Raw genomic sequence first — 573,975 nt, 5'->3', positions numbered from 1 at the left:
TGCTAATTGGAACGAAGTTCCTTATCGCGCGTTGCAAAAGTGGGCTAGACGGAAAAAATTCATACGAAAAGTTGTAACGACACTTTTTGTTATAGTAAGCTATTGTAAGCCGTGCGGCGTGCGCATGTTTCTCTGTTTGTCTCTCTCTCTCTCTCTCTATAAAATAAAAAAAAATAATATAAATAAAAATTTTAATGCTTTGTAAATAATTTCATAAAAGGTTTCAGAGTATTTTTATATTTAAGAAAATTAAACATCATATAATTTCAGATATTTATTTTTATTAATAAATTATTAAAACATTTTTTTACATTTTTAAAGCTAAAAATGAAAATTAATCTAGCTGACATTTGATAATTTTAAGAAATTTTTTTAACAAGTAAATTATGGTAATAAATAATTAGAAAAAAAAATTGACGTGTAGAAATTTACAAAAATTAATAATCCAATTTTTTATAAATAATTTTTTGGAACAAATTTATTTGTTAAAAAAAATTAAAAAATAGTCAAGTGACTGCTTACTTTAATGTCATAGATAAAAACAAAAAACTTTTAAATTTAATTAACTCACTCACTTTATATTCATAACTGCAATTACAATTTTACATTTTATCTATATATATAAAAAAAAAATTGCTGTGCGTTAGTCTCGCTAAAACTCAAAAATTTTTGAAAAACCCGAAAGTTTATTTATCGAAGTAGATTAGAGTTTAAAGATTGATAATCGCTGATCGAAAGGTGTAACAAAATATGTTGTAGGTGATACGAAACTCACCGGGTCAGCTAGTACATTATAGAAATAATATGTCAGAAATAAGTGACTAAAGTTGCATTCGCGTCAAGCATCTCGGATAGCTCATCTGGTAGAGAGCTTTTCTCATAACCAATCTACCCGGGTTCGACTCCCCGGTCGAACTATAAAATATTGTTTTTTAACTTCCCGCTAAGAAAATTGAAAATTTTCAAAAATCGGGAAGTTATTGGTTTTACCCCGTTTTTCGAAAATCGAGTTTTCATCAGATCTCGACGTTTTGAGGTCCTAGGAAGCTTTCCTGACTATTCCCGCGAGGGTGTCACGATGTCTGTATGTATGTATGTATGTGTGTGTGTGTGTGTGTGTGTGTGTGTGTGTGTGTGTGTGTGTGTGTGTAAGTATGTAAACCTCTTATAACTTTTGAACGGTTGAACCGATTTCATCGCGGTTGGTGCCATTCGAAAGGGCTCCGCCAAACTTAGATTTCCTATTAATTTGAACCGATTTGGACCGATAGATTTTGAGAAATTTGGAGAAATTTAAAAAAAAGTAGGAAAAAAAATTTTTTCTGAAGTGGTTTTTTTGGGATAACTTTTAAACAGCTCAACCGATCGATTCCAAAAACTAATCAGCTCTCAACCTTGAAAAACCACGTCGATGGCCGCCAATCCGGTCAAAATTGGTTGATTCGTTCGAGATATCGTGAACGAAAGAAAACCGAAAAAAGTGTTTTTTCAGAGTTACTCCGAAATTTCTAGTTTGACCAATTGAAACTTAAAAATTCTTTATGGGGCTTAAAAAACTGCGTAGAATGCCGCCAACCGCGTAAAAATCGGTTCATTCATTCAAAAGTTATTGCGGTATGAACATTCAAAAAATAGTGTTCTATGAAACTTCTATCAGACTTTTGAGCTCAAAGAGCTCAAAAGCATAGAAAAGGTATCTTTTTGAGCTCGGAGAGCTTAAAACAACACACAGATTGTACTTTTGAGCTCGAAGAGCTCAAAAAAGCGGCCAGGTATTAACGGAATTAGCGGGAAGTTGCAGGGATGGCCTTTAGGGTCAACCGTTTTCCTAATTTTTTTTGTTATGTACGTCCCCCACGGAAAAAGTATATATTCTGAAATATATCCGAGAATATATTCTAAATATATTCCGGATATAGCCCGTTTTGCCCAAGGAATATATTTCAAAAGTATATAATATATTCAGTATATATACGATGGATCAGACCATAGATCTGACGACAGACCAGAGAAAAATTTGGAGTAAAACGGAATACAAGTGAGTGCTTGCCCATATATTCCGGAATATATTCTGGAATATGTTTCAGAATATATTCCAGAATATATACTTTTTCCGTGCGGGGTAGTAAACAATTTTTACTGTGCTTCGTTTTTTTACCGATAAATTACCTACCGATGTAAAAAAGAGACAAATTCTGATAATCTGCCATATCAATAAGTGTTTTGTCCAACTTCACTAAAAGTTCATATTAAGACTTGTACTACAAGATATTGAGAAAAGTTAAAGTGAATTTCCGACACTAGATTGTGCATAAGTTGGATTGCATTTTAACGTTAACTTTTACGATTGGATAGCTATCAGGGTTATTTTCGTTTCTTCTTTCTAAATAAAATAAAATTTTATTACAATTCCTTCACTAATTAATCGAAAGGAACTTCGTTCCATCCGGGTGTCCCTTGACTCCTCTCAAGTTTTTTTTTACTAAAAAATTTTTATTGCAATAATTACATTCGGGTATTTTTTTATAAAAAACAATTTAAATTATACACAAAATATTAAATTGATAGATTTAATACCCCAATAAAAAAATGACAGTGTTTTATAGTCAATTAATGATATCGGAAAAGTCTCAAGAGTAGTACCAGCATATAGCTTCCTTAAGCAGCTGAATCAGCGATTTCCGTCCTCACCCGGCTTTTATTCTGTGTAACATCCACACAATGCAACCAACTTTATTGATAGTTATAACTACCCAGGGATATCGCTACGTCTTAAAAGTAAAGGCGAATTAAGTGGCTGTAAGTAATACTGATAATTTATATACGTATAGAATCTGTCGGCGAGTAAAAACAAATAAGTCTACATCTATCAAGCATATTCCCAAGATTTATGGCTTTTATTTTATTGTGTAATATATATACAACAAACCAACTTACTTTGTAGCTTTATAAATGCCTTTTTCCTCTACTCAAATCTTCCCTCGTTTTATTTATAGATTTTCTTTATCATCATTTACTTTGGTCAATTTCTAAGCCGCTATTTTTTTTTTTTTTTTTTTTTTTAAATAATTTAAATATAACAATTTTTTTAAATTGTTTTATCAATATTATTAAGAGAATAAGCAAAATTTTGTGGCCAGTGTATTTATATTATCAAATGGGATTTTATGGTTAAATTTGGTATCGTTGGAAAAGTCTTGACTCGTTCTCTAGATACATAATTAAGAAATGACCTTGTATCTTGTGAACTATTGACATTTTTAAAGATATAAGCTCATCCTGATGTTACACTCATCAAGACCTTTCATGTAAGTACCCACATCATTTTTTCATATATTTATATATATTATATATATGTATATATGAAAAATCTATCAAAATGTATGTGGGTACTCAATAAAGGTGTCGATGAGTATAACATCGGGATGAGCTTATATCTTCAAAAACGTCAATAGTTAAAAAAGTACAGTACAAGTTAACAAAAGTCATTATTAATAAAGCAAAATTTTATTTATTTATAGTTCACAAGTCACGGCAGTCACATAGTGACTGCAAGGTTGCTAGTTTTTAATAAAATTTAAAGCCAAAAATTTTTTAATAATAAATAAAAATTATTTTATCAAACCATTATAATAAATTTCTTAAAATTTTCATTTTTAGAACTTACACACTACAAAATTTATTTTTTACCAAAATTAAAAAAAATTTTTTTCTACTCCAAGAATTTAAAATAAAGCAATATTTCATAACTAAAAATTTTTAATTAACTTTACTTTACATTTAAACTTTACTCGAGAATTTCGATGTTTTTAACAAATAATAATAATTATTATTATCATCTATTTTGAATAAATATGTACAAATATATATGTAAATTCAGTACCATCCATTACAGTCTATTACAAAAGCCAAAAGTTACATGTATAGAGCACCAACGAAGGGTCTGTTTGAATTGATAGCAGCCACAAAATATATATATACCAATACAATATAAAACAGTATAAAATATTATCCTCATACATATTAACTGCATTGAAATCAAAAATATATACGTGACAGTATGTGAATGTGAATGAGCCGAATATGAAAGACGGGAGACCAAAATTAAATATTTTTCGTCTCTTTCAGTTATTCATGCCCTTAGAATTTGGTCTCAGCCCGCTTTATATAACATCCCTCGACTCCGAATTCTGTATAGCGTACATATATATTCTCCCGTTTTTCCGGCCCTTCTCTCACTTGCATTCGCCCTCTTTTTCTGCTCATCTGTTGGGTCGTGCCGGTCCCTGCATCTTTCCATATTCCATACTCTATACTCCCATATAACAATATATGTCTGTACATGTATAAATATAAAATACATGTGTGTATTATAACGAGTGTGTACGCTTACTCTGTTGAGATTACGTCCGCGTTACTATACTAGTCGTGCCGGAGGGCGAGTGCTCGCACGTGACAGCACAATACCGCTTAAAGTTCGACCCTTCGATGCTGTTCTCTCTCTTTCTATATATATATTACATATATCCGAATTATCATTTTACCTCCAGCTTATCCTTCGGAGCTCGTATGTGTCAACTGCGCTTTACTTATATTCTCTGCCAATACTACTCTATATTCTAATATTAATATTAGTTTGTGATTCGCGTAGGTAACTTTCACTTTAAATTGTTTTGTCACTCATTGCACAATTTATTTACCAACTTTTGACAAAAGTACTGTTAATAATATCATTGCAAATAAATTTATTTATTTTTACTAAAAATTTTAATTGGAATTTGAGTTTTTTTTATGAGAAACATTAGAAAAATTTCAAATTATATTAAAAACTGCAAAAATTAATTCTTAAAATTTTATTTTATTTAAAACTGTATTTTTATTTTCATTATTTGCTAAATAATTTATTAATGATTAAAAAGAAAATTTTTCTAATAATTTAGATTTTTTTTTATTATAAAAATGATAAAAATTATTGAACTTAATTAATTGTTGATTAATTATTATTCAATTAAAAGAATTATATTTTATTTATCTATTAGGAATTTATTTTTAAAAAATTAAGAAAAAAATCTTAAAAAAAATTATCCAGCTAGTAAAAATAAAAGTTCCAATTTTAAATTTTCAAAAAATTAATTATTTAAACCTAAGTTATTTTTATGTATATAAAAAATTTTATTTCAATCGAAGACATAGCTCCAACAAAACAAAGATCAAATTTCCATTTTTTTTGGATCAATAAAACCAATAACTCTTGATAATTAATAAAAATTAATCCCCAAGTTGAAAAAAAATTAACAATTTCCTCATAATAACCGAGTAATTAATCTTCAGCGACGGATATAGTACAAGCCATCGATTAAGTAAATACCAAAAAAGTTAAGCACCGTCTGATTAACAACGATACTCTCTTCTTAGGCATGCGCATTTTCTTTTAAACATACCTTTTAATTTAATGCCCGACAATATCACCCGCCAACTCCTGTCACGTGTTCTAAAGATATTCTTTTCTCTCTCTCAAAAAAAATTGTCGGATTTAATCTCGATTTGTGCCAAAGTTGCGCTCGGGCGGGCATGTGTATAAAATTACAATGGCACAAGCCCAATTTTATAACAAGTGGTAAAGCTTACCACCATTAAAACGTGTAACATCCCACCTCAGCCGCTGAAAGAGGACACAATCGTAAAGATACGAGTCGGGAGTAGAGTCTTGCATGCATTCATTTAAACATTTATCTCTTCCTATATATATATTTATATATTTTATGCTCGCATGTACGGAGATAAAGATACAAATAAAGATAAGGGAGGGAAATCTTCCTAAGTAAGAGCGAGAGGCTCTTAGCGAGTGGCAATCGGACAGGCAGACCGCGTGACTAAATTCTCTCGTTCTGCAGCTGGTTCTGAATTATCGATTCCATATAAATTACTCTCAGTACATATGTACTTACACACGTCCTCAAAACACACACAGAGTACTAAATTTCCCCCGGAACCCCTTCGGGAACGGATCATGCGCACTCTTATCAATCCACTTACTTCTGTCTGACTAAATATCTTCCATTATCCCTGAATCGCGGGCGCCACTGTCAGGACTGTCGCTCTACTGCGCAAGCTTTAGGTCAGCGCGCCAAGGAGCTTTTTTACGAATTTACAACAATTAGCTTGCAATTTAAATTCCGCTATTTGATAAATTTTTTTCTTAAAAAAAAAGGATTTTTTTTTAAGCGCTCAAAAAATGAATTGAAAATTTTGAGGAAAAAATTGTAAAAAAGCTTGAGGGAGATTCGCGGGTTGGGAAGCGAGAAGGGGGACTTGGCGGGTGCGGTGTCGCGTGGGAGAGAAGAGGACCAGGATGTTGGGTGGCGGATGGCCGGAGGACCAGCTGCGGGGCAGAGGGACGAAACGTTGACGGCGCTGAGGTGTAGGCGTCGGATAGCCCGGGCGGGGAGCGGCAACAAACGAAGATGGCGGAGGTTGCGACGCCCGCCTTTCACCCACGGTAAACCAAGAAACGGCCGGCTCTGTGTGTGTGACATCCTTCACGTTCCTGTCACACTTATTCAAACGTTATTATGTGTTTATTTATCGGTAATTACATTAGTAACCTTCTTAATTAATTATTTAGCTATCCTTTTAATTATTCCAATAATTATTTCAATAAAATTAAATCAAAATTCTTTTTTAAAAATATATTTATATTTTTATCAGTGACTTAAATAATTTTTTCACAATGAGCACATCCACTTTATTATTCTAAAAAAACTTTTATCGCAAAAAAAAGTGTCGGTAATTATAAAAAAAAATAAAAAGTATAAACCGAGTGGCAAGTGTCAGTGAAAAAAATTCCCCGATGATGATTAAACGTGTGTTCACTTAATAAAAAAGCCCGAAAGGTTCAGCGGGAGAGAAAGTATGTAGCCGATGATTATATAGATGATCCTTGGAGGGTTTTCGAGCGTACTATCTCTCGAGATTTCTCTCGCGAGAGAGAGACCGAGGAGCCGAGGTTGGAGCTGGCATCTCCCCGTCCTCGGTATAACAAAGTCTGCGTGTGTGTGTGTGTGTGTGTGTGTGTTCATAATCTATAAATCCGTCTCTGTTTAGCACAGCAAAAGGTTGTGTCAGCTCCCTCTCGCTGGCTGGCTTGATCTTGGCGGTGGTTGCGCCCAAGTTAGTGTGCCACCAGTGCGTTGGTGGCAGTCTCGAGCCCCGTGACTCGAGGAAGGACGTGTGCGCATCGCGCGACTCGTGCGTGCGTCCCGGGGCAATGCTACCCGTTTTAGTTTTTCTCTTTACGTTTTATTAACTTATCTTCTGAACTAACCTTTACTCAACTGATCTAAGCTGGACTGGACTCTTGATAAATTCTCAATAATAATAACAATATTTATTAATAATAATAATAAAAAATAAAAAAAATTAAAATATTTAATAGTAAATTTTAAAAAACAGTGATGAATTACAGATCTCCCATTTATCGACCGACAAAATAAATTTATCTGGTGTTTCTGTCACTATAACTGTCACTCTGTTATTAATTAATTAATAGACGATTAATTAATGAACATTGGTTTAATATAAGTGGTGGAGGATCAAATTAGTGTCTGTATTGTTGGGTTACAACTAAAACTGGAGTAAGTTGTAAGTACCAGCGGATTATTCTGGGATTTTTCGGACAGTGAAACAGGGAAAGATTGCTCCGCCCCCTGACAGCCGTGCATACGGCTGGTTGCTCCGGGGGAGGTAGGCGAGGTTTAGTTCCATTCTCGCTGTCGAAAGGACACACTGTACGGCGGCCGTGGCTGTGGTCTGTGACACACGCGTTGATAAGGGAGAACACGAGAGGGAGTAGGGCTCGTGGTGTGTATGTGAACGGAAAATAAACTCTCCTTTTAAATTATCATGGTCACTTTGGACCTAGCTCCGTTTAACCAAACATAACTTACGGTACAATAATTGCAATACATGCTGAGTAAGTCTCGGGGTAGTTTTTTTTTAAGCAAAATGTTTAAATAGTGAATTAATTTATTTATTTATTGATAAATAGGGCCAGGTTTTAATGAGTGTCAGTGAGTGTGGGTGTGTGAGTCTGCAGAGTGTGTGAGAGGATGGTAGACCCGCGTCAGCAGCGACGCCGGTGACGAGGACCGAGTTCAGAGTCCGTCAGTGGTGTCGGGTAGCTGATAAATAAATAAATAATTAATTAATTAGTGGTAATTTGTAAAGTATAAGTCTTGATATTAAATAAATATAATAAATCTGAGGGAAATAAAATCTCTTACATGTTCTCCGGAGGTTGTTTTACGAGTAAAAGGCGCGGCGAAGTGTAATTAGTGTGGTGAGTGAAGTGACGACTGTAATAGTGGCCGCGAAATGTAAATTCGGAGTATTAAAACCCCGGAGAAATATTAAATAAAAATTTGGGCGATTTTTTGAAGAAAATAGTTTGAATTTTCTCTTACGGGCCTGGGTTAAGCGAACGCGCGGGCGCAGTCCCAGTGTCGCTATCACCAGAATAAATTGTTAGGGCACCAGTGAGTGAAAAAGATCGAACAAGTGGGACTAGTGAGTTGTCAGTGAGTTGTTTGTTGGTTTGTTTAGTTTTAGTTACAGAGAAGGTCAGGAGTGTGTTAGTTTTTGGGAATAGTGATATTAAATACTTGGTACCAGTGGGGTGTGTCCATGATTGACATCCTCTGGACGGATTGGCTGTTGCGGCCGGTACGCGACAAAGTTTTTGTAAATGTCACTGGCAGAAAGATTGAATAGAATAAAATAAAATTTTATTCTGATTTTTGGGGTGTAAAAAAAAGGGCAGCCGGGTTTTGAGAAAAAAAGCTGAAGGGTGGAGGAGGACGTGTGTAGGGGCAGCGTGGCGGGTTGGCAGGTTGTCCAGCATGCAGCATGAACCGCTTGTATCACTCAATCAGCGCAGCGAGGCAGCTGAAACCAAAGACAAAACAGTGGTACTTGCCGGAGCCGGTAACTCTGAAGAGTCTGGACGAGTTTGTTGCCTGGAGTTGGACTTGGACAGAACTTTGGGCTCGGAACTTTGGCGAGGAACCGGAGCTCTGGGTTTGGGCGACTCTTGGTCGAAAAACCGGACCTCGTCGAGGTCAAAGAGCTCGACAACGAACCGGCTCGGGGTTTTTGGCTCCGGAAGGCGGAAACTCCCGCTTTGTCACTAGGCTGTTGGCATCTGACGTTCCGGGTGCTCGGTCAGCACGCGGCGGCGTCGGGCCCAGGCCTAACTGGGTGCTTCAGCGATGCGGCCCGGATCAACCTTACGGAACCCGCGCCGTCGTCCCTGTCGGCTCCAGAAGCCGCGAGTTCGCGAGCTAGAACTTGCCACCTTGTCGAAGGCTCCGGGGAAAGAACCGGGAGCAGAAGCGAGAGGAAAGAAATACAAAAGGATTATTTTTTACAAGATAATAATTGCACAAGAAGGAACGATAGAAGAAGAGCCTGTGGGAGGTCGACGCTCGCCTCCTGGAACGAGCGCCGACAACGTCGTCGTGGGGACGCCAGTGTCCCCTGTCACGTGCTCATGCGACTCGAGCATCCGCCCCGTACCACGGGACCACCACCACCCACGACCATCAAGACGAAGAGCTTACATAACCTCGCCATCAACAGCATCAACAACACCATTGACATCAAAAACAGCAACCTCCCCTCGAAACGTCCGAGTCCGGTCTCGACGTCCGTCAGAAGGATCATTCGCTCTTCGTCCTCGTCGCTTCACAGTAAGCGCCACGCTGGACACGCTGGACACGCTGGACACCCGGAATCCGAGGCTAATGCCCTTGTTGAGGACTCTGTTGATGAGGATCCCGGTGATGATGATAACGAGCCCGCCGAGAAAGGGGAGAACCCTGACAATTCTCCTAGTTATTGCAGTTCTCAGAATTCCGGTTACGAGGAGCGGGGGTGGATCAGCACTGCCTTTAATCCCGGTTCACCATCCTCATTGTCATGCAAGACCGAGGTCCACACGTGTCGTGTCTGCTCTACGAGCGGGTCTCTGTGTCACCAGGTCAAAATCACGTCCGCACTATGCCAACAGACTACTGATACTTGTAATATTTATGATAATGATAATTCTACTTGTATTAATAACATTAACATTAATTGTAACACTAATTATAGAGGTAACGTTAATCATGATACTATTACGGCTAAAACTTATCCCAACATGCTTAAAAACACTGCCTTCAATAATCATCAACAAAAAGATAAACATAAAGAACGAGAACCGGATGGGCAGAGTGAGGAGAACGCTGGCGAGGCATCCGAGGCTAAAAAGAACACTGCTTCTTGGAGCAAGGCCCAGAAAAAAGGAAAGGAAAAGGGATGGAAAAGTGAAAAGTTTTTTAACACTGCCTCGAGAAGCAGCGTCAAGGGCTGGACGCTGTTCCTGCTGGTTTTGTATTTGTTCGCGGGGTCGGTCACCGCGTCCGGGCAGCCACTGGCGAACCTGACCGACAAGGGCCAGAAGAAGGAGCAGAGACACTCAGGTAGCACCTTGATGCAGCAACATCCTTACAACGAATACACATGGGATGTTAATGCGATAAACCCTTGGCTTTCGGCCTGCGACCTGGCGGGTCCAGCGCCGGCCGATCTTCAGGGCACCTGCGGACCACCTGAAGTGCCAAAGTACTGCCCGATGCCCTGCAAAGGCCAGGGCGACGCTAAGAAAATTTTCCTTGAGGCCGTGCAGCGGCTCCACGTCCCGGAGCGCTCGAGAACTGGGAATGCCAAAACTTATGGGAAATGGAAGCCACTATTGTTGTCATCTTCATCTTCAGAGTCATCTTCGTCGTCATCATCATCGTCAGCTAGTGGTAATTCAGCGGCTCCGGATCAGTGCCTTTTTTACCTCGAGGAGTCGCACAAGGAAGATATCTGTCGGGAGGATTTCGCGAGATCGGACTCTTTGAGTTTTTTAACCCCCAGGGAGAACCGGTATTGGTTTGTGAGTGGCTTACGGTTACGTCATTGTTGTGAGCACGCGGCTGTCAATGCTTTGGCACCTGGTAAAGGGGGCCCTCTTGAGGACGTGCTTAATGGTGGACGCAAATGCGTTAATGCACTGGACAAACTTCTCAGTGTCGACGCGCTTGCTGCGAGGCTTCACTGCGAATTCGGCGAGGTCCTTGCTCGGTACGACTGCGCTCAGCAGTACTCGGTCATTCACAACTGCACACACTGCAAGGTGAGATATTTTTTTATTATTTTATGGGGAATTTTGTGAGTTTTTAAGGGAGAAAATAGGGAAATTTTTTTGTTGAAAATTTTTCAGCTAGATTTTAAATTAAATTTTTGAAATTAAATTAGTTTTTTGTTTTCAGCATAGAAAAAGTACTTACACTTGAAAAAAAAAATTTATTTTAAGAGAAAAATTCTTGAAGAAAATCTTTTTGAAAAAATTTGGTAAATATTTACAAGTAGGGGTCAACCATTGTAATTTTCATTTTTTTTACGAAATTTCTATTTCATTTTATTGATATATTTTTTTTTGAAAAATAAATAAAAAAATGAACAATTTAAAAAAAAAATTTGATTATCATTTAGAAATTTGTAAATTTTTTAGAAAATTGTGAGACTCAACTTTTTTTTTTTAAATTGTTCGTTTTTTTATGTACTTTTCAAAAAAAAAAAGATAAAATAGAAATTTTATCCGAAAACATAAAAGCCAATATTTTTTCCAACTTTTGAAGGCAAAAGAGCTATCAAAATTTTTTATTAAAAACTAAGCAAGAAAATATTTTAATAAAATAAAATTTACTTAAATTGAAAAAAATTTTTTGCTTCAGGAATTTTTCAGTTTAATTTTTAAATATTTTCAAATTGAAAAAATTACTTCCAAAATCAAGCAGGAAAATTCTTTTGTCAAGTTAAATTAATTAAAACAAAGACAAATTCCTCAATTGAAAAATTTTTATTATTGAACCAAGCTAATTTATTATTATTGTAAGCATTATATGTAAATCAAAACAGTATTTATTTCTACAACTTTATTATTAGTAATTGCGGTTTAATTTTGATAGTCTAAATTTTCCAGTCGACCCTTGTAACTTATAATTTAACTCACTTTTTAACGATTTTTTAAGACCTATTCTGAAGAACCTTTGCCCTACTTTGCGCCTAGCCATTCCTTGAGAAACATACAAACTCGTACTTGTACTTGAGGGTTTTTTTGAGTTAATACTTTAATATATACTAAAATATTCTCATGCTTTATGTCATTTGTCAGGGAAAAACTTTTTGTTTTTTTGATAATTTTTTGCCTTTATGCACCTGTAACACATTACTTTAAAAAATATATATTTTTATAAAGAAGTAAATTTTATACTTTACACAAAAAAGCTGTAAAAAATATAAAACAGTACATAAAGTATGAAAGTTTTTTACGTTAAGAAAGGAACGAAGAGTAATAACTAACCGACACAATTCACCACTACCCACCGCCGCTATAAACTTACCATTTATAATGTGCACCTTATATAATGGATATATTTATATTTATATACAATACATTTGATAGACAGACTCGTAAAACTCAGTGGACTTTCACGTAAGCAATAAACTAGATTGATAATTTTAGTTGCGAGTCGTGTTGTCAATTTTAATCCGCTTTGGCTCGACGGAACGAAAAACTGCACCATCATCTCCTCAACATAATGATTCCTTATTCTTATTTTTATTCTTGAGTCATATTTTTATGACTAATTAAATTCAAAGTTAAAAAGATGTCAGTATTGTAAATTACTGTGAATGAAAAATTGAGTTTTTTTTATTATTTTTTACAGTAAATATTATTTCAAATAATTATTTTATCAATTATCTCCATCAAAATAACTTATAATAAAAAATGCATTCAATTGTTTTTATAAATTTTACGAATTAATCTATAATTCAAATACATTAAAAATATAAAAAAGCTTTTTAAAAAATACATTAATTAAGAGAATAATCATAATTTTGTGGACAGTGTATTTATATGATAAAATGGGTTTTTATGGTTAAATTTGGTATCGTTGAAAAAGTTTTGACTTGAAGTTGTGCCTTTTCATGGTTTCATATCATTCTCACCAATAGTTTATTTATAATGATAAGTATTTAGGCTGCATTCGAAAACGCTCTACCTCTAGAGTATACCTTTTATATATTTATATATATTACATATATGTATATATGAAAAATATATCAAAATGTATGTGGGTACTCAAATGAAAGCTCTTGATGAGTGTAACATCGGGATGGGTTTATATCTTTAAAAACGACAATATTTAAGAAATGACCTTGTATCTCGTGAACTATTGACATTTTTAAAGATATGAGCTCATCCCGATGTTACACTCATCAAGACCTTTCATTTAAGTACCCACATCAATTGCACGACTCATGATGCGAAGCATTAGAGAGTGCTTTACGATCGAAAAATTTTTTTCGCCTCATTTTAGCAACTATTTTTAGTATTATAGCCTTGTTAGTTCACGGAATCAAGATATTTTGCATACTATTGTCGAGATAATTTAATGGAAATTAATTCCATACTTTCTAAAAGTTGATTTACTGCAATAGAAACGGAAAAAAACATCAAAACAGGTCAAAAAATTTTCCTGTCCGTCATGTATGAAACCCCGGAAACACTGTAACTTGTGAAAAAATCAATTATTTGAGTTAAATTTTTTTTTTTTTTAATTCTAATTGACGATTGTAGGTCACTGAATGCGAATGGTTAATTAATTCAGTGTCGTTTAATTACAATTAATAAAAAACGAAAACTACAAGACTATATCTATATATATCCATGTAAAATTAACATGGATGGTGATATATCTATATCTATAGATATTATGTACATTTTATTCCACCAGGGGCGCTTGTGCAGTACCTTCTACTACAGCTGTTTTTTCGGCAATTAATTTTGAACGACTTAAGTTTTTTTTTTTTTTTTTTTATATTTCATAATTAAATGAGCATTATGAGTCGTGCATAATTTTATATATTTATATATATTATATATATGTATACATGAAAAATATATCAAAATACATGTGGGTACTCAAATGAAAGCTTTTGATGAGTGTAACATCGGAATGAGCTTATATCTTTAAAAACGTCAATAGTTAAGAAATTACAGTATTACTTGACAAAAGTCATTCTTTAATAAAGCAAAATTTCATTTATTTATAGTTTACAAGTAACGGCAGTCACATAGTGACTTCAAGGTTGCTACTAAATATATTATACAGTTTGAAATAAATTTTTGTTATATTTCCATCGATATATTTCTCAAAAATTTTTAAAGTATTTATATTATAGTTAAAATATAAAAGTTATCAATAAAAAAAATTTTTTTATACAATTTTATGAATTGATTTATTTTTATAAAATTCTTAAAATAAATTTCTTAATCAAGCTAAAAATTTAAACTAATAATAATTAATTTACTGCAAATTTTTTAACCCAATGTCATTAAAATCGGTTACGTAATATTCTTGCTTTCCAACCTTTAACTCTTACCCTGTAGCGCAGACATCGCGGTTCAAAAATTAACGAGGGGCTGTGACGTAACACGTGTTTCATTGATCTGGCGAAATAATTTAGCTGTTTTTTTTATATTTATATTTTAACCGGCGTTCCTATAAATAATTCAAGCACCAACGCTGAAAAAAGTCTTGACTTTTTTTCTCTAAATTGTAATTATAATTTAACGGCATAATATTGTAATAATTATGCACGGCCATTTGCACTTTGGATAACGTTTAATGAGTTTGCATGGACGAGGTTAAACTTTCGATAAAGTCTAATGGTGATGTATATTTATAGTCCAGATATTCCATATATGCTCATAATATATAACACTAAAGAGAAGGGAAGAAAATGCTCAGCTCAGTCGTTAGAGGTTATATACCTTTTAATACTTAACTTTAAAAGTCTCGATTTTCGTCCTTTAAAAATTCCTCAGACGATAATGGTAAGTAGCTGGTGGTAAATGTTATAGATGGTAGTTGGTAGCAGCTAGCTGCTAGTTGTACTAAAGTAGTAAGACATCGTGCCTAAAACTCGTTGATCGTTGTACTTTGTTGGTTGCTCCGTTAATCGTTCGTCATTTGTCGTTTCCCGTTGATCGTTCGACGTTCACTTCCCCGAGGGTTTACTAGAGCTTAAGAAGAAAGTCAACTAAAGAAGTTCGAGTAAGAACTGAGGAATGATCCGAGAGTTCAACAGAAAGTTCTATTACTCTCTGTTCGATGATGTCATCACAACGAAATTGTGTGCTTTTTCTTTTTTTCTGTTGGCCATTTTTAAGAAGATTTTTTTTTTTTAAGAATTAAATTTGTAGACAACTCGATATGTAACTGTAAAAAAGCAGGTTCGAGTCCTGGCTTAGTTCTTTCAATTTTTTTTTTTTACAAAAGGATTTTTGTTCTGAATAATTAAAAACAAACTTGCAACCTTGCAGTCACTATGTGACTGCCATGATTTGTGAACTATAAATAAATAAAATTTTGCTTTATTAAATAATGACTTTTGTTAAATTGCACTGTACTTTCTTAACTATTGACGTTTTTAAAGATCTAAGCTCATCCCGATGTTACATTCATCAAGAGCTTTCATTTGAATACCCACATGCATTTTTGATATATTTATCATATATTCATATATATATATATATATATATATATATATATATATATATATATATATATATATATATATATATATATATATATATATAATATATATTTTAAAGATATAAAGCTTATCCTGATGTTATTCTCATCAAGAGATTTCATTTGAGTACTCACATGTATTTTGATATATTTTTCATATATTCATATATATAAACATATAAATATATGAAAAAATGATGTGGGTACTCAAATGAAAGCTCTTGATGAGTGTAATGTAGGGGTAAGCTTATATTTTTAAAAATGTCAATACTTATCATCATAAATTGACTATCGGTGAGAATGATATGAAACCTTGAAAAGGCACAAATTCAAATCAAGACCTTTGCAATGACACTAAATTTCACTAAAAAACCGATTTTATCATATGTCTATCCTGGAGATGAATTTTTCTAATTCTTTTAATAATAGAGTTAATTTTTTGAATTTTTCACACGAGATTAAAAAAAATATTGTATTCAAAATATTTTTCTAGTTTTGAAATTCAAAAAATTAAATAAGAAAACTAAATCAAGAAATTAATTTCAAAAAAATTCTTATTCAAATCAAGAATGTAAAATTTTATTTTTATTTCAATTTTTGCTCAATTCGAAATTAAATTTAAAAAATCAAAAAATTATTTAAATCTTATTTACTCTTTTTGGAAATAAAGAAAATTTAGTAACAGTAAGAAGGTGTGTATAACTAGTGAGCCATTTCAGGAGCAATCAGATTAAACGAACGTATCGCCCATCAGATTAGACCGTGCCGTACTTAATTGAGATCATCTTGCCGCGAATAATTTGATCCATCCGTCGTAGTCGTCTTGAACTAGGCTAGATACCATGAATCTCGAGATATTGCCTCATCTTAGACGCCATCGAACACCCTCAAGGGATGGAATGTGCTTCTGTTATATTCCGTCTCCCTTTTCCCGTCCCCCTGGTCCCTGCAGCCAAACTATACACGTTAATAGTAACTATAACTACACCACTGATCTACCGAGATCGAGTGAGAAGTTCCGCTCAGTAGCTCGGTCAATGTCCGAAGGATAATTGATGCCGATTACTGACGTACCTTCTCCAGTCGCTATTAAGCATACCGATAATTATTATATCAATTATTTCCACCATCATTCATCTACCACTGCTCCGACGGGGATTAATTGTTTTATTATTAACTTGTATCAAAATTTTACAACTGTGTTATTTAAAAACACAGAAAATAATTTTTACATTTTAAAACGTCTGAAAATATTTTTTTTTTAATAAATTAATTATTAAAAATTTCCAATTAGTGGATTCGTAAAATTTTATCCATTAGATGGAATAATAAATAATTTTTCATTTAAAAAAATAATTGAAGCTTCATTGATGAAGTTTTTGATCAAAATTTACTAGTAACCTTGCAGTCACTATGTGACTGCCGTGACTTGTGAACTATAAATAAATAAAATTTTGCTTTATCAAATAACGAATTTTATTAAATTGCAATGTACTTTTTTAACTATTGGCGATTTTAAAGATATAAACTCATTTCGATGTTACATTCATCAAGAGCTTTCATTTGAGTACCCACATGCATTTTCATATATTTTGCATATATACATATATATAATATAAATTTTAAAGGTATAAGCTGATCCCGATGTTACACTCATCAAGAGCTTTCATTTGAGTACCCACATGCATTTTTATATATTTTTCATATATACATAATATAATATATATAAATATATGAAAAATTGATGTGGGTACTCAAATGAAAGCTCTTGATGAGTGTAACATCGGGATGAGCTTATATCTTTAAAAATTTCAATAGTTCACGAGATATAAGATCATTTCTTAATCATTGATATTTTTAAAGATGTAAGCTCATCCCGATGTTACACTCATCAAGAGCTTTTATTTGAGTACCCACATGTATTTTTCATATATTTATATATATAATATATATAAATTATAATTATAATATAAATTATGCGTTTAACAAGTTTTATAATATTGATAACAGCCTTGATGTTTACGAGATAAATAATGTTGATTGTTTCTCGAAACTATGTTTACTAAATAGAGACTGAGTCATATGGACTTATGACTATTACTATTACATATAAGCACTATTTTCAAACATTATGTAACTGTTATTTTTTTTTTTCTAATGGAACCTGCTTATTGGCTTTGCTGTAGGGTTCAGTGTATTGTTTAAAAATAAAATAAATAAAAAATATCTTTAAAAATGTCAATAGTTCACAAGATACAAGATCATTTATTAATTATGTATCTAGAGATAGAGCATTTTCGAATGCAGCCTAAATACTTATCTTCATAAATTGACTATTGATAAGAATGATATGAAACCTTGAAAAGGCACAATTCCAGTTTAATACTTTTTCAACGATACCAAATTTAACCATAAAAACCCATTTTATCACATAAGTACACGGGCCACAAAATTTTGCTTATTCTTTTAATAATATAGATTATTTAAAAATTTTTACGGAAAAATTTTTCAAAATTTGCATCAAATATTTTTCAACTATAATTTCAAATTTTAAATTAACCAAAAATTTGAAAAATTTTTCTCATTTTTCTTTCAATGAAATAAATCAAAATTAAAAAAAAAAAATAACTAAAATTCAATTAATTATTTATTTATCGATAATAATAATAATAATAATAATAATAATAATAATAATAATAATAATAATAATAATAATAAAAAAAGCAAATAAAAAACTATTAAATCCAATAAGAAAAGTTAGCCGTAGCGTTGAAGAAAGAAAACACAATATAATTCCAAACTGACCCTGTGTATTAAATTGATTTTTCCATAAAAAGCAGACACCTCTGTGCTCTATTACCATTAAAGCGAGGGCGTCCTTGTCTGGCTCTTGGAGGCAGCGTGAACTGAAAAAGCGACCGGAGAGAGAGTCGTCTCTCGTTTCAGCAAAAGTTCAACTCGTAAAAAAAGAAACACAAGAAATAAGCGAGAAAAAAATTACAAGTAAAGAAGAAAAAAGTTGCGGAGGAGGCGTGGGCGAGTAAAAAGAAGGTGTCGGGATGAACATACTAGCCTGGATCTGATATATATTGTTTAAGCGGAATCCTTTCCCGCGGGTGTCGCGAAACAGTTACGCGCTAAAGCCATGTAGCCAACTCGGCCCGAGAAAGTCATCCCCCAGGGAAAACGGATCACAAGTTACACAATAGCTGCAACAACGATGCATACCAATACATAAATATATACATATAAGTGTATATATATATTCAGGCACGCGCTCGAGCCGCTCGCAGAGCTAGGAGCTCCAACACGACTTGTGGGTGGGTTGACGTAGTAATTGAGAGACGCGTTCATTCGTTGTAACCCCTAGGCTGTTTACACGGTTCGTGCAAAATTTATGCTGTATTAAAGGTATACCTGATCGTGTTACCATCTACCGTCTTCTTACACACTTGGACGTTGACGTTAATACTCGTTGTCGGAAAAATTTATAGGATATAAAATAGAGCGCGCTCAATCAAAAAAAAATTACTTGATTTGAGATAAATATTTTATTTAAAATGTTACTTGTGATTGAAGTTCTGCAAATTTTTGGATTTGTAACCAGAAAAAAAATTTAATTAAATAAAGCGAATAATTTTGAAGAACTTCATCTTTTGATTTGAGTAGAAAAATTCGGTAATTATTTACAAGTGGGGTCAACCCGATTTTTGGCCATAACTAGATGAAAAACTAATATTTTCAAATTTTTTTTTGATTCTGCTTGTTTTTAAGACGCATTTATAACTAAAAATGTCGTGAAAGAAAAAAATAAAGATTTCGATAGTTTTTTTACCTTCAAAAGTCGGAAAAAATTTTGGCTCTCATGTTTTTGGATAAAATTTTTATTTTATATATTTTTGATGTTTTTGATATATTTTTTTTTAAACTTTTTTTTGGATTTATGAATTTTTTTGAAAATTTGTTAAAATTTTGATAATCAACTTTTTTTTTTTAATTGATTATTTTTTTATGTATTTAAAAAAAAAAAAGTATCAATAAAATCAAATGGAAATTTCGTTCAGAATAATGAAAATTAAAATGGTTCAGCCCACTTGTAAATATTTACCAAAAATTCTTTAATTAAGACATTTTTCCTGGTTTAAATAAATTTTACTTAATTCAAAAATTTTTCTCTTGATTTTAGTTAAATTCAAGTGTATCATAAAAAATAAAAAAATTGGGCTTCGACGCTCACTAATATGTGAAAAATTTTCTAAATATTTATAATTTTAATTTTTCCTCTAACAAATTATAATTTTTTAAAATTTCTAAAAGATTTTTTTCATTAAAATTGTTTTTTATTGAAACTTTTTCAAAGATTTGTTTGCTATTTTGAAAAAAAAAACTACTTGGTTCAAAAAATCCAAAGTACTATTAGTTAAAAAATCTTAAATAAAGTGACAAAAATTATCAACTAAAGATAAAATGAATTTCTTAAACCAAAAAGTCAAAATCCAAGACAAAAAATTCTTCAATTATAATTTTTTTAAATTAAAATACTTTTTCTGTCAGGGTGATTAAATCTTAAGTAAAACTGAGAACAACTTTTTATGTTAATCAATGTAAGATGTGAGGGATTTAGTAGATAATCCAGTGGATTAATAATAGTTTAAACTAGAATAGAACTCTGACAAATGTATCCGCTGAATCGGCAACGTCGGCGTCTCGGTGGTTTCACTTTGCGGTTTGTGGAGTTTGGTTAACCTTCCTCGGATCAGAGATCTGAATGTCGAAAATTATCAGCATTGTGAGGGATAATATACAGATAGATGTCTATTTAGCGAGTAAAACTCTATAAATTAATCGTAAAATTCGCATTGAATATCACAATCAGGGGAATGATTGAACTTTTGCTGGTGGTGAGGGGAAGGGAAGGCCAGCCCTTGTAAAAAATGTATAAATACCCACATAAGTCTCAGTCTAAGTCTAAGGAGATATTTATATAAAATATTAAATCTCCAAGGGATCGATCGCGGCTCGGATTCGGTTTACAGCGAACGATTCGGGAAACTCTCAAAGGGACAACTGGTAGCTTGTGAAAATAATCGAACCGTGACGTGTCCCTGGACGATCCATCCTCTGGAAGGTTGTTTTGACGTTCTTGAATGGACGACTAAGTTTTACTTTTTTAGCCTCTTCCCATCCCGTTTTTACGTACACTTGAGTCTTTTCCTTTTCCCAGCAGCCTTTTTCTGGGCCGTCCTGACGTTATTGGATCCTACAAGACTGAAGAGTTTCAATATTTCACGAGCAACACACGTACATAAATCCACTGGATTGTTCTAAAGACAAATGTCTTTAGACAAAGAAATTTTGGCAAAAAAATGAAATCCTTGTTGAGTTTAAGATAAATATATAAAGAAACAACTTTATTTTTTACACGCTCTCTATTGACTAACAACTACCAAAGATTTACTTTTATTTTCTTTCTCTTTTTCAAACTATCCACTTGAATTTTTAAGACTGTAAAAAGATTAAAGTCGAAAAACTGTAAGTACAAAAAATTTTTTTTCAATTTTTTTTTTGGTAATATTTTTAACTTTAAATTTTTATACGCATTTAAAAGGCCGAAAATTTAATTATTTAATATACAGATTGATAGATACACAGTAGGAACTTTTAACTTTATTAAAAAGTTCTTTTTTTTTTTACGAATTATGATTTTTCTAGCTCTTATAGATCTCCGGGAGGTCCTCTAAAAAAAATTTACTTGCGGCGAGCACGATATCTTAGCTTTGAATCATTAAAATTCAAAAATCAAAAAAAATTCCACTATTATAAAACATTATCCAGTGATTAATCTAAGAAATTATAAAAATATCTATTTTTAACAAATTGGCGGGTTGAAAAAAAAAATTAACGATTTTCGATGAAAAATTGTTAAAAAAATTTAAAATATTTATCGGAATTATTTATCCTTCAATCAATTACTGAAAAATATAATTAAAAAGAAAATAGTTTTTAAATTAGAGAATGATCTAATCAGCTGTTGTTCGATAAATCTTGCTTTTTGAAAATCTAGTTTTGAGAAAAAGGCGTTTAAAATTGTCCAGCTCAGCCTAATTGAAGTTTTAACGCTCTGATTAGGCTTACAAGTATGCGAATAACTTTTAAAATTAAAATACTCGTCCAACTGACATTAAATTTTCTGTATACATACTTAAATATATCTAGATTACAAAAATAATTTTTTTTTAAATTGTAAGTGCGTATATTGAATTTCAAATAAAAATATCTAATTTTTCAGTAAAAAAAACTGTCATAAAAATTGAGTTCTCTCCGCAGTTACTTTATTAATAATTGATAAAAATGATAAAAAACATATTAGTAAAAGCTAGGATTTTCTTTCCTCCCTTTAATCTAAAATTCTTCAGAGCGAGATAAAGATTTATATAGCTGACAATTATGACATAGGAATTTTTCCACGTAGGAGTAACCATTAAATTAACCTGAACTCTGCTCGGTGAAATTACTGTACCAAGTTTGTGAAAGTTTGAGATTTATTAGAGGTAATTAACCGCGTTAATATTTACCAGATTATTTCTATGCAGCTCTAAAATATATTAATAATAATTATGTAATGCGCTGACGTTCCGCGAATTTTCGTGATGAAATGAGATGAATAATTACGTTCAATATATTTTTTTATTAAATGCAAACATTTGCAAATCATAAAGAACGCATATTATATCGATCATAAATTATTAAGCGAGGCTCGAGTAATAAAAAAAATAAATAAAACTGTACATTTTAATATGTATATTTTTCCGAACAATTAATATAATAATATTCGTCAAGTTTCAATAATTTTTTCGGCACAGTAAATATAATGCATGCAAAAAAAAATTAATAAAAGAGTCTGAAGCACAACAACTTAAAAATACGTTCAGTTTATAGTTAAAAAACTATTAAACTTCAGAATAACAAGTTTATAAAAATAAAATAAAATTTTTCATCAGTTTTAGTTTGAGCTTGGAAAAAATAAAAAAGCAAATCTTGAAGAAATATTTAATATATTGAAATATAAGTTAAGCTAAACTCGGTTATTACTTTGCGAGTATAGTTTTAGCTTAAAAATTATAACAGATTTTTAGCGAGTGTCATGCTAACTATTTATTAAATTTAGTGTATTAATTTCATTTAATTATTTAGTTCTTGATTATATTTCCTGTTTAATACTTTTAACAAACTCTGCTGGGCTAATGATTTTATTTACGTGAATTTAATAACTATTTGGGAATTTCATAAAATTATTTATTAGAATCCATGAATAATTAACAGAGGTAAACGAGTAAAATGTTTCTACGGAATTATTAAACGGACTAATTAAAAAGTCCTATTCATTCGCTTGGTAGTATTATGTGATATAGTGTCTGATGAAAAACTGAGTTTGCTACTTTGTTTACACTCAGGTACTTTGCAAATAATTAACAGTTATTTGTTTGTTTCGTAAATACCATTGACAATTTTTTTTTCGTTTTAAATTAAAAAGTAGTATTTTTTTTTTAACTTAAAAATATGTATAATGTATAACTAGTAACCTTGCAGTTACTATGTGACTGCCGTGACTTGTGAACTATAAATAAATAAAATTTTGCTTTATTTAATGATTACTTTTGTTAAATTGCATTTTACTTTCTAAACTATTGACATTTTTAAAGATATAAGCTCATCGCGATGTTACACTCATCAAAAGCTTTCATTTGAGTACCCACATGCATTTTGATATATTTTTCGTATATATATATACATATATATAAGATATATAAAGATATATATAAAGATAAAATATAAAGATATATAAATATATAAATATATGAAAAATTGATGTGAGTACTCAAATGAAAGGTATCGACGAGTGTAATGTTGGGGTGAGCTTATATCTTTAAAAATGCCAATATTTCACAAGATATAAGGTTATTTCTTAATTATATATCTATAGATAGAGCATTTTCGAATGCAGCCTAAATATTTAGCCACAAAATTTCGCTTAATCTCTTAATAATATAGATTACACTGATAGAAGGATTTATTAACTATTAATAATTTAATTTATTTGAAGACAATTATTTAATTTATTAAATTTTAATAAATATTTTTTAACATTCAATAAATATTTATTTGGGAGGAAAGTACATTTATTAATAATTTATAAGTATTTATTAATAGTTAACAAATATTTATTAACAATTAATGAATATTTTATTGAGTGAATTTGTTTCTCTTGCAATGTCATATAATATGAAGATTGCTTAGAAATAAAAATCATTTTTATAAATTATTTGCATTAATTATATTACATTATAATATTGTTTATTGTAAAATACCAAATTCTATCACAGCTCATAATTGTCTTTTATATTTTTAAATATTAAAAACGTTAATTTATTTAGTGAATTTAATTATTATCATATATTCCAGCTATAGTGTTATAAAAAGTGTTAAAAGAAAATTGCTATTTTTGCTTTTTATTTTAAATAAATATTTGTTAACAGTTAACAAATATTCATTAACCATTAATAAATATTTATTAACAGTTAATAAATTGTACTTAATAAATTACTTATTAACTGTTAATGAATATTTGTTAACTGTCAACAAATATTTATTAACATTTAATAAATCGTCTTTAATAAATAATTTATTAACTGTTAATAAATATTTTTTAAATCCGATGATGTTAAAAAATCATTTTATTAACAATTAATAAAGCTCATTAAATATAAACAAATCCTTCTATCAGTGTATCAGGGAAAAAATGAATTTTTTTTTATCTTTACCCTTTTGGCTTAAAAAAAATTTAATTTCTTATTTTTCCAGTAAATTTCCACAATTCTAACCTTCTACGGTAATTTTAAGCGAAAAAAAATTTTTTTATTCGCTCTTTTGGTTCTACAGAGCTAAAAAGGCGTGTAATTGAAGATAAGCCTTTTTTGGCATTAGTGAATTCTACGTCAGCTTAGAAAGTTTAATAATAAAAAAGATGTCAAGTATAAATTCAAGCATTACTAATTTTATACATCAAAGAAATTTAACTTCAAATGATGATTAAATATTTATTTTAATTCTAAAGTCAACCTCGAAAAAGAAATTAATCATTTTTTTAGCTATCCATAAAATATTATAGACGTTGTCAAAAAAATCTTCCGCTCTTCTTATTCCCCCATCATATAAATAATTTGAACTTCATACCAAATTTTTTTCCACATACCAAAAAAAAAAGGAACCCACGAAATCAATTAATCACTGGTATATATTTATATTAAGCGAGTAATTCTTGTGACTAAGTGGCAGATTGCATTTTGAGGACATAAAACAGTTTACACCCCTTGAAACGTCCTGGCCCTGCTGGAGCCGTAAAGCAGGAGTTTCGGGCTGTCGGGTGCAGACTCGAATTTCACCCTTCGGCTCTTGAGGCACACATCAATACACTCACGGGATAAATATGTATGTAGCCATGAATATATGTATACCTGCGTGGATAAGCAACTCAAACATGTACGCGAACATCGTAACTACGCATTGAAGCCGGTGACATGTGGATAAGTGTGGGTCGTGTGTGCAACTCTCACTCTACCGAAACTATATACTGTGTACTACTATGTACTATACTCTATATTATATATGTGTACTAGCATTTGCTCAGCTATGCCATTTCTCACCAGCAGTCACACATGCTAACTGACACTGCGTCCTTCCCACTGGCCTTGTTTCCTCTCTTTCATCATCCTAGATGACATTGATCTAATATGTTAGTTAATATAAACACCTTGAGTTTGCTAAATCTAAATTTTCATGTCTTAATCATTCCTTTTTATATTTTTTAATGTCTAAGATCAAATTTATCCAATTTTTGATACAGAAATTTTTGGTTTTATCAAAAATTAATTAATGCAAAAAAAAAAAAACATTTTTTTTTTCAATTTTCGACGTGGAATTTGTTTATTTTTATCATAATTAATCTGTTAAAAAAAATTTTAATTACTTTTTTTTTAATGAAAAAATTTTAATAATAAAAATAAATTAAATTAAAAAATTATCAAGTTATAATTTCAGTAAATTTAAAATAAAAAAAAATATTTATATTTTGAAATATTTTATGAAGTTAAAAATATGCTTAATTTAATTAAATATTGAAAAATTGCCTATCTGGATCAACATTTAAAACAAAATTAATGATTAATTATCAATATTATTAAGAGAATAAGAAAATTTTGTGGCCAGTGTATTTATATGATAAAATGGGTTTTTATCGTTAAATTTGGTATGGTTGAAAAAGTCTTGACCTGGAGTTGCGCCTTTTTATGGTTTCATATCATTCTCACCAATAGTCAATTTTTAATGATAAGTATTTAGGCTGCATTCGAAAATACTCTATCTCTAGATACATAATCAAGAAATGACCTTGTATCTTATGAACTATTGAAATTTTTAAAGATGTAAGCTCATCCCGGCAGCACCCACATCAATTTTTCATCTAAATTATATATATATATATATTTATTAGGGTGTGCCAAAAAAATCAGATATTTTTTTTTTCACTTTCCGCTCGAAATATCGTAGAAGATGTCGAAACAAAAGGCCTGTCCAAAGGAAAGTTCTTAATTTTAATTTTAAGAGGTCCTCCATCGATTCTGAAGTTTTTCCCATTTAAATAACACGGGAAAAATTTTTTTTTTTTCATTTTTACTGCCGCAACGCCTGAAGATTTCATTTTTTCATAAAATAAACTATTAAACCTCATTTGGGATTAAATTTTGAACAAAAAATTTCATTGGGTCATATTGCTACCATCGAAGCCTGACTTTTTATAAAGCTTTACAGTATCAATTTTCCCCAAATTTCGTGTTTTTCGTAATTTTTAGCTAAACTATCCAAGATAGAACAAAAAGTCAAATAACAATTTTGTAGTCCATTTGACGCACTAAAAGAAACATCTGGATAAATTTTTTGTATCATCAATATTTTCAAAGTTACAGACCAACAAAATCCTATTTTTCTAATTTTTAGCTGTGTTCAAGTGAACCATCGATAAAAATACAAAAAAATTTGGTTCTTATTTTTTAGTACATCAAATTTGCTACAAAACTGTATAAGAAAGATTCGTTGTCTCCGCAATAGCTCAGAGTAACAAGCCTGATAAGTCATATTTTTATAATTTTTCAACTATATTTTCTAAATTATTGACGATAAATGACAAATTTCAATTAAAAATTTAAAGTATATTTAATTCTCTAAAAAGTTAGCCTAGATTAACTTTTTACATTATAGCTTGCTTAATAAGTCAACAAATATTATTGTTATTTATTTCGTTTTTGGTCTATTGAGGTTATTTAACCAATCCTCAAGACAACCCTGATTAAGTAAACATATTGAAAATGATTTGACACATTCCATTCCCACAAGATATATTATTAAAAATAAGAAAATTGAATGATTAACAAGTATTCGATATAATCAAACATCAAATTCTTTCTAGTACTTTGCAATCCTTTTCTGTTTCAAACGATCTTCTATTTTTCGAACTGAAAAACATGCTAAATTCTATATTGAGTTAGAAAAGCGTTTTAATGTTCCAGTAATAAAATTTTTGAAGACTTTTAATCATAATCTACAGCAGAAAGTTTTAGGGATGGTCTGCAGGATCAACTGAATTTTCGGATAAATGGTTCAGGATTAAATACACAGTATAAAAAACAAATTCGAGGAGCAACTAGTTTCAACAGAATGCATAAGAATAAGAAAAGGTATTTTTGAAAAATTGAGCCCTTATTGAAGTAATTTACAACAAGTAAATAATTGTTATTTATAAAACTATATTTAAATTCACACTAATAAATCGGATAATGCCGGCATAAATTACAAGTTTTCTTTATAAAAACCAGATCTATTATATTTCCATTTGCTTGCTAGCAAAATCACAGAGATTTTTCGATAATAACAAGCTTATATCTTTGGCAATAAACTTTTTCGAGTTTGCAGCATTACTGTTTCGCACTTTCATTGCAGCTACGGTTTGCCTTTTAATTTGTAAGAATACACTGTCATAAAATAACGCTAAACCGACTAACTCTTCGGATAAGTACCATAAATGTCTTAATAATGTCGAGCTTGCTGCGTCAGCAATTTTTTTATGAACAGAACGGTATTGATATAAATTTTTAACCATATTCAAATCTTGATTAGGTGACTTTATCGCAGAAGGTGCTTGAAACCATGAAATGATATAAAATTCGACAAGGAATAAGCAGACATATCTTAGTCCATTTACCTCAGTGGAATTCATTTGAAACTGTTTTCGGAACATAAACAGTTTCAAAGCGTACAGAGCTTTTAACATCCATCTGGCATGGTGGTTGGGTCCTGGAGCTTTAAAGCTTATTCCATTTTTTGGAGAACCGCCTAAAAATATCAACACCAATTCTATAAACTCTTTATAATCGTCTCGGTCATGCTTTTCCTGAAATATAAAATTTGTAATTGAATTTTGAGGATCTGAATCAAGATTTGTGACTAATCAATAAATTAACCGCAATTATCATTTAGAATTTGAAGAAAACACTATGATCCGGTTTTAAATAAGTACTATGCGAATAACGCTACTAAGTCAGAAAATTAGGAGATTAAAATAATTTCCAATTTTTTATATTGAGTTCTGAAAGGATGTAACTTTATTAAAAGCTGCTATTTCGAGATGAAATAAAGCATTTTAACTCTTAAATTCTCTACTAATAAAAATGAGACACAGAATTTTTTCACAATATTTCCTTTCAGCCCGATCAGAACTAATATTAATCAAAATAATTTTTAAAATTTTTTGATTTTCAAATCTATTTCTGAAAGAGGTTCATTTGACCAAAAAATGTAGACGAGAATTTTGACAATGAAAAGAAAAATTTGATAAGATAATAATAGTGCTCGATAAACAATTACGATTGTTATAGAATATTTTGTAGTTGGTATATGATCGTCGGTGTTTTTGTCTTTGAGTTCATTATTGCGAAACCATAAAGTACTCTCCAAAATAACCAAAACGATGACCTTCTTAAAACTAATGTACAAATGTCAATAATTAGAAAAAATGATTATAATTTAAATACCTGTAGTCGATCAATAATGAAACTTATTATTTCATTTTTTTTTTTTTGTGAATTCTTTCATTTATAATTGAATCCTGAATACCAGTTTCAAATTTTGTTTTGTCTATGATTTTCCAATTATTTTGGAACCGTGCAAAAACTGCTACATTAGGAGAACTTACTCCTGGCCAAACAACTTTGACAACGCTTCTTAAAATCAACTCATACACATGATGTCGACATGCCAAATATAATAATGGCTTTTTTAACATTTTTTCTAATTGGCCGCATGTTCCTTTATCAACTTTTTAAATAAAAATGATTAAAAATATTAATATTACCAATCATCAGCCGGAAGTATAAACTATAATATCAAAAAATATATTCTTGAACCAGTATTAAAAGTAAGTTGCATGCAATGAACATAAATGACAAAATCTGAAAAATTTTCTGCACACAAGGTTTAGTTTCTTTAAAGTTGTAACTTGATGCCAGTAGAAAACGAGGCATTGGAAATATCATGATTCTGGTTTGAAAAATTTTAAATAGGCAAATTAAATGATATATTTAAGAACAACCGTCCCGAAGCAACAATATTACAACTTTAAAAAAGCTTTTTTTATATGCGTCATTTTACCAAATAAAATCGATTTAACTCATATTGGAGCTTTCACAAAATCAGACATGATTTTATTAATATTGGTACTTATTTGCATAAGAATAATGAAGAAATAACAATATTTAAAAAATGAATGAAATTTTAAAAATCATCACTCAATTGTAAGGGCTCCAATTTTTAAAGGATTTCTTTCATTCTCTCTCTAATAAAAAAAAATACCTTCAAAAAATTTTAAAATAATAGGTAAATTGTCTTGTCGAAATGACATCGTTTGGTGGAATAATCCACATATTTTTTTGGGAACAGGTAAATGTTGTTTACTAATTCATTTACCTGTATTTGTCGCACATGTGTCAAAGCATATAGCTTTAATCCGATCTGAAATATTCCATTCATTTATGATTTCCTTGATGACGATTGCTTGGTTTAAACCAGTCCCACGGTCAAGTTTTGGTACTCCCAATAACTGCTGAGTATTGACACCCGATAAGATTATTGGAAGTCTTTCGACTTTATCCCCAGTGGATGACAACGCATTGAGCAACTCGTAGATCAGTTTTCAAATCTTCAGCAATCTTTTTTCTTATCTCGATCCGATTTCGATGGATCGTACGGTGGTTTACAGAAACATAATTTAAATTGATTCCTAAAGCTGATGCAAATGCGCAAAAAAGATGCATGGCTTGTCTACTACTTACATTCGCTCTATCCATTGCCGAAACTACTTCTGGTGTCATAAGTTTTAATTTTTTTAGTTTTGGTTCAACAGGTAGCTCATCGAAAAAATCAGAAGTAGTAGAATGATTTGATTGAATTGATATAGTAGAAGTGGTAGAATGTTGTGAAAGAGGTAACAAAGAGATTATAAATAGAAATTATAGAAAAATAATCATTAAAAAAAAAAGAAGAAAAAAAATTGAATGTTATTAGCTCATAAAAAAGATCTTTTGAATTGCGAGAACTTCATAAACATTAAGCTCAAACTCATTTGAAAATGTTAACAACTTTCTGGTCTACTGTAAATGATGATAGAATATTAATTTTATCTTAAATAGCCGAAAACTCACATATTTGATTTCTAGTAAAATTGCTCGTATATTTTCAGTAATGTACAGTATTACATAAAGCATATTAGTAAAGTGTGAGCGAATTGTCTATCAAGTAAGTGAAGAATATAAAAATTATGACGTCAGTATAGACTATTCACAGTACATTTACTCAGTAAAAAATTTTTTGTCATTGCGTAAAGTATAAAAATTTTTGTGTAGAATATTACACTCTAGTGTGTAGAATTTCACATTCTCATGTGTTGATTTAACACACTAGAATGTTGAATTAACATTAGTTTGTGTAAAAACAGTCAGTAAAACAAATATTTGTGTTAAATTAGACGAAAATTTTTTTACTGTGTAAAAATCATTCACAGAATAATAAATTAAAAATTAATTGTAAAGTTATTGCTGTGAGAAGAATCGAAATAAAATTTGAATTGTCTTCCACACAAAAAGTCGATGTATTTTGTACATCTTCAATATTAGCTGAAATCTTTATCAACTGACTACGTTTGCAAATTTCCCGACTAGCAATCAAAACTTTCCTTTGTGGTGAGCTTAATGTTGTCAAAACATTCTGCGGTGCAATATCGAACAGTTTGTCGAGAGAATTGATAAAAGTTTTTTCGGCCAATTGTTGTGCGGGAGATTTTTTGCGAGCTTTATGTACTTGAGTTTTTTGCCAGTTTTTATGTAATTTTTCAATTTTTCCAATTGAACGATGTGAATTGTTTCCTGGTAATGTGAACTTATTCCACACTTTGATAACCTCACACAGAACAAATCTAGCACTTTCGCGAATGAATAGTTTATCTGTTCGATGTTTATAGAAAAATAAACATAAAACATCACGATTCGTGGGTAATTTCAAATCACTTAAAGTTTTTGACTCGAACCCAACCAAGTTAATGTAATTTTTACTTGTTTTACAAGACATTGTTCATCAATAAACTGGTATAATTGTTGATACGATAATGATTCATTAAAAAACCAACCTCAATTAAGGACCAATTATAATGAAAGACAATAGAGTCCTCTAATTGTTGATTTCAAGCGGATAATTGATCAATTACGCAAAAAGTCAATAAATACTCAGAGGGCGTTAGTTGAGAATTCTGTAGAAAATTTTAATTTGACTTTAAACCTCAGCCAGTAATGATAACTCTTTTTAACAGAAAGTGAAACGTTCCATACAAAAGTTAATATTAATATGAACACGTAAATATGGAATATAAAAAATTTTTTTATAATTTAATATGTCGTAAAGATTAGTAAAAATGTAATAAGTTTTACGATGTAAAATTGTGAAAGGTTAGATACGGAAGGTTTTATCCTGGATTACTATGTGACTAAAGTAATTTGTTGAACAATTATGTTTTTTTTTGCAGCAATGGTAATAAATAAATAAATAAATAGATACGAAAAAAAAATAATAACTTAAAATACAATAGAAACGCACAATAAAAATAAAAATACTATCATGAAAATGTTGAAGTATTTAAAAAAAAACATAATTTTTCGGTAATACTCTCTTATGCGAAAAAAGAAATAAAAAACATCAGAAAGGATTAGATTTTTTATTATATTAAATACTTGTTAATCATTCAATTTTCTTATTTTTAATAATATATCTTGTGGGAGTGGAATGTGTCAAATCATTTTCAATATGTTTACTTAATCAGGGTTGTCTTGAGGATTGGTTAAATAACCTCAATAGACTAAAAACGAAATAAATAACAATAATATTTGTTGACTTATTAAGCAAGCTATAATGCAAAAAATTAATCTAGGCTAACTTTTTAGAGAATTAAATATACTTTAAATTTTTAATTGAAATTTGTCATTTATCGTCAATAATTTAGAAAATATAGTTGAAAAATTATGAAAATATGACTTATCAGGCTTGTTACTCTGAGCTATTGCGGAGACAACGAATCTTTCTTATACAATTTTGTAGCAAATTTGATGTACTAAAAAATAAGAACCAAATTTTTTGTATTTTTATCGATGGTTCACTTGAACAAAGCTAAAAATTAGAAAAATAGGATTTTGTTGGTCTGTAACTTTGAAAATATTGATGATACAAAAAATTTATTATGATGTTTTTTGTAGTGCGTCAAATGGACTATAAAATTGTTCTTTGACTTTTTGTTCTATCTTGGATAGTTTAGCTAACAATTATGAAGAACACGAAATTTGGGGAAAATTAATACTGTAAAGCTTTATGAAAAGTTAGGCTTCGATGGTAGCAATATGACCCAATGAAATATTTTGTTAAAAATTTAATCCCAAATGAGGTCTAATAGTTTATTTTATGAAAAAATGAAATCTTCAGGCGTTGCGGCAGTAAAAATGAAAAAAAAAATTTTTTCCCGTGTTATTTAAATGGGAAAAACTTCAGAATCAATGGAGGACCTCTTAAAATTAAAATTAAGAACTCTCTGGACAAGCCTTTTGTTTCGACATCTTCTACGATATTTTGAGCGGAAAGTGAAAAAAAAAAATATCCGATTTTTTTGGCGCACCCTAATGTATATATATATATATATATATATATATATATATATATATATATATATATATATATATATATATATATAGTGTAAACTCTATATAACGTCACTGAAGGGACCGTGAATATTATGACGTTATAGAGAGTTAACGTTAAATAGAGAGAAGAAAAATTAGAGCTAGGAAAAAAAAATTTACTTTAGACTATATTTTTATTTTAGTTATGTGCATATAAAGCAATTTTATTTATTTAACTATTTATTAACAACGCTATTGTGTATAGTCTGTTATTTTTGTCTGACGTCTTTTGCTGCACCAATATTTTTGTTGTATTTTTTTAATTATTTTATTCATATCTTGCGATATTGAGAGATCTTGGTCATAAAGGAAATATTTTTCTAATAATTTAGCTGCTTCCAGAGCTTCTTTAATGCTCGGCGGAGGCTCAAGCTCATCTGTCTCATCTTCTTCATCTCCTTGTTCTTGATCCTCAGTTTTTCTCACTGAGTCCAAAATTTCCTTGTCTGTGAGTGAAGCTGCTGTAAGCAGGCAGTCGTCTACTTCGATGTAGGTTTGAGGGTTTTCCTCAAAATTTCCTGCCACGTTAAACTTTTGAACCCACTCAGTTAATGGAAGGTCGTCATCTAACTCAGGTTCTGTTTCCACCTCATCACTCGTAGAATGAGTACAAAGTCCAGCATGTCGAAAAGAGTGTTGTATAGTTGTCGGTGTCACTTCTTCCCAGGCTTTAGATAAAAAATTTATTGCATGCAGCTTATTAACAGAAGTTTTACCCTCAGATTCGACTAGCTCCATCAATAATTTTTTTCTATAGTGACCCTTGAGGCTTTTAATTACACTCTGGTCTGGCTGCAAGACACTAGTCGTATTTAGAGGGAGAAATACTAACTTTATGTTTTCAAGGTTTGATATAAGCGGGTGGGCAGGGCAGTTGTCAATAAAAAGTAAAATTTTCCGTCCCTTTAATTCTGCATCCCACTTTCGTGCTTCTTCTTCAAAAAGTTGACTGGTCATCCAAGCTGATTTATTAGCTTTATACGTCTGGCAATTTTTTAATGTTCTTGAAACAGCGCGGATTTTTCGATTTGCCTATTACCATCAACTTTTTTTTTCTGTGCCATCCATATTAGCCGCCACAAGCACTGTAATACGTTCCTTGGAGAGCTTTCCTCCCACACACTTTTCCCCTTTATATTTCAGAGTTTTATCTGGAGTCAACTTATAGAATATTCCTGCTTCATCAGCATTGAAAATGTCACTTGGGGTGTATTTTTCTGTCAATTTTGATCACAATCTATTAATCCAATCATAAGTAACATTTGTATCAACACTTCGTGCTTCTCCACTTATTTTACCATAGTTGATATGATGACGTTGCTTGAACTTTCCGAGCCATCCTTCTGATGCTTTGAAAGAAGTTAAACCAAGTTCTTTAGCAAAATTCTCTGCCTTAGCTTTCACGATCGGCCCCGAGATAGGCATATTATTCTGGCGGTGTCGGTGAAACCATGATAGTATAGCTTGATCCAAATCTTCGTACTTAGGTTTTTTTAATTTTTTGGAAGATTTCCCCTTGTCCTCTGCTTGGAGAATTTTTTCTTTATTTTTCCATATTGTGGAGACGGTAGAGTGACAAAATCCAAAGCGTCTGCCAACATCACTTATCTTCTCTCCAGTTTCTATTGCACGTATCATTAAAATTTTTTCGTCAATGCACAGTGATTTTCTTTTATTAGCCATGTTTACAGTTTGAAAGCTTGTGAACAACTAAGAATATGATAATGATAAGGTATAGATAATCCATGACTCCTACTTATGAGTCATGGTCAACAACAGTCTACACGTGCATAAGCTATTCCAATTTGTAAACAAAAGAAAGAATTTGTTAGAAAGTTCGGTATCCATGATGCCACTTAATTGTTGTCGTTATTGAGAGTGAGTGTAATGCTATATAGAGTGTATCGTATGAAAGACAAGCTAAACCAACCAAAAACAAGTGATTTCGACGCTTTAAGGAGTTTGTTGTTATATAGAGTAACGTTATATAGAGTTGACACTGTATGTTATATATATGTATATATGAAAAATATATCAAAATGCATGTAAGTACTCAAATGAAAGCTCTTGATGAGTGTAACATCGAAATGAGCTTATATCTTTAAAAACGTCAATAGTTAAAAAAGTACATTGCAATTTAATAAAATTCATTATTTATTAAAGCAAAATTTTATTTATTTATAGTTCAAAAGTCACGGCAGTCACATAGTGACTGCAACGTTGTGAGTAATTAATATGTTGAAAAATTTTTAAATTAATTTTTTTTTCATGAAAAAATTTTAATAATAAAACTATATTAAATTGAAAAATTATGTAGTTATAATTTCAGTAAATTTAAAATAAAAAAAAAATATTTTATGAAGTTAAAAATATGCTTAATTTAATTAAATATTGAAAAAAATTAATGATTAATTAGTTAATATTATTTTTATAAAATTTTTATACATTTTCTTTATTAAAATTAAATTTTTTTCATAAAAGAATTTAAGCCCATACGTCGAGACATATATGATAAAAATATTAATATAAATATCATTCAAATTAATCCGTTGGATAATTAATTACAGAATTTTTCGTGAAGTCCTTTCCCCTTTTATTTTCTTTTCTATTGAAATAGCGCTGACAAAAAGACCCACCAAAGTTGAATTATTCTCTCAATGACAACTTGGCCTGTGAGTCTTTAAATTAATAACACTAAATGTCAACTCCACTTTTGATCATTAAATTAAATTGGCAAACTTTTTTCATTATACCTCAAAGCATTGACTCGATAAATCATCAGTCATCTTGATCTTCATCTTTGTTATTACAATCGCAAAATAGAAACAAATTTACTTGAGCGGAGGGGAAGAAAATAACAAAGACGAAAATCTTGAATTTAATAATGACAAATTATCGGCGAGTGACATTTTCACCTGAATATATCACGTGTCATTTAAAAGAGAGCTATCATCATCTCATTCTATTTCATAGCTCTTAAAGCCCTTCTGAAAAAGCGAAGGAACCTTTTTTCTTTTTCTTCTTTGCTCTACACTTTACTTATACACTTGTCCTTCTCCAGAGTTCTCTCTTCTTAAACTTTTTCTCTACCTGAAGAGCCGTTCGCGGATCGATCGTCTTTCAATACCCCCATCTATACTAACCCCGCAAACCGTCAGGCCGAGTGCTAAAAGGGAAACGCCTTAATTTTAGTATCATTTACACTTTTTAATTTTTTTAACTACCCGCTTTGTAAATATTTCATTTTTTTGTTATTTTATTGTTCTAAGAAAGCTTACAAATTTTTATTGTCGAAGTGAAAGTATTCAATTACGCCAGCGACCATTGTCAATAAATGTGTCCAAGTATTTCATGTTTAAAATTAAAAAACAGAAGGATTATCAATTTTTAATACATTAATTTATTTATTAAATATAAAATATTATTTTTTTATAAATTTTTTTTTAAGAAATTTTAAATTTATTAATAATTAAAAAATTATTTATTGAAAATTGATAAATATCTTTTTTTATTAATAGCTAATATATATCAAACAAAATATATGGCTTGATATGTCTTTATATGACTTAATACGTCTATATACAGTCTGATATGCTAATATATACCTATATATAATTTTTTTATTAAATTTAGTTTTTAATATCTCCGTTAGGTGGCGTATGGTAGTTTAATCTTCTCACTATAGGAAAGTTCATTTTAAAAATATTTAAATCTAAAATAAAACTTGTTTCTTTGACTCTATTAAGAAGCTTATAAGTTGAATAAAATATTTAACTAATTATTGATTCATTAAACATATTAATTGACGTATATATTAGTGGAAAAAATCAAATTATATTATAATTAAATTAATTGGAAAAATAAAACATAGTATAGAGTAATAAAAAGTATAAATTATTTTTAATCTGTAATTATTTATAGCGTAAGCTATATTTACAATTATTAGGACCTCATTTCTATATTTCGGTATTCGAATGTCCGAATTCTCGGTTTTGTACTGGCGACCGAGTATAATTATATCAAATAATTTATTATTAAACTGTTTAAATTTAGTGGAGGCTAGTGTTACAATTGACCGCATGGAACAAGAACAACGGCGGGCAATCGAGGCGCTGGAGCACTCGCAAGTGCAATAAATTGTTAAAATTATGTAACAGTTTTAAATAACTCGGGTGTGTTTTGACGGGTTAAATAATTACGGGTGGAATAATCGGTCGTAAAATATAATAGTTCTTTTAAAGAAATAATAGCGTGAGGATTGTAAGTCTGGGAAAAAAATCTTTGGAGGATTAGGCTGCGTGCGCATTAGGTTCCGCCGCATAAGAGCTCGCTGGTTCAATCGACCCCGATCGCGTCGTTACAATCCGCTGGTTATTTTTTTGCTGATTGATAACCCTGACAAAATCTCGTCCAATTAATATTTGTGAGCTTTTATACTCTTGTCAAGGGTCTTGACATATTTCTGAGGCTTACAAGGCATTGAATTTTGAATTTTTGCAGATGAGAAAATTTAGGATTCAAATTTAAAGTAATAAATTTGTCGAGCTTAAATTTTTGAAGTTTAAATTTTACTATTATTATTTTTATTTTGGATAAAAATAAAAAGTCATACATTTAAGCTCCCATTGCATAGAATTACAATCCGGCAAAGATAAAAAACTAGTTTTGTTTTTTTATTTTTATTTTTAGTATTTATTTACTTAGTCAGTTAAATATTTGTAGAACTATCGGAAAAAGGAGCTCCCCTAGATAAATGTAATATATAAATGTATATAGAGTGGTGTTATCCAGTAGACCCGATTATTCGGCAGCTCTTAATGCTTCTCCAGGCGGGTTAACGTAAAACTTTTGGTTGCTAACGTCGAGCCCCACCCAGCCGCGCAAAAGAGAAAGAGAATGAGACGCATCCCTGATTTATGAGCCGGCGCCCTAGGGACAAAGATTGGTACTCACTTCCTGGGCCAAAAATGAATGTAGAAGAAGGTGAAACAAAAACTAAAAAATAAAATACGACTGAGAATGAGAATAAGAACAAGAAGAAAAATAAAAAGAAAAAGATATTGAACAACAAGGATCACAGGCGAGAGCTTACTTACTTCCATGATCTTCCTCGGGGACATTTTCTGCTTATCAGTCACGTCCAGAGTTTTCACTTTTACACTCCTATACTTTTATAACCTTGTGTAATAACTCCCGACAAAATGTTTAAATATCGCCGTACTTAATTCCTTTTTTTCCTGGTTATTTATTATCGTAATAACAAACATTATGACACCGCCGTCTGACTATTAATGGCCTTATCTACTCATACACCTTTTTAAATTGTTACGCCTTTATAATTCATGGGGTCGTTTGTCTCAATAATAATAACAGCTTCATGTCGATAAAAATTACTCCAGTTACTTTTTTTCTTTTATAATTAATTGAAATATCAAATTAATGTTTTTTTTTTATTTGACTCTTTTAAACTTTATGTTAATTGTTTTTTTAATAGTTTAAATAGTCTCTAAAATTATCACGGCTGACTTAAAATTGATTTTTCTACTCCTACTTTTTTAATTTATTTATCATAAATTAAAAAAAAATTTTTTTTTAAATTAAGTCAATATTAAATTGATTATTACAACAAATAATCTATATTATTAAAAAAATAAGAAAAATTTTGTGTCCAGGATAGTTATAAGATAAAATCGGTTTTTTTAGTGGAATTCAGTGTAATTACAAATCTCTTGATTTGAATTTGTGCCTTTTCAAGGTTTCATATCATTCTCATCGATAGTCAATTTACGATGATAAGTTTTTAGGCTGCATTCGAAAATTCTCTATCTCTAGATATATAATTAAAAAATTACCTTGCATCTTGTGAACTATTGACAGTTTTAAAGATATAAGCTCACTCCGACATTACACTATTCGAGACCTTTCATTTGAGTACCCACATCAATTTTTCATATATTTTATATATGAATACAGGGTGTCCCAAAAGTCACGGACGCCATTGTAGCATCTGATGAAAAAAATAATTCTGAGACGAAAAGTCCTTAGCCATTTTTCAATTAACCGCATGGATAATTAATTATTAATTAAAAATAATGTCTCTTTATTTGTTAGAGAGAGAGCGCCAGTGTCCAGTAAAATATGTGCCAAACAAAGACACAACTAACTGTATGACTAACTAGTTTCTATAGGCAACGTAGTCACACATATTTACTTACACATTCACACGTGCAAGCATCTTCGTTGGAACGCACTTGACTTGACACTAGAGCTCTCTCTCTAACGCATAAAAGGACGTTATTTTAATTAATAATTAATTATCTATGCGTCTGATTAAAAAATGGCTAAGGACTTTTCGTCTCAGAATAATTTTGTTTATCAGATGCTACAATGGCGTTCGTTACTTCTGGGACACTCTGTATATGAAAAATATATCAAAATGCATGTGGGTACTCAATAAAGGTGTAGATGAGTAGTATAACATCGGGATGAGCTTATATCTTTAAAAACGTCAATAGTTAAAAAAGTACAGTACAATTTAACAAAAGTCATTATTTAATAAAGCAAAATTTTATTTATTTATAGTTCACAAGTCACGGCAGTCACATAGTGACTGCAACGTTGCTAGTTATTTTATTAAATCGAAACAAAAAATTATTGACTTTTTTTATTAATGTCTGACATAAAATTGATTTTTCTACTTAATTGCTTCTTCAATTAAATGTAATATTAATTTTTTTGGATTTTTATTAAAATTTATCAAACAAATAATTAATTTAACATACAAAAAAAATTCTTTTGAGTTTTTTATCAAATTATTAATTTTTAAAAATATTTTAAGTACTAAATTTATCCACGTCTGACATAAAATAGATTTATCTACTCAGTTACTTCTCTAATTTTTTGAACAAACAATTAAGCCACTGTTAAATCGATTAGTATGTTGAATGAAAAAAAAAATTTCTCCACAAACCGCGCGCTGCTAATCAGATATCATCTAGGTAATCTTGAATAGACTATGATTAGACCTTTGGAATCCAACATAAATTCTAAATACACACACACATTTAGTTATAGTTATAATAGTATGAAATCCACGTATGTAGAATCTAACGGGGGGAAATGGATTTCGCGTGAATAAACGAACCATTCGTCTGGATGTTGATGCAATTAATATGCCATTAGTGAGCGATTCGTCAATATGGTACCGCACGAATTGCACCGTCAATTATAATTTGTATCGCAAGAATAATCAGATTTGTCTTTGGCAAAGCCTCTATTCACCCATTTAAATCTCCGAATAAAACACAACCTATTCCTAATTAAATCGCTAAAACTATTCCGTTCTGATCTCTCTTATTTTCTCGGACGAAACAAAATAGTAAAACGGTTCCGCTCACAGGACGCCCTTTATTAGGCGCTCGGTTATTTTTATTTCGGTTTCTGCTCTTACAATTACAATCATCGACGTGATTGCGATAATAGAATCGCTTTGAGAGAATTGTCACACGTGTTTTCCCGGATTCTCTCCTGGGGAATAGAAGGCTACGGTCTCACCGGTGCCGGAAAGGCTACGTGCTGCGGAAAGCTAATCAACGAGTACTTGTTTGGATCGTTAGTTAACTTTAGTCCGTCTAACCAAATCGGCTTCTATTTTAAATGCTTTTTGGCTGTTTGTTCGTGTTTATTTGTTCTGTTACTCAAAATCTCATGAGAATTTTTTTACAAATTTTTTTAATACGAAACTCAGTTTTTATATTTAAAGCTTATAATTTCAAAATATTTTTAGTTTTTGATTTTAATTAAGAAAATAAATTTTTGTATACAAAATTTGGAATTAAAAAAAAATAGTTGATCCTGAAAATCATCCCTGAAGCTTTCTAATATTTTCTTACTCAAAAATTGACCAATTAAAAAATTTTGAGCTCCAAAATTTTTTAATTTTTTCAAAATAGCACACTCATAGAAGGATTTGTTTGTATTAAAAAATATTTGTTAATAGTTAACAAATCATTTATTAGAGACCACTTTTTAGTATTAAACAAATATTTCTTAGTATTTAAAATGATTTGTTTGTATTTAATAAATCTGATGTTCATTTATTAAATATTAAAAAATCTTTTTAAATGCTAAGAAATATTTGTTAAGGACTAAAAAGTGGTCTCTAATATATAATTTTTTAAGTATTTACAAATATTTTTAACTATAAACAAATCCTTCTATCAGTGCACAATTTAGAATATTTTTAAATTGCAAAATCTTTTGAACGCGTCAACCGATTTTGATTTTTTTGACGGCATTTTACTCAGTTTGTTTAGCGCAATAAGTTTATAGAAAGTTTTAAATCGATTAGTACAATATTTTAAAAGTTATTTCAAGAAAACTTAAAAATAAATTTTTGTGAGAATTTAAAAATATTTTATAAAAAAAAATTTGTATTTTACAAAGCATGTAATTTTCTCTAAAATGGTTCGCTTAAAATAGTTTCAAAGTTAGTTAAATATTTAAACACATATACACATATGTATATTATATATTCGTTATAAATTAATAATTACAAGTATATAAAATTTATCTTCATTAGAAAGTTCATTAAATATCCATTAAAATAAGTGCCTATAAACCGCATATTTCATTCCATATTCAAATATATATGTTATATATTAATATATGTAAAAATTATGTATAAATAAAACGTCAATTATATTTTATTGCTCAATATACATGCTTGGTATTCAAAAACTAAATTTCCGAATAAAATTTAATTTTTCATAAAAAAAAAAAATAAAATCGATCACTTTTTTATTGACACATAAATTCATTTAACCATTATTAAGCTTCGACACATCTTCGGGTTCTTAATTAACCTACATTTACTAAAATTTTCCATAAAAAATAATTTTTACGTCAATAAAAAATAGGCTGAGGTTATTATAAATAAATCATATTCTAATTTGGAGCATCAAAATTTAGTACACTTGTTATATTACTTCAATCAAGTACAATCATATTCATAAAAAGTATCTTTTATTATTCAGAAAAAAAATGAGAGTACTATTTACGAACAAAGTAGATAAGACAAACAAAAAACAGGGAAATTCTTTTGTCAGAAAATCGCGGATTCATATCCCGACAATGCCTCTAACTATTTGGATTTGTGTTATAGATTGAGAGTGGTTTGCGCGATCCGCGGCAGCGTGCCAGCGCAATGTTTTTAACGCGAATCATAAAAGCCCGAATTGATTGCCTGAGGGTGGTGGGCACTATTGCATTTAAAATTCCACCGCCCTGCTGTAGTCGTTCCGTTTCATCTTTTGTAACACACTATGGCTGTGAGCGACCATTAACAGCCCATTTTTATTTATTATCATTTATAGATACCAATAAAAGTCAATAAACTTAAATTGATAAAAACAAGCGCTAGTGCTGACACAAAACTTGTCTTTAAACGGAAGGAAGAGAAAAAATCCGATAACAATTATTAACACGAAAGATTTATTGGAACTTTGTATAAGTATCTCAAATATGACAAAATTCCAATAATGTGACTTATTATTTACCGATAAATAAAAACAAGGAGTCATAAATAATCCAAATTAAATTTAAAGTAAACATTCTTCAAATTTTTTATCAAAAAACGCTCTGACCGAGGAAAGAGGAGAAATTAAAGTTAGAGAGACGATAAATCGCCACAGGGCAAGTTCAAGATGTTAAACTTCGGTTTTACTTGTCTCAAAGCAAAGGTTTGAGTTGTAATGTGTGGTAGTGTAGTTAAACTCAACACACTCCTAAAAACACAAATGTCGAAGATTTAGTGGTCAAGATATGCAGAGAAAGAGTGCCAACTCCCGACACTCGAAAGTTCAAATTCATCTTACTATACCCGTTGCAGACAATCAGACGAAGTTAGTTAGAAAGAGAGAGGGCTGAAGAGTGGGGATCAGCGGATTAGGAGTGTGGGAGAAAGAGAAGCGGATTAGAGGGGATGGATAGAGGCAATGGTGGGGGTCGGCTAGGGGTCCGCGGGTGCTCGGGAGGCAGAAACGTTCGAGCGGTAGTTCAGTGTACAACTAGTACAACGTGGATCAATATTATATCCGAGAGAGGTAGACGCACAGACTCACTCGATGAGGAAATTTTTTTGCCACGCCGTTTTCTCTCCTTGGGAAGCGAATACACGTGATACTTTTAGCTTCATAGCCTCATATATATATATGGGAGAGAGAGAGAGAGAGAGAACAACACTTTGCTGGTCCCATATTTTTTTCCACATATATAAATGGTCTCTCGGTGCTCGCTGCAGAAGCTGCAATTGCTTCCTTGTTACCTTTTGTCATGAGTTTTCATCATCGCAGACACTATCGGATTTTTTCTCAGCAGAATCACGGGAATCCACGTGCTTATTCTCGGCAATGCTACCCATCAAACGGAAGCCCATTACTCTTTTTCTTCATCAGGATTTTTTATCATTTTTTTTTACGCCAGCGGCAAAAAATGGTCAGATGTTTATCGAGATTTATTGCTCAATACTTTTAACTAGTACACGATTTTTAATTTAATGAATTTATTTTTTTTTATGGAGGATAATTGAATTTGAATTAAAATATATTATTTTGAATATTTGGTGCGTTAATTTGTAATTGAATGGAGTTTTTAAGTTTGGTAGTTATTTATAAAGGTGGATCTTGTTCTCAAGTTAATGTAATCAAAATTTAGCATGTTAAATGTATAAACGTTAAAAAGTTATAAGAACGAAAATTTTAAACCATAACTTGTGCTCTTAACTTTCCAAAAGTTGTTTTACCCTGATTATAATAAAACTCTCATTAGTTTTCGGAATATCCGCGATCGTCATACAAATTCTTAACCGAAATCTTATAAAAAGTTTATTAAATTCATATATATACGGGATTATATATCCGTGATAAAATTAAACGAAACTTGGTAAATTTTAGATGATGGAAATAGTTCAAAACAACAACAAAAGTTTCGGTACTCATTGACCTGTTGGATATTTAATAATTTTAATTTTAAAATTGTTTTAACTAATAAATAATATGCAAAAATTGAAAAATTAAAGTTTAATTTGTATGAACATTGTAAAAAGTACATTTTAAAACTATAAATTACATGTAAGAGTGTAAAAATTAATAAATACTAGCAATTTTTCAGTCACTATGTGACTGCTGTAACTTGTGAACTATGAATATATAAAATCTTGCTCTATTAAATACTTACTTTTGTTAAATTGCACTGTACTTTCTTAAATATTGACGTTTATGAAGATGTAAACTCATCTCGATGTTACACTCATTAAGAGCTGTCATTTGAGTACTCACACGGAAAAAAAAAAATATTGTTTTAAAATGACTATACAAAATACAAAACTGTTCTAACGAAATTCAATTTGACAAAAAAAAAACCTATTTCCTTAAATAAATAAATTGAGAACTTAATTGTCCTCATATATTTTTAATAATATAGATTAGTAACAAAATAATTCTGTTTGGCATTTTAGAAGGTTATGAAATATGTCAGCGCACTCCACTACTGCGCAACGTAGAGCGCTCCCAACTATACCGTTTGGCTCTGAGAACAATCCCGTAGAGCTCTGAGAGCTCAACAACATTGAGTTATCAGAACTAAATAACATTTTGTTACTGTAACTCTACAACGAACAGTTAACTGTGTATAGTTGTGGTAACTCTACAGTTACGTTACCAGAACGGAATTTTTTTTTCCGTGTAGCTTTTGTCAATGGCTGCATTCAAGTTTACTAAGTTCTTGGCAGATCTTAGCATATCTTGTAGCAACAGCTTAAAATAACTATATTATTTTTTTAAAAAATCTATAATAAAACAATGCAAGGTATATTTATTTAAGTGTGTCTAAAATTAATTTTTCATCCTAGGCGGACGTATGGGGGTTTTTACGCACAGACGACACTCAATTTGTAAATAATACGCGTACCCCATATGAAGTTGCCGATGCTCAACAATTTCCGTTCATTGGCCAAGACACGGCTACTAATGCTCAGCCAAGTATCGGCGTTTTGTATCGGCCTAGCCTCGGTAAACCATCGGCTTTAATGTTTGGCCAAGCATTGGCGATTTGTACTGGCCTAGTCTAGGTAAGCCATCGGCTACCGCACGATATTTATTATAATATAATGGTTTGTGATTTGATTATCAGCCATTGCTTGGCCGATGCTCTGGCTAATTTTTTATTACACTTGAAAACAATTAATACGTGTTAGTCATTACTATTTTGTATTATTGTTTTAATTTAACGTTTGACCAAATTATAAACTAATATGTACTAAAAATTAGTTAATAAATTTTTTAAAAATATCTTACAAGATTTTTTTAGGAGAAAACACCAATTTAAATTATTAACAGTGTTTTTTTTTATAAATATTATATTGATCATTTTTTAGTTTTTAATAAACATTTTTATTATTCAACAAGCTCTATTAAGATTAAATCAACATTTGTTTTCACTAAAACAGATTTAATAAGTAATGAATATTTTTTTGGAGGACTTTTTCGATAAATTTTTACATTACCCAATCAGTTGAACCTATTTCTTTTAGTATTAAAAAATAATATATATTTTAGCAAGAAACTAATGATTTTTAATAAATGATTCATTTACTTACAAATAGATTTATGAATATAAATAAAAATATACAAATATAAATATATATATATATATATATATATATATATATATATATATATATATATATATATATATATATATATATATATATATATATGTACTAATAAATCATTTATTTTTAATGAATTTTGAACTTCTTGGTTAAAAAATGAAGTTTGAAAAAACTAGGAAGTTATTTTTTATTATTAAAATTCAGAAATTGTTCAATTATGAAATAAATAGAAAAATTCGTAACAACAATCAAATTAACTCAATTATACTGAGAAAAATTGATTGTTGAACATTGAAATGATTAAGCTAAGAACACTACACTCAGATCAGTTAGCAGCGCCCATGACACCGCTCGAGATTTCCACGCAGGCGGACCAGGTTCACATCCCTTCACATCCGAATTTTTCCAGAATTAATTTCTATCAACCAGTAGTCCATCACCTCAGAATAATAATAATTCAAAAATAAACAACGAAAAAAAAATTTTTTTAATTATTTTACCTAAAATTTAATTTTTTTGCCTATGCTTGGCCGATGCTCGGCCAATGCTTGGTTACTATGTTCGGCCGATGCTCAGTCGCCTATATCGGCTGGGTGCTACCATCCGATGCTCGCCCAGTCTTGGCCCAACGATATTTCACGATACTCGGCCGATACTTAAAGATCGGTTACCAGTCTTGGCCCAGTCTTGGGCCGATCTTCATTTTTTGTATGGGACGCGCCAGTATCTACTGGGCTGTATAGAACTTTATACAGTCGAGGACAATGTCACGCAAGCGTCACCAATCTCTATACAGCCGAGTAGCTTACGTTTCAACTGTCATTTTAAATTAAAAAGCGCACCTTTGACTAACTTCAAGACTTTCATGTATTTTTATTTAGAGGATTAGAGGGTTATGGCGTCGTATGCTATTTATTCATAAATTGAGTATCCCCTGCACGTAAAAACCCGCATACGTCCACCATAGGACGAAAAATTTTTTAAGCACCATGGGCAAGCCACGCGTAAATACGGTCTCGGCGATAATTATTTGCAGCAGGGATATAAAGCCTCGGCCCTATCGGGCCTCATCCTTATACTATCCCTGCTGAAAATATTTATCACCTCGACCGTATTGGCGCGTGGCTCGCCCAAGGTACATAAATAACTATTTTGGTAGATAAAGTCAGCCCTGCTCAGAACTTAGTAAACCTGAACGCAGCCAATATATGTAGTTTCGTCAAAACAGGCAACTGTTTTGTTAACGTGAGGATCTGTATAGTAGAATTAATTAAATGTAACGATAAAATAATGATATGGATCGTTACTTTGATGATCCGCTGTACAGCTGAATTGGCTATACTGCGTATATCTCTAAAAAAAATGACTATACGGCGTATAGTCAGAATATTGATACGTATTCTTATTCTAACGATCTTTTTTTCTCCGTGCACATGCATTTTGATATATTTTTCATATATACATATATATTTTAAAGATATAAGCTCATCCCGATGTTACACTCATTAAGAGCGTTCATTTGAGTACTCACATGCATTTTGATATATTTTTCATATATATATATATATATATAAATATATGAAAAATTGATGTGAGTACTCAAATTAAAGATCTCGATGAGTGTAATGCCGGGGTGAGCTTATATCTTTAAAAATGTCAATAGTTCACACAAGATACAAGATCATTTCTTAATTATGTATCTAGAGATAGGGCATTTTCGAATGCAGCCTAAATACTTGTCATAATAAATTGACTATCAGTGAGAATGATATGAAACCTTGGAAAGGCACTAATTCAAGTCAAGACCTTTAGGATTACTTTTCTTCATTGCTTTAATTTTTATTTTCTAAGAAAACTAGGGTAGAAGTACCGTTTTTGGCCACCTTAGTACCGTTTTTGGCCAGTTAACATTTGAATTAATTTATAAAAAATTATAATGTTATAATTATAATCATATTTTTGTTGAGTTTTAAAAAATTTATATTAAAACAAATTGAGTTTGTAATGGTTTATTAATATAAAAATTCATTTCTATCGTTTATTTGAACAATAAATGGCCACAAACGGTACTTCTAATACTCTAAATATATTATTTTTTTCGATTGTAAAAAATAAAATCCCTAAAATTTTAATCACTATTTTTTTTCATAAGAAAATTGAAATTTTAGGACCGAATTTAGCATGAAAGAAAATTCAAAATTTTCCACAAAAAATTTCACTATAAATTCTTTAAAAATCTTTAATTTTTAATTTTTTGACTTCTTGTCAACGTAATAATTTTTTACTAAAAAAAATCCCGTCAACTGACATCCTCTTCTAACTTCGATTAACCGAAGTAAGTGTAGGAGGACCGAGAGCGTTAAGTCAACAGTTTATTGGCTAATGATTTTTCTATGACGTCCGAGAGCAATTATGTTTACTGTGGGGTCATTTGAAGACTTCCGTCTGACTCGGCATTCACTGCCGACGACAATAGAGACGTCAGTGAGATGATAGAGAGGGTGTAAAAGGAAAGGGGTGGCTGGCTGGCGGGTTTAAAGTGACGATAGAGCTGCTGCAAGAGCAGCGGTAACAGTTGAGCTCGAATGCTTGTCAGTATTATACAGAGATGAAGCTCGTTTGTGCTTCAAACTAACAGTTTCCTCAAAGTTAACAATGTTTCTCTGTCTAGCCCCTCATATCCAATTCACCCTCACCCTCGGCCTCTTATGCTTGCATTTCCACCCGACGGTATACTTCTATGTGTGTATCCGCTTGATTCCATAACATTTCCATCGTTTCTACTACTATTACTCGATTACTCGCTTCGTATTTCCCATGTTTATACCCTCAGGGCTATTGTACTTTTCACCTTAACTCACAACTGTTAGTTTATCATAAAACTTTTATGTATAATACTCGGTGTCATGTATTAATTAATTTTAAATCACTTTCAATAATAATTACTCGTTAACATTTACCCTAAAGTTTATTGAGATTTGGTTTTTTGTTCAAGTACTTGCAATTAAATAAGACTTTATTGATATTTTTTATTTTTAATTTCAAGTGTTGAAAATACTTCAATTATTCAGTAATAAATTTAAAATTAAAACTATCAATTATTTCACGTTAAAAAATTTTTTAGCTAGTTTATTAATGACATAAATTTCATAAATTTTTTATTGAATCTTAAAAATTTTCTTTTAAATTATTTATTAAGTACTAATTGAACAAATTAATACATTTTTTATATTTAACTGAACAATTTTTTAATTTAATTTAAAAGTAAATATTTGTGAATTTTTTTTTTAATTAACAAAAATTTTTTTGAGCTATTTATTGAGTTTCAATTAAACAATGAATCAATTTTTTAAAATAAAAAAATTTTTTTGAATCAATTTATTAATTATTGACCTAAATTTTATCATTTGTTTGATTAAAATTTTTTTTCTGGTATTTATTCAATAAAAATACCAATACTGGAATAATTTATCAATTAATAATTACAAAAAAAATTTTAATAAATTAATTACTTAAATTAAATTTAATAATTTTTTATTTTTAAGTCAGATTTAATATTCATGATCTTTGATTGAATTTTCAAAATATTATTAAATTATTTATCGAGTAAAAATTCAAATAATAAAAAAAAAATTGTATTTCTCAATAAAATTTTTAATCCTAAAAATGACATTTACAAAACTGAAGTAGACTTGTGATATTTAACGAATGAAATAAAACTACTTAAAACGATAGTCAATCATACCTTAATGAACCGTGACACATTAAAATAACTAAAAGCGTAAATTTTTCCGTCGCATTTATTATAAATGAACTTTACTAGCGATAATTTAAAAAACTATAAATGTCAAGTCTGTAAAAATAAATCAATGGCTCTCTAAATAATCCTAATAATGATAATAATCACAAATTGACATAAGCAGGGATTAACATAAATTTGTGTGAAGCAATAGAATATAGAATAATTGAAGAGGGTTATCGGAAAACAGAGATCTTTGAAGTTAATAGCGGTTTTATCTTTGCTAAAACATCCTGGGTAATCACTAAACTCCCAATTACATGATGTGGCTTCAAATGATTACACGACGTCAATTCCCGTTTGTAAGCAATCACGTTTGTGAGAAGGTTCGCTATCGCTCAACACCCCTCACTGACTCACATAACACACCGACTCTTACACACACTCCCACCCACTTGTTCGGTCGCCATCGCGCTCTCCGTCACCGGTATCCTCATCGCCGATCATTGGTGATATTCTAACGCAATGGATGTCACACAACCCGATGTCAAGGATAATACCATCGTAACATTCGCAATCACTCGTTACCTATATGTCCAAGCTATCGCTCGTTTAATCATTCCATCTATTGCAACAATTCACAAGCGAGCTGTACATACATTTTTCGACGCTACACCAATTCCACTTTATCCACCGTTTGTTTTTTCTCTGTTTAATCGACTGATAGTTTTTTTATTTCCGTTTCACTTAATTAAAAACAAAAACCTATCCAAGATCTGAAAAAATAGTCAGCTGATTTATATTTGTCTCTACTTGTTAGTTTTTTAACTTCCCGCTAAGAAAATCGAAGATTTTCAAAAATCGGGAAGTTATTGTTTTCGACCCGTTTTGCAAAAATCGAGTTTTCATCAGATCTCGACGTTTGAAGGTCACAGGAAGCTTCCCTGACTATCCCCGCAAGGTTGTCACGGTGTGTGTGTGTGTGTGAAAGTATGTGAACCGCTTATAACTTTTGAACGGCTTGACCGATTTCATCGCGGTTGGTGCCATTCGAAAGGGCTTGACCAAACTTAGGTTTTGAAAACTATTTGGACCGATTCAGATCAATAAATTTTTAGAAATCTTCAAAAAACTGAAAAAAAAATTTTTTTTTTAAATGTGGTTTTTTTGGAATAACTTTTAAACGGCTTAATGGTTCAATTCCAAAAACTAATCAGCTCTTAACCTCAAAAAACCACGTCGATCGCCACCAGTCCGGTCAAAATCGGTTGATTCGTTCGAGAGATATCGTGAATGAAAGAAAACCGAAAAAAGTGTTTTTTCGGAATGACTCCGAAATTCTTAGCGCGATCAATTCAAAATTTAAGATTCTTTGTGAGGCTTGAAAAACTGCGTCGAATGCTGCCAACCGCGTGAAAATCGGTTTATTCATTCAAAAGTTATTGCGGTTTAAAAATTCAAAAAATAGTGTCTTATCAAATCTCTATCAGACTTTTGAGCTCGAAGAGCTCAAAAGCATAGGAAAGCAATCTCTTTGAGCTCGGAGAGCTCAAAATAACCCATAAATTGTATTTTTGAGCTCGAAGAGCTCAAAAACGTCATTGGTGCAATTTTAAGCGCCTAAGTATGGAATTAGCGGGAAGTTGCAGGGATGGCCTTCAGGGTCAACCGTTTTCCTAATTTTTTTATTTTATTTCATTGATTTTTAAGGAATTTCATCAAAACTTTACATTTTCTCGCATTAGCTCTTACAATTGCGTAATATTTGTACACGGAAAATTTTTTTTGTTAAATTGTTTTGAAACTTTAAAATTATTTTTTTGAGAGTTTAATTCGATTATTTTTTAACTAGCAACCTTACAGTCACTATGTGACTGCCGTAACTTATGAACTATAAATAAATAAAATTTTGCTTTATTAAATAATTACTTTTGTTAAATTGCACTGAACTTTTTTAACTATTGACGTTGTTAAAGATATAAGCTCATCCCGATGTTACATTCATCAAGACCTTTCATTTAAGTTCCCTCATGCATTTTGATGTATTTTTCATATATACACTGATAAAAAAATTGACTTGACTCAACAGCCAAACTCTTGAACCAAGAATTCAATTTTGAAGAAAATGATTTTCTTGAGTCAAGAAAATAAACTCTTGAGCTAAGAAATTATTCTTGGTCTTCGAAAATTTTCTTGAGCCAAGAATTTATTCTCTTGACTCAAGAAAATTATTTTCTTCAAAATGGAATTCTTGGTTCAAGAGTTTGGCTCTTGAGTCAAGTCAATTTTTTTGTCAGTGTACATATACTAGCTGTTACTCGCTCGTTCTGCTGGGCGCTTTATAGAATTGCATTTTTAGGTCTAGACTTGAAATTTAGTTAGAGTATGTTTTGACTTGCACAGATTCCAAATTCTATCGAATTGACACTCACCTTTTATCCATGTAATTATTCTAGCTAATATTCAATGTAACTTTCAATGTGCAATCATTATAACATTCCCGTATCTTTCTCACAAAAATCAATAATAATTGATATGAAAAAAAAATTGTAATGAGCATTGAAAGTTTCAGTTAAAGAAATTGCAGGTCTCATAAGTAAAGAAATCTGCCTAGTTTGTAAACATAATTGGTTTACAAACCAATAGAACTAAAAAATTTATTTTAAAAAAATGATAATCAAATAGCATAAATTTAGTTGCAATAAACATTCATTATTTATAAATCAAAAAAATATAGGTTCCGGATAAGTAATCACCAACATATCATATACTAAAACCTTCTCCGAAACACGCTGCATCTTATGGTATAAGTATTATTCCGATCGGTTCAGTAGTTTTTGCAGTATAACCGGATAAAAAAACCGGCTCTCCATTAATTAGTATAGATAGAATAGATAGATATAGATAGATATAATATTTATAAATATATGAAAAATTGATGTGAGTACTTAAATGAAAGGTCTTGATGAGTGTAACATTGAGATGAGCTTATATCTTTAAAAATGTCAATAGTTCACAAGATATAAGGTCATTTCTTAATTATGTATCTAGAGATAGAGCATTTTCGAAAGCAGCCTAAATACTTATCATTATAAATTGAATATTGGTAAGAATGATATGAAACCATGAAAAGGCACAATTCCAGGTCAAGACTTCCAACGATATCAAATTTAATCATAAAACCCCATTTTATCATATAAATACACTGGCCACAAAATTTTGCTTATTCTTTTAATAATATAGATGAGATACAGCAATTTAAAAATTCTTCAATTTTTATGAGTGTAAAATTTGATCAATGTTTTTTTTAATAACCTTTTTATAAAATCTTGTGAAAGCGTGGTTCAATTTTGATTTTCTTCATGAAATTTGACGCAGATTTTTACACCCAAAAAGTTTATATACGGTCTAGAATTGAATAGGCAAATAGTTTGAAAGTTATCTCCAAAAAAATACTTCAAAAATAATTTTTTTGGATTTTATTTTTGAATATTTTTGAAACAGCTCCTTTGGCTACAAAATTAACTATTTAATTTTGGTAATTATTAATTTACTAAACAGGAAATCAAAATATACATCAAAAAATTTTTTTTCTTAATTTCCAAGTGTATTTTCTTTTATTGTTACTATTTTTGTAAAAGAAATTGCGTTTGTAAACTTAAATCACTAGTAACAGAAAAATACCAAGTAATTGATGACTAATCACAAAAAAAAACCTTGAAATGTTCTCTAAAGAACTTACACCAATAATTAATCTCAATTATTTCTTAAAGTTTGTGAAGCAGCGATTAGTTTAAAAAATTTATATATTTTCAGTCAGAAGGTAAAACAGGTGAATAATAGCTTTCAATAAAAATCCCGGTGAAAATAAATAACAAAAGTAGAATAAACTTTTGGAGTTTCCTGGTGAAATCAAGTCGTTACGTGGCTTCGGAACTGGCCCTTTGTTCGGGTCAATACAATTTCCAGGGCGAGCCTTGTGCTAGCACAAAATACAGGAAAGAAAATGTAAGAGCGAAAGATGAAAAAATCCAAACATCCGAGTACAGCTGCTGTAATAAACTTTTTCTTATTATTTTCATTACCGCTCTCCTTATTGTTGTTTGTTGAATTTTTTAGCACTGACTAAAAGCTCTTTTAAAAATTACCCAATCGTGCCGGCACTAGGACGTGACTCTAACGATAAAATCAAAATGATAATAGAATTTTTGAGGTTGTTCGGACTATTGATGTGGACAGACTGAGACGTCGCGAAAAAACCAAAATAACTAATCCAACTCGACAGATGGCCGATAGAGGAAAATAACTAATTCGTCGTTAGGCAGCATGCGTTACCGTGTCACGTAGACGATATCAATCTTTGATATGACCAACACCGTCTTGGTCAATTTTGCTTCTACGTTCTTTTTATTTCACTTCTCTTTTATTTAGTTGCTTTCTTCACATACTGCGTCGGGACACTTGTTTCTGTTACACTTTCTATGGCCGGATTACGTTTTCAATTTGTACTGAAACACAATAACCAGTTCTTAACATTTTTTAGTTTGTGTTCCCTTAAATAAAGTCTTGTCGAGTAGAACTAAATCAACTTATATAGTATTTACTTTACTTTTAAATAAAAGTTTTTTATTTTTGAATTTGTTGCTTTAATTTTTTATTTTGTTAAAAAAATTTCAAAATAACTTATAGGTAATTTTTAAAATTTTTTTCTTGCTCATTATTAAAATATTAAATTTTTATTACCTACTAAGAAATATGTGGTGAGAAATTTTTTTTTTAATAAAATTTATTTTGAAAAACATAAACTAAATAAAAACTATTCTTAAATCTATTTAATTTTCTTTCTTTTTTAATAACAACTAACAACCTTGCAGTCACTATGTGACTGCCGTGACTTGTGAACTATAAATAAATAAAATTTGGCTTTATTAAATAATGATTTTTGTTAAATTGCACTGTACTTTCTTAACTATTGACGTTTTTAAAGATATAAGCTCATCGCGATGTTACACTCATCAAGAGCTTTCATTCGAGTAGGGTAGGGCGGGGCTAGTTGATCACTTTTTGGTTTGACCTTCTATAACTTTAAGACGATGTATCGGATTTAATCAAGTCATATACTGTTAGGTTCGTAATTTAGTCTTCTTCAAAAGGTCTAGCGACATAAAAACGATCCGAGTCCAAATTTTCAAGTTATTCTCGGAAATACGCGAGCGCTCCAAATTGCTCAACGTGCCCCACTAGTGAGGCTAGTTGAGCATGGGTATGAGGCTAGTTGTGCAATGGCTAAAATAGACGGAATGACTGTATAGAATGATATGAAAACAAAATAAAATTGTAATCAACAAGCAAATATTTAATTTATTATAATTCTACATACGTATAATTATGATTATAATAATAATTATAAACATAACAATATTAATTATAATTATGTTATATATTTATTAATATAATATCAATATGAGTTATTTTAATTTTTACACATTATATTAAACCATCACATGTACAAATCAATTGATAATTATTAATTTAGTGAAGAAAAATTTCATTTTTCAATATTGAAAATCTAATAGGGCTAGTTTAACACGCAGTTAGCGCCGTGCTCAACTAGCCCCAATTGAGGCAACAAAATAAAAGTTAGGTTATAAAAGAATGATAAGAATTAAAAATAAACAATCATATATAATCGAAAGCAAACATTAAGTCATCTTTGAATACTTTCGTGATCACGAAATAGCATTTTTAAGCCAGTGTAGGAGAAAAATTCTAAAGACCTGTTTTTTTTTTTTTTTTTGACGCAAAAAAAAAGAAAACGTTTTGTCAGTTAGTCTAAACATCGGACGGCAGTTGACTTTCGCGCGATGTGTTCTCCTCTCGTAACCCTTTCTTTTCACCATTTACACTTTTGTTGTAAGTTGCTTAGTTTTCAAGATATTTCGATTGCACAACTTACCCCTACGATCAACTAGCCCCGCCCTGCCCTACCCACAAGCATTTTTTATATATTTTTCATATATACATATATATAATACTAGCTGTTATTCGCCCACTCCACTGGGCGATTTATAGAATTGCATTTTCAAATCTAGACTTGAAATTTAATTAGAGTATTGTTTTGACTTGCACAGATTCCCAATTCTATCGATTGGCATCCACCTTTCATCTATGTAATTATTCTAGATAATATTCATTGTAACTTTCAATGTGTAATTATTATAACATTCCCGTGCCTTTCTTACAAAAATGAATAATATTGATATGAAAAAAAAAATTTGTAATGAGCATTGAAAGTTTCAGTTAAAGAAATCGCAGGTCTTATAAGTGAAAAAATCTGCCTAGTATATAACCAATAGAATTAAAAAATTTATTTTAAACAAATGACAATCCAATAGAATGAATTTAGTTACAATAAAAATAAATTATTTCTAAGTCAAAAAAATATAGGTTCCGGATAAGTAATTACCAACATATCATATACTAAAACCTTCTCTGTAACATGCTGCATCTTATGGTATAAGCATTATTCCGATCGGTTCAGTAGTTTTCGCAGTATAACCAGACAAAGAAATCGGCTCTCCATTTATTAGTATAGATATATAAATATATGAAAAATTCATGTGGGTACTTAAATTAAAGGTCTCGATAAGTGTAATGTCGGGGTGAACTTATATCTTCAAAAATGTCAATAGTTCTCAAGATAGAAGGTCATTTCCTAATTATTTGTCTAGAGATAGATAATTTTCGAATGCAGCCTTAATACATCATGATAAATTGACTATCGGTGAGAATGATATGAAATCTTGACAAGACACAAATTCAAATCAAGACCTTTGCAATGACACTAAATTTCATTAAAAAAAAACCGATTTTATCATATGACTATTCTGGACACAAAATTTTTCTTATTCTCTTAATTATATAGATTATAAAAAAAATTATTTTATAATTTTTTATGAACAAAATTGAAATAAAAATCAGAGTAATATATCATAAAAAAATAAACTTGTTCCCGAAGTTTAACAAACATAAATATTAGTCTATTTACTCAGTAAATTTATACGATAAATAATAAAAACATAACAATAACTAATAACCCAATTTATCAAATATTTAATTTATCATTATCAAGATTGTCTTAGGACATATTTCGTCACTATCAGATGACACTCCCGTTCCAAGATGGACACGCCTGATATTGAACAAAATGACTCACTTACACTTATAGTCAAACAAAACTGTTGCCCGAGAAGTGAACTCGAGGAGAATGGAAACAGAGTAGAGTAGAGTAGAGGGAGGCTCTTAAATCAAATGGTCTAACCTTATAAAATATACGAGCGTGTCAAGCCTGAGTGAGTGTGTGAGTGTTGACATATCGCACACATGGGGAGGAATCGCCCCGAACTGTCGACACTTTAAAGCCCAGAAACAATATCCGGGGTTACCACGTCCAGTGCAGTGATTTCCGGACATTGAGGTGATATAAGATTGTGTGTAAGACGGCTCGGGGAATATATATGTGTCTGTCTATGTGACATGTGACCAAAGGAGCGAAGAAGACGTGTTACATTTTTATATTATTTTTCCAGTCTCGTTCTTCTGGTCCTTCCGTCTAGTCTCCCTCGAGACTTTGACACTAACGCATTTCCAGTGGTCCACAGGAGAACTAAGGGCTGAGGGTTGGACACGGCTCAAGGGGTCGTTACTCGGAGTACCAGCAAGCCCTCTCGTCTGTCATTTCCGCCAACAGATAGCAAACCACAAGACTGATTGACTTTTTTCCACCCGTCTTCGTCTCTTTCTTCTCTTGGCTGCTTTACTTGTCCTCTGAAGGTACTCGGGCTCAACTTCTCCAATAGAATCCATCTATAGTCACTTGAGAATCGATTCTTCTCAACATTCACCTCACACTAGACTTGAATTAGATTCATCGAAAAATATTTTATTTTAAAATAAAAAGTTATACATTCTATTCTGATAATTCTTATTTTTTCTTTAAAAAAAAAATTTATAATAACAATAATAACTAACAACCTTGCAGTCACTATGTGACTGTCGTGACTTGTAAACTATAAATAAATAAATAACCCTCAGTGTCCCCTTTCAAACAAACAAAAGACCATTCCTGTATCTATAATAGCATTCAAGATATTGCAAAAACAAAATTGAAAAACTGAAAAAATTGCAAAATTTTGAATTTGCATATCTTTTGAAAAAAATTTTTTTATTGTTTTTCCTTGGGCAGAACTTCGTTTTATGATAAACGAAAACTTCTGATAAAAATTTGTCCAAATCGAAGGAGATCGAATCCAACTATTTGTCGATCTGACATGGAATGACCCAATTGCCAACTATTTCTTTAAATTTCGAAATTTAGTCATTTTAAATGGCTGTAACTAGTCTTTTTGTAGAGATAATCATACTTTCTCTTAGAGTTTTGTCAAGCTCAAAGACTTTACTTTAGGAATATAAAATCGTTTTTTGTAAAAAATTGCGTAAATTATGTGTAAATTCAATTTAAAACAAATAAGAATTTTTCCCATGTTAATTTAATGGGAAACTAAAATAAAAAAAGCGACCCCTTAGAGTTCAGCTGTAGGGCTCGTGTTTGGTGAGAATTTTTTTTATATCAAATAGAAACATTTGAGAGGGTAAGAGTTAAGAAAAAAAATTAAAATGTTTTTTTGAATCACCCTAATATATATAATATATATAAATATATGAAAAATTGATGTGGGTACTCAAATGAAAGGTCTCGATGAGTGTAACATCAGGATGAGCTTATGTTTTTAAAAATGTCATTAGTTCATAAGATACAAGGTCATTTCTTAATTATGTATTTAGAGATAGAGCATTTTCGAATGCATTCAAAATACTTATCATAAAAAATTGAGAATCGGTGAGAATGATATGAAACAAATATAAATAATGCTGTGAAGCGGGAAAGAATAGGAGTTACGGTAATTATTACGTGAAGCGTTCCACATTCACGTAACAGGATATTGGTAGGAAAGGATTGAGAAAGGAATGTGGAGAGGATCATCTTAATGTGAGTTAATAGAATATGCGAGAAACCTTGAAAAGGCACAAATTCAAGTAAAGACCGTTGCAATTACACTAAATTTCACTTAAGAAATCGATTTTATCATATGACTATCCTGGAAACAAAATTATTCTTAATAATATAGATAATAATAATAATTTTTAGTATAGGGGAGGGGGGGGGGCAAAATAGGGTAGGGGTGGCAAAATGGGATACCAACAAAATTTCGTAAGAAAATTTTTTTTTCCAAAAAGCTTTTACAGCTTCCTAAAATATATTTCAACTTCATTTCCTACAATTTAAAAGAAAAAAAAAATTTTTAATTAAAAAAACCAAAAAAATTTTTTTTTTCTAACTTTTCTTACAGTAATTTTTATCGTCATTGTGCATCGTAATAAATTTTTTTTCACATCTACGATTACTTTTTCTAAATTTTTAAGTTCTCGCTTTACAAATGAATGATTAAAAAAAAAAAAAAAAATCGGGGAGTCATTGGTTCCATGCCAGTTTTCGAAAATCAAGTTCTAATATGATCTTCACATTTTTAAGGTCCTAGGAACTAGTTCTTAATATTCCTACGAGGATATCTGTCGGCATGTGTGTATGTGAGTGTAAACCTCTAATGTGTCGAAGAAAAATCTTACACAGAAAGAAAAATTTTTTGACTGGAGAACAAAATTCTTGGCTCAAGAAAATTTTCAGGTGCCTGAAGGAAGACTGAAGTTGTGTTGCCCGAAATAAAAATTTTTCTTGAAATTCTATTCTTTGTGGAAGTAATTTTTTCTTAATTCAAATTATCATAAGTACTTGATGGAATAAATTTTTACATTTTATCAAGATTTTTAGATACTTTAGGGAAGCAGTGCCACCTACTTCAGCTGAAAAAAAAATTTTCTCACCTTGAGAAAATTTTTCTCTTGAATATTTGTTACCCATTTTATATTATTTTAGCGTGCAATTATACATATTGAATGAAAAAAAATGATTCAACATTATTTGATCTTCCCATTTGATATGTTAATCAATAAAATATTAATGAAAATTTACTTCTATCTTTATATTTAATTTTTTGGGGCAAGAGGCTGAATTTTCTCAAAATAAGATTTTCTTGACTTAAATAAATTTTCTTGGATCAAGGTACATATTTCTTAAAACAAGAGAGTTAATTTTGTTGGAATAAGTGAAATTTCTTGTGTCAAAAAGAAAATTTTTTTTTCGCTCAAGGAAATAATTAGGAAGAAAAATATTTTCTTGTCTCAAGTAAACCTTTTTTTCTGTGTAAACTAACCATTCTAAAAGAATGTCTTTTTCAAATAACTTCGAAATTTATTCTCGGATAATTTTTGATGTCATAATTTAACTATCAATGCTTAGAAAACTGTGTCAGAGGCCGCCAATTTCTTCAAAATCATTTGGTGGGCTTGTGAGATATTTAATTTAAAAAGTAAGATCTTCAGGCCTACAAGATCATTCAACTTGAAAAAATTTTCCTGAATCCTTAAACCAAGAAAGAGAGTGCAAAAAAATTACGAATGTTTTTTTTCGTGCTATTGCTTGAAATTGCGTGAGAACTATGTCTAAAAAATTTTTCACTGGGAGATCCAAAAATTAGAATCTTCACAAGGGAACTCTTTTTTTTATCTTGATATTATTTTTACTCAAGCGAAACCCGTTAAAAATTACTACAAAATTTAAAAATTTTTTTTGCTACCTCAATTTTTGTTAGGAATATATTGCGTCAACTATAACAATGTTTCTTTTTTTTTTTTGGTGATTTGTTCATCTATCTGGGTTCTTTCGTAGACTTATCGATAAGAAAATGTTATTTTTTTAACGACATTTCATTTTCAGATAATGAAATTTTTCCTTAAAATCATAACGGTTTCTTAAGTACCCCATTTTGCCCCCCCCCCTCCCCTAACAACTAGTGAGTCGTTAAGTAATAGGTTGTAACTATTAGAATAACAAATGATTAATAATTCTCATTCGTGTAGCATCCACAGAGAAATTAGTCTGATGTCGTGTTATCTGTATTACTCACAAGCCCTATCTACACATCTATATGTATGATAACAGTATCTACACCAAAGAATCCATCCATCTATATACTCCAGTACTAGTAGGTTAACCTCGACAACAAATACATGCTCACTTTCATCAATAATAACAATAATAAAATTATAGAGCTAGACGAAGACGGAGAGCATACGGAATATAACCAAATTAGTCGACAGGGTTTTCATTCTAGCCCGCATTTCAGCTGTCAAGCAGCAGTTACTCTACACAACTATTGCCTTATACCTTGTCCGCCTTGTATTGCTTTGAATAGCACGCGCTACTCATATTATATCAAGTGCATTGTGTACCGTAAAGCATAAACAGGATATTTCTCGGTGCCCTGCTCGCCCACATGCATAAACATACACCCACATCTCCACGATTTTATTTTTTTTATTTTTATTGTCCTATCGGAGTCTGTTTTCGAGGAATAAAAAAAAAAAAACAATTTATCGCTAAATTTTTAATAATTGCTTTAATCGCCTTTTTATTATCTTCTTTTTACGAGAGTAATTAAAGCCGTATAATCGTTTGTTTTTAATTGCTGTATGAAAAAGTAATGTCCCTATTTTTTTTTAGACAGAAAAATTTATTTACTACAATTTATTAAACCTTTTTTCTCCCACAAATTTATTGTCATTACCGCGGTTTTTTTTATTATTAATTTCTATTTTTTTTACTACCAAAGAATTTGATTCCGCCATTAAATTCAAACTTAAGGAACTAGCAACCTTACAGTCACTATGTGACTGCCGTGACTTGTGAACTATAAATAAATAAAATTTTGCTTTATTAAATAATGACTTTTGTGAAATTGCTCTGTACTTTCTTAAATATTTACGTTTTTACAGATATAAGCTCATCCCGATGTTACACTCATCAAGAGCTTTCATTTGAGTACCCACATACATTTTGATATATTTTTCATATATACAGATATATAATATATATATAAAAAGTTTGGAAAATCGAAATGAGCATGCCTTAACGTAGTTCCAGCGTGGTATAGTATAGTCAGAGCATTTACTATAGACAAAAATTTAAAAGCCTCTGCACACAGTCGTCCACATATACAATTACATATTGTTAGTTCTAGTGATCTGGCAACGCTGCTCTTTAAAACCGTGAAAGATTTAAATTTCCCGCTTTTTATGCTACACTATTACAGGGAGCATTGCGCACGGCGTTGCCGGATCACTATAAATTGTTCAATGAGCAGGTTAGAAATGGATCGAAAATTATTTTTTTTAATTATTATATCTCGATAACGAAACGGTGATAGATGCTACTTTTATTTTTTTAACTTATTCTAAATAGTATATTTCTTACCTAGGGCAGGAAAATAAGAAATGTCTCAGATTACATGTAATTGTTGACCGAGGCGATGCCGAGGTCGACAAACATGTGATCTGAGGCTTTCTTATTTCCTGCCCGTGGTGAGAATACTATTTTCCTCCTCGACGGAGGCGGAAAGCGGCATTTTCATTTAGCGCAGCGGGCGGAAAATTGACGCTTTCCGCCCAGAGGGAAGAAAAAATTTTAACAGATGATAAAACAGTTAGTAATTATACCATCATGTATATCTATAGTTTCTGCTTGTTTATAGTTATTTCAATCCTGTTTTATGAAAAATAATATATATGGCTGCCGAAATCGTAGAAAAAGTCACCGAACTGACAGTCGAAAAAAATTAACTGTATCGATACGGAATTATTTTGACACGCAATTTTCACAAGGGTTTTGACAAACTTCCTAAGGAATAAAACAAAAAAAAAAATTAAATCGTGAAAGTGATTTTTGACAAAGTTTTGGTGTTATCAAGCCCAGTGCTCCCGTGAATACCACGATCTTATTCATTTAATTCATCAGAAAAACGAGTTTTTTCTGAGAAATCTTATTTAATCGATAAGAAAATTTTTTTAACGTGTTCTGTAGTTATTATTATTATTTATTTCAATATGCTTTTCATCCATAATTTTTTTCGTTTAAATTATGAAAATCACATTTTAATCGAAATCACGATTTTTAGGCGAGAGTAGAGCATACATGCGCGCTTCGCGTTTAAGGCATGCAATATATGAAAAATTGATGTGGGTACTTAAATGAAAGGTCTTGATGAGTATAACATCGGGATGAGCTTATATCTTTAAAAATGTCAATAGTTCTCAAGATACAAGGTCATTTCTTAATTATGTATCTAGAGATAGAGCATTTTCAAATGCAGCCTAAATACTTATCATAATAAATTGACTATCGGTGAGAATGATATGAAATCTTGAAAAAATTTATTTTTATTCTTTTAATAATATAGATTATATAATCGATTTTTAAATTATTTTTTCTGAAGTAATTTTTTTACAATTATCCTTAAAATAATTTTAATCGAAGTTTATTGACTCTTTTTTTCTGAGACAGAAATTTTTTGTAACTTTGTCGGCAGAGCGCCAAAAAATCCTTTTATAAATTTCCATTGGCGTTAATTTAAAGTAATTATAATAAAGGACGACGAAAATGAATTTATTACTCTCTAAATAAATTATGAAATGACAAACAAAAGTTCAAAATTAATTAAAAGCAAAGTAAAGCGTTGAATTTGAAGAAATAAATTAACCAAAGTATCCATTGAATCTAAAAGTTTGTTATTATAGTTATGATTCTTTCCTAGCGAATGATTAATCTAAAATCCGGTCTGGTCTTTCTTCATTTTTCTTTCTTCTTTCTTCTGACGCCGAGCGTCAAGCCGGAGTAGACTTATTTACCATTACAGAAGCTCTCAAGAGGGAGCTGCGGGATTCTTTGCCAACTTCGGAATAATTTCTGGTCTGCAAGTCGGGACTGACAGTTGTTGTGTATCATTTATTCATAACGCGAGTTCTCACTTGTAATTGATACACAAACTGAAAATTCCCTCGGCGATTGATCTTGCATTAAGTTGTTTGTAATAATTCCAGCACTTGCTTTTCAGGGCAATAATCCACAGATTCGGTAGAATCTGGCGCCAAGTTCCGTTCAAAAATCCCGTTGTAAACGGAGCGCCAGACTACCGACTTTGTTTACTGTAAGCAGAACGGTTTTTTGAGGCTGCGAAATTTTATTTAATTTTAGAACGTACTTGGTGTGCGTCATTGTGTATTTCAATTTTTTTAAAGTGCTAGTAAATAGATTTTACGAATTTCATTAAAAGTAAAATATTTTGCAACCACGCACACTAAATACGTTCTAAAATTTTTTTTTTAATTTTTAAATTTACAATAAAATTTTTTTTAATTTCCGAAAATCATAAACAATCATATCGGTTACTTGGATTTTTTAATTTTTTTATTTTGTATCTTTTTGTAAAGAAATAAAAAATTTTTTTTTCCTAATAGTCTTATGAACGTGGACTTGGCGCGATTTTTTTACAGTGAAACTGTTTTTGTTCGGATTGCTAATTTAATAGACTACTTCACTTCACTTCACTTCACTGTTACGTATTACTCTTTGCTTGACTTATATTTGAAGAAGTGATAAAAAAATATATATACATATAGTTGTATAGATTTTTCGTAAACTTTAACACCGTTTCATTTTTATTTAGTAACATTTCCAGAGCTAAATTTCGAATTTTTAAAAGTATAACTTTAAACTCTCAATTTAAAAGTCTGACGGTACGTTAAACTTTTATATTGCTACGTATAAGCTTCGTATATACGCCGATGGATTATATGTCATGTGTGGAGACTACTCACTGGTGCATAAAAATTTTATCTTTTAATTTTTAATTCTAGAGAAAAAAAAATTTGAGTTATTTCTCTAAATTGATATTTTTTCTGAAATATAAGAGACACGGTTAAATTGATAAGGACCTTTTTTGTAGAAAATTTAAAAAGGTCTCTTATAAGTTTTTCTAATCTCTAATATTCGACCCGGAATTCGACTTGTAAATTTAAAAACAGTAATTTTCGTATTGTTCATACACAGAAAGAAAAATTTCTTGACTGGAAAACAAAATTCTTGGCTCAAGAAAATTTTCGGGTACCTGAAGGAAGATCGAAGTTGTGTTGGCCGAAGTAAAAATTTTTCTTGAAATTCTATTCTTGGTGGAAGTAATTTTTTCTTAATTCAAATTATCATAAATACTTGATACAATAAATTTTTATATTTGATCAAGATTTTTAGATACTTTAGCTATAATTGATACCCATTTTATATTATTTTAGCGTGCAATTATACATATTGAATGAAAAAAAAATGATTGAATATTATTTGATCTTCCCATTTGATATGTTAATCAATAAAAATATTAATGAAAATTTACTTCTATCTTTATATTTAATTTTTTGGAGCAAGAGAGAAATTTTCTCAAGACAAGAAAATTTACTTCTATCAAAAACTAAATTTTTTAGAGCAAGAGGCTAAATTTTCTCAAAACAAGAAGATTTTCTTGACTTAAATAATTTTTCTTGGATCAAGATAAGTATTTCTTAAAGCAAGAGAATTAATTTTGTTGGAATAAGTAAAATTTCTTGTATCAAAAAAAAATTTTTTTTTCGCTCAAGAAAATAATTAGGAAGAAAAATATTTTCTTGGCTCAAGTGAACCTTTTTTTTTCTGTGTATTGAAATATTCATTACTGGAATTTTTTGAGTGCATGGCGTCGATTATGAGAGAAATAGTATATTAATTAAAAGTCGGAGCAATTCTTAAGATACTTCGGATTTAAATGGAGATTTTATCGTCGCAATAAAACCGGCAGACTGAAGCTAAATATTTCTTTAAATACTGGAATATTCAATGGGAGCGGAGTAAAAATAGTCAAGTTGTGATTTCAAAAATTGATTCACAGTCATGAAAATATACTTATTTTTTTTTATAATTATATGAATAAAGAAGAGGTTTATCTCCCTCGTGGGCCGTATTGATTTTTGGTGAAATAGTAATTGCTGATTTGCTCCTTGGACGTAGGAAAAACAGGGAGGACAATAGAAGTGGTAGGGGGTGGGAAGCAGGTGATTTTATTGTCGAGTGTAGATTTAATTTAACAGTTTACAATAGAGAGGGTTATAGGCTAGTGAATATTCGATGTCGTATGGAAATAGAGAGACATGCCAGTCTGAGAATACCGCAGTAGAGGTTATTGGATCGTAGTAATTCATTTCAATTTTATCGGCGATCAAAGCACCACTCCCATCGACGTTTCTCTGCGCCATTTATGCAAGTATCTATGTATGATCAAAGGCTCTCCAGTTACCATCGATCACCAATGAAAGTGTATTTGCTCATTTTTTACCTCTTATTTATTTCCTTTTTTCTTTTTGTAATGCTGGAATACCGCTGGGTACATATTTCCTCAAGGTATTTATCTCGTTTTTTCCAAGTACGCTTCTATTTTAATATTAGTGATCAATCCATTCAATTTTTAGTTAGTTTAATTGTAGAGATAAATATTTTTAGTGAATTTTAATATATCATTATCAATATAATTAGTTCGAGTATTTGTTTCAGTGTGACATACAATTTTTTTTTTTATTAAATTAAAACAGTTTTTTGTTTTTTTTTTTTTTTTTTTTTTTTTAATAGTCGAGCTGGAGTTAGCATACGTATTAATGCAAATATCTATAACAAAACTTTTAAAATATCCATTCGTTATTTCATTTGTTATTTTAGCGCATTTAGAAAGTCATTTAAATTACCAAGTTAATTGAGCATCATGGAATTCTCACGTACTTTTAGAACTTGGAAAAAAAACTCTCGTTCAATTATAATTTTAACATTTATATAACTTTTTATTATTAATATTAACTTGAAATTTTTCTGGATAATAATAATAATAATAATAATAATAATAATAATAATAATAATAATAATAATAATAATAACAATAATAACTAGCAACTTTGCAGTCACTATGTGACTGCCGTAACTTGTGAACTATAAATAAACAAAAATTTTGCTTCATTAAATAATGACTTTTGTTAAATTGCACTGTATTTTCTTAAATATTGACGTTTTTGGAAATATAAGCTCATCCCGATGTTACACGGAAAAAAAAATATGAAAAATATTTCCATAATTTTATAGGAACAGTTCCCATGATTATAGGAAATTTTCCCAGAATTATGGGAACATTTCCCATAACAATGGGAATGGTTCCCATAATGGTATAGGAATGGTTTCTATAATTATAGGAATAATTCCTATACAATTATACGAACCATTCCCATAATATTATGGGAAATATTCCCATAATGATATAATAATGGTTCCTATATCATTATGGGAACTATTCCCATAATGGTATAGGAAGGATTCCTAGAATATTATAAGAACCATTCCTATACCATTATGGGAATCATTCTAAAAATAAAATAAAGATAAAATCTTCGTGCGGAGTGAGTTCGAAATGATTCCTATAATATATACACGGAAAAAAAAAATTGGAGCAGCCACATGATTTTCATGTAGTAGGCAGCAATAGTTAAAACAACAATAATAATTAAATAATAATAATAATCATAATAATAATAATAATAATAATTTATACAATATTTTATCTAAAGACTCGTTTTATTAGCCAACATTTATATATAAAGTAAAATAATAATAATCTATATTATTAAGAGAATAAGGAAAATTTTGTGGCCAGTGTATTTATGTGATAAAATGGATTTTTGCTTAGAGTTATGCCTTTTCAAGGTTTCATATCATTCTCACCAATAGTCAATTTATTATAATAAGAATTTAGGCTGCATTCGAAAATGCTCTGTGTCTAGATACATAATGAAGATATGACCTTGTATCTGGTATGACTATTGACATTTTTGAAGATATAAGCTCTACCCGATGTTACACTCATCAAGAGCTTCCATTTGAATACCCACATGCATTTTGATATATTTTTATATATAATTGACATTATATCTTTAAAAATGTCAATAATTCACAAGATACAAGGTCATTTCTTAATTATTGATATTTTTAAAAATATAAGCTCGTGTTGATGTTACACTCATCAAAAAGTTTCATTTGAGTACTCACATGCATTTTGCTATATTTTTCATATTTACATATATATAATATATATAGATATGTAAAATATATGAAAAATTGATGTGGGTACTCAAATGAAAGGTCTCGATGAGTGTAACATCGAGATGAGCTTATATCTTTAAAAATATCAATAGTTCACAAGATACAAGGTCATTTCTCAATTATATGTTTAGAGATAGATCATTTTCGAATGCAACCTAAATATCTATTATAAATTGACTATGATCATAAAGTGACTATCCAGGAGACAAAATTGTTCTTATTCTCTTAATAATATAAATTATTATTATGATTATTATTTAATCATTATTGTTGTTTTAACTATTATTGCCTGCCACATGAAAATCATGTTGCTGTCACATCAAAGTCATGTATCTTCCACAGGAAGGTATCATGCGGCAGCTCCAATTTTTTTTTTCCGTGTAGGATTTAAACCATGCTGTTGTGGGAACCATTCCTATACTATTATATGAATGGTTCTCATAAATTATGAAAACCATTCCTATAATAGTATAGGAATGATTCCTATAGCATTATGGGAATCATTCTCATAATATTATAGGAATAGTTCCCATAATATTATGGGATTAGTTCCCATAATGATATAGGAATAGTTTCTATAACAGTATAGGAATTATTCTAATATCATTATGGGAACCATTCCTATAATGGTATAGGAATAGTTCCCATAATTTTCTTTCCGTGTACAGTCATCAAGAGCTTTTATTTGAGTACCCACATGCATTTTGATATATTTTTCATATATATAAATATATAAATTATATGAAAAATTGATGTGGGTACTCAAATGAAAGGTCTCGATGAGTGTAACATCGGGATGAGCTTATATCTTTAAAAATGTCAATAGTTTACAAGATACAAAGTCATTTCTTAATTAAATATCTAGAGATAGAATATTTTCGAATGCAGCCTAAATAGTTATCATAATAAATTGACTATCGATGAGAATGATAAGAAACTTTAAAAAGACACAAATTCAAGTCAAGACCTTTGCAATGAAACTGAATTTCACTAAAAAAACCGATTTCATCATATGACTATCCTGAAGACAAAATTTTTCTTGTTCTCTTAATAATATAGATAATAATAATAATAATACTTTATTTTTAAAAAATTATTATTATTATGTTTTTTGCATTGAACTATTTGAATATTAATAATAAAGTAAAAAGAATTTTGTGTAGAGCAATACAAATATTTATTGATAAAACCACGATAAGTTTAAAAAGATGATAGATTCGATATTTATTACAGTATCGCATTAAAATAATTGGAAATATATATAAAGTAAAAAATATTTTTAAAAAAACAGGTCGACCTGTCGGGAGTTGGAAGTAGTCCAGCAGTTGGTATTCGAGCAGGCGCCAAATTTCTTTTCTATCTCAATCATTAAAGACATAAAACAAGTTAAAAAACACGTACCGAGGAATTATTATCCGCGGTTGATGCAAAAAAGTAAACACTAAATTTCTTATCGAGGTTAGATGACTGTCACCGGACATTTTTTTTATATTTTATCTCTGGCTGACTCTTCCCATCTAATTTTTTACAAATTATTTTATCAATTACAAAATGACGAGACAACATTAATAAACTTTTAATTAAAAAAATAAATGGGCAAGATGGGTAATATTTATTTATTAAATAAAAATAATAAAATTGATATTAAAATAAATGGATAAGGATTAATGTCTAAATATTGTGGGAAAGACAGAAAACAGCAGCTGTAGACATTAAATATAATTACCGTTAAGTTTATAAATTATTAGAGGTGATTACCGAGTTGCGCGTGGCAACTGCTGAATAAATCCGTTTCACTGATCAGCAGCGAATTGTAATTCGATTAGCCAAGCTCGATTAATTTTAGGGGATAAACGATTACATTATTTTGCTTGTCCCTTTACTCTGTTTCTATACGGGTTGTCCACCAGTCATACGATATCGACATGTCAATTGAAATTTATCAATACAGACATTCAATCAGCCAAAGGTAAATTCTCTTTCACTTGATAATAACAATCATTTTTTTTTTTTTTTTTCAATAAAAATGTCTAAAAATAATATTATTATTATATTATAAAAATGTTACAATAAAATAATTTATACAATTGAAAATTTAATTAACAGGAATATCGAAAAATAAATTATCACCAGAAATAATTCAATGTAATTAAATTTTACAAATATATACTTATATAAATAAACACGAGTATCACGTGTACAAATCACGTTGAAACTTCAGTTTGTTTTTATTTTAATAATTATTGTTGATTATTATTTTATTGATTTTCGCAACAGCCCACCTCGAATCTCCAATAATAAATTATTTCTATTGAGTTTACAAAGTTAATTACCTTTCATCATAACTACCGATATTTTTACCCGAGTTTGTAATATCGTTAGTCATTATAAATTGGGTTAAGAACTTGCCGGTGTTTCATTGAAAATCGGTAACTATAGATCATTCAAAAATAAATTTCATGAATGCTTACCAAACTAAATTTAACCACACATTAAACTTCATTATGAATATTCAATATTTTTGCCAATATATTAATAAAATTAATAAATTTTGCTTTATAATTTTTTATTCAAAAGACAAATAATATACCTCCACAAATTATTTTCTTCAAATCAATAATTAAAACAACAATAATAATTAAATAATAATAATAATAATAATAATAATAATAATAATAACAATCTATATGATTAAGAGAATAAGGAAAATTTTGTGGCCAGTGTATTTATGTGATAAAATGGGTTTTTGCTTAGAGTTGTGCCTTTTCAAGGTTTCATATCATTCTCACCAATAGTCAATTTATTATAATAAGAATTTAGGCTGCATTCGAAAATGCTCTGTGTCTAGATACATAATGAAGAAATGACCTTGTATCTGGTAAACTATTGACATTTTTGAAGATATAAGCTCATCCCGATGTTACACTCATCAAGAGCTTTCATTTTAGTACCCACATGCATTTTTGATATATTTTTCATATATACATATATATAATATATATAAATATATAAAATATATGAAAAATTGATGTGGGTACTCAAATGAAAGGTCTCGATGAGTGTAACATTAATATGAGCTTATATCTTGAAAAATGTCAATAGTTCACAAGATACTAGGTCATTTCTCAATTATATGTTTAGAGATAGAGCATTTTCGAATGCAACCTAAATATCTATCATCATAAATTGACTATCGACGAGAATGATATGAAACCTTGAAAAGGCACAAATTCAAGTCATGTCCTTTGCAATGACACTTAATTACACTAAAAAAATCGATTTCATCATGTGACTATCCAAGAGACAAAATTGTTCTTATTCTCTCAATAATATAAATTATTATTATTATTATTATTATTATTATTATTATTATTTAATTATTGTTGTTGTTTTAACTATTATTGCCTGCCACATGAATCTTCCACAGGAATGTATCATGTGGCAGCCCCAATTTTTTTTTCCGCATAAGATTTAAACCTATATATTGTGGGAACCGTTCCCATAATAGTATAGGAGTGATTCCTATAGCATTATGGGAACCATTCCCATAATATTATGGGATTAGTTCCCATAACAATATAGGAATTGTTTCTATAATAGTATAGGAATCATTCCTATAGCATTATGGGAACCATTACCATAATGGTATAGGAATAGTTCCCATAATTTTCTTTCCGTGTAATATTTAACCAGAAATTTTGATTTTAAATTTTGAAAATTAATCATTTTGATTGAGGTTGTTATTTTTTAACTTTGACCTCAAATTCTGGCTAAAGTTTTGAAGATATGAAAAAATTAAGGACCTTTTTTGTAAGGAATTAAATTTTCAATAAAAAAGGTCTCTTATAACTTTTTTGTATCTCTTATATTCAAACCACAATTTTGATTATAAGTTTTTGGAAAACAAAAATATTTTTTTTTCTTTTTTACCAAAAAATTATATTATTTTAAACTAAAAAGTTTTTCCGTCATCAATTGATAACTCTGAAATTAATCGTCAGAATTTCCAACTTATTCGAGTCGAAAGAATTATATAAACTTTGCTACTCTTAAACTTGTTCCTAAAAATTCCTTGTGTAAAATAAGTCTTCATTAATCTCTAAAAATGACAGCTTTCAAGCAGTTACTTAAACGGAACTCGGGCAAAAATAAACCAAGGTGCCTTCACCCTCAGCCGTGTTTTAAAAAGAAACATATTTTCTCAAGTTTACATTGCTCCGGGGAGTGTTGAGTCGATATTTACATTTATGTTTATATTTACGCCCGGTAACTTACTCCACATTATCATTTATAAAAATATATACCTGTATATGTATCGATAAGCGCTTGATAATGCTGGCGCATAAAGTGCCTAAAAGGTCCTGTCATGCTACATGACACCCTTTCGAGTCCTTACTTAGTAGTTGCGTTTTCTGGTCTCTTGAGTCGTGACCGCGCTATTTCTGATCTGCTGTCAATTCGCTTCATCTATTACTATCTTGAATTTTTAAAATTGTCAATTTTTATTAGCTTGATCTAAGAGAAAAATTCTTAAGATAAGTTCAAGAATTTTTCCGCTTGATTTTTTAATTATAAAATACTAATATAATTTTTTACTTAAAGTTTATGTTTATTTTTTTCAAATTTTAAATTAAGATAGAAGCGCCAATTATTGACTGTAAAAGACATGGCAAGGATTACAATTTTTTTTTTTTTCATATTTAGAATAAAGATTGTTTAATTTTTTTTTTAATTGTATTAATAAGTCTTTTGCCGGTAAATAAATGTTTCTTAATAGCACTTTTTCAAATAAAATAATTTATTTCGACTGATAAAGTAAATCGCCCGAATACACCAATCATTTAAAGGCTGACTAAATCAACTGATCTAATTAGTGGCAAGCTGTTGTGCCAATTATTCACATCCATTACTTTAAAATTAATAACCATTTAATTGATTGTAAATATCTAATATTATTTATTTTTCATACTTTATTTATTTATAAAAAAGATATTTTCTCAAATAAAATCTGCCAGGTCCACGTTTTGTGAAAAAATACTTGACTCAAACGTTGACTATTTATTGTTTTTGTTAATTAAATTATTAAATTATTTCAATTAATAATAATGTTAGGTAACGGTTAAATTATTGTAATGAATTTTCGTATTAAAATTTTTAATTTTAATGAAAAAAAAATTTAGATTCTATTATGACTTACGGGGTACTGTCCGTGCAACCTTAAAGCTCACGAGCTTTTTCAATAACCTCCAGTAAACTTTGTTTTTTTATTAATCAATGTTTTATATTTTTCACAACTATTCATTTTATTTTAATTCTCTAAATTATAAAGATTGTTTTTAATATCGTAAGTTATTAAATAAATATTTGAATAATATAAAGTGTCAATAGGCGCTTTTACCTTCAAGTAGTTATTATAAAAGTTTCAAATTTATTTATTATAAGTTTCATAAAAAATAACATAAATTTTTGATAATTAAAAATAATTTTTCCTTTTAAAATTTAATTTTCTATTTTATTTTTTAAAACTAATTTAAATTTCACACTTGAAGTAACAGTACTATCGCAGGGAAATATTTAATATTCCCCAGTGTTTCTATTTGTACTTATATATATTTATATTTATATTTACCATCCATACATAATACCTCGAAAATAATTAAACTGCAAAATTAATGTATATTCCTGTTAATTAAAAAAGTAATAAGAAATTAAAATGCCAAAGTACACGAATGAATCTTTTCATTCTCATGAAAATAATTTCCATTAAAGCTTATTCCCTTTTCAAACGACTTAACTTTCTATTCAACAATCATGCCAATTTACTTCCCGAGAAAAATTTAATAAAAGAATTATAAAATAAAGTAAAAAAAACAGACATTTTTTTATAGACAGTTATAAGTTTAACAATAAAAAGTCATTTTATAAAAATGAAAAATAATCTATTCGTTAACTATATTTTACGTTTCTCTCTTATTGCCAGAGATTCTCTGACCCCGTATCATAAAAGTTCTCATGCCTATATATATATATATATATATATATATATATATATATATATATATATATATACATTGAATCGAGACTGGTAAAATACGCTTAGCGATAGAAACGATCTCGTAAAGTTTGATTGGAGTCGATGGCATACAATATATTGAAGCTTTAAGCGCTAGACGTTGAAATAGAAAAAGCATCGAGAGAGCATTAAAAATATAAAAATAAAAAAAATTATCATTGATTGGGAAATTATTGAGCTGATGGGATTTTGTGCGTTGACTCTGACTATTCGCGTATTAATTAAAATATTTAAAAAAGAGCAACAAAATATTTACAAAAAATTTAAACAGTAAAATTTACTCAGATTCTGATTAATTTTTATTTTTTTAAATAATTTGTTGGAACTTGAGGTGGCGTAACTTCAAATATTACCAAATATAAGGTTAAAAATTTTTAATGGGGATGGCCACTGTGAAATTTCAAAAAAAAAAAAAAATTTTTTTTTATTTTATTAAATCCAAGTTTATAGATTCAAAAATATGTACCTAGAGTTTGCTATCAAAATTCCGAATATTTTCCGAGTTAGTCATTTTTGTGACAGTGCGTCAAATGACTTTACACGCGCGACACTCCGACGAAAACGCGTTTTTCTTGAAACTACTTTTTTTGAACTGATGAGAATTGTAATTTGCATAAATATGAACCGATTTGCAACTTTTTTTTTCCCGTATTCGTCTATTCAGTAGCTATAGTTGCACGTAGGGGATTTTGGAAATTTTGATTTTTAAGATTTTTTAGGGCTATGTGAATCCAAAAAAATGAGGAAAAAAAACGAAAAAATTTTTAATATGTCGCCATTTTTTTTTCAATCCAAATTTTCAAAATCCCCTACGTGCAACGATAACCGCATACATGCAGATTACAACGCTCTTTCGTTTTTTTGTTTTAGATAATCCGTTTTTTAGTTAGAGATCGCATCATGGAGGGGGAAATTTTTTTGGTGCTCCACAAAAATGCTAATAACTTTGTAACAACATGATATTTTTTGATAAAAATTTAGGAGAATAATCTTTAATGTATACTTTATAAAACAAAAAAAACCTGATCCCCAAATTCCTTTATTATCCCAGTCAAAAAAATTCCCGAAAATCACTTATTTTTTCGATCGTCACAGTGGCCATCCCCCTTAATGCCAAAATTTATAATTTAATATTGGAAGAAATTATTTGTAACTCTTACTTTAGTAAATAATGATGCTAACGCAAAAATTTAAAGTCATTTCTTAATTATTGACATTTATCAAGATATAAGCTCATCTTGATGTTACGCTCATCAAGAGCTTTCATTTGAATACCCACACGATTTTTTTTATATTTTATATATTTCACAAATATGAGAAATATCATATATATAAAATATATGAAAAAAATCGTGTGCGTACTCAAAGGAAAGGTCTTGATGAGCTTAACATCAGGATAAGCTTGTATCTTAAAAAATGTCAATAATTAAGAAATGACGTTGTAATTTTTCCACTGATGATATTTTTAACTTTGTAAGCTCATTTTGATGTTACACTTATCGAGACTCTTCAGAAAAATTCTCAAACTAATAAATTTTCGTCTAAGTAAATTCTACTTGATTTAAAAAATTTTTTTCAGTATATAATTGTAGAATAATTCAATTGTAACATTTGTATATAAACTATCATAAATCAACTATTAAAATCACAAAGTTGCTATTTTAAATAAAATTCATCATCAATTGATAAACATTTATTATAAATTCATTATTATTTATAACAGTTAAGTATTCGGTATATTTATAAAATATTTATATGAATGTATGTGGTATTCCCACGGTAGTCGCCATGTTGTGAAGCAAGTAGTACACAACAGAGTGGATTCCCAGCCAGCAACCACCGTGAAATTTAGCGAGCGAGTTATACTACTAGAGGGTTATATACACTCAAATAATGTCGCGACAATGGTGCGCCCTTTATCGACCGATGGAGGAAAGCCAGGCTCTACTGCTCGAGTTTCTCCTCTCTATCTCTTCTCTCTTGTCCTTTTTCATCTTGCTGACTCTTTGATGTCCTATCCCGTTAGTTAGATACTCTCTGCTCTACACAAAGTCATGATGGTACGCCACACACATGTGTATTGTAATGGAGAGTGATAGTGATAGTGATAGTGATAGTGAGAGAGAAAGATATCTAATGGTAAATGCTGCACCTAGGTCAGGTGTACCGCCGCAATGCCGGACACATTGGCTGGTCATTGAGCTGAAGGACGTAATGACGATGAGATAAGATACCAGATTAAATGTTGCCATCCCAGTCGGCAATTATTTATCTGCTTCTGCTGTCAGGGGCCATTCAATTCCATCATTTTGTGAAACATTGCTCGGTTGAGGATAAGTTTCTGACGTTTTATGGATCTAGGAGTGTTTTTACGGGATTTCAATCTCTTTAGTAATTATTTAAGAGCTTTTGATGTTAAGACACTCACATTAATCGTATTTCATGCTCAATTTTACTTAAAAAGAAAACTTATTGACTGTAAATAATTTAATTTATTAAGCACAAATTATTATTTTTGAACTTTTAATAAATATTCTTTAGAGAGAAACACTAAATTTATTAATAGTTGAAAAATTATTTATTAACAATTAATAAATATCCAGCTTACAATATTACATTAATAATTTCCAGTATAAAATAAATTATTCTGTAATCCACTATCGACACTTTCCATTATTTATTTTATTTGTTTAATTTTTTTAATAAAAAATCTACTAACTTAACTGATCTATTGAATTTTTTTATCTATTCATATGATAGAGTTTCGACGCTTACTTTTTATTCATGGGCTCAAATAAATGTTTATTAACAGTTCAAAAATATTTATCAAAAAATATTTATTAACAGTTAATATATTGTGTTTAATAAACAATTTGTTAGCTGTTAAAAAATATTTTTCAACTAATAACAAATATCAATTAACTGTTAATAAATCTTATTTAATAAATGATTAATTAACTAATAAAAAATATTAATTAAACCATTGATGTTAAAAAATAATTTATAAACAGTTAACAAATCTTATTAAATATTAATAGATTTTTTTATCAGCGTTATTTTCTTTGATAACTTTCACAAACGAGCGAAAATATGAGCGTAAAAAATGATAATAAACAAACCAATCGTAAACACAAAGTATAAATTCAATTGACCGCAAAATTATGTAAATTCATTGGTGCGTTAATAATAAAAAAATTAAAAAATATCGTAACATTCGCAGTAGGAAATAACAGGCGTAATTAATTAACAAACGAGTAAATTACTTTGTCCGTAATTGAATTGCTCGAAAGGGGAAAAAAACAAACAACACATCGAATTAAAGTTCTGAAAACTGTAACAAAACAATCGGCAACAATAGAGCTTTCTCCGTCTTGCCTAAGTTACACAACCAAATTTTTTTATCAGTGTCAGACTGTTAAATATAAAAAAAGCGAGCACATCATGCGAGAAAAGCCGCTCTGTAGCCACCGGACGGATTTTTCAGAACTAAATTCTCTAATTTAGTGTTCTGAAATATTATAAGTGGAAAAATCGACACAATGTCGGACATTCGGCTAGTAGACGCTATCACCAGAGTTCTTGACTGAAGGAAGATGATAAAGTTGACCTAGAGGTAGGGCTCGGGCTCGGTAGCAGCTAATGCTTGGCATATTGGCCGCTGACGAATCGATAAGCTGCTAAACGACGTTCTCGTACTTTCAATGGAGCCCGGCAGTGAGACCTCGATAGTTTGCTCCTATAAATTGCTATTTCGAACTCCTCCTGTAAACACGTCTCATGCATTGGGAGCCGTGGTGTACGTTTACTTTCTCACATTTATAAATATAGTTCCGCGAATACGAAAACGTCGGTAGAAATTTAATAAGGGTAGAGAGCTGGAGTGAGTTTATGCGATATAATCTTACGCTCGAGTGGCGATCAGACTTGTATAGTAGGAAGGTAGGTTGGTTGGTTGGTGGTTTGGTGTCCCCTTGAGGCAACTATTGCACACCATATCACACCGCAAGTATTATATTATATTATATTATATTATATTATATATACAGAGCTAGACTGACTTGTACTACTACTTTCAGTGGAGGAATGTATCCACCTATATTATACGTGGCACCCATACGCAAGCTCAATCACTAAAGACGATGACGACACCATGTTTTCCGCCTGGTGTCATACTCTCTCGTGCACACTCACTCAGTTACGGTTCATTTCGTCTCAATGAGTTTTTGCTGGCAGTAATATGATGACTTCTGTGTCAAGATGTTAGACACCAATAAATAATAATAACGATAATGATAATAATAACAATAGAGGAGCTACGGAGAATCGAAAATTGTATGATAACTCTCTGATGCGGAAATTGGAATTGAGTAATCCAACAATTTATTACTCAACTCTGAGAAGTATCAAGTAGTTTCGAGATGCTTTCAAATTTCGATTTCTAACTTTGGCGAGTGCAAACGGAATATCTGATTGAAGGTATTAGTAATTATGATTTGAATATGTTTTTATGATTATCCTTTGATGTTAATTAAAGTAATTTCAAATCTTTTACTGAGGTTATAAACTTTGATAGATCATAAATTTGAATGTAATCAAAATTAAATTTCGTTTTTGGTCTTATTTTAAAGAAGATGTCTTTAGCTTCAAATTTCATTTTTGTTTTGATAGTCTACGATTGATATCTTCGAAGATATTGAATTTTTAAACCAAAAATTTTTATCAGACAAAATTAAAAAATTTCAATTATTGATTCTCAGATTTTAAAAATTCATAACTTTAAAACTAATTAAAATTAAGCTTCATTTTTGGTCTTATTTTGAATAAGAACTCTTTATCTTCAAATTCAGTTATTTTTCATTGGTCTTTAACCAATATCTTCGGAGATATTGAATTTTGAAACCGAAAATTTTTTATCGACAAAATGTTACATTTTCAATTATCCACTTTTGGAGTTCAAAAGCTCATAACTCTGAAACTAATAAAAATTAAGCTTCATTTTTGGTCTTATTTTAAAGAAGAGCTCTTAAGCTTTAAATTTCATTTGTATTTCATTGGTCTAAAACAAATATCTTCGGAGATATAAAATTTAAAAATCAACAACTTTCATCCTGCAGAATATAAAACTTCCGTTTATAAATTATTTTCCAACTTCAAAAATTCGTAACCTTGCACCGAATCAAAATAAAAAATTCTTTTTGATCCCATTTCAAAGATGATTTCTCCAGCTTTAAATTTTACAACCACTATATCCAAAGATACAAAATTCCAAAACCTACCATTCACATTAATTATAAAATATTAATTACATAAAACAACTTCCAAGTTGCTGTTAAAACCGCTAAAAAATTAAAACCTCCTTCCAAGAGCCGTTAAATTAAGTAGAGCTAAAAGTCAGAGCGTATGAGCGAATAAACACAAGATGACGCGGTTGGTATTAACTTGTGTTGCCAGCAATTTAGGATCAGACGCATGGAAACGTCTGTCTAGCCTACCAGCAGACACTTGTTTCAGTCTCTTGTGTTCATCTTGTCTCTTCATCCAGTAACTTGTCTTCTATACATCCACCGGATCCTGGAGCCTAGCTCGCTGAAATATGTTTATTTATATTAAGCTCAGCGTGTACCAGTCGTAGCACTCACTCTTTCCTATACACTAGGAACAACATCTGCATAGCTCAACAAAACTCTCAAGATCCCAGCTCCGACTATTAACTCAAGTGGAATTTTCTCTGGGCTTTTCCATTACCTTAGTTTATATTTCTCGCGCTTTTATACTTTTTCCATTCACTGCTGCCTCGAGTTTCGGCTGGCTTACACACTCTTAACCGGCACTAATAGTCACGGCCTTGCTACTATTTCTTTTTTATTAGTCCCAGTCTTAGTCTTGGCCAAGCAAACCCATCCAGCCTAAGGCGGTTCTATTTTTTCCAGCTCCCTTTTATTTATCCTCCTCCACTCATGACTTGCTAATTTTTTTATTCTCCCTCGTTCTGGACAGCAACTAAACCGTTTGTTGAGCTTTTCCGTGGACCAGTTTCGATTCACTGGTGGAAACCTATGCGGAATGCTTCTGAGGACAAAGTCAACTTTCTTCTGCTCGGCTTCCCTAGTTCTGCGGGTTTTAAAATCCTGGGTACCCACTGAATCGTCGCTCGGGTCAGTTCCGAAGATTCCTTGGTTGAGCAACAATTGGTTCGATTTTAGCCAAATGTTTTCGATTTCAAACATTTTTCATGAAACAGAAAATTAATTTTTTAGTTTAATTATTTTCGAGGTATTATGTGTTGATGGTAAATATAAATATAAATATATATAAGTACAAATATAAATACGGGAATATTAAATATTTCCCTGCAATCGCACTGTTACTTCAAGTGTGAAATTAAAATTAGTTTTAAAAAGTAAAATAGAAAATTATATTAAAAAGTGAAAAATTATTTTGATTTATCGACAATTTATGTTATTTTTCATGAAACTTATAATAAAGAAATTTGAAACTTTAACAATAACTACTTGAAGGTAAAAGCGCCCATTGACACTTTATGTTATTTAAAGATTTATTTCATTACTTACGATATTAAAAACAATCTTTATGCTTTAAATTCCCTAACTATTTTGGTCAGACAAGGACTCTTTTAAAAACGCTAATTTTAAATTATTTGTTTCATCTACTCAGATTTTATTTTCTTTTTTATAAATAAATAAAGTATGAAAAATAAAAAGTTTGGAAAATCCAAATGAGCATGCCTTAAGCGTTCATGTCATACATAAATTATTTAGATCATAACAAAAATTATTCATTTTTAATTTGAATTTTCCCGCGAGTAGTATTATCCCCTCTGTAGGTCGAACTAAAGAAAAATTTTAACGGATGATAAAACAGTTAGTAATTATACCATCATGTATATATAGTTTCTGCTTCCCTGATAGCCACCTTACCTATAACTTACTGTCAATCTACGTCCGTAATTTGAAGCAAACTTGACGGAAAGAGTTGGCAAAGCGAGCGATTACCTATTAGTTACCTATAACTTACTCTGCAAATAGACGTCAAAACTTGCTGTACAAGTATTTCCGTCAAATTGTAGTAAAGTTGAAAAGAAATTTAACTACAAGTTTGATTGTTAACTTGTATTCAAGTTGCGGCCGTAGATTTCCGTCAATTTGCTTACAACTGTTGTTGAGTGAAGAATTACCGCCAACTTGATGTATAAATTAACCGTAACTGCTGGAAGTCAACACTTACTGAGAAAGCGCTGGCTATCAGGGTTGTTTATAGTTATTTCAATTCTGTTTATGAAAAATAATATATATGGCTGCGGAAATCGCAGAAAAAGTCACCGAACTGACAATCGAAAAAAATTAACTGTATCGAAACGGAATTATTTTGACGCAATTTTCACAAGGGTTTTGATAAACTTCCTCACACGGAAAAAAAAAATTTCGTTCTGGTAACGTAACTGTAGAGTTACCACAACTATACACAGTTTACTGTTCGTTGTAGAGTTACAGTAACAAAATGTTATTTAGTTCTGATAACTCAATGTTGTTGAGCTCTCAGAGCTCTACGGGATTGTTCTCAGAGCCAAACGGTATAGTTGGGAGCGCTCTACGTTGCGCAGTAATCCAGTGCGCTGACATATTTCATAACCTTCTAAAATGACAAACAGAATTATTTTGTTACTAATCCATATTATTAAAAATATATGAGGACAATTAAGTTCCCAATTCATTTATTTAAGGAAATAGGTTTTTTTTTTTTATCAAATTGAATTTCGTTAGAACAGTTTTGTATTTATGGTTTTTCAAAGTTCATTTGCAGTGACTGTTAATTTAATTTATTAGTTGAATATATTGTGATAAGTGATAAGTTATCGGAATACATTAAAAAGACCCCATTTAAAACAAAATAAAATTTGTTTTCGTTTATCTTTTCTTGTGCATATACGGTACCCTGGCGGATCTGAAATACCGTAGAATTACGGTATTATACGGTAAAAATACGGTCGATATACTGTATGGCCACCGTAGAATACAGTAGCATTCTACTCGCACGGTAGTAACCGTAAAACACCGTAACGTACAGTAAAGAACGGTAAAAATACTGTATAGAACGGTAAAATTACGGTATAATTACGGTAGCGTACGGTGAAATCACGGTAGAAAATATACTTCTGAACTTTCCGCACTACCGTATTCCAATGGTAACCTACCGTCAAATATACGTTATTTTAGCGATAAGTTACCGTACAATTACGGTACATTACCGTTCAATTATGGTACTTTAGTGTACAAAAACAGTACTTTTTTACCGGATAATTATAGTATTTTACTAACAATTACGGTATTTTACCGTACAATCACGGTATCTTACCGTACAATAACGGTAAATTACTGTACAATCGCGGTACTTTGCCGTAAAATCTCCGTAATTTACGGTGTCATACTGTATTACGGTTAATCGCTGTACGTACCGTACTCTACCGTACCCTACCGTAAATTTGCCGTACATTACCGTAGTCTACCGCACTTTGGATCCATCAGGGTAGTGATTTTATGTCCAATATTTATTGATATAATTAAGATAATGAGATAATTTTGTGACGACCATATTTTTATTTTACAAATAATTTTTATTTGTAATATAAATTCTATTATTATCTTATTTCTATTATAATACTATTCTTATTTGTCATATACAATTATTGTTGGCAATATAAATTCATTCTGCCGCATGTATTTATTAAATTTTCAATGCTAAATCGTAAAAAAAAATTATTAAGCAGACTTCCAAAAATTTGTTATAGTCTTAGAACGATCCTGTAGAGTTGTGAGAGGTAAATAACGTTTAGCTCTCAGAGCTCAAGGATGTAGAGTTGCAGGAGCCAAACGGTATTGTTACTATAAGAATACGTTAACCTACTGGAACTTTTTACAACTAACTAACTACTATAGAGTTCTTATAGCAAAATTTTTTTCTCCGTGCAGGAATAAAACAAAAAAAAAATTAAATCGTGAAAGTGATTTTTGACAAAGTTGTGGTGTTATCAAGCCCATAGCTCCCGTGAATACCACGCTCTTATTCATTTAATTCATCAGAAAAACGAGTTTTTTCTGAGAAATCTTATTTAATCGATAAGAAAATTTTTTTAACTTGTTCTATAGTTACTATTATTTATTTCAATATACTTTTTATCCATAATTTTTTTCGTTTAAATTATGAAAATCACGTTTTAATCGAAATCACGATTTTTAGGCGAGAGTAGAGCATACCTGCGCGCTTCGCGCTTAAGGCATGCAATAATATTACATATTTACTATCAATTAAATAGTTATTAATTTTAAAGTAATGGATGTGAATAATTGGAACAACAGCTTGTCTTTAGTTAGATCACTTGATTTAGTCAGCCTATAAATGAATGGTGTATTCGGGCGATTTACTTTATCAGTCGAAATAAATTATTTTATTTGAGAAAGTGCTATTAAAAGGCATTCATTCTACAGGCAAAAGACTTATTAATACAATTTTTAAAAAAATTAAACGTTAGTTCGTTCGTGCATCATGTCGTGAGGCGAGGGTTCGAGCCCCGACGGTTGTTCGAATAGTTCCAACACCAACCGTCGGAGATCGCTCCGGTAGCCGACTGTACTGGCATGGGTTTTCTCTGTGGTTTCCCCATCGCCACTATTCCAACAACCGATAGAAAGGGGTGAGGAATAGGGTAAATACAGTACAGAAAGCACAAGTCGGTCCACAGCCGCATTGAGAATAGAGTTATGTGCGAAATGATATGTTGATTATAAAAAGCGGAGAACATGTTGATTATAAAAAGAGCGGAGAACATGTTGATAATAAAAGAGTTGAAAGATTGTGTTGATAATATAGAGCGGAGCATATGTTGATAATAAAGAGTTGAAAAAAGACTATATGCGGAAAAGCTGAGACAATTAGCCTTGTAAAAACCAGAAAACGGTATACAAGTAAAAATAATAATAATATGAAAAAAAATTGTAATGCTAGCCATATCTCTTAGTGTCAATAATTGGCGCTTCTATCTTAATTGAAAATTAAAACAAAATAAAACATAGTTTTAACAATTTTAAATTCATTTTTCATCCTATGGAAAACACGCATGCGCGTGATTTTACTTAAGACTAAATGATGACATAATATACTTTACTAATGATATTACCGTGACATAATGGTTGACTTTATGTAAAAAAGTAACTTGTAGGAGTTTCAAGTTTAAAAAGCATAAAATGGTCGGTCTGAGATTCATCTGGCAATAAATTAATATCATTATTTGAAAAAGCATGTTTAAATATGATTTAGTGGTTGTCGAAAGCTTGATGCAGAGAAAACAAATTTTTAAAATGTAGCATTTAAACTCGAGTAGTTTGAATAAACATAATGTTTGTATTGTAACTTTAATCTTGGGAAAACCACTCGAAAAAGTAAGAACAATAATAACAACAAAATAAAATAGTATATAGAAAAGTAAACTGAAATATTTATACAAAAAGCGGTATAATGATGTTAGTGAGAGAAAAGCATCTTTAACCTGTATTTTTTCACTTCAACAACTTTTGTGTCTAATGAAAGCGACATCTATTCCAGCACAAAGATGTCACGAAGCTTTAAATATTCCTTCCTCAATTTTCCGCCGAGCAAATATCTGCCTCACTCATCCGCCCACACACAAATGCATACAAAGATGTTTATTGGACGCCAGCATAGGCAAGAATTTTCCACCGCACATCATGCATTCACGTTCCGATTCCCACGAGCCCTCCATTTTATTCGTCTCGATCTTCGTCTTCATCTAGGTCTACTTGCATTCCCTTTTTATTTTATTCGTCTTCCGTTGAGAATTTCACAACAGATTTTCCTGAGAAAAATAAAAAATACTCTAGTGAAAATGTTGTCGCGAAACCTACTAACGACACTACCCCAGGAAGGAACTGCTACCAGGATAAGAAATCACAGTCGAGCGCTCTGATTTATTATTATTATTATTATTATTATTATTATTATTATTATTATTATTATTATTATTATTATCATTATTGTGAATATTGTTGTTATTACTACTATTGAAATTCTACTCTACCTATTTCGCTTGGCCGATTATTAAAAATCTGTTTCACGTTTATAGATATTGAAAAAAGTAAATCACGGTAAAAATATTAAAGGCTGTGATAAAATATAAATATAATAATTCCCAAGCGCCAGTAGTTGCTGGAATATTAGCAGTCGATACTTGAAGTATCAGTTGAATTCTATGGTCTATTGTGGGAACTTGGTGCAATTGTAATACTCATTGAGAATACTGATATGAGTTTGGAAAGAAAGAATTTTTTTCTTTGAAAATTTTTTTTGAAGATGATTTTCAACTTTGATTAGTCGGAACTTTTAAACTAACGAGAGTTAAAAGTTGAATTTAGACTCATTTTGAAAATCAGGTCTTTAGCTTCAATTTTTGTTTTTATTTCATGGGTCTACCATCGATATTTTCGAAGTTATTATATTTTAAAATCGAAAAAAATTTTTTGGGCAAAATGTTAAATTTTTACCAAGAATATTTAAAAATTTTTTAAATTCATAACCTTGAAACTAATTAAAATTGAGGATTGTTTTTGGTCTCATTTGAAAAATTAGATCTTCAGCTTCAATTTTTGTCTGTATTTTATGGGTCTATAGCCAATATCTTCGGAGATATTAAATTTTAAACTTAACAACTTTTATCAGATAAAATAAAAAATCTGCAATTAAAAATTCTTAGTTTTCAAAAATTAATAACTTTAAAGCTAATTAAAATTAAATGTTGGTTTTGGTCTCATTTTAAAGAAGAGATCTTAAGCTGCAAATTTTATTTATGTTTTATTGATCTCCAACCAATTTCTTATGAGATATTAAATATTGAAGTCGATTACATTTTTTGTACAAAATATCATACTTTCAATTCGTAATTTTTAAACTTCAAAAATTCATAACTTTGCACCCAATTAAAATTAAGTTCAATTTTAGGTCTTATTTCAAAAAAGAGATCTTAAACTTCAAATTTCATTTGTATTTCATTGGTCTCTAATCGGTATCTTCGAAGATATCGAATTTCGAACCCCAGAATTTATTTTTCTGAAGAACATAATTCCCTAGAAACTTATCTTTGGTAGTTTTCCAGTAGTATGACCAGAAGCAAGCACAAGATTTACCGGATTGTGAGCTCCATATTGTTGCAAAAAGTATATCTATTCCGTATAATGGCGGCGGGAGACTTGCTATTGATAATCGCCTTTGCGGCGGTATTGTGCGGCGAGTGCTGGAAAACTCTTCAAGAAACAGTTTCGAGTTTGATAGCTATATGTTCTATCCATAGACATGTGTGTAGAGAATATACACATATCCACACACCAACACCCACTGAGCCTGAATACAGGAATATGCAGAGGGTTGATAGGTGGGTGGGCGGTGTGTTGGTAGCTGCTGGTTAGTGTAGAGGAAATGCCACACAGAAATTCAGTGGATAGCTTGAAATACACGCCGGGTAACCAGGTCACCGTACCAACTCAAACTCTTTGGCTATTGCTTTTGCTTTTGCTACCTTTTTCCCTCTCTTTCTCTTTAGAAATCTGTCTAATACACATGGTTACTTAATGTAGGAACTAATCTCTCCGGTTTGATCTATGGATCGTGAATAAGCTTCGGATATAGTCTAGATACTCAAAAATTATCGTATCAATCCATGATTAAATTTTTTGACTTTGTTAATTTTTGTATCGGCCTCATTTAACAATCAAAAATAAATTTTTAATTGTATTTTTAGCTTTATATATATATTTTTTTTATATAATGTGGTTATTAACGTCAATTGACAAGTTTTATTAAAACAAAAATTATAGTATAATTACTGTCACATTTTTGAACAGTAAATTTTTTTTAATTTTCTGTAGAAGAAAAAAATGTGCAGAATAAATTAATAAAAAATTTTATTTTTACAGTAAAAACATAAAAATAAATATTAACGTTAGATTCTTTACAAAAAGTAATAAACAGTGGAACAATTTTGAAAAAATTACGTCAATACATTTTTCAATTATTGTGTTATGAAATAAGATAGTTAAAAAATCTAATTTTAAATTTCATTCTCCGGTAGTGAGAAGATTAAGCGATCATGCGCCATCTATCGAGAATTTTCAAAACTAATTTTTATTGAAAAATTATGAATCGACGTTTGAATTAAAAAATTGTCTTACAGATATCTTAAAGAATGGTTCTTTGATATTTTTAAATAAAAATAGTCGAAATAAATTTTATTTTGTTAATTTAAATAGAAAAATGATTTAATTCATTGTTTAAATAGAGAATTTAAGCTTCAGGACGTTGATATTGTTCACCACTCAATCTCAATCATGAATATTAATTATTATTATTATTATTATTATTATTATTATTATTATAATTGTTATTATTATTGTATTAATGCTATTTCTATTCATTATAACTTTGGGGTAGTGTGTTGTGTCAGTATAAATTTAAACTTTGATAACTTCTGCGTGAGGATTTGCCCTGGCAATTAAGTTTAAGTTAACACTTTATTGGAAATTTATTCAAGCTTTGTAACAAACAACTCTCTTGGTCTTTTACTCCCTTGGTTATTTAATATTTATTAGTATTATGATTTATGGTCTTTAAAAAAAATGTTAGGTTATTTTAATTGCTGAAACAATACGAACAAGATTGTGCGAAAAAACTTTCGAAAAATTTTAAAGTTGCGCGAACGAAAGAAGTTTTGAAAACTTGGAAAGAAATCAATGAAATTGCATAATATTCAAATTTCCAGTTTAAAATTCAAATTTTTCAGAGAGTCTATGGTAATGTAGTATACGAATTCAAAAATTGAGTGAATTATTCATTAACTTATTTAAATTTAAGCGACAATTGCATTTTCCAATTATGGAAAAAAATAAGACGGTCGTTAAAAATAAAAATGAGCTGTTAACAAATATTCATTGGCTGTTAATAAATTTTATTTAATAAATGATGGATTAACTAATAAAAAATATCAATTAAACCATCTGATGTTGAAAAATAATTTATAAACAGTTAACAAATCTTATTAAATATTAACAGATTTTTCTATCAGCGTTATTTTCTTTGATAACTTTCACAAGCGAGCGAACATACGAGCGTAAAAAAATGACAATAAACAAACCCACCGTAAACACGAAGTATAAATTCAATTGATTACAAAATTATGTAAATTCATTGGTACGTTAATAATAAAAAAATTAAAAAATATCGTAACATTTACAGTAGGAAATAACAGACGTAATTAATTAACAAACGAGTAAACTACTTTGTCCATAATTGAATTGCTCGAAAGGGAAAAAAACTAACAACACATCGAACTAAAGTTAAATTCTCAAATTTAGTGTTCTGAAATATTAAAAGTGGAAAAATCGACACATGTCGGACATGTAGCTAATTTATTTTTCAATTTATTTTATCAAGTGATATATAAAAATATCTAACGACTTCAATCTATGATTTATGTATTAATCCTTATTCTATCTATTTGTAAATGATTATCCAAGAAAATTACAGTTATTTTCGCAAAGTTGAATCTTTAAAGCGGTTCAATAGTCTAGCCTCAAGAAATAGGTCAAGTCCTGCTTATAGACTCTGCCAAATATTTATTTTGTTAAATTCCAATTATCCTGACATTAAATCCGCTGAATACATGTATACATCTAAAATAAATAATACCATCGGATACACTTTACGAGAACAATATTTCTACCAAATGTCAGCCTGCCGAATCGTTTTTATCGAGTAAATCCACTGAATTATATAAAAGAAACTGCTTAGTGACTCAAAAGTCATCCTAAAAATGGACCACCGTCTCGAATGCAAAACCCGAGCTCAAGAAGCATAAATTCACGATATTTTTTCGCATAAGCTTTCACCCTTATTAAAAAAACGGTCCTTTTTCCTTCATTTTATTCTCAAAGCTAGTTTGATGATCCAGTAAGAGCAAAAAGGCAATCGTAAATTCAACATTACACCTCCCTAGCTCCAACAAAAGTATTAAAGTTTACTCGAAACAATAGTTGGCCTAAACAGCATCAGGAAATACGTGTCTTACAAAAGCGCCAGCTACTCGACTGAAGGGCTCTGGAGCCGCCACAGAATAGAATATTTTCTAAGCAGCCTCCAAGTGTGCCAATTAGACCTGCACAATAACGTACAAAAACTCTCGGCAAACAGCCTACCCGTTTCAATCTTGAACGCCAGCCGGAAAAAAACCCAAAGCCAAGAAAAGAGCCAAAAAAAGGATAGAAGCTTTTCCCTCTTTTTTTTGGCTTATGAAAAAACCTGGAAAAAAGGTTCGCTGGTGGCTGATAGCTGACCAATATCTTAAATATTTATCCTTGACTTAATACTCGAACCATTATTTATTTCTGTAAAAAGAGAACAAGCTAGGATTAATATTCGAGAAAGGAGCCACCGCTGGATGTTCCCATTGAATAGAGCAGCATCTGTCCCAGAGCATCCAGATACCAGCATCAACTCCGCTCACAAACCGGGGTTTCTGGCTGGTATGAAGCGCCTCGACGAGAGAAAGAAAGGAGAATTGGGTCAGCCGGTTTGGAGGATACTCCATCTATATATCTGCCACCCTCTTGAGCCTCCCCTTCTTCTCTTTCTTCTCTACTTCCCCTTATAGCCACTGTATCACTTTCATCAACATCTACATCCACAGAAGGGACCTTAAAATCCAGCATCTATTCACCTATCCGAAAATTAGAGCAGCAAATCAGAATTTGGCGCTTTGTCCCTTATAGTAGCCTCGGTGGAAGAAATAGAAGAAAACAAATCCAAAAAAGTACAAAGAAGAAAAGAATAGTATATTACACACCTAGGGAGGTAAAATAAGAAATGTCTCAGATCACATGTAATTGTTGGCCGAGACGAAGCCGAGGTCAACAAACATGTGATCTGAGGCTTTCTTATTTACTTCCTGTGAAGTGTATACTATTTTTTTGCTCGACGAAGGCAGAAAGGGGCAACTTCGTTTAGCGCAGCGGGCCAAAAGTTGACGCTTTCTGCTCGTCGAGCAAAAAAATATTTTGAGGAATACAATTGTAATACTCATTGAGAATACTAATATGAGTTTGAAGAGAAGGAATTTTTTTTTTTTTGAAAATTTTTGAAATGTGAAAGTTTTTTTGAAGATTTTCAACTTTGATTAGTCGTAACTTTTAAACTATCGAGAATTAAAAGTTGAATTTGGACTCATTTTGAAGATCAGGTCTTTAGCTTTAATTTTTGTTTTTATTTTGATAGTCTACGATTGATATTTTTGAAGTTATTGAATTTTAAAATAAAAAAAAATTTTTTTAAGCAAAATGTTAAATTTTCACCACGATAATTTTCAAATTTTAAAAATTCATAACTTTGAAACTAATTAAAATTAAGGATTGTTTTTGGTCTCATTTGAAAGGTTAAGGTTGTTCGGACACTAATGCACTTGTGAATATCAAAAGCTAATTTTTTGATGTTATGAATTGCTATCTCATACGTCTAAATTAATTTTTTGGATTAGATCTGACGAAAGGTTATCCTTTAATGAATTATTAAAAAATTGAAATTTAACATCTAGCCTATAGAGACTATTGGCGGATTGCACATATATCGATTTATTTGACTACCTCATAGGAAGATTAAAAAACAAAAAACTTGTATTTCAGCCAATCAACTTTCGTAGAATACGTTAAAAATAAAATGAAAATTTTCTGACGAAAGCTTTTAAAATTTCAGGCCGACTTATTTAAAAATAAAAAAACCACGTGATTCAGCGCAGTCTGGCAACATTGCACAGAACAGAACGCGCGAATTTTGAATTTTAATAATTCCTGTGTATATTTATGGGTTATGTTTTTCAACTCAACACTACACAGCTAGATAAATATAAACAGCTGTTATGCGCGGTGTTGCCAGGTCTGAGTTTTGTGAAAAAATACTTGAGTCAAACGTTGACTATTTATTGTTTTTGTTAATTATTTTAATTAATAATAATGTAAGGTAACGGTTAAATTATAGTAATGAATTTTCGTATTAAAATTTTTAATTTTAATGAAAAAAAAAATTTAGATTCTATTATGACTTACGGGGTACTGTCCGTGCAACCTTAAATCTTCAGCTTCAATTTTAGTTTTTCTTTCATGGGTCTACAGCCAATATTTTCTGAGATATTCAATTTTAAACTTATCAGATAAAATTAAAAATTTGTAATCAAAGATTCTTAGTTTTCAAAAATCAATAACTTTAAAGCTAATAAAAATTAAATTTTAGTTTTGGTCTCATTTCAAAGAAGTGATCTTCTACTTTCGAAAAATTAGAGCAGCAAGTCTGAATTCGGTGCTTTGTCCTTTACAGCAGCCTCGGCGGAAGAAATAGAAGAAAACAAATCCAAGAAAGTACAAAGAAAAAAAAATATTTTGAGAAATGTTATATCACGAATGCTGACTCGTTAATATCTAAATAAACTAATACAAGATGGCCGCACTGAGTGGAAGTGAGTAAAAGTATCTCTCCAGTCTTTACCATTTTGTTATTCACCTAGTGAGTCATTAAGTGTTTGGAGTGTTTATAATTGAGTATAAAAATATTTAAAACATTGTGTGATATAAAACTGTGTAATAAATATCTTTTTTTGTACCAATTTTTCTTTTTTTTTGGCGGTTCTCAGACATAACCAATATTGAGGCGTCAATAATTTTATTATTATTCTCGGTAATACAGTTGATAAATTTCGGTAATACAACTTGATAAATTTCTTTAGTGTTTTGCTGTCCTCTAACGGCGGGAATATATATTACGATGGATATATGTAACGCATCATTTACAGACTGTCAGGTGGATGTAACGTGCAGGGCTTGTAGTGTCCCAATACTTCACAAATCGGTCAGCTGCCCAAAATGCCTGAGTTGTTTTCACAAGGCGTGTGTCAATATTGATGCACTAGCCAAGAATGGCGGATTCATCAGATGTTGTGGCCCGGGACGGGGAAAATCTACGAATACAGGTGGAACATTTCAGTTCACACTTGAGGACATTCAACAAACTTTTAGAGATGAGATCACACCACTAGCTAGGCGGCTGGATAATGTAGAAATCCGACTCGACAACTTGGATACATTTTTAAAAGATTTCTCCACAAGAGGGATCAGTGAGCACCGTGAAATTGTTGAGCTAAAAGATAAAGTTGACAGTATTGTATCATCGTCTTCTGGGGCCCTGTCAGTATCAGGGGCGTCTCACAATGTGTTCCAAGAGTTTGATGATAGACTTCGCAGAAAATCCAATCTTATGGCTTATGGATTCCCTGAGGATGATTCTTCGGAAACTGAAAATGGTAATCTTCATGCAAAACTCACAGATTGTTTTTGTAGATTATTAAACAAAACAGCAGCTGCCTTGAAAATTAAATTTAAATGCATTCGTGTGGGTAAATTGCTATTGAATAGCACTATCCCGCGTCCAGTTAAGATAATATTTAATAATTCTGAGTCAGTTGATATTATTCTGCAGGCTTTCATCAAATCGAAGAACCAGAAGAAGTTACCTGTATTGCTCAAGCAGTTGGTAATTGCTCGAGACCAAACACCAGCGCAGAGGCAGGAGTACTTGACCCTGAAGGAAGAGATGAAGCGGCGTACTACTACCGGGGAGAAGAACCTGAAGATAGTGACCAGGGGAACGCGTCAGATTATTGTTCAGCATGCTCGAACTTCGGTTCTGAGCCAGATGAACAAAGATCAGTAACTCTTTATGAGAGTATCCTACTAATGAACTACTCGGTGTACTATCAAAATGTACGTGGCCTCAATACGAAATCGAATAAGGTTTTCATTGAATCTTCTATGTTAACATATGATTTATTAGCACTTACTGAAACCTGGCTCACACCAAAAATTTATTCTAATGAGCTATTGGATCCTACACTGTACTCAGTAAATAGATCTGATAGGCGTATGACTCAAAAAATCAAGAGGTGGAGGTGTGCTGATTGCAGCTCGTCAAACTTTGAATACTACTATCTTTGATACTTCGTCATTAGCTATCTTTGAAGACATCGACATCGTTGGAGTTCGATTAGTAGAGAACTGTGATCAACTTGTATTGATCGTTGTTTATATTCCACCTGCAGTAGTGATTAGTGTACTTAGTGATTTCTTGGAATTACTATCTGAACTCTTAAGTGATATTAGCTGTAAAATTATCATAGCTGGTGATTTCAACATTAATAAGTTTATCAGACATCAGGCTCGCACATTATATGATGCGAGATCTGCACTAGTAAATGACTTTAATGATTTACTTAAATTAGAGCAATACAATTATGTTACTAATTATCAAGGCAATTGCTTAGACTTAGTATTATCAAACACAATTTGTAATGTGGAAAGATCAGACTGGACCTTGGTTGGACTTGATGCATATCATCCAGCTTTTTATATAGATTTTAGCTTATCCAGAAATCTGGAAAAAAATCATGACGGAAATATTATTAGTCATAAATATAACTTTAGGAAGTACGATAAGTCTTGTCTAATAAATGCGCTCTGCCAAGCTGATTGGTCTGATCTTTCTAACAGTTATGATCCCAACTATCTCTGTTCTGCAATGTACAATAAGCTTGATCAAATATTTAATGAGGTAATACCTAAAACACATATACCTCAATCTGCGACATTTCCTAAGTGGTTTACAGCGGATATAATTTTTGATCTAAAAAACAAGGAATATCATCGTCAACGGGCCAAGCGTGATAAATCTGCTTATCACGAGCAACGCTTTAAAGAGCTTAGAAAGTCGCTCAAAATGCGTATCAAACAAGCTCGAGCTAATTATATTGCAAAAGCTGAGACCAATATAATCTCGGATCCTAACTGCTTCTGGAATTACACTAAGTCGTTATCAAGTAATACAAAACCATCGCGAGAAATTAAAGTTAACAATAAACTCGAGTCTGACCCTCAAGTGATAGCTGATGGCTTTGCTGAGTTCTTCAGTAGCGTATTTGTTTCGTCTGACATTACTTTTTCTAATAATAGTATACCAGATCTTATTGGTAATCTCGAAATTCCAGGCAGTTTGGATATAATCAGGTATTGTAAAAAATTGCCAAACAAATGGTCTGCTGGTACAGATGGTATTCCTTGTTGTATTGTGCGCGAATGCGCTGAAGCATTCAGTATTCCACTAACAATTATTATACAATCTTCAATTATTCATGGAACTTTTCCTGATATCTGGAAACAGTCCAAAGTATGCCCCATACCTAAGACTGGAAACTTGACAGATGTTACTCTGTCCAGACCCATAGCAATACTTTGCTCGTTCTCCAAAGTACTGGAGATGTATATCTATGAAACAGTCTTCAGTGAGTTTCAGCCCATTGTCTCTCCACTTCAGCATGGCTTTATGCCCAAACGCTCAACAGTAACTAATTTAGTATATTTCACTCAGCTTGCTAATGAAACTCTTACGGCTGGGGAACAACTTGACGTATTTTGTGCAGATTTTGCTAAAGCATTTGATAAGGTTGACATCAGAATATTGCTTAATAGACTGCGTGAACTAGGATTAACTACTCACTTCATGTGCTTATTAACTTCATACCTAGTCAGCAGGGAAAATATTGTATATTATATGGGATATAGGTCTAAACCCTATATTTCTACTTCGGGAGTTCCTCAAGGATCCAACCTTGGTCCTCTCTTATTTCTTGTCTTTATCAATAATCTAGCACAGCATACTTCCTGTTTCTTTTGATTTATTTGCTGATGACTCTAAGCTGTATATGAGAATACATAATTTAAATGATTGCATATTTTTACAACGTAACATTGAATGTATGGTGCAATGGTGTAAGGACAATGGGCTGCAACTCAATGCTGACAAATGTTGCGTATTAACACTCACTCGGAGGAAAAATATTATCAACTTTGACTACAACATATCTGGAAAAATTTTAGATAAGAGTACTACAGTCAAAATACTTGGGGTAACATTTGACAGTAAACTTACTTTTGCAACGCACATTAATAATATTATGTCTGAAGCCTGGAAAACGCTAGGGTTCATTACTCGAGTTTCAAAAAACTTTAATAATCTTAATGCCATTAAATTGTTATATAATACATTTGTTAGACCAAAACTTGAGTATGCTTCGCTAGTATGGTCTCCTACTCAATCAGGACAGTCCACTAAGATTGAAAGAGTTCAAAGAAGGTTTTTAAAATTTTTAATTTGGAAAAAAACTGGACTTTATCCGGCTCGGGGAATTGCAGATCTCACGCTATGCAAAGAATGCGAATATCTTACTCTCGATGAAAGACGCATCTGTGCGGAATTCTCCTTTGCAACTAAATTATTTAACAACTTGGTGGATTGTCCTCAATTGCTAACACTGTTTAAATTTAAGATACCAGTCTTAGGTATGAGAAATCAAACTCCAATGTACATACCTATTGCTAAATCTAACTTATCACAGGCAGCGCCAATATATCGCATCTCTAATACAGTGAATCGCTTTTATCAATGGGAACCTGCACTTGATATGTTGAATTGTCCTAATGGCTATGTAACTGCGTTACTTGGCAATCTAGCAACTAAGTGGCGTTAAAGATGTGCAATTATGAATTAATAGTTAATAAGTAATTTTTAATAGGTAATAATTAATAAGTAATAAGCAATAATTACTCAGCAATTTTTATGAGTGGAAATGAATGAAATCACTATGCTAGCTATAAGTCATCTTGTTATACATCAAAAATTTATTTTTCTTATGTACTAACAATTGTATTATTAACCCTGTTAATGGCCTAGGCTGTTGGGTTTGTTTATTGAAATAAAATAAAATAAAAATAAAAATATCGGGAGCTAACAATACCTTGAAACTGTGCCAAGCTTATTCCGAGCAATCGCATAGGACGAGAAGGTGGCTCTTGACGGGCCATAAAGCCCTAATGAGCGTGTGGAGAAGCGGATAGGATCCAGTCCGAGCCGAAGGGAATTAAAAGTCTCTTTGGACTAGGACAACACCTCGAGGCCAGCATAAGGAATCGCTCCTGTTTGGACGGCAATTCTACTGATAGAGAGATAGCGTGTAAGGTATCAATCGATTAGCTGGCCAAGAACCGTTGATTGACCGTCTGCAAGCCCTCAACGCCTGAGGCTCCTGAGAATTCGTCTTTTGATTAGTGATGAGACCAGGACGTCCCTGCTCTGGCACCCAAACTTGCTTCGGCGGTATCGCTCTCGGTCTACGTAAACGGAAATCACAGCTAATCATCGATTCGGTGGGTTATCGCTAGTGTATTATGCGGACTGAGTAATGCAGTTCACTCGACGACAGCTTAATTGATTGTTCTGTCTTTGAGGCCTTTATCAATCAAAGAGCACGAGTTCTAATCAAAGTTAATCAATGTTGGCTTTTGGAATTTAAAGTTTATTGATTGATGTGGGGAATTTTATAAACAGAAAAAAAAATTTACATGAATCAAGTAAATAATTTTGAAGAACTTCATCTTCTTGATTTGAGTAGAAAAATTCTTAAACTAAGAAACTTTCCTTAGTTTAAGTAAAGTTTACTTGATTCAAAAATTGTTTGTCTTGATTGAAGATTATTTTCTTGATTCAAGAATTTTTCTCTTGATTCAAGTTAATTTTTTTTTCAGTGTAAAATTATTTCTTTGAAAATAAATAAAAATTTCTTTTAAAATAAATCTTTGGTAAGCTTTATAATTCGTTGAAATAAATTATTTAAATGAAGAATCTTCTTCTTATAATGTTAGAAAATTAATTTGATTCAAGTGAAAAATTCTTGATTGAAAAAATAATTCTTAAATCAAGTTAATTTTTATTTATTAATTTTTCTACTTGATTTAATATAATAAAATTCTTTAAAATTACGTTCTTAATTAAAGAATTCCTCTGATAAATCAATAATTTCATCAGTAGGGAAATAAAATTATTGTCAGTTAAAAATAATTTTCTTTTTTAATAGCAAATTTTATTGCATTTCACAAAGATAATATACTTTTGATTGAATTTGTAAAATCTATCAATCTAAAAAATTAAAGCAAGGAATTCTTGAATCAAAATATATAATAAAATTTTCTTCAAGATAATTTTATGTTTTTTTAAATGTAGAAATTTTTTTTCTTCCAATAGGCATCAATTAAGCCAATCAATCAAAGAAACTTCGACCTGAAAAATAAGCCGTGCAAACAATAGTAATAATACCTCATCCCTTTTCAGGAAGGATAAACTGAAAAATGCCTCGAACAATGCGATACACAACTGGACCGTGTTGAGTGGGATATTTTCAGGAATATCACCTTGGTGTGTGTTAGTTATACTCGGAATTTTGCGAGCCACGCCCACTCCCACACAGTAAAAAATTTTTCGTCATTATGTAGAGTGTTAAAATTTTTGTGTTAAATATTAACTCTAGTGTGTAGAATTTAACATTTTCATGTGTTGATTTAATGATTTAACACACTAGAATGTTAAATTCTACATGCTAGAGTGTAATATTCAACACACAAATTTTAACACTCTACAGAATGACGAAAAATTTTTTACTGTGCACCCTCCGAGTTTTATTTTCATTCCACTGTTACCGCACTCGTTTAACATTAACTATTTAAAAATTTTCACAGCAGGAAAGTGTTATTTTTCCATCAGCAGGGATTTGGAATCTCGCGCCGTCCAATTACACGCCCTAAGGGTGCGTTTGCCGGCTCCCTTTAATCTTAGGCCCGCAACCGCGACACGCGATTTAAACAGCCTTTGTGTCACTTTGGCGCGGGGTTTTTCCGCCCTTTCAACTGGTTGTACTCCCTTCTTTGTCTTCTTCTCTCTCCTGAGCCGCTTTTTCCACTCTCACACACTCGAGCCAAATGATCGCTGTGTTGTCTGTGTTTCTAGGCCTCGGGGCAGCGTTCACGAACAAAAATTCTCGTGTTAACACGTGCTTGCTCCAAGTTTCACCCTACAAGTGAGCCTTCTGAATTTCCTCTTATGACTAAAACTCGCGAGTTTTTATAAAACGTACCGGTTTAGCATTTTTACTCTTTTGATTTTTTTTAGGAAAGAAATAAACCAAAATATTTGCTGATAGAAGGCTTTGTTATCATTTTAAATATTTTTTTAATGTTAAATTTTATTTTTTTTATTATTTTTAATATTAAAAAAATTTATTCCATTGTAATAAATATTTTTAATTATTAAAAAAATATTTTTTTTCCCTTTAAAAGTCAATTAAAAAATTTTTAAGATTAATTTTTTTCAATTAACTAATATTTAATGATTCTAATGAAAAACTAGCAACTTTGCAGTCACTAGTGACTGCTGTGACTTGTGAATTATGAATAAATAAAATTTTGCTTTATTAAATAATGATTTTTGTTAAATTGCACTGTATTTTCTAAATTATTTATTGATTAAGCCAAAAATTTATTGTCGACCGTCATTTTTGACGATTTTCAAAAATTCAAAATTTGACAAATTTTTTTTTTAATTTTTTCCCAAAATATTTTTTTTTTCAATAGCTCCAAATGTCCCCTTTCAAACAAACGAAAGTTCATTCCCGTATCTACATTAGCGTTCAAAACATTACAAAAACAAAATTGAAAAATTGGAAAATCGCGAAAGTTTGAATTTGTATCTTTTGAAAAAAATTTTTTCATTTTTTTTCCTTTGGCAGAACTTCGTTATATGATGAAAGAAAACTTCTGACCAAAATTTGTCGAAATCAAAAGGGGTCAATTCCAACTATTGGTCGATTTGACATGGAATGACCCAAATATATTTATTTACACTATTGTATTTATTGCAATTAAATTTTTTAAGATCCATAAAACTTTTAAACTTGTAAAATAAACTTAAAAAAATTTTTTTGGCTCTCGAGGAGCTTATCTATCATTACTTTTTAATTTAATCTGGATTTATATGAAAACTGGCAGCAACAAAAATTTTTTCCCGAGTTTCGACGGGAATCATTGATGATTAATAATTAATAATTATCTTACTAAAAATTACGGATTACAGATGGCTGCACTGAAGAGTTGGGGGTTGAGGGTGGATTTTAAAAGTATGTAGGTCAGGCATTGACCCATCTCATTGGTGACCCGAGCATGCCCGACCTCGGTAGGAGATCAGGCTGTTGGGCAGGGCGTCGAGGACTAGGTGCGGTAGCACCCGAGGGCTGCTTTACCAACTCGGTGCTCGAATAAATTGACCCACCAGTAGTTTTTCTTCAAGCTACCGAGATATTATTTTATTTTATTATATTATATTATATTATAGTATTGGGCGAAGACTCCCCGAGGATAAGGAAATTAATTATTCCGTTCCCCTTCCATTGAGTCCGTTATTGAATACCGGCCGTCAATCGCCGGCTTCGCTGAGCTTTAAGTTAAATTTGTTTGTTTTTTAGTAAACAATTTTTTAATTTTACATCTTTATTTTAAAGTCTAGTTTTTAATTTGTTTATCTTTTATTATAAAGGCAAATATTTTGTAATTAATATACACTAATAAAAAAATTGACTTGATTCGCGAGAAATATTCTTGAACTAAGAAAATAATTCTGAAAAATTTATTTTCAATCAAGAATTTTTTAATTTTTATGAGAAAAAAATAATTAAAACTTTTCAAAATTATATTTTTTTTTTTTTTCGAAAAATTTCGGTAATTATTTACAAGTGGGCTCAACTCCATTTTAGGCCATAACTAGGTGAAAAGTTAATATTTTCAATTTTTTTTTATTCTGCTTGTTTTTACGGTGCATTTATGATAAAAAATGTCGTGAAAGAAAAAAAATAAAGATTTCGATAGCTTTTTTGCCTTCAAAAGTTTAAAAAAATTTTGGCTCTCATGTTTTTGGATAAAATTTCTATTTCATCTTTTTTTGATATATTTTTTTTTGAAAACTACATAAAACAACGAACAATTAAAAAAAAAAGTTGAATATCACAATTTTCTAAAAACTTTATAAATTTTTTAAAGTTGTGATAATCAACATTTTTTTTTAAATTGTTCATTTTTTTATGTATTTTTCAAAAAAAAATATATCAATAAAATCAAATAGAAATTTCGTTCAAAAAAATGAAAATTAAACTGGTTGACTTCACTGGTGAATATTTACCAAAATTTTTAATTGAATTAAATTAATTTTTTTTTGACAAAAAAAAATTTTGAGCGTAGAAATTTATTATTATCATTAATAATAAGAGTCGGCTCTATATAAATATGATTAAAATGTATTCATCCACGTATCTAATTATTTTTTCCATTGATATATTTTCAGGAGGCGTATCGAAAATGGGTGTGCAGCTCCCTGGTGCCTTACTTCGCTCATGAAGGGCCAGCAGGATCCTCGAGCTCGGATCACAAAATAGAAACGAGGGTTAGGCCCTGCAGGTCCTTCTGCCAATCCGTGGAACAACGCTGCCCCTATCTACTTCCGGGAGACCGTGCACCTGCCTATCCTACTCAGTACGCCGGCGAGCCTACCTTTCTCTGCAGAGGTAATTCTATCACTTGATCATCATTACAATAGTAATCGTCAATTGACCAATTGACCAATTGAGAAGGGTAGATTTAACGTGGTACCCTCTCAAGCAGACGATTGGTCAATTTTTACCTGATAAAGGACGAAGTGCAATAATTAGGTGGTAGGCTAATGTTTTGATATTAATGTTGATTGTCGATGTTCCTTCTAGATCCTAACATCCCGGAGACGGGCGAACAGGCTCTAAGAGCCCTGCACGGTAACGAGGAGGAGGAATGCTGCTTTCGCGTTTGTTCGGAGGAGCACCCTGGACTGGGTGTCTGCGCGAATTGTACTGACCGCAAGCCTCGTGGACGTCGGTTTCTTGGCGACCCTCCCACAGCTCCTCACTGTGAAACTTCTCCTTCTATTCAATCTACAGGTATCCCGGGATTTATTGCATCTGTAATCTAATATCTATCGCTATTGAATAAATAACTCTTTCCGACCCAAGACCCAGCCCGAGACCCAATTTAATGCCGATACCTAAATTACATTACACTTTACACTGCTATCCTACAACTTTCAACCTCCAACGGCTATCTAAATGCTACCCTGAGCCCAGATTACCTCACTGGGAACACATTTATCTTTCGAGGTATCACCTTTTTATTATCCGATTATCTCACTTGGCAAATTTTTCAATTTGATCTTTTCAATCTGCACATATAAACATTTTTATTATTATTATTTTCAATTTTTGTTAATAATAATAACACTAGCAACCTTGCAATCACTATGTGACTACCATTACTTGTGAACCATAAATAAAATTTTGCTTTATTGAATAATGACTTTTGTTAAATTGCGCTGAACTTTCTTAAATATCGACGATTTTAAAGATATAAATTCATCCCGATGTTACGCTCATCAAGAGCTTTCATTTGACTATCTACATACATTTTGATATATTTTTCATATATACATATATCTATACTAATAAATGGAGAGCTGGTTTTTTTGTCCGGTTATACTGCGAAAACTACTGAACCGATCGGAATAATATTTATACCATAAGATTCAGCATGTTTCGAAGAAGGTTTTAGTATATGACATGGTGGTGATTACTTATCCGGAACCTATATTTTTTTTACTTAGAATTAATGAATTTCCATTGTAACTGAATTTATTCTATTCGATTGTCATTTGTTTAAAATAAATTTTTTAATTCTATTGGTTATGTTTATATACTAGGCAGATTTCTTCACTTATGAGACCTGCAATTTCTTATACTGAAACTTTCAATGCCCATTAAAAATTTTTTTTTCATATCAATTATTATTAATTTTTGTAAGAAATACACGGGAATGATATAATGGTTGCACATTGAAAGTTACAATGAATATTAGCTAGAATAATTACATGGATAAAAGGTGCATGCCAATTCGATAGAATTGGAAATCTGTGCAAGTCAAAACAATACTCTAATTAAATTTCAAGTCTAGATCTAAAAATGCAATTCTATAAAGCACCCAGCAGAGCGGGTGGGTAACAGATAGTATAATATATATAAAATATATGAAAAATTGATGTGGGTACTCAAATGAAAGGTCTCGATGAGTGTAACATCGGGATGAGCTTATACCTTTAAAAATGTCAATAGTTCACAAGATACAAGGTCATTTCTTAATTATGTATCTAGAGATTGAATATTTTCAAATGCAGCCTAAATACTTATCATAATAAATTGACTATCGATGAGAAAGATTTGAAACCTTGAAAAGACACAAATTCAAGTCAAGACCTTTGTAATGACACTAAAAAAAAAAAGGATTTTATCATATGACTATTCTGGAAATAAAATTTTTCTTATTCTCTTAATAATATAGATTTAAAAAATATAAAGTGTTATTATTATGATTATTATTATTATTTTATATAAATTTTTAAATAAGTTTGTCATCTTTCATAAAATAGCCAATTTTTTTAACTTATCCACACGGAAAAAATGAAACCCGACTGGTTCGTTTTCGGCACCAGACTCAGTTGTGTGCAAGAAAAAATGGAAGAAAAATTAGTTTACACACGACTCAGTCTGGTGTAAACTAATTTTTCTTCCATTTTTTCTTGCACACGACTGAGTCTGGTGCCGAAAACGAACCAGTCGGGTTTCATTTTTTCCGTGCATGAATTGAAGTCTTGCCAAAATAATAAAAGCAAAGAAATCAAACTTTACTTCACTTAGTTTAAAATTGAATTACATAAATGCAAATTGTAGATGGTCTTGCTAATAAAACATACAACATTACCTCATAGATATTGTAAAAATGTACTTATATATCTATTCTAAAATCAAGCAAGACTACCTTAACTTCCGAGCTTTAAATTATAAATGATCTTCTTTATTTTAGCGCGCTTTCAACTAGTGTTAATATTAGAGCATAAAAAACGCAATTTGCATCACAATAAAAATGAAATAAACTTATAATAAAATTTTTATCTCCAAAAAAATGACTTATGAATTCAGAAACAGAATTCACTTGCATGAAATGCAGATTTTTTAGATTACTTTTATACAAAATCTCTGCTAGATATTTTATCTTTTTTTTTATTGAAGTCGTAACTTACAAATTTTTTCAAGTATTTTTCAACAAGTTGTAAAATTTTATACGACTATGTACTTTACAATAATATTTTATCAAAGATATCTATCTACGCAGCTAATAAAATTTTTTTAATAAAAAAATATCATATTTAAATGACTTACATACTAATACAATAATAATTATAAAATTTAGCAGACGTTTAGAAATTTTTTTAATTAATTTCATTAAAACTAAAAAATATTTAAAAATAATTTTTCAAATTTTCTACACGGAAAAAATGGACCAGACTGAGTCGTGTGTAAACTAATTTTTCTTCCATTTTTTCTTGCACACGACTGAGTCTGGTGCCGAAAACGAATCAGTCGGGTTTCATTTTTTCCGTGTACCCATAGAATTTTTCTTTAATTTTTTTGTAACAATTTTTTACAAAAAAAAAAAGAATTATAAAAATTTTCTTCCTCAAAAAAAATATCAACTTTGCAAATTTGTCTGTGAAGGTCAAGCAAACAGTCCCGAGACGTCCTCGATGGCGCCACCGTCGACCATGAGTGCCTCCTCTTGCAGCGGCGGAAGCATCAGCATAGTCCAGCCATCTTCATCAGGCGGGCCTTCTTCATCGGGTGCCTCAGTGTCCCTGGTCTACCTGCTGTGCATCTGGGCCGTGGTTGTTTCTCTGACAACTGGGCAAACGTTGTTCCCCTGGAGTCCAGCGGCGACAACGGCGGCCACCGCGAAACTGGTGCTGCTGCACAGAAATTACGTGCCTCGACGTCCCACCGTAATTAGTCGTATGAAACATCAGCAGAAACTATCGCCATCAGTCTATCCATTAACGCTCCACTTAAGTAATCATAAAAACAATATTATTAACATTATTGCCAACAATAATGCTATTGGTGATAGAAACAGCAACATAAATTTGAACATAAACATAAACACTATGATTATAATTAATATTAATATTATAATTAAAATTAATAGACATAAATGTCTTACATTAGCGTCATTACAGATGCCAGCACAATGTAAATTAAAATTATTATTATTTTTATTTATATATTACCGAAACTGGTACTCATCCTTCTTACACGTGTCCTGGTGGTGGTCGTCGAGAAGAAGTTGGTTGAACACGTGGTTAAATGTCATTAAAATTAGTAATTACAGTTATTACAGTAGTTACAGTAGTTACACTAGTTATTATTATTATATTAATAATAACAGTAATAATAATAATTATAATAATAATGATAATATTATCGATAGTAATAAAAGTAATAATAATAATAATTATGATAGTTTTAATAATAATAAAAATAATTGCGGTATTATTACTATTATTGTTATTATTATTATTATTATTACTATTATTAATATTAAAATTTGTAACAAGGCCAACGAGCGTTATTACCCGCGGGTCAGGTGGCGCTCAAGTCGTCATCGTCATCGTTATCGTTGTTGTTGTGACGGAAGTCGTGGAAATACCGCTAGGAATATTTGTAGTTTTAATAGTTGTATTTATAGTAGTTGTAGTGATATTAATATTAATATTAATGATAATTATAATGATAATATTTATTTAAATAAATCGAAATTAATAATAATAAATAACATAAATATTAATAAATCGAGAAGAAGATATAGGCGGTTCTGTTACTACAGCCCCTGGAAATGGAAGTTAGGGGTTTTGTAGAAAATTTTTGGATATTATGATATTAATATTTAATATTTAATAATTAATAATACTAATAATAACGAAAAAAAATTTGTAAGCTGGAAATCATGTTGATACCTCTTGGCTTCCGGTAACCGATGACAGGGTCAGGCCAAAAGTCTGCGTTATCACGTCGACGAGTAGCTAAGTCGGCCAATAAATGAATTATTTTTACTCCGATTCGCACATACACGCATTTAAGAGGTAAATTTTGAGGATCGAGAGTTTTTTTTATTTTTTGTTTGTTTGGCAGAATTGTTGGGCGATTTTGAGCGGAGTTTGAGTCTAGAGCAAGAGAAGGGTAGAAAAATTTACAAACAATCGAGGATTACCGGGTTTATTTATGCGCGAACAAGTGGATGTATTTGGTTGTGTATTTATGATAAATGGCAAATAGACGGGTGTTTTCGTTGCCAGATTCGGATTTTTTGGTTAAATACGGATAACGAAGATACGATTGACGATTAACGCGTCGACGGTTCTAGTGATAGTTTATTGATAAATGGATAAATTTGAATGGTTATTGTTGAGAGGCAAATATTTATATTGTTCGGAAGTGAGAAAAATAAATGGAAATAGCAGATGAAGGGAAAATTTTGGGTTTGGTTAATTTTAAACTTTTAACGCTAGATGGCGATGTAGAAATTTAAAGAATGCCTCTTTGAGAAAATAAGGGGATAGTTTATAATACTTACGGGGAGGTGTGACAAAAAAAATATAATGTGTTTTTTATTTATATTTGTCCGTAAAAGAAAATTTAGAGTTTTTGTCAATTTTTTAAAGTAATTTTTATAGTTTTTTTTATGCAAAAATTTTTTGAAGAATTGAAATTTATTAATTTATGATTAATTATTAAAAATATCTATTTTTTTTTAAGACTAATTCATTTAATAATTTTTTTATAAACAAATTACCTGTCTTGTAATTTTTTCAGAAAAGTTTTGACTCCTTAAAGAAAAAATTATTGCCAAACTTTCTTAAAAATAATACAATCTGCTATTCAATAAAAAAATCAGTTAGACAAAATAAAAAAGGGTGAAAATAAAAAATTACGAATACGTAAAAATTTGGATTAAAAATAGTGATGAGGGTAGTAGATAGCCGACTGGGAATTGTTGGCGCAAAGAGTTGGAAATGTTAGAAAAAATAAATTACTAGTGAAGAGAATTCTCGTCTCCTGTAGCCTATTGAGGGAGTTGGCAAATGGGATTAAATAGAGAGAAATAAATGAGCACACTGGTTATAGTTATCGAGGTATAATATGTGTTCGTTTAGATATAATACATAATTATAAACAATGATAATAATAATAATAGTAATAGTGATTATTATTATTAATATTATTATCATTAAAAATTTGATAAAATTGAAGCGATTGGTGAGAGATTTAGAGTTTTTGTTTGAAGGAATCCTTCCTGGAATACATGACTGTCAACTTTAGTCTTTATTAACTCATAAGTATGAATTAACTAAGACTTTTATGGCTATTAATGATGGTTAATTTTAATTATTAATCATTGCGGAAGAATGTCGAGCTTAAGTTATTTTACGGAGGTTAAATTCGTAATTAATAGCTCTTAAATCGTGAAAATGAAGATAGTTTAGTGAGAGATGAATAAGTAATCGGTTGTTAACGCTGGAATTTTTTACGCTGTTTTATCTTATCTGTTGGTTTTAATTTACCAATTTTGGTTAATAATTAACTAAGATTTTTATAAAATAAGTCTTTTTTGCACTTAAATCGTCAGTAAGTGCGCTTAAGACGAAATAGTGGGGCTTTTGATTCAAAATGGAAGTGGCGGAAAAATTTTAAATTAGAAAATGGGTTTTTATTCTAAAAATTTGTTATTGAAGTTACCGGTAAACATTTGAAAATTGAAGAAAAATTAAAACCCATTCAACTTAATTAATTAAATAAAAGTTTCAAGCTATAACACTAAAGTTTCTCTTTAATTTACGAATTTTGGTTAATAACTAACCAAGATTTTTATAAAATAAGTCTTTTTTGCGCTTAAATTGTCAGTAAGTGCGCTTAAGACAAAATGGCGAGGCTTTTGATTCGAAATGGAGGTGGCGGAAAAATTTTAAATAAAAAAATGGGTTTTTTTTTTTTATTTAAAAATTTTCAATTGAAGCTACAGATAAACATTTGAAAATTAAATAAAAATTAAAACCCATTTAACTTAATTAATGAAATAAAAGTTTCAAACTATAACACTAAAGTTTTTCTCACAGAAAATCTTAGCTTTACTTATCATTTAATGGTTCAAGTACTTTAAGTACTTAAATTTTACACCTTAGCTGATAATTATTTAAGAATTTGCCTAAGAATATATAATTATTTTCTAACAGCAATTAATTATTTCCGATTGAAAAGCAGCATGTATTCCAGGTTGAATCTAAAAACCGAACATTCCGATAAATTCAGTAGAAGGATTACAATAAAAAGCCTATAAAATTTATTCACAACGCTTCCAAGCATCCAAGTATGAATTTACTTTAGCTGCAATAAAATTTAAATATATAAAAGACATACGTACGGTCTAGGAATGACTTTTATACTTTTAAGGATACGAACGATTTGCACTAAAGATTTTAATGGGCTAAAACCGGATATTGTCATAAATTTTTTTAGCTAATAAAATAAAAATAAAATAACAAAATATATATGTTATATAGTTAAAGGTGATATTATATGGCAGTAGGAGATAAATAATGTTGTGTGAAAATATATATATTTTTTTCTCCTCCTCTTTTTTATTTTTTTTTTAATTTAATGAAAGTGGAGGTAAAAATCAAACATAGATGGCGCTTCATTAAAAATCGAGCACAAAAAATATAATTAAATTATTTTTATTATTATTATTATTATTATTGTGAAAAATGAATATACTCCGGTCTTGCTTGATAAAGTTACAGTTGAAACTATTAAAAGCCTCAATAATATAAATAAATAAATGAAAAAAAAAAAAATAAAGTATTTAAAATAATTTAATACGTAATTATTTACCCTCGATATTAACTTCCGTCCCTTGACGACCTTTGAAGTCATTTTAACGCCCCTTTGAATCCTATACATTTTGTATGTACATAAGTGTAATATTACATATTATTATAATATATAATATATAATATAATAATATAGTGTACTAGGATGACCGCGCACGAAACAAAGGTCACGATACGCACAAATAAAGTACGACACACATCAGCATTATTTAATTAAACGATTCGTTTAATTAACTATTAACGTTTGCGATGGTTGTGTAACTTATGCAAGACGGAGAAAGCTCCATTGTTGCCGATTGTTTTGTTACAGTTTTCAGAACTTTAGTTCGATGTGTTGTTTGTTTTTTTCCTCTTTCGAGCAATTCAATTACGGACAAAGTAATTTACTCGTTTGTTAATTAATTACGCCTGTTATTTCCTACTACGAATGTTACGATATTTTTTAATTTTTTTATCATTAACGTACCAATGAATTTACATAATTTTGCGGTCAATTGAATTTATACTTTGTGTTTACGATGGGTTTGTTTATTGTCATTTTTTTATGCTCGTATGTTCGCTCGTTTGTGAAAGTTATCAAAGAAAATAACGCTGATAGAAAAATCCGTTAATATTTAATAAGATTTGTTCTGTTTATAAATTATTTTTTAACATCAGATGGTTTAATTAATATTTTTTATTAGTTAATCCATCATTTATTAAATAAGATTTATCAACAGTTAATTGATATTTGTTAATAGTTGAAAAATATTTTTTAACAGCAAACAAATTGTTTATTAAACACAATATATTAACTGTTAATAAATATTTATTTGTAGTTAATAAATATTTTTTGATAAATATTTTTGAACTGTTAATAAACATTTATTTGGACCCATGAATAAAAAGTAAGTGTCGAAACTCTATCATATGAATAGATAAAAAAAAATCAATAGATCAGTTAAGTTAGTAGTTTTTTTATTAAAAAAATCTAACAAATATAATAAATAATGAAAAAGGATAATAATGGATTACAGAATAATTTATTTTATGGTGAAAATTATTAATGTAATATTGTTAGCTAGATATTTATTAATTGTTAATAAATAATTTTTCATCTATCAATAAATTTAATGTTTCTTTCTAAAGAATATTTATTAAAAGTTTAAAAATAATAGTTTGTACTTAATAAATTAATTTATTAACAATTAATAAATTTTTCTATCAGTAAAAGCTAAATAAAAAAATTAAATCATCTCAAATTATAACAATAACAGAATTTAAAAGTTGTTAAATGTTTAGCATATATCTTCTTTAGTGTAAATTATAATTAATAATTAAAAAGATCTTGACATCTTTGTTCTCGACTTGTCGCACTGTCTTATTCCGCGTAAATTAGATTTGTAAACTTGTCCGGTTTTCAGCGGCGCTGACTAGGCACCCGACGACGAGAGAACTAGACGCCGACGTAGTTGTGAAAATCCCGGACGATTTAATCTCTGACATTCACGAATGACAGAAGAATGAGAACAAGTTAAAGAAAAAAGATAAGATTAACTTCTGAGATAAACATTGAGCGAAAAATAAAGAGGGAGAGAGAGAGAGAGGGACTAATTTTAAGCAATCTCCATTTGAGAGACCCGATCAACAAAATAATTGAAACCTTTTTTAAATTAATCAATAGTTATTTTGCTCTCTTATTTTCATTAATAATTTAAACTCTTACAAAAATATCTTTTCAACTTTGAAATTACTTTTTTTTTCTCGGGATTTTATTTAGTTTTTATCAAAGGCCCGAGTAATTAAGATCTTCAGCACCCTCCACTTACTTCTATTTTATTTCAAAGACCAACTTCATATATAACACAAATAACTCTAATAATTTATTTCTTTTGAATCGAAACTTTTATATTAAACAGTGAAAAAATTTTTTTATGCTTTAATTATTTTATTACTCACGATAAAACACGCCTGGTAATAAAAATTAAAAGCAATAAACAAAAAAAAGAGATAATAATTTTGGAAAATTTTTTTTTGGCATTTCCGAACTTAAAAATTTATTTTATTAAGTTAAATAAATAATGATAAAATAAAACATAAATATTAAAGTGCCTGGCTCACAATATCAACGTTCGACAATTTATCACAACTAGTTTTGCTTTTAAATCGATTTTTTGCTGAATACAATTGGCCAATCGTTGTATTTATATTTATATAACACACGAGTTATATTTTTATCGACACCGAAAATACGCCCGATAAATACACATTTATTTTATAATTCAATAAATAATTCTCAGGTAAAATAATTTATGAAGCTTATTTTTATTGAATTTGTCGATAAGCGTCTAACAATTGTTGATTGAAAAAGTGATTAATTTATTTGATAAGAATTTAAAATAAAAAGTCTTCCGACCTCATTTTTCGTTGCAATATATTTTCATTATTGTGAAGTTTAATCAGCGGCAGTGTATTTTTATATATTTTATAGAAATAATCTGTCAGAGAAATGGAAAAATATGTCAGATGACGGGAATACTTTGCGTGAAAAATAGTGATTATTTGAATACTTTTTTTTTTCTTTTTAGCTCGCAGGTAAATTTTTAATTGTTTTGATAAATATTCGGTGTGTCATACACCAGGGGCGACAATAAACGTCGCCCTGACGAATAATTTGATCGTGAGGACATAATGATGTCGATATAAATTGAGCGCAATGTACCGAACATAAATATGTGCCAAAATGGAAGGCGTTTCAATCTCTCTCTTCCACATCAGTCTCTCGGTGAATTTTTATATATATACATTATTTGTTATTATTTTCCTATAAAAATTATCGGAGAAGTTCAAGTGAATTTTAAAAATCAAATAACATAAATTTAATATCATTTACAAAACAATTCTTTTTAGTGGTAAATTTAATTTGTTTCAATACGATTTTATCGTACCTTCAATCTTCGATAAATTCCCATTTCGATTTATACTTCAACTGATAAAATAATATCATTTTATTGGTATTAAAAACAAACAATTGTTTTCTTGAAAATTCAATTTTTTACAAAAATAAATATTTGTTTATTTTTTAAATCAACCTGTACTGCGACCTAGATCATAAAATCCCGAGTTCAATGAATACCTACAACCCCCACTAACTAATCATCTTTCTTAACAAAAATCGCGTTAATATTTTATTAACCAATCAATCAAAAATTAACCGACGACTAACCAAGTCGTGCGACGGCTCATTTTACCCGTAATAACATCTAGACCAAGAATTTATTAATCCTAGCTCCCTAAGCCGGCATCCAAGGTCGTTATTTACCAAAAAACTACTGAATTTCCATTTCAATTCATACTTTCATAAAGAAAATATTTAATTTTTTACAAAAAAAAATTTGATTATTTTAAAAATCCACCTGTACTGCGACCTAGATCACAAAACCCCTATTTCAATGAATACCTACAACGCCCACTAACTAATCATCCTTCTAACCAAAAAGCGCGTTAATATTTTATAAATCAATTAATCAAAAATTAACCAACTACCGATCAAGTCGTGCGCCGGCTCATTTTGCTCGAAATAGTAACTAGACCAAGTATTTACCGCTCCTATCTCTCTAAAGCATTATCCAAGAACCTTATTCACGAAAAAACTAACTAAATTCCCCTAACTCCTGAATAACAATCCGAATCTGAAGTATTTGAAGCCTCTATTGTTCGAAAAGATATTCGAGATGTCATTTCAATGACAGGGAGCGTAACTTGTTATCCACCCACATCTATATCTGCATCCATCTATTCTTTCATCCATCCCATCCATCCAGCATTAACTTCACTCATCCCTTCTTTCCTGACACATCCGTTCGGCTCATTTTACACCGGTGACAAGGTCCGACTCGACATAATCACGGGCATAAATTCAAACTTTCCCAGCCACACGCTACCCATAAAATGGTGATACTATCCGCGAAATACTTTCGGATCAGAAAATCGGAGCAGATAAGACTAAATCCGAAAGTCTCTGTCAAAGGAAGGCTAAATAAATAATAAAAGAACAGAAGAAAACAAACACAGATAAATAAAAGAGAGAAGGGTAGAGTAAAAAGTGAAAAAGGTAAATTCAGTTGTTGTAGTAGTGATAAAAGTACTTGTATGTTGTACGTGTAGGGAGTGGATGCGTACTCATACTCATACTGATGGTATGGAGCTTGAGAAAGAGAGAAAGGGTAGTTGGTATTGATCTCCCGAGTTCTGTTTCTCTCTTCCTCCCCTTCACACAATCTTTCTCTCTTCACTCGGGCGCTCTTTACTCACTGAAACAGCCCAGCTTTACTGTTATATTACTGTTACGTATAGTCTTGTTGCTCGATTTTCCCATGTCTTCCCTCATCTCTCATCTCTCTCTGCATCCACGTTCTTTAGATGTCTGTATAACTTTACACACACATAAATATTTATACATGTGCAGTATCTTTGTCAGTTTTCCACTCTAGTTGTATTCATATCCATATTATCTATCCTATACCGTATACTCTCGCATCAATCGTTTTCCGGTAAAATAATTCTCATCCTTACTCTTACACTGTATTAACAAATATTCTATTATTACAATTATTATTATTATTGTATCTACTTCATTCATTTTATCAGTAATGTCCGATTCTTCTTGGCTTCCCGTCGCCATTTTGCCCATTTGTATCCCGCTATCTCTCTTCACTACGAGTACAGATTTTTAATAAATCATTCACTTGCTTATGGCGCTCCATTCATTTGGCTCTTCTTTAACTGATTTGACGGATATTTTAAGCTTCATTCAATCAAGGTTTATTCTTTTCTGAAGATGCCAATAGACAAAGTCAAAGAACAAGTTCTTCTTTTTTTTTTCCTTTCAAAGGAAAAAATTTTCAGCGTTTTTGAATCCTAAGAAATCTGAAAAAGCTAAAAGCTTAAAGGGGCAAAAGCTTGGATGAAGTTTAAAGTAAAGAGATGAAAGATTTACTGCTCTTTGTTGCATTTGTTCGGAAGAAAAGATTTTATGGTTCTTTAAATAAAACAGAAGTTTCGGCCTTTTTTTTTTTATTTTATTATTATTAAAATTTTAAAAATAATAATATTATTATTAATAAAAATTTATTTTTGTTATTGTTTATTTTTATTTTCGCTCAATTGATTTTCTTTTTTTTCTAAAACTTATTTTTTAAAGTAATTAAACATTGTCAATTTTTTGATCTTTTCTTTGAAATTTTTCCATTTTCCAGAGACGTATTTTCCACTTTTTACTTCTATTTCTTCTTTTTATTCTACTTGCCTTGATCAGTCACACATTTAGTGCCTCATAAAAAGAAGACTACGTTATTTTTTTTAATATAAATTTTATTGAATCGATGAGTGACCCGGACAGTACAGTATGTATAGAAGGATTATTCAGAGGATCTAAAATGTGCTGGTATTCGCATTCGCTGACCGGATGTTACTCAGTGTAGAGTGAAACCGAATAAAAACACTGGGGCGATTAGTGGAGAGAAAATATAAAACAACAACCGACGAGCAGAGTTTACACCCCTAACATTTTATTGCAGCTTCAAGTGAACAATTACCAGTAACATAAAATTATTTTTATTATCCAATTAATTACTCGTTTAAAGGAGTAATTATTTATTTATAAAATTATAAAAAAAATTTTTTGATGAAAAAATTGAAAAATTTATTTTTAATAAAAATTAAAAAAATAAAAATTAAAGATAATTAATTATTGACTTTAATGAGAAGAAATAAATCAGCTTTTGAGTGACACAAATATAAAATCGATATTGAGTATGAGGAGCATTAGATAGGTGCATCATCCCCAAAGGTGGAAGGTGGAAGGTAGAAGGTAGCCTTGGAAGTCGGGACTGGGACGGGTCGAGATGAGGCCGCGCGAATGGGCTCGACGTAAAATTCAATTTCACGCGCTGTGGCTCTCATCATTCTCTTCCTTCTTCACCTTTCTCTTTTCCTCTACTATCTACTATCTACTGCTCTCATATACATATATAATAGTATCACCACACATTCCACGTACCTACGAAGCTCCTCACGTCCTGCACTCGCCATTTTCTCTCATTTTTTATTTTTTTTTAATTTTTTAATTTCCTCGTTCTTTTACACTTCAGCCTACTGCTCTACTACTTCACGTTTTAACTGAAATAGTCGTCTCTGTTATGTCATTTTTATTTATTAATTTAATCATTGATTATTATTATTATTATTATTATTATTATTATTATTATTATTATTATTATTATTATTATTATTATTATTATTATTATGACTAGTAACCTTGCAGTCACTATGTGACTGCCGTGACTTGTGAACTGTAAATAAATAAAATTTTGCTTTATTAAATGATGAATTTTATTAAATTGTACTGCACTTTCTTAAATATTGACGTTTTTAAAGATATAAACTCATCCCGATGTTACACTCTTCAAGAGCTTTCATTTGAGTACCCACATGCCTTTTGATATATTTTATATATATAATATAAAATATATGAAAAATTGATGTGGATACTCAAATGAAATGTCTTGATGAGTGTAATGTCGGGGTGAGCTTATATCTTTAAAAATGTCAATAGTTCACAGAATATAAGGTCATTTCCTAATTATGTATCTAGAGATAGAGTATTTTCGAATGCAGCCTAAATACTTATCATGATAAATTGACTATCGGTGAGAATGATATGAAACCTTGAAAATGCACAAATTCAAGTCAAGACTTTTGTAATGACACTAAATTTTACTAAAAAAACCGATTTTATCATATAACTATCCTGGACACAAAATTTTTTTATTCTCTTAATAATATAGATTATTATTATTATTATTATTTTTTTTTTAGTATAAATATTGCCTTATAAGTATAAGAAAAAAAATCACAAGCGAGCGAATAATAATAAAAGAATAAAAATTTTAAAGTCGCGTCAAAATAAATCCTGAATAACAAACAAAAAAAAATGTGTTAAAAAAAACAGGTTAAAAAGCCTTAGAAAGTAAATAAAACCAGAAACATAACTAGTCGTTAAGCTGTTGTTGTTAGTTTGAATCACATGAACGTTTTTAAACAAATACCGAGAGCGTTAAATAAATAAATAAATAACAGCTAGATAAATAAAAGTTCGTCGGTTTTTTAAATTTAATTCTCATCTTTATTATTATAATTATAATTATAATTATAATAGAATAAATATAAGTTTTAAGTACACGATAATTGATAATAAATGTTGACCTAATATTTAGAATGTTACCCGTATTAATTATTAATTATTGATAAAATGTAAAATACGCCGTTGTAGGATAGACCAATAAATTTTTTAAAAATACTTGACGCTAAAAAAAAAACATCAAATTTGTTTTTTGTGTGTGTAAGATAATTAATTTTCTTATTAGGTTTTGTTTTCTCGATTTTCATTGAAGCGCCATTTAAATGATAAGAATAATGATAATAATAATAAGAGTTATTTGTGTATTTAACAATAGAACCGTCCCCGTTTCGTCCAATTGAATTTTAAATTAAATTTTACATTTTATTTAGTTGATTAATAAATAGAGAAATTTTATTGTAGTGAAATAATATTTACTGCAGAAAGAGGAAAAAGAAGCGGAATTAAATGAAATCTCGTTGATATCAATAATTAACTTGAGGATTTTAATCTCGGTTCATTTTATTAAATATTTATTTATAGGGCTCGAGCGAAAAATGTTTAAGGAATTTAATCGAGAGATAAAATGTCAATTAAATTGTACTCGTGTTAATTATTTATATATTTTCGAGTTTCACCGGATTATTTATATACCCTCGTTATTTTTTTTCAAAGCATTTTATTTGAATGTTGTTCCATTAATTATTAATTTTCAAGCGATGCTTTGTTTCTGAGCTGTTGAGGTTTTTTCAAAGGTTTTCTACTGATTCTTATTTGCTTTTTTTTTTTAGTTTTGAATATTTATTATTTATTTATAAATATTAATATATAAAAGTATGATAAGTAAGGCGTGAAAATATCTATTGAAAAAATAATTTTTTTAGGATAAAATTTTTCTTTCTTGGTATTGAAAAATTCGAGTCATTTTTATATTATTTCTTTTTTCACCCTAAAATCAAATTAGCTTCAATTTATCTTTTTTTATTATTAAAAAATTTCTCAAGTAAAATTTTCCAAAAATTTCTTGAATTTTATCTAAAAATTTAGTTGAAAATTTTTTTTTATCATTTAAAAAATTTCTTCCAACACATTAAAAATTTTTCAAATAAAATTTTCTCCAAATTTCATCTCGAAAATGCAGTTTAATTTTTTTCCATCACATAAAAAATTATTAAAATAAAATTTTTCAAAAATTTACACAATTTTATCAGTTGAATTTTCCTATAATTTTATCTATCACATTGAAAACCCCTAAAATTCAAAGTAATCCCATTTGAATCCTCACCCTTGAGGTTGAAAGCCGAAAGTGATAGAAAAGTATCAGTTTAAGGTTGAAACCGACCTCTATAAAACCTCAATTTAAACCTATTTTTACCTTTGTCCTCAATAAATCCTCTAAAGTCGGCAATAATTTAATTTTTCCCCTCTACCATTATTCCCACCATAAATAAATAATTATCTAGGAATAAAAATCAAAATAATTGATCGGAAAGCAGATTGACCGTCAAATTATATCTCTCGATAGTTTGAGACAGATTTTATACAGACATATAGGTATAAAAGCTTTTACATTCCCGTAACGCTTTAACGTCACCCCAGTTGTATCGCTTCGTTCATCTCAACTTTATCCCCTTCGTCTTCTCGGGCTTACACTTACAACTTTTCTTTTACCCTTAGTGACATCCAATTGCCATGTCGAATGAACGTCGTTTTATTTCGGTATAAAATTCTAACGAAAATTCAATCTTGATAACTTTTTCACTACAACTCTCACTCTTACTCTCTGTCTTAAATTCACCTCTGTTTGTTTCACTACATTTTTATAATACCGTACAATTGAACTAAATAATAATAACAAATAAATAATAATAATATTAATAATAAGTTATAAAATAATTAATGAATAAATTCTAAGTCCCGATTGATGTATATTAATATTAAATACATAATTTAATGGTAATTTAGCGTTATGAATTTTTAATAATCATAATAGCGGCCGAGTCGTATGCACAAAATAATTATAAATTTATTATTATAAAACTAATGTAGACATAGTTTTATTAATTTTTATTTTTAATTTTTATTTATTGAAATTTTCACACAGAAAAAATTTTTCTTGTGCGTTCTGGATATTGAGTTGAATATTTTTTTCTGTGCGTCATTTTCGCGAAAAAAAATATACAGTGTATTTTAAAATTTGTAAATATTTTACGGTTAAGAATTCATTCATATAAATTCATTATTACATGCGTTTAAAAATTTGACTTGACGATACTCGGTTAAAATTATACACTGATAGAAGGATTTATTTGTATTAAAAAAATATTTGTTAATAATTAACAAATCATTTATTAGAGACCATTTTTTAGTATCAAACCAATATTTCTTAGTATTTAAAATGATTTGTTTGTATTTAATAAATCTGATATTCATTTATTAAATATTAATAAATCTTTTTAAATACTAAGAAATATTTGTTAAGGACTAAAAAGTGGTCTATAATAAATGATTTGTTAAATATTAACAAATATTTTTAACTATAAACAAATCCTTTTATCAGTGTAGCTTGCAGATAAAATTTTTGAATTTTCATGACAAAATTGAACAAATATTGAACGAGTGTTGTCAAATCAAATTTTGAACATAATATTGTCTCGTTTCGCCTCGGATCTCGTTAAAAATATTATTTCAATATATTAAAGTAAAAATCAAAAGATGAAAAAAGTAATTAAAATTTCCAATAAAAATAAACTCTGTCGGGATTGTATCAACGGCTAATGATGACAAGTTTGAAAAGGAAAGGCAATTAATCTGCTTATTTAGTTTCCTTCTCTTGCTCGGCTCTTACTCGCGCTCGTGCTTTATTTTTATTCAAAACAATGACAACAATGATAATAATAGTAATAATGAAAATAAAGTAATAATAATGATAATGATAATGATAATAAAGACTCCTTCTCCCTTTCTTGCTGAGATTTACGCACAGAATTGTGTGATACCGGAAAGAAAAGGAGGATGATAATACGACGGGGTAGAAGAAATGTCTTTGTATATGTATTTATGTATCTACTTAGGATATTAAAACTTGTGAGTATGGATGCATTAGCTCTGTATGGGCTGTGCATATACACAAGGAGTGTCATTTTGAAGTGAATTTTTTTTTACTTTTCTATGTACGCTGTTGAGATTTGCTAAATTATTATAATGAATTTTTTCTTAAAAAAAAAAATCAGTGAAGAAAATTTGAATTTTTTTGGAATTTATTTAAAATTATTAAAAAATTTAAAGAGCTGAAATTTTTATTTTTATTTATTTTTTTTTTTTGTGAAGTTAAAATAAATAATTTTTTTTTTTTTTTTTAAGAATTTTGACAAATATTTCAATAAAATTTATCTTTTAAATTATTAATAAAATTTAACTTTTTATTAAAAGTTATGCTGAATAATTTTAAAAAAAGGTCAAAAGTTTTTTTTTGAGAATTTTGATTTTTTTTTTATAAAAGAATTCCAAAAAAGGTCAAAAGTTTTTTTTTAGAAAATTTTGACTTAAATATTTTTAATTATTTTTTTTATATGAGTTGAAATATTTTTTTGATTAGAAAAATCATAAATTTACCGAAAAATATTTGTGTGTGCGAAATAAAATAGCCGATTGATATTTAATGCAAATAACTGAAATAAATAATTGCAAACAAAATAAGGTCTAAACCTTGAAGTTATTAGTGGAACACCGTAGAGCGACTAATAATTAAAAATAAAAACTAAAATGTTGTAATACTTAAGACAAGATTTTGGACATGTAAAAATAATAAAATAAATAATGACGTTTGTCATTAACATAAACAAGTAAATAAATAAATAGTGTTGTGAAGTAACGACTATGAAAACTATAAAGGTGGACGCTTGTGAATAAATTTATTTGCGTGTGTGTGATAATAATTACTAATAAATAAAAGTACTTATTACGGCGGCAGCCAATTTTTGACAAAATAGTTTAAAGTGGTACATTAATAACTAAATGGAATAATATTGATAATGATAATTGAAGATATAAAGTCTATTTAACGATTTACATGAACGGGTTGTCGCTGTCGTATTTGTTTATTATAAGTATTTTTTTTATTTTTAAGACCCAACGACTAGCGACGCGGTGACGGCGGTTTAATAATTACGATATATTATCATCGATTTTATTACATACGCTGTTATCGGTTTTTCTTATTAGAAACAAAGTAATATTTTATTGTTGAATAACTAAACCGTTTTTGAGGTATTGGAAAAGGTATATGACAAGTTTTTAATAATAATATTGATATTAATAATACTAATAATAATAATAGTAATAATAATAATAGTAATAATAACAAAAAATAAAAATTTTTTACTAAAAATTTATTTTATTTAATTTTTTAATATTAAAAAAAATTTTTTTTAATAAAAATCACTGTTAAAAATTTTGAAAATCAAAATTGTATAACTTTATTACTAAGGATAATTTTTTTTTTCATTTTCAAAGTCAAAAAATTCAAATTTTTTATTCAAGAATTGGTAAAAAAATTTTTTTGGTGCCAAAAATATCAAACAATGAAACAATGTGATCTTGAAATTTTTCAAATTTATACAAAAAAAAATTTGTTTTAATTTTTGAACTTAAAATTTTTTTTTTTTATAAAATTGATAATTTCGAAAGTCAAAAAATTACTGATAAAATTTTTGAATAAAAATTTTTTTGTTGCCAAAAATCACCGAAAAATAAATTTGACTTTATTAAAGATGAAATTGCAATAATTTTTAACATAAAAATTGTTAATTATAAAATTTTAAACAGTGATAAGCCAAAAAAAAATTCTAAATTTTTTATTATTGTTATTATTAATATTAATTATTACCACGTACTAAAAGTCTAAAAACTCGAGTTTTTGAAAGTAAAAAATGAGAGAAGAATTCTCTAAACTCTCGTGAGTACTCACTTGAACACAAATGTATGTATAAACATATACATATACATGTATGTAAATATGTATGTGTGTATGTAGATACATAGACCTTGAAATGAAATTCGTGCGGAAAATGTAGAGTTGCGTTGAAGAAATGTGGAAACTAGTTAAATGTAATAAAAATAATAAAGTTAATAAATATTAATACCAAAGGTATGAAACAACAAAAGAGTAATTTATAAATCTTAATGAATCAATTCGGATGTATGTAATGTCGTTATAATAATAATAATAATTATAAAATAAAATAAATAATTATTATTCGAGCCTATAAAACGTTATTGCGAATTATTATTATTAATAAAGTGGAAGTAAGAATAATAATAACAATAAAATAATAAATAACTAAATAAATATATGTATATATAATTATATAAATATATATTGAGTATTATAAATATATATGCATATAAATATTTATATGAATAAAATAAAAATAATTTAGCGACGATTTGTTCAACATTAACGACGTGGTTAATTTACAATAAATGGATTAATTGATAAATTTATTAAATTGAGTTGGAAATTGTGTAAAAATAATAAATAAATAAATAACCATGTACGTGATTAAATATTAAATATATAATATGTAATCATTTGTGAGAATCGACCGAATAATTGACACTAATTATTATAATTATTATTAATAATTTAATGATAAATTAATAATTAATAAATAACAATAATGAATAATGGATAATTAATTATAAATTAATATAAATAATAATAATATTAATATGATGAAACGTTAGTTCTGTTTTTGAGTGTTTAAGAAGAAATAATAAATAACAAACAACAACAAGATATTCATTTGTAATTGTTTAAATCTAATGAGAAATGTAATGTAAAACCTAGAAGAGTCCAAAACTCACTGTATAGGCACTAAAAATATATCATTTGTTGACATGAAATTTTATTCTTTTTATTCCTCCTTTTTATTCCAGGAAGAAAGGTAAAAAAATTTATTTTTAAAATTTTTATTAATTAATTTAAAACTAGCAACCTTGCAGGCACTATGTGACTGCCGTGACTTGTGAACTATAAATAAATAAAATTTTGCTTTATTAAAAAATGACTTATATTAAATTGCACTGTACTTTCTTAAATATTGACGTTATTAAAGATATAAAATCATCCCGATGACTTATTTTAAGGATGCAAGATTATGTCCAAAAAATAAAAAAAAGTTGAAATTAATTTATTATTTAATATTTCCACGTCGTGCATTTGATTTCTAAATACTCAAAATTACAATATTATGTATCTGCATAAGTTTACCTTTTATAGAAGTTGCAAAAAACAAAAAAAATTTTTTTTTTTAAATTCAAAAATTCATATTAAAAAAAAAAAAACCCCTATCCAAAAATTTCAGGATCTTTTAAGATCATTACAAGGTATCATACAAAAAAAATGAGCCAAAATTTTAATGGCGGTCTTCACTTTTGACGATTTTCAAAAATTCAAAATTTGACAAATTTGGCATTTTTCAAAATTTTTTTCCAAAATATTTTTTTTTTCAATAGCCCCAAGTGTCCCCTTTTAAACAAACGAAAGACCATTCCTGTATCTATAATAGCATTCAAGATATTGCAAAAACAAAATTGAAAAACTGGAAAAATCGCGAAATTTTCAATTTGCATATCTTTCGAAAAAAATTTTTTGATTTTTTTTCCTTTGGCAGAACTTCGTTTTATGATAAAAGAAAACTTCTGACCAAAATTCATCCAAATCGAAAGGGTTCGATTCCAACTATTGGTCGATTTGACATGGAATGACCCACATGCATTTTGATATATTGTTTATATATAATATATATAAATATATAATATATATAAATATTTACTATATATAAATATATAATATATATAAATATATAATATATATAAATATATAATATATATAAATATATGAAAAATTGATGTGGGTACTCAAATGAAAAGTCTTCATGAGTGTAACATCGAGATGAGCTTATATCTTTAAAAATGTCAATAGTTCACGAGATACAAAGTCATTTCTTAATTATGTATTTGGAGACAGAGCATTTTCGAATGCAGCCTAAATACTTATCATCATAAATTGATTATTGGTGAGAATGATATGAAACCATGAAAAGGCACAACTCCAGGTCAATACTTTTCCAACGATACCAAATTTAACCATAAAAACCCATTTTATCATATAAATATACTGGCCACAAAATTCTGCTTATTCTCTTAATAATATAGATAATTTTTTTATTAATTAAAATTACTTAATTTATTTTAGAGTCACAATTTTTTAATTTTGCAAAAACGGTTTAATATTAAACACCAAAAACATAATACTTAATGATTTGTATTTTCATTAATATTTTTTTCAATAACAAAAATTTCTTATACATTTTTTTATGTAAAAAATTACACTATTTTTTCTTAAAATAATTAAATAGTACATTATTAAAAGTTTTACATTTTACAAAAATATATGCATGTATTTTAACCACTAACTTAGTATTCTATAAATAACATAAAAAAAATAAATTTATTTTTTGAACTATTGATTTAAAAATTGCGGGTTTTTATAAACCTCAAGTGCTTAAAAAAATTTAATAAAATAATCCAATAAACCACGGAGTTTATTTTTCAATAAAAAAAGTTCTAAATAAAACGGGGGAATATTTCCGTCCCGCATTTTATTTTTAAAACGTAAATTATTGTTTTTTATCAATCATTTAATCATGATTGACTTACAAGCAGGTACTACACACGATAAACATTGACGTGGAAGCTAAATTTATATGTTTCTAAATAAAAGCCGTAACATGATTGAAGTTCTTTGTTTGAAGTTTGGAAAAAAATTTAATCAAATCCGATTTCATTCTAAATTTCCAATTTATTTGAAAAAAAAAATTATTTTTTTTTAATAATTAACATAAATCAATGTGGCTTTCAAAAAGTATTCGCTTGTATTTTAATAATATTTTTAAAGCTTAAATTATTGAGAGAAAAAATATTAAATAGCACGATTTTAATTGCCGGTCAAGAACTACTTGAACAATTTTATTTATAAAAATAAAAAAAAATGATATTTAAATTATAATGATCAGTGTTTATAAATATATATGAGAAATTATTTATTTAGCGTATGATAAAATTTATAAAAGCTATTCGTTGGGGAGAATGGTGGGGTCGAAAGAATTGGTAATCATTTTTTTATCGTCGGTGGCAGCAGATGTATGAGGGGATAAAGCTTGTTTTTTTATCGCCTCTTGTTCCTCGGCTGGCTTTGATGTATGCCCAATGATCCTCATCAGACCTTTGTAATTAATTAACTCAATCAATTTATTTACAAAGTACTTGTCCTCTTAGTTTTAGTTACTATATCCTGTATCTACGTACACTAATCCGATCTATATTGCAGATATTTCAAAGTATTGCTACTACCTATGCATTTTTTTATCTTTGGTCATTTATCATGATCATTACTTTAATTTGCGCTTTTTTAATTTACAATGAAAAATTTTTACACGTTTATGTTCAGATAAATTTTTATAAAATATTAGCCAAAAAAATATATCCTTAATTATTTTTAATTGTTCAAAATTTTGAAACAAATTTTAAAAAAATTTTATTTTTTGAAATTTAAAGAGTAGAAAAAAAACTTTTTTACAATATTTTAAATTTTCAAAAATATTATTAAGATCACCCTTAAAAAATTTGATATTAAAATTAATTAATTTTGAAATTGCATTTTACCTAATTTATATTATTATTACATCCATTTTTTAGAGAAAATTTAGTAAATATTTACAAGTGGGGTCAACCATTATAATTTTCATTTTTTTTAACGAAATTTCTATTTGATTTTAATGATATATTTTTTTTTTTTAAATACATAAAAAAATGAGCAATAAAAAAAAGAAAAGTTGTTTATCACAATTTTAACAAATTTTTAAAAAAATTTATAAATTTTGTAGAAAATTGTGATATTCAACTTTTTAACTTCCCGCTAAGAAAATTGAAAATTTTCAAAAATCGGGAAGTTATTGGTTTTACCCCGTTTTTCGAAAATCGAGTTTTCAACAGATGTTAACGTTTTGAGGTCCTAGGAAGCCTCCCCGAATGTTTCCGCGGTGATGTTCGTATGTATGTATGTGTGTGTGTGTGTGTGTGTGTGTGTGTGTGTGTGTGTGTGTGTGTGTGTGTGTGTGTGTGTGTGTGTGTGTGTGTGTGTGTGTGTGTGTGTGTGTGTGTGTGTGTGTGTGTGTGTGTGTGTGTGTGGCCGTATGTAAACCTCTCATAACTTTTGAATGGCTCGACCGATTTCATCGCGGTTGGTGCCATTCGAAAGGGCTTGAACAAACTTAGATTTTGAATATAATTTGGACAAAAAATTTTTTGAAATGTGGTTTTTTTGGAAATACTTTTAAATGGTTTTACTGATCAATTCCAAAAACTAATCAGCTCTTAACATAAAAAAACCACGTCGATCGCCACTAGCCCGGTCAAAATCGGTTGATTCGTTCGTGAGTTATCGTTGTCGAAAAAAAACCGAAAAAAATGTTTTTTCGGAATTACATCGAAATTCCTACTTCGATCGATTAAAACTTAAAGATTCTTTATGAAGCCTGAAAACTGCGTAGAATGTCACCATTGTGCAATTTTGAGCGCTTAAATATGAAATTAGCGGGAAGTTGCAGGGATGGCCTTTAGGGTCAACCGTTTTTCTAATTTTTTTTTTTTTTAATTTTTTGATTTTTTATGTACTTTTAAAAAAAAATATATCAAAAAAAGATAAAATAGAAATTTTATCCAAAAACATGAGAGCCAAAATTGTATCCAACTTTTGAAGGCAAAAAAGCTATCGAAATCTTTATTTTTTTCTTTCATGACATTTTTTATCATAAATGCGCCGTAAAAACAAGTAGAATTAAATAAAAATTGAAAATGTTAATTTTTCACCTAGTTATGGCCCAAAATGGGGTTGACCTCACTTGTAAATAATTACCGAAAATTTTTTAAAAGTTTTCAAAAAACATAAAAGAAATAACAAATTTTGATTTTCAATAAAATATCAAATTTTTATTAATTTTACTTTCAAATAAATATTTTAATTTTAAATAAAAATAATAATAATAATAACAATAAAAAACAAATAATTTGTCACCTAGAGTTTCCCCGTTGGCGATGATTCCTGTTCATGCAGCAACCACGTAGTCCAAGTGAAGTGAATTTAAAAAATATAAAAATAAAAATGTCTTGTTAGTCACGCTCGTCTACTTGAGTGTATTTTATCAAGCCCATCGATACAAAAATAATAAAAAAAAAAAATGTTTAAAAAAGAATTTCTCTCACAAAAACTTTTTTTTCTATCCATACATACAATAATATATTATTACTATTATATATACTTTTTTTCAATTCCTACAAAAGTAAGATTGAGACAAAGTAACACTAGCTTACTTACCTAAATGCTACATGAACATTTTTATCTCCTTCCCTATCATTCCATCTTTCTCTCTTTCTCTCTGTCAGACGGGGTGAATCGATTCGGGTAAAGTGGAGCATTGGGGGCAGAGCCGAGCTTGAGAGCTACAGCCTGAGGGCCGAGGGTGTATAAGTAGTAAAACCCAGTAGTAGTGAGCCACTGGGGCACTGGATGTTGGGCGCCAGATACTCCAGCGACAGAGACACCCTCGCAGAGACAGAGAGAGAGGAAGATTCGAGTTTCGTGATACAAAGGTAGCGAGTGTGAGTGTGAGCAGGCGGAGAAATATCTTCTCCGTCCTCCGGGGGAGGAGAGCTCGGTGCTTTAACTTAACTTAATAAAAAATAGTTAGCGCCAACTTACACTCACCGTTGTCGCGGTACTTGCTGAGTTGCTGATAGACCTGTTTCATCCGCTCGATGTTTATCCTTGAGCTTTTGCTGTGATTAACCATCGGCAGCGAATAATCACGCCCGATTATACATTTAGCGGACTTCTGGACGCATAGAGGCGCCACCCACGGCTCGTGAATGTAACGTGTAGGGTAGTTCTTCAGGACTGGCAAATATCGTCTATTTTTTTGTTTTTTTTTTTTTTTAAGTTTGATTCATCAATTTTTTTTTGGGGGTTTGAAAACAGACATAAAAATTATTTGTTTATTATTACACTGAGAAAAAAAATTTTAAACACTCAAAATTGACCAGAATTTAAAGAAAATTTAATATTTAATTTTTTTTTATTATAATAAAAATAAATTTTGGTAATTATTTACAAGTGGGGTCCACCATTTTAATTTTCATTTTATTAAACGGAATTTCTATTTGATTTTATTGATATATTTCTTTTTGAAAAATACATAAAAAAATGAACAATTAAAATAAAAAAGTTGATTATCACAATTTTAACTAATTTTAATTCTAAGATTTTGGAACAAAAATGGTTGGTAAATATTTACAAGTGGGGTCAAGCATTTTAAATTTCATTTTTTTGAACGAAATTTCTATTTGATTCTATTGATATACTTTTTTTTTGAAAAATACATTAAAAAAATGAACAAATTAAAAAAAAAAATTAATTATCAAAATTTTAACAAATTTTACAAATTTAAAAAAAAATTTATAAATTTTTTAGAAAATTGTGATATTCACCTTTTTTTTTTAAATTAGTTGTTTTTTTATGTACTTTTTAAAAACAAATATATAAAAAAAAGATAAAATAGAAATTTTATCCAAAAACATCAGAGCCAAAATTTTTTCCGACTTTTGAAAGCAAAAAAGCTATCGAAATCTTTATTTTTTTCTTTCACGACATTTTTTATCATAAATGCGCCGTAAAAACAAGCAGAGAAAAAAAATTTGAAAATGTTAATTTTTCACCTAGTTATGGTCCAAAATCGGGTAGACCCCACTTGTAAATAATTACCAAAAAAATTTAAACACTCAAAATTGACCAGAATTTAAAAGAAATTCAATATTTAATTTTTTTTTCATTATAATAAAAATAAATTTCGATATTTTTTTGTCAGAAAATTAATTTAATTTTTTTCTATAGATAATTTATATTTTTTCTTAGTGTAATTATTATTTTTTGGTTGATAAAATAAAGAAGAAAGAATGAAAAAATAAATAATAGAATAATGTAAGTATTAAAGGATATAAAAGCTACCTGATGTAATCGCCATTTGGATCGGCTTTGCGGCCGAACCGGACTGGACAGTAACAATGGAAAAATTGTTGGAAAAATGAGCTGCAAGAGAGCCACATCCACATACCGGCATTGACTGACCAATCTGCGTCGAGTAATAGTTGGTCGAATATCTAAATAATTATTAATTAATAAAATTCTATATTTGGGTAGCGATAGATATTGTTATTAAATTTTTTAGGGTAAAAATGTTGAAGAAATATAATTATTATGTTATATGACAATTAGTAAGAATCTCACGAAGAATAGAGAACAATACATCTAAGAGTATTTTAATTTGATACCTTCATTCCTTCTTCCCAAGAGATCCAGAGATCGCCCCTTGTCAAAAAACAAGCGACTGCATGACGGGCGAGATGATGAATCCAACCCTCCTCACGCAATTGAGTCATTATTGCGTCGATCCACGGAAATCCTGTTTGCCCCTGAGTATTTTTAAATTATTGTCATTAATATGATATTATTATTATTACTATTGATTTTTAATCTTAATAATAATAATAATTATAATAATAATAATCACATTAGCCCATTTGGCAAGAGCTTCATTGTTTTTATCCCAAGGAATTTGCAGACAAATAGGATTCCCCTGCATCCGATCAAAATTTGGATTTTTAGTTGCTGCGCAATAGAAAAACTCTCGCCAGAGCAATTGTCCATGAAGAGAAAGTGGCGGGGAAGCTTTTTTTATCTAAACAGTAAAAAATTAACAATAGAATTGGTTCAAAAAATAATTTTAAACCGGCGGGTCAATAAAAGTTCAAACCTTGCGATACAAATCTCTAAGTTGATAATAAAAGAGCCTGGTACTGAGACAACCGAATCGTAAATAAGGCGACAGACTGGTCTGATTGGGCAACAGAGACTGGGGTGTCATTTTGGGTCTTCCGAAGCTCGCGACCCAGGCTTTGCGACCCAAATGTCGCTCCAGTCGTGCCAGTGCCTCGCTTTCGCCTCCGACCCACACTGAAGATTGGAGACCCTCTGTATCAAACCCTGAGGGAATAATAACCAGCCGTATTCAATCTCTTTACTCACTGATCGCTTCAAGGGTTAGATCGATATTTTTTCTCTAACTGTTCATTTTTAGTTATTCATTTGATGTTTATATAAAATAACTACCAAAAATTTAATAAAGTAATGTTAGGACGAAAATTTGATCCTGCGAACCGGAGGTATCTTACCGAGCTCTTCGAGGGTTGGAACACCATACAGGTCGTCGTGGTCCTCTCTGAGGGGTGTGAATGCGTCGCCGATACACTCAGCGGTTATTGTAGGTACCGGAGGTACCGGCGGGTCCATTTCTGCGACGATATTTTGGAATTGGTGATATGTTAATGGTGGCTTTCCTCCATTTCTGTCTAAAATTCTTTAAAAAAAAACAACAATAATAATTTTTATAAAAATTGAATTTTATAATTACTTTTTCTTTATATAAAAAAAAATTTAATTTTTCTAAAAAAAAATGATAACCTGAAAAAATTTTTTTTCTAATTTTATAATTAAGTAGAAAAAAAAAATAATTTAATTTTTTACTCGAGGATCACTAGATCCCGTCACTCAACTCAGACTGAAAAAATGAAAATAAAAAAAACATTAAAAAAATAAAATAAAAAAATGTAGTTACACGGTACATTTAAATAAATGGGAAGTGTATGTAAAAAAAGAGTAAAAATATATGTGACCGACAATAGCGCACCTGGCGCATCAAAGAGATTAAGAGATTCCCGAGGGAAATGGAAATGAAGAGGCTCGAATTATAACGAAGTATCAAACCGTGCGTGAGAATTAAACGCAAAACCTACGAGCCTGGCATTTAAACTTGTACTACTCTATCTTGGAAACGTGTGATAGATGTTTGTGGATAACAAAATATGAGAGAGAAACGTCGAAAGGGCACGGGCTCCACCAAAACCAGCCGGGTGATAAAACTAAAAACAAAAACCAAAAAACTACATAAAAATCCAAGCTCGTAAACTTTTTACCGAGATATTTATGCACTCTATTCTAGGACGAGATAGATAACGAATTATATTCATCCGTACGACTGTTCATTGTCGAATCATATTTTTTTTTTCCTTTTGCTGATTTGACGGAAAATTATTACGCTCGCGCGGCATATTTCTTTTAATGCCAATGAACACGTTAATTGATTTTACGTTATGTTTAGTGAATTTTATTAGAATTTTGTTTTATTAAGTTGACAACTTTGTATAAAAAGCCGATTGATTTTTATGACTTTGGGTGGTTTCAAAAAGTCAATCGGACCCCAATTGACGGATTTTAAGGGTTGATTCGAGAATTTTATGACGATAGAGACTGACATTGTCGCTTGAAGGGTGCACTGATAGAAAAAGTTACTTCATTTTTAATAAATTAATTTATTTAAAAATAATCTATTCATTTGTTAAATAAATTTTATTACTATTTAACTTTTGATAAATATTTTTCATCCATTATTTATCAGTTTTTATGGATTATTTTTATTTGAGACATTTTTTTATGAAGAAAACTGTAAATATTAATTAATAAATAATTCATTAATAGTCAACTTATATTTATTAACTTATTTAGAAAATAATAAAAAATTTATTAAATCATTCGTTCAAAAATATTTAATAAACACTAGCAACCTTGCAGTCACTATGTGATTGCCGTGACTTGTAAATTATAAATAAAGAACATTTTGTTTTATTAAATAATGACTTTTTGTTAAATTGCACTGTATTTTCTTAACTATTGACGTTTTTAAAGATATAAGCTCATCCCGATGTTACACTCATCAAGAGCTTTCATTTGAGTACCCACATGCATTTTGATATATTTTTCATATATTTATATATATAATATATATAAATATATGAAAAATTGATGTGGATATTCAAATGAAAGGTCTCGATGAGTGTAATATCGGAATGAGCTTATCTTCAAAAATATCATTAGTTGACAAGAAAGCAAAGTCAGTTCTTAATTATTGACATTTTTTAAGATAAAAGCTCATCTTAATGTTACACTCATCAAGAGCTTTCATTTGAGTACCCACATGCATTTTGATATATTTTTCATATAAACATATGTATAATATATATAAAATATATGAAAAATTGATGTGGGTACTCAAATGAAAGGTCTCGATGAGTGTAATGTTGAGGTGAACTTATATATTTAAAAATGTCAATAGTTCACACACAGTAAAAAATTTTGCGTCATTGCGTCAAAAAATTTTGTGTTCAAAATTTTTATGTTAAATATTTAACACTTTTTTGTGTTATTTTAACATTTTTCTGTGTTAATTTAACACAATTAATGTTAAATTTACACATAAAAGTGTTAAATATTTAACACAAAAATTTTTAACACAAAATTTTTTGACGCAATGACGCAAAATTTTTTACTGTGCAAGATATAAGGTCATTTCTTAATTATGTATCTAGAGATAGAGCATTTTCGAATCTGGACTATCCTGGAGACAATTTTTTTCTTATTCTCTTAATAATATAGATTAGTAAATAATTTATCAACTACAAATAACAATTCATTAAATCATCTGTAAAAAAATAATTCATCAACAATTACTAAATCTAACTAAATATTACTAATCCTTCTATCAGTACGGACTTCAGACATCTGACATATTAATCTAATCCGTCTTAACATGTACCACCGTTAACTTATTGCATAACTAATCCCCAAAATTTCACATCAATAATTACCAAAAAATGTAAAATAAAAACTCACTCATCTAATTTATAAAGAGTGTGAGAGACCATCTGAAGAACTGAAATTCCGAGTTCCCTACAAAGCGTGGTAATATTATGATCCCTCGCGCGGCCAAAGGGCTCGGGATCTTCTTCAAAAGTGAGATTAGTGGTCCCCCATTCACGGAAGATCTTCGGCAAGACGTCTGCCGGCTGTCCGCGAATCACAAACAGCCTCGAGTTCAGTTTCCTGAGCGAGGCGTCGAGATCTTCCAGGCACTGGAGGAGAAATCTGTGCAGATATAATCTGTAGTATCTTTGATAAGTGAAAGAATTGTTAATAAAAAATGGAAAGGAGAGAACCTCCACTTGTTGATACCGATGCTTTTACTTCCAGCTGACCAGGGATCAATCACAAAAACGCATCGGAAGGTATTGGCTCCGTTGAGACCTTCTCTCAGAGAGGGATTGTCATGTAGACGGAGTCCTTTTCTGAACCAATGAACCGTGTGTTTACCTCTGTCACCAGTCGTTGCACTTCCGGTGGTTGTTGTCGCCGTTCCAGTACCACTTGCTGTCGTGTTCGGGGTGATCGAGGCATCTTTTATGCCCTCACAGCTCGGTACCCCCCTACCGCGGTTGTTGTGCCGGCTACCGGTCATATCTTTCCTGGTTTATTTTTTATTCATCCTTTTATTTTTCTTACATCTTTTTTTTTACTGGAAATAAAGTTATTTTTGTTTTTATAATTTTTTTAAGAAATAATTCAATTTATTTTTAGTTAAAAAAATTTTACACACCCTTTTTTTTCACTAAAATTTATTTTTACTTACAAAATTTCTTCATATCTTATTTTTTGACTTAAATTTATTGTTAATAATAAAGTTTGTTCTTTTTTTTCACTAAAATTAAATTTATTATTATTTAGAAAATTTTCTTATGTCAATTTATTAATAAAAGACTCTTTTGGCACTTAGTGTTAATTTTAGCTTGTGTCAAAAAATTTTTAGAGTTAAGACAAAAATTTTAAGTATAAAAATAATTAAAATCTTTATTTTTTAATGTTATTTTATTTCAAAAAATTTTTCAACTTAATTTATGAACAAAAAAATTGTTGAGCGCTTAGTTTTATTTTAAAATGTTTTAAAAAATTTTTAAAATTAAAAAAATTTGTGTTTTTTATTATTATTAAAAATTTTTTTCCTTAATTTAAGTAAATTTTATGAGATTCAATAATTTTTTTCTTGAATTAAAACAATAAAATTCTTCAAAATAATTTTTGATTAAAAAATTTTTCTTAAAAATCAAATTAGGGGAGGGGGGGGGGGGCAAAATGGGGTACTTAAGAAACCGTTATGATTTTAAGGACTTAAATATGCTGATTTTTCTCGTTTTCAGTCGTAATTGAAGGAAAATAATCAAATTTTAAGTTGCCGTAGAAAAAAAATTTTTTTTTTTTGCGGTCAAAATGTGGTACCCCCTGAAAAAGTGAAAAAAAAATTTCATTATCCGAAAATGAAATGTCGTTAAAAAAATAACATTTTCCTATCGATAAGTCTACGAAAGAACCCAAAGAGATGAACAAATCACCCAAAAAAGAAACATTGTTATAGTTGACGCAATATACTTCTAACAAAAATTGAGGTAGCAAAAAAAAATTTTTTAATTTTGTAGTAATTTTTGACGGGTTTCGCTTGAGTAAAAATAATATCAAGATAAAAAAAAAGAGTTCCCTTGAGAAGATTCTAATTTTTGGATCTCCTGGTGAAAAATTTTTTAGACATAGTTCTCACGCAATTCCAAGCAATAGCACGAAAAAAAACATTCGTAATTTTTTTGCACTCTCTTTCTTGGTTTAGGGATTCAGGAAAATTTTTTCAAGTTGAATGATCTTGTAGGCCTGAACATCTTACTTTTTAAATTAAATATCTCACAAGCCCACCAAATGATTTTGAAGAAATTGGCGGCCTCTGACACAGTTTTCTGAGCATTGATAGTTAAATTATGACATCAAAAATTATCCGAGAATAAATTTCGAAGTTATTTGAAAAAGACATTCTTTTAGAATGGTTAGTTTACACATAAAAAAAGGTTCACTTGAGCCAAGAAAATATTTTTCTTCCTAATTATTTCCTTGAGCGAAAAAAAAATTTTCTTTTTGACACAAGAAATTTCACTTATTCCAACAAAATTAACTCTTTGGTTTTAAGAAATATGTATCTTGATCCAAGAAAATTTATTTAAGTCAAGAAAATCTTTTTGTTTTGAGAAAATTCAGCCTCTTGCTCCAAAAAATTAAATATAAAGATAGAAGTAAATTTTCATTAATATTTTTATTGATTAACATATCAAATGGGAAGATCAAATAATGTTGAATCATTTTTTTCATTCAATATGTATAATTGCACGCTAAAATAATATAAAATGGGTATCAAATATTCAAGAGAAAAATTTTCTCAAGGTGAGAAAATTTTTTTCTCAGCTGAAGTAGGTGGCACTGCTTCCCTAATTTGCTGCCCCCCCCCCCCTAATTTTTATTTTAGCACAGTAATTACTTATGATTATTTTACAAAATTTTGCTCTAAATACACTGATAAAAGAATTTGTTTATAGTTAAAAATATTTGTTAAAATTTAATAAATCATTTATTAAAGACCACTTTTTAGTATTAAACAAATATTTCTTGGTATTTAAAATGATTTGTTTGTATTTAATAAATCTGATATTCATTTATTAAATATTAATAAATCTTTTTAAATACTAAGAAACATTTGTTAAGGACTAAAAAGTGGTCTCTAATAAATGATTTTTTAAATATTAACAAATATTTTTAACTATAAACAAATCCTTTTATCAGTGTAATAGAAGAAAATACGAAGTATTGTTCGCTCAAAAGTAAACTAAATTTAGTTCCCAGGCATTTATGGTAAACTGACAGCTCATTACTTCGGATTACCCGAAGTATGTTATAACATTGCAACTATTAAGTAATAATGATCCATATACTCTGTTTACATAAACAGTTGCCAGATCGTAAAGTAACAGCGGCTGTTGCTATTGGAGCTACAGGGCGAATAGAATAAAGAACCGCATAAGAAACAACGGGCTGCTTTGAGAGCGCAGTATCCTAAGAGAAAGTCTTTTTTAAAGTTATTTTAAATTTATTTATTCAACTCTGCCGGCGGAGTCACGTGTACGGTAACGTGCTAATATTATTATACACATTTACTTAATCGTTCCCTTTCTCTCTGTTTTATTTTCATGTACATTGGACTTAAATATATCAATAAACAATAGACAAAAAAAGATGTCTTGCGCAACTATTGAATGAATTTTTCGAAAGGGTGAATTGAAAAATTAATTAAAAATTGATTTGTTTTACTCCGGGAAAAAAAAAAGAGTAGAGGGGAGAAACAATAGATCGAGAAATTCTTTATTGTCTGAGTCTACTATTTAATAATTACGATCGAGTCTTCAAGTCGGCACAGTAATTATCGGGGTTTTTCAGACAGACAAGAGATAAGAGACAAGAGACAAGAGCTGACGAGAGACCGGGTTACAATCGCGTTAAAAATTAGTCAATAGGTTTCACCGCTGAATCGATCACTTCTACTTCTCACATCGCCGTCAGTAGCACAAGGTTATAGACACTGAGAACTAACGCTATTGTCTGTCGTCGTGCAAAAATAATAATCATTTATTTGATTTTCTTTTTTTATTATTTTCTCTGGTCTTATTCTTCTTTTTTTAGGTATTATTTATATCACTGTTATTTGTCACCGTAGGAAAATATTTTAATTTTATAAAAAGTCACTTTGTATATCGGTGAATGAATTGATTTTAATGAAAACAATTTATGGCTGGATGATTCTGTCAGAATTCTGATAACAGAAAGCTATTATTAGTTGAATTATAATTAGATCTTATATATTACTATAAAACTTTTATTTATTATTATTACTACAGTGATAAAAAAATTGACTTGACTCAAGAGCCAAACTCTTGAACCAAGAATACCATTTTGAAGAAAATGATATTCTTAAGTCAAGAGAATAAATTCTTGAGCTAAGAAATTATTCTTGGTCTAAGAAAATTTTCTTGAGTCAAGAATTTATTCTCTTGACTCAAGAAAATATTTTTCTTCAAAATGGAATTCTTGGTTCAAGAGTTTGGCTCTTGAGTCAAGTCAATTTTTTTATCAGTGTAGCAACCTTGCAATCACTATGTGACCGCCGTGACTTGTGAACTATAAATAAATACAATTTTGCTTTATTAAATAATGACTTTTGTTAAATTGCACTGTACTTTCTTAACTATCGACGTTTTTAAAGATATAAGCTCATCCCGATGTTACGCTCATCAAGAGCCTTCATTTGAGTACTCACATGCATTTTGATATATTTTTCATATATACATATATATAAATGTATAAAATATATGAAAAATTGATGTGGGTACTCAAATGAAAGGTCTCGATGAGTGTAATGTTGGGGTGAGCTTATATCTTTATAAATGTCAATAGTTTACAAAATACAAGGTCATTTCTTAATTATGTATCTAGAGATAAAGTATTTTCGAATGCAGTCTAAATACTTGTCATTATAAATTGACTATCGGTGAGATGAAACCTTAAAAAGGCACAAATTCAAGTCAAGATCTTTGCAATGAAACTAAATTACACTAAAAAAAACCGATTTTATCACTTGAATATCCTAGAGACAAAATTTTTCTTATTCTCTTAATAATATCGATTATTATTATTGGAAATTAAAATTAATAATAATAATAAATAATTCCGATTTAAAACTAAAATCACATTGTACTTAATAAAATTCAACAAAAACTTGATTTTTAATCAAAAGCAAAAATTTTGTATTTCATAAATTTAAATTGAAATCTTTTAAAAAATTCAAAAAATTATTTCTAAAAAATTGAAATAATAATAAAATAAAATTTAATTTAAAAATTAATTAATTTCAACATCAAATCCTCTAAAATAAAATCTTATTAATATTTTTGATAATTAAAAAATAGTAAAGACTAAAAATTACACAATTAAAAATAAAATTAACAATGTAAATTAAATTAAAAATAGTACAAACCTTAAAAATTAACAATTAATTCCTAAATAGTAGCATAGTGTCACAAAAAATAATCACTTTTCATCCATACCTGCCAATTAAGGCAAAAACACTAAAAATTTATAACAACAAAAAACGAAAACATACAAAAATACGGACACTATTTTGAATTGTCTGAAAAGCTTGAGCTACAGTTGTAAGATTAAACGTTGTTCCTGGCGAGGGGCTTGAAGAGTGTGTTTCAAATCCACGCCGAGTGCAACGTGACCACATACCCGGAGACTAATACGATTGGTCGCGTTAATCACGTGATCATTAAGTCACGTTGCACTCGTCGTGGCTCATTGCCTTGCTTTGTATCATATTTAATATTATTATTTAAATAATTGTCTTATTTTTCAACCCCACTACTAAGACTGCTATTTCTTCTTGTACTTATATTATGTCTAGGGATAAATTATTGCTATTAATTTTTATGAATCAAAACTCTTTTCGTTAAGATACAGTGATAAAGCAATAATGCAATTAATATGTCGATACTAAATGGTAAGTGTACTTGTCTGGAGAATACGATCTTTATCTCCTTTCGCTTAAGTTAACACACTAAACTCAATACTATATTACACATTTCCGTTAGTATTCATGTCTTAGTGGGTAATACTTACTGTTAAGTTGAGTTACGCTTATGTATTGAACATGTAATAGATTACGTTCTGTTACAACGTAATAGTTTCACTTGACCTGTTGATTGTTTTTCTTAAAAACATTTTTATTTTCAAGAATACGTAATTTATTTTTCAAATTTAAGTCAATTCACAGCTTCGAGTCGGATTTCTGTACCAAATATCACAGGTACAAAAAAGTGACAAAAATCTTTTCTTTAGAGAATTTAATTTCCTACCAAAAAGGTCTCTTATGATTTTTTTGAATCTCGAATATTTAACCAAAAAATTTTAAGTTTTTGGAAATATATCTAGTTATCCTTTTGATCTTGGACAATATCTAAAACCTTTGATCTCAAATTTTGAGTAAAGAAGTAGAGATACAAAAAAATTGACAAAACCTTTCTTGCACAGAAAAAAAAGATTCATTTGAGCCAAGAAACTATTTTCTTCTTAATTATTTTCTTGAGTGAAAAAAAAATTTTTTTTGACATAAGGAATTTCACTTATTCCAACAAATATAATTCTCTTGATTTAAGATATACGTATCTTGATCCAAGAAAATTTATTTAAATCAAGAAAATCTTCTCGTTTTGAGAAAATTCAGCCTCTTGCTCCAAAAAATTTAGTTCCTGATAGAAGTAAATTTTCTTGTCTTGAGAAAATTTCTCTCTTGGTCCAAAAAATTAAATATCTCGATAGGAATAAATTTTCATTAATATTTTTATTGATTAACATGTCAAATGGGAAGATAAAATAATATTGAATCATTTTTTTTATTCAATATGTATAATTATCCGCTAAAATAATATAAAATGGGTATCAAATATTCAAGAGAAAAATTTTCTCAAGGTAAGAAAATTTTTTTCTCCGCTAAAGTAGGTGGCGTTGCTTCCCTAAAGTGTCTTAAAATCTTGATTAAACATAAAAATTTATTGTATCAAGTATTTATGATAATTTGAATTAAGAAAAAATTACTTCCATCAAGAAGAGAATTTCAAAAAAAATTTTTACTTCGGCCAACACAACTTCGGTCTTTCTTCAGGCACCCGAAAATTTTCTTGAGCCAAGAATTTTGTTCTCCAGTCAAGAAATTTTTCTTTTTGTGAACTTTTCGGAGGGAAGTGTAATATTTGTAAAAGCTTCAAAATTTGATCATTATCAGTTAATAAATGAAGTAATTGATTAATTAGCAAGCATTAACGATAAAATAATATGATGACATTGGTTGATACAAAGGATATGTAATTATTGTTAATGGGTACTTATTAATTATGACTAGTGAATGGGATTGAAACAAGAGTTGGAGAATGTAGAATGTGGAATGGAGAGTTGAGAGTGTAGAGTTAATGTAATAGAGTAAAGTAGAGTGTGTTGTAAATAGATGAGTAAGCTCGTGCATTTATTGGGTAAACAATAGTGATGATATGATATAATCGCGACGTCACAGTGTTACGACACTCGGCCCTGGTTGTCGGGATATTGGATAATCACCTGAATTTAAGTGCTCAAACTCTGTGTAATGCATCGAATCCACGTACGCGACAATACAGCACCACACACGCTTTCAATTAGTTCTATTTACCAATATTTGTCATTTATTCATTTTGTTTTATTAAATTAAATTAATAACGTTTGAGCTTTAGCTTGGAAATATATACTACTTTTTTTTCGCTGTCAATTTTCATTTTTTAATTTATTAATTAATTAATTTAGAGAAAATAAATGGGCAGCTCACGGAATAATTAAATTGTCACTTCCATTAAAAAAAATGTATTCTTTAGTAAAAAAGCTAAAACCAAAACAAAGCGAATAAATAAATATGTCATGGTTTAGCAATAATAATAATAACTAAATATAAAATCTGTATTTTCTCAAGCAAGATTAATTGTAACAAAAAGATATAAAGAGCGAGAGAAGAGAAATAGAAATAGAAATATAAAAAGAAAAATGTTATGAGAGATCTATTTTACTAACTACTTGACCTATAAAGAAAACAGTTCATTAAAAAGAAACAACCAATGGAAATAAATATCAAAGTGTAGTGCTGTACGAGTAATACAAGTATTATATTATACTTTTTATTATTTTATAGTGAGAAACGGAAATATTATCGGGCTATAATTTAAGCGTAAACTTGATGACTATTTAGGTTTTATTTATTAATAAATTATAAATATTTTAGGGTAGTTATTTTTTTAATCTATATTATTAAGAGAATAAGAAGAATTTTCAGGATAATCTTTGATAAAATCGGTTTTTTTAGTGAAATTTAGTGTCATTGCAAAAGTCTTGATTTGAATTTGTGCCTTTTCAAGGTTTCGTATATTATCACCGATAGTCAATTTATTATGATAAGTATTTAGGCTGCATTTGAAAATTCTCCATCTCTAGATACATAATTAAGAAATGACCTCGTAACTTGTGAACTATTGACATTTTTAAAGATATAAGCTCACCCCGACATTACACTCATCGAGACCTTTCATTTGAGTACCCACATCAATTTTTCATATATTTATATATATTATATATATGTATAAATGAAAAATATATCAAAATGCATGTGGGTACTCAAATGAAAGCTCTTGATGAGTGTAACATCGGGATGAGCTTATATCTTTAAAAACGTCAATATTTAAGAAAGTACAGTGCAATTTAATAAAGCAAAATTTTATTTATTTATAGTCCACAAGTCACGGCAGTTACATAGTGACTGTATGGTTGCTAGTTAGAATTTATTGAAATTAAAAAAGCCTGTAAATTAAAATATAAAATATAAAAAACTTTGATTCAGATTTCAAAATAAAATAAACGAAATTATTTGTTTATCTTTTTCACAGTATTTTATTGTTTTTACCATTTATAGTTTTCGAGTACAACACTCGACATAGTAATCGAGTTTAATTCGCTCATATGTTTTTTTTTATTTTATAACTTTAAACTTTTGTTTTTCTGTTTTTTATTAACTTTACAATAAGAGATTTATATTTATTTTTTAGTTTTGTTGTAATTTTTTTTATTTATTGTTATATCTTCTTGCACACTGACGTATAAAATATTTTCATACTAAAAATCACACGTGAGCAAACAACATATACCATCGACTCATTCTTTCTTTCATTTATAATATTTTCCATTCAATTATTAGTACATAATTATTATTGTTTATTTATATTTATATATGTTCATTTTTTTATTTTTATTATTCAGCAGTTAGAATTCTTCTCGTAAAACTATCACGTAACCACGCACTAATACATAATAAATATGCATAGCATTTAATCTAGTTATTTTTTACTGCACTGGCTATTCAATAAATTTTTGCTGTAATTTAGCTGCGTATATTTTTTTAGAGTCAAATTTCATAAAAGTTTCTACGGACTATTTTATTTTTATTGTTTATCAATTTATTTAGAGATCCAAAATTTTATGATAGCTATTTCAATTTTTTATCGAACGGAATTTGATTTATTTACAGATTTTTATCCAGCAAAATTTTTTAATAATAAAATTATTTTTAAAAAAAATTTTAACCACAGAAAAATAATTCTTACATTAAAAAAATTTTTTTTTTCATATATATATCATATATATATGTCCGTGTAATTTTTTGTCAATTAAGCCCGCTTTACCGAGTTTGCGCAAATCATGCGCATACGCGACTACATTTTTTGTTGTTATATTTATTTAATAAAATTAATAATTAAAATGTCAACTTTTTTTAGTTGATTACAATTTAATCATTTTTTTGATAAATATACTTGTTATTAAACAATTGCAACGGCTATTGAAAATATATTAATGGCAGCAGGATTTACAGTTACTAAAATAGTCGATCTTGGAGATTATTATATATTCAACAGAAAGAATAGTAATTATAGTAATAAATGAAGCTCAATAACCGTATAATAATATAATATAATAATTATAATTATTGTTGTAACGTTACATTATGAAATAATTAATCCTAATACTGTGTACAATAAACGAGATAAAAAAATTCACACACTAAATTTACAAGTTTTAATTTTATATAATGTTTTTAATCTTTCAAAAACATTAACATAATTTTTTTTTTATTTTACGTTATGTAGGTCATATTTAAATAAAATTAATGTAACGGTATCTGAAATTATTTTATAATTTAAATATATTTTTCCAATAAATAGTTGAAAAAAATGATTTACCTTTTTACATGATTAAATTAAAATTTATAACATATTTCAATATCAATATGTATAATTATGGAGCTGACATTAAAAATATAACTTTGAGAGATTTTATCAAACAAAGAAATTTTTTTACATAGATTCAGTATAAAAATAATAATTTTAAATGTCATATTTTAATAGATAATTTATAAAAAAAAATTTTATTTACTTCAGCTCCTGAATTTATAAATAATATTGTATTTAATACAAAAATTGAATAAAAAAAAATACTTAGAATTTTTGAAAGACAATTCTGGTTTTAATTTTTGAAAATATCGAGAATAAATATCTAATTCACTGGTCTAGAGATCACTTTTACGATTAAGTCGTTTAATTACTAATTAAAAAAAATTTTTTTTTTATTTCAAATAAATTTTTTGCTAATATAATAATTTCCACAAATATTTTTAATTATAAAATTTGATAAATAAATTTAGAGTATTGTTTTAACTTAGAAATTATTTATGGATTCTCAAAGTTGATCTTTTTAATCCGAGACTTAATTAAATTTAAGATTTGCATATTTTAAGCATATCTATATACATAATATACTAAAGATGAATTATTCCTGGGTTTAACTTAATCTTAAATTGATTAACTTGTCTTTAAAAAAAAAAGACCTTCAAATAAGGTTCTATAAATTTTTATTTTTAATTTAAATAAAAATTTTCCTCACTCCTAAACTTAATTTTTTTGAAATTAAATTATCACTTTCGAAACTTAAAAATTGACATGATTTTTTCTAAATCATCCCCCAATTTTTTCCGAACTTAAAAAAAATTTACACTAAATAAAAAAAATAACCAGAAGTAGTCTTAAATATGTAACTTAAAATCCAATGATTAAGTAAAATAACAATGTAAAAAAATATAAAAATAAAAAACAATAAATAGTGTCCAGATACCATTACATTAAATTTAATGCGGCCCTCCACACTAACCAGGTACGCAAAGTTATCTCATACATTGTTATTTTAAAATCACTTATTACACTCACACCCTCCACATAACAATAGTAATAATTAATAATAATAATAATAATCAATTAATATTTTTAAAATCAAGCTGGAAGGTTTTGTTCATTGTTTTATAAGCACATCATTCTTTTTTCTCTCCATAACCCATAAAAAAGTTACCACGAAACCCATTTAAAAAATTACTCATTATCGCGATTAAAGAGCATTGTCACCTACTTATTCATATTAAAATATAGCATTAAATAATTTTTAGTAAATTAAAAAAAATAATTTTATCAAAAAATTACTAATTTTAAATTATTTTTTCAAATTTACATCCATAATCAAATTTAAAGTTATAATTTTTAACCTCAGCTGTCCCATTTAAAAACGTCTGAAATTTTTCAAATTTATCTTGAAAAAAAAAAATTTACACTTTTTATTGAAAAATTTTTAAACAAATAATTAAAAAAAAAAAAAAAGTATTAAATTTACCAAAAAAATTTTTTAAAATGAGACAGCTGATCAAATGAATTAAAAAGCAGACGACATATAAAACCTCAATTAAACAATAATTACAAACAACGATCTAATCACGTTTACGCCGAGATTTAATTGCTGGTGTTATTGGTTTAGCATTAGTAGCGTTAGCTATTAATTTTCCATTAACATTAACATTACCGCGTTTTTTCTTCCTGATCTCGAGGGCTCTCGCGCTCAGAGGAATTGAATCATCGGAGGATTTCGGCGTCCGCTTGGAGCCCCTCGTCCTCCTGGAGATGCCCAGTTCCATTTCATTAAATTCAGCCTGTAATCTTCGGGCTAATTCGTAGTCTTGTTTTTCTTGCTGCGATAACCTCTCGATGTTTTCTTCTTCTACTATCACACGTTCATCATCATTATCATCACTATGTACGCCATTAACTTTATTATTATTATCATTATCATTATCATTATCATTATCAATATCAATATCAATATCAATATCATCACCATTGTAACTTAATAATTTATTTTTACATTTTCTAGCAGAACTTCTCGTTGTACGCTTACGCGTTAATTTTTCGGAATCCAGCGATTTATCCTCCTGGTCAGGCTCAGAACCTCTAAATTTCAGGACCTTCAGACGCTCTCCCCGCTTTCGCGTGATTTTTTTCGGTGTCTTAATTTTTTTATCCATGTCTTCCGTCTCTGGTTTGCCAGGCACTACCTTACGCGATGATTTCCGTGTCCTGCTCTTGGTCTTACCGCTATTGCAATCCTCAGCGTCATCATCTTCAATTTTGTAGGTAGTTTTCGGCTCCTGGTTAACTTTCCTGCGCTTTATTCTCTCCGCGATATTCTCCATCGCCTGCGATTCGTTATCATCAGTAATAGGAACTTCATTAGCTTTCTGCTGAGAATCCTCTAGAGGAGCTGGTTTATCTTCAGGCAATAAGTCTGGTTTGTTTTTATTGCGTTTCAAAGCACCATTTTTGGAGGATTTTGATTTTGTATTTGCTGACTTTGTGGAAGTTGAAGTTAAAGTTGGTGGTGATGTTATGGCTGCTGTTGTACCATTAATGAGATGATTATTTTTATTTACCTCGGTAGTTTCTGTTGGAAGATTCTGTTTTGGAGAATTCGATTCGGTGGACGCTTGGGACAGTGATTGTGTTTTTGATTGGTTTTGATTTAATTCCGCGGAATTCCGGGGAGATTTCCACGTTGGTGTTGTGTTTATTATACGAGCTTCTTGTCTTATTCGACCTAAAATTAATAATTTCATTAGTTATTTATTTTATTTTATTTTTATTTACTTACTATCTTATGTGAAATTTATTAGTTTAAAAAACAAAAATAACTAGCTTTATTTTTTAATTTTTTGTTGTGAATTTAATTCTAAGATTTTAGAACAAAAATGGTTGATAAATATTTACAAATGGGGTCAAGCATTTTAATTTTCATTTTTTTGAACGAAATTTTTATTTGATTCTATTGATATATTTTTTTTTGAAAAATACAAAAAAAAATGAACAATTTAAAAAAAAACAAATTGATTATCTAAACTTTAACAAATTTTTTTGTTCGACGGGCAGAAAGCGTCAACTTTTGGCCCGCTGCGCTAAACGAAGTTGCCCCTTTCTGTCTTCGTCGAGCAAAAAAATAGTATACACTCCACGGGAAGTAAATAAGAAAGCCTCAGATCACATGTAATTGTTGACCTCGGCTTCGCCTCGGCCAACAATTACATGTGATCTGAGACATTTCTTACTTTACTTCCCTAGGTGTGTAATATACTATTACAAATTTAAAAAAAAATTTATAAATTTTTTAGAAAATTGTGATATTCAACTTTTTTTTTTAATGGTTCGTTTTTTTATGTACTTTTCAAAAAAAATATATCAAAAATATCAAAAAAAGATAAAATAAAAATTTTATCCAAAAACATGAGCCAAAATTTTTTCCAACTTTCGAAGGCAAAAAAGCTATCGAAATCTTTATTTTTTTCTTTCACGACATTTTTTATCATAAATGCGCCGTAAAAACAAGCAGAATCAAAAAAGAAATTGAAAATTCTAATTTTTCATCTAGTTATGGCCCAAAATTACGTTGACCTCACTTGTAAATAATTACCAAATGGTTTTATAATTTATCATAATACTATTTCAATTTTCTTAAAAAATTTACGAAACTTTGCAGATTTATAAAATATAAAAAAAATCAATTTTTTTATTTAATGGCCAAAAATAAGTAGAGCGATATCTAAACAATTAATTAAATTAAAAATTTTTTTGATAAATCTATACCTAAGTATATATTCAATAAATTTATCATAAAATAATTTTTTTTAGTATAAAATGTCTAGTTATTAAATCTTTTTTAAAAGAAAAAAAAATTTTTCTTTAATTTATTTAATTAAAATTAAAAAAAAAAATCACCTTTAAATGCGCTCCAAGTACAACCGATCCGTCTAAAATGCCCAACAGAAGGTGCCCTGAATATCGGATTGCCAATTCTCTTAAGAACAGGAACAACTCTGACAATTTTAGGATCTATTTGCCTCCCATCTGGCATCAGCTTCAAAGGCGTTCTAGGTAAGATTTTAATCGGCTTAAAATGATGAATCTCTGGGTTAATGCTGTCGTGACTACCAGCACTTTGAGCGCTAACTCTTTGCTGCTTATCATCGACATTCCCAGTGGTCATCACGCAAATCTCCATAGCTAAATTCTTCTTATTATTGCTGAGTAAATCTGCCGGTACGCGGAGCTCTTCTTCATTCTGATCGCCATAGATTTTAGAATTGGAGTTTAAATTTAAATTCAAGGTTGAATTGGAGCACCCGGGCTCGGTAGTGATGTAGGCGTTCATTTTAGGCATTGTCTGCTGCTTCAGAGTAAGAATATTCGGAATCAACAGCGTCGACGAGAGCGAAGACGAGGGCGTTAGCTGGCAGCAGTCTTTAGTCCTGACTATTGAAGAAGGCTTGCTGGGACAGCTAGAGTAACTCTGTCTGGTGTCAATCGGCTGCAGCTTCGTCGCCATTAAATTTATGTTGCTGGACATCCGGATGTCATTGTCGATGTTTCTCGAGAGTAAATTCCCAGGGCCAGTTTTTATGTTTATGCTGTTCAAATTGAAGAGGTGGCTGTTCAATTGCAGAGGGTCCGATGCTGAGAGCAGCAATTGCTTGTTATTGTTATTGTTATTGTTGTTGAACTGCAGCAGCTCGTTTTGCAGACAATCACCGGACTGGGGCACTAGATACTTGTTCGGCTGGTGGGTCGTGTTTTTTAAGCACTCATTGTAGTACTTCATTGTTTTTTCTTTGTCAAGTAACTGCGTTTTGGCAAGCGTGCGTGCTAACAAACGATCCTGCGCGTATTGCGTGAGCTTTTGCTTATCATCCTGCTCTGGCTCATGTAATTTACGCAAATATTGTTCATTTACCAGTCTCTCGGATTCTCGTTGGCGCAACATCTCTTGTTCAGCTAATTTCAGCTGCAGCTCGTATCCACAGTGGATTTCTCCACCGCTGCTCAGAATATTTTGAGTGTAATCTGGAAATTATTTGTTATTTTAGTATTTTTGTTAATTATTAAATCATTTTTTTTGGTAATTATTTACAAGTGGGGTCAAACCCATTTTGGACCATAACTAGGTGAAAAATTAACATTTTCAAATTTTTTTTATTCTGCTTGTTTTTACGGCGCATTTATGGTAAAAATGTCTTGAAAGAAAAAAATAAAGATTTCGATAGCTTTTTTGCTTTCAAAAGTCGGAAAAAATTTTGGCTCTCATGTTTTTGGATAAAATTTCTATTTTATCTTTTTTTGATGTTTTTGATATATTTTTTTTGAAAAGGACATAAAAAATCGAACAATTTAAAAAAAAAAGTTGAATATTACAATTTTCTAAAAAATGTATAAATTTTTTTGAAAAATTGTAAAATTTGTTAAAATTGTGATAATCAATTGTTTTTTTTTAATTGTTTATTTTTTTATGTATTTTTCAAAAAAAAAAATACATCAATAAAATCAAATAGAAATTTCGTTCAAAAAAACGAAAATGAAAATGGTTGACTCCACTTGTAAATATTTACCATTTTTTTTAATAAGTAAAATATGAAAAAACTTTTATCTTAAATTATTAATTTTTACAAATAATTATTATATTTTATCTAAATTTAATTAATTTTTTTGGAGCGCTGAAATTTTTTTATTTTTTTCTAAATAAATCATTAAAAGAAAAACTTTTTTTATCAAAAAAAATTTTAATTAAAATTTGACAGATGCTCCAAAATAGAAATGTCAAAATTTTATTTAGTAATTGTCAAAAAATAATTATGTAAACAAACAATTAAAAAAAAAAAAAAAAAAAAACTTCTCATCGTTTATAACACTAAAAATAAACCAATAAACACTCGAATTTTTTTAATCTAAAACAAACAAAAATAAAAAAAAAGTGAAAATTATTATTTATAGGTTAAGAAGATAAAATAAAAGTTTTTTAGCAACTAGTAGAGAGAAAAAATGACTCACCAGGCTGATTGTTGATGTGGGGAACATCATTGATGATAACATTGGTTTTGTCCTGGATCTCCTTGGGGTAATTGGACCTGATAAACTCCCAGAGGTTGTTGTTGACAAGAGTTTCACTCTTGGTCGCGGTTCTGAGCCATGAGCCCACTCTGACTCTGCACATAGGACAACTGAGACTGTTGTGCTTCAAGGCACCTTTGAGACACCTCAGACATAGGTTATGGTCGCAGGGCAGCGTCACGGGTTCTATTAATATGCCTCGACACACTGGACACAGTAAATCACTGAAGTTAATATTATTATCTGCTGATGCTGCGTGTGTCACTGTTAGATCGTACAATTTTGACGTTCTTTTTAAATACGTCGCCATCTTCAATTCCTCGAGCTCCAGTTTTATTATATATATTGTACATCCAGATACATACACGTATGCTCGTATGTATCCAACTTTAGATACTCATCTAAATATTATTTATTATTTTAGTAGTAATATGTATGCTTTAGAGTGATGCTTGTGATTACTATTATTATTGTTATTGTTTCTACTACTATTATTTTTATTATTGTTATTATTAGTAGCCTTACTCATACTATGTCAATCCATTGTCGACGACTGTTTTTCTCAACTTTTACGTTCTCCATACTCCATTCTCTGTTTAGTTTTCGGACTGTTGTTATATTACTTCGCATTCACTGTAGAAATCTCTTCTATGAATGAGGAACAGAACTGGACACATATCACTTGTTGGTATTGTATTTCCAGCTGTCACCGCAAGAGCGGATTGCTGTGTTATCCGGAGGGAAAATTAGTACCTGCTGCCTGAGGTAGATGGCGCGGTGTCATTAATTTTGATAAAAATATTAATTTATGAAAATTAAATTAGACGACATCAGAAAATTTTTATAATTTTTTATGATAGTAAAGTTAGCCGACGTTTTTAATTTTTTGATTTTTTTTTAATAATTAAATTAGAACAAAAAAATATTTTTAAAAAATTGCACTTATAGTTTTTCAAGTTTTTTACAAGTGAAAATTTTTTTTTTATTTTTTTATAATCATTTTTTTAATTAATAAAAATTCTAAAAATTTTTAAATGTCAGCTAATTTAATTTTCATTAATTTTTTTATTGAAAAAATTGTTTAAAAAAAATATCTGAAAAAATTTGACAAGTAGAAAATTTTAAAAATTCTAAGCGCAATTTTTTAAAATTATGTTTTTACTTATATATTTTATTAAAAGAAAAATATTAAAAAAAAATTGCATGTAAGTATAATTTATTTAATTTTCTACATGTAGAATTAAAAAAAAAATTTTTTTTAAATAATTTTTTTCAATAAAAATTCTTAAATTGTCTAATTTTAGTTAATTTTATCTTTATTAATTTTGAAAAGATTGTAATAGTAATAATAGTGAAGAAAATATAAATTTTATTGTGTAATGAATTTTTTTCATTTAATAAATAAATTTGTAGTATTTTAAAATGTATGATTTAAATAAGAACCGTGAAAATTAAGTAAAAGTACTAATTTTAGTAGATAATAGTTTTAAAAAAATTTTAAGGGCTTTGATAAAAAATCGAACTAAAAATATTAAGTAGAAAAAAATTAAAAAAAAATAAAAATAGTGATTAAGAAGAAAATTTACTTTATTGTAAAAAAGCATGAAATTTACCAAACTAAATTAAGCAGAAAGCTTGAAATTTTTAGTTTTTTTTTACCAAATCTGTAAAAAAAAATTTTTTTCCAAATCACATTCATGTATGAATTTGAAATTTTTATATGAAATTTTGATAGTTTGGTTTACTACAATTTATTTATAAAAAAAGATTAAATTTATTCAAGAGAAAAATTCTCAAATAAAAAAAATTATTTTAAAAAGCTTCATTGTTTTTTTTTTAAGTAAAAAAATTCTTAAACTGAGAAATAGATGACTTAAGTCAATTTTAATTCACTCAAGAATTTTTTGTTGATAAAATCCAAAGTACAAAACTTCCAGAATACAAAAAATTCTACATAAAGACTGAAAAGATAACGAGGAGGAGATCAAAGAAAAGGAGATCAAACAGAGGACTTGCATCAAAATAATTATTACCTAACCCAGTTTTGTCGTAAACTATTATTCGTTTCTCCACTCTCGCTTGGTAGTAAATCTACTGAACCTTGATATGAATGGAGAAAACTTTTCTATACACAGCGAACGTTATAAAAACCATTAAATTCACAGAGCGCTCCCTTGAATTCACACCGCTGGTCTTGAAATTTCAAATTCAAAGTGTAATATATGTTATTGAATAAAGTTTAAGCTGAGTAAAGAGATGACTGAATAGAAGTGATAACTAGTACTCCCCGGAATATAGAGATGTTGCACTTTATTATATTCTGTGAGCGGACTTTTAATGCTGTCGATGGCAATGTATAAATTTACTTCAATACAAACTTTTATTTTCGATATTAATCAAAAAATTGTAAATTTTTTTTTTAGATTAATGACTTTTAGGATTTAATTTAGTAAAGTTAAATTAATAAAATTATAGTTATATATATGCGACAATGAATATTTCATATATTTCACATAAAAATGAGATAAAAATTACATAAAAATAATTTTATCATAAAATGTGCATGAACATCCCTGAAGATTTCAATGTTGGAAGCTGACAAAAACCACCTCAGTGACTATGATTATTATTACCTTACTTTTCTCCGGGAAAATTCAATATAATATCAGAATCACTATATTATATTTCATATGGATATATATTACTTGATATCAATATTATATTTTCTAGCTTCCAATAGAAATTGCGTAAGTGATCCGTCATTCATCTAGTCGTAAAGAACAGCGTCGATGTTTTTTTAAGATGTCTTTTATTTTTGGTTACATATCAATTGTACTAAATGTGGAATACAGAGTGATGAATTTTAAGAGGATGCAAATACAGAAATTTTATTAACGCTCATTCGTCAATGGTAAAGTGTCCAATTAAATGGACACGACATTCTACTAGAGAGCAGTCTGGACACTTTATGCGCTGTTTTATATTCAAATACTCTTATTTAATTGTTATTCTACCGGAGCTCAAGCTAAATATTTATTTGTGAATATGTATCATTTTTTTTCAGAGAGACATTAATTTCATTGCACCGTTTTCGGGCTTAGAATAATTTGAATTTTTAGCGGATTTTACTGGAAAGAAGATAAATTTTTTTTTTTATAAATCTATACACTGAAAAAAAAATTATAAAAACGGTAGACCCAGAAGGCCATCCGTGCAACTTCCCGCTCATTTCACACCTAGGTGCTTAAAATTGCAGTAATGATGTTTTTGAGCTCTCCGAGCTCAAAAATTCTATTTATGTGTTATTTTTAGCTCTCTGAGCTTAAAGAGATAACTTTTCATGTTTTTGAGTTCTTTGAGCTCAAAGGTCTGATAGAAGTTTGATAAAACACCATTTTTCAAATTTTTAAATCGCAATAACTTTTGAATAAATGAACTGATTTTTACGCGGTTGGCGGCGATTGACGTGGTTTTTTTTATGTTAAGAGCTGATTAGTTTTTGGAATTGATCAGTAGAGCCGTTTAAAAGTAATTCCACGAAATATCGGAGTTATGTTGAAAAAACTCTAGTTTCCAAATATTTCGTCGAAGATATCTCTCGAACCAATCAACCGATTTTTACGTTCTAGGCGGCGATAGACGCAGTTTTTTAAGCTCTAAAAACTATTCTATTACATCAAAAACGATCCGATAAGAAATGTCGAAGTTATGTGAAAAAAACACTTTTTTCGGTTTTCTTTCGTTCACGATATCTCTCGAACGAATCAACCGATTTTGACCGGATTAACGGTGATCGACGTGGTTTTTCAAGGTTAAGGGCAGATTAGTTTTAGGAGTTGATCGATCGAGCCGTTTAAAAGTTATTCCAAAAAAACCACTTTCAAAAATGATTTTTTTTTAGATTTTTCAAAATTTCTCAAAATCTATCGGTCCGAATCGGTTCAAATTCTCAGGAAATCTAAGTTTGAGGAAACTCTTTAGAACACCGTTTGGTTGGTTCCGATCGGTTAAGTCGTTCAAAAGTTATAGGTGATTCACATACTCACTCACACACACACACACACACACACACACACACACACACACACACACACACACACACACACAGAAGGAGCCCAGGCCAGAGCCTAAGCGGAAAAAACCGCGCAAACGGATCTGGCCGGACGCACTGATCATCCGCCCAGCAGAGACGGCAAAGTATGCTGAGATTCTGAAGCGAATAAAGCAGGACGTCCCTGACGAACAGGTCCGTACTACAGTGGATAAGATCCAAAGAACTAGAACCGGGAGCTTGCTGATTACGCTTTCGAGGAAGAGCACTGACCGAGGCCAAGCCTTACAGAAGACCATCGCGGGCATCCTCCAAGAAGACGCGAAGGTAATCTGCAAAGGACCACAGGAAGACGTCGAAATCCGAGATCTTGACGATACCACAACCAAGGAGGATATTCAGGCCGCCTTGCGAACGGTAATCGGAGAAACCTGCGAGATACCACTAGGGACAATTAAGATTATTAAGGCCTACAGAGGTACTCAGACAGCTGTTGTGACACTAGCAGCAGCTGCAGCGCGGAAGATATTGGCAGAAAGCGGTAAAGTCCGGATCGGCTGGGCCAACTGCCGAATCAGAGCTATGAGGAGACCAATCCAATGTTTCAAGTGCTGGCACTTTGGACACCATGGATCCCAGTGCAAGAGCAATGTGGATCGGTCTAAGCTATGTATAAGGTGCGGACAAGAGGGACACAAGATTGCTGAATGCAAAAACCCAGCGAAATGTGTATTATGCGCGGACCAAAGTGCGAAGAACGCGGCCCATCATGCCGGCGCATCCAGGTGCCCAGTATTTAAAGAGGCACTCCAGAAGATAACAAACAAACAGACATGAAGATATTGCAGCTAAACCTAAATTATTGCGAAGCTGCACATGATCTGCTTATGCAAACAGCAAGAGAACTAGAGTTAGACTTAGTAATGATAGCAGAGCCATACAGACACCTGAATACCCAGCCTTGGGAATCTGACAGCACCGCCAAGGCTGTCATCTGGTCCTGTAGTAAGCATCCCTTCCAGAGGATAGTAAACAATGATAATGCCGGCTTTGTAGCAGCAACAGTTAACGGCATCCGTTTCTACAGCTGTTATGCACCACCTAGCCTATCCATTGTTGAATTCACTGAATTCTTGGATAAACTGACCGAGGACGCCAAGCAGCATTATCCAGTCGCGATTGCCGGTGACTTCAACTCCTGGGCAGTAGACTGGGGCAGCAAGCAGACCAATGCGCGAGGAAAAGCACTACTAGAAGCTTTTACTACACTAGATGTAGTCCAGCTCAACAGTGGTGATACGCCAACCTATACTAAAGGAGAAGCAAGCTCTATTGTAGATCTCACTTTCGTCAGCAGCAGCCTCATCAGTGGGAAATACGACTGGAAGGTGATGGATATCTACACAGCCAGCGACCACAAGGCAATTCTCTGGGAAATATCACATGACCGGAATACAAGAAGACCAATCAAGTCACTCAATACCATTGGATGGAAAGTGAAGTCTTTTGAAACAAGCACATTGGTAATAGCCCTGAATAGTGAACTGATTACTGGATCCGCAGAAGAAATGACCAAGGACCTGATGAGAAGAGTTGTCCAGGCCTGTGACGCAAGTATGGTCCGGAAACGCAGCATAAGCCAACGCCCGGCAGTACACTGGTAGAACGACCACATTAGCGTTCTTCGGAAAGAGTGTCTAAAGAAAAGAAGAATATCCCAGCGTGGCCATCGACGACCTAATTCTGCGGAGCTGGTCACAGAGTACAAAAAAGCCCGTCGATCATTGAACAAAGCCATCAAGGATAGTAAGAGGCAATGCTGGAAAGAGCTCATCAACGAGGTGGACAAAGACCTGTGGGGTAGACCGTACAAGGTGGTCATGACTCACCTAAAAGTCAAACAAATGCCGGCACCCACATGCCCACAACTTCTGCAGAGAATCGTTACCGCGCTGTTTCCGCAGCAATGCGAGCTTCATTACCAGTTAGCTCAAGGCGAACTGGAGGACATTCCACCTGTCCCGGAAGAAGAACTGACGGAGGCTTGCAAACGCGTAGGGAATAATAAAGCACCAGGATTAGATGGAATCCCTAATATTGCCTTAAAAACAGCTATAAAGGCAGCACCTGCATTATTCCTGGATGTTTACACCACCTGCCTCAAAGAAGGGATTTTTCCTCGAAAGTGGAAACAGCAACGGTTAGTGCTGCTTCCTAAAGGGAAAAAGCCACCGGATGAACCGTCATCTTACCGCCCACTTTGCATGCTAGATACAGCGGGTAAGATATTTGAACGCATAATTCACCAGAGAATTGAAGCAGAAGTCGACCCACTCCTGGCAGACAATCAGTATGGATTTCGGAAAGGACGATCAACTCTGGATGCAATCAAATTGGTTGTTGATACAGCCAAGGATGCAATCGCCGGAACGAGATGGAAGGGTGGAAAGAAGAAATACTGCTTGGTGGCTGCTTTGGACATCAAGAATGCCTTCAACTCCGCTAACTGGGACTGCGTTATGCGGGCTCTAGAAGAAAAAAACGTACCAGGATATCTTCGCAGAGTGGTAGCGAGCTACTTCACGAATAGGGTTCTGAAATATGACACGAAGAACGGTACGGAAGTGTACGAAATCTCCGGAGGAGTGCCACAGGGATCAGTTTTAGGTCCTCTGCTATGGAACATCATGTATGGCCTCCTGAGAATAGCATTGCCCACGGGAGTCAAACTTGTAGCATATGCGGATGACGTAGCTGTCGTGATCGTCGCAAAGCACCTCGAAGAGATAGAAATGGCATTTGATATTACATTCAGACGAGTCAATTTGTGGATGGACATGATGAACTTGCACTAGCCAAGCATAAAACCGAGGCAGTGCTCATCACTCGTAGAAAAACGGTAGAAACCATCAAGTTGAGAGTCGGAGAACAAGAAATAACATCATAATCATTTATCCGTTATCTGGGAGTGATGCTGGATGCCCGACTCAACTTCAAGCAGCAGGTGGAACACGTCAGTGCCAAAGCGTCAGTAGTGAGGGCTAGTCTCGCACGGCTGATGCCTAACATCGGAGGCCCAATGTAGAGCAGGAGGCTACTATTGTCATCAGTAGTCACATCAGTGCTCACTTACGGAATATCCATTTGGGCTGATGCACTGGAAACCCAGAAATCATGGAGAAAAGCTGGACCAGTATATCGACTGAGTGTCATACGAGTAGCTAGTGCCTTCCGCACTATATCAGAAGAAGCAGTGTGCGTCATTGCCGGAACCCTACCTCTTAGAGTTCTAGCAGAGGAAAGACGAGCCCTTTACCAACGAAAAAGGTCAACTGCACTGAGCCCTGAAGAACTTAGAATTGAAGAACGGCAGAACAGCATAGGCCGATGGCAACTACAATGGGATGCTGCAGAGAAGGGTGGGTGGACGCACCGCCTCATACCTCGGATCGACATTTGGCTTAACCGGAATCACGGCGAGGTCAATTACTATCTTACGCAGATGTTGTCGGGACACGGGTGTTTTCGAGAGTATCTACACCGCTTTAAGCACGATGACTCTTCGGAGTGCTCGTCCTGCCCAGGAGTTGCTGAAGATGCGGAGCACGTCTTCTTTGTAGGTCCTCGTTTCGATCCATAGCGTAAAGAGTTGGAGAGGATCCTGAACCAGAGAATGCAACCAGATTCACTAGTGGAAGCAATGTTGTCATCAGAAGTTGCTTGGAACGCTACCAACACGTTTGCAACAGAAGTCCTCAAAGACTTGCGTTCCACCGAAAGAAGAAGAGCAAATATCAGAAGATAGAAGGAAGGTAGTTAACACCTTAGCCACTAGAAGGAAGAGCAGTAGCTAGTTCCTCCCCTCACGAAGTAATGCCTGACGGCGGTTCCCATGAGGGATTAGAGGAAAGAAGAAATGGGGTTTAGGGTTTAGTGAGTAGGGGCGTTAGCGTCGAGTTTTAGTATGACGCTGCGTCGAGTCTTCACATATCCAGGCGAAACAGCTATGCCTGGAATCCGCAAAAAGGATTCCCCCCTCTAAAAAAAAAAAAAAAAAAAAAACACACACACACAGTGACAACCTCGCGGGGATAGTCAGGGAAGCTTCCTGTAACCTTCAAACGTCGAGATCTGATGAAAACTCGATTTTTGCAAAACGGGGTGAAAACAATAACTTCCCGATTTTTGAAAATCTTCGATTTTCTTAGCGGGAAGTTAAAAATTAACTTGAATCAAGAGAAAAATTTTTGAACCAAGAAAATCATTTTGAAGAGTTTCATTGTTTTGAATCAAAACGAAAAATTACTTAAACCAAAAAAAATTTCTTAGTTTAAGAATTTTTTTACTCAAATTAAGAAGATGAAACTGTTCAAAATTATTTATTTGATTCAAGTAAATTTTTTTTTTTGTGTATTGATAAATATATAGGATTTTTTTTAAGTGCCAAAATGAAAAAATTACTAAAGCAATATTTTTTACATTAGTCTTTGAGGGCAAGATTAAGGGTAAAATAATTGAGATGTAAAGTTAAAAAATGTTTTCCTAAAAGACAAACACATTTTAACTCAAGCTCTGCGATGCAGGCGTTTGACAGCTTTTTCATTTAAAAAATTAAAATGTTACAATCGAATAAAAAATTTGACACAGAAAAAATAAAAAAATAAGTAATAAGGTACAATTACTATAAAATAAAAAGTTAAAAAATAAGTCACATGAATTTATAATACTCTGTTAATATTTTTTTCTCGTTTGTGAGAAAGACTCGACTTTAATAAATTAATTAACCAAATAAAAATAATGAAATGAATCACACGTGATATTAAAATAACATAGATTTTAATCTCACGTATAACTCTCGAGAGTATAAGGTATGTATGTGTTACGTTATGAAATCCAATTTCATATATATTATAATGATCGAGTATGGTCATGAATAAAATAACAACGTTTGTTTTTATTATATTTATTGTTAACGCGGGGTTAAATAATTCACACTGATATCAATATGTTGATAAGGTTTATTTAAATTAATGTCCAACCAATTTTGTTATTTTTGTACAAGACCGAAAATTTAACATTTATTTTTAGGTCGATTAAAAGAGACAAATTTATAATGAGGATGTGCATTTAAAATCGCGAATATTACAACCGCGCAATCTTTTGGTACTTAAAAAATGATGCGCAAGCTAAGCCGAGCGAGATGAAAGGAGACCGCCAGCATAATGGAGAAAGACAAGTTTATCTAGCCCGCGAGTCACACTCAGTATGATTTGTGCGCCGCGGCTGTGAGGTTCACGGATAATAATTATTCTTCAATGTTGTAACTTTTTTTTCAATTATTCATATCACTGGTGGTTTACTTTTTTACTCAAAAATTAAAAAATTTAACCATTAATTAAATTATAAATTGTAAGAAAATTTTTTTTTATTTTTTTTTTTCAAGTGCTCAAAATTTTAACAAAAAGTTTTTAAGGGATTTTCAAAAAAATGAAAAGTAAGTTCAAATTTAATTTAATTTAAATATTTTAAACGATGTTCTCACAGTAAGTAAGAAGTAAAAATTTATTTTTGGATTAATTTTGACGGAAAGGTTTGACAGACGGATGTAAACCAGAAAGCGCGCTTTCAAGTTCAGGGATTACTCATTTTATGTGTTTAGTAAACTCGTGTCAGGGTCATCCATTTGGCAGCGATTGCCTTAAACACCTTAAGTATCAAAAAATTTATATTTATTGTATTAATTTTTATTTATTTGATCATGAACTTTATTAGTGTGGTTTTAAAATAAAATTTTAGATAAATCCGGAAGAAAAAGTTTTGGGTAAAGCACAGATTGCTTGTTACAGTGTATGCAACACATGCTCCTACCAAAAAAGTAACTTGTTCAGTTTGGAAATTTGAGAGTTACAGGGGGTGAAATATTAGTTTTTATGTCATTTTTAACGTCCAATCTTTTATTTTAAAGTTTTATTATGTGGAAATTGTAGTGAGTAAATAATTTTTAAAAATTTATTTTTTTTTTATTGCGAAAAAGTCGAGAGATTAATGGATAAATATTCATTCTTCATTAATAGTTGCGAATTGTCGAAAATTTGAGATGTAAAAATATTTACTATAAATTTTTTAATTTATAATCTATAAATTTTAATGTAAAATTTATTAAAATTTCAATGAAGTACAAAAAAGTATGTTGATGAGAAATCAATAATTTTGACATTTATTAAAAGTGTTAAAGATTGAAAATAAGTTTAAGGCATCAATTATTGACCCGCTAAATAATTCCGAAAAGTTTCAAGTTTTCCAACTATACTATTTCCCAACATAAAAGATTGGAGGGAACGATTTGTGTCATATAATACTTCATAAGTATAATAATATAATGCCGTCTTATACATTTGTTAAATTAAAAAAGTGTAGGTATATTCATGGTGTCTGCTAAAGCAGAACATAAACTACCACACTAATAATAGAGACTAGACTAATAATTTATGTTTTATCTTTTGTGCAAGTGTCAAGATTATTTGAATTTGTTTAATCAGGTTTGTTAAATCACTATCAATTTTATTCTTGTCAAATTGGTAATTAAGACATTTATTATTATTTTACAGACAACATTTTTTTGAATGTTTAACATATTAACTGAAAAAAAAAGTTGTGTTGTCAATTTAAACTGAAATTATGGGAACTATTTAAGTGTCTTGACAGTTACGGTTAAATAGGGAAGAGAAGCGACTACTGAGGGGTGGATATTGTTCAGAAATTAAAATATTAAACGTTCTAATTCAAATTAGCATTAAAAATGTAAGTTTTTATTTTTTTGTAAATATTTTAATTTATAAGAAAAAATTTGATTTGATTTATTTTAAAATACAATAATAATAATATTAATAATAATAATACTAATAATAATAATAATAATAATAATAATAATAATAAAAGTTATAAAAGTTATAATGGAAAATAGGTAGAGCTTAAATTAGTGGTAGGTAGATGAGAAGACTATCATTTTGTGCAGTATTATTGACCGTGTCTATATATATATATATATATATATATATATATATATATATATATATATATATATATATATATATATATATATATATATATATATCGTGTAAACGTATAGACGAAGCGATAACGAGAAAGTTATAGGGAAATGGTCCATCTGTTGTTTCATTAAATTTGTCAGATGACAAAGTTATCTCAAGCGCCAAACGAACCCTCAAACAATCCTGAGTAGGTTATCGTCTTGACGAAGTGCCGTAAGCTATAATTGCTATTTCAATTTTATCGGCTGTCTTAAATTTAAATATAATAACCACTAATATCTCAATTGTTTGATTAAACAATTAATATCAAAATGGTGAAATTTGAATAAACAACAAATTTCGAGGGTAAATTATTTATCAAAAAAACTAAAATGGAATAATTATTCAAATCGAGAGCAAGATATTTCATTTGTTTTTTATTTCCACGAAATACTTTTTACGGAATAAAAAAACTGGTCTGCCCTTAAATCTGGCGATACCAGAAAGTATAAGGGGGAAATAATAGAATAAAAAAGGTTAATAATAATAATATTTTACGAATAAAAAAATTTAGATTTTTACTGGCTCCAATTAGAGACTGACAAATTGATAAGTCTAAGATTCGCGGTAACCCCCCGAGAAATATGGGACTTTTCCGTCCGATGACTGTTTTAGTCATACAAAACCTATGAATGTATCTATCCATACAATTCGCCCAATGATCGGTTATTTAAACACGCTGAAAGGAGATACGGGTTTGTGGATCTGAATTCTTTAATTCACACTTTTCGCATACAATAATATTTATGTAGATTTTTTATCGATGTATTATATATATTATATCCATATAGTTACACGTAACACCCAACGCTATTTTTTGTTGACTCGAGTCGGAGACACGGAGTGTGTTATTATTTGTTATAGCCGATCATCAATAAATAATAGGAATATTTCGCTTATATTCGAGAATTTATAGAGCGTGTTTATCTTCGGTATTGGAAACAAATTTATTTCGCTTACCGCGTATGATTATCGCAATCTGAGATATAAATATTCCATTCTTTGTATTCCTATTTCAATACCGTTAAAAATTTTTTTATTTGTAGTTTTTTTTATCGACAGATGTAGGAGCTTTTTTATTGTTGTTTATTGACCCGATCATTGATATTAATAAATTAAAAATCATATTATTATTATTTTTTTGAGAATTAATTTCTTAAAAATATATTTAGCATAATAATTAAAAAAAAAAAAAGTCGAATATTTTTTTTATAAAGCCTTGTTCTTCACATTAAAATCTCAATCTCATTATATTTTAATTTTTCTTACAAAGAGAATCTTGTTATGCTGACAGATAACAATTTTATTTTCATTTTCAGAAAAATATTTAAAAGCCACAGAAATTTTTTTCCACATATTTAAAGCGAGACTCTTTAACGCGTAACTGGGGGTTTTTAATAAAGTGCTCAGGACATTAGAAAAACGTTGCGATACAAGCTTAAATTTTTTTGCTAATCGCTGTATAATTTATGAATTAATCAATTAAATTATTATTGTAAATATTATAAATTAAATTTATGCTTGAATAAAAAAGCGGTAAAATATACATTTTTTTAGCAAACTTTTCCCGTTGAATTAAAATCGTGAAAAAAGAATATTAAATCATCCTATTAATTTTAGATGCAAAGTTTGTACTCGCAAACTTTTTGTTTGATCTAGAAAAAAATAATATTCTGTATTCTGATTATAATTTTTTTATGGTGAAAAAAATCAGGCCTAGATTAGTTTAAAATTAACTTTATAAAAAATCTAAATATTAAATCAAGGCTGCAAAATATTAAATTGGAAAAAAAGTTTTTGAGTTCAGACATAAAAAATCAAAAAATAAAATCTTTTTTTTTTGTAATTTATTCTATTTCACAGCAATTTTACATAAGTATATATTTACATAACAATCATAGAAAAGTATACTTCGAAAAAGTTAATTTTCTTTAAATAGTTTTAAAAATTTCTACCTAGTAATTGACATTTTTTTATTGTTTTTTTTACATAAAAAATAAATTATTGCTACAAAAAATTCTAAATATTATTTTTATGAATTAAAATATTTTGGACCGTGAAATTGAACAGTTAAAAAAAAAAAATATGAATGTAAATTTTGTAATTTTTCATTCATTAATATTTTATTAGAAAAGAAAATCATAAAATAACACAACAAGTGTCAACAATATCTTCAAAGATTGTCTTTCGTCACACACACCCAGCTAAAAGTTCTTTTATCAGCAATAAAGTCCCAGTTTTGGTGTTGTTAGTGTTGTCTATCTGGGAAATCAACAACACATGCTTCAAGTCGGTTCTTTTATTCGAGCTTTTTGTTCCCTTGACCGAAAAAAGGTCCACTTGTTCACTCAATTAATACAGGACGTACATTTATATATATTTATACAGTGATGTACACCAACACTACACTAATCTGGAATGTGTCCCAAAGTAATTTACACTCGACTCGCGCATTTGCTCAACTCCCGTACCGGCTTATTGGAACAAGTATTCTCCTCATTTATGTGTATTATTCGCGTCACAATAAACAACCTTTTCCGAAAACTTTTTTAATAAAAAATTAATTTTTCAAATAAATAAAAATAGACGCGTTAATACTCTGCATACTGTAGGAAATTTGACACGATGCAAATTCATCATGCCGCCGAATACTTCGGAACACAGCAATTAAAAGACAAAAATTCTGCTCAAATTGATTGCAGAATAAAAGCACCGGAAAAAAATTTAAAGTTGATAGAAAAAGAATGCTTTTGTTTGAATTTTCACTTTTTGTAACCCCGACATTCGTCATAGTGACGAACGAACGTGTTTACTTGTGTGACGTGGTCATAAATTTAACGGGAAGATCTTTTGAACAGGTGTGAATCGATTTAGCTTTATAGAAAATACATATAACAAAAGTCATATACATTTTAAAGGTTGAGACCTTTAAAATTAACGGAATGAAAAAGTTTTTTATTTTCTTTGATTGTCTTAAATCTTTCACAGTAAAAAATTTTTGTCATTGCGACAAAAAATTTCCTGTGTTTGGGTACAAAATTACGCAAAATTTTTCACTAAACAATTTTTTTTTAGTTATCTAAAATAATTTTTGATAAATATTGAAACATTGAGTCAGTATTTAAATACTTGGTAATTGTTTATTTTGGTAACCTATTTATTTTTCTTTAGAAAAAATATCAAGTTAAGTCTTTTTAGATGCTAAGTATTTTTTGATAACTCATTGATTTATTAAAAATTTGAAACTGAAAATTTGTTGAATTTTTAAAATTTATTCGAGATAATTTGGTCATATATTTTTTTATCATTTTATCCAAGAATATAAACATAAATAGATACTGTTCTTGAGCACTGACCAAAAAATCTACTGGTAAAATTTACACCGAAAAATTAATCGCTTCAAAGATCTAAATTAATATTACATAGGAAATTTTACATCAATAAAAATAGTTTTCTTTAAATCTTTATTCAATTCCGCTTATATTCAAATCGCCTGAAATATATTTTACATGAAAATTTGTTTCGATCTTTCAATATGCAAATTATGAGTTTCAAGGATTTTTCGTCTGATAAAGAAGTAATTTCATGTTACAAAATATGTAAATTTATATCTTATTTCATTCGTGACTGAACTTTCAATCACGATTGATAAAAATCAACCTCCTCACTAAAAAATAAATTATTTTTAATTGAAACGAGCGTAATATTACAAAAAAGTCACCTGTAATATTCAAATTATAGATCATTTACTCCTTCTCCTCCTTTTTATCGGAATAAATAAATGAAATATTCCTTTTGAGCAATTTACGCGGAGTCCTGAGGGATGCATTTGAAGGAAAGAACTGTGAAGATCTTCTTGACGTATCAAATACAGAAAAACGGAATAGAATACAACTGAAGCGTTTAAAATTTATGAGCCGACTTTTTACAACGCTGGAGGATTTAAAACGCTAGTATGAAGGAAATGTGTTATATAAAATAAAAAACTTAATACGTGAAGGGAAGATTGGGCGATATTGAGTACCCGAGGCGATATTCGCTATTTTTGTATTCATAAGATATTTATTTTATTTCATTTCAATCATGATTACACTGTGAAAAAAACCGGGGTAAGTCCAAAGCGGTGTAGGTGTTAAAATTTGCGGTGTTTAAAATAACACCGCTGCCGGTGTAAATATTTTTTTCCGGTGTTAAAGCGGTGTTAAAATATTTTTTGATGTTGAAGATATTTTACTCTGTGAATACTTTTATTCACTAAATTACTACTATTGAGAAATATATTCATTAATTCATAAAACTATTAATTATTGAAATGGTAGGTGTAAAATTGTATAATTTTTAAACAAAGTCTATATTACATAGGTAACAATTTAAATAACTACAAACCGGAATTAAAATTTGTTCTGTATGATACTCATAGACTTTTTATATTTTTTTATGTCATACATTTTTTTCTTAACTTTTATAGGCACAATTTTGTTTATTTCAGTAAAAATCATAAAAATTACACCGGCTCACAAAAAAAAAGTGGTCTGTACTTTTGACCGGACCTACCTATCTTTATGTATTTTGACGTGCTGAATCCGAATCTGAAGTCAGTTTCCCCGCACACCCTCAAAATTATGAGTAAAATGCAAAAAACCAAAAAAAAAGGCAAAAAATTGCGAAAAACTGCAGTCACCGTTCTCTTCATTCTACTTATACTTCATTTATTATAGATTTTAAAATTTTGTGAATATTTCAATTCTAAGATCATATTTCATCCATTAAAATGCACCTGAGTCATTAACAATCGTGATTAATAGATTTTTTCTCATATTTAAAACTGCAATTTTCTCTTTTTTTTTTTTTTTTGACATTTTTTTTTAATTTTAAAACGTGAATAGGACAAGAAAACTTCAGATTCAAATTCAGTGGAACAAAGTACATAAAAATCATACTCAATCTGAATCCAAAAAATTTTTTTCATCTCTATAATTTCGATTTTTCATGATTTCTTACCTTTTTTCGGTTTTTTGCAATTTTTTCAAATTTTAACGAATCAAGGGGCTACTTAATGTTTAGATTTAGATTCAGTGAATTGACGTACATGAAAATCATACTTGATCAGGGTTCACAAAAATTTATTCATCGCTGTGACTGCAGTTTTTCGCAATTTTTTGCTTTTTTGAGTTTTTTTTTTGCATTTTACTCATAATTTTGAGGGTGTACGGGCAAAACTGACTTCAGATTCGGATTTAGCGCGTCAAAATACATAGAGATAGGTCTGGTTAAAAGTATAGACCACTTTTTTTTTGTGGGCCAGTGTAATGAATACTACTTTAATATATTTTCTATTTATTTTTTTAATTTAAAAACTAAATTTTATTATGTTTTATAGATTTTATAATCTTAATATTTTAAATAGAATGGTTACTCCTCTTTTACACTGGTATTACTCCGTTTTACACCGATTTAACACCGGTATTTTAACACCGGAAAAGTTACGCCAGTGTTATTTTATTTTAACACCGTGCGGTGTTAATATAAGTCCATTTTTAACACCGCTCTTTTTACAGTGTATGTTTGGCTTTAATTACGGAGCTTTACGTGTCAAATATTATAAATTTAAACACTCAGGAAATTATTTTTGGTTTTATAAACTCTATTACAATTTTTATTTTTCTTACACTTTACTTTACTCAGAGGATCATTGAAAATAATAATAAACTTTGAATTTTTGATTAAATTAAATTCTTGGAGATAAATAAGGGAGGGGTAGTACGTCAACGATTATAATACAAAATATCAAACTTTTTTACGGTGTTTAGAATGTTTCTGTATAAAAAAAAAACTCTTAAGACTTTTTTCGTGAAGATTAACACATTAAAAACGTGACGGTGAATTAATGCTGCTTTTTATTATATATAATTAAAAGAAAAAGGAAAATTTTGTCTCTGGCGTATTTATTTGATAAAATATCTTTTTATTTTTTTTGTTTTTGTTAAATTTAGTATAATTGGAATGGTTTTGACCTGAATTTGTCCCTTTTGAAGGTTTCATATAATTTTTAGTGATAGTTAATTTATTATGATAAGTTTTCAGAAAAGTTCAAATTAGATTTAAATTTTTGCGCTAAATAAAATTTATTTTTTTAATTTTTTTCTTGAGTGTGAAAATTAAAAAAAATTGATCTGTACCATTCTTTTTTATATTAACAGTCAATGCAGGTTGTCAGTAATAATCATATAACAATAATATTATGAAAAAAATGTCTTGACATTTACAAAATAAAAAAAAAATTAACTAAGAGACAATTAAAAATTCAGTGAAGGTCCTCGTTTTATTTGTATGAAGAAAATCAATCTTCCTGTCTACTTGATGCTATTTGTCGGAAATTATACCCTTAAAGAAAAGTATTACTTAATTCTCAGCACGAGAGCGGGCAATTAAATAAACAACAATGTCCTGAATAGCTTTAAGCTTCAAGTCCTTTCACTGAAGTTTGTTTTTCCAGAAACACACTGAGCTGAAGTTTAAGGTAAATAAAGCATCGTTGGGCGACATTAGAGAAAAGAAAGCTGATAGTATTTTAAAAACACTGTCATCGTCTTCTATAAACTAATAACGAGTCTTTCAACAGGCTAGATACAAAGACACTATTACTATATTCAATTATTAGCTGAATTGACATTAATTTTATGCGATGTATGTTTAGTTTTTAAAATTAAAAGTCTCGGCTTCAAATTTTGCCACAAAGAGAATTAAAAATTATCCTCTAGTTTTTTTTTTTTTAATTATAATAATAAAAACCAGCTAGTTTTTTTTTTTTTAATTTAATCTGATGGAAATAAGCAATATTTATCTTCTGAGCTAACAATAATTCCATGTAAAAAATAATTATTCTTAATACTTGTTACTATCCTCAATAATAACTACTATAATTAAAATGAAAAATATTGCGATACTTTATTAAAGAAACTTCTAATAAATGATTACTAGTAATAATTAAAAAATTATAAAATTAATTATCACTGGAAAATTTAACTATCTTAAATGATTAACCCAAAAAAATTCATATTGTAGATTATACAATTTAATTTTCTTCGTTGACTTTTTAATTAGAGTTTTTTTTTTAGATTACATTAAAGTACAGTGAAATTGACGAGGTCATAGTAAAAAAAACCCGACGCTTGACTTCACTCTTAGTTTTAAATAAAATTGACTTTATATATTAATTATAAAGCTGAAAAAACAAGTCTTTACTCGGTAATTTTATTAATCGAGTTTTCCACCACTGAAAAAATAAAACCGATCTGGGTAAAGTAAGCGCAAACAATCTATAGCTAAAAAAGCACGTAAAAGTGATGGATTTAATTGAAAATAAATCCCATTGAAAATTTATATAACAGCCAAGTAAAAAAAAAAATTAGTAACATCACCAATAAAATAAATAAGTTAGTAAAAAAATTTTTTTGAAAATACATTAAAGTTTTAATTAATTCATAAAAGCGTTATTATTTAACCCATAAACTTTATGAGTAAATAAAATAATAAATTGAAAAACTTTTTTATAGCTCGTCAAAAAAGAAAATATCATAAAGCCATGTTGAATTATTGATAAAAAATACTTTATTAACTCCGCATAATTATTTTTATGTTTTAGAAGACGAAAAATTCTGGCTAACCGCAAAGAGGAAACTATAATAAGAAGAAATGATAAAGATAAATTTGATGGGACTTTAACGACAGATTGATCCGAATGTCTTTCTATCTTACTTGGACAGGAAACAAGAAAACGTTCGAGATCGAGTGATCCATCATCGGAAATAGGAGAAAAGTTATATTATTCTAAAAAGAAATAAAAACGTAAACAGCATTTGAGATAGCAAAATCGTAAAACCACGCGAATGATGATACCTATCACATAAAATTCGAGTGGTACGCCTTTTTAGTTTATATGTCCGGAATAAAATACATCCGGAAAGTTTTCCGCCGAGGATGTAGATTTATCACAGATTAGTACTCAGTAGAAAGCTTTAGAAAGGCTCCTGGAAGATCAACCCGTCAAGTACACTTGCTGGACGTAAACTCTCGGCTAAAAGCTTGCTGATTACTGATACAGTGTTATATCACTCGTATTTCCTATCACGTATTGTGGATTTAGTGGAAGAAATTTTGCTGCTTACAGTTTTGATACACATACAGGTTGAGATTAATCGGAGACTAAAAACTCGGAAATTAAAACCGAGTGATGTAGTAATCGAGCGGTCTTAGTTTCGCCGTTTGCGGGATCGCTTTTTTTAGTGCAAGTTGATGCTTGCAGTTTATCGAGATTGGAAAATTAAAGATAAAAAGGGATTTGAGATTTGTAATTGAATTTCTATAGTACCGTGGTTTTATTTTTATACTGAAAAAAAAAAAAAAAAGTATTTATAGGAAAATTTTCTTGGTAATTATTTAGATTGTATTTTTTTGTCTGAAGAATTTTGAATTGATCAAAGTTATTTTAAGTTAATTAAAGTAAAGCTATTAAATTTTTTATGAGTATAAAATAGACAAACATTTTATAATAAAGACAGATATTATTTTTTTAAAAATCAATAAATTAAATGGTTTGTATTAATGAATTTTTGAGCCAAGAAATTTGATGTAAGTACAAAGTTATTTTGAAGAAAATTAGTTGTCTTGATTCAAGAATTTTTTGTTTTTAAAATTTTTGTAGTGAAAAGAAATTAAAAATTTGAGGATCAAAATTGATAATAAAAATTTGAATTGAATTAAAAATAAAATTCAAAGACAAAAAAATATTTTTATCAAATTATTTTGAAGTTTAATTTAAAGGTAGTTTAAATTATAATCAATAGTAATTATTATGAAAATTAAGCGACTTAATTTTTTGCAAAAAACATGACATTTAATTAATTTCTTTAGCATATTTAATCAGCAACAAATTCGCCAGAACCAGAACATAAACAAAGCACAAAGTCGGTATGTTTTTAAAGGGCTGTTGTAGTCCAGAAAAAATCTCGATTAGAGCTCAGTACATAGCGAGCTTATAAATGCGGAATGCTGAATAAATTCCGGTGTAAAAGGGTCGAGATCTAAAGGAAAGCTCAAAATACAAAGTATAAAGTACACAAATGTTTTATTCTGTAGAATAGAAAGTGACTAGTGAGTGTAATGGTAAAAAGTATAGACTGTAACAATGGCTAGCAAAGTGGTGGAAGGGTGTTTTGGTCAGACGTCAAAGTGATTAAAGCGTATAACCTGGATCGTTATAAATATTATAACAACAATAATAATATCACCAGTTCATAAAGTGGGAATTGATGTTTGTGTACGTGAATCGAGTGTATGTGAATAAGTCATGCTTGAAGGTAATATCGCGGGATGGACGAGCGAGCTGACGGTGATGCTCCACGGAATATCTTGCAATATTAGCAGCGGCGGTTTGTACACCTGTAACGAGCAATGTGGTGCCGGAATTAATATTAGCGACGCTGGAGGTCCCGGAGTCGGGCCCGGGGGGTTCATGCCTATTGATTATGACCACTTGTGCATGGCTGAACATGTCAACGGCACGAGCACTCATCACTATCACCAGCATCAGCTCCACCGTGCTGGCGAGCTTGGCGTCGATGCTTATTTCGCTGGCGTACCTTATACCTCATTATTTTGTTGGCCCTGCAATTATTCCGGGTGCAATATCAACTTATCCCTCGTTATCAACGGCCTGGAAAACATCGAGAGCACTTACTTGTCCAGAATTTCAAAATTCATCGACTGTAACTCGACTTTCCTCAGCGATGTGAGTTTTTTTATTTCATTTTTAGAAATTATACGCGCTTAGGATTTTTTATTATTTTTTTTAAAAGACTTTTTAATTAATCTATATGAAAATTGATATACACATCACAAAAAAATTTTTTTTTGCTCCAGTCATCCTAAGAACATTAGGAATGTAAAAATTCACTGAAAATATGAGAAATAAAATTTCTTGATACGCTTTTTTGGTCTTAAAAAAAAAAATAATGATTGACTAAATTTTTGAATTTATATAAATACTTGATTGATCATATCTTTAAAACTTTTGCTCTGATTAGAAATTTTTCAGACCAATTTTGTAACAAATTTTCCGCTCTACAAAAAATGTTACTTTAATTTTTCAAAATTCTAATATCTTCTGAGATATTCACAAAAAACTGAAATTTGAATGTATAATGACCGATTTTCTATGTACATACTTAAATATATGCACATTACAAAATAAATGTATTTTTTTTTTTATTCTAATTGCGTGTAATTATTTTTTTCATCCTAGGCGGACGTATGGGGGTTTTTACGCGCAGACGACACTCAATTTGTAAATAATACGCGTACGAGCCAGTATCTACTGGGCTGTATAGAACTTTATATAGGTAATTATTTTTTTCGTCCTAATCGAGGACAATGTCACGAAAGCGTCACCAATCTCTATACAGCCGAGTAGCTTATTTTTGTTTAGAGGATTAGAGGGTTATGGCGTCGTACGCTATTTAGGGAAAGGGGGGGGGGGCAAAATGGGCCCCCTAAAATTTTCAATATCCAAAAATATTTGGGGGCAAAATGGGCTCTCAACATTTTCAACTCTCGAAGTGTTTGGGAGGTATAATGGGCTGATTAGACTTTAAAAACCAAAGAATATTTTTCAGTTAAACGTGTTCTAGAATTTTTGAATTATAGAAAAAATTATATAGGTACACGGAGAAAAATTAATAATAGTATTTACTATACGAAAATATTAACTCCTACTATCTGAAATGGTAATAAAATTAATTAGTCACAAAATAATAGGTGTTATCATTGACAATTGTACTAGTTACTATTAATAATGGTAACGATTACTATCGAAAATGATAATTGTAATTATTAAAAATTATAACTGCTATAATCGAAGATGGTAACTGTAACCATCTCAGATTGTAAAAATTCTGAAAGAAAAAATAATATAAATTTATTTTATTCAATTCTTTATTTGCATCCATATTTTAGTTATGAACATTTTTTCGTTTAAAATATTAAAACAAATAATAACACAATCGTTTAAATCCATATATGATAAAAATTTCCAAATATTAGAGCTGTTATTGATTATTTTGAATGATTGACTATGATTATCAAAATAGCAATCATCCAACATTTGGGTTACTAAAAAAGTCTTATTATTATCAATTATTAATATTTTTTCACAAGATAAAACAATGAAACATTATTTGATGGTTCCATTATGATTGAATTAATTGTTATCCTATAATCTATATTATTAAGAGAATATCATTAAGAGAAAAAAACTCTATCTCTAGATTCATAATCAATAAATGATCTTATATCTTGTGAATTATTGACATTTTTACAGATATAAACTCACTCCAACATTATACTCATCGAGACCTTTCATTTGAGTACCCACATCAATTTTTCTATATATATATAAATGCATGTGGATACTCAAATAAAAGCTCTTGATAAGTGTAACATCGGAATGAGCTTATATCTTTAAAAATGTCAATAGTTAAGAAATGACATTGTATCTTGTAAACCATTGACATTTTTAAAGATACAACTGACATTACACTCATCGAGACCTTTCATTTGAGTACCCACATGAATTTTTTATATATTTATATATATTATATATATATGTATATATGAAAAATATATCAAAAATGCAAGTGGGTACTCAAATGAAAGCTCGTTATGATTGTAATATCGGGATGAGCTTATATCTTTATAAATGTCAATAGTTAAGAAAGTAAAGTACACTTTAACGAAAATCATTATACAATTAAGCAAAATTTTATTTATTATAGTTCGCAATTCTTGGCAGTCACATAGGGACTGCAAATTGCTAGTTTTGATAATTTGTGCATTGAATTTCTTCAACAGAATGTATAACTTAAACAGGTCAATGAGTTTATTTCATCTGCTAGCTTTAAGAATATCATTTAATTCAATGCAGAAGAAAAATTACATGTAGTCAAGCTGATTCGGTGCATTTCAAAATACGATACCATCAACTGGAGCAAAGAGTATGCTCTCTTTAATTACAATTGTTAAAGGGAAATATTTAATTTAAATAATTAGATAATTATGATTAATAATTAGTTTAAAGCTTCATTGTATTCAACATTTTTTTTTGAAAATCTTAGATTTTTTGAAAATTATGTTTTTTAAAAATTTTTTGTAAGATTAAAATTTTTTTTTTGAAATTTGAATTTTATTGAAAATTTTGATTTCTTTGGGAATTTCAAATTTTTTTTGAAAAATTTGGCGTTGAAACTTGTGTTAGACAAACAAAAATTTAAATATACATTCAATCCAAATTTAATCCCGATTTTTGTGTATTACACTGCGCTACAACTGCTTTTAGTTCATTCAGAAATGCATCCACGCTAACGCAAATTTTTAATTTTTTTAATATTTTTTACTAGCTTAGATAGTAGCTATTATTATTACTGATGGTAACTGTAACCATTAGGTTATATTAGGAATTAGGATTTTGATAATAGTAGTAACTAGTTAAAATATAATAGCTATTGTTACTGATTACCATAACAATAGTAGTAGTTACCATCAGGATGGTAACTACTACAATTCAGATGGTTTACATAATTATTTAAATAATATTTACTACTATCGAATTCAGTTAATAGATTTTATCATAACTAGATAGTAAACTCTATTATAAAATTTTCTCCGTGTAAAGTACGAACTAGGTTGCAAGTTAAATAACAGCATTATTTACTATATTTTTTGTTAAAAAACTATTTATTTTACAAAAGCTTCCCTGACTATTTTTGCGATGCTCTGTGTGTGTGTGTGTGTTTTTTTTTTTTTTTTTTTCTCCCTTAGGGGGGGGGGAATCCTTTTTACGGATTCTAGGCATAGTTGTTTGGCCTAAATATGTGGCGACTTGACGCAGCGTCATACTAAAACTCGACACTAACGCCCCTACCCACTAAACCCTAAACCCCTTTTCCTTCTTTCCTCTAATCCCCCATGGAAACCGCCGTCAGGCATTACTTCGTGAAGGGAGGATCTAGCTACTGCTCTTCCTTCTGGTGGCTAAGGTGTTAACTACCTTCCTTCTATCTTCTGCTATTTGCTCTTCTTCTTTCGGTGGAACGCAAGTCTTTAAGGACTTCTGTTGCAAACGTGTTGGTAGCGTTCCAGGCAGCTTCTGATGACAACATTGCTTCCACTAGTGAATCTGGTTGCATTCTCTGGTTCAGGATCCTCTCCAGTTCTTCACGCTGTGGATCGAAACGAGGATATACAAAGAAGACGTGCTCCGCGTCGTCAGCAGCTCCTGGGCAGGACGGGCACTCCGAAGAGTCATCGTGCTTAAAGCGGTGTAGATACTCTCGAAAACACCCATGTCCCGACAACATCTGCGTAAGATAGTAATTGACCTCACCGTGATTCCGGTTAAGCCAAATGTCGATCCGAGGTATGAGACGGTGCGTCCACCTACCCTTCTCTGCAGCATCCCATTGTAGTTGCCATCGGCCTATGCTCTTCTGCCGTTCTTCAATTCTAAGTTCTTCCGGGCTCAGTGCAGTTGACCTTTTTCGTTGGTAAAGGGCCCGTCTTTCCTCTGCTAGAACTTTAAGAGGTAGGGTTCCAGCAATGACGCACACTGCTTCTTCTGATATAGTGCGGAAGGCACTAGCTACTCGTAGGGCACTCAGTCGGTATATTGGTCCAGCTTTTCTCCATGATTCTTGGGTTTCCAGTGCATCAGCCCAAATGGATATTCCGTAAGTGAGCACTGATGTGACTACTGATGACAATAGTAGCCTCCTGCTCTGCATTGGGCCTCCGATGTTAGGCATCAGCCGTGCGAGACTAGCCTTCACTACTGACGCTTTGGCACTGACATGTTCCACCTGCAGTTTGAAGTTGAGTCGTGCATCCAGCATCACTCCCAGATAACGGATAAATGGTTGTGATGTGATTTCTTGTTCTCCGACTCTCAACTTGATGGTTTCTACCGTTTTTCTGCTGGTGATGAGCACTGCCTCGGTTTTATGCTTGGCTAGTTGCAAGTTCATCATGTCCATCCACAAATTGACTCGTCTGAATGTAATATCAAATGCCATTTCTATCTCTTCGAGGTGCTTTGCGACAATCACGACAGCTACGTCATCCGCATATGCTACAAGTTTGACTCCCGTAGGCAATGCTATTCTCAGGAGGCCATCATACATGATGTTCCATAGCAGAGGACCTAAGACTGATCCCTGTGGCACTCCTCCGGAGATTTCATACACTTCCGTACTATTCGTCGTGTCATATTTCAGGAGCCTGTTCGTGAAGTAGCTCGCTACTATTCTGCGAAGGTATCCTGGTATGTTTTTTTCTTCTAGAGCCCGCATAACGCAGTCCCAGTTAGCGGAGTTGAAGGCATTCTTGATGTCCAAAGCAGCCACCAAGCAGTATTTCTTCTTTCCACCCTTCCATCTCGTTCCGGCGATTGTATCCTTGGCTATATCAACAACCAATTTGATAGCATCCAGAGTTGACCGTCCTTTTCGGAAACCAAACTGGTTCTCTGCTAGGAGTGGATCGACTAAAGCCTCTATTCTCTGATGAATTATGCGCTCGAATATCTTGCCGGCCGTGTCTAACATGCAGAGTGGTCGGTAGGATGACGGTTCTTCCGGCGGCTTTTTCCCCTTCGGAAGAAACACTAGCCGTTGCTGTTTCCACTTCTGGGGAAAAGTCCCTTCCTTCAGGCATGTATCGTAAACGTCCAGGAATAATGTCGGTGCTGCCCTAAGGATTGATTTCAGGGCAATATTAGGAATTCCGTCCAATCCCGGCGCCTTATTATTCCCTACTCGATTTCCTGCCTCTATCAACTCGTCCAACGTGATAGTTGGGATGTCTTCAGGATTGAGCTGCTCCAACTTGTAGGTGAATACCAGCTGTTGGGGAAACAACGTAGTAACAATCTTCTCTAGGAGTTGTGGACACGTAGGTGATGGCATTGGTTGGCATTTCAAGTGGGTCATAACCACCTTATACGGTCTGCCCCATGGATCTTTCTCGACTTCTGCGACCAGTTCCTTCCAGCAACGTCTTTTGCTTTCTTTGATGGCTCTATTCAGTTCTCGACGGGCCTTTTTATACTCTGCCAACAGCTCTGCGGAGTTAGATCGTCTGTAGCCATGCTGAGACTTTCTTCTTTTTTTAAGACACTTTGAGCGTAGAATGCTAATGTGATAGTTCCACCAGTGCACTGAAGGTCTTGAATTTATGCGACGTTTCCGAGACATACTAGCGTCGCAAGCCTGGGTGACTCTTCTCATTAGGTCCTTGGTCTTCTCTTCAGCAGTTTCTACGATGATGGGATTGCAGTCTAAGGCTACTACTAAAGCAGTGGGATCGAGAGACTTAACTTTCCACCCAACCGCGCTAGCGCTCCTGTTGTCTCTTGTTAGTTTCTGGCCAGTTGATATTTCCCATAGTATCGTACTATGGTCGCTGGCTGTATAGATGTTCAATACTTTCCAAGAAAAACCTCTTCGAGCTAAGCAACTGCTGACAAATGTAAGGTCGACAGTTGAGTTTGCCTCTCCCTTAGTATACGTTGGCGTGTCACTGGTATTAAGAAGGATCACGTCCAGAGTGGCCATTGCCTCGAGAAGTGCGTTTCCACGTGTATTAGTGAACTTGCTGCCCCAGTCTGTTGCCCAGGAATTGAAGTCACCAGCTATTGCCACGGGAAAGTGTTTTCTTGCGTCCTCAGTTAGCCGATCAAGGAAGTCTTCAAAATGCTCATTAGAGAGACTAGGTGGTGCATAGCAACTGTAGAAGCGGATGCCATCTACCCATGATGCTACGAAGCCAGCTTCTTTATTGTTGACTGTTCTCTGAAAAGGACATTTACCGCAGGACCAGATGACGGCTTTGTTAGTGCTGTCGGATTCCCAGGGTTGGTTACTCAGATGTCTATAAGGCTCACTTATAAGTGCTACATCTGCCTCTAATTCGCGCACAGTTTGCATGAGCAGGTCATGCGCAGCCTCACAATGATTGAGGTTGAGCTGCACTATCTTCATGTTCTTGGCTTCGTTATCTTCTGGAGCGCTTCTTGGAAGCTTCCCTGACTATTTCCGCGATGGTGTCCGGTGCATAAATTTTAAACGGCTCGACCGATTCAAATGGGATTGACAGCAATCAAAAGAGTTTCTTTGCCCATAGATATTTTAGAATATTTAAGGTAATTCGGACCAATAGATTTTGAGTAATCTCGAAAATAAAATTTTCAGAAAATGTTTTTTTTTTAATAAATTTTAATCTGCTGAATCAATCGTTTTCAAAAACTAATCAGCTCTTAGGCCTAAAAAACTGCGTCGATTGCCGTCAACGTCGATTCGTTTGTGAGGTATCGTGAACAAAACATAAGGGAAAAAGTGTTTTTTTTTTCATACATAACTTCGACATTTATTCCTGGATCGTTTTTGATTCAACGAGATGATTTTTAGAGATTAAAAAATCACTTCAATCGCCGCCAATAACGTCAAAATCGGTTGAATGGTTCGAGAAATATTTAATTTTGAAAAATAAAAAAAAGTAATTTTTTAACATATCTTTGAAATTTCAGGTCCGATTGTTTGGTTAGTGATAAATAATCTTTTTTTTCTAGAAAGACTGCATAGAATGCCTTTAATTTTTTGAAATCGGTTAATTCATTTGTGAGATATCGTCAAAAAAATTCTAAAAAATTGTTTTTTTTTGTGATACATTTTTATTGGCTTCACCAATCGATTCGAAAAACTGATTGGTTTTTAAGCTTAGAAACCCGTGTTGATCGCCGTTAACGCGACTGAAATTGGTTGATTAGTTTGAGAGATACCGTTGTCGAAATAATTCAAAAAACGCGTTTTTTTTTTTTAAATTACACCGACATTTTTTACCTGATTTATTATTGCTTTTGGCGTGAAATGTGGAGCGCTTAGGTATGGAGCTAGCGGGAAGTTGCAGGGATGGCTTTTATGGCTTTTAGGGTCTATTGTTATCCTAATTTTTTATACTGAATACATAATAAAAAAATTAAAAATATAAAACAAGTAAGAAACATATTGAGTTTTTTGGGGGGCCCGTTTTACCCCACTTTTCTCAATTTTTTAATTTCGATATACACAAAAAAATTAATACCATAAACTCAGTAAAAGGCTAAAAAAAGTAAAACGAGCTGAAAAACTCATATTATAAAAATTTTCTGAAGGTGGCCCATTTTGCCCCACATTTTCAATTTTTCATTTTTAATGAACAGAGCAAATTGAGGTCAAATACTTGGCAAGGGACTAAAAAAAAGTAAAACCAGAGAAAAACACTAAGGATATCAACATTTTTTTCTTAAGGGGCCCATTCCCCCCCCCCCTTCCCCTATTTATAAATTGAGTATCCCCTGCACGTAAAAACCCGCATACGTCCGCCATAGGACGAAAATTTTTTTAAGCACCATGGGCAAGCCACACACAAATACGCTCTCGGTGATAATTATTTGCAGCAGGGATATAAAGCCTCGGGCCTCAGCCTTATACTATCTCTGCTGAAAATATTTATCACCTCGACCGTATTGGCTCGCCCAAGGTACATAAATAACTAATAAGTATCAAATAATTTATTCAGTCGAATTTTTAGAGAAAAGATTCGTCCTTGAAAAATGATTATATAAAATTAGTATAATAAATGAATTTTCTGTGAAAGATTTTCGAATGCACGTCGGTGGGGGATTCTTCGACAACGGAAAATCTGACAGTGTCATGCTCCAGACGAACACGTCAGATCGAACTCCCGAGGAGCGGAAAAAGGTTCATGTGGACGTTTCTCTTTGTGGCGGTCTTCATAGTGGCTGGTGGTTTGGGAAACATTCTGGTATGCCTTGCGGTATGTCTTGATCGCCAGCTACACAATGTCACTAATTACTTCCTACTGTCACTCGCCGTTGCGGATCTTCTGGTCAGTCTCTTTGTCATGCCATTGGGCGCCATTCCGGGATTTCTTGGTAAGTTCTATCTTCACTTTGATCAAAGTTTCATCAATTGTGCACTGATAGAAAAATTTTTCAATATTTTATAAGTTTCATTAACACGTTATGAATTATTTATTTAAAACATTTATTAAAAGTTAATAAACTATTGATTAAATTTTATCTATTAATTTTTAATAAATTTTTATTGAGAATCTGGAGTAAAAAGTGAGTTTAAAAATTTTATGTAATTATAATCAAATATTATTCTTAAATTTTACATATTTTATTTAATCAACTTAATTAAAAGTGAAAAAATAATTACTTACACTTAATCAATCAATTTTTTATAAATCAATAAACTTATTGACAATTAAAAAATTCTACCAGTGTAATTCAATCACTCAATTGTTAAAAATTTTTAAAATGCTCAATGATTGAAATTACCTGAGCTGAGCAATTAATAATCAAGTGTTTCCAATAAACAAATTAACTAAAAGTTAAATGAACATGAGCTTGTTACAACCTGATAATTACATAATTAAATTACGCATTTACAAATTAAAAGGTTTCAGTGTGTACAAATAACTCAATTTCCCGCAGTAAATATTTTATTGTAACTACTGTTACGTAATGATCTACTCATTTTGATGCAGTAATTAACGCTATCAATTACCGCGCCTCGTACTTTAATATTTTATTTAGCTGATAACTCTCTCTCAAAAAAAAGGTATTGATTAGTTCAAAAGGATGATACAAAAGTTAATTAGTAATTATTTTCCCTGAAGATATTCGAGCTCCAAATCGAGTTAACCCTTGCTCATGAAAAATCAGCGTAAATATTGATTTCAATCAAGAAAACTAATAACCATAAATTTCAGAGCTTTTGTTTAGTAATCAGGGTTTTTTCTTTGGGTTAGAACAAAAAATTGACTCAGCCTCGGGTGCATTATATTACGAATATAACCGAAGAAAATAAAAAGCCGTGCATGAATTTCCGGATTTATAAACACCAAATAAAAGACAAGAGATTTCTTAAAGACTGACTCAAGCTCCAAATAAAAAAATTCATTGTTGTAAAATCTGTTATGTTTGTCACTGTGACACAGAATAAGAAGCAACAAAGAAGATGGAACCGGTCTTTGTCTACGCGAGAATGACTTTTTCGCTTTTCACGACGACAAAACTCTGAGAGATTCCAGAAATAATTAAAACGCCTTTTTTCATTACTTTTGACAATATCTTTTTGATGTTTACAAGCTTTCTTTTATCGCTTTTGTTATTAGTGCTAGTCTATATTAATAATAAGTAGTCTCCATTATCATCTTTGAATAAATAAGAATTTTCATAGAGTGTAGGACGCTCATTGGAATTTTTTCATTAAGAACTGAGGAATTGCTATTATGAATGCTTCAACTTTACAGATCTTTTGACCTTTTTGAAGTTCATTTTTTTTGTCAGCGGTTCTAGATTTTAATTTGTAATTAAAATCAATCTTTGATAGATTCTATTTTTTTTTTTTTTATAGAATGTTTTTGATCATCGAGAACTTTGCATCTAATGAAATTTAAATTTTTGATATTGACGTAATCACATTGAAAGAAAATTAGTTGATTAAGGAGAGATTTTCTTATAACAAACATAAATATCTTTTTTTAAAAATAATTGACAGAGTTTTTTAGTTAAATTTTCTCGTTTTTTAATCAGGAAATTTTTGTTCAGTTAATTAACAAGTGGAATAAATTTCTTAAATTTTTTAAAAATTAATAAAAAGTTCGATTTAAAAAAAAAGAACATTTTTTTTTTTTAAATAAAAATTGTTTAAGGTAAAAGCCCCAATAGATGATCATGTACCAGTATATGATCACTCCATGTATTTGCATACCTATATTTGTGAATATAGATATACAAATACATGGAGTGATCATATACTGGTACGTGATCATCTATTGGGGCTTTTACCTTACTTGTCGAGATAAAAAATGTAACGATCTGAAATAAAACCAGGTCAAAAAATTTAAGCTAGTGTGTTTTAAAATGGGACAGCCGTACAGGGAAAAAAATAAATAGTAAATGCAATATGATGCAGTCTTGGTAAATAAACATGATGAAATCATGTTGCATCCACATGATTTGTCATGTTTCGGCTACATGACAATCATGTTGCAGTGACATGAGAAAATCATGTTGCATCCACATGATTTGTCATGTTCCAGCTACATGACAATCATGTTGCGGTAGCATGAGAAAAATCATGTGGCAGCAACATGATTTTCATGTAGCTTTAATAGCATAAAATTAAGCTGCAACAACTAAATATTTATGCTTCAGAAAAATTATTTATTATCAAGCAAATAGATTTTTTCGGATTTATAATATTGTAGATGAAAATTAGAGTAAATTATCAAATTAAATCATTTGTAATGATATTTTGTTTAAGGGGTTAGGGGTAGTCAGGATTTTCAAAAAATCGATTTTTTTTGCATTTCCTTTAAGTGTAATATCTTAAGAATATTGTCTGAAAGTTTGAAGGGAATCCGACAAATACTTTTCGAGTTATTCGACAAATAACAAAGGACGCTCAGGCACTCCAGAACGCTCGAGAGCAGGTAGTGTAAAACTTTAAATGCGTTTTTCTCAAAACTATGTTTTTTAAACTGGTGACCACTGTAACTCGAAAACTACTCAGTAGATTTCAATGAAACTAATACAGTTTTTGGAAAACATAAAAATCTCGTGTATGATCAAAGGATTTTTTTTTTCAAAAATTTTGATTTTTTATAAACAATTAACTGTTGGTTTTTTCCTTAAAATCTAAAGAAAAATTTCTTGAGGCCGCCATTTTGTTAATGTTAAACAAAAAAGCATCGATCAGGCACTAGATTATCTATTAATGAAACTATTTTTTCTTATCCGATTGATTTTATATGAATCTTCAAGGATTTATGATGGTCACCGCAAGGACCTTTTTTTGAATTGGGTCAACACGAACAGTCATAACTTTTAAAATAATTAATTTTTTTTTTTTTTTTCAAATTTTCGTGAAGTCAAGTCAAAACATTGAGTAATGATGCCATACTATTACTTTTTGAAAAAATAAAATTATTTGCTAGCAAAAAAAAGTTATCAAAAATTCCCATTTTTTCATGTCTGACTACCCCTAACCCCTTAAATAAATTGTTATTTTTTTGACAATTTTTAACTTCCCGCTGAGAAAATTGAAAATTTTCAAAAATCGGGAAGTTATTGGTTTTACCCCGTTTTGCGAAAATCGAGTTATCATCAGATCTCGACGTTTTATGGTCACAGGAAGCTTCCCTGACTATTTCCGCGATGGTGTCCGTGCGGCTGTGTGTGTGTGTGTGTGTGTGTGTGTGTGTGTGTGTGTGTGTGTGTGTGTGTGTGTGTGTAAACCTCTTATAACTTTTGAACGGCTCGGCCGATCGGATCGAAATAGGTGGCGATCCAAAGAGTATCATTGCCATTAAATTTCGTGAAAATTTGAATCGATTCGGTTCGTTAGATTTTGAGAAATCTCAAAAATAAAATTTTCAAAAAGTCGTTTTTTTTTAAATAACTTCTAAACGGCTCCACCGATCAATTCCAAAAACTATTCAGCTCTTAAGCTTAAAAATTCACGTCGATTTCCACCAGTCCCATCAAAATCGGTTGATTTGTTCGAGAGTTATCGAAAACGAAAAATTTCGAAAAAAATGTTTGTTTCACATAACTTCAAGATTTCTTTTTGGATAATTTTTGACGAAATAAAATAATTATTAGAGCCCAAAAAATCACGTCGATCGCCACCAAGAACGTGAAAATTGGTTGATTGGTTCGTGAGTTATCCCCGACCAGAAATTTAAGTTCAGCGGTGGTTCGTTTCGAATTAGGCATGCCGAATTCCAAGTTCGCGCCGAACCAGGAAGCCAAAGTTGGCCCACGTCCCGGAAGTAACGCAGTTGCGAGTTTGGGCCTAACTTGGCTTCCGACTTAGGCGGTGGTTTGGAAACCACTCTTGCTGGTGACTATCCAAGCCTCATTCGGTCCGAATTTGGCTACCTAACTAGGCAGCAATTCAGAAACTAAATTCGCACGGAAGAATCCAAATTGAATTCTTTTTTTGTTTTTAGCTATTGTTATTGTAAAGCAAAAATTAAAAATTATGAATGCTGATTTTTTTTAATTTACTTTTTAAATTTTAAATATAAATATCGAGTTTACGACAAAATTTTTTAAATATTAAGTAAATAAAAAAATTTTTTTTTGTTTATTAAGTATTATTTTTTTTATATTTTCGGTCATTTTTTTCGCTTTTTAGGGTTTTTCTTACTATGAAGAAATTTTTTTTTGATTGGTCGATTTTATGGGTCAAGGGGGAAGGAGATGATGGAGTTAGATACATTAGTCACACATAACACTTAAATTTACCTCACACTCACCTTAAGAATAATTATAATTAATAATTATTAATTATTAAAAATTCTACATGTCGAACGCGAGACTCAAACACTGTACCCGACGCACGAGAGCCCTAGACCATACCGCGACGCTACGCCGATGATGAGCGACCTCTTGCCTCAAGATACTTATAAGCCCGACACTTCGGAAAACATTCGATTACCGTTGCAACGGTCGATTTAGGAATTCCGATATTATACCTAAGTGAGGACTTGCCACAGACTTACCTAGTCAAGTTTCATTTTGATAGACCAAGCTTCAGAATACCTTTAGTTACTGTTCGGTAAGCTTTTGGTTACCGTTATCTCGTATCAATTTGGCAATTCATGGCGTACCGAACTTAGGCATTGCCACAGGTTTGCCTAAATGGGCCCGAGCTTGGTGAATCGAACTTTGGTAAGCCTCTTTGGTTGCCGTTATTTTATAACAGTTTGGCAATCCATAACATACCGAACTTAGGCATTTCCACAGTTTTGCCTAAAGAAGCTCGATCGTGGTATGCCAAGTTTCGGTAAACCTTTGGTTACCGTTATTTCATAAAAGTTTGGCAACCCATGAAATGCCGAACTTAGGCATTGCCATAGATTTTCCGAAGTGAGCCCGAACTTGGTGAACCAAACTTCGGTAAGCCTTTGGTTACTGTTATTTCATAACAGTTTGGCAATCCATGTTATACCGAACTTAGGTATTGCCACAGGTTTGCCTAAGTAAGCCCGAGCTTGGTGAACCAAACTTCGGTGAGCCTTTGGTTACCATTATTTCGTACTAATTAGGCAATCCATGACATGCCGAACTTAGGTATTGCCACAGGTTTGCCTAATTGAGCCCGAGCTTGGTGAACCAAACTTCGGTAAACCTTTGGTTACCGTTAATTCGTACTAATTAGGCAATCCATGATATGCCGAACTTAGGCAATGCCAAACTATTACGAGATTACATCGAATGTGGAATTCTTTTGGCATACCAATGTTCGGCTTGCCTATTTTAAAACAAATAAGATCCGAATTGGGCTAGCCTAAGTTCGGAAAGCCAACTTCGCCCCGAACTGATTTTTCAGCATGCCTCACTAAAATTCTAGTCGGGTCGTTGTCGAAAAAGTTCGGAAAAACTGAATTTTTCAAATTTCTCTTAGATTTTCGGTTCGATCAGTTTGTGTTCAAAAGTTCATCATAGATTATGAAAAAGTGCGTGGAATACTGCCAACTGCGTGAAAATCGATTTATTCATTTAGAAATTATTGCAGTTTGAAAATTCAAAGAATACACGGAGAAAAAAATTTTGTTATAGGAACTCTAGAGTAGTTAGTTAGTTGTAAAAAGTTCCAGTAGGTTAACGTGTTCTTATAGTAACAATACCGTTTAGCTCCTGCAACTCTACATCGTTGAGCTCTGAGAGCTAAACGTTATTTACCTCTCACAACTCTACAGGATCGTTCTGAGACTATGACAAATTTTTGGAAGTCTGCTTAATAATTTTTTTTTACGATTTAGCATTGATAATTTAATAAATACATGCGGCAGAATAAATTTATATTGCCAACAATAATTGTATATGGCAAATAAGAATAGTATTATAATAGAAATAAAATAATAATAGAACTTATATTACAAATAAAAATTATTTGTAAAATAAAAATATGGTCGTCACTAAATTATCTTATTTTCTTAATTATATCAATAAATATTGGACATAAAATCATTACCGTATATGCACGAGAAAAGATAAATAAACGAAAGCAAATTTTATTTTGTGTTAAATGGGGTCTTTTTAATGTATTCCGATAACTTATCACTTATCACAATATATTCAACTAATAAATTAAATTAACAGTCACTGCAAATGAACCTTGAAAAACCATAAATACAAAACTGTTCTAACGAAATTCAATTTGACAAAAAAAAACCTATTTCCTTAAATAAATAAATTAGGAACTTAATTGTCCTCATACATTTTTAATAATATAGATTAGTAACAAAATAATTATGTTTGGCATTTTAGAAGGTTATGAAATATGTCAGCGCACTCCACTACTGCGCAACGTAGAGCGCTCCCAACTATACCGTTTGGCTCTGAGAACAATCCCGTAGAGCTCTGAGAGCTCAACAACATTAAGTTATCAGAACTAAATAACATTTTGTTACTGTAACTCTACAACGAACAGTAAACTGTGTATAGTTGTGGTAACTCTACAGTTACGTTACCAGAACGAAATTTTTTTTCCCGTGTACTGTTTTATTAAACTTCTATCAGCCTTTTGAGCTCGAAGAGCTCAAAAGCATACAAAAGCTATTTCTTTGAGCTCGGAGAGCCCAAAATAACACAGAAACTATATTTTTGAGCTCGAAGAGCTCAGAAACGTCATAAGTGCAATTTCAAGCATTTAGGTATCGAATTGGTGGGAAGCTGCAGGGATGGCCCTTAGGGTCAACCGTTTTCCAGATTTTTTTTTTAGTCATAAACATTAGTACGTAGTAAAAATTTTTTTTAATAGAAAAGAATAAAATTTTTTCAAAAAAAGCTCCGCGAGAAAATTTATTCAAATGTGAACCAATCACTCAGCATTTCAACTGCGCATGCGCAAGAAGACAGCGATCTACTGTAACTTCGCGAAGTCAAACTGCATTTGATATACGAAAATAATAACAATAATAATAAGTTAATTACTTTTATCACAAACCAAAGCTATTGGTGATAAGAATTGTATATAATATGAATAAATAAAGATATCGTTCACAAATTGTATAATTCAATAATTTACTCTTATTTTCATCTGCAATATTATAAATCCTAAAATACCTAGTTACTTTATAATAAATAATGTTTTTGAAGCATAAATATTTAGTTGTTGCAGCTTAATTTTATGCTATTAAGGCTATATGAAAATCATGTTGTTGCCACATGATTTTCTCATGCTACCGCAACATGATTGTCATGTAGCCGAAACATGACAAATCATGTGGATGCAACATGATTTCATCATGTTTATTTACCAAGAATGCATCATGTTGCATTTACTATTTATTTTTTTCCGTGTATTATTGGGCATTAGACTACCGAGTCTACAAATCAAAGGAATAAAATTATTCAAAGATAAAATAGTATTGTCGGGGTCAAGGAAAAACGAATAGAGACAAACGACTCCCTTCAAAAAGCATTAATCAATAATAGATAAAACGTAAAATTGTCCGTTTCAGCGGAGTATTTCACTCCGGTGGTTACAAACTCTCTTATAGGTGATAGCAAAATTCTTTTATTTTCTATTTATCACTACCATACATTCTTCGGATAGTAGTATTTACCAGTTTTGAAGACACACAAGCCGATAGGATCGATCCTGAGCCGTAAATCTACGTCGGAATAAGAAACGTATGTTTTTAAATTTTCCATCATTTCTCCACGTTTTCACTCTGGCTCCGGCTTTGGTCTTTCGTGTTCGGGTTAACCAACACGCTTATATATCCTCTGATACCCAGCCAGCCAGTCGCATCACGACGTGCCGTACTCGGGATAAAAATGAGAAATGGAATTCTAGGTTGTGAGAAATCAGATAACTAGACTATACGGGGTTTCAGTTACCAGATCTAATTTACGTCTGCGAACATTTTACTTGCTCAAAGTCACCTCTTATTTATTACAAAAGATACAAAAAACTCAAACAAGTCCCCAAAATGAAAATACTCATCAACGTTGACACAATTATCTAAATTTTATGATTATAACAACCCCTGACTCCTGATAAATCTTTTAAAAGTGCATACAATTGTTACAATTGCTTAAATCGTGAAATGAACGTTTAAAAATGTCGCATTGTTCGCTAAAAATTCAAATCCCTGGAGCGTTGAGATTGAATTTCGCATTAGAGTGGCTGCTCCAAGTACTTGTCCATGTACTTGCAATGTAACTGCCAACATTTCCTCACCGGTCTCGTTTGAGAGCTCGTAAAACGGTCTCGACAAAGTGGATTAATTACCATCCAAGTTTTATATTGTCACACTGAAAATATTTCTTTACAACCAAGGTCGTCGGGACTACATGTAATTAACTATAATGTAATATAATCCTAACATTTCACAGAGTTATACTTCTATTCGGGTTTTATTTAATGTCGTTATTTTTTTCTGCGGCTTATGAGAACTTTTATTTACAGAAAAATATTTTTTAATTGATTGGGTAATTGTTTGGATTTAAAACTCGATCATAAAGAATCTAAAATTTTTTTTTCATTTTGCCTTTTATTTTTTTTTATGAAAATTGATGAATTTCTTCGATAGATTTTGTAAGCTGCACCTCAGAGCCGATCCCTAATATGAATTTCCACGTATACACTTTATGTCTACGGAACAAAAGAAAGAAAATAATCAATTGTAAAAAATGAAATTTATTTACCTGTATGTTGGAAGAAAAAATTACTTCGACCCCGGCGTTGAGGGGTGGTGTTTTTAGGGCAATTATTGCTGAAAATAAATCTAAAAATGATAAATCGAGTTTGTTTTTATGAGTAATGAAGAAAAATTCAATTTATAATTTACAGCGGGCACAAGGGAAGGTAAAATGAATATTCGTTCGAAAGCGTAGATAATATTTTAATTTTATCGGAGATGTGATAAGTGATTGAATTTTTTTGTATTGATCGAATGTTTATCAAACTATCGCGCGTCCGTGCGAGTAATTAATATCAATTCCATTAAAAGTGTATACAAAAACACGATACCTATATTACCAGTAATTGAATTATTATTCACAATGCAAAGTAAGCGGGCTAATAAATTCATCGTATCAGTTGATAATATTATATATAAATATTGATATTTATTCAAATGAGTCGCAAGTATTTAAGAAGGGTTTACATTTTTTCTCTCTCTCGACCTCTATTGGACAAACGAAAGTATCTCTGTCATACTTGTACAACAAATGGAATCTTAAAACGCATTTTATGCATAAATAAATGAAAATTTTCAGGGGCGCTTCGCTCTTCGATAGATAATTTAATTATCTATCGAAGAGCGAAGCGTTTTTTTTCGAAATTTTATCACATACATGAGAAAAACACGTTTGAAAATCAACTATAAACCGCTCTTAAAGTTAATTTTGTCGAATCTCGTTTCACGGAAAGAAAATTGTACGAAAAATTACAATGAAAACATCGTAATTTTTAGTATAGGACATTGTAGTGCCGGACCAGAACTCAAACATCGTAAATTTATACGATGCAACATCGTAAATTTCTATCACTCAAATTAAAAACAAGTTTAGGTCACCGAAAAAATAATTCTGTATCCTATATTATAAAATAGATGAAAGTCTTGAAGTTAGTCAAAGGTCGAAACTCGCAAAAAACGGGCCACGATTCATTATTGGTTAAAATTTAGGCGCGCGCGTAGCGCGCTATTCAAATTTCTAGTCACCGAGGAATCGAACCCGGTGTCCTCTCCGCCAGAAGTCCAAGGTTTATCCCCTTACACTATCGGAAGGAATATGTAAATTTCTGTTCAGTCACATAATAAGACCCTCCATACAGTAGTTGGTCATCTTTTGGTGGTGGCGTCGCAAACTACTGGACTCTGTCTCTCTTTTATTAAAACATATAGTATGCGTCCTTATTCACTTGCTCTTGCGGAAAAAAAATTTACTAAATAACATCGTAATTTTCAATAATTCAAATTATATTCTGTAGACGGCAGCATCATAAAAATCAAGTTACTGAAAGTCTAGTCCTGGATTATGATGTTACTATTGTAATTTTTCATAGGATTTTTTTTTCCGTGTATGAGGAAAAGGAGTGAGTTTTTATTAAAAAAAAAAAGGAGCGCGGATCCGGGTATTTTTTAACAATTCGACAGTCAAGTTGATGAAACCTATTCTAGTTTCTATTCTATTTCCTGATTTTGGGAAAAAAGATACCCCGTATCATCAAATGTCGAATGGCGACGGCATACAGAGTGCCGGTTACGATCTGCATCGCGTATAATGGATTAGGATGAGGATGAGGATGAGGAGCATTGAGAAATTTAAGCGCGTATCTGACGTTGATGACGTTTCCACGAGTGACACTCGACGGTTGGTCCCCGCTCGTAAATATATGGATGATGTTAGTATCGATTATCAATGCATGTCAACTCGAGTTGAAAGATGTGTCAACAGCAACCAATTGGTCCATGCAGACCCAAGTGAACGGTTCTGACAGTACGAAATTTATAAACATTTATGTTTGCTTTATGATACTCTGATTATTTACTAATAAGTTGGGTTTGAATACTGATAAGAGTGATATCAATTACTAGTTATGTTTATGGTTTGGTTATTAGGCCTTTTAAATTACTTTCTAATTTAGGATTTATTTTAACGAAATTTTTTTATTTTATTAATATTTATTTCTAAAAAAATTATTTTATATATTTTTAAAAAGTTTATTTGCAACAAAAAATTGAATACGACTCCGTGGAATCTTTCTTTGTTAAAAAAAAAATTCTACTAATCTAAATAGTTATAATACATCAAAAAAATTCTTTGAAAAAAATCAAAGTAAATATAATTTATATTATAAAATATGTAAAAAAAAAATTATATCCCATCTTTTCTATGTATAATGATATACTTGACATTCCATATCTTATTTAATAAAGATACCCATATCCAGACTATAAATTTAATATAAGAGAGAAACCACACACTTAATAATAATACACCCTCACCTTTTCCAGCGCAACTCTATTCTACTAAAATAAGCTAATTTATACTCTCACAGATCCCGTCTTCGTAATTGACCTCCGACAATATAGCATGAAATCATAATTAGATCTAAAACTAGTGAAAAATTTAACAAAGCACCAGAAAATCTACATTTCACAAATTTAAACTGACAGATAAAGCCCATTTACTTCACTTGCAACGAAAACTTTGCTCTACATAAAGTTTTATTCACTTTTTCTCATTCCCGTTCTATAAAATACAACAACAATAAAAATAAATTCTGATTCCGACTGTCGAAAATCACAAACAACAATTATCGCGAAGGGTTCAATATATTTATTATACTATATATAGAGATAATAAAATTGGTCAGGGCTTTTCAATAACAATTTGTTACGAAATTTTATCGATAAGCGTCAAGTGAACAGTATTTTTTCATTCATTTAGATTTTTTGTCCACCGCTTATTCGTCAGTGACTTAAAAAAAGTCTATGAAAATTTGAACAAGTTTCTGGGGAGTTAACAAAGTTGAGTACCTGAGAGGAAATATTAAATTTATCTATAGAGCGCGGAACATATGACAAAAAATCATCAACAGATTGGTCTTGAAGGGTCCGTTGAAAAGATTTTTTCTTTAAATTCATCTTAAAGCGCTCTTTTTAATTTTTTAAACATTTATTTTCACTCGAGTAACCTTTTCAATATATGATTTAATTTTATAGAAAGCTCAATTCTTCGGTAAACAAAACTATTGACCTAAAAAAAGTAGGGAACTATAAGCTGTAAATTAATAATAAAAAATTTAAATGGCAAAATGTTGAATTGATTTAAAGATAATTGGAGACTATTTTATATTAAAAAATTCTTGGCACGAATTTATGGCTCGCTTTGGATTGTATTTTTTATCATTCTAGTGTTTATTATATTATGTAAAGTTCAAGTACCTATGGAGAGTTTATTTATTTATCTTTTAAATTACTTGTCCCGGTAATGAGCTCGTTAGGCTCTTTAGAACAATTTGTAGTCAGATTTATTTTTATAATTTACATAAATGAAAATATTATTTTGTAATGAAAAAATCGCAAAATTTTTGAGCTAAGAATAATTTTTTTTTTATTTTGCAAAGAAATGAATATTTTATCGTAAAATTATTAAGAAAAGAAAGCTCTTGTAGTATCATTTAATTTAAAAATCCTACCATTTGCAATAAAATATTCCATTTCTTTAGAATAAATATAATAAAAAATTGTATTGAAATATTCATTGATACAGAAGATGGATAATTAATTTAAAAGTATTAAATATAGATTTAAGCAGTCAAAGAAACGTGAATAGGTCAATAAATTATTAAAAATAAAAGAAGGAAATATATGAAAAAAGTTGACATAAAGTAGGAAAAAAAATAAAAATATTAAATACTAAGAAGTCAAAGGCTCGCTCCCATTTGTATTGTAATAAGAGTAAATGGTATTATCTTTAAAATGTCATACATTGAAAACTCGATGGGTAGTTAAATGAATTTTTCGATAAAAGCATCCTCTATAACGATGTCAGAAGTCCAATCGAGATGCTGATTTCGCTTTGTTCTTTCCTACACATACATACAATACACACTCTTATATAAAGCCATCAAGAATTCATTTTACAAAATACCTAAACCTCTCAGTCGTCTTCGTCTATTACCCTCTTTCATTCTTGATCTTAACGGAAAAAAAAAATCGATAGAGGCTACCGATTTTTTCGGTAGAGGTTCCCGAAAAAACCGGCAGTTGCTACCGAAAAAAAATCGGTAGCTGCTACCGAAAAAAATCGGTAGCAGATACCGATTATTTTCGGTAGAGTCTACCGATTTTTTCGGTGCAGGCTACCGATTACCATACGGAGAGAATTTTATGTTAACGGTAACCATCCTTATTTTGTAGCTTCTACTATGCAGAATGGTTATTAATTTTTGCAAAGTTAAGATGATAAATGCAACTATCCGGCGATTGTAATTAGTACAATCAGTATATATTAATTCCCATACACAGAAAAATAAATTAACTTGATTCAAGAGAAAAATTCTTGAACCAAAAATATAATTTTGAAGAGGGTAATTGTCTTGAATTAAGATGAAAAATTCTTGAATGAAGTAAAATTTACTTAAATCAAGAAAAATTTTCTTAAATCAAAAATTTTTCTACTCAAACCAAGAATATTGAGCTCTTCAAAAATATATACGTTTCAAGAATTGAAACAAGTTTTAGTGAAATTTAGTGTCATTGCAAAGGTCTTGACTTGAATTTGCGCCTTTTTAAGGTTTCATATCATTCTCATCGATAGTCAATTTATCATGATAAGTATTTAGGCTGTATTCGAAAATGCTTCATTTCTAGACACATAATTAAGAAATGACCTTTTAACTTGTTAACTATTGACATTTTTAAAGATATAAATTCACCCAGACATGACACTTATCGAGACCTTTCATTTGAGTACCCACATCAACTTTTCATATATTTTTTATATCTATATATATATATATATATATATATATACATATATATATTCACATACAAAATAATTTTAAAAATAATTTTTTAGGACTTGGATAATATTTCTCGGTTAGTTTCTAAACAGAATCTATACCGATTTTTTCGATTGCGGCTACCAAAAGGTATTTAATTTAATAAAAATTTATAATAAGAAAATACCTAATAAATACTCCTCATTTTTAATATTTTGTATTTAAGTAAGTGTTATTTGTATCTCAAATGTTCCTTTTTTTTATTCATTAAGGAGTGAGAATTTAACTTCTCGTTAAGATAAGAAATTTTCAAAAATTGGTAATCGGTAGCCTGCACCGAAAAAATCGGTATCTGCTACCGATTTTTTTTCTATAGAGGCTACCGATTTTTTCGGTAGAGGCTCCCGAACAAATCGGTAGCTGCTACCGAAAAATAATCGGTATCTGCTATCGATTTTTTTCGGTAGCAGCTACCGATTATTTTTTTCCGTGTTTTTTTCAAATATATTTATACATATTTACTTTTTAAATCATCCTATTTACGTTAGTAAAAATTTAATTGGCTCTTTAAATTCCTTCACTGGGAAATATTTATTTCTCTTCGTCTTTATTTTCAAAATAATTCTTGATTAAGAAAAAAAAATTTTAATTAAATTTTTTTTCTGTAATTTTAAATATTTTCAATGCTTATAAAGTTTTTCTTTTATGAAAAATTAAAATTATCAATTGTATTGAATTTTTTTTTTTCTCAACCAGGGAAATAATTTCTCTTTAAAATGTATGTATTACGTATTTACGTAGTTGGTTCTTCAGTTGACTGATAAATGGATCAAAAATAAACCGTCTAATGTTCAATTTATTCATGCGATTGAAAATGACAACCTAGAAATTTATACACTCGGATAAGCGCGATCCATTCCTTCGATATATATGAAATTACTTATACAATAGATCGGTATTTTATTTTATCTTCAAATTTCGAATATAATATGGCACTAATCGCTTCAATACGGGAAGCTTCACGGGATGAAGTTTGTCAGCAATATTAACCGGGTATTAAACTTTTATTCATGTACTTCTCGACTACTTATTATTCCATTATTTTTCAAACGCTGAGAGCGATTTGCGATCAGAAATTTTTTGTATTGAAAACGATGAAAATTAAATTAACAGATGACGGAAATGAATTCGTGAATTACATATTTACATTTCTTTTCATTTCCTGGATAATTACAATGTTTTTAATTTTAATTGAAATACCGTGACCTTAATTAGTTGTCGACGTATGCGATGCGTTCTATTCGATTGGTATTCGCTGAATATTTAATAAATAAATCGTTAATAAGTAAAAATTTTAATAATAAAAAATTTAACCACAAATTGATTTAATTTAAATTAAAAATTGAGAATATTTTTTAGCATTATTTTTTTTCTCTTATTAAACACGCCTACAAAAAAAAATATATTTTTCTTATATTTATAGTGGTTTTATATTCCGATTTTCCCGAGTGAGAATTTAGTATTGACATATGTGAAAAAAGTACACAGTCAAAAATTTTTCGTCAAATTTAACACAAAAATTTGTGTTGATGACTTTTTTTACACAATCTGTGTTGAATCAATACTCTGTTGTGTTGAATCAACATACTAAAATGTTAAATTTTATACACGGAAATGTTAAATTCTACACAAACATTTTTACACTTTAAACAATGACGAAAAATTTTTTACTGTGTACTGAAACATCAAGATAAATGTGCGATAAAAATATCGAAATCACTGAAAAATTTATATTGAAAAATGTGACAATGCACGGATGGATAAACGAATAAAAAAAGTTATCTGCGATAGAAATAGTAAAGTGATAAGATAAAAGAAACATGAAGAAATACAATATATTGAATAGAATAAAGTGCTACTTTTTTATGTAATAATAAAAAATGAATGATACTTTCATTCCATCAGAAATTTCATTGGTATAGAGTTCATATGTGTACGATAATCAGCAGCCCTGATAATTCGGTTAACTCTCGTGTAATCAAAAAACCAAAAATAGAATCAATAAGTGACCTTATTTGTTACCTTTGCCGCGTGGATGCTTTTACGCTACCAATATTATGTAATAACAATAACAAATATATGTGTAGGGAATGGAACAATAAAGCCTTTAATACCCTTTGAGAACTCAACAATTTTCTTTATTCTTTTCTTTAAATCCCAAGCATTTACCCGCGATTTAAGTTACTTACTTTTACTTTGTTCATTTCAATTCTTTACTTGCAATTGACAATACCGCCGAGAATGTCAACTTTAAGCTCTCAAAAGCCACAGTAATATAATATAATACACTTATCTATTTGAATATTTTTTACTGGAGTAAAAAATTATAACTAACTTTTATTAGAAAAGTTTTTTGTGTGAGCGAAATTTCGGACAATTAAAAGAAATATTAATCAAAAAATTGGCTTGGGCAAAATTAAAAAGTATTAAAAAAAAAAAACTAAATTTTTTGAGTCGAAATTTGGAAAAAGTCAAAGCCTTGATGCGTGACTATCTATCAAGATTTTACGGATGTAAACAAAAAGTTAAACGAATATTGCATTTAACGTTTACAAAAAAAAAAGTAGATTGAATTTTTGGATGTAACCTAGATTACACTTGCGGGTTATACTCGCGAGCTGGGTTGGGGCGAAAGTCACGAACAAATAAAACGAAAGAGGATAAATAGCAGCGAACAAACCAGAAAATAGTCCGAGAGTGGCTTTTGTTCGTTCTCAGTTTTCAGTTTTCCGAGCGCTTGGACTTGAATTTGAGGATGTACGAAACTCGGAAATAAAAATCTCCTTTTTTGTTTGTACTTAGTTTCGGTAAATTTCCGCAGAATTACGTTTCTGAATACAAAATAGTCTAAGAAATAAAAATTTATTAATTTTTTCGCTAAGTGACTCGGTGAAAAAGACATAGTAGACTCTAATATCTGGTTTGAATAGAGCTGTAATTTATCGCAGTACTAAATCACCAAAAATAATCACGATCGTTACCTCTATTTTCCAGAAATATGCTAACGTAAATGTCCATTTGTGTATTATTCGCCGGGCCATTTGCTATCTGAATCAGAATCTGCTTTTCAGTAACAATGATAGTACTTTAATAATTGGTTTCAAGTCGTAAAACTATTCAATCGAGACTGCTAATGGATGCGCATTCCGACTCGTACTCGTTCAATTGTCTTATTTCACTTAACGATATCATACTACTTCAAATTATACGATATTATTCTGCATACGATATGGCTTAAAATGTTCCGAAAAGTATCAAAAAATTGAATACGTCCATATTAGGTTTGATATGTCCATTTATGATTTATAATATCGTACTCTTACAATAGTCTATTGTCTATACAAATATGTTTATGAATTATCTAGATTAATTTGTCTTTAAGATCAGAATTCGCTGTTTTAGAAAAAAATTTTTTTACTCTCATAAGAAGCTTATCTGTTATTGGTTTTCTGTTTAGTTAACTATTACTCCGATCTTTGTCTTATACACTATAGGAAAAAAAAATTGAAAAATTATAGTTTAAAAATTAAATTTTTACATACTTTGTAAGAAGTACATTTGAAAACTGTAAAATCATTACTTCAAACTGTAATTTACAATTTTTTTTTCGCAACGACATGATAATTGACATACAACCCGATCGGAAAATTCTTTCACGGGATATTATACGAAATTACATCACATATTTTTAATGAATTATTCAACGAAGTATTTTCCACGTGCGTAAGCATCCACGCGCGTAATTATAAGCTCCATCGACAGGTATCTACTCGAACGAAAAAATACATACAAACACTAGCAGCTGGAGGGAAAACTAGAGCGGCGTTTTTCGCACCGTGCTCGTATCAAATCAATCTCTTGTACAAAACACGTCCAATAAATCACAACTAAACGTTTATCTCCTATTATCTGGATATTTCACCAGAAATATTCACTGCTAAGTAATTAGCGTGAATATCCGATGAATTTCAACAGAGATATTTCTCTCGTTTTTTTTTTTCAACGGCAATTTTTTTGGAAAACTTTTAACTAATTATTCAAATATTCTTTTTTCCTTTTAATTAATCTCGCGCGATTTTTCAGTGATCAATCAAGCGAATGATTGGATGAATGTTGAAAGAAGTCTCATTAGCAATATAAAGAAACAATAATTTATGATCGATTATTGATACCTGATATTTGGTAAATGACAACTGACGATTGATAAGTGCAAGTGAAATCAATTTGCAATTGAGACTAATTGCTCCTTGAAATTCAATACGTTCTTCATCGAGTGATTATTGTATAGATATTAAAGTACAAATTTAAAACATTTGATTTCGCTCGTTTGAGAGATTTTTATTTACTTTCAATTGTCAATTATTCATTAATGATTAAAATAATTCTTCAGCTTTATTTTTCTGAAATATAATTCAGCATTTTAATCCAACAAATATGAGTCGAAATATAAACAAAAGTCTCGCAATTTATACTGAACGTTATTGGCAAACTTTCAGTTGGATTTAACTGAAACTTTTTTGAAGCGACATATGAAAAGTTTTACCGATAAGCATTTACTTTAAAAATAGATTTATCTAGTTTACAATAAGCTTTTGTTCATCTGTGTATAATTTTTACAAAGCGATAAATATGGAATAAAAAATTCGTATAAAAAATAACGTCATCAAGATAAATGATTTTTTAACTTAAATTTTTAAAACCGTTTGAATATATTTGCTAACAAATTCAAAGGCGTAAAACCGTGGGAGCAAACTTGTGGGTGTAACTCGGTTACTAAAACCGTCGATGTGAAAATTATTGGATCTATAAATTTACAGTAAATAATTCGTGCATTTTTGTGTTTACTTTTTTATTAATTTTGAATTTTTATGATTAATTGTAAATTTACTGCGTTGAATTTTTAATTAAAAAAAAATATATATATATATATATATATATATATATATATATTAGGTGTGCCAAAAAGACGATATTTTTTTTTTTTCACTCTTAGCCCAAAATATGATAGGATATGTCTAAACAAAAATTCTGTCAAAAGGCCATCTCTTAATTTCAATTTTAAGAGCTCCTTCATCGAACTTTAAGTTTTCCCATATAAATAACATGGAAAGTACGGTCTTAAACAGTATTTTACCCTGCAAGCTGTGAAGAAAATTTTTTTTGATAAAATGAATGATTGGACCTTTTTAAGCATTAAATTTCTGAGAAAAATTTCATTGAGTCATAAATCAATCGTCATTATTTAAGTTTTACGGATCTTTGAAATTTGAATTTTTTGAAAATTTTACGTTTTTTGCATTTAACAGCCAAACTATTGGAGATAGAAAAAAAAATTAAATAGCAATTTTGTAGTTCGTTTGATGCTCTATAACAAAGTTCTTAACAATTTTTTTGTATAATCAATAACAAAAAAGCTACAGACCTACAAAGTTTTGTTTTTATTATTTTTCACTTTTTTCAATTGAACTATCGATGATATAGAACAAAAAATTTAGTATAAATTTTTTAGTATATCAAATTTGCAACAAAATTGTATAGGTGAGATTTTTCGTATTATTGATGGTTAAAAGTTACAGGCTAAACAAATTCTATTTTTGTGATTTTTCATCTATATCATGTAGTATATCAATAATATATATAAAAAATTAATAAGAAATATAAAGTACATTCAATTTTTTACAAATTTATGCTTGGTAAACTTTATATACTGTCTGCAGTTCCTAGATCAAAAATTGTTTACTAAAATCCAGTAAGAATCAGAAGAACTACAATAAGAATTTGTGAAATAGAACCCTCCTTCAAGTTGTTTACTATGACTAGATTATTATAATTATGGTTTATGATGAAATATACACGATTAGATTAAATAATGATGATAATAAATTTATAATTACTTTGCAAATAAAACAGATAAAAAAGTTTTTTATAGTTTTGATTATATATTTAGACTCTAAAGAAATATGTTTCCTTTTCAATATCAATTAATCGCAATTTAACCCAGAAAAATTATTACACAAAAATAAATTCTCAATATTTTATGTTTATGTTTCTATAAATATTAATATTTGCATTGAACTATGTGTTTTCTATAAAAATGAAGTTGTTATTGCTGCCAATATTCAAATTTAAATTCAAATTATCCTAAGGAATTCGCATTTATCACCCTCTAAGCATTTATTGTTTTACCGCTTAATTGATAAATTTTCCCCGGGAGAACGCCAATTAGTGAATTCTATTGTCTTTCGTTTTAATTAGTCTTCAATTGAGGTTGGTTTTTTAAGAGTTATTTATGTAATAACAACAATTATACTTTTGGAAAAAAACAATGTCTAGTAAAACTAATCAAAGAAAATACATCAACTTAGTTGGCTTCGAATCGAAAAATTTAAATAATTTAAAATTACCGATGAATCGTGACTTTTTATGTTTGTTTTTCTACAAACATAGAACAGAAAAACGAATTATCCGCGAAAGTGCTAAACTTGTTCTTTTTGAGGTTGGTAAGGTGTGGAATAAGTTTTCATTGCCTGCAAACAACTCACATAATATAATCGTAAAAATTGAAAAATTGTACAAAGATTGGCAAATAACTCAAGTGAATAAAGCTCGAAAAAGATCTCCAGCTCAACTATTAGTTGAAAAAAATTTCAGAGATTCTCTTGATCGGTTATTTGATATTGCACCGCAGAATGCTTTACAGATTCTGAATTCTCCTCAAAAAAGAATTCTGATTGATAGTCGGCACATCTGTAAAACTAGCCAGTTGTTAAAAAACGCTACCGATGTTCAAGAAGTGCTAAGTACAGCAACTATTTGCCTAGATAATAACTTGAATGTTGTTCAAGTGGAAAGTACAGAAACAAACTCAGACATTAACGAGATTGATCTAGCAGGTATATTAGATAGGTGTTTTTTTGTTCTATTTTTCATAATCTACACTGAGAGAAAAAATTTATTTTAATTAGCAATGTTGCAATAAAAAGTTAATTTGATAAAACTTTTCATCAATTTCATTTCTTAGCTGAAGAAGTCATTATTAAGTGATTATAAATTTATTATCATCATTATTTAATCTAATCGTGTAAATTTTATCATGAACCAAAATTATAATAATCTAGTCATAGTAATCAACTTGAAGGAGGGTTCTATTTCACAAATTCTTATTGTAGTTTTTCTGATTCTTACTGGAATTTAGTAAACAATTTTTGATCTAGGAATCTCAATCTTGCTGATTAAAAAAATTAACCATTTGTCTCGATAATCACTCAATTTGTATTCACTGAATATTTCTTTAACGCAAAACATTACTGAAGTAACAATAATATTGTAACGATATTGAACTGCAGACAGTATATAAAGTTTACCAAGCATAAATTTGTAAAAAATTGAATGTACTTTATATTTCTTATTAATTTTTATATATATTATTGACATACTACATGATATAGATGAAAATCACAAAAATAGAATTTGTTTAGCCTGTAACTTTTAACCATCAATAATACGAAAAATCTCACCTATACAATTTTGTTGCAAATTTGATATACTAAAAATTTATACTAAATTTTTGTTCTATATCATCGATAGTTCAATTGAAAAAAGTGAAAAATAATAAAAACAAAACTTTGTAGGTCTGTAGCTTTTTTGTTATTGATTATACAAAAAAATTGTTAAGAACTGTGTTATAGAGCATCAAACGAACTACAAAATTGCTATTTAATTTTTTTCTATCTCCAATAGTTTGGCTGTTAAATGCAAAACGTAAAATTTTCAAAAATTCAAATTTCAAAGATCCGTAAAAACTTAAATAATGACGATTGATTTATGACTCAATGAAATTTTTTCTAAGAAATTTAATGCTTAAAAAGGTCCAATCATTCATTTTATCAAAAAAATTTTCTTCACAGCTTGCAGGGTAAAAATACTGTTTAAGACCGTACTTTCCATGTTATTTATATGGGAAAACTTAAAGTTCGATGAAGGAGCTCTTAAAATTGAAATTAAGAGATGGCCTTTTGACAGAATTTTTGTTTAGACATATCCTATCATATTTTGGGCTAAGAGTGAAAAAAAAAATATCGTCTTTTGGCACACCCTAATATATATATATATATATATATATATATATATATATATATATATATATATATATATATATATATATATATATATATATATATATATATAAATACAGATAGTTATTATTCTAAGCCGAATATTCCCGATACAAATTCTTGAAGAGTGACTAATTTTTGATTATTACTTCTTCACCATAATATTTTATCGGTATGAGGTCTCATACCATCAGAGAAAATTTAGGTGAAATTCACAATTAAAATTCGTTTATCGACAATTATTTTTAGAGAAAGATGTAATTTTTTACTCAGTGTAACTTTTTCAACAACTGAAAAAATAATTCAGACAGCCCAGACCAGGACTCGAACCTGGATCTTTTGGTTACGCGCCAAATGGTCTACCATTTAAGCTATCCGAGACACTGTCCGTAACTAACTTCCAGTTACCTATTAAGTTCCACTGAGTAAGTCTCTTTTGGCCAAGGGGAAGGCTTTTAATTAGCTTCGAATCATATATATATATATATACTAGCGGTTTCCCGCCCGCTTCGCTGGGCGAATTGAAAAGGAAATAAATTAAATTTTAAGTTTTATTGTTATTTATTTTTTTTCATATTTTCTATATCTCAAATTTCTTTTCTATATCTCATGTGTTTAGAAAATGCAATGCTTTTAATCTGTTACATTTTCGCAATCCCGTAATGAGAACAATTCATCGATTATGTGATCAGCAAAAATAAAATGTATGTAAAATTCTTAGTCCGTTGACTGAATAGCTATATGTAATGTTAAATTTTGGAAACGTTACAATGACTTTTTTGCCGCTGCCAAAGAGACGATTGTTGTAAGAAAATATCACTATTAAGTAAGAAAAATATTTAAATCCGTTGACCTTGGAGGCCATCCCGGTATTTGTCTGTTTCTCTTGAGATTCAAATTTTATATTTGTAGGAACTGTATTTGAAGAATATGAATTTTTTGACAATTATCATTCCCGCACTCCTATGTGGGGGAGGAACTTCGTAAGATCCTATTCGAGATGATTTTTACATTATAAATAAAAGATTCCAACAAAACTTCGAGTCTATAAAAACTATCGATTGGAAATGAGAAATTTTCATTGTTAACGCCCCCACAATCCCTTTTGGGGTTAGAATTCGAGAAAATCCATTTTCAGCTGAACTTGACATTGTACACGAAGATTCTTACCAAATTTAGAATCTGCAGCAGTTACAGTTTGGAAATTAAAATTTTAGATTTTAATACCCACCCCCGCAATCCCTATCGGAAGTAGAATTTTTTGGAATCCGTTTTGAGATGATCTCCTCATGACAAATGAAAGATTCCGACCTAATTTACAGCTTTTAGAAGCTAAATTTTGGAAATTAAGATTTTTTTTATTAACACCCACCCTCGCAATCCTTATTGGGGGTGATTCGTCGTTAAATCCGCTCTTAGATTATTTCTACACCACATGTAGAAGATTTTTACCAAATTTGGAGTCTATAAGAGCTATTTTTTACAAACGGGAAATTTTCATTATCAACGTCCCCGCAATCCCTTAACTGAACTGGACATCATACACGAAGATTCTCACCGAATTTGGAGTCTGTAGAAGTTACAGTTTGGAAATGAAAATTTTAGATTTTAACACCCACCTCCGCAATTCCTATTGGAAGTAGACTTTATTGAAATCCATTTTGAGGTGATCTCTACATAAGAGATAAAAAATTTCTACCAAATTTAGAGTTTTTAGAAGCTATATTTTGGAAATTAAGATTTGTCATGGTTAACACTCACCCCCACGATCATTATTGGAGTTGATTCGTTGTAAAATCCATTATTAGATCATTTTTATATCACATATAGAAGACCTTCACTAAATTTGGAGTTTATAGGAGCTATAGCTTGGAAATTAAAAATTTTAATTGTTAACACCCACCCCCGCAAACTCCTGTGAGGTATCTTAAAATTCGTTCGTATATTATTTCTACATCTCTTAGCGAAAATTCCTACCCAATTGGAGTCTGTAGGAGCTATAGATTGAAAATTAAAAATTTTCATTGTTAATACCCACCTCCGCAACCCCCTGTGGGTTGAGATATCCTAAAATTCGTTTATAAATTATTTTTACATCACTTACAGAAAATTCCTACAAAATTTGGAGTCTGTAGGAGCTATAGTTCGGAAACTTTTAATTTTTATTGTTAACGCCCACCCCCGCAATCTATATTGGGAGTAGATTGTCATAAAATCCGCTCGTAGATCATTTCTACATCACATATAGGAGATTCCTACTAAATTTGGAGTCGATAGGAGCTATAGTTTAAAAATGGGAATTTTCCATTGTCAACGCCCCCGCAACCCCCCTTGTAGGTGGAATTTCGTAAAATCCGTTCTTAGCTGACCTCTACTCGGCGAAAGGAATATTCCTACAAAATTTCAAATCTCTACGCCTTATGGTTCCAGAGATATCGTGATGAGTCAATATATAGGTGGAAATCTCTTATATATATATATATATATATGATTCTATTCCCAATGCAGTAGCAAACTTTTGGTGAATAATTTTTAAGAGCATCGAGTCTTCGTCAAAAGTTTCTTGAATGAATTACGAAAAATTTGAATTTCAAAACTTTCCTTTGAAATTAGAGAATTAATTCTGTTTCTTGTTAAGATAAGAGCAGACAACTTTACTTCTGAGTATGGAATTTCATGACCTCTCATGCAGTTGAACCAAAATTTCGAGGTATGTATGTGTACATAAAGATACTAGTGGAAAATTCAGGGAAATTTATGTACACAGATCTGTTGATTATTATACTACTGTCTTAGACACTTCCTATAAGTATTCGATAATCTATAAACTGTAAATTGGTATATTGACCGACATAAACTCCGCAAATAAACACTTCCCAACTAGGTACATTGCTTGTCTCATCGGTAAGATATTACAACCGTAAAATAATCGATGAAAGTTCATAAATAAGGAGTTAACTGTATGTTTTATTTATTGCAAATTTTAATTTTAATATTTTAAAACTCTCTTTTAATATTTTCAATTTTTATTGCCAAAACATTCAAATTTTTAAAACAGAAGTTAAATAAATAAAATAAAAATTTAAAAGCGGTAGATTTTTTTAATTAATTTAAAATCATTCAATCAATTTTTCCGATTTTTTATAACTAAATTTAAGACCACTGAATTTTTTCATCAACTTTATTTAATGTATATCGAATAATGGCTTATAGTTAACCAACATCCTGATCGTACATGTGAATTTAAAATTTTAATAAACATATAAACCGTAACGAGGAGCATTAAGGGATAAAAACAACCGTTTAAAAATTCAATATACTGAAAACTGAACGAATCCGTAAAAGATATACAACAAACGGAAATGGAAATCTAAAAAAATAAAGTTGTGTTTCTGGAATTGAAAATCTACGTACTTTATTTTTCAATTCTCTCTTCACTGTAAAAAAGAATAGGAAAATATTTTACACTCTACTAAGTAAATATTATAAAAAATTCATTTAAAATCTCATTTAAGCTAAATCAATCGTATACCCGAGACAAATAGAGAATATAAAGAAGATAATATAGTTAAAACAAGATAAAAATAGTGAAAATTAATTGTAATTAAATAAAATAATCAACTGTTAAAATATTTAAGCGAAGGTACGAGGATGTTCATGCACAATTAACTGCTTCGTAAGTGCAGTATTTTACAAGTAATTCCGCTTAATGTATAATAGATTATGCGAATTTATGGATTCGATATAAATTTTAAACTTATTAGATACCACGGGCATAAATTTTTGGTAATTCTGTTATATGATTTTAATATTCTTTGTGAATTTTTAATTTTGTACATATTCTAATGAACTAACTTATCATAATTAAATAATATATTATAGGCCAAAAAAAGTACCAAAGTATTTTTGATAAAATATTTCGAAAAAAAAAATTATTTCGTTAAATACTTTTTTTTTGTTAAAAAATTAATTAAATAATAATAAATAATTATTTTGTTAAATAATTACTTAGATAAAAAATAAATTAATCAAAGCTTAAAATCGCCTCAAAAATGAAGAAGTTGATACTATTAATAATACTAATAGATATTTCAAAATTTTTCGAGTGTAAACTATTATGCAGACTGTTGCGCCCGAGAGAAACTATTATCTACGGTAGTGATGCATTTAAATTGGTGATTAGGGAGGAAAGGTCTGAGGTAATAATGATTTAATCTACACGCTTGATTAAACGCAATTGTATTTTAGTAAATTGTCTTCGAGCTGTTGACGTATACAACTTAACTGAACTGAGAGCGCCGTCTGCAGAGAATTGATTCATGCAAACGTAATTGTTCGTTAATCACAACAGAGTATAATTATTATCACTTTTTCTTGACGGGTAAATTTTTGAAACTACTGTATTTGAATGCATAATTGTAATTATGGGTGATTATAATTATCATGTGTGTTACTAATGAACCGAGGGTTTATTATGCGAAATTTAATAACTTAAGAGTTTATGCCCTGGAACGTGCCCTCCTTATCCGGGGTCGTAATTAGAATGTCAGTTAAATCTACTTCGTTTATGTTTGAGTACGTCCTTCGGTAATCAAAAGTGTAAGCGTGGTTCATCCACTGTTAATTTATTAGAGACCTTGACGATATTCATGCTTGTACATTTATGATTTGCATTTATTGTTACCATATAATTTGTCATTTTTAATTATCAAAAAGATTAAAATTATAATTTGAATCTTTTCTTTAAAATTTTTTCAAAACAACTTTCAAATTCTCCGACTAATCGACTTAAAACCTTGTATACACTTTTTGTACTTGAAAAACTGTGTCGAATACTGTCAAAAAAATCAAAATTGAATGACACATTCAAAAGATATTATAGTTTGAAGTTTTTCAAAAATAAAGGGCAATTTTGAAAGTTCAAAATTTATACAATAAAAGTACACTTTGTTTTATTTCCTATGAAATTTATGAATCGAAGGACAATAATTCAAAAGTTAACAATTCAAAAGTGATTCCAAAGTTTAATAAAACCAAAATCAATAAAAATATACTTCCAATAATAAAATTTTGACGACAATAGTGCGATATTTATTCTTTCAATTTAAACAGGATTTTCTGATCGTTCAGCTCTTTGCATAAAAAGTCCAAAAACAAAATACCTTGAGAATAAAGTGCTCGGAAAGAAATGTTAAGAAATTTTCACTCTCTGCATCAACTTATTTTTGTTATAATTTCATTGTCTACTTTTCGATCCTCCACTTTTGTCACCCGTCACCGGTTCCTAGTTTACGACTTCTTTGCAGAGAAGTTACTTACGAATTTCTGTACTTTATACGATGCTCACTTAATGCAATCACAAAGCGTTAAGAATTGTCTGACAGAAAAATTATTCTTTCACTTGGTTACTTCAAATGCTATGGGAGCCTAAATCAATTGCTTTTATCTTAAGAATTTTTAAATAATAATAATGATGATATAAATTAACGAAAAGCTTTTATTTTCATTAACTGAAAAATTTTTAATTAGTTAATCCTTTTTATTTTTCAGGATATTGGCCTTTTGGGGAAATTTGGTGCAATGTTTACGTTACATGCGATGTACTTGCGTGTTCTTCGAGCATATTGCACATGTGTTTCATTTCGCTAGGTCGATATCTCGGCGTAAGGAGACCGGTAGAAACACGACGTGACTCAACAATGCGGTCCAATGCATTTAAAATAGCAGCTGTTTGGTGTTTAGCCTTGCTTGTGTCCAGTTCAATTACAGTATTAGGTAAATTTATTCATTTTTTTATTTGATATTTCTGATTTATTTTGAAAAAAAAAAAATACATACTCTTCAGGGAATTTTTATTTCAAAATTAAAAAACATCATTGAAAAAAAGATAAAAATCCATTAGTTAATTAAAAGCATTAGAGAAATATTTAATCCCCTTTGAGCTCGAAATAATTAACAAAAAAGCTAAATTAAAAATATCGCTAAATCACGACACTTGTGTGATAAAGTGACCACAAGCATTACCGGTCTCTGTTAACGAAAGCAAGGTCGCCAAAATTAAGCCCGAGCTCTTCTGTCCTCCAGCCAATCGCTGGCCGTAGATGTAATCCCGGCAACGTTGCAGCCTGAAATGCATTGCGACATATCTCCCGTGAGGTTACTAAAGTCATTATGTTAGTTCGCGTCAGTCGGTCATCATGAGTTAATCTGCGAAATGATAACTTTCTTATCACTTTTGCAACCCGTTCTAGCCGTGGTCCGTGCAAAAAAAAGTGCTCCCGCGGGCTAGTCCTTAGGTCGTAGGTGGTTGATAGTTTCGGTCAAAATTATATTACCGAGATTTCATTTTAGTAATGTAACACGGTAACAATGTAAGTAAACTACTAAGCTCGGAGAAGCATCTGGTTGAACAGTAATCGCATTAAATTTATAAGCTTGTATCAGAAGTAACTCTAACAAGGATAACCAAATTAATTCGGCCATGCTAGACTTTTATTATAGACTATTAATCTCTTTAATTGATGTTTCTGAACCAAAGTTTATGCACTAATATATCTGCATGTGGAGAAAATTCAGTAATTCTGGTCAATTTCAACTCTGTGGTAATTTAATAAAGGACCATCAATATTTTCCATAACATTTTTGTTGATTACTTAAAAGAATATTTGTTTTATATTTTTTTTATTTTCGATTTTTACTTGTATACCGTTCTTGGTTTTTACAAGGCTGGGTAGATGGTAGCTGTCGCATTCCGCGAGTGCGCCACCGTCCTGTGTTTTTATACTGTCCTTGTTTATTCAACGCTTTTTTGGACCTTAGCACGTCCTCTTCACTCCTGTATTTTCACTACATAATCAACCTTATTTTTCGCACATTTATATACTCAACTCTTTATTATTATCACTGCAGCTGTGGACCGACTTGTGCTTTCTGTACTGTATTTACCCTATTCCTCACCCCTTTCTATCGGTTGTTGGAATAGTGGCGATGGGAAAACCACAGAGAAAACCCATGCCAGCACAGTTCGTCTACCGGAGCGACCCCCGACGGTTGGTGTTGGAACTATTCGAACATCCGTCAGGGCTCGAACCCTCGCCTCACGGCATGGTGTGCGAGTGAACTAACGGGATAATGACTTAACATGCTCGGCCATCATGCCGCTGAATATTTGTTTTATATTATTTTATAAACATTTTTAATTGATATAAAATTTTTTTCTAATTAAAAAATTTGATTTCTTGAAAAAAATTTAAAGTAGTATGATCTTTAAAAATGTTTACATTGGATAGCAATATGTTTTCGGCCCAAAAAAAATTATTATTCTTGGCTTACTCACGCGGAAATATATTTTCAAAACAAGTACAACGTACGTGTTCGCCAAAAAAAATATATACAATAGATTTTACACACATGTTGACAGTAATACTGATATATTTCAATTTACGTCTACGCTAGCGGAAAAACTTGCCAAATCTTAAATAAAAGAGAATTAATGAATATAATCAAAGTCCTGAATGATTTATTAAGTCTCCGTAAGTGAATTTATAAATTTTAGCAGTGTAGGCAATTACAGTTTTAATGTAAAGTAAGAACTTTATTTCTTTTTTTTTTAGGATTGACAAATCCAATGAATATAATGCCAAGACCGGATATATGTATGATAAATAATCGAGCTTTCTTCGTATTTGGATCGTTGGTAGCGTTTTACATACCAATGATTGTAATGGTAATCACTTACGTCCTAACTGTTCAGTTACTGCGTAAGAAAGCGCGGTTCATTCATAAGCAAACCATGGGTGACGAATTTAGGAGGCTTGGAGGGAGGTATTCCTCGACAAAGTTGCATCATACCCACTCTAGGCCTACTTCTAGTGCACTGTCTTCTAGACAACTGTGGAGGTTTTCTGGTGGAAGTACTACTGGTAATAGGTAAGCTTTAAATTTTTTTTTTTAATTAAATCAATGTTCAAAAATTAAAAAAATCGTTAAAAAAATTTTTTTTTAATCTTTAAATAATAAATTTTATTATTTCAATAAATTTTACAATTACATGCTTTTCTATACGAAAAATGTTTAATAGCCTCGAAAGCGCGAAAAGAACCGATTTCTCACCAATAGTCACACATTGAGATTTATTTATTTAAAACAAAAACAAAGAATCGGAAATCCGTCAGCACGTTAGTATTTATATGACTCTGCTAAAATATCCCATAAATCATCGGAACTGAGAATCAGAAGGAACTAAGTCTTCAGACTGTAACGTTCTCGATCGATAAGCATCCCGTACCCGTATCGGGTGAGTTAACAAATTCGTCCATCATTCATTTATTAATAGATCTATTTCCCTTTATGACATTTCCATTACCGCGTTAGTCGGCTATTAATGATCGACGGAATACTTTTTTAAATATTTTTAAAATTGATTATTCAGTCATTTTTATGGCTCCATTGTTTTTCACGTTTTTTTAAAATTGAACTCGATAGCAAATTGTCAAAATTTGAAAAATTATTGTGTGGACTAATTTCATCACAAAAATTATATTTAATTTGCCAATTCTACATTCAAAAAAAAAATTTAACGATTCAAGACAAAATAATCTTGAATTGAGAAAAATTTTTCATGAAAAATTGAGAACTATTTTTAAAATGTAACCTATTTTCGCACAAAAAAACATTTATCGTATACTTGATACGATTTTTCAGAGTTATTTAAATAAGAAAAAGTTTTGTTCACTATTTCAGAGTAGACATGTCATATGGATTAACTTTGTAAGTAGTTTGTTAGTTGTAAAAGTGGATCTCTGAGTAAGGATGTCATACTCCTACAAAGTTGCGGTACAATTTACTTTTACTTAGATTTTATTTAATATTTTTAAAACGGAAATGAAATACGAGGAGCGGGGAGTGGATTCTCAATCCTAATAATCTGATGTCAAGTTTAATAAATCTATAAAAGTAGAGTATGATTAACTGATTATAAGAAAAGTTTCTCCATATATGAATATATACTGTACATATGAACAAGTCAGTACAGTTGGACTAAATATCGGATGCATTATGTTAATAGCCGGGGTACAAGCACGTCACCATCAAGCTGCGAACTTAATGGAGTTACTCAAGAGACGGATGTGGACTCGACTCTGCAACTGCAAGTACGCAGGTGTATCAGCAAGACCGATCAGGCGACACAAACTCCGGAAAATATTACGCGTGAGACGAGAAACTTCCGACTTAGATCTCTCAAACTTCACCTCAACGTCGCGCCAACAAATCTAAATCTCAGGTAAATTGTTATGCACTTCTCTTCCACCTTCTACTTTTATCTCTAGTTTGTTCGCTGAAGTTATTTGGTTCGTATTGATAGATTGGAAAGGGTAAAAGTGAATAAACAAAGTGAAATTGTTCTGGTTCTTTTTTTTTTTTAATCAAAGAAATATTTTCAGATATTTATTAAAGAAAATTGTAGTCATTCTTGGACATTTTATTAATTTAGATTTTAAATGATAATTTTTGGTTGAAATTTTCGAATCAAACTTTTTCTTCAAAAGTTTAAAAAAATATTTATAAACAATTAATAAATATTTATTACGAGTTAATAAATTTTACTTAATAAACGATTTGTTCCACAGAAAAAAAAATTAATTTAAATCAAGAAAAAATTCTAGAACCTAGAAAATCATATTGAAGAGTTTCATTGTAAAATTCAAGTAAAATTAACTTAAACCAAAAAAATTTCTTAGTTTAAAAATTTTTCTACTTGAAAAAAATATGATGAAATTCTCCAAAATTATTTTCTTGATTCAAGTAAATTTTTGTATCTGTGTAACTATTATTAAATATGTTTTACTTCTTAGTAAATATTTATCAATTGTTGATAAATTCCAATAAATGATTGACTAACTGTTATTAATTATTTATTAAATCATCGAATGTTAAAAAATCATTTATTAACAATTAATAAGAGTCATTAAATATTAACAAGTCATTATATCAGTGAAACAATTGAAACAAATATGACAATTGATCCTGAATGATTAATTAACTAAATGATTATTAATTAAACAACGAAAACTAACGAAGATTACGCATGTAAATGAACAGATAGACTCGCAACAAATGTTAGAGTATGATTAATGAGAGAATAGGTCGTCAGTAATTGAATTACTTGTGAACACATTGGTCACGAAAGTACGGACTTGCTAGAATTCCAAAATCGATCCGGGAACACTCAAGTGAGGCAACTCAACTCAACTCTAATACTAATACGGAGTCCGGAGATGCTCATCCTAGCTCGCATTGCTACTCAGTACAGCTCAGCAGTGGACTCTCAAGAACATTCTTGTGTCATGTTAATTCGGGTTATCCTTTATATATCAACAGAAGTTGCCCGTCTTGAATTCATACTCTCATCCACTCCTATCTAAACTCGACTCGAATCCTTTTCGGAACTCTACGAATAGGATTACACTGCTACGGAATTCAAAACTTTTAAACTTTGCCGGCTATGTTGATTACAATTTAATGCTTTAATGATAAATATAAGCCTTTATTTCTGTTACAAATTTTATTACAATTAATTTAATTACTAAGAAATTTATTGTGATGGAAAAAATAATGAAACAAAGAAGAGCGATCGCTAAACGAAATATTTAAACTTTTTGTTAATTTTAAAGGAGTAATCCGATAGTTAGAAAGTTTTAAAACTAATTACATTATGGAGCTTTAAATGAAACTTACGAATGTCTAATTATTTTAATTGCAATAGATTTGCAGAGCGAGTAATTATTTTTGAATTATAATTCGGATTTAATTGATAGAAATTTAAAAAACAATTAAAGAAGAAAATTAATTTAGAAATTTCAAAAAATTAAACTTTAAAATTTTAATAAAATTATTTTAAGACTTAATAATTATGATTATTTTGTCATTTATAAAAACACTAATAAAAAATTTAATTTTGAGCCGTACAAAAGGATTTTCCCCTTAATAAGTTCAAAAACAATCATTGAAAAAAATTATAAAAATTCTCTAGTTAATTAATAGCATTAAAAAAATATTAAAAAGCTAAACTAAAAATTTGGAAATTAATCAAAGCTTAAATAAAATTTTTCAAATAATTCCATAATTAATAATAACATAATTTATAAGAAATGTTAACAGGTTTCTACAGGGAAGATCGAAGCGATCACCGGCGGCAAACGCGGTCGCGACGGAACAAAAAGCCAGCAAAGTCTTGGGCTTAGTATTTTTCACATTTGTCTTCTGCTGGGCACCATTCTTCATCCTCAACATTTTCTTCGCAGCGTGTCCGAATTGCAATGTGCCAAACCACGTGGTCGACACCTGCCTGTGGCTCGGCTACGTTTCCTCTACAATCAACCCCATCATTTACACCGTGTTCAATCAGACGTTTCGCGCCGCATTCATCCGCTTACTCAAGTGTAAATGTTATAGGTATTAATTTTATTTAATAATTATTTCTTGATAAAAAAATTTTGCTTGGATTATTTTTCTCTAGATTAAATTAAAATAAATTTTTTCCGGTTACAGATATGCCCGACTGCCACGTTACCGTTCAGTTAACGAAGGACGGGCGGCTCTCCCGGGTATGTGTACTCCCTCTAGTGCATTGCCTCTAGCAATAGGCCTCCAAGGCACACCTCTACTCACACCCTCAGTGATTCCAACAGTGACACCAGCTTCTGGAAGCTCATGTGTTACCGAAATTACTCAGACAACATTTAGTGTTTTACCGCACGACACTTTTATTGATGACCACTGTGATCAAAAGTGTTGAATGTTAATATTATTATTAATTATAACATAAGAAGATAAAAACATTGAGACATTAAAACCCTTTTAAGTGTGTCGTTAATGAAGCCATTGAACTACCAAATTAAAAATAAAAATGTTCCTTGGTAATTAAGAGCTGGTGTGTATCATTAATCACCCTTGAGGGGTTACACGATCTTAAAAGGCCGAAAAAAACGATTTTTTAATCATTTTTTCTGAAGAGAATTTTTAATTGATTAATATGAGAATTGATATACATAATGTAATTACTTTTTATTTTATTAATAAGTTCTTTTTTTTACAATCAACGATTTTTCTAGCTACTGTAGACAATCTTCAGGAAGTCCTCTAAAAAAAGTTTAATCGAAATTAAAAAATTTAAATAAATTTCACTAATGTGAGATATTATTCAGTGATTAATTCAAGGGATTATCAAAATGTCTAATTTTAAGAAATTGGCATATCAATAAAAAAAAATAAACGATTTTAATGAAAATTTGAGCCTTAAATTGTTTATAAAAATTTAAAATACTTATCGGAATTATTAATCCTTGGATCAATTACTGAAAAATCTAGTTAAAAAAATAGTTTCAAAATTAGAGACTGATCTTATCAGCAGTTGTTCGATAAATCTTGTTCACCGACTTTGAAAATCGAGTTTTGAGAAAAAGGCGTTCAAACTTGTTCGGGCTTAATCTAATTGAAGTTTTAACGCTCCGATTAGGCTTTACAAATATTTGGATAACTTTAAAACTACTTATCAAATTGGCATTAAATTTTCTGTGTACATACTTAAGTATATGTACATTACAAAAAATTGATTTTTTAAAAATTCCAAGCACGTATAACCCCTCAATCACTACTTCAGCTTACTTGTTTGTTGACTTTGTTAATGGGATTATTTATCCCCTAAATATATGATATATAATATTAAATATGTATAAGAGTATTTATATTATTTATTTGTCCAAAAATATGTTACTGGCTGGACAGTATTATAAATTTTTTATAAAAAATAAATTTATCGGAGATTATATTAACTATAAAATTGTTCGCGTTTGCCAAGTTCAACGACTTTTATTTTATTTGAGTTTATTACCGCGGGAACAAGAGACTAGTTTTTTCGTTATTTTTTCTATTCCAAATCTAGATGTTAATGAAAGTGCATCACGGCCATTAAAAATAATGAGAGCCATTGGGATTGGGGAGTTTTTTTTTATGCAAATTACTGAAGTAAATATATATTTGTGATGAGTAATGGTCGATGGCGGGCTTAATTGTTTGCTGTTCAATGCTCGGTTAATATTTGTTTAAACTTTTAAATTGTTTATGTTGTATAGTTTATTTTTGTTTGTAAAGTTTTTTATTTAAATAAAGAGTTATAATTATTATAAATTTATGGTGTGTTGATTATTATTATTACACGCAAAAAAAAAAATTGGGGCTGCCACATGATACATTTCTGTGGGAGGGACGTAAAAAATCCCATGTGTCGAGACCTTGAAGGCTGACGCGTGAGGTCCTGCTGGAGAAGAGGAAAGAAGAAAAAAAAGCGGAGGAATAGCTACAGGAGGAAATAGCTACAGAAGTAGCTTGGAGGGGGCCTAGTACTACGAAGTAATGCTAACGCGGTCCCGCAATATCAGGTACAAGAGAGGGGAGGGTTTTAGTGAGTAAAAATCTCACACTACCGGCAACCAAATCATCAACATCTAGCCGGTGTCTTATGAAGATTTCCCTCCTCTCGCCCAAAAAAAAAAAAAAAAAAAAAAAAAGCTCATCCCATTACACTCATTGAGACCTTTCATTTGAGTACCCACATCAACTTTTCATATATTTATATATATTATATATACATGTATATATGAAAAATATATCAAAATGGATGTGGGTACTCAAATGAAAGCTCTTGATGAGTGTAACATCGGGGAGAGCTTATATATTTAAAAATGTCAATAATTAAGTACTGACATTGTTATTTTGTCAACTAATGATATTTTTAAAGATATAAGCTCTTCCCGATGTTACACTCATTAAGAGCTTTCATTTGAGTACCCACATGCATTTTGATATATTTTTCATATATACATATATATAATACATATAAATATATGAAAAAATTGATGTGGGTGCTCAAATGAAAGGTCTCGATGAGTATAACATCGGGATGAGCTTATATCGTTAAAAATGTCAATAGTTCACGAGATATGAGGTCATTTCTCAATTATTGATATTTTTAAAGATGTAAGCTCTTCCCGATGTTACACTCATTAAGAGCTTTCATTTGAGTACCCACATGCATTTTGATATATTTTTTATGTATACATATATATTAGGGTGTGCCAAAAAAATCAACTATTTTTTTTTTTCAAAAAGTTCTTGAAATTTCGTTAGAAGATACCAAAATAAAAATTCAGTCAAAATTTGAACCCTTAATATCAATATTTAAAGGTCACGAACTGAATTTTTCGATTTTTCATTTAATTAACATGGAAAAACATTTCTAGAAAGTTTGGATTTTTATTTCTCTTGATTGAACCATTTTTATCGAACGAACAATCATTATTCTTACAGGAAATTGAACGCTGAATAAAAAAGGTCTCCTATCATTTTTTGATAAATTCAATCCTCCGAAAGTTATTCAAGGTTGAAGTTAAGCTTACTGCAAATTTGTGGATTATTTCACTTTTACGGTGAATTTATTACACCGGCACACAAAAAAAAAAATTTGTTTGTAATTTTGACCAAACCCAGCTACCAACATGTTTATCAACCCGCTGAATCCAAATTTGGAGTCCGTTTGGCCCGGTCACCGTCTAGATTTGAGTAAAATTAAAAAAAAAAACAAAAAAAGGCAGTCACAGCGATGAAAAAATTTTTGTGTATAAATCATGAAAAATCGAAATTATCGATGTAAAAAATTTTTTGAATTCAGATTGAGTATGAATTTGAATCTTAAGTTTTTTTGCTAGCCAGTAACGTGTCAAAATTTCAAAAAATCGGGAAAATTGCAGTTATAAATATGAGAAATAATCTATTAAACACGATTGTTAATGACTTGGGCGTATTTTCATGGATTGAATATGATCTTAGAATTAAAAAATTGACAAAGTCTTAAAATTTCTAGAAAATAGAATGTAAGGAGAAGGTACAAAACTATATTTTCGAATTTTAGACAGTCGTTCATTTGTATCAAACTCTTTTATCTTCAAATTACTTACGTAGTGAGTTCCTTTTACGTTTTCTGTATTCTTCTGGTACTTCTTTTATCTTCAAAAATCGAAAAATTCAGTTCGTGACCTTCAAATATTGATATTAAGGGTTCAAATTTTGACTAAATTTTTATTTTGGTATCTTCTAACGAAATTTCAAGAACTTTTTGAAAAAAAAAAATTAGTTGATTTTTTTGGCACACCCTAATATATATAATATATATAAATATATGAAAAGTTGATGTGGGTATTCAAATGAAAGGTCTCGATGAGTGTAATGTCAGGATGAGCTTATATCTTTAAAAATGGCAATAGTTCACCAGATGCAAGGTCATTTCTTAATTATGTATCTAGAGATAGAGCATTTTCGCATGCAGCCTTAATTCTTATCATAATAAATTGACTATTAGTGAGAATGATATGAAACCTTGAAAAGGCACAACTCCAGATCAAGACCTTTCTAATGATACCAAATTTAACAATAAAAACCCATTTTATCATAAAAATTTACTGGCCACAAAATTTTTCTTATTCTCTTAATAATATCGATTATTATTATTGTTATCATCATGATAATTATTATTGTTGTTTTAACTATTATTATAGTATTGCCTGCCACATGAAAATCATGTTGCTGTCACATGAAAATCATGTGGCAACCACATGAAAAAATCATGTGGCTACCACAGGAAAATCATGTAGCAGCCACATGAAAATCATGTGGTAGCCATATGAAAAAATCATTTGGCTGCCACAGGAAAATCATGTGGCAGTCACATGAATATCATGTGGCAGCCCCAATTTTTTTTTTGCGTGTAGCCTGGAGTGAAATTCACGCTATTGCAAACATCCTAGTAACCAGTCACAGTCATCATGTTTTTATTTTTATTTTATTTTATTGATTTCTTTCACAATGAGCTGTCAAAAATTGTTAATTGTTAGCTTTGTTGATTGGATAAGCTTGTACGCGATATTGAATAAAAATGGATGAGGCCAATTAGTCTTTTTTCATTTAAAAAGTAATTCATCGTAAAAAAATTAAATAAAAAACAGTTATACAAACTAAAGAAATGTTTATAATAAAAAAAAATTTATTTTTTCTAATAATATAAGTATAAGAAAGGTAAATTGGTAATTACTTACAAGTAGGGTCAACCCTATTTTGGACCATAACTAGGTGAAAAATTAACATTTTCAATTATTTTTTATTCTGCTTGTTTTTACGGCGCATTTATGATAAAAAATGTCACGAAAGAAAAAAATAAAGATTTCGATAGCTTTTTTGCCTACAAAAGTTGGAAAAAATTTTGGCTTTCATGTTTTTGGATAAAATTTCTATTTTATATATTTTTGATGTTTTTGATATATTTTTTTTGAAAAGTACATAAAAAAGCGAAAAATTAAAAAAAAAAAGTTGAATATCATAATTTTCTAAAAAATGTATAAATTTTTTTGAAAATTGGTTAAAATTGTAATAATCAACTTTTTTTTTTAATTGTTCATTTTTTTATGTACTTTTCAAAAAAAAAATATATTACTAAAATCAAATAGAAATTTCGTTAAAAAAAAATGAAAATTAAAATGGTTGACCTCACTTGTAAATATTTACTGGTAAATTTAAAGGTAACGGTTCAAGTTTTTAAAGGAACTTAGTTGTTTACTCTTTACGAATGTATTTATCAAACTTTTTCGCGCGGTAAAATTTATAATCGCCCAATTTAACGTCTTAACTGCTAATTGCTATTTAAAAAAAAATAATAATGGAACCAACAACCAAAATCGCGATTGTGTCGATTCAGTAAACTCTATCGAGCGGAATAAGTAACTGCTTTATACCGGGGTATTTTTCTAAGCTTCAGATTAAGTCGAATGAACACCCGACCAATTTAACTTAAGGACCAAGGAATTTATTATCAAAATAATCACTTTCATACATTTTCAACAATTTTTTGTCCGTAATTATCGAGATATATATACACGACGAGCTATAATTTATACAAAGTAAAAAATCGTTGCATAAAACATCATAGATTGTATTTTTCTCCGAAAATTGGGCGTATAATATCCGAGCGTATGAATGGCCGTCAATACTGACGCTCGACATTCAATTGAATGTTTGTTGCGGTCACGACAATGCGTCAGTTGACAAAAAATATATTTTTTGTCCAGTTAAAAAGGTCTATTCGATTGACTTTTTATCTGGTCTTGTTGACGGTAAAAAAAGTGGGCGAAAATCTCGGAGAAAAATCAATAGATTTAATTTGTACATATTCTTTATTTAAAGAAAACAAAACGTTCAATTATTTGCAATTAATCATACAATAATTATATTAATAATTATAATAATAAGCTTATGATACTAATCTTGATCAATATATAATAGGAATTTATATTAGTTATTTAATCAATTAATAATAATTATATATAATATATATAATTAATCTCAACCCTCAACTAACACAATTCAATAAAAATATTGTTGTGTAGGATTATTTATGTCGAGGAATTAAATCACCTCATTAATCACGTCTGCGCCACGTAAATTTAGCACGAACAGATTCCAGAGGAGGAGCTGGTACAGTAGCGGCTGCTGGAATAACAACAGGTGCGGGTACTGCTTGAGGGTGTAAATACATACACCCCGGTTTTGTACAGAACGGATGGTACTTGCACTGCTGTGATGGATGCGAAAATACGCACCCTAATTTAGTGCAAGACAAACCAAACTTACATTTCGGATGTTTGTATGCACATTTATCACCAAATTTGCATGCGGGGAATGCGCTGTAACAGAATAAGAAGTTTTGGAATTTAGGAAAGTAATTTATATTATTAAAAGAATAAAAATAATTTCATCTCCAGGATAGTCACATGATAAAATCGTTTTTTTTTTTAGTGAAATTTAATGTCATTGAAAAAGTCTTTACTTGAATTTGTACCTTTTCAAGGTTTCATATCATTTTCACCGATAGTCAATTTATGATGATAAGTATTTAGGCTGCATTCGAAAATGCTCTATCTCTAGATACATAATTAAGAAATGACCTTGTATCTTGTGAACCATTGACATTTTTAAGGATATAAGCTCACCCTGACATTACACTCATCGAGACCTTTCATTTGAGTATCCACATCAATTTTTCATTTATTAATATATATTATATATATATGTATATATGAAAAATATATCAAAATGCATGTGGGTACTCAAATGAAAGCTCTTGACGAGTGTAACATTGGGATGAGCTTATATCTGTAAAAACGTCAATAGTTAAGAATGTACAGGGCATTTTAACAAATATCTTGTGAACTATTGACATTTTTAAAGATATAAGCTCACCCCGACATTACACTCATCGATACTTTTCATTTGAGTACCCTCATCAATTTTTTATATATTTATAAATATTATATATTTATGTATATATGAAAAATAGATCAAAAATCCATGTGAGCACTTAAATGAAAGGTCTTGATGAGTGTGACATCGAGATGATCTTATATCTTTAAAAACGTCAATAGTTAAAAAAATACAGTGCAATTTAACAAAAGTCATTATTTAATGAAGCAAAACTTTGAGTATTTACAGTTCACACGTCAAGACAATCACAATGATCGCAAGGTTGCTAGATATTGACTTAAATGACTAAGATTAATTACCTGCAAGGAACTGGAGGATGCATGAACGCGCATTTATTTCCTAGCGTACAGTTTGGCCAGTACCGACATTTATCTCTGGACTTATCAGGTAAGATCGTGGCTACTGACGATTTTTTATCCACTGCGGTGACCGTTGATAACACGGTTTTGGTCTTCTCTGGTGACGGCGATCGCGTGTAAACGATGGGACTCAATTTTCTACGTTTAGGCGGCGTCACTTCGTTTATTAGATTATTGATGTTATCAGTGCACTGATTTTCATTGTTTTCAGCAGTCTCTATCTTCTCCTGGTCATCAACAGCCTCTATGGTTTCGGCCTCCTCTGTGATGTTTAGATTATCAAGCTCTGAATTTTCTAAATTACTGTCAGGGTTGTCGATAGTATCCTCTATTTCTTCAGCTTCTAATAAAATTCCCGAGTTGGTTATAAACGACTCACTCTGACTATTGTTTAAAATTAATTCGTCGTCTTCATTTACCTGGAAAATTATTTTTAATTTAATAAAAATATTAATTATTCTATCATTTTAAAATAAAATAGAATAAAAAAAAAATATTTACCTCCATTTCCAAGCCGTCGTCCTCAGAATAACTGTCTTCTTTATTAACATTATTATTATAACCATTTAAAGTGACTAGAAATTTTTGATTATCATTACCTCGCTTGAATAATGACATTACAACGCCCATTTGTTCATCAGTAACAGCTCTAGGTACATCTAAAATTAATTAATTAATTTAAACTTAGAAAATTTATAATTTTGAATAAAAATTAAAATAAACTTACAAGGTTCAGGCTCCGTTCGATTACTGTCAGAAGTAGTCAATTCAACTTGAATTTTCTCCATGACCAACCGTTTCGTTGCATTTAAATGTACGGAAAAATTTTGTCCGCTGGTTCTCATGTTTATTGGTTGTAATCGTTTTAAAACAGGTTTTTTATCCTAATAAATATTTATTGTCAATATTTTCTTCTCTTATTATAATATATAATAAATTATAAAATTCATTAATCAAGGATAAGTAACAAAATTTTTAAATTTACAATTAAATTTCTTTACGTCTTTATTTATATTAATACAATATAAATTTCAAATATTAACAAATTTTATAATTTTATAACCTGTCTACACTTTTTCAAACGACTATAATTACAATAAATAAAAATCATGCAAAAACCTAATTAATAAATAAAAAAAAAACAAAAAAACTAATAGTCGTTTAAAAAAATCGCTCATCATCCAAACAAGAATACCCAAGACAAACACATCAAAGCATACACCTGCGTCTACTCACCAGCAAAGCAGGCTCTGGATTTTTTTGTTTAACAACCGACTGATTGGCTTCCGCGACAGCCCTGAGGAGGAGCGACTGGGTGGCTCTTTTCTGAGCCGGCTGAAGAGGTTTAAGCGGCCGGGGTGTTACGATAACTTTACTAGCAATAATTTTCTCTTTATCTTTGTCCTTATCCTCCTCTTCCTCCTCCTCTCCATCTTTATCGCCCTCCTTGTGCTCGGGCTTATCCACATTGTTAACAGCGATGATCCTCGACCTCACAGGACCAACAACTTCCTCTTCCTCATCATCATCATCCTCTTGCTTGTCATCCTCCCGAACTTTGACACCCAGCCTCCCCAAAGCGATGAATTTGCTCTTGACTGGTCCCAGTCTGCTCCTGACATTTCTCGGCTCATCAGGCTTGTCCTTGAATTTCCCCCCGGGTTTCATCTGTCCAAGCCGATCTTTAATTGTCCTCTCAGCTCTGTCAGTCCTTCTCTCCCTCTCCCTGTCTTTCTCTCTATCTCTGTCTTCCTTCGACCTCTTGTCCACCACCACTCGGTTCTTTTCTTCCCTGGACCTGGATCTTTTGTCGTCTCTGCCGCGAGAATCCCGCCTCGGCTCGTACAGTCTCCTGTCAGCTCTTTTATCAGCTTGCCTGCGATCAGCCTCATTCCGTCCAGCTTCTACTCTCTCCCTCTCGTTCCGTTGAACTTCAAATTTATTCCTCGCAAGACCCAGCCGCGTTTTCACTGAAACAACTGAAGTAATTCGCGGTTTATTGACGCAAGACTTCAACTTTTTACCTTCACTTTCATCAGCCTCTGCATCCTTGGAGTCAGCGCTTTTTAAACGCTTGTCTTGTCGATGGGAATCATCTTCAATGCTCCTTTTGACCTTATCTTCAACCACCGGGACCTGGTTTATTTTTTCCGGCTCCAAAACCTGTTCATTTTCCTCCACTACCTTCGTCTTGGAACTTTCGGAATTCACTCTAGGCCTGGGACTCAAGCTAGGACTTTTTGGAGCCGGACTCACAACTGGGGGTGTAGTTGCTTTAGGTTCATTAACCGGCTCATTTTTTACCTTAAGTTCATCCCCTATTTTCTTCTTACGCTTCTCTTCCTCCTGTTTGACGATAACTGTTGGCACAAACTCTCGCTGGGCTTTCTTTTGCTTCGCTACAGTTACTTTTTGGAGCTTCTTCAGCACCTGGTCATGCAACCAGTCAACAAACGGCGTCGTACTGTCCTCCAGGAACAAATTAAGGTCTTCGTGCATCTGCTGACGGGTTTTTTTGTTCACTACCATCACCAGAATATAATCCGGTAGCTCTTCATCATAGCGGACTCCAAGTTCTAAGAGCTTTGCTCTTATCGCGCTCTGTAAACAGGTTATGATTCTTAGAAAATAGTCTATAATTTTTATAAAAATTTCTTAAGGCGTTTTTTAAATTGAGTTTGTAAATAAATAATTGGTAGGTGAAAAATGTAAATACTTACTCGTAATTGATTTGTTACTTCAATACCTCTTACATCCATGGTTATTTTTAAATATTTTTAAACTATTGATAATTTTTATTTATCACTGAACTATTTAAATATTTATAAACATAGTTACTTAATTGTTAATCCCGTATTTTTTGGATTTTTATTTAAATTATAATGAAGACTGGGTACTGGAGTTGCAAAAAGGTTATAAATGCATATAAATACATGTAATGAACTATATATAAATACATAACTTGTATGGAACAATTATAGACAATTATGTGTAAGTACAGGGAGGTATATTATCAGTGAATGGTAAGAAACTACTATTGATAAGATTTTTAAAATTTTTGGTTTCATTTTAAAAAATTGCAATTCAATTTAAATGATAAACGAAAATGATTTTGAAATTGAGAGACATGAGATTTTTTTTTTAATAAATAAATTAGAGCAAGAAAAATTTATTTTAAAAATTTCATCTTTAAAAGCTCTAAAAAAAGTATAAATGTCATTTTTCAAAAAAAAATTTTTAGACCTAGTTTTTTTTAAAGAAATTTAAAAAAATTGTCAAGTTTCATAAATGATAAATAAACAGAGAAATTTATTTATAAATTTTTTTACAAACCTCAGCAGAGAAATAATATGCAGAAGGGTCATTAAACACTTCAGCAAATCTATGGAGGGTAGAGGTACCTCTACCCTCCATAAGCAAATCCAAGTGTTTGTCATAATAATCAAAATGGTGGGACAGTAAAAAAAAATTAATGCATGACAATTAAATGTTGAAAAAAAAAAATTAATTAAAAAAATTAAATATGAAGAATATTTTAAAAATATCATGAATTTTTTTTTTTTTAATGAGCAAATTGTTGATAAAAAATTAGAAATGTCTTCCATTTTGATTATAATGACATCAGCCAACATTTCATCACTTAACTGCTATTTCTCCACCGGTCGATGCCAGTTGACGGGAAATGGGAATGATGCTCCTGGAGATGCTGGTCCTTCTTCTATCTTCTTATGAAAATAACGGATAAGGTATTGATGATGAGTAATACTTTAAAGTAATACTTTAGTTTTATAACAATAGATTGGAATTAAGTGATTGGAATCAAGCAGAATTTTTCGGTATATAATAATAAATAATAAAATGTAATATAAATTAGTAATACTGACAATAAGTAGTTTATAAATATTGATAATTACTTGAATTAAGTAATTTTAATTAGCAAGTAATTGCGAATTTATTAATTTTATCAATAAATGCAACATTTAGCGCGGGATTACAGAGCACATTTATTCCGGGACGCAGTTTCGAGCTCAATGATGGGAACATGGTTGCCTCTTCCAATCAAATTAAATTTAGACGCTAACGGAAATTTAGAGCGCTCTGATTGGCCGGAGCGCCGCCATTTAAATTTTTATTTTTGCGGCAAACTTTAAATTTTTTAAAAATAAATTTATTTAATTAAAATTTTTATTTATAACTAAAAATAGATAAATTAATAAAATAAATTCTGAATAGTTGATTTTTATATTAATTAACATTTTTTTTATTAAATAAATGAGAAAATTTAATTTTTTTTAAGGGAATTATTTTAAAAATAATTTTGTTTTTAAATTAATTGACGGAACTAAAACTAAAAAATCATTTACAAATTATTGAGCTGATACCCAAGCGGCACAAATTTTTTTTTGTTAATGTTTTGTTGAATTTAAGTTGACGATTATTAATTTTTTAACTTCTTGTTGAGTGAAATCTACCAAAAAGTCAACATTTTTTTTTGTGACGCTTGGGTAATTAAATTTTTTATAAGGTATAAATAATTTAAAAAGTCGATTAATTTATTCTACTAACAAAATATTTTTCTAATAAATAATTAAAATTCCCTGATAAATTGTTTTTATTTATAAGTCACTTTTCTCTATTACAAACCATTATTTTCTCGTAAATTGATAAGCATGATGCACATGGTATTTAATTTCAAAGCGTTTGCGAATCGGTATTTAAACAACAATAAAATTAAAACTAAGTAAAATAAATAATTCATTATTCTTAGCGCGTGATGGTTTAATTGTTTAATCTAGTGTAACAAATGACACCTATTCAAATTAATTACATGAAGAATTCATATTAACTGGCATGATAATAAAAACAAATAAATTGAACAATAATAATTACATCTATACATCAAATTAAAAAAAAAAAAAAAAAGAAACTTTTAATAATAATAATATCATTATTAATTAATGACTAATTGATTAATGTTCTTTCTTAGATATCGCTGTGACAACTAATGACCAATTTATGTAATTATTTACATATTTCACTTGATTACAAAGTACATAGAATATAATAATAAAATATGTAACTAGTTGATTAAATTATGAAAAATTTACTGTATTAATTCATTTTTAAAAAATTTCATTGATGTCTTGTCTGGTTTATAAATCGGTTACCATAAAATTAAAAAAATAACAAGGCACCAATTTCACGTACCATTCATCCATAACTAACCGTTCATTCATCTCAGCACTCTTTCCTTATTATTACTGCATATTTAAAATTAAAAAAAAAAAAAAAAAAAATCATAAAAATAACAAAACAACATTGTCTACATTTTTCCACGCGAAAATCTGTCGTCGAGTTTTTGAGCTTTCATAAGAATACTTTTCTTCCGCGCATCATCAAAACGATTGACCTGCATGTCCATATCACGGTCAAATGGTCTTCGTACTGTTGTTTGATTCTTTTTCGCTTCTTTTTCGTCTTTCTGTAATTTAATAAACAAATAATTACTCAAATCAATCACCTCATAATAAAAATAAAAAAATATAGTATAAATAAATACAAAAAATTCATACCCGTCTTTTCTTGTTTATTTTTTTCTGATGCATTTCAAGAAGCGACTTTTCATGTCTTTTGCTTGATTTCTCTCTTGGACTGTCATCTATCGTTTCTGCAGGTCTTTTGCCCATCTAAAACAATTTAATAATTATTAATTATTAGGAGAATAAGAAAAATTTGGTGTCCAGGATAGTCATATGATAAAATTGGTTTCTTTAGTGAACTTTAGTGTCATTGCAAAGGTCTTGATTTGAATTTGTGCCTTTTCAAGGTGTGATATCATTCTCATCGATAGTAAATTTATGATGATAAGTATTTAGGCTGCATTCGAAAATACTCTATCTCTAAATACATAATTAAGAAATGACCTTGTATCTTGTGAACTATTGAGATTTTTAAAGATATAAGTTCATCCCAATGTTATGCTCATCAAGACCTATCATTTGAGTACCCACATCAATTTTTCATATATTCATGTACATGGGTGATTCTCTGTAAGGATGTTTTTCGCTGTCTCATGCATTTTTTTATTGGAAAAATTGTTATTTTGTTACTAAAAAAAATTTTTTACGAAAGTAAAAAAACATTTCTGTTTGGAGCATTGAAAACTAAAATGAAATAAATTTTGGTTTTTTTGCTATAAATTCGTAAACCACCGAAATAACAGTCCCCTGGGCTGTCCCATTCCCAAAATTAAAACTTTAAGATTAAATTTTAAGTTATTCGTCCATAATGTTTATAAACTTAATTAGTTAACTAACAATCTTCTTCAATAAAAAGTACCGAAAATTAATTTGTTTCATTAAATTCATTAAACGAAAGTTTGTCCCAGGCATTTTAAGAACAGTCCCCTGCCAGAAGTTCAAAGCAAAAAAAAAAAATTCAGCGTGTTATTTTACCTTTTGTAAGGTTTATAAGAATCTAACTAGCCTTAAGTTAATAACCATAGGGCTTTTAGCGCTTTATCGCCATTTTATTTAGTGTCAAAGCACCGTTTGCGCTGGAAATGTGTCTGGGCCACTTCAAAACTCAGTCCCCTGGCAACTATTTTTATTTATAATTTATTTATAAAATTGGATCAATAAGTCTTAATATTATTCTAATTAATGTAAACATTCATTGAGAACTTAAAAAGTTGAATGCATTGAAATAGTTTGCTTGATTTTTCTCAATTTGATAGAAAAAAAAACAGTCCCCTGGCAAACAGTCCCTTGTCATGTTATATGGCAAAAAATACACAAATATCGAAAAAACAAAAATTAATTTGGCTATTTATTTATTATCATTAAGCTGATAGTTTTTTAGTTCTTGTTAATTTTTTTTCTAATAAAATCAAAAATAATTTGGTCGGACAATTTTGTACAAATTTAAGACGTCCTTACAGAGAATCACCCATAAATGAAAAATATATCAAAAATGCATGTGGGTACTCAAATGAAAGCTCTTGATGAGTGTAATATCGGGATGAGCTTATATCTTTAAAAACGTTAATAGTTAAGAAAGTACAGTGCAATTTAACAAAAGTCATAATTTAATGAAGCAAAATTTTTGATTATTTATAGTTCATAAGTCACGGCAGTCACATAGTGACTGCAAGGTTGTTAATTATTAGTAATCAAACAATTCAATCATCATCATTAATCAAATAAAAAAATTATATAAAATACCTTCAGCTCTTTTTGTTTACGTTCACGATCCGCAGGTGTATCAGTCCAACTAGTTCTATCTGAAAAATCAGGACCTTCTTTTGTACGAAATTTCCTGGGACCTAGTCCTAAATTAGCAGCTCTCACTGCCGGCAATTCAGTCATCCATTCTTCTCTTTTTTTTTCTTCCCGGTAATCCTAATAAAACAAAAATTAAACAATCAATTCTTTAAAAAAAAAAACAATATTTAGTCCAAAAATATCAACAAAAACTTACAATCTCAGCAAGTTCTTCTTTAATCAACCTCGCCCTGTACTCCAACTGCCTCTGAATCCTGTCGCTACCAATAGCCGGATGATCAGCAGGCAAGGGTCCAAGTATTTCTTCCTCTTCATCAAGCTCGTCGGGTTCTCCTTCAACATCCACCTCCATCAGATAGTCATCCTCGTCTTCCAGATGCTCCATGAGATGCCTGGGCAGCGAAGGTCCAATCCGCTTCTTCTCCTCCCCGACCCTCTGCAGCGTCGGTGGCAAACTGGGTCCAAAAGCTTCATCCTCATCTTGAGAAATTTTTTTAAAGCCATCCGGTAAACAAGGCCCAATAATTTTAACCTCAGAATTTTTAGTCTCCGACGCCAACTTGACAGGATTTCCAACACTTTTAGGCGGCAAGGTAGGTCCGTAGCAATTGGCGCTTGGTGCTTCAACCTCACCACTGTTCTCCCCGTGATTCTCCTCATCAATATCGTCAATATTTAAATTGCTGTAGTTTTTGTTATCATCGTCATCGCTTAAGTTATCTATTAAATCTGTACATATTTTTAAATTATCATTATCATTAACACTATCTAATGATGGCGCGGACGTAGATGCATGCAGGAGGATATCTGTGTTGAATTTTTCCAAGTCATCATCGTCTTCTTCTTCCTCTTCTTCATTATCATTGCCGATACTATCAATGACTATTTCATCACCAACTATTTCTATCGGGGAAGCTTTGAGTTTCGACCTAGACCTGGAACTCGACTTGGAACCTCGACTCTTTCCCCTAGACCTGGACCTGGACCTTGTTCTCAGCCTGGACTTTCTATCCCGCGAATCTCTGCTCCAATTTTTTCCCCTCAGCGACGAGTCTGACTGCGAATTGCCCTCGGTGTCAGACACGATATCAAAATCACTTAAATTTAAATCTTTACAGTCTTGGTTGGATAAATTAGAGATTCTATCATTGTCACCGTGAGTTGAATTTTTATCACCATTGCCAGTGCTTGCTTCAGCGACTCGCTCGTTATCTCTGGACTTTTTGTGCCGATCGCGCTCCCTGGAGTACCTACGACTGCGATCGCGCTTGTCGCTGCGACGGTCATAGGAATCTCTGGACCTACGACGGTCCCGCTTGAAGTCTCTCGACCTGGAGTCGCGTCTGTCGTAGTCTTTGTGGAGACTCTTGCTATTGTGATCGCGGTGCCGATCTTCTCTATCTTTTCGGCTGCGATCTTCCTTGGAATTTTTGCTGCTTCTGACCGGTTCCTTGGAGCTGCTGCCGCTTCTTCCGTGACGATCCCGACTGTGCCGATCCCGACTGTGCCGATCTCGATCCTTCCTACGGTCCTTGTCATGGCTCCTTGACCTGTCGTGGCGAGTCCGTTCCCGGGATTTTTCCCTCGATGGACGACGATGCAGTTGAAACGGCGACGGCTTCCGACGACGTGCTGCCGATTGGGTAACATGCGCGTCCTTTCGGGTCGCCTCGAAACGAAAACGCCTCCCTTCATCGCTGTCTTGACTCTCTGAATCCGAATCCATTGTCGTCATACTCTAAAACTATAACAGAAATTATTTATATAATTATTTTCAGTACGGCTAGTTTATATTGTTTTTTTTTTTTTTTTTTTTTTTTTTTTTTAACTACTATTAATTAAATTTATTGATTAAAACTATTTTTATTTTGTAAATTAATTTTTTTTATTTATTTCTTTGGCACTAGATTTATCACTTGTTGTTTTATTTAATAAATCATTTTTAACTATTTCTTGCTCTGGCTTCTTTCCTTTGCTCAACAATATTTCTTGATCATTAATTTTTTTCTCTTGATCTCGTAATTTTATTTCTTGTTCCTTTAATTTCAACTCTTGGTCAATTATTTTTTTCTCTTGACTTATTGACTTTTCATCAGAACTCGCAATTTTTTCTGTCTCCTCATTTTTAGCCAACTGTTTGTGTTGAAAATCAGCTAAAATTTTTTTAAAATTCTGTTCAAGCTCCTGACTACCTTGCCGCAAGTCTTTAAACTCTGATTTAAATTCAAAAGACTTGATCATTTTTATAACTTTAGCGCCACTGTACTTGACCGACTTGATCAATCCCGCAGTAGCGATACCCTTGATACTCTGGGAAACACTGGACCGCCAGACAATGTCACTCAAGACTCTTTGAACAATATCACTGCAGTCGAGATCGTGAGCGATAGCCCGAAGACAATCTTCCATGTCTTGCGTGCGACCTCCCTTGGACCAAAACTTGGCCAGCTTTTTCTGCGGGGTCCTTGGCAGCTGATTGAGGTGATGGATCCTCGCTATGGGACTGTCATCCTGGTGACAAACTACAGGAGTATATTGAAGCTTTGGTATGTCGACAAAGTGGTCGAATAAATTTAAAACTGGCTCGTATAGTTCTCTGAAATTCGCAAGCTGAGGAACCACAATCTTTGAAATTTTAGATTTGTCTTCTCCAAAAGTCATACGAAAGTCTCCGTGATAAGACAGACCTGCGATCGTTTGATAAAAATCCACTTCTGTGAAATTTTCTGGCAGCAAGAGAAGCGCAGCATGGACAGCATTCTTGAGATTCTGCGCCAGTGCGGTCTGCAGCGATGAATTTTCACTCGCTGCCTGCAGAATGTGGATCGGCTTGTGCAGTCTACCAGCTAAATACAAGTTATTCCAATCGAGGAGGTCTTCAACCAGCGCAGACTCTGATATCACGCCGTATTTTATCAATCTATCATCTGCTGACTTTATCAGAGTGTTATAGTATATTCTGGCTCCGCAGTTCTCTTGAAACCTGCTTATCGCTTTGTGTCCTAGCAGTCGTAACGGTTGAGCATAATGGCTAGGATTGCGGACTAGATTCTCAGCATGCCACGACTCCGAGTTCCTCACCACGAATACCAAGTCCAGCATATTCTTCTTCGGATCCGTAGTTTGTTTTATTACTCCAGATCCGTATGCGAAGCAAAATCGCATGTTGTGAGGAAATGTCTGGAGAATTTTTTTAAATGACTCTGATATTACTTTTTCCATCATCTTCTATTTAAAAATTCAATTATTAATTATCAATTATTTCAATTTAGACTTTATAAATTTTAATAATTTTTTATACCTTATTTTTTCTTGAATTTTGAAATAAGTATTTAAATTTATTCTTCTACCAAACTAATTATTTTCGACTGTCCATTCTTCCACAAAGTTGATTCATATTTCCTTGTTATTTTAATCAAGAAATTTTTCCCACAGAGTTATTTTTTTTTTTACAAAAATTAAATCCATTGATTTTCTTCTTGTTCACTTTCTTCAGTTGATTTATTATTAAATAAATAATTCATTTATTTATTTAAATAAATTAAAATCTTCTGGAGTTCACTTTTGCTTAAGTATAAAAATTTATTCTCTTAAAATAAAAAATTTTAATCAAGAAATTTTTCCTATAATTTTTAACACAGAGTTATTTTTTTTAACAAAAATTAAATCCATTGAATTTCTTGTTCACTTTTTTCAGTTGATTTATTATTAAATAATTTATTTATGCATTTAAATTAAAATCTTCTGATGTTTACTTTTGCTTAAATATAAAAATATATTCTCTCAAAATAAAAAATTTTTTTTATAAACCTTTGAATAATAATCTTGATTTTTAAAATTAATCCAGATCCTCTTGTAATTTAATCAAAATTAAAAATTCCAGTAAATATATCTTCAATCCAGTATTTTCCAACACTGCTCACACAGAGATAAATATACACATACAGAACATGGCTTTATAAAAAGTGATTTATCAATATTCCGGCATACATAGTGTACGTAGCACTGAAGCCAGACATAAATATTTTATTAAATCAAATTAATAAACCATTGTGAATATGCACATCCACATAAATATATACATACTCTTCACAGCTTTTGGTGCGATGAAAAATTTATTGACTTTACATATACTCTTATCTGATGAATTGAAAGCGTAGGTTAGAATCCCAGTCAAGTAATTGGAGCTGAAAAAAATTCACCAACCCATTGCTCTTTACACGATTACGTCAAGTGAACCTATCACTATTTCTTACTCTTATCACCTTAATTACGGATAAATATACACATTAGAAAACAAATTAGTATATATGTATATACATGAGCTTAATCACATACATAGCGGCAGTAGCGCTAGATCAAGCTATTGTGCAAAGAACTTACTTGAGTAAATGAATCGGCGATACCTTGCGATGGGCGAGTCTCAAATCACCATCTTTATCAATAATTTCTCTATGTTCATTTATTTATCACTTTTATTATTTATCTCCCTCTCGGCGGCTTTTTTTCTATCTATACTCTCGACGGTTTTATTATTTAAAAACAAAACAAAACAAATATATTATTTATAAATTATTGTTACGCTTTTCAACGTGTATAAAAAGATAGTACAAGTGCGCCATGCGATAAATATTTTGTTAAATTTTTCGGACGCGTTGGCTTGGCGCTACGGTCTTTAGCTTCAAGTTTTCGCGCTTGAATTTAAATTTTCTGCTAAGTCGGTTCAGATGGCGCGCGCGCACTACTCTGTCGGAATTGCGACGGCCATCTTGATGATTTTGAAATAACGGCTACTTACGCAGCAGCAAAAGACCAGAAACTTCTGCGCGCTCTGAGTCGTACCTGCGGTTCTTTATGTATATTTTTAGTATTTTTATATCTTGTAGCTTAATTAAGTCATTTTATTTTATTTTTTATAAAGCAGTAGAGTAATTTAATTAAAAAATCAATAAATATTTCATATTTTTAATTATTAGAGGTAATTTAGGCTACGATGGCAAAAATAACGTCAAAAAAATAGCAAGTCTCTGACAATGACATTATTTTTGTTATATTTTATTATTGGACTCATATTTTGAGATTTAATTATTTATTTAACAGAATTTTAAAATTATTTTAATGAAAATTAAGTTAGCCGACACTTAACAATTTTTTATTTTTTTTATTAATTAAAAGTTAGAACTAGAAAAATATTTTTAAACAATTGCACGTATAATTTTTAAAATTTTCTACATATGAAAATTTTTTTTTTAATTTTTTAAAAATTATTTTTCAATAAAATAAATTATGGAAATTTTCAAATGTCAGATAATTTAATTTTCATATCATTTTAAATAAAATTTAATAAAAAATACAATTTTCTTTATTTTTATTAGAATTTATGTTGTTCAAATTATTTATTATGTTTTTAGATAAAAAGTGTCAGTGATTAGCAAATGGTGAAAGAAAAATTGAAGATATCTGATGTCAACTACAAGAAAATGACTCCGGATCAGAATCAGCAGCCAAGAAGTCCTCATCTGGCATCGACCGGTAGAGAAATAGCAGTTAAGTGATGCTAGCTGGCTATCAACACTTAGATGAAGTGTTATGATACTGAAAATAGCAGACATCAAACACTTTATTTATTAAATCCATTAAATTACGTTTGATTCTTTGAATTTTTTCATATATTTTCTTTCATAACTTTTTTTTTTCATTCATTCTTGCTTAAATATACACTTAATGAGATTCTGCTGCTTTTAATATAATGTTGATTTACCCTTCTGCATATTATTTCTCTGCCGAGGTTTGTTATTATTTTTTTTTACTTTATTTATTTCATAACTATTTTTAAAAATATATATTTAAACAAATAAATATCTCTGAAAATTAGGAAATTCGTAGGGACAAGAATAGAAGGTAAAAGAGTAAATAAAAAAGAAATAAATATTAAATTATTGTGATATATTTTTATATTTAAATAGTTTTGTTCCATCCAAAGTCATAATAAATTTATTTTATGTTATTAAACAGTATAGATAAATTTGTTATTAATATTATAATTTATAAATCGACAATAATTATAGACTTTTTAAAATTATAAGATACCACTGGTAGTACAAAGTAAATCAGTTGGAATGGAAAATTAAATACAATAGAAAAATTTATCGTAATGTACAGCGTAAAAAACATTTTACCTTCTATTAACATATATTTATTACTTTAATGTTTAAATGCTAATAAATAATCGCATTATCGCATCCTCTGTTGTCAATTACAAGTCATTTAAATACATTAATATTATTATTGTTATATTTATTTAAATTATTATCATCATTATAATTTAATACGATTGTTTATTACATTATCCAATAATTTTTATGTTTTCTTCTCTGAAGAACCCTGTTACCTTGTAATTTATGTTTTGTTTTGATCGACAATTCATTTTTATTTTTATTTTAATTATCGCAGCAAAACAGGTTAATTTATTTTTGTCTTCACATTTTTATTTAATTTAATGTTAATATTTTTATTTTATTAAATACATTTTTGGGTGATAATTTTTCTCTGTCATAATTTTATAATTATTTTTTTAAAAATGATTTTATAATTTCGTGATACAAAAGTAAAAATTTATAATAGCTAATAACGAAAAATTAAATAAAAATGTAAGTAATAAAATTATACCTGTAATGCTATTTAAATTATTAGGAATGTGCGAACACCGTAAAAAATTAAGACTTCCAATAATTTACACCCGATAATTTTTAAAAATCAAAATTCAATTTTAAGAATAAGAAAATATTTCCAACTGAATTATTTTATCTCCACTAAAAAAAAAATAAATAATTCGCACACGCCCATAATTCACAAGCAAGTACAAAAAAATGATAAAAAAAATGATAAAAATAATGCAAAAAACAAATTGCACCTTAAAATTAAATCCATTAATAATATTCCTTGGGATAAAACTTTCGTCAATAAATTTGTTATATTAATCAATTAAATATATATATAATATTTCTATATAAATCTATTTTTATAGAATAATATAATACAAATTAAAAATTACAAATAATATTATTTACCACTGACAATAATCATTCAACCAATCAATCATCAATTATCTGAATAATTCACTAGATTTTTCAAATCGTCTATTCTTACGTCTTACATACCATTTAATATTATATTTATCAATATTAATAATTAATAATAATAATTATTCATTTATTTTCCGCCTTGGACAAGTCCGAGACTCTAAGTGCGGGTTTATTTGATTTTATCACAGGATCCCGTTATTATTTTTGTATTCAATTTCATTTCTCTTCACTCTTTGATTTTTTTATTTAATTATTACTTTTTATAAATTTATTTTTATACTTTTATTATTTTTACACAGCTTATTAACACTCGATCCGAAACTTAAACCTAAATCCGCAAGCAACTAGTCTAAATAAAAAATTTTTTTGTTTTTTTATTTTCAATAGTTTTTTTTTTTTTTTTTTTTTTCAGTTGCTTAGCTATTTTTATTTACACTTTACAAAAGAGAGTAGAGAAGTGTTAATTAACAATTATTATTTATACCCATCAACTTTGTTGACCGAGTAATTAAAAAATAAAATAAAATAATAATATTAATATTAATAATTAATACACAAAATTAATAGTTAATCGAATAAATTAAATTTTCAGTCCTGTTATAACACTCTCGTATACAATAAGAGTCTTAATATTTAATTAAAACTTTTAATTATTATTTTTACGTCCTGAAGTTCAAACTCGAAGTCACTTATTTATTTATTATTTATTATTTCACTAATAAATAATTAAATAAAAGAAAAATATATAAAATAGAATAAAATAAAAACACCGACGGCCATTTGAGAAATCTGGCACAGACTTGAGATAAAAATAAAAATAAAAAATGGCACATTGGTCACTTTTAAAAAATCTTGATAAATAAGTTTATCCGCTCGATTAACATTATTAATTAACTAATTAATTAGTTAGTTAGGGATTAGTTAATAGTTTAATATTTATGATTTATTATTTACAATTTCCACTTGATCGTAAGAAATGAAAGATCACAGCCACTCGGTAAGACAGCCACCGAACCACATCACGGCAATAGGGAAGAGATAGGACGTTAGGGCGCGAGTTAGAGACATTCGCGGGCGACTCGCGGATCCACTACCGCTGCCCACGCTCGTCGTCGAATTTTGACTACCCTCGTTCTTGTCCAGACTGCCCCCACTGGACTCGGGGCTCTTGTCGACGCCGTTGTCCACGGGACTCTTCGGCGCGATATCCACCTGCGGTGGTATCACCGGAGGCACTGGTGAAGCTACTTTCGGGACTTCTGGCTCTGAAGGTTTAGGGTCTTCGCCGGATCCTTCGCCCCAGCCATCTTCGTCGTCGGTTATTACGTCATCGTCGCGACCGTTTCCGGAACCGCTGCCTGATCCTTCAGGAATGTCTTCTGTAAATTTTTTATAATTAGTAAATATTGATTTTCTAAATAATTTTCGCATAATTAATTTGATAAAATTCTCGTGATAATAAAAATTTTGTTTTCAAGAATAAAATAAGTAAAAAAAATATATCTGATTATAATAATAACAACATCAGATTTACAAATTAAACATTCAAAGCTTCAAATCGAATTTTTCCATTATCCGATAATTTTCTATAAGTATAAAAAGTTAAAAAATAAAAAGTACAAACCAGGGTCTATCCAATCAACATCTTGGCCATTAAATGCGGATCTGAGCCGACTGGTGATTGTTGTGAGAGCAAATATTTGGTCTCTAACAATCGCGGCTCTGGGACCAGCCCCGCGAACCTCTGGGTTTAGAGTCTGCGTCTCGCCGTCAGACGATACCGGGTATAAATATCTAAAAACAATATTATCGTTAATCCTCTCATAAACAAACAGAAGTCCAGAAAGAGAGTCGTTAACCTCAGATTAAACAAAATACAGATTATATCTTATATATAGATCTGCTACTTCATTTCAAAACACAGTTACGAATATTTCTTAGATGTTTTATTTTTAAATTTTCTTTCCAAAAAAAAAGCTTCTATTACACTCTAAATTTATGAAAAATATATTATAAATAAAGAATAATTAAAAATTTTTAATCGCTGTAAATTTTAAAATGTAAAAAATGCAATACAAAAAAAAAGGTCAAGAAATTTTGCACTTACTGTGTTTTAAAATGGACCAGTTTAAACTGTGCAAGACTAATAAAAAAAATAAAATAATTACTTGTCAACATGTGTGCCGTTCCAACATTCCTTGGTGTTGCTCGCGGGAACCACCAACCCATCATTGCAAAGTTGGTACGGCAAGTAAATCCAAAACTGCCTGGAATCTCTGACCCTCTGGCGAATTTCCTTGACGAGTTTGTCGAGCATCGCCGCGGTCGTCGAGCGGCCGTCTTCTCCAGATTCCTGGTCAAAGTTTCCCGAGTCAAAATCGACGTCACGGGCAGCTGCCAATGCGGACGGACTTCTTCGACGTCTCCTCCGTCTTCCAAGTACAGGACGCCCGCACCCGCTGAACACCCGCTGGGACACGTCGTGGCTGTTCTCCTGGAAGTTCATTATAGCCTCTGATATCTTGAGATTTATCGGTCGCACCAGCATCTCGATATTGAACGGCCCCAGCAATCTCTCGCCTACTTTTCCAACCGCCTCTGCAATTCAAGTCATCATAATTAATGAATTTATTTAGTTGAGTAAATAATAATAATTATTGTCATCATCTTTATCTTTATTTTTATCGGGATTGAGATTGAGATTATAATTAAGATTTATTTATTTTAAAATGACGGTGATGTTTTATTTGCTCTAGAGAAAATTACGGTTTAATTAAGTAGAATTGTAGATGGAGACGCAATGAAATGCGATGCAATTTATAAATTTCGCAATCTCATTTCCTAACATGGGACAGAAATGTCTAACTCGTATTTTATTTTTTATAGAGCTCATTAATCAATAGAGGTTAACGGTTTCTTGGAAACTCGGGATTTATTTATGTTATTGTTATTTTTATTATTATTATTATTTTCATTATTGTTGATGTCATTTAACTGAAAGGTGCAATCGGATTAAGTGCGGGTAATAGTACGCGGCTAACTAACGTAGAAAGGAATAATTAAAGAGTTAATAATTCATGAGCTGGAATTTTATAATATTTTTTGATGTCATTAGATGTACAAGTTTGCTAATGATTTCTAGGAAGTATGTGCTTTCTAGTGACCGAAGATATGTTGGTATTCTTGATTGTATATTAGGTGAATTTATTTTAATATAAATTGATTTATTTAGATAGAAAAAAAAATTTAATTCAAGATAATTATTTTAAAAAATAATTATTTTTATAATTTCAGTTTAATTGTACAGCTTTCATAGGTCTAAAAAATTTTTTTTTCTTATATTTTATAATTAAACGGAATGCTTATTAATTGGACAGGTTCTGGTACGTCTGACAACAAAAATGAACATATATATAAATTATAAATAATGAAAGAACATACCGACAAAATGATTCCATTCAGCATCGAGTGCAGCGTGTTGTGTAAGGCAACCCTTCATGACATTAGCGCACATGTCACCGCAGGCAAGTACATTACCGGGTATGCCGCTGCAAGACGGGCATGCTGTCATCCTGGTCAATGCTGCTGCGCACTCGGGCGAAACCTTGAGCTGTTTTTCAACATAACAGAACAAAACCTTCTATTATTATCATTATTTACAACAAGATGCCGCGACTTAAATGTTTAACTACAAGTCGAAGCAAAGCGTCTAGCGTCTAATACAAGAGGATATGTCTGATGTGGTGACTACGGGTAGTCCTTTCCCAAGTAAAGGACTCACCCAACCGTGATAATAACCGATTGCTCTGGTAATTTACGTGATTCAGCATTCAGACGTCGGCTTATTTCTCTAAGATATTATATTGTATATTATATATTGTAAGGATATTAAATACATACCGTCTGCATGTTTTTGAGCACATCCGCGGCGACTGTCAGAGCCTGGCTGAAGGCCCTTGTAGCTATAAATGACCTCTTTATTTGGACGCCCAATTTCTGCGGGACGTCACCGAATGGACGCATGTCTTTCATGTGATTGCCCACGCATTTTAGGTACTTTGCGTCGAAGTTGTACTGACTGTTGAGCACCGTGAACATTTTTTGGTACAGGGTATTGAAAAAATTGTCCATTGCTTCGTCTAGGTTCACCTGGAAAATTTTTATCACCTTAATAATTGAAGAGAATAATAAAAATTTTGTGATTAAATTTTATAATTAAATTTTTATCATCTGAAAGATCTTAAAATTTGAGCCTTTTTATTATTTTATATATATTTAGTGACAGTCAATTTTTTATATTAACTTTTTAGAGGAGTTTTAAATAGTATTTTAGACCTTATAAATTTTTTCGTGACATTTTTTATTAAATGATTCCGTAATTGATCCTAAAATAGTAAGATTATTTAAAAAATTTATTTGAAAAGTACCCAAACTATTTATACTATGATAAAAAATTTCGAAAAATCATTCAACATAGTGACTACAGGTTGCTAGTGATTATTATTATTTATTTATTTTTTTTTTTTAAATGATGAGTCAAGTTGAGAAATAATTAAATAAACTTAAGTCTGACTTAACTCCGCCTACTCGCAACAAAACGAAAAATACAGTGATTAATTTAACGAGTTAAATTTAAAGTGGGAGTAAAGTCGTTTAACTGCAGTTTAATGGAGACCAAAATAATCGCGAAGGACTCATCAGTAATCGCGGAGTGATTTTATAGTGGTTTTATGTTAGAAGCATTGATTGAGCATCCACTTGCACGCGATAATACTGCCGCGATGAGTAATGTAAAGAGAGAATAATAATGTAAGGAAAAGCTTTAGCTTTGCGGAGATATCCCGCCGGTAGTTCCTATCGAGCTGATTTTTTGCTGAATTGCGACGTTGAAGATTTGATTTATCGATCTTTTATTTTTTTATTTTATTTTATTTATTATATTATGACTTTTTTCGACATTTTTTCAACAGTATACACTTTATCCTATTGTCTACGGTAGACTTGTACTTCCGGAGAGAGACCTACCTCGAATATTTGATTAAAAAATTTTTTTAAGGTCCGTCATGCTTCACAACTTTTTTATGGGATCCTCCTCTTCCGTAAAAAAAGGTTGTGTGAAGAATTTTTTTTTTTCTTATATTTCTTTTTCAAATGATTAATTTTAATTTTGATGGGAATTTAATTTATTGGAATTAAAAATAACTTAATTAAAATAAAAATTATTTTGAAGTTACAAAAAAAAGGTTTTTAAATTTAAAAAACTATTTATAATTGTTTTTTAAATTTATTTGATAAAAAAAATCTTGAAAATTTTCAAACATCTGCTGATTTCAGGATCACAAAAAAATATTAAAAAAAAAATAAACTTACCGTTCCCTTGACGTAATAATTTTCCAATTCATTAAACAAATCAGTGAAAACATAAGCGTTTTGCTCGTACAAAATTCCATAAGTTTTTTTGAACATTTCATGAAAGCCCTTCTTGGAGGACGCCAATAACTCTTTAAAGAAACCTGTAACAGGAATAGAATTTTTAATTAAAACTGTGCGTCAATCAGAAGGTGTCAGGAAAGGTGGAGGTGAATTTCCGAGGATTGAAATTTTTTAATAAGAAAAGTCTGAGTGCAAGCTTTGCTCCCTGGGGAAGGGAAAAAGAGCGGGATAGAAAGTTAAAGAGAAACATATTAGAAAGCTATTCCTGACTCATTGTAAAACCAGGAGCTAGGAGCTTAAAACTGAGCTCTACTTGGACCGGGAACAATTTACTTTTTCATCTCGGTTTTACTATTACTAACTTAAACTCCTTTTTCCTGCCCGCCCCCTCGCTTTCCCCTCCAGTCACTTGAGAGTCCAACGAAAGAATGAGATTAAAATTCCTTTTAAACGACAGCCACCCGTTTAAAAGAGTGAGTGAGAGGAGAGAGAGGAGAGTAATCGTGTAACGAATCCTATGGCATAGTATCCTCTCTGCTCGCTGAAACTCTATTCTGGTCGGTCGCAAAAGCCATTCCCAACCCAGCTCCCAGTGGCATCCAGCAAAAGCTCAAGCAAAAGAGGAAGCACTTTGCTGCGGCGACGCTTTTAATTCACCAACTTCTACTCTCTCGTATTTTGTGCCTCTCCTCTCGCCCGGTAAAATCTCAACTAATTTTAGCTCCCCGACATCCCCCTTGCTTCTTCAATTTCTTACATTACATTACATTACCTGAGGCGAGCCGTACACCCGGATATGGATGAGAATTTCCCGGCTTCATTCAATAATTTCGTGTCTCATAGAACGTACTCGTAGAACGGATGCCAATTAGCACGCAGTCTTACTTCAGATGGATTTTTATTTTTATATACATTTTATTACAATTCAAGATGTCTTTACATCCGTACCTACAAGACGACACGGCTTTTGGCTTTCTGTCTTTTTTATTCGAGTTAAACCACTAATTAAAGATTGTTAAATACCTACTTAAGTTTTTTTTTTTATTAATATTTATATTTTTTTAATTACTGCATTGGTAGGAGAGTTTATTAACTGTTCATAAATTAATTTATTTAATTTATCAGTATCATTATTTATTATTTATTTTATTTGTTAGATATTTTTTTCTCCAAAATTCAAATGTTAATAAATAATTAATTAATTAGTAATAATTAGTTATTAAATCATCTGTTAAGAAATCATTTATCAACAATTAATAAAACTCATAAAATATTAACAAATCTTGCTAACAATGTTTAGTAAAATAATAATTCTAAAAATTTTATCAAATGTTATCTTCAACCCATCTAATCTAAAGAATCATAATAAAATAAGTTATTATTTAACCCCAGCGGAGGTTTCAATTAATTTTAACCTCGGAAGAGCTACTCTCGGGGTCCATGACTCTCTTTACCAGTCTGTCTTTCTTAACGCCGACTCTCAGCAGAGTTTTCCTTTGATGCGGCTAGTGAGTACCTAGCCACTGCGGAGCATATAGTGCCCTTACGTACTCATACTAGACTCCATACACATGTACACACATATATACATGAAGTAAGAGTGCAGCAGTGCTTGATACTCGGCAATAGGCACTCTGGAACGGCAAGGCCTCTCTCATAATGTCTGACGAAACCTATGTCGTGTGTCGGGGACATGTGAGCTTTTCCTCTTATTTCTCTTTTTACTCTTCACTTTTAAGTACTGCCTGGGACCCCTGTGCTCACTACTTATTGCTCAGTACTCTACTTTGTACTCTATACTATGAAATACTGGTATACTACCATCTTACACCCCTTTTCTCCTACTTTCTTTGAGAATGAGCCGAGTTACCAGTTAAAGATTCACAGACTTGCGCCCACTGAAGATTTTTTTTCACAACTTTCTTTTAATTATTTTTAACTTTTTTTTTCTAATGCTTTTGCATATTTAACTTTGATGTCTAATAAATTATTTTTTAATTTTAAGCCCTCATTTTTTATAAAATAACTTTTAATGGATTAAAATAGTCTCAAAAATGGATACTTTTAAAATAAAAAGTTTACCGTGAGTTAAATTAATTGGCAATTTGGCTTATTACGAAAATTAGGGAGCAATTAACAATTTCCTAAAGAATATAATATAATAATTAATAGCTAAGTTTTGAAACAAGGGTTGTTCGAAGCTGTTAGCGAGATGTACAGGTGATTGCACTCTTGAATTATCTGAAATTAAAGTGCCCCACTTGACTCTAAGTTCGAGTCGTCGAGAAAAGTTCTGAGCAATAAAAACTAAATTTATCGAGTAAAGTAGAAAAGCACCTGACGAAGAAAAATGATCCACCGTTAAAAAATCTTCCCCGTATCAATAATAATAATAAAAATAAAAAAGTAAATTTAAAAAAAGCTCGATCGAATAAATTTACGACTTAAAATTTATTTTAATTGAAACCCAAAAATAATTGGGGGCGAAAAAAAAAGGAAAAGTTGAGTAAAGTGAAGATTATTTGGCTTTGATCCGACACTCGGGAGCCACTGGAATCTCCGGTGCTCTGGTATCCACCCTCGCTCTTCGTTCACATCTCTTACATCCCCTAATATAAAAGGTGGGAGGACCTGGACCGGACAGGTTCGATCCCCCGATGTCACTTTGCCGCTAACGAGAAAAATTCTTTTGACTGGATGGAATCCCGAGTTTTAAAAGTCTCATCCCCTGTGAGCGCCCTCCAGAGTTTTTTTCTCCTACTACAGTATAGTGTACGCACTAGTATACCTTTAGCTGCAGTTTTCAGTTTGTTCTTTACTTTGATTACGTGGATTAAAGAACCCGGGTGTAGTGATAGAGGATGAGAGAGGGTGAGAGCATGGAAAGTATTAAGCACCAAGGTTGATGTACTCACCATGAAATCTTGCGCCTCTAGTGGCGAGAAGTTGTTGCAGCCGCTGGAGGGTTGCTTTCGTAGCTTTTTCATGTCTGTCCCGAGCTTTTGCTTGCAGCCTCTGCTCCATATCTGCTGTACAGCAAACCTCTCCGCCGCTACTTATCCCACCGCATGATCTTAATTCTCGCGCTGGAAAAAATAGAATTGATGGATTAGATATTAGCTTTTAAAAATCAATTGTTAAATTTTTTTTAATTGTTGTTTAGATCCATGGGTTCTTTAATTAATATTATTTCGTAAAAAAATTTTTTAATTTTTAATTAAAATAAAAGCATTAATTATGAACACTAAAATGACAATTTTTTAATGTCAAAAATTAAGGTTGAATAATTTTTAAAAAATTTTAATAATTAGTCTTTTGTCTAAAAATTTAAATTTAATTAATATAATCATAATTAATCAATTAGTAACGAGATAAAAAAATCTTGGGCCTTGATTCAATCAGTCAGTGACCTCAGTGTCAATTTACTGATAAACTAGCCCATAAATCGCTTGTAGTATTTATGACACATAAAAAAGTGTCGCAATAATTTTTTAAAATCTCTGGTGATTAATCACAAAACAAAAAAAAATGTATATAAAAATAATAACACCGTCTAGGACGACGAGATTTTAATTATAAATATTAATCAAGGTAGAAAAAAAAGTTAAAAATAAAATAAAATAAAAAAAAAAATTTAGTAATTTCCTCCTGGCAATTTAAGTTACCGGTCATTTAATTATCTCCCAGACAAATGGAAATGAACGTGCAATAAAAATAATAAAAAGAGATTAACGATAGGCACACGCATCCTCGAGCGATAGTTGGCCCGCGATAAAAGTTATTTAGAATTTAGTCGTCACCGACGGGGTTTGCTGGTTAACTTTTTATCCGTAACTCTTGTCCTACCCGCGTAGTTATATTATACGCCGTTATTATTTGTATTATAAGCCGTATAACGCGAACGCGGCCATAACAGAGGATTGAGGATAGAGGAGGAAAAGGACGGGTGAAACGGGAGAAAGAGGATGCGGATGAGGATGACAATGAGCTGGACGGGTATCAGTACTCCATTACCCCAACTATCGCCGTAGCGCAGAACGCAGAACTCATTCTAGTTTTCTCTAACTCCTAGTTATATCTCGGCCCTACTCTCGTTATATCGACGCGCCGGAGTCAGAGCCGCATGACTGGTTTTGAATGACGCGATAAAATTTGCAATAAAATACTCGGTTTTCTATGGAAGAATTGAGATATATCTTGTGTACCGACAACGGAAGGAACTTGACGATATATTTAATCCCGGCAAAATTATTTCATTTACTTTATCCCTTTTATTTATTTACGATCAATATTTACTATTATTGTTTCATTGTTTTGTTTCATTTATTTCAGTAATAAATTTATTTCAATTTTTTATGCAATAATAATAATAATGAAATCAGCAGCTGACTTTTTTTTTCAATAATAAATTAAATTCATGTATTGATTTTTTAATTTCCGCAATAATTTATTTATAAATAATTTTTTTAATTCAATTATTAAAAATAAATAATTTATTGAAAATTAATTTTTATTATAGAGTAATTAAAGAGTCAATTGGAGCAAAGTTGATTTTTTTATAATTATAATTATAATACAAAAGACTTTTACGTATGATCATTAATAACTCAACAAAGAAAAGGCATCTTAGAAATAAAATCGATAAAATTATTTTTTATGATAGAAGCGAATATTACACGACCCAGTGGATCTGGCTAGCACCTCTGCTCGTATATTATATAATACAACACTTAACACTTAACAGTCGATTAGCCAAACAGCTGATAAAAAGCCTGTAGAAAAGGTCAGTTATGGGTACAGTAGTTTTTATGCACCGTTTTTGTGTTAAACGACATAAATATCTCTGAAGAGCAAGAATAAACTCCATAAATAAATAAATAATACTATAAAAGTCCACTTAAGGCGTCTCGGGTAATAAAACGAGCTTTATAGTCCAGTGTCAAATTTTATCTATTTATATATATGTCTATATCTATATAAGTCGGAAGATATACGTGTATGAGTGTATAAGTGGCTCTATCCATTGCAGAATCCAAATATCTTGTTTCCATTACACATGAGCAGTAAAATGCTTTGATGTTTTAGATTCTGGATCATCAAAGCTAGGGATTCTTTTATTTTTCTTTATATTTACTTGTATTGAGAATTCACAAATTCCAGCCCCTCTAAGATTCGGAAAATTCGATTAAATCCTTATTTGAAGGACCTTTTCTGCGTTTGTGTACTTGAAATTCAATCCAATGCATTTTTAATAAATTTTTATTTTACTTTAATTTTTGTACAAGAATTTATTGATAAAATTTTATCGAATTTTATTTGTTAGAAAATTAAAAAAATGTGACAATTTATTTTAAAGCTTAATTTTTTATCATTTGGTCAAAAATAGACAATTAAAAAAAAATTTTTTTTAAATTATATTTTTAATAAACTTTGAAATATTGCAAGCCATATAACTAAACAAATTACCAAATAAGTTGAAAAGTAATTTTCAATATCAATCAAGGAACAAAAAAATGTTCTTAATAGTTTCAGTAGAATTTATTAAAGGAAGTATTACATAATGTAAAAAAAAGTTAGGAAAGACGTCGCGACTGAAAGACGCCTTCGGGGTGAATCGCGACACAAACAAACGTCTCGCAATATCCCATTATTATAAGCCTGCGTTATAATATACATATATATTAATATAATATAATATAATAGAATATAGTCCAACATGCACAGTGTAGAGTCCAATTGTACCGCGGAAGTTTGAAGTGAAGTACAAATCGCCTGCAGATATCCGGCGGAACGAAACATGCTCCGGAAATTTTGGCTACAAGCCCCGTAATAATCCCCAACCTCATCTCCATTATAACACAAAATATTTCCCAAGAATTTATATTACATTTTTGTCGCTAGCCGAAAAAAAAAAAAAAATGGCACCAGACAAATCAACTTTTACGACTGCGGATTGCTTTTATTTTTCCTGAGTGAATAGGACAAGAACAAGGCGAAAATTTTATCAAATAAAAATCATATAATTCGCGAGTGGAAAACCGAGGCAATAAGGGAGTGGTCCGTGGAAATGAGTCTGGATTCGCCTCAAGTTTTCATCAGCGGGAGGATGTGGGATGCGACTCTCAGAGACTTGAAGCATGTTTAAGGTTTAAGATCGCGAGTTCAGGGTAGGGGCGAACAACTTTGAAATTAGCTAGGCGTTAGACCTCCGCCGGATATCTGTTGATAAGCAATATAGATCCTTGAGGAGCTCAACTGCTTGAAAATTATCTCCCCCTTTCACTCAGTGGGTGTGTTTCTTCGCAATCAAAATTTTCCATCCACTCGTTATTCGTTATACAACTTTTTCTTTCGTTATATTTACTTCACCCATCACCCTACACTCAACTTTTAAAGTTCAACGGAGTTTAATATTTTTTTAATTTTATGCCTTGTAATACAAACTTGTTAAATGTTATTATTTTCACCGGATAGCATTTTCACCCTTATATATTTATGTACCCGGGGTTTTATTTGTCCACTTGTATACAAATATATATCTTGAGGATTCCGCCATCCGTTTTCGTTCTTCAGCGTCTGTTTTCTATCCTACAATTTAAGTGCCAAGTTTTTCTTACGGTGTATTCTCGGGAGAACAACATTTTAACAGTGAAAGAGTAGGAGGGTTTACTTTTTAAAAGTCAATGTATTGTTACGCTGAAAAGTTATTTATTTTTATTTTTAAATTTTAAATTAATTAAAAAATATTATAAATATCTCAAATTAAATTCCAATTAGAAAAAACTTGTTATCGCGAAAACAAGCTTGCAAATAAAAGTCAGAATAAATTAGATAATTAAATTAAAAAATTAAGAAACTAGTTGTCAAATAATTAATCCTGAATCCCAATTAAAAGTTTATAAATCACTTCTTAACTACAATTATAAAATCGATGTAAAGTAAATTTAGGTTTAATTGAATAAACATCTTAACGCTCATCCACAAACACTTTAAATTCAAATCCCTCGAAAATCTCAAAAGTTTCGACCTCTCTTCTATAAACGAGTTAAACAGTAAATATGTTCTGGGTCTTAGTCTTGCTATTGGTATTTGGAAACCCTTCTTAGAGCTCTAGTCTAGTGAAAAAACGGATAGTACTTTTGAATTGAAGATGTTTCTCTGTATCTGGTTATCCTCGTCCTACGTCTAACAGACCGGTCCGGTCTACGTGTAAGTGTAGCCTCATCTTCCTTTCAACCCAACTAAATTACATTTGCCGTACTCTTGAAAAAAACACCTAGCAGTGCCGAGTAAACAATCTTATAGAGATTGTTTTTCTTTTACTTCATCTGTTTTTTTAGACTCTACATCAGAAAACAAACAGTTTTAATTCCGACGCTATATCTGTACATCTAGAAAAAAAAAGTGGTTGCAGTTGTGTTTGTGTGATTATTATTTCATTTTTCGGTGTCAAAAAATGAAAAAGGTAGAATGACATCGATCAACACTTAGTACATTGCAGTCTGGTGACAAATCCCAACGGTGATCATGGAAAATTGATCGGGTAGAGTCTCTTATAGGGAAAAAGTCCAACAAAGGCGTAAGCTTTTCACTCTGCAGCCCGCAACCTGCAAGACAATCCGATTTCCTTTGTTGAGAAAGTGTGAGAGTGAAAAGACGGAAAACTTTTTTCTCATTATGAACTTGATATCAAAGAAATTCTATTTTTTTTTTTTTTTTTTTTTTTTTTAAATACAGATGCCAGGATTCGGGAGTTTTTTTCTTTATTATGTTACAAAGTTTGTACAATTTCGCGAGAAATTGTGTGAAATAAAAATCCATCAGTTTGTACCTTCAATGATTTTTGTTGAAGTTTTATAGTTTAAATTTATTCAATTTTCTGAATATTGATAAAGAAAATTTAACAGATAAATTTTTATGTAAAATCTTGAACAAAAAATTAATAATAATAATTCGCGATAGATTTCAATGCTATCAATTTTAAAAAATGTATTATTATTACTGTAATATTTTTTTTTTATAAAAAATTTATCAGTTAAATTTTATGTATAAACATTATTATTATAGATTTTTTCAATCAAAGTCCCATCTTTTATTTATTTCTATAGATAAGAAAATCTCTTCCAATAAAAAAAACTTAGAAATTTTTTTCCATTTCCATTAAACGAATAATCTATAATTGACCATTAAATAAGATTGAAATAATAATAAAATCCGGAGGTATAATAAATAAAATAATCCAGAAATCGATAAATAAATTTTTTTTTTTCTAGCAATAACACTAAAAAGTAATAAAAGTGAATTCATTCCATAAAATAAAATAACTATTATTTACTCTAGAAAATCGTTATCCTTACAGTTATAATAACACAAGAATAGGAAGTAATAAACTCACTTATTAGTGCTAGTAAAAATATATGTTACTTGTTTATACTATTTAAACTTAATAAATTTTTATGACTTTAATTTAGCTTGATATTCGTAGCCAATTTTAAGTCGTGAGAAAGCTTTTGCAACATCTGCAGAAAATTCACCGACTCCAGAGGCCAGAGTGTGTAAGTGAGCAGCTACGGTTGTATTAATAGGCATACTTGACAAAAAATTATAAACTAGTAATATAGTATTGTAGAGTTGAGTCGTTCTGCGAACGTAAAACCCTTTTAATGAACTACTTACTCCCGATTCCAATAAAAAAAACTAAAAATGAAATAAAAAATTAAAGTGCGCTGTAAAGACGGTTTCAGACAAAATAAAAGCCAGCAAGACATAAATATAAATAAAAAATAAACATAAAAATAACAAGGATATAAATCTAAAGTTATTTACGGAAAAATAATGGTATAGGTAATTGTTAAATACGTTTTAGTTGATAACTAGCGGAGGATATTCAGTCGGATAAAGTTGAAAGTGAAATCTGTTCATTCCATCGTAGTCGAGTGCAAATATTTGACAGCCCGCTGGGTTTATACCATTAATTTCCGTCCCTATTTTCAATTTCTCAAAGACCCTTATGCTCTCTCTGTACTAACTCTGTCTTGTCTTGGTCTCTCCTTCTAATCTGTCTTGCATTACATTCCCTCTGTCTTATGTCTACACACAACATCCTTCCCAACAACCTCCCTGTACCCTCTTATCATCCGTCCTTCTCACTTACAACCCAAGTGCCATTTATGCTAGAGGAATCACTTTTAGGGAGCCTCCAGCAAAATAATATCTAATACATTTCATATTTTGCATAAAGAAATCACCAACGTTATTTTTATAATTTATTTAAAACTTTTTTACAGGAAATTGAAATTTATATTTCATCAGATATTTATAATGTAACTAAAATTATTGAATTTTTTCTAAAAATAAGACTCATCATTTTTGAGATGAGTCCGTTTTTCATCGACCCTATTAGTCTCCCCCATCCTCTATTAATATTTGATTTATTTGTCGGATCAATAGTTACTGTCAGAATAATTTATATTTTTAACAAAATTATTAATTTTCAAAACAGAAAGTAAAAAAAAATTAATAGACTTGAGAAAATTTTTAAGAGTTTTTAACGAACAAATTAAAAAAAAAAAAAATTTTACAAGTACAAATTTTTATTAAGTTTTATGAGCACTTATTTTAAAAAAATCCTAAAAGTTGTTAAAGATTTATCGACAATAATTCAGCGAATTATAGAAATAAAAAAAATGAAAAAATATTTATCGTGTATTGAAGTACTTTAAATTGCATAGAAAATAAAAAGAATAGTTCGAAGTTTTGAAAAGGAGTATTAAAAGTTTTTCGGATAATTTCGAGTTCAAAAGTATATAGGTGGGCGGGAGGGTAGCGTGTGTCTGAAGAAAGAACACGGGAACAGAGTTGAAGTAGAATAAGAAGTATGCACATAGAAGTAGAAGTAGAAGCCGAACGAGAGTAGATCGGCACGGAAATCGTGGTCTTGTGCGACCGATCCGAGCCCCCGGAGTTGCCAACGGGTAATGCAATATAACACGTGGAACAGGGGTGTTTCCTAGCAACCCTCCGTCTTCTCACCCCATTGCGTGAGACCCCTCCAAGCTCGCTTACTCCAGTCCGAAACCGCCACCATCTACGCCAGTCAGCCTGAATTTTACTCCACTCTCTCTCTCTTTTTCTCTCCTTCTCTGTCCTCTAGTGTATGGACTAGACTCTCCCGTTAAATCATCATGGTAGTTGTGTTAACTACACGGAAACTTTTTTTACGTGTCTGCTCTGATTAGGATTCATTTTCTGTTTTAACTTTAAACATTTTATAAATAACCTCAATTATCGATCCTGTTCTTTCCTTTTTATATTTAAATTCCTTTTAAGCTAATGGGTTTAGGTTATAAGTAATCAGGATCTTTTGTAAGAAATTTTACGGAATTTAATCTACTATTTTTATCCTACTCTATAAAACTTAGTTTATGAAAAATCACTAATTTATTTATTAAGATAACTTTCAAATTATTTGACCTGTCAAAAAAATCAAAATTTAACGCGTTCAAAAATTAAAAAAAAAAATTAGTTCTTATAAAAAATGTTAATTTCAATATTATTATTTTGAAATCAATATTAATTTCCGGGGATTAAAAATGAATGTAATTAATTTCAAATTTCGTAATCGGTTGAATAAAAGGTCATTTTATCCAAATAGAAACTATAAATTTTAATTAAAAGGAAATAATATAATAAAATGTAACAGGTGGTCAATAAAGAACAAAAATTAATCAATTTCGACGAATTACTGTTCTATTTCCTTATTAAGCAGGAAAATAATTTTTATAATTAATTTTTTTAATAATTTGCTCAGATAAATTCAAAAAATTTAGATAATGATTCAAAATTTCCCCTCAAAATTATTTACAATTTAAATAGTATATTGTGTAAATTGTGTAGGTGAACAAAGCTGTCGGCTACGGGTGTGTTGGCGCAACGAGCGAAGCGTGTATGCCAACACACGACTGCCCAAAGCTTCATCCACTTAGTTTAAACATAAATAAATATAATTAATACTAAACTAATATAATTAAGACAAAATTCCGGATAATATTGTGATGAAAAAAGTAACGAACGTTTATATAATAATGTGAAAATGAGAAAAAATATTGTGCAAAATATTCTTACAGGTCGGCTGGTATATAACATAATATAATATACGAATTGTGAAAATGTTGAGATCAATAGAGGCGTTAGCGTATGAGTTTGTAAAAAAGGAGCCGGGAATTGGAGATTGGGGACTATTGGGGCTGGGAGTAGACAAGAGTTAGAGTTACTGATGGCAATATGAGGGGTTAAAATCGATGTGTGTAGTTATACACATATATGAGCTAGTACAAGTACAAGTACTAGGTACACGACGCCACATTGTCGCAAAGCCTTCGGCCTTCTCCTACCCATTCACGCGGCGAAACTAAAGCCAGCTCTCGCTCGACACTGCTTGCTCTCGCCCCCTTTATTTGCATTTCCATCTGGCCATGGGAGTTCCTGAAGGGATCACTCCTGTTCTCTCACTCCACCCTGGCACTTTCTCACTCCATACCACCGGAAGTGCTAACCCTGCGTTATTTAATACATTGTATTATTCGCTCTCAACAAATCGGTTCTTTCCTCGAGTTAAATTATCGCTATTTTCCAAATTCAAATTTATATTTTTATTCAGAGGCTTCGCTTGTTTGTCAAACACTTGAGAGAATTTTTTAGGCCTTTAAATAAATTGATTGACAAATATTAAGTATGTTAGTCTTTACAATTCTCACAATGAAAAACATTTTGTATTACAATAAAGAAAAAATAAGAGAAGATGTGACGTCTTTTGTTGGGCATCTTGTGAATGAAGTGAATGTTAAGTGGACCTGTGCTGTGACTCGTCTCTTAGCCATCTCGATAGAGTTCGCATTTGCATATTCACTAGGTAATATACTGCCTACAGCCTACAACTTCTCTGTATATATAACCGATGTGTTGACAATCTCGGTATTAGTGTTAGTAGATCCGTCCAACGGTAGGCAGACAGAAGCGGCTGTTCGGTTGTGTTTGTCTGCTCTGCTCATATGTGTTTGGATGTATGTTTGTATGTATGTTTGTATGGTTGTATGATTGTGTGTATACGGAGGCAGTAGAACAGGCCAACAGTCTGGCAGACACGTCCTAAGATTGACGAACGAGCTTATGATAACCAACAGCGGAATTGTAATGACGAGCTAAACGAGTTTATACAATGGAAACCCTGGTGTATTTTTGTCGTCACTGAATATGTAATCCGCCAGAATACTGAATACAAGACCATCAACCATTCTTTATTTACCATGAATTTTAATGATACATATTTTTACTGACTCATTTTTTAAATATTTATTATTATTATTATTATTTATAAAAAAAAATCAATTATTATTTATCATGATACAAATGATCATTTTTTATTAATAATATAAATTAATAGATTGAATAATAATTATAATATTTCACTATAAATTTCAATTTTATAAATTTTTATACTTTTTTAAAAATATTTTTTATTATTAATATTATTATACTATTAAACAAAAAAAAATTATAATAATGAAAAAAGGATTGTTCTACAAAAGGGTGCAAAAGTGATCGCATATATATACGAATAGATATAGATAATTTAACCGAGGGATTTACAATAAAGTAAGAGAGAGCCTAAATAAAACGAAAGGATGAAGGGTAGATTACCCAACGAGCCGAGTACAATTTCGTTGGTCACGTCGCTCTCGATTTTTCATTCCGTCCTCCAATTTTCATTCCTTGCTAACGCAGCCGTGGTCAATGTGCCGAATAAATTTCATCGAAAAATTCATATTCGCGATACATATAACATACAGCCTCATGCTACTCATGTTTAAATATTTATTTCCTGGATCCTCGATGGACAGGGTACTCCACAAATTTTTATTTTATTTTATTTATATCGCCATTCAAATTCAACGACATCAGAATCCAATGATTCACGCTTTCGCAGTATATTTTTAAATAAAAAATAAATATCATTGAATAGAATTTAACCCTTTATTTAATTTATGCTCAAAATTCAACGAACCCAGTTTCTTGTTACTAAATTGAATGCATTTATTGATGTTTTTAAAATGTTGCGTTTGTTGTTTAAATTCCAGTGCAGGCCACCCGGCTTACATTAGAAAATAATAGTAATAATACATTCATACATTTAGCAATTTAAAGCAAGACTTTATACTCAATAATACCTTGCAGACATAAACGTATTTAAACGCGGTCTAATTTTGGCAACCCAAACTCGCTAAGACAAACAATGAGTCGTTAATATTTTTCGAAACGAGTATATACAGCGGGTACGTCAGTTTTGTAAATATTCATACTGGAATTGTATTAACACGGTGCGCGAAAAGCAAGCAAGGAATTCAATGAAATTGTTTCGTCTTTGGATTGTAAACTGAATAATAAAATAAAATAAAATAAAACTACTAATACATTTATACTAGCATTATAATTTACTCGGTATGCAAATGTAAATAAATGTAATAAAAATACATTAGCATTGATTATATTGCCGATACGTGGAATAATAATGTTCAACTTAACTTAACTTAATGTATGGAGGATTTAGTTTTAATTATGTAATTAAAAAAATCGAGAGATAAATATGATATGAGTGTCTGTGAAGTAGGGAGCATCGTTGTGTTCGTCCGGAAAACCGCGCCCGTTTATGCATATTACCTTGTTGTGTATGTATATGGATAGGTGTATGTATATGTATATGAAGATGTATATATACAAGGGGCGAATTGATGCTGTTCCCGACATGGTGGCAGAGGCACGTGCGCAATCGAGCGTACGTGCTCGTTGACGGGCACAACGTGGAAAACATCCGCCGACACCATCTCTTTCACACCAATGCACACCTTTCCACCGATTACTATTTGTTACTAATTTATTTTATTATTTATTTACAGTTTTTATGAAATTGGTGTAATTTATACCCACCCCTAATCGTTTTATTTATTTTTTTAATCATTTATATGAAAATAATTAAATTTTTCGTATAAAAGTGGCGTGAAAATTGAAAAATTACATTTTTTTTTTAATCATTTTTTATAATAAAAATAATTATAGAAAATTTCAATTGAACCCTCGCGAAAAAAATACGTATATTTTTAACATCATAAAAAATCACCCTTACAAATTTTCCTCACCAAAAATTTTATTCACAATTCGAACTTTGAACTATACAAATGATTTTTCTCAAATAAATTCTTCAAAATTTACCTAAATATCCCGATCAATCACACTTAAGGAATGATACCAATTCGTGACACCATTTCAATTCAATTTAACACTAAAAACCTATCTATACCTGTAAATCGATTTAACAAAAATTCCAGCGGATCAAACCCATAATAGTCCGCGAAATCGAAGATAGATCTTTTTTTTGACAGATAGATTTACAGAAAAATGAATACATATGAACTTGAACAATTCGTAATTTATTGAGTATAAAAAAAAGTATTTAAAAATTTAAAGTTAAATTTCTCGTCCCTTTCTAGAGCATACTAGAATAAAAAGTCTCAATAATATAATAACACGTAGCACTTGAGCGATGTGGAGAATTATCATGAATAGAAATAAAGGTGAAAAGGTTTTCTGCCACCTTTTAACGTCCTCGTGCGCACAATGACTTGGGTGGGCCGTTAAAAATGTCCGGCCGCGATTGTTATGGAAAATTTACCTTTTTGTGGTACATTCAACATTTTATATTATAATAATATCAATTTTTACGGTAATATTTATTCCCAGCGTTCCCTTAAAAATGAATAAATTGTCATGAAAAAATTCATTTCATTTAATACACACAATAATATATAATTCAATTATTGATCCAGGTTTAACCTCACTTTTCGACGAAATACATTTTTCCATACCTTTCATTCATTCCGAAACATAAAGGTCACAATCACGAGGGTATTTTCTGGTTCAATTGTCTAGTTTTAGGTTAAACCAACCTCGGGAATTTTTATTGATAATTGTCGGCGTTACAGCGAGTTTAAAATGTCAGGTGAGAGGCTTGTAATGTAATCCGCGATAAATAAGAATTACAAGTAATAAATTGTAAGAATCTTGAGATTAAAAAAAAAAATAACACTATAACCGGGAGATTAAAGTGAGGCATTAAAGTATGACAATAATAACACGATATTTTCTGGCTACTGATTCGCAAATAATATTCAACGAGTCCCCGCGAGGGCCGTTGGGTGCAGCTGTGACTCAGCAAGAGCAAGTGTCTTATCTGTGTCATTACCAGGTCGTGCTGTGTGCTTGGATATGGAGAAGTGTACACATAAATCAGTAGTTGGGATGCTTGTGTGTGTGGGATATCAAAATGAAGGCATCCACATATTCACATATATCTACAGATATACTTGTGTAGATATATGTTGAATAAATTTAAACCAATAGGGCCGTTGGATGTCGATATTTCATCCCCTATCTCCACTCAAGCCCACATTTAGACATATGTAGGCTGCATCATCCTACATGTCTCCTTTGTCTCCATTAAACTACAGTAAAAGTCAATCTACATTATTTTTAATACTTTGCGTATAATAAAATCAACTTAAATTCAAAATTGATAATAAATTTTTATCCAAGTGTAGAAAATTTAACGCTTTAGATAAAATAATCTGGGTTGATAATTTGATTTAAAGATTTTTTTTTTTAGACAAATGTTTTAATTAAATTTTTTTAACTACTAATTTTTTGAAAAATGCATAAATAAAAAATTTTCAACTATCTATTAAATGAAAAAAGTACATAACCATTAACCTTTCCCGTTCATTAAAAATTCAGTGAGTGCTCATACGAAAAGGCATTAAATGTCCCATAAAACCCCCAACAATAACAATAATTTATTCCAGTGATTTACGAGTCCAATTAAACATGGAATATGTTTGATATAAAAATGAAAATAATGCGATCAGCGTTATTTATTATCGATTAAGCGACGGATAATTTATCACATATCATGATAGCTCGTAAAATACTGAGTAATCTGGCTTAGTGAAATCCAACTTAGAAAGATTAAAAAAAAGTGAAAAAGCATTTTATCTTAAGATTCGCTTATTGTAGGTAACGCACACGCTAGTTTCATACAAATATAAGTATATATAAAAGTGATAAGATTACATTGACTGCATGCGCTAAAATGTAACCGCGTATATTATTACAGCGATAAAACAAACGTTTACGTATAAATGTGATACAATCTGGTTCTTTATAACGAATTTCATAAGTATAATTGAATATGAATGTGTATGATAGAGTGGCTCTTGGTGTTTTACATTTTTTGCGAGCGATGCAATAAAATAAGAAGTAATGCTAAAAGTTAGTAGTTTTAATCTCAATACTGCCAGGAATTCTTCATATATTTATTTATTTATTTATTCATTTTTTATGAGCTCCGCAAAAGATATATCTATGGAGATTACGATTAAGGGATTGTTGAATTAGAATCGTAAAATAATATAATATGAGGTCAAATGGATGTCAGCAATAAAAGAGCCGGCCGACGAAATCGATAAACCCCTTACACAATGCTCTGGTGCACGAATAAGACCATCTGGACGGTCAGACACTTATATTCCGAGCACAAACTCGCGAATGTAAGCGCTAGTCTGCTCGCACGTGACGTCGATACGATCAGCGCGTACAACTTCAACTGGAAGTGTATAAAAGACAGAGAGGAGAATAGACGCAACCACCAGTTAAAAGTTTGCGGGAGCGAGAGGGTGGAAACTAAAAACAAAAAAAGTTTATATCTTGGTGAAGAAATCACACGGAGATGCGGCTTCCTCGGGCGCTTTACTGCTCCGGCACCTCTCTAATACGTTTAATTCTTTATTCACCTTTTAGCTTGCTCCCTTAGTTCTTAGACCTGCGTTTTAATGGTGTAGACGTTGCTTGCCAGTCACAGCACGAATATGCTGCTCTCTTTATTTATAACAGAGGCTCAGGGCGTTGTCCGCGCAATCTGACCGCGAAATAATGGTAAGTTTTGACTTTTTCACAACCGCTGGCTTGGAGAAATCAAGCCTGAGGCTTGGAAAGTCGTTATCGATTGAAGGTAAAAAAGAGTTAGCTCAAGAATGTCAAAACTAAGATAAGAATTTTTTTTCAAGGAAATAAAGCAATTTTTTGATCATTTTTTCTGAAGAGGCTCTTTAAATGATTTAAAAAAATTTATATACAAAGAACAGGCAATTTTAACTCAATTAATCAATCTTTATGTACATACTTAGATATGTGTACATTACAAAAATTAAATTTTGTAAAAATTCCAAGTACGTATAATTCCTTAAAAATGAGCTTCGGCAAAATATACGGCGAGTTTTGATCTTCCAAGCAAAATAAATATTGATGGATTTAGTATAAGCTGTATAAACACCCAAAATTACCGATACGAGAAAACATGTGTCGTCAGATGCGATAGAAATCGATTACAATCACGATTATCAACTTAAAACTTGACTGAAATAAAATGGATAGCGCTCGATAGTGATTCATCATTCATTGAAGGCAAACAATGATCTCATTGGCCGAGCGAGACACGCGGAATAATCTGTAAATTGAAGCCTTTTTCTGTAAACATCAGTTCTCTTATTCTTTTAGGCGTTAAGCATATTTGAATTATTTAAAAGTATCATTTCAAGTTAAGTAATAGTAATCCAGATGATGACGAAGCTGGTAGCTTTTGTGACCGGACGCGAGGATAAACTACGGGCTTCCGGGCACCAGCGATGTTGCTGTCGAGGTATTCATAAATATAGATTGACGTCTGCCTTGGTCTTTTCGTTTAAATACATGTCTGAGTTGGACTGGAGCCCCCTAGCTACACTGTATATGCCGGTGTACAAGTACTTACTCTCATTATTATTTCCGTGTCCCAGCCTAATACTCGACACTGAACACTGAACTTGATGGTAATCTACCACTTGGATCTCGTACTCGACAACGACAATCAGCTTGTTAAATGTCTCCATCTAATGTCAACCAGAACATGTAATCCTACCTACTACATACTACCAAAAAATATATGTATAATATAATATAATATAATATAATAAGGCATCTCTGATCTATCTCTGATGAAAAATTATGAAATAACGATAGCGCGGTTCCTTTACAAGCTTACGTGTCTGATTTTTATCTTGTAAATTAAATTCCCAGACCCAGATTTTAGATTTTTTGGAACGCCAGATGGGAGACAGACTGTAAGGTGGATTTTTTAGGAAAAAACGGAGATAAATTTAAGTTTTAATTAAAAAATGTCAAATTTGGGCCATTGATTATCATTCTCCATGTAAAAAAATTATAAAAACGGTAGACCCTGAAGGCCATCCGTGCAACTTCCCGCTCATTTCATACCTAGGTGCTTAAAATTACACTAATGATGTTTTTGAGCTCTCCGAGCTCAAAAATACTATTTATGCGTTACTTTGAGCTCTATGAGCTTAAAGAGATAACTTTTTATGCTTTTGAGCTCTTCGAGCTCAAAGGTCTGATAGAAGTTTGATAAAACACAATTTTTCAAATTTTTAAGCCGCATCAACTTTTGAATGAATGAACCGATTTTTACGCGGTTGGCGGCGATCGACATGGTTTTTTTGATGTTAAGAGCTGATTAGTTTTTAGGGGGACGGAAAGCCCCGTTTTTAGTTTTTTGTTTTTAATTGATAGGTAGAGCCGTTTAAAAGTTATTCCAAAAAATGTCGGAGTTATGTTGAAAAAACACTTGTTTCCAAATATTTCGTCGAAGATATCTCTCGAACTAATCAACCGATTTTTACGTTCTAGGCGACGATCGAGGCAGTTTTTTAAGCTCTAAAAATTATTCTGTTTCATCAAAAACGATCCGATAAGAAATGTCGAAGTTATGTGAAAAAAAAAAACACTTTTTTCGGTTTTTTTCGGTTTTCTTTCGTTCACGCTATCTCTCGAACGAATCAACATACACACACACATACAGACATAGTGACAACCTCGTGGGGATAGTCAGGGAAGTTTCCTGTGACCTTCAAACATTGAGATCTGATGAAAACTCGATTTTTGCAAAACGGGGTGAAAACAATAACTTCCCGATTTTTGAAAATCTTCGATTTTAGAAGTTAAAAATTTTTGGTATCACTTCATAAGTCGATATATGGCCAAATCAAAAGGTTTTTTCATGGATGATAGCTTGATAAAAAAATCTAAAAAAGTTTGGCTTATTTTGATATTGAACCATCAAAAACAAGAGTCGGGATAATTTTGTGTTGCTCCAACAAAACAGTGGCTGAGAATAAAACAACAAAGGGAAAATCGATGAAAGTTAGCGGTTATAGTTTTAGTTTGTCGGGCATTCACACTACATATACAGAGAAGTCTGGCATGATGTTGCAAATAAAAGCTAGTCATGGACATGGACAACGATCTTGGTTTTGCGACGACAACGGCGTTATCGTCTGGCGTCATGGCATTATATACCGCATATATATGTATACCATATACAGGACAACAGCAATGACAAACTTATATTTACTTGTATGAGTACACACAATACATACAACAAGTAATGTAGTATAAATAGTTGGATTTACCGGGGACACATGAATGGGACAGGAGAAATGAGAGACAAGGCTCCACACACAAACTTTTTGAGTGTATATTCAAGTGCTACGGTTAGGTACATCGACATGGAGCACCAGTAGACACTGAAGAGAATAAGTGAAGATAGTGTAGAATATATAGCACATATATAAGTATAAGTCTCGAGTTGCCGAGTTGGGAATATGAGTCAAACGTTTGCTTAGCAACGCCTGCTTGTGGCTGTTGATGTCTTGCACACACTTCTTGCTCTCGATACCACGATATTGCTCTTCTTTGCGGATAGTGTGTCATATATTTATGCATATATATTTATATGTCAGTTATCTAGAGCTTTTTTGCTTAAAACTTTTTCTTATTTATTCCTTTTATTTTGGGATTTGTTATATTTCTCGAGGTTGCCGCGAAAATCTAAAAAGAGCAAATGTTCTGACGCCACCGTGGAGATAAAAAGTAAATTGAGAAGGAGGAAAATATCTGAGAGGAAACATGAGGATAAGATATCAAAGCCACTACTAAACTATTTTATATCTGCATGGTTAGGTATTTTCTCCTCTCTTTATCGGGCAGTATTTCTTCACTGGATCGCCCTCGCCCCTTCCCTACCCTGCCTTATATACTAGCCCATACATAGCCCCTTTGTCTGAATTTATAACTGTATTTATCACCGAGCGCCTCTATCCGAGATCTGAGTCATCGATTAGGGATGCCAAAGTACTTTCCGATTCTATTTGTTATTATTTAAAATTGGCTGTTAATTTCATTTTAATCATTATTATGAAAGTTTAAAATTTTTTACTTCTTTTTTAATAGTAATTTAATTTTGCGCAAAAATTATGTACAATTTAAAACGTAAAAAATTTTCTGATGTAATCATGTACAGTCATTTCAGGATATAAATTAGAATGAAGGAATAATTATGATTTTTAATTTTTTCTAAAACTGTGTAAGTCAATTAAATCTTTTTATAAAACAAAAATTAATTTAGTTGTTGATTAAACTAAAAATTAATGAAAATTTAATTCTTTATTAGAAGAGTCAAAAAAAATGTTTTGAATTTAAAAACTTAAGTTTTGAAATTTAACTCTCCAGTAAGAAGAAAATTTAGCGACCATGCGCCATCTATCGAAAATTTTCAACACTACATTTCGTCAAAAAATTATATATTTCCTTTATTTAAAATCATCTCATCTCGAATTTTCACAAGACTTTTATCCGCGCAATGAACAACCGATGACAACCCAAATTTTTTCCCATATTTACCAAAATTGAATTTTAAACCCCACTAACAGCCGTAAAAATCTGACAACCCCTGAGTAGAGTTTCTCATGATAAATTAGTATTTTTAAAAGACCGAAGCCGGAAAAGAAGGAGTTTGAGTTGCAGGTGGTTGAAGATTGGCAAAGGCGTCGGGATCAAAGGCCTGGTAGTCCCTCGGGAGACAGTTTTCTCTCTTCAGAACTTTATTTGGCACTCAAAAAGACGGCGATAGCCTGTGTTGGTACTTTTTAGTCGGGCAACGGCCTCTACTCCTACAATATACTACCGAGGAAACACGAAAGGGAAAGACGTGAGAATCAACTTGGCATCCTTCTTTAGATTTGTTTTATTTTTTATTTTTGTTTTTTCGTTGATTCTCTCCCGTTCTTTTGGCACTCGAGTAAGCCCTCATGAAAGCCCTACTACTCGTTTCTCGTGTTAGTACTCAAGGGGGCGTCAATTCCGAATTTCATGTGTGCAACGCGGTGACGCCTCATTTACATAACTCAAGACCGCAGTTCTCCAGTCTAGCAATTAAGTCGTTCTTCATTATTTCACTCATATTTATCATGCGAGCGGCCCAAGAATTTTTCGTTTATACACCAGTACTTATTTCCTTCATTCAAAATACTCGTAGGCGTTCTCAAGGGATTCATTCATCACAACATTCCTCACAATCAGACAAATTACGACGTTTTCAATAACATAATTCAATCACCTCTAATTTATAATTTACACAATTATTTTTTTTTTTAATTTTAATTTTTCATTTCAATTTTTTCCTAGAATTTGAAAAAAATAATGAGCAATGTACGGAAGAATTTTTTGAAAATTTTGCCTTAAAAATATGTCTTAAATAATAAAGAATTTATTATAAAATTAAATCCAAGAATAAAATTAAAAATCTCAAATAAAGACGGTACAAGAATAGCCTTATCATTTAAATGAGCCGTGACCATCTGAGCGGCGATGCCGATAAAAAAAATGGCGACATTAATACTGTAATTTTCCTGGTGCCGAGTTTCTTACTCTCTTCACCTCGACGTTTTAATTCTTATCCACCAGAGGTCAATAGGTTAAAATAATTCTCACTTGCACATAAATATATATACTCATACTTATATATTTATCCACACGTTCGTCATAATTCACAATAAATAATGATAGAGACCAAAGTACAAACGTTTTTTAAAAATCATTATCTCACATCCGTTCGAAATTTTAAAATTCATTATTTTTATTTGCTTCTTTCATAATGGCTCGTTAAATGGTACCAAAGATTCACTGATAATAGGCTTTGTGTTACTTGTTGAATTTACAATGTTAGTAAATCGTTAAAATATTATTTCCTCACAGATAAGCGGATAAAAAAAGAGAGAAATATTCATAAAAAAAAATAAAGGAACATTATGTATACCGATGAGAGTTTTAGCCGTATTAACTCGAAAAATTTGAGGCAACCATGAGATCTAATAATGATGATGGTGATGATGATGAAGCATGACGGAAGAATAATTTCCACCTTTTATTATAAAAATTTCTTCGTTTCCGTTGGCTTTGTTTTGCCGGCCACCCGCATTGCCGGTGCATGCCCAGCTAAAACCAAGCCTACAGTTTGTATTAAATATATATATGAGAGTCAACAAAGGCCACAGCTCTGGATTCCGTTTGGCCCGTACCGGGTACAGTATCTCCTGCTCCGCCTGTACATCCGTACCGTGTCTATATTTTTATCTCTATCTATATCTGTTCTGTATTTATCTACATGTAAGTCAGATAAAGTGTATATACAGTTTTCAGTATCGTATGTGTATATAGATACAGATATAAATATAGTTGTGGTAGTTGCTTAGCTGAGGTAGCAAGCCGCAGCTGCTTGAGCGGCAACCTGAACTCTGGGCAGGTGATATCAGCCCAACGAACACATGCCGTCTTATATCTTGTATATTATGTGTACTAACCGCAACCAGTAACTCCATTTTGTACCTACCATATAGGTTACATATGTTTAATGTTACATGTATGCTCGGAAATTTACACTCTAAATATTTTATTCATGCAAACGAGATTCGAATTTGAAGCAATTGTTTACATAATTTTTTTACTTCAAATTGTATTTTTAAAAAATGAAAAAAAAAATTGTTTTAAATTTTTATAATGATTAAATTTATCTATTTTGTCATTTTAAAATGTTTTTCTTTTTAATTGTCGGCATAAATAACAAATTCGTTCTAAATTGTAAACATATGTAGAGTCTGTAATAACCTAAGAATTAAAAAACCCCCGAAACCAAAACAAACGCGATAAAATATTCATCACAGTTTATTTCCTTCCATTTTCCCTCGAAAAAGGAAACTCCAAGAATTTTTTTATTCCTTTTAAATATTTATCCGTAGAAATGAAGTCGGGCAACATAAATCCACATTAAATAATCCATGTAACAAAGCAGGAAGTACAAAATTCAAGTATAATCCGCGTAAAAGGGAGCAGCAAATAATAAAGATTCTTACGACCCGTCAATGCGGAAAAATACAAATAAAAACCAAAAAAATACAAAATAGCCATGCCTCGAAAATAAATAAAATACCTGAGCTATAATAAGTAAAGTAAAGCTTCAGGTGCATTCTTACCAGTGCCACTTTCATTTCGGGCAGCCTCTTTCATACCCGACACATCCATACATCCAGATATATTTAATAATATCTCCAAGAGGGGCGCGGGGGCGAGACAGTTGTTCGCACGTGGTAATTCAGTAGAAGAAAAAGAGAGAGAACTTTTCTAAAGCATACACATTGAATTGATCCATACACACCAATTCATCGCGACTATTGCGTGTGTAAGTAAAGCATAGCTGGGGTATACTATGAAGATCAAAGAGTCGGCCGCTTGGACACGAAAAGGCCCGTGCCGGTGAAAAGCCACTGAGCTGAAGTGGGGATAGATCGAAATCTTTTAGCGGGTATAATACACCACACTATACTAGTACTGTAGAGTATGCAGGCCAGGGCTTGCTACGACCTGTCTTCACGTGTGTGGGCCTCGGGCCCCGTCACTCCCCACCAGCAAGTCTACTCTATATCTACAGACAAGGATAATACACCGGGGCTGCCCCACTCACCGTAGTTCTCAGTCCCACGCCCCACCACTGCATTCTTAGCCGAGACCCAGGGCTCCCCCTCTCCGGGACTCTCTGGCCCATGAAATATCTCGAAAAGGCATCATTGGTGCCCAGGGCAACCAGTTCATTCATTTCCTCTTCCATCTGTATGTATGAGTACGAGATCTGGGATTTAAGTCTTCGGCACTACACTCCCTCTTTACTTTTTATTATTAACCGCTGTCATGTTAATGCTTACACGTATAATACGGCTTATACTTTTGCACAGTTTAAACTTTCCTCCCCTCTCTCCAGTTTTTATTTGGATAAGTGACCCGCACGCGTTTCCGTTTCACCCAACAGGTTATGGACCTTGACTAAACTCATCCTGAATTACACTGAAAAAAAATTAACTTAAACTGCAAACATTTTAAGTCCTAAAATTTTTTTTCAACTAAAGAGTTGTTTATTGAAATAAGAAAAATTTCTCAACTTGATTCAAAGCAATAAAATTCTTCAAAATAATTTTTTTGAGCCAAGATATTTTTTTTAGTGTATGAAATGACAAATGGCTAATTATCGATTCACTTTGCCCCTTCCCCATCCTTGGGCCCTTGAATTCGCTCTTGAGGCTGAGAGCCTCCCATTATTCTTGGGAATAAAAGTAAAGGGGAATTTAAATTCCAGGGTGACAGGTGGCAGTAGCGGTCTTACTGCGAATCAATGTAGAGTTTAGTACTAAAAGTTTGGCCGTACGTACGTATGTACAAAGGGAGAAGAGGTTTTTTCATATGATTAGAGCCCGTGAAGGCGGAGCGGACGGCCGACAGCTGGCCCAATTTACACGGGCCTTTGTGTCCCACAGGAGAGATGGATAACTCAATGGGCCCTTTCAGTAGCCCTTGCAGGCGGTATACTAACGGTTTCCTAATCAACCTACCCGTCTTCTTATTCATTGTATCAGTCTCTCTTCCCAGAAATATCCAGACGGGGTTTAATTTTTCTAATGAATTTGTTGCTGGGTGGGTGGATTTTTATTGGGCCCTACCATACTCTTCCGGTCTATTGTTAGAGTCGATAGTTTGTAGTGTATAGGGGCAAAGAATCTATCGATAATCGTAAGTCGTTTATCAACGGGTTCTACCCAGCGGATATACTTGGTTCCAATCGGTTAACTATCCACTCGGCCGTACAATTTTGATCCGGAGTGAATGTATTATTATCGATATTCTCTAATTATATAATAATAATATCATGAGGGTAATTGGAAAAATCTATACGTTCATAGAAGGGTTCTTTAATTGGTATATAAATAAATTTATTTAGAAATAATTTATTTAAATTTATCATTAGGCTTGATATGGAGAGAAATTTTTTTCGTTACTTCTGATGGTGTGCAATGGCTTTAAAAATCATTTTCAACCACGTTTGAATTATATTTTAAGAAAAAAATTTAAAAATAATTTTTTTTTTACAAAATAGGGTTATAAAAAGTGTCTAAATCAAATTTTTACACACTTTTTATTCAAGAGTCTAAATAAATTTTTATTAGCAGTTCAAAAATATTTATTATCTATTAATAAATTAATAAGTTTGATTTAAAAAATGATTAATTAATTTTTAATAAATATCTATTAATTGATTTGAAGTTAAAAATAATTTATAAGAAGTTAATAAAACTCATTAAATATAAAAAAATCCTTTTAAAACTCAGGCAATCAATAATCTAAATGATATTGTTTCAATCAGAGTAAGTTTGTTTGATGAGAGGTTGTCTCAAATCTTAAACAAAGGGAATTTTGATAGCGATTAAAATGTGCTGTAATTGGTAAACCCTCGAGACTGTTTGCTAATGGATTGAGGAATAAATTATTAGTATATCCCGAGCCCAATGAGCCGTGGCACAAAATTTCCTTATCCTCGTAGAGTTCTTCAGACTTAGCTTCAACATCTCCTCAGCTGAGCAAAGGGGTTATATACATCCGCCATTATCCCGATGAAAAGATCCGTCGTAATTGGTTGTTCCGTAACAAGTCGATGCGAAAGTACCCGAGGCGAATTTGTAATAATTCTGTGCCCTTCGACCCCGTCTCCCGTCTCCCCTCCCTAAGATCTTAACATTTCGGTTTATTAATAAAACCCCGAACTTTATTCTCATTCTCTTCGATAATTCTCATGTTCTATCTTTTAGATTTATATACTTAGGCGCGATAAAATTAAACTCTTAAATAATAATTCGAGTATTGAAGCAAACTAGTGCTAACTTATTGTCTTAACACGAGTTAATTATTCTCCTCTGTCTCCTGTCTTCTGTAAAGTATCTTATTGGCAGGGTGTGAAGTATATGGTGGGGAGGGCTGGCGCTGACTACCACTTTTACGTGTAAATCTTATGGGAAGAGCATGATTTAACGCTAATGGCGGCCACTGGAACTAAATTACTCCGTTTGATTTAACATAGGAAAAGCATGAAAATTGAGGGCAGCACCATCGTGCACCTAGCCAATAGTCATTTATTTATTTAGCTCTGGGCTCTATTGTCAAGGGAATGAGACCACCCAAGGATTATCGTTTATTAATTACGAACCCATGGATTCTTGCGCAGCAGGTGAGTGTTCAATACATACCTGCAACAAAAAATAATAAAATTATAAATAATTAATATTCATCTTTTTATACTTTATTCTACAATAATAACGATAATAATAATAGTTACGAGAAATAACACTTGAAAATAAAAATTAATAATAATAATAGCATTTATATTTAAAAATTTATTATCATTATTTTTATTAGTGTATTTAAAATTTTATAAGTATGAAGTAAATTATAGTTGATAATTATTCGGACACGGTAATTGACACAATCAATCATTTTAATCTTTAGACTCAAATAAAATTTCTCTGGAATGCCAATTTTTTAATCCCAACTTATACATCCTTGAGGAATTTTTAAAGACTCATAAAAATGGTAATTAATTATTTACACGACCTTGGGGTTAATTTACAGGACAGTTTTTTTTTTTGGCGACAAATAAAACTTGAAATTTTTTTTTACATGGTGAGGAAACAAGTCTTGAAAATGTATCCAAATTTATTGTATGTATTTTAGTAAGAATTATATATACGATAGTAATTAATCTTTATTTAATTGTCGACACATCAGCCGATAAATAAATTAATTTGATTTTAAACTACAAAAATTATTTTTAAGAATTTCTTCGTTTTTAATCAAGCAGAAAAATTTCTAAATTCAAATTTTTTCCGTTTAATTCAAAACGGAGCAGTTTTAAAAATAAATTTTTTCGGTTCAAATTTTTTTTCTTATCAAATTAAAAAAAAAACATAAGTTCCTTATACTTTCGATGGTGCGCCTGTTAACTTAAGAGAAGAGCAAGATTGTCGTCGACGTAACGCTTATTCCAGAGGCATTGATGTGAATTCGAGCGAAGATGTCCCTGAAGTAGCACACTAACGAGTTTACCCGGGTACTACGATCAAGACCAGTGAGATAGTGAGATAGTGAGATAGTCGTGGTATTAAGTTTGACGTCTATATACATACAATATAACACAGTAGTATGTTATATTATACATACAAGTAAAGAGATTGGACCGGTTGTGTTGGCTTGGAATACACGCACAGGAACAGAGGAGCCAAAGTAGAGGCACAGGTACAGGCACAGGTACGAAAAGTATTCGGGAGAATTTTTAGACAAGCCTGAGGTGAATTTTTACACTGAATCCAACAGTTTGCCGGGGTATTTTAACGCTGATTGGTTGGCATTACACGGCGCCTGCAAACGAGCTCTTTCGTATGTACATATATCTCAACTGAACCCTCTTCAGCAACGGCTGATCTCCATCTTTATCCTTTATCCTTCCTCCTTGTGTTCCTTTTGGACTTTTGGTCTTTGTCTGGAGGCTCCGTCGGTATTCCGCTCTCTGTTCTCTGTCTTTACTTATATTGTATTGCCTCGATTAAATTTCTCGTACTATGTATTATATATAATAATATAAGGATAAGTAAACTCCACACTATCTGTATCGCTGTCCTGGCTTTCATCGGCCAGGAATAAATCATCACTTGAACCGACACATGCAACGGCTATCGATTCGACCGCACTAAACATTAGTATCGGTGATAATTATCTAGGAAGCTATCATTTTCAGATACTTGCACTGATTTCTCTTTTACGATTCTATCTATTATTCAATCAGGGATCAACTGCTCGCGGTGGAAAGTAGCAAGTTTTTTTTCGGTGGTTTTAAAAGTTTGGGAATTTCATTTTTTATTAGTGACTTGGTAATTTTTGATTTCGGTAAGCTTTTATGGTTTACATCCGAATTGTTGATGAAATATGACAGATACGATGAAATTGATGAAGATTATTTTTATAGAGAAGTGAATTTTATACAAAAAAGGTATTTCATGATTTTTTTGTATTTTTGAAACTTTAGCCAAAATTTAAATTTTAAACTTAGACACTGGTAAAAAAATAAAATTTTCAAGAGATAGAAATTTGACGAAAGAAAACAAAATATTTTCGATAAAAAAATGAGCGCGACCGCGAATTTCCGGGAAAAATCAATTAAAATAGTGATTGGAGCAAAAATTTTAATTAAAATCAAAGATCCTGAAAACGAAAAAGAGGAAAGACTAAAGACCAAAGACGAGAATGATTTGAATGATTTAAGGTGTAGCATACATCGAGGTTGAGCACCTCGTCCACGATTCGAAACTCTCTCACGCGTCTGCCCACAGCTCCCGCTCCTCGGCGGCTCCAGCTTCGAATCTTCCGCCGTGTCTCATTCTTTCATTCTCATACTCACTCTTTCACTCTTTCACTCTTTCATCTGTACACATTATACACATAGACACATATACATACAATACACACAATACCAGCAAAGCACAAGCATTCATTCTTCTCGTGGTCTCGCTCGATCCCATCCAAGCGCTGAGGCCATTCGCGAGAGCATTCTCTCTTTGTGGTATGCTTTGAACCTCGCCGCTCAGGTAGTTCTGATCCCACTCCGACCCCTTGTGGCCGGTTTATGCAACTGCTAACGAAACAGCTGATTCGCGAGTTTAACCAAACCCAAAGAGAATCATCCGGACCCAGACCCCAGACCTGAGATTCTCTCCGAAATACTCCCCTGAAACCTCAACACCCTTTATTTTAATAATCCGAGGAAAAAATTTTTCTTTAATCGATTTTCGAAAATTAATTACAATTTTTATTAATTATTGGGTTTAAATTTTTTTAATTATTAATATCAATTATTAATACTAATAAAATTAATATTAAAATTAAAATTTATTAGTGTAATTAAAATCAAGTTTAAAGCTGAGATTAGTAAATTAGATTTTTTTTAAATCACTGATTAATGGTATTAATTAAAAAGAGTTGTAAAAATAATTAATTATAATTATTAACTTTGTAATATAATAATTAATTATTGAAAAATTATAATAAAAATTTTTTTTATTTTAGCAGGAATATTGAAATAATAATTTGTGGTGTAGTTATTACTAAAAATTTAAAGTCAACATTTATATCATCGATTACTAACAAGCAATTAAAACAACATTGAGGAAATAATTTATTTGTTTCATTAATACAAGTTTAAAGAGCTGATGTCAAAGTTGACGTAAGTTGGCGTTCTTATTTATTATTATATAACCTTTCAGAAACTTGGAAAAAAATTACCGTCTCATTAAAAAAAAATTTCTTTTTATTTTTAATTTAACGAGACATTAATATTTTTATAATTTAACTTTTATACAATTTATTTACATACATTAACATTTGTATTTTATTGCTCAACTACAACTCAATTAATAAAAATATTATAATTGCATGTAAATAATTATTAACATTTTTTTTGATGAATAAAAGATTTTTAGTAATTTAAATTACATAATAATAATGATAAATTATTAACGGGCGTTTAAACACCTGGTTCGCGAAATAAAAATTGAAAAAAGCGAGAGCTATCGCGTATCAAAGTTGTCGCGGTAGACCACAATCGCGATCCCTTGGGTAAGCAACTAAGCATAAATGTATATGTACATGTAAGCCGGGTGGCGCTCAAGAGTACAGAGTAGAGAGTAGAGAGTACAGAGGAAAGCGAATGTAATAGTGGAAGTAAAGTTAATATAATGTAAGCGAAGGCTTGTATCGATGGACACAGAGTCTGTACGAAGGGTTAATGTGAAACGGCAACATTACATTCAAAGGGCAGGGCATTTACACGTGGTTACGTGTAAAGCCGTGCAAAAGACACGGGGTGGGAGTTTAATTTGAGGCTGTATGCCCGCCGGTGCGAACTGACTGAGCCAGACCGCAAAATCCGCGGTTGGTCTGTGTCCGACTACTCTGTCTACTCCACACGACTCTTATACCCTGGAATATCCTATATGTATAGAGTGTTGAGGGTGTATAGATGGTGCTTGCACCCACACCTTAGCTTGACTTGGACCTAAATCATTTTTACTACTCTATTCCGCTCGGTCTTCTAAGTTTTAGTAAAACCGCTGAGTTAAATCAAATCTTTGCTTTTTCATTTTATTATTAATGTTATTAATATTAAAAAAAATTTTAAACATTTACAATAAAATCTTTGAGGTAAAAGCGACAATTATTGACATCTTCTTTTATTTAAAAATGTATTTAATTACCTACGGAATTAAAAACAGGTTACTTTTTTAAACAATCTTTATAATTTAGAGAATTAAAAAAAATAATAGTTGTGAAAAATATAAAATATTGATTAATGAAAAAAAAAACAAAGTTTACTGGGGGTTATTGAAACAGCTTGACGAGCTTTAAATTCCTTAATTATTTTAGTCAGACAAGAACTCTCTTAAAATCGCTAATTTTTAATTATTTTTTTCATTGATTGGCATTTTATTTTGTTCTTTATAAATAAATATAGTATAAAAAATAAATAATATTAGATATTTAGACTTAATTAAGTGGTTATTAATTTTAAAGTAATGGATGTCAATAATTGGCACAACAATGTGTCACTGATTAAATCAGTTGATTTAGGCAGCCTCTAAATGATTGGTGTATTCGGATGATTTATTTTATCAGTCGAAATAAATTTTTTTATTAGAAAACATTTATTTAACAGGCAAAATACTTATTAATACAATTTTTGAAAAAATTAAACAATTTTTATTATGATTATGAAAAAAAATTGTAATCCTAGCCATGTCTAAGAGCTCTTTATGTTAATAATTGGACCTTCTATTTTGATAGAAAATTAAAAAAAATAAGACGAGCAAAAGTAAACACAAACTCTAAGTAAAAAATCCTATTAGAGTGTGTTATAATTTGAAAAATCAATATTATATATAAATATAATTATTTAAGCGGAGTATAATACTTAAATATCTATCTATTTATTGTATAATATCTTGAGCAAAGATTTATCGTGTGTCCAAAACCCTTGTCTCGAGTCTTCTCTTTCTCTTTTCTTTTCCTTCTCTCTTCTTACAAGCCAAATACAAAGCCATGCATGTGCGGATGTCTTCTATTCGTGGCAACTGGCTCGAGTCCAAAGCTCCACGGTTCACTCTCGTGGTGGTCAGGTATGCGAGGCCCGCGAGTAGAGTGAGTCGGGAGTCGGGGGAGCTCCAAAAAAACGTACATAAAGAGACCAAATGAGAGAGGAGCAAAAAATACGTAAGCGTAAGCGTAAGCGGCCCCTTCCCATGCGAGTAGTACCGGCACATATACAGGGCGACTTCAATCTCTCTCTTTCTCTCTCGATGGTATTTTCTCCCCAAGAGAGTAATGTATACTTATACTTGAGTAAACATATGGGAGTGAACTAAGCAAGAATTAAACCCTTTAGGTTGGGATCCGTAACAAAATTTTTACACTGTCGGAAGAATTTATTAAATTTTTTTATTGAGGAACTTCTTCATTTATTAAACATAACTAAATATTTTTTAATTATTAATAATATTCATTAATAATTAATTAATTTTTTGGAGTGAAAATTAAATAAAGATTATTAAATGTTAAAAAATCCTATCAGTGTATGGTAACGAAAAAGCCGGAAGGAAAACATATCGGGCATCAATAACAAAATATAGGATCAATGAAAATTTATGTTACAATGTAACGTGTATCTTCTATTCACTTTTTATTTTTTTGGCTCCTGCATGGAAACACGCTGATGCGTGTCGACAACTAGTCCCAACGTGTCCTTATATTATCCGTATACAATAATAATAATGATAATAATATATATATATGGATCCGTAGGGTCTTCTTACTCTCGTAATTGATTCCATTTGTTACCACGGTATACGGTAATGTTACAGGTTTTCGGTACCAAATCCATGGAGACCGCTCACTGCGTGACTATCATCAGTTTTAAAGACTTCATTTTTTGTCATTCACCATACCATAACGGATTTCTTAACTATAATTCTTTAAAAACGTTTTTTTACTCAATAAATCTTTCAGTTAGTTATGTAATATTTTATTGAATTAATTATTTTTTTATATTTTTCAAAATAGTTCAAGTTTTAAATTAATAAAAATTTATATTGAATTTTTTTATCTTAAAAATTTTATAAAATTTTTATTATCGGTAAAAAAAGCAACCAAAAAAAATGATTTGATGTTTGCTAATTTGAAGATTATAAATAAAAATTTTTTTAAAGGTCAAAAAAAAAAATAATTCAATTTTTTGAAAAAGTTGTGATTAAATAAAATTTTTAATAAAAGAAAAAGCGAGTGAACTACAAAACTACTATAATAATTGCATGAGAATGTAATTACGGTGATTGTTGGGTTGTAAGAGAAGGCTCGAGGATCAAAAGCAATAAAATAGTATTGTAGAGAGAATAAACAGATAATTACTAAGAAAAATCGGGTGAATAATTTTCTAAGGCTCTTGAAACTCGAAAAATACTTGACCTACAGTCTGGAGTCTGCTGCGAGGGTGGGTTCATTCCAGATAGATATAAGTTTGTAATATAACATAACACATAACAGCATAGGAGATAGAATCACGGACGAGGAAGAAGAAGAGAAGAAGAGTAGTCAGTCCCCTTCCGTCGAAAACTCTTATTGAATGACGAGTACTCGAAATAAAGCACCCATACCAGACCACCTGGGTTTTGTAGGGGTAACCTGTGGGCGTCTCTAGGCTGTGTAAATGTGCACACAGAGAAGAGAGATAGCTAAAGGGAAAGGAGCCACTTGGTCTCGTTCCACTTGACCTTATGTACTTTTCGAACGAGCTTTCCAACCACCTGTACATCTAGTGTGCTCATTCCCGCCCAAAGTGCCCTCGAACTCTGCGACGTTTCGAAAATCTTGACTATAGATCTTCAATTTACTTGACTTTTTTTAACAAACTCCCTTTTTTTATTTTGTATCAATAAAAATTGCTGACAGTTTTTTTTTATTGCAAAAAATTTTTACACTTAAAATTAAAATTGAAAAAAAAATTTTTTTTAAGAATTAAGTCGCGGAAAAAATGATAAATTTGTTAATAAAGTCACGAATCCGCAATAATTACTGTAATTGCATCGCATCAGCCTACATACACCTTTTCTTTTTTATTATTATTATTTAAAAAGAGTTTTACACTCGGAGAGAAGAGCAAGTAAAGTGTTCCAGGCTGGTATCTGTCATTATCTCCAGGAATTTATTATTTAGTCTTATTTGCTCGCCTTGAAAGAGTTAAGCAAAGTGAAGGCGTGTGATGGAAATATCTCTTTAGGAATTTAACTTCAATGGCGCTTTTATAATTTATTTTCGACGTCTCTTGACCACCGAGGTCAATTACTTTTTTAAAAATCAAAAACTTCATTTAAATCTCCAATTCCACTTTTTTAAATTATGACTTTTTTAATTCCCCGATAATGCTAAAAATAATAATAATAATAACTATTATCATTATTAAGTAACTCGATTTTTCACGATAATCCGATTTATTGGATTTAATTCTTGCTTTCGATGCGAATTCGAATAGAGTCTAGTCTCTTAAGCTGCTGATGGGACTTTTGTAGTACATATAAATATAAATACTAAAAAGTAGAGCTCACTACAATTACTAAGATGTATTATATTTAAATCCAGGCGTACTCAGTATTTACATTTTTACTGTACGCCGGATTTTTTTTTTTAGGCTATTTTTTTGTTATAATCTTCAAGCACTACTTTACTTTAATCTCTTATTCTTAAAAATCCTCTTCCATTTACTTTTTATTTAGAGACATCAGACTCTTACTGTTGTATTGCTTCGGCTAAGACTTTGTAAAAACTAACAACAACAATAATAATAAATGTTATTATTATTATAAAAATATAAAAAAGTGATATTAAAAGCACTTGGCGTGTAAAAATGTAAAAAAAAATCGATACCCGACAAAATATTTGCCTAAGGTCACGGTCTGGTGGCGTTCAGTCAAAACAATCGAGTGAACAAAGGGGAACACAGTGAATATACATATATTATATATATTATACCTATATGATAGGAGCAAAGGCCTACACTGGCCGGAGAGTGCTGAGTTTCGACCAGAGAGTGAGTAGAAGATATTAAGTACCGACGTTGTTGCTAACTTAGGGGTCAACTTGTGTACATATATTCTGTATGTTTTATTGTGTGGGATAATACAAAACAAGAACAATTGGTCATTACAATTAAAATAACCATACCTCATACTGTATAGCCGGTGCATGGATATGTTGTGAGTAGTAATAGAGGGAAAGGACAAAGGTTACATTTGTTGTTCTGGTGAACAAACTTGTCACGTGTCATGTTTAATTTCGTCTCACGGACTCCAACGAGGTTTAGTATTGCTATTGCTGTATATATATATATATATATATATATAGCAGTTATATATATATATATATATATATATATATATATATATATATATATATATATATATATATATATATATATATATACATATATATACATATATATATACATACATACATATGGATATGTATAGATGTATAATATTAAACCTCGTGTCGCGGAATCGTTACATTGTCATTGAGCGGCCGCGGGTTGTATTGAGAGCTCGGAACTGGCTTGGGGTTATTTTTATTGGACGTTTAATTGCCGAGCGCGCTCTGAATTTAACCCACGGTAGTGACATTGCTATATATCTCTCAATGGTGATAATTTGATAGGTCTATTGTGTTGTTGGTTAAGAAAAAAAAAAATTTTTTTTTCGCAGTTAAATCGTTTATTAAAACCGTCAATTTTAATTATTTTCTCTCACGACAATAATTAAACAAATTTATTATCCATTTAAATAACAATAACAATTATGATCAAATCTTATAATAAAAAAGATTTTATTCAAAGCTGTCATTTAAATAGTACTTATATTTATTTTTACATATCTCAAATAAAAAGCAATCGTATATGTAAAGTTGTGACTTCCCGAGCGTATGAACGACCGGGCGAATATATGTAGAGACACCAAGTAAGCGGACCCACGAGGATGTTTTATGAGTAGAAAAAAGCTTTGAGAAACCAGCGTGTGTAATATACTGCGATTCACCATATTCACATACGCATCCACACCGATACACATATGACACATGAATATGAGCGAAGAATAAGATAAAGAGTAGCAAATATCTATACACCGCTATATATACTTTATACTATATGTATACTAGTATAGGCAAGTAGCGTCGTCAGGCGGCTGACACGTGCTGCGGTTCACACCGGATGAACGGACGCGTGCTACTCATCGCGCTTTACACCCTACCACCCTATTCCTCACACATTACACACTATATACAATAACAATAATATTAATAATAATAATAATTACTAGTTCCATCTTACACATTTTCTACGATATATCATTTATTATTTATTGCATATAATTTAGAAAGTTTATCGTTCTTCTCTTACGTTGCAAAAAATAGTAATAATAATAATAATAATTTATTGCTTTTTAAAAATTTTTTTTATTATTAAGATTGAAAATTAAAATTAATAATAATAATAAAAAATATAAGTAGACTAGTCAGTAGCTTTGTTAAACTTTTTATAATTCAAAGAAGTTACAGATTTAACAAGTCCAGTGAGTTCCTTTGTCTTATAGCCCCAAGCCCGAGGAGCTTTCAATAATAAATTACTGAGCGGAGTTTTTATTTTTAATTGCGTCGTAACTTGAAAAAAAAAAAAATAAAAAAAAAGAAAACTAAATAATTAATTCATTTTAATTAAAAAGTAAATGTACAATTATTTTTTGTTTGCAAGAAATGAAACAGTAATTGAATTTATTGAAGAGTCTCGAGAGATCGATATCAATAAATAACCGGGAAAAATGTTTATTTGTAAGATTGTCGAGTGAGATATTGGGGCATAGTACCCAATCCTGCCTCACTGCCTACTGAAGCTTTCATCGCATCGGTAATCCGATTGAGCATGATAGTGTATAACGAGAAGAGACAAGGTGCAGTGGATACTGCAGCACACACAGGAAATACCAACAGTGGATAAAGTCCTAGAATAGCTCTTATAATCAAATCGATGTGTGTGTATCATGTGTATCAAGTGCACATAAATAGGGGCGAAAGGGAGGAGGGAGGAGGGCATGAAATGTAATGCATGGATTTGCAAACTGTACGCCGACCGCAGTCTTAGTATAAGCGAGCAGAGGCTGGACCGCGGATGAGGTCCGAGGAATGTCCTGAGTGGTATAGTTTATGCATTCGCCACATTCCTCTCCCATGCCAGTCCCAGTGGAAGTAAGGGCCACGAGTGAAGTGAAGAGGTAGGAGTGGATGTGGATTGGACCCTCTCTTCTCTATACAATATACTATATACTGTACCAAGTCCTCATCCTCATCCTGCATAGCACTCCGCGAAACTCGCAATATCTCACTCTCTGCTCTCCAATATTTACTTATTCTTTCTTATTCCCAGACACACTTATCCCAAGCATGTCCACTCATACCCTTTACCTGTACCTCTGCCTCTACCTGGAGCTTCTTATTGCACATGGTTAAACTTGTCTTTGCTTTTATTTGGTGTCTTTGCTGAGATTTTTCTTCAACTACTCTTTTTATATTTTATTTATTTTGAAAAATTTTTTGAATAGTTGAATAATGAAAAAAAAAAAGTATTTGAACTTTTGAAAATTTTCAGTACCGCGACTTAGATAATGAAATTCTGAAAAAAATAAGTACCAACATGTCATATTGATTAATGCTCCTGATTAATGAAAATCGCGTTAATATTTTATTAATCGATTAATCAAAAATTGACCTACGGTGGATCGAGTCGTGCGACGTGTTATCTTACGCGGAATTTCATACGTATTTCAAATAACACATTCACTACAATGTTGAATACTTTTTTCTTTCAATATAAATTAAATTCTTTTAATAAATATGTCAAATCATATAATTATTTAGAAAAAAATTTAATTTAATAAAAAAATTGACATTTTTGGATTTAAAAATCTATCGAGTTAAAAAGAAAGGTAAATATGCGAAAAAATAAAAAAGAAGTTAAAACCAAATAGCCGTGAGCTCTTGAGTGTTTATTATAATTATAATATATATAATATAAATACGGTTGGGAAGATGCGAGTCGACTCTTTAGTAAAGAACTTAAGCAAAGTTAAAGCAACCAGAAGTCGAGAGATTAATATCTGGAGTCTCTGCTGAGACTTCAGACGTTTAAAAAGGTTCCCAGTTCCCACCGAACCTGGATAAAGTATGCTAACGAGCCATAGAATTAATAGATCGGAATCGGAGTTTAAATAAACATGCACCCGTACACATTACGGTCTTAACATTTTATTTTATGTTACTTGCAGTATGTTTGAAATAAAAATTAGCAATCCACCCTTCATAAAATTTCACAATTACGCTATTGCAAATTAAAAAATTGAATTATTATAAAGAAAATTTTTTTAATTACTCAGTATCATTTTTAATTGAAAATTTTTAATTCTTCTATTCAATATATTGGCATAAATTCAACAAATAAATTTCCGAACTCAGAAATGAGCAGAAATTTGAAAAAGAGTTTATAATAAAATAACATTAAAATTCTTGAGCCTCGTTAAAACTCTCCTGGCTGAAATTATGCACGCATACGCTCCGGAATTTACGTGTAACCCTTAATAAAATAGAGAACTCTCTAGCGGTCGTCGAAGCGCGAATTCCGTTGGTACGTGCCGGCTAATTAAGCGCTAATAATCCCCGTTAATTTTAAAAGGTAAATCAAACATTAAATTTCCTTTGCTATTATTATTATTATTATTATTATTATTATTATTTGATATATAAAGTATGTATAATAATAGCAGGTGCCCTTAAACATTACATGCATAATATATGTAATCTAATAAAGTAAAACAAAATAAGCCCTCGCTGCACAATCGACCGAGACAGATAAAGGGCGGAATTTATCGCGCATGCGTGCCCCTCGGAATTCTTGAGGATTCCAAAGCAAAAAGAAAAAGCCAAAGCAAAATGAAATAAAATTCAGATATTGTGTGTAGAGACAAAGATAAAGATGTAGATGTAGAAAGAGTTAAACGTGCTCTGGATCTGGATTTATTCAAAAGTCCTCAGGCATTCCTCGATCTTCGATCCTCGACGCAACCTGTTCGCAACGTTAAGTTAAGTAAAGGATATAATACAGCCTCCATCGAAACCATTATCATCCCGCCAACCAATCCCCTTCCATGTCTATACACACTACTATGCTTTAAAAATAAATATACCTCTATATCTGCTATACACTTTCATTATAAATGTATGATTTGTTAAAAACAGTTCTTGCCACCCAATGAGTCCGTGATTGACCAATGATCAAATCAAGGATTATCTTTTTACTGACTATGGAAAAAATGAATAAATTTTTTAACACGGGAATTATGTTTTGTATTTGTATTTTGTAATTCTTTATTTATTTTTTACGTCGCTTAGACTCGATATATAATGGTTTAATGTTCGCCACCGGCGTTATGTTTTAATCGGGTTATTAGTCACGACGGATTCGATTTCGAAATCAAAAACCCTACGTCACCGTTTATTTCCTATCTGACGGCTTTATTCGCTTGATATACTCATTCCAGTGTCGCTAACAATTTTGTACTTTATAATTTTTATTGCATATTTATATTTATTTAAAGAGAAAAATTTTTATTTTTCATTAATTTAGATAATACATTGAAGAAAAATTTACTTTATTCAAGATAAAAAATTTTGAATTAAGTTAAATTTACTTATAAAATTTTTATCATCAATTTATTTAAAAAAAAAAAAAAAATTTATTCACCTGCATATTTGAGTATAAAAAATTCGCGTAAAAAAAATTATTAAAATTAGTCAAAACATTGAAAGAATTTATCTCTATATACCAAAGTGAAATTCCATGTTTTAAAATATGTTCATCAATTAGGCTGTCCAAAATAATTAATACGACTAATCAAATAAATTCCTAACAAGTTTATTTAGTATAATAATTTAAATTCCATATGTATACATAAAAATATATTCAAAAACAATTTAAAATTTATTTTTAAAAATAAATAATCAGAGGAGAAAATTAATTAAAATATTTCTTCTTCATTATATTATTATTAATTTATTTTCCAAAAAAAATATAATCTAAAATAAAGAATAATGTGATATTGCGAAAGTTAAATAATTGAATAGAGCTTTTTCACCGTCGTGTGCGAATTCTCGCTGGATGAATCATTCTCGAAGCCACACAAATTCCATTGGGATTCCAAAAGTGCCATTTTCTCCCGACTATTCCCCTTCTATTTTATTCTTCTTTATACTCATTCGCCTTTTTTTCTTATTTTATATATATATATATATATATATATGAACATTGAACTGCCCTATCAGAAGTATTTTAGGCATTATATATACCAAACATTTCTCTACCATTCCTGTCACTTTTCCTCCTATTCGCGATATAACCATTGAAAACTTGATCTCTTTCTCTACACTTGCTTATTATTATTGTTATGAAAATATAGATATTTACTCGGGATATGAACGTGTAAAAAACGTAAAAAGTATCAGTGATACAGTGTAGGTGGGTATTATCGATAACGATATCGCTCGATGCCAAAAAAGAATAAAAATAATATTTCAGAAGCTTTAAGTGATTATTTGTATACCGAGATAATATCCAAATATTTTTTTCAATAATAAATTTTTTTACCAATAGAACCGAGATAAAAAACAATGTATATAAATATATCACAGATTAAAGCGTATATTTATGTAGTAAATAATATATGATATTTCATATTTAAGATAGAAAAAATACTTATTAATTTTTGTTATGAAAAATCCTCTATCGATCTGAGATAGCGAACCAATAATAAATTACAGAGATAAATACGAGATAGAGGATTTAGAATCTTGTAAAACATTATTTTTATTCCTCAATCAATCACCAAACTTTCATATTTTTTATATTTAATGTCTTGGGTATTCAAATTAATAAGAAATTCTAAAACAAGTTTCAATTCATTAATTTATTAAATTTTTCCTTTTTGATTTTTGAGATAATCTTAAAAATTCCAGAAAAAGTTAGTCAGTTTTCATTAGAAAAAATTATTTAATGGAAAGAAAATATTTTTAATGAGTAATGTTTGTTTTTAGTCCTCGTCATTTCATATGAATTTTTTTTTCTTGTTCATTCTATGGATTTTGAGAATATATATAATAATTTTTTATAAAAAAAAATTTATACATTAATTTCAGCCTTCAAAATTGATCAAAATTTTCAATAGAAAATTTTTGTAATAATAAAATTCTGAAAAATATAAATACCAAAATTTATTTTTAATTAACACTCCTTGTCAATGAAAATCGCATTAATATTTTATTAATCGATTAATCCGATAACACATTAACCAGAATGTTGAATAATAATTCTAGGCATAAATAGAAAAAAACTCATTCAAATTTCTACAGAATTTCTTTAAATTGTTAATATAAGACAAGAATAAATAAAAATGATCATCCTGTTACCTATAATCAAATTTATAGCAATTCAATAGTAAGCTTATATACTAATTGCAAATATTAGCGACATAATAAGTGAAGGGAAAAATGAAGAGTGAAGAGTGAAGGCTGAAGAGTTGAGTTTTTTACACTCTGGCAGACAGATTGAAGTAATTATTTTGAATAATTCACACGTGCGATACAGCCACTTGGCATTTAACCTCATATCACATCGCCCGTCTGACACGATACGACTCGAGTAATCAAAGCTGAGAGCGCGATATAGTTTAGTTGAGTGCTGCGTGGTATCATATATATATACAATATACACAGTAAGACTTTAAGTGTGTGAATGAATACTCATCATATATAATAATAACTCGTGTGCTGGCATGGATAGACATTCAATCTGAATCTGTATGACGTTGAGTACAACAAATAGTTTAGCGAAAGTCGGAGCTAAATTTATGTGCACAGTGGTATAATGTAAGAAGGGAGTCTATCTCTTAATTAACTCTCGTGTTATGTGGCTCACACCTATCGCGACTCTGTCGACTGTACAACCCAGACGCCCCTTATCTTCTCTATTTAGGATTAATTTCCTTTTAATTTCAATTAAATAAAGGAAATTCCTTTGGAAATTTTAAAATTTCTTTAAGAATTTTTTTTAAGAGAAAAATTTTTCCCCGTGAATTAAAAATTAGAATGAAAAGAAAAACTTGAGACGAACTAAGTTGGTTGGAGTGCGTGTCTGGGACGCGATACAGAACTAATTTAGCTAATAATCGTTGACGAGCTTAGAATCTCTCCTTCTAAGAGGAGCGGGGTCCTTTTGCGGGCGCAGTGTCGGGTAGAGCTTTAATTACACGCGGAATTCGACGAGCTTTAATTAGCTTGTATACACTGTCGACGGATCAACGAGACCTCACCCTTGGGTCTAAATAATCCTCGACCTCTCTCGGTCTTTCTCTCTCGCATTCACTTTCCACACACCCGATTGCAGCTCGCTTGTCACACGTAATCACATTGGTCCCTTGAAATAATTAATTATACCAAACTTTTACCACGTACACTGATTAAATTCGTTATTCTACCTCTCATTTTACATCATATCTATTCCCTTTAACTAAAAACCCACACACGTATATTGTGTATTACATGTATGTTATTATACGTATGAGCTCTTCCTCTGTACTCTTCGCTTTAGTACAACAGTTTAATACATAAATTATTTCCATAATTGCCAATAAAATTTTTTAATTAATTATTTCTTAATCGTCTTGTTAGCAAATTATTTAATCATGCATTATTATTATTATCTTAATTTAAGAAAATAAAATTTAAAGATTTATTTTAAAAATTATTATTTCTTGAAATTTATTTATAGAACAAAATAAACTTCAGATATTAATTTAAAGGGTAAAATTTATTGGTATATTATTAAGAGATATAAATAAAAAAAATAATAAATAAGAGGGCCAAGTGTCGAGTGTCGTAAATAAAACCTTTATCTAAAATACAAAAGATAAATTAATCTCCATCATTTAAACGACGATGTCGCCTTAACATATATCTATATTTATAACCACACAACTATTTTCGATACAATAAAAAACAACTGTATTACTATAATATATACTGCCAATATAAACCCATGATTCTTATATTTTGATGAGGTATAAAAGTAACCAAAATGTGTACATTCTATTTGATTCTGTTAAATAAAACATCCATAAAAAATACTATCAGTCGATAAAAATATTAATTACATACACCGAATAAAAGGCTCTTATGTTATGTGTGTTTAATTTGAGCTTCCAGGTTTATTTCTTCATTTTTATTATTTTAAATTTAAATTCTAAGTAAAACGTTAAACGAAATCGTTAAGCCACTTGTAACTTATTTATCACGGGTTTAATGGACGAATATTAGGGTAGAGTGTAACGAAAGATTTTTTTCTCAGCGTTGGTCCTCTAATGTCTACGCTTTTAGTCTCCTTTCTTTTACTTTCCTTTTATTCACTTAAATATACTTGACACTCCGGTGGTCATCTACGCATTTATTATGTTAAAAAAAAATTCTTACAAAATTCAAGTACTAAAAAAAATAGTAAGTCTAAAATTTCATTTTAAGAAATTTTTTTTCTTAATAAAATTATTAAAAATAATTTTTTTTTTCTTTTTTTTTTGAATAATTGAATTGATTTTTGTACGAGTCTTCGAAAAATTAATTTTGTACGCAACAATTTAATTGCAGCAGGGATCAAACCCACGCTCTTTAAATCGACTGCAATACACCATAAATGTATAATAATAATATTAATAATAATAATAATAATAATAATAATAATAATAATTATTATTATTATTATTATTATTATTATTATTATTATTATTATTATTATTATTATTATTACTATGGGAATTAATGAATGTATAAAAATGTATACAGAAGTGAAAAAATAACAAAAATGATAAGATAAAAATTTTATTTAAAAAAATAAGGATACTTTGAATTAAGGTCTTAGCAGAGGCAGTATACATATACATGTATGTGAAGCTGTAGTAGGTTGAACGGAGCAAATCGTGAGTCTATCTCACGAAGGACGACGAGAAGGCTATAAATTACTGGTTAATATCTCATAATTACCAAGCTGAGCCAGACTTCGGGAATGCCTTGTGTTGGTTGTTGTACGTAGTGATGAAGTTTGTTGTAGATGTGATGAAGATGATGATCATGATGGTAGTATGGTGGCAAAATAAAATAAAATTAGAGTAAGATGGAGCAAGTTCGGAATCGATAGATAGATCCAGGCATTCGAGTGAGAAAAAAATTACTGAAGAAAGGTAAATGGTCTGTATACATATATGTGTGTATGTGTGAGAGAGAGATTAAAGGAACAGGTATAGCGGACACCGAAAATGTCTTCTGGAATATGTCTTCAGAGAGAAAGAATGGAGAACGATAAAAGGCTAATGAACGACAGGAACACGGAATAAAATATTTTAAAATAAAAGCGAGTTGGGAGGTACAATTTAGTCTCGGGCGAAAGGTTAAGACTCAGGACTGAGATTTAATGCGTGTGATGACGGGGTTCGTTTTGTTTTTAATTTTAAAATGAAGGACGGAAGCGGGAAATTTAGTTTTCGTTGTAGAATTTAATTATTTACATTTTGTTTATTCAGTAAAAAAATTTTTTTAAATTAGTTGATAATTAATGAAAAAAAAAAAATATTAAAATTTTTTTAAATTTTCAGTATCGCGACCTAGATTACGAAATTCTGAAGAAAATAAGTACCCACATGTCTTATTGATTAATGAATTTTGTTAATGAAAATCGCATTAATATTTTATTAATCGATTAATCAAAAATCAACCTAAAGCAGATTGAGTTGTGCGACGCGTCATTTTACACGGAAATTTATCAACATCTCAAATCACCTATTAACTATGATGATGAATAATAATCTTAAGCATAAATCTAAAAAAACATTAAAATTTTTCATTTTTTCAAATGATTAAGTTTTAATTTTATCTCTCAAACTATACAAATATTCTAAAATCAATGCGTGCTGGAAGGTACAATTTAGTCTCGGGCGAAAGGTTAAAATTTAAGTCAGATTTAATGCGTGTGATGACAGGGTTTAGTTTTGTTTTGAATTTCAAAAAGACCGACGAAAGCGGGAAATTTGGTTTAGGTTTTAGAATTTAATAATTTATATTTTGGGTATTGGTTTTGTTTGTTTGTTTGAAAATGTAAGCGGATTAACGGGGATTTGGATTTATTTAGAGATTTAGACATATCGGATGAGATTTAGATTAGATTTGGATCTGTTTTATTTGGATTACGATTGCGAATGAATTGATCGGAAATATGTTTTCACGATGTAATGTATAATTCTCGTGTCCCGAGCTAAGCGGAGATATTATAAAAACTAGTCGGTGATCTCGCTGATTATCAGTAGTATAACATGACAGCTTATACCAACATCTCTATTTCTGTTGCGGGTTTTATTTTGTTCTGTTTATTTTATTTTACGGAATATTATTTATCCCTTGGTAACGAATTTTTTTAAGCGTCGAATTTTTTTAGCAAAATGTTTCAGATAAATATTTGTTTTAAAGCTCGAGAGACTCGTAAAAAAATTATTTATTGGCCTGAAATCTTTTTTGAGCTTCAATGTTAAGATAAAAAATCATCCGAGTATTTTTGACCTCTATAATTTTTGGTTTGAAATTAATAATAAGATATTTATTTATTTATTGAAGCAATTTTTGATAAAGTCAATTTGTTATCAATTTGACAGGCTTTTTAAATTGTAAGTCAAGTGATTGTGTAAAAGTAACTCGTAATAAAATGTAATCAAAGCTTCAATGAATTTTTAATGAAATTTTTAATTTATCAATTACGTTTTATGATAATTTATCTTTTATTGTAATTTTACAACCTGATAATGATAACTCTTGTTTTTTCGAGGGAATGAGTCATAATTTTATCGTACATTTTACATGAAGTATTCATTCATATATTTATTGACAGATTTAACAGTTGATCAGGATTTTTTTAAATTGTTAATTGATTAACGAGAAAAAAAAATATTTTTATTTTTAAAAATTGTTAGTATACTAACGGTATACCGCGACTTAGATTATGAAATTCTGAAGAGAATAAGTACCAACATAGCATATTGATTAACGCTCTTTGTTAATGAAAATTTCATTAATATTTTATTAATCGATTAATCTAAAATTGACCTACGGCAGATTGAATCGTGCGACCCGTCATTTTACGTGGAATTTTATTCATATCTCGAACAACACATTAACCAGAATGTTGAATAATAACTCTAAGCATAAATAGAGAAAAAAAATTCATTCAAATGACGAATTTCTTATTTTTTTTTAAAAGACTGATAATTTTATCTAAAAAATTATGCAATTTATTCATTCATAAATTCGGTCACTTAATCAATATAGTATATTACATACCTAGGCCAGTAAAATAAGAAAAGTCTCAGATCACATGTAATTGTTGGCCGAGGCGAAGCCGAGGTTGACAAACATGTGATCTGAGGCTTTACTTCTTACTGGCCAAGGTGTGTATACTATTTTTCTGCTCGACGTAGTCGGAATGTGGCTACTTTGTTTAGCGCAGCGGCCAGAAAGTTGCCACTTTCCGGCCGGAGGGCAGAAAAATAAATTCCTTATCAACAAAAAATAATAATAAATTAATCGAGTAAAAAATATTGAGTCATCACAAGCGAAATAAGAAAATAAATGAATAATTTAATTCTCCATAACAATAATTGTTTTTTTATGGGGACCGGCGTGACATTGTACAGACGATGCAATCGTTGATTGTCGAGCAAATTGCACTGGGAATGTCTGACGACACCCCGTTGCGACAGACAGAGATCGAGGGTGATTGACGTGTAGTACGAGAATGGAACACCAGACACTACACAACAACTACGGACTACAGAATATTATATAGTGTATGGAGTAAATGAAAGAGAGTGTAGTGAGTGAGTATGAGACTTTATATGCATTCCCTTAGTATTATACGGCTCCCTTTTCCTCCTTCTACTTCTCCTCATCATCGCTTCATGTTCATGTACATCAGCATTATCTGGGAAAGTTAGTGGAGACGATGGAGGGTGACATATGTCTGTGACACGCGTCAAATCCGTCAACTCTACTCCAGTGCTCTCGATCTTATAATCGTTATTATTTCCGGTACATCCTGTTATAGACGTCGTTTGTATGTTAACTAAAGTTTCATCGTCTAGTAATGATTAATATTATTTATCAATTTGTTGAGTAGTTGGTTGAAGTTAGTCATCCATCAAAAATCAGGAAGGACAACCAACAGGGACCCAAGGGTTAGACTTCTACAACGCTGCGGGTGTGGAAATATGGGAAATTAATTTATTAATTGATTCTCAACTACTGTTCTAACATCATTTATGATCTAATCGTTTTTTTTTTTCATTTATAAAAAATAATTTTTTCATTTTATTACATATTTTATGACTCAACATAGCAATCAATATATTATTTGAAATGTTGATAAAATTCCGCGTAAAATGACGTGTCACACGACTTAATCCGCTGTAGGTCGATTTTTGATTAATCGATTAATAAAATATTAACGTGATTTTCATTAACACAGACTATTAATCGATATGACATGTTGGTACTTATTTTCTTCAGAATTTTATAATCTAGGCCGCGATACTCACAATTTTTAAAAATAAAAATATTTTTTTTTTTTTTTCGTTTATCATCAACTAATTAAAAAAATTTTTTCTACTGAAAATTATGATTAATTTCCAAGTCTGCAATTAAATGTATGAATTGACCCCTATAAAAAAAAGTTTATCAGCAAACGTTGTTCAAATTATTCATTACTATTTTTAACTTTTCATGACAAAACAATAAAAAAAATTAATTAAAGCTAATATTTACTCAAGACCCATAAAAAAATAATAAAAAAATTCACATGAAATAACTACAAAAACAAACATTACTCATTGTTGATTCAGAAGATAATATAAATTACACCTTCACTTAAAACATCAAAGCACAAACTCAGCATCAGCAGTAGCAACAACATATATATGTATATATATTTTATATGTACAGTATCTGCTGTGAATAGCATTTGGGTGTGTTACACTACATGGCAATAAATGGGACGTTGCATCCTCAGTAGCTGGATATAATGCTATGCAAGAGATTGTCGCCTCCTTTCATACATGTATACAATAATAATAACAACAACATGGAATACAGAAGACAATTGCAACAAAACGTAAAGCGGATATGCAGAGAGCGTATCTTTGGCAAGGAATACAGAGCAGGGCACAGCAGTAGAGTTCCATTCTATATCTCTTGGTATCTTCCCTCGAAGACAAGACGAGAGGAGCTGATGAGAAGGGCAAGACGCAAGATTTACAAAGTGTAGGTAAACTTTCCTCTGGTTTGCTCCTTGGGAGCTGGGAACCCGTGGAGACACTTAAATATGAAGACGGCAGGGCTGTTTGCAAACCGCTGACATCAAACGGAATGGGTTTAGTTTTGTTGTTCGAATAATAAACCCACTACAAGGACGGACCATTTTCCGAAAGCTACACATTTAAAAGCCAAAGCTTCTTTATCTTTATCTTCATCCCTTCTGTCCTTATTTTATGTGCCGATACAACGGTAAACATAACACACTACATAACGCAACACCGCAACTCTAAACACTAAATTAAATATTTATTATTCTACTTTATCTCCATCGGGGACAAACAACCTTTCAACCCATTCCCTTCGCTACCCTTATTTTGTCTTCATAAAATCATAATGGGTTTCAAATGTTTCTTTAATGTTTTTGGAGGAAAAATTCTACCTGAATTGAAAAATTTTTGAGATAAAATAACAAATTATGATTATTTGAAAATAGAAGTAATAATTTTTTTTTTAAATAAAATTCTTGGGAAACATAAAAAAATTAATTTAAATTAAAAAAAAAATTTTTGATTTATAAAAAAATTTATTTGGATAAAATTTTATGCTTTAGAAATTTTTAAAAATGGTTTTGATGGTCAAAAATTTTATTTTTGATCAATTTTTTTAAAAATTATTTTTTTTTTGTGATTAAATTGATTTTTTAATGAATTTTTGATTATTATTATAATCATTAAAAAATTTTAAGTAAATAATAATAATAGTAATAAATAAAAAATAGAATTAATCTAAAAGCATATAAAAAAGTTGATTAAACATGAGTTTGTTATTAAAGAGGAAGCAAGTACTAAAATTAAGGTGTAAAATTGAGTTTGTTGAACGAAACGAAGCTTAACTCGGTACTCTTTACTCTAAGAGTAGCTGAAGCCCCCTCGTTCCTCCGGTTCCTCCTAAAACAACTTTACATCAATCTACATCTCCATATAATGCCCTAGCATAATTCTCTTTTCGCTGGCGCTCTAGTCTCAACACTTTACACTTTACATTGTTGAGCAATTGAACAACATTTTATAACTTCAGGCTCGAGTTTAAGCTTCTCTGAGCTCCGTAATGTAGATTACTTTCTTCCTCATTGTCAGATTACAAATTTTCACAAAATTTTTCTTTCCTGAGTTTGTAATTACAAACTTTATTTTTATTTAAATTAATGAATTTGAATGAAATTTTGTGAAATTTCATTAGGAGAGGTTGAATTTATTGAATAGAGTGTAATAGGACTGGCAGGGAGAGGAATGAAGGAATACAGAAGCCGGACAGGGGCAGTGTATGGGCGATAACGAGAACAGGCAATATCGACACGAATGAAACGCGAGAGGATTAACTCTCCCAGTTTAGTTGTGTACTACAACAACTAAAGCTCAAAGATGTAAGTGTGTGTCTGCATAAAGCACCGACAGTTGGACGGGCTGTAACGCGTGGATGTTGATTAAAAGCTCGCCGAAGCGTGCGTCCATAGACCGGCTCGGTGATAGAGGGATGAAAAACAAAAATAAAGGCTCTTTCACAGAGGGCGAAGGGTGGAACTCTGGAGTGAGAGTTTAAGATAAAAAGTAAAGTTTCGAGAGATGTTTCACCAACGAGCATTTACCCGGTTTCCTCTTCTCTCTCTGCTACTGTACCAAGATCTCCCAGTTCACTATTCAAGATAGTTAACAAGGGATAAGATGTGTATTGTCTGTTTTCATGAATTTCGCGACGCGATGACGCGACCTAAAAAAACATTTGTGAAAAAACCATCGTATATTATTATCTATATCTATATCTATCTATATATATATATATATATATAGGAGACTTTCTATAAATATAGTCACTCATCACGATATCTCTGGAACTATAAGACCTAGAGACTTGAAATTTGGTAGGAATATTCTTTCGCCGAGTAGAGGTCAGCTAAGAACGGATTTTACGAAATTCCACCTACAACCCTAGTAGAAATAATCGAGTTTTCACTGGATATAAACCAGTAACTGGCCAGTGATATCCAGTAAAAACTTGAAATCGCGCCACCTACAACTAAGTCATAAACATTGGTTACACCGACAGTGTATCTTTACTAGTGTGTGTGTGTGTGTGTGTGTGTGTGTGTTTGTTTATTTTTTTTGTTAACCTGTACGCATCATTATAGTAATTATTATTAATAAACAGTATAAATAAATCCAAATTAGTGTTTATTAACGTGTAAATAATTTCCAATATATATTTCAAAATGGATGCAGTGAAAAAAAATGACACATTATACAAATTGCGACTGTAGGCATTAAAAACAAATCTCCAATTCAAAATAATTTTTTTCTTATTCTATTGTTAGATTTATTACACGGAGAGAAATTTATAGGAATCTTTCCAAAAATTATGGGAATGGTTCCTATAATAAAATGATCATTATAGGTATCAATCCTATGCTCATTATGGGAACCATACCCATAGTTTATTGGAAACATTCCTATACAATAATGGAATAGCTTCAATATATTATGGGAATGGTTCCTATAATATTATAGGAATGGTCCCTATATTATTAAAGGAATGGTTCCTATAATATTATAGGAATGATCCCTATATTATTAAAGAAATGGTGCCTATAATATTATAGTAATGGTCCCTATATTATTAAAGGAATGGTTCCTATAATATTATAGGAATGGTTCCTATGATATGATGGGAATGACGCACATAATAATATAAAAATGTTTATGTTCATAATAATGAAGCAATCACATCAAAATATAAAGTAATTATATATTTTTTGCTAATAAATTTTTTTTTGTAAATAAAAATTGATCTTTCACTAGAGTGAAAAAATTTCTTTTTCATAATTTTTATTCACGTGTGCACTTAATATTAAATTCTTTATTCCAACTCAGTTATTATTGTGTTAGATAATATTGAAAAATATTGTAGCAATTCTAAAGTTCCTCTAATAAAAGGGATATTTTCTCACTATACAATTAGAGGAGCAAGGTAGATATGGAAATTCATTGTTTATTTTTACAATTTCATTTTATTTTTAAAACAAATTATTTATTTACAATACATACGTTGAATATTTATTAAATCCACCTTTTGGGTATGTAACTTATATTATTTATATGAAAAATATTACTTATTTTACATATTTCAAATGATGTTATTGGGAAGCAAGTAAAATTATCGAAATTACTAATAATTTTAAATGGTTCAAAGTGGTCATCGAAGTCACAAATAACTTGAATTGTAATGATAAATATCTCAATATTATTAGGCATCATTAGTATAGTATTATGGGAATGGTTCCCATAATATTATAGGAATGGTTCCTATAATATTATAGAAACTATTCCTATATATTATGGGAACTATTCCTATATATTATAGGAATCATACCGATATTACAGTTATAATTATAGGTATCGTTCCTATAATTATAGGAACCATTCCCATAATTATAGTAACATTTCCCAAAAATTATGGGTACAATTCCCATAATTTAAGTAATCGCTCCTAAAATGGTATAGGAAAACATTTCATTAAAATTATAGGAATGATTTCCATATTTTTCTCTCCGTGTATTAGTCTATCAGTCTAATGATATTATATATTTTATAATGTACACATAAATGAAACTTTTTTATATCATATCGTTTATTAAACATTATTTTGCATTTATTTGACAATTTTAATAACGCCTAATAACCTCAGAATTTGAAACTGACAGTTTCACTAAAGCCGCCATAATGTTTTGTTAGATCTCTAGTAAAACTTGCCAGTTACTAGACAGAAACTTGATATTACACTGGCCAGTTACTGGTTTAAGTCTAGTAAAACTGGCCAGTTACTGGCTAAAAACTTGATTTCATTTCTACTAGGGAAGGGAGGTTGCGGGGGCGTTAACAATGAAAAATTCCCGTTTTTAAATTATAGCTTCTATCGACTCTAAATTTAGTAGGAATCTTCTGTAAGAGATGTAGAAATAATTTATAAACAAATATCTCATCCAAGAGAGGGTTGCGGGGGTGGTTACTAACAATGAAAATTTTTAATTTTCAAGCTATAGCTCCTACAGACTCAAAATTTTGTAGGAATTTTCTGTAAGTGATGTAAAAATAATTTATAAATAAATTTTCTGATATCCCACCCCACAGGGGGTTGCGGGGCTGGGTATTAACCCGTTGAGGACAGACTTCGAAAAAATTACGTTGAGGACACACGGGGCCCAGTAGACCCCACTCAGCAAAATAGTTCTTATTTCTTTCCTATATGATGTATTGACTTATAATTGGCACCAAACTTTAATATAATATTCCCGCTAAATATCTTAATATCCGGGGACGTTGATAATGAAAAATTCCCGTTTGTAAAATATTGCTCTCATAGACTCCAAATTTGGTAAGAATCTTTTGTATGTGATGTAGAAATAATCTAAAAGCGGATTTTATGACAACCTACTCCCAATATGGATTGCGGAGGTGGGTGTTAACAATGAAAATTTTAAATTTCCAAGCTATAGCTCCTATAAGTTCCAAATTTAGTAAGAATCTGCAATATGTGAAGTAGAAATCATCTAAGCGCGGATTTTATGACAACCTACTCCCAATATGGATTGCGGGGATGGGTGTTAACTATTAAAATTTTTTAATTTCCAAGCAACAGCTCTTATAGTCGCCTAATTTGGTAGGAGTTTTCTATTTGTGATATAGAAATGATCTAAGAGCGAATTTTACGAAGAATCACCTCTAATAAGAATCGCGTGGGCGGGTGTTAACAATAAAAAATCTTAATTTCAAAATATAGATTGCGGGAGTGGGTTAACAATAAAAAAATCTTAATTTCCAAAATATAGCTTCTAAAAGCTGTAAATTTGGTAGGAATCTTTTATTTGTCATGAGGAGATCATCTCAAAACGAATTTCAAAAAATTCTACTTTCGATAGGGATTGCGGGGGTAGGTGTTAAAATCTAAAATTTTAATTTCCAAACTGTAACTTCTATAGACTCCAAGTTCAGTAGAAATCTTCGTGGATAATGTCAAGTTCAGCTGAAAATGGATTTTCTCGAATTCTAACCCTAAAAGGGATTGGCGGGGGTGTTAACAATGAAAATCTCCCATTTTCAAACAATAGTTTCTATGGACTCGAAGTTTTGTTGGAACCTTTTATTTATAATGTAGAAATCTTCTCGAATAGGATCTTACGAAATTCTTTTCAAACATAGGAGTACGGGAGTGATAATTGTCAAAAAATTCATATTCTTCAAATACAGTTCCTATAGATATAATTTAATAGAATCTTAAGAAAAACAGAAAATTACAGGTATCACCTTCAAGGTGATCATTATTTATTTTTGGACGATAGCCACGGGAATGGTATAGTGATTGCACATTGAAAGTTATAATGAATATTAGTCAGAATAATCACATGAATAAAAGGGACAGGCCAATCCGATGGAATTTGGAATATGTGCAAGTCAAAACAATATTTCAATTAAATTTCAAATCTAGATCTAAAAATACAAATCTATTCAATTCTAAATATAATTTTAAGTGCCCAGCGACGCGGGCGGGTAACAGCTAGTTATTTATATTATTAAGAGAATAAGAAAAATTTTGTCTCCAGAATAGGCATGTAATAAAATCAGTTTTTTTAAAATGAAATTTAGTGTTATTGCAAAGTTCTTGTTTCATATCATTCTCACCGATAGTCAATTTATTGTGATAAGTATTTAGGTTGAATTCGAAAATGCTCTATCTCTAGATACACAATTTAAAAAGGCCATTCGGCAGCCGAAATGGAAGTAGATTTCATGATAAATAATAAAAATACTACTACGGTTGCATACGAAAAAAAAAAATAAATTTCTGTTTAATTAAACAACAATGACGTCAAAACGAATGCAAAAGTAAAATTTCAATAAATCTGTCTGAGAAAGTAGGTGATTTTTGGCCTAGAAGTGAAAATTTTTTGCGATTTTGAAAATTTTTGAATAGCTCTCATTTCTAAACTAATTGACAGATTTAGCTCATCTTAGAACTTAACCTCGGAAATCATCCTAAGAATAAGTATGTTACGTTTTATTGAGATCCGTATAGAATTACGGGAGTTAGAGAAGAGAAAATGCTGATTATATCGTATATATATATATATATATATATATAAACTTTTGAACCATATGCATTTTCTGAATCCGCTTGACACGAGCTGAGTCGAAATATAGCAAAATTTTTCAAAAGTTCCATCATGAGGACCAATGCAATAGTTAGATTTCTATGAATTCTACTAAAAATGACCTTGTATCTTGTGAATTATTGACATTTTTAAAGATATAAGCTCACCCCGACATTACATTTATCGAGACCTTTCATTTGAGTACCCACATCAATTTTTCATATATTTATAAATATTATATATATGTATATATGAAAAATTTATCAAAATGCATGTGGGTATTCAAATAAAAGCTCTTGATGAGTGCAATATTGGGATGAGCTTATATCTTTAAAAACGTCATTATTTAGGAAAATACAGTGCAATACAACAAAAGTCTTTATTTAATAAAGTAAAATTTTATTTATTTATAGTTCACAAGTCGTGGCAGTCACATAGTGACTGCAAGGTTGCTAGTTATTATTATTATTATTATTATTATTATTATTATTATTATTATTATTATTATTATTATTAAAATTTTTTTATAAAAATTAAAATCAAGATTTAAAAAAAGATGTGACATTGATGATATAAATCTTTTATGCTGACGTTTTGCATGAACGAGTAAATCCAATAGCGGGTGTTTAAATGCATTACATTACATTATACGTCTACGTAAAAAGTAAGATGGAATAAAAAAGAATGTAAAGAAAAATAAAAGTAAAGCCCGGATCTAGCTCGCGAGTGAAAATTGAAATGTATATAAAGTATGTATAAGTTTGAAAAGTAAAGCCCCGAAGAATAACGAATAGCGATCGAATTTAACAGCAATCGAGCGTGGTCTAAAGGTATCCTTTACGAATATATTTACATGGACTTAGTAAGAATCATCTGCAGATTGGTAAATTTTGGATAACTCGTATATTTATCAACTATTTCATTTTATTTTTTTTATTCTTTATTTTTTCTAAATATTTATAATTCCGTATGAGGTTATTTATGTGTTTCGAGAACTCAACTTGAGTTGAGAGGAAAGATAACAAATAGATCGAGAGCATAAATGAGCAAGAATTCCCACGGGTTCGACGCTTCTCTGTAATAAGTCTTGATACCTTTCTGTCAGAGTTGAGTTTGAAAAAATGTTACAAGGCCAAGAATTTATCTCCAAGTTACCCTGGAGACTTTGCTATGTTTAAATGAAAAATAATGGCAATCAAGAAGTTTATAAGTCTGATACCGGATTGCATTAAGGGTAAAAGAATTTTTTTTTTTATTATTTTTGTAAAAAATTTTTTGATCAAAGTAAAATTTAATTTAAAAATTTTTCTGTTTGATTTAAATTTTTTTTTAGAATTATTTCCATCCATTAATGGCCGAACAAAAAAACTTAAATGAGAATATTTATAGTCAATGTGAACTGTATACATTTAACGCCCTGCATAATGTATCTATTAGCCTAAGAAAACATTAAACAAGTTCTCAAGTCTAAGTTTATTATTACATTATATGTATTGCGGTATTTTTTGGAAGCAACAAGAACTTCCGGGCACGAGATCTGTTTCCTGTCGTTCTCCGAGTCAGTCATTTTTAACCCGCGTATTTATATGTTTTGCATGTATCATGATGATAATACATACATTTATACATATATGATGCACGTAGCTGTCGGCTATGAGTGCTATGAGAATGAAACCATCCAAGTTATTTTTTTCCATGTCGTGCGAAATGCAACACAACGCGGACGTATGCCATCCTACGCCAAAGAAAGACGAGGAATGCATCAATTCGCTCCACTATCCACTATCCACAACACATATATCTATATGTATTAAGTCTCTGCATTCTATTGTATTATGTATTATATTATACTATATTTTATTATATTTAGTATACAGAGTGTAGAATGTAGAATATAGAATATAGAATATATGGGGAACCGGATATTCCTGAGGCCCTACCGTCAGCTGAAGAATCCATTGTGCTTATTAAATATTTAAGCTCTTTTTTTTTGACAATCCTTTCAACGCTTTCGGACCCTTCATTTTTTTTAGTTTGAAAGTTTTAAGTACCAGCTAGTTGGGCTAATGTAATTTACAGCTTAAAATTTTAATAATAATAATATATAATAATATCACAAGTTTGAAAAATTATTATTATTTTTAATAAATAAATTTTCAAACTTTTTTGTATTAATTAAAACTAGCAACCTTGCAGTCACTATGTGACTGCCGTGACTTGTGAACTATAAATAATTAAAATTTGGCTTTATTAAATAATGACTTTTGTTAAATTGCACTGTATTTTTTTAACTATTGACGATTTTAGAGATATAAGCTCATCCCGATGTTATACTCATCAGAAGCTTTCATTTGAGTACCCACATGCATTTTGATATATTTTTCATATATAAATATATACAACATATATAAATATATGAAAAATTGATGTGAGTACTTAAATGAAAGGTCTTAATGAGTGTAATATCGGGATGAGCTTATATCCCTAAAAATATCAATAGTTCACAAGATACAAGGTCATTTCTTAATTATGTATCTAGAGAAACACAGTAAAAAAATTTTTTGTCAAATTTAACACAAAAATTTGTGTTGATGACTTTTTTTACACAATTTATGTTGAATCAACACTCTATTGTGTTGAATCAACATACTAAAATGTTAAATTCTACACAAATATTTCTACACTTTACACAATGACGAAAAATTTTTTACTGTGTAGAGCATTTTCGAATGCAGCCTAAATACTTTTTATAATAAATTGATCATCGGTAAAAATGATATGAAACCTTGGAAAGGCACAAATTCAAATCAAGACCTTTGCAATGACACTAAATTTCAATAAAAAAAACCGATTTTATTATATGACTATCCTGGACAATTTTTCTTATTTTCTTAATAATATTAAATATCAATAAAAATTAAAAAAAAAAAGAATTATCCTGCTTAAAAAATTTTTTTTTCATTAAAAAAAAAATTTTAAACATTATTTAAAATGAATTTTCTTAAATTTACGACAATATTAGTTGTCGTGCAAAAATTCCATCAGTAGTTTGCGAGATTTTTGGGTCGACAAGTCCTAACGGTATCCCGTAAATTAAGTGGACAAATTAGTGTCAATGGACAAGAAGCCGGTTAAAATGATTCTTTAGAGTATTAGTGTCTCTAAGCGGTAAACTACCAGGAAAAAGAGAAAGAAGAGGATAAATATAAAGACAAAAATGAAGATTAAGATGAAGATGAAAAAAGCTAAACTCCTGAGGACGGGTGCAGGTACGAGTAACTTGATCATGGGAGTTGAAATGGACCAACTTTGAGTTAAAGTTGTTAGACAGTCGCCGAAATGATATCCTTGCGGCATATTGCGGTTCCAGGAGCGCGAGACAAACTCTTGTTATTTTTATCGAGCTCGGTGTGGGAACAAATTAACATTTTGCTGAGTCAAATGAGACCGACTACAAACTACAGTCTACAGTCTACAGTCTAAAGACTGCAGATGAGAAGAGTACACAACAAAACATTATTTTACACAGTCTTTAATTTGTTTGTTTGTGTGGACGATCATCATCACATCTCAGATTGTTGTATTGTGCGTGTGAGGGTTATTTGTTATGTACGGTAACTTTTAAAGCGTCTCCACTCATTCGAACACAGCTGCCGTGACCACGAGAATCCGCCGGACGTTTTGTCCCTTTCGGCTCCTTCATCTTCCGTCGTCATTAACCGTGTACCTTTATGCTTCGGCTCTGGACCCTGGACCCTGGATATTGTAGGATCCAAGCCTCTACTCACTGCCGCACCGCACCGACCCAACAAAAATTTTAATTTTTACTTTTATTTCTTCCCGCAAATTCGAAATTTAAAGTTTCCGCCTCACATCACTTTTTTGACACATATCAGCTGCACTTAAAAGTATTTATTTACTAATTACTAATTTATTGAACATAAATAATTAATTTTTTTTTTTTTTTATTAATTAAATTAGAACTAAAAAATATTTTTAAAAAATTGCACTTCAAGTTTTTCAAATCTTCTAAATGTGGAATTTTTTTAAATAGAAAAAATTAAAAAAATTATTAGATGTATGCTAATTTTCGAAGAAAAAATTTATTTTTGCTTGATGGCGAATAAAATGTTATAGAATGAGAGCAGCATAAGTATAAAGGGACTGCAGACTGGATAAATAAATTAATGAATTTAGTAGGACTTATTTTAACGCCGGATAAATCATTAGAAGGTTCGTATGGTTGGTAGTGGTGTGGTGGTTATTTATTTAGCGGCGAGGGTGAGGTGATTGATGGCTAAGAGAGTATTTTTAGCCGGCACGGGGTACTTTTTAAATCCGTAAAACGCCTCGAAAAATACAATGTTCGGCTCCGGGCATTTATATAAATTAGTGTGTTAAGTAAATATTATCTCTAATCTTTCACTGATTTATAAAATATTTCCTTTTTTATGGGAGTAAATGTTACAGTTTTTATTGAGGAAAAAAATTAGCTTTGCTTTGAAGATTTTTTTTCTTTGGTACTTGAGGTTTAATTTATGGAAGGAATGTAATTTTGAAGATCTAAAGAAAATTAAATGATATTGAAAACTTTTTTTTGAGAGTTAATCTTATTTTTTAACTTTTTTTTATAAATGAGCATTAAATAATTTTTTAATTAATAACAAAAATTGAATCATTATTTCTTGAAATTTTTACAAGTAAAATTTTTATTTTTAGTTTTTTAAAAAGATTTGTAAACATAAAAATCATTAAAACTAATTTAAAAAAGTGATTTCTCCAAAATATTATTATTATTTTTGTAAATTCACCTTGAAATAAAATAATTTAAACAAAATAAATTTTTAAATATTGATTTTTTAATTTTTTTACTCTAAAAAAAAAAAAAATAAAGAATCGCAAATCAAAAAAATTTCCAATTTTGTTTTTAAAAATTTTTCACCAAAAAAAAATTTTAAAAGCACTCAAAAAATCTACAAGTCTCAAAAAAAAAAAATTTCTCAAAAATGTTTACCGTCCACCTAACAAGCAACATGTAAAGTAACTCGAATGTTTATTTATCCTGAAGCACTTTCACGTTTAAAATAAACAAAAACACTTGGCCGAAGAATATAATAACAAAAAGACCAGCCGATAGCTTATTGACGAAAAATATTTACTAAAAAGTTAATCATGACAATCCTTACTATGCGTATATCTTCTTTCTTCTGTAACTAAAACCGCTGAGTCAGAGTTCTGCTCACGATCATCATCATCATCATAAAGTCTTCTTAGCTCGGCATTCTTAATTCTTCCCATGAATTCATTATATGATATTATTATTTCTTTTTAACTGATTTAATATCATAATAAAAGTGATTGGTGGCGTATCTGCAAAATTCGACACGACCTCCTCGTAGTTAAGATGCGAGCTGTCACACTTTTTATTTGTCATTGTCACTGTAAATAGCAGGAGCTTATATTTAGTATTGGGCCTTCTATAATACAGAATACATCCTACACTACTTAACTCGTAAAGATCAAATTTGACGAGACGTTAACGCTCACTTTGACACTGGCCCCTTCTTATATTCTCAATTCTCAATTCTCAACTCCGCAGTGGATATAGAGGCATTATATGAATAAAGACGCCAATAAAAAGCTTAGTATAAGAAACAGCTGGTGTCTTTTTTATCCGGCAAACAAATAACTTCATACTAATACTAATACTGATGCCAAACTTATTTCTTCTTTCTTCTTTCTTCTCCTGTCCATAGATATATAAAATAATGCTCACACCCTTCTGTTCATACTGCAGACTTTAGACTTTAGACAAGAAAGTTTTGGTCAGACAGCTTCTGCAGAAGTCGCTACAAAACTCTCGGGGGATTCGTTGACCTTGTCCATCCCCCATCTTCCTTCTATTCTCAAAAGGTGTTAACGATCAGTTTAAATACTCCTAATGGATTTCGCGGTGAACAAAACACCTACCTCCCATCTCCTACTGCTTCTCGTCCTCACACACTTAATTATTATTTGTTAAGGCAAATTTGCTTTTCAGATTTTAAATTAACGCAAAAAGGAAGCGGGGTTAGTTAAACAATAAAAAATTTGAATTTTTGGAAAAGAAGTCTGTATTTTTTTTTTTTTTTTTTTTTTTAATTAAATCGATGGAATTTAACTGTATAGAAAAACGAGGAATTAATAATAATTGCAATTTTTGAAATAAAAAATAGAAAAATTACAAATTTAAATTAATTTTTTTAGAATTGAATTTCAAGTATTGATTCTTCCAGTTTTTTAATTTATTTCTGACAAAGTCCCTACTTTCAATAATAGTTTTTATAGACAATAATAATTATTTTGAAGTTTTAATATTTTTTTATTTGAACTTCAAAGAGAACAAAAATTTTTTCTATGCAAAAAAAATTTTTTTTTCAACAAAGTTGCAGCTCAGTGAAATTTTTTTTGGACTACTTTAGTGCAATTGATACACAATAGAAAAAAATAAAAACAATGTTGATCAAAATAGACCAAAATTTTTTTTTTAAGAAATATTCTGCTTGATTAAGAATAAAATAATTAAATTCTTCAAAATTTTTTCTTTTGAATCAAGATAATTTTTTTCATCATAAAATTTAAACTTTTGGAATTTTTTCAGTCTATTGGCTTAAATAACTCAAAAATACTCGTTACAATTCTGTATTAATATTTTCTTAACAATATAGATTTTCTTCTGTCCATTTAAACGTCCCTCGACACGTTAAAAGGTCTTAGATAATTAAAACCCGCTGGCATACTAGAAACACTTGTTAATCGGATGTACTCAGGCTCGTTATTTAAAAGTAATAAGTTACAAGTATTATTACTTATAAGTTAAAACTTGTAAGAGCCCATTAACTCGGTTAGTTCGAGGTACCAGTCCAGAGCCAGTGAGTCAAGAGTAGACGTTAGATATGGCTATGGCTAACAAACTCCAGACTCTTCTAGAGTCTAGAGGAGTTTTAAGTCGGCTGGCGAATAAAATGGACGTCGAATTAAATCAAATTAAACGAAACGGATGATGTTTGTAAGTTTGTAAGGGAAACACCGAGATTTTATCTCCGTGAGGTGAATCATTTTCTGCAGATCCTTTCTCACTTGTTCGTATTAATATAATACACTGAAGACTGCACCAGGCCTCCGGGAAAAGAAGAATAACGATAACAATAAAAATAACAAGAAGAAAAAGAAGAAGAAGAAGAAGCAGAAGGAGAAGAACGTGTTTGAGCGTGTTGAGACCCGCGAACTTGATCCACGTTCATTTTTTGTTCTTGTTACCTTCGTAAACGCAATTTATACAGTCAATTAAATGGTGAATAAATAAACTACGTGGGATTTTTGTCGATCAAATTATTGATGAGACCCATCAGAAGGTGATGAAGAAATTTTTTTATTTTTTAAAAATTTTATGTCCTTAAAAAATTGAAAAAAAAATCCATTTTTCTTGGTTCAAAATTTTTTCTCTTCCATCCAGACAATTTTTTTGCTGTAATTTCCAAAATAATAAATTTACTTTTTTTTTTTTTTTTTTGAATAAATTCGCTCCATAAAATTCCTCGCAAATTTCCGATAAATTACCATAAAAAAAGAAAAAAATTAAAATAGATTTGTTAGACAAAAGATAGTAAAAAGTAAAATCGGTAAAAAAGCTTGACGAAGCTATTATTCATAATTTGATCCGGATAATCCGTCTCCTGGCTAGTTCCTTGTTCCTCAACTTTTCCTTCCTCTTCATTCTATTTCTGCGTTGGGTAAAATTTTTCCAACCCGAACAATAGGCCGTTTTGTTCGGATGGGCTACTTGTTCTTTGTCGTGCCTTCAGCTCCTTAAATGGAGCTCCTCTTTATTTAACTTTATTCAGCATGATGCCACCCTGGTTGTATATTACTGATTGTGAGTGAGCGAGTACCCAAGATGTTAGTGCTGGTGAATGCTCCAGACAAGACACCGGTGCCAGAGACGGAGAAATATCCGTGGAAGTCACGGATGAACCGGAGAGGGCGAGTGATTAACGATCCAACGGAATATCGAGCCACTCTCTTGCTATTACGAGCGTAGTTATACTCCTCCGCCACTCACTTACTCATTTATACACACATATATTTTATATATTAGATACATCTATTCTATCTCTCCCTTTATCCTCATTCGCGTGACTATTCGGATCTTCGCCGATTAGTGGCATTAGTTTCATTCCCACAGCAAAAATGCTTCATCATTAACGAGAATTTTAAATTTAAAATGCTCTGCTTCCTTTCTGAAGACTTTTACGCCGAAAAATACCTTCGCGTAACTTTCTCTTCTAAAAATGGTCATCATCTGAATTAATACACCGTAAAGATTCTATAAATCTCGGTTTCGACATGCCAGGATCGAGCTAAATAATTTACAGTGGCGAAGAGACACCGAGCGATAACTGTAGCGCGGAGCGCGCAGGGTTCGAATCTCGGGCGGGGTAAACATTTTTAATATTTGACAATCAATTTTTTTTTTTTTTTTTTTTTTTCAATGTCAAGTCAATTATTTAAATTGAGGATTTTTTAATGAACTAACGGGGATATTTGATTAATAAATCGTGAATTTATTCACCTGTAATTACTGAAAAGTTAATTAGACTATTAAACGTACATTAGTTTCTCGAAATAACTTTGTGCAGACAAAGTAATGGTGATGAACAATAAAAGCAATATAACATTAGCTTGAAATTAAACGCCGACACGTTAATGAGAATGATGATGGTGAATACTGAACAAATTAATATATTCCCAGTGAATAATATTTATGGAAAGAATTTAAATTAAAGTCACCTCTAATTTAAACTCGTTTGTTAAATATGGCTTACATTATATTTTATGGATGTACAATACACTCGAGATATTCATTTATGCATGTAAATTTATAATGGACACGTATTTATTTGTATTTATACAGAATACAGTGTAGTGTCGGTAGAATAACATAAAACATAAAAAGTTGTAAAGACAAGCGTAAGTCAAAGAAAAACCTCATGATTCCATTCAATATTCTTTTTCTTCTCATTATTCTTACTTCTTTTCTTTTATAGTCACTTTTTTAAATATTTTATTTCATTTCAGAATGTCAAATAACCACTCATTTATATTTATTCAACATTTTATAAATAAAAGAAACCATGTTTTCTATTGATGTTGCTTTCTTTGTTACTGCCATACTTAGCTTTTTATTTTCATTTATTTCTGTATACTTTTTTTATTCTGTATATATTGAGTAAAATAATACCGAGCAAGTACCTTTTCCTTTACTTCACCAGCATAAAATCGCGAACTATGTGTATGTGTGTGTGCAAGTGTGTTGGCGGTGTTACTTTCATCTTTAGCCGCTCGCGCTTTAACGGTACTCAGTAATGGATCAATTAGCATCGTATATCGTTCAATTTATTATCTATCAGTAAAATAATTCACTTGCTAAACTCTTTGCGAAATCCATTGGTACTTAATACTATCAATTATATTCATTATTTTTTCTTACTTTTCAAGGATTAATGCACATATACGTTATTACAATTATTATTTATATAGATCAAAGTGTATTCAATCTATTTATAGAATTTAATAATAATACAAGTTTAAAAATTTATAATAAATCAATTTTTAAAAATAAGATTTTTTTAAATAAATCTATAAATTTTATTTTTCTTATAAAAATAATAATAATGATAATAGTAAAGAGTTACTTTTTTATTAGACTAATGTAGTGATACTAAGAAATAGTTTTTTTACTTATAAAAATAGTTGAAGAATTCATGGGCGAAAAAACTTTTTTGGTGCAGACTTGTTGAAAAAAAATGAAAGATTGAATGTGAATGAGGGGGGGAATGAATAAAAAATTAAAAAGTCTTAAAGACGTATAATACGATGTACAGATGATATATGTGAGATATGGTGTACGAACGATAAATATAAATCCGAAAGTCACCCGATTTATTCGCTGAGTTTCAGGCCTGATTTGCGACGTTCCCTTTCTTTGCTCGTACATGTGTGCTCGGTACCACCTTTTAATCTCTCTCTCTCTCTCTCTCTCTCTCTATATATATACATATATATATATATATATATATATATATATATATATATATATATTATACATTGATACAGTGGTGGTAGTCTAAGAAGAGGAATCAGCCTGAATTTATAGCCGATGAATCGTGCGCTTTGTTCAGCGCTCACAGGACAACTAAACGACTACGATGTCCCAGCGAACGATGTGATACCATAGGATCGCGATCTCTCCCTTTCATTTCATTTCATTTTACTTATACATTATTACTTACATTGCTGTTAAGTATACAGTATATGTGATTGTGTTAAATAAGGGTGGCCTGGTTGACGCATGACAAGACTCAGCGACAAGGTGAAATTTTTATGAATATTATCTGTGGAATCTTTACAATTTATATTTATATATTGCATGTCGATAATTTATTTCTTTATAATTATTTTATTATTATTATCTATATTATTAAGAGAATCAAAAAAATTTTTTTTCCAGAATAGTCATATGATAAAATCGGTTTTTTTAGTGAAATTACTCTAAATACATAATTAAGAAATGACCTTGTATCTTGTAAACTATTGACATTTTTAAAGATATAAGCTCATCTCGATGTTAGACTCATTATGACCTTTCATTTGAGTACCCACATCAATTTTTCATATATTTATATATATTACATATATGTATATATGAAAAATATATCAAAATGCATGTGGGTACTCAAATGAAAGCTCTGGATGAGTGTAACATCGGGATGAGCTTATATCTTCAAAAACGTCAATATTTAAGAAATTACAGTGCAATTTAACAAAAATCATTATTTAATAAAGCAAAAATTCATTTATTTATAATTCAAAAGTCACGGCAGTCACATAGGGACTGCAAGGTTGCTAGTTATTATTTTAAATTTAAATTACATAAATTTGACAAGTTCATTTAAAATTTACTTACAAAAGAATAAAAACATTTCAATTTAAATCCAATGAATAACAATATCAATAATACGATAAAAATTGCTAAAAGCTTTTACAATTTTTTTGATTTATTACTAAATCTCTATAACTCCAAATGTTTTATCCAAATATACATATAAAGTGAGAGTGTAAAAGAGATAGAACTAGTGGTCTTTTTATGCTCTGCGGTCCCTTTTAACATCCGCGAATCCCTTTCAGTCGGACGCGCGCAAACGAAAGCGAACCGATTGGTCCTATACTATTTCATCTGTATAAATGTATATATAAATATGTGTACTCAACCACATATTAATTTTCATTTATCCATTTCCCCTTTGCAAAAAACTCCTTGAAACTAAATTTTTTATTCACTTTAATCTTGAATTATTATTTCAGCTTTTGCTTTAGCTTCAAATTTTTTTGCTAAAGCAATTTTAGTTTCAACGATGTTCAGTCTTTAATATTTATCCAAATGTCGCTAGAATTTAATAATTAACTGTATTCATACCAAGAATTCAATTTAATATATATATTTATATTTGTCTATTTCTCTGATGAATATTTGTATTTCTATTCAAAGAAATTAAAGTAAACTATCAATTTAATTCTTTTCCCCCCGAAATTATTTATAAATAAATTATTCTATGAAAGAAATAATATAAAAATTAATATAAATCGGAAATATGTATTAGCAGGAATTATCCTTCACGCTTGTATATGTACCTGAAAATATAAAATTGTCCCGGGTATACATTTACGTCAAATAGAATCCACGACACCACCCGGGATGGCATTTTCCATCTGCACCCCATCCCCTTTTACTCGGTCCATCTCTCTTTCTATCTCTGGCTGTGCATTGTTGCTTCCGGGATAATGAACGTCATTTCGTAATACAAATAACAATGACAGAGTTCCTGTTGCATCCCGTAGTGTTGAAATCCCTTTTACCATTTTGTTTTACATTTTTCTTTGTTTATTTCACTTCACACTTGTCGCTACCTTTTTTCTTCAATGGAAATTTTCGTTATTTATTATCATATTATATTTTATTTCAATTTTCAAATTTTCCGATTGTTTTTACAATTTATCTTTTCAGAGTTTATAAGTAAACTCAATTATTTTTATTTCAATAAATAAATCGATGGAATAAATTAATTTTTGAAAATTTATATAATATTTATGTTAAGAAAATTTTTTTGATAATTATCGAAAATTAATTTTTTGTCAAAATACAACTGTCAACAACAATTGTAAAATTTTAAACGTTTTTTTGGCATTGCTGCTTTTTTTAATAATTTAAGTAAGCAAATTTTTATTTTTTTTCTAAAAAATATGTTTGTTAATATCTCTTCAGATTTTTCTCTAATTTGCTGCTTATTTTTTTTTTTTCATATAAGGCAATTTTGACAAATTAAAAAAAATGTAATTTATAAGTAAAAATAGTCACTAATTTTTTTGTTATAAAAGTTTAAATTGTCTAGTGTTAAAATCGCAATTATCATAAACTAGCGAACTGTCAATTCATTCAGAAAAAATTTTTGTTCCAACATTTGAATTTTTTTTTACTATAAATTGAACAAATATTTCAGTGTTCAAAAAATTTAATTAATTAATTTTTTTGACAAAAATGTTCTCAAATTCGATGACATTAAATGAATCATTATTTCTATTAAAATTCGGAGTAAATTTCAAACTTTTAGCTTGAAAATTGTATCAGAAAATCCTTAAAAAATTAATAAATAAATTTTCTTAAATAATCACTAATGACAGAAAGAGTAATTAAACGAATAACTTACATGAAATAGGATCCTTAGGAATGTCAGAAAATGGAAACCCATGTGATTCAAATATCGTTCTGACAGCGTCACAATTAAGCCGGGCAGAAGTAACTCCAATCCAAGAAAGCGCCAATAGCACGCACAAATATTTGAAACCACTCATTGTTATATAAATATAAATATATAAATATTAATTAAATTTAGTATTATGTGTGTGTATTATTTTTATTACAACAATTAGCTGTAATTTGTGTTAGAATACAATAAAACCCAGCACAGAACGGTTCAACGACCGTTTTAATAAACACAGGCCACGCGGGCTATTTTAAAAGGGAAATTTATACTCGCTACGACATTCGTTCAATTTTTGGAACTTAACTTTTGGATACTTTGTCAAAAACAATATCAAACAATAATAACAGGATTGTAAGCTAAACACCGGAACATTCGAACAGGTCCCGGCGGAAAAATTCTACACCCTCGCGCTGAGGTGGTACGCGACGCACTGCTGAGGGAATTCCTGAACCCCCTGGCGTCCACGGTCCATGGTCCATGGGCTGTTGCGCTGGGGGGATCGCGCTTGCGCAGAATCACGAGTAATCTATTGCGCAGGATGGCGGGAGATTGCGGGATTTTAAATGTACGCGCGAGATTTAAATTCCGTTTTTTATTATCGAGTTAAAAGCAGTAAAAAATTTTTTTTTTCTACATATATTTAAATATATTATATAAATAATTTTAAACATAAGGAAAATTTTGTTTTATAATAACAATTACTATTATTAAATAGTTTTTTTTCGTTAAATTAAGTTTTATTCTAAATTTCGTGACTTGAATTTGTCTTTTAAAGGTTCCATATGTTTTTCATCGATATTTAATTTATTATGATAAATTTTTTAAGTAATTTTAAATAGATTTGAGTTTTGCGCTCGATAAAATTTGTTTATTTATTTATTTTGTTTTTATACATAAGAATATCAATATATTTTAAATAATAATCCATATAATCAAGACAATATGAGAGATTTTGTTATTATCAAGCCAATTTTGAATTTCTCGTAATAAAAATCAATAATCTTTCAAAACTATGAATTTATAGTTTACACTCTAATTTTCTACAATTAAATTTCCATAAAATTTCTGCCAAGTCCCAGAAAGCTCTTCTAAATTTTTTTTAACTAAATCTTAAAAAAAAGCTATCAGAATTTTGCAAAAATAAATCGGAACTTAGCTATTTTATAAAATTTATAAACGAAAAACTCTCGAAAAAGGTAGTATAGGGGAGAGGTGCTGCAATTGTAACAAAAAATTTTATTTTCTTTATTCCATTTGTTTTTTTTAAGATAGTAAACTTAAAAACTGTCAGAAAGTTAGTTGATAGTATCTTTTATGTGACTGACTTAGTTAATTAGTAAAAAGTCAATGTTAACTTATTAAAAAATTAATTTATTTAACTAAAGTTAGGGACCAAGATGGCGGCGCGCATGGGTGCAATTGTAACACAGTGCAGGGGCAATTGTAACACGGAACGAAATAGAGATTTTTCATCAAACTGCTTTTATTATATAGTTTTAATACATACTATTATACTTTATTAACTCGTAAAGTCAAGTATTTAAGTTTATGTATATCATATATTCAGATCTTTAATATAAATTATTAAACATTTATAAATACTATAATTTACTAACAAACTACACAATTCCTGAGATTTGTGGCGCATCCAGTTTGCGCAGATTCCATACACGACTCTGAGTGTTACAATTGCTACTCGTTCAAGTGTTATAATTGACGCTCACGCTGAACTGTTAATAAAAATCTAATTACAATAACAAAAATCAGTAAATTGATATGAAATTCGATTATACAATACTCTTAATATGTCTCTTAATGTATTAATACAAGTCTCACATCAAAACATTAGAAAACAAATTTGTTATTAAAAAAATTGTGAAGCTTTCAAAAAAAATTAGGAAAACGGTTGACCCTGAAGACCATCTCTGCAATTTCCCGCTACTTTTGTAATTGAGCGCTCAAAATTGCACTTATTATGTTTTTGAGCTCTTCGACCTCAAAAATATAATTTTCGTGTAGTTTTGAGCTCTCCGAGCTCAAAAGTCTGATAGCAGTTTAATAAAACATTTTTTGAATTTTCAAACCGCAATAACTTTTGAATGAATAAACCGATTTTCACGTGATTGGCGGCATTCGACGCAGTTTTTTAAATTCTATATTTTCAAACACAAATTGATCAGACCGGAAATTTCGGTGTAATTCGAAAAAAAACACTTTTTTTCGATTTCTTTCGTCAACGATAACTCACGAACGAATCAACCGATTTTGACCGACTTGATGGTGATCGACGTGGTTTTTTAATATTGAGAGCTGATTAGTTTTTGAAATTGATCGGTCAAACCGTTTGAAAGTTATTAAAAAAAAACGACATTTGAAAAAAATTTTTTTCGCAGTTTTTTTAAGATTTCTCAAAATCTATCGGTCCGAATCGGTCCAAGTTATATTCAAAATCTAAGTTTAGTTGAACCCTTTCGAATGGCATCAATCGCGATCAAATCGGTCAAGCCGTTCAAAAGTTATGAGAGGTTTACACACACACACACACACACACACACACACACACACACACACACACACACAGACACCATCGCGGGAATAGTCAGGGAAGCTCCCTAGGACCTCAAAACGTCGAGATTTGTTGAAAATTCAATTTTCGAAAAACGGGGTAAAAACACACGGTGAGAAATTTCTGTAGAAATTTACTATGCATACATAATAAGACTGAACCTTAATGACTCAATTCAAAATATTACCATAAAAATTTAAGAATATCATATTGTACCAATCAATATTTACTAGGGACCATAGTAAATTTGACCATGCAACTGTTACATAAACATATATAAAAAATTTTCGTAAACTGACAGAACAAAAACTGTTAGTGTGCTTAAAACTTTTCATTATAGTTTCATAGTAAAATTTCTGTTGCTCAGTCGACAATAAAAATTTATAAAAAAGTTTCACATTTAGTCACGTGTACTCGGTTTAAATTTAAAATTGTGACTATGAAATTTTCAAATGTCCCATAGTAAACGTATGCGGGTCAGTCGCGACGCGCGCTCTTTCATTTTTTCGTGCTGCTTTGTTTTGTCAACATAAGTCTACAGACGCTATCAGTAAGGGTTAACGGTGTTATGAAAATTGCAATAAACATTAAGTTTTAAATAAATATTAGTTTATAAATCCATCAACACATGAATAGTTAATGAAAATTTGTAAGACTCATAAATAATAAAATATTTAATAATTTACCGTGAAAAATTAAAATGATAACAAACATTTGATGGTTAACCTGCAACCGACACTTCTAATAATAATAAAAAATAATTTAAAAGTTATATATTGTGTTTATAATTATTCATAATAAAATTAACTGCCAAAATAAATCCTACGTTCATTGTTAAAAATGAAAAAAAAAATAAAAAAAACTATATTTTAACTAAATATTTTTAAAAATTATTGCAAACAAAAAAAATCTTGTTTGGTTTGATATTTTTTTTGATTGCTAAAAACATTTTTTACTCTAAAATTTTTTATTTTTTACTAACGTTTTCTTATTTTTTTTGCTATAGTACATTCGGAAATTTAAATTATTGCATATTTCATTTTACTATAGTACATTTCAATTTTTACCATTTACTATGTCTGATTTCATTTGTTTCGGAAATTACTATGGGCCATTGTAAAATTTTATTCTGAGTCAATAAGGTTCACTAGTAATATGCACCATTGTAATATCTAAAATCCATGCAGAATAAAAAATAATGGAAATTTCTCACCGTGCAATAACTTCCCGATTTTTGAAAGTTTTCAATTTTCTTAGCGGGAAGTTAAAAAGTTTTCACGCGTATTTTCAAAAATTCTCAATATTTTGATATCGGAACAAAATTAATAACTGAAACTTTGATCTAATAGATAAAATACTATTTTGGAGAAGTTAAAAAAAGAATAATAATAATTTTTAGTTTTTTTAATAGTTTTTTATTGAGTGTTACAATTGCCCCTTGATACAGTTGCAGCACCTCTTTTCTATATATTCAGACCACTAAATTCACAAACAACTTAGATCTATTGAATACCTTAATCTCTCAAGAGACTTTTAAGCCCAAAAAAAAATAATTGCCCATACTTGAAACTAAAAACTTGAAAAAACAAGGGGATTTAGAAAAATCTCCCCCGTAAAAATAAAATAACTAGACAAACACCTTAAATACTTACGCACACGTGTTGCCTGTGTTATTTGAGATTTAATTTGACACTTACTTCAGTACAAATATTATTATTGCCATTTATTTTTATGTACAGTAAATTTTTGGTACTTTCATTTAATATGTGATATTTAAAAGTGAATAATTATAATTGTTCCTTATTCTTTTTTTTTTATTCGTGTAACATTATAAATACGTATTAAGATTGCGACTGAGCGAGGACATTATAAGCAGAGTAAGAAAATTTGACGATCTGCAATTACAATAACGTAAATAAATATTTTTTTTTTTAATTAGAATATTAGAAGAAGTATGTACCTGGCTGAATGATTCAATAGACAGTTCGATCATACTCCAAGTGCGAAATTTTAGCGGTCGATAGCATCTTATCATCATTATCAATAGACTTTTTTTAGTTTTTACCGTCAATTCATTCCAATCAAATGTATAGATGTACGATACAAAGTTTTGACTCTGCGGATAAATAAATTTTTCTTTATTATTTAAAAAATAGGAAAATAATTTCAATGTGGCTTTAGAAAATAAGTCATGTCCAAAAAACAAGTGCAAATTACTTTTAAAATCGCTTGTTAAACTTGGCTTCGAGAGCTTAGAAAAAAAAGGTAGCCGTATTAAGCTGCAGGTGAAGATTTAAGAAAGATAAATGATCTTTAGAATGTTGAAAGACTCTTTTAAGTGTTTTAAAATAATAGGGCTACTAAGAACTCAAAAATTTTAATTTTTATGGAGCGTGTGTCCTGCTTCAAATTTGGCCACCGGGTTTTTAGGAAATGGGTGGGAGTGCGATTCTTGTTAAATGATTAACGAATATTATCTTCATCTAATCGATCTTGATCTTCAAAATTTGGAAAATCATTAAAAGAATTAGAACCAAAGATTATGTCAATATTATGTGTAATTAAGAAAGTGAGAAAAATTTTTCCAAGCTTATTTTTATTTAAAAAAAAAATTTTATAATTAAATTTAGTATTATTAAAAAGTTTTTATTACAATTTTTTTTGCTCAAATAAATTTTTTCTTGGCAATAGCCAATTTGTTACAATTCAAAATTGTTGAAATAATTTTTTCCTTCACTTATTTTATTAAATTCATAAAAATCGATCTTATAGTAGTGTCATCATTTCTAAAATTTATTTCAAGATTATTCAAACTACATATATTACGACAAATCTCAAAAAATCATTTTTTTTAGCTAAAATTATGAATAACAATTTGATCATTACTTCTTAAATAAAAAATGTTAAATCTTAAATAAAAAAAAAAATCATCTAAAAATAATTACATACAAAAAAAAATCAGTAACGTAATTTTGAACAAAATACCAAACTTCAAAGTATCAAAATTAGCCAAAAAATAAAAAATTTATTATCGTTGTCCATCATATAACTAAAAATAAAGTCATTAAAGTATAAAAGTCAATAATGATTAATGACACTCCAAGAAATTTTATAATTATACTGTAATCTTCAATTATCATCCGTAAAACTCCAAAATTTGTAAATTAAACCTTAAAAATTCCAAATTTCTGACATTTTTTAACTAATTGACTTTATTTGAGCCTGTAAGTCAAAGCGTTACCTTTTTTCATGGACGATCTAGGTGCTAAAGGATTCGTAAGGGTCGAAAAGAGACAAATGATTGGCAAGATTTTTTATTTTCGCATCGAGGCTCAAAATAAATAACAAATATGAAAATATCATACGAACCTGAGAAGTCATCTGAGTTCCAGCGGAGCAAAGAAGATAAATTTGGAAATACAGACATCCAGTGTAAGTAATCATCATAGCACAATGAGTGTCAAATTGTCTGACCTGAGCGAAGACGAAGACCGTAACGCAGAGGACTGTGGAACTAACGCAGTACTGCATGAAAATAACGAACCCAAAGATATCGTTGAGCATTGTAATAATCCTAAGAGTATTAACAACATTACAGACATTATACCATTTAAAGTGATTTTGTTCATTTTGGTGGCAGGTATGTCAAACAGGAGGTAGCAAGCTAGGAAAAAGTGCATACCTTCGCCTATACCTACTCCTCTCCTATCCAACAAACCGAATCGCGATAATATAATAACAGGCCCAGCGGCTACTCAACTGTATAATCTCCAGGTGTTCTTTCACCAATTCGGCCATTTTCTCCGCTTCGTGTTTTTCCACTCTATGATAATCGTATTTAACATTTTTATTATTGTTATTATTCTTCTCTGAATATTGAGGCTCATGAAGGAATCCGCGAAGTCGACTCGCCAGGATCTTGAACTGCGCGGATGCTCGATACATTACCCCGGAAACTAGACTGTCGCAGGCCACGTTTACAGGCCCACCGAAGAACCGGGAAATCGCCTGCAACACCCACGCTGTCCAGTACCCCTCAAGTGTCTTTGTGTCCCACGGCAGGTACAATTTTGTTATTGTTATTCGGTGAGGTGCTAAATACAGCGCCGACGATATTATCAGATTAACTGTTCCCATTTGAACGAAGATACCGAATAATATTGTTCTCCATCTGGAAAAAGAATTTTTTTGGTGTTTTGATGATTAAAAAAAATTAATATGAATTGGAAAAATTATTCGGAAAATTTTTAACTTCCCGCTAAGAAAATCGAAGATTTTCAAAAATCGGGAAGTTAATGTTTTCACCCCGTTTTGAAAAAATCGAGTTTTCATCAGATCTCGACGTTTGAAGGTCATAGGAAGCTTCCCTGACTACTCCCGCGAGGTTGTCACTGTGTCTGTATGTGTGTGTGTGTGTGTGTGTGTGTGTGTGTGTGTGTGTGTGAACCGCTTATAACTTTTGAACGGTTCATCCGATTTTATCGCGGTTGGTGCCATTTGAAAGGGCTTGGCCAAACTTAGATTTAGAGTATAATTTGAACCGATTCGGATCATTAGATTTTGAGAAATCTTAAAAAAACTAAGAAAAAAAATTTTTTCAAATGTAGTTTTTTTTTAATAACTTTTAAATTGCTCTATAGATCGATTCCAAAAACTAATCAGCTCTAGACAATAGGGTGGGCCGAAAATCCGCTTTTTTATAATTTCGTTTAGTAATAGCAAAAATATTGTTTATTAAATTATAAAAAAATTTTGTGTGAAAGGAAAAAATTTTTGGTCAACATCTCAGGCTCGCGGATTGCAGTCAAAGATAAAAATGCTCAAAAAATTTTTTCATTAACTTGTTTTGATTGGAAATTTTACGCTCTACAAAAAAGGTCCTTACACAAAATTACGTAGGACCCATAGATTCAGAGATAATCCCAATTTTATTATCAAAATAGTAGATTTTCGCCATTAAAATAATCTTGTTAGTTTGAAATCTATTTATAAGTTCTCCATTCGACAGAAAATTAAATTTTCTATCAAAATGTTTATTTGTAAAATTTTTTACGAGTGATAATTATTAAAATTATTACAATTTTTGTTCAAAAAGTGGCATTTTCGACAATAAATGAATTATATCTTGATATGAAATGTAATCAAATTCTTATCAGTTTTAGTAATCAGTCCTATGTCTAATAGAGTCGATATTACAACGGCTGCAGTGGCGCGAGCACTTAAGTTATACATTTGGCTGGTAAGAGCAGTTTCTTTGAATTCAATTCTATTTTGACTTTGAACGAGATTAAAATCCATGTTTCTTCTTTGTCTGTAGCTTAGTTCATACAATGAAATTGTTTTTCGACGAAGTACTGTTAATGGAAGAAGTCGATTTTTGAGAAAAATTTATTTCACTCACAGATCAGAGAATTACACGCTTACGAAAAATCTCTCAACAATTTTTGTACATCCCAGAGCCGAATGATGAATATACAGAACGTTTACCTCGTAGTATCTCAGATTTAAACCAAAATTTGGTATCTTCAGACTTATCTTCTAATTCATCATTCAGTGAAATAAATTTTTCTCAAAAATCGACAGCCAAATGTATAACTTAAGTGCTCGCGCCACTGCAGCCGTTGTAATATCGACTCTTTTAGACATAGGACTGATTACTAAAACTGATAAGAATTTGATTACATTTTATATCAAGATATAATTCATTTACTGTCGAAAATGCCACTTTTGGAACAAAAATTGGAATAATTTTAATAATTATCACTCGTAAAAAATTTTACAAATAAACATTTTGATAGAAAATTTAATTTTCTGTCGAATGGAGAACTTATAAATAGATTTCAAACTAACAAGATTATTTTAATGGCGAAAATCTACTATTTTGATACTAAAATTGGGATTATCTCTGAATCTATGGGTCTTACGTAATTTTGTGTAAAGACCTTTTTTGTAGAGCGTAAAATTTCCGATCAATATAAGTTGATGAAAAAATTTTTTGAGCATTTTTATCTTTGACTGAAATCCGCGAGCCTGAGATGTTGACCAAAAATTTTTTCCTTTCACACAAAATTTTTTTATAACTTAATAAACAATATTTTTGCTATTACTAAACGAAATTCTAAAAAAGCGGATTTTCGGCGCTCCCTACTAGACAATAAAAAACCACGTCGATCGCCACCAAGCTGGTCGAAATCGGTTAATTCATTTGATAGATATCGTGAACGAATGAAAAGCGAAAAAAGTGTTTTTTCAAAATTACTCCAAGATTTTTGGTTCGATAAATGAAAACCTGACAATTCTTCATGAGGCTGATAAAACTGCGTCGAATGCCGCCAACCGCGTGAAAATCGGTTGATCCATTCAAAAATTATTGCGGTTTGAAAATTCCAAAAGTAGTGTTCTATGAAACTTCTATCAGACTTTTGAGCTTGAAGAGCTCAAATACATAGAAATACCATCTCTTTGAGCTCAGCAAGCTGAAAATATCACATAAATTATATTTTGAGCTCAAAAATCTCAAAAACGTCATAAGTACAATTTTAAGCGCCCAGGTATGGAATTAGCGGGAAGTTGCAGGGATGGCCTTTAGGGTGAACCGTTTTACTAATTTTTTTGTTTATATTCATGTCTAAAATTAGAAAAAAAATTTTTTTTTACACTTTTTTTTTTAAATTTTTACCGATCAATATTTTTAAATATTTTCTCGATAATAATTTCAATTTATAAAAAATTTTATGAAATCTTAGATTCCGTTATTAATTTTTCTTCTTCCGTTATCAATATTTTTAAATATTTTCTCGATAATAATTTCAATTTATAAAAAATTTTATGAAATCTTAGATTCCGTTATTAATTTTTCTTCTCAACACTTTGAAAAATTATAAAAAATTTAATTCTATAAAAATTTTAATTCTCTAAAAATATAAGTAGCAAGAATTATCTCTTAAATTGATAATTACAAAAAAAAATTAAATTATCAATTGCTTTAATCAGAAAACAATACATAATCTTAATCTTGCTTCATGACAAAATAAATATTTTTAAAAAAATAATTCCAAAAAAATTCAGTTTAAAAAAATTTTGCATAAACTGACAATGAAAAAAAATCAACGATGACAAAAATTAAAAGACAATCTTACTTCATAATACTATCAAACTCCTTCAAAATCCTTTCCTCATCCGGATTTTTATCCTGAAAGGCGCCGGTCTGTAGTCTCTCAATCAACTCGACAATCCTATTACGGTTCTTAATAATGCTGCCCATTTTAATACAAATCCCGATCATGGTCAGCAGGATGAAAGAGTGGTCCGCATAATCGGCGACAGTTTTGCAGGTAACGAAACAATCGACGATCTGACAGCCAGTATCGGTAAACAATATGACAAAACTAAACCCCGTAAACAGTGAATAGAGTAAAGTTTTAAATCCCTTCCAGTGTACTGGCTGCCACAGTCCAATGCACTTCAGGATAAAGAAGCTCACAGGAAGTAAAGTCTCCTTCATCCTAAAGAAAATATCAAGAAGAAATAGAAATAGATCTTCAACTCTCTGTCTATTCAACGCAAAAGTGTTTGATATATCTTCTTATAGATGTCCAAAAAAACTGATGACTGACTTCGACCCTTTTAGCGTTCTTCGTTGACGCTAAGCCATATAATTTCCTCCACCGACTTACCTTTTATTATTAGAACAAAATCGTCATAGCGAGTTTAATTTTCTGCGCAAAATAAATACACTTTGTATGTATGTAAGTTTTATTTCTTACGCTACTGGGAAAGAAAAAGGCTTTAAATATTCATGGGGTAAAATTGTCGTGGCTATATTATATAATCTATAATAAAGTCCTGTCTTTATTCAAACATAATATTATGTAAATACAGATATCAACATAAATACTACTTTGTATTTTGTAGCGAAACGAATAATCCAAAGAATCAATCTATACTTTTGCAGCCTTTTCTTTACTTACGTTTGTTAATAATTCATGGAAATTGCTAGCCACGCATTTCTTGGTGACTTTTCTTGCAAACTATTCTGAGACAAACTCACGTATCGTGAATAATAAATGAAGGAAAGGGTGACTTGGTATCAAAATTACCGGGTGCGTAATGACAGCTTTGACAGTTTCTTCCTGGAAAAAGAAGAGCGGCTTTTGCTGTAAGTGCTGAATGTATGATAGAAGGTAGTGGGGACTCAGTTTGTGGTCAATTGTTGAAGAGTTTACTTCGGAATTTAAGAAAATTACTCTATTAGGTCGAATTTTATTGAATAATAAAAAAAAAATAATTGAGTTGAAAATCGAGTACTTTGAAAGTCTGCAAAATTTTTGATGATTCTTCAGCACAAATTGAGAAGAATTTAATGAAATAAATTTATTTATGACTTCTTTAATTTCTTCAATGGTTGGTCAATTTTTTGCAAAGGTTTGTTCCGTGAACATGGTAAAAATTTTTTAAATTATACATTAATAGGGGGGGGAGGGCAAAATGGGGTACCCCCAAAATTTCGTAAAAAAAATTTTTTTTTCCAAAAAGCTCTTTTAGCTTGCTAAAATATATTTTAACGTCATTTCCTACAATTTCAGAGGAAAAAAATTTTTTTAATTAAAAAACATGAAAAAATTTTTTTTTTCTAATTTTTTTTGCATACAGTAAAAAAATGTTCGTCAAATTTAACACAAATATTTGTGTTACTGAATGTTTTTACACAAACTAATGTTAATTCTACATTCTAGTGTGTTAACTCAATACATGAGAATGTAAAATTCTACACACTAGAGTGTAATTTGCTACACAAAAATTTTTACACTTTACACATTGACGAAAAATTTTTTACTGTGCAGTAATTTTTATCGTCATTGTGCATCGTAATAATTTTTTTTTTCACATCTAAGATTTTTTTTTTAATTTTTAAGTTCACACTTTACAAATGAATAATTTAAAAAAAAAAAAAAATCGGTAAGTCATTGGTTCCATGCCAGTTTTCGAAAATCAAGTTCTAATCTAATCTCCACATTTTTAAGGTCTTAGGAAGTAGCTCTTAATATTCCTACGAGGATTTCTATCAGGGGGTGTGTGTGTGTGTGTGTGTGTGCGTGTGTGTGTGTGTGTGTGTGTGTGTGTGTGTGTGTGTGTGTGTGTGTGTGTGTGTGTGTAAACCTCTCATAACCTTTGAGCAACTCCACTGATTTGAACGACAATCGCGTCATTCGATAAGGTTCAGCGAAACTTAGACTTCCTCATAAATTTAAAATAGCTTTTTTCTTTTGACAGCTTTTAAACAGATGTAACGATCAATTCCAAAATCTAAACAGTTCTTTAATTTAAAAAACGAAGTTAACTGCTGCAAACCGCATCAAAATCGGGTGATGTGTTGAAGAGAAATCGTACATTAATTATTTTTAAAAATTATGTTTTTCAAATAACATCGAATTTATTCTCGAATTATTTTTGATGACATAATTTAACTGTGAATGCTCAGAAAACTGAGTCAGAGGCCGCCAATTTCTTCAAAATCATTTGGTGTGCTTGTGAGATATTTAATTCAAAAAGTAAGATCTTCAGGCCTATAAGATTATTCAACGAAAAAATTTTCCTGAATCCCTAAACCAAGAAAGAGAGTGCAAAAAAATTACGAATTTTTTTTTTCATGCTATTATCAACAGACTCGATAGAGTCTGGCGCCAAGTTCCATTCTCAAGCCAGACTACCGAGTGTGTATATACCGTAAGCAGAACGGTTTTTTGAGGTTACAAATTTTTTTTCAAATTTATTTTGATTTTTTTTTTATATGATATTTTATAATAGTAGTTCATGCTTTTTATTACACGTATTACTTGATTATTATCAATTATCTTTATAATTTCTATTTAAAATTATTAAAAATAATCAGCACAAACTATAGCGACCCAGATTTTTAGATTTTAACTTTTTTTTGTATGTAAAAAGCGGACGGCCAGAGACTAAATAATATAAGGATGCATGCTAATCTTATAATAGATGGGAAACTACAGTGAAAAAAGACATTTAACAGCTTGCAATTACACACGCCAGGTAGCGCAAGAATAACTTTTGCATGAACGATAGCTTAAAGGGGATAGTTTGCCACCAGAAATGTATTAAATTAAAATTGTCAATTTTTATTATAATTACAAAAATTACTGAAATCCGAGCAAAAACAGTTTCACTGTAAAAAAAATCGCGCCAAGTTCACGTTCATAAGACTATTAAGAAAAAAAATATTTTATTTCTTTACAAAAAGATATAAAATAAAAAATTAAAAAATCCAAGTAACCGATATAGTTGTATATGATTTTCGGAAATTAAAAAAAGTTTTGTTGTAAATTTAAAAATTAAAAGAAACAATTTTGGAACGTACTTGGTGTGCGTCATTGTGTACTTCAATTTTTTTTAAAAGTCCTAAGTAGATAGATTTTAGAAATTTCATAAAAAGTGAAATATTTTGTAACCACGCACACTAAATACGTTCCAAAATTGTTTCTTTTAATTTTTAAATTTACACCAAATTTTTTTTAATTTCCGAAAATCGTACACAACCATATCGGTTACTTGGATTTTTAAATTTTTTATTTTATATCTTTTTGTAAAGAAATAAAATTTTTTTTTCTTAATAGTCTTATGAACGTGAACTTGGCGCGATTTTTTTACAGTGAAACTGTTTTTGCTCGGATTTTGAATTGCGTGAGAACTATGAGTCTAAAAATTTTTTCACCGGGAGTTCCAAAAACTAGAATTTTCTCAAGAGAACTCTTTTTTTTATCTTGATATTATTTTTACTCAAGCGAAACCCGTCAAAAATTATTACAAGGTTTTAAAATTTTTTTTACTACCTCAATTCCTGTTAGGAGTATATTGCTTCAACTAACAATGTCTCTTTTTTGGGTGATTTGTTCTTCTCTTTGGATTCTTTCGTAAACTTATCGATAAGAAAATGTTATTTTTTTAACGATATTTCATTTTCGGATGAAGAAATTTTTTTTTTCACTTTTTCAGGGAGTACCCCATTTTGACCGCAAAAAAAAAAATTTTTTTCTACGGCAACTTGAAATTTGATTATTTTTCTTTAATTACGACTGAAAACGAGAAAAATCAGCGTATTTAAGTCCTTAAAATCATAACGATTTCTTAAGTACCCCATTTTGCCCCCCCCCCCTCCTCTATATAAAAAACGTTGTTTGTTCATGTTGTTAATTGATTGATGCAGTTTGATATTTTTTCTAGATGGTAAAAACTATTTTAAAGTTGTGAATTCTTCAATGGTTTGATGGTCAATAATTGGTCGATAATTTTCTAGGATGACTGTTGAAGGAAATTGAACGCTGAGTATGAAAGCTTGATAAGCTGAAAAGAGAGTTTGTTAAATTTCGATTTTGGTAAGGAATTATCAATTGGAAAGCTTACTTTGATGAAGGAATCGACGGAAATTTCTATGATGCTTATGCATGAGAACATAATGGGCTTTACATTGCGCTTCATCATGAATAACATACTTTTTTGGCCTGATACACTCAGGCAGTCCCAATTTGATTCGTAGATCCCAATATTGAATTTATAACACTGTTGAATAATTTTATATCATAAATTATAACAGTGATAAAAAAGTAAAGATTAAAATTTCAAAACAAAAAAAAATTAATTTAAAGAATTTAAATTAATTAAGAAAATTGAAGTTTGATCAAATTCTTCAATTTTTTTTTTTTTTTTGTTAAAATCATTTTTGGATAAATTAATATACTATTCCTTTATTGTATCAATAAAAATTTTATGTTAAAATTTATCACTTTTGTGTTAAATTTAAGTTTTTTGTGCAAAAATTAAACCAAAAACTGTACTGATAAAAAAAATAAACTTGACTCAAGAACCAAAATCTTGAACCAAGATTACCATTTTGAAGAAATAGTATATTACACTATTAGGGCAGAAAGTTTGAGATTTCTGCACTGCGCGCCATGATGCCCAAGGCGTAGCCGAGGGCCTCACGGCGCGCAGTTCAGAGCTCTCAAACTTCTGCCCGTGTAGTTATACTATTTTTCTTTATAGCCGGTCGAAAGTACGTAAAATATTTAATGTACTGCATCGAAAAAAAATTGATGCCTGCCCCCGACATTTGCGGCACGAGCGAAGCGAGTGCTGCTGGTCGGGGGTAGGCATCAAATAAAAAAAAATTAATGTAAAATCAAATAAAAAATAATTAACAACAATTTTTTTTTTTTAATTTTTAAATTAAATAAAACTGAAATTTCTTGAATTCAACAAACATAATAAAGATTATTCTTGGTTAAAAATAAAAAAAAAACAAAAACGAGCATATTATCTGAAAATTAACAATAATTAATAAAAATGAAATTAAATAGTTGTTACTGCATACATTTTTCTAAATAATTCATTAATTAAATAAAGTTGATCCATTTTACACACGTCACTGTCAAACTGAATCTTAGTACAGTACAACCTGGTTATAAGTTACATCGGATGATCTAGTCACTCTTACGGCAGTTATATCTTTATCTATACCTCTATCGAAATATGAAATATTCCATGTAAGTAAAAGAAAGAAAGAAATATAACCAAGTTGTATTGTACCATCAATCGTAAATGATCAGCGTAAACAAAACATAGTTAGTAACAAATGAATAATGTCAGTCGCGGTAACGAAAGCATTTTATGCTCCCGCTGTTATAGAGAGCGAATGTGTAGCTTTACCAATGCACGAATCTTTAACTTTCTGCATCGAAATAGGTGCAAAAGATGCGTACTTTCGACCGAGTTATAAAGAAAATGATTTTCTTGAGTCAAGAGAATAAATTCTTGAATTAAGAAATTATTATTGGTCTAAGAAAATTTTCTTGTTTCAAGATCTGATTTTCTTGACTCAAGAAAATCATTTTCTTCAAAATGGTATTCTTGGTTCAAGATTTTGGCTCTTGAGTCAAGTTCATTTTTTTATCAGTGTGTAAATAGTATATTACACACCTGTGGCAAGAAAATGAGAAATGTCTCAGAACACATATATGTTGCCCGAGGCGAAGCCGAGGTCGACATATATGTGATCTGAGATATTTATTATTTTCCTGCCATAGGTTTGTATACTATTTTTCTGTCCGACAGAGGCGGAAAGCGGCAATTTCGTTTAGCGCAGCGGGCCGAAAGTTGCCACTTTCCGCCTGGAGGGCAGAAAAAAATTTTTCTCACCTCCGGGCGGAAAGCGTCAATTTTCCTCCCGCTGTGCTAAATGAAAATGCCGCTTTCCGCCTCCGTCGAGGAGAAAAATAGTATACACAGCACGGGCAGTAAATAAGAAAGCCTCAGATCACATGTTTATTGACCTCGGCTTCGCCTCGGACAACAATTACATGTGATCTGAGACATTTCTTATTTTACTGCCCTAGATGTGTAATATACTATAACACTAACATTTTTTGTCAAAACAACGGAAAATTGTATTACTGTACAACCTCTTCAGTAACATCCGTCCCTGCGTAGCACAAAATAAAAATCTGGGACCCCATAGCAGCAATGTACATTGAAAAAGAAACAAATAACGGGTCACTCAGGCTCATACCGGCCAATCTAAAAACACAGGCGCATAGAACAATCGAACTTGCCATGTACTGCATCAAAATCAGTGGCCCAAAAACTTTGTTTACTTCTTCGACAAACCTGAAAAAAAAAATAATAAAGTTTTTTTTATTAAAAAAAAAAAATACGTCCCCCAAAATTTTCCAAAAACTCACTTATAAATCAAAAGGTGGTGGCGAATACAATAAGCAATATTTTTTGTTTCGACAAAAACAACATTCTCATTAGATTGTTCCTTATCAAAACGCATTGCCTCAACTAATTTGGTGACTAATTTGAACCTGTTCTTCAACAGTCCCAATTGCGCGCAAATCTCTAGCATTATTCCAGGAATCAATGTGTCGTAAGAAATATTTATGATGGCTCCAATGCTGTGGATAAAGTGCTGTTGCGCGAAAGCAATCGTCAATTTTGTGCGTGTTGTCAAATATATCGGATACCATGCATGGTAGGGCAGTATTCCCTGAGGTAATTCAGTCACAATTGATCCTCCAACAATCATAACTATTCCAACTTGTGTTATTCTTGCGTAAATTTTTGTTCGAAATCTGAAAAGACATTATTAATAAATAATGCCCAAAAAAAATATTTATTTCTTATAAATCAGGGCTTTTGTAAAAAACTTTTTCGGCATAAAATTGTTTAAATTGTCTTACAAACATTAATTAAAAAAAAAAAAAAGTGACCCAAATTTCATGAAATTTTTTTTAATACAAAATTAATGAAGTGAAATATCTAATAAAATTTTTGGGTAAAGTTAAATAAATGACTTTAAATCAGCATTTTATTAAAATATTGATTAACAAATTTTTAAAAGAAAATTAAAAATGATTTAATGCCTTAATTTTGAAGTTTTATTTGTTTCAAAAACTTTATTAAAAATTCACGACTCAAAATTTTTTCTTACGGGTTAGAAAGAAAAAATTCTTCATTGAAGAATAAAATTTACTGACTTTAAAAAATACAAATGAAAATGAAAATTAACTAATTATATTTCAACTACTTGATTAACTGATCGAAGTACTCGCGAGTTTCCTTATCCTGGTCACTGTGTACCGCAAAATAATCACTGTTCAAAGTATCAAGCAGCTGAATAATGCGATCACGGTACCCCAAAACGGTGATAACTTTTCCACAAATGCAGAGCATCGTCAGCATGATGAATGCGCTGCTGGTGAAATCTTCCGCGTCGGAAAAGTGCTGTACAAGATCGATGAACTCCATGATAGTCATGGAGAAAATCAGGAGGACTATCAGCGAAGTGTAAGCTGTGTAGATACGAGTTTTCCAGCAGACTGGCGAGTCTATGGGTCTCCAGAGTCCGCAAAACTTCAGAACAGTGAAATTGAAAGACAAAGCCGACATTTTGCGGGTGATAGAAGGGAAAAAGCTTTTCTGATTGGCAGCCAGAAATATATTAAATGTAAGAAAAGACACGTAGCTCTTGGTGATTTTATTTGTCGACATCTACTCGGTCATTATTTTAATAGACGGATAGCGATGTCAGTATTGCCAAAATAAAAATCATTTCCGAGAAAGTAAATTGTCTTATTGTTAATAATAAATTTGGTGCTTTAGTATATAGAAGGGTAGTTATTTTCTCTTGGCTTTTCTTGTTCCTGTATTCAGTGTTTCGCGGGTGGTGGGTGGTGGGTGGTAACCAAAAGAGTTATCGGTATTAATATTCTATGAAAAGAAGCAACTTGGAGTTCTGAGAAATATTGAAGGAATATCCACGTCAGAAATCATTCTTCTTGCAAAATCTTTAATTCGTGAATTAGTTTTTTGACTGATATTCGCGTCATTGATGTATCAACAAAAAGTTTTACGTCAAATAATTTTTACGGCTAAAATTTAAAAATATATGTGTACACGGAAAAAAGAAAAATTACATTATAAATAGTAATTAGTGTCTCATCGTATTCAAAACTAAAAAAATTACAGTTCGAAATAACATTTTTCTAAATTCAAACTTTGAATGTTAATTTTCAGAGTTTTCAATGTAAATATTACATTCTCTAATGTAATTCTTATAAAATCTATAATAATTACAATCTGAAACTGTAATTTTTCCAGTTTTCATCATGGAGCACCACGTTACATTATATAATATAATTTTTCTATTTTTTTTTCCGTGTAAATTTAACTTTCTAGTAGATTTCATAGAAATCTAACTTTTGCATTGGTCCTCATGACAGAACTTTTGAAAAATTTTGCTATAATTCGACTCAGCTCGTCAAGCGGATTCAGAAAATGCATATGGTTCAAAAGTTTATACATGTATGTATTTATATATATATATATATATATATATATATATATATATATATATATATATATATATGTATGTATATATATATATATATATATATATATATATATACAGGGTGTCCCAGAAGTAACGGACGCCATTGTAGCATCTGATAAACAAAATAATTCTGAGACAAAAAGTCCTTAGCCATTTTTTAATCAGACGCATAGATAATTAATTATTAATTAAAATAACGTCCTTTTATGCGTTAGAGAGAGAGCGCTAGTGTCAAGTCAAGTGCGTTCCAACGAAGACGCTTGCACGTGTGAATGTGTAAGTAAATATGTGTGACTACGTTAGCTAAAATTAATTTCTTTAAAAATAATAATATTTATTTAATGCCGTAAGATGGACGGTGGTATTCCTAGGGTCCACCTTTACAAGCATGGAATGTGAGTGTATTCCATACATGCTTGTAAATTAATAAAAATTAATTTCTTTAAAAATAATAATATTTATTTAATGCCGTAAGATAGACGGCGGTGTTCCTAGGGTCCACCTTTACAAGCATGGAATGTGAGTGTATTCCATACATGCTTGTAAATTAATAAAAATTCATAAAAATTAATTAAAATTAATTTCTTTAAAAAATAATAATATTTTTTTTTTTTTTGTTTGGCTTTGTTTGGCACATACTTTACTGGACACTGGCGCTCTCTCTCTAACAAATAAAGAGACGTTATTTTTAATTAATAATTAATTATCTATGCGGTTAATTGAAAAATGGCTAAGGACTTTTCGTCTTAGAATTATTTTTTTCATCAGATGCTACAATGGCGTCCGTGACTTTCGGACACCCTGTATATATATTAGGGTGGCGCAAAAAAACCGACTATTTTTTTTTTTTGAGTCTCGAGTGAAAAAATGTTAGTTTTTGATGTTTTAAGAACTCTCTCCAAAGGACAGCTTAAAAAAAAATTTTTAAGATGTCGCTCTAAATTTTTTTAAATTTCAAAAATCGAATTTTTTTTTTTTTTTTTTATTTTTTTTCTCGTTACGGTATAATTTTATAAACTAAAAAAAATAAGTTTCTGAAAATTTCAGTTCAAAATTTGAATTTTGAAAGGTCGCTCATAATTTTTTACAATTCATTAGTGCATTAGTTTAGACTTTTTCAAGCGACCTTTTACTATTCAAATTAAAATTCCATGCATTTTTTTTTTTATTTAGTACAATAATCGATAACAATACATCACGAGATGAACTAAAAATCAAGCACAACATAGAAAATATAATTTTTTTTTAATTTAATAATTTTATTTAATCAACTGCCAGGCGTGGGTTCGAATCCCAAGCTGGTCTTAGAAATCAGCTTGGTTGAGATTTGACCTTGCCGCGTAGGTTAAGATTTTTTCAAACCAAAAAGACCCCAACATACCACCCCCAACACTTAAAGTCGGCGATATGACTAATTAAAGAAAAAAAAACAAAATTATGAGCGCCCTTTCAAAATTTAAATTTTGAACTGAAACTTTCAGAAACTTATTTTTGATGTAAAGATGTTAAACAAATGAAAGAAACTACATGAGAGCAAAGATAAACTTTGAAAAAATAGTTTAACTGGTAGAGCTCCTGACATGTTATCAGGGAGATCCAGGTTCGATTCCTGGATTGGTAACCTACCCCATTTATTTTTTCAAAGTTTATCTTTGCTCTCATGTAGTTTCTTTCATTTTCTTTCATTTGTTTAACATCTTTACAACTCGAACAGATACCACAAAACTTCCAGCTTTACTAGTATTCAAGTTCGATGGACCCCATAGAACTAATGCAAAGAGAGAATGTCTCTCGACCAATAGTGCAGATGGAATTGTCCATCGTTTGGCTTGAATAAGGTTCACTAGTCACTTGACCAGTAGGCATGAAAAAACTTTAATTTATAATTTATAGTATTTTCTCATTTTTTTCCAATTTTTTGACGAAACTATCAAGTTTATCAAAAAATTTTGTCAAATTTTACAAATTTTTTGTATTCTATATTTTTTTTGGTTTAACAGATCCTTTTATTTAACTGTCAAATTTCTAATACTGTCGTATCTTAATTTTTCAATAAATTCAAATTAATTTTATTTTCAATTAAAAATTATTTTCATCTATTATTCAATTGATTTTATAAGTTCATAATATATATTTCCAATTCATGCAATTAATTTTATTACTATAATAAAAACGTACTGATTTAATTTTTTTATTTATCGAAGCTAGTTTCACAGTTAAAATCATCGAAGCGCGAAATAGAGAAGACATCGGACGCCCCCTCCCTTAGTATCTGACCACCTCGCACTACAACGCTCATTATTCCGCGACTCGACGCTTTAACCGAACTTTTTTGATTTGGGTAATAATAACCCATTGTTCAATTGATAACTGTGAGTGACGCAGTGTTCTAACCTCCAAACTCGGACTTTGATTGTTGCTATAGTTTATCATTGTTTTTCGTGAATATTTTTGGATTGTATTTTAAATTCATTTTTTTGCAATTAATTAATTCATATCCTAGAATTCCTTTTTTATGGGTTATTTGTCCAATTATTTGATTAACGATATTTATTCTTTTTTAAATTATTTCGTAACTGAGTCCTTTTTTAAATGGACAAAATCGATTATAAAAAATGGATAAAGAAATTTATTTGATTGGTTTTCCAATAACTGGTATTGTTGGACGTAAACTTCCAACTTTTAAGGACGTTTTAGCTTTATTTTTCTATAATCATAAAGTACAAAAGTGTGGTGTTAAACAAAGTGCTTTATTTACTGTGACCGAGGTTCAAGAACAATGGAAAAAGGCTCAAATTCCTACTTGTGAGACTTTAAATGCCATCAATAAGTTATTGAGAATGTTCAAAAAGTGGCAAAGTTTGCAGCGTAGTTATAAACGGAGACAATCATTCACGCAAATCAAAAATGAAACTGTTTTTAAGAATAAGTTTAAGGAGTTATTTGATATTGCTCACACGAAAGCAGCCAAAACCTTAAGTAAAGAGCGAAATGAATTTTTTCTAGCCCAGAGATCATCAGGTCGGCGTGGATTTATTGATAATTTTCCATAAAAACCTCTAACATATGAAGAACTCATGGAGGTAGATGAAGAAAGTATGTATTAATTCAAGTTTTTCACAAATATTTCATGTTAGTTGCTGATTGATTAATTTATTGACTTTAAAATGATAGAAAAAGAATTGTAAAATATGGAGATTTTTTACTTTTCGCATTAAGTAGACAAGCAAGCACACAAAATCTTTATATTATTTTTACTTCATTAATTTTTGCAAAAAGTGTGATTTTCAGTAAAGTTTGGTTAAAAGTTTTTGGATGCTGCGGTCAAAAAGCAGTATAAAAAAAATCACGGGAAAAAAGTTTTGCGATTTTTATGTTTTTTTACTTCATGAGCTTTCAAGAATATATCGAGCTATGAAAATTTTTAAAAGTACTTTGTTTTAATAATTTACAGATTCGGATGAACTGGTTGACAATAGTACCATCACTCAAAGCCAAGATAGTAACACTACTTCAAGCCAAGGTACACTAACAACATCACAATCAACGATAAGTCATGTTTCAAATTTCGAAGATGAATTATCTCTGCCAAAAGTGACTTCAAAAATGTCTATAATGACACCTGAACTTGTTGCTGCATTAGATCGCGGAAATGTAAGCAGTAGAAATGCTACTTATATCATAGCTGCAACTTTAAAGATTGTTGGATATGATCTTAATGATGTTAATTTGAGCTACAGTACTATTCGACGGGCACGTATATCTCTAAGAGAAGGTATAGCTAGAGAACTAAAGGAACAATTGAAATTGAATGATAATTACGTTGTTCATTGGGACAGGAAACTTTTAAGTGATATAGTTGGGTCTGATACCGTTGATAGGCTGCCTATTGTTTTATCATCATCTGGTGAAGAACAATTATTAGGAGTTCCAAAAATAAATTCTGGGACTGGAATAGAACAAGCAACAGCTGTACATTCGATTCTAGATCAGTGGGGTGTTAGTCGATATTTTAAAGCAGTGTGCTTTGATACTGCAGTTACTAACACAGGTAACATTACAAAATTTTTCTCATGACGTTGAAATAAATTTGTAAGATTTACACTTAAAATACTTTAAGATCATTAACATAAAACTGAAAATTTTTTTTGTTTCTTAAGTCTTTGTGAGCAACAACAAGTTTAAAATACAATTTGCATTATTCCAATATCTCACTTGAATTTTATTTTTTAGGTATTTATCACGGCGCAGGTGTTGAATTAGAGAAAGCTTTAGGTCGGGAACTTATTTGGTTACCATGTCGTCACCACATGTTTGAAATTATTTTAAAAAGCGTTTTTGAAGTATATTGGCCTAAACAAACAGGCCCGAACGTGCCAATCTTCAATCGATTCAAAGGTTTTTGGAACAAAATTGATAAATCAAAATTCAAAGCGGGTATAGAAGATACCGCTGTTGATCAAGCTTTGTCAGACATCACTGATGAAATTTTAGGATTCATTGGAGAATATTTGCAGGTAAGATCTGTGTTAAGTGATTAAGTTTTGTTGCATATCTTAAAAAATCGTTGAGAAGAAATAAAGCTTATCAACTTTATCGGTTCAAAAATTATTTGTATTTTGGTTCAAATTCATTCATTATTTCTTATCTCTTTGACGAATGGAAAATAATAGTTTATGAATCAATATTTTGAATTTTAACTTCTTTGCAGAAATATCATCCAAGGAGTGACTACAGAGAATTTTTGGAGCTGTCATCAGTTTTCTTAGGAGTTATTCCAAAAGAAAATTTTTCGTTTAAAAGTCCAGGAGCTATGAGTCATGCTCGTTGGATGTCCAAAGCAATATATTGTTTAAAAATATTCATTTTTCGGGAAGAATTCAAACTTACAACTTATGAGATAAATAGCCTCCAAGAAATATGCAAGTTTATCATCACAAATTATATAACAGCGTGGTTTACTTCGACTTCAGCGACTTTGGCTGCACAACATGATTTAACTTCCATGCAGAAATTAATTCGATACAAAGCAGTAAATTTGGCAATATCAACTGCAACTACTGAAAAAATGAAGAATCACCTATAGTATTTATCTGAAAAATTAGCCGTTATATCTTTATTTGATGGATATGTAAAAAATGAAGTGAAAGAACAAATTATTATTAATTTGAAGAATCAAGATGGTTTTAATACGAAAGCCGAAAAATTGGAGATGAGACAAGAAGACATTGAAGGATTTTTGCAGAAAGATATGAGTGATTTTGTATCAAAAGATTCTATGTTCATTTTTACAGCGTTTGATTTACCGTATGATTTTATGGAAAGAGATGTGAATTTTTGGCCTCTTGATGAAAGTTATAATGAATGTGTGAAGTTTTTTGATAAATTGACTGTGGTTAACGATGTAGAGGAACGTGGGGTAGCGTTGATCGAACATTACATTAATTGTTTTACAAAAAATGAAGAACAATTGCAATACTTATTACTTGTTATCAGTGAATATAGGAAAAAATTTCCTAATTGTAATAAAAATACTCTAATGTCACAAGGTTAAGGAAAAAAAAAAAAATAATTTTTAATTGAAAATAAAAATAATTTGAATTTATTGAAAAATTAAGATACGATAGTATTAGAAATTTGACAGTTAAATAAAAGGATCTGTTAAACCAAAAAAAATATAGAATACAAAAAATTTGTAAAATTTGACAATATTTTTTGATAAACTTGATAGTTTCGTCAAAAAATTAAAAAATATTATAAATTATATTTTAAAGTTGAATAACTTCAAAACGCGTCGGTTTATCGAAAAATTCTAAGATAGCTTTTTTGTAGAGCGTTCAATTTTACACAAGAAAATGATTTAGTCTAGCTTTTTTGATAAACAATTAAAGAGTTATAATTCTAAACTCAAAAAAACTTTGCCATATCAAAGCCAATTTTAAGGGAGTTGGGAAAGAACGGATAGGGGAAAGGGGGGACCTACTCAGTGGGAATTTTTCCGTAATTGAAAAAATAATCAGACAGTCCAGACTGGGAATCGAACCCAGATCTCTCGGTTAGGCGCCAAGGGCTCTACCAGTTAAGCTATCCGAGACAAGTACTGACTACTTTATTCAGTCACGTATATAAGACCCACCGAGCAAACAACGCCACCGTCCATCTTACGGTAAAGAGCCATATCAAAAAAAGCTTTCCCATGTTAATCATACGGGAAATAGAAATTTACCCTGTGGGACATCTTAATATTAATATTAAGGGCTGTAACTTTCACAGGATTTTTTTTCATAATTTCCAACAATATTTTCGATATATTTAAGAAAAAAAAAATCGTCGATTTTTTTGAATCAGTCTAATATATATATATATATATACATACATACATATATAAATTTTTCAACCAATGGTATTTTTGGAACCTACTTTACTAATTATAACATATAATAGCAAAATCAGGTGAAAATTTCACCTTGAGGACTAATGCAATAGTTAGATTTCTAAAGAAATCTACCTAAAAAACAGAAAAATGAAATAACAATCGTAAAATGCATAGAAAAAAAATTAAGAAAAAAATATGTTTGTGTATTTTTTCAAATAATTATTTGTTTAATAATGAATTTATTTATTTGAAAATATCTATCAGAATAAAAAATATTTCTCATTTTTTTTTTGTAATTTAAATATTTAATAAGTCTCATATCATTAAAATAAATATTTATTTTCTCTAATTAACTTAGTTTCAATCTAAAATCATCGACACATAACAAGACAGATACATTCATAACAATCACAAGTAAGGTTAGGCTTATAAACATAAGTAATAGAGTGAGCGCGACTACCGACTTTCGGATTTTCTGCCGCCTCGTGTCTCGTTGTCAGAGCATGAATACATTATTTCGGCTCCCTGTCGTAGGGCGCATGTACGACTTGATCACGGCATAAAACTGAGGCTTTCTGCCGTGAAATCGCAGCGGGAACCCCGTCTTTTCGACCGGCGTAGTAAGAAATAGTATATTACACCACAAGGGCAGAAAGTTGAGATTCCTGCACTGCGCGCCATGTGCCCGAGGGCATCATGGCGCGCAGTTCAGGGCTCTCAAATTTCTGCCCTCGTAGTGTATACTAGTTTTCTTGCTATTCGGTCGAAAGTACGCAAAAAATTGCGTTGAAAAAAATTGATGCCTGCCCCCGACATTTGCGGCACGAGCGAAGCGACATTATACATGAATACATTATTTCGGCTCCCCGTCGTAGGGCGCATGCGCGACTTGATCACGGCATAAAACTGAGGCTTTCTGCCGTGAAATCGCAGCGGGAACCCCGTACTTTCGACCGGCGTAGTAAGAAATAGTATATTACACACCTGTGGCAAGAAAATGAGAAATGTCTCAGAACACATATATGTTGCCCGAGGCGAAGCCGAGGTCGACATATATGTGATCTGAGATATTTATTATTTTCCTGCCATAGGTTTGTATACTATTTTTCTATCCGACAGAGGCGGAAAGCGGCAATTTCGTTTAGCGCAGCGGGCCGAAAGTTGCCACTTTCCGCCTGGAGGGCAGAAAATTTTTTTTCTGCCCTCCAGGCGGAAAGTGGCAACTTTCGGCCCGCTGCGCTAAACGAAATTGCCGCTTTCCGCCTCTGTCGGACAGAAAAATAGTATACAAACCTATGGCAGGAAAATAATAAATATCTCAGATCACATATATGTCGACCTCGGCTTCGCCTCGGGCAACATATATGTGTTCTGAGACATTTCTCATTTTCTTGCCACAGGTGTGTAATATACTATTTTTAGTGCATAGACACTATAGTTGAAGCAGAAACGGATTTCAAATGTTTTTTAAGTATATACTACATAGAAAAAAACAACAATAAAATGACGAAGAAAAACTGTCAATTTTACAGTTTTAACAATGTCAATAGTGCCTGAGTCTTGGTTCAACACTGGCAAACTAAGACATCAGTTGAATATTGGCTGGGCCTTGAGCCAAAGATAATAAGCCAACACAGAAAAAACAATTAATGTGAATCAAGTAAATAATTTTGAAGAACTTCATCTCCTTGATTTAAGTAAAAAAATTCTTAAACCAAGAAATTTTTCTTGATTTAAACAATTTCAACTTGATTAAAGAATTTTTCGTCTTGATTTAAAACAATAAAACTTTTCAAAATTATTTTCTTTTGGCTCAAGAATTTTTCACTTGATTCACCAAACGTTCGATATGTCTACTTTTACTACTTTCCTAACCTAAAACTAAAAATCATTGCCCTGTTTAAAATTTCCAATAGGATCCCATCAAAAGCGACAAAAGCCACTTAGAAACCCATAAATTTTATTGGTTTCTAAGTGGCTTTTGTCGCTTTTGATGGGATCTTATTGGAGCTTTTCAACAGGGTGCTTTGAGTATATTCAAACATACCATTTATTTATAGTTAACAAATCTGATTTGGTTGAAATATATCATTGTTACATAGACATTGGCTGGGTCTTGGTCCAAGAGTAGTAAACCAAGACTTGTCACTTGAATATTGGCTGGGTCTTGGTTCAAGACTGGCAAACCAAGGCTTGTCAGTTGAATATTGGCTGGGTCTTGGTTCAAGACTGGCAAACCAAGACTTGTCAGGTGAGTAGTAGGCCAGTATTGTTCGGCCGAGTCTGGGCAACCCAGTATTGTGCCAAGACAGGCCCCGTTGTATATAATTTTTTTCCTACAAGAGAAACTGCATTTGAAAGCTTATTTAATAAGCTTCAATTTGTATACTTATTTATTTTTCCAAATTAAATAGTTTAAGAATAATAGCAATTCAAAAATTTTCAAAAATTGCAAAAATTTTCACTTTTACTGTATTTCCATGCAATTACAATTGAACGCGATATCTTATCAAAATTCTATAAATGGCATCTGAAAGCTTATTAAATAAGCTTTAATTCGTGTACCACATGATCAGTCTAGGCCAAAAATTACCTACTTTCTCAGACAGATTTAATGAAATTTTACTTTTGCATTCGTTTTGACGTTATTGTTGTTTAATGTAACAGAAATTTATTTTTTTTTCGTATGCAACCCTAGTAGTATTTTTTTTATTTATCATGAAATCTACTTCCATTTCGGCTGCCGAATGGCCTTTTATTTTTTATTAATTCTCTTGAATCAATACTAAAAATTATTTAATATTTAACCCAAATTTTTTTGACGCAAAATTATTTACTGTGTAATCACTTAGAGTCAAAATTAACCAATTAAAAAATTTATGCTGTTGTGTGTAATAATTAGAACAAAAATTTAGTGTAAAAAATAAATTAAAAAAAAATTTAATTGACTTATTGATAAAAAAAAATTCAATTGATGCTAAATTTATTTTATTGGTATAAAACTAACTAATCTAATATCTAAGATTTAATTTCCACTTTAATTATCGGAGGGAATTAAAAACCATCAAGTATGACACTGAAGTTTTAAGTATCTACAAAAATCAAAATTTCGTGTAAAATAATTATTATTGTCGAATGAAAAATTTTTTTCTTACACTGCTAAAACTGTTAGAGGACATGATAATTAATTTTCCGGCCCTTATTGCCGCAAAATCGGAGCTTCTCATAATAATTAAAATGTAAAGTTTTTTAGACTTCAGTGAAAAATTATGCCAATTTGCTTGAAACCTAAAATACTTAAAAATAAATTTTATTGTTTATTTAAAGGTTTGATAATATTTACGCAGAGTTATAAAAATTTTCGCTGTGGTTTATTATATTTTGGCCTTGATAATTCAGGAGGAATAAATGAACCAGTTCTCCAAAAGCGTAAAACATGTATGAAAAAGCGTCGCTTAGTTGATTTACTATTATTAAACTCTATAAATTATTTATAATTCACAATTTTATTAAAGTGAAGATTATTTTAAGCATGCAACTGAAGTTTTTTACCTGCAAACTTGTGAAGCACAAAGAAAACATGTTAACTCCCACTACTAAGAATAAACTTATAGAAAAAATCCGTTCGTAACAATCAATGTAACTAAAAAATTAAATAATTAATTTTTTTTTAGTAAAAAATAATAATAACAAACCTTAGGATTAATTTTTGCATTTTAATGCATTCGATCAATGATTTATAAATTTTGTCTTGTTGGTCAGAATTTTTAAAAAAATTTTCTCCTTCCGCCAAAGAAATATTATCAATATTTTTTAAACGGTCTCTGGAATGAATTTATTATTATTATTTATGTAATTATGTAATTATAATTACAAATTTTATTATTTAAGCTTGCTGGAAAATTACAAAAAAAAATTAAATCTTAGTCGAAAATAAAATTTTTTGGACTCTTGAATTATTTATGATCGTTTAAATGGACTCATAAATAATTAAAAATATTACGAGTCGATTAATTATTATTTATAAGGCGTTTTTTTTTATTTTATTTTTATTTTTATTTAGTTATTAAATAGACTCGGTCTTTACCCAGTAATTTTGAACATACTGCAGACATGATGACCGCAAGCTGAGTAAAGAAAGTCATAAGCGACACAAATAGTCATCGGAAATGGCAGTGTCAGATAACCGTGAATGTAAATATACGTCGAATATTCATCCTGATTGACAAAATATTCGGCTTGATAAAAAAACTGCTTCGGTCGAGACTCATTTAGTGGCACTAAAATATCCAAAAGTTTTGTGATTGCTGGAATTGCCGCAAATGCTCCAGCGATTGCATAAATGTAAACTTTTTTAACAATGTTAATAAAATTGTAGATCATAAAAAAAATTTTTTACACTGTAAAAAATTTTCGGAGCATATAATTTTTCAATAATAATTTTAATAATATTTTTAATTTGAAAAAAACTTGATTTTTTTTTTTTTCATTGACTAAATTAAATAATTTTTTTAATTTTTAAAGCAGAAAGAAAATAAAAATCCCGATTTTTTTACAGTGTATTAATATAATTTACTTAATTAATTATAAAAATACTTACTTACGTACACAGTTATTATTTTTTTATGAAAATGTCTGTCATGCAACAGGGTTCGTACTTCAGATTTTGATAAATCTGACTGATAATCACTTTCGATGTGGTTCAGTAATACTTTTATCTATATTAGTCTTATTAATAAAATAAAATAACAAAAAATCTACTAATAAATAACAACAATAATTAAATTTTAATAAATACTCACCTTTTTTAAATTAATCAAACAATTAGACATTTTTATATTAGCGACAATGTGCAGCGACAACATAGGAAGGCATTCTGTTACCATTTCTATACTATTCCAGACTGTCACCAATTTAATTATCTAATTTTTTTTAATACGTTTTGTATTAATAGATATTTTTAAAAAATATGGAAAGTTAAATTAATGAACAGATAGAACCTCGAGAACAAAAATACTCTGGACGATGAAAATGGTAGAAATGCTGAGAAATCGACGAGTTCGATAAGACTGAGACGGCCAGGCACCAAAAGAACAGAGCAGGAGCTTCCCCATTCGCCAGTCAGGGTTGTTGAAAAATACCATCCTTGTTAGCTCGAAATATCTTACGTTTGATGGTGATGATTGATGGCAAATGGAAACTCGGCTTTTGTTGTTGCATTTTCAGAATGAAAAGATATTAGCGAATTTATTATTCTTATTGATCTAATGTCAGAAATACAAAGACTTGTTACTATCAAAGAGCATCATTTATAGTTTTAAAATACTCTTTGTTGTCGTCACGCATGGCTGTAATCGATATTTCTCATTTTTGAAGCGATATGAAGAACTTTAGTCTTTTGATAACCGTCGAACTCTTTTGAAATACATTACTAAGTTTTTGTTGTTACATTTTGAGGTTTAATTTTATTTTGTCATAAAGTACTTGGTTGAAAAAAAATTAACAAACGTTTTAATAATAATAATAACTTTTTTAAAATTACTTTTTAATTAAAAATAATAATTTAAAAAAATGTATTATTACTAGCAACTTTGCAGTCACTATGTGACTGCCGTGACTTATGAACTATAAATAAATAAATAAAATTCTGCTTTATCAAATGATGACTTTTGTTAAATTGCACTGTACTTTCTTAAGTATTGACGTTTTTAAAGATATAAGCTCAATTCCGATGTTACACTCATCAAAAGCTTTCATTTAAGTACCCACATGCATTTTGATATATTTTTCATATATACATATATATTAAAGATATAAGCTCATCCCGATGTTACACTCATCAAGAGCTTTCATTTGAGTACCCACATGCATTTTGATATATTTTTCATATATACATATAAGGTAAAAGCCCCAATATATGATCATGTACCAGTATATGATCACTCCATGTATTTGTATATCTATATTCACAAATATAAGTATACAAATACATTGAGTGATCATATACTGGTACATGATCATATATTGGGGCTTTTACCTTATATATACTAATAAATGGAGAGCCGGTTATTTTGTCCGGTTATACTGCGAAAACTACTGAACCGATCAGAATAATACTAATACCATAAGATGCAGCGTGTTTCGAAGAAGGTTTTTGTATATTATATGTTGGTGATTACTTATCCGGAACCTATATTTTTTTGACATAAATAATGAATTTTTATTGCAACTAAATTTATGCTATTCGATTGTCATTTGTTTAAAATAAATTTTTTAGTTCTGTTGATTATGTTAATATACTAGGCAGATTTCTTCACTTATGAAAGTGCAATTTCTTTAACTGAAACTTTCAATGCTCATTACAATTTTTTTTTTTTCAAATCAATTATTATTCATTTTTGTAAGAAAGACACGGGAATGTTATAATAATTGCACATTGAAAATTACAATGAATATTAGCTAGAATAATTACATAGGTAAAAGGTGCATGCCAATTCAATAGAATTGGGAATCTGTACAAGTCAAAACAATACTCTAATTAAATTTCAAGTTTAAATCTAAAAATGCAATTCTATAAAGCGCCCAGCAGAGCGGGCGAGTAACAGCTAGTATAATATATATTAATATACGAAAAATTGATGTGGGTACTCAAATGGAAGGTCTCGATAAGTGTAGTGTCGGAGTGAGCTTATATCTTTAAAAATGTCAATAGATCACAAGATACAAGGTCATTTCTTAATTATGTATCTAGAGATAGAGCATTTTCGTATGCAGCCTAAATACTCATCATAATAAATTGACTATCGGTGAGAATCATATGAAACCTTGAAAAGGCACAAATTCAAGTCAAGGCCTTTGCAATAGACACTAAATTTCCATAAAAAAAAAACCGATTTTATCATATGACTATCCTGAAGACAAAATTTTTCTTATTCTCTTAATAATATATATTATTATTATTAAAATTTAAAATAAAAATTTCAAGTATCAAAACTAAAAAAAAAACATTTTTTTTAATATTTCTCAGTTTAATGATTTATTAAAATCATAAAAATAATAAAAATTTAATTAAATAACTCCACAAAATTTTTAATAAATATAAATGTATATTATTTATTAATATTGGACGGATACAATCACAAAATACTTAACTTAAAACCAATAAAAATTAAATTATTTTGATTTAATCAACTAAATTTCTTCCAAAATTAAAAAATTTCTTCTCCACATTAAAACTAACTAAAATTGTCTCTCAAAATCCTCCACCAATCACCTCAATAAAAAGAACTTACCTTTTCTACATATACGTAATAATACTATGACAAAGAGGGCAGGCATTAATATTAACCACATCTCTCTCGGAAGCAGCGTGATGCCTGCAGGTGGTACAAATCCACGCCGTAGTCAAATCCATCAGCGGTTTCCCAGTCACGACACACGCCGGGAACCTGGTCGCACAATTAGGACAAGCTACACACCAATCAGGAACGAGTGTCTCACAATTAACACACTCAGCCTTACTAGCTTTGCCATCCTTTGGAGGATGATTGATAAAAATCTGCAAAGCAAGTTCTTCATACTCCTCCCTTTTGCTCTCGGAAATCTTCTCCAGCCCCTCCAGCTTGATAAAAGCCTTGGAGCAGGTCGCAAAAGCCCTGTTGTTCGCACTAGCCAGCGCGAGAAGACAATAAATGTCCTCGCATTCCAAAATATCCTCATACTCCCTCAGCCTCAAGGCAGTTTTCATCGCAGCGTCAGTGTCACCCGCGTAAATTTGTCGATTGGCCATCAGGAGAAAATGGTAGGCCTCGGCGCCTCTCCAGGCATTTTCAATGACCCTAGCATCTTCATTGCTCTCGCTGAGCCCCATCATGACATTGCTTCTCGCGCCTTTCTTCACCGTTCTGCTGTTAATATGATCTTCAATCAGCAAAGCTGACAGGACATACAATTTTTTCACCCTCAATGGATTAGCGCGAGTCTTGGCCTGCTGGTCCGCGAGACTTACCAATAATTTCGCTGCCTCCAAGAAGCAATTCGCACTTTTGTAAAGCTCAATCGCTTGGAGCCTTTTTCCATTAACCAGCAAATGACTCGCGTATTTATTCAGCAAATCATTGATCTGGGCCATCTTGTAAGTTTTCGCTAAATCCACCGCCTGGTCCCAATGATTCAGTCTCACACAAGTGTCCACCGCTTGCTTGACATCCCCATACTTAATATACGCCTCCACAGCTTGCTGACACATTCCCACAGAAGCCAGCATCCTGGCGATAGTCTTCAAAACCGGAGATTTATCAGGCAACTGCTCAACAATCCCCGCCAGCAAGTCATAGCTTTCAAGTTTATAATAACACTGTATCAACTGGTCAATATTCCTGGCCTTCTCATAATACTCCTTAGCGCTCTCCCAATTCTGCCTCTCCGCAAAATGATCTCCAATCTTATTATACGCCTGCTCCAGCTGCTTGTCAGTCCCAGCTAGTCCCATTTTCATCAGCTGCAACACGCGAAAATAGTCCCCCAATTTCTGCCTCAAAGATATCGCAAGATCTCTTCTATCCAAATCAAGATACAATTTTTCCGCTTCGTCATAGTTACCCAAAAAGGCGGCGACTTCCGCGCGTTTTAACTGGTCATTGTGTATCGCCTGGAGCCTCTTGATAAACTGGATCCCTAGATAGTCTGTGCACCTCACCATAGCATTTTCAGCAGCCTCTAAATCTCGTTCTTTCAACGCTGACTCAGCAAGCAAGCGCCAAAGCCGGGGGTGAGGATTGTCTAGAATAAAATCGTGAGCTTCTTTAAGTCCTACCTTGGTCAGCAGCTCTTTGGTGTCTCTCAGAGACTTTACTTCCAGGTCGAAAATCAAATCTAGCTTGTTATCCTCAGGCTTGGGCATCAATTCGTCCAGCAGGACACACCTGATCTCCAGCTCCTGAAAAGAGCAAATGTATCCGGAGCAGGTTATTGGCTCCTCCGGGTCCAGACCTCTGAGAACGTACATCCTGGCTTTCTCCATAATCGCCAGCAAGGAAGGATTGTCCTGAGCCCAGCACATGTCCCAGACGTCTTTCCGTTCAAATTTTCCCACCTCCTCGCTCTCTGGTTCCTTCTTATGCTCCAGGTCCAACATGGTGAGAATTCCATTGCTGTTTATAATAGAAGCTCTGGTGGAGTTGCAATTGATCGCAAGATACGCGGGCTTTGAAGAAGCGGTATAACGATTAGTCAAGGTGACATGAGGCAGAGAGTACCTCTGGATCATCCCGGACTCTCTAGCGACCAGCAGAATCTTCTCAGTCGCTGCTAGGCAGCTGATAGGGTCCATGGTCGCCTTGGTGTTGATAGGAGTCTCGTAACTCCTGTCGCGGTCCAAGTCGTAGATCACCTCGGTGACTCCAGTAGGAGTGTCATCAACATGATAGATCTTATCCCGCCTGACCTTGGATTGTCCCACAGTTCTCGGGGTCCTGAAGTTCCAGATCAAGAAATTGTTCTTGGAAGCGACAATCACCGAGGAACTGATCATGCACATCCAGATCGGCTCCAGGTCCAGATGCTTGATGTCAATGGTCGTCGCAATAGTGTTGCAAACTAACAAAGCAAACTGCTCGTTAACCGACGGGTCATTCCTGACTGCCAGGCAGCAGTGCTCCCCCGAAGAAGCGACTGAAATTAAAGAACTGATGTACTTGGTGCAAGAGGTGTTGCTGCTGGTGTTCCAAAAGGTGACACAAGTCCCGTCCTTGGTGACCTTCTCGTTGGTAAAGGCTACTGTGTTGCTGAAGTAGGTCCACTTGTACTTAGGACGGATGTTCGCGAAGTAGATGTGGGAGTCGACAGCCAGAGCGACTCTCAGTGAGCCTCCTTCCCAGGAACAAGAGGTTATTTCCCTGCCAGGAATCTTGAGAGTCCTCAGCAGTCTCCCGAAGGCACTGTAAAATTGAATTACGTTATTATCTTTAGCTTCGTTGCTCATTATGGTCGACTGGATGCCAATCACAGCTAGGATTGACCCGTAGGTGTTCCAGGAACACCAAACATTGGTGATTCCAGTCTCAACAATGATCGGCTCGCTGTCCGCAGCGTCTCGCATCAGCTGCAAGCGCCCGCTTTCGTAGCAAATCGCCAAACTGGGGCAGTCAACCGCAGTGTACCCGAATTTCCCGTTGTACCAGTGGATGGCGACGATTGACTGCGGACTGGCGGGCAGGTTCATCTGGATGTTGGTCAGGAAGACTCCCTGGTTGTCGTAGAGGTGAACAGCGCCGCTTTTTAGACCAAAGAGCAGCAGCTTGCTGTCCGGCGACCATTGAACCGCGGACAGCCAGGTGTTCTTCAGCTCCTTGCCCCAGATCCGGTTCCCGTCGACCGCGCCGACGATCACCGCGCCGTCCTCGTAGACGATGCAGATTTTCTGGCCGTCGATGCTCCAGGACATGCCTTTAACCACGGACTTGTTCCGGTTGTTGATCATCTCTTCGTACCAGGAGCCTTTGTACAGCATCCAGACGATTATCACGCCGTTCTGGTCGCTGGAGGTCAGCTTCTGGTACTCTTCGTTCCAGGTGACCACCTGGACGTGTCCGTTGTGTCCCTCCAGGCTCTGGTTCATGCTCAGGTTGCTCGACCCTGCCAGCGACCTGGATTTGGCATTTCCGCTACCCGGACTCGCGTCCACTCTCAGGACTTTTAGCAGACCATCTTCGCCTCCCACTGCTATGTAACCGTGACGCTGGCTCCAGGCAATGCAATTCAGACGGTAGTTATTTGGTATTGCTATTTTTTTACTTAGGTAGACAAACATTTTTGCTTACGCTTTTTTGCTCCACTAATGATGGTCCACTTGTTAAGTGTTAATTTTTGTCGCACATTATTTTAATTTTTACGTCGCTTTACTGTTGAAAAGAGAAATCAGGTTGCCAGGTGAACTTGTTTTTACACACTTGTTTGGACACCGTACAGGTGGTTTGTTTTTATAAGCGCCATCAACGTTGTCATGATAACGCTCTAAAGGCGAGTTCGCATGAAGCTACGGGTTACCAGTCTCTGAAATTATATATAGTGTTAGATATTTATTAAGAAAATTAAATTGAACTCTAAAATTACGCAATTGTTATGTAATTTTTTATATAGGAAAAAATTTTTTTTACACAAAAAAGTTTTTTTTTGCATAAAAAAAATTTTTTTTTATATAAAAAATTTTTTTTTTATCATAGCAATTATTTTTAAAAAATTTGCTATCAGTATCATAAATTAAAAAATGGTTTAGTTTAATTAATTTTTATTAGTTAACTCACTCTCATTCGTTACAATGATCTGCATAGCAGAAATGTCGACAAAGAATAAACTCTAGTTCTAATCTAGGTTTTCAATTTTTCGTTAAATTGTTTTGTTTATTATTATTATCTAAAATATTCTGTAATATTTACATTAGGCATCTAGAGCATTTATATCAAGTGATAACTTGGATTTTTTTTTAAGTTATCATTTCGGTTTATCTTGATTTATTAAATATTTAAATATATATTCGTTTTGTTTTTCTACAGCCAACGATTAATGTTAGAGCAAGCGGCAGTTATTTATTAATTGGTTTAATTGATACATTTTAATTGCACTGATAAAGGATTTATGTAAAATATTGTGTGCGCAAATATTTAAACAGTTTGCAATGAAAAAATATTTAGTTTTGTAAAAAATATCGAGAAAATAAATGGTGTTCTATTAGTGCTTTTTATCGAGTTAATATGACACTAACTGGCATTCTATAAATTTAGACGTTGTTTGTTTTATTGAAGTAGTTTAAATTGGAAGTTATCATTAATTACTATTGTTATTATTAACTTGCTAATAAAATCAATCACCTTGAAGATTTATTGAAAGCTCTGACTGTAAATATATAATATTTAGACATCTTACAACTATTTTCAACAAGAAAAATATTCTTTTTTTACTTTTAAGTCTGATAACAATTATTCTACTGTAACTTGACCTTTTTTTTATATATATAATTTCAATTTTGTTTTTCAAATTTCTTAAAATTTTACTTTGAAGTAAAAAAAAGTTTTCACTCAGAATTAATTAAAAAATTTTTTCAGATGCCAGAATAATTTTTTTTACCCAAAAATAATAACAAAAAAAAAGAAATTGTAATTATTTACATTTTCAAATTTTTTTTTTTATTCTGCTTGTTTTTACGGCGCATTTATGATAAAAAATGTCGTGAAAGAAAAAAATAAAGATTTCGATAGCTTTTTTGCCTTCAAAAGTTGGACACAATTTTGGCTCTCATGTTTTTGGATAAAATTTCTATTTTACCTTTTTTTGATATATTTTTTTTTGAAAAGTACATAAAAAAAAACGAACAATAAAAAAAAAGTTAAATATTACAATTTTCTAAAAAATTTATAAATTTTTTTGAAAATTTGTTAAAATTGTGATAAACAACTTTTTTTTTAATTGTTCATTTTTTATGTATTGTTCAAAAAAAATATATCAATAAAATCAAATAGAAATTTCATTCAAAAAAATGAAAATTAAAATCGTTGATTCACTTGTAAATATTTACGAAAGCAATTAGTAATAAGACTGAACGAAATTACCAAGGTCAAGAAACAAAAATGCCCTCAGACATTTAAAAGAATCTACTGAAGAACCCTTTGCTCGAATCATGCTTAATGGCTTTCATGAAAATACTGTCAATGTCCTTGAAGACTTGCTCACTGGACTTAGCAGCATTTACGTAATTGTGGATTCCCTGGAGGGCATAGTAGTCCACGAGCGGCTGGGTCTGAGTGTGGTAAGTGACCAGCCTTTTCTTGAGGGCTTCAGCGTTATCGTCAGACCTCCTGGTCAGCGGCTCACCGGTAATGTCATCCTTCATTGGGACCTTTGGAGGCGCAAACTCCTCGTGGTAAGTCCTACCGCTGGGTTGGTGGAGCAACCTTCCCGAGATTCGCTTCACCAGCAAGTTATCATCGATCCCAAACTCGATGACAGCGTCAAGCTTAGTTTTCCGCTTCTGGAGCATCTCGTCAAGCTTCTCCGCCTGAGGAACGCTCCTTGGAAATCCGTCCAAGAGAAATCCGCGCTTGCATTCTGGTTTGTTTAAATTACTGTCGATCATGTTGACAACCAGGTCGTCGCTGACCAGCTTGCCCTCGTCCATTATTTTCTTCAATTCGGCGCCAAGCTTTGATCCAGATTCTATTTCTGCTCGCAGCATGTCCCCAGTTGATAAGTGACACACGCAGTATCTCTCTTTGAATAGTGGAGCCTGAAAATTATTATTTTTCTTAGAAAATAATTAATCATGATTTTAATTTTTACCAGCCATTAATTTCAATTATGAAAAAATTTTTGTGATCATAAAAATTAGTTAAAATTTTTTTTTTTGTATTATTCTTTTTATTTAATATTATTTTAATTAAAAAAAAGTTTTTTTCAACTAATAGAATTACTTTATAAATAGAAAAATAAAATTTAAATATATATCTTTATGATTTAAAGATTTTTAAATAATCAATGTTTTATATTACTGATAATAAAAATAGATATTAAATAATCACGATACTGATATCAACAAACATTTGATAATTTTTTAATAAATAAACTAGAGTTAAAAATTAATTTTTTTAAATTTTCATTAATTTTGACAGGTGAAATTTTTCTTAAATTTTTTTCTGTCAAGATTTACTTGTTATAAAAAAAATCTTGAAGATAATTTCAGTATCATAAATAATTTATTTTTTTATTAATTAAAAATTTGCTTTTCTAAAAATTCTAAAAAAATATTGTGTACTCTAAAAATTTATAATTTTTGCAACAAAACAGTGGTTCAACCATTTTTCAAAAAAGAGTTTTCATAATCTCCATATGATAGAACCTCAAAATACATTTTGCATTATCAAATCCTTTTGAAGAAATCAATAGCTGGCAAAAAATCGAATCAATAATAATAACAATTTTAACAAGCAATTAGCAAAGATCAAGTGATAATAATAAGAGTAAAAATTATAAAATAATAAAAGTTCATAGGTCATACCTGTGTTCCTTTTCCACTACCAGGTGGGCCGAGTAAAACAGCATTGATACCCCTGGAGGGTTTTTCTAATTTTTCTTGAGGTACAGCATTTGGCGCCATTTTTCACCGAATTTGTTTAAATAACAAACGTTTGATAAATATTTATCAATAATTTTTATTGAAAAAATGTGACGAATAGTCACGTAAAAAGATTCTGTGCGATTGGACCGGCCTCTATTCAGCTTAATTCCAACTCTTGATCTCAGCTGACATCTGGCGGGAGTTTTCAAGTTTCAATTGCGCGACAGCAGTTTGTTGGAAATCGACCCAACCGGGTGCGTGCCTGTTAAAGTCTGTTACTCATTACCCTCCACACACAAGTAATAAGTAACGAGTGTATTTACACATTAGTTCTATATATATATAAATATATATGTATGTGTGTGTGTGTAAGAATAAAAAATATGAGGGTGTATGAGTCAACTCTTGTTTGAAGCACTTGGTTCTGTCGAACTCGAAATGACGCCAGATGACGCGCCTTTAATTAATGAAAAAAAAAACGCTCAATGAATTATCATTATCATTTTAAACATTGTTGTAATTATTTTTATTAATTGTTGCTGTTGTTTTAAAAAATGTGTATTAGAGCTGACAGATCAATAATTGTTTTAAGAAAATATTTTTGATGCCGAGTGAGGTTAAGTGGTTATTTGTGAAGTTATTTATTAATAATTATTGTTTGGAAATATAGATAAAATTTATTAGAGAAATGTCTGAAGAAAATACTGATATGACAGCTGATAATCAAGTAAGTATATTTTCATTTATTTATTTCTTCTTTAAATTTTTGACATTTTTTTTTATAAAATTGATAAACATTAATTAAAAATATTAATTTTCATTTTAATTTACTTAATTTTTTATTTTTTCAAATAAATTTTTTTATTTTACTCCAAAAAATTTTTCAGTTAAATTTTCTAAAATGTTACTTTTAAAAAATGTTGAGTAAAATTTTTTTTACTCTAAATTTTTTTTAACTAAATAATATTAAAGTTATTTAAAAAAAAATATTTATCAACTCCATTAATTTCCAGAACGGCAGCAGTGACAGCAACATGTGTTTGGAGCTAGCATTGGAAGGGGAGCGTTTGTGTAAAGCTGGAGATTGCCGATCAGGGGTAGCATTTTTCCAGGCAGCAATCCAAGCCGGTACCGACGACTTACGAACACTGAGCGCGATCTACAGTCAACTTGGAAACGCGTACTTCTACCTCGGAGACTACGTCAAAGCGATGCAGTACCACAAGCACGATTTGACCTTAGCCAGAACAATGAACGACAAGCTGGGTGAAGCAAAGTCCAGCGGGAACCTGGGCAACACCTTGAAGGTCATGGGAAAGTTCGACGAAGCGATGATCTGCTGCAAAAGACACCTGGAGATCTCCCGAGAGATCGGGGACAAGCAGAGCGAAGGTCGCGCTCTTTACAACTTGGGGAACGTCTATCACGCGAAAGGGAAGCAGGGTGGTCGCGGCCACCACGACCCCGGAGAATTTTCCGAGGACATAAAACAGTGCCTCCAACAAGCTGTGGGGTACTACGAAGAGAACCTGGCGCTGATGCGCGAGTTAGGAGACTCAGCGGCTCAAGGGCGCGCTTGTGGAAATCTCGGTAACACTTTTTACCTCCTAGGAGAGTTCCAGAAGGCGATCCACTACCACAACGAGAGGCTGAAGATCGCGAGAGAGTTCGGAGACAAAGCGGCGGAGAGACGTGCGAATAGCAACCTCGGAAACTCCCACATATTTTTAGGAGAGTTTGAAAAAGCAGCGCAGCACTATAAACGCACACTGGTGCTGGCTCAGGAGCTGGGGGATCGCGCGGTCGAGGCTCAGGCTTGCTATTCCCTTGGAAACACTTACACGCTGCTTAGAGACTATCCGACGGCCATTGAGTATCACTTACGTCACCTTGTCATTGCTCAGCAATTGATGGATCGCGTGGGCGAGGGACGCGCCTGCTGGTCACTTGGTAACGCTTATTCAGCCATGTTCAATCACGAGAAAGCTCTTCATTTTGCTACCTTGCATTTGAGCATCTCGAAAGAGCTCGGTGATCCTATGGGACAGGCCACGGCTCAGATGAATGTTGCTGATCTCCAGAAGATCTTGGGCATGGAGAATAATGAGAAGGAAAATGACAAAGGGAATAATAATCCGGTGGTTAATAATGTGCCAATTAATGCTGGGACTTCTCCGGGAAGGTATCGGTTGAGGCGGCAAAGTATGGATAATCTTGATTTAATTAAGGTAATTTTTTATTGGTAATTTAGACAATTTTTTTTTTGAAGGTGTATTTGTATTATTTTTTAATATAAGTTATTGATTAAAATTGTTGAATAAATTCTGTTTTGGTTTTAGTTGACTCCAGATGGCAAACAAAAAGAATTACCACCAGCAAGAGCTGGTATTGCGCCTCAGCCGTCACAAGAAGATGAAGAAGAAGACTTCTTTGAGCTATTATCGCGGTTTCAATCAGGAAGAATGGATGATCAACGCTGCGTACTTGATATCAATAAAAAACCACGGATCAAGCCACCGACTATTGAAAAAGAAAAGTAAATTTTTTTTTCTTTTATTGGTCTGGAAATAGCAGACTCATTATTTTTTTTTTTTTTTTTTGTTAATGTTTATTGAGTTGGGAAAAAATTAAATTTTCAAAATTAGGCTGAAAATTTATTTTTCTAATTTATATTATTAAGAGAATAAGAAAAATTTTTTGTCCAGGATGATCGTATGATAAAATCGGTTATTTTTAGTGAAACTTAGTGTCATTGCAAAGGTTTTGATTTGAATTTGTGCCTTTTTAAGGCTTCATATCATTCTCATTGATAGTCAATTTATAATAATAAAGATTTAGGCTGCATTCGAAAATACCTGTAGATACATAATTAAGAAATGACCTTTTATCTTGTGAACTATTGACATTTTTAAAGATATAAGCTCATCCCGATGTTACACTCATCGAGACCTTTCATTTGAGTACCCACATCAATTTTTCATATATTTTATCTATTTATATATGAAAAATATATCAAAATGCACGTGGATACTCTAATGAAAGCTCTTGATGAGTGTAACATCGGAATGAGCTTATATCTTTAAAAACGTCAATATTTAAGGAAGTACAGTGCAATTTAACAAAAGTCATTATTTAATAAAGCAAAATTTTATTTATTTATAGTTCACAAGTCACAGCAGTCACATAGTGACTGCAAGGTTGCTAGTTATTATTATTATTTTTTTTTGTTAATTGTTGAGTTGAGAAAAAATAAAATTTTCAAAATTAGGCTGAAAATTTATTTTCTTAATTATTAAAAAAAAAAAAAGTAGATTTAAAAATTTTTCAAATAATCAGAAAAATAAAATTTTCTAAATATAAATTTAATTAGGTCTGTTGGTAATAATTAAGATAAAATATTAAATTTATAATTACTAAATAAATAATTAAAATTGATAAATAATTAATAATAATTATTATTATTACAGAGAAGGAGATGATCTACTAGAATTAATCGCAGGTATGCAGAGCAAACGAATGGATGAGCAAAGAGTAGTGCTTCCAAATTTACCAGGTCTGAACACGACTCCAAAAACGCAAGCCGTGATGAAAACACCCGTAAGAACCCCGCAGGACGCGGATGACTCATTCATCGATATGTTGCTGCGCTGTCAGGGCTCACGGCTGGAAGAGCAGAGAAGCCCTTTGCCCGCGAACGCGGTCCAGGACGCAGAAGAGGAGCCTAACCAAAGATCCAACGTAAACACTCACGCGCCCTCGGGCACCACTGTCCCGGAGGAAGACTTGTTCGCGCTGATCCAGAGACTCCAGGCTGAACGCATGGAGGACCAACGAGCTTCCGGCCCTAGCAAAAACCTTTAATCGGTCTATTCCAACTTGATTTGCAATACAAAAAAAATAATGATTTATTTTTAGACAAACTGATTTAATTAGAGTATTACAGTGCCAATTAATTAGTTTTTAATTTTATTTAAAACTTACTGTATCTAATTTTAGATTTTTTTTACTACACACTTGTCGATAATTTTTATTTTTTTTTTTTTTAATTTTACTAGCAGTAATTATTTTATCAATTAATGCTGGTGTAAGAATATCTAAAATTATTATTATAATCAAATAGATTTTAATGATCTGATGAATCTTATTCCATCCATTTAATAATAATATTAATAATAATATTTCTACTTGTTGAAAAAAAAAATGATAATTATTTTTTTGGGTCATAAATTGTATAATAAATTAAATTAAAATTTTTTGGGAATTTAAAATATCAAATCGCTATAAATTGTTGATATCAAGTGTCTAATCAATGAAATGAATGATAAAATATCAATAGTTAATATCAAAACTAATAATTAAGACGCTTTACCATTTAAAAATTTAGATAATTATAATTATATTTTAATTGAATTGTATAAAATTTCTCTTTATTGAGAAACTATATTTTTATGAGAATTTTAATAGTCAATAATTTTTTTATTGTCTATTTTTAAAATTATTTTTAGACTTTAAATATATATATACATTTTATTTTAATTTTATTTTTATTATTCTTCAGCACGTTTTTACTCTAAGTGCGTTTAATAAAAAGACAAACAAGACATTGTTTATTTTTTTATTTTATTAATAGGTCTTTAATTTTAATTATAGTTGTATTAGCAATAGCAATAAAAGTAAAACTAATATTAATAATAATGAAAATAATAATTATGTTGGATTATGATTGTTAATCGGTAAAAATTGAAACGATAAGCTGTCAAACCGAGACAAATTATACAGTAAATCTTATAACTCAATTCCATTACTATCGGTTTAGTTGAATGGTCAGAGGCTTTTTAAAGAAATAATAATTATCATAATAATAATGTAAATGGGACAATTTCCGCGGTAATAAAATAAATCTATTAACAAACTATTACGATAACATTGTTATATCGTTAATAATATGATTTTAAATTAAAATAAATCTATTGAAATAATTATACGATATTTTTAATACTTATTTTTGTAAATTACTCATCTATTATCTATATTATCAAGATAATAAGCAAAATTTTGTAACCAGGGTATTTTTATGATAAAATGGGTTTTTATGGTTAAATTTGATATCGCTGGAAAAGTCTTGACCTGGAGTTGTGCTTTTTCAAGGTTTCATATCATTCGCACCAATAGTCAATTTATGATGATAAGTATTTAGGCTGCATTTGGAAATGCTCTATGTCTAGATACATAATTAAGAAATGACCCTGTATCTTGTGAACTATTTACATTTTTAAAGATATAAGCTCATCCCGATCTTACACTCATCAAGACCTTTCATTTGAGTGTCCAAATCAATTTTTATATATTTATATATATTATATATATATATATATATATATTATATATATATATATATATATATATATATATATATATATATATATATATATATATATATATATATATGTATATATATATATGTATATATGAAAAATATATCAAAATGCACGTGGGTACTCAAATGAAAGCTCTTGATGAGTGTAATCTTGGGATGAGCTTATATCTTAAAAAATGTCAATAGTTAAGAAAGTACAGGGTATTTTAACGAATATCTTGTGAACTATTTACATTTTCAAAGATATAAGCTCTCCCGACATTCCACTCATCGAGACCTTTCATTTGAATACCCACATCAATTTTTCATATATTTTATATATTTATATATATTATATATATGTATATGCATGTGGGTACTCAAATGAAAGCTCTTGATGAGTGTAACATCGGGATGAGCTTATATTTTTCAAAACGTCAATAGTTAAGATAGTACAGTGCAATTTCACAAATATCTTGTGAACTATTGACATTTTTAAAGATATAAGCTCACCCCGACATTACACTCATCGAGACCTTTCATTTGAGTACTCAGATCAATTTTTCATATATTTTATATATTTATAAATATGTATATATGAAAATGCATGTGGATACTCAAATGAAAGCTCTTTATGAGTGTAACATCGGGATGAGCTTATATCTTTAAAAACGTCAATAGTTGAAAAAGTACAGTGCAATTTAATAAAAGTCATTATTTAATAAAAAAAAAGTTTTATTTATTTATAGTTCACAAGTCACGGCAGTCGCATAGTGACTGCAAGGTTGCTAGTTTTTATATTAATTTTCCATAGAAAAAATATCAGATTAAAAATGTTGCGTTAAAAAATTCCATCCGGTTTTGGGTGGAATCAGACGCTCGAAAATAATCGAGGATTAAAGTAAGTGACCGGATTAAATTACAATTTTTTTACATTAAAGGAAGAATAAAATTAAGCTGAGTAATATGTAAGAAATATTTAATTAGTCGATAATACGAATAATCTTTTGTTGTCTCATATTTTTTTTAGATAAATTTCCGGTTGAAGTATCTATGATGTCGGTGACCACCCCTGACCCACTTGTAGTGACTATTTATCTCAATTTCTGCATCCATTGCAACTTGTTGCGACCATAGCCGCCTAAATTGTGTCACATTACATTTATAACAAATAACTCGGCTAAACAAGTCAATATATATGTATCTTCTCGGCTCATCACTCGTAAGTTATTCCTGGTAATTAATAACAACTAATAACACTTTAAGAAGATCAAGACCTCCACGAAATTTACTTTTTTCTTCACACACTTTTTTAGGGTATCCGATTCCCGAGAGATATCATAGCCGCTACGATCAACATTTTGTTAAGTATTACTTATTTTACATATAAAAGTAAGTACTTTATTTTTAAAGTTAATATTAGAGTTAAAAAAAAAATTATTGGACTTTAAAAAAATTAATTTTTAAATAATAATGCTAATAATTATAATAATAACTTATATTTTAAAATTTATTATTATTATTAGTGTTAAAAAATTAATTTTAACTAAATTTTTTACTTTCAAAAAAAGAAAAAATTAATAAATTTTTATATTAAAAATATCATTAGAAAAAAAAAAAATTGCGGTCATTTATTAGCACTAGTAAAGAAAAAAAAAAAGTTAATAGCGAATTGTCATACATGTATGATTACGATGATTAAAATGATGAGTTTGACGGGTAGTAATACTTAAGAAGACACAGATACGCTATTATTGACAATATTCCATTTAATGATTAGAATTACAGTAACAGTTGAGATAGTCCCTCTCATAATAACAATTACAACTATACACAACCATTATTATTATTATCTCTTTTCTATCGTACAATTATTTTTACAGATACCCAGTCCTGCATCTCGCGTCTTCGGCCTCATTAATAATTATATCTCTTATTTGTCATCACGTCCCGCATGAATAATTCTAATTGATTCTCCGAGATGAAATACATATTTTTCACGACAAAGCCAAATATTTGTTACTTAAATGACTAGGCAAACACAAAATATCAAATATTAACAAATATTAATATTAACTAAACGCGCATTTAAATATTACGTCGAGCACAAAACGTCTATTTATACAACTATTAAATATGAAATAGATAAATACTGAAATAACATAAAAATACTTAGTAGTTATTTAAAATAGAAATGACCCTCAAGAATTCTCCAATCTAGTATTTTACCAGGCAATTTTTAACTCCCAAATTAATCTCAATTACTTTATTTACATTTTCCATAAATATCCGCCGGAAGATCTAGTATTCTCAAAATTTTTTATTTTTTAACAACTAATTTTAATCAACTAACCCGATCCATCACTCAATGCATCAAAAATTACAAAATGATCAATATATCTATTACATTAAAAACTTTATTATATTTTTAAAGTTTTATTAATAAAAAAAATTTGTTTTTATCAATAGAATAATTTTAATTAACCATTTAAGAAGCTAATTAATTCCTTCTACAGGTTATGGGCCCGGTGAAAAATGGACTAGACTTTTCTACTTAGAAAATCTAGGTTCGAATCCCGACCGAGTCAATTTTTTGAGTTTTTTTCATCAATTAAATCAAAATCAAGGTAATTATTTACAAGCGGGTTCAACCCCATTTTGGGCCATAACTAGGTGAAAAATTAACATTTTCAAATTTTTTTTTGATTCTGCTTGTTTTTACGGCATATTTATGATAAAAAATGTCGTGAAAGAAAAAAATAATGATTTCAATAGCTTTTTTGCCTTCAAAAGTTGGAAAAAATTTTGGCTCTGATGTTATTAGATAAAATTTCCATTTTATTTTTTTTTAATGTTTTTGATATATTTTTTTTTGAAAAGTAAATAAAAAAACGAACAATTAAAAAAAAAAGTTGAATATCACAATTTTCTAAAAAATTTATAAATTTTTTTGAAAATTTGTTAAAATTGTGATAATCAATTTTTTTTTAATTGTTCATTTTTTATGTATTTAAAAAAAAATATATCAATAAAATCAAATAGAAATTTCGTTCAAAAAATTGACCCCACTTGTAAATATTTACCAAAATCAATCTAGACATCAAACAAACGCAATAAAAAACTCAAATTGCCTAAAATATTATCAATAAAAATCAACAAAATAAATATCTCGTAAAATTTACTGCTAAGTGTATTAATAAAAATGACAAAACATTCCAAAATTGACAATTTATTTCTCAGGAATTATAATAAAAAAATTGACTAACTAATTCCGTCCTGTATCTTTGCACACATCGTTATCTCTCAGGAGCTTTTTATTCGCGAAATCAATTAGGCGGCGATTACTCTTATCAGTACCAAATTTTAACGACTACAAATCGGCTAATTAATTATTTACCGGTATGAAGTAAATATATGTGTGTGTTTAATTCTAAATAAATACGTAATAATAAATGAGAAGAGAAACAAGCGTTGACAGGAGTAGGACCCGCGATCTGTACGTGGGGGAAGCGACTCTGGAGGCTGGAAGAACAGAGACGGTACTATATTACGAGGCCTGGAGTTGGATGAGGAGGGAACGCCGTCAATCCATGCCGGAGCAAGAGTGAAGAGTGAGAGAAGAAAAGGAACGAGAGAACTCCGGCAGCTGTAATACTCTTCTTCAGCTTTAAACTTTGCTCAGCCCCGGCAGTCTCACGTCGAATCCCGCCAGCGCATCTTTTCTTCATCCTCCTCTCAGCTTAAATAATTTTTTTTTTTAATTGTCATGCCGCTAATCCTCTGCTGACATCAAAATTTTCATTTTTGTAAATTTATTTTTGTTACTTTTTTAATATTCATTTTTTTGGAAATTTTTTTGAAAAAGTGACAGTGTTGTGTTTGTGAAATTTCATTTTTGTTAGTGCAGTGTTTTTTTTCTTTTTTTGAGTAAAAATTTATAACCTTTGCAAGTTTTTATTTTTGGGAATTCAAATTGAAAAAATTGAAAAATTTATTTCAGGTAAACTTTTTTTTTTGTTAATTTTATTCATGTATATTGTAACTTATGTGTCAAAAGTTAATTTTTAAATTATTCTGCAATGTGACGTATCACTATTAATTTTACTTGTACTTTATCCAATAAAATGAATAATAAAATTAATAAAAAAAAATTTTAGGCTCAAAATGAGAGTGCTTAAAAATTTTTAAGTACATCTCAATTTATATGACAGTATAATATTTTTTGTAGAATTTTTTTAAATCTATAAAAATCAATACTTGAAATTTTATGTTATAAAAATTTATGAAATTGTTCCAATAATTTTTCAATTTAGATTTTTATTCAGAGCACTTTTTATTTCTCCAAAAGCTTTAATTTTTTAATTGCTATTTTTTCCGTAAAATTAATCAGAAAATTTCTTAATCCAAATTACTAAAAAAAATTTGTTATTTTAAGAAATTTTCTTTTTGATTTAAGTTAAAATTTTTTGAACCAAGCTAATATTTCGATAATTTTAATTTCAATTCAAATATACCTCAATTGAGTCAATATTAATTATTCTGCAATTTGATCATTGTAAAAAAAATTGATTTTGTTTTTACCAAAAAAAAAATCATTAAAAATTGTTTTTTTAATTAAATACAATTTTTTACTTTGAACCAAATTTTCCCCGTGAAAAATTTTCTCCTTAAAACCTAATAAACTGTTTCGAATCGGAAAATTTTACGATCTAATAAATAACAAGCAAAGAAAAGTAAAAGAAAAATAGAGAATAAAGTTCCTTGATCTTAAGATAAAATCTCACCCGAGAATGTTATCGTTTATTAGTTCGCGCTCATTCAAATTAGACCGCTTCTTTTGTTATCTTAACATACACACACACACACACACACACACACACACACACACACACACACACACACACACACACACACACACACACACACACACACACACACACACACACACACACACACACACACATACACACACACACACACGATAAAATCAAGTTATTTAAGTTTTTGTACTTGATTTTTATTTCAATGAATAGAAATAATGTACCGGATTTATTTGTTGTACGATAACGTTTGTTATTTATACACACGTGATAATTGATAAAATATTAATTTATGATATTATATTTACACATATATACAACATAACTATATAAAATATCTACATGTGTAAAGCTGGATAAATATTAAAAAGTACTTCCGGAAACGCCAACGCCGGACACTTGTTATCTCCACACGACTTGCACATTACATATTACACTCATATGCTTTGTTAATCAAATAAGAACCAAGAGCTTTGTAATTTCAGGCGTTCCCGATGCTGACGAGCTGGAGGATCCGGGATCGAGAGTCGGTTTCTCGGTGAGGACTGCTCAGCTCCAGGATGGACCCCAGGAAGATGCTCGCGTTTTGCATCGCCGCTGCTATTGGGGTTCTCGCGGTTCAAACTGGCCAGGAGACTATCAGGGACCGATATTTAGCTCACTACAGTACGCCTTCCGCGGGTTCGCAGGATTTCGATAATCACTCCCACACTAATCCACCAGCTGGGTAATTTTTTACTTTTTACACGTTTTTATTAGCTTCTTATGAATCTATGTGTGCTACAAAATCTTTGAACTCGATTGTCGGGCATCAAAACCTCGGATTAAATTAAAACTTTGCACACTTATCAAGGACCGATGACAATACAGTTATTTTATAAGTTTGTCCCGATCCTGGTCAGGATCTTCAGGATTTCCGGGGTTTTATATCCGAAGCGGTATTGTCTTGCACCGAGCACTAACGCGTGTACTAACACATGCTGAGCTTAATCCTTGAGACAAGCTTATGACTGGTAGGACCAACTAGGAACCTTTCTTACGTTTTACAATTTTTTAAAATTATTCTTTTAAAAAGTAAAACACACGCTTTTACGGTCAATCGAAATAAAAGGTATTAAATAAATAACTGTTTTAAAAAATTAAAAAGACGGTTTAATAAAAAAGCTAAATAAAAAGAAGAAAATAATTTTTAATGAGTTTAAAATAAGAGTGATTAAAAAAAAAATTTATTTTATTGTAAAAAAGCCGGGGATGCTGGATGTCAATTGTTGGAAATATTTTATTGACAGATATTGAGTCATTATTAAAAAATCTTAAAAAGCACCCCACGCTTTTTTACAATAAAATTTATTTTAAACTCATTGAAAATTATTTTATACTTTTTACTTTGGTTTTTTTTTATTAAAGCTAAAATTTTTTAAACATTTATTGAAAAAAATAAATAAATAAATAGCTAGTTAGATTTAAGGGGTTATACGCAGTTGCAAAGCTAAAAAAAACAACATTTTTTTATGAATTTTTTCTAGACACAGTTTTTAATTATCAATTACAAGTGATGGTTATTTAAATAGAGCCTACTTTCAAGAATACAATAGCGCGTCAATCATGTAAAAATATAAATGTGCACCGCTCCTGTAGAAGATGTTCTGAACGACCTCTAAAAAAAAGGCGCTTGGCGGTGATCTCCATTTCGGTGGTTTGGATTATCTGAAATCAAAAAATATGGTGAATTCTTTTATAGGATAGATTAATGCAGGTATTGGACGAAGGAATAAGATTCAAAAAAATGATTACTATTTTTTTTTTAACAATTTGGAAAATTGTTTTTCAACAAAAACGAAAAATTTTTTACAAATAGACACCATTTTGTCAAAAATCAAAATTTTTCTTATTCCTTCGTCCAATACCTGCATTAATCTATCCTGTAAAAGAATTCACCATATTTTTTGATTTCAAATAATCCAAACCACCGAAATGGAGATCACCGCCAAGCGCCTTTTTTTTAGAGGTCGTTCAGAACATCTTCTACAGGAGCGGTGCACATTTATATTTTTACATGATTGACGCGCTATTGTATTCTTGAAGGTAGGCTCTATTTAAATAACCATCACTTGTAATTGATAATTAAAAACTGTGTCTAGAAAAAATTCATAAAAAAATGTTGTTTTTTTAGCTTTGCAACTGCGTATAACCCCTTAAATTGAGGGTGAGAAAAATAAAAGTGAAATTTTTAGTACATAGTAAATTCCAGTGAGTGTGGATGGACATTCAGTATTATGCAAAATTAATTAAAAGAAAGTGATGATAAAGTAATTGTAAAAGCCAGGAAGTTATCGTGACAATGGACAATATCAATAGTGAAATAATGGTATCAAGATCGACGAATCGCTAATGTTTATTATCCGTTCCAATAATTCAGACATTTGGGCGCACCTATTTATCGGTACTTCCTCTTATACTTTATTATGATACTAAAATAATAGTAATAGTGATAATAATGATAATAATTCTTTGGATTTAAAAAGAAATTAAATACAATTTTAAACTAAAATCTTTTGATGAAAAAATTTCAAAAACTTTACAAAGAAATTATTTAGAATAAAGATTCTTTAAAAATAGATTTTTTTTAATTAAAAAAAATAATTATGACTGCAATAAATTTTTTGACTTTAATTACTCCAACTAAGTGTCATAATTCCTTCTTTCATTTCCTCCAAAAAAAATATAAAACTTAAAAAAATAAAAAAACAAAATTTTGTCTATGATTTAAAAATAAAACTAATAGAATAAAAAGCGGTAGTTAATACTCAACTGCAATAGCATAAAGCCTTTCGGCATCGGTCCCCTAATTTTTAAAGCGATTCTAAAAAAGCATAAAACTACCACGTGGGTAACGGTTTCCCTCTTTTAGTTAAACTAGACAAACAAATATTAAATTCCGGCATTTCCTCTTTTCCTCCTCTATTTCATTACCAATATACTGTATACTTAATGAAATAAATAATCTCTTTTTTGTCCCGGTACGAACTACACTTAACAACTTTTATGATGGCGCCAATATGACAAGGTTATAAACCTGATGTCTTGTAGCAGCTACTTAATACAACAACTTTATATTACATAAAATAATATTTATCATATTCAGAAAAGTAACTCCTGTTAATCCGGTAGTTAGTGGATAGCCAAGTTGACTTGGCTGGTAGTCATCAATATATGCGTACATTCTGTACTGTAATTAGCATTATTTGCTCATGAATAAGTAGCCACTTATAATAATCGGACGCAGCTACTTTTTCCCAATACAAGTTGTAAATAAAACTGCTGTATATTTAAATGCTTACGGAAAATTCTGGGCTTTAAGTCAATACTAAAATTTTTTTAATAAAATTAATAATAATAACTAGCAACCTTGCAGTCACTATGTGACTGACGTGACTTGTGAACTATATAAATAAATAAAATTTTGCTTTATTAAATAATGAATTTTGTTAAACTGCACTGTACTTTTTTAACTATTGACGTTTTTAAAGATATAAGCTCATTCCGATGTTACATTCATCAAGAGCTTTCATTTGAGTACCCACATGCATTTTTGATATATTTTTCATATATACATATATATAATGCATATAAATATATGAAAAATTGATGTGGGTACTTAAATGAAAGGTATTGATGAGTGTAACATCGGGATGGACTTATATCTTTAAAAATGTCAATAGTTCACGAGATACAAGGTCATTTCTTAATTATGTATCTAGAGATAGAGTATTTTTGAATGCAGCCTAAATACTTATCATAATAAATTGACTATCGGTGAGAATGATATGATACCTTGAAGACACAAATTCAAATCAAGACCTTTGCAATGACACTAAATTTCATTAAAAATAACCGATTTTATCATACGATTATCCTGGGCACAAAATTTTTTTTATTCTCTTAATAATGTAGATAATAAAAATAATAAAATTTTCCAATTATTATTATTAATATTATTCTATTTTTTGTTGAGACAAATAATAATAATAATATAACAATTAGAAAAATAACTATATTGAGTTGTATAGACATATGTGCTAGTCTTGTCTTTCCATCGGTGCGCATATATATGAAATGAACATTAATAACACATGTATGTAACCGGGTGGCCAGATTGTACTCTCGCGCCCAATTAACTCTCACATTCTCATGAGGCTCTCCTTTTTTTCTTCTTACGTTTTATATGTATATATATGTAGAAATATATATGCATGTGTATATAAGACACATCACTTCTTTAATGTAAACTCACATCACCCAGATAAGAATCTACGCACGCATAATATAACCCGTGCTATACTGGATTTGGTGGCTAAAAATATACGCGGAAAAGAAATTATAAATTCCGAAGGAATTACTTCACAGTTGTCTTTTTTTGTCACACCTTCGTTGGGATTTAATTGTATCATTTTTTTTTATTTTTTTTTTTAAGGCTTGTAATTGAAATGTTTTTTTTAGTGCGACGGGGATTAACGCGCTAAATCTTTCATTTCTTGTCTGGTTGAAAAGCTCGTGATTAATTTTAGGCAGAAAAAATATAAGTTAAGCTTTTGATGTTTAGTTACAATTATTTTTTTATTTTGAATTGGAATGATTTATTTTTTGATGAAAAATTTAGAGATCTGAAGAGTTAATTTATAATAAAAATTTTTATTAATGATTTATAAAATAAAAAGAATGAATTATTGGACCGGAAAATTCTATACAAGCTAAAAGATAAATTACAATAAAAATGTAAACGTAAAATAAAATTCAACAAAAAAATAACGAGGGTATTAAGTGTTTAAGCTGCAATTTGTATCACTCTGAAAATAGTTCTTATCTTCACTAGCAAAATTGTTATCGCAATAAATTGTATGTTAATGACAACGATACCAGCTACTAGATTACTTTTATGATGATCGCACATGATCTACAACGGCTAATAACAGTCTACACTTTAAATATTAATAATTTTGTTAAGTGACCGATTAGCGTTCTACTTGCTGATCTGACCAGCGACACTTTACATCCTTTGCGCAATCGTGATTTAGCCAATTCACCGTGACCTTAACAGTAATTCGCAAAGTGGACTACCTAATATCTATTCCTGAAATGTTAATTTCTTATCTTCTCTCTTCTATCTGAAGTATCACTTACAATCGAAGAATAGTAAACACAAATAATCCGAGATTAATTAAATTTAAATACGGAAGTATCCTAAATAAACTTCCTTCCGGCTGCAAATGATGCCTTTATTTCATCTCAGCTTTTTATCGCGAAAAGTTTTTTAATAATCCTTTATTAATATCGTTACGCAAGGTTTTAATTCAACCCAATTTACCGTATCGCGAACAATAATTAGCGTTGATAATCGTCTAATTGAGTTTCATTCTTATTGTTGGTAAATTAAAATGTTACTCTAACTTTAATTATTAATAACTTGCGTACATCCTTTACTTGACACATTTTTTTTCCTTACGATTTATTATTATTACTGTTTTTTTTTTTTTTTTTTTAAGTTCTGATTGAGATAGCTGACGATAAAATCAAACCCTATCATGATCCTTTGATACAGAAATTACAATATTCATTTTTAATCTCTGTAATGTCTTTATTAAATTGATGATTTTAATCCGAGGGTGAAAATGATACAGCGAATTTAATAAATACCTGTCATTATATTTTATATTTTACATTATATCGGCCAACACATTAGGCAATTATCAAATTATACATCTCATCTTATATTCTGCGCATCAATATATTTTATATGAATAGAAAATGACTAAGGTCTTTTTAAATTTTGATATAACTGATGATAAGAAATTACTGTGAGTGAAAAATGTTTATTGGATTGAAAGGAAAAATTAAATTTTGTATATTTTAATCCTGAAATTTTTATAAAGTTAAATGAAATTTTACAACAAAATTTTGGTAATTATTTACAAGTGGGATCCACCCGATTTTTGGCCATATCTAGGTGAAAAATTAACATTTTTTTATTGATTTTGCTTGTTTTTACGGCGCATTTATGATAAAAAATGACGTGAAAGAAAAAAATAGAGATTTTAATAGCTTTTTTGCCTTCAAAAGTTGGAAAAAATTTTGGCTCTCATGTTTTTGGATAAAATTTTTATTTTATCTATTTTTGATGTTTTTGTTATATTTTTTTTTTTTTTTTTTTGAAAAATACATAAAAAACGAACAATTTAAAAAAAAAAAAAGTTGAATATCACAATTTTCTAATAAATTTATAAATTTTTTTGAAAATTTGTTAAAATTGTGATAATTAATTTTTCTTTTTTTTTTTAATTGTTTATTTTTTTTATGTATTTAAAAAATAAATATGTCAATAAAATCAAATAGAAATTTCGTTCAGAAAAATGAAAATTAAAATGGTTGAACCCACTTGTAAACAATTACCGAAATTTTTTTTTATAAGTTTTTAAAATTTTATGACTAAAATCTCATAAAATTCTTATAAAATAAAAAAAAAATTTATAACAATATTTCCTTGGTAATAAAATAAACATCATAATTACACAAATTAATTAACCCAATAAAATAAAACTAACTAGATCTCAAACAAATAAAACTAGTATAGTAGATAATAAAGTGTCATAATAAAATACATAAATATCAATAAATTAATTGAATTATCTTTATCCCGCGCCTAGCTGATAGCCCAGTGATACTTGAACTTACAAACTATTCAAACGCGAATCCATTATTAAATTTAATGTAAACAGAAATTCAAAGTAAACTGAATAATAAATTAAATAAGAAAAAAATACTATTTACTTAGGTACAGTACCTCAGCGGCAGAAAACGATAAGAGAAGCAGTGGCCTACTGAGTATCTAAAAATAAAACAGTTAAGTACCTTAGGCCTTTGTACAACAGCCTGCGGGTAATAACTAATAACTAATAAGCAGGAGCTGTTAATAATTGTAAGGGTATACACTTGTTCCGTTCTTATTCTGTAAAACTATACTACTTAATTGCTTGCTGGGTTGATTGCGCAATAATGCCACAATCGCGCCATAAATTCGATAATCTCAAGAATAGTTAATGTGAGTTACACTTTCTGTCATCGTAAACTTGTAATATTTAATTATGAATTATTGCACACGCAGTTAATATTTATTATCAGAATAATAATAATTTCCAATTCTCAATCCTTCAATTTGACGTTATTTTTTATTAAAAATTTTAATCAGACGTTTCCGCAGTAATTTTAATTTAAAAACTTTGAGATTAAAATTTTGAAGGAAAAATAACGTCAAATTTCAGGATTAGGAAGGCTTTAATGATAATAATAATAAAATATTGACATATATATTTTTTATAAAGCCTCGATAAAATCTAAAAAGACCGTAAAAATGTCTGATGGTGATTGTTTTTTGGTCTGGAAGCTATCAGCGGGGCGGTTGGTGATATCAGCTCTCCTGATGAGTATGAGTTGATGAGCATTATTGTGAGTATACATATTAGATATATGCGAGTGGTCATCACATATCAGTTTAACCGAGATGCGCTCTTCTCGTATATATAGACGGCAATAAACCGCGGCGCCACTTTATGTAAGTGGAAGTACTTAAAACGCGGTCTAGCAGCTGACGTTAATTATAAAGAACCAAGTGAATGCCCGCCTTGTCTTAGGTGACGTGCATCAAGCCCTTTTTATTCTCATCCCTCTGAACTCTATCTGGATTTCTATTTTTTTTTATTTTCATTTAGATTTTTATTAACATTATTTATTCGTTATTTTACTAGTACTTGATCTAATTGTCGAGTGACCATTCCTGGCAATTCATTTTTTTATTTTTTTTTTCAGACCTAATATATGTAGATCGAGATATCGGACTTATTGCTGTCCTGGTTGGTCTAGGAAGCCAGATACTGGTCTTTGCATCATTCGTAAGTTTATAAAATTATTTTTTTTAATTAAAAAAAAAAAAGCTTTAATGAAATTGTTAAATTATGAATTTTTTGAAAAATTTATTAATTAAATTTTTTAAGTTTTAATATTTAAATAAATTTATTAATAGCAATATGTGCGCGCCGTTGCGGTAATGGAAGATGTATTCGACCAAACGTTTGTCTCTGTGACGGAGGGTCAGTATCAGCATCTTGCAACAGCATAACCAGCAGCATCCCATCAGTTTCATCTCAAGGCTTCTCTTCCTCCCCGAGCCGAGGTAACAAATAACAAATAGCCGTCAAACAATCAATAAAACCTGTCAATTTTGACAGGTTCAATAAATTCAATAAATTAAATAACCCGTCTTGTCGATTCACTGTATTGATTAAATGAAGATGACCAGCTAATAAGCTGACAGTTATATCAACTCTTATTTATATTCAAAATTGCCAGCAAAATAATTCCTCGAAAAAATTAAATTATAAATACTTAAACACAGGACATGAACCGAGAGAGCGACAAGAAGATCACAGGGGTCTGCAGACGCGGAACGGTGGAACCTGCAGAGCGCGATGCATCAATGGAAATTGCGTTGACGGGAGGTGTCAGTGCAGAGCTGGGTTTGAAGGAGAATTTTGTAATGAACGTAAGTATATTTTAATAATAATAATTATAATAATTTAATTGAAACTCTTCGAAATAATTTTCTTAAATTATATTTATATTAATTTTAATTTACCCCGAAGCAATTTGCCGAGAGCCATGTTTGAACCAAGGAAGATGCATCGGGCCCGATCGCTGCGCGTGTATCTATGGGTACACCGGAAGACGCTGCGAAACAGACTACCGAACAGGCCCCTGCTACACCAAAGTCAAAAATGGGCAGTGTCTTGTCCATCTTCAGGGGGTAGTTTGCACGCGACAAATGTGCTGCGCTACTGTCGGCAAAGGATGGGGCCATCCTTGCGAGAGGTGTCCTGCGAGACTTGACTGCGAAGTCGGGCATCTCAAAAATAATCAAGGACAATGCTTAGGTGATTAAACTTCAAAGTTTGTTTAAAATCTTGTTATTTATATGTATAACTAAAAAAAAAAAAAATTTCTGTGATAATTATTATTTTTATTAATAATTTTTGGATTTTTAAGATATTAATGAGTGCGAAGCAATTCCTGGGCTTTGCGCGGGTGGAAAGTGTGTGAATACTCCAGGATCATTCACTTGCGAGTGTCCAGAAGGCCAGGCAAGAGATTTGGAGACCAATGAGTGTACGGATAAAAACGAATGCGAGGAAGAAGGGATTTGCAGCGATGGAAAATGCATTAATACTGAACGCGGGTATTATTGCGTTTGTAATCCTGGATTTATTCAGAGTCAGGATAGACGATTTTGTATAGGTACTCTAAATTTTTTTAAAAATTGAAATTGGTAGAAATTTTATAATTTTAAGAGTTTTTCCAGATAAATAAATTATTTTTACAAAAATTTTTTATGTAAAAATTTTAAGCGCATTTTTTTTAGAAATATTTTTTTACTTATAATTTATTTGTTAAAAAAACCAAAAAAATGTTCAGTGTAACATTTTTTGCTAAATTTTTTAATTAAAAATATTAAAATAATTAATAAAATTACAGATGGACGTCAAGGTCTTTGTTACACGGCAGTAAATCGAAATGGACAGTGTAAAAACCGCTTGGAAATCCGGCTGAGTAAAAAAGATTGCTGTTGTGGTAAAAATATGGGTCGTGGTTGGGGTGACGAGTGTTACAAATGTCCTCTTGTCGGAACAAGTACGTAAAAAAAATTTTTTTTTACTTTTACACCTCTTATAAATTATTAATTAATTAATTAATTACTTGCAGATGAACATCACAAGCTCTGCTCAGAAGCTCCAAGCATCGCGATAAATGAATGCGTCCTCCGACCGGATATCTGCGGGGGAGGAAAATGTATCGACACCCCCGATGGCTACGAATGCGAGTGTCTTCCAGGATATGTAAAATTAAATGGCAGATGCGAGGACGTAGACGAGTGCCAGCAAGACTATTGTCAGGGCGGAACGTGTCAGAATTTGCCTGGAAGTTTTCTTTGTCACTGTCCTACGGGATTTGTTGTTTCTGGAGAAGGAAGATATTGCAGCGGTTTGTGTTTAGATTTTTATTTTTAAATTGTTAAAAAACATTTTTAATAATTAAAATTTTTAATTATAATTATTTTACAGACCACGATGAATGTCAAGATACAGGAATGTGTACGAATGGTCACTGCACAAATATGAACGGTTCATTCAAATGTAAATGTAACGACGGCTACGTTCTTTCGTCGTCCAAGAACACGTGTATCGGTAAATACCGTTTTAATTTTATTCATACGCTGTCTTGAGCTTAAATCTATTTATTTATCAGACTATCATCGTGTATGTGTATCAATATATATATACGGGATAAATATTAAAGTTTGTAAGGATAAAATATTAGCTCGAGGGATTCCCTCGATATTCTTCGCGCTATATTATATCCAGTATAATTTACAAGTCAGCAGTTTATCACTCGGTAATAGTATTTGAGGATAACGACCGGCTACAAGCAATGCGGAAGCCTTCCAGCTACATGTCCTATCTAATTTTTTAATTTCATTTATTCATTGTTTTAATGTTGATATTAATATTAATATTATATTAGTAAATTTATTTAAATTAAAAAGGATGTATGAAAAAAACTTTTTTTGCTCCAGTCTTAATAATTTCCTGAAAATATGAAAAAATAAAACTATTTGAAACGAAAAATTCTTATAGTATGTAAAAAAAATTATTGATTTTATTTTCTGATTTAAAAATAAAAAATTTTGAACTTTTGGTTATAAAAATTGAAAATAAAAAAAAGTAGTCTTGGGACAAAAAAAAACTGTATTTATAAAAACCTAATTGAATTCTATAATTTTTTTAGCCAGAAGTTAAAAACTTTTAATTTTTAAAGCAAAAAGTTAGAAAATATAAATAAAAATTTTTTTTGTGCGCTTTTTTGACTAAGAATTTTTTTTCTTGCCAAAAAATTTTTTTTTTCATTTTTTTAGAGATTTATACTTTATATAAATTTTCAAATTTATTATAAGAAAAAAAAAATTTTTTTTTATTCGCCTTTATAGCATTAGTAAGGTAATATATTGTAATTTAATAATTTCAAAATTTTTTAGACATCAACGAGTGTTCAGAAAATCCAAGAATTTGTTTAAATGGAAGATGCGAAAACACGCCTGGTTCCTATCACTGCGTCTGTCAATCGGGATTCACACCATCAAGGGACAACACTTTTTGCGTTGACATGGACGAGTGTTCGACCACCGGGATGTGCGACAACGGAAAGTGTGTTAATATGGAGGGATCTTTCAAGTGCGTTTGTGATTCTGGGTTTAGATTGGGACCCGACCAAAGTCACTGCATAGGTAAGATATTATTACACATTGTTTATAGTAATTTTTCAATAATAATCTATTTATTTTCAGATATTGACGAGTGTCTGAGCTCGCCGTGTCAAAACGGCCGATGCAAAAACACGCCTGGAAGTTTCAGGTGCGAATGTAACCCTGGTTTCAACCTGGGACCGGATGGTAGATCATGTTTAGGTGAATAATTTATTGTAAATTATAATTATGATTTTAATTAACTTTTCTGTTTATTGAAAATTGATTGCAATAATTTAATCGGCAGATACCCGGCGAGATTTATGTTACTCGCAGTACAAAGATGGCCAGTGTTTGAATCCGACGTCTACGGCTGTGACTAAATCTAGTTGTTGCTGCTGTACTGTCATTTTAGGACAACCTCTAGGATGGGGAAGTAACTGCCAGCCTTGTCCGATGCCTAGGACTCCAGAGTTTGAGTCTTTGTGTCCTCATGGTGCCGGAATGACTTACAATGGAGATGGTAATACAAGAAGAATATAATTTAAAATTTAAATAGGATAAAATAAAAATTAGTAGATTTAATATTCAAATTTACGAATTTTCTGATTAAAATATTGGGATTAAAAACTCAATATTTAATTTTTGATTGAAATATTGGAATTGAAAATTAAAAAAAATTTTTTTTTATAAAAATATTGAAATTAAAAATTAAAAAATAATTGTTTTTTTGATAAGTTTGAACTTTCATTGATACAATAATGAAAAATCAATTTTTTTTCCTTCTTAATCTTAATTAAAAAATTAAAAATTAATTAAAATATTTTTTTTTTTTTAATTTTAGACATAAACGAATGCGCTCAAAACCCAAACATATGTCTCAATGGTGGATGTGAGAATCTCATGGGCACTTACCGTTGCATTTGCGACAACGGCTACCAATTAGACGCGACCGGGAAGCTATGCAGTGACATAAACGAATGCGAATTAGAAAGCTCGCTGTGCTCAGGCGGTCAGTGCAGAAACACCCCAGGAAGTTTCCAGTGTGTATGCCCAACTGGTACCCGGTTCAACACACAAAATCAGATGTGTGAAGATGTCGACGAGTGCGAAGAACTTGGTGCTGATGTTTGTATCAATGGAATCTGCATAAATACTAAAGGCTCTTATCAGTGCGAATGTACTAATGGGTATATTCTTGATAATACGGGTCATATTTGTATGGGTAAGTACAATTTTTCATCAAAAAGCAATTATACTGAAGTTAGCTGTCTTAAATTAATAATTTATTTATTTATTAAAATAATAATAAAAATAACTAAATAAATAACAATGCTTTTAATCTAACAGACAATCGAAGAGGCTCTTGTTGGACAAAAATGGTCGACGGAAGATGTGAAAATAATTTCCCCAGACTAGCACTGAAATCCGAGTGCTGTTGCTCGGTCGGAGTCGCTTGGGGAAGTCCTTGCGAGGCTTGTGACTATTCCTTGTGTGACTGTTCTAAAGGATACGCGAAAGTTGACGGAAAAGCTTGCGCTGACATCAACGAATGCGAGTTGAACAGTGGAATTTGTAAAGGAGGTGGCACCTGCGTCAATACTGATGGATCTTATCGCTGCGAATGTCCTCCAGGACTTACTCTGGACCCTACTCGTAAGTTTACAGCCTGTAGAAATTTTTACGCTTCTTTAATTGTAAATTAGAAATTTTTTCATGGCTAAAAATCAAGATCCTTTAATGACTTTTGTTAAATTGCACTGTACTTTCTTAACTATTGACGTTTTTAAAGATATAAGCTCATCCCAATGTTACTCTTATCAAGAGCTTTCATTTGAGTACCCACATGCATTTTTGATATATTTTTCGTATATACATATATATAATATATATAAATATATAAATATATAAAATATATGAAAAATTGATGTGGGTACTCATATGAAAGGTCTCGATGAGTGTAACATCGGGGTGAGCTTATATCTTTAAAAATGTCATTAGTTGACAAGATAGCAATGTCAGTTCTTAGTTATTGATATTTTTAAAGATACAATCTCATCCCGATGTTGCACTCATCAAGAGCTTTCATTTGAATACCCACATGCATTTTTGATATATTTTTCGTATATACATATATATAATATATATAAATATATAAATATATAAAATATATGAAAAATTGATGTGGGTACTCAAATGAAAGGTCTCGATGAGCGTAATATCGGGGTGAGCTTATATCTTCAAAAAGGTCAATAGTTCACAAGATACAAGGTCATTCTTTAATTACGTAGCTAGAGCTAGAACATTTTCGAATGCAGCCTAAATACGTATAGATTAATATAGATTACTAAAAAATAAAAATAGTTTAAACTTTTTATTTACCAATTCTTTTAATCCTTAGACTCAGCTTGCATCGACACTAGACAAGAAACCTGTTACATGGACTACCGCCACGGCCAATGCACGTCTCCAATAGAGGGTCAATTTTCAAAGAGTATCTGCTGCTGCTCTGTGGGTCGAGCGTGGGGCAACGACAAGTGCGAGCTGTGTCCCAAACAAGGCACTCAGCAGCACGCAGAATTGTGTCCGAAAGGAGAGGGCTTCACCGACAGACAGGACATCAACGAATGCGTAGAGTTCCCTGGGATGTGTTTGAACGGAAGGTGCAAGAACTCCATCGGGTCTTACAGTTGTCGCTGTAACCAGGGCTACGCTCTGGACGAAAACGGGCTCAAGTGCAACGACATCGACGAGTGCGAGATCATGCGCGGAGTCTGCGGGAATGGAACCTGCGTCAACACTCCAGGAACTTTTCAGTGCGACTGCAACGAGGGATTTCTTAGCAGCGAGATCATGAAGATCTGCATGGACATCAACGAGTGTGAAGAAACTCCCGGGCTGTGCCGTGGTGGGACTTGCAGGAATATTGAAGGAGGCTTCAAGTGCATCTGTCCTCCAGGTCACGAGTTGAGTCCAGACAAGCAGTCCTGCAAAGATATTGATGAGTGTTCCAGGACCAGCGGAATCTGTTCGAACGGCGTCTGCGAAAATATGATGGGAACTTACCAGTGCATCTGCGACGACGGGTTCAGGCAAACCGGGATGAAGTCCCACTGCGAAGATATCAGTGAGTGCGCTGTCGGCAATGGCGGCTGCGAAGATATTTGTGTCAATACTCCTGGTAGCTTCTCTTGTGCTTGCAGGTAATTTTAGATTGAAATAAAATTTTTGTTGGAGAAATTAATTGAATTTTTTTTTAGCGCTGGATTTGGACTCAATCTTGATGGAAGAACTTGCGCGGATATTGATGAGTGCAAAGACAATCCTAGGATATGTAATGGAGGTCAATGTTCTAATTTACGCGGGTCTTATTCTTGCCATTGTACTGGAGGGCTTTTGCCTGGAAAAGATGGAACTTCTTGTATAGGTATTTTATTTTATTTAAGTATGAAAAATGTTTGTAAGGAAATTAATGAAGCTTTGAAGCTTAAAAAAATTGAAATATTTTTTTTTTTGACAAAAATACGTGAAAAAAAAATGCAATTTCTTTTTTTTCTTTTGTAGCCGCTATTTTTTTATTTTTAAGTGTAAATTAAAAATTCTCGTTCAATTGGCTGCTAAAAATATATTAACCCTAAAAATTTTTAATTATTTTATTTTCTACTGGCAATCTTGCAGTCACTATGTGACTGCCGTGACTTGTGAATTATAAATAAATAAAATTTTGCTTTATTAAATAATGAATTTTGTTAAATTGCACTGTACTTTCTTAACTATTGACATTTTTAAAGATATAAACTCATCTCGATGTTACACTTATCAAGAGCTTTCATTTGAGTACTCACATGCATTTTTGATATATTTTTCATATAACCATATATATGGGTGATTCTCTGTAAAGATGTTTTTTGCTGTCCCAGGCATTTTTTTATTAGAAAAATTGTTATTTTGTTACTAAAAAAATTTATTACGAAAGTAAAAAAACATTTCTATTTGGAGCATTGAAAACTAAAATGGAATCAATTTTGGTTTTTTTGTTATAAATTCGTAAACCACCGAAATGTCAGTCCCCTGGGCTGTCCTAGTCCCAAAATTGAAACTTTAAGATTAAATTTTAAGTTATTCGTCAATAATATATAATTTGATCCATAATGTTTATAAACTTAGTTAGGTAACTAACAATCTTCTTCAATAAAAAGTACCGAAAGTTAATTTGTTTCATTAAATTCATTAAACCAAAGTTTGTCCCAGGCATTTTAAGGTCAGTCCCCTGCCAGAAGTACAAAGCCAAAAAAAAAAAATCTAGCGTGTTATTTTACCTTTTGTAAGGTTTATAAGGATCTAACTAGCCTTGAGTTAATAACCATAGAGCTGTTAGCGCTTTATCGCCATTTTATTTAGTGTCAAAGCACCGTTTTTTCTGGAAATATGTGTCTGGGCCACTTCAAAACTCAGTCCCCTGGCAGCTATTTTTGTTTATAATTTATTTATAAAATTGGATCCATAAGTCTTAATATTACTCTAATTAATGTAAACATTCATTGAGAACTTAAAAAGTTGAATGCATTGAAATAGTTTGCTTGATTTTTCTCAATTTGATAAAAAAAATCAGTCCCCTGGCAGTCAGTCCCCTGTCATGTTATATGGCAAAAGATACACAAATATCGAAAAAGCAAAAATTAATTCGGCTGTTTATTTATTATAATTAAGCTGATAGTTTTGTAGCCCTTGTTAATTTTTTTTCTAATAAAATCAAAAATAATTTGGTCGGACAATTTTGTACAGATTTAAGACGTCCTTACAGAGAATCACCCATGTAATATATATTTTAAAGATATAAGCTCATCACGATGTTACACTAATCAAGAGCTTTCATTCAAGTACCTACATGTATTTTTGATATATTTTTCATATATACATATATAATATATATAAATATATAAAATATATGAAAAATTGATGTGGGTACTCGAATGAAAGGTCTCGATGAGAGTAACATCGGGATGAGCTTATATCTTTAAAAATGTCAATAGTTCACGAGATGCAAAGTAATTTCTTAATTATGTTTCTAGAGATAGAGCATTTTTGAATGCAGCCTTAAAATTATTAATATAATAATTAATTAATTTATTGCAGATGTTGATGAATGTGTTACCCAACCGCGAGTTTGTGGTTTTGGAGAGTGCAGAAATACTATCGGTTCATTCGATTGCCGGTGTGAGGATGGTTATTCAGTAAAACCAGACGCTGGACCCGATTGTACGGATGACGATGAGTGTTTACTGAACGCTTATTCCTGCAGCGAGTTTGCTAATTGTCGCAACACTCCTGGATCTTATGAGTGTACTTGCCACGATGGGTTCACTGGAAATGGAATCGAGTGCAGAGACATCAATGAGTGTCTTGTTAATAACGGCGGGTGTGATGCTAATGCTCAGTGTATAAACACCGAAGGTTCTTTCAAGGTAATTATAATTAATTGTAAGTAATTAAAATGATAATTATTGAAATTGATAAATTAAATTTTAGTGTATTTGTGACGCTGGATTTCGCGGAGATGGCTACTCGTGTCGGGACATCGACGAGTGCACCAACGACCCCTCGCTGTGTGAAAATGGACACTGTCTGAACTACCCCGGGTCCTTCAGGTGCGAATGTGAGATGGGATTCATGCACCCGGAAGAAAATAATGAACAAGCTTGTATTGATATAAATGAGTGTGAGATGTTTCACAATTTGTGTGTTTTTGGCAAGTGTGAAAATATATTTGGGATGTTCCGGTGCGAGTGTGACGAGGGCTACAAGTTGGACGGCTCTGGAGGAAATTGCACGGATATTGATGAGTGTGAAAGCCCTCAAGCTTGTCAGTATGGTAAATGTGTTAACACTCAGGGTAAATATCGCTGCGAATGTCCGCCGAATCATGAACTTGTTGAAGCTGGCAATGCTTGTGTTGGTAAGTATTTTTTTATAGTACTGAAATTTTTAGACATCTTACAATTTTTTTTTTTTTTTCAATAAAAAATTATTTTAAAAATAGAAAAAAAACTTTCCAAAACTGATGAAATTTTTTAAAAAATATTTTCTTAGTGTCCATTTATTTATATAACAAAACTAAAAATTTTTAAATGTATATTTTTTTTAATAATAATTTTATTCAAGCAATAATTAAATGGTAATTATTTACAAGTGGGATCCACCCTATTTTGGCTATATGTAGGTGAAAAATTAACAAAAATTAATAAAAAATATTGTGATAGAAAAAAATAAAGATTTCGATAGCTTTTTTGCCTTCAAAAGTTGAAAAAAATGTTGACTCATGTTTTTGGATAAAATTTCTATTTTATCTTTTTTTGATGTTTTTGATATATTTTTTTTTTTTTAAGTACATACAAAAACAAACAATTAAAAAAAAAAAAGTTGAATATAACAATTTTCTAAAAAATTTATAAATTTTTTTTAAAATTTGTAAAATTTGTTAAAATTTGTAAAATTTGTTAAAATTGTGGTAACCAACTTTTTTTTTTTTAATTGTTCATTTTTTTTTGTATGTAAAAAAAAAATATTTCAAAATTATTCATTTTTTTATGTACTTTTCAAAAAAAAATTTTATTTAAAAAAATGAAAATTAAAATGGTGGACCCCACTTGTAAATAATTACCAATCATTTTATTAAAACAGTAATTAAATTTTTTTAAATCATTTTATTCCAACAATTATCAAAGTTTTCTTAATTTTTTTCTTTAAAAAATTATTAAATTATTTTATGACATCATTTATTAAATTTTATAAATAATTTTATTCTTTTAAAAAATTTTTCTAAAACAATTAAATTAAAATACTAACACCAAACTAAAAAATTCCAGACAGACGAGAATCATTCTGCTACACCGGTACAGAAAACCTGGGCGGGCGTCCTCAGTGTATCTTCGACATGTCATCATCAGTAACAAAAGCGACATGTTGCTGCAGCATCGGAAGCGCGTGGGGAACTCGTTGCGAGCAGTGCCCTGAAATCGGTAGCAAAGAATTCGAAGAACTCTGCCCAGGAGGACTAGGCTACCGCCCGAACAGCATCACGGTAGTTCTAGAAGACATAAACGAGTGCGAGGAGCACGAGAACATCTGCCAGAACGGGCACTGCACCAACACCTTTGGGAGTTTCATGTGTTCCTGCAACGAAGGGTACATCCTAGACCCGACCAAGACCAGCTGCACAGACATCGACGAGTGCGCTCTGCACCCGCAGATCTGCGGAGTCGGCTACTGCATAAACGACCAAGGAAAGTACCACTGCGAGTGTCCAGAGGGCTACATGTCAATGCCGGGGGGAAAAGAGTGCGTGGACATGCGAAAAGAGCTCTGCTACATGAACTACGAAGACAGACAGTGTTTCAACCCGATGGTCCATCCCCAGACCAAGATGCTCTGCTGCTGCTCAATGGGCGCCGCCTGGGGCTCTCCCTGCGAAAAGTGTCCAGGCGAGCGAACCCGCGAGCACGAGATCCTCTGCGGAATGGTCCCCGGGCAGATAATGAACCCGATCACAAATCACACCGAAGAAATCGACGAGTGCGCGCTGATGCCCACTATGTGCACTCATGGGCGCTGTTTAAACACCCCCGGGAGCTTCGAGTGCCAGTGCGACATCGGGTACATCTACGACGAGGACTCTCACCAGTGCATCGACGAGAACGAGTGCCAGCAAACTCCAAATCCTTGCGCAGGAAACGCGCAGTGCGTGAATTTACAGGGCAGCTTTGAGTGTCGCTGCCCAGCGGGGTACAAATTAGGAATTTCACAGCGGAGCTGCATCGACATCGACGAGTGCTACGAGCGCCCTGGAATCTGCTCCAACGGAGTCTGCAATAATCTCCAAGGTTCCTTCCAGTGCGTGTGCCACCTGGGCTACGCTCTGACCCGGGACCGGGATTTCTGCGTAGACATCGACGAGTGCCAAAGAAACCCCAATATCTGCAACAACGGGACCTGCATCAACACTTTAGGCTCCTACAAATGTCAGTGCTACGACGGGTACAAGCTTTCTCCAAACAACGACTGCGCAGACATTGACGAGTGCAGAGTAATGCCGTTCCTGTGCAGGAACGGCCGCTGCAAGAACTTAGTCGGTTCTTTTATCTGCGAGTGCGCTGATGGATACACTTTAGCGCAAGATGGCCAGCACTGTCGCGATATTGATGAGTGCCAAGAAATCCCCGGGCTGTGTCCTTCTCCCGGAAAGTGCCAGAATTTAATGGGCTCGTATATCTGCAGCTGCCCGCCAGGATACGAACTGGACATTTCGAAGAAGAGGTGTGTTGATGTTGACGAGTGTGTTGATACGAAGAACATCTGCGAGAACGGCAAGTGCATTAACACTGACGGTGGAGTGATCTGCGAGTGCCCGGAAGGATTTAAGTTAAGCGACAAGTGGAACTCGATGACCTGCGTTGATGTTCGGGAGGAACAGTGCTACGATCGTTTCCGCAGAGGACAATGCTTGGCGCCAAGGATTGGAGAGATGACTAGAAAACATTGCTGCTGCACGATGGGCAAAGCTTGGGGGAGAAACTGCGAGACTTGTCCGAGGGAACACTCGGAGGAATTCAAGCGGCTTTGTCCTGAAGGCTCGGGGAGAGACGACACGGGGGTGGATTTAAATGAGTGTCTTTTTATGCCTGACGCTTGCTCAGGTGGAGATTGTATTAACACTGACGGATCTTTTAGATGCGAGTGTCCTCCAGGGTACACTTTAGATGATACCGGGAGACGATGCGTGGATTTAAACGAGTGCTTGCACAACCAGAACATCTGCGGGAATGGAAGCTGCGCAAATGTTGAAGGAGGGTTCGAGTGTTCCTGCGCGAACGGATTCACGCCTGGGGTGAACCAAGTTTGTGAAGACATTAATGAATGCTTGGAACTCGGGAACCAATGCGCGTTCCGCTGCCACAACGCTCCGGGATCTTTCAGGTGCATTTGTCCGTACGGGTACATCCTTGCTGCTGATGGAAGACACTGCATTGATGTTGACGAGTGCTCGACGCCGGCGAATAATTGCAAGTTCCAGTGCAAGAACTTGATCGGGTCTTTCATGTGCATTTGCCCGCCAGGGTATCAGCAGATTGGAATGACTGATGAGTGTAAGGATGTTGATGAATGCGCGGTCAATTCAGGGCTCTGCAGGAATGGTCAGTGTATTAATCTGGAGGGAAGTTATCAGTGCAGGTGCTATGAGGGCTTTGAAATGAGTGGAGATGGAAAGTCTTGTGTTGATAGGAGGGTTGGCTACTGCTTCTTGAGGACTGTTAGTGGAAGGTGCTCTGCTAGGACTTCGGAGTTGAAGACGGTGACCAAGGCTGATTGTTGCTGCACTATGGGAGCCGCCTGGGGACCTCATTGTGAATTGTGTCCCTCGAGGGACTCGGATAATTATAATGAACTTTGTTTGGATAAAGGGTTCTCTGTTGATGGACAGGATATTGATGAGTGCACGGCTATTCCTGATTTGTGTCGGAATGGAATGTGCATTAATACTCTGGGGTCCTTTAGGTGTGTTTGTAATAAGGGGTACAAGGCTGATAAAGCTGGAACTCATTGTTTAGGTTTGTTTTCATTGTTTGGGAAATAATTGAAATTATTTAAGGAGTCTCGAGACCATTTATCTGTCTACGGGAATTTGACAAAATTTGGGGTAATTATTTACAAGGGTCAACCCCATTTTGGGCCATATCTAAAAAAATGTCGTTAAAGAAAAAAATAAAGATTTCGATAGCTTTTTTGCCTTCAAAAGTTGAAAAAAATGTTGACTCATGTTTATGGATAAAATTTCTATTTTATCTTTTTTCGATGTTTTTGATATATTTTTTTTTTTGAAAAGTACAAAAAAAAAAAACAATTTAAAAAAAAAAAGTTGAATATCACAATTTTCTAAAAAAATTTTTTTTTTAATTGTTCATTTTTTTATGTATTTTTCAAAAAAAATCATATCAATAAAATCAAATAGAAATTTCGTTCAAAAAAATGAAAATTAAAACGGTTGACCCCACTTGTAAATATTTACCGAGAAGAGAAATTAATTATGAATCACATTGTATAGTAATTGATTTAAAAAAAATTTTTTTATTAACATTTTTTTTTCCAAAAATTAATGATGTATATAAACTGGTAAAATATGGAAGCGGCGCATTATTTAGAGAAAAAATTTTTTTTGGAGAAAAAATGCACATTTAAAATTAAATAAATAAATAATCATACAGAGAAAGTTATTAATTGACCGATACACAAAATTTAAAATTTTTGGTAATACTATGCATTTGGTCTTGAAACTCTTTAAGTTATCAGTCAAGACTTGGACTAAAATTTTTATTTATTTCAGATGTTAATGAATGCGAACTGACTCCCAGTCCTTGTAAATTTAATTGTCAAAACACGGAAGGTAGTTTCAGTTGCTCGTGTCCAGTTGGGTTTATTTTGAATCCTGACGGCGTTGGCTGTCGCGATCTTGATGAATGCGCTACTGGAAATCATCTTTGTCAGCAAAAGTGTATCAATACTGAAGGAAGCTATACTTGCGCGTGTAGAGATGGATATACTCAACATGGTGATGCTTGTCATGGTAATTTTTTTTTTTTAATTTAATTATAAGGTCTATTGTTTATAAATAATAATATTAATTATTAATTATTAATATTAATGTTAATTATTAATAATTAATATTAATGATTAACATTAATAATTAACATAAATAATAAATGTTTATAAATAATTTTTGAAGATATTAATGAGTGTGATGAAGCTGGAACGTGTCCAAAACCAGGAACCTGTATCAATACTCTAGGAAGTTTCAAGTGTATTTGCCCTCGTGGCTTCAAATTAGACCGCACTGGACGTTTCTGTACGGACAATAATGAATGTGCCGATGACAGTAATTGTGAACATGGCTGTCAAGTAATTTATTTTTTTAAATAAATCTTTTTTACTATTTTTATTAGAGAAGAAATGTGGTACTAAAGTTAGCAGATATTTGAGAGTTTTAAGAATTTTATTCGAAAATTATTAATGCAATTTTAATGAAATATTTCTTCAGTACTAATTTAGGGCCAGTTTTTCAATCCGGGATTTTTATTTAACCAGAGTTTATAACGATAGCAACATATTTAATAAACATTAGAATAGTACTGTTGCTATGGTTATAAACTCGGGTAAAATGAAAACCCCGGGTTGAAAAACTGAGACTTATTTTTTAAATAAAATTAAAAAATTATTAGATGTCTGCTGATTTTATTATCATGGAGAAATAATAAATTTTTAATAAAAATTAATAATATTATTAATTTCAGAATTTAATGGGAGCATTTAGATGCAATTGTCCAGAAGGATTTATCCAACATTTATATTACAACCAATGTATCGACGAAAACGAGTGCAATAATTCACCTTGTGGAGATAGTGTTTGTATAAATACTATAGGAAGTTATAAATGTGGATGTCCAGACCATTATCAGTTTGATAATGATTTACAGATTTGTGTTCAAGTACCTATTATATCATTTTTATAATTATTTTTTTAATTTATGATATTATATCATATTATTTTTAAACAAAAATAATGTAACAGGTCAGTCCAGGATGTTTTGGAAGCCCTTGTGCTTTCGGATGCACATCCAGCGGGTCCAGTAATTTCTTATGCGGTTGCCCATCAGGTTATCAGCGTATTGGACAGGGTCACTGTCTTTCTACGATAAATCCAATAGCTACTGGTAATTATGGAGAAGAAATAGGAAATGTACCAACATTTGTTATTGGTCCAGATCCTTATCATATACCTCCAGCTGGTGATAAAATTATTTCTTCTGAAGGTTGCTTCTCTTGTAAGGTAATTAATTAATTTTTTTTAAATTAAATATTCATTACTAGCAACTTTGCAGTCACTATGTGACTGCCGTGACTTGTGAATTATAAATAAATAAAATTTTGCTTTATTAAATAATGAATTTTGTTAAATTGCACTGTACTTTTTTAACTATTGACATTTTTTAAGATATAAGCTCATCCCGATGTTACACTCATCAAGAGCTTTCATTTGAGTACCCACATGCATTTTGATATATTTTTCATATATACATATATATAATATATATAAATATATGAAAAATTGATGTGGGTACTCAAATGAAAGGTCTTGATGAGTGTAACATCGGGATGAGCTTATATCTTTAAAAATGTCAATAGTTCACAAGATACAAGGTCATTTTTTAATTAATTTGTATTAATTAAATATTTATAATAATTTTTATCAAATAAATATTTACATCATTTTTTTAATTAAATATTTGTATTAATTTTTATTAATTATAATAATAAATATTTTTTAGCTCAATGGAAGAGAAAGACAAAGAAGAGGAACAAAATTACAAGCTAATCAAACAATTAATGCTAATTATTCAAAACTTAGACACACTAGAGGATTAAATAGGAGAACACCTTTAATGAGACGCTCAGCAAGACACCATCATGGAGAAATATATACCATGAAGATGACATTACGTCAGACAAAACATAAAATGAGGATCATTAAATTACAGCCAGCAATTAAAGTGTGTATTTTTTTTTTTTTTATAAATTAGTACTGAAATTTTTTAGCTAATTTATTAAATTATTTCTTCTTCTTAGAATGAAAAAATGGAATATTCGATAGTAAAAGGCAACAAAAACAACCAATTCGAATTGGTCAAGGACCGCGGTGGCATTTGGGGCCTCCATTTCAAGAGTCGTCTCAAAAGGTCGGGTGAGTTCCGCGTGGTAATTCACGGGGTGCCGGCCAACGGAATCACTGCTGCTAACGAAGTATGGGAAAAGCCTCTGACATTTAGAGTACACATTGTCGTCACGGATTGAGTAAAAAAAAAAAAAAAAAAAAAAACAAAATAAATTATAATTATTAAGATAATAATAAACAAAATTATTAATTCGACACTGCCATTCGTAACTGTCGTTAAAAAATAATTTTTCAATGTAAAAAATATGTCGAAAAATGTGTTCAATGTTATATTGTAGGAGTTGGGTGATATGCAATTAATTCTTGTATGTATTTTTATACCAAACTTCTTTTTAAATAATTATATATAAATATATATTAAAATAATTTTTAAAAAATAGAATAGATATTATATTAAATGCTAAATAACCGCACGCCGATTTTATAATTACCGATAATTTTTATAGTGTACAAAAAAAATTTATGTACTGCGCATGTTTTTATGTAGAATATTATTTTTAATTATACTTAGAAAAATTATAAATATAAATAATTTTATTTATGCCAATTAATTGTTTTTATTTATTTTATTACCAGGTTCCAAAAATTTCAATTAAATTGAACAAAAAAATTTTTTTGTAATTAATTTTTAGATATAATTTTTGACCTTGTGATAATAGCAGTAAAAAGATAAAAATTTATTTTATCTATTATTGTTGTTAATTTTTTATAAGGGTTAATTTTAATAATTAATTTTTAAATAATCAAATTTAAAATTATTAAAAAATTTTCAATTTAAAAAAATAAAGAATAGTTTTATTAGTAATTGCTTTAATTGATTTGTTGGAATAAGTGAAATTTCTTGTGTCAAAAAAAAATTTTTTTTTCGCCCAAGTAAATAATTATTTTTATTTATTTATCTGGTAAAGAATTCTATCGAGGTGTAAAGACACCTGTTTATAGAACCAGTACAAAAATACCAATTTTACAATATATATAATTTTTACAAAATTTTTGTCGATAATACAATGCAAAGAGATAATAAGTACAAAAGTAATAAATTTATATATAAAGAAATACAAAATTATAGATAATTATCATAAAAAGAAATATCCAATCAAATACTCGCATTTTCCATTATATTTTTCAAGCATGTTAACCATTAAGGTTTCTTATCCAGTAACTTAACTTTTTTTTTAACAATTTTTTACTACAGACTATAGTTTTCATATCAGCAGGGAGTTTGTTATAATATTTAATTGCTACATAATAAGCATTCTGAGTACTAATAGTTTTGTTTATTTTTGGTAGAACTAACAACTTAGATCTTGTATTTGTACATTTTTCATAGAATAGGCTTTTACATTCTTGATAGTAGTAAGTTAATGCATTTATTATAAATGAGTTTCTAATTGTCAAGGGGATATTGTTGTAATTATTTTTACATAGCTTTTTAATTCTTTTATGTTGAAGAGATGTGACAGGTTTAATTGAATTGTTATAGGCTCCTCCCCATGCAACAATGCCATAGTTTATTATGCTTTCAAACAGTCCATGATAAATAGTTTTTAAAATAGAAGAATTAAGTAACTGGCTAAGCTTGTAAAAAAGGAAAGTGAAATAGTTAAGCTTCTTAGATAATTCATAGGCATGTTTATCCCACTTCAAGTGTTTATCAAAATATATCCCTAAATATTTACAATTATCAACTCTTGTCAGAGGCTTACCATTTATTTGTAAATCAAACTTATTTGGGATTATGAAGAAAAATATTTTCTTGGCTCAAGTGAACCTTTCTTTCTGTGTGTAGTTAGCATTACAAATTAGCTAATTTAGTTGATTACGAGATCTTCGAACTATAAAGAAAACAAAAACACACACAGTTGTTGAAAAATGAAGAATGAGTCATACACTGCCAGTGTTGAATTTTCGCTTATAGAGGTACAGGTATTAGAATAATTCAATAGTAAATGCGTGTATAGAATTAAGTGGGAATGATGAGCTGGAATGTTAAGGCGTAGTTAATTCAAGTACTTAGTATATAATGTAGTTATTGTTGTTATATTGAGTGAGCATAAAAGTCATAAAAGTTGATAGCGATAAGATTGATAGACATTTTTAAACATTGTTGTCTCTATAAGAGTTCTCGAGAAGAGACAGACTTCCTGAGTTCATTGAGTTGAGCGCAAGTTGTTTTATAAATTAAAAAAAAGAAATAAAAATTGAACAATGCTTGGTGCAAAGGTGTCAATAAAGTACACTAAATTATTCATAAATAATGAGTTTGTGGATTCGGTGAGTGGGAAGAAATTCGCGAGCATCAACCCGGTGGATGAGACGGTGGTCGCGGAAGTCGCGGAAGCACGAATGGTGATTAATTATTCAATTTTAAAATATTAGAAATATTTTAGGAATGGAATTTTATAGATACAGTGCTTATGTTACATTTTTGATAATTGATATTGAACAATAGTAATTATACACTGATAGAAAAATTAACTTGACCCAAGAGAAAAATTTTCAATCAATGAAGAAATTTTTTGTCTTGAATCGAGAAAAAAGTTTGAACCAAGTAAAATTAACTTAAATCAAGAAAAATTTTCTTGATCAAGAATTTTTCTCTTAAATTAAGTTAATTTTTTTAATCAGAGAATAAATATGAATTGAATATTTTATAATGAAGATTTCTTGCAGGCGGATATCGACAAAGCGGTAGCAGCGGCGAAGAAAGCGTTCGCTCGCGGATCTGAATGGCGGAGCCTCCAACCCGCGCAAAGATCCGCGCTTCTGAACAAGGTGAGGAACTGTTTTGATTTTCGTGGGTTTTTAGCAAATGGTTTAATTAACTTTGTTTATTTCAGCTCGCGGATTTGGTGGAGCGTCATGTCCAGGAAATCGCGAGTATCATGACGCTGGAGAACGGAAAGCCTTTTGCTCATGCAGTGGGTGAAACTCAAATGGCTGCGGACACTTTCCGGTACTACGCAGGGTGGTGCGACAAGATCCAAGGCCAAACTATTCCAACAGACGATGGAAGCTTGGTGATGACCAGGAAGGAGCCAGTGGGAGTCGCGGGGCAAATTACTCCCTGGAATTTTCCGGTTTTGCTCTATGCAATTAAATTGGGACCCGCTTTGGCTGCTGGGTGTCCAGTGGTTCTTAAACCAGCAGAACAGACTCCGCTATGTAATTTGTACCTCGCTGCGCTGACTAAAGAAGCTGGGTTTCCTCCAGGAGTTGTCAATGTTGTTCCTGGGTTTGGGCCCACTGCGGGAGCCGCTCTTGCTGAACATCCTGATGTCGCTAAAATTTCTTTCACTGGATCTGTTGAGGTGAGAAATTTTTGGCTTGAGTTTGGCAAGTTTACTTGCAGTTTGGGATTTTTTTTAAGTGTTTTAATTGTTTCCAGGTTGGGAAATTGATAATGAAGGCTTCGGGAAATAGTAATTTGAAGCGCGTGACTTTGGAACTTGGCGGGAAGAGTCCTTTGGTTATTTTTGATGATGTTAATGGTAAGTAATAAATTTGTAATTTATACTAGAATAATCATTGATAATTAGAGTTCAAATAATTGAAGCTATTTTGATATCTTTGTAGTGGATAAAGCGGCAAAAATAGCTCACGAAGCCATTTTCGCCAACTCCGGTCAAGTTTGTATCGCAGCATCCCGAACTTACGTACACTCAAAAATTTACAACGAGTTTGTTGAAAAATCCCGAGAATTGGCATTGAAAAGAAAAGTAGGAGATCCTTTTGATGCAGCTACAGAGCAAGGACCTCAAGTAGAAAAAGATATCTTCGACCGAGTTGTAACTTACATCGAAATTGGGAAGAAAGAAGGCGCTAGTTTAGTCACAGGTGGCGAGCGAATAGGAAACAAAGGATACTTCATTCAAGTATATGACATTTAAGCTAGAATTCACTTGATCATTTTTTTATTTTATTCAGCAAAAAACTTTTTCCAAAAAATTATTATTAAAAAATTGCATTTTTAATTTTTTGAAATTTCTACATGACAATTTTTTTTTTTCATTTTTTTTTCTGTAATTAATTTGTTAAAAAATTTTGTTCAATTATCAAAAATCTGCTAAATTAATTTTCACTCCAAGTAAATTTCTTCTCTCATATTAATTTTATTTTTTGTATAGTTGAGTTTTATTAAATTGAAAAAAAAAATTATTTAAATTACAGCCAACAATTTTTGCGAATGTGACTGATGACATGACAATCGCCAAAGACGAAATCTTCGGCCCAGTTCAGTCAATTCTCAAGTTCGACACTTTGGAAGAAGTTATTGAGCGCGCAAACAAAACTACTTACGGTCTTGCTGCTGGTGTTTTGACCAATGACATCACCAAAGCTGTCAAATTCGCTCAAGCCATTGAATCTGGAAGCGTCTGGGTTAATCATTACGCTGCTACTACTCTTCAAGCTCCTTTTGGAGGATATAAACAATCTGGAATTGGCCGTGAACTGTTAGTTATTTTTTTTTTTCCAATATAATCTTAATTTTTCACTCATAATTTTTTATTTATTATGTTTTAGTGGTCCAGAGGCTTTGGATAATTATTTGGAGACAAAAACTATTTCTATCAAGCTTTAAAATGTCTAATTCAAAATTTGGAATTAAACCAATATATCAATAAAATTATAAAATTTCAAATAAATTGTCTACAAAAATAAAATTTACTGCTCTACATATTGTAAATTTATTTACACTATAAATATTTTTTTATCTTTACTGCGTATTTTCAATAATTTATAAACTCAATAGTCATGTCATGAAATTTAGTCATCGATCTGTAAATAATCCGTCTCATGGAGAAATAAATAAATAAAAAACAACTCATCATTCTTATGTAATTATTTACGGAAACATTTACAATAAACTAGCAATTAAAAAAATTGTACGTTCTACTCACGAATTATGTAGCAGCTATCAACAATAGCTTCCTTAGTTTATATAAACCCAAACCTAAAGTTTAAAGCAAGCTATCAGTTTATCGTCTAAACTTGTATCAGTTTATTGAATTGCTCATTTCAGAAATTATATTTACAAGTTATTTACAGAATATAAAAAATGACGAGTAAAATTAAAATTAAATATACTCAATTGTTTATAAACAACGAATTTATTGACTCAGAAAGTGGGAAGAAATTCCCGGTGATAAATCCTGCTACTGAAGAAGAAATAGTACAAGTTTCCGAAGGACTCAAAGTTAGTAATTAATTTTTTTAATTTATTTAACGAGAATAATTTTGATAAAGTAAAATTTTCGATAATATTTTGCAGGAAGATATTGATAAGGCAGTGAAGGCCGCGAAGGAAGCATTCGCACGAGGATCTGAATGGAGAAACCTACAACCTACGCAAAGAGCCGGACTTTTGAACAAAGTAAGAATTTTTTTTTTAATTTAACTAGCAACCTAGTTACTGTGTGACTACCGTGACTTGTGAACTATAAATAAATAAAATTTTGTATTCGTAAATAATTATTTTTGTTAAATTGCACTGTTTTTTCGTAACTATTGATGGTTTAAAGATATAAGCTCATCCCGATGTTACATTAATCAAGAGGTTTCATTTAAGTACCCACATACATTTTAATATATTTTTCATATACTTATATATATAATGTAACAATACTTTTCCCCAAAATTTAACTAAATTCGACCGATGGCGGAGATATCGGCTGGGTAGGGTATTTTACGCTCGCCCTTTTAAATATATAATAAATTAACCCGGAAACCCCTTAGGCTGGGTTAGTGCACATTTGGACGCCAGGTAATTTTTATGAAAAATTACCAAAAATAATAACAATTCCAGGGGCCGCGCCGGACGATCAATCAACGATTCGAGTTAATGCGGATGAAAAGCGCAGGTTGCAGTACAATTAAAATAAAATTAGGGTAAAATACCGAGTAAGAAACAATAAGTAATTAAATCTATGTAATATTCCGAAAGATCCTGCTAAAATAAAGGACGGATGACAGGGAAGTAATCCGGGAAGTAACTTACATAAAATAAATCATTAATGAATCAGAAAATATTAACAAAAATAAATTATTTATTTATAAACGGTGTTACTTAAAACCAAATCTGCTTTCCAAATAACAGAATAAATCCTTTATGGAACAAATATAATAGATTTCAAACAATTAAACCAATATAAACGATAATTTTAGATATTAGCTTTTCAATATTATTTACAAACGTAATAATAATTAATGTAAGTGTAATGCTTTAATTAGTAATTGCTAGCCATTTCAGGGACTCACACGAGGCTTTCGGGATATGTACAAGTATTCCCTTAAAATAACCCTTACTCGCTACGGGATCGACCCGATAAATCGATAGTGAATTTAATTAAACAATGAAAGAACAAATTATTTAAGCCAGGAGACAGCGGTGTGCGGATATTAATCAATCTCAACTTGTGAGTACTCACCCAAAAGGAAACTCAACCCAAGGCACCAAATCTACACTCCTTACACTCTTAAAAATTTCTATAGTATTTTTACAAAAAATGTGTTGGAAGTTTTTACGCACCACAATATAGTAATTATAATACACAGTTTTGTAAATTTACTCCACTTTTTATTCCAACTCAATTTAGGAAAATTACGAAACAATTTTTGTAATTTACTAAACACCTATCGGCAATTTGTTTAACAATATGACAATACGAGATTGTAATTTTACAAAACAAATTCTATTAAAAATTTTTTGTAAGTTTATATATTCATATATATATAGGTAGTTGATAGTTGAAATAGTAAAAAAGAATAATTTGATTTGATATTTGATGTGAATTTATTTTTATAAAGTGCTAATTATATTTTCCGAAATTTAGCACTTCATACAGACCTTAATTTTCTATTCATTAAATATAAAGTGAAAAACGCATTTGCCCTAACTAAGAATCGAACGTGAGTCACGCACTTCCCAGACCGATACCTAACCCCCTACGCCGTACGACCGATCGGTGGTTCAATATCTCATCATTCTTATAAGCTAATCCTACGGGGTAATGGAGCATAACGACTTATTTTTACATCATTTGCGTTATTTGATGCTGTTTATTGATGGAAAATAACTAACTTTTACATTATTTATAATCATTAAATATTATAAAAATTAGAGTCTAACATATACTCGTTCAAATATATCGATTCCGAAATGATCATTCGAAAGTAATATTAAAATTTATAAAAGATAAACGATGCTTCGAATTTCTTATTAGTAATAAGTTATTACAAATAAACAACTATAGACTGAAGATTAGTAAAAATGAATATGAAGGACATTGTTGTTTTTTGATACATCAGTCTACATCAACAAGTAGACGATATTTTAGTTCAAATTTATAATCGTATTGAACTTCGGCTTTATAATTAAAAAAAAATTTAATAAATAAAATTAAAAAATATTTTCAAAAACATAAGAAAATGACTTATAACAAAATCCCAACTTGGAGTATTTGAAACTAATTTTTCCCATTAGTTTTATATAAAACATATCTCAAAAGTTATACTGTATAGTGATAGAGAAATATATTCAATAATTATGATTTAAATTAAGAGTGAAAATTAAACACTGAAGATTTCGAACGTGATTATTCTCACCTAAGAAAAAAATAAGTATCTCAAATAATTGATTGTCTAGTGAATATATTGTTTATGAACATTAAAGTTGACCATAAATAATCAATGGAAACTTTTATTTTTTCATTTTTTATATTTTTTATTTTTTGAATTATGGAGAACTATTTAATTATGTTATACAAAATTGCTATAACAAAAAGAATATGGTAAATGAAATTACAAACAATGTTTGCAAATATAAGGCGTTTTCATAGTAATTTAGCAAAAAGTTTTGTAAAATTACCACACACATTATAAACAATAATAATTGTGGGTGAAATTAAAATTCACGATTTAATTTCACAATTAAAATTTGAATATTACAAAGAAAGTTACTAAATTTTTAAAGACTCCATTGTAATTTCTATTACAACTTTGTTTTGTGATTTTACAAAAATTTCTAGTAAACCAAATTACAAACAATGTTTGTAAATCTCAAAGATTTGTATTGAAATTCGACAAACAGTTTCGTAAAATTACAATACAATTAGGATTTTTACATGAAAATCGTAAAATTACAATACATCTTACTAAGTTTCCTGACATCTTTTGAAAAATTACCAAAATTGTTTCATAACTTCGCAGTAGTAAACATCGATTTGTAATTTTACCCAACATTTGTTTTGTAAAATGATTGTAATTTTACAAATATTTTTAACAGTGTACAATAGCAGAGGTCCCGCGTGTGTACCTCACACCAAGCGGGCCACCGCGTGTCTGCTCTATTTTTGTCACCGTAAACCGTTCGAGGCCTCATGTTTGACAACAATGGCCTCTCTAGCCATTTTCCCTAATTCAATAAACTCTTTGCTCGCAATCGATATTGTAGGGCCTCACCCGTGCGAGTAAAGGCTATGATTTATCACTCATAGTAAAATTAGGTACTATATGACAATGATTTACGGCAATGCATACAAATAATAATAATAATAATAATAATAATAATAAATTATAAATAATTCATTATAAATGTCTGAAATAAAGATAGAATTAATTCTTAAATTAATAACAATAATATTAGAAATTTCAAATATAAATAATACTAATAGTAATAAATTCAATAAATAAATTAATAAATAAATATAAAATAATAAATTCAGAGACACACCGAGTGTGGATCTGTTGCCAATTTAGGCGCAGGGAGGAACGCACACAGGGAATAAAAACCCTGTGACAATAATATATATATAAATATCTAAAATATGTGAAAAATTGATGTGGGTACTCAAATGAAAGGTATCGATGAGTGTAATGTCGGGGTGAACTCGTATCTTCAAAAATGTCAATAGTTCACAAGATACAAGGTCATTTCTTAATTATGTATCTACACAGAAAAAGAGGTTCACTTGAGTCAGGAAAATATTTTTCTTCCTAATTATTTTCTTGAGCGAAAAGAAATTTTTTTTTGACACAAGAAATTTCACTTATTCCAACAAAATTAATTCTCTTGCTTTAAGAAATACGTATCTCGATCCAATAAAATTTATTTAAGTCAAGAAAATACCTAGTTTTGAGAAAATTCAGCCTCTTGCTCCAAAAAATTTAGTTCTTGATAGAAGTAAATTTTCATTAATATTTTTATTGATAAACATGTCAAGTGGGAAGATCAAATAATATTGAATCTTTTTTTTTCATTCAATATGTATAATTGCACGCTAAAATAATATAAAATGGGTATCAAATATTCAAGAGAAAAATTTTCTCAAGGTGAGAAAATTTTTTCTCAGCTGAAGTAGGTGGCGCTGCTTCCCTAAAGTATCTCAAAATTTTGATCAAATAATATAAAAATTTATTGTATCAAGTATTTATAATAATTTGAATTAAGAAAAAAAGACTTCCACCAAGAATAGAATTTCAAAAAAAATTTTTACCCCGGCCAACACAACTTCGGTCTTCCTTCAGGCATCCGAAAATTTTCTTGAGCCAAGAATTTTGTTCTCTTGTTAAAAAATTTTTTTTTCTGTGTCTTTTGAATGCAGCCTAAATAAAATTGTTTTCATTTTCTTAATAACATGGATTAATTAATAATTAATGATTGAAAAATGATATTTTATCTGCAATAAATAATTTATTCCAGCTCGCCGATTTGATGGAACGTGACGCGCAGCAGATAGGTCACATCCAGACTCTGGAAAACGGAAAACCTTTCGCGCATTCCGCTGGTGAAACTCACATGGCCGCGGGAGTTCTCCGCTACTACGCAGGGTGGTGTGACAAGATCCACGGACAGACAATTCCAACGGACGATGGAAGCTTGGTGATGACCAGGAAGGAGCCAATGGGAGTCGCGGGGCAAATTACTCCCTGGAATTATCCAGTTATGCTTTTTGCATTAAAACTAGGACCCGCTTTGGCTACAGGCTGCACTTTGGTTCTTAAACCAGCGGAACAGACTCCGCTGTGTAATTTGTACATCGCTGCGCTGACTAAAGAAGCTGGGTTTCCTGCAGGAGTTGTCAATGTTGTTCCTGGGTTTGGTCCCACCGCCGGAGCCGCTCTTGCTGAACATCCTGATGTCGCAAAAGTTGCCTTCACTGGATCTGTTGCGGTAAAAATTTTTTACTTAAAAAATTGTTGGATATTTAATTATTAATTATTTTTTTTTTACTAATCAGGTTGGAAAGTCAATTATGAAAGCTTCAGGTAGCAGCAATTTAAAGCGAGTGACTTTAGAACTCGGTGGGAAAAGTCCTTTGATTATTTTTGATGACGTAGATGGTAAATTAAAATTTTCAACTCATCAATTTTAAAGTCATTAATTAAAAATAATTTTTATTAATGATACTGAAATTAGCAGACATCTGACAATTATTTCTATTTTTATTACAAATCAATAAAAAAAAATTTTCAATTTTCTTAGCGGGAAGTTAAAAAATTATTTCTAAAAAATTTACAATAAATTTTGTTTTAATTTTAAATGTAAAATTTCTTAATTAAAATTTTTTCATTATAATTTAATTGATATTAATTCAAAAAATTGACAAATGTTCATTAATTTCAGTATATTTTTTTTTAAATATTAAAACCAGCATACATCTGACAAGTTTTTATATTTTTATTACAAAATAATTATAAAAGAAAAATAATTTTTAAAAATTTGCACTAAAATTTGTTTTTTATTTTTAAATATAGAATTTTTTAATTAAAAATTTTGTTTTATAATTTAATTGATATAAAAATCCAAAAAATTGACCGATTTCTGTTAGTTTAAGTCTTTTTTTTTTTTTTTTATTCAGTTGACGAAGCAGTAAAATTAGCTCACGACGCGATTTTCAACTTTTCCGGTCAAATTTGCATCGCTGCGGCTAGAACTTATGTTCATTCCAAAATTTACGACGAATTTGTCGAAAAATCAAAAAAATTGGCGGTAAAGCGCATTCTTGGCGACCCATTTGACCCCAAAACTGAACAAGGGCCTCAAGTTGAGAAGGATATGTTTGAAAAAGTTATGGGATATATCAAAACTGGGGACGTTGAAGGCGCGACTTTGGTTGCTGGAGGAAAACGTCATGGAAATTGCGGATATTTTATTCAAGTAATTTTTTAATGTTTATTATTAATGTAATTTATAATTAATTTATTTATTTAACAGCCAACAATTTTCGCGGATGTGACTGATGAAATGACGATCGCAAAAGAAGAAATCTTCGGGCCCGTCCAAGCGATTCTCAAGTTCGACAAAATAGAGGACGTGATAGAGCGCGCGAATAAAACAACTTACGGACTGGGAGCCGGTGTTTTAACCAAAGACATCAACAAAGCGCTTAAATTTGCCCAGGAAATAGAATCGGGAACCGTCTGGGTTAATCAATATGCCTCTTTGATGCCGCAAACTCCTTTCGGAGGATTTAAACAGTCGGGAATTGGTCGGGAACTGTAAGTCTATCTAATAATAATCTATTTACAAATTAATGAATAATACTAAAATGAGCCGACATTTTTTATTCTGCTTCATTTATTAAATTAGAGCTAAAAAATATTTTTTTTAAATTGCACTTACAGTTTTTCAAATTTTATTTTTTTGTAATAATTTTCTTCAATAAATAATATTATAAAAATTTTTAAGTGTCAGCTAACTTAATTTTCGTAATTAATGAATAATTCATAAACTCATTAATTAATCTATGAAGCTATGAATAATTTATTGATTCTATTTTCAGTGGCGCAGAGTCCTTGGATTACTATTTGGAAACTAAGACTATTTCAATTAAACTCGCATCTGTTTAATAAATATTCTTGGAAATTCAATATTTATTCGGTTATTCAAATTTTTGAAGTTAGAAAGGAAAAGTTGTTTTTTTCTCTTGGTAGTAAATTAAAGTTTTTATTATTTTTGAATCTATTTTATAAAAATTATTAAATTATTAAAAATAAAAAATGTAATAATATTTAATTAATAAATTGTTATATTGCAATTTTGAATTTATAAAAAAGTCAGATAAAAAATTACATTAAAATTAGCAACTAATTGATCATTTTTCAATTTTATTTAAAAAAAAAAATTCGTTCCAAAAAATTATTGTTAGAAAAATTGCATTTTTTGTTTTTTTGAATTTCTACATGGCAATTTTTTTTTACTATAATTTATTTGTAATTTTTATGAAAGCTAAATTATTATCAAAATATTTTAATAAAAAAATTGTACATTTAGAAATTAGAAAAAAATTACAAGTGCAAATTTTTAAAAATATTATATTTTTTATTTAATTTGTAAGCTTTAAAATAAATACTTGCATTGATTGAAATGGTAAACTTTGAAAAGTTTATCCCTGGAATTTATAAACACATTAACATAATGTTTGTTAAGTAAATGAACTGATAAAATATAGGCAAGATTAAGGTGATTCATTGAGTAGCAACTAAAAGTGGGGATGAAAAAAAAAATAATCAATGGAAACACAATTGGTGACAATTAGCTGCAGGCGATCGTTGATAACACGTGACGTCAATGATGAAGGTTGTGATTGTGGATAGAAAAACAGTTAATGTAAGTACAGAGGGGATTAGACGCAGCTGTTTGTTCGGAATCCAGTCACGTTACTTGAAACTTGCATTTGCTCACTCTATAGACGGTGGAAATGCCTATATATAGAAGAATGTATGAATGTGAATGTTGGAGATGTCTGTGTGCGTCAGCGCTTAGGATGGAAGGAAAATAAAACAGATGCAGTAGAGCTGATCGAAGTTTGGTGGAGTAAGCATGGCGAGTCCCAACGTGGAAATAAAGTACACTAAATTGTTTATAAATAATGAGTTTGTGGATTCGTTGAGTGGGAAGAAATTCGCGAGCATCAACCCGGTGGATGAGACGGTGGTCGCGGAAGTCGCGGAAGGAGACAAGGTGATTAATTATTCAATTTTAAAAGACTAGAAATATTTTAGGAATTGAATTTTACTGATACAATGCTTATGTTACATTTTTAATAATTAATATTAAACAATAGTAATTATACACTGATAGAAAAATTAACTTGATTCAAGAGAAAAATTTTCAATCAATGAAGAAATTTTTAACAAAGTAAAATTGACTTAAATCAAGAAAAATTTTTTGGACCGAGAATTTTTCTCTTAAATAAAGTTAATATTTTTAATCAGAGAATTAATATGAATTGGATATTTTATAATGAAGATTTTTTGCAGGCGGATGTTGACAAAGCGGTAGCAGCGGCGAAGAAAGCGTTCGCTCGCGGATCTGAATGGCGGAGCCTTCAACCCGCGCAAAGATCCGCGCTTCTGAACAAGGTGAGGAACTGTTTTAATTTTCGTGGATTTTTAGCAAGTGATTTAATTAACTTTGTTCAATCCAGCTCGCGGATTTGGTGGAGCGTCATGTCAAGGAAATCGCGAGTATCATGACGCTGGAGAACGGAAAGCCTTTTACTCATGCAATGATTGAAACTTATGGCGCTGCGGGAGTTCTTCGGTACTACGCGGGATGGTGTGACAAGATCCACGGCCAAACAATTCCAACAGACGATGGAAGCTTGGTGATGACCAGGAAGGAGCCAGTGGGAGTCTCGGGGCAAATTACGCCTTGGAATTATCCGATTATTCTACTTGCATTCAAATGGGGACCTGCTTTGGCTGCGGGTTGTACGATCGTTCTTAAACCAGCAGAACAGACTCCGCTGTGTAATTTGTACATCGCTGCGCTGACTAAAGAAGCTGGGTTTCCTCCAGGAGTTGTCAATGTTATTCCTGGGTTTGGTCCCACCGCGGGAGCTGCTCTTGCTGAACATCCTGATGTCGCAAAAATTGCCTTCACTGGATCTGTTGAAGTGAGAATTTTTTGGCTTGAGATTGGAAAGTTTACTTGCAGTTTGGGATTTTTTTAAGTGTTTTGATTGTTTCCAGGTTGGGAAATTGATAATGAAGGCTTCGGGAAATAGTAATTTGAAGCGCGTGACTTTGGAACTTGGCGGGAAGAGTCCTTTGGTTATTTTTGATGATGTTAATAGTGAGTAATAAATTTGTAGGCTGTGTTACAGGTCTACTCATAAAATCTCTACTCACAGCCATTACCGACATCTGCACTCAATTACATTTTTATTCAAAATCATCTTCATTCAGTCAGTCACAACTTTATTCATTTAAATCTTTACTCTGATTCAACTTTATTCAATATTATTTGCCTTCAGGTAGAACTTTAATCAGTTACAACCTTACTCAAATTCAACAGTAATTAATTACAACTTTGCTCAGTTTCAATTGTATTCATTTTCAAGTCTATTTACTGAATTTTTAACTCAGTTATATCTCTATTCACAAAGAATCTATTCACTTACATTTGTAATCATTTACAACTGTATTCACGTTCGTCTCTACTCACAAATTTATGGTTAATTGATAATGTAAAAATTCGTGAGTAGAGATGAACCTGAGTACAGTTGTAAATGATTGCAAATGTAAGTAAATAGATTCTTTGTAAATAGAGATGTGACTGAGTTAAAAATTCAGTGAATAGACTTGAAAATGAATACAATTGAAACTGAGCAAAGTTGTAATTGACTACTGTTGAATTTGAGTAAAGTTGTAACTGATTAAAGTTCTACCTGAAGGCAAATAATATTGAATAAAGTTGAATCAGAGTAAAGATTTAAATGAATAAAGTTGTGACTGACTGAATGAAGATGATTTTGAATAAAAATATAATTGAGTGCAGATGTCGTTGATGGCTGTGAGTAGAGAATTTATGAGTAGACCTGTAACACAGCCAATTTGTAATCTATATTATTAAGAGAATAAGATAAATTTTGTGTTCAGGATATTCATAAGATAAAATCGGTTTTTTTAGTGAAATTTAGTGTCATTACAAAAGTATTGACTTTGATTTGTTCCTTTTCAAGGTTTCATATCATTCTCACCGATATTAAATTTATATGATAAATATTTAGGCTGCATTCGAAAATACTCTATTTCTCGATACATAATTCAGAAATTACCTTGTATCTTGTGAAATATTGACATTTTCAAAGCTATAAACTCATCCCGATGTTACACTCATCGAGACCTTTCATTTGAGTACCCACATCAATTTTTCATATATTTTATATATATTATATATATGTATATATGAAAAATGTATCAAAATGCATGTGGGTACTCAAATGAAAGCTCTTGATAAGTGTAATATCGGGATGAGCTTATATTTCTAAAAATGTCAATAATTAAGAAAGTACAAGGCATTTTAACAAATATCTTTTGAACTATTGACAATTTTAAAAGTATAAGCTCACCCCCACTTCACACTCATCGAGACCTTTCATTTGAGTACCCACATCAATTTTTCATACATCTATATTTATATTATAAATATGTATTTATGAAAAATATATCAGAATGCATGTGGGTACTCAAAATTTGTAATTTATACTTGAATAATCATTGATAATTAGAGTTCAAATAATTGAAGTTGTTTTGATATCTTTGTAGTGGACGAAGCGGTAAAAAAAGCCCACGAAGCAATCTTCAAAAACAGTGGCCAAATTTGTTTCGCTGCATCCCGAACTTATGTTCACTCAAAAATCTACGATGAATTTGTTGAAAAATCCAAAGACTTGGCATTGAAAAGAAAAGTAGGGAATCCCTTTGATCCGGCTACAGAGCAAGGACCTCAAGTAGAAAAAGAAATATTTGACCGAGCGCTCAGGTTTATTGAAATAGGAAAAAAAGAAGGTGCGAAATTGGTCACCGGCGGCGAGCGCGTAGGAAATAAAGGATTCTTTATTCAACCGACGATTTTCGCGGATGTGACTGATGAAATGACGATCGCCAGAGAAGAAATCTTCGGTCCCGTTCAGTCGATTCTCAAATTTGAGAGCCTGGAAGACGTTATCAAACGCGCGAATGACACGAATTATGGTCTTGGGGCCGGTGTTTTAACCAATGACATCAACAAGGCTATCAAGTTTGCTCAAGCCGTAGACTCTGGTAATGTTTGGGTCAATCACTATGGCGCTATTACTCCTTCAGCTCCTTTTGGAGGCTACAAACAGTCCGGAATTGGTCGAGAATTGTAAGATTACATTATTTTTCATTCTTTTTCTTGTTTATTATAATAAAAAATTTATTTTTTAGAGGCGCAGAAGGCTTGGACAATTACTTAGAAACTAAAACAATTTCAATAAAACTTTCCAGCGAATATTAAGATAGTACTACCGGTTTTAGAATTGACGTTCAGAATTTAATGGAATTTGGCATATTGGTACTTTTCTTCTATCTATACTAATAAATGGAGAGCCGGTTTTTTTGTCCGCCCGGGAAAAAATGATCAGGCCTGATCAGACATGAAAAATGACCATGCCTGATCAGGCATGAACTGACCTGATCAGGTCTGAAAGCCTATGGTTACTTTTAATTAATTATTTTGCTTAATTTTATGGATATAGTACTTGATGGAGTCATACGCAATTCTCTATAATGAATTTGTAACGCGGGTGGTTAGCCTGGTCCAATTGGTCACCCCTTTCCTCTTTTGAAAAGGGGGCCACTGGGATTTTATACACGGTGTCCCAGAAACCGGGGTAGCATGAGAAGGGAAAGATCGGGTCGTGAGAAGCTTGAGAGAGAGGGCTGTAAATTAATGCTGAGAAACAATTATTAACAATAACAAAATTATAATTATTTATTCCAATTAAACAATTTTCTTAGTGATGAGCAAAACAAGACCAAGACCAAGACCAAGACAGTCTTGCTATCGGTCTTGGTCTTGTTTGTCCAGTCTTGGTCTTGGTCTTGCTCAAATATTTGTAGTCTTGGTCTTGGTCTCGGTCTTGCATATTCAGTCTTGGTCTTGGTCTCGGTCTTGCATACTCAGTCTTGGTCTTGGTCTCGGTCTTGCATATTCAGTCTTGGTCTTGGGCTTGCTCAAATAGTCTGCTATTAATTACTTACTTCGTTTTGGAAATTCGTCGTCTTCTTATGGGTATAAATTATAAATGATCAACAATAACTATCTATAATTAATTAAGCTTTATTTTACACTAATCAAAAAATTTTACTTTATTCTATTAGTTTTGATGCATACTTATATATTATTATAATATAATATACATTACTTATACGCATATATTTATTATTTTTTATTTGATGACCAAGAATTAATGCACAATAGCCATCGAGCTGACTCGTTATTCAATCTATTGCGATGCTTTCGTATCACAAGAGATGCTTTCGAAAACAACCTCTCCGCTGGGACTGATGTAGCCGAAATTGACAAAAAATCTCGAGCCATTTTTGCCAAAATGGGATATTGAAGCTCATGACGTTTCCACCAAATCAGTATATCTTCGTTGCTCAAAGCTCTAGGCTGACTAAAGTACTGTTCTAACTCTTTTCTCGAGAGTTGAGAAGCTGACGAAGAAGATGGAGCTGCATATAATTTATTGAAATCTATAGCGTCTTCATCTTCCTCACACTCTTCACTTATGTCCATTGATGGTTCTCCTACTGGCTCTTGAAATCGATATTCTTCAAACAACTTTTCAAACCGTTTTTGGCTTTCACTTTTAATCTCCGATCCCCAAGGTGTTAAATCGAATGTTTCGACTTTATGTCTAGGATCTAAAATTAGCGTTGTACAATAAACCCAATTAGTTTTTTTGTAATGCTTGAGCATTTTATCTCTTGCAGCTTGAAAACCCAGGATGAGCTGCTCATCTATTGCAGTGCGTTTATGTTTAGAATCTAATTGATTTGTCAAATATTCTATTCTATCGAGAAGTAGATTGAATGAAACTATAACAAAGGGAAGCGTTACGTACTTATCGCCACCAAGTCGAGTCGTCAAATTTTTGAAATTAATTAGAAATTTATGAATTTTTTCCAAGACTGTCCATTCTTCTTCCCAAATTTTGAAATAGTTCAATTCAAGCACACAATTACATAATGTGATAATACCTTGCTTTAATTTTAAAGCTACCCCAATCATGTCATGTGTTGAGTTCCATCTCGTTGGGCAGTCTAAAATTGGGTTCAAATTAGTCGTTAGACTAACTGTTTCACATGCGGAATGAAATGTTTCTTTAATTTTCTCGCTTCTTCTAATTTTATGAAAAATGGAGCGTATTTTCGTAATTGATGTACTCAAATCTTCATTGTCGTGATTGCCATCTCTTCTATACTCAATTTGAATGTTCATTTCTTCATCACTAGCTCTTTCTTCGTCACTATCACTTTCTTCTTCACTATAGTCGTCAGAGTTATTAAAATTTTCTTCGTCACTATTATTTCCATTTTCATTACAAGTGTTTAGTGACAGGGTTTTCATCAAGTCCTGCACACCTAAATTCAAAACATGCGCCATACAGCGAAAGTGTTGGTTTTCTGCATCGAAATTAGGAAGTAAATTTTGCAACTCTATCATAAATTTTGTATTTGCAGAAGCATTATCAACGGTTATGCCTTGGATTTTACCTTCTAATTCGAATTCTTTTATACATTTATAGAATACTTGGGCGATATCTTGATCAGTATGCTTTCCGTGGGATGCAACGAAATCGAGTACCATTGATTGGTAATTCCAGTCATTATCAATAAAATGAATTGTTATACCATAAAACGATCGGTTGGCTATCGATGTCCAACCATCAATGGTAAATGATATTTTTGATGTACATTTTTTTAATTGACTTTTTATACACGTTCGAAGCTCGTCAAACCGTTTTTGTACTTCTCGGCGAATAGTGAATCTGCTTGGAAATTGCAGGTTGGGATTTATCAATTGGAAATAGTCTTGAGTATCTTTGTCTTCAAAAAATGAAAAAGGAAGATATTTTTTTGAGATCCAATCCACTGTTGTGGTTATAAAACTTTTATTTTTATAAGAGACCTGAAATTAAAAAAAAATTCTCAATAATTAGCTTTGAAATAAGCTTATTTACATGATTTTTCGAGTAATTACTAATTCAATTAAAGCAACACAATAAATTTTAATTCGGCTCTCAAAATCTAAATTTTATGTCAAATATTCCGTCAGTTCTGCGTAAAGCACTTTTTAAAAAAATGATTGCTATATAGGTATACCCGTAAATATATAAAAGAATTTTATCTGTAGTCAATTATATCGTATTTCTTCATTTTATATGTATTCATTTAATTATTTTAGTTACTTGCAAAGACCGTAGAAAAACATAGTAATAAATGTTAAGGGAGATAGCCACTGTGATAAATCGAAAAAAAAACTTTTTTCGCTTTAAATCAAAGTTTACACATTCAAAAATATTTGTATAAAATTTTAGATCAAAATTTCTAAAATCTTCGGAGTTATTGTCACTTTAGTGAGAACAAGTAGACCGACCGTTTTCCTAATGAAAATTTAGGATATTAATCTTCAATGTACATTTAATAGAACAAAAGAACCTGATCCCGAAATTTTTTTATTTTCCCGGTCAAAAAAATCAGCCATTTTTTCGGCTGTTACGGTGTCTATCGCCCTTAAAATAATTTTTGAAGGGATTAAAACTTTTTAGAATTTTTTTTTTAATATATAAAAAAAAACATCAAACACGATAACGTTGTACACAACAAAGCCGAAACACAAGTATGTATCGATACGTAATCTTCAGGTAAACGTTTTTTCTATACAAGCGAGATCAAAAATAGTAACAAAAGACATATTTATGACAGTGTCACATATTTATCACACTGTCGGTAATTTTCATTAACTGTTTTCAGGGTTATTTAGTAACAGTCGGAAATATTTAGGGCAACTATGAATTATACATATTATGAGAGTAGTTATAGTCAAAAAAATATTTAGAAACCATATTATCTTCATTTAATAATAAGATTATTACTTTTATATACAATTGGTCAACTATGGGCTGTCTGATTATTTTTTCAATTACGGAAAAATTCCCACTGAGTAGGTCCCCCCTTTCCCCTATCCGTTCTTTCCCAACTCCCTTAAAAAAAAAAAATTTGCTTTAATATGGCTCTAAAATTAAATCTAAAGCTTTAAAATAGATCCCAAAATAGATGTTTTTTGGCCTAGAAATACATGTAAATATGTAAATTGAAGCTTATTTTTTCAGCAATAAGATGCATTTTACAAAATTCAAATATCTCGACGCGTTTAAAAGTTATTTGAAGAAAAAGCGATAAAAATATGGAATTTTCGTATTTTTCAAAATTTAAAAATGCTGTAATTTCTAAACTTATTGACCGATTTGGCTCAAATTTGAACTCGACCTTCATAATCGTCTGTAGAATAAGTATGTAGAGTTTCATTGAGATCAATAGAGAATTTTAGACGTTATCATGCTGACAAGCCCCGCGTTATATCGTATATATATATATATATATATATACATACATATATAAATTTTTGAACCATATGTATTTTCTGACTCAGCTCATCGAGTTAGGTCGAAATACACCAAAATTTTTCAAAAGTTGCGTTATGAGGACAATTACAATAGTTAGATTTTTATGAAATCTACTAAAAATACTTACTATGCCTGTTTCAGTCGATTTAAAAAAGTTGGCAATATTTGCTGTTGTCTGCTCTTGAGGGAATAGTTTTAGAAATTCCTTTTTATGTACTGTAGACAAATGTTTTTTAAGACCGGAAGTATTCCTATTTTTCATTTTTATTTTAAAAATTTTTTTACTTTTTTCACAGAGTTTACATAATCCATATAAATTGTCTTTTGAGTCAATAAGATCAAAGAACCCTCTAAATTTACTCTTATTTGACTGTTCAAGTTTCTTAGATCTTACTAATTCCTGCTCAGAAGTATTAATTTTCTCACTATTCGCACACACTACACTATTGTTATCACTTTCTTGAGATTGCTCTAATAACATTTTTTCTTGGTTACTCATTTTTTACAAAAAAAAAGTTTATTTTAAGCTTCAAAATTGGTCTCAAAATATATAGTACTAAAATGCTCAAATTTTCTGAGATGTTTACGATCTTCACGTATCGTCCTAAGAAAATGGTATGAATAGTTGTGAGAGTTACGAAAACTCAAAAACTTACCCTTCCAATTTTTGAACACATAAATTGACCTTTTACTATAGAAAATAAAAGTATCAAGTACTCGAAGAATGTTAAAATATAAAAAAAATTAGTTTAGCTCTACATCGACCATGTGTTAACCAGACATTGGAAAAGAATAGTTACTTCAAGAATATTCTTGTAGATCCTTCTTTTCAGACAATGGCAAGGTTTACCGATGCTTTTTTTTATATTTGGTGTTTATATTTAGTAAAATAAATTGAAAATCTTAAACACACAAAAAACAGAACTACAAAAGAACATTTGTAGAAGTTGTGACAAACATTCTCATATATCTTATTTACAACGGAAGTTATATTTTTTTTTTTAATTTGGTCTTGCACTTTGGTCTTGGTCTTGCATTGTCGGTCTTGGTTTCGGTCTTGTTCTTGTTTATTCGGTCTTGGTCTTGGTCTTGCTAGTGTATGAATGATCTTGGTCTTGGTCTTGGTCTTGCAAAATCGCAAGACCAAGACCAAGACAGATTTTGCTCATCACTAAATTTTCTTAACAATATTACCCTTAAAATTAACCTAATAATTACTAAATTGTGAGAACCTCTCACCTACGCAGGCACTCGCCAAAATCTTACAAACTAAATATCGTCTAACTCTTTTTAACCATAGACCATTACGCATCTAACTCTTTTTAATCACAGACCATTGCGCATCTAACTCTTTTTAATCATAGACCATTACGCATCTAACTCTTTTTAATCATAGACCATTACGTATCTAACTCTTTTTAATCATAGACCATTACGCATCTAAACTCTTTATTTAATCATAGACCATTACGTATCTATACTAAATGAACTCATTATTAGCTACGCCAACCTGACAATAATTAACAAAAGTTTATTTCAACTACCAGAACTAATTTCACATAAAACAACCTCGTCTACCTGACGGAATACCATATTATCTTATTAATTTCTATATAAAATCATCCACCGGACGTTAACTTAATTCCCCAAAATTCTCAATTTATTCATACATCTTAATTACCAATAAAACTGAATCTCAAAACTACGCATTCTCCAAAATTACCAAAATTACGCCTAACAATTACTTAACACAAAATTCCGACCTTCGATTTTAATTCATTAATACATCTTCTTAACTAAATTCATTTTCAACTTACTTAACCAAATTTTCTACTAAAGTTATCAATCAATTTATTCTACTAAACCGACTGATTTATTTCATTTCTTGATCTCCACTAAATAATCTTTAACAAAGTTCACTACATAATTTTCTTAACAAGTTCAGTAATCATTTTCTAAATTCACTAAATTTCTTAATAAATACATTCGCTATGGGAATGTATTCCAGAAGGGAAAAAAGCCTCGATGTCTCTCCTGTCGGCTCTTTTATAACCCTCGAACTCCGGCTCTCGAAATTAGACCTGCTCATGTCTGTTCATGGATGATCAGGCCTCAAATTAGACATGGTCATGCCTGTCCATGTCTGTTCATGACTGAAGTGTTAAATACGCTCAGGCCTGATCATACCTGTCCATGTCTGTTCATGTTTCAAGCGTTAAATACGCTCAGACCCGATCATATCTGTCCATGACTGTTCATGCTAAGAAAAAATTTTTGAATATGTTCAGTGTATGTACATTAATTTCGATTAATAAATTTGTAAATTATCAATAAACGGTATATTTTATTATTCAATAAATAAAAGTATTTTAATTATCATTAAAAACCTATCGTAGGGTAAATTTAATTAACTTTTCTAGGCATGAACAGGCCTGAGAATATTTAATGCTTCAAACATGAACAGGCCTCAGCGTATTTCTCGCTTCAGACATGAACAGGCCTGATCAGACATGAGCATATTTAATCCTTCAGACATGAACAGGTATGGACAGGCCTGATCAGACATGAACAGGCCGGATCACCTGCATGGAAAAATATATATGCGAAAAATATATGCAAATATATATGTTGACCTATATTTTTTTTGCGCTAAATATATGTCCGCATATATGCTCACATATATGCGTGCATATAAATGCAATATATATGTCTAGAGATACACAGAAAAAAATTTGACGAATCAAGTCAATAATTTTGAAGAATTTAACTTTCTTGATTTGAGTAAAAAAATTTTCAAACTTAGAATTTTTTTTTTCAGTGTATGCTTACATATATGTCTGCATATATGTCTACATATATTTTAGCATGTATCTCTGCATATACGTCAGCATCTATGTGAAAAATATATGTTGACATATTTTTTTTTGCGTAAATATATGCGGCATATATATTATATATGTGACATATATTTTTGACATATATATTTCTCCATGCGGGCAGACCTGAGCGTATTTGACGCTTCAGGCATGAACAGACATGGACAGGCATGATCATGTCTAATTTCATGCCTGATTATACATGAACAGGCATGATCAGGTCTAATTTCAGGCCTGATCATACATGAACAGGCGTGGTCTGATCATTTTTTCCCGGGCGGTTATACTGCGAAAACTACTGAACCGATCGGAATAATACTCATACCATAAGATGCAGCGTGTTTCGGAGAAGGTTTTAGTACATATGATATGGTGGTGATTACTTACCCGGATCCTATATTTTTTTGACTTGAAAATAATGAATTTTTATTGTAACTAAATTTATTCTATTCAATTGTCATTTGTTTAAAATAAATTTTTTAATTCTATTGGTTATGTTTATATACGAGACAGATTTCTTCACTTAAGAGACCTGCAATTTCTTTAACTGAAATTTTCAATGCTCATTACAAATTTTTTTTTTTATATCAATTATTATTCATTTTTGTATCACACAGAGGAACATAATCATGCTGAAACTCCTTTAAAGTATCCTCAGATGCAGCTTTTTGCCACGCGCACCAACTCTCCGCACCAGGTGGGCAATACATATGCTGTGGATCTTGGTCTGTGGAACTATTGTGGTAATAAGTAGCCCAAACTGCATTTTTCATGTCTTCAACAGAGTCTGGGTGCCGGCGAATTGCTAAACCATAATGCAACGACAATTTATTTATAATTTTATCAGTTAATTTGCCTTCTCCTTTTCCACCAACCCCTTTATTGTCTTTCTTCGCTTTCCGTAGCCTTGCACCCATTCTCTTCTGTACGTGACCTATGCATTCTTTTTTTTCTACCAATGGGTCACCATCATAAGGATCCATATCGAGTATGCCTTTGAATGTCTTTGTATCACCATCGCCAATATAGATTCAGGTATATAGGTTCAGGTAGACGGAGAATCCCTAATGTCTTTTGTTCGACTAGACCCAACCGAACCAGTTTGGAGGCCGGGTCAGTAAAATGTCTATAGCTCCGAAAATAATTTAAATTTTCAAAAATCCTCTCGTAGACATATTCTTAAATAGTTAAACTTTGAAAATATAAAAAAAAAAAAATCGATTTTTTTGAAATTCTACACTAGAATACCCCCTTAAGTTGATTTACAAATAGTACAGTAGCTTTTGGTTCTCACTGAACACTTATTAAATTTTGAAAATATACAAACGGGATGACCACGTTTTATAGAATTTTAAATATATGTGATAGGACCGCGTTTTAGACAAAATTTTTAGTATGAATTTAGTATGAATTAAATCACTCACTAGCTCAAAAATTTAATAGTAATAGAACTGATTGTTAGAAAATCGAAAAATTAATAGCAGCCGATCTGCTCGCTAGAACCTCAAAATGAATCCTAATAGCAATCGAACTATTCACTAGAGCTTCGACAAATTTAGTAGAAATAATTTTAATTATTTTTAGAAGTTAAGATTTTTATTGTAAAAATGATTTAAAAATTTTAATTATAAATTAACAATTTTATTATAGAAATGATTTTAATTATTTTTAGAAATTAAAATTTTAATTATTTTTATAAGAAAAAAAAATTATTATAGAAATGATTTTACTTATTTTTAGAATTTAAATTTTTATTGTAGAAATGATTTTAATTAATTTTGGAAATTAAATTTTTATTGTAGCAATAGTTTTCATTATTTTTAGAAGTTGAAATTTGATTGTAGAAATAATTTTAATTATTTTTAGAGATTAAAATTTCATTGGAGAAATGATTTTAGTTATTTTAGAAATTAGAATTTTTGTTGTAGAAATTATTTCAATTTTGGAAATTAAATATTTGGTTTGGAAATTACTTTAAATCTTTTAGAAAATAGCTTTTTGTTTTAGATAGTTTTAAAATTTGTTATAGAAATTATTTAAAAAAATTTTTTTTTTTGAAATTAAGAAATAGAACTTAGTTTAGAATTTTAGAAATTAATTAAAAAAAAAATAGAATTTTATTTTAAGTGATTTCTTTATGGTCGAGATTATTTTAAGTAGGTTGAAGCCATAAAAATTTTAGTGATGAAGATTTAATTTTAAACATTTCTTTTAAAAATAAAAAAAATTGTGTGTCACATAAAATTTTTGTAATCTTCCTTTTCTTGGTTATTTAGTAATTTTTAGTGAGATAAAAATAAAAATTATTTATTAGGGGGAGAGAAAAAAAAAAGTAGTCTTATTTTTTATTATATTTACTAATGCTGTCTCAAATGCACATTTGGGTTAGATATTTTCTCGATTTTTATTGCTTCGAGGAAATACCCTGTCCCTTTAGCCTGAGACTTTTATGACCCTCTATTAGATAAGGCTCTGGATTTCGTCTTTTGGGACCTTTACTTTAATTTTTATTAGGGGCAAAACAAAAGCAAAAAAAAAAATTCTTTTCAAAAGGCTCTCAGACGAAGGTCGTTAAAAGTGCATTAACTGTTTACTTAAGATTTCTCTTTTAAATTTAAAGAAATAAAGATTAAATTTCATGGTCACCGGAAGTTATAAAAGAAAATTTCTGAAAATTAAAAATAAATAAAAATAGGAATATTAATAATAAAAAAAAATATCAATAATTTTTTCGGATGTAACATGAATATATTCAATTAAATTCTGATTAGAAATAATTTTATATTTTATGCTATTTTTCGAGTGATCACTTGCAAAAAAGAAAAAAAAATATCTATTATTTTGATTTGATTAATTAATTTGATCTCGGATTGCGACGACCAAACTACCTTAATATTTACATATTTTTGCCTTTAGCATTGATCCTTATGGAAAATCTAAGAATTTACTTTATTTCTTAAAACTGGACGTTCAGATTCTTATAAAAATTAAGACAACGAGAGAAAATAACATCTAAAACATATTTAATAACAATCAGTATGGTTTCCGAGCATATGAGAATATTTATTAATAAAAAACATTCAAAATTTATCTCTGTCTCTCTTTCTCCAACGTGATTTAGTATAGGGAAATCTACTACGTTAATTAAATGAGGTTAGGTTTTGGGATTTGACTCTTGTGGTAACGGTCGTACTACCTTAAGCAAAGTTTTAAAATTATTAGCAAATTTTTAATAATAAATACTCAAATTTTTAGCTTTGAATTTAATTTATCAAAAGACCTAGTTAGATTTTTTTAAATTTGATTTTATAAAATGCTCCATAATGAAGATAAACATTTGCGGCGCAATTAGAGCGATGATTCACCACTAAAAAAAAATCACACTTGGCAAATCATCACTACCGTCTTATGTCGTATCAATAAAATAGTGACATTTTTTCAATTTTGAAATCCTGAAAAAAGTAAATTTATCTCTCAAGATACTTACAGTTATAAAAAGACCTAACTGCGTATCAATATCTCGTTCTCTATATTCTTCGGGAGTTTTCAGATAAATATACGTGATTCTAAACAACTTCCGTGCAGTATACTGAAGTAATAAAATAATATCTGATAACTCTTTATTATAGTTACCAGCGCAATTTCAACTAGTGTAGTGAATTTGTGGAGTGTAAAAAAAATATCAGTGGATTATATATAATATTATAAATAAAATATATATATATATATATATATATATATATATATATATATATATATATATATATATATATATATATATATATATATATATATATATATATTGTAACAGAGTAAATTACCCTTAATCGATAAGTCGCCAGAGATCGATAACTTTTCGACTAGCATTTGAGCGCATCGATCTTTGGGCCTAGAGAGAGAGCAGGAGGGGGTATTTTTGGGGTCGTTATATAGACGAGCCATACGTGGTGTCCGCAGAAGTAGTAAAGTTTTGGAACGAGTAACATCAAGAAGTCCAAAGAAGGAAGCGAGTATCAACCATAGAGTTTCTTCAACCAAATTTATACCAGGTATTGGACTTTGGTAATGATGAGCCTTGGGGCCATATACCCGGCTCATCAAATACACTACTTCTCATTTTATTTATTCAAGTTTGGATAATTCAATTGTTTAATAATTTTGCTCAATAATAATTAATTATTTAATTGAAGTGATTCGTTAATTGCTGGGAGCGTTCCTCCTGGGGGTTTATACCCGAGGAATGTTCTAGACCTCTTGGGTTTGCAAGTCGTGAATAATTAATTTTATTAATACAGTTGGTTAATAATTATTAACATCTTGAGATTGGTTTAAATAAATATATTTTATATTAATTAAATTCTGAACACCGAGAAGGTTCCAATCGACACGACATAGTATTCGGTACCCGAGGTCAAAACGTGCTACGCGGTAACGAACGCCGGCATCCATTTTGAGCGCGCAAATTCCTTGTGAATTTTATTACGCAATAAATCGTAAAATTAACAACTGGATTATTATTACTATTTACAACAATTGAATTATCTTTTATTAAGACTATTTATTATCTTGAATTAAATATTGATATCGTATTAATTTTGGAAACTATTTTATTATTTGGAAAATTAAGTATTAAGAAAATTGCGTCGAAATTAGAAATTGATCCCACCGTGGATAGTTTTCGGAATTTATTTTACGTCGAGATAATTTGTTGTTAATTAATTATCCAGTCGACAATAACAATAATAATAATTGTCTAGTCGGAAATTCCACGTGGTTGAATCTTATATTGAAATTGAAGCCTGTGAAAATTATAATAAGTAAAATTTAATACCATTATTCCGGTAAAATTCTTTGTAAAACTACTTATCAGTGTGGATTACGTCCGAGAAATTTAGTTAATTTTATAGAGAATATTCTGAGGATTATACAATGTGCTGAGTATTAAACTCGTGGTAATTTTGAAATAAGTTTAGGCGTCGATTTTTAAGTCGGAAATTTTAAGTAGTAATTATTAATTGTGAAAATTGTTTATGATTTTAATCTCGAGCTAATGACTGAATAATTTTAGTAAGAATTGAACGTTGACTTTTGTTGGAGTTTAATTTTGTAATCCAGGAAATAAAAGTAAAGTAGAGTCAGTGTGTGTGTGTGAATGCTACCAGCGTTCCTTCGCAAGCGAGCAGTCCCTTTGCGAGGTGTTTCGCTGGCATAGAGCGTGAGGGTCCGGTGGACAGCGCGACTTAGTTAGAAACTGCGGTATAGACGCTCCATAAGAGGGTACCGTCAGGATTAAGAATTTTGATAGAGCGTGAGGGTCCGGTGGACAGCGCGACGTAAGGATAGTGTGGAGTGTGTGCGTGAGCTACAGAGGCTTCTTGGCTTACGTTGCAGTCACTAGGCTGTTGCTTCTGTAGCCAGGCGTTGTTGATAAGCCCTCGTACACTGATGTCTTTGTACGAGGTGTCTTGTTGATAAGTCGGAGTCGCCGGTTTTAGCCCGAAATCCTCCGTTAGATATAAGTTGTAGTAGCGACTTTTCAGGGGAAAGCGTGAAGTAAATTAGTTGTAAGTGAATTAGCTGTAAGTGAGCGGTGTACGTGGAAGGGCACGAGTTGTTATCATATTTCGTTGTTAAATAAATACCGGTCATTTTTGTTAAATAAAAATTTATTTCTTTCAGACCACCTTCCTCCACTCTCTCTCCCTGTAGATTATAAGCTCAGCTCTGGTTTCCGGTTCCAGGAACCGAGATACAAAATCCTGGTGGCGCCCTTGTTAATTTAGAATCATTTTTGCTAGGTATTGTTTTATTTCTATTAAATTAATTAAGGGGCCAATGAGCGGAAGAACACCCGTTACAATATATATATAATCTATATATATATATATATATATATATATATATATATATATATATATATATATATATATATATATATATATATATATGGCTCGGATCAAGCAGGCTGTGCGCAAATATAATCATAAAGCTTCTTATAAGCTTTCGGCGAAGATGAAAGCTTTCCAGACCGCGCAAGCGGCTGGAAAAAATTCCGAACCTTCCTCTGCAGGCGAATCATCTGGATCATCTGGCACGGCATCGCTCAGTCAAAATAGGGCCCCAGGCTTTGCAATACATGAATTTTCGTTCCAACGTCTCGTCCGCGAAATCTCCGGGAGTTTCAAAGCCGGATTTCAATTTCAATCTGATGCTGTTGTGGTTCTTCAGGAAGCTAGTGAATCTTATCTGGTTAATTTTTTTAAAGAAATCAATCTCCGCTATCCATGCTAAGCGCTCCACTATATTGCCTAGGGACTTTATCTTGGCTCGTCAGATTCACGGACAACAGCGGCTTATTCGTTAATCTATCAAAAATAATTGAATTATTTTACAAATTAGGTAATTACTTGGCTTATATTTAAAGAATTTTTTTTTAAGAAATAACTTAGAAAAATTTGTAGTTATCATTCATTCTATTAATCTTCCAGGCTGTAACGTCCACGTTTTCAAAAGTATAAGTATCTAATTTGTCCCCGGCTCGAAATTTGCTCGCCGGAGTCCAGGGTCATAAACGGGGATTACATTATCAATAACAAAATATAAACAAAACCCTTCATTTTTAAATAAATCAAAAAAAGGAAACCTCTTTATTGGCCTGATCAGATTAATAAACGATATAAACAATATAAGCAAATTAAACAATATAAACAATACATTAGAACAACAAATATCAAAAGCTTAAGTGATAATATGTACAAACTTTGTATAAACATTTACACATAACCCGCACACATCGTTTCTTTTCCCGTTTTCTGTGCCACCTGGTGGCTAAACTCTGTCTACTATCTTTACAAAGTGGTAATCCTACCGATGGATACACCCTCAGTCGCGGCCCTACTTACCCCTAATCCCGTTTGGGTGCTTGGAAAGCAACCCTTTCCGGCTACACTTACCCCTAATCCCGTTTGGGTGCTTGGAAAGCAACCCTTTCCGGCTACGCTTACCCCTAATCCCGTTTGGGTGCTTGGAAAGCAACCCTTTCCAGCTACGCGGTGGCCAAATTTCCCCCACATGGTCAAGTCAGCACTTTCATCCGGTCGGTTCACGATACTTACCTGGGCCTTGGTCAGACTCCAGGTAGAGTATCATCCTCTGGAATTACTTGGTGAAGAGTATTCGACCGAGTAATTCTCCCGAGAAAGAATTGCTTGCTTTATCGAGCCAAATTTTGGCGTTTATCATTTTTCCCCCAACTTTTTTGTAACGAACCGGAAGGGTCGTTTTAGACACCTGTCCGGTGTCCGCGAACTAGCATTCAAAAATAAATATTTATTATTTTAATCGTAATTTCTTTCATTCTATATCCATTCGTCTCGCCAAATTCTAAGTTTTTATTTTCGAAACTTAATTTTTTATTATTTTAATCGTAATTTCCTTCATTCTCTATCCATTCGTTTCGTCAAATTCACAATTCTTTATTATTATTTTATATCTTTCATTATATATCCATTCGTAGATTTTCCATACTAAATTGTCCTCGGGACTTATAAAATCTTCGCTTACCTAATTTATTTCTTACAAAAATAATAATCGTCATTTCTTTCATTTTATATCCATTCGTTGATTTTCCATACTAAATTGTCCTCGGGACTTAGAATAATTTTGCCAGTCTTTTAATTTCTTTTACAATTTAATCATACCTTCGGTAATAATAATATAAAATTACAAAAATTAAATAATAATCGCCGCACTAATAACAATAATTGTTTCTATTAATTTTCAAATAATTAACTAAAATACTCAAATACAAAAAGTAAAATCTGCGTCATAAGGCTTGATATAGAATATACCTTGGATTATTCTTCATCATAAGAATTTTAAATAGAATATGGTCCGGCGAGTGGGGATAGATGGTGTGGGGTATTCGGGCCTCATGTCCAGCTGTCTTTTTTACCCGGGATAATTAAAATAAAAATTATAAAATAAGGCAAATACAATCAGGTGTAATTATTGGAATTTAAATTTGAAAATCGGGTAAATGTTTACAAGTGGAGTCAACCATTTTAATTTTCATTTTTTTGAAAGAAATTTCTATTTGATTTTATTGATATATTTCTTTTTTTGAAAAATACGTAAAAAAGTGTAATCACAATTTTAATAAATTTCCAAAAAAATTTATAAATTTTTTAGAAAATTGTGATATTCAACTTTTTTTTTTTTAAATTGTTCATTTTTTTATGTACTTTTCAAAAAAAAAAAAAGATATCAAAAAAAGATAAAATAGAAATTTTATCAAAAAACATAAGAGCCAAAATTTTTTCCAACTTTTGAAAGCAAAAAAGCTATCGAAATCTTTATTTTTTTCTTTCACGACATTTTTTATCCGAAATGCGCCGTAAAAATAAGCAGAATAAAAAAAATTTGAAAATGTTAATTTTTCACCTAGTTATCGCTCAAAATGGGGTTGACCCATGTAAATAATTACCGAAAATTGAACATGATGAATAAAAATAATATTAGAAAGACACTAATTTCTAAAATTGCGAAAGCAAATAAAATTTTACCAAGAGTTAACTTTCAAAAAATCATTATTCAGATGAATGTACGTCGGAATACTCCTTTTTTTCTTATTAATTATTAAAATAAAATTATTATTGTAATTATATTGTTATACTGTATACATTTCTAATAAAAAAATTTATCACTTATTGATGACCTTGAGAGCGCTTCGCCTGTAGGGACAAATAAATATGCTCATTTAGCAATCCTGTTCGTTATTTAAATTCACTGGCAGTTTTGACGATTACAAGTTTTATCTTTATCAGCATTTCCAGACTTGGTGTTTTATGCATATTATTATTATTATATATAATGCATATTATAATCTTTCAATGTAACGGAACATAATATTTTCTAGAGTTTGACACTTCAGACTAGTTGACCCCCCTCCTTCTGGACACCGTGGCGGGGGTCCGAATGTGCACACCAAGAGTGTTTTTTATTTTTAAATTTCTATATGACCACATCACGGCTGACTCATTTAAATAATACGGAAAAAAAATAAGATGGCTGCTAATCTTTAGCGTCGCTTGGTGTATGAATACATTAGTGACATTTTGTATCAATAAATTTATATTCTTCTGCAGTTTTGTGATAAATATAAGTGATTTTAAGCAACTTCCGTACAAGATACTGAAATAATAAAATAATATCTGAATAACTCTTTAGTTACCAGTGCAATTGTCAACTAGTGCAGTGAATTTGGTGGTCTCTAAAAATATAAATATCAGTTGATTATATATAAAATAATAAATAATAAATAAAACATATAAATGGCTCGGATCAAGCAGGTTGTCCGCAAATATGGTCATGAAGCTGCTTATAAGCTTTCAGCGAAGCTGAAAGCTTACCAGACCGCGCAAGCGGCTGGAAAAAAATCCGAGCCTTCCTCTGCAGGTCAAAAATCTAGACCTTCGCAATCTCCCATAGCGAAGCCATATCGCTTCCGTCCTGGTGTGGTAGAACTCCGGAAAATTCGCCGGTACAAAAAAAGTACAGAGCTTATCATCTGCAAATTGCCTTTCCAACGGCTCGTTAGTGAAATCACCAAGAGTTTCAAAGCCGGGTTTCGATTTCAATCTGCTGCTCTTGCGGCTCTTCAGGAAGCTGCCGAAGATTATCTCACTGGTTTGTTTCGAGATACCAATCTTTGCGCTGATCACGCCAATCGCGTCACTATACAGCCCAAGGACATGATCTTGGCTCTTCGGATTCGCGGAGAGCGCAGATTTTTTTAATAACCTACCAAAAACAATTAAATTATTTTACAATGTAAGTCTTAAATTTGTAAATTTTTTTTAAGAAATAATTGAGAATAATTTTTCATTCTATTTCAAATAACTTAATCTTGGGAATTTGGACAATAAGTGAAGATGTAATATTATAAAATTTGAAACGTTTCGCTGATTTATTTTAGCTTCATCAGCGAACTAAAAAAGAAAAAAAATTTCAGTTAATATAATTATTTGACATATAATACAAAAATAAATAAAAATAACAATTTTTTAATATTTATTTCTAAAAACTAGTTTTTAATACTTTTTTTTTCGATTTTAAGTTAATTGGCTATCCAGTCTAATCCAAAAATTTTTATTTTTTTGTAATATTTCTTAGCCTGTATAGGCCTACCCTTCCAGGTATATACAATTTAGCCTCAATTCAGGTCTGGGCCGTCCGAATTATTTTTTCAGTCAAATTTATCTTTAATGACAAATTTAGATATAAATTGTGACTAAATTGTATATACCTGGACGGATATACCGGCTAAAAAATATTACGAAACAATAAAAATTATTGTATTAGACTGGATAGCCAATTAACTTAAAATTGAAAATAAAATAACAATAGTTACTCTTATGATTAACATCTTCGTCTAGTTTTTACAATGTCCAAATTCCCAAGATTAAAAGTTATTTAAAATATTTTGATTATGGACGAGAATTTAAATATTAATTTTTCATTCTATTCATGTTCCAGGTTTAATATAGAAGTTTGGATTATTCTTCATCAGAAAAATTTTTTACTCCAGTGAAATTACTTCTTTATTTCTAATATTGGAAATTATCTGGCAACTATTTTCACCTGTGATAAAAATGATCCTGAAATTAATAAACATCTGTCAATTTTTTTGGATTTTTATAACTAAATTATTATGAAAAAAATTTTACTAAAAAAATTCCATCGTTAGAAATTAAAAAAGTATTAAAAGTGCAAATTTTAATGTAGATATATATATTTTTTTTTAAGCGGCATGATGACCGAGCGGGTTAAGTCATTATCCCGTTAGTTCTGTGACGTCTGCTAAAATCCAAAATTTTTTGTTTATTTTTAAATATATGTAACTTTTTATTTTTAGTATACAATTTGTCATACCCTTGAAGTCTGTAGAAGAGAAATCTGGCCTATCTTTCCCACGATTTGATCACGCTCACACGAGTTACCCGGATCTCTTTGTATCTATCAGAATTTAACGACTTTGTTTTTCTAACTTTCAAATTTGTAATATGGTGAAGTCACCATCACGTTTTCCGCTTAAAGTCGTAAAAATAAGACCTATAAGGCAATAGTTCAAACTACGCATAGGTTTATCCGGGTTTCGAAAAATCTAGAAACGCGATGACGCTTGTTTTCGACAAAATACCCTTGAGATCCCTTTCATTTTTCTGATTTAATTTCCCGATGAGTCCCATACAATCACCGATGTTGCTAACCCATAAATTGCCCGAAAATCATTTTCAGGCAGTTCGATTTAGACCAGGATACCACTGGTTAGCTCCGCGTCAATCGGCTCCGGGCATCAAATTCTTCGGAAGCACAAAGTATTCCGTGATACACGAGACAGTGCCTTGCTCGTGGTTAGGCTGCACTTAGTAGCACTAACGTGGTAGATTCATCGGCTATTCGATATATGCCATAATTATATTCCGTTTGTCTTTATTTTTATTATTTTCCGCCGTTGAGCGTCGATTGTTGATTATTCCGCCGTTGAGCGTTGATTTTTCCGCGAGAATCGCGAAGTATATTGTTTTCCGCCGAAGAGCGTCGAGTAGTGTTAGGTTTTTGCGCTTAAAGTCGCGAAGGTTAATTCATTATTTGAAATTATTCAATTTCTCCGTGATACACGAGATCCGGTAATTCGGTAGCGAAAATACCTGAGCGTCGATTGAGTGCTAAGTTTTCCGCGTAAAGTCGCGAAGATCAAAATAATATCATTATTAGTAAATATTTAATCCGAACAAAAACAGTTTCACTGTAAAAAAGTCGCGCCAAGTCCACGTTCATAAGACTATTAGGAAAAAAAATTTTTTTTTTCTTTACAAAAAGATACAAAATAAAAAAATGAAAAAATCCGAGTAACCGATATGATTGTTTATGATTTTCGGAAATTAAAAAAAATTTTATTGTAAATTTAAAAATTAAAAAAAAAATTTTAGAACGTATTTAGTGTGCGCGGTTGCAAAATATTTTACTTTTAATGAAATTCGTAAAATCTATTTACTAGGACTTTAAGAAAATTGAAATACACAATGACGCACACCAAGTACGTTCTAAAATTTTTTTTTTAATTTTTAAATTTACAATAAAATTTTTTTTAATTTCCGAAAATCATAAACAATCATATCGGTTACTCGGATTTTTTCATTTTTTTATTTTGTATCTTTTTGTAAAGAAAAAAAAAAATTTTTTTCCTAATAGTCTTATGAACGTGGACTTGGCGCGACTTTTTTACAGTGAAACTGTTTTTGTTCGGATTTTAGTATATTTTCAAATTATAACGACCATTTACAATTGATACCAACTTAAACCACGTGTTGACTGCAGGTTGATCTGCAAACTATCCCCTCGAAGCTACAGTTTATGTAGATGTAATTCCAGTGCACCCTGGCGGCCATAGATGCAAGCTATGAATCACTTTTTACTGTAGTTGCGTGTCTATAGGAAGGATTACTACACATTTTTATTTTATCTAGTCTGTGGCGCTGATATTCCCCATCGAAAAAAAGTCAGGATCGAAATTTCTGGGCTTACTATAGTTTGTGCTGATAAAATTTAATAATTTTAAGTGAATTAAGTGTTGTAATTGATTATAATTAATTAATATCAGTAAAATAAAGTATAAATTACTTTTATAATATATCATTTTGGAAAAAGGAGAACCATATAATTAAATAAAATTTTGCAACCTCGAAATACCGTTCTGCTTACAGTAAACACAGTCGGTAGTCTGGCGCTCCGTTTACAACGGATTTGAACGGAACTTGGCGCCAGATTCTACCGAATCTGTGGATTTCTCCGTGATACACGAGATACGGTATTTCGATAGTGAAACTACCCATAGAAGGTGAAAGGGCCCATTAAATTTGAGCCTCTCTACAGACTTCCAGGGTAAGCCCAAAACATTATCTACTTTTAAGACATTATTATTTTTCTAACATTTGTGTTCCTTTTTTTTTTTCTCTATTTTTATTAACCGTTTTATAAACCCAAATTTGTAACACGTTCACTTGTTTTTCTCAATAAATTTAAACAAATAAACAAGTCGATTCTTTCATTTTTACTTTTTAAAATAAAATAAGATCTCCTTTACAAAATAAAGCAACAACTAAACAATAGAATAGGTTACTCGTGACCGAAGTCAGCAGGATCCATCATCCTTACTCTCTCTAAGTTAACACTTAGAGATAACGTTCGAGCTTGTGTACCGCTCCACACTCCAACGCAATTTTTAATTTAGCTCCCGAACGGACAAAGTGACAACGTTCGGATATTTGAGATTTCTATTTCATATTCCTTGCGCCCATCACTCACTCCGTTCGTGACAGTTCGCTCGCACATCATGCCGTGAGGCGAGGGTTCGAGCCCCGACGGTTGTTCGAATAGTTCCAATACCAACCGTCGGGGGTCGCTCCGGTAGCCGAATTGTACTGGCATGGGTTTTCTCTGTGGTTTCCCCATCGCCACTATTCCAACAACCGATAGAAAGGGGTGAGGAATAGGGTAAATACAGTACAGAAAGCACAAGTCGGTCCACAGCCGCTTGATAATAATAAAGAGTTGAGTATACAAATGTGCGAAAAATAAGGTTGATTATGTAGTGAAAATACAGGAGTGAAAAGAGGATGTGCTGGGGTCCAAAAAAGCGTTGAATAAACAAGGACAGTATAAAAACACAGGACGGTGGCGAACTTGCGGAATGCGACAGCTACCATCTACCCAGCCTTGTAAAAACCAAGAACGGTATACAAGTAAAAATCGAAATAAATAAAAAAATATATTTTTTTTTAAGTGATTTATATTCACCAATTTTACAGTATGAATATTAATTTTAAAAAAATAATAGTTATATAATATATATATATATATAAAATTCTCGTGTCACAATGTTCGTTCCCATACTCCTCCGAAACGGCTTGACCGATTCTCATGAAATTTTTTATGCATATTCAGTAAGCCTGAGAATCGGCTACTATCTATTTTTCTAACCTCTAAGTGATAAGGGGTGTTCACCCCAAAAATTTTTTTTTTATTTTTTTGATAAAATTTTTTTTTTTATTTTTTTATTATGTGGCATCAAAAAATACATACAACTCTAAATTTGCACTTTTTTTATCACCAACCCTTGCTTTTTAAGGAGGTATGGGAGTTAAGTCGAAATAATGAGATCAATCAAAAATTTTTAGGATCGATAGAAATATATCTAATACGTGTTGTGTTAAAATTTCAGAGACCTAGGGTTCATAGTTTATTTAAAAAATAAGATTAAAAATAGGTCATTTAACATTGTAATGACATACCAGACCTCACACCTACTCTTGCTTTAATAAATTTCATGATGAAAAAATAATGAGAAAGCTTTGAAAAACTCATTGTAAAAAAAAAAAATCCCAAAAATTATTGAAAAAATAAAATTAAGTTGAGGGTACTTAGTTATGAAAATAATTGAGTTTGAAAAGTCTAAATTTTGAAAAAATAGTCAACCGAAGCAAATGTGGGTTATGTTGACGGCAACGTCGCAAATGGTGGGTCACGCGGGAAATTTAAAGCTTCAATAAAATAAATTAAAAGAAATATCAAGTAGGTTAAGAAAAGTATTATAAAATTTTTATTATTTATTATACGACATAACATTATTAAATAATAAATATTTTATAGCTAATATTTTTAATATTGCAACAACTCAAATATTTTATAAAGATTTTGCTCTTAAATGATGCAATAAATTTTCAATTATAGTTTTAGTTTTAGTAACTCGTACTTTGTTATTTTCATCTTTTCCTAATAATTTTTTTATTCCAGCATCTCCATCTTCACGAAAAGTTTTCACTAAGTCTTCATAGCTAATATCAGCATCAGCAATTTTTTTTTTCATGCCAGTAGATATGCAAATTCCTAATTTGTCGAGTGTTTTTAACTGTGTAGCTGATTTTTCAGAATTAAGAACACTCGCAATTGTATCATTCCAAGTTATGCTACAATCGATTAATTGTTTCGTTATGATTTTAAGATTCTCAATAATTTTGACTAGCATTAAAACATCGTATACAGCATTATGCGCACCATCCGCAGAAATTTTAAGCCACGAAGCTAGACCAGTTAGAGTACACTCTCCTTTTCCTTTACGATTTGTTACTGATTTAATAGAGGAAGTGTATCTGCAAAACCTACAACTACAGACTCAAAATCATCAGTCATAGTCATCTTTTTTACAGAATTAATAAGAATAGGAGCATCAAATTTGCAGTTGTGAGTAACTAAGACCACTGGATGCTTCAGTTTCGTAAGAAAATTACGAAAAGCATCCAAAGCTAATCTTAGTGGAATGGATGGTATTCTAGTACCATTGAGCATCAATTCACCTCTAACATTTGTTAAACCATTTGCTTCAGATGCTTGTGCTGCAATTTTTTGAATAGGGTTTTCATAAACTGAAAATTTAGATTTATTGTACTGAGCCGCGATTTGAAGAATATCAGATTGTTTAGAAAAGCTTGATGTTTCCAAATCAAAAAATACTGCAATAGGTTCTGAAACTTGAGTTCCATCATCAAATTCAATTATATCTTCATTAATACCCTCTGTATTAAGAATTGAGTCATGAGCAACATCTGTGGAAAGTAATCCCATATTAGATTCATACTGGGTTCCTTCCATATCTTCTTTCTTCTTCCGCAGATTAGTACGCTGTTCTTTTAAAAACAAACGCCTTTTTTTGAACTCAGGACACTTCGCTTTTACAGATCGTCGTGTTGCTTCCTTTTCTCTTCTGTTAACGTACTTAGTCGTGTGAAAGCCAGGTGATAAAAGTCTTTTTGTTGCAGCTTCTTGAATGTATCTTTCTCCGATATTTTTCTCACCAATAGCGCAGCCAACCGAAAATCTTCATTAATTATAAGTATAATATTTACAAATTATCGACGGTTTTTAATTCATTGCTCCAATTAAAATCCTTATTTACAATTGTATAATCTAACACAGTTTTTACTGTGCAATATTTAAAAATCCGAGATTATTGAAGTATAAATCGTAGAAGAGTATTGATCGTAGAATTTGTTATCAATTTTTTACAACATAAAAACATCTAAACTAGTAATAATGCTTACAATGACTCTTGAATCCTATCTGAATTTTCAATCGTCAATTTACGTTCAATTTCATAAGATGGCATATTAACAGAGGTTAAAATTTTATTGAAGTGAGTTGCTCCGATCCCAGAGTGAAGTGCGCCTGAAAATATATCATACATTAATACACTTCAATTCCCTTCATTTAATTATTTATAATTTACAAACCTATTGCAATCTTAGAATTTATGTCGAAACGTTGTCTTTTAGTCTTTGGATCTACATGTTGCTTGTCAGTAAAAACTTCGTTTGAAACATTGCAAGCTGTGCACAATACATGCCAAATTAAACTCAAGCCACGTCGTTGTTACGGATGGAAAATTTGGTCAATTTAATAAGTAATTAAAAAATATTCCTACTGCAAGACAATTGGAATAGAAGGATCAGGATTTAAGAAAGTAAAAGAAGAAGAGGACTTGATATCGATTAAGGGAGTGCCGAAAAAGAAATGAACACAGGCCGAAACGACGATTGAGTGACTGACAAGAACAGGAGAACAGAAAACAAAAGAGGGAGCTTCACGCTAAGGTTAAGGGTGCGACATGTCACGACGTATTCGCATGCGTGGGATCAGGACTCCATGAAAAAGAAGAGTGCAAACATTAATTATGCGAATGTCCAACAGACCTATTGCGTTAAAGGTCTTTCACGAACAAGACGAACACAACTACAGAATTCTTAGAATTCGCAGGAGCGGTATCCCTACACCAGTCTAAAGTGTGTCACCTGAGGAACATTCCACTATCAAGTCCATCCCTTAGTAGTATTATAAAAAGGCAAGCATCGGACTACCACAGTCAGTGCGTAGAAAACTTTTAAGCTGCGAGGAAGCTCTCAGCGAGTCTAGTACAATACACAGTAAAAATTCAATTTTGGGAACTCTTTTGTGTTGAATAAAATTCCAATCAACCAAATTTCAATTTCTAATCAACATCTACGTATTTCCATTGAAATCAAACATCGATTTCGAAAATCAAAATTAAAAACAACAGAGTTAATATCGAATCAGACTCCATCACTCACCAACCCGAGCATTAAAGTTTACAATCAACCTAGTGTTTCGTGTACTCAACCTCGGAGGACTCTCCAGTTTCAACATCTCCACTCTCCAGTTTCAACATCTCCACTCTCCAGTTTCAACATCTCCACCCTCCAGTTTCAACATCTCCAACCTCTAGACGAATCAACGCCAAGTCCCTGTGACAGCACCTTCAACAACGAAGACGACCTAAAATCCAACTTGACGCAATTGCTCACTGACCAATTCCAATCGTAACAACCCAGTAGAGAAGTGTTCCGTAACAACATCCTGAGTGTACCAGTTATAAATAAAACACCTATTTAATATTACTCAAATCGTAAGTAAGATATTTAATTTCTTCCTTTAATATTTCACTTTCTCCTCCTTTCCTTTTTCCAACCGGTTCTGATGGTCATCCCTTTAGCGTTGATTATTCAATAAGTTTCTAAATCAAAGAGATCTGTCAATAAGTGTGACTGCCACTCCCAGGGTAGAGGCATTTAGTTGTCTGACCGTAAAAACAAGCAGTCGATTACATTTGTGTCGTCCCAGGACGTAACAACGTCGTTCTTCTCTTTTGATATTTTCTAAATCCAGCAATCCCTTGCACTGTACGCATTTTTACACGCTTTTTATTAGCTTCACTTGTATGTCAGTTTGTCAGTTTGTCAGTTTGTCAGTTTGTCAGTATGTAACTCTCCTTCGCATAAAGAGACTACCATAATGATATTATTTAAATTTTGATTATTATCAACCTAGAACCCAGGTGATGACCTTCCTAGTCATCCTCTGATGACCATCTCGAAGTTATATCTCGAAACCAGGTGTTTTCCTCCGTAGGTTTTTTACACGCTTTATATTAGCTTCACTTGTATGTCAGTTTGTCAGTATGTAACTCTCCGTGGGTAATTTGCGCGCCTGAATATTTTTGATAATCAACAAATAATAGTTTAAAAACTAAAAATCACGCTTTTATAAATAAACCAAACTAAAAGTAAAATAAATAATAGTTTAAAAAACTAAAAACACGCTTTTTAGAAAACCAAACTAAAAAATAGAAAATAAATTTTAATAAATTTAAATTAAGAATAGTGTTAAAAATTTCAATAAATATAAATTAATAATAGTGTAAATAAAAAAATGTATTTTATTTTAAAAAAAGCGTGGGGTGCATGGTGTCAATAGTTATAAATATTTTATTGACAGATATGAGTAGAGTGATTATCATTTTGATATCTTAAAAAGCACCCCACGCTTTTTTTAAAATAAAATACATTTTTTTATTTACACTATTATTAATTTATATTTATTGAAATTTTTAACACTATTCTTAATTTAAATTTATTAAAATTTATTTTCTATTTTTTAGTTTGGTTTTCTATAAAAAGCGTGTTTTTAGTTTTTTTAAACTATTATTTATAATTGTTTAGCTAAATGAGTAACTTCTATTATTCTCCTTCCCGGTACAATGTCAGACAGAGAAGAGGTTAGATCACATGTTTTCTTTCTTTTCTGTCCATTCTTGCATTGAGAAATACGTTGGTTATAAATTTTTTCGTTTACTCGCCTTCCTTTCCAAAAATAACGCTTTTTTTCGTCACTCATTATTTGTTTATTCTTCCAAGGTTTTATAATTAAATATCACTGAATAGCATTACTTGTAAACATTACAGACACGTGCACATCACATACACGGATAGGCCAGGCAACGCATGCGCAAAGGCGATAAAATTTGCTGCGTTGCCAAACTTTTTAAAAAATATTTAAAATTAAAAAACTTATTATTTTATTTAAATTTTAAATAAATAATAAATTATTCGATAGTAATATAGTTATTTAATGTATAAAAGATTGTTTCAGTAAGCTAAATGTCATTAAATCACTAGTAAAAACTTGTTACGTTTTCTGAAAGTACAGTCTTGAGCAATATTAATCCTTCTCAAGTCACGTACTATAATATAGCTCTATATATGCATTGTGAGATGAAATTCAGTGAATGGACTGTACGTCCCAAACCTCCTTAATAGTCATTTTCATAATTTTATCATTTTCTATCCCGCTCGATAACATCAATTATTATCACTTGGTAAGTTATCACTTAAAACAAATAATATATTTAACACTCATATTCTCCTAATAAAAATAACAATAATAATAATAAAAATTAATGAATACTTTCTTGCATATATCTCTAGCATTATCAACTATCAGCTCCAAAGTTAAAGTGTTTCATTTTTCATACTTATCGCATGTTAATCGTACCCACTAATAAGTGTAATATAAAATAACAAATAACTGTCAATCATATCTCAAACTCAAGCGTTTAATTTTTTCCACTAACAATTTATTATTCGCTATCGCCGTCTGGCACGAGATACACTGCATCCACATATTTAGCAAACAATACAGAGCTATTGTATGCTGTATCAGCAACTATCCGTGTGTACTTTTTTTTATCCCCCCTCTGGAGAGATAGTTGTTTATGTATATATAACACGAAGGTCGCACTTGATGCGCAAGTCAGTTACATTTGCGCTCTTGTTATATACTTGTTTGCTCTACAATTTACAAACGGTTGACTGTTAGTCTTCCTCTTGCTTCTAATCTGGGTTGTTGACTATTTCTATTTCTACAAACAAAAACTTACTTTTGTCAATCAACAAGTCTCAAAATGGCGAATCCTAAACCTGTGATCAAGTACACTCAAGTAAATATTTTTAATAATTAATTAAAATTTTTTATTATTATTATTTATTTAATTATTCTGAAGTTAGCTGTCAGCTGTCAATATTTTTAATTTTTATAACAAATTAATTACAATAAAAATTTAATTTGTAAAAAATTTAAAGAACAAAGTGCAAAAAAAAAAAATATTTTTTATTTCTAATTTAAAAAATGTATTTATAATTTTTTTTAATAAAAATTTATTGTTTTAAAATTCTAAAAAAATTATTAATGTCAGTTAACTTCAGTGTCATTTAATTTATCATAATAAAATTAATAAAAAAAATATTGAAAAAATTTTTGAAATCCTATGTAAATTTTTTAATAATTTTTTTGACAGTTTTTTGTAATATCTGTCTTAGAAATTTTTTAAAAATTCATATTATGATATCGTATTATGTCATCTTGTTAATTAACAACTAAACCGGTTCTTAAAACTCAACAAATCTAGTTGATAAAGTAACCATGTTCTACTTAAAATAAATTTATCACTAATTAATTGTTGTATTTCAGCTGTTCATCAACAACGAATTTGTAGATTCCGTGAGCAGAAAAAAATTTCCAACAATAAACCCCTCAAATGGAGCCGTAATAACCCAAGTATCTGAAGGAGATAAAGTGCGTCTTAGTAATCATTAAAATTAATATTAATGAAAAGGTTTGATGTATTAATTATTTCTTCAATTTCAAGGCCGACGTAGACAAGGCAGTGGCTGCTGCAAAACAAGCATTTGCAAGAGGATCTCCATGGCGTGCAATGGATGCTTCTGCCCGTGGAGTTTTTATTAATAAAGTAATTGATTTTATCAGAGCTCTTAATTCAATAATGAAGCTATTTTATACTTATTTATGGAATTTATTAAGAGGAATTTTAGCTTCTTTTATTGGAGGAAATTTTTAGATGGGAATCTTAATTTAATTTTTATTGCTTGAAATTTTTAAATGAGAATTTTTCTTTTTAAAGATTAATCTATATTATTAAGAGAATAAGCAAAATTTTGTGTCAAAAATAGTCAATTTATGATGATTAAGAAATGACCTTGTATCTTGTGAATTATTGACATTTTTTTAAAGATATAAGCTCATCCCGATGTTACACTCATCAAGACCTTTCATTTGAGTACCCACATCCATTTTTCATATATTATATATATATATATATATATATATATATATATATATATATATATATATATATATATATATATATATATATATATGAAAAATATATCAAAATGCATGTGGGTACTCAAATGAAAGCTCTTGATGAGTGTAACATCGGGATGAGCTTATATCTTTAAAAACCTCAATAGTTAAGAAAGTACAATGCAATTTAACAATAGTCATTAATTTAATAAAGCAAAATTTTATTTATTTATATTTCACAAGTCACGGCAGTCACATAGTGATTGCTAGTATTAATTAAAATATTTTTATTAGCTCGCAGATTTGATGGAACGCGATATTGATTATCTGGCGAGTCTTGAAACTTTAGATAATGGCAAAACTTTCGAGAGCTCTGTTGGAGATATCCAAGCAAGCGCTGCTACTTTGAGATACTACGCTGGCTGGTGTGATAAAATTCATGGCAATACTATTCCATCTGGTAATTTAATTCCAAAAAAAAAATAAAATAAAATAAAATACAACATTAAAAATAATAAATAATACATTTATTTCAGACGGTGGAAAGTTTACAGTCACCCGAAAGGAACCAATTGGAGTAGTAGGCCAAATAATTCCATGGAACTACCCAATCCTGATGTTAGCTTGGAAATGGGGACCTGCATTAGCAGCAGGTTGTACAATTGTCTTGAAACCCGCTGAGCAAACTCCATTAACAGCTCTTTACATTGGATCTCTGGTGAAAGAAGCTGGATTCCCCGCCGGGGTAATCAATATCATCCCCGGGTATGGCCCGACTGCTGGAGCAGCCATCTCCGAGCACTTGGACATCCGCAAGGTGGCCTTCACTGGCTCCACGGAAGTAGGCCACATAATAATGGCCGCGGCTGCTAAGAGCAATCTGAAGCACGTGAGCTTAGAGCTGGGTGGAAAAAGTCCCGTGGTTATCTTCGACGACGTAGACATTCGCCAGGCAGCACAAATCGCTTACAACGCCTTGTTTGATAATCATGGACAGTCTTGTTGCGCTGGTTCCAGGACTTTTGTCCACGCCAACATCTACGATCAGTTTGTCAAGGTGGCCAAAGAGCTGGCCATGAAGAGGAAGGTTGGAGACCCTTTCAATTCCCAGACCGTCCAAGGGCCGCAAATTGACCAGGAAATGTTCGATAAAGTCTTGGGGTTGATCAAGAGTGGCAAAGATGAAGGCGCTGTTTGCGAATGTGGAGGCGAGCGCGAGGGTAATGTTGGGTTCTTCATCAAGCCTACTGTTTTTTCTAATGTTAAAGATGGGATGAGAATTGCCAAAGAAGAAATTTTTGGACCTGTTCAGTCGATTCTTAAGTTTGAAACTATGGAGGAAGTTATTGAGAGAGCTAATAATACTTCTTATGGTCTTGCTGCTGCTGTTATTACTAATGATATTAATAAGGCGCTTCAATTTAGTCAATCTGTTGAAGCTGGATCTGTTTGGTAATTTTTCTATATTATTAATCTATATTATTAAGAGAATAAGCAAAATTTTGTGGCCAGTGTATTTTTATGATGAAATGGGTTTTTATGGTTAAATTTGGTATCGTTGGAAAAATCTTGACCTAGAGTTGTGCCTTTTCATGGTTTCATATCATTCTCACCAATAGTCAATTTATAATGATAAGTATTTAGGCTGCATTCGAAAATGTTTTATCTCTAGATATATAATTAAGAAATGACCTTGTAACTTGTGAACTATTGACATTTTAAAAGATATAAGCTCATCCTGATGTAACACTCATCAAGACCTATCATTTTAATCCCTACATCAAGTTTTCATATATTTATATATTATTATGTATATATGAAAAATATATCAAAATGCATGTGGGTACTTAAATGAAAGCTCTTGATGAGTGTAACACCAGGGTGAGCTTATATCTTTAAAAACGTCAATAGTTAAGATTGTACAATACAATTTAACAAATATCTTGTGAAATATTGACATTTTTAAAGATATAAGCTCATTCCAATGTTACAATCATCGAGATCTTTCATTTGAGTACCCACATCATTTTTTTATATATTACATATATGTATGTATGAAAAATATATATGAAAATGCATGTGGGTACTCAAATGAAAGCTCTTGATGAGTGTAACATCGGGATGAGCTTATATTTCCAAAAAAAGTATAGTGCAATTCAACAAAAGTCATTAATTTGATAAAGCAAAATTTTATTTATTCATAATTCACAAGTCACGGCAGTCACATAGTGATTGCAAAGTTGCTAGTTATTATTATTATTTTAAGATTTTTTCTAAATTAAAAATTATAATAATAATCAAATAATATAATTAATACTAAAAATAAAATAATGTTTTTTTTTATACATTATTTTATTTTATACATTTATATGGATTTTTATTTATAAATTTTTTATTCCAGGGTTAATTGTTACGATGCTATCACACCACAAACTCCGTTTGGTGGGTACAAAAAATCAGGAATCGGTCGTGAGCTGTAAGTTAATTTAAAAAAAAAATTTTTTTCATTTAATTTTCTTACTAAAAAAATGAATTTATTTTACTAGGGGTGAAGATGGACTGGAAGGATACCTGGAGACCAAAACAATTTCTATCCGTGTTCCAGAAATTTAAAACTTCCAATAAAAAATTTTTCTAACATTTTTGTAATTAAAAACTTTTACAAGTGTATCAATAAAAAATATTTTCTAGATAAATGCAATTTAAAAAAATTTTATATTTTCCAAAAAAAAAAAGGAGATAGAAAAATTTAGACATTGTTTTAAGAAACAAAGCTAGAGCAATTTTATTTATACGCATACAAACCGAGCAAATAATATTAAAAAAGTAGTTATAATTAATCATTAGATAAATATCGAGCCAACAATTAATTTAAACTACTTGATTGACTAGATATAATGTACAATAATAACATTGTATAAAAAATTTTTACTAAAAAAACGCAAGTTTAAATTTTAATTTTAAATATTAATATATGAATGATATAAAGTTGATATAAATAGCGGCAGTTTATTATATTATTTATATTAACAAGAGTTACAATCTTGTCGACTATAGACTCGTAACTTTCTTTAAATTAACCTGGACTTAGAGCCCACTTACTTGGCTATAGCCGCGAGTAACTTTAATTTATTAATTATTATTTCCTCTAATTTTGCACCTTGGTTACTTTTAAAATTTATATTAATAAATCACTTGTTATTTATTTTATTACTTATTATTATAAATAAGTATTTAAGATCGAAAAATACCAATGAAATAGCGAATGCTGATAATAAAAGAGCAGGAGTTTCTTTGGCCGGATAATAATCGCTTACTTTCGTTAAAAAATTTCGACGGTGTAAAAAACGGCAGGAATTATTCAGCAGGTAAAGCGAGGTCTCCAAAATTTTTATCAAATTTTTCTTATACTTTGTTCCAATAATTGTACTTGAATTATTTAAACCTTATTTATTCTTCTCGAGGTCTCTAGTGCTTCGGGAAGACTATTTCGCGCACTGGCTGTCCGTTTTCTACCAGCCAGACGCTTCCGCTTTTTCCGTTTGCCAGCACGTGTACCAGTGCTTTACTCACATGTTCGGCTCTAGAAATAATATAAATTTTATTAATAAAAAAAATATTATCAATTTCATTAATAAAAAAAATAATAATAATTTTATTTATAAGATATAAAATTTTAAAATATACTTCTGAGGGATGCAAGAGGCGGTGTCACGTCGCCAAGCGTCCTCGTATCTGGGCGAAAGCAATTGCTTTCCAACATCGCGGACAAGATTGCTGTCAGTCGCGCTGGGACACAAAGACATGACCTTCACGCCAGTCAAGTCCACGTGATACTTGTCACCAAAAGCTCGGGTCAAGCTGACAATCGCCGCCTTGGTTGCTGAATAAATTGGGACACTGACGTATGGGTTCAGACTGACGTTGCTGCCTGTGTTTATCACAATACCTCCCCGACCTCCTTTATCTATTCCTAAATATCGCTGTGCTAATAACATTCCACGGATAACTCCATTCTGTAAATAATTAAACATTTTTTTTTAATAATAATAACTAGCAACCTTGCAGTCACTATGTGACGTGAACTATAAACAAATAAAATTTTGCTTTATTAAATTAATGACTTTAGTTGAATTGCACTGTACTGTTTTAACTATTGACGTTTTTAAAGATATAAGCTCATCCCGATGTTACACTCATCAAGAGCATTCATTTGAGTACCCACATGTATTTTTGATATATTTTCCATATATACATGTATATAATATATATAAATATGTGAAAAAATGATGTGGGTACTCTAATGAAAGGTCTCGATGAGTGTAATGGGGTGAGTTTATATCTTTGAAAACGTCAATATTTCACAAGATATTTGTTAAATTGCACTGTACTATCTCAACTATTGACGTTTTTAAAGATATAAGCTCATCCCGATGTTACACTCATCAAGAGCCTTCATTTGAGTACCCACAGCAATTTTTTATATATTTTTCATATATACATATAGATAATACATATAAATATATGAAAAAAAATTGATGTGGTCACTCAAATGAAAAGTCTTGATGAGTGTAACATCGGGATGAGCTTATATCTTTAAAAATGTCAATAGTTCACAAGATACAAGGTCATTTTTTAATTATGACTCTAGAAATAGAGCATTTTCGAATGCAGCTTAAGTACTTATCACCATAAATTCAGCTGCCCAATTTTAAAACACAGTAATTGCAAAATTTTTATACCTAATTTTTTTTAATATTGCTGCATTTTTTATAACTTTTAGACCTTAGTTTTAATTATTTTTTCTTAAAAATATTTATATTCAATTATTTTCTATTCATAAATCAAATTTTTCATCAATTTGGCAGGCAAACTTTTTTTTAATAAGAAAAATTTTTAAATGTTAGTTACTGTGTTTCGAAATTGGGCAGCCGAATTGACTATTGGTGAGAATGAAATGAAACCTTGAAAAGGTACAAATTCAAGTCAAGACCTTTGCAATGACATGAAATTCACTAAAAAAAAAACCGATTTTATCATATGACTATCCTGAATACAAAATTTTTCTTATTCTCTTAATATAGATAATAAAAAAAAGAGTAATTCATTTTTTTTTGTAAAAAAATATCTTTTTTTTTGTATAATAAAATAATAAATTTTTTTTATGTAATAAAAAAATATATTTTAATAACTTACGAGATTAATGTCGACCTCAAGTTCCCAGAATCTGTCATTCATTATCCCAGCATTGTTGATAAGAATATCAATATGACCGAACGTTGAAATTGTTATTCGAAATGATTCTATAAAAAAAATAATTATTCATTAATTATAAAAATGTTTATAAAATTGATACTTAAAGCAGAAGAAATCTGACTATTTTTTAATTTTATGAAACAAATTAATTATTACTAATAATTTTTTATGATTTCTTTTTGTGGAATTTTTTTATCATAATTTATCTGTTTAAAAAAAAAAAATTATATATTGACTATATAAATTATTTTTAAATGCTGGATATTATTTAAAAAATAAAAAAAATCTTAACAAGATAATTCTGATGATAATAATAAATATTAAAATTTTATTTATGTATTCTTCACATTAAACACGATAACTAAAACAAATAAAAAATATTAATACCTTCAAACTGTGGATAATCAGTGACATCACACTGACAATAAAGCACCCGATCTTTGCCGTGCCTCAGCGCTAGTCCGTTCGCTAACTTTTCTCCTTCTTCAGCGTTAATATCACATATCGTAACCTTGGAAACACAAGTATTAAACATTTCAGCACAGTATTCTAATTCATTTAAAAATAAACCTCTATTTTTAATTTCGCCTCCCCACGATTTTTCTCCACCACAAAACTTTTATATGTTATTTGCCTATAAGTATTTTATTATACTGAAATTCTAATCTTCATAACAATTTAATTACCAAAAAAACAGTAAAAAATTGCGAATTTAATAAAATATATTTTTTAAACACAATCCAAATTAAAACACTGGTAACAAAAATTAATTAAAAATATAAAAGTTAACAATTACCTTCGCTCCTTGGTTGAGCAGTTCTTCAACAAAAGCTCTACCGATCCCAGAAGACCCTCCAGTAACTAAGGCGACTCGTCCTTTCAGTTCCATTTTAAACTTTTAATCAATTATTAATAATCACTTTTATTCTTCCGGTCTTAACCTTGAAAAAAAAAATCATTGTTAGCAAAATCAATACTTGTAATTAATTTTAATCAAATAAAAATTATGAAAATAAAAGTAGAAGATATTTGACAATTTTTTTATTAATAAAAAATTTTAAAAACTATAAGTGCAATTCTATAAAAATTTTTTTAATAAATAAATTATGGCAAAAAAATTTACGTGTAGAAATTTAAAAAAAGTAATGCAATTTTTTAATGAAAATTAAATTAGCGAATATTTGATAATTTTAAAAATGTTTTTAATAATCAAATTTTAGTAAAAAAAAAAATTTTTTTTTTAATTGACAGATATTTTGAAAAATAAAAAATACAATTTTTTTAAAATAATTTTTTGGAACAAATTTTTTTTATCAAATAAAATTAAAACATAGTGAAGTGACTGCTAATTTCAATGTCGTCATAATAAATGAAAATAAAATTTTAATTGCCAAACACTTGATGATTTAAGTATGAAAATTAATTTAGAAAATTTTTGATAATTTTAGGAATTTTTTTGACAAATAAATTATGGTAAAAAAAAATTGACATGTAGAAGTTTTAAAAAATAAAAAATGCAACTTTTTAATGAAAATTAAAGTAGCAGATATTTGATAATTTTAAAAATGTTTGTAATAATCAAATTTTAGTAAAAAAAGAATTAAAAAAATTGACAGAAATTTTAGAAAATAAAAAATGGAATTTTTTTTTAATGATTTTTTGTAACAAATTTTTTTTGTCAAAAAAAATAAAAAAATGGTTAAGTGACTGCTAACTTTAATGTCATGATTTAAGTTTCATAAAAATCAATGAATATTTATCACTCACCTGATTTATGCGTAATAACCTCACTTCTTTTTTTAATTTTTATATTTTCCAAAACACAGTAAGTAGTTGTATATTTATTTATTTATTAAAATACAATTGCAGCAAACATGAAAGTGGATGAAAGTGAAGACGACCTTGAATGCGCCGAAACGTTCTTGGCCCCGGTGTAGTTCACGGTGAAGGAGAAAGGGAATAAATGAGGATGAGTCAGACAGAGTCTGCTAAACAGTAGCGATAGAGATGAAGAGATACGATTCATACAGCACAAATGTCACTCACGAGCTTGCGGGGGTGAATATATGTAACTATTATTATTATTATTTTCACTGTTAAAATATTCACGCTGAAAATCACACTAAATTACTCCTACGCAAGTATAAATTATGTGTAAGTATCCATTAAAAATTGTATGAGACACAAAGGGTGCACCGCTAATTTTACAGAACAGAACTGAGAACTGAGGGCATCGGTCTTGACTCGCAGATCGGAGTTTTGAGCCGCGAGGTGTGGCTCCTGGTGCGTCGGCGCGGCGTCGCTGACTCAGCGCAAGTTTTGTTTTCACTCACACTGACAGTTCTTTCATTCCATTTGCGGCATGTGATATTGATATGTAATACAAAATGTATGTAAAACTGGTGGTAGTGGTAGTATGATTGCAGGTAATGTTGAAGGGGGTTGTTTTCCTCCTACACCTTCCGCGTGTGTTTCCTGCACCTACGCCTACGCCGGCTCGCTTTCTTATTTGGAGAGTATATATTTACAGAGAATATCGATCCTCATCCTGGTGCTTTGTAAATTATTTTGGGTGTCATGGGGGAGGATTTAGGTTTTATTTTTTTTTAAATAATTCAAAAAATTAAAGAAGAATTGGATGGAATTAAGCAATAACGTCTTAACCAACATTTTTAAAAAAATCGAGTTATTATGATGAACGTAATTAGTATCATAAGATTACTTAGTTCATCATAATAACACGATTTTTTTTTAAATGTTAGTTAAAACGTTATTGCTTAATTCCATCCAATTATGATACTTAATTTAACACATTTAACAATTTTTTTTTATTTTTAAAACAATTAAACAATAATTTTGAAAATTAAAGAAAAAATATTAAACTTTTGAGACTTTTTTCGAAAGAAGAAATTATTATAAAAAAATTCCACGTTTACAAAATTGAAAAAATTGAAGAAGAAATATAATACTGAATTTAACATACATTTAACAATTTTTTTTATTTTTATAACAATTAAATAATAACTAGCAACCTTGCAGTCACTATGTTATTGCCGTGATCTGTGAATTATAAATAAATAAAATTTTGCTTTTTTAAACAATGATTTTTGTTAAATTGCACTGTACTTTCTTAACTTTTGAGGTTTTTAAAGATATAAGCTCATCCTTGTGATATACTTATCAGGAGCTTTCATTCAAGTACCCACATGCATTTTGATATATTTTTCATATATACATATATATATATATATATATATATATATATATATATATATATATATATATATATATATATATATATATATATATATATATATATATAGGGGAACCTGGGGCACGAAGGCCCCCTTGGGGCACGACGGCCCCCCTCAAAAATTAGGTAAAAATTTTTTTTTTCAATTTCACTCAAGTTATGACCTCTATAATGTTTTGATGATATTTTGGGCCAATGTGTGATATGTGGGGCATAATGGACCACTCAAGAAAAAAATTGTAACGAAAAAAAATTTTTTTTTTTTTTTTCAAATTGTGATAAATTTGTGGTAAAATGAATTAGAAAAAATTTAATTGAACTAAAAAATTTAACAAAAAATTGAATCATACAGAGGAGAGAAGTACACGACGGTCCCTGGCATAACGGCTCCTCTCATAAATTAAGTAAAAATTTTTTTTTCAATTTTCCGTCAAGTTATGGCCTCTATGATGTTTTTATGATATTTCGGGTCAATATGTGATATGTGGGGCATAATGGACCACTCAAAAAAAATGACAAATTTAAAGAATTCATTATTTTAGGCCAGATCAATGAATCAGAATAAATTTAATTAAACTGAAAAATTTAATGAAAAGTTCAATTTTATAGCTTATAAAAAATTGAAAACACAGTTTTTTTTAAATTAAAACAGTAATAATTATATTATTAATTATTGATCACGGTATCCTCGGCACCAGACAGAAACCTAATCTCAAAGTTTTATTTGAATTTCTCCAAGGAAGTCTTACTTTACGCAATTCATATTTCTAATTTTGACTTGATAAAAATATAAAAAAAAAAAGATCTGGTTCAAGATTTTACGTATTTAAAAAGCTCAATCTGAAAACTCAACCTGTGATTTCAATCAATGTAAACTAATGTTACCAATTCATTGTATTCAGTTAGATAAATAACATATCTGTATTTTTTCTTGCACGTAGGTTTAAAACCTCTGAGTACAATAAACGAAATTAATTATATTTTTAATTATTATCTATTTAAAACTAATTAACGGCTTAACAATAAAATTTATAATAGTTTTTTAAGACGTTAACAAAAATTACACTTTGAATAAACCATGAAATATAAATGTTCGATGATTAGGAAATCACATCGAGATACTTTAATGAATATACGATTATTTGCAATAATCACAAACATATTCGTCAGAATAATCTTCGCCAATTCCTGCGCAAGGATCATAAGACCATTTATTAAAATTATTACATTGAATCCATGACTCTGAGGGTTCTGAGGAAAGTCCATTGCAATACAGACAATGGCAATCATCATTTTTATATTTAAAATGTTTTTTTCAAATTTTTTGGTTTTGGTCTTATTTTTTTTATTTTTTTTTGTTTAATTGAGGTCTTTTTTTTTTTTTTTTGCTTCATGTTGATTTTTTTTCTGTGAGTTCTCGGCGATACTCAAAATTCGTAAGAATCGTGGTTTTCTCTCGATGACGTTTTCTGGGAAGAGAATCTCTAGATTTTGATGGTAATAGTTTTAATAAAAAAAAAATTTTTTTTTTTATATGATTTTTTGGGGAGAGGGCCGTCGTGCCCCAGAAAAAAAAAATTTTTTTTTTCGATTTTTTGCAAAATTTCGACTGATTTGTTCGAAATATATGGAAAATAAATAAATTTGATGGTTAAAAGCCACAAAAAGGAAAAATCGGCTTAAGGGGGCCGTCGTGCCCCAGGCTTCCCTATATATATATAGCATATATATATATATATATATATATATGCATATATATATATATATATATATATATATATATATATATATATATATTTTAAAGATATAAGCTCATCCCGATGTGACACTCATCAAGAGCTTTTATTAGAGTATCTACACGCATTTTTGATATATTTTTCATATATACATACATATAATATATATAAATATATGAAAAATTGATGTGGGTACTCAAATGAAAGGTCTCGATGAGTGTAATGTCGGAGTGAACTTATATCTTTAAAAATGTCACCAGTTCACAAGATACAAGGTCATTTCTTATGTATCTAAAGATAGAGAATTTTCGAATGCCTAAATACTTATCATAATAAATAGACTATCGGTGAGAATGAAATGAAACTTTGAAAAGGCACAAATTCAAATCAAGACTTTTGCAATGACACTAAATTTCACTAAAAAAAAACGATTTCATCATATGATTATCGTGGACACAAAATTTTTCTTCTTTTCTTAATAATATAGATTATCAAAATTTATCTAAAAATTCGAAATGCAAAAAATTATAACAGCGAATTTTTTAAAATATTTTTAACTTCCCGCTAAGACAATTGAAAATTTTTTTTTATAATTATTGGCTACAAAAATTCGAAAAATTGTCAGATGTCTGCTAATTATAATATTATGAAGAAATACCGAACTTTTTGAGGTTTTTTGTAATGACGAAATTGTTATAAAAAAATTGCACGTTTGAAAAATTAAAAAAACTTCAAAAGAAATTTTTTAAAATATTTTTTTTAGTTTTAATTTAATTTGATGGATAAAATAAAAAATAGCTGATTATAATATCATAAAATCAATGTAAATAGTTATTTTTTAAGAAAAAAATAATAAAATTTATTAAAAATTTATGAAGAAGAGAAATTAAAATTTTTAGAAGTTTGCAATTTATAAAACTGTAAAAATTAATATAATAATGATAGTCATTTGTTTGATAAATTTAATCATTCAAATGTCAATTTTACGGCTGCGCATTTAGCGCAATCGGATAAAACATCAAAATACATAAATTGAAATAATAACATCGGTATATTTTAATAAAATTAAAGATAATATTCAAACAAATATAAAATAAAATTGTTTAAATCTGAGATGCCCAATTATTTGGGGCACAGACAGCAGATTAAACGGAAGCAAAGCGATAAAAAAAAATGTGTTTGTCTGCCGATTGATTATCGGCTTATTGAATTCCCAGCAGTTTGGTCTGAGCTTCGGTAATTTTTTCAATCAATTTTTATACAATAAATATTATTTTTCTCAATTAAAAAAATTTATTTCTTCTTTTTTTTCAGAGAAATGAATCAACTTTGCGATGGAAAAATAATCTGCGCAAAAGAAGAAATTTTCCCGATCCACCGGGCGATTTTATCAGCAGTGAGTCCATACTTCAAAGCTTTGTTCACCAAAAGCTGGAGAGGAAACTCTGGAGAGACGCAGGAAGTGACAATAAATTGGATACCCGGTGATTTGTTCTCCCTGATCCTGGATTACGCCTATAAAGGGACTTGCAAGGTCACGGTTGAGAACGTCGAGCAACTCTTGCCTGTTGCAGACCAATTTGAAGTCCTGGGGGTGGTCCAGCTCTGCTGCCAGTTTTTGCTCCAAGAACTGAGCCCCGAAAACTGCCTCGGGGTGTACAAGTACGCGAGAAGCTACTTCTGCCACGACCTTGAAGAGAAGGCTAGGAAGTATATTAGGCATAACTTCAAGAAGATATGGCGCGAGAGTACCGAGTTCAAGGAACTTGATTGTGGAGAAATGTGCAAAATTCTCAGCGATGATGAGCTCAATGTCAAGAGCGAAGAGCTTGTTTTTGAAGCGATTAAAAGCTGGGTAGAAGTCGATGGAAGTAATCGAGCCGAGTACCTGCCGGATCTTGTCGAGTGCATTCGGTTTGGGCTTATTAATTCCAAATTTGTTTCCAGTAATATTTTGACATGGAAACCTATTCAGGATAACAAGGTTTTTTTTTTTTTCATTTTTGATAATTTTAGCACAATATCTTCAATATTTTTTAAACAAAAATTTTGTTTATATTTTTAACTTCCCGCTAAGAAAATCGAAGATTTTCAAAAATCGAGAAGTTATTGTTTTCACCCCGTTTTGCAAAAATCGAGTTTTCATCAGATCTCGACGTTTGAAGGTCACAGGAAGCTTCCCTGACTATCCCCGCGAGGTTGTCACGGTGTGCGTGCGTGTGTGTGTGTGTGTGTTTGTGCGTGTGTGTGTGTGTGTGTGTGTGTGTGTGTGTGTGTGTGTGTGTGTGTGTGTGTGTGTGTGTGTGTGTGTGTGTGTGTGTGTGAAAGTATGTGAACCGCTTATAACTTTTGAACGGCTTGACCGATTTCATAGCTGTTGGTGCCATTCGAAAGGGCTTGACAAAACTTAGATTTTGAAAACTATTTGGACCGATCCAGATCAATAGATTTTGAGAAATCTTCAAAAAACTGAAAAAAAAATTTTTTCAAATGTGGTTTTTTTTGGAATAACTTTTAAACAGCTTGATGGTTCAATTCCAAAAACTAATCAGCTCTTAACCTCAAAAAACCACGTTGATCGCCACCAGTCCGGTCAAAATCGGTTGATTCGTTCGAGAGATATCGTGAACGAAAGAAAACCGAAAAAAGTGTTTTTTCGGAATAACTCCAAAATTCCTAGCGCGATCAATTCAAAATTTAAGATTCTTTGTGAGGCTTAAAAAACTGCGTCGAGTGCTGCCAACCGCGTAAAAATCGGTTTATTCATTTAAAAGTTATTGCGGTTTAAAAATTCAAAAAATAGTGTCATCAAATCTCTATCAGACTTTTGAGCTCGAAGAGCTCAAAAGCATAGGAAAGCAATCTCTTTAAGCTCGGAGAGCTCAAAATAACCCATAAATTGTATTTTTGAGCTCGAAGAGCTCAAAAACGTCATTGTTGCAATTTTAAGCGCCTAAGTATGGAATTAGCGGGAAGTTGCAGGGATGGCCTTCAGGATCAACCGTTTTCCTAATTTTTTTTTTTAAATATTAAGTTTAAAATTTTATTTTTTACTAGCAACTTTACAGTCACTATGTGAGTGTCATGACTTGTGAACTATAAATAATTAAAATTTTACTTTATTAAATGATGACTTGTTAAATTGCACTGTACTTTCTTAAATATTATTATATACATAAAAAATATATCAAAATGCATGTGGATACTCAGATGAAAGCTCTTGATGATTGTAACATCGGGATGAGCTTATATCTTTAAAAATGTCAATATTTCACAAGGTACAAGGTCATTTCTTAATTATTTATCTAGAGATAGAGCATTTTCGAACGCAGCCTAAATACTTATCATAATAAATTGACTATTGGTAGGAATGAAATGAAACCTTGAAAAGGCACAAATTCAAATTAATACCGTTGCAATTACACTAAATTTCACTAAAAAAACCGATTTTATTATATGACTATCCTGGAAACAAAATTTTTTTTATTCTCTTAATGATAGAGATAATTATTAAAATTATTGCAATTTTTATTTTGCAAAATTTTAATATCAATAACTAAATATTTTCATTTATTTATTTATTTGGTTTAAATGCCAAGGCAATAGCCGAATGGCAAATGGTACAAAATAACAATTTGAAAAAGTACATGTAAGAGTATAAACAGATATACATAGATAGATTAACAAGGTAATAATTATAACTAATCGAACAAAGCATAAAATTTAAAAATTTAAACAATGAAATCCACTAATATCAATCGGCAGGAATGACATGAATAAAAATGAACAGTTAACAGTTAACAGTTAACAATAAAAAAAAAATAGTTAATTAAGTATTTTTAATAAATTTGCATTTTTAATTAAAAAAAAAAATTATTAAAACTAATATCAAAAATTACTTATAGAAATGTAAAATGATAATTGAACCATCAAACAGAACCAGCGAAAAATATTCTCGCCCGCGAATTCCTTATGAAATTCTGTTTGCGGTCGGAGGCTGGAGCGGAGGATCACCAACCAGTTTCATCGAAACCTATGACACTAGAGCAGACCGCTGGTTCTTGTCAGTAAACACTGATGTTGTTCCCCGAGCTTATCACGGTCTGTGCACTTTAAATAATTTAATTTACGTGATCGGAGGGTATGATGGTCAGGAGCATTTTAACACCGTCCGGTGTTATGATCCGGTGACTAAGGAATGGCAGGAGAAAGCTTGCATGTATCACGTCAGGTACTGATAAAATTAAAAAAAAATTAATAATAATAACTAGCAACCTTGCAGTCACTATGTGACTGCCATGACTTGTGAACTAAAAGAAATTAAAATTTTGCTTTGTTAAATAATGATTTTTGTTAAATTGCATTGTACTTTCTTAAACATTGACTTTTTTAAAGATATAAGCTCATCCCGATGTTACACTCATCAAGAGCTTTCATTTGAGTACCCACATGCATTTTGATATATTTTTCATATATACATATATATAATATATATAATTATATGAAAAATTGATGTGGGTACTCAAATGAAAGGTCTTGATAAGCGTAACATCGGGATGAGCTTATATCTTTAAAAATATCAATATTTCACCAGATAGAAGGTCATTTCTTAATTATGTATCTAGAGATAGAGCATTATTGAATGCAGCCTAAATACTTATAATAATAAATTGACTATCGGTGAGAATAATATGAAACTTCGAAAAGGGACAAATTTAAATCAAGACCTTTGCAATGACATTAAATTTCACTAAAAAAACCGATTTTATCATATGACTATCCTGGAAACAAAGTTTTTCTTATTCTCTTAATAATATTGATAATAATAATAATAATAATAATAATAATAATAATTTACTATTTTTCTGAAGATGGCTTTGAAATATAGAACTCTTTAATTAATAATAATAATAATAATAATAATAATAATAGGTGTTACGTAAGCGTTTGTACTCACGGAGGTAAAATTTACGCCCTTGGAGGCTCAACCGGACGCATTAGATTGTCCTCTGGTGAGCGATATGAACCGGAGCGCAACCAATGGGAGATGATTCCGCCGATGCACAAGCAAAGGTCAGACGCATCAGCAGCAGCCTTGGAGAACAAGATTTACATAGTCGGTGGGTTCAACGGAGAAGACATCTACAGATCTGCAGAAGCTTTTGACGTTGAGACCAGCCAGTGGAGCTATATAAAGTCGATGATAAATCCCAGGACTGGTGTTTCTCTGGTGGCTTTCCGTGACAGTCTGTATGCTTTTGGCGGTTACAGCGGACTCACCCGGCTCACTTCTGGTGAATATTTTATTTGATGCTCGAATTCTTGAAGCGTATACGGGTGTAGGGTACTTTAGGGGTAGAGGATTGCAGACGCTAAAAGTTGTATAAAAGCGTCTGAGTTCTGTATCCTGGCGAGTTTATGCTCGATCATTTGGATTAATTATTCATTGGAGTGGTTTTGGGTTTCCCAGCGGAAAAGTTCAATCCGAATCAGCCGGATGAGTGGCAAGAAGTCACGCAGATGTTAAGGGCCAGGAGCAACTTCGCTACTGTTATTTTGGATGATATGATTTTTGTTATCGGGGGATATGATGGTAAATATTTTTGGTAATTTTTAATATGGAGCCTAACATTTTAATTATTAATTTGTTTTTCATTAGATCTAAAAAAAAAGACAATACTAAAGTTAGTCGACGTTTTTAATTTTTAATTTTTTGATTTTTTTTCATTAATTAAATTAGAACTAAAAAATATTTTTTAAAAATTACACATATAGTTTTTCAAGTTTTTTACGAATGAAATTTTTTTTGTAATAATTTTTTCAATACAAAAAATTCTAAAAATTTTGAGACGTCGGCTAACTTAATTTACATAAAAATGACACGATTAATGTATTAATGATATGGATTTTTTTTTAAACAAACTAGGTCTAGAAAATCATTTTTAAAAAATTGCATTCATAATTTTTTAGAGTTTCTAAGCATGGAATTTTTTTTATAAATTATTATTGCCATAATTTAATCGTTAGAAAAATTCTAAAAATTATTAGATGTCTCTAAATTATAATACTGAAGTTAGCCGACGTTTTTAATTTTTTTTCATTAATTAAATTAGAACAAAAAGTATTTTTCAAGTTTTTTACAAATAAAATTTTTCTTTTATTTTTTTTTTAATAATTTTTTGATAGAAAAAAATTTTTTTACTTTTTAGATGTCGGCTAACATAATTTACATTTCTCAATTTCAGTATCCTAATATTTGAAGATATTTTCTATATGTTTATAATAAATAAAATAATTTTTTAATAAGGATACACAACAATCGCTGACGTCGAGTGTTACGACCCCGAAACAAACGAATGGTACGACGCTTCATCAATGAACCTGAACAGAAGTGCTCTAAGCGCTTGTGTCATTCCCGGATTATCGAATGCTAAAGATTACTCCTACCTCAGCAAAACCAAAAATTTTGGCCAAGGTAATTAAATAAAAGATAAAAAATGTAAATATTTTTCAATACAAATAAAATTATTAAAAATAATTATTCACATCATAAAATGATAAGAATTTTATCTACCAGGACAAGCTGGAGCGAAAAACCGCGGAAAACCTGACCAAAGTGGAGAAGGTCCGCACATTGAACTCGGAAACAAAATCACTGGATCCGTCGCTGGCTCACAATCGCACAGATACTAAAATACAAAATGATTGTTTTTAATTTATTGAAAAAGTTTTTTTTAATTATTTTATCAGGAATTATTAGAGCCACTTTGTTTTTTATTTTTTTTATTTATTTGTTAGAGTTTTTGACTTTAGTCGGCCTGAAGAACTATCAAGAATCCAGACTGTTGTTTTATAAAAATATTTTTTAAAACTATTATATTGTTTGACATAAATTTTGTCATTTTAAAATCCACTTTAAGATCTTACTTTACACTGAAGAATGTTTTGATTTTCCTTATTGGTAACTAGTGTAAATTTTTATTATTGAAATTGGAATAAAACATAGTCAGCTTTTTTTTTAACAGCTTTTTTATTTGTTTTAATTTTATAAGAATCTTGTTTTATAAGGTACTTTGTAACACATTGTATATACTATATGACACTTTAATTACCTGGAAAAAAATATATATATTTTTTTTGGTAATTATTCTGTTTTAAATTTGAATTAATTTTTTAGTTATGAAGAATTTAAAAATTTTAATTAAATTCTAAATTTTTGATTGTAGCAAAAATATTTTGAATAAAAAAATATTTTAATAAAAATTTACTGATTTATTTTTGGATAATTTAAATTGTTCGTAAAAAATTCCTTACTTTTGTAAAAGATTCAATTGATAAATAAACAACATATCCACACGTAAAATAAATCGGTTTCATTGAGTTCACCATCATGAATCCTAATGACTTTTTATCGTTATTATTTAACATGTACCAATGACAATTGTAAAAAGCACCGTGAAGCTTTTGAAACTTAGATAAAATATATTCTATTATAAAATTACTAATTTTAAAACTTGAAGAAAAAAATTGCGATATTTAGATAAAAAATTACCTCAAGAGTGACTTCATTGCAAGAAAAACAAACAATAAATAAATCCAACATTATCTCTGTAATATAGGAAGCACAAGAGAGAAATTCAAAAGAAAAAACTTTCATTTTTGACATATGGTATGCACTTGTGCAAAAAATAACAGCTCCCATACAATATTCAAACAATATTACCCAAGAGAATAAGCCATGAACTTTTCCAAATAGTCTGTAATTAAAATTAAAACTACTTATTAATCTTAAAACAAAAATATTTCTTAATACAATAATTTTTTTGCTCAGAAGAAATAAATTTTTCAAAATTAATTAGTTCAAAAATATCTTCTTAAGTGTCGAGCTTATTTTTATTATTAAAATCTCCAAAACGGCTCGACTTTACAAATTTTTATTCAGAACTTTTCTATAGAGCGTATTATTTTCTATAAAAAAAGTCTCTTAATAATTTTTGTAAAGAGATTTGTTGTCAAGTTACAAATTTAAATTGATAAAAAATTTTTCTAGCTTATTTAAATAAAAAATATAGATTTTTTTTTAATCGGGGCTTTTTTAAAAAAATATACATAGATAGATTATCATCTATATTATTAAGAGAATAAGAAAAATTTTTTGTCCAGGATAGTCGTATGATAAGATCGGTTTTTTTAATGAAATTAAGTGTTATTGCAAAGGTCTTGATTTGAGTTTGTGCCTTTTTAAGGTTTGATATAATTCTCACCGATAGTCAATTTATTATGATAAGTATTTAGGCTGGATTCGAAAATGCTCTATCTCTAGATACATAATTAAGAAATGATCTTGTATCTTGTAAACTATTGACATTTTTAAAGATATAAGCTCACCCCGACATTACACTCATCAAGAAATTTCATTTGAGTACCCACATTAATTTTTCATATATTTATATACAGTCGTCGTCATTGATTTGTAACGGTTGGCAATGATTAGAGTAAAATAAGAAATTCTCAATTTGGACATCTCTCACTAAAAACTTCAATTAATAATATGTTTCGAAAATAAAAAAAATAAACGAAACTATGAAGAAAATTTACATAAAATAAATAATTGTAAGCTCAAACAAACATAATTATAGAACTTTAACCAAAGAAAAAGTACTATACATAGAGATAATTAAATATGTCCTATAAATATGTCATAATCATAGAGATATTTATATATAAATATATAAAATATATGAAAAATTGATGTGGGTACTCAAATAAAAGGTCTCGATGAATGTAATGTCGGAGTGAGCTTATATCTTTAAAAATGTCAATAGTTGACAAGATAGCAATGTCAGTTCTTAATTATTGACATTTTTTAATATATAAGCTTATCCTGATGTCACATTCACCAAGAGCTTTCATTTGAGTACCCACATGCATTTTGATATATTTTTCATATATACATATATATAATATATAATATATAATATATATATATATATATATATATATATATATATATATATATATATATATATATATATATATATATATATATATATAAATGTATAAAATATATGAAAAATTGATGTGGGTACTCAAATGAAAGGTCTCGATGAGTGTAATGTCGGGATGAGCTTATATCTTTAAAAATGTCAATAGTTAACAAGATAAAAGGTCATTTCTTAATTATCATCATAATTGTGGGAATTAATATATACTGATGGTACTAATTACAATCGCCGAATAGTTGCATTTATCATCTTAACTTTGTAAAAGTTAATAACCATCCTGGATAGTAGAAGCTACAAAATAGGGATGGTTACCGTTAACATCAAATTCTCTCCGTGTATGTATATATGAAAAACTAGCTGTTACTCGCCCGCTCCGCTGGGCGCTTAATAGAATTGCATTTTTAGATCTAGATTTGAAATTTAATTAGAGTATTGTTTTTAATTGCACAGATTTTCAATTCTATCGAATTGGCATGCACCTTTTTTTCATGTAATTATTCTAGCTAATATTCATTGTAACTTTCAATGTGCAATCTAGTGGTGTGCGAATAGTGTTCAAATCGAATAGTACTATTCGATTCGAAATTCGAATAGTTCGAAAAATTCGAGTAGTTCGAATATTTCAAATAATTGAAACAGTCGTTTTCTGTCGATAAACTAACTAATTTTTGTGTAAAAATTAATTCGGTTTATTTTATTTGACTAAATGAAGTCTTCATAATTATTTGATAGTAAAGTCTGCTTATTATTTGTAATAAATATTTCTTGGTGTATTCGGACCCCCCGCCTTGGGGCATCTCGCCATTTTGATATTTCTCTAAGAAAGTTCGATTTTTTTAAAAATGGGATCTACGATACGATGGATCAGACATTGAAAAAGTGTAAATGTATCAATGAAAAGCGACAACAGTAAAAACGTCGCATAAGCTTTTTAATAAAAGATTTTATAGATTGTCCCAGAAGTAACGAACGCCATTGTAGCATCTGATAAACAAAATAATTCTGAGGCGAAAAGTGCTTAGCCATTTTTTAATCAGACGTATAGATAATTAGTTATTAATTAAAACAACGTCCTTTTATGCGTTAGAGAGAGAGCACTAGTGTCCAGTCAAGTGCGTTCCAAACGAAGACGCCTACACGTGTGAATGTGTAAGTAAATTGTGTGACTACGTTAGCTATAGAAGCTAGTTAGTCATACAGTTAGTTGTGTCTTTGTTTGGCACATATTTTACTGGACACTGGCGCTCATTTCTTAGTTATTTCTTAGTTATTGACATATTTTAAGATATAAGCCCTTCCTGATGTTACGCTCATAGAGGCCTTTTATTTGAGTATGCACAAGAATTTTTTCATATATTTTATATATTTTACAAATATAAGATGTATCATGTATAAAATATATAGAAAAATTCGTGAGGGTATTCAAATCAATTGTCTCGATAAGTGGAACTCCAGGATGAGCTTACATCGTTAAAAATATCATCAGTAGACAAAATACAAAGTCATTCTTTAATTATTGACATTTTTGAAGATATAAGCTCATCCTGATATTATGCTCATCGAGACCTTTTATTTGAGTACCCACATGCATTTTTGATATATTTTTCATATATGCATGTATAAAATATATGTAAATATATAAAATACATGAAAAATTGATGTGGGTACTCAAATGAAAAGTCTCGATGAGTGTAACATCAGGATGAGCTTATATCGTTAAAAATGTCAATAGTTTACAAGATACAAGGTCATTTATTAATTATTGACATTTTTCAAGATATAAGCTCATCCTAATATTACGCTCATCGATACCTTTCATTTAAGTACGCACACGATTTTTGTCATATATTTTATATACCTATGTGAAATTTCTCATATTTGTGGAATATATAAAATACATAAAAAATTCGTGTGGGATTTATAAATATTGCTATAATATAATATAGCTAAGACTTAATTTATTTAAGTTGAGAAAAAAATAAAAATTATTTTAATAATTCTAGCTAGAGATAAAGCTATAAAATTTCCAAATGTAGTCTATATTTAAACCCCTTCAATGTCTGATCCATCGTGTCCATAGATCTCATTTAAAAAAAAAATCGAATTTTCCTGGAGAAATGTCAAAATAGCGAGGTGCCCTGAGGCGGGGGTCCCGAATACACCAAGAAATATTTATTACAAATAATAAGAGACTTTACTATCAAATAATTATGAAGACTTCATTTAGTCAAATAAAATAAAACGAATTAATTTTTACAAAAAAATTAGTTAGTTTATCGACAGAAAGCGACTGTTTGAAATATTCGAATTATTCGAACTATTCGAGTTATTCGAATTATTCGAACTATTTGTATTATTCGAATAATTCGATTCGAATTCGAGGTAAATTATTCGTAAACTCGAATATTCGCACACCCCTAGTGCAATCATTATAACATTCTCGTGTCTTTCTTACAAAAATGAATAATAATTGATATGAAAAAAAAAAAATTTGTGATGAGCATTGAAAGTTTCAGTTATTAAAGAAATTGCCGATCTCATTAGTGAAGAAATCTGCCTAGTATATAAACATAGCCAATAGAATTAAAAAATTTATTTTAAACAAATGACAATCGAATAGAATAAATTTAGTTACAATAAAAATTCATTATTTCTAAGTCAAAAAAATATAGGTTCCATATAAGTAATCACCACCATATCATATACTAAAACCTTCTCCGAAACACGCTGCATTTTATGGTATAAGTTTTATTCCGATCGGTTCAGTAGTTTTTGCAGTACAACCGGACAAAAAAACTGGCTCTCCATTTATTAGTATAGATATATCAAAATGCATGTGGGTACTCAAATGAAAGCTCTTGATGAGTGTAACATCGGAATGAGCTTATATCGTTAAAAACATCATTAGTTAACAAAATGTAATAGTCATTTCTTAATTCTTAACATTTTCGTAAATTATAAGTCTATTCTGATGTCACACTCATCGAGACCTTTCATTTGAGTACCCACTTGCAATTTTCATATATTTTGTAAATATCATACATATAAAAGATATAAAAAATGCATGTGGGTACTCAAAAGAAAGCTCTTAAAGAGTGTAATATCGTGATTAGCTTATATCTTTAAAAAAGTACAGTGCAATTTAACAAAAATCATTATTTTATAAAGCAAAATTTTATTTATTTATAGTTCACAAGTCACAGCATTCACATAGTGACTGCAAGGTTGCTAGTTATTATTAATAAAATTGAAAATAAAATAACGGGTCAAGATTATTGAAAAACAAAAAAAAAAGACATCTGTCAAATTTTTTAATTTTTAAAACAACTAAAATATGAAAAAATTTTGATAAAAAAATTTCACAGCTAGAATAGTACTTTTTAGCATCCATGCGGGAATGTAGAGACAGATAGAGAGAGAGATGTCACTTATCCTTACGTGTGCGTGAAAAGTAGACTCAACTATAGATGACCAGATATCATTCATTTTACCCCTCCTAACTATAGCTCGAAAATCCAAGTTTCGCGGTTGGTATTACAAAAAATATAAATTACAAGTGTAAATTTAAAAAAATATTTTATTTAATAAAATACCTTGTTATAGAATGATATATATCCACCATTTCACCAAGTAACTTTGAAGCATAAATATTCTTGTAGCAATCATCTGGATGATCCTTGTAAGAAAAATGCCTTTGAAATTTTAATTTAAATATACTCAATTGCGCACAAATGCTGATCATTATCGCAAAGAAAAGAAGCACAAATCCGATGTTCATAAATGACAGTATAAGTACGGTGACAACTTGATTCAGCACAGTTGCTGAGTACTTTACGGGGTGCGAGTAATTGTAAGGTACCCAGGCTCGATAAAGTAATTCCCGGTTCTTGATATTTCCCACGAAGCCCGAAGTGAAAAATATCATTCCGATAGAGTTTGCGTATAAGAAGAATATTGTCAAGGATCTTTAAAAAATTTATAGAAAGTATAAATGTTTATGAGAAGAGCTAAAAAAAAGTTTTAAATAAAAATTTTTTAAAATTAAACTTCAAATAATAAAAAATTACCTAATTTTATTGCTGGAGCGCTTCCAAATAGCCATTTCTTCTTTTGTGTTGCTGTCATTAAGCAAGTACTTTTTTAAAGTATAAATTATTTCATTAAAACTGTTGCGGTAAAGAAGAAAAATAACTAGTTTTACACATGCGGAAAATATCGCGGTTATCATAAAAAAATTATTTATAAACTCAGTCACGTTACTCGTCACTAAAATTAGATCCAATAGTTCAGTTATAAGGAAATTAAAAGATAAAAATATTATTAAGATAGTGTAGAACGAGTACAAAAAAGATTTAACGGATCCAGGACTCCATTCCGAGGGTTTCCAAACGCCCAAGAAGAAAAGAAGAGTTAAATTTTCTTGGAAAATTTCCATTTTATCTGAGTAAGTTTACTTCTACGGCTTATAAGTTCATGTTAAGACAATAAAGGATTTTATAAGCCTCTTACCCTAGAAGCTATGTTTGCGGTAAACTATCGCCGGTTAATTGCACAGTTTATTATTCATACAGAGCAATTTTTGAAATTGCACCGATTATTTAAATTATTATACTGCATTGTTCAAATAAGGGAAGACAGAATAAATTATAAGGATTGAATTATTGACGCGGTTATTATTGGTATTATCGAAAAGAGACACAAATGGACTAAGTTTAGAGGGTGGAATAATAAAATAAGCTGGTGTGTCAGTCGGGCTTGGAACATTGCAGTGCGAGGTTCGATTCTATCTACAGTTGATGAGAAAAATGGAATCCAAAGACAGTTGGCAGTCCATGAAAGTGAGTGATTGTTTCACATTTATTATATTGTTTGATAAAAAATAATTTATCCTAGTTAAATATTTATTTTTATCAAAATAATTTTTGGAAAATAAAATTTTGACGTTGAGTAAATTAATTTAAATTTATAAATTACTGGCTGTCAATCGCTCGACTTAAAATGAAATGATTTTTAATTTAACTTTTTAATTAAAATTTAAATAAAAATTCAATTATTAAAAATTCTAAAATTTTATTATTCACTATTCTAACAATAATAACAATGTCTTTTCAAAATGCACTCTGCAGCAGATTATAAATACTATAAGATAATTTGAGAACCTTGAAATAAATATAATTCATAATTATTGCTCGGCAAAAATTTACTTTTTTGGATTAATTTTTTTTTTTTTTAGTACTTTTATTTTTTAAATTAAATTAAATTTAAATTTCCGGAAATCATTTTTTTCGGCCGTCTCTCCCCTTAACTAAAAAATTAATCCCTATGATTTGATAAGAACATTTGATAAGTTAAACTTACCTTCGAAAAAGATTCTAAAGATAAATTTAAGACGTATACACACGTGAAATGAACTGGCTTAATTGAATTAGTCATCAAAAGTCCGATTAGCTTTTTATTTTCATTATTAAGCAAGTACCATTGACAGTCGTAAAAAGCGTTATGAAGCTTTCCAAACTAGAAAAGAAAAAAATGTATTTATTATAAAAATATCAACAAAAATTAGAAAAATTAAAAAGCAATATTTTTTAAAATTTAAATTTTAAGTATAAAATAAAATAATAACCTCGAGAGTCATTTCGTTGGTGGAAAAACAAATTATAAATAATTCGATCATGATATTTGAAACATAGAGAACACAAGAGAGAAACTCAAATGATAGTACTTTCATTTTTGACATATTGTATGCACTTGTACAAAAAATAATAGATCCAAGACAGTATTGAAATGCCATCGTCAAGGAAAATAAGTTTTGAACTTTTCTAAATAGTCTACAATTGAATTATATTTATTATATTGCTTAATTTAAGGGGTTATACGCAGTTGCAAGGCTAAAAAAACAACATTTTTTTATGAATTTTTTATAGACACAGTTTTTATTTATCAATTACAAGTGATGGTTATTCAAATAGAGCCTACTTTCAAGAATACAATAGCGCGTAAATCATATAAAAATGTAAATCTACACCACTCCTGGTAGATATTCCAAACGACCTCTAAAAAAAAGGCATTTGGCAGTGATCTCCATTTCGGCGGTTTGGATTATCTGAAATCAAAAAATATTCTTTTAAAGGATAGATTAATGCAGGTATTGGACGAAGGAATAAGATTTAAAAAAAGTATTATTATTTTTTTTTTAACAATTTGGAAAATTGTTTTTTGACAAAAGCGAAAAATTTTTTACAAATAGACGCCATTTTGTCAAAAATCTAAATTTTTCTTATTCCATCGACTAATACCTGCATTAATCTATCCTTAAAAAAAATTTACCATATTTTTTGATTTCAGATAATCTAAACCGCCGAAATGGAGATCACCACCAAGCGCTTTTTTTTAGAGGTCGTTCGGAACATCTTCTACAGGACCGGTGCACATTTATATTTTACATGATTGACGCGCTATTGTATTCTTGAAAGTACGCTCTATTTAAATAACCATCATTTGGAATTGATAAATAAAAACTGTGTCTATAAAAAATTCATGAAAAAATGTTGTTTTTTAAGTCTTGCAACTGCGTATAACCCCTTAAAAAGTTGCATTTGATTTTTAAATTAGACAAAGTTAAAATTTAAAACTATCTACCTAATTATAAACATAATTTTTGCATTTTATAATTATTTTAAAAAATTACTACTTATTGTTTTTTTTTATCAAATTCAAAATATTCTATTGATGACTCAAAAATCAGTCTTTTGGTTTTAATATTACCTTTTTTCATTTTTTTTTGTTATTAATTTTGAATATAAGTTTGGTAAATATTTAAAAGTGGGGTCAACCATTTTAATTTTTATTTTTTTGAACGAAATTTCTATTTCATTTTTTTGATATATTGTTTTTTTGAAAAATACATAAAAAAAATGAACAATTTAAAGAAAAAAAAAGTCTATTATCACTAACAAATTTTACAAATTTTCAAAAAAATTTATAAAGTTTTTAGAAAATTGTGATATTCAACTTTTTTTTTTTTTTTAATTGTTCGTTTTTTCATGTACTTTTAAAAAAAAAATATATATATCAAAAACATCAAAAAAAGATAAAATCGAAATTTTATCCAAATACATGAGGGCCAAAATTTTTTTCATCTTTTGAAGACAAAAAAGCTATCGAAATCTTTATTTTTTTCTTTCACGACATTTTTTATCATAAATGCGCTGTAAAAACAAGCAAAATAGTTATAGCCCAAAATGGGGTTGACCCTACTTGTAAATAATTACTATTTTTTAATCAGTAATGTCGAATAAAAACGACTCAAGTGAATAAAATTAATAAATTATTCAAATTTATATATCAGTATTGATATAAATAAACAAAAAAAAACATATTACCGTTTTATATAGCAATGGGTTTTGACAAAGTCCTCAAATTCTATTTTCTGACAATCACCACTTTGGTGAGCACTATTTGATGAATTTATGAATGTGAATTGTTTTTTGAAACGTCATTTAAATATATTTATTAAGGAACAAGTGCTGATCAGAATCCCACTAAACAGAAGCACAAATCCGACGTTTACGCCTGCAAGAATATACATGCCTAGAAGTTGACCCAATGCAGATACCCAGTAGGCGATAGGTCGCGAATAATTGTAAGGCACCCAGGCTCGATAAAGTAATTCGCGGCGAGAAATATTGACCGAGACCGTTGCAAATGTCATCATTGTGACTCCAAAGAACGTTGAAGACATGTAAAACAGTGACAAAAATCTGTAAAGAAAAATTTTTGATCATTAAAATTTTGTAAAATTATTATTTTATACAATTGGTAATTGGTAATTGGTAATTATTTACAGGAGGGGTCAACCCCATTTTGAGCCATAACTAGATGAAAAATTAACATTTAAAAATTTTTTTTTATTCTGCTTGTTTTTACGGCGCATTTATTATAAAAAATGTAGTGAAAGAAAAAAATAAAGATTTCGATATTTTTTTTTGCCTTCAAAAGTTGGAAAAAATTTTGGCTCTTATGTTTTTGGATAAAATTTCTATTTTATCTTTTTTTGATGTTTTTGATATATATTTTTTTGGAAAATACATAAAAAAAGAACAATTAAAAAAAATTGTTGAATATCACAATTTTCTAAAAAATTTATAAATTTTTTTGAAAATTTGTTAAAATTGTGATAATCAACTTTTTTTTTAAATTGTTCATTTTTTTATGTATTTTAAAAAAAAAAATTTATCAATAAAATCAAATAGAAATTTCGTTCAAGAAAATGAAAATTAAAATGGTTGACCCCACTTGTAAATATTTACCTAATTTTTTAGTTAAAAAAAAAATTACTTGATTATATGGCTGTAGCGAGTCCAAATAATGATTTCTTCTTTTGAGTATTTGTCATTTTTCAGCATGTAATTTTTTAAATCATCAATGATATTATTCAAAACATTGCGACGCAGAAGAATAATTAATATTTTGAAACATGCTGCGAATATCGCGGATAGCATGAAAATATTATTTGTAAACTCAGCGATATTGCTCGTCACTAAAATCAGATCCAACAATTCAGTTATGAAAAATGTACCGGAGATAATTATGATTAAGAAGGTGTAGATGGTGTATAAAACAGATTTATAGTTCCCTGGACTCCATTCGGTGGGTTTCCACATGCCCAAGAAGAAAAGAAGAGTTAAATTTTCTTCGAAAATTTTCATTTTAGCTAAGAAACTTTCTTTGTCTTTAGCGGCATTAGAGTTTGTGTAAAGACAATCAATCGTAGAAGTCGCGAGACCCTCTGCTTGCGTTTTCACTGCCGTTAATTGTACGGTTTATTATTCATACAGGGCAATTTTTGAAATTGCACCGATTATTTAAATTATTGTACTACATTGTTCAAATAAGAGAAGACAGAATAAATTATAAGGATTGAATCATTGACGCGGTTATTATCGGTATTATCGAGAAGAGACACAAATGGACTAAGTCCAGAGGGTAGAATAATAAAATAAGCTGGTGGATCAGTCGGGCTTGGAACATTGCGGTGCGAGGTTCGATTTAATCTACAGTTCACGGAAAGTGGAAAATTAATAGTGAGTATTTAAATAGAAATCTACTATATTTCATTACATGTTTTCTACATAACTGTATTATTCCTACTGAAGATAAGAAATACTAAAAAGTTAACTGTATTATTTTGTTTGAGAAGATTAAAAATTTTTTTTTCTATTTTGTTAACAATGCAAATTATATCACTATAGAATTGTTTGATCGTTAAAGATTTTCAGCATAAATTTTATAGTAATAATTATTGCTGTGAAGCTGTTTATCACTCAACTGTTCCAAATTTCTAAAGTTATTATGATACTTATCAGCTTATCACTATCATCAGTATCTGGTAATTCTTTAATCTGCAAACAATTTTTTTATACAGTCTTCATTTCTGTTGATTTTTTTAAGTTTTCTTCGAAACTTAAATTCGGTTTAATTAGAAATAATTTTGTAAATAAAAGTAATTAAAACTCTGCAGTTATTTTCAATAAATAATTTTCAGAAGTTATTAAAAGACATTGTATATTTCTGAAGTTTAATTCGAAGCCATATTTCTTCACTGAGGATCATTATCCTACTTAAATTAATATAATCTTCATTATTAATGATTAAAAATTTTTTTTTGTGAAGACTTACTCTTGAGTTGACTAATAACAGGAATAAGTTAGTAAAATTAAATCATCACATTAAATAATGCAATGATTGTCGTTTTCTTTACATTAATCCACAATTCTATAAATTAACTCTAACTATATTTATTATTAATTGTGTTATACAGTTTGTAGGACATTGAAGACACTGTATGAAACTTTAATGACCTGCAAATAATCATTGTAAGAGATAGAAGTGAGTTATAGTGATTATTACAATTTTTAATTTACTTACTCTCGTAAATGACTCTAGAGAAAGATAAATAACGTACGCGCAAGTAAAATTGACCGGTTTTATGGTGTTTGTCATCATAATTGCGATTGATGTTTTACTAGGATTGTTTACTGAGTACCACTCGCAATCATAAAACCCATCAGCTAAATCTGAAAACTTTATTCAGTCCTTAAGTTATTTTCCACCGATAAATTTAGTTATTTTATTAAATTTCTGGCTTTTCATTGTTTTAAATAATTATTATTGTAAAGACACTGAAGTGAACTGACATTAAAATTTTTTTTTAATTTTATAGCAATTTATTAATAAAATAAAGCTTTTGAATTTTTTGTGAAACTAGAACGAGAAAATGTACTATAAATGTCAAACAGGCCATTTAAAAATTTAAAATAAAAAATTTACATTCTAAATTACTAAAGTATCTAATATGTTACCATCGAAAAAATTAGCTTTCAAATATTGCTCATTGATTCTATTGTTGTTCTCATTATTATAAATAGTACAGTACTATTGAATTTTGCAACTATGTTATTAAATCATTCAAAATTATTAACTTCCTTAAAATATGATGATGTTAGTCTTATATATTTAATATTGTTATACGTGTACTTTATTATAAAAATTATGTATATTATTGTCATTCGGCTAGTTTGCCTTGACATAAAAATTGAATAAATAAATAAATAAATAAATAAATAAAATTATTATGAAAAAAATTAAATAAAAAAATTCCACATGTAAAAATTAAATAAAATTATTAGTAGAAATTTTTTAAAGAATTATTTTACTGTAATGAATTTGGAAAAAAAAAATTGAAAGGTGTTAGCTAAATTCAGGATCATATTATTGTATAATAATATCTGATGTGTAACTTCATTACTGGAAACACAGACCAAAAACAGCTCAATGGTGATGTTGTGAATGTAAAATATTGTCAGCATAAAATTATACGAGCCAAATTGCTCTTTAGTGATATTGTAAGCGCTAGTGCATAATGTTATCGTGCTTACAAAATATTTAATGGTCACTATTGTCGAAAACAACGAATGAACTTGCTCGAATTGCCTGTAAATAATTATTTAAAAATGAACTATTATTTTTCAAACTAAATTTACAATTTATGATTAAAAATACTAGCTTGATTATAGAAATATGACAATCTGCAAATACTCGAATGAACTTCTTGGCTTCCAATAATTTTCCAGGAGAATTTTCAGTTAGTAAATTGTCAGTTATTAGAGAGTTTCTGTAACGAACTTTCAGTATTTTCATTTGGATGCAAATATTTACCATTAATTCAAAAAAAATTAAGTTGAATGAAAAATTAACGAGACCGAGGATGTGAACGGCAATCAGCTGTTCCAGTGATGAGATCCAGTAAATTGATGTGCTTGCGGTGTAATTATAATAGTCTAGTCGAGAAGTGAGTTTTATGCGAAAAATCGTCGTTCCAATCTTAAAAATATGCGGCGATTGATGTATTGGATTCAGAATTTAATTCTGCGAAATGGGTAATTTTTAATTTTTCCGCCATTAAAAATTTCATTTGTTATAAACAAAAAAGGTAGTCTCCATTTTGTAGCTATAACTTCAGAAATATTAAAGATATTTCAAATTTGAAAAAAGATCCTAAAAGAGGAAAAAATTTTAGTAAAATAAGTCTCGACTCCCGGAGTTGTATAGCTCTATTATTTATAATTTTAATTTAACGGTGAAAATTGGGCTCCGCGCGACCTTTTCGCTGCCTAGACGTCGCCGCCAAGTAAAGTATGCAACACAAAATAATTTTTTTATAACACTCAATATCAATTTAAAAATCTGAATAAATTATAGTGTCATCTAGACACTTGAAGAAATATAGCCCCGCCAAAAAAAATTTTTAGCTTGATTTTTGTTTAAGTTATTCAATTGTTAATTAACTAATTTTTCGTAGACTTGAGTTTTTATAAAATCTCTTATAAATGTTTAAAAAATGCGTCTATAAATTTTTTTTCTTTTGGGAGCTCTTGTTATATGAATAATGAACAAGACCGCGTAGTAAAAGTTTATAAAAGTTTTTTCATTTGTTTATAATGATTTTTCAAAGTTATTACAAATTGAAATATCTGGCTAATGTTATAAAAAAAATTTTTTTTCCTAAATTTTTAATTTTGGTTGTTTTTGTATTGATATATTGCGTCTAGTAGCTTGGCTAAAAAATTTTTAACATTAATTGTTTAAAAATTTGTTATAAACAAATAGACAAATTGAATATTTTTGAAATTTTTTTTTGCTGTATTATCGTCTTAATAAAATAATGATTTCTAAAAAAAAATTTTTTTAATTGTTTATAATGATTTTTTTCATTTATCCACCATTTAAATTATTTATTAAGAAATCATTTTTTTTTTTTAAATCATCATTTACAATTCTCAATATAATTATGGAAAAATTTTTTTTTTTATTTAAATTTCCATTGTTTATTTTATAAAAAATTTGTTATAAACAAATTTTCATTTTCATAATATTAGTAGCGCCAAAAAATTACAAATACAGCTATGTGCATAAAAGTTGTAAAAAAAATTTTCCTCTATTTTTTATTAAATTTTAAAATAATTTACCCCATCAAAGTTGAAGCGGTCAACTATTTCATCAACTTATAAATTGTTATAGCTTCCGAAATATTGATGATACGGTCTTTGACATTTAAGACGATCTTTTAAACAATTTATTGATTTATATGAAAAATTTTTCATACGCTCGATATCTATTATGGTTCAATTTTTATAAACATTTGTTTATAAAAAAATCCATTTCTTCAATTTTTAAATAGTTATATCTTTTAAACTATTGAAGTTACGGCTTTTATGATTCAGCACAATTTAATAGAGTAATTATTGGACTACTCCAAAATAATTTTTTTATATTTTTAATTCCATTTGTTTATCAGTTTTTTTTTATTTATTCTCATTATTACACAGTTAAGGGTACATTTTCTGGATTTTATTGTCCTTATTTTATTATCTAACGCCAATAATTTATGTTTTTCTTACTGTTTTCTTTTAATTTTGGAATTTTCAATTTATTACTTAACAATTGTCAAAGCAAAAACTCAAAATTTTTAGTCTTTAGTTTATTATATAGTGTTTTATTTGCATAACTTTACAGTTTTATACAATTTTCTTTTTTTATGTTATATATATAAAAAGGTCATAATTATTACTATAAATAAATATTAAATATTTCAAGGCTTTTTTAACTATTTTAAACATTTAAAAATTTTAAAATATTATTAGTTGATAACACTTAATTTATCCTTTGGTATCCCCTTTTCTCATTTTATTGCCAAACTTTTCTTCTCTTGCCCCTTCTGCACTCTTCACTCTGTTCTCTGTACCACCTCCGCACTCTCTTCTCCAACTTTATCGGCTTCTGTCTTTCTTTTTATTAATTTTTCTATTTTCCTAAATATTTCACACAGGTTCGTATCTATTTCACCTTTTAGAATTGAACATATTTTCCTTTCAATCTCTTCTTCATCTACCAATTTATTCTACTTTTCCAAATACTTTTTTTCTTCCTCGTTCACTCCTTTCTTTACTTCTTTGCACTTTGCTAGATGTGCTAGTGTTTCCAGACTTTCTTTACATAATCTACACTCCCACTCTGTATATCCTTTCTTATAAGCTCTTCCAATGTTTCCGCATCTTATTCTTGCCGATTGTTCTTTGTCTTCACCTCTTTTCTTGTCATCCTTCCAATAATTGTATTCATCCTCTGCGATCATTATTCTTTTATATATTTTATTATGTTGACCTCTCAATAGCTTTTTTATCCTCTTCCTTAAGTTTTTCTTTATATCTTTCTATCCCTGCATCAATTTTTTCTTCTATTTTTTCATTTTCTTCTTTATTGTATATCATTCCTGCTATTTCCTCACATCCCATTTCTTTTAACGCTGAAAGCTTTTTTTTGCCCCATTTTGACGGATTTCTGTTTATTATTCCTCTAATTTCTTCCCGTAGCGCTATTTTTGGCCACCTGTCGTCCTCCATCGCCAGCACATCCTTCACATATCTAGCAGCTCTCTCCCTCATCGTTACTTTTATGTTCTGCACTCCTGTTTCCGCTCTCCAAATATATCCTGGGGTATTCCTATTGACCCCTAGTGCCATTTTACAAAATCTTCCCTGTACCTTCTCGATCTCTTTTGCTTCCCCCCAACCCCAAACTTCCACTCCATATAGTGCTGCTGCTCCTGCAACTGTGTTCATTAGATTATTCTATCCCTCTCTACGGAAAAATAATATTATGAAAATGAAAATTTGTTTATAACAAATTGTTTATAAACAATGGAAATTTAAATAAAAAAAAAATTTTTTCCATAATTATATTGAGAATTGTAAATGATGATTTAAAAAAAAAATTATTTCTTAATAAATAATTTAAATGGTGGATAAATGAAAAAAATCATTATAAACAATTAAAAAATTTTTTTAAGAAAAAAATTTTTTTTTAAAAATCATTATTTTATTAAGACAATAATATAGCAAAAAAAAAATTTCAAAAATATTCAATTTGTCTATTTGTTTATAACAAATTTTTAAACAATTAATGTTAAAAATTTTTTAGCCAAGCTACTAGACGCAATATATCAATACAAAAACAACCAAAATTAAAAATTTAGGAAAAAAAATTTTTTTTATAACATTAGCCGGATATTTCAATTTTTGATAACTTTGAAAAATCATTATAAACAAATGAAAAAACTTTTATAAACTTTTACTACGCGGTCTTGTTCATTATTCATATAACAAGAGCTCCCAAAAGAAAAAAAATTTATAGACACATTTTTTAAACATTTATAAGAGATTTTATGAAAACTCAAGTCTACGAAAAATTAGTTAATTAACAATTGAATAACTTAAACAAAAATCAAGCTAAAAATTTTTTTTTGGCGGGGCTATATTCCATCAAGTGTCTAGATGACACTATAATTTATTCAGATTTTTAAATTGATATTGAGTGTTATAGAAAAATTATTTTGTGTTGCATACTTTGCTTGGCGGCGACGTCTAGGCAGCGAAAAGGTCGCGCGGAGCCCAATTTTCACCGTTAAATTAAAATTATAAATAATAGAGCTATACAACTCCGGGAGTCGAGACTTATTTTACTAAAATTTTTTCCTCTTTTAGGATCTTTTTTCAAATTTGAAATATCTTTAATATTTCTGAAGTTATAGCTACAAAATGGAGACTACCTTTTTTTCTTTTCGTTTTTTGTTTATAACAAATGAAATTTTTAATGGCTGAAAAATTAAAGAGTACCTCTTACTCAGAATAAAATTCTGAATCCAATGCACCAATCGCCATATTTTAAAGAGGTGGCTAACGATTATTCGCAGAAAACTCACTTCTCGACTAGACTAATTAAAATCAGTGCTTATAATAATTAAAAATTGTTAATTATTGATCATTTTTATTTAACTTGCATTAATTATGTTCATTTTTTTAATTACTAATTATTTACACAATAGACACGTCAGATAATTTTGAACTTCATAAAAAATTTTTTCTGAGATCCACAGATGCTCGCTGAAAAATTAATTTGTAAGACAGAACTTCATGGTGAGTAATAATTATTTTTGGTACTAATCAAAAACAAAATTTTGAAGTTAAAACAAAAATTGACTACAAGTATTTATGATGAACTTTGAAGGACGTTGTAAATACTATAAGAAAGTTTGAGTACCTGTCAAAATATAATTTTTAAATAAATATTTTTTATTTTTTAATGTTTGATTAGCTTAAAATAAATTTTACTTACGCTCGTAAAAGAATCGAGTGATAAATGGATAATATAACCACAAGTGAAGTAAATTGGCTTTACGGTGTTAGTTATCATTATTCCAAGTGATTTTTTGTTGGCATTATTTATCGCATACCACTGACAATCATAAAAAGCTTTGCCTAAATCTGCAAACTTTAAATATATTTTTGCATTAATAAAAAATTTCTTCATCAAATAAATAGCAAATCGAGAGAAAAATCCTCTAACCAACAAATAATTTTGAAGAAGTAAATTGTCTTGAATCAAGACGAAAAATTCTTAAATCAAGTAAAATTTTCTTAAATCAAGAAAAAATTATTAGTTTAAGAATTTTTCTACTCAAACCAAGAAGATTAAGTTCTTCAAAATTATTTACTTGATTCAAGAACATTTTTTTTTCTGTGTAAAAAATTTTTTTTGTTACTTCAGTAGAATTTGCGAGTAAAAAAATGAACTGCTAGTTGCTACTGTTGAGAAAAATTTCAATGTTACCTGAAGTGTTACTTCATTGGAAGAAACGCAGAGTATGAATAGCTCAATCATAACATTGTTGATGTAAAGCGCAGTCGAGAAGAAATGAAAAGAGAAAAATTTCATTTTTGTAATATTAAATGCACTTGTACAAAATGCGACTGAGCTGGTGCAGTATTGGATGGTGACAATTGTAGAAAATAAATGGTGAGCCGTATTGAATAATCTGTTCGAAATTTTTTTAATTAATACAATGAAAAATAAATTTTGAGCAATAAAATTTACTTTATTATTGACTCATGTGATGTCGTATATTCAGCAATAAGTTTGCTGACATCTTTTAGCTCGAGTATGTCATTGTTGTTGGAATCAACAGAGTAGAATTGCGACAAAGCAACTTTGTATCGAAGCTTCAGAACTTTTATTTGTGCACAAATGTTCAGCATTGTTCCGAAGAAAATCAGGTCGAATGAAAAGTTTATTCCGGCGAGAATGTAAACTGTAACGAGCTGCTCCATCGATGACACCCAGTAGACAATCGGCCGAGATGTATAATTGTAAGGCAGCCAGGCTTGGTACAGTAATTGTTTTCTTGGAATGTTGAATGAGCAGAGTGCGTAGGACATTACAATCAGTCCTATTACAAGAGATGTTGTCGCTGCTATCGTGACAAGTCTGGAAATATTTTCTTTTTGTTTTTTTATCCACAAGGCTTATGAAGAAAAAAAATTTCATTTTGGACCATTATTAAAGAAAAGAAGTTAATAAATAAAATGTAAAAAATTTTGTGTAGTAATTTTAAAAAACTACACTAATAAAAAAAAACTAGCAGCCTTGCAGTCACTATGTGACTGCTGTGACCTGTGAACTATAAATAAATAAAATTTTGCTTTTTTAAATAATGACTTTTGTTAAATTGCACTGTAATTTCTTAAATATTGACGTTTTTAAAGAAATAAGCTCATCCCGATGTTACACTCATCAAGAGCTTTCATTTGAATACCCACATGCATTTTTGACATATTTTTCATACATAAATATATAATATATATTTTAAAGATATAAGCTCATCTCGATGTTACACTCATCAAGAGCTTTCATTTGAGTACTCACATGCTTTTTGATATATTTTTCATATATACATGTATATAATATATATAAATATATGAAAAATTGATGTGGGTACTCAAATGAAAGGTCTCGATGAGTGTAATATCGGAATGAGCTTATATCTCTTAAAATATCAGTAGTTCACGAGATACATGAAGGTCATTTCTTAAATATTGACGTTTTTAAAGACATAAGCTCATCCCGATGTTACACTTATCAAGAGCTTTCATTTGAGTACCCACACGCATTTTGATATATTTTTCATATATACATATATATATAATATATATAAATATATGAAAAATTGATGTGGGTACTCAAATGAAAGGTCTTGATGAGTGTAATGTCGGGGTGAGTTTATATCTTTAAAAATGTCAATAGTTCACAAGATATAAGGTCATTTCTTAATTATGTATTTAGAGATAGAGCATTTTTAAATGCAGCCTAAATACTTATCATAATAAATTGACTATCGGTGAGAATGATATGAAACTTTGAAAAGGCACAAATTCAAATCAAGGCCTTTGCAATGACACTAAATTTCACAAAAAAAAAAACCGATTTTATCATATGATTATCCTGAAAAATTAATAAAAAACGGAGGAATAATTTAGAAAATCAAAAAAATTATTTAATAATCATAATATAAATTACTAAAAAAATCTACCTAAAAATAGAAAATCTGAAAAAAATTAAATTAATAATTAAAATATAAATAAATACCTGGTTAATCGTGCATAATTATTCCAGATGATAATTTCATTTTGATTCGCTGGTTTAAAAATTCCTCTTTTTAAACTATTGATAATATAAATAAAAGTATTGCGACTCCGTATGAATCGATATACTTTCAAACATCCAGTAAGAATCGCCGACACTATGAAGATGTTGTTCGTAAAGTCGCTTATTGTCTTGGTGCTAATGATAAGGTCTAAAATCTGGGTGAATAACATCGTGTGAGACATTGCTGCGATCAGAAGAGTGTATAAATTGTATAAGAAAGAGGCTACGCCAGAACAATTGAGCGGCTTCCACACCCCCAGGTAGCACAGGACTGAAAAGTTTTCCTGGAGAACGTCCATGTCGAGGAGTGAGGAAACAAAGAACCTTACTGTCTTTCAGCTTTTAATAAATGTAAATGTTTAATTTATTAGCTGCTGTGGAAAAAGTGGGAGCTTTTACAGAAATAGAAGTAAGAGTTGAAATAAAATGTCAACGTGGTGAATTTTAAATTCCCGGATAACAATGACAATGAGGGGAATTGACTCCACAATGTCTAGAGATCTAAAAATGATGGGACTAGACAAAGGGATGAATATAAATAGCAAGAGGTAAATTTTATATTTCCAACTAACACAACGACATCCGTGGAAAATAAGGGGTTTGAATCGACTTTATAATGTTGCGAATTAAATTTTGTATAATAGATAAAATAATTTTATTATGAGAGATATAAATAGTCGAAAAGAAAGGAAAAACATTGTCGCAAGTGAATTTTAAATTACTGTGACGGGAATAAAAGTTTAAGTTTGCGGAATAAATTTTTAAAAAATATACTCGCGAGTTCGTTTGTGCTGGCGATCGATGGTGAATAATAAAATAAGGGATGCGACAGTTGCACTTGAATCTCCGAAGAGAAAGGATCGCTTCTATTTAGCTGACGCTCAGTCAATTTTTTTGTTTTAAAATGAAAATTGTTTAATTTTTAATTGCTTAAATTTGGAGGTCTGAAATTTTTTACTATTTTTTTTTTGATTCTATTCAACAAATTTTAACAAATAATTTTTTGTTCATTCAGATGATTGCTGGAGGACGTTGTAGATTGTGTATGAGAGTTTCACCAGCTGGAAGAAATTTTTTATTTAATATTTTATATTTAATTGTTGATCATTTGAAAAAGGATAATTTGAGGCATTACGCTTGTAAATGAGTCAAGTGAAAGTGTAACTATGTGTCCGGTTGTAAAAGTTACTTGATTTTGAGAATTTATCATCATTATTATTAAGGACTTGCGAGCGTTATTGTCAACTGCGAACCATTTACTGTCATACAACGCGGTATTTAAATCCTGGAACTGGAAAAATTTTTTTAATAAGTTGCATAAAAAATAATTTTCTTTTTTAATTCAAATTACTTATTTATAAATTTATTTATTAATTTATATATTTTAATTTATATTATCGATATTTTAATGAAGTATAAAATTACAATCTAACCTTTCTGTTTTTTAATTAGATTAAAAATATTGAAGATTAATTATTGTTTTAAAAAAAAAAAAAATTTTTAATAGCTAATTGAATTAAAAAAGAAAATAATTTTTAATAAATTTGAAGTAAAAATAGAGTAATTAGCAAAAAATTTTATTTTATATAGATAAAAAATATGTTTTCATAATAATTTTCCTTTAGAAAAATTAAAAATAAATATTTTTAATAGTATCATAGATAAAATATTTACAATTTTATTACAAAATTTTTTTTTATTATAAATTCATTCAAAATTATTTTCTACTTATTGGTTTTATTTTTTATAATATTACATTTTATACTTTTATTAAGATAATTTATTTTTTCTAAGCTTACCTCTAAGGTCACTTGATTCGCAGAAACGCAAAGTAAAAATATTTGCGACAGCATACTCCCAATATAAAAAATATTCGAGACAAACTCTATTGTCATTACATCCATGTCCGACATGCGATAAATACTCGTGCAAAAAATCACTGATCCAACAGAATATTGAACAAATATAATAGTGGAAAATACTTTGCTGATATCGTCGAATAATCTAAAAAAAAAAATTTTACAATTTTTAATACAGAATTAGTAAAAAAATGACATTATTCAATTACTTGAAAATAGAAATGTGATGTCTGACGCATTCGCTGAATACATAATTAACTTTTCTATGGTCGACTTTGTGATTTTTGTTGATTTTTTCATAATAATTTTCCATTTCCAGGGAATCCAGCATGACTTTGAAACGATGCTTGAATATATTTACCTGGGCACAAACGAGGAACATCACTCCAGGGAAAAATGTATCGTACGCTGCGTTGACCGCTCCGGCGATGATCATCGTCAGCGCTTGCTGGCCAGCGGATAAGGAATACAATAATGGATGAGAGTAATTATAAGGAAACCATCCTCTATACGGGAGCATCTTTTTTGGTCCATTTTCCAGCATTTTTCCAAGTACAAACAACGTTACTCCCACTCCAGTCATTGTTGAGTAACAAAATGTAATAAATCTTATTTTATTCAATTAATTTAATTTTTTATTTTATTTTATTGAAATAGAAAAAAAAATATCAAAACTGCAGCTAAATAAGACACTAATTTTTATTAAAAAAATTAGTAAAACGGTTCACCCTAAAGGCCATCCCTGCAACTTCCCGCTAATTCCATACCTGGGCGCTTAAAATTGTACTTGTGACGTTTTTGAGATTTTTGAGCTCAAAATATAATTTATGTGATATTTTGAGCTCAATGAGCTCAAAGAGATAGTATTTCTATGCATTTAAGCTCTTCGAGCTCAAAAGTCTGATAGAAGTTTCATAGAACACTAGTTTGGAATTTTCAAACCGCAATAACTTTTGAATGGATCAACCGATTTTCACGCGGTTGGCGGCATTCGACGCAGTTTTATTAGCATCATGAAGAATTTTCAGGTTTTGATTGATCGAACCAAAAATTTCCGAGTAATTTCGAAAAAACACTTTTTTTGGTTTTCTTTCGTTCACGATATCTCTCGAACGAATTAACCGATTTCGACCAGCTTGGTGGCGATCGACATGGTTTTTTAGAGTTCTATGTCTAGAGCTGATTAGTTTTTGAAATCGATCGGTGGAGCCGTTTAAAAGTTATCCAAAAAAACCACATTTGAAAAAATTTTTTTTCTTAGTTTTTTTAGGATTTCTCAGAATCTACTCATCCGAATCAGTCCATATATAATTATACTCAAAATCTAAGTTTGGCCAAGCCCTTTCAAATGGCACTAACCGCGATAAAATCAGATGAGCCGTTCAAAAGTTATAAGTGGTACACATACTTTCACACACACACACACACACACACACACACACACACACACACACACACACACACAGGGGAAAGGGGTTTAGGGTTTAGTGGGTAGGGGCGTTAGCGTCGAGTTTTAGTTTGACGCTGCGTCGAGTCGCCACATATCCAGGCCAAACAGCTACGCCTAGAATCCGTAAAAAGGATTCCCCCCCCTAAGGGGAAAAAAAAAAAAAAAAACACACACACACACACACACACACACTCGTCGTTTAGACCACTCTGTATGCTAGACATTGCTGGAAAACTGCTCGAGAAGCTCATACAAGGGAGACTTCGCGACGACATCGACCGTGCTGGAGGTTTTGCCACCAACCAGCATGGCTTCCGGAAAGGTCATTCGACAGTCGGAGCGATCAAGAAAGTCATAAAGACAGCAACACAAGCATGGTCTGGTAGCCTCAAAGCTCGTAAAGTATGTCTTCTCCTCACGCTAGATGTCAAAAACGCATTTAACAGCGCAAATTGGGGAGACAATTTTAGACGCTCTGGAGCACAAGTTTGACGCGGAGCCAGAAAATCTGGCACTAGTCGACAACTAACTTGACGATAGAAAGCTAATAGTGGAAACTACTGAAGGCCCACAAGAATACGCCATAACGGCTGGCGTGCCGCAAGGCTCAATAATGGGGCCTGATCTATGGAACGCAGACTACGAAGAGCTTCTTGAAATCCCGTTGCCAGAGCAAGTAGAGCTAACAGGCTTTGCAGACGACGTTGCAGCCACTATAGTGGCGGACAGCGTGGAAGAGGCCGAACTGCTAGTTCGGGAAACCGTCGACACCGTCGAGACTTGGCTCGATAAGCATCACCTGAAACTCGCCAAACAGAAAACCGAGATGGTCGTTTTGACCCGTCAAAAATGGTTTCCAAAACCATTCGCTATGGACATGGGAGGAACAACGCTGACGTCAACAAGGGCCCTGCGGTATCTAGGGGTAATGATAGACGAGAAACTATCTTTCCGTGAACACCTCGACAGTGCATGCAAGAAAGCCAGCAAGAATGTGTCTAGCTTAGCAAGAATTATGACCAACACCATGGGACCAAGAACAAAAAAGAGAAGAGTTCTTCTAGAAGCAGTCCACTCGGTACTGCTTTATGGAGCGGAGATATGGGCAGACATATTAAAGCAGAAGACCTACTGGCGAAAGATCGCAGCAGTACAGCGGCGAGGCGCTCTCAGGGTTGCCTGCGCCTACCGCACAGTTTCCGAAGCGGCTGTATTGGTCATTGCAGGAGCCGCGCCCATCGACCTATTAACGTTCGAAAGAGCAAAACTCTATGACGCTAAAGACAGTGATGATAACATGAAGGACGCAAGAACGAGGATAAAGGCGGAAACGCAGCAAGAGTGGCAGGACCGATGGACATCGGGAGAGACGGGCAGATGGACGGCGCGCCTGATCCCAAACATCAACGTCTGGCTCTCTCGGAAGCACGGGGATACGGACTTCTTCCTGACCCAGCTATTGACGGGACATGGGCAGTTCAATGCCTATCTTTTCAAGATGGGTTTGCACAGCACACCAACGTGCAAATACTGCCCGGATAAAATCGACGACGCCGAACACACATTCTTCGAGTGTGCTCGATGGAAGGACTACAGAAAAAGCACCGAAGAGATCATAGGCACCAGGCTCTCCCCCTCAAGCCTGGTGACCTATATGATCAAACAAGAGGAAAACTGGTCAGCTGTTGCAGTTTATGCACAGCACCTCCTGAAAGACAAAATCGCAGAAAGGGACCAGTAGCCAGGAGTAGGCGTAGTGAGACGCAGCACGACTGGATTGAAGTAATGCTAACGCGGTTCCAATCCAGTCCTCCCCGTACCATCTAGGGGAGAGGGGAAGAGGAATGTTTTTTTTAGTGGGTAAAAATCTCCACACTACCGACTATCGATATCTGCCGGAAGATGGGCGGCAGAGTTAACGATACCGGTGTCTTTTGAAGATCTTTTTTCGTACCTCTTTACAAAAAAAAAAAAAAAAAAAAAAAAAAAAAACACACCCACACACACACACACACATACAGACACAATGACAACCTCGCGGGGATAGTCAGGGAAGCTTCCTGTGACCTTCAAACGTCGAGATCTGATGAAAACTCGATTTTTGCAAAACGGGGTGAAAACAATAACTTCCCGATTTTTGAAAATCTTCGATTTTCTTAGCGGGAAGTTAAAAATTAACTATTTAATTTTTTTTAATTAAAACAAAAATTATTAATTTGAAAAAAAATTTTTTTTTCACTAATAATTAAAACTAGCAACCTTGCAGTTACTATGTGACTGCCGTGACTTGTGAAATATAAACAAATAAAATTTTATTTTATTAAATAATGACTTTTGTTAAATTGCACTGTACTTTTTTAACTATCGATGTTTTAGAAGATATAAACTCGTCCCGATGTTACACTCATAAAGAGCTTCCATTTGAGTACCCATATGCATTTTGATGTATTTTTCATATATAATATATACATAATATATATAAATATATGAAAAATTGATGTGGGTACTCAAATGAAAGGTCTCGATGAGTGTAATGTCGGGGTGAGTTTATATCTTTAAAAATGTCAATAGTTCACAAGATACAAGGTCATTTTTTAATTATTGATATTTTTAAAGATGTAAGCTTATCTTGATGTTACGCTCATTGAGAGCTTTCATTTGAGTACCCACATGCATTTTGATATATTTTTCATATATACATATATACATAATATATATCAATATATGAAAAAATGATGTGGGTGCTCAAATGAAAGGTCTCGATGAGTGTAACATCGGGATGAGCTTATATCTTTAAAAATGTCAATAGTTCACAAGATACAAGGTCATTTCCTGATTATGTATCTAGAGATAGAGCATTTTGGAACGCAGCCTAAATACTTATCATCATAAATTTATTGATGAAATGATATGAAACCATAAAAAGGCAGAACTTCAGGTCAACACTTTTCCAACGATACATTCCAACGATAAATTTAACCATAAAAACTCATTTTATCATATAAATACACTGGCCACATAATTTTGCTTATTCTCTTAAGAATATAGATAATATTTAATTATTAGTAATTTTTATAAAAACTTACCTAGTAATTTTATAATACTGATCATTAATAATAATTTCTTCATCATCTTGAGGCTTGAGTGGTTTTGTTTGCAGCGAATTAAAAATTTTAGAAATTTTATTTTTATTTGCAACAACACTGATCATTTTTCCACAGCCCGCCATAATGGTAAGTACCAAAAAAACGTTGTCAATAATTTCACTGATATCTGAAGTCAGAAGAATCAAGTCAAAGAATCCCGAGATGACAAACAAACTCGGTATCAAAGTCATCAATAGTGTGTAAAAGTTGTAGGCTATAGATTTCCCGCCAGTCCAGCTCGCGGGCTTCCAGAGACCTATGCACGTGAATATGAAGAAACACTCTGGTAGAATATCCATTGTGAGGAAGAGTTTGTTTTATTTGCGACGAGGGAAATGTTAGTTTACCCCAAGCTTTTTGGCGACATACTGGCTGTTGGATAATAATGGTAAGAAGACATTGTATGTTTCTCTTAATATTGATCATGAATTATTGATGGTAATCGTAATAGCTTCTAATGAAGATGTTAGAAAATTGCTCAGATAATTTAGTAATTTTACAATCGATTAAATTGCCGACGATGAAGACATTGTCGGTAGTCATTGTAATTCAATATCTTGGACTGAAAAGTTCTTAACTAAAGACAAATATTTATTTTGTTTACTTTTTTAAGAAGAAATAGATTTCAAAAAAAAATATTTTATATTGATCTAAAATACATTTAATTTTTTTACTATTATTATTTTATTGTAATTTAAATATTACGATTGTTGAAGAACGTTGTAAATAGAGTAAGACAGTTTAATTACCTGAAAAATAAAAATTAAATTTATTAATTAAGAATTTTTCAATTTTTTTAATCAGAAGAAATTAAAAGTGTTTAAAAAATTAAATTAAAAAAAACTCAAGTCTATAAAAATGAAAAATTTAATTATTTAAAAATACTAATTAAATTTTTACAATTTAAAAATAATAATTTATCTTAAAAAAAATTTTTTTTGTTTTAATTTCTTTAATAAAAATTGGTAAAGAAGAAAAAATCTTACACTTTTGAACGACTCAAGTGATAAAGTAATAATACCGCCAGACATAAAAATAACTGGCCTGAAAGTCTTCAAAGCGACAACAATAATCGATTTTTGAGCGCTATTGCTCAACTTGAACCAGTCAGTATTGTAAATAGCGTCGTTCAGATCTGCAAACTTCAAATTAATTATTAATAATAATTAAAAATTTCAAAAAAGGTAAGGTAGTGTTTTTTACTTAGACTTTATAATAATTATAAGTAAAAAAAATATCTTTAGGGTGGAATTATAAATTGCAACTAACTTGAAGCGTCACCTGATGCGCCGACATGCAGACCAAAAATATTTGGAGCACCGTGGTGATTATGTAAACAATACAGCTTATAAATTCGAAGGTAAACGCTGGGATGGTTGAAAGACTGTAGACAGTAGCGCATAATATCACTGAACTCAGGCAATATTGGATGAAAACAGGCGTCGCGAATATTCCGTAGATGTAATCTGAAAAACTTGAAAATTTTTGCTATTAAAAAATAAGAAAATATTTTTATATTTAATAAAAATTTAAGAAGAAATAGAGACCAAATTAAAAATATATTTATAATTTTTATTTAATAGGATTTAATATAGAATAAATATTGATGATGATAATTTGATAATTAATCCAAAAATAGAGGTGATGAAGAAATATAGAAGAAATAGATTTATGAAATTTTTTTCAGTCAATGTAATTACGATCTAAAATATAATAATGAGAAAAAAAATTAAATTTAAAGAAGAAATAAAAAGAAAAATTCAAAATTAAAGAAAAAAAAAATTTTTTTGTCAAAAATAATTAAAATTTTAATAGGAAAATTTTTTTTTCATTTAGAAAAATTTGAAAATTATCCTGGGGTCTAATTATTTTCAATAAAAATTTAAGAAGAAATAGAGATTGAATTAAAAATATATTTATAATTTTTATTTAATAGGATTTGAGGTAAAATAAATATTGATTATGATAGTTAATCCAAAAACAAAGGTTATGAAGAAATAAAAAAGAAATAGATTTATGAAATTTTCTTCAGTCAACGTAATTATAACCTAAAGTATAATAATAAAAAAAAAATTAAATTTTAAGAAATGATAAGAAAAATTCAAAATGAAAGAAAAAAAATTTTTTTCTTGTCAAAAATAATTTAAATTTTGATAATAAAATTTGTTTTTCAGTCTACAAAATTTAATTTTGATAAAAAATATACAACGGGTTTGTATTCTTTCTTTACATTCTCATTTTTTATGATTTAACTTTTAAAGAAGAAATAACATTTTTAATTTTAAATTGAAATAAAAATTTAAAAAACCTGAGCACAGAATTGTGACACTCAACCCAGTCGCCAATAAGAATTTTTTCTGAATTTTTTATTAGATTAGAGCCAGAATTATTTATTTCCAATTCATGAAGAATTTTTACAGCATTTTTGAACCGGTACTCCAGAATACTTATTTGCGCAGAAACGTAGAGCATCATTCCGGGGAACAAAGTGTCAAAGCCGACGTCGACGTAGCATCCTATGAAGAATGTTACCATCTGTTGACTCGCGGTCATTAAGTAAACGCTTGGCTGGGAATAGTTAAAAGGCAACCACCCTCTGTAAGGCAGCACATCAGGTAACTTCGCTTCCATTATTCCGGTCAGTGAAATTCCTGTGACTCCTACTGTCAAAAATATCCAATAGCAACGGGTTATAAAACTTTTTGGAGTTTATCGCCTTGTTCGATAATTTTCTAAGTCACTATTACACGGAAAAAAATTATCTATGAAAATTACATAAATAGTGATGCAAAATTTGCATTTTTAATGTAAATTTTATGCTTACAAAAAAAGACTTAAATTTACAGGTATGAAAATGTAATTATTGCGTTATAAATAATATTATGTTGACAAAAAATGATGTCAATTCTTCAAAAGTAAAAAAACTTTTTAAAAAAATATTTCTTTCAAGTTTCTTAAAAAAAAAAATTCAAAAAGATAAATTTTAATTAAAAAAAAATTTTTTTCAAATAAAAAAATTTTTTTCTTCTTTTAATTAAAAAAAATGACACAAAACTATATTTTTTAATATTTTGAGACTTTAGAAAAAAAATTTATTTATAAAAAGTTTTCAGAGTTACCCGTTTTGCCCCCTCCCGCTTTTTCACCGTAAACTAGGCATATTTTTATTGTAAAATTAATAAATTTTCTAATGCTAAATTATCCATTTTTTAATGTAATTTTTTCAAGATTCTTTTCCGCGCATCTTAATAAAAAAAAACAAAAAATCAATTATAAATACCTGCTAGTATCTGCGAATTTCTGAAGAATCATTTCTTCTTTCTGATCACGAGGCTTAAAAGGATTTTTTTGCAAGTTTTCCAAAGCTCTGATAATTTGTCTTCTATTACAGAGAACGCCAACTATTTTTCCGCAAGCAGCGACCATCGCTAACATCATTGATAAATTGCTGGTGAATTCATTGACAGTGGAGCTCACTAAAACTAGGTCTAGAAATTCGGTAAGTGTGAATGCAAAATTAGTCAACACTACAAAACAACTGTATGAATTGTAGAGAAGAAATTTCCAGCCCCGCCATTCGAGCGGCCGCCAGAGACCGACCAGAGTCAATATAAAGAAACTATGGGGTAAGATGGAACCGGCCATCGTATTGATTTTAAACTCGGTTGGTTTAGAACTAACAATGAGTCTATGGAAAAAAGTCTCTGTTTTCGGAATCAGTCGCGCATTAATTATTAAGTAGCTTTTATAATTCAAATTGCTGCGATTATCTATAAGAGAAATTGCGGCGATTAGGTTAATTTTGAAAATTTGTGTTTAAAGGAAGTTTGTAATACTGAAAATTGCGGAAAAGGGTTTGAATTATTGAGAGAACAAATTGGAACATTGAAAATTGTTAGCTAATGCTGGCTTTTGTTAATTTTACGTAAAATAGAAGTAGTCAGTTGTCAGTAGAATTTTATTGAGACAATTTCAATTGAAATTTAACGTTTGATAATTTTCTTCAGTTTGTCTTGATTAAGTTTTTATTTTTAATTTTAATTAAAAAAAAATTATTAATCTATATTATTAAAAGAATAAACAACATTTTGTGGCCAGTGTATTTATATGATAAAACGGGTTTTTATGGTTAAATTTGGTATCGTTGGAAAATTCTTGATCTGGAGTTGTGCCTTTTTATGGTTTCATATCATTCTCACTAATAGTCAATTTATGATGATAAGTATTTAGGCTGCATTCGAAAATGCTCTATCTCTAGACACATAATTAAGAAATGACCTTGTATCTCGTGAACTATTGACATATTTAAAGATATAAGCTCATCCCGATGTTACACTCATCAAGACCTTCAATTTGAGTACCCACCTCAATTTTTCATATATTTATATATATTATATATATGTATTTATGAAAAATATATCAAAAATGCATGTGGGTACTCAAATGAAAGCTCTTGATGCGTGTAACATCGGGATGAGCTTATATTTTTAAAAATGTCAATGTTTAAAAAAGTACAGTGCAATTTAACAATAGTCATTAATTTAATGAAGCAAAATTTTATTGATTTATAGTCCACAACTCAAGGTTGCTAGTTTTATTTAATCTAATAGAAAAAAAAAGAAAATTAAAGAGCTTGGTAGAATTAAAAAAAAAATTTTTTTTGTTGAAAATAATAGTATTGTTTGAAGCTTAAGTTAGTAATCATAAATTTGTTTTATATTGTATATTTATGACTAAAATAGCTTTCTACAAACTTACAATACATAAAAATAATACTCTTTTTATAATTTTAACATCTAATATAATTTTTACACTACATCAAGCAGTGACTATCGTTTTAATTAGCAATTATTTATTTTCTCAATCTAGGACGCTTATTGGAGAAGATTATAAATGGAGTACGACAATTTAATCACCTGTAAAACATTTTCTTTTGTAAAAAGCAAGGGTGAAACTGAAGAAAAATGTTATTTTAAAATTGGCTTACTTGTTCAAATGTCTCGAGCGATAAATTAACAAAATATCCCAGTGAAAATACAACAGGCTTCAATGTTTGTAAAATAATGAAGACAAGTGATTTTTTTGTTCTTGCGTTTAAGTTTGTCCAATCGGTACTGTACGCTGAGAAATTTAGATCTTCAAACTGGTAAAGATAATTTTAAGTTTCAATAGATTAAGAGATAAAGATTTTTTTTTTACTTATGAAAAACGCACTTTGAGGATAACTTGATGAGCTGCCATAGTAATCATAAATATTTGCATTACCAATGCAATAAAAAACATCATTTCACTCTTAAATTCGTTCGAACTTGCGGAAAGATTCGCTAAGTTGCAGGCAGTTATACAAATTTGAGTTGAACTTAAACAATAATTTAGAAATATTGCTCCTGAAAATATTTCATGGACTTCTCTGGAGTATCTAAAAAATTTCATTTTTTATTTTTTATTTAAATATTCCAACAGTTTATTTTAATAATTTATATTTTTTCAAAATTGAAAAAAAAATTTTTTAATTATAAAAAATTTAACAATCAGTTAATTTTTTAACTTTTAATTACTTTATCTAATGAATAAAATTGTGATTATTTCATTTTTTTTCAATATACCTTCCCAGAAAATTAAAAAAAATTTTTTTTCTTAAAAAAAAATTAATGTTAAAAAATAAATCTTAAAATCATTGATTAAAATTCAAAATTTTAATTTTATAAAATTAAAAAACCAAAAATTATGAAATTTCATTTGTCCAAAATCAAACCAGTTTTTTTAATTAATTCTCCGAAGATTAAAATATAAATAATAATAATAATCACATTTTAATTGTATACCGGAATTAGTTTTTACAAGGCTGATTGGTACTTTCAAATTATTCTCAGTTCGTTGGACCTCAGCACATCCCGTTTCACTCCTATATTTTCCTTATTATCAACTTTATATTTTCGCACATATTTTATCTCATTCACATATTTTTTCCTTATTTTCACTGCGGCTGTAGACCGACTTGTGCTTTCTGTACTGCATTTACCCTATTCTTCACCTCTTTTTATAGGCTGTTGGAATAGTAACATGGGGAAACCACAGAGAAAACCCATGCCAGTACAGAGGCTGGCAATGTATCGCACATATTCTTTTAATTTATATTCACTGAAAAATATTGGTGCGTGCCGGATTCGAACCCTGGTCCCACCTTTTCGAAATGTAGGTAACGAGCCGATTAAGCTATTGCCAGCCTGATTAAAATATATTTAAAAAGAAGAATTCAAAAAACTACAGTTTTAGATTCAAATTTTCATCTATATTATTAAGAGAATAAGAAAAATTTTGTCTTCAAGATAGTTATATGATAAAATCGGTTTTTTTTTAGTGAAATTTAGTGCCATTGCAAAGATCTTGATTTGAATTTGTGCCTTTTCAAAGTTTCATATCATTCTCACCGATAGTTAATTTATTATGATAAGTATTTAGGCTGCATTCGAAAATACTTATCTCTAGACACATAAGTAAGAATTGACCTTGTATCTTGTGAACTATTGACATTTTTAATGATATAAGCTCATCCCGATGTTACACTCATCGAGACCTTTAATTTGAGTACCCACATCAATTTTTCATGTATTTATATATATTATATATGTATACATCAAAATGTATGTGGGTACTCAAATGAAAGCTCTTGATGAGTGTAACATCGGGATGAGCTTATGTCTTTAAAAACGTCAAAATTTAAGAAAGTACAGTGCAATTTAACAAAAGTCATTATTTAAAAAAGCAAAATTTTATTTATTTATAGTTCACAAGTCACATAGTGACTTCAAGGTTGCTAGTATATTATTATTGAGATTATAAATAGCAAAAATAAAAAATATCTTCTTTATTAAATAAAATTTTTAATTAATTAATTTTTAAATACACAAATTGTGGAGAGAGATGGTAATAATATAATAATAAATAGAAGAAGATAATTGAATAAAAAAATAAATAACGTGTATCTCGCATAACATTTAAACAATTCCAACAATTTTGTCAGAATAAAATTTTAAAATTTAATTTTTTATAAAATAATAATTTTTTCACTTATAATTTATGAATCGGATTTAAATTTCGCATAAAATTTTTTATACTCACCTCAAAACTTCGTTATGATGATTAATCCATTGAGCGATGAGAATATTACATGCATTATTAACGACATCAGTGTTCACCACCAAATCATTAATTTTGTTCATATCGAAGACAGTTTTTCCAAGGCGATACTCCAGAACACTTACATGACTGGAGATGCACAGCATCGATCCTACGTAAAGGGTGTCAAAGGCAACATGAATCCACGTATCAATAAAAAATGTATACAATTGATGGACAGCAGTAGTAAGAAAGATATTTTTCTTTGTATAATCGTAAGGGAACCATGCCCTGTAAGGCAGAACTCCAGGAATTTCTATAATCGATATTGAGGTTTCCAGAATAACCGCAGCTCCAACTGTGTAAAAAGCAACATAAAAATATGTTACTAAACTTTTTGAAGTTTATTGCAACCGCTCGAGCTGTAAAATATTATTTTTTATTAATATATAAATAGAAAGCGTCAACTTACTTTGAAAGTCTTACGTATTTCTTTAGAATATCTTCTTCATGATCGTCGCTGACTTTAAAAGGTTTCAAATTTAAAACATCAATAGCTTCCAGAATTAAATTACGGTTTATAATAACTCCAAATATTTTTCCAGTTGCAGCGACGACTCCCAACATTTTGGCGAGACCTTGAGTGAAATCGTCGACTGTCTTGCTGGATAAAACTATGTCTATAAACTCAGTTGTTATGAAGAAAATATTGTTGAAGATGATAAAGCAGGTGTAAGTATTGTAAAGTAAAGACTTGCAGCCTCGCCAATTGATGGGTCGCCAAAGGCCTAGCAGAGTCAGTATGATAAGACTGTATGTGAAGGGAGTATTTTCCATCGTATTGATTCTAATGAGAATAGGAGGGTATGCAAGTTATTGTAAGACTGAACGCACGAAGACAATCTGTTCTTAGTCTCAGTTGCTGATTAATTATTTATTGCGCGAATTTATAATTCAAATTGCTGCGATTATCTATAGGAGAAATTGCGGCGATTTAGGTAAATTTTGAAAATTTGAAAGCAAGTTTGTAATACTGAAAATTGCAGAAAAGGGTTTGAATTATTGAGAGAACAATTCGGTGAATTTTTAATTTAAGGCTATTCTTAGGTTTTGTTAATTTGTCTCATAGTAGAAGGGGCCAGTTGTTGATATAATTTTACTGAGACGACAGTTCCGTTTGAAACTTTATACTTGACAATTATATTCAGTCTGTCCTGATTAATATTTTAGTCGGTTATTGTCAGAAGATGATAAATCTTCATGATTATGGTAAATTTTTTTTCTTAATTTATTTTTTTAAAATTATTGTCCGGAAAAATTTTTAGATTTTTAAATCCAGTGAAGCTGAACAGTAAAACTAGTAAAATATAATTATTTTCACTGACAGTAATCTATTCTAAAATATAATATTTATTTAATAATAAACAACAGCTACATAAAAATGCCTATTAATTTAACTAGCGATAGATTCTGCTCAATTTCCACAGTGGAGTAAATCACTGAAGAAGATTATAAATGGAGTATGATAATTTCATCACCTGAAGATAAAAATCGCTGGTATTAAATGAAATATAGAAAAAGTGACAAAGCGAAGCAAAAAGTATTTTTTAAATTATTTTTTGTTTCGGCGCCTCGTTTTCTTCTTACTTTCTGATGATTAATATCAAAAATTAAAAAATTTGCTTACATGTTTGAGTGATTCGAGCGATAGTGTTACAAAATAACCCGATTTAAAGATGACTGGCTTCAATGTTTTTGAAATAATTATAACAATTGATTTTTGAAGATAAGTATTCAGGTCAAACCATTCGATACAGTAGACAGAGTAATTGAGATCGTCGAACTTGAATAATAATTTTTTGTATTAACAAAATTAACTGATGGTTTTAATTTTATTTTAAGTATACGTTGAGTGTAACTTTGTGAGCTATCATGCAAAGTGTGAATATTTGTACTACGGTTGCGATCAAAAACGGCACTTCGTTGATAAATATACCAGAGAGTAACGGAACGTTGGACATAGTATAAACAATAATGCAAATTTGAGTTGGACTCAGGTAATACTGAAAAAATATCGCCCCAGAAAATATCTCGTGAATACTTTTTGACAATCTGAAATTTTAAAAAATTGATAATCTTTATTATTAAGAGAATAAAAAAGTTTTTTTTCCAGGGTAGTCATGTGATAAAATCGGTTTTTTCGTGAAATTTAGTGTCATTGCAAAGGTCTTGACTTGAATTTGTGCCTTTTCAAGGTTTCATATCATTCTCACCGATAGTCAATTTATTATGATAAGTATTTAGGCTGCATTCGAAAATTCTCTATTTCTAGATACATCATAATTAAGAAATAACTTTGTATCATATGAACTATTGAAATTTTTAAAGATATAAACTCACCCCGACATTACACTCATCGAGACCTTCAATTTAAGTATCCACATCATTTTTTCATATATTTATAAATATGATATATGAAAAATATATCAAAATGCATGTGGGTACTCAAATGAAAGCTCCCCCATGAAAAAAAAATATATGTCGAAATACATGAAAAATATATTTTAAATATATTAAAAATCTATAAAAAATATATTAATTATGTATAGTAAATATATTTTTAATAACTAAATTTTGGCCGGTATATCTTAAATATATCTAAAATATATTTGAAATATATAAAATATATATGAAAATCGGCCAAAAGTTAGTTATTAAAAATATATTTACTATACATATTTTTTATATATCTCGACATATATTTTTTTTTTATTTTTTTTTTTTTCATGGGGGCTCTTGATGAGTGTATCATTGAGGTGAGCTTCTATCTTTAAAATTAATAGTTATATATGAAAAATATATCAAAATGCATGTGGGTACTTAAATGAAAGCTCTTGATGATTATAATATCAGGATGAGCTTATATCTTTAAAAACGTCAATAGTTAAGAAAGTACAGTGCAATTTAACAAAAGTCATTATTTAAAAAAGCAAAATTTTATTTATTTACAGTTCACAACTCACGGCAGTCACATAGTGATTGCAAGGTTGCTAGTTGTAATTATTGAAGTATACAAACCTTAAAAGACCGTTGTGATGATCAATCCATTCTGCGATAAGTGTATTGCATGCATTTTGCACGTCATTAATGTCGAGAGTCTTATCATTAGATATCAATTTCTTTATGTTCCAGATTATTTTTCCAAGCCGGTGTTCTAAAACGCACACTTGAACAGAAACGCACATCATCATTCCAATGTACGTAGTGTCAAATCCAACGTGAATATACGCGCAAATAAAAAAGGTTATCAATTGAGAAGCTGCTGTAGCTTGGAAAATAATCGGTTTTGAATAATTGTAGGGAATCCATGCCCTGTAAGGCAAGACATCGGGAAATTCCATCACTGACATTTGAGTCGATAAAATTCCTGAGACGCCGAAAGTAATGGATGCTAAATAAAAATATGTTATATAACTTTTTTGAGTTTAGTATCACTGTTTAAATTCATGAGAAAAAAATAATAGACCTGGAAAAAATAGTTTTTTATATCTCGTTCTGCAAGCAATGCACCGAAAAACTTGATAGATATTTTTTGTAGAAAATTAAACGCTCTACAAAAAAGGTCTTGCGTGATTTTTCGATAAAATTACTTTTTTAAACATATTTGTTTGAAAAAAAGTTTGGAAAATCCAAAAGTGCACGCCTCATAATCTCATTTTTCACCATAAAATTGATTAAAATAAAATATAAAAAGCAAAATAATAAAAAAACAGAAAACTCTGCTATTATTTAGTAGCGCTATAATTCTAAGGTAAGGAAAAAAAATACTATAATAAAATGTATAGATAGATATACAAAAAAATACACAGTCATATATTTGTTTTTTATAAATAATAATTTAACGACAGTAAATTGAACGCTCATATTAATTGAAAAAGTCCGTCGTGTGTTACTTTAGATAATAAAAAAAAAATTATTCTGGTAGATCATTTTTTCGAGCAATATTATTTTTTTTTATTTTATTTATTCAATTTTTATGTCAAGGCAAACTAACCGAATGACAATAATGTACATAATTTTTATAATAAAGTACACGTATAACAATATTAAATATATAAGACTAACATCATCATATTTTAAGGAAGTTAATAATTTTGAATGATTTAATAATATAGTTGCAAAATTCAATAGTACTGTACTATTTATAAGAATGAGAACAACAATAGAATCAATGAGCAATATTTGAAGCTAATTTTTTCAATGGTAACATATTAGATACTTTAGTAATTTAAAATGTAAATTTTTGATTTTAAATTTTTAAATGGCTTGTTTGACATTTATAGTACATTTTCTCGTTCTAGTTTCACAAAAAATTCAAAAGCTTTATTTTTGAAGGAGTCTAGGATGAGTGATTCTATGACTTCAGTGGGTAGCTCTTTCCAGATTGAAATTGCAGAGATTACAAATGAATGCTCGTAGATTGTAGTCGAGAAATTTGGCATTTTGAAAAGAATGTTATTAAATTTCGCTGCAATTCTGTCAGATCGTTTTTTAATTTATGAAAATTAAGTTAGCCGTCATCTAAAAATTTTTAGAATTTTTTTTATTGAAAAAATTGTTACAAAAGAAATTTTTTTAAAAAACTTCATTCGTAAAAAACTTGAAAAATTATAAGTGCAATTTTAAAAAAATATTTTCTAGATCTAATTTAATAAATAAAAAAAAAAATTAAAAATTAAAAACGTCGATTAACTTTATAGTATTATTGTTAATTTCAGTATAATTAGTAATTCCAAAAGAATTGCCCATTTAACCCCAAACGTTCGATATGTCTACTTTTACTACTTTCCTAACATAAAACTAAAAATCATTGCTTTGAGTATATTCAAACATACCATTTATTTATAGTTAACAAATCTGATTTGGTTGAAATATATCATTGTTAGCACCAAAGAAATATTTGTTAACTATAAACAAATCTAGATTTCATTCAAATATACTGTAACTTTGTCTCAAATAAATCAATTTATTTGTATCAAATAAATATTTCTTGTGATATTTAAATAAGGGATTTATTTATAGTTAACGAGCCTCATTTCATTTAAATGAACTGTTTTCTCAGTGTAGGAGAAATTGCGGCAATAAGGTAAATTTTGAAAATTTGAAAGCAAGTTTGTAATACTGAAAATTGCAGAAAAGAGTTTGAATTATTGAGAGAACAATTTGGTGAATTTTTGATTTAAGGCTATTCTTAGGTTTTGTTACTTTGTCTTACAGTAGAAGGGGCTAGTTGTTGATAGAATTTTACTGAGACAACAGTTCCGTTTGAGACTTTATACTTAAAAATTATATTCAGTCTGTCTTGATTAATATTTTAGTCGGTTCTTGTAAGAAGATGATAAATCTTCATGATTATGGTAAGTTTTTTTTCTTGTTTTATTTTTTTTTTAAATATTGTCCGGAAAATTTTTTAGATTTTTAAATCCAGTGAAGCTGAACAGTGAAACTAGTAAAATATAATTATTTTCACTGACAGTAATCTATTCTAAAATATAATATTTATTTAATAATAAACAACAGCTACATAAAAATGACTATTAATTTAACTAGCGATAGATTCTGCTCAATTTCCACAGTGGAGTAAATCACTGAAGAAGATTATAAATGGAGTATGATAATTTCATCACCTGAAGATAAAAATCGCTGGTATTAAATGAAATATAGAAAAAGTGACAAAGCGAAGCAAGAAGAAATAAAAAAGTATTTTTTAAATTATTTTTTGTTTCGGCGCCTCGTTTTCTTCTTACTTTCTGATGATTAATATCAAAAATTAAAAAATTTGCTTACATGTTTAAGTGATTCGAGCGATAGAGTTACAAAATAGCCCGATTTAAAGACGACCGGCTTCATTGTTTTTGAAATAATTATCGAAATTGATTTTTGAAGATAAGTATTCAGGTAAAACCATTCGATACAGTAGACAGAGTAATTGAGATCGTCGAACTTGAATAATAATTTTTTGTATTAACAAAATTAATTGATGGTTTTAATTTTATTTCAAGTATACTTTGAGTGTAACTTGGTGAGCTGATATGCAAAGAAGAAATATTTGCATTATCGTTCCAATTAATAACACCATTTCGCTCATAAATACACCGGACAAAAACGGAACGTTAGAAATAGTGTAGACACAAACGCAAATTTGGGTTGAACTCAAGCAATATTGAAGAAATATTGATCCGGAAAAATTTTCATACATATTTTGAGAAAATCTGAAATTTTTATATCAGAATTTTTTCATTAAAAAATTATTAATTGTAATTATTGAAGTATACATACTTTAAAATGGCGTTATGATGATTAACCCATTCTTCAATAAGCATATCGCATATATAAACTTCATCTGTGCTTAAATTCATGTTATTGTTTTTTACTAATTTCTTCATGCTAGAGATTATTATTTCAAGGCGATGTTCTAGCACACTTATTTGAAAGACGACGCACAGCATCATACGAAGAAATAGAGTATCAAAAGCAACGTGAACGTACGCGCCGTTAAAAAAAGTAATTAACTGAAAAGCTGCAGTTGTCTGGAATAAAATTGGTTTTGAATAATTGTAGGGAAACCATGCCCTGTAAGGTAAGACATTTGGGAAATCCATCACTGACATTTGACTAAATAAAATTCCTGAGGCGCCAATGGTAAATACTGCTAAATAAAAAAATGTTATATAACTTTTTAAAATTAAGTATCATTGTTTAGAAAACCGGACCTGGAAAAATTTGATAGAAAAAATTTCACATCTAAGAATTAAATAAAATTATTTATGCATTAAATTTAGCTGTTGCTTGATAATTTTTTTTAAGAAACAAATTTGTTCTAAAAATTATTTTTAGAAAACTGTATTTTTTATTTTTTTTAATTTCTGCATGTCAATTTAAAAAAAATTTTTTTTTTGCTATAATTTATTTGGTACAAAAATTCTTTAATTTATCCAATATCTGCTAAATTAATTTTCATAAAAAATTTCACATGTAAAAATTAAAAAAAATTATAACTGAAAATTTTTAGAAGGATTTTTTTTACTGTAATTAATTTATTATAAAATAAAAAAAAAACTTTACAGCTGTTAGCTAACTTTAGTATCATGAAAAATTACTCTTTTAATTAAAATTATTCTATTTAATCACAGAGTTTATTTTTTTCCAGGTTTTTTATTATTTTCTCAAACCACTAATTATTTTTATTAATTTATCAAAAAATAAAATACATTAACTTACTTGGAGATGCTGATGTATTTCTTCAGAACATTTTTTTCATCCTGATCCTCAAGCTTGAATGGTTTTAATTCCAAAAGTTTAATTCCTTGTAAAATCATCTTCCGGTTCAACATTATCCCAACGACTTTTCCGAACGCGCCAAGCTGGCCCATTATCTTGGTCAAGCCGTTTGTTAAATCGTTGACTGAACTGCTGTTTGTTACTATATCTACAAACTCAGTTAGAATAAAAACAAAATTAGCAAATGCAACGAAGTAAGTATAAGAATTGTAAAGGAGAGACTTCCAGCCGCGCCAATCGATGGGTCGCCAGAGACCGACCAGTGTCAGTATGAAGAGACTATGTGACAAGACAGCAGTAGTCATCGTATTGATTCTAATGAGAACAAGAGTGCTTGCTGGTTGTTCTAAGGCTGAGTTTGCGGATGAGAAGTCTCTGTTCTTAGCTTCACTTGCTAATTAATTATTCATTGCGAGAATTTAGAATTCAAATTGAAGCGATTATCTATAGAAGAAATTGCGGCGATAAAGGCCATTTTGAAAATTGATTTTGGGAAGGCTGAAAATTCTAGGAAAAGATTTGAATTATTTAGAGAACAATTTGCAGAATTTTAAATTTGAAGCTATTGTTTGCTTTTGTAATTTTGTTCTTAAATTGAAGAGATTAGTTGTCGATAGAATTTTACTAAGACATAATCTGAAATTTAATGTTTTTTTTTTTATGTATTTTATAATATAGTTAGTGTACTTAACTTTGTATGAGAATCATCTTCACAATCAGTACTACTCGGTGAAGATAAATTTTCTGATAAAATATGATGGGATTATCAAGTTCTCTCAAAAAACACATATTCAACAAAGTATATCTAATCTTTATTTATAGCTACACGTATGCAAATAACAAGTACAAATTACAACAATATTTCTTTATACACTTTTTCTGTAACTATATAAAAGATTTATAATTATTATATTTTTATAAATTTTCACAAAATTTTTGAGATAAGAAACTTTAAAGATGATTTTCTTATTGAAGAACATTGTAAATAGAGTAAGATAACTTCATGACCTAAAAAATATTAATTGTTATTCGTTGAGATGAGATACTTTTAGTAAAAAAATAAACTTACATTTTTGAATGATTCAATAGATAGTGTTACAAAGTAACCAGACATGAATAATACAGGCTGAAATGTTTTTAACCCGATAATAATCATAGATTTTCTTGCATTTATACTCAAATTAAACCAATCTGTGTTGTACATCCCCTCATTGAGATTTTCAAACTGAATTAAAATTTTAGTTTTTTTATTTTTGGAATTAACTGAACGTTTATTTTAGATTTTACCTGAAGAGTCAATTGGTGCGCCGACGTACAACACATAAAAATTTGCAATATTAAGCCTATAATAAAAACCATTGTGCTTACACACTCAACATAGTCCATCGGAATGCTTGAAAAATAATAAACAGCTCCACAAAGCATTATTGAACTCGAGCAGTATTGAAGAAATACCGGCTTTGAAAATATTTCGTAAACGTAATCTGCAAAACTAAAAATAAATTATTATTATTATTATTATTATTATTTAAATTATTAAAATTAAGTATGAATAAAACAAAAAACCTTAAAACAGCAATGTGACACTCAACCCATTCAGTAATAATATTCCTTTCAGCAATTTTTGTATTTTGATTTACAGAACGATTAAAGTTCAATCTTTCAAGAGCTTTGATGACTTTATCGAAGCGATATTGCAAAATCTTAGTTTGTGCTGATATATACATCATCAACCCAGGAAACAATGTGTCAAAACCGGCATGTGTGTATGTGCTAATTACAGAATTAAAAACCTGCTGGGCTGCGGTAATTACGTAAATATTTTGCTTTGAGTAATTGTAAGGCAGCCAGCTGCTAAAAGGCAACACACCAAGTACTTTAGCTTCTGGAATTCGCGTTAGTAAAATTCCTATTACTCCTATAGTTAAATACACAAAATAAGAACGGGTTATAAGACTTTTTGGAGAATCCTCTCTTGTTCAAAAATTTTCAATTTATTAAAATCAGTAAAATTATTTATAAAATACACTGTAAAAATTAATAACTTAATAATTTTTACAGTGCAAAAAAATGAATAAAAAACATTAGACTTACCTGCTGATGTGTATATACTTCTTGCGAATGTCTTCTTCGAATTGATCACGAGGCTTGAAAGGTTTTTCCTCTAAGCTTCTGAGAATTTCCAAAATTTCATTGCGGTTGAACAGAATCCCGACTATTTTCCCGCAAGCAGTGACCATCACCAGCAACATGCTCATGTTATTGGTAAGTTCATTAATTGAAGTGCGGACCAGAAGTACGCCCAAGAACTGGGACAGCGAAAACGCGAAATTGGTGATGACCACGAACCGACTGTAGGCGTCATAGAGGACACACTTCCAGCCTTGCCATTCAACGGGTCTCCAAACCCCGATACAAGTCAGAATAAAGAAACTTTGTGGCAAAATAGGAGTCATTTTATTGATCAGTTAATGTCAACTGACGAAACAAAGGTAGAAAAGTTATTCTGAATCCAAGAAAGGGTGACTCTGTCGCCAACGCCACTCTTTCTTATTTATTATTCAATTTCATCTAATAATAGCCAACTATTTATAAACTAAATTGCCATAATTTTCGTTGGCGATTTTTAATTTTGATGCAGAAAGGGGAAGATACTTTGTTCTATGTATTGATAGTCGTAGAAAAGGGTTTGAATTATTAACTTGACAATTTTGAATTAAAAATGAGTACCTGGTGACTATTGTTCGGCTTGAAAATAGTAAGTGGGGATTAGTCGCAGAGAAAATTCAGTGAAGAAAACAACTCCTGTTAGAAATAGAATATTATTTTAAGTTGTTAGTTATCTATAAAGTGAAAAGAAATCATTTTGAATAATACTAGTCTTCATTAATTTTTTTAATGTGTCAATCAGATGTAATTTTTAAAGTCTTAAAAATTTATTCATTCAATTCTAAACAATATTCATTTGGATCTCAAGTTGATTGTTGGAATACATTTTAGATAGTGTGAGACAATTTGTTGTGCTGGCAGGAGCGTTCTACAGTTAAAAAGTAATTAATCAAAAATTATTGAACAATAATTGACGTTGAAGTAGTACTGAGTCTTGTGTACGTGTATTGAGTAATTTGTAATTGATATTAATTATAATTACATGCTGAGTAATTGTAAGAATAATTCGCTAAGTATTAAGTCAGTAACTGAACTGTGTTTTACTTTAAATTGTTCGAATATTCAGGCGGCGATTTTTCTAATGAGTGTACTGTTACATTGTTAATAAATTTATTTATTTATTTATTAATGAGTAATTGCCACTGTTTTTTCAGGTTCAAAATACTACATATCGAGGTACCCAGACTTTCTTTTCGGCGCATAGCCAACCTGTGGCGCTACCCTAGCGGTTTTGTAAATGCTGAAAAAATGTCGCAATTATATAGTATTAATGCGGTATTTTTTCAGCATTTTTTCGGTTGTTTTGGTCAGTTTTTTTATCGAAAAATTACGGAACATTTACCGTAAAAATGCCATACATTTACGCTAAAAATTTAGAATATTTACGCTGAAAATGCGGCATATTTACGGTAATAAGGCGGTAAAATGATTGTATTAAAACCATATTTAAAAAATTGTGTAAAATTAAATAACGCTCGGACTGGGATTCGAACCCAGAACCTCCTGAGGACATGTCGGCTACTCTACCATTTGAGCTACCCAGTCTATACCACATTGTTTTTTTGCTTATTCTATAAACATTAAGCCACACCGTCCATCTTACGATAAGCATATTTAAAATTAAATAATATAATTATATATGTGAAATAATATAACTTTTCGATTTTAGAAAATTTGCAATTTTCTAAGTGAGAAATTAAAAATTGAAATTAAAATTAGAATATATTTACTTAACATATGTATTATTTTATATTAATTACTGCTAAATACCTAATTAAAAAATAATATTCTACATATTTTTTATTCAAAAACAGTATTTATTTTTGCAAAGTAGCGATGGAGAATAAAAAGCAAAATTTAAAATTTTTCATTTTATTCATTTCTAACATAGAAGTGAACTAAAATAAAACTAAATCTTTAACAATTGTCCATTATGTCAGAAAATATTCGGCAAAATTACTGTATTATTACGGTAATTATTTGGAATTTTTTGGGTAAAATTTGGGCATTAATGCGGTAATTGTATAGTATATTTTTGGTAACTGTACAGCATAAGTGCAGTATATATACTGGATAACTACAGTATAAAAACTGGCCAAAACAACTATAGTTTAACCGCATTATTACCGAATTATAACGGTAAATATACGGCATGAGCATAAATGCCGAAAAATTACGGTATTTTTACGGCATTCTCAAAACCGCGAGGGTAAAGTCGCCCAAAGTCGCCGCGATCAATTCAAATTATAAAAATTAAATAAAAATTTTTTTTTCAAATCTGGTTTATTGAGAATTATAAAATTATTATCGTTAAACAAAATTATAAGTTAGAATACAAAATTCAAGTAAATTTTATGAAGTGAAATTTTCATCATAAAATTAGTTTAGATAAATCAACATATATGTTATATTAGGGTGTCCGTTATTTACCTATTTGGTTTTTGACTTTGCAGTGCCCATTAGATTTTTAGTTCGTGACCTAATAAAAAATATCAGACCCATATAAGCCCTTAATATTGATATTGAACCGTGCCACAAAGACGATACATTTCTCATTTAAATAACATGGGGTTTTGGCACTTTTTACAATTAATTTTTTTTGTTTCTATGTATAGAACGTTCAATTTTTGACAAAAATACTTGTTTGCCATTGCCATATATGGATTGGCATAGAAATAAAAAAATTAATTGTAAAACGTGCCAACCCGAGTTGAAAAAATTAACTTATATGAACTTAACTGCTATACTAAAACAATTGATTTAAGCTCATGTAAGTTCATTTTTTCGACTCGGGAAAACCCAAAATTATTTAAATGGGAAATATATCGTCTTTGTGGCACGGTTTAATATCAATATTAAGGGCTTATATGGGTCTGATATTTTTTATCACGAACTAAAAATCTTAGGGGCACTGCAAGGTCAAAAACCAAATTGGTAAATAACGGACACCCTAATATTATATATATTCATGAAATATAAAATTAGTTTAGATAAATTAACATATATTGTCATCGTAATATTGTGATTAAATCACTTAGGTAATCACACTCAGTCATCAGCATTAAATTATTATCTTTCTCATTCTAAAAGTGTGCAATTATACGTTTTGAACTGAAAATCATCACAAAGCTTATTAAAATTATTCCACAAATATTTAAATTAACATAAACATGTCTAAATTTTAAGTAATATTCATGAAACATAAAAACTGTGATAAAATTTTTTGTAGTCTTTATTAATTTTTATAAAAATAATGAAAAAAAAATTTCGTTCTGTTGTTTAATTTCAAAAGTCGCCTATCGGCGACGAGTCGCCTTCATTAACATTTTAGTCGCCGAGCCTTTTTAAAAGTAGCCTAAATGGCGATAAGTCGCCGCATCTGGCAACCCTGGTCGAAAGTACGGGATTCCCGCTGCGATTTCACGGCAGAAAGACCCACTTTGATGCCGTGGTCCAGTCGCACATGCGCTCTACGACGGGGAGCCGAAATAATGTATTCATGCACTGACAACGAGACTCGAGGCGGCAGAAAGTCCGAAAGTCGCTAGTCGCGCTCACTCTATAACTTATGTTTATAAGCCTAACCTTACTTGTGATTGTTATGAATGTCTCTATCTTGTATGAAAATTAAGTTAACCGACACTCAACAATTTTTGATTTTTTTATTAATTAAAAATTAGAACTAAAAAACTATTTTTAAAAAATTCCACGTATAATTTTTAAAATTTCCTCCATTTGAAAATTTTTGTTTTAATTTTTTTAAAATTATTTATCAATAAAATAAATTATAAAAAGTTTCAAATGTCGGCTAATTTAATTTTCATGTCTTGTTATGTGTTAATGATTTTAGGTTGAAACTAAGTCAATTATACACTGAGAGAAAAATATGGTCAACTGAACTAGGAAAATCTAGTTAAATAGCATCACCACTATTTAATTGCAGTTCTTGTACCTAACATTATTTATTATATTGAACCCCAATAGATAGTTACTTAAACTATTTTCAGTTAAATATCAGCTTGATAGCCATCTTGATTAACTTTAATTCAAAAAACAGAAAAAATAATTCGGATAGCTCGGACCGGGAATCGAACCCGGATCTTTTGGTTACGAACTAAGGGCTCTTCCAGTTTAGCTATCTGAGACGTTGTCCGTAAAAACCTTTCAGTCACCTAATATCTTTTTGTTTAACACGATAACATAAACATATTTATTAAAATATAGTCGATATAACTATTTATCAATAGTTACTTAAACTAATGCATAGTTTGAGTAACTACAAAAAAAAAATTCAGAAAACTATATTTTCATAATTGTGATGTTATGATTCAGTTAACTATGCACTTTTCTTTCAGTGTAGAAAATAAATATTTATTTTAATGAAATGAGACTTGTTTAATAGTTAAATTACCAAAAAAAACGAGAAATATTTTTTATTCTGATAGATATTCTCAAATAAATAAATTCATTATTGAACAAATAATTATTTGAAAAAATACACAAACAGATTTTTTTCTTAATTTTTAACTTCCCGCTAAGAAAATCGAAGATTTTCCAAAATCGGGAAGTTATTGTTTTCACCCCGTTTTACAAAAATCGAGTTTTCATCGAATCTCGACGTTTCGAGGTCCTAGGAAGCTTCCCTGACTATTTCCGCGATGGTGTCTGTATGTCTGTATGTATGTATGTCTGTATGTATGTATGTATGTATGTGTGTGTGTTTTTTTTTTTTTTTTTTTTTTTTTTTTATAGAGGAGGTAAAATACATTTACGTATGCCAGGACTTGGTGTTGGAGCCAGTACTAGATGTTGGTGCCTGGGTATGTCGGACTTAGAAGTCAATATTATTTTGCAACAATACCGACTAAACATCCTCCTCTCTCCTTTCCCCAAAGATGTTACAGGGAAGACTGGATCGGGACCGCGTTAGCATTACTTCGATCCAGTCCATGTTGTGTCTCACGACACCTACTTCTTGTTACTACTGGTTTCTAATCCCTTTCTGCAATTTTTTCGTTTAAAAGGCGCTGCGCGTAGGCTGCGACAGCTGACCAGTTTTCTTCTTTTGTGATCATGCAGGTTACCAAGCTCTCAGGGGAGAGCGTTGTGCCTATTGTTTCTTCGGTGCTGATTCTGTCGTCCTTCCACCGATCACACTCGAAAAACGTGTGCTCGGCGTTTCATTCATTCAAAAGTTATTGTGATTTGAAAATTCAAAAAATAGTGTTTTACCAAATTTCCACCAAACTTTTGAGCTCGAAGAGCTCAAAAGCATACAAAAGCTATTTTTTGAGCTCGGAGAGCTCAAAATAATACACAAATTGTATTTGTAAGCTCGAAGAGCTCTAAAACATCATAAGTGCAATTTCAAGCGTTTAGGTATAGAATAAGCGGGAAGTTGCAGGGATGGCCTTCAGAGTCAACCGTTTTCCTAATTTTTTTATTCTTAAAATCAGATTTAATTTATAATATATTTATAACTTTAAATTTATTTAATTAAATTAAGATCTTTTCTCAAAAGAAAGTAGCAATATGATGGATTATAAATTAGTATCTTTATTGACAGGTGTATTTGATGCCTGCCCCCCCCCCCCCCGACCAGCAGCTCTCGCTTCGCTCGTACCGCAAATCTCGGGGGCAGGCATCAATTTTTTTCAACGCAATCTTTTGCGTACTTTCGACCGGATAGCAAGAAAACTAGTATACACTACATGGGCAGAAATTTGAGAGCCCTGAACTGCGCGACATGATGCTCTCGGCTTCGCCTCGGGCATCATGACGCGCAGTGCAGGAATCTCAACTTTCTGCCCTTGTAGTGTAATATACTATTTTGCCTCATTTCGGCAACTATTTTTATTATTATACCCTTATTCATTCACACAATCAAAATATTTTTAATACTATTGTCAAGATGATTAAATGAAAATAAATTCCATACTTTTCAAAAATTTATTAAGTGTAATAGAAACGGAAAAAAACGTTAAAATAGTTTAAAAAATTTTCCTATCCGTCATGTATGAAACCTTGAAAACACTGTTACTTGTGAAAAAAATCCATTGATTGAGTCAAATTTTTTTTTAAAAACTCGTGCTCTTTTGGATTTTCCAAATTATTTTATCAATTATCACAAAATTTTTGAGATAAGAAACTTTAAAGATGATTTTCTTATTGAAGAACATTGTAAATAGAGTAAGATAACTTCATGACCTAAAAAATATTAATTGTTAATCGTTGAAATGAGACACTTTTTGTAAAAAAATAAACTTACACTTTTGAATGATTCAATAGATAGTGTTACAATGTAACCAGACATGAATACTACAGGTTGAAATGTTTTTAGCACGATAATAATTATAGATTTTCTTGCATTTATACTCAAGTTAAACCAATCCGTGTTGTACATCCCCTCATTGAGATTTTCAAACTAAATTAAAATTTTAGTTTTTTTATTTTTGGAATTAACTGAACGTTTATTTTAGATTTTACCTGAAGAGTCAATTGGTGCGCTGACATACAACACATAAAAATTTGCAATATTGTGCCTATAATAAAAACCATTGTGCTTACACACTCAACATAGTCCATCGGAATACTTGAAAAATAATAAACAGTTCCACAGAGCATTATTGAACTCGAGCAGTATTGAAGAAATACAGGCTTTGAAAATATTTCGTAGACGTAATCTGCAAAACTAAAAATAAATAATTATTACTAGCAACCTTTCTGTCACTATCTGACTGCCGGGACTTGTGAACTATAAATAAATAAAATTTTACTTTTTTAAATAATAACTTTTGTTAATTTGCACTGTACTTTTTTGACTATTGACGTTTTTAAAGATATAAGCTCATCCCGATGTTACACTCATCAAGAGCTTTCATTTGAGCACCTACATGCATCTTGATATATTTTTCATATGTACATATGGGGTATTCCATGCCAAATCGACCACTTTTGAACCCGACCTCTTTAGATTTAGCCGAAACTTTTCTATTCTTTTCTACCCTTTGAAAGACATTTTTGAGAACTTTTTCAAATTTTTTCATTAAACCCAAAAAAAGTTATGAATTTCCCGAAAAAGTGGTTTTTTTATTTTCAAATAGCCATAACTTTTTTAGACTTTGACCGTTGGGTACCTTTTTTTTCAAAAAAAATTTTTTTTTTTAATGAACTTTTCGAAAAAATACACAAAAAAATTAAATATGTTCAATTCTATAAAATAATCGGTTTTTTTTTAGCAAAATCATTATTTTTTCAAAGTTGGTTACTTTTTTTTTATTTTTTTTTTCTCAGTAAAAATTTCAATCAATTTGACAACTATTCCCGCTCATCCCGGGAACGGCCAATTTTTTTTTATATTTTTTTTTATTTAATAAAAAAAAAAAATTGGTTGTCTATAAAGTCGGTTTACGGACGATAGTTACTGGACGATAGTTTTACGTGATAACGTCATAAAGAAACATTGATGAAAAATTGCATACTTTTATGAATTGACTTGAATTATTATCACCGAATTATCATTATTTTGTATATAAAAATTTCAAAATTTTTAATGTTTAAAAATTATTTTAACAAAAAAAAGGACTTATTGATACATTGTTAATCAAAAATTGATACAATAATTTGATAATTGATATGATTATTATTATTTATAATTAATATTAATTATTTTATTAATTTATCGTTTATAATTATTATTAATTTATTTATTTATAATTGATATTATTTATTAACAATTATTATCATTATCAACAATAATAATCTGATATAATTAATATAATTTGTTTAAATATAATCACGAACAATTAGTTATAGAACAATATTCTGACTGCTTGCTTTGACGTTACGCGAAAAGATATATATGTCATAAGCCAACGCTTGGGCCTCTCTATCGTTTGTTTGATCGTGCCTCTCTATCGCTTGATGCGCGCTCTCACTTGCACGCACAGGCTCAGACGGAACGCTCAAGCAGAATGCGACATTTTTTCGTGAGCGCTGTCGGTGTTCATCAATTTATAAGACGTTATCACGTCAAAAAATTAGGAAAACGGTTGACCCTGAAGGCCATCCATGCAACTTCCCGCTAATTCCATACCTGGGCGCTTAAAATTGCATTTATGAGATTTTTGAGCTATTCGAGCTCAAAAATACATTCTATGTGTTGTTTTGAGCTCTCCGAGCTCAAAGAGATAACTTTTCTGTGCTTTTGAGCTCTTCGAGCTCAAAAGTCTGATAGAAGTTTGATAAAACACTATTTTTTGAGTTTTCAAACCGCAATAACTTTTGAATGAATGAACTGAATTTCACGCGGTTGGCTGCATTCGACGCTGATTTTAAGCCTCATAAAGAAGCTTGAAGTTTGGATTGATCAAACTAGAAATTTCGGAGTAATTCCAAAAAAATACTTTTTTGGGTTTTCTTTCCTGCACGATATCTCTCGAACGAGTCAACCGATTTTGACCGGATTAGCCGCGATCGATGTGGTTTGTCAAGGTTAAGAGCTGAATAGTTTTTGAAGTTGATCGATAAAGTCGTTTGGAAGTTATTCCAAAAAAACCACTTTAAAAAAAAAATTTTTTTACAGTTTTTACGGCGGTACCATGGGGGATCAGAGGATAGAAGAGAAAGGAGTTTAGGGTTTAGTGGGTAGGGGCGTCAGCGTCGAGTTTTAGTATGACGCTGCGTCGAGTCGCCACATATCCAGGCCAAACAGCTAGGCCTAGAATCCGTAAAAAGGATTCCCCCCCCCCCCTAAAAAAAAACACACACACACACACACATACAGACATAGTGACACCCTCGCGGGGATAATCAGAGAAGCTTTCTGTGACCTTCAAACGTCGAGATCTGATGAAAACTCGATTTTTGCAAAACGGGGTAAAACCAATAACTTCCCGATTTTTGAAAATCTTAGATTTTCTAAGCGGGAAGTTAAAAATTTTTTTTATTTTAGAAAATTTGTCAATTTTTTTTTTAATTAAATAAAAAAAATATAAAAAAAAATCGGCCCTGCCCGGGATGAGCGGGAATAGTAGTCAAATTGATTGAAATTTTTACAGTTTTTTCACTGAGAAAAAAATAATAAAAAAAAAATTAGGAAAACGGTTGACCCTGAAGGCCATCCCTGCAAATTCCCGCTAATTCCATACTTAGGCGCTTAAAATTGCACCAATGGCGTTTTTGAGCTCTTTGAGCTCAAAAATACAATTTATGGGTTATTTTGAGCTCTCCAAGCTCAAAGAGATTGTATTCCTATGCTTTTGAGCTCTTCGAGCTCAAAAGTCTGATAGGGATTTGATGACACTATTTTTTGAATTTTTAAACCGCAATAACTTTTGAATGAATAAACCGATTTTCACGCGGTTGGTGTCATTCCATGCAGTTTTTAAGCCTCATATAGAATCTTTGAGTTTGAATTGATCGAACGAGAAATTTCGGAGTAATTCCGAAAAAACTATTTTTTCGGTTTTCTTTCGTTCACGATATCTCTCGAACGAATCAACCGATTTTGACCGGACTGGTGGCGGTCGACGTGGTTTTTTGAGGTTAAGAGCTGATTAGTTTTGGAATTGAACCATCAAGCCGTTTAAAAGTTATTCTGTAAAAACCACATTTGAAAAAAATTTTTTTTTCAGTTTTTTGAAGATTTCTCAAAATCTATTGATCTGAATCCATTGGTCCAAATAGTTTTCAAAATCTAAGTTTGGTCAAGCCCTTTCGAATGGCACCAACCGCGATGAAATCGGTCAAGCCGTTCAAAAGTTATAAGCGGTTCACATGCTTTCACACACACACACACACACACACACACACACACACACACACACACACACACACACACACACACACACACACACACACACACAGACATACAGATGCCGTGACAACCTCGCGGGGATAGTCAGGGAAGCTTCCTGTGACCTTCAAACGTCGAGATCTGATGAAAACTCGGTTTTTGCAAAACGGGGTGAAAACAATAACTTCCCGATTTTTGAAAATCTTCGATTTTCGTAGCGGGAAGTTAAAAAGTGACCAACTTTGAAAAAATAATGATTTTGCTAAAAAAAAACCGATTATTTTATAGAATTGAACATATTTAATTTTTTTGTGTATTTTTTCGAAAAGTTCATTCAAAAACAAAAATTTTTTTTAAAAAAAAGGTACCCAACGGTTAAAGTCTAAAAAAGTTATGGCTATTTGAAAATAAAAAAACCACTTTTTTGGGAAATTCATAACTTTTTTTGGGTTGGATGAAAAAATTTGAAAAAGTTCTCAAAAATGTCTTTCAAAGGGTAGAAAAGAATAGAAAAGTTTCAGCTAAATCTAAAGGGGTCGGGTTCAAAAGTGGTCGATTTGGCATGGAATACCCCATATGTATATAGGAAAAATATATAAAAATGCATGTGGGTACTTGAATAAAAGGTTTATATAATTATAATCTAGTATATAATTATATATCTAGCGATAGAACATTTTCGGATGCAGCCTAAATACTTATCATCATAAATTGACTATTGGTGAGAATGATATGAAACCTTGAAAAGGCACAACTCCAGATCAAGACTTTTCCTATGATACCAAAATTTAACCATAAAAACCCGTTTTATCATATAAATACACTGGCCACAAAATTTTGCTTATTCTCTTAATAATATGGATTATTATTATTAAAATTAAATATTAAAGCAAAGTACCTTAAAACAGCAATGTGACACTCAACCCATTCAGTAATAATATTCCTTTCAACAATTTTTGTATTTTGATTTGCAGAATGAGTGAAGTTCAATCTTTCAAGAGCTTTGATGACTTTATTGAAGCGATATTGCAGGATATTAGTTTGTGCTGATACATACATCATCAACCCAGGAAACAATGTGTCGAAGCCGACTTGTGCGTACGTGCTAATTAGAGAATTAAAAACCTGCTGAGCTGCGGTAATTAAGTAAACATTTTGCTTTGAGTAATTGTAAGGCAGCCAGCTGCTGAAAGGCAACACATCAGGTAATTTAGCTTCTGGAATTCGCGTTAGTAAAATTCCTGATATTCCTATTGTCAAATATACAGAATAAGAACGGGTTAAAAGACTTTTTGGAGAATCCTCTCTTGTTCAAAAATTTTCAATTAATTAAAATTAATCAAATTATTTATAAAATACACTGTAAAAATTAAAAACTTAATAATTTTTACAGTGTAAAAAAATGAATAAATAAAATAGACTTACCTGCTGATGTGTATATACTTCTTGCGAATGTCTTTTTCGAACTGATCACGAGGCTTGAAAGGTTTTTCCTCCAAGCTTCTGAGAATTTCCAAAATTTCATTGCGGTTGAACAAAATCCCGACTATTTTCCCGCAAGCAGTGACCATCACCAGCAACATGGTCATGTTATTGGTAAGTTCGTTAATTGAAGTGCGGACCAGAAGTATGTCCAAGAACTGGGACAGCGAAAACGCGAAATTGGTGATGACCACGAACCAACTGTAGGCGTCATAGAGGACACACTTCCAGCCTTGCCATTCAACGGGTCTCCAAACCCCGATGCAAGTCAGAATAAAGAAACTTTGTGGCAAAATAGGAGTCATTTTATTGATCAGTTGATGTCAACTGACGAAACGAAGCTAGGAAAGTTATTCTGAATCCAAGAAAGGGTGACTCTATCGCTAGTCTTCTTTATTTATTATTCAATTTCATTTAATACTAGCCAACTATAAACTAAATTGCCATAATTTTCGTTTCCGATTTTTAATTTTGATGCAGAAAGGGGAAGATACTTTGTTCTAAGTATTGATAGTCGTAGAAAATGGTTTGAATTATTAACTTGACAATTTCGAATTAAAAATGAGTACCTGGTGACTATTGTTCGGCTTGAAAATTGTAAGTGGGGATTAGTCGCAGAGAAAATTCAGTGAAGAAAACAACTCCTGTTAGAAATTAAATATTATTTTAAGTTTTTAGTGTTCTATAAAAAGAACAGAAATCATTTTGAATAATACTAGTCTTCATTAATTTTTTTAATGAGTCAATCAAAAGTAATTCTTAAATTCTTAAAAATTTATTCATTCAATTCTAAACAATATTCATTTGGATCTCAAGTTGATTGTTGGAATACATTGTAGATGGTGTAAGACAATTTGAGTAGCTAAAAAAAAATTATACAACTCAATATTTATTGTCGACCAAAGAAGAAAATTTCAAGCTTACCCTTTTGAACGAATCCAGTGACAAAGTGGCAACATGACCGCAGCTGAATATTATCGGCTTTACTGAAGACATCATCATCATAGCAATGTGCTTTTGGGCGTTAATGCTCAGCAAAAACCAGTTTGTGTTGTACATTTCGGGACCTAGCTCTGCAAACTATTAGATCATTTTCACTATTTTTAAATTTTATTTAAAAAATAAATTAGGTTTGAAAAAATTGTATTAATAATTTTCTACTTGCATGATTTTGTTTAAATTTTTTAGTATTTATTTATTAGTGAAGAAAAATCGTAAGAAGTTTTTTTACTCTGTGCATTTTTTAATAATTTTATATTTTTGGTAATCACACCTCAAGCGTAACTTGATTTCCTGACATACAGATCACGAATATTTGGAAGAACATACAGAGGATGTAAACCAAGCAAGCGATGAATTCTGGAGAAAACGGGACCATTTGAGAAAGAGCGTAAACGCTGCTACAGAGGATTATGGAACTGAAGGAGTACTGGATGAAGATCATTGGACCAAATATGCGACTCATTGTTTCCACCATTCTGTAAGAAAATTATTTTTTTTTTTTTCATTTTAATCAAAAAAATTTATTGAAGATAATTCATACTAAATTATTATTTATTCAATCAAGATTTCTAAATTGATGATAAATAATTAATAAAGTTCAAACCAAAAATTTTCTTTAAATTTTTTAGAGCAAATTTGAAGTTAAAAATATTTTTTTTACAAAAAAATTTTTTCAAATACTTTTGGTCTGTGTTATTAATATTACTAATTATTGTCTAAATTATAACTTATGACTGATGACTTACTTCAAAATATCAATATGATACTCAACGCAGTCAGCAAACAATTTCTTCTCGGTAATTTTGACAGCCTTAGAATCAAGTGTGTCTTTAGAATAATCTTCTAGCTTCTGCAGAGTAACTCGGAACCTGTGCTTGAGAACGTTGACCTGAGTGCAAATTTGCATCATCATACCAGGAAACATCGTGTCAAAGCCGATGTCAACATTGGCGCTCAAAAAGACGGTGAGTAGCTGCTGTGAAGCGGTCAGCCAGTAGATCGTTTTGTTCTTTGAATAATCGTAGGGCAACCATGCTCTGCATGGTAAAACTCCTATCGGACGGTCTTCCACAATTTTTCCCAGGACAAACACTGTCACGGATACTTCAAAAAACACTGCATACAGCAAAGTATTAAATCTGATATTTTTAGTGATCTAGAATTCATTGTTTGGTATCAAAGGGCTACATATTTTCAGCAGAAATTCAGAATAAAAATATTAATAATTACTAGCAACTTTGCAGTCACTATGTGACTGCCGTGACTTGTAAACTATAAATAAATAAAATTTTGCTTTATTGAATAATGACTTTTGTTAAATTGCAATGTACTTTTTTAACTATTGATTTTTTTAAAGATATAAGCTCATCCCGATGTTACACTCATCAAGAACTTTCATTTGAGTACCCACATGTATTTTGATATATTTTTCATATATACATATATATAATATATATTTTAAAAATATAAGCTCATCTCGATGTTACGCTCATCAAGAGTTTTCATTTGAGTACTCACATGCATTTTGATATATCTATACTAATAAATGCAGTTCCGGTTTTTTTGTCCGGTTATACTGCAAAAATTACTGAACCGATCGGAATAATACTTATACCATAAGATGCAGCGTGTTTCGGAGAAGGTTTTAGCATATGATATGTTGGTGATTAGTATCCGGAACCTATATTTTTTTGACCTATAAATAATGAAGTTTTAATGTAACTAAATTTATTCTATTCGATTGTCATTTGTTCAAAATAAAATTTTTAATTCTATTGGTTATGTTTATATACTAGGCAAATTTCTTCACTTATGAGACCTGCAATTTCTTTAACTGAAACTTTCAATGCTCATTACAAATTTTTTTTGTTCATATCAATTATTATTCACTATAGTGATAGAAGGATTTAGTATGGAGTACTAAACTGATTTAGTAACAAAATTTTTATTCATTTATTTGGGAGAAACAAATATTTTGTACCCATCAATAATATTTGTTACAGCTTAATAAATGATTTCTCTATATGAACAAAGCCTTATTACATAGAAATAAATATTTAGTTCCACCAAATAATATTTAGTAACAGGTACTAAATATTTCTTTGGTAAGTATTGTCGGTAGATGGCTATGCTTTAATTCCAATGTTTATGTGATACATAACTTATTCACTAACTTAGATTATTTTATTCAGCTCGATTTTAGGAGATTTATTAAACCTTTAAAAACACACATGCTCCCAATAAATGTTTTCTATTTATGTCTTTTCTCAGTGGAGTTTAAATTTTAGTTTACATTTTTCAATTTGTCTATTATTGATTTGTTAAAAACTTGTTTAATTTTAAATTTTATAAACGTCTCAAACAAAAAAAATATAATTTAATAAGATTCTTCTCTTCATAATACCTTATATTTTTACTTAAAATTATTTATTCTAATTATTTTTATTTATTTTTAAGTTAGAAAGTTAGGTTACACGCTAAAATTAGTTAAAAAATTAATTTCATTGATACCAATAAACGATTTATTGAGTACCAATAAATCGTTTGTTAAATACTACTAAATATTTATTTGGTGGGACTAAATGGGCTTTAATAAACGATTTAGTACCTATTACTAAATATTTGGTAATTAAAGGTTTGTTACTAAATCATTTAGTATCTGTTACTAAATCTTATTAAATAGAACTAAATCCTTCTATCAGTGCAATGTTACTAAATTTCACTGAAAAAACCGTTTTTATCATATGACTATCCTGGCCACAAATTTTTTTTTATTTTCTTAATAATATAGATTATGTAAAAAATGATTTTGAAAATAAAAATAAAATGAAAATAAAAAATTTGTCAGTGAAGAAAAAAATTTTTTACCTGCTGAAAAATAACCCTTTAATAATAAAGAAGATATTTCCAATAAAATTCACCTGATAATTTTATTGAAGTTCTTGTGGATGATTTCTTCCTGCTGATCTTGCGGACTGAAAGTCTTTCCTTGGAAATTTTTCATCATTTCAATTATCGTTCCACGATTTTTAATTACTGTCGTAATTTTTCCACACATGCCAATGACTGTTATCAGCATTGAAGAATTGTTGAAGAAATCGAAAATCCCGTCGTTGAAAAAAATCAGCTCTACTGATTCGGAAAGAATGAATGAAACGCTGCTTAGAATAACTAGCAGCGTGTAGAAGTTATAAAAAACTCCTTTTATTCCTCGCCAGTCCATTGGTCTCCAAAGACCTACGCAAGTTAGTGCAAAGAAACTTTCCTTTAGTATAACCATAGTTGCTTTATGTGTGATTGAATCGATATGTAATGTCAGCTTGGAAGCTTGAAGAGATATGACACTGGTGGATGGTGAAGTGATACTGCTTTGTATTTTGTACTTTGTAATAATCGAGCTACTTAACTATTCAAACCTCGTTGACTAAAGCTCCAGTTTTTCGGAGAAGCAATTTTCTTAGAATCTAGAAAATTGCTCTTATTATGCTAATTGGGAAAGATTTATTATTTAAACTATAAGTTGATAAGGAGAATATTCAATTGAAGTTATTTTCTAAATTAGATTATTTATTATTCATTTCTCAGAGGCTGGCTTTGAAATTGGAAATTTGTGCTAGAAGAAATTTGTTTTTATTGTCGAAGAGTAGAAATTGATTTAAATTTTATTTATTTTTTTGACCTGTCAAAAAATTTAATTTTTTTTTTGTATGAAGTGTTGAAAAATTTTTTTGGAAGAAATTTAAATACAAAGGTGAGTAATGACACTAAAATTAGTAGTCTTGGTCAGTTTTTAATTTTATTTTTAACAAACAAATTTATTTTGAAAAATTACTTTTAAAAAAATTGCATTTTTAATTTATTAATTTTTCTGCGTGTCAATTTTTTTTGCCATAATATATTTATTAAAAAAATTCTTAAAATTATTAAATATCTGCTAAATTAAATTTCATAGGTGAGTAATGCTGAAAAATTATTTGCTTTAAAAATAAATTTTGTGAAATATATCATTTTATATTTTTGAAAATTATTTATGAATATTAATTAAGCAGATATTTTATAATTTTAATAATTTTTTTAACAAATGAATTATTTATTTATTTATTATTTAATTTCAATGCCAAGGCAGTATAGCCAGATGGCAAAAGTATACAAAGGAGTTACAATAAAAGTACACGTATGACTAATGAAAATATAAAATTTCAAAAATATTAGATATTAAGAATTGATCGTTTTTCTTTACTTTACTTTGGAATACAATTATGACAAATACAAGAAAAAAAATAAATTTGAGTATAAAAATTGAGCATTAAAAATTTAAGAGTTAAACTCAGTGGTACAAATTATACAAATTATAGATGATAATCTGAGATGATCTAGAACGATAAACTCATGTAACAGAAATGTGTAAATGAATATCAAAGGTTTGAAAATTAGGATTCATTGTCTTCTTTAAAAGTTTGAAATTAAGATTCATTATCTCGTTCACGTTTCATGAAGAATTCAAAGTATTAGTTTTAAAAGAATTTAAGCTAAGTGAATTTGTGACTTCAAATGGTAATTCCCTCCAAATTATGGCAAAAAAATTAGAAAAAAAAGTTGACATGTAGAAATTTTAAAAAATAAAAAATGCAATTTTTAAAAAATAATTTTTTGGAAAAAATTTATTAGTTAAAAAAATTAAAAAAAGGTCAAGTGACTGCTAACTTTAATTTCACAAATTATTTAACAAATAAATTAAGTCTAAAAAATTATTTGAATAAATTACATTCATCATTTTTTACAATTTATAAATGTGTAATTTTTAACTTCCCGCTAAGAAAATTGAAAATTTTCAAAACTCGGGAAGTTATTGGTTTTACCCCGTTTTTCGAAAATCGAGTTTTCAGCAGATCTCGACGTTTTAAGTTCACAGGAAGCTTCTCTGACTATTCCCGCGATGGTGTCCGTGCGGCTGTATGTGTGTGTGTGTGTGTGTGTGTGTGTGTGTATGGATGTATGTAAACCTCTCGTAACTTTTGAACGGCTTGACCGATTTAATCGCGGTTGGTGCCATTCAAAAGAGCTTGACTAAACTTAGATTTTGAATACAATTTGGACTGTTTCGGGCCGATAGATTTTGAGAAATCTTAAAAAAACTGTGAAAAAAATTTTTTTTGAAAGTGGTTTTTTTGAATAACTTTTAAACGGCTTTATCGATCAACTTCAAAAACTAATCAGCTCTTAATCTTGAAAAACCACATCGATCGCCGCTAATCCGGCCAAAATCGGTTGATTCGTTTGAAAGATATCGTAAAGGAAAGAAAACCGAAAAAATAGTTTTTTCGGAATTACTCCGAAATTTCTCGTTCGATCAATTCAAACTCAAAGATTCTATATGAGGCTTAAAAACTGCATGGAATGACACCAACCGCGTGAAAATCGGTTCATTCATTCAAAAGTTATTGCGGTTTAAAAATTCAAAAAATAGTGTTTTATCAAACTTCTATCAGACTTTTGAGCTCGACGACCTCAAAAGCATAGAAAAGCTATCTCTTTGAGCTCGGATAGCTCAAAACAATACATGAATTGTCTTTTTGAGCTCGAAGAGCTCAAAACGGCATAAGTGCAGTTTTAAGCGTCCAGGTATGGAATTAGCAGGAAGTTGCAGGGATGGCCTTCAGGGTCAACCGTTTTCCTAATTTTTTTATTATAATTTATTTGTTTACAAAAATTCTAAAAATCATCAGATGTCTTAAAATTTCAGCATCATCAAATAAATTAGAGCTAAAAATTTTCTACATGAGAAATTTTTATTTAAATTTCTTAATCTTAATTTTTTCCCTCACGGTTTTGGAAATGCCGTAAAGATTCGGTATTTATACGATATGAATGCTGTATTTTTACCGTAATACTTCAGTTATTTTAGCCAGTTTTTTTGTCGAATTATGACGAAAAAATTACGAAATAAATTCAGAATATTTACGGCAATACAATAGAAAAATTACAGTATATTAACAGCATTTAAACCGTAAATGTACCGCATATTTACTGTATATCTGCGGCACTATTGCAATAAAAAACCGGAAAAGAAGATCCCTACTTTCTATTACCGACAAAGCTTAAAATTTTTTTTTATAATATTTTAAATTATTACGAATAATTTTTAAGAGGTTGATAAATTAATTTCTCTATTATTATTATTATTAGCATTTTTTTTAGTCCAGACCGGGATCCGAACCCTGATCATTAGTTACGCGCCGAAACCTCTACCAGTTTTTTTTATTCAAGCGTTTATTTATTTAAATCATTGATACATAGATATAAACATAATACACAGGTATAAACGTAAGACCTGTTACTTAAAATAAATTGTCTACCTGGCCCATACGGGCTCTCATAGAGGATAACATAAATGATATTTCTTAATACCTGATAAGCCTCAGGGGCTGTACATAGTGAAGTAAATAATATAGTTTTTCTTATTCTTATTTTGTTAAATACATAAAGTGTTAATACATGATTTATACTAGTTAGCCTAAAAAAGAAACTTGATTTTCATAAAAAAGGCTTACGTTGTTAGAATAGTACATGAGAGACATTAAATCAACAACAATTAAAATTAAAAAATATAACATAATAATAGAATAGAACAAGAAGACAAAAAGAAAGAGGAAGCTATTAAAAGAGAACAACAAAACAATTAAAGAAAAAGAACTTGTAATTAGGTGAGCCACCAATACTCTTTGCGGGAATGAGGTTTATTTGTTGTATCTTTGAGGGGTATTGAGGGGTATTGAGGTGCAGTATTTCAGGTCTAAGGTTGGGACCTCTTTTGACGTGGTATATTAGGGGTATAGTATACTGTTTGAGTCTTGTATGTAGCCCAGACTGTCCAAGTAAGTGAATATTTTAGGAGTGAATCCCGACTTCATTGCTATTTGAAAATATGCTGGTTGTGGTAAAATGGACCAGATATTAAGCTGTTTATTGTGGAGGAGGAGGCACTAGCAAAGTGATTGCGGCATAGACGTATGATATGGTTGTCGATACCCCTGTTGAAAATCTCCAATAAGATCCCATCAAAAGCGACAAAAGCCAATAAAATTTATGGGTTTCTAAGTGGCTTTTGTCGCTTTTGATGGGATCCTATTGGAAATTTTAAACAGGAACGGTCTATTTTAGCTAAGTTTAATAGTGTGAGGTTACTATAGTATTTGGTGTAATTTGAGTCAGGTGTCTTGTACATGTTCAGACAAGCTCTCAGACATTGTCTTTCAAATTTTCTCAGCTTTTCCATTTCAATAGGTGGGATGTTAAACCATATCGGACAACCATATGTGATTATTGGTCTATAATCAAGAGTTGGTAACACAAAATTTTTACTCTTTTATTCAGAAATTTAGAATAGAATAATCTAGACAGGCTTTTAAATTGTTTCTTTGCTTTGGTAATTTGTGTGTCTATGTGTGAGTAGAAGTTTAGTTTATTGTTTAGGTAAACACCCAGGTATGTGCAGTTATGACACGGAGTCACAAAAGTGTATTATTGGAGTTTTCGAGAAGTTTTTGACGAGTTTTTTCGGAGTCGCTATGGAGTTTTCCTCGCGTTTTTGTCGAATATTTTCGGAGTTACAGTGGAGTTTTTTTTGGAGTTTTCGTCGAGTTTTTGTTGAGTATTTTCGGAGTTGCTAGGGAGTTTTTGTCGAGTTTTTTTCAATGTTTTGCGGAGCTTTATAAGAGTTTCGCTGGTGTTTTTTCGGAGTTTTGGTAGTGTTATTGTGGAGTTTACTCGCAATTAATAATACTTCACGGCATGAAAATTAATTTTAATTTCACAAAGATGACTATAAATAAATCATTTTTCAATTACGGTGTACTTTTTATTAATTAATTTATTTATTTACAAGTTGAAATATATTTATCTACATAGAATATGTTATTTAATAAATATATTATGAAGTTTATAAGTAAAATATATGATATATAAAAAAAATGACAACATAATGAAATTGTCAAAAGTTTACAGTTGTTACACTGAATCAATATTATCATAACTAAAATTAGAATTTTATCAATACATAAAGCGATTCAAAACTTTTTCGGTTTCCGTAAGATAGACAGTGTTGTTTATTATTTGGTGGGTCTTATTATGTGACTAAATAGTTAATACTGATAATGTCTAAGATAGCTTGACCGATTGAGCCCTTGGCTAGAAATCTAATAGTCCGGGTTCGAGTCCCGGTCTGTACGAATTATTTTTTTCGGTTTTTCATTCATTATCCATCAAAAACTCCGATGAAACTCGCAAAATACTCTTGGAAAAGCTCCACAATAGCTCGGTAAAGACGCTGACTAAACTCGACAGAAAACCCGTAAAAACACTGATAAAACTCGGGGAAAACTTCATGAGAATACCAGCAAAATTCCACCCTGTTGAAAATCTCCAATAAGATCCCATCAAAAGCGACAAAAGCCACTTAGAAACCAATAAAATGTATGGGTTTCTAAGTGGCTTTTGTCGCTTTTGACGGGATCCTATTGGAAATTTGAAACAGGGCAACCAAACTCCGTAACGATCTTAATTAAACACCTATTAACCACTATCGTCTTTATGTGTCACAACTGCACACAATACTCCGAGTTTACTCCCCATATGCGCTGACTATACTCCGTCGTTACGCTGAGTTTCGGACGAGTTTCTACAGAGTTTTATCGGTGGCACCGAAACCGCTAGGGAAACGCATTAGTACCGAAAATTTACGGTATTTCAAAAACCGCGAGGATTTAAGAATAAAATTCCTGAAAATCATTAAAAGTCATTTTAATTTGTACATTTTTTCACAAACTAAAGAACCGTCAAATTTCTTCTGCAGCACCTAAAACAACAAAATGTCATTTTGTGATGATCCACAGATTCGGTAGAATCTGGCGCCAAGTTCCGTTCAAATCTGCTGTAAACGGAGCGCCAGACTACTGACTGTGTTTACTGTAAGCAGAACGGTATTTTGAGGTTGCAAAATTTTATTTAATTCTACGGTACTTTTTTTTCCTAAATTGTATATTATAACAGTAATTCATACTTTATTTGACTGTTATTAATTAATTATATTAACTTATAACAATTAATCTACTTGAAATTATTAAATTTAATCAGCACAAACTATAGCAACGCAAAAATTTCGATCCTGACTTTTTTTCGATGGGCAAAGTGATCTGCCACAGACTAAATAATTCGAGAATGCATAGTAATCCTCCTATAGATACGCAACTACAGTTAAAAAAAGTAATTCACAGCTTACATTTACGGCCGCCAAAGTGCACTAGAATTACATCTACATAAACTGTAGCTTCAAGGGGATAGTTTGCAGTAAAAAATGCAGTCAACACGAGATTTAAGTTGTTATCAATTGTAAATTTTCATTATAATTACAAAATACTAAAATTCGAACAAAACAGTTTCACTGTAAAAATCGCGCCAAATCCACGTTCATAAAACTATTAAGAAAAATTTGTTTTTTCTTTACAAAATATATAAATAAAAATTAAAAAATCCAAGTAACCGATATGATTACTTATGATTTTCGGAAATTAAAAAATTTTGTTATAAATTTAAAAATTAAGAAAAATTTTGGAACGTACTTGGTGTGCGTCATTGTGTATTTCAATTTTTTTAAAGTCCTAGTAAATAGATTTTACGAATTTCATTAAAAGTAAAATATTTTGCAACCGCGCACACTAAATACGTTCCAAAATTTTTTTCTTAATTTTTAAATTTATAACAAAATTTTTTTTAATTTCCGAAAATCATAAGTAATCATATCGGTTACTTGGATTTTTTAATTTTTTTATTTTATATATTTTTGTAAAGAAAAAAACAAATTTTTTTTCTTAATAGTCTTATGAACGTGGATTTGGCGCGATTTTTTTACAGTGAAACTGTTTTTGTTCGGATTATTATTATTATAATTATTGTGGTAAGTGGTATTTTTTCTTACCAATGAAATTTCTTCTTACCGACTGTAAATAGAGAGCGCGCTACCTGTCAGAAGTTTAAAAAAGCAGAGCGAAAACCCATGCTAGTGACGTTGAAAAAAAAAAGTCCCTAACCGCAAACTAGAGAATAAATATCGGAAGGATTGCAAGTACTGAGAAATATCAGTCAGTTGTTGACTTGAAATAAGCAGAGTAAAGATGGATTCTCGTGTAAATGTTGAATATTTCCAATGAATCGTTTAAACCTTGTCACTCGTCTTATCATTTTTCTTATCTTAATCGAATTCGCAGTAACTCACCCGGATCATAGTTTAGCAAGAACAACTAGCCTATTATAATATTAAAATAAAGGAGTCGGTCGTTGAACTGTGTACTGATAAATTGGAAATATAACGAGTGAAGAAGCTGCAAGCATGATTGTACAGGAGCCAGTTCAGGTGAGAAAGTGTATGCACTTGAGCGATCGATCTGCAAACTCATAATAGCAAATAGCAAATCCAGACAGACCACTCAGGATATTTATTTGTCAGCGCTCTTAATTAATTTAATTTTTTTTTCTCCATTTTATTCATTGAATTATTTTTTCTAAACGTCCAGTCAACGTGTGTTACGTCTTTGAGCATGTATATGTGAATATTTCGCGTATGAGTGTACATGTACAAATGCGATGTGAAATTGCGTATGTAGTCTAGTCTCTAGTCTGCGCATCTACATTTACACTTATTGACAATTCAACATATCGATATTCCAATTTTAATCTCCTTTGAGACATACTTTCAATTACCCCAATTTCCAAGTTATTTTATTCAATGTCTACACTGTTAGTTATTTATAGAAAATATATTTTTTTTTAATTATATTGAAATTTAGAGATTATTTTTTTAACAAATAATTTAATGCAAGAAAAATTTATTTAAAAAAATTCACAATTAAAAGCTGTGAAAAAATAATGAATAAAATTTTTTAAAAATAGATTATTTTTAAAGATGAATAAAAAAAGTGTCTGCTGTTTTCAGTGTCATTTTTTTAAAGTTATGTTTATAATCCTAAAGTTAGCCGACGTTTTTAATTTTTCATTTTTTCTTTTTTTTTCATTAATAAAATTAGAATTAAAAAATATTTTTTAAAAATTGCACTTATAGTTTTTCAAGTTTTTAATGAACGAAAATTTTTTTTTTATTTTTTTGTATTAATTTTTTCAATAAAAACAATTCTAAAAATTTTTAAATGTCGGCTAACTTAATTTTCATGTTGTTTCATAAAAAATTTTTAGAAAAATAACAAAATAAAAATTATGTAAATGTTTAAAATAATTGTCAGATACTTTATTATTATTATTATTATTATTATTTATTATTTAGACAAAAATTAAATGATACTGAAATTAGAATTTGTAAAAAAATTCATAAAATTATACAAGAATTTTTTTTTTTCTAAAAATAAATTATAAAAATAATTTTACAAGTAAAACTTTTAAAAATGATGAATGAATTTTTTTAGTTATTTAAAAAAAATTGTCAGATATTTTTTATAGTATTTAAAAAAACATTTATTAAAATTTAAAATTTAATCAGTTTTTATTTCCGATAAAAACTCTTTTATTAAAATTTAAATTACAAGTAATAAAATTTAATTACTTGAGATTTTAATTTCCTCGAGAACTTTTATAATTTGAAAAACTAGAGAATAATTTTTTTTATTGAATTGAGGACGGATATTAATTATAGTGTATTTATTTGACAGCCTGAATAGCGAATAATTTATAAAAAAAAAAAACAAAAAGAATAACATCACTGTATTGATTTTTAATAACTGGTTATTAATAAAAAAATTTTTTTATTTATAGGCTGCCATATGGCATTGTCTCAATCATTACGCGTACAATGACGCTATTTTTCTATCAGAAAGACTTTTTGCTGAAGGTAATCATTTTTTTTTAAATATATAAAATTTCAATCACCTTAAGCTATTTTTTTAATAAAATAATTTAATAATAAAAAATATAATAGTTAATAACAATAATATTAATTTCAGTGGACAACGAGGACACACTATTTCTACTAGCCACATGTTACTACCGCGCTGGGAGGGTAAGACAAGCGTACGGCTTGCTGACAAAAAAATCACCGAGCACACCGCAGTGTCGTTTTCTTCTCGCAAAATGCTGCTACGATTTAGAGAAATGGGCGGAAGCCGAGGCGGCTATTGTCGGGGGTTACTACAAGCAAGTTAAAAATTTAGACGACATAGTTTTACAATTCGGCGACCAAGCGTGCTTTTCACTCCAAATAATAGCTAAAGTATACTACAAATTGACAAGAACTTCAAAAGCCAACGAAGCGCATAAATTAGCATTAAAGTTGAACCCATTTTTGTGGCACTCGTTCGAGGAGCTCTGTAATGTCGGCGAAAAGGTTGACCCCAACAAAGTATTTCAGTTGGAAAAAATAGACACCTTCGCCATGTGTCACGGCACTAACCAGCTTAACTATATTTCCGAGCCTGATGTCATTCTTCCCAACACGCCCACGCCAAACATCAATATGTACGATTTATTTTTTTAGTTAAATAATTTTCTGATCTCAAGTTTTAATTAACTCTGAAGTGCTAATTTAATTGGCTCCATGATTCTTGATACCTCGACAAAATATCCCCAGACAAAATGTCTTAAATCGATGTTCTAATTAGCAAATTGTCTAACTCCATTTTAGAGAATCTTCCATTTGTACGAAAAAACAATTAGTTCAAAATTTAATATCACTTTAAAAAATAATTTAATATCTAATAGAGATATAGTATTTTGGTTTGGATCATTCAAATAATTTATAATTGGACTATTGCTACATCAAAATGTTGAAAAATTACTCTCTAAAAAATAAGGAGTTAGATCAATTGCTAATTAGACCGTCGAAATAATTAAATTTTTCAATAAAACAATTAAAAACTGTTCAAATTTGAAAAAAAATATCAAATTTTGCCCTTTTATCATGGATTTTCTGTGTATTTATTCGACAGTAGACCAACACGCTTGTTATCGTGCTGTGTCTTTTTTTACGAATTTTGTTAGCGATTATTTAAGCGTGACAACGGATTAACAAACATTGAAGTTTTAAAATCATTATCTTACACTGAAAAAAAAATTAACTTGAATCAAGAGAAAAATTCTTCAACCAAGAAAATAATTTTTAAGAGTTTCATTTTCTTCAATCAAAATGAAAAATTCTTGAATTAAGTAAAATTTACTTTAGAAGCAAGAAAAATTTCTTAGTTTAAGAATTTTTCTACTCAAATCAAGAAGATAAAATTCTTCAGAATTATTTACTTGATTCAATTAAATTTTTTTTTCTGTGTAAAAAGATTAATATTTATATATATTTAAATATTTTGTCGTAGTGATATTTTATTCGGGGATATTTTGTCGTGGTATCAAGAGACCTGATACCATTTAATTAGTGGAAATTTAAGTGGTAATTAACAAGGTTTGTTTCATCCAGAACTCCAACGCAGGCTGTGATTGTCAATGGAAATAATCAGGGTGCGAGATTGCACCCCTCAATAGAAGAAAGTCCCCAACCACAGGCTATTTTTTACACAAACCTTTCGACGATATCACCCCGCAGCAAACCTCAGCGATATCGTAGTATGTTTAGTAATTCGATGAGTCCTCTCACTCCGAGTTTTGGAATTCTTCCGCTGGACAATAATACGCCAGAACCAACAGTACTACCTTCGTTAGTTACCTTAACTGAGTCTAATGATCAGAAAAGTTTAGCTAAACGTGTCAGTAGTCTTCGTGCCCATGTAGGTGTAAGTATTTATTTTTTTTCTATCAATTATCATATATTTTGGCAAATATTTACAAGTGGGGTCAATCATTTTAATTTTCATTTTTTTGAACGAAATTTTTATTTGATTTTATTGATATATTTTTTTTTTGAAAAATACATGAAAAAATGAACAATTTAAAAAAAAAAGTTGATTATCACAATTTTAACAAGTTTTATAAATTTTCAAAAAAATATATGTTCGTTTATTATGTACTTTTCAAAAAAAAAATATATCAAAAACATCAAAAAAAGATAAACTAGAAATTTTATCCAAAAACATGAGAGCCAAAATTTTTTTCCAATTTTTGAAGGCAAAAAAGCTATCGAAATCTGTATTTTTTTCTTTCGTGACATTTTTTATCATAAATGCGTCATAAAAACAAGCAAAATAAAAAAAAAATTGAAAATGTTAATTTTTCACCTATGTATGGCTAAAAATAGGGTGGACCCCACTTGTAAATACCAAAAAAATTAAAGTCAAATTAAAATTAAAAATTAAATAAATTAAAATAATTTTTTAGTTCTAAAATTTTTTCTTGATTGAAATTCTTAAAATAAATTTTTTGGCCCAAATTTTTTTTTTAAAGTTAAATTTTTTCATTAGTATATTTTGTACTTATAAAAATTTTTCATATAGATAAAAAAGTTGAAGACTAATTACAAAGCTTCAGCTTTCAATTATTCACCGAGTAACTTAAACTCCTTTCAGTGAGAATCCAACGGTTGGTTGCCGAAGAAAGTTAATTTTTTATTAAAATTCTCACAAAATAACTTGCGCTTGAATTATTATTCTTCAGAACAAAAAAAAAGTTTACTTTAAAATTTCTTTATAACTCGGTGACCTAGTCAATAATAAATATTAATAAATCTTCAATTATGTAACAGAATACTTTTAAATTTTTCCACTACCTTGCAAACTTTTTAATTTATTAAAATTTATCTCCAGCTCAAAATCATTTTGCCCTAAATTCTCAACAGTCCCTTTTTAAAACTTAACTTAAAAACTGAATAATTTCCCCCAAATTTACCAAAAAAAAAATATATTTATCATTTAATCTAATAAATATTTTTTTAGCAATTTATGTCAAGAAAAGAGACTCCACTGCAGCAAGGCAAGCCTGTATTTTCCCAGTCAGGAAACACGAGCAACACGGCGAACATCGTAACAGTAACACCAACAACCCCAACACCAGCAACGCCAACTCTCCAGGGTCCAAACGTGCGACGCTCTTCTAGACTGTTTAGTCACAGTTACTCCGTGAAAGAGAACAACAAATCTCCAAACAGGAACAAGTTCACGACACCAAAGTCCCCGTCTCGGAAGACTAAAGCTCGTCTGTCGAAGACTAACCTTAACAAAGCGACATTCAACGAGCTGAACGAGCGCAACAGAAGCGATAAGGAGAAAAGTGAGACAATAACTTCTGAAAAAATGGTCGCTACGACAAATGCGTTGAATCAAAATAGTAATACCAATAACAACAATAATAACAGTAGTAATAATAACAGTAATAATAATAACAGCAACAGCAATTGTGCTACTCAGCAGCAGTGCGCGGTTTTGGTTCAAAAACAGTGTGCAGAAGGTCTGATGTCGCTGTTGAGAGAACTGGGGCTGGCTTATCAGCACTTGAGTCAGTTCAACTGCTCCCAAGCCGTGGAAATTTTAAGCGTGCTCCCAAAGCATCATTACAATACTGGCTGGGTCTTGTCAATGCTGGCTCGAGCTCACTTCGAGATGAATGATTACAAAAAAGCCGCGAATTACTTCGCGGAAGTCAGACAGTTGGAGCCACAGAGGATGGACCTGATGGAGATCTACAGCACTGTCTTGTGGCACTTGCACTCCGAAGTCCAGCTATCCACTTTAGCCCAGGAGCTGGTCGCTGAAGATCGCAGCTCTCCTGCGGCCTGGTGCGCGACTGGTAATCTTTTTTCTGCACAGACCGAGCACGAAACCGCGATAAAGTTCTTCCAGCGCGCGATCCAGGTCGATCCTAATTTCCCCTACGCCTACACGCTGCTAGGACACGAATATGTGTTGACTGAGGAACTGGAGAAGGCTGTTCATGCGTTTAGGAACGCGATCAGGCTGGATCCCAGGCACTACAATGCTTGGTTTGGATTGGGAACTATCTATTCTAAGCAGGAACAGTATAGCTTGGCTGAAGTTCACTTCAAAAGGGCGCTGCAGATCAATCCGTATCACTCGGCTATCATGTGCCACATTGGAGTCGTTCAACATGCATTGAAGAAGACCGATCTTGCACTCAGGACTCTCAATGTTGCGATTACTAACGCTCCGGATAATACTTTGTGCAAGTTTCATAGAGCTAGTATTAATTTCTCCATTGGACGGTATAATGAGGCGCTTAGAGAGTTTGAAGAACTTAAAAATATCGCACCCAAAGAATCTCTAGTCTATTATTCGATAGGAAAGGTGAGTTTTTTTTTTATTTTTGTTAATTTGTAGAAATTAATAATTTAAACTCTTGGTTAGATTTAAAAAAAATTTTTTTTTTATTAGTAGAAATAAGAAATTTGAATTCTTGATCGGGTTTAAAAATAATTATTTTTTATACTGAAAAAAAAAAAAAAAATTAATTTGGATCAAGAGAAAAAATTTTGAAACAAGAAAATAATTTTAAAGAATTTTATTGTTTTTAATCAAGACAAAAAATTCTTAAGCTAAATAAAATTTACTTAATTAATTTAAGAAAAAAGTTTCTTAGTTTAAAAAATTTTCTACTCAAATAAACAAGATAAAATTCTATGAACATTAAATTACTTGGAATCTAAAAATTTTTATAATCTATATTAAGAGAATAAGAAAAATTTTGTGTCCAGAATAGTCATATGATAAAATCGGTTTTTTTTAGTGAAATTCAGTGTCATTGCAAAGGTCTTGATTTGAATTTGTGCCTTTTCAAGGTTTCATATCATTCTCACCGATAGTCAATTTATTATGATGAGTATTTAGACTGCATTCGAAAATGCTCCATCTCTAGATATATAATTAAGAAATGATCTTGTATCTTGTGAACTATTGATATTTTTAAAGATATAAGCTCACCCCGACAATACACTCATCGAGATCTTTCATTTGATTACCCACATCAATTTTTCATATATTTTATATATTTATATATATGAATATATGAAAAATATATCAAAATGCATGTGGGTACTCAAATGAAAACTCTTGATGAGTGTAACATCAGGATGAGCTTATATCCTTAAAAATATCAATAATTAAGAAATGACCTTGTATCTTGTGAACTATTGATATTTTTAAAGATATAAGCTCATCCCGAGGTTACACTCATCGAGACCTTTCATTTGAGTATCCACATCAATTTTTCATATATTTTACATATTTATGTATATTATATATATGTATGTATGAAAAATATATCAAAATGCATGTGGGTACTCAAATGAAAGCTCTTGATGAGTGTAACATCAGGATGAGCTTATATCTTTAAAAACGTCAATATTTAAGAAAGTACAATGCAATTTATCAAAAGTCATTATTTAATATAGCAAAATTTTTATTTTGTATAGTTAACAAGTCACGGCAGTCACGTAGTGACTGAAATGTTGCTATTTTTTTTATTTAACTATTTAACTATTCAACTATTGAAAAAATACAAAAATTGTTGAAGGCTAACTTAAATATCATTAAAATTCTTCAAAATTATTTATTTAATTCAAGTAATTTTTTTTTTTCTGTGTACTTATTTAATATCGATGAACAATATATTAAGTATTTAACTTTTTATCTTTAGATTACCGTAAAGTTAGGTCTACCTTAAGGTTATGGGCCCAGTTTTAGTTAAATTATTTTTTTTTTATTGTAGGTTCATAAAAAACTTGGCAATACTCATTTGGCGCTGATGTACTTCAGTTGGGCTACGGATTTAGACCCCAAAGGCGTTAACAGTCAAATTAAAGAAGCTATTTTAAGTCCTGGACAAGGTGATGAAGAAACGCCAGTTGCTAATTCTGGTAACTAATTTTTTTATTTATTTCTGTGATAAAATAAAAAACTTTTTTTTTTTAAATAAAAAACACTAAATAAATTTTGATTATTAAATTTTTCAGGAAACGAGCAACAGGGTCAAAATATAACCCAACATGAAACAGAAGGAGGTGGTGAACTAACGGCCGAGGTCAGCGGTCTGGCAAGTACAATAAGCGTAGTAACAAATCAAGATGACAGCGATGACAGCTTATGAAGGCTCCGAGCAAGCCACGTGAGTTTGCTTGCGTACCGATTAAACTCCAGTATCCGTCGTCGTCGACTAGCTCGTTACCGTCTGAGACGCCTCCAACGACCTCGCCACCGCCTTAGTCGTAATCGTAATCGTCATCGTTATCGTCGCATCTACTGACGTAAAAAAAATAAAAATACACAAAAAGCAAAAATAAAAAACCATCAAATAATTATTTAATTTAAAATAAAAAGAGCTAGAAAGTCGTGAGGAATCAAAGGGGCCCACGATAAGAGTCCCATAAAATATTTTAGTTTTTATTTCACTAATAAAGACATTTAAAAAAATGATCATTAATAAACGCGTGTTAAAGGTCGCAGTAAATTTATTATTACTATTAATATCATTATTTATTATTTAATTAATTAATTATACTAAGTATAACACACTGTCATCGTGATTTAATATAATGTGTAAGACCAAGAGGGCAAAAAAAAATTTAATTACGAAAATTCTAAATAAACGGAATTAAATATTTTTTGCTTTATAATTCTGTACATTGTATATTTAATGTCTTGTATATTTAATTGTTTTTGTACTTGTTTCGAGTCTTCTTTATCTGTTTCTTTTTTTTACATACAAACAAATTTATTACTGAGATTTAATTGTTTTTATCAACTTAAATAAATATAGTAACGACTGAATATTAAAAAAAAGAAAAAGATCGAGGGAATAAAATACGAGAGTCTTGTGTAAATGTAAATTATTAGTATTTTATCGTTATTACTATTATAATTATTAATTAATTAATTAAAAAATTAATTGATTGATTATTCTATATTATATTATATTATTATTATTATTATTATTATTATAACTATATAATTATAATTGATAATATATATAAATATGAACGATAAATGAGTTGGCTGTAAAGAGCCCTTTAAATACGATTATTTAAATAAAATCAAGTTAATAAACGAGTGCAATTGGTCGTTGACGATCTGATCGGAACATAAGCGTCGAGTCAGCTTCAAATAAAATAATTAATTATTATGTGACTGAGATCGCTCGATTGACACTAGTGGGGCTGTAGCTATCAAATATGTGTATATATGTACACATATGTATATTCCCGGTATTGATTATTAATATGGGAGAACTATTATATTAATAATTGGTAATCTGGTTTATATATGTATGTGTATGTCTATATATTATTATATATATATATATATATGGTAAAATAAATTATTTAATCGGATTGAATATCAAGAGTTGTAATCTTGAGTGTTTTCAACGTTTTGCAGCTCAGGATTATTTAAATAAAGGATATGATAAATTTGAAATTTCATTTTTATTTTTCCTTGTCTTGTGATTTCTTTTTTCTTAATTATTAATGAGGAAAAATTTGTCTGTGGTGTATTTATATTATGAAAAAAATTTTTTTAATTTTATTTAGGATCATAGAGAAGGTCTTGATATGAATTTGTGTATTTTCAATGTTTCATATGCTTTTATAAAATAATTAATTTATTATAATAAATTTTCAAAGTAATTATAAATAGATTAGAATTTCGCGATAAAAAAATTTGTTTATTTATTTTTTTTTTGTATATGTGAATGTGGTTGTGTGTGAAAAAGTAATTTATATAATTAAGAGCCTAAGAAAAATTTTTTTATCGTAAATTGGTTTTGATATTTTTTCAGCGATATTTATGATTTAAATATTTTTAATTTTAAAGGCATTTTTATAGTTTAATTTGGTATCATCAAAATTTTGATAAAAATTTAGTTTATATATTTTTTAATGATAGTAAATTTTTTATGTTAAATTTTCGGAGCAGTTTTTAATAATTTTTTGATTTTATAAATTTTTTTCGACGCATTTGTTCATCATTAAATAATTGTAATCTATATTATTAAGAGAACAAGAAAAATTTTGTGTACAGGATAGTCATATGATAAAATCAGTTTTTTTAGTAAAATTTAGTGTCATTGCAAAGGTCTTGACTTAAATTTGTGCCTTTTCAAGATTTCATATCATTCTCACCGATAATTAATTTATGATGATAAGTATTTAGGCTGCATTTGAAAATTCTCCTTCTCTAGATACATAATTAAGAAATGACCTTGTATCTTGTGAACTATTGACATTTTTGAAGATATAAGCTCACCCCGACATTACACTCATCGAGACCTTTCATTTGAGTACTCACATCAATTTTTCATATATATATATATATATATATATATATATATATATATATATATATATATATATATATATATATGTATGTATATATATGAAAAATATATCAAAATGCATGTGGGTACTCAAATAAAAACTCCTGATAAGTGTAATATCGGGGTGAGCTTATATCTTTAAAAACGTCAATATTTAAGAAAGTACAGTGCAATTTAACAAAAGTCATTATTTAATAAAGTAAAATTTTGATTATTTATAGTTCACAAGTCACGGCAGTCACATAGTGACTGCAAGGTTGCTAGTTTTGAATTAAAAATTATTAATTAATATTTTTTTTATAATTTAATTATAAATTAAAAATTTTTATTTAAAAAAATATATATATTAAAAAAAACGACATACTGATAAATAATAAAATATGCATAGCATATAATATAATAAATTATAATATGAGTAAAGAAAGTTATCTGGCAAGCGATAACGGTAGATTTAATACAACTCAGCAAATAAAAACTCGACATTTAACAACAATCTTGAAAGTAAACTTGTTACTGTACTAAGCGCAAGACATATCATTTAATAATGACTCCAGCTGGTAGCATGCAAACAGGTAAAACTCAAGTGTAACCAGACTAATTAAACAACTTTAAAGCTGAGCATAATTAATAATTAATCAGTACATAAAAACTTTTTGTTTCAGTTCTTGGGTCAACGGAACTATCTAAGCTCGGCAGAACGCTAACTCACGAGCATCTGGCGCTGGATTTTGATAAATTCTACGTTCCGCCGCCTCGGGAACTTTCGAAGCACTTTGGAGCCAACTTCGATATCAGGAACCTCGGGTTTATCAGACAGTACCCTTACAGCAGTCGTTACAATGTTACTTTTAATGATGCAGAAACTAGAAATGCTATTTTCGAAGAGATTAAATTATTCAAATTACACGGCGGTGGGACTATTGTGGAGAACACTAGTCATGGAATTAAACGCGATATTTCGTTGATGGTTGAAGTTAGTCAACAGACTGGTGTTAATATTATAGTTGGTACCGGTGAGTTTCATTATTATAAAAGTTATCTGTTACTTACTTATCAGGAGGAGAATTTTAAGGGGTCTTAAGAATTTGGAATTTAAAAAAAAAATAATTTTTTTTTATTTCATTTTTGTAATCTAGATATATTGAAGTATGTGCACAGAAAATTTGATGTCAATCGGACAAGTATTTTAAAAGTTATCCGGATATTTGCAAAGCCTAATCGGAGCGTTAAGACTTCAATTGGGCTGAGCCCGGACAATTTTAAGCGCCATTTTCTCAAAACTCGATTTTCGAATAAATTATATTTATTTATATTATATTTATGCTATATAGTATTTTTTCTGCCCTCCGGCCGGAAAGTGGCAACTTTCTGGCCGCTGCGCTAAGCAAAGTTGCCACATTCCGGCTACGTCGAGCAGAACAATAGTATACATACCTTGGCCAGTAAAAAGTAAAGCCTCAGATCACATGTTTGTCAACCTCGGCTTTGCCTCGGCTAACAATTACATGTGATCTGAGACTTTTCTTATTTTACTGGCCTAGGTATGTAATATACTAATATTATACATGTATATGGGGCATTCCACGCCAAATCGGACGGTTTCAAAATTTAAATTTTAGATATTCTCAATTTTTTGGTATTTTTTAGTACCCCCCAAAAGAAGCCTCATAAATTATGAGATTTTGACATTTTTGTTTTGATCACTGGTTCAAACAATATCGAATTTTCAAAAAAACCGCTCTTTTTTTGGTTTTTTGCTCGTAACTTATTTAATAATAGTTGAAATTCAAAAATTTTGTTTTCAAAATTGTCGTTTTTAAATGCCCTTTTCAGAAAAAAATATAAAAAAAATATTCAAATTATTTTTCATTAAGATTTTTTAAGTTTAAGTTTTTAACCGTGTTTTCCAAATTGTGTGCATCCGTCGATTTTTTTGAAAATTTGCTATTTTAAACTTCTATCCTTCCTTCAACTTTTAAGCCCGGTCCGGTAAAGGTCCTTACATAATTACTATTTTTTATCGATTTTTAAAAATTATAAATTATTATCAGTACCGATTCTTTAAACTCAGTACTTCTTTTTTACTTATAATAAATTGATTTTGATATATTTTTGCCCCAAGTAGGCATTTTAAAGAAATAAAGAAAGACTAATTTGATTTACGAGTAACTATTAACAACCGTTTTTATTTATTTTCATGTTTTTTTTAAATATTTTACATAAACGACCGTTTTGTAAACTTGAATACTCCTTAGTTATTATTATTATTAAGTATAAAAAAACTCTACAGAATTTGTCGAAATAATCTCTGATCATATAAAAAATTTATTGCAAGATCATGAGTTCATAGCCATTTGCGATTTTGCAGAAAATTATGCTTTTGTGATACAAGATGCAGTGCCAGGGTTTCATTGTAACAATAATCAAGCAACGATTTTTCCTGTTGTAATCTATTTTAAACATAACGGCGAATTTATTCACCGAAGTTTAGTCATCATATCTGATAACAATAACCATGACACTGTCGCCGTTCATGTGTTTCTGAAGATTGTTACCGATTTTATAAAAGAGTTGGACCCCAATGCAGCTAAAGTTTTTTACTTTTCGGATGGAGTTCCACAACAATTGAAGAACTTTAAGAATTTTGTTAATATTTATTATCACAACGAAGACTTTAACTTAGATCCTGAGTGGCATTTTTTCGCAACAGCACATGGTAAAGGGCCATGAGATGATATTGGAGGAACGGTAAAAAGAAAAGCAGCAAGAGCAAGCCTTCAACGGCCACTTGATGACCAAATAACTACAGTAATAGAATTTTACAACTGGGCGTCGAGACCAACAAGTCTATTAAATATTGTTGTCAAACTTTCACCTGAAAGAGACTATATTGAGGCAAAAAGAAAGATTAGATTTGCGATACAATACCGCTGACCATTACAGGAACTCAAAATTTTCATTCAGTTATTCCCAGGAGCAACGGAAACATAATAACTAAGGAGCATTCAAGTTTACAAAACGGTCGTTTATGTAAATTATTTAAAAAAATACGAAAATAAATAAAAACGGTTGTTAATAGTTACTCATAAATCAAATTAGTCTTTCTTTATTTCTTTAAAATTCCTATTTGGGGCAAAAATATATCAAAATCAATTTATTATAAGTAAAAAAGAAGTACAGAGTTTAAAAAATCGGTACTGATAATAATTTATAATTTTTAAAAATCGATAAAAAAATAGTAATTATGTAAGGACCTTTACCGGACCGGGCTTAAAAGTTGAAGGAAGGATAGAAGTTCAAAATAGCAAATTTTCAAAAAAATCGATGGATGCACACAATTTGGAGAACACGGTTAAAAACTTAAACTTAAAAAATCTTAATGAAAAATAATTTGAATATTTTTTTCTGAAAAGGCAATTTAAAAACGACAATTTTGAAAAAAAAATTTTGAATTTCGACCATTATTAAAAAAGTTACGAACAAAAAACCAAAAAAAGAGCGGTTTTTTTGAAAATTCGATATTTTTTGAACCAGTGATTAAAAAAATCTCAACATTTATCAGGAGGTCTCTTTTGGGAGGTACTAAAAAATACCAAAAAATTGAGAATATCTAAAATTTAAATTTTTGAAACCATCCGATTTGGCGTGGAATGCCCCATATACACATTATAATATCATATAATATTATTATTATTATTATTATTATTATTATTATTATTATTATTATTATTATTATTATTATTATTATTATTATTAAGTTGGTGAGCAAGATTTATCGAACAACCGCTGATAAGATCAGTCTCTAATTCATAAGCTATTTTCTTAACTATATTTTTGAGTAATTGATCCAAGGATTAATAATTCCGATAAATATTTTAGTTTTTTATAAATAATTTAAGGCTAAAATTTTCATCGAAAATCGTTAATTTTTTTTGTCAATCCGCCAATTTGTTAAAAATAGATATTTTATGATCCCCTGGATTAATCACTGGATAATATTTTATATTAGTAGATTTTTTTTGGATTTTTGAATTCCGATGATTCACAGTTAAGATATCGTGCTCGCCGCAAGTAACTTTTTTTAGAGGATCTCCCAGAGATTGTCTGCAGGAGCTAGAAAAATCATTATTTGTAAAAAAAAAAAAAGAACTTATTAATAAAATTAAAAGTTCCTACTATATATCTAACAATTTTCATATTAATCAATTAAAAAGTCTCTTTAGAATTATTAAAAAATCGCTTTTTTCCTCCTAAATGCTGACTCTTTTATTTCAATAAAGAATTTTCAATTGAAATTTTAAAAATAAAATTTAATTTTTATTTACAGGTCATTATGTCGAAGCCTGTCAGAAGGATTTAATAAATGAAGAGCAAATGTACAATTTAATCTTGAAAGAATTAACAGAAGGTTGTGAAGAATATCCGAGTATCAAGGCAGGATTTATCGGCGAAGTTGGAAGTTCTTGGCCGATAACTGGTGAGTATTTTATAAGAAAAAAAAAAAAAAATAATAATGATCTTCAATGATATTAAATCAATTTATTAATTATAATTATTGCCTATTTTTTTCATCTAGAGTTTGAAAAAAAGGCGATACGTGCTACAGCTAAAGTCCAGAAACAACTAAACTGCCCAGTGTCTTTCCACCCCGGAAGAAACTCCCAAGCGCCTTTTGAAATAATGAGAATTTATCTAGAAGCTGGTGGTGATAGCAAGAAAGCTGTCATGTCTCATTTAGACAGTTAGTTGAATTAATTTTTTATTTTCAAGTAAAAGAAGAAATTAATTGTTTTGTTTGGAGTTATTAATAATATTTTTAAGGAACGCTGATGAAAAAAGACGAGCTTTTAGAGTTCGCGAAACTGGGCTGTTACACTCAATTTGATTTGTTCGGGACTGAGTGCTCGTACTACCAGTTGGATGAGAAGACAGATATGCCTTCGGATGCTCAGAGACTCGATAGGATTGGGTGGATAAAGCAGGATCGTGGAGTCGAGCAGGTTCTCATGAGTCACGATATTCATACCAAGCATCGACTGGTAAATTAAATTGATCTTTTTTTTTTTTTTTTTTTTTTAAGAGAGAATAAAAAAATAACTCTTGCAGGTTCGATTTGGAGGACATGGCTACTCTCATATTTATACAAACGTTCTACCCCGAATGCCAGCCAGAGGATTTACTGCTCAAGAAATTGATGCTATTACTATTGACAATCCTAGAAGATGGCTGGCTTATTAAATTTAAGTTTTTATCATGATATTTAGGATTGAGGAAACAAATTTTACTTGAAAAATTGACTTTTGTATTAAAAATTAATTTTATTTAAAAGAAAAAAATCTTTAAAAAAAATTATTTCAGAGAATTTTAAAGAATTAATTTTCTTAGATTAAGAATAAAATTCTTAATTCAAAAATTTTTCTGCTTTTAACTCTTCAGAATAATTTATTTAGTTAAAAATTTTTTCTGCTGAATTAAATCAATATTTTTATCAGAATAAAAAAAGTTGAAATAAAATTTTTAAATATCCTCTAAAATTATGTAAGAATTTATTAAATAATAAAATTCCATAAACAATATTTAATATTGTTTTTTTATTTTTTCTAAGTTTATTTAATAATAAAAATTGACTTTTGATTATTTATACCAAAATACATAATTTTCTTTTCAATAAATCGGCTGTAATAAAAAAAATTTATTAATTTTATAAACTTTATAATAAGCAATAATATTTTAACGAAAATGCTCTACTTCCAGATACATAATTAAGAAATGACCTTGTATCTCGTGAACTATTGACATTTTTAAAGATATAAGCTCATCCTGATGTAACACTCGTCAAGAGCTTTCATTTAAGTACCCACATTATTTTTTCATATATTTATATATATTATATATATGTATATATGAAAAATATATCAAAATGCATGTGGGTACTCAAATGAAAGCTCTTGATGAGTGTAACATCAGGATGAGCTTATATCTTTAAAAACGTCAAAAGTTAAAAAAATACAGTGCAATTCAACAAAATTCATTATTTAATAAATCAAAATTTTATTTATTCAAAGTTCGCAAGTCACGGAAGTCACATAGTGACTGGAAGGTTGCTAGTCGATATTATTACTCTAAAAATTTATAAAACTCGTTTTTAAAACTAATTTTTTTTTCAACAAAATAACAAACATTAACTTAAAAAAAATGATCAATTATCCTCTAAAACTGATAAAACTCTCCTCAATAATATCAAAAGAAAATTTAACCCTATCAAATCAGATAATCATTGATAAAAAATGAAAAAGTCCTCCATCATCGCAACTTATGCTCTCACCAGGTAGAACCACCGCGAAGCTAAATAAGCAAAAAATCAGCACAATGATTGGCACGTAATAGTGTCTTAAGGTGGGGTTGACCACTTACACTCTCTTGGTTGCTCACACATACAAACTACATCAGATGCCCATGGAGCAGGCGCGTTGATCGTCATCCCGACGCACGATGAGCCGCGAGGTAAAGGCCCGACGTACTCGCGCGCGGTCGCGGTCGCTACTCGTGTCCCAGCTAGCATATGAGCACCATCCGGCGCAGTGAAACAGGACAAATAATCACTAGATTATTTCCTTCGAGTGATTTTTTTCAAAAATAATTACCAAGTTTCATTTTATTTTTCCCGATAAAAATTTATTGATTTTTTTCGGAGTGAATTAAGTGGATTTCCAGTCAGTGTCCCCTATACAGGGGAGAAAGCTAAGGACATACGTGAAAAGAGAAAGGACTAGACACGCCTGACGATGGATTACGGCGGAGGTGGGCTAATGCAACGAGAGCTTTCATTATTTACTTAAAATCAAGGTAATTTTAATTAAATTTTATTTTTTATTGTAGAAAAATTATTTTGTAAGTTTTAAAAAAAGAAGAAAAAAGTTTTATTTAATTTTTTTAACGCGTAAAATAAATAAAATAAATATAATAATAATAATGTTAATGTTAATAAATTATTTAATTGTAATTATTATAATAATATAAATAAAATAAACGGGAGAGACACGAAGGGAAGAAGAGATCCGCTTGTAAAGATGTTTCGAGGTCGCGAGGGCATACTAGGCTACTAGGCAATGGGGTAGTGCAAAGAGTGCATTAAAGTGGACGGGCAACGTCACCTTTGCTTCCTCTTCCTCTTCCTCTATTTTTCTCCTACGTCACGAAAGCTCTATAGATGTAGATAAGGACGTGCGACGTTAATGTCTTTCTTGGATAAGAAGAAATAGTGAGAGCAGATAGGGGAAGAGAGAGGGACTCCTCGTACTCTGCTAGTACTACTGTCTGACATACGATGTGAGAGTGAGGTCGATAAGGATCAGGGTCGATATTATGCGTGACAGAGATATTGTATTGTAAGTGCGGGAGAGTACGAGGAGAACTTACTTTTTTATTCATTTTTATGGGTGTTTTGGTTTTTGAGGGTGGTTAGCTGAGCAGTGTTTATTCTGGGGAAATATTGAGTTTTGGGTGCACTGGAGGTTTGCTGGAACGCGAGATTAAGATTGCCGCGAAAGTGTGAACGAAAGGCGAGAAAGAGGCTGGTTAAATACCACCCCTGGGGGATAAAGTAACCTAGATGTTTAAATGTGTATTTTTCGAGAGATTGATATTTTAGTTTCTCGGGATTTTATTAGAGTTTTCTTTTTTTTTTTAGTTTGCGGTAAATATTTTTATTCGGAAGAATATTTGGAGGAGTGAAAGTAATTTTTTTGGAAATTATAAAAAAAGTAATTGAAAAATTTTTTGATACTTTAATATTTTTAATCTATATTATTAAGAGAATAAGCAAAATTTTGTGGACAGTTTATTTATAAGATAAAATGGGTTTTTAGGGTTGAATTTGGTACCGTTGAAGAAGTCTTGATCTGGAGTTTTGTGCCTTTTCAAGGTTTCATATCATTCTCACCAATAGTCAATTAATTATGATAAGTATTTAGCTTGCATTCGGAAATACTCTACTTCCAGATACATAATTAAGAAATGACCTTGTATCTCGTGAACTATTGACATTTTTAAGGATATAAGCTCATCCCGATGTTACACTCAACAAGACCTTTCATTTAAGTACCCACATTATTTTTTCATATATTTATATATATTATATGTAAGTATATATGAAAAATATACCAAAATGCATGTGGGTACTCAAATGAAAGCTCTTGATGAGTGTAACATCAGGATGAGCTTATATCTTTAAAATATATATTATATATATGTATTATATATGAAAAATGTATCAAAAATGCATGTGGGTACTCAAATGAAAGCTCTTGATGAGTGTAACATCGGGATGACTTATATCTTTAAAAATGTCAATAGTTAAGAAAGTACAGTGCAATTTAACAAAAGTTATTATTTAATAAAGGAGAATTTTATTTATTTATAGTTCACAAGTCACGATTGTAGTCACATAGTGACTGCAAGGTTGTTAGTATTTAATTAATGAATTAAAAAAAAATTCTTTTGAACAGCAAGAATAACTTTTTAAACCATCAAAAATTATTTAAACAACTTTTTGAATACTTAAAACTGTTTTAATAATTTTTATAAATATTCAAAATTGTTCAAAAGTTTCTAAATAATTTTTTTAATTTTTTTAATCTTAGGATTTTTTTTATTCATTTTAAAGTTACCTTAAAATTGAAGAAAAAAAAATACGAAACACTTTTGTTACTCAGAACGATCTTTAATATATCAATGAATACTAAGATATCGAAAGAATATATAAAGTTTGAATTTAAATATATATTGTCTTTTTATTCTCAAAGTATTCTACCATTTTTTCGGACAATCGGAATGAATATTTCATCGAAAAAATTCAAATCCTTTTTAAAAAATTTAATTCCTTTTTAAAAATTCAAATCCTTTTTAAAAAATTCAATTCCTTTTTAAAAAATTTATAACTATTGTTTACCGAGTAAAAAAATTTTTTTTATAAAATTAAAAAACTTTTAGCCAAATCAAAAGGGGTTGGGGTCAAAAGTGATCGATTACTGATATATATCTTATTACTTAACATTATAAAATAAATCATAACAATAAATCGCTCAAGTTTCTATTAAATTTAACATTAACCAGACAGTGTTAATAAATAATTAAATAAATTAAAAAAAACATTACCGAGAAGTTTAATCAGCCAGAGTGAGCACTATCGTGTGACTGATGTTATCTAATAAAATCCATTAATATCTCCCTGAAAAAGTTGGCGCTGAAACCCGAATTGGATTTTTGGTTCTATTAAATAAAAAGCAGGAGCAAAAAGCTTTGATTGAGAACGAGCGCGAAAGTAATACAAAGTAAAAATTGGGAGGTTGATAGTATGCTGATTAATATTCAATCAAATGAGGGGTTTTTCACCCCCGTTCACTTCTATTCCATCAGCTCGGTACTCGGGCGGCTCTGATCATGTTCACATTAAACCCACGAGACCGGAACTGCAATTTGCGAGCTCGGATAATCTCTGTGGATCGATGCGTTTATCCATAGATAGATAGGAAGGATACTGAGATGGAGGATGGAGATGAGTGCATCATCAAAAAGGGTATGGACATCCCGAGCCTGATACCAGACGCATCAGAGGGATCTATGCAACACGGCGATTCATTATACCGGAAACGATCTATGCCTTCTAAGTCTATCCAAGACACGTTTTATTCAATCTCCTCGATGGCTATTTAACTCGATTTATATTTATGCATTTTATCGAGACGCAGCGATAAAAAGGACCGAGGGCTTGAATATGGATGACTCACGTCAAGGCTTGAGTGTGCCCTTGCATTTTTAGTTACGATTCAGTTGCTCTGGGTTGTATTATTATGGTTGTTATTATGATAGCGCCTTTTTATTCCGTGTGATCAATACTCTGTTTATTAAGCTTTAATGCGGAAAGTTGTGGATTTTGTTTTTTATTTTAAAGGTAATTGGTTGTTCAAAGGAGAAATATTGAATTTTTTTTAATTTGTTAATTAGTCAGTAATAACATGGAAATATTTATAAAGATAATAAAATAGATAATTTAAAGTATGCTTTATAATTTATATCAATTCGTTTTTGTACACAAGAATTTTATTTCTACTTTTAAATTATTATCATTATTGTGACTAGCAACCTTGAAGTTACTATGTGACTGCCGTGACTTATGAACTATAAATAATTAAAATTTTGCTTTATTAAATAATGACTAATGTTAAATTGCACTGTACATTCTTAACTATTAACGTTTTTAAAGATATAAGCTCATCCCGATCTTATACTCATCAAGAGCTTTCATTTGAGTACCCACATGCATTTTGATATATTTTTCATATGTACCATATACATATACAGTACCGACGGAAAATTTCCGGACAACCTTCTTGTTAACTTTTTAATTTAAATAATTGATACATAAACAAATTAACTTGATCTATAAAGAAAATGCTATTTTATTTTACAAAGAGTGTACGATCGTGTCATTGACTTTCTTCTTGATTTATTTTACTTTTAATAATCATTTCAATAAATTTTTATCTTGTCCGGAAACTTTCTGTCGGTCGTGTATATTATATATATTTTAAAGATATAAGCTCATCCCGATGTTACACTCATCAAGAGCTTTCATTTGAGTACCCACATGCATTTTCATATATTTTTCATGTATACTAGACTGTTTCAAAAAAATCGACAATTTTTTTTTTTCTTATTAATATCGAAAATATTGTTTGAAATGACGAAAAAAAAATCCTGTGAAAATTAGAGCTCTTAATATTAATATTAAGAAGTGCCGAGTCGAAAATTTCAATTTCCCATTTGATTAACGTGGAAAATTTTTTTTTCTTAGTTTGGAGTTTTGTAACTCTTTAACAAGTCATCGGACAAGTTGAGTCAGAACATATTTTTGTAAAGAATTGAATGCTCTACAAAAAATCTCTCTTATAATTTTTCGATAAACCGATGCGTTTCGAAGATATTCAACTTTAAAATATAATTTATAATATTTTCTCATTTTTTTTCAATTTTTTGACGAAACTATCAAGTTTATCAAAAAATTTTGTCAAATTTCTAATACCATCGTATCTAAATTTGTCAATAAATTCAAATTATTTTTTTTTTTCGGCTAATAATTATTTTTATTCAATTTTTTAACTTCCCGCTAAGAAAATTGAAAATTTTCAAAAATCGGGAAGTTATTGGTTTCACCCCGTTTTTTAAAAATCGAGTTTTCAACGGATGTTGACGTTTAGGGATCCTAGGAAGCTTCCCCGAATATGTGTGTGTGTGTGTGTGTGTGTGTGTGTGTGTGTGTGTGTAAACCTCTCATAACTTTTTAACGGCTCGACCGATTTCATCGTGGTTTATGCCATTCGAAAGGGCTTGATCAAACTTAGATTTTGAATACACTTTGGACCGATTCGGACCTGTAGATTTTGATAAATCTTAAAAAAACTACAAAAAAAATTTTTTTAATGTTATTTTTTTGGAATAACTTTTAAACGGCTGTGCCGATCAATTTAAAAAACTAATCAGCTCTTAACATAAAAAAACCACGTCAGCTCAAAATGACACGAAAATTATATTTTTGAGCTCGAAGAGCTCAAAAACGTAGTAAGTGCAATTTTAAGCGCTTAAGTATGAAATTAGCGGGAAATTGCAGGAATGGCCCTTAGGGTCATCCGTTTTTCTAATTTTATTTTCTTAACTTTGTGACATTAGAGTAGTTTTAATACAATTCTGAAATATTTTCCTGGACTTTTAAATGAAAAATTTTCTTTTGGTACAACTCTTAAAAAAACTGATGACAGCTCCAAAAATTCTCTATAGTCACTCCTTGGATGATACTTCTGCAAAGAAGTTAAAATTCAAAATATTGATTAATAAACTGTTATTTTAAACTCGTCGAAAAGAAAAGAAATGATGAATGAAATTGAACCAAAATACAAATAAATTTTGAACCGATAAAGAGAAAAGTAAAAAATCTCCATATTTTATAATTCTTTTTCTATCATTTTAAAGTCAATAAATTATTCAATCAGCAACTAACATAAAATATTTGTGAAAAACTTGAATTAATACATATTTTCTTCATCTACCTCCATCAGTTCTTCATATGTTAGAGGTTTTTGTGGAAAATCATCAATAAATCCACGCCGACCTGATGATTTCTGGGCTAACAATAATTCATTTCCCTCTTCACTTAAGGTTTTGGCTGCTATCTTGTGAGCAATATGAAATAACTCCTTCAACTTATTCTTATAAACAGTTTCATTTTTTATTTGCGTGGATGATTGTTTTCGTTTACAACTACGCTGCAACTTTTCCACTTTTCGAAAATTCTTAATAACTTATTGATGGCATTTAGAGTTTAAGAAGTAGGAATTTGGGTCTTTTTTCATTGTTCTTGAACCTCGGTCACTTAAGGCACGGTAAATAAAGCACTTTCTTCAACACTACATTTTTGTACTTTATGATTATAGAAAAATAAAGCTAAAACGTCCCTAAAAGTTGGAAGTTTACGTCCAACAAGACCACTTATTGGAAAACCATTTAAATAAACTTCTTTATCCATTTTTCATAATCGATTTCATCCATTCAAAAAAGTACTCAGTTACGAAATAAATTTGAGAAAAATAAATATCGGTCAACAAATAATTGGACATATAACACATGGAAAAAGAATTCTAGGATAAGAATTAATTAATTACAAAAAAATGAATTTAAAATACAAGCCAAAATATTCACAAAAAACAATGATAAACTATAGCAACAATAAAAGTCCGAATTTGGAGGTAAGAACAATGGGTAATTATTACCCAAATCAAAAAAGCTCGGTTAGAACGTCGAGTCGCGAAACAATGAGCGTTGCAGTGCAAGGTGGTTAGATACTAAGGGAGGGGGCGTCCTCGAAGCATTTTTGATGGTATGGTAGTAGTGAAGTTAATTAAGAACAAATAGTACAACCGATGTCTTCTTTGTTTCGCGCTTCGATCATTTTGACTGTGAAACTAGCTTCGATAAATAATAAAATTATAAACGGCGATTGCGTGGCCGAGCGGTTTAAGTCTTAAACTGCCCGTACAACAGTCGCTCAGGCGTAGGTTCGAGCCCTGGCAGTCGTAATTTTTCTGCGATTTCCAAGGCTTGCTCCCTTGCCGACTGTACCCTGGCCAGGTTTCTGTGGTTTCCTTGGTCACTGTGCTAAGGGGCGGGGCACAGGCAAATGCGGGTACAGACTGTAAGTCGACCACAGCCGCGGAAATGAGGTAAAGATGGTATTTAGTACACATCAAGCACAATAAATAGTAGGAAAGGACGTAAAAATTCCACGTGTCTAGGCCTGAAGGCTGACGCGTAAGATTCCAAAAAACAAAAAAAAATAATAATAATAAAATTATATTAGCACATTTTTCTTAAAATAATAAAATTAATTGCATAAATTTGAAATATATAATATTATAAACTTATAGAATCCAATAAATAATGGATAATAATAATTTTAGTTGAAAAAAAAAAATTTGAATTTATTGGCAAATCAAGGTACGATAGTATTAGAAATTTGACAGTTGAATAAAAGGATCTGTGAAACCAAATAAAATTTAGAATACAAAAAGTCTGAAAAATCTGACAAAATTTTTTGATAAACTTGATAGTTTCGTCAAAAAATAGGAAAAAAATGAGAAAATATTATAAATTATATTATAAAATTGAATATCTTTGAAACGCATCGGTTTATCGAAAAATTATAAGAGAGCTTTTTTGTAGAGCGTTCAATTCTCTACAAAAATATGTTCTGACTCAACTTGTCCGATGATTAGTTAAAGAGTTACAAAATTCCAAAGTAAAAAAAAAAAATTTTCCCACGGTAATCAAATGGGAAATTGAAATTTTCGACTCGGCACCTCTTAATATTAATATTAAGAGCTCTAATTTTTACAGGATTTTTTTTTCGTCATTTCAAATAATATTTTCAATATTAATAAGAAAAAAAAAAATTGTCGATTTTTTTGAAACAGTCTAATATATATAATATATGTAAATGTATGAAAAATTGATGTGGATACTCAAATGAAAGGTCTCGATGAGTGTAATGTCGAGGTGAGCTTATATCTTTAAAAATGTCAATAGTTCACAAGATATAAGGTAATTTGTTAATTATGTATCTAGAGATAGAGCATTTTCGAATGCAGCCTAAATACTTATCATCATAAATTGACTATCGGTGAAAATGATATGAAACCTTGAAAAGGCACAAATTCAAATCAAGACCTTTGCAATGACACTAAATTTCACTAAAAAAAACCGATTTTATCATATGACTATCCTGGACACAAAATTTTTCTTATGTTCTTAATAATAAAGATTAATTTTTTTAATGAATAAATAATTTAAGAACTGAAATTTAAAATGACAGTAATTTTATGATGTTCTTTTGCACGCCTCATAAGCGAAGCGTTGAGGTTGTACTCTACTCTCGACATTTCGAAAAAAGCAGTTTTCTTGAAACTGAAATTGATTTTTTGTCATTTATATCGCACTTACAGGTTAATATGAGTACACTTATATCAAGTCAAATAATTTGTCAGGCACATAAAATATATTTCAATAACAATTTTTTTGTTTAACATAGTAAATAATAACATTAAACATAATCTTTTCTGGACGTCCGTGTATGAATGGATGTATGTGGCAGGGAAATTGGTCGAAAAAATGATCGTACCGGAATAATTTTTTTTTTATTATCTAAAGTAACACACGACGGATTTTCTTAATTAATATGAGCGTTCAATTCACTGCCGTTAAATTATTATTTATAAAAAACTAATATATAACTGTGGATTTTTTTGTGTATCTATCTATACATAATAATAATAATGGAGGTTTTACTTGTATCACCTGGGCAGTGTTTTACAAGGGAGGGATGGGTATTATTTCTCACTTCCCTTTGTTACACAACACACTTTTTTTCCCAGCTCTACTTTGTATTTACTTCCATCATTATTATCACTTCATTATACTCACTACTTCTTTTGACCCCACCCCCTGCGTGTCGGAATTTTTTTTTTTCATTCCCAACACACCCTTCTTAATGCGGCTGTGGACCGACTTGTGCCTTCTGTACCGCATTCACCCTGGTCCTTACCACTCGGGTATTGGAACAGAAACATGGGGAAACCACAGAGAAAACCCATGTTAGTACAGTCGGAGCTGGGTTGTCTACAGTGATTGATAAGAAATTCTTCTTTATTGACCACTGGAGCATTAGGCCCCTATCCTAGTGTGCAGAGATCCCTCGCGCTAGCCAACGCTGACTAGAGTGATCACTCATTCAAGTTGTTGCTTTAAATGGGTGATCACCCAAGTCAGACGTGTGCCGCCCGGCTATCTCTGCCACATCCAGAGGCTGACAACATTAACGCACATATTTTTAGTTATAATCACTGAAAAATATTGGTGCGTGTCGGGATCGAATCCGGGTCCCACTCTTTCGAAAAGCGGGCACCGAACCGACCAGGCTATTACCAGCCTCTTTCCATCTATAGATTTTATTATAGTATTTTTTTTCCTCACCTTAGAGTTATGGCGCCACTAAACCATAGCAGTTTTCTGTTTTTTATTATTTTGCTTTTTATAATTTTATTATAATTAATTTTATTGTAAAAATGGGATTATGAGGCGTGCACTTTTGGATTTTCCAAACTTTTTATATTTTAAATATAATTTTTTTAAATTATTAAAAACTAATCAATGTCTGCTACGTTAAAAATCAAGAAAATTTGAATTTTAAATAAAATTTATGATTATAAAAAATAAAATGGGTGTAATAAAAATTGATGTGGAATTTTTTTTATACAGAAATAAATTTACGATAAAAGATACTTTAATTTTATAAAAATTTTTTTGATTAGATATTCTTCACAGTGAAGATAATATTTCTTTTTTATATAGATAAAAAATGGACGAGTGACTATTTTTCAAAGTTTTTTTTTCATTTTTTCTTCCATGTAAGGAAAATTGCTGATGAAATTAATCAAAGGCATTTGAAAGCCTGCTTAAGCTGCAGAATGATTGGTCACTGTGCAATTTTTCCTGGTGAATTATTTCATCATTTTTATCCGCCCTTTGGCTTTATCACTCCATTAACCCAACAAATTGTTGGAGATAAATTAAAAATATACGTGGGTTTAAAAAAATATAGGACTGTATTTAATTTTGTCAAGAAAAAATAATAATAATTATTGAGTAGAGTTTTAAAGGTTAAAATTGAAGTTTTTTCATTTCCATAACAATTTTCAGCGTATCAATGATTCAATTTCATAAAATAAATTTTTCTCTTCCCTCGGGCTTCTGCCAGAGCCATTTTTCAGCAAAGCGGAATAAAAATAGCCAAACAAATTTTAACAATCATATGAACGCTTACAGAGAGTGAATAAAATTTTTTGTCTTCTTACTGTGAAAAATTCAACTCGCTGGATCGGATAAATATTTTTCTAGGGGATTTGTGAAACAATTGCCAATTTAAAATCGAACTCGAGACGAGAATTAATGTGTAAAAAAAAAGAAATAAAAAAACTGGCGAATTGCCACTAAAAACTTAGACATGAAATACTTGAATTTTTGAAAATTCATTGCCAGTTTCTGGTGGTCGTTGAACAAATGGCCAGGTGTCATCTCAGACGTATAAATATCTATCTAAATTCACTATTTAGGACACACTAAAGTTAGCACCAAACAACCCATTTGCATTAATATCCACTCGGGTGTAAATACTCACTGTCTTCTTGGGTCAATAAATAGAAAATAAGGTATATTTATTATTTACGGGAGATCAGGTTACTTATAATTAATTCAGATAACATACATCTTTGATTGTCACATTGAAGTTCATTATAATATTGTTTGTTATTGCTTTTAATTGAATTTTAGATTCTCAAACTATTTTATTTAAGAAAATAATCATAAATATTTATAACAATTAATCTATATTATTAAGAGGATAAGCGAAATTTTGTGGCCAGTGTATTTGTATGATAAAATGGGTTTCTATGGTTAAATTTGGTATCGTTGGAAAAGTCTTGACCTGGAGTTGTGCCTTTTCGTGGTTTCATATCATTCTCACCAATAGTAAATTTATGATGATTAATGATAAATATTTAGGCTGCATTTGAAAATACTCTGTCTCTAGATACATAATTAAGAAATGACCTTGTATCTTGTGAACTTTTGACATTTTTAAAGATAAGCTCATCTCGACATTACACTCATCGAGACCTTTCATTTAAGTACCCACATCCTTTTTTATATATATTTTTATATATTATATAAATTTATATATGAAAAATATATCAAAATACATGTGGGTATTCAAATGAAAGCTCTCGATGAGTGTAACATCGGGATGAGCTTATATCTTTAAAAACGTCAATAGTTAAGATAGTACAGTGCAATTTGACAAATATCTTGTGAAGCATTGAAGTTTTTAAAGATATAAGCTCATCCTGACATTACACTCATCGAGACCTTTGATTTACTGAAGTACCCACATCATTTTTGGAGTTTACTCCTTAATTAAGAATTGATTTTCATATAAGGCCCTCGGTATGAGAAAAATATGGAGAGTAAAACCTACTCATTAAATGGGATAGTAACGTTTTTGGTGCGCATCATTTCTCGCGCACCTTTCACTTTTCAGTTGTGTGTGTGTGTGTGTATATATACTTGTGTGTAGCCAACACACACAGTATACTGCGTGATAGCTTATAGTCTAGTCAACAAGTGCCTTTTTGGTCAACTTTTTTCAGCAGTCTCCGAAAATTATGATTGAGTTGTCATTCGATTCAGAATGGCATCTAGATGATTTTCGAAAAAAGTGAAGTTCCGCTTGCGAAAATTGCAGAAGTTATTAACAATTAACTAAAAAAAAAAATGGGGTTTAGATTTTGCAAATATCTCACAAACTAATAAAGATTTTTCAAATTTAAAAAAAGATTAAAAAAGAAGAGGAAATTTCCTAAAAAAAATTTTGGCTCCCGAAATTGAAGGACTAATATTTATAATTTTCCCAGAGGGTTGAAAATACGCCCGAAAACGGATACTCCGGTTTGCGCAAGCCACGCCACCTTCGGACCTTCAATAAATAAATATTATTTAAACTTATTAAATATGAAAATTAAAAATTGAAAAAATTCAGGTGCCTACAGGACAGATCAATGAATAATAATATGTGGTCAAAAAATTTTTATCGTGATTTTTCAATAAGTTATCCATTAATTAATTAACTATTTTTTGTAATACGAACATTAACATTGCAAGTGCGATAATTGTTAAACTATTAATATGAGAATTTCTTTCCGTTCGTGGAGCTATTTTTCAAAGGTCTTAGAAAAGATTCCCGTTGGAAAAATTAAAAAATTGTTAATTTTCGTTTTTTTATTAACAATTTACTAAGGTGAAAAATTATAAAGCTTTATTAAACATTGAAAAAAAATTTTTTTTTATATAATATTATTATTGATCCATTTTCTTATGATCAGAAGCTACTTAAAAATTATTAATAATAATTTTTACCTCCTATTGTTTAAAAAACTTTTATAAATAAATGCGTTGTTTATGAGATAATTCAAAATTTTTTTTTGATAATATAATCTTTGTTGATAATTATGACTTAAAAAAAAAAAAACAGTTTTTAAAAAAAATTTTTTTACTGCTTAAAAACGCATTTGTTAATTAACAATTAATTGCAAAGGTTATTAAGAATTAACTGAAAAAGGGGGTTTAGTTTTTTACAAATATCTTAACAACTAATAAAGATTTTTAAAACTTGTAAAAAAATTCAAAAAAAGGAGGAAATTTTCTAGAAAAAGTCTGGACTCCCGGAACTGTAGAACCAATATTAATAATTTTCCCAGAGGGATGAAAATACGGCCGAAAATGGGTGCTTTGGCTTGCGTAAGCCATGCCTACTTTGAACACTTGATTAATAAAAATTATTTTAACATATTAAATATAAAATTTAAGAATTAAAAAAAATCAGGGGCTTACTGGATAGATAAATGAACAATAATCCGCCTGAAAAAAGTTTTATCACAATTTTTTAATTGGTTATGCAATTGTTAATTAATAATTTTTTTTCGGCTTGAACATGTACATTGCAAGTGTGATAATTGTTAAACTATAACTATTTGAGATTTTTTTCCTCTCTTGGAGCAATTCTTGGAAGGCTTCAGAATAGATCCCCGTTCGAAAAATTAAAAAATTTTAATTTTTCAATTTTTTATTAATAATTTTCATTGCTGCAAAATTAAAAACTTAAATTAATCATCAAAAAAATTTATTTTTTCAAAGTATTATTAATGATCCGTTTTTATGTTGTCAGAAGCTGCACGGAAATAATTTTTTTTAATTTTTATATTTTATTGTTTAAAAAATTGTTATAAACAAATGCGTTGTTTATAAGATGATTGAAAATTATTTTATGAAATTTCAATCTTTGATACACATAATGATTTTTAAAAGAAAAATTGTTCTTTAAACAAATTTTTGGAGTTTATTGGAGTTTGAACATCATTTTGTTATTTATATCTATCGATATTAATTTGCGAATTGAAAATATTAACAAGTTAATAGAGTTAGCTATTTTGACGAATTAATTGCACAATTAATGAAAATAAATGTATCATGTATGCTTCAAGTAGTATAATAGTTAATTCTATTTACCACCATTTACTAATTTATATATATTTAATGTAATCGTTCGTAAGGAGTAAACTCCAGTCGTGCGTCGGAGCTGACACACACGATTTTTTTCATATATTTATATATATTATATATATGTATGTATGAAAAATATATCAAAATGCATGTGGGTACTCAAATGAAAGCTCTTGATGAATATAACATCGGGATGAGCTTATATCTTTAAAAACGTCAATAGTTAAAAAAGTGCAGTGCAACTTAACGAAAGTCATTATTTAATACAGCAAAATTTTATTCATTTATAGTTCACAAGTCACGGCAGTCACATAGTGACTGCAAGGTTACTAGTTGTTTTATTAATTTAAAAGCTTTTAATATTACCAAAAATTTTTTTATCGTCCAAAAATTTTAAATAAAATACTTACTATTTTAAAATATTTTTTTTCTGTATTTATGTACAAAAAAATATAATTTTATTATAAATATTAATTCTTTTTTGAATCATTTTTACAAAAATTTATTTTTGAAGTTCTTAAAAATGTATTTTTTTAAATTATTATATTTTTTATAAGCTTGAAAAAACAAAATTCTAAATGTAATTTTTATAGATTAAAAAACTACTCAATTTTGTGATATAAAATAATTAATTTAAAATTCATTAAAGAAAATATTTTTTTAATTTTTAGTCAGAAAAAAAAATTGATGATCTAATTAGAATATAAAAAAGAAAAAGAAAAAAAAAGAAATTCAACGAATATAACCATCCGGCCGAAGAAATAAACTCAAGGATAAAGGTCATGTTGATACTAAATTCAGCGTACAAAGAAGTTGACTTCGCAAACAAGTTGATCTGGCAAACAAACCGGGAAAATATTTAAAAATTTATCGGTAGTAGTAGTACCCATCGACCGGGACATTTATTCCGTTCCATGTCTCTTGAACCTGAACTATAAATTTTCGGGAAAATTTAACTTTAACATTAAGGTTATACGTGCATTAAATTTGTCGGTAAAAATTATAAATTACATGCATATAAATAAAATCATTTGGATGAAAAATAAAAAATAAAAATACTAAATCCGAAATTAAGTGAGATGACAGAAACGCATGAAATTAATCATAGATAAAGCCGATGAGTTAATTGGGTCGGCTCGGCGACGCGCAAACATTCTGACTAGAGTGGCTCTGCTCTACTCGAAAGCTTTAAATATTCGAGGTACAAGAGGGACGTGACCTTTTAGCTTTAAAATTACTAGTAACCTATCCTCCCTCTCATTCCATGACAAATCTTTGGGCGACTCACTCTGCGTGGATTATATTAGCTTGGCAAACGCCGGTGACGTCGCTAAGCAAAGTTTAACCGTTTTGCGAAAAGGTCATCGTGCTTTCTCAATTCTCACACTCGAGAATGTCACACTATTTTATAGAACAAAAAAAAATTTTTTTTTTCTTAATGGGAAGTACTTGTTAATTATTTATTGTATTTTTGGATAAAAAAATATTATCATCAAGGCGTTAGAAGCTTGCTCTTTATTTTTTAATCACCTGTAAATAATAATGTAATTTTAGTTAAAATAATAAAATGTCGATTAAAAATTTTTTATTCATAAAGAAACAAAAAATTGTGATTATAGTAATCTAAAAATTTTTATTGATTTTTTCTGAAGAATTTTTTTGAGGTAATTAATACGAAAATTGATATATAAAAAATACAATATATAAATAGTAGTCATTTTAAAATTTATTAATAATTTTTTTTAAGCACTTGAATAAATAAAATATGTTGTTAATATTTTATTTTTACAGAATTATTTATTAATTCTTGATTTAAAACCCTTATTAAAAGTGAAAAGTTTAAAAATAGTAAAAAAAAGAGTATTTTTAACCATTTAAAGAAAATAAAGCATTTAAAAAATTTTTAAAAAATAGTAATTGATGAAATTATCGAATTAAGCTCTGAAGTTATTGAAAAGATAGTAATTTGTGATGAAAAATTTTAAAATAAAATAAAAACATGTATTTAAGGTAAAAGCCCCAATAGATGATGACGTACCAGTATATGATCTATTGTGGCTTTTACCTTACTTTGAAAAAAAAATTTACAATTTAAAATTTTAAAATCACATATTTAAACACTTTGAATAATTTTTTTCTGAAATTTATATAAGAAAATAAAAATTCTAACCCAAAAAATATCGATTTTTATGAAAATTTGATATCTTTTGAACAAATAATTATTTTGTTACAATTTATTATTTTATTTGTTGGATCAAAAAAAAATTTTAATTTGTCAATAAAGGTTTCTTGATGGGTTATAAATAAAGTCAAAATATTGAAAATAAAAATTTTTTAAGCTGTTTAATTTATAACAAAAAAAAAAAAAAAACAAAATACTACAAAAATTTAATATTTCTTTATATTAAGCACGTATAATTCCTTAAATTTAAAGTTTTTCTATACACTAGCCACCTTGTTTTTCTTCCTTCTATTATACCCTTAATGTGTAATCCCAAGTACTCGCCGTGATAAAAATATTTTTAATATCCAGAAAGCTCAAGCTCCAAGGCTCCTTGTTTTGATTTGTCGAAAACGAAAGAAAATAAATGAAATACTTTTAACTAATGGCAGAAATTTCAGCTAAGAAGGTGACCGAGATTTTTAGTGAATGTAGCTCATTGAAAGTCCTCAAAAGCTCTCGTACATTTACGTACTTATAGATCTAGGCACTGAGTGATAGAAAGACTGTAAGTACTTTCCGTCGAAACCGGAAGATAGAAATTTAAAAATATCTGAAAGGTTGTGCTGGCTGGTATTATATCGAATGTCCCTTTTTACTTGCCTTCAGTTTTATTCCTCTTTTATCGTGGATTCGGTGATACATACAATACACAAGTTCGGTATTGTACGGAGTACAAGTGAAGCACGGGCACTGCTCGGTCTAGACCGGGCCTGTTTGCTATCGATTCGCGACACAGTTCCCGAGTTGTCGATATTGATCGATACTCGGTTACTTGAGAATCTGAAAGGCTTCGTCCTAAAGAGCTTGTCTCTTTTTACTTCCTTTCTCTTTCGAGGTATCGTGTGTCTGTGCGGTCTACATATCAACTATGTATGTGTAAAATTATATGGATATATATATATACTTTTATAGTAGGAGTTCTTATTACTGTAGATGGATACATAAACATGGAGCATGAATAAGTAGAAACGGTTTCATGACCTATTCGATCCTGGCAGCCTCCGGCCTCGACTTAATCTTCTCCTCATTAATGCGCGGTTGTGTTTTCTACTCGCGCTTCGGGAAATGGAACTAGAACTGCAATTTAATAATAACTACGGTGAATAATTATTTGTTTTGGAGGTATTAATTTATTTTATTTTAGTTTTTTTTTTTTATTTACGACCCAACAAGCTATTAACAGGATCTCAAAAAAAAAAGTGTATTATATAATTGCACATTCAATGGACATAAACATAGTTTGTAATTTATAAATATAATTTAAATTATATAATATTAAAATTCTAAATTATAGTTTGTATCTTAATTAAAATTATCTACATTATTAAGAGAATAAGCAAAATTTTGTGGCCAGTTTATTTAAATGATAAAATGAATTTTCATAGTTAAATTTGGTATCGTTGGAAAAGTCTTGACTTGGAGTTAAGCCTTTTTCATAGTTTCATATTATTCTCACCAATAGTCAATTTATGATAATAAGTATTTAGGCTGCATTCGAAAATGCTCTATCTCTCGATAAATAATTAAGAAATGACCTTGTATCTTGTGAACTATTGACATTTTTAAAGATATAAGCTCATCCCGATGTTTCACTCATCGAGACCTTTCATTTAAGTACCCACATCAATTTTTCATATATTTATATATTTTATATATATGTATATATGAAAAATATATCAAAATGCATGAGGGTACTCAAATAAAAGCTCTTGATAAGTGTAACATCGGGATGAGCTTATGTCTTTAAAAACGTCAATATTTAAGAAATGACCTTCATGTATCTCGTGAACTACTGATATTTTTAAAAATATAAGCTCATCCCGATGTTACACTCATCAAGACCTTTCATTTGAGTACTCACATCAATTTTTCATATATTTATATATATGTATATATGAAAAATATATCAAAATGCATGTGGGTACTTAAATAAAAGCTCTTGATAAGTGTAACATCAGGATGAGCTTATATCTTTAAAAACGTCAATAGTTAAAAAAGTGCAGTGCAACTTAACGAAAGTCATTATTTAATACAGCAAAATTTTATTCATTTATAGTTCACAAGTCACGGCAGTCACATAGTGACTGCAAGGTTGTTAGTTAAAATCAATTAATTAAAGTCCAAATTTTATAATTTTTTCAGTAAAGCATAAAAAAATCAATATATATTACTAAACATTTTTTATCCTAAATTAAAATAAAAAATCAAACCATAAATTTATTTTTTCATTGAAAACACCTAAAGTCAAAAATTTCCAACCGCGGATTAAACTTTGAGGATCGATAGTGCACAGATGAAACGTCGAATGTAAATAAAAGTTTTCTGAATGATTTAAAGTTTGAGAGTAGTGACAGCGGGTATTTGGTCAGACGTCTAGACATTAATATCCGATCGGAAATGCGTAGACTCGAGTGTGAACTGTATGTGTAAACACGGAGGTGGGAAAGAGTTGCCCGTCTGCAGATTAACGGTTATAGAACCTTTTGACAGCTTTCACTCTTCAATCTTCAAAGGTAGAATATAAGCCCGCGATTTATTTTTTCTCATAACTTCCACTGATATATAAATACGTAAGAGCTGCCTCAAGAGCTGTAAACTCAAGATCGAGATAAATAAATATTATCCTAGTCGGTATGTATTGCAACAATAAATCACTCTCTCGGCAGCCCCGCAAACATTTAATAATACTTTTCTTCGTGCAGTTTTTCATATTTAAAATACTGAATATTGTGATTTATAAAACAACGCCTCATTTTTTTGCCTTTGGGGATGGAGTGACGCCACCGAAATAAATGCAAGCGATTTTATACTGTGGATCGTATATGTAGGGCGTCGCTGTACTGATTGTCGAGCTCCCCATGAATGATAAGAATATATAGTGCATATATAGTATGAAGCGTGTAGGTGTTGCTATTCATTTACCTTTTTGTCGTCGATAAAAAATTTCTCATTGTTCAATGAACTTTTGTACGCCCGCGTGTTTCAAATTTTATTCTATTCCCTTTGTGTCTGTTTATTTTATTGAATTTACGGTATCGAAAACTTTATAATTCTTGTTTATTTACTCAAATTCAATTATTATTTTTGACTTGTTCAAATCGGCTATTTTTTTTTTTATTTTCTAAAGCCGATTTAGGGTTTTAAATCATTTCAAAGTTCAGATATGAAGAATAATGTTTTTTTTTTTTCAGTTTTTGGTAATTTGAAATGAATTTTGTTGTACTAGTACTTTATATAAAAAAAATCAATTTCAGTGTTTTTTATTAAGTACACTAATATAACAATTTATTAATCATTAATAAATTAACATGGAAATCTATTAGTAATATAGATTATAAATTAGTTACTTTCAGAATTCAGAAATTATTGCGGTTTGAAAATTAAAAAAACAGTGTTTTATTAAACTTCTATTAGACTTTTAAGCTCGAAGAACTCAAAAGCATAGAATAGCTTACTCTTTGAGCTCGGAGAGCTCAAAATAAACATAAATTACATTTTTGAGCTCAAAAACGTCGTAAGTGCGAATTTAAACGCTTAGATAGAGTAGAAGGGCCGTTTTTGGCCACCTTAGCACCGTTTTTGGCCAGTTAACATTTGAATTAATTTACAAAAAATTATAATATTATAACCATATTTTTGTTGAATTTTAAGAAATTTATATAAAAACAAATTAAGTTTGTAATGGTTTATTAATATAAATTCATTTCTATCGTTTATTTAAGCAATAAATGGCCATAAATGGTATAATGGCCATAAACGGTACTTCTACCCTATGGAATTAGCGGAAAGTTGCAAGGATGACCTTTAGGGTCAACCGCTTTCCTAATTTTTTTTTTGCTAAACTAATTTTAATTCGTTAATTTTAACCGATCAATATCCCCACGGAAAAATATATGTGAAAACATAAAAAATTTATATATATATATATATATATATATATATATATATATATATATATATATATATATATATACTATATATATATATATGTCGGAGGAATACTGGTTTGGGCATTATTGGAGTCCTTTGGATCATTTTCAGCCATCTTTATTTATTTCACAATAATCAAATATAACACAAACCTTGATTTGAAATATAACGTACACTAACTTGTACAAATGATAGATTTAATTACAAATATTCTACTACGATTGATATAACAGTTAAAGACGTTGGGGAAATAAGACCGAGAACGAATCCGGGGTCAGCAGGATGTATGCGATCTTTACTTGATCAATGTTCAACGAGAACTACTCTTCCAAGTACCCTAAGTACTTATTCACTCAACAATATTTCGACAGCCCTCATTGTCTGTCGATATTTCTAACTATAAACTTTTTTACTTCTATCCTGTGACCTCGGCTACGTTTGGTGACCATTGTCACTCCGGACTTAAGCCCATCGTCATAACCATAAAAAAATATATTCAGCTTAAGTCGTAAATAATATCTAAATATTCTATGCTTTACAATTTTGCTTAAAATTAACAGACAAACTAAAATGTTGGGAATTTCCTATCTCTGGGAAAACCCAGCTCAATATTATCTCCGACATATATATATATATATATATATATATATATATATATATATATATATATAAATATCTAACTCATAGATACTTTCGCCGAAAATATATAAAATTAATTTTGAGAAAAATTTCTAATTGGAGAAAAAAAAAAATTCCGTAGCCTGGATTCGAACCAGGGATCTTCGAGTATACACTCACATACCATGCTTGTAAAGGTGGACCCTAGGAACTCCGCCGTCCATCTTACGGCATTAAATAAATTATATTTATGCTATATAGTATTTATATTATACATATATATACACATTATAATATATAATATCATATAACATCATATAATATCATATAACATCATATAATATCATATAACATCATATAATATCATATAACATCATATAACATCATATAATATCATAATATCATATAATATTATAATAATAATAATATTATTATTATTATTATATTATAATATATATTTAACTTACAAGCATGTACGGACAATGTCTCGACGCCTTACCAACTCGGCCACTACGGCCGATGGCAGACAGACTTTTCAAAAGCTATATAAGCTACAAATTAACCTTATTCTCCATATAACTTTTTCGTATTAAAATTTTTTTGAATTTTTATTTTTTAATATTTCTTAATATCAAGCTAATTGATAAATAAATGTAAAAAAAAAATATTTTTTTATTTAAAAAAAAAATAATAACTCAACTTGCAGTCGCTGGGAAGCGAACTCAAGACTTCATGATGTACACAATAGCCAAATGCCGTATATTATGTGTGTATATTGATGTGACTAGTCAAATGTATTTGTCAACAAGAGGGGATAAGACGAAGTATCGCAGAAAGAGGAATCCGATTGACATATCTGAGAAAAAAACAGTGTCACTGTATAGTTTTTCACCAAGTACACGTTCAATGTTAATATTTAAAAAATTTTTATTCTTTTAAAAAATTTTTATTTTTTATGAATTAATCTTAAAAACTTGTTTTTTTTTTTTGTAAAAAATTTATATCCACATATGTATCTAACTTACATACATTTTCGCGGAAAATGTATAAAATTAATTATGAGAAAAATTTCTGAATTAAAAAAAATATTTTGTAAGCGTTAAATTATTGATTAAAGGAATTGAATTTCTATTTTTACTTAGCTTTCAATGCTAATAATTTTTTTTAATATATGAATGGAATATATGCAACATATATGAAAATTCATAGACAACTTTATTTTATTTACAAAAAATTTTACTTCCAGGTAAATGATAAAAAAAAATAGAGTTTTTAAAAAAAAGTAAAATGTGTTTATTCAAAAATAACAAGGTCTAATAAAAACTTAAAAATAAAATAATTAAACAAATGGAATAATTTTGTTTAAAAAACTAAAAGTGGGCTTTAGCGTTATTCTGAAGACCTTAAAAAGCTGTGAAGCGACACTTGGAATTCGGTGAGAGCCTCCACTAATCGTCGACCCAAAAAGCTCTGAAATGAAAGAGAGAGGAACGCAAGTGGCAAGTGGAAAAAAATTAAAAAGAAACAGAAACAGAGCTTAGAACAGTTACAAGCGTAGTTTCTCAAGAAACCAACGAATAGAATAAAAAAAATATAAAACGAGAATGCCTACCAGTGAGCTAAATAATAAAAATAATAACACAAGTAGAGTAGGCTACAAAGGTGGGTGAGGAGACGTATTACCAGCCGACGCTAATGACAAAACAAGTAAAGTCTTGTCTTGGAATCTACAATACAAAGCGTCTTGTGCTCAAGGACCCAAAGCTCGTGCTCTTCTCAAATTCCCTCTGCTTTATTTTACTTATATTCCCTCATACTCGCCACCACCTCACCCTCACCAACAACACTCTCTTATATCTTGTGTTTTATAAAGCTACCACTACAAAACTAGACGCTATTCTCCAGATAGCTTAGGTAACACGGTAATAGCGCTTTCCTTATGTCTTATGTCTTATGTCTTATGTTTCATGTCTTATGTCACTGTTGCCCCCCGAACTCTGCTCGGCCAAGATGGTTTAAGTCGTCTCGGATAAGGACACCCCTAATAACTTTTCTTTCGCATAAAGATCTTTCTGATATTAAATAAAATATTGTTCCTTTTACGAGTTGTTCCAGCTGAATTCATTTCTGCAGCTATGAAGGGGATTATTATTACTTATTACTACTATTTTTTTTATTGCTTACAGTGATAACAAAAAATTTTTTTATGAGAACATAAATAGTTTGAAATAAATTTTGAAAATAATATTGCTGTCACAGGATTAATTAGCAATTATTTAATGAAACTTTTTATGGAAGAAATTTTATATCATTAACAAGCTACTAGCAACCTTGCAGTCACTGTGTGACTGCCGTGACTTGTGAACTATAAATCCTTTATTAAAAAGTTGATGTGACGTTTTTATTGTTGTCGCTTTTCGTTGTTATGGTAGCCACTTTGACAACAGTTACCATGACAATAATTATTATAGCAACGGTTACTATGAAGACGGTTACCATGGCAACGGTTAAATATTAATGAGTAAAATTTGTACAAAAATTCATTTTAAACTGTCGATAATAAATATTTTGAAAGAGGCGCGCAAAGCGCATTCGATTTTCCAGTAGATAAAAATTTACTTTATTAAATAATGACTTATGTTAAATTGCACTGTACTTTCTTAAATATTGACGTTTTTAAAGATATAAACTCACCCCGATGTTACACTCATCAAAAACTTTTATTTGAGTACCCACATGCATTTTGATATATTTTTCATATACACATATATATAATATATATAAAATATATGAAATATTGATGTGAGTACTCAAATGAAAGGTCTCGATGAGTGTAATGTCAGGGTGAACTTATATCTTTAAAAATGTCAATACTTCACAAGATATAAGGTCATTTCTTAATCATGTATCTAGAGATAGAGTATTTTCAAATGCAGCCTAAATACTTATCATAATAAATTGACTATCGGTGAGAATGATATGAAACCTTGAAAGGGCTCAAATGCAAGTCAAGACCTTTGCAATGACACTAAATTTCACTAAAAAAAAACAATTTTTCCATACGACTATCCTGGACACAAAATTTTTCTTATTCTCTTAATAATATAGATTAAAAAATTTTTCGTAATATATATTGATTTTTTTTAATGCTTCACTAAAAAAATTACAAAATTTGAATTTTAATTATAAATTAGTTATTTCTCATTTTAAGGACAATCAAAATAAAAATTCACTAATATATTTATCATTTATTTTTTTTATTAATATTTACATTGGCAATAGCAAAAAAATTGTTTATGACAATATAAATATTTTGAAATAAATTTAAAAAATAACATTGTCACAGGATTAATTAGCAATTATTTAATGAAAATATTTACGGAAGAAATTTATAGAACTAAAAAAACTATTAAAAACTCCAAAAAATTAACATAAAATTCTCACTAAATAAATTTATTTAAAAAAATATCAATGAATTCTCATCAACTTCCTTAAATAAAAAAAAAAAAAAACTACCGTGATTCCGTTCGAGAATCGAACCCGGGTCTTTCATAATAAATTATAACCACAGAATTACATTTACCAGCGTTGCAAAAATATACGAAGACCAAGAGTCACGAAACGTTGCAATAAAAATGAGTGTAGAACGGCAAGCGCATTCATTTATTTAAATAATACAAGTCTAAATCATAAGAATATATTTACCGCTTGGGGTCCTGCGGTACATAACACGGTCAGGCGCGTTTTGCCCTCGTTTACCCATTTTATGTTATCTATATATTTTTATTTTTATTAGTGTTTTTTGTTGTTGGTCCGTGGGTTTTTTCCATTCACCTTATTCGATACACGTTGTTCGCAGACTAGACGTCGCTTTTATGCCGCGGGCTGCAGACCGTGTGTATGATATCACGGATGAAAGAATAAACGGATAGTTTTAAATAAAAGTGATACGAGGAGAAGCGCTAAGTCAGAAGGGAGGAATAAAGGAAAAAGTTGTTTTGCAAGTGCAGTTGTGCAGTGAGTGCATGTTGTGCTGAGGGAAAAGGCTCTGTACAGAAATAGACGTTTGAGGAAGCGTTTATTTTACTCTCTCTACATATACTACACACTATTTACTGCAAATAAAGTCCGCTACATCATCTTATTATACACTTGATCCGTTATGAGCACTTTAATGCTTTAATGCTTTAGAGTTACTGCCCTCTACAGTAGTTTATTTATTTTTAGACCTGGTGCCTCTTATTTTAGGAGCTTTCGCTATTATTAGCTTTTTGTTGCGACACACAAGGGTTATTTTTATTTTTTTGGTCACTCAGAAATTAAATAGAATTATTTTAGTCAGAAATTTTTTGTTGCGGTGAAAATTTAATTAAAAAATTAAATAGAAAATCCAATCAAAATTATCACACTGGTTTGATTACTTTTAATTTTTCGGCAATAAAGAACCGTAGTAATTTGGCCGCGAACATCAGGATCGAAAAATGTTTGCTTGTAAAGTTTAATGTTAGTTTTAATTGCTCACAATAATTAACGGCGCTACCTCCAGTTTTTATTTCGAGCTTACGGTAATAAATTAGGATTTTTTATTTATTTATTAAAAATTTGTTTTTTATTATTATTACACTGACAGCTAGGAAAATTTATTAAGTCTTAACAAATTTATTTAATTAGAAATTATTTATTAATTTATTAAGTGTAAAATTTTATGTTTTTTTATATATTTTTTAGAGAGGTAGAAAATATTTATTGTTAATAAATATTTTTAAATTTAAATGTGTCTAAGTTTTAATATTAAATTAATACTTTGCACTATCAAATAGTTTTCTGTAATTTATATTTGAATTAAAAAATCTTTGAACAGTTTAAATTTTTATTATAATTTATATTAATATAATAAGAAAATTATTTAGAGGTTTTTTTTTAAATTTTTTTTTGCTTAGAAAAATTATTTAAATAATTTTTTAAAATTATACAATTTAGGTAGTTTTATTTTTTTTTAAATACTAGCAACCTTGCAGTCACTATGTGACTGCCGTGACTTGTGAACTGTAAATAAATAAAATTTTGCTTTATTAAATAATTACTTTTGTTAAATTGCACTGTACTTTCTTAACTATTGATGTTTTTAAAAATATAAGCTCATCCCAATGTTAAACTCATCAAGAGCTTTCATTTGAGTACCCACATGCATTTTGATATATTTTTCACATATACTGTATATCTATAAATTTTTATGTTTAAAATAAATTTTTTAATTATATTGGTTTTATTTATATGGTAGAAGTACCGGTTTTGGCCATCTTAGGGCCATTTTTGGCCACTTGATATTTTAGTTAATTTGTAAAAAATTTAACTATTCAAGTAGAATTTTTATAGAATTTATGAATTAGTACATTTATACGAATTGAATTCATAAAGTCTTGCGCTTATAGAAATATTTATACAATAATTTGAAAATAAAGTGGCCAAAAAAGGTACACTAGTCACAAACGGTACTTTTGCCCTATACTAGACAGATTTCTTCACTTATGAGACCTGCAATTTCTTTAACTGAAACTTTCAATGCTCTTTAAAAATTTTTTTTTTCAAATCAATTATTATTCATTTTTGTAAGAAAGACACGGAAATATTATAATGATTGCACATTGAAAGTTAGAATAAATATTAGCTAGAATAATTATTTGGATAAAAAGTGCATGCCAATTCGATAGAATTGAGAATCTGTGCAAGTCAAAACAATACTCTAATTAAATTTCAAGTCTAGATCTAAAAATGTAATTCTATAAAGCGCCCAGCGGAGCGGACGAGTAATAGCTAGTATGATATATATAAATATTAGAGTGTGTCATTTTAAGGCGATATTTTTGTTTTTACTGATATACCAGAAAATTTGCTAGTTTATAGGAAATAAAAAATTATGCCGCCGTGCTAAAGGGTTTAAGTCCAATAGCGGCTTAGCTCATCAAAAAATTCGATTTCCCATTTAAATAACACAGGAAATATTTTTTTTTGTTTCAAGTGGATTTTTCGTTATTAAAAAAATTTTTTTTAAAAAAACCTTCTTATGGCTTTTATAGGAAATTAAATTCTCTACAAAATTATCTCTTTAATCGAAGACTGTAGAACTACTAGTTTCGAAGTTATAGCCCGTCGAACGGTAACATTTAAAAAAATACACATTAAATTCCATTTAATTTCCAATTTATTACTCTTACATAAATAATTTAATTTTTTTGTACATTGTCGAGCATTTAAATTTTAAATCAAAATATTGACTCGTTTTAATACAATAATCTCAGTCAAATTATTGTTAATTAATCGTTATAATTACAAGCAATATATTCCTTAAAAATATATTGCTTAAGAATTTATCTGTTTCGAGAACAATTTTCACTCAGCCGGACAGAAACATCAGGACTCCGCCATATTTGTATTTTCATTGTTTTAGTATACATAAAAGCATGGTATTGTGCGCCTTCAGCGATCCAAGCTCCTCGACAGGATTTAGAATTTATGAAAGACTTACTGAATTATAAGAAAATAAAAAAGAATTTTTCAGAAGTAGCATCGAAAAAGTTCAGCAATCACTTGTAGTATTATCTTTCTGAACAACTTATTCGTTTGTTATTATTTTATGATAATGTTAGTGTAGAAATCAAAGTAAATTTAATTGAATCGATTCAGAAAAAAAAAGTCAAATTAGAAACTTTGAACGATTTAATGAAAAAAATTATAATATTAATTCCTTCTTAAACAAACAACTGTATGATTTTGCGTCAGTAGTGTTGTTGATTATTTTTGAAAGGTTGGAACACCCAACCGATTTTTTAAATTTACGTTCTGATCAGTAAATATCTGACAAAAGTTGCAATACTTGCTTAAAAAATTTTTTTAATTTACACGTCATTAATGATGCTGCGGAATGGGCCGTCTAACTGATGGAAGCCTACAATAAAAGCTTAACTGCTGATGAAGAGCAGAAGCAATACTTATTGCAAGTTGTAGCTATGCACAGAAAAAAAATTCCAAATGCTAACAAGTAGACGTTAATGTTACCATTTTTAGAAGAATAAAAAAATAAAATTTTTTGTAATTATTACGGTTAATTAATAATAATTTGACTTAGATTATTGTATTAAAACGAGTCAATACTTTAATTTAAAATTTAAATGCTCGACAATGTACACAAAAATTAAATTATTTATGTAAGAGTAATAAATTGAAAATTAAACGGAATTTAATGTGTATTTTTAACTTTCCGCTAAGAAAATCGAAGATTTTCAAAAATCGGGAAGTTATTGTTTTCACCCCGTTTTGCAAAAATCGAGTTTTCATCAGATCTAGACGTTTGAAGGTCACAGGAAGCTTCCCTGAATATCCCCGCGAGGTTGTCACGGTATCTGCATGTATGTGTGTGTGTGTGTGTGTGTGTGTGTGTGTGTGTGTGTGTGTGTGTGTGTGTGTGTGTGTGTGTGTGTGTGTGTGTGTGTGTGTGAACTTTGGAACGGCTTGACCGATTTCATCGTGGTTGGTGCCATTCGAAAGGGCTTGACCAAACTTAGATTTTGAAAACTATTTGGACCGATTCAGATCAATAGATTTTGAGAAATCTTCAAAAAACTGAAAAAAAAATTTTTTTCAAATGTGGTTTTTTTGGAATAACTTTTAAACGGCTTTATGGTTCAATTCCAAAAACTAATCAGCTCTTAACCTCGAAAAACCACGTTGATCGCCACCAGTCCAGTCAAAATCGGTTGATTCGTTCGAGAGATATCGTGAACGAAAGAAAACCGAAAAAAGTGTTTTTTCGGAATAACTCCGAAATTCCTAGCGCGATCAATTCAAAATTTAAGATTCTTTGTGAGGCTTGAAAAACTACGTCGAATGCTGGCAACCGCGTGAAAATCAGTTTATTCATTCAAAAGTTATTGCGGTTTAAAAATTCAAAAAATAGTGTCTTATCAAATCTCTATCAGACTTTTGAGCTCGAAGAGCTCAAAAGCATAAGAAAGCAATCTCTTTGAGCTCGGAGAGCTCAAAATAACCCATAAATTGTATTTTTAAGCTCGAAGAGCTCAAAAACATCATTGGTGCAATTTTAAGCGTCTAAGTATGGAATTAGCGGGAAGTTGCAGGGATGGCCTTTAGGGTCAACCGTTTTCCTAATTTTTTTAAATGTTATCGTTCGACGGGATATAACTTCGAAACTAGTGGTTCTACAGTCTTTGACCAAAGAAATAATTTTGTAGAGAATTTAATTTCCTATAAAATCCATAAGAAAGTTTTTTGAAAAAAAAATTTTTTAACAACGAAAAATCCACTTGAAACAAAAAAAAATATTTCCTGTGTTATTTAAATGGGAAATCGAATTTTTTGATGAGCTAAGCCGCTATTGGACTTAAACCCTTTAGCACAGCGGCATAATTTTTTATTTTCTATAAACTAGCAAATTTTCTGGTATATCAGTAAAAAAAAAAATATCGCCCTAAAATGACACACCCTAATAAATCTATGAAAAATTGATGCGAGTACTCAAATGAAAGGTCTCGATGAGTGTAATGTCGGAGTGAGCTTATATCTTTAAAAATGTCAATAGTTCACAAGATACAAGGTCATTTCTTAATTATGCATCTAGAGATAGAGCATTCTCAATGCAGCCTAAATATTTATCATAATAAATTGACTATCGGTGAGAATTATATGAAACCTTGAAAAGGTCCAAATTCAAGTGAACCTTTGCAATGACACTAAATTTCACTAAAAAAAACCGATTTTATCATATGACTATCCTGGAGACAAAATTTTTCTTATTCTCTTAATTAAATAGATTATAAAATTTTTCTATCAAAATTGTTAAGAGAAAAAATAATTTATGTTATTGTTACTTTATATTTTTTTCTGTGCAATAAAATATTTACTAAAAAAAGCTCTAATTATTTTATTTGAAAATTGAATAATTTAACCTTATTTTGATTAATAATAAAATTAATATTAATTAATATTTGACAGAAAAAAAGTTAAAATAGTGTTAAATGTAAAAATAAAATTTAATGAATCTAAAGACAAGCGAGTGTTTAGTTGGCTTATTGGGGGATATTTTGTTGACAGGTTAATTAAAGCCTAATGAAGGTAGACAGGCGTCACACACGATGATAAAATGTAGGAAGATGAGGTCGAGAGCGGTAGAAGATATTCCTCGGAGGAAGTGTCAAGAGAAAGAGAGGTTTCAGCCTTAAAGTTTTCGAAATAAGTAACGATGTAGACTCTGGTGCCTTGGCCATCACCGTAGTCTTTCCTGTCAGTGATATTGCCGGTGGGCTGTATTGCGAGCCGGTACCAGTGCGGGGAAACTCTCAAGGAAGGATAAGAGGATAAGAGGAGGACGAGAAAGTAAATAGCCGAGGGGACCTCGAGAAAAGACGTGCCGGGTTATACTACCGCTATATAACGACCAAGACCGTACATCGAGGAGGCTTCTCACTCAAAGAAGCAGAGGGTGAAGGCTCACGCAGAAAATCGCCGAGCGATGAGCGATTTACAGGCCACCCTCGAGTTCTCCCTCGAGCTTTGCAAATTCTACAATGTTGATCTCTTTCAACGCGGGTGAGTCTCCCCTTTCTTTTTCTTTTTATTCTTCTTTATTCTTTCGATTTATGTTTGTTGGTAAATATTTTACTACTTTTTGCATTTCGGCGTTTATTATTTCGGAAACATGTTTTGATACAAGCTTTTAATTAATTTTTTTTTTTAATCAAAGTTTAAATTTTAAATAAAATAATAAGAAATTTTTATTTTTTTTTGTAACTATTTTTAAATAAAACTCAATTATAAAAATTAGAAAATAAAAATTCAAATTTTTATTTTACAGAGAATTAATAATAAAAACTAATTAGATTTTAAAATAATCGAATTTTATTAAAATTTTCGGAAAAAAAAGTTTCAATTAAAATTTTGAATTTTTTATCAATAATTTCGAGGGTAATACTTTAATTTTTCAACTTTAAATTATTTTAAAATATTGATTTTTGAATTCATAAATTTTTTTAGAAATTTTGAAGTTTCATTTTTGGAAATAAAATTTATTTCTGTCACTAGTTTACCAAAAAATAAAACATTTTGAAAAAAACAAACATGAATAAGTCAATTTTTTGTTTTTTAGGCACTAATTAATTTTTATAGACTAAAAAACAAAAAATTAACTTAAGAAAAAAATTTAATGAAAAGTTTTTTATTGACTCAAAATAAAAAATTCTTGAACCAAAAATTTGTTTTAACAAATTTTACTTAAAAAAATTTCAATCTTTTTTTTTTTTTTTTTTAATTTGTTTTTATTTTTTATTTTTTGTTTTTATTTTTTGGGCTGAGCAGAATAATACACTTAAATATTGAAAATATTCATTGGTGTACGCCGGACTCGAACCCGGTCCGAAGCTTTGGTAAGCAAGGGCCGGATCCGATAGGGCTACTGCGCGCCTAATTTCAATCTTATTTGAAAATAACAATGAAATTTTTTAGTGATTAATAGAACTTAAATAAAATAGAATTATGATTATTTTATTTATTGAAAAATTGAATAAAAAATAAATAATTGATTTATTCAGGTACTATCAAATCCGAACAGCTCTCAGGGTATCACCTAAACTGCCAATTAAAGTGGAAGTCGATCAACTCCGTAATCGTGAGTGTTTCATAATTAATCAGTATAAATATACATAGTAGGATTTGGAATAATAATCCGATTGCCAATAATCGATTTCATAATCGGTTTACGACGGAGGCTAAACATCTCATTATTAGAACACCTTTTAAATAAATACAGACTTACTAACCCTCTTTACGACAGATGAAAGATGACATATAATAATTATAATTCATAATATGAAATATACTTCCTCAAATTCTCATCTCCGATCAGAATTTTCATAATTGCAATGATAATAAGCCTTGATATTATATTTGCTGTTTATATTATGCTTGCTCAGATAAGCGCTCGTTAGAGAACATGGACCCGCCGGGAACGAGCAAGCGTTTCCAGATCCTCTACAGGAACGAAGAAGTGACTCTAGGAACATCCGTGCTCTTCCGCGCTCACGTGCTCGTGCACAGTCACAAGATCGAAGAGGCTCTCTCCCGGACTCACTTCAATCTCGGCGTCGAGCTATGGTTCAGCGAGCCCACCCAGCCGGGAAATATGGCATGTGTGTCATCAAGGTGATTTTTCATCTGGTTTTATTTTTGAATCACTCGTTTGTTTTCTCGAGCGTGAATCTACTCTGAGATACTACATGTTTGTTTCTGTTGTGTTTACTCTGCAAAGTTTACTGGCATATTTATATAAAAATGTTTTATTAAAATCGAGAAAAATTATAAGAAAAAAAAATAGTACTGGTCTATGGTTTAAAAATTTATTTTTGAGAAAAAAAACAATTTTTTTTCGGTAAAAATTGCTCCAAAAAATTTTATAATAAAATCATTTATTGTTTATCTTGATTAAACAATTTTTTATAAAAACAATTTTGTTTTTTTGAAATATTAATCAAAAATTGTTTTTTTTTTTCTTTATTTTAATTGCGAAAGTTGAGGTCTGGTGGATTGAAATAACTTTAATTAAGGATCGAGTTTAAAGAAAACAAGTTGTGGGTTTTTAAGAATATTGTTGTTTGTTTTATTTTTTGTAAGGATTGAATTTCCGGATTTTTATGCAAAAGGATTCGTAATTAAAGTTGGATTTAAATTAATTAAAAAAAAAATGATTGACTTTGTTATTTTTAGTTTTATTTTGTGTTAAAAATTTCTATATTTGTGATTTAAAAAACAAAATCATATTTTTAAGAATACTTCATTTCTTTTAGATACAATAAAATTCGACATCAAGAATATTATCTTCCAAATTTAACAATATTATTGATTTCCTTCAGGAATTGCAAAAAAAAATTTTTTTTGATACATTTAAAAGAAATTTTTACTCGAATATAGGTCATCTTTAAAAATAATAAATTTGTTGAATTGGTAAAATCCCTAAAAGAACTTTTTTTTTATCCTCTTTATTTTGTTTTTTAACTCACGAGTGAATTTATAAAATTGATTCGAATAAAATATCTCAAAGGAATCGTAAAATTTTGCAGAAAATATTTTTATTAAATAAAAAAACCTTTTTCATAAAAACCCATGATTTTATTTGTAAAAAATCAAATTGCCAATAAAAAAAAATGAACTTTAATTTTATATCATTCTATATCCAAAATATTATTTCAAATGAAAATAATAACAAATCTACTATTTTTCTCGGCACCAATCGTAACTCAAAAAGCTGCCCTCGATACCCATAAGCGTGCCGTCTAATTTTTCGAGTGTAAATCAACATTTTTTTTATTTTTCCAAACAACAAACACAATACTGAAATCTTGAGCTTCGGAATTGCCAGAGCTTTTAATTGGACCAGTTTTACCTCGGGTTTTATATTCCAACTTAGTTTTTTTATCCATCAATGATTTTTTTCTTGTAGAAAAACTCTTGAGAGTAAACAGAAATAGAAAAATGTAAAAAAAAACTTAGGATCGGCGTTGCGGTAAAACTCTGAGCTGAGAGTCGAATTAACGAGTACAACTAATGAAAATAATTATTTGTAGAGCGTTGCAGCTGAATTTCGTACCAACAAAGGGGCTTCACTATCATTTACCGGTGCTCTTTGACTACTTTCATCTGGCAGCGGTATCCATAACGATCCACGCCTGTCTCGTCGCGCTCCATCAGCCTTTCGTTAAGTCAGTATTCTCTTCCTTACTATTTTATTCATTTATAAATTCATACTCTCTATATAAATAAACAATAAGTAATAAATAAAATGAATAAGTAATTTACCCATCTTGTTCGTACGCTTCATCTTCAGGAAGAGCATACTTCACTATGTACAAAGCTGGTGAGTTACAGAGTAAAGGATGAAAAATTTATGTAAATATAAAATCATAATAATAAAAAATTTTACAGCGCACCTAGGAGTGGAAAACCTTGGTTACAGTTCAAACAGCCAACGGCTAATGGCGCAGACAGTACTGCCTTCTTGAACATTGTAATTATTCTATTAATTTTATTATTAAGGGGTTTTCCCTTCCGTAGCTACGAGAGCTTTCACGGAAAATTGTTATAGAGTCCTGAATAATTTATACTATAACTGTAGACTCTAAGTATCGAGTTTTGGTTAAAATATAGAGGTCAAAACTATGCTTTACATTAATAACAAAATGTCTCAAAGTTTAATTTAACAGTCAAAATATTGAACCATAAATTAACCAGTTAAAGAGTTTTCTAATGTATACTATGTTCATATATGACCTGATATGGTTTAATATGTCTATATATAATTTTTCATATGCATATTTGATCAAACGTGTTTTGATATTTTTTTACAAAAGCCTATAATATAAAAAATCAGTCATATAAAAACCATATATGATCATATAAAGCCATATATGGCTTGATATGTCTTTGTATGGCTTAATATGCCATTATATGACTTGACTTGTCCATAAAAAGCCAAATATGGCATATTTATATATGGCTTAATATGTTCTTATATGAATCTTTATGTGGGTTTATATGTCCTGATATGGCTTGTTATATCTTTTTATGACTTTACATATTCATATAATGCTTTATATGGCCATATATGACTTGACATGTCCAAATAAGACTTGATATGGTCATATATACCCATATATAATTTTTGGTATGTCCTAATATGCATATATGATAATATATGATCATACATGGCTTCATTTGATAATATGTGATCATATATAACTTCATATGATAATATATGATTATATATGGCCGAATATGATCATATATATCCATATAAACTTTTTTTATTAAAACTAGTATCAAAAATATCCGACAGGTAGCACATGATAACTAAATTTTCTCAATACAGGAGAGTTAACTTTGAAGCTATAAAGTTTTAAAATAAAAAAAAGCTTATCTGACGTTGTTTTTTAGTTTAATAGGCCTCTAAATTAATTTCTGTTTTAATAAAACATTAATTGATATAATAAATTTTTTAATTCTTTTAATAACAATGATTTGGTAAGTATTAATATTTAAAATTGAAAAAGGAAACAACGACAAGATGCGTAGGATCAACAGCGCGAACACAGCACGCGCGAGCGACGCAAAGGGAAGTCACGCGAATATTATTAACAGCTCGCGAAAACTTGCTGAATGACATCGCAGACTTGGCAAGGCTCTTGCCGTCTCGAGAGCAGCGGGATCTGGAAATCGCCGAGCGTAAGCACAAGGAGGCGAGCAAGATGATTGACACCGACGAGGTTGACATCGCACAACTTTGCGCACAAAATATCGTCCTCTGGCACATTTTCCTTGAGGCTTTCTCCAAGCAGGAGGCTGTGCACCAGCATTTAGCTCGGATTCACCATCAACTTCGCGTTAGTTTCTCATTTTTATTATTATTATTATAATCATCTTTTATAATTCCAAGAAAATTAGAAGAGATTTTCTTATTAAAAAACAGCTCCTAGAATTTTTCAAGCGAAAAATTTAATTGAAAATTGAAATAAATTTTTTTTTAATAAATTAAATTTATCGAGTCCTTATTTTCTTTTTTAATAATTTTTTTTTTAACTTGTAAATAAATTGTAGATCATAAAAATTATTCTGAATAATTTTTTTTTAAATCTATCAAAAGTTTTTAATCAAATATTTTAAATAAAATTAATTTTTTAATCAATAATTTTATAAAAATATTACAATTATTTAACAAAAATTTTTTAATTCAAAAGTTTTTCCTTAAATCAAATTAATTTTAAAAATCTAACTTGTACATTATGACATTTAAAATGAATAGATCCTCTATAACAAAGATGAATATTGAATGACATTAAAATTGACAGGTTAAACGGTTCTCTGAAGGGTTCTTTGTCCTCGAGAATCCACGAACATCAGCGGCAGGCTGCTACGATGCAAATTATCAATCTTATCAAGCGGTGAGTGAAGCGGCCCGGAGATCGCGTTACTTGGCGGCTCTTCCACCCTTGCCGGTTCACTGTCCTGAGCTTGACGGCGATCTCAATTCCCTTCCTTTGATATTCGAGGACAATTACGCCGACATGCAACAGAGGCATCGTAATAGCGGTAAATATTTTGCGCAATAAAATAAAAAAAATAATAACTTTACCCTAAAGAATAAAAATATAAAGGAAGAAATTTATTTATCTAATCAGAAATTTATTTTAAAAAGTTCCCAGCATAGAAGACTGCAGCTGCGGGATATCCGCGATCCTGGAGTCCCGCGGGTCCAGCGTCTGGTCGCCCCGCAGCGAAGGAGCCGCCCAGGACATCGCCTCGATCCAGGCCAGGCTGTCTCTAGGACCAACCTCGCTCCCAGCTCGTCACAGCAAGTCCTTGGACCAGTTGGGCCCTGAAATAGCCAGCCCGCAGCCCAGAACTTCGCCGAAAACGCTTCCGAGGTCTGCGTCGACACAACTATTCCCTCGGCAGCGGTCAGGAGGACGCAATCCAACTCCGCCGACCTCAGTGCCCTCCAAGGGGAGGTCTCGATCCCAGGCTCCGCTTCACACTGCTCGGAGCACCACGCTCTTTCCTCCCTCGGGTCAGCAGCAGGCTTTCTCCGCGCCGAACCCGTCTCTAGGTTTATTAATTTGCGCTTTCTTGAGTTTCTGCTTCTCTGCTATCTTTTTATTGATCCCTCTCTTTAATTTTAGAAAATTGTTTGGTTACTCGTCTTGATATTTCAAGGACAATTGGTGTTCAATTTTTGAGTAATTATTTGAAATTTTTCATTAAAAATTAATTTTTAATGTCATAATAAAATTTTTCAAGCTTTTTGGTAAGTTGAAAAAAAAATTGATTTTTATTGAAAGAAAAAAAAAGGGAATTTTTTTAACTTTTTGGAAAATTTTTAAAAAATTAATTTGATAAAAAAAAATATTTTTATATTAATTAATAATTAATTTTCCTTTTAAATTTTTAACTCCTCAAAAACTAATCAGCTCTCAACATAAAAAACCACGTCAATCGCCACCAGCCCGGTTGAAATCAGTCGTTTCGTTCGTAAGTTATCGTTGTCAAAAGAAAACCGAAAAAAGTGTTTTTCGGAATTACTTCGAAATTCCTAGTCCGATCAATTTAAATGAAAATTAAGTTAACCGACATCTAAAAATTTTTACAATTTTTTTTATTGAAAATTTTTATAGAAAAAAATTAAAAAAAAAATTGTAAAACTTTAAGTGCAATAATTTTTGATAAATATGTTTTTTTGTTCCAATTTAATGAATAAAAATTATAAATGTTGGCTAACTTTAGTTTTATTCAATTTAAACATAAAGATTCTTTATGAGGCTTAAAAAACTGCACCGAATGCCGCAAACCGCGTGAAAATCGGTTCGTTCATTCAAAAGTTGTTGCGGTTTAAAATTTCAAAAAATAGTGTTTTATTAACCCTTCGTTACTCGCGCTATAAGCAAATCGCCGCCTAACAACTACTTAACTTATAGAGACTCACTATAGTGCAAGCGAGAAACTAAAAAAGACGCGAGTAACGAAGGGTTAAACATCTATTAGATTTTTGAGCTCGAAGAGCGCAAAAGCATAGAATAGCTTACTCTTCAGCTCGGAGAGCACAAAATAACACATAAATTATATTTCCGAACTCGAAGAGCTCAAAAACGCCATAAGTGCAATTTTAAGCGCTTAAATATAGAATTAGCGGGAAGTTGCAGAGATCGCCTTTAGGGTCAACTGTTTTCCTAATTTTTTTTGCTAAACTAATTTTAATTCGTTAATTTTAACTGATCAATATCTTCACGAAAAAATATTTGTGAAAACATAAAAAAATTTATATCCACATATATATCTAGACACTTTCGCGGAAAATGTACAACATTAATTGTGAGAAAAATTTCTAATTGTGAAAAAAAAAAAATTCCGTATGTCTCGACACCTTACTTTTTTTTTTTTTTTTTTTTTAAAGAAGTTTATTTGCATATGAAAAAAATACATTTTTGTGTTATAATAAGCTGCAAACTAAAAACTTAAAAACTAGCTTTACGACATTATACACTTTGGTTTTAACTTAGTTACTAGTCTCCTTGATTGGAGCAGCTAAAACTAATTCTTATTTCCAGAAAAAAAAAAAAAAAATTCTATTTGTTTTTATTTTATTGTTTTTAGAATTTAATATTTCTAACTTATTGGCAATTAATAAGCCTCCTGGATGCTAATTTTTATTATAATAATTAATGGAAAACTTTTCTTATAAAAACCATTTTCTCTTACTAGTATCATTGCTGTTTTAAATTATATACACTATTTACAAATCCCACCCCCTCTCGACACCTTACCAACTTTGCTACTACGGCAGATGACAGCCAGACTTTTCAAAAGCTATAATAAAGCTGGTCAAATGTATTTGTCAACGAGAGGGGGTGAGCTACGAATTACCGCAGAAAGAGAAATCCGATTGACATATCTGAGAAAAAAACAATGTCACTGTATAGTTTTCCACCAAGTACACGTTCAATGCTAATATTTTAAAAATTTTTGTTCCATTAAAAAATTTTAATTATTTATTAATTTAATCATAAAAACTTGTTTTTTTGTGTAAAAGATTTATATCCACATATATATCTAATTTACAGACATTTTCGGCAAAAATGTATAAAATTGATTATGAAAAAAAATTTCTGAATTTAAAAACATATTTTGTAAGCGTTAAATGATTCATTGAAGAAATTAAGTTTCTATTGTTACTTAGCTTTCAATGCTAATAATTTTTTTTTCTTAACGTATGAATGGATGTATGCAACATATATGAAAATTCATAGACAGTTTTAAATAATTAACTCAACTAAATAAAAAATAATGTTCTATGAAACTTCTACCAGACTTTTGAGTTCAAAGAGCTCAAAAACAAAATAATTGAAATGTTGAGCGCTTAGGCAGGAATTAGCGGGAAGTTGCAGGGATGGCCTTTATAATTTTTTTTTATTAATCCTTTACTTTAAATTTTATTAAGTTATTTTTTATTAAATAAACTTGCTTAAGAAAAAAATCTTCAATCAAAAAAATCATTTTTAAGATTTTTAAGCTTAAGTTTGTTAATTTTAAATCAATCAAAAAAAAATTTCAAATTAAGAAATAATTTTGAATTATTATTTTACATAAATTTTATTTCATAAAAAAAAATCAAACTCTTCAAAACATTGATTCAATCAATTTTTTTTCAATTAATAATTTTTCAATTAGTCTAGTACTTAAACCAAAAATTCAGAATTAAAAACAATAAATTTTAGAAACAAGACAAAATAATTCTCCTGAAATGAATCAACACCCATTAAAATTTTTCTTGACCAATAATTTTTTTTTCTCTTAATGTCCCTAAAAAAGACGAGACTTTTCCACTTGAACATCCTTCCATTAGTGCCATAAATTTTTCCAATAATCAATTTATCCTTTCCGTCCCTTCTAACAAAATTAAACCATCTCTGCTGATAAATTCTTCTGAAAACAATTTATTAAATTTCTAAAAATGAAATTCTTGATTACAAACTTGTATTTGGACACCATTGGCCTCTGGAGACGTGAAACCGAACGACCTTTATTAAATAACAATTAAGACAATTTCCTTTAATTTATCTTTAGGGTCGACGCCAGTAATGCCGCTCCCACGAGCAAAATCAACCCAAATGTTGGTCGCAAACTCCGGGCACGAGTACATGCAACCCTCGACATCAATAACCTCGCTGTTAGCCGCGATGTTTCCCGAGCTACCGCCGAATGGACACTTCCCGGGGTATCGACCTTCGAACAAGACCTGCGAATTCGGAATTCCCTCCTGCAACTTTGACTTGAATAATAAATTCGGGTCCTTTGACAGCAATCACAAGTCGGAGTCTAACAGCACCGGGAACCAGCGGATACGACTGGAGCCCCGAAGCCATCGGCTCTTCCACCCCGACAAGTCGCTCAACATCCCGAACGGAGTGTTTGATCAAACCAATTCCGGCAACATGCGATCCGCGACCCTGGATCGCGTGACCTATCGCGGGAACCACCGGAAGCAGGCTGCCAAGAGTAACACCGACAACCGGCGGTATCACACCCTAGGGAAGTCTTCCGGACACCCGGAGAGAGTAAAGTCCCAGGACTTCCTTAATACTTTGAACGGAGACGCTCAGAGCCACACTTTGCTTGTTGATCCTTTGAACAAGAGGTTTAGTGGGGTTTACGGCGACATCAATGTCGATTCCTTTTTCTACAGAACCAACGGGACCAGTGGAAAGAACTCTGACCGCCCGAAGAGACCCAAGAGTACTGAGAGGCTCTTTGATGTTGGTCGGGTCGATTACTCCCAGGATAAGGAGAATTATGAACGCGATAGATATATCAATTCACGGTAAACATTTTTATTGATATTATTATTTGTAAATTTTTTTTTTTTCAGCTTTAGAAAATCTAAAATTATTAATTTATAGATTTTGATAAAATTTTTATGGAAAAAAATTGAAAAATTGATACACACAAATTACTCAAAAATCTCAATACCTCGAAATGACCTTGTATCTTGTGAACTATTGACATTTTTAAAAATATAAGCTCATCCTGATGTTCACTCATCGAGACTTTTCATTTGAGTACCCACATCAATTTCACATATATTTTATATATTTATATAGGTGATTCTCTGTAAGGAGGTCTTAAATCTGTACAAAATTGTCCGACCAAATTATTTTTGATTTTATTAGAAAAAAAATTAACAAGAGCTACAAAACTATCAGCTTACTGATAATAAATAAACAGCCAAATTAATTTTTGTTTTTTCGATATTTGTATGTCTTTTGCCATATAACATGACAGGGGACTGTTTGCCAGGAGACTGTTTTTTTTTTTTATCAAATTGAGAAAAATCAAGCAAACTATTTCAATGCATTCAACTTTTCAAGTTCTCAATGAATGTTTACATTAATTAGAATAATATTAAGACTTATGGATCCAATTTTATAAATAAAAATAGTTGCCAGGGGACTGAGTTTTGAAGTGGCCCAGACACATATTTCCAACACAAACGGAGCTTTGACACTAAATAAAATGGCGATAAAGCACTAATAGCCTTATGGTTATCAACTTAAGACTATAGTTAGGTCCTTATAAACCTTACAAAAAGTAAAATAACACGCTGAATTTTTTTTTTTTTGGCTTTGAACTTCTGGCAGGGGACTGTTCTTAAAATGCCTGGGACAAACTTTGGTTTAATGAATTTAATAAAAAAAATTAATTTTCGGTACTTTTTATTGAAGAAGATTGTTAATTAACTAATTAAGTTTATAAAAATTATGGACCAAATTATATATTATGGACGAATAACTTAAAATTTAATCTTAAAGTTTTAATTTTGGGAATGGGACAGCCCAGGGGACTGTTATTTCGGTGGTTTACGAATTTATAGCAAAAAAACCAAAATTTATTCCAGTTTAGTTTTCAATGCTCCAAATAGAAATGTGTTTTTACTTTCGTAACAATTTTTTTAGTAACAAAATAACAATTTTTCCAATAAAAAAATGCCTGGGACAGCGAAAAACATCCTTACAGAGAATCACCCATATCTATATGTATATATGAAAAATATATCAAAATGCATGTGGGTACTCAAATGAAAGCTCTTGATGAGTGTAACATTGGGATGAGCTTATATCTTTAAAAAGGTTAATATTTAAGAAATGACCTTGTATCTCGTGAACTATTGATATTTTTAAAGATATAAACTCATCCCGATGTTACACTCATCAAAAGCTTTAATTTGAGTACCCACATCAATTTTTCATATATTTATATATATTATAAATTACATATATGAAAAATATATCAAAATGCATGTGGGTACTCAAATGAAAGCTCTTGATGAGTGTAACATCGGGATGAGCTTATATATTTAAAAAAATCAATAGTTAAGAGAGTACAGTACAATTTAACAAAATTCATTATTTAAAAAAGCAAAATTTTATTTATTTATAGTTCACAAGTCACGACAATCACATAGTGTTAGAATTTATTTTCTTCTGAATAATTTCAATCATTTTAGCAAAATTTTCACTTTTTAGGGACAAGGACAAGGCCAACAAGAAGCCGGAGAAAAGCAAGGTCGAAAAAGAGCCAGTGTACGAAGTTATCGCGCTAATGATCGACACGAACCCTGTAGAAGAAAGACGGCGAGGTCGCCGACCGCATTCCGCCCCCGCAATTGACGGGGAAGTCAAAGAAGACTTGGTAAATTCTTCCAACAACAAAAAATGTCATCATCGCGGCCGCAAGCCTCCCCCACCTCCCCCGCCATCAGTCCCACCTCCATACGACGAAAAGGACGCGATGGATTTGCCCCTGCCTTTGCCTCTGCCTCCGATGCCGGGGAACAAGTACCGAAGTCAGATGTCGAGCCTCCAGGAGGTGGAGAACGGGAGCAAGGTCAATCTGAAGGTCGAGGGGCTTGAAAATGGGATTGTTTCTTCGACCTCGACGGACGAATCGCCCTCCCCCGGAGTTCCAGAGCCAAATGCCAAAAGACTGAGATGTGCGAGCGTTCCCGTGGCACAGAACAAGGTGGTCGTGCCCCGGAGCGCAGTTTCGTTGCCTTGTATGCCAATTAGGGATAGCAAAGAGCTCCTAGGCGCTGACTTGCTCGCTGTTCCTCCCAGTCCGCCGTCCTCCAGGCCCAGCAGTCCCGCCAGCAGCACAGATTCTAATAATTTGACCTCCGAGTGCTCTGGGTGGGTTAGCAGCGGGGATACTTCCAGTTCTGAACAAAAACGCAAAGGTAGATTTTTTTTTTATTTTATTAATTTTTTTTTTAATTATGTATTGTATTTATTTATTTATAATTATTAGTGTCTCTTGTTTCGTAGGATACCCCTTAATTTAATCTTTTTAATTTTTATAAAAATCTAATTATCTGGAAAGTCTTTAAATAATTTTTATTAATATTTAAGCAATAACATTTGTTTGTAAAGTTAAATTTATTAATTTTTTTTATTGCTAATTAGAATTTTGTTAAATTAGATTCTTACTTAAATTCCAAGCAATTATAATTATTAACAATAATTGGCGCGACTTATCAATTCCAATAAATGTATCAACAATAGTTGGCGTGACACCAAAAGATCCAGGTTCGATTCCTGGTCTGAGCATTTCTGAATTATTATTTTTTCGGTGACCGAAAAAAGTCTCACTGAGTAAAGAATATAACATATTTGCTTAATCTTAAATTAAAATAAAGATTTTTAATTGTTAGATATATTCACCCAAGGAAGGTATGAGTGCTCATACCTGACAATAATGTGGTGAAAATAAATAATAAGTAAAAATTAAAAAAATTTAAAGAATTTAATAAATATAAATTTAATGTAAAATTTAAAAGTAGTCTAACATCAATTTGCATCGGGGATAATGGCTTTGAAATAAAGAACTCTTTAATTATTAACAATGTTGGTTAATATTAAATTTTATAGATGTGAAATTGTTTAAGGTTCAGATAGTTAGATTTTAAAAAATTTTATTTGAAGGGGAAAATTGAAAAAATTGAAGATTAAATTTATATTGGAAAAAAAAGTAAATTTGATTGATAATTTTTTTTTTTATTTAAGAATTTTTGAAGAATAGATCCCTAGTGACCTAAGGATTAATTAAAAATATTTCATAGTTAAAAAAAAATTTAATACTATTTTTCTTTTAAGTCGAATTACTATAAAACGCATTTATTCGAATTACGGATTTTGAATGGTTAAATGAATTTATCTGAAACATTGCCATAAAGCTTAGAAGGGCTTAAAATGGCCAGGTTTTATGAATAATAAAAGTATAATTCTTCGTAAGAGTGCAAGTTCAAGGGGATTAAATAGAAATGACCTATTACGCATTCATTCTGTATTTAATCCGGCCGCTTTCATATAGTGTAATAGTTGGGAATATTAGCTAACAGACCACTCAACTTGTGTTTTGTAAATACGTAGTTAATTGTAAATAAGTAGTTAATTGTACACGCAAAAAAAAAATGTAAAAATTTCATTATGAATAGTAATAAGCGTCGCTTCATATAACAAAATATAAAAATTGCAGTTTGAAATAACATTTTTGTAAATTTAAACTTTGAATGTTAATTTTCAGAACTTTTAATGTAATATTTACATTTTACAATGCAATTCTTACAAAATCTGTAATAATCACAATCTGAAACTGTAATTTTTCCAGTTTCCTATATGAAGCGCCACGTTACATTATATAAGGGGCCATTCATTAATTACGTAAGGGTATTGAGAGGTAGGGGGGTTAAGAAAATCTCTACATGTCCTTATGTTGGGGGGAGGGGGGTGAAATTTAATCTTACGTATTATTTCGAGAATCAAAATTCAATACTAAAAATTCAATTCCATTTTGGATTCCAAATAGTTTTCTTAACTTCAAAGTGTACAGTCGAATTTTTATTTTATTCAAACAATTTTTATTGCTTATTGAAAAAAAAATAACTTATTAAAATTTCATATGTTCTTATTGTTGTCCATGTTCGATTTTATAGAAAAAATTATAGTACATTTTTCCGTATACTATCGTATTTTTATTATTTAAAAAATAAAAAACATTTCTTGTTAAAAAACATTATTACTTGTTAAAAAATAAGAATGATGAATCTACGTTGAACTGTAAGCTTTAGTGAAACTGATCTTTTCCTAACATGACAGTTTATTATTTAGAAGATCAAGATAAAATCTTACATAAGAAAGGGGAGGGGGGAGGTTCAAGAAATCTTACGTATACTTGATGGGGGTAAGGGAGGTCAAAAGTCACCAAAAATTGCCCTTACGTAATTAATGAATGGCTCCTAATGTAATTTTTCTCTTTTTCTTTTTTCTGTGTAGTTTTAAATTGCATTTTTAGTAACTTTATCATTAGAAAAATTTAATGATTTGATTATTAATATATCTAATTTTTTTACACAAAAAAAAATCAAATTGAATCAAGAAAATAATTTATCATCTTGATTTTAATCTGAAAAAAATTTTAAGTAATTTTTACTTGAATCAATTTTTTTTTAGTGTAAAAAAAATTATTGATTTATTTTTAATTATAAATAAATAATGAAAAATTATTAATAAATAAATTATTCAATAAATTAAAAATTAACAATTAAAAAAATTTATTGCAATAATTAATTAATAATAAAAATAATAATTAATTAAAAAAATAATAATAGGAGAGAAAAAGATGAACATAAACAAAATCCCAGGGGCAAAAGACAAGAAAAGTAAAACAAAGAGCGGCAAAGAAAAGATAACAGAGCATTCTTACGAAGAAGTGCGACTCCCACCGCCGAAGATGTTCCAAGACGAGCCCCCGCCTCCAGAAGCATTCAGAGACCCAGCCCCCGCCCCGGTTCCGATGGTCGACAACCCGCTCTACCACGTTTACGAGACCGTGAAGCGCGCCAGGAGTCCAAAGCAGAACAAAACCGCCCCTTGCAGCCCCCAGAAGAGCCGCGACAGGGCTGAAAGGGAGCGAGAGAGTGTCTACGCGAGGGACTTTTGTCTGGACTGCTACCAAGAAGGCAAAGAGCTGCTCCAGTCTACGCAGGATGATGTCATTAACTTCAAAAAATGCAAGGAGGAGTTCAAAAGACAGATGAGCTTCTCCGGGAAAATGTACAGGTGTGTTGTTTTGTTTTTTACTTTCTTATGGAAACTGAGGGGTGGGAGGGAGCTGGATTGCAATTGGTGTTAAGATTCTTTCAATCGAATTCCAGCGACTACACCGGCGTGGCCAGCAGCCTTCCTTACTTCAACATCAGCGACGAGTACAGGATATTCGCTCCCGAGGGACCTCATCTTATTATTTGCGTTCACGGGCTGGAAGGGAACGCTGCTGACTTGAGACTCGTTAAAACTTATCTTGAGCTCGGGTTACCCGGGGCTCATTTGGATTTTCTTATGTCTGAGAGAAATCAGGTGAGAATTCTTTGCTTCTACTACACGGAGAAAAATTAATAATAGTATTTACTATACGAAAATAATAACTCCTACTATCTGAAATGGTAATAAAATTAATTAGTCACAAAATAATAGGTGTTATCATTAACAATTGTACTAGTTACTATTAATAATGGTAACGATTACTATCGAAAATGATAATTGTAATTATTAAAAATTATAACTTCTATAATCGAAGATGGTAACTGTAACCATCTCAGATTGTAAAAATTCTGAAAGAAGAAATAATATAAATTTATTTTATTTAATTCTTTATTTGCATCCATATTTTATTTATGAACATTTTTTCGTTTAAAATATTAAAACAAATAATAACACAATCGTTTAAATCCATATATGATAAAAATTTCCAAATATTAGAGCTGTTATTGATTATTTTGAATGATTGACTATGATTATCAAAATAGCAATCATCCAAGATTTGGGTTACTAAAAAAGTCTTATTATTATCAATTATTAATATTTTTTCACAAGATAAAATAATGAAACATTATTTGATGGTTCCATTATGATTGAATTAATTGTTATCCTATAATCTATATTATTAAGAGAATATCATTGAGAGAAAAAAACTCTATCTCTAGATTCATAATCAATAAATGATCTTATATCTTGTGAATTATTGACATTTTTACAGATATAAGCTTACTCCAACATTATACTCATCGAGACCTTTCATTTGAGTACCCACATTAATTTTTCACATATATGGGTCATTCCACCAAATAAGAACATTTTTACGGGGCGACCCTCGCGGATTATGTTTAAAATTTATGGAGGTGTTCTCTATCATAAGACGAAAATTCCCTGAGAGTTTTAGCTCTTAATACGCAGCGGTCTTGAAGTTATGATTTTTTGAAATTTTGGAAAAAATTTTTTTTCAACTTTTTCGTCAATTTTTCTGATATGAAAAACATTTTTAAACAAAATTGACAAACATTGTATTTTGTAGGAAAAATTCTCAGCTTTTGAATGAAAATATTTGTTTTTTCATAAACTCATCAGAAGACCCTTAAAAATCAAATTAAAGTGGAGAAATTGGTTTTTTCTGTGTGCAGCCCAAAATTCTTCAAATTTGAATTTTTTTTCTGAAAGCTGAGAGTTTTTTACACAAAATATAGCGTTTTGCCGATGTGCATATTTTTTATTTCGTCACAATTAAATTAAATGTTAGATTCACTATGCAGTAATATAATTCAGAATAGTAATATAATTTTCTCTTTAATACTAAAATTATAGTACTCAGAAATTTTGAACCACCTGCTTAAAAGATGAGTCTATACTTCATCACTTATCATGCAGATGGCGCTCACAACTCCCTCTATTTACTTTCATTTTGTGATTCTTTCTTGAGCGATTTCTTTTCGGATCGTTTGTTCTTAACAAAAATATAATTGCTCAAGTTTTTAAGTAATAATTATTGCGTTACTTTGATATTTCATCGCCATGAGTAAACGTATACGGTCAGTAAATTGTTGTAATCCATTCAATGAGTCACGTAAGTAACTAATACAGTGCACTTGACCTCTTATGTATAACCTCTACGTAGAACCAATTAAATTAATGGCCTTGTGTTTAATATTGACTTTTGACATCTAATTAAACGAAACTTTTAGATAAAAAAGGAGTTAAAGATTTAAGAAAATTTCCCGACGAAGATCGTTGGAAATTTCCTGACTTAGATGACACTTCAATGTTATGTGTGCGTTGTCGATTCCGTGTCAAAGAATATATTCCGCCAGCATCAGAGGAAGAGGAAATTATTTCAAGTCAAATTAGTGTTGAAAGTCTGAGTATATCAGCTGAAATTTGTACTCAAGGAAGCAGTTTATCTCGGTCAGTAATTTTAGCGACAATCTATGTGATTACAATGATCATTCTTTAGAGTGATTTTTGAAAATTCCTCTTATTGAAAAAGACAGGTAAAAATTTTCTATTGATTAAGTTTTTCATTTACTGAGTGAAAACTTACTTAATTATTTTTCTATGCGTTTAATTTAAGGTTATATTCTGAAAAAAATTATGGAGTAAAAAAACTTGATGAGAGCTATGCTGCCCTAGAGAATAAGTTCCAATCACAATTTGGAATAGTACCTGAATCTACCTACAGAAAGATTAATCAAGATCATTGTTCCATGATAGCTAAAGTGAAGAAATTATATAACACTGAAAGTGACAAGTAAATTTTTTTAACAATCGATCATTTTGAAATATCTCCATTTTTTCATATTAATACGATCGATCGTTTGCTTTACAGATCAATAAAAAAAAGCTGCTTTCAATTTTACCCGACAGTTGGGAAGTCAGTCGTATAGCATCTGAATTTAACTGTTCTCGAAAAATGGTACTGAATGTTAAAAATGATATCAGTGAATCTGAGAATGTTGATTTAGACTCTGGTGAAATGACTACTAATACTTTGAATCCCACAAAAGTTCCAGGCAATCAGCCGCTTAAGTTAGATGTAAAAAAACTTGTCATTGATTTTTATGAAAGCGAAGAAAACTCAAAACAATTAGCGGGCATGAAAGATTTTAAATCTGTGAAGGATTGTGATGGAAATCGAACTAGGGTACAAAAAAAGTTGATTCTTTTTAATTTAAAAGAATTGTACCAAAGCTTCAAAGCGCAATATAATTCAGTGGCAATCGGATTTTCTAAATTCGCTAGTTTGAGGCCTACTTATTGTATTCTTGCTGGAAGTAGTGGTACACATGTCGTATGTGTTTGCACTATTCGTCAAAATGTAAAATTGATGTTAGAAGGTACTTGTGTATTTGACATTCTCTATAATTGTACTAAAACTAGTTATTAATCTTATTACATTTATTCCATTTGGGATGTAATTTTCCAAAATTTGCGAAAAACACCGATTGGGTTGTAGAATCTCAGCCAATTTACAAAAATTTATTAAATAAATTAGTTTGTAACAATCCAAAAGAATCGTGCTTTTCCAGAATGTGCAATAGTTGTCCAAATAATGAAGAAATCGCTGATTATTATCGTGTGTCGTTTAATGAATCTGATGTTAATGAAATCCAATATAAAATGTGGACATCAACAGACCGTTGTACTATTGTGAATGTTACTTCAGATTCCGAAGACTTCATCGAGACTTTAGTGACGCAACTTGATAAGCTTTTGAAACATGATTTTATTGCGAAAACACAGTCGATTTTTCTGATACAAAACTAAATTTAAAGAGCGGGGAATTCGCCGTAGTATTTGACTTTGCGGAAAATTATGCATTCGTTGTGCAGGAAGCAGCTCAAGGCTTTCATTGGAATAATGATCAAGCTACGATATTTCCAATGGTGATTTATTATAACGAAAATGATACTATTAAGCATTTGAACTTTGTTGGTATTTCAGATTGTCTTAAACACGACACAGTTTTAATTTATTTATTTCAAAAGCAATTGATTGCCTTTCTTAAAAAGAAGTTTGCTGTCATCAATACGATTTTTTACTTCTCTGATGGAGCTCCACAACAATTCAAAAACAAGAAAGCATTTACAAACTTATGTTATCATTATGCTGACTTCGAAATCAACGCTGAGTGGCATTTTTTTGCAACTGCCCATGGCAAAGGACCATGCGATGGTCTTGCGGGTTCATTAAAACGATATGCTGCTAGAGCTTCATTACAAATGAACAATAAAGAGCATATACTGAAACCACAAGATTTGTTTTCCTGGGGAACGAAAAATTTTACAAGCGTTGACTTTACTTTTATAGCTAATGACGATTATTTAATAAAAAAAAAATGTGTAAGACGTACGATATTCTCAATCGAAAACGGTGAAAGATACACAGTCATTACACACTTTTGTGCCTTTAAAAGATGAAATTGGTTATGCTTTCATTAAAACTGTGTCCACATCTCAAAAAAGTTCAAAAATAAAAGTATTTTAATTATAATGAATTTGCGTTTAATTTAATTGTGACGAAACAAAAAATATGAACATCGGCAAAACGCTATATTTTGTGTAAAAAACTCTCAGCTTTCAGAAAAAAATTCAAATTTGAAGTATTTTGGGCTGCACACCGAAAAAAATCAATTTTTCCACTTTAATTCGATTTTTAAGGGTCTTCTGATGAGTTTATGAAAAAATAAATATTTTCATTCAAAAGCTGAGAATTTTTCCTACAAAATACAATGTTTGTCAATTTTGTTTAAAAATGTTTTTCATATCAGAAAAATTGACGAAAAAGTTGAAAAAAAATTTTTTCCAAAATTTCAAAAAATCATAACTTCAAGACCGCTGCGTATTAAGAGCTAAAACTCTCAGAGAATTTTTGTCTTATGATAGAGAACACCTCCATAAATTTTAAACATAATCCGCGAGGGTCGCCCCGTAAAAATGTTCTTATTTGGTGGAATGACCCATATATATATGTATATATATGTATATGAAAAATATATAAAAATGCATGTGGGTACTCAAATAAAAGCTCTTGATAAGTGTAACATCGGAATGAGCTTTTATCTTTAAAAATCTCAATAGTTAAGAAATGACATTGTATCTTGTAAACCATTGATATTTTTAAAGATATAAGCTCACCCTGACATTACAATCATCGAGACCTTTCATTTGAGTACCCACATGAATTTTTTATATATTTATATATATATAGGAATTACGATTTTGATAATAGTAGTAACTAGTTAAAATAATAATAGCTATTATTATTGATTACCATCATAATAGTAGTAGTTACCATCAGGATGGTAACTACTACAATTCAGATGGTTTACATAATTATTTAAATAATATTTACTACTATCGAATTCAGTTAATAGATTTTATCATAACTAGATAGTAAACTCTACTATAAAATTTTCTCCGTGTAGGGAGAGACGAGAGCTGTTTTTTTTATCAATGAAGAATTCTAATTATTACCACACAGAAAAAATTTAAATTGATTAAAGGGGAAAATTCTTGAATTAAAAACAAATTTTAAAAAGCTTTATTGTTTTAATTTAAGTAAAAAAATTCTTGACGTAAGAAATTTTTCTTGATTAAAGAATTTTTTGTCTTGATTTAAGAAAAATAAAATCTTCAAATAATTTTTAAGGTTCAAAAATTTTTCTTTTTGGTGCATATGCACTGAAAAAAAAAATTGTTGTCTATAAAAAAATATCTTAGCTTAATAAATAAAAACTAGCAACCTTACAGTCACTATGTGACTTTTGTTAAATTGCACTGTACTTTTTTAACTATTGACGTTTTTAAAGATATAAGCTCATCCCGATGTTACACTCATCAAGGGCTTCCATTTGAGTACCCACATGCATTTTGATATATTTTTCATATATTCATATATATAAATATGTGAAAAATTGATGTAGGTACTCAAATGAAAGTTCTCGATGAGTGTAATGTCGAAGTGAGCTTATATCTTTAAAAACGTCAATAGTTCACTAGATACAAGGTCATTTCTAAATTATGTATCTAGAGATAGAGCATCTTCGAATGCAGCCTAAATACTTATCATCATAAATTGACTATTGGTGAGAATGATATGAAACCATGAGAAAACATAACTCCAGATCAAAACTTTTCCAACGATACTAAATTTAACCATAAAAACTCACTTTATCATATAAATACACTGGCCACAAAATTTTGCTTATTCTCTTAATAATATAGATTAGTTAAATTTTTGACAAAAAAATATCAATATTTGTATTAATTATATTTAGAATCCTAATTAAATAATTAAAAAATTTTGAAAAAAAGTTGAGAAAAAATTAAGACTTTTAAAATTAATCATTTAGTTTGAAATATTTGGAAAATTTTTATTTCAAATATTCATACACGGAAAAAAACAAAAATTAAAAAAAAAATATAAATTTGTACAAACTTCGTAAGACATACATTTTAAAATTATTAAATTATATTTGAAACTGTAATAATTAATATTTGGGATTATATTTTATAAAATTGCATTTAAATATAATTCTTTCTTCTTTTTTTCCGTGAAATTATTAAAAAACTACTTTTATAAAATAAAATAAAACTGAATTTAAGAAATAAAAAATAAAAACAAAAAATTCTTTACGGTTCAAAAGTATTAAGTTCAATTTTTTCCTCTTACACTTTGTTTCTGATAAAATCCCGACAAAAACAAACTTTTCGACTTAAAAGTTTTTTTTTATCCTAAAAGGGTGATACATTTTCGGATTTCGACACAATGACTGACCGACTGGTGGAGGAGATCCTCCACCACATAGACACATCAGGATTAAACCCCACGAAAGTAAGTTTCATTGGGCACTCACTGGGGACCATAATAATACGCAGTGCATTAACGAGGCCACAACTGAGGCCACTGTTGTCGAGACTCCACACATTTCTCAGTCTAAGTGGCCCACATCTAGGAACTCTCTACAACACGAGTGGACTTGTCAATGCCGGTTCGTTAACCTTCTACCATTTGGTGAAACTATCCACCATGCCCCAATCAAACTTATAAACTCAAACTCAACAAATTCGTCCCTTTCAGGAATGTGGTTCATGCAGAAATGGAAAAAGTCCGGATCTCTGCTGCAGCTCGCAATGAAGGATGCTTCAGATGTTAGAAGATCTTTCATGTTCCGACTGAGTCAGAAGAGCAACTTGCAGAGGTTCAAACACGTCTTGCTCTGTGGTAGTGCTCAAGATAGATACGTTCCTCTCCACTCGGCCCGGATCGAACTCTGCAAAGCTGCCGTACGTGATCCAACTGACCAAGGTGAGAAAAATCTTCTTTTTTAAATAATTAATATAAAAATTTATAGATATATAGGAGGCAATTTCAATTGATTTAATATCATTGAAGATTATTATTTTTTTTTTTTATAAAATACTCACCAGTTATCGGCCAAGAACTTCCAACTTCGCCGATAAATCCTGCCTTGATACTCGGATATTCTTCACAACCTTCTGTTAATTCTTTCAAGATTAAATTGTACATTTGCTCTTCATTTATTAAATCCTTCTGACAGGCTTCGACATGATGACCTGTAAATAAAAATTAAATTTTATTTTTAAAATTTCAATTGAAAATTCTTTATTGAAATAAAAGAGTCAGCATTTAGGAGGAAAAAAGTGATTTTTTAATAATTCTAAAGAGACTTTTTAATTGATTAATATGAAAATTGTTAAATACATAGTAGGAACTTTTAATTTTATTAATAAGTTCTTTTTTTTTTTACAAATAATGATTTTTCTATCTCCTGCAGACGATCTCCGGGAGGTTCTCTAAAAAAGGTTACTTGCGGCGAGCACGATATCTTAACTTTGAATCATCGAAATTCAAAAATCCAAAAAAGATCCACTAATATAAAATATTATCCAATGATTAATCCAGGGAATTATGAAAATATCTATTTTTAACAAATAGGCGGGTTGACAAAAAAAATTAACGATTTTCGATGAAAATTTTAGCTTTAAATTGTTTATAAAAATCTAAAATATTTATCGGAATTATTAATCCTTGGAACAATTACTCAAAAATATAGTTAAGAAAATAGTTTATGAATTAGAGACTGATCTTATCAGCGGTTGTTCGATAAATTTTGCTCACCGACTTTGAAAATCGAGTTTTGAGAAAACGGCGCTTAAAATTGTCCGGTCTCAGCCCAATTGAAATTTTAACGCTCCGATTAGGCTTTGCAAATATCCGGATAAATTTTAAAATAGTTGTCCGATTGACATCAAATTTTCTGTGTACATACTTAAATATATCTAGATTACAAAAATGAAATTAAAAAAAATTAATTTGTTTTTAAATTCCAAATACTTAAGACCCCTTAAAATTTTACTTATGATAAGTAATAGATAACTTTTATAATAAATTAAATTAATTAATGATAAATTGTTCATTTTTGCAGGTACCGCGTACAGAGAAATGGTCCACAATATTTTGTATCCTATAATGTCAGCCTCAGGTGTCAGTCTCGTACGCTATGATGTCCATCATGCATTACCACCAACGGCAAACGCATTGATTGGACGCGCTGCTCATATCGCCGTCCTTGACTCTGAATTATTTATTGAGAAGTTCCTTCTTGTCGCGGGACTCAAGTACTTCAGATAAGCCACCACTTAATGATAATTACAATTATAATTATTGTTTATTATTTACTATTGACTATTACTACTTTAAGTAACAATTATTGATAAACAGTGACATCACAATGACCATTAAGGAAATTTTTAAACTAATAATATCGTCGTTTTTTACTAATTTAATAATAATCATTTTTTCTCGTTTATTTTTTGCAGAGCTTTTCATTATTCTATAATTGTAATTGCAATTTATATTTAATTTTTACAGGAAGTTTTTTTATATAAATTTATTTATTAAAAATTTGGATAATTTTTTATAATTTTTACTCTTTTAATTAATTTAATTTTTAATTTAATAATTAAAAATTAATTAGATAAAAATTCAAAAAATTAATCTTTAATTAATTCAAGCTAAATTTTAAAATTAATTTAAACTTTTAATTAAATTTTCTACTTCTTTTTTAATTAAAAAAAAAAAAAATTTTAATTATAATACTTAATAAAATTTTGAAAAAAAAAAAATAAAATTTTTACTCCTTTAATTAATTTATTTTTTAATTTAAGAATTTAAAATTGATTAGATAAAAATTT

At 30.3% G+C, this 573,975-nt stretch overlaps 35 protein-coding genes and 4 long non-coding RNA genes across 54 annotated transcripts; 17 read left to right on the top strand and 22 right to left on the bottom strand.

Moving 5' to 3' along the window:
* The first annotated feature begins 6,773 nt into the window (after positions 1-6,773).
* LOC123260515 lies at positions 6,774-105,562 on the top strand. The gene is made up of 5 exons (XM_044721640.1): positions 6,774-11,218; positions 100,110-100,329; positions 100,525-100,734; positions 103,396-104,155; positions 105,544-105,562. The coding sequence occupies exons 1-5, from the start codon at positions 9,548-9,550 to the stop codon at positions 105,560-105,562; spliced, it is 2,880 nt and encodes a 959-aa protein (XP_044577575.1). The 5' UTR covers positions 6,774-9,547.
* Positions 34,143-34,802, bottom strand: LOC123261888 (tigger transposable element-derived protein 4-like). Its single transcript, XM_044723751.1, has one exon. The coding sequence runs from the start codon at positions 34,751-34,753 to the stop codon at positions 34,301-34,303; it is 453 nt and encodes a 150-aa protein (XP_044579686.1). The 5' UTR covers positions 34,754-34,802; the 3' UTR covers positions 34,143-34,300.
* LOC123261889 lies at positions 82,072-95,943 on the top strand. The gene is made up of 3 exons (XR_006508802.1): positions 82,072-82,271; positions 87,303-87,307; positions 95,931-95,943. It is a non-coding gene; the product is annotated as an uncharacterized LOC123261889 (long non-coding RNA).
* A 17,298-nt stretch (positions 105,563-122,860) lies between the features above and the next one.
* On the bottom strand, positions 122,861-135,996 carry LOC123261887 (cryptochrome-1). 2 transcript variants are annotated; one of them, XM_044723749.1, is made up of 11 exons: positions 135,744-135,993; positions 131,005-131,360; positions 130,682-130,933; positions 128,128-128,312; positions 127,710-127,939; positions 127,467-127,634; positions 127,228-127,368; positions 126,905-127,056; positions 125,609-125,811; positions 124,919-124,945; positions 122,861-123,067 (listed from the first exon to the last, which is right to left on the bottom strand). In XM_044723749.1, exons 2-11 carry the CDS (start codon positions 131,301-131,303, stop codon positions 122,916-122,918), a joined length of 1,809 nt encoding a protein of 602 aa, XP_044579684.1. In that variant the 5' UTR covers positions 131,304-131,360; positions 135,744-135,993; the 3' UTR covers positions 122,861-122,915. The 2 variants fall into 2 exon arrangements, with proteins under 2 accessions (XP_044579684.1, XP_044579685.1); XM_044723750.1 differs by having other exon boundaries at positions 123,014-123,067; positions 125,603-125,811; positions 135,744-135,996.
* A 6,044-nt stretch (positions 135,997-142,040) lies between these two features.
* On the bottom strand, positions 142,041-147,270 carry LOC123261886. 2 transcript variants are annotated; one of them, XM_044723748.1, is made up of 4 exons: positions 147,163-147,260; positions 146,578-147,038; positions 144,475-145,596; positions 142,041-143,302 (listed from the first exon to the last, which is right to left on the bottom strand). In XM_044723748.1, the coding sequence occupies exons 2-4, from the start codon at positions 146,945-146,947 to the stop codon at positions 142,143-142,145; spliced, it is 2,652 nt and encodes an 883-aa protein (XP_044579683.1). In that variant the 5' UTR covers positions 146,948-147,038; positions 147,163-147,260; the 3' UTR covers positions 142,041-142,142. The 2 variants fall into 2 exon arrangements, with proteins under 2 accessions (XP_044579683.1, XP_044579682.1); XM_044723747.1 differs by having other exon boundaries at positions 146,578-147,270.
* Positions 147,271-156,142: 8,872 nt separating this feature from the next.
* On the top strand, positions 156,143-210,342 carry LOC123260715 (5-hydroxytryptamine receptor 2B). 4 transcript variants are annotated; one of them, XM_044721983.1, is made up of 9 exons: positions 156,143-156,182; positions 165,425-166,210; positions 166,693-167,569; positions 175,522-175,819; positions 203,162-203,386; positions 205,225-205,540; positions 206,679-206,894; positions 208,760-209,065; positions 209,162-210,342. In XM_044721983.1, the coding sequence occupies exons 3-9, from the start codon at positions 167,129-167,131 to the stop codon at positions 209,406-209,408; spliced, it is 2,049 nt and encodes a 682-aa protein (XP_044577918.1). In that variant the 5' UTR covers positions 156,143-156,182; positions 165,425-166,210; positions 166,693-167,128; the 3' UTR covers positions 209,409-210,342. The 4 variants fall into 4 exon arrangements, with proteins under 4 accessions (XP_044577918.1, XP_044577922.1, XP_044577921.1 ...); XM_044721987.1 differs by lacking the exon at positions 156,143-156,182 and adding an exon at positions 157,473-157,489 and having other exon boundaries at positions 208,772-209,065; XM_044721986.1 differs by lacking the exon at positions 156,143-156,182 and having other exon boundaries at positions 165,425-165,699.
* A 4,655-nt stretch (positions 210,343-214,997) lies between these two features.
* Positions 214,998-219,254, bottom strand: LOC123260962 (zinc finger CCCH domain-containing protein 14). Its single transcript, XM_044722373.1, has 6 exons — positions 219,057-219,254; positions 217,573-218,937; positions 217,064-217,220; positions 216,838-216,995; positions 216,277-216,755; positions 214,998-215,400 (listed from the first exon to the last, which is right to left on the bottom strand). The coding sequence occupies exons 1-6, from the start codon at positions 219,093-219,095 to the stop codon at positions 215,136-215,138; spliced, it is 2,463 nt and encodes an 820-aa protein (XP_044578308.1). The 5' UTR covers positions 219,096-219,254; the 3' UTR covers positions 214,998-215,135.
* Positions 219,255-220,929: 1,675 nt separating this feature from the next.
* LOC123260622 (protein starmaker) lies at positions 220,930-228,249 on the bottom strand. Of its 4 annotated transcripts, XM_044721835.1 has the most exons (7): positions 228,003-228,249; positions 227,706-227,884; positions 227,430-227,624; positions 223,816-225,363; positions 223,560-223,736; positions 221,910-222,023; positions 220,930-221,818 (listed from the first exon to the last, which is right to left on the bottom strand). In XM_044721835.1, exons 4-7 carry the CDS (start codon positions 225,352-225,354, stop codon positions 221,660-221,662), a joined length of 1,989 nt encoding a protein of 662 aa, XP_044577770.1. In that variant the 5' UTR covers positions 225,355-225,363; positions 227,430-227,624; positions 227,706-227,884; positions 228,003-228,249; the 3' UTR covers positions 220,930-221,659. The 4 variants fall into 4 exon arrangements, with proteins under 4 accessions (XP_044577770.1, XP_044577769.1, XP_044577771.1 ...); XM_044721834.1 differs by lacking the exon at positions 227,430-227,624; XM_044721836.1 differs by lacking the exon at positions 227,430-227,624 and having other exon boundaries at positions 227,706-227,806.
* On the bottom strand, positions 225,480-227,177 carry LOC123260623 (phosphatidate cytidylyltransferase, mitochondrial). Its single transcript, XM_044721837.1, has 2 exons — positions 226,921-227,177; positions 225,480-226,847 (listed from the first exon to the last, which is right to left on the bottom strand). The coding sequence occupies exon 2, from the start codon at positions 226,842-226,844 to the stop codon at positions 225,495-225,497; it is 1,350 nt and encodes a 449-aa protein (XP_044577772.1). The 5' UTR covers positions 226,845-226,847; positions 226,921-227,177; the 3' UTR covers positions 225,480-225,494.
* A 2,837-nt stretch (positions 228,250-231,086) lies between the features above and the next one.
* On the bottom strand, positions 231,087-303,591 carry LOC123260564 (glypican-6). The gene is made up of 8 exons (XM_044721725.1): positions 303,092-303,591; positions 239,053-239,223; positions 236,075-236,217; positions 234,605-234,853; positions 234,146-234,314; positions 232,873-233,302; positions 232,329-232,498; positions 231,087-232,083 (listed from the first exon to the last, which is right to left on the bottom strand). The coding sequence occupies exons 1-8, from the start codon at positions 303,234-303,236 to the stop codon at positions 231,689-231,691; spliced, it is 1,872 nt and encodes a 623-aa protein (XP_044577660.1). The 5' UTR covers positions 303,237-303,591; the 3' UTR covers positions 231,087-231,688.
* A 3,940-nt stretch (positions 303,592-307,531) lies between these two features.
* On the bottom strand, positions 307,532-314,034 carry LOC123261634 (odorant receptor 46a-like). Its single transcript, XM_044723329.1, has 6 exons — positions 313,391-314,034; positions 312,854-313,219; positions 309,475-309,885; positions 309,084-309,288; positions 307,675-307,830; positions 307,532-307,609 (listed from the first exon to the last, which is right to left on the bottom strand). Exons 2-6 carry the CDS (start codon positions 313,216-313,218, stop codon positions 307,556-307,558), a joined length of 1,191 nt encoding a protein of 396 aa, XP_044579264.1. The 5' UTR covers position 313,219; positions 313,391-314,034; the 3' UTR covers positions 307,532-307,555.
* A 2,709-nt stretch (positions 314,035-316,743) lies between these two features.
* LOC123261605 (odorant receptor Or1-like) lies at positions 316,744-321,140 on the bottom strand. The gene is made up of 5 exons (XM_044723294.1): positions 320,317-321,140; positions 319,469-319,861; positions 319,190-319,394; positions 317,136-317,291; positions 316,744-317,075 (listed from the first exon to the last, which is right to left on the bottom strand). Exons 1-5 carry the CDS (start codon positions 320,778-320,780, stop codon positions 317,025-317,027), a joined length of 1,269 nt encoding a protein of 422 aa, XP_044579229.1. The 5' UTR covers positions 320,781-321,140; the 3' UTR covers positions 316,744-317,024.
* A 9,834-nt stretch (positions 321,141-330,974) lies between these two features.
* Positions 330,975-333,420, bottom strand: LOC123261083 (odorant receptor 9a-like). Its single transcript, XM_044722567.1, has 9 exons — positions 332,998-333,420; positions 332,800-332,919; positions 332,598-332,715; positions 332,085-332,346; positions 331,693-331,821; positions 331,550-331,640; positions 331,341-331,477; positions 331,153-331,285; positions 330,975-331,089 (listed from the first exon to the last, which is right to left on the bottom strand). The coding sequence occupies exons 1-9, from the start codon at positions 333,139-333,141 to the stop codon at positions 331,039-331,041; spliced, it is 1,185 nt and encodes a 394-aa protein (XP_044578502.1). The 5' UTR covers positions 333,142-333,420; the 3' UTR covers positions 330,975-331,038.
* A 1,663-nt stretch (positions 333,421-335,083) lies between these two features.
* LOC123260308 (WD repeat-containing protein 35) lies at positions 335,084-339,086 on the bottom strand. Its single transcript, XM_044721323.1, has one exon. The coding sequence runs from the start codon at positions 338,805-338,807 to the stop codon at positions 335,295-335,297; it is 3,513 nt and encodes a 1,170-aa protein (XP_044577258.1). The 5' UTR covers positions 338,808-339,086; the 3' UTR covers positions 335,084-335,294.
* Positions 339,087-340,087: 1,001 nt separating this feature from the next.
* Positions 340,088-342,282, bottom strand: LOC123260310 (adenylate kinase). Of its 2 annotated transcripts, XR_006508435.1 has the most exons (3): positions 342,045-342,282; positions 340,567-341,276; positions 340,088-340,133 (listed from the first exon to the last, which is right to left on the bottom strand). XR_006508435.1 is itself a non-coding variant. In XM_044721325.1 (2 exons), exons 1-2 carry the CDS (start codon positions 342,141-342,143, stop codon positions 340,635-340,637), a joined length of 741 nt encoding a protein of 246 aa, XP_044577260.1. In that variant the 5' UTR covers positions 342,144-342,282; the 3' UTR covers positions 340,524-340,634. The 2 variants fall into 2 exon arrangements, 1 of the variants encoding a protein (XP_044577260.1); XM_044721325.1 differs by lacking the exon at positions 340,088-340,133 and having other exon boundaries at positions 340,524-341,276.
* A 200-nt stretch (positions 342,283-342,482) lies between these two features.
* Positions 342,483-346,084, top strand: LOC123260309 (G-protein-signaling modulator 2). Its single transcript, XM_044721324.1, has 4 exons — positions 342,483-342,831; positions 343,118-344,332; positions 344,444-344,640; positions 345,572-346,084. The coding sequence occupies exons 1-4, from the start codon at positions 342,793-342,795 to the stop codon at positions 345,963-345,965; spliced, it is 1,845 nt and encodes a 614-aa protein (XP_044577259.1). The 5' UTR covers positions 342,483-342,792; the 3' UTR covers positions 345,966-346,084.
* A 2,173-nt stretch (positions 346,085-348,257) lies between these two features.
* Positions 348,258-348,861, top strand: LOC123261662. The gene is made up of 3 exons (XR_006508725.1): positions 348,258-348,361; positions 348,491-348,682; positions 348,777-348,861. It is a non-coding gene; the product is annotated as an uncharacterized LOC123261662 (long non-coding RNA).
* A 2,530-nt stretch (positions 348,862-351,391) lies between these two features.
* Positions 351,392-376,571, top strand: LOC123260325 (fibrillin-2-like). Its single transcript, XM_044721349.1, has 26 exons — positions 351,392-351,460; positions 352,766-353,007; positions 360,141-360,223; positions 360,355-360,504; positions 360,727-360,873; positions 360,974-361,261; positions 361,374-361,622; positions 361,860-362,015; positions 362,088-362,366; positions 362,447-362,569; positions 363,418-363,666; positions 363,727-363,846; positions 363,932-364,147; positions 364,469-364,849; positions 364,975-365,280; positions 366,026-366,827; positions 366,885-367,051; positions 368,761-369,089; positions 369,154-369,580; positions 370,491-373,229; positions 374,003-374,242; positions 374,402-374,574; positions 374,967-375,161; positions 375,245-375,502; positions 376,002-376,223; positions 376,300-376,571. Exons 2-26 carry the CDS (start codon positions 352,841-352,843, stop codon positions 376,522-376,524), a joined length of 8,691 nt encoding a protein of 2,896 aa, XP_044577284.1. The 5' UTR covers positions 351,392-351,460; positions 352,766-352,840; the 3' UTR covers positions 376,525-376,571.
* Positions 376,572-378,472: 1,901 nt separating this feature from the next.
* LOC123261678 (retinal dehydrogenase 1-like) lies at positions 378,473-381,046 on the top strand. Of its 2 annotated transcripts, XM_044723401.1 has the most exons (8): positions 378,473-378,754; positions 379,079-379,180; positions 379,246-379,716; positions 379,794-379,896; positions 379,982-380,280; positions 380,576-380,859; positions 380,930-380,993; positions 381,028-381,046. In XM_044723401.1, exons 1-7 carry the CDS (start codon positions 378,614-378,616, stop codon positions 380,985-380,987), a joined length of 1,458 nt encoding a protein of 485 aa, XP_044579336.1. In that variant the 5' UTR covers positions 378,473-378,613; the 3' UTR covers positions 380,988-380,993; positions 381,028-381,046. The 2 variants fall into 2 exon arrangements, with proteins under 2 accessions (XP_044579336.1, XP_044579335.1); XM_044723400.1 differs by having other exon boundaries at positions 380,930-381,033.
* Positions 381,047-381,360: 314 nt separating this feature from the next.
* On the top strand, positions 381,361-388,273 carry LOC123261677 (retinal dehydrogenase 1-like). Its single transcript, XM_044723399.1, has 7 exons — positions 381,361-381,602; positions 381,678-381,779; positions 386,106-386,576; positions 386,644-386,746; positions 387,265-387,563; positions 387,621-387,904; positions 388,189-388,273. Exons 1-7 carry the CDS (start codon positions 381,465-381,467, stop codon positions 388,253-388,255), a joined length of 1,464 nt encoding a protein of 487 aa, XP_044579334.1. The 5' UTR covers positions 381,361-381,464; the 3' UTR covers positions 388,256-388,273.
* A 643-nt stretch (positions 388,274-388,916) lies between these two features.
* Positions 388,917-392,954, top strand: LOC123261675 (aldehyde dehydrogenase family 1 member A3-like). Its single transcript, XM_044723396.1, has 6 exons — positions 388,917-389,369; positions 389,669-389,770; positions 389,836-390,306; positions 390,383-390,485; positions 391,961-392,543; positions 392,606-392,954. Exons 1-6 carry the CDS (start codon positions 389,229-389,231, stop codon positions 392,673-392,675), a joined length of 1,470 nt encoding a protein of 489 aa, XP_044579331.1. The 5' UTR covers positions 388,917-389,228; the 3' UTR covers positions 392,676-392,954.
* A 15,702-nt stretch (positions 392,955-408,656) lies between these two features.
* On the top strand, positions 408,657-409,535 carry LOC123261681 (histone H3.3-like). Its single transcript, XM_044723406.1, has one exon. It carries the CDS (start codon positions 409,064-409,066, stop codon positions 409,526-409,528), a length of 465 nt encoding a protein of 154 aa, XP_044579341.1. The 5' UTR covers positions 408,657-409,063; the 3' UTR covers positions 409,529-409,535.
* A 4,912-nt stretch (positions 409,536-414,447) lies between these two features.
* Positions 414,448-417,630, bottom strand: LOC123261680. Its single transcript, XM_044723404.1, has 2 exons — positions 416,081-417,630; positions 414,448-416,015 (listed from the first exon to the last, which is right to left on the bottom strand). Exon 2 carries the CDS (start codon positions 415,440-415,442, stop codon positions 414,918-414,920), a length of 525 nt encoding a protein of 174 aa, XP_044579339.1. The 5' UTR covers positions 415,443-416,015; positions 416,081-417,630; the 3' UTR covers positions 414,448-414,917.
* A 1,513-nt stretch (positions 417,631-419,143) lies between these two features.
* Positions 419,144-423,499, top strand: LOC123261676 (aldehyde dehydrogenase X, mitochondrial-like). Its single transcript, XM_044723398.1, has 7 exons — positions 419,144-419,640; positions 420,171-420,275; positions 420,349-420,450; positions 421,098-421,263; positions 421,340-422,255; positions 423,205-423,279; positions 423,350-423,499. The coding sequence occupies exons 1-7, from the start codon at positions 419,605-419,607 to the stop codon at positions 423,414-423,416; spliced, it is 1,467 nt and encodes a 488-aa protein (XP_044579333.1). The 5' UTR covers positions 419,144-419,604; the 3' UTR covers positions 423,417-423,499.
* A 709-nt stretch (positions 423,500-424,208) lies between these two features.
* On the bottom strand, positions 424,209-428,352 carry LOC123261679 (15-hydroxyprostaglandin dehydrogenase [NAD(+)]-like). 2 transcript variants are annotated; one of them, XM_044723402.1, is made up of 6 exons: positions 427,827-428,352; positions 426,856-427,000; positions 426,447-426,570; positions 426,000-426,106; positions 424,491-424,819; positions 424,209-424,386 (listed from the first exon to the last, which is right to left on the bottom strand). In XM_044723402.1, exons 2-6 carry the CDS (start codon positions 426,946-426,948, stop codon positions 424,272-424,274), a joined length of 768 nt encoding a protein of 255 aa, XP_044579337.1. In that variant the 5' UTR covers positions 426,949-427,000; positions 427,827-428,352; the 3' UTR covers positions 424,209-424,271. The 2 variants fall into 2 exon arrangements, with proteins under 2 accessions (XP_044579337.1, XP_044579338.1); XM_044723403.1 differs by having other exon boundaries at positions 426,856-426,994.
* A 3,621-nt stretch (positions 428,353-431,973) lies between these two features.
* LOC123261674 (kelch-like protein 10) lies at positions 431,974-437,981 on the top strand. Its single transcript, XM_044723395.1, has 7 exons — positions 431,974-432,284; positions 432,363-433,032; positions 434,954-435,279; positions 435,981-436,342; positions 436,519-436,641; positions 437,356-437,523; positions 437,626-437,981. The coding sequence occupies exons 1-7, from the start codon at positions 432,163-432,165 to the stop codon at positions 437,739-437,741; spliced, it is 1,887 nt and encodes a 628-aa protein (XP_044579330.1). The 5' UTR covers positions 431,974-432,162; the 3' UTR covers positions 437,742-437,981.
* A 96-nt stretch (positions 437,982-438,077) lies between these two features.
* On the bottom strand, positions 438,078-444,890 carry LOC123260534 (odorant receptor 43a-like). The gene is made up of 5 exons (XM_044721672.1): positions 444,121-444,890; positions 443,647-444,018; positions 438,601-438,805; positions 438,363-438,518; positions 438,078-438,160 (listed from the first exon to the last, which is right to left on the bottom strand). The coding sequence occupies exons 1-5, from the start codon at positions 444,486-444,488 to the stop codon at positions 438,110-438,112; spliced, it is 1,152 nt and encodes a 383-aa protein (XP_044577607.1). The 5' UTR covers positions 444,489-444,890; the 3' UTR covers positions 438,078-438,109.
* Positions 444,891-445,106: 216 nt separating this feature from the next.
* Positions 445,107-448,886, bottom strand: LOC123260514 (odorant receptor 2a-like). Its single transcript, XM_044721639.1, has 5 exons — positions 448,391-448,886; positions 447,556-447,813; positions 445,677-445,881; positions 445,412-445,567; positions 445,107-445,212 (listed from the first exon to the last, which is right to left on the bottom strand). The coding sequence occupies exons 1-5, from the start codon at positions 448,759-448,761 to the stop codon at positions 445,162-445,164; spliced, it is 1,041 nt and encodes a 346-aa protein (XP_044577574.1). The 5' UTR covers positions 448,762-448,886; the 3' UTR covers positions 445,107-445,161.
* A 6,565-nt stretch (positions 448,887-455,451) lies between these two features.
* On the bottom strand, positions 455,452-465,065 carry LOC123260513. Its single transcript, XM_044721638.1, has 10 exons — positions 464,548-465,065; positions 460,221-460,619; positions 459,952-460,156; positions 459,288-459,443; positions 459,163-459,213; positions 458,093-458,484; positions 456,545-456,934; positions 456,281-456,485; positions 455,786-455,941; positions 455,452-455,710 (listed from the first exon to the last, which is right to left on the bottom strand). The coding sequence occupies exons 1-10, from the start codon at positions 464,904-464,906 to the stop codon at positions 455,660-455,662; spliced, it is 2,364 nt and encodes a 787-aa protein (XP_044577573.1). The 5' UTR covers positions 464,907-465,065; the 3' UTR covers positions 455,452-455,659.
* A 210-nt stretch (positions 465,066-465,275) lies between these two features.
* LOC123260531 (odorant receptor 46a-like) lies at positions 465,276-468,584 on the bottom strand. Its single transcript, XM_044721670.1, has 5 exons — positions 467,888-468,584; positions 466,916-467,305; positions 465,877-466,081; positions 465,594-465,749; positions 465,276-465,356 (listed from the first exon to the last, which is right to left on the bottom strand). The coding sequence occupies exons 1-5, from the start codon at positions 468,250-468,252 to the stop codon at positions 465,309-465,311; spliced, it is 1,164 nt and encodes a 387-aa protein (XP_044577605.1). The 5' UTR covers positions 468,253-468,584; the 3' UTR covers positions 465,276-465,308.
* On the top strand, positions 465,664-470,870 carry LOC123260535. The gene is made up of 6 exons (XR_006508470.1): positions 465,664-465,791; positions 465,852-465,967; positions 467,067-467,222; positions 467,999-468,106; positions 469,477-469,753; positions 470,654-470,870. It is a non-coding gene; the product is annotated as an uncharacterized LOC123260535 (long non-coding RNA).
* On the bottom strand, positions 469,355-472,732 carry LOC123260533 (odorant receptor Or1-like). The gene is made up of 5 exons (XM_044721671.1): positions 472,199-472,732; positions 471,730-472,119; positions 469,822-470,026; positions 469,595-469,750; positions 469,355-469,523 (listed from the first exon to the last, which is right to left on the bottom strand). The coding sequence occupies exons 1-5, from the start codon at positions 472,561-472,563 to the stop codon at positions 469,482-469,484; spliced, it is 1,158 nt and encodes a 385-aa protein (XP_044577606.1). The 5' UTR covers positions 472,564-472,732; the 3' UTR covers positions 469,355-469,481.
* A 4,533-nt stretch (positions 472,733-477,265) lies between these two features.
* LOC123260530 (putative odorant receptor 71a) lies at positions 477,266-479,653 on the bottom strand. Its single transcript, XM_044721669.1, has 5 exons — positions 479,008-479,653; positions 478,066-478,461; positions 477,794-477,998; positions 477,574-477,729; positions 477,266-477,413 (listed from the first exon to the last, which is right to left on the bottom strand). Exons 1-5 carry the CDS (start codon positions 479,370-479,372, stop codon positions 477,372-477,374), a joined length of 1,164 nt encoding a protein of 387 aa, XP_044577604.1. The 5' UTR covers positions 479,373-479,653; the 3' UTR covers positions 477,266-477,371.
* A 380-nt stretch (positions 479,654-480,033) lies between these two features.
* LOC123260512 (odorant receptor 2a-like) lies at positions 480,034-481,604 on the bottom strand. The gene is made up of 5 exons (XM_044721636.1): positions 481,162-481,604; positions 480,634-481,041; positions 480,355-480,559; positions 480,137-480,292; positions 480,034-480,075 (listed from the first exon to the last, which is right to left on the bottom strand). Exons 1-5 carry the CDS (start codon positions 481,521-481,523, stop codon positions 480,034-480,036), a joined length of 1,173 nt encoding a protein of 390 aa, XP_044577571.1. The 5' UTR covers positions 481,524-481,604.
* A 5,782-nt stretch (positions 481,605-487,386) lies between these two features.
* Positions 487,387-497,041, bottom strand: LOC123260506. Its single transcript, XM_044721632.1, has 9 exons — positions 496,438-497,041; positions 494,263-494,655; positions 493,788-493,992; positions 493,439-493,594; positions 492,458-492,837; positions 491,931-492,320; positions 487,723-487,927; positions 487,505-487,660; positions 487,387-487,443 (listed from the first exon to the last, which is right to left on the bottom strand). Exons 1-9 carry the CDS (start codon positions 496,794-496,796, stop codon positions 487,402-487,404), a joined length of 2,286 nt encoding a protein of 761 aa, XP_044577567.1. The 5' UTR covers positions 496,797-497,041; the 3' UTR covers positions 487,387-487,401.
* A 6,599-nt stretch (positions 497,042-503,640) lies between these two features.
* On the top strand, positions 503,641-512,035 carry LOC123260593 (cell division cycle protein 27 homolog). 2 transcript variants are annotated; one of them, XM_044721775.1, is made up of 7 exons: positions 503,641-503,924; positions 505,334-505,409; positions 505,522-506,032; positions 506,982-507,288; positions 508,390-509,754; positions 511,175-511,322; positions 511,419-512,035. In XM_044721775.1, the coding sequence occupies exons 1-7, from the start codon at positions 503,901-503,903 to the stop codon at positions 511,550-511,552; spliced, it is 2,565 nt and encodes an 854-aa protein (XP_044577710.1). In that variant the 5' UTR covers positions 503,641-503,900; the 3' UTR covers positions 511,553-512,035. The 2 variants fall into 2 exon arrangements, with proteins under 2 accessions (XP_044577710.1, XP_044577709.1); XM_044721774.1 differs by having other exon boundaries at positions 503,642-503,924; positions 506,982-507,294.
* Positions 512,036-514,159: 2,124 nt separating this feature from the next.
* LOC123261557 (phosphotriesterase-related protein) lies at positions 514,160-519,091 on the top strand. The gene is made up of 6 exons (XM_044723207.1): positions 514,160-514,347; positions 514,438-514,788; positions 518,103-518,252; positions 518,352-518,516; positions 518,597-518,814; positions 518,882-519,091. Exons 1-6 carry the CDS (start codon positions 514,320-514,322, stop codon positions 519,011-519,013), a joined length of 1,044 nt encoding a protein of 347 aa, XP_044579142.1. The 5' UTR covers positions 514,160-514,319; the 3' UTR covers positions 519,014-519,091.
* Positions 519,092-520,279: 1,188 nt separating this feature from the next.
* On the top strand, positions 520,280-573,630 carry LOC123261944 (protein FAM135A). 4 transcript variants are annotated; one of them, XM_044723845.1, is made up of 17 exons: positions 520,280-520,621; positions 549,375-549,869; positions 550,868-550,944; positions 551,249-551,477; positions 552,896-553,030; positions 553,156-553,185; positions 553,254-553,335; positions 554,378-554,707; positions 555,173-555,413; positions 555,520-555,930; positions 558,942-559,695; positions 561,398-562,107; positions 564,538-564,988; positions 565,084-565,285; positions 571,499-571,748; positions 571,838-572,065; positions 573,207-573,630. In XM_044723845.1, the coding sequence occupies exons 2-17, from the start codon at positions 549,793-549,795 to the stop codon at positions 573,410-573,412; spliced, it is 4,413 nt and encodes a 1,470-aa protein (XP_044579780.1). In that variant the 5' UTR covers positions 520,280-520,621; positions 549,375-549,792; the 3' UTR covers positions 573,413-573,630. The 4 variants fall into 4 exon arrangements, with proteins under 4 accessions (XP_044579780.1, XP_044579781.1, XP_044579778.1 ...); XM_044723846.1 differs by having other exon boundaries at positions 555,520-555,891; positions 565,063-565,285; positions 573,207-573,629; XM_044723843.1 differs by having other exon boundaries at positions 565,063-565,285; positions 573,207-573,629.
* LOC123261946 lies at positions 566,496-567,512 on the top strand. The gene is made up of 3 exons (XR_006508812.1): positions 566,496-566,825; positions 566,944-567,249; positions 567,330-567,512. It is a non-coding gene; the product is annotated as an uncharacterized LOC123261946 (long non-coding RNA).
* Positions 573,631-573,975: the final 345 nt, after the last annotated feature.

Source organism: Cotesia glomerata, linkage group LG3, assembly GCF_020080835.1.
Source record: "Cotesia glomerata isolate CgM1 linkage group LG3, MPM_Cglom_v2.3, whole genome shotgun sequence".
NCBI classification, from domain to species: Eukaryota; Metazoa; Arthropoda; class Insecta; order Hymenoptera; family Braconidae; genus Cotesia; species Cotesia glomerata.
This window is presented reverse-complemented; position numbering and strand designations above follow the sequence as displayed.

What these genes read in the sequence shown, in the direction of transcription:
- LOC123260515 (XM_044721640.1), top strand. Translation starts at nt 9,548, where the DNA reads ATGCGACTCGAGCATCCGCCCCGTACCACGGGACCACCACCACCCACG. An exon ending in GCCTACCTTTCTCTGCAGAG is followed by an intron (nt 100,330 to 100,524) that starts GTAATTCTATCA and finishes TGTTCCTTCTAG; the next exon opens with ATCCTAACATCCCGGAGACG. An exon ending in TCCTTCTATTCAATCTACAG is followed by an intron (nt 100,735 to 103,395) that starts GTATCCCGGGAT and finishes TTGTCTGTGAAG; the next exon opens with GTCAAGCAAACAGTCCCGAG.
- LOC123261888 (XM_044723751.1), bottom strand. Translation starts at nt 34,753, where the DNA reads ATGGCTAATAAAAGAAAATCACTGTGCATTGACGAAAAAATTTTAATG.
- LOC123261887 (XM_044723749.1), bottom strand. Translation starts at nt 131,303, where the DNA reads ATGACCGGTAGCCGGCACAACAACCGCGGTAGGGGGGTACCGAGCTGT. An exon ending in ATCGGTATCAACAAGTGGAG is followed by an intron (nt 130,934 to 131,004) that starts GTTCTCTCCTTT and finishes ATATCTGCACAG; the next exon opens with ATTTCTCCTCCAGTGCCTGG. An exon ending in CCAAATGGCGATTACATCAG is followed by an intron (nt 125,812 to 126,904) that starts GTAGCTTTTATA and finishes ACAAAAAAATAG; the next exon opens with ACGATATTTGCCAGTCCTGA.
- LOC123261886 (XM_044723747.1), bottom strand. Translation starts at nt 146,947, where the DNA reads ATGGCGACGTATTTAAAAAGAACGTCAAAATTGTACGATCTAACAGTG. An exon ending in CCACATCAACAATCAGCCTG is followed by an intron (nt 145,597 to 146,577) that starts GTGAGTCATTTT and finishes AATAATTTCCAG; the next exon opens with ATTACACTCAAAATATTCTG. An exon ending in TACTTGGAGCGCATTTAAAG is followed by an intron (nt 143,303 to 144,474) that starts GTGATTTTTTTT and finishes TATTAATTTTAG; the next exon opens with GTCGAATAAGACAAGAAGCT.
- LOC123260715 (XM_044721983.1), top strand. Translation starts at nt 167,129, where the DNA reads ATGCTTGAAGGTAATATCGCGGGATGGACGAGCGAGCTGACGGTGATG. An exon ending in CCAACAAATCTAAATCTCAG is followed by an intron (nt 206,895 to 208,759) that starts GTAAATTGTTAT and finishes ATAATTTATAAG; the next exon opens with AAATGTTAACAGGTTTCTAC. An exon ending in CTCAAGTGTAAATGTTATAG is followed by an intron (nt 209,066 to 209,161) that starts GTATTAATTTTA and finishes TTCCGGTTACAG; the next exon opens with ATATGCCCGACTGCCACGTT.
- LOC123260962 (XM_044722373.1), bottom strand. Translation starts at nt 219,095, where the DNA reads ATGGATGTAAGAGGTATTGAAGTAACAAATCAATTACGA. An exon ending in TCGAACGGAGCCTGAACCTT is followed by an intron (nt 216,996 to 217,063) that starts GTAAGTTTATTT and finishes AATTAATTTTAG; the next exon opens with ATGTACCTAGAGCTGTTACT. An exon ending in ACGACGGCTTGGAAATGGAG is followed by an intron (nt 216,756 to 216,837) that starts GTAAATATTTTT and finishes ATAATTTTCCAG; the next exon opens with GTAAATGAAGACGACGAATT.
- LOC123260622 (XM_044721835.1), bottom strand. Translation starts at nt 225,354, where the DNA reads ATGACGACAATGGATTCGGATTCAGAGAGTCAAGACAGCGATGAAGGG. An exon ending in AAGAAGAACTTGCTGAGATT is followed by an intron (nt 223,737 to 223,815) that starts GTAAGTTTTTGT and finishes TTGTTTTATTAG; the next exon opens with GATTACCGGGAAGAAAAAAA. An exon ending in AAATAAACAAGAAAAGACGG is followed by an intron (nt 221,819 to 221,909) that starts GTATGAATTTTT and finishes ATTAAATTACAG; the next exon opens with AAAGACGAAAAAGAAGCGAA.
- LOC123260623 (XM_044721837.1), bottom strand. Translation starts at nt 226,844, where the DNA reads ATGATGGAAAAAGTAATATCAGAGTCATTTAAAAAAATTCTCCAGACA.
- LOC123260564 (XM_044721725.1), bottom strand. Translation starts at nt 303,236, where the DNA reads ATGAGTGGTTTCAAATATTTGTGCGTGCTATTGGCGCTTTCTTGGATT. An exon ending in TAGAGGCGCAAGATTTCATG is followed by an intron (nt 236,218 to 239,052) that starts GTGAGTACATCA and finishes TTCCTGTTACAG; the next exon opens with GTTTCTTTAAAGAGTTATTG. An exon ending in ATTATTACGTCAAGGGAACG is followed by an intron (nt 234,854 to 236,074) that starts GTAAGTTTATTT and finishes AAAATTTTCCAG; the next exon opens with GTGAACCTAGACGAAGCAAT.
- LOC123261634 (XM_044723329.1), bottom strand. Translation starts at nt 313,218, where the DNA reads ATGAAGGAGACTTTACTTCCTGTGAGCTTCTTTATCCTGAAGTGCATT. An exon ending in GAACACCTGGAGATTATACA is followed by an intron (nt 309,289 to 309,474) that starts GTTGAGTAGCCG and finishes TAATACTCTTAG; the next exon opens with GATTATTACAATGCTCAACG. An exon ending in GAACTCAGATGACTTCTCAG is followed by an intron (nt 307,831 to 309,083) that starts GTTCGTATGATA and finishes ATTTATCCGCAG; the next exon opens with AGTCAAAACTTTGTATCGTA.
- LOC123261605 (XM_044723294.1), bottom strand. Translation starts at nt 320,780, where the DNA reads ATGTCGACAAATAAAATCACCAAGAGCTACGTGTCTTTTCTTACATTT. An exon ending in CACCACCTTTTGATTTATAA is followed by an intron (nt 319,395 to 319,468) that starts GTGAGTTTTTGG and finishes TTTTTTTTTCAG; the next exon opens with GTTTGTCGAAGAAGTAAACA. An exon ending in CCGTCGATTCCTTCATCAAA is followed by an intron (nt 317,076 to 317,135) that starts GTAAGCTTTCCA and finishes CTCTCTTTTCAG; the next exon opens with CTTATCAAGCTTTCATACTC.
- LOC123261083 (XM_044722567.1), bottom strand. Translation starts at nt 333,141, where the DNA reads ATGGTATTTTTCAACAACCCTGACTGGCGAATGGGGAAGCTCCTGCTC. An exon ending in AATAATAACTGTGTACGTAA is followed by an intron (nt 332,347 to 332,597) that starts GTAAGTATTTTT and finishes TTGTTAAAAAAG; the next exon opens with TTTACATTTATGCAATCGCT. An exon ending in TGTGCTTCACAAGTTTGCAG is followed by an intron (nt 331,478 to 331,549) that starts GTAAAAAACTTC and finishes AATAATTTATAG; the next exon opens with AGTTTAATAATAGTAAATCA.
- LOC123260308 (XM_044721323.1), bottom strand. Translation starts at nt 338,807, where the DNA reads ATGTTTGTCTACCTAAGTAAAAAAATAGCAATACCAAATAACTACCGT.
- LOC123260310 (XM_044721325.1), bottom strand. Translation starts at nt 342,143, where the DNA reads ATGGCGCCAAATGCTGTACCTCAAGAAAAATTAGAAAAACCCTCCAGG. An exon ending in GTAGTGGAAAAGGAACACAG is followed by an intron (nt 341,277 to 342,044) that starts GTATGACCTATG and finishes AATAATTTTCAG; the next exon opens with GCTCCACTATTCAAAGAGAG.
- LOC123260309 (XM_044721324.1), top strand. Translation starts at nt 342,793, where the DNA reads ATGTCTGAAGAAAATACTGATATGACAGCTGATAATCAA. An exon ending in ATATGACAGCTGATAATCAA is followed by an intron (nt 342,832 to 343,117) that starts GTAAGTATATTT and finishes ATTAATTTCCAG; the next exon opens with AACGGCAGCAGTGACAGCAA. An exon ending in ATAATCTTGATTTAATTAAG is followed by an intron (nt 344,333 to 344,443) that starts GTAATTTTTTAT and finishes TTTTGGTTTTAG; the next exon opens with TTGACTCCAGATGGCAAACA.
- LOC123260325 (XM_044721349.1), top strand. Translation starts at nt 352,841, where the DNA reads ATGGACCCCAGGAAGATGCTCGCGTTTTGCATCGCCGCTGCTATTGGG. An exon ending in ATGTCCTCTTGTCGGAACAA is followed by an intron (nt 362,016 to 362,087) that starts GTACGTAAAAAA and finishes AATTACTTGCAG; the next exon opens with ATGAACATCACAAGCTCTGC. An exon ending in GTCCAAGAACACGTGTATCG is followed by an intron (nt 362,570 to 363,417) that starts GTAAATACCGTT and finishes AAAATTTTTTAG; the next exon opens with ACATCAACGAGTGTTCAGAA.
- LOC123261678 (XM_044723401.1), top strand. Translation starts at nt 378,614, where the DNA reads ATGCTTGGTGCAAAGGTGTCAATAAAGTACACTAAATTATTCATAAAT. An exon ending in CTTTCACTGGATCTGTTGAG is followed by an intron (nt 379,717 to 379,793) that starts GTGAGAAATTTT and finishes AATTGTTTCCAG; the next exon opens with GTTGGGAAATTGATAATGAA. An exon ending in TCTGGAATTGGCCGTGAACT is followed by an intron (nt 380,860 to 380,929) that starts GTTAGTTATTTT and finishes ATTATGTTTTAG; the next exon opens with TGGTCCAGAGGCTTTGGATA.
- LOC123261677 (XM_044723399.1), top strand. Translation starts at nt 381,465, where the DNA reads ATGACGAGTAAAATTAAAATTAAATATACTCAATTGTTTATAAACAAC. An exon ending in CCTTCACTGGATCTGTTGCG is followed by an intron (nt 386,577 to 386,643) that starts GTAAAAATTTTT and finishes TTTACTAATCAG; the next exon opens with GTTGGAAAGTCAATTATGAA. An exon ending in TCGGGAATTGGTCGGGAACT is followed by an intron (nt 387,905 to 388,188) that starts GTAAGTCTATCT and finishes TTCTATTTTCAG; the next exon opens with TGGCGCAGAGTCCTTGGATT.
- LOC123261675 (XM_044723396.1), top strand. Translation starts at nt 389,229, where the DNA reads ATGGCGAGTCCCAACGTGGAAATAAAGTACACTAAATTGTTTATAAAT. An exon ending in AAGTCGCGGAAGGAGACAAG is followed by an intron (nt 389,370 to 389,668) that starts GTGATTAATTAT and finishes GATTTTTTGCAG; the next exon opens with GCGGATGTTGACAAAGCGGT. An exon ending in GATCCGCGCTTCTGAACAAG is followed by an intron (nt 389,771 to 389,835) that starts GTGAGGAACTGT and finishes TGTTCAATCCAG; the next exon opens with CTCGCGGATTTGGTGGAGCG.
- LOC123261681 (XM_044723406.1), top strand. Translation starts at nt 409,064, where the DNA reads ATGGCTCGGATCAAGCAGGTTGTCCGCAAATATGGTCATGAAGCTGCT.
- LOC123261680 (XM_044723404.1), bottom strand. Translation starts at nt 415,442, where the DNA reads ATGGAAGGAACCCAGTATGAATCTAATATGGGATTACTTTCCACAGAT.
- LOC123261676 (XM_044723398.1), top strand. Translation starts at nt 419,605, where the DNA reads ATGGCGAATCCTAAACCTGTGATCAAGTACACTCAA. An exon ending in GTGGAGTTTTTATTAATAAA is followed by an intron (nt 420,451 to 421,097) that starts GTAATTGATTTT and finishes TATTTTTATTAG; the next exon opens with CTCGCAGATTTGATGGAACG. An exon ending in TGGCAATACTATTCCATCTG is followed by an intron (nt 421,264 to 421,339) that starts GTAATTTAATTC and finishes CATTTATTTCAG; the next exon opens with ACGGTGGAAAGTTTACAGTC.
- LOC123261679 (XM_044723402.1), bottom strand. Translation starts at nt 426,948, where the DNA reads ATGGAACTGAAAGGACGAGTCGCCTTAGTTACTGGAGGGTCTTCTGGG. An exon ending in TTGAGGTCGACATTAATCTC is followed by an intron (nt 424,820 to 425,999) that starts GTAAGTTATTAA and finishes AATTATTTACAG; the next exon opens with AATGGAGTTATCCGTGGAAT. An exon ending in GCCTCTTGCATCCCTCAGAA is followed by an intron (nt 424,387 to 424,490) that starts GTATATTTTAAA and finishes TATTATTTCTAG; the next exon opens with AGCCGAACATGTGAGTAAAG.
- LOC123261674 (XM_044723395.1), top strand. Translation starts at nt 432,163, where the DNA reads ATGCCCAATTATTTGGGGCACAGACAGCAGATTAAACGGAAGCAAAGC. An exon ending in GCAGTTTGGTCTGAGCTTCG is followed by an intron (nt 432,285 to 432,362) that starts GTAATTTTTTCA and finishes CTTTTTTTTCAG; the next exon opens with AGAAATGAATCAACTTTGCG. An exon ending in AACCAAAAATTTTGGCCAAG is followed by an intron (nt 437,524 to 437,625) that starts GTAATTAAATAA and finishes TTTATCTACCAG; the next exon opens with GACAAGCTGGAGCGAAAAAC.
- LOC123260534 (XM_044721672.1), bottom strand. Translation starts at nt 444,488, where the DNA reads ATGGAAATTTTCCAAGAAAATTTAACTCTTCTTTTCTTCTTGGGCGTT. An exon ending in GCAATGAAGTCACTCTTGAG is followed by an intron (nt 438,519 to 438,600) that starts GTAATTTTTTAT and finishes ATTTTATCTAAG; the next exon opens with TTTCAAAAGCTTCACGGTGC. An exon ending in CAATTGAATCTTTTACAAAA is followed by an intron (nt 438,161 to 438,362) that starts GTAAGGAATTTT and finishes ATTTTTTTCCAG; the next exon opens with GTAATTAAAGTGTCATATAG.
- LOC123260514 (XM_044721639.1), bottom strand. Translation starts at nt 448,761, where the DNA reads ATGAAAATTTTCGAAGAAAATTTAACTCTTCTTTTCTTCTTGGGCATG. An exon ending in TGTTCCTTAATAAATATATT is followed by an intron (nt 445,882 to 447,555) that starts TAAATGACGTTT and finishes ATTCAATTGTAG; the next exon opens with ACTATTTAGAAAAGTTCAAA. An exon ending in CTTTAGAATCTTTTTCGAAG is followed by an intron (nt 445,213 to 445,411) that starts GTAAGTTTAACT and finishes ATTTATTTCAAG; the next exon opens with GTTCTCAAATTATCTTATAG.
- LOC123260513 (XM_044721638.1), bottom strand. Translation starts at nt 464,906, where the DNA reads ATGGATATTCTACCAGAGTGTTTCTTCATATTCACGTGCATAGGTCTC. An exon ending in CACTTGACTCATTTACAAGC is followed by an intron (nt 459,214 to 459,287) that starts GTAATGCCTCAA and finishes AATTTCTTCCAG; the next exon opens with CTGGTGAAACTCTCATACAC. An exon ending in TCCTCCAGCAATCATCTGAA is followed by an intron (nt 458,485 to 459,162) that starts TGAACAAAAAAT and finishes AAAAGCTGAAAG; the next exon opens with ACAGTAAGGTTCTTTGTTTC.
- LOC123260531 (XM_044721670.1), bottom strand. Translation starts at nt 468,252, where the DNA reads ATGGCCGGTTCCATCTTACCCCATAGTTTCTTTATATTGACTCTGGTC. An exon ending in AAATTCGCAGATACTAGCAG is followed by an intron (nt 467,306 to 467,887) that starts GTATTTATAATT and finishes AACTCCAAAAAG; the next exon opens with TTTTATAACCCGTTGCTATT. An exon ending in TGTCACAATTCTGTGCTCAG is followed by an intron (nt 466,082 to 466,915) that starts GTTTTTTAAATT and finishes AAAATTTTCAAG; the next exon opens with TTTTTCAGATTACATCTACG.
- LOC123260533 (XM_044721671.1), bottom strand. Translation starts at nt 472,563, where the DNA reads ATGGAAAATACTCCCTTCACATACAGTCTTATCATACTGACTCTGCTA. An exon ending in AAATACGTAAGACTTTCAAA is followed by an intron (nt 472,120 to 472,198) that starts GTAAGTTGACGC and finishes AACTTCAAAAAG; the next exon opens with TTTAGTAACATATTTTTATG. An exon ending in CATCATAACGAAGTTTTGAG is followed by an intron (nt 470,027 to 471,729) that starts GTGAGTATAAAA and finishes GAAATTTTTTAG; the next exon opens with ATACTCCAGAGAAGTCCATG.
- LOC123260530 (XM_044721669.1), bottom strand. Translation starts at nt 479,372, where the DNA reads ATGACTACTGCTGTCTTGTCACATAGTCTCTTCATACTGACACTGGTC. An exon ending in AAATACATCAGCATCTCCAA is followed by an intron (nt 478,462 to 479,007) that starts GTAAGTTAATGT and finishes AATTTTAAAAAG; the next exon opens with TTATATAACATTTTTTTATT. An exon ending in CGCTCGAATCACTTAAACAT is followed by an intron (nt 477,414 to 477,573) that starts GTAAGCAAATTT and finishes TTTTATCTTCAG; the next exon opens with GTGATGAAATTATCATACTC.
- LOC123260512 (XM_044721636.1), bottom strand. Translation starts at nt 481,523, where the DNA reads ATGACTCCTATTTTGCCACAAAGTTTCTTTATTCTGACTTGTATCGGG. An exon ending in TGTCACATTGCTGTTTTAAG is followed by an intron (nt 480,560 to 480,633) that starts GTTTTTTGTTTT and finishes ATTTATTTTTAG; the next exon opens with TTTTGCAGATTACGTTTACG. An exon ending in CGCACCAATTGACTCTTCAG is followed by an intron (nt 480,293 to 480,354) that starts GTAAAATCTAAA and finishes ATTTTAATTCAG; the next exon opens with TTTGAAAATCTCAATGAGGG.
- LOC123260506 (XM_044721632.1), bottom strand. Translation starts at nt 496,796, where the DNA reads ATGGTTATACTAAAGGAAAGTTTCTTTGCACTAACTTGCGTAGGTCTT. An exon ending in AACTTCAATAAAATTATCAG is followed by an intron (nt 494,656 to 496,437) that starts GTGAATTTTATT and finishes TAAAAATATCAG; the next exon opens with ATTTAATACTTTGCTGTATG. An exon ending in TATCATATTGATATTTTGAA is followed by an intron (nt 493,993 to 494,262) that starts GTAAGTCATCAG and finishes ATTTTCTTACAG; the next exon opens with AATGGTGGAAACAATGAGTC.
- LOC123260593 (XM_044721774.1), top strand. Translation starts at nt 503,901, where the DNA reads ATGATTGTACAGGAGCCAGTTCAG. An exon ending in GTCTTCGTGCCCATGTAGGT is followed by an intron (nt 507,295 to 508,389) that starts GTAAGTATTTAT and finishes ATATTTTTTTAG; the next exon opens with CAATTTATGTCAAGAAAAGA. An exon ending in AACGCCAGTTGCTAATTCTG is followed by an intron (nt 511,323 to 511,418) that starts GTAACTAATTTT and finishes TAAATTTTTCAG; the next exon opens with GAAACGAGCAACAGGGTCAA.
- LOC123261557 (XM_044723207.1), top strand. Translation starts at nt 514,320, where the DNA reads ATGACTCCAGCTGGTAGCATGCAAACAG. An exon ending in TAATATTATAGTTGGTACCG is followed by an intron (nt 514,789 to 518,102) that starts GTGAGTTTCATT and finishes TTTTATTTACAG; the next exon opens with GTCATTATGTCGAAGCCTGT. An exon ending in TTCATACCAAGCATCGACTG is followed by an intron (nt 518,815 to 518,881) that starts GTAAATTAAATT and finishes TAACTCTTGCAG; the next exon opens with GTTCGATTTGGAGGACATGG.
- LOC123261944 (XM_044723843.1), top strand. Translation starts at nt 549,793, where the DNA reads ATGAGCGATTTACAGGCCACCCTCGAGTTCTCCCTCGAGCTTTGCAAA. An exon ending in CTCCATCAGCCTTTCGTTAA is followed by an intron (nt 553,031 to 553,155) that starts GTCAGTATTCTC and finishes CTTCATCTTCAG; the next exon opens with GAAGAGCATACTTCACTATG. An exon ending in CTTCACTATGTACAAAGCTG is followed by an intron (nt 553,186 to 553,253) that starts GTGAGTTACAGA and finishes AAAATTTTACAG; the next exon opens with CGCACCTAGGAGTGGAAAAC.